We start from the raw sequence: 533395 nt of genomic DNA on the forward strand, positions 1-533395 counted from the left end.
GAGAGATCAATGGAAGCAAAAAAGGACTGTATCTCAGAGCCCAGCAGTTCAGTTGTTGTGAAGCAGCACAGAACCAGGTGACCCAAAGTCTTGTTCTCTGCTTCTCCACTCTGGGAGGCAATCCATATTAATAATTCCTCATACAAGATGCAGGTACAGGATATGCTTATCCATTCCTCTCTCTTCTGATGGGGAATGACTGAGATTACTTACACTTCTATGGAATACAGAGCCACAAGCAACTTGCGCTTCTCTCAACAGTGCAACAGTCTTGCAACACCCTAAAGGTTTGTTATCAATGTTTTGAGCACTGACAAAACAAAAAAACAACCAAACATGTTTTTAAATGCTTGATAACAAAGCCACAAAGTATTTTAAATAATCTTAACTCACTGGTAAATTGTATTGTTCTCTAATTTTTTGTGCTGGGAAGTTCAATTTTAGTCCTTTTAATTTGCATGCAATCAAAATGTTTAAAACAGAAAATGCATGCTTTAGGAAATGGTTCATACCAGATCCCACCTACTCTCTGAAAGTATTTGCAATTGTAGCTTATGTGTTGGCATTATTTGTTGCACATTCCAGTTATACAAAGGAAGTACTTTTTGTGTAAGGTTGGGGTTTTTTTGAAGCATGCTAAGGCAGAAGAAAGATGCTTTTTTAAGCACCCTCCTTGTGCTGTGTGGTTTCATAACCAGTTCACCACCTCATGCTTGGTGGCTCAGCATCACCAGCAGCCTGGCCAGGGCTTTTTTTCTGCTCATATATTGTCCTACAAAGCACCTACAGCAGTAACAATGTTCACATTCACATTCTGGTATCAAAACTCATTGAGATACTCTGCTCATAGATTTTCCACCAGCCAATACACCATTACACTGGGTAGTGGAATCTTCTTTTCCTAACGGAAAGCAAAGGACAGATTGGATCCCCTCAAATCACTTTTTTTTTTTTCCCTTCAATACCACCAAATTTATTGTGCTGCTTCTGGAAAACCTCCATGCTATTGCAGATATAAACCCACTTATTTCTCCCAATAATCCAATATAACAGCAGTGAGATTATCCCTGCTATCCACCAGTACTTGATAACGAAGTCATATATCTAGCTTTGGAGACTGTTGGTGAGGGAGAAAAAACAAAGAAAATTACATGGAAAGAAGAAAAATGAAATGCTTCTCCCTCAGCCTACAGGACTTGAAGAAGAATAATTCAGAGTTGCTAGCATTTGCAATCCCAGCACCCCTGTTAAATATTTCTATCAACTTTTTTTTCTCCAGCTTTAAGGGGAAAGGAAACTTTTTGCTTAGCACTGCATAGGTCATCCATGGGAGATATGCATATAGTAGGGAACCATCTACACGCACTGGTGGTATTTCTTCGTTCCAAACATTGGCATAAATGACATTCAACTGTTATGGAGTGAGGAAGGAAAAAAAAAAAACAAAATAAAAAAAAACCGAAACCAAACAAACAGAGGAGATGAGGGAAGTATGGTGGAAGATAAATGCCAGAATGACTAAGCAGAGAGTGGAAAGGTTATGCAGATGAGGTACAAACTCTTAGCCTGTGTTACGCTTTTCAAGGAACTGTCTTGTCTCTGTTTATGCCAGGGATAACTATAGGGGAAAACACAGTTGAGGCCCTCTGCCACCATGTTGTCTTGCAGGTCATCTACTAAGCAGCCTCACCAACAACCAGTAGTACACCCAGTCCTTTAAATGCCTGTGACTGCCTCTGCAGAACAAGCCACACACACACAAGTCACAGGCCGAGATGTCAGATAGCCTCATAATTTCATGTAACCTCGTATTTTGGCATAACATTGGGCATTTATGGACACTTTGATCATCATCAATGTAGATGGCGCTGATAATATCCGAAGCCAGTGTAAGCCACATTTCTGTTTCTAAACAGCTACTCCTGACTTCAGGACATTGCCTTGCCATTTTAAGTGAAAAGTGGCATTTTCTGCCTCCACAGATGTATGTACAGATGCAATGTTCATATTGCATGGTTCGGAAAATAAAACTCTGAAAATGGATGTGATCTGAGTTTTAGACTTCGCACAGAACAAAAAAAAAATAAAGTAAATAGTGACCAAGTTATGTGGAACGGATTTCATGGGCACAAATGTTTGCAATTAAAGAATTCAAAGAAAACAGACTTTGTTTGGATGTAAACATTCCCTTGCTGTCCTGGAAATATTAACACAGCAACACTGCACTGAGACATTAGGAAGAAGAAAGCATTCTTTAAAGTAAAGAAAGAGCAACAATCACCAAAAAAGGTAAAAGTACTTCTTGAAATATTTCAAGTTTACAAATATGTAAGATATTGTAAACACGTTCCTGCTTTTTACATCTCAGCTGCCAGTTAGCTGATTGCCCAGTAAACTGCCAAACTGCAAAGATACCAACTGGTTTTGACATGAAATCCCAGGGGAGGGGGAAAAAACCCAAACCCTACATTAAAAAAAAAAGTGCTGGACCCAGAATTCTTGGGTAATTGCTTGGGTAAATTATATGGGTAATAATTTATGTGCTGTATTGGGCAGACAGAATTTGGTGATAGGGTAACAGTCAAACCTACGTGTCAAAACAAGAGGGGAAAACATCTAGCTTTATAATTTCTCCAGACATGTTTTCAGGGACATAATTTCTTCATAAAAAGAACTGCTAAATGAATTGCCATAGACATTATCGATTGCTGCAGTCCTTATTAAGCATATGACCTAAAAAAGGTTTGACAACTTCACTAGGCAACATTTCCACAAACATCTAGGCTGTTAGCACTGACTCACATCCCTCCCCTCAATGGTTACAACAGTCTCTAGGCTTTTGGTTTTGATTTTACCCCAGGAGCGACAGGAAGACTTACTGCCAACGACACCAACTTCTTAAAAACATAAAAGCCTTGCAGGCAGCTGGGGAGTGCCCTGCGTGCACTCCATCCAGCAACAGACATGTACTGTATTTCTTCATGCTAGACCATACCAGCTTGGCAGAACTACCTACACAAGGTGAAAGGCTCTGTACATGCAGACAGTCCAGATAGACACTGCCTGATCCCTAAGGCTGGCCCTCAGGACATGCTCACTGTGTTCACCAGATTTTGATAAAGGAAAAAAAAAGAGGTTGGTGAGATGATGGGAGAAAGAGGAAGATGGAAAAGCAATAGTTTAAGCATAAATTGGAATTCGTCTCAAATAACTGCAGGATCTCATCAGAGCTCAGAAATAGGTTTTGCTCAACTGCAGACGTGACAGGTTGCCTCATGTGCAAAATGTTCAGCTGAAAAGCTGCCTTGGTGAAAAGCTTTGTTGCAACTTTGTACAAACGGTCAAGGGTTTTTTTGAGAAAAGCTTAAGAAATTGCAGCAACACTGAAAAGAGAACAACTTCCCCACACCCCCACTAACTAACTGGACTCACAGAAACAGTATAGGAAAAAAAACATTCCTGCAGATCACAGTTACTGAATGAATAACAGAATCACGGTTCATTTCCACACTAAGCCTCTCACTAATAACATGCTCTATCTTCACGTATCGCTTAGTTAAAGGGTTATCCTCAATGTCTGCTTTCAGACAAGTCTTTTCAGCACCTCTGTGCTGCCTGCCATACCATGCAAATGACAGACAAGTTTAGCTTGTAATCACCAAAAGAAATCTGCTCAAAAATGGGAGATGAACAGAGGATATGCACTTCTGCACCACCTTTTCAACATAGCCAGCACGCTGACTCAGCAAGGACAACTTTAGGATCTGCAAAGGCTAAGATTCACCTGGTGCCAATGACACACAGAAACCCAAGCAGCAACTAACTGCTGGAATTTGAAGAAACCCACTGATGCCCAACAACTTCAATGAGAAACTAATGGACAAGGAATTTTCTCCCAGAAGCTTAAAGCAAAACAATGAGGAGGAAAGCACACATGCAACAATTAACATAGGGAAGGATGCACAACTAGTGCAGTGATGTTACTGGGTGGCTCAAAGATAGTGATGAAGGCCAAGTTTGTAAAGAAAAAAAAGAAAAAAAAAAAGAAGAGGGAGCAGGGAGTCCCACGTCTTAAACCCACCACTAATAGTTTCAAAGGCAAGTTTGTTTATGAAAGCAGGCAGCAAGTTTGAAGCAACACTGACACTGGAAAGCAAGGCAGAGCCGTGGTAATCCTCTACAGCACATGCAGAAGACAGGGTGGTCCAACCCAGCACCAGTAACAACCAGGAAACTGGGAGGTGAGAGAGTGCCAGGAAGGGCACCAGACTGAATGAAGACTGGAAAGAATAACAAACACACCCAACAAATTCTTAGCAGAGGACTTGGTGAAGAACATTAGGAAGTGTTTCAGACTCCAGCTCGGTACGCTGCTCCCAAACAGGACAAGAAAACCAAAAGCTGTTGCTGCTTTGCTGCTGAGTCAATAAGGTCAAGACCCACACTTGTGCAGTTCATCAGTAGGACTGAGACCAACGTCAGCTCATTCTTTCTTGCTTAACATCCCCTCTCCCCACGCCTCCCCCCAAATCCTGCCACTATTACAGCACTTCCTCAGGAGGAGAGGAGACGCCTGCAGGGGTTCACGTGTACCAACCATGGTGAAGAGACAGCATGGACCAGCGAGTAAGAGTTCCGATTTCTTAACAAAAAAGGACAAGGGAAAAATGGCAGAGTAATTTGATTATTGAGCTTAGGACCCTTCTGAAAACTGAAAGGCATTTTTGTAACTTGTAATTCCATCTGTAAAAGTGCTCTACACTTTACTGTGAAGAATGCAGGTATCTCAGCATTTACTGGATCAGAGTTTCAGTTTGGAGGCCAATAGAATACTGATACTTCAGTAGAGAGGCTACTTCATTTTCAGACAGATCAAGGCCCGATACGTACAATTGTCTCAAAAACTGTCAAAGATGAAAAAGCTACAATAACTACAGTTAGAACATTATCAAGCCTTTATGCAAAATACCAAAAATTCATTTCAAAGGCCAGTTTGTTTTACGTCGATAGTTAAGACTGTTGTGCATTCACAACTAAAACCCAGAAAATTTTAAATTTAAAGGGTCAGGGGGTGGAAAAAAGTGATTACAAAACAGGAAGTGGCAATAAAAGAACAAGGAAAAAAAGGCCAAGATGAAGAACAGCATTTATATATAAAAATTTATTTAGGTGAAGTCACAAACAGTTCCATATCAATTTACAGACACTTCATGTTATCCATATTATTGAAACTACCAAGAAAGGTAAAGAAGAGCAGATAATGGCAGCCTTTTCTTGAAACAACTAAAGGTATGCCCTTACCATCATGCGCGCTACTGGATCATAGTTAATTACCTCGATCATACTCCCTAGTATGCAAGGGAAAAGGAAAAGAAAACAAAATACTGAGATGTAGAATGATTAAACCGTGAACCAGTGAATATGATTTTCATGAACATCAGACTACAAAGGTCTAGTCTGATGCTCAGGATCCCAAGAATTCTACAAAGATAAAAATAGAATAATAATAATAATTTAGGTCAATTATTATATTTGATCAAGAATTGTGTAATGCACAATTGAGCTGTAACTGATTTCTGGCAATGACAACAATGACTAATGCATTTTTCAGAGAAGAATGGAGAGGCAATATTGAGCCTCACAATAATTCTGTTGACAACCTGAGTTATTATACCAAGTGTATGATACTGTTTCAAGTCAAATACACATTTATGTTGCAGATACTCTCAATGAAATGGTAAAAGTAACAGCTGTGACAAGACAAGTTATGATTTATTTTTTTTTAAAACAAATATAGTACATAGGTTTTTGAAGTGTCCGGTTGTGATCTGCAAAGATCCAGGATTGTACATAAGTTTCCTCAAACGAGAAGGCTTAATCTGCACATTAAATTGGTTATATTTTCAAAGTAGTATTTTAGGACAGGGTTCTCCTCCAGGAGACTGTTCCTGACCTCATTCAATCAATGTTCAATTTATTCACCTTCCTGAATCTTTGCCCTCTTTGGATAGTCTGTGACAAGTGCTGCGCTGCAGGAATTCCTGTTTTCCAGCAAACTGGCTTGCTCTGCAGGTTTGTAGTCCATTGTTACAACTGCTGATTGGGTAAAATGAATTTCCTACGTCTTCTCTAGCACAGCTTGCAACGCAACAGAAGCAGAGGTAAAAGAATGCACTAGAATACCAGAGCTCCACTTAAACACCAACGGAGTCAGGCTGTTGGCACCAATAAGAAATTCTGTGTTTAACAAATCTGCAAATATTTAAAATCCAAAGTTAGTCAGTTTTAGATATAAACTTACCCCACTTAGTCTGACTACCATCCCAACTGGCCTTCTGTTTTCATGGAGTCTGGAAAAAAATTGACAATTGTCTGAAGTTAATGGAAGCATAAATTTGCAGGAATCAATCTCAGCTATCCTATATATGCACCAGTTATCGCACTCAAACTATAACTAGAGTTTCTCACTTTGTTTCTGTGTAAAGCAAAGTTACAGCTTTTCATCAGCACCTTAGGAAACACAGCTAGTTTCAAACACAACGCTTCATTCTACTTGACATTTTTTAACTAGTTTTTCACTCCCATGGAACTGCAGGACCAGAGATAAAGGCACTACGTTGACCTGAAACTGAAGGAGGCTTCAATCAAAAGGGGAAATTAAATCCAGTCAGGCTGCCTAATCCTATCCCTTGAAATTATGAAAACAAAATCAGCTCAAACAAACAATCTGGAAGAAAAGAGTCTTTGTAAATCACCTCCTCTTCCCCTTGACAGCATGAATGTGGAAAAGCTTAGGTTCTGGCCAAAGCTGTAAACCCATAAAAGGCTATCTTCTCCCACTTTAATTCTCCAATTCTTATGCCTAAAAGTGAAGTCACACTTGAGTTCTCTGAAATAGTTTAATATAACATAACTAGAGCTTGCAAGGAGCTGGAAGGCACAGCGGAAACCCACACGGGACAAAGAAAAAGTTCCTTGTTGCTGGATAAACTCATGATTTATTGTAGGCCTCATCTATATTTAACTAAAATAACAGTTTGAGCAGCTGTTAAAGACTTGGATTTTTAAGTGTTAAAACTTTATTTTAAATAAGAGACTAGGTGCTACTAATTAAAAACTACTCTAATACTAGAAAGGTGGTTGAATCCACACTGAACAATTGCAGAACTTTTACTTATGCTTTTTATTGTGCTGCTAAAGCATTACTGGTTTTACAAATGTTACACTTCCAGTATTTTGCAGACAATTTAGTTATAAGGAACATGTTAAATTTTTCATTACACAATTTCTAGGGGGAGAAAAAAAAAATATCAGTGCCACTGCTAAAAATCAGCTAGGAAATTTCCATGAAACCAAAGGGGACTGAGACCTCTAGTGCTTCAGCAGACAACAGTACAAAGCCCTGCACTGACAGACCAGAAGCTGTGGAAGAAGTTACACGTCTGGTAAACATGACAAACTGAAGATCCAGTCTTGGATGAGATGAAATCTACAAGCCATCAACCGTCTGGTGCTCACATAACAGCTGTAGCAAAGCAAGAACTGAGCTGCTGTTCTTGAGAATGCAGAAATCTAAACAGAGATACCAGAAGTTGAGTAAGTCTAGAATATCAACCACAGAAGGCACCCAGGCCACAAGGCCTGCACCAGCACCTTGCTAGACAACTTGCTGTGTGCTGTTTGCTCCCCTTGTTGGCCACAGGTTGGCCCAGAGAAGATACTTTCAGTAAGTACCAAAGTCAGGACTTGGTGTGACACACCAAACACTAGCAGATACTCTGAAAAAGGGTTCTCCCTTTCAGGTCAGGCTAACAGATTCAAGCAATTTAGCCACTCCTCCGCACTAGCAGTCCCCAGGAAGCAGTTCTGAGGAGGTCACAAAGCCCTTCAAGAACACAAAGGTTCTTCCCATGGCACTAAAAATTATTTAGAAATAAATCAGAAAGATAGGAGAAGCTCCCTATTGTCATTCAGCTGAACGTTTAGAGTTCAACATTTTCTGTGCTGGGGATTTGACAGACTACAGCCACCAGTATAACAAAGGCAGAACAACCCTCAGAAGAGACAGGCACCCCTCTGTACCCATGGATCTCGCTGTCACAGCTCAGGCAGTGGACAGGGTAGTGTTTGTGTACATCAAGAATTATACCAATACTGAAAGTGAAACCTGAACGTGCACAAAACTTTCCCTTCTTCCCCTCATCACAGCCACCATCTTTTCTCTCAAAACAAGCCAGAATTTGTGAATTAAAACTGCCGAGTCCCAAACCAGGTTAAACCTCCAAATCACAGCAAATTTGCAAACTGTGTCCACTCATATCAAAAAGTTTATCTTTATTCACATAGATTTTTCTGCCCTCCCACACAGCCTGCAACTGCCATGTGCTCCCATGGTAACAAGAGAATCTGTACTCATTAACTTACATAAGGAAAACTGTATTGCTGAGAAAGTTAACTTTTTAAAGACGACTCACAGGAAAAAGAGAAAAAACAAAACACCTTTCTTATAATATCTTAGGGAAAATGCAATTATATACCAGAGGAGGGAATCGGTAGGGTTCCCAATTTGCGGTGGCCAGAGCCACAAACGCTACAATTCTTTGCTGAGGGCACACTTTTCTCCCCAGCAAAGCCCACGGCTGCCAGGACAGCCAGCCGGGCTGTCACGCCAGCCCACGCCCCGCCAGGCGAAGCCACGGCCCCCTGGCCACCAGAGCGAAGGGTCATCACCACGACGCAAAAGGTGCCAACAGCCTCCCCTACCAACTCCTTCTCCCCTTCCCCTGTGAAGAGGGGCCGTGCCCGGCCAGGGGAGCAAGGAAAGACAGCGTCGCGGTTGCCAGCCTGTCACACCTTGCTCTTCTCCTCCTTCTCGGAGCTCTGTGACGGGGGCGGCTGTGGCGGCGGGGTGGCCGGCGAGGCCTCCGTCTCGTCCTCATCATGCCTGCTGATGAGCGACTTGAGGGGCGCCATCCACTTCATCCAGAGGTCGAGGTCGACGTCGCCCCAGGGCAGGTTGGGGTCCTTGGCCGCCCGCCGTCGAAAGTCCTCGTCGTAGCTCCTCCACGAGGTGCCCCCGTAGGTGGCGTGCAGCTTGCGGATGGTGTCCAGGTACTTGAACATGGCCCCGCAGCGCGCCGGGTGCTTCTCGCACAGCACGCTGGCGTACACCAGGAAGGCTGAGACCCACTGGTCCAGCGTGTCCCCCGGGCGCGGGCCGTGCTCGGGGGCCAGCTCTGTGTGGAGCAAGGAGAACAGGTCAATGAACTCCCCCCGCCAGATCCGCTCCTTCGTCGCCTTGGACAGCTTGTAGCCCAGCGGCCGCCTCAGCCCCACGTAGGGGGTGGCGGGCGCCTCCGCCTCGCCCTGCCCCGCCGAGGCCGCCCCCGCCGAGGCCGCCTCCGCGCACGGCCCGGCGGCCGCCGCCGCCGCCGCCGCGGCGCCCAGCGCGGCCTGGCGCTCCAGCCAGCGCGGGTTCACGTACACCGTGCGCAGCCGCGGCGCGGCCCCCGCCGCCCGCGCCGAGCCCTCGGCGCCCGGCTGCAGCCGCAGCACGGCCAGGGCGGCGGGCGCGCCCGCGGGCGGCTCGGAGCCGTCCCGCCGCGGGGCGGCCGCCGGCACCTGCTGCAGCAGCGGCGGCGGCGCCGCCCAGGGCGGGGAGCCCCCCCGAGGCCCCGCCGCCAGCGCCTCCAGGCCCGGGAGGCCGAGCCGCGAGCCGGGCGCCACGGCGCCGAGCACCCATCGGGTCTCGGCGATCCCGCAGCGGTCCCGGGGGCTCCGCGACCTCCCTTCCTCGCGGCGCCCGGCGAGCGCCGTCCCCAGCGTTAAGGGGGCCGCGGTTCCGGCCCGGCGCCGACGGCGGCTCCGCCGCCTCCCACGTGGCATCGGCGCGGCGGCGGCGGCGGGCAGGGCGCGCGCGCGGGGGGCGGGACCGCGGGCGGGGGGGGCGGGAAGAGGGCGGGGCCGAGCACAGCGGCGGCGCCCGGAGGCACCCGGGGGGGGACGGGAGCCGCTGTGGTGTTGGGCCCTTACGTGCCGGGCTTGCAGCGTGTAAGACGGAGTTTGTATGTTTTAAAACCGATATATCGGAGAATCACCAGGTTGGAAAAGACCCCCAGGATCATCGAGTCCAACCATTCCTATCAGGCACTAAACCATGCCCCTCAGTGTCTCGTCCACCCGTGCCTTAAACACCTCCAGGGAAGGTGACTCAACCACCTCCCTGGGCAGCCTCTGCCAGTGCCCAGTGACCCTTTCTATGAAAAATATTTTCCTGATGTCCAGCCTGAACTTCCTCCCTGTATAAAACTGTGTATAGTTACATATATAGTGTGCATATATACACTAATGTATAGTCATTATACAGTAACAGCCACTTAATGTCAGTATTATTGATTCACTAGAGCAAATGTTTGGAGAAGTAATGACATTCCATCAATTTTTCCTTTTGGTATATATAATTTTTTTAAGGGTGCTGTCACACGGATTCAGCTGTCCTAGCTAAGCACTGAGGAGGCCAATCCAGACACACACTTGCCAGGAGTCCTCAGAGTGTCTCCACAACTCACCCGCAGAGTCCCATGACAGGTAAGAAATAGGAGAATGTGAGGAGTTTAAGGGAGATGCAGCCCAACAGACAATATCCTTCCCAGTCATGTCAAAACACTTGCTATGGCACAGCCACACACGTCTTACCAAGGTGAGTCCCAAAACACACGGTGGCCTTTGTGGAAAAAGTACCAGCCCATGACACTACTTGATCACCACCCAAGAGTAGGTCAGACCCTACAGGGGTCAAAGCTCCATGCTGGCTCCTTGTGTGGGTTTAAGTTATTCACCCACTAGCTGCTTCCACAAACACTTCTCTAGCACCTTCTTCTACGGAGAAGCAGTTGTGGTTGCTGTGCTGAAAGGCCTATGGATCTTTTCCACTGTAATACAGACAAAAGTTCTGTAAAAACAGAACAGCTTTCCCGTCTGCACAGAAAAACTGGAAGAGCTAAATTTTACTAAGTCTTTTTGTTCAAAATAAAAAATCAAATCCCTGGAATTACAAGTTAGGAATTTTTCTGGAATAAAAATTAAGGTAAAACTGTGGTTTCGCCCCCTTTTTATACTTAATAAATTCTAAAGAAATAATAACAATGGGAAAATCCTCTTATTTTCTAATTCACCTTTTTTTTCAGAGTTTCTGTTCAGAAGTTTGAACAAAATAGTCTTTGCTTAGTTCTTAAGTTGAACACATACACATTTTGATAAACAATACTTTTTTTAAATAATGCTACCAGAACAAGTGCAACTGTGATGTGTTTTTAAATATTTTGATTTTAAATTCTGTCCAGTATCTCCTTGCATTTGCAGATTAATGGTGCTTTAATAACACAGAGTTTGTTAGAAGTACAGTAACACCATTAATATTTCTAAAATGTCCACATGCAGCAAGCTTGCTAGCAAGACAGGTGACATATAACTACACAAAATCCCTGAAAACTTTCTTAAGGTTAAGGTTTTCTTGACTTTTAACTGCAAATTCATATTTGGGTAGAACTGCAGTCATTCAAGTTGGCAGGGATGTCCCCTTGCAGGTACTGGAAGGCTGCCGTTATTTTTCCCTTCCCCATTCCAAACAACCCCAGCTTTCCTGGCATCTCCTCACAGGGCAAATGTTCCAGCTCCCAGCTGTCTTGGTAGACCTCCAAAGGACTTGCCAAAGTTTATTTAAGGTGCTCCATAATTGGAGGAACCTCAACTAGATACAGTATTCCAGATGAGGTCTATTGAACGCTGTGTAAAAGGCAATAATCACCTCCCTTGGCCTACTGACCATTCTTCTGTTGATGCAGCCCAGGGTGCTGTTAGCCTTCATCCCTGCAGGGCTCTCTGCTGGCTTATATCTGGCCTATGGGTCTCCAGGGCGCCCAGGGTCCTTCCCATCACAGCTGCACCCCAGCCTGTCAGTGCTCAGCCCACAGAAATGCAGGGGGTAAGTCTACGCCAAGGGCATTTGTCCTTCCTGACTTTCACAAGATGTCTGTTTTCTATTCATCTGGCCTATCTAGACCCCTATGAATGGCAGACCTGTCCTGGAGTGTGTTGAGTGTATGACTTAGTTTGATGTTGTCCACAAACCGGATAAAATTGCACTCTGTCTCCTCTTCCAGGCTATTGATATGATTATTAAACATGGGTTATTGAATGGATATATATTATATGGATATTGAGGACAGGACTCAAGACAGACTTCTGAAGAACTTCACTTGTAATTAGCTTCCAGGTAGAGTATAAACCATGAATCACTACCATCCAATCAGTTCTTCTCTCATCTTGTCTCAACAAGGAAGCTGCAGAAGACCACGCCAAAAGCCTCCAGTCCAATGCTCACCCGTCATTCATGGATCAAGGCAGGTGATCAGGTTGGTCAGGTATGATTTATCCTTGGTAAACGCATGCTGGGTCTTTCCACCCACCTTTTTCCCCTTTATATGCCTAGAACTAGTTTCAAAGAGAACTTGCTTTTGTGATTTTCCCAAAGTGAGGCTCATCAGCCTACAGCTCTTTGGATTGCCCTTGGTCTTTGGGAAGATGAAGTGCAACATTTAGCCCTTTTTTCAGCCATTAGGTACCTCTCAAAATCTCCATGACATTTCCAAGACAAAAAATGGCATTGCAGTAACATCAGCCAGACCTCTGAGCACCTGGCTGGTTCCTCAGATTTATTTACATGGGTTGGGGTTCCTCAAGAGAAGATCCTTGACTCAGTCCTTTTCCACTGCTAACAGATTCTCTTCTTGATACACAAAGGCTGGCAGACTTTCCTGATGAAGATCAAAGGCACAGAAAGCATTGAGCACCTCAGCCTTGTTGACACTAAGTCACCTGCTGCTTTCAACAGAGGTCAATCACCTTCCTTTCATATTCACTGCTAGTGTGGTGGTAGAAGCTGCTCTTGTTGCCCTTGACATCCTTTGCCAGTTACACCAACAAACAAGCTTTGGTTTCCTAAGGCCTGTATGACCAGGGAACGCTTCTATCCTCCTACACTGTGTGCTAAGATTGAACATATTTCAGGATAAAACTGATGACCAGAAAGTTCTAAGTGTCAAATGCATTCATTCCTCAAAATGTTTCTGAACTTCTATTGCATTATTGATCCACATCAATCTTATGGGCAGCAGTTACACAAATGGCTTTGCTTCAGAAGAAAAGGGCTGCTACCCAGTATCGGATCAACTAGTATTGTCTTGCTATTCCTCTGCTTATATGGCTTCACTGCCAATACCTTTTGGCTGGAGGTCAGTGCTAAGGCATGGGGACTAGGAGTATCTGTTCTGTGTTTGTGTAATGCCCACCAGAGCCCATGGAGCCCACCCATGGAGCCTCGCTGCATGTGTTGCTGCCAGGTCTCCAGCAATGTAGTTAATAGTAATAATGAACAGCAAGTTAAAAAAGAATCAGTAAGTGTTTATATTGCCATTGCCCCCAAAGATTCAGACAGCAGCAAACACAGGTGGTGAAGTTGTTTATACAAACACTTCCATGTATAAGCTAGCTTTGATCAGTGAATCACAGCTTCAGGTGTCTTTCTCATGAAACCTATCCTCCAATGTTTCCTAAGGGCTCTCATGGAGAAAATCAGCCAGACAATAGTACTATCTGGGCTGAAGTAGGTGGGAGTAAGTAGGTGGAATGAGAGCTTTGCTCTCACTTCATTTCAAGTAGTTCCTTGTAAGCTGACCTATGCTCCTAACACTGCACTTACCTGATAATTTCCATCTCCTTTCACAGGTTGTGTATGCCCAGTGTAAGGATCTGAGCATGCACTTGGAGGTTTGCTCGCTGGCAGCTGGTTGTGCCCAAGAGCATCTGCTCTTCAAAGTGGGCCATGCATCTTTCTGAGAAGGGCAGGAACCATTTCTAGTGGATTTTGGAGGCAGGCATCATTGTCCTCTCTTCTCCTCATGTGATCCCAACTCTGAATTTCCCCCTCCACCTTTTTTCATCATGTCTCCTTATCCCTTTGTGTTCCAATGATATGTTTGTAGAGGACCAAAGCAAATATTTGAAGCCTCATGACTGCAAAGCTGTATTCTAGACATGTCTCTCTCAACCGAATTGCTAGCACAGAACTGCAGAAACAAACTCAAATTGTTGTTTTATGCTTCAGACCTTCTTTTTAGTCTCAAGCATGAGACCTTACTGAAGGCATTAATGAGGAGGCAAAACGAAGCTTTAAACAGAAACAGCTGCAACCTTGGCTGCAGAGGAACTAGCCAGCTTTGGAATTAGGCAATAGAACAATTCATTTAATAAGAGAGAAAAACTCCTTTTCAGACAAAAAAAAAAAAAAAAGGAGGGGGAAATTGCATTTGGAAATACTACATAAAACCAGAACACCTCCCTTTGAAAGCAGAGGGGCCAGTGTGCTGTTTGTCTTTACCAAACATTAATAATGCCGCAAAGGAAAGAACTCTCTACTCCCTCTATTGATTAAACTAGAAAATGCTGCCACGGAGCACTTAACTACACAGGCTACAGGACACCTGGAGGGACAACACAACTCTGCACTAGGATTTTAGGAGGAAATGCTGCGTAAAGAGAAAATAACCCTTGTGTTGTGCTAAAGCACTGCCCCCCCCCCCCCGAAAACAGTCAGCCTTTTCCTCAGGAATTTTAAGAGATCTCTGCAATACTTTTGGGGAAACTATGGAGATGGTGGTTTCTCAGGTCAAAAGGATGCTTAGGCCCAAGAGAATCAGTAATCTAATCGTGATTTCATCTGAGAAAGAGGAGACTCAAGACTTGCAGGATCCCAGTTTGCGTGTTTTGTTTTTCATGTTGAAAAACGCAATGGCTGTATTCCTCACTGACAGAAGAGCAACAGACTTGAACTCATTCATAAAGCTAATGACAAGCATCACTGTTGAACTGCTCCCAGTGAGGGGAGGTCTCTGAGTGTTCTCAGCTGGGAGAGAGGGGCAGGAGTCAGATCCTGTGGCTAAGGGTCTGACTGTTTCCTCCACTCCAGGTGGGGAAGAAACAGGCTGGCTGGCTGCCAGTCTTCGTGGAGCTCTACGATATTGTTCTTCTGCGTGTATTCTGCTCCTGTGCTTCTGGATGGTTTTGACTTTCCCCAGCTTGTGCCTTTCTCCTGATATAGGTTCCCTTGCCTATGCTTAGAGAGAGAGCAAAGATGAGTCTCTACAGAGAATCAAGCAAGTAGTTCTGAGGAGGTTTTGCTTTCTTGGTCCCACTCCTTTTTTTCTGCTGCCATGAGCAACCCAGCTTGAACACATCTTGGGTGACCCACGCTGCCTGTGGGACTCACGCCGACATGGCCTCTGCACAGACTGTCAGAGAGGAGTATCAGAGTGTGCCTTCAAAGCAGGCATTTGTTATCAAGAACAAGTCACTGGCCTGATCTAGTGGGATGTCCCAGCCTACGGCACAGGGGTTGGAACTAGATGACCTTTAAGGTCACTTCCAACCCAAACTATTGTCCGATTCTATGATTCTGTCTTCTCAAACTGGCATAGCACTGGAACACTTGGGCCAGCACGTACTCGCCAGCTGAACTCGGTTGACGACCCAGTCCCGGTCACGCTACGGATGCGTGCTGCTCACTGCAAGCATCCTGCCTATTCCTGCAAGTTTTCCCTGAAGCCACCAGCTTTCCCCTACACGTGGGTACGCGGGTCGCGCAGCCAGCGGCGCAGCGCGTCCCCGCAGGTGCTGGACGTGGTGCGGGACTTGGCAAACTCAGGCCAGGCCTTTCCCTGCCCGAAACGACGGCGGCGAAACGCAGCCGCCCCTCTCCGCTCGCTCCCTCCGGACCGCGCAGCCGCTCGGTCCCGGGAGCCGCAGCCCCGCTGCCCGCACTCCCCGCCGGGGCTGCGGGAGGCGGCGGGCGGCCCCGGTACGGGCTGTCCCCGCCTCGGGGGGCGCCACCCGGGACCCCAGCGGGCCGGCGAGGGCAGCGAGAGGCTCCCGCGCGCATCGCGTCCGAGGGGGGAGTGACTCTGGCAGGCAGCGGCGAGCCGAGATAAAAGCTCCGCTGCTGCCTCCTTCCCTCCCCTTTTCTCTCGTAACTTTTTGTTTCTTTTTTTTTTTTTTTTTTTTTTTTTCATCCCTCCCTCTCCTTCCCAGCAAAGTGACCGCGGCGGCGGCAGCCCCGGAGCGTCCCCAGCGCCGGCCGCTGCCATGAGCCCCGCGGTGCCGCCGTCGGGTCGCGCTGCCGGGGGCTGATCCCGGCCGGGGGGGCGGGGGGGGTCCGGAGGAGGCGGAGGCGGCGACAGCCCGGGACCCCCGGGGGGAAGGGCCGCGGCGGGGGGGCGGGGGGGCAGCGGCCGCCGCGATGTCGGCTCAGAGCCTGCTGAGCAGCGTCTTCTCCTGCTCCTCCCCGGCCGCCGCCGCCCCGGCCGCCGCCAAGAGCCTCTCGAAGCGGCGGCTCCGCCAGACTCGCAGCCTCGACCCGGCCGTCATCGGCCGGGAGGACGGCGAGGGCGCGGGGCGGGCGGCGCGGGCGCGGACCCCGTGGGAAAGCCGCGGCCCTCGGGGCGCCCCGCCGGCCCCCGGCGCCTCCTTCTCCACGCCGAGCACCCCGCTGGAGCGCTCGCCGCCGGGCAGCGCCCTTTTCGACGAGGAGAGCCCCCGCGGGAAGCGGAGCCCCGGCTGGGAGCTGCCTTTCCTGGCGCGCGCCCCCTCGGCGTCGGCGCTGAGCGGCCCCGCCGGCGGCATCTTCGCCTCGCCCCGGCGATGGCTGCAGCAGAGGAAGGGGCAGCCCTCGCCGCCCGGGACTCGCCCCAGCGCCTACGTCGTGTGGAAATCCGAGGTAGGACCGCCCGCTCCCCGGGGACGGGCACCCGCAGCGCCGCCCGCCCCGACGGGGCGGCCCCTGGGAGCCCCGCGCCCGCCGGGGTGGTGGCCGCGGCTCCGGGGCCGTCGAGGCCACCGCGGGGAACGGGCGGCGGTGCCCGGCGGTGCCTCGACGGGCTCCGTATAGAGCCGTCCGGGACACGGGAAACCTTCCCCTCCCGGCTTCGCACCTCGGAAACCGACGCGGGTCGCGGCTTCTAACGAGCTAGATTATTTCTTAACGTGCGCACCCAGTGACCTGTGATTTATTTGACAACGCGCGTGTGTCAAAGCCACACGAGGAGCGAGCGTCTTCCAAGACAAATCCAACTCTGTAATGCAAATATTTATTCATTTCGCTCGGACGTTGTAGATGTTGGGCTGCCGGTATCGTACAGTGCGGACAAATGTATTTAAAGAATGTGGCATTGTTGGTTACGCACAGCCCTTTGTAGAGGGAGAAGAAGAAATGTTTTGTGTGAAGAAATTCTCCATCGTGTTTGTGGTGTTTAGGTTTCCTGCTTAACTCTTTAGTAGTGCCTGTTGGAACTTTTGGGTCGGAGTCCAAAAGCAGCCTTTTCCTTTCGTTCCTGTTTTCATATAAGATATATTTATGCCCCATTGCTCCAGTGGGATGAAGGAGCCATTCAAAACTTACTACCTTATGCAGTGAATCCAAAGCCAAACTAGGTACCGTCACTGCACAAGATTTCCATGACTAGTTTTTGAGGGCGCGGGCTGCCTCTCACCCTGAACGAGCCCGCACATCCCCTTATTAGCTTGGGATGTGAAAGTTGTCAGCACCTGCCAGCAGGGCTGGAGTGTCAGTGCTCGGATGCCCGCTTCAGACGTGGGGTTGGCCAGCGTTGGAAGAGGCAGGGAAGATTTTTAGGACTTTCCGAAAATGGATTATTATTAAGTTTTGTGATCAGAAGTTACTCCTAACCATATTTCGTCTTGTTGCTTGAATTTTAAGTTAGCTAAAAATTCATGATTTCAAAGAAAGTTTGTGGGAGTTGCAGTGTCAGTGACAAAAAGCCTCCAGCGAGACAGTGGCTGCTTGCACTAATTAAGGATAAATTGGCTGCTTATCCACTCATGATTTGGTAAGGAACATCAAAAACTATAAGATACGTAAGATTTACGTGCAGAGTTTCCTGAGTCCAAGACTCAGAACGTGGTCTCCGATATGCAGCTCTGGACAGGTATCCCTGTTTTCACTGAATCCATGCAAAGGTTTTGGACACTGAGGGCACATAAGGGCTAGTTTACCTGGCATTTTCTACAGATCTGTATGTAGCACAGCACATGTCCAGACTGAAAACTCAGAAGTGCAATTATTTTTCCTACTTTGGTGACTATCTAGCATTTTTAAATAGTCAGACTCTTCCTTTGAAGGGGGTGTGTGTGTTATATGTGATTGCATTATAGTGATGTAATTCATAGTTAAACTTGATTCAGCACAGTTTCGTGTGATGTTACAGTGCTGTTATCTGACAGATTGTTGTTTACCTGGCATTTGAACCTCAGCAGGTATCTTTCAAACATTTAAGAAGTGGATGTTTGCACTAACGACGTTCAGTCTTGTATTTTGGAGGCAACTTTCCTACTGAAGAGGCCTGATGTTTAGAGTAACTGAGACATACGTGTGAGTGCAGTTTAAAAAAAAACCTCATTTTTGTTAGAAAAAAAACCACCCAGCGTGATTCTGTTGTAAGAGAATAATTTTGTGAATGTCTGATCCCAGCGCTGTCAGGACAAGTGAGTATCTGCATCTCTGTGCCAGGTTCCCATGCCTGGGCTGGGCAGGTGGCCTGGCCACCCCTCTCCATGAGTCCTCAGTTAGGAACAGGTGTCATCACAGGCATTGTGCTGGGATTCACAGTGGTGTGGCTATGATGTAGGAGGAGGCGTGCTGCACCCGGAGCCAGGCTGCCGTGGCTGGTCAGTGTCATCGCTGTGAATTTATGGCACTGTGCGTCAATTGACATACTGCCTGATACCTGCTGGTTTCAGAGTTTGTATTTTCAAGGCGTTATACAAATAGTCACTTAGTCGTAACTACAGGCAATGATGCGTAGAAATGGGTTTGATCTATATTTTAAATGAAACTGCACGTACAGAATTTTAACTGTCTTCTCCCTCTTACTGCAGGCATATATCCTAATGTTCATTTGGTTTGGCTTTATCATAAAACAGCATTATTCATGAAGGATGTAGTTGCTTGCTTCCCATTTAGTCTTTATGGGAAAACGACTTGTTCATTTTTTGGTAAGTGAAGGACTCTGTTTCTGAGACTTCACCCTAGCTGTGCCAAAGCAAGTGTACTTGGGAAGGTGAAAATACCACATTTTACTGGGTAAAAAGGAAGTAACAATTCATAATGTTCTAACTTTAAAAGATCCCATTATCCAAATTATCGCATTCTCAACAGAAAATCTGTAATTCATTTTTTTTTCTGACTTGAAACACAAAGTACATCATGACAATGATTTTACTCACCTGTAAAAGACAAACGAATACATGACCACAAGCAGAAATTGAGCATGGAAGGTTTTGGTCTGAGAATTTAAGAATTGTCATCCTATTAACTGGGGGATAAAGAGAGATATTCATTACAAAGCCTGTTATCTTTACCTTCCTTCCAACTTCTTCAGTATAATTGTACTTTTTGGAAAATATTTCTCTAAAGCCACTGTGCATAACAGGGTTATGCACTGAAAAGAATATTTTAGGAGATGTACACGGGAATTGTTTTGTTCTTCCTGCCTTAATCTCTAAAGCAGTTAAGAGAAGTGAAAATGCAATGGAGATTTTATCTTCAGAACTCCCTAAAATAATACCTGTGAGCAGGACCTCCTTTACTCGCGTGGATCTGTGTGGTGGTATCTAGAGGGATGTGGTGAAGATGTGGTTTGCAGCATGTGCTGGTGTGGAAGCTGTGCAAATCCCGCCCTTGGGCAGCTCAGGGCTTCAGGGCTGCAGGGATAGGAGCAGGAGAACCTAGCCCAGCTGTATTGAGGTTTTAAAGAGTGTGTTGAGTGCTCCGTTACCAGCTGATCTGTGAGATCTGTATATGAGGCCAACAAGTTTGTAGTAGCTTTGATACGAGGCCAGGAGAAGGATGGATTGTTTGTTTTACCTTTTTTTTGTTTTTATTGTAGTTTCTTGACTTCAGCATTTTATGCCACAATCCTATCTACTGGCCTGGGGATGGCAAGGTTGCTGCTCAGTTCACGTGGCCGTTCATAAATAATTTTTAATAGAATGCCAAAGTGCACAGGGGAGTTTCAGTTTCAGCAGCAGGTCACACCTAAAGGCTTCACACAAAGAAAGATGTTAAGGCTATATTCTTGGATCCACAGATTTCTGGACGTGAAGCATCATGTGGGAGAGGTGTATCTCATTCCTGGGTGATCTGGCTCTTTTTTATCAACATGTAATTTTATTCACAAGAATATTTTACAACTGTAAAGATTTTTTTTGGCAGAGTTTTATGTTGCTGACAAGCATTCTTCCCCCCTTTCTATTATCTGCTCATGTATAAGCCGCTTAAAAAACCTGTTCCTGGGTCTGTGGAAATCAGTGACAACATTTCCAGTGGTTTCAGCAGGGCAAAGCTGAGGGGGATTTTTAACAAGGGGATAAGCATTCATCCTCAATCCCCATCAGATCTCAGCTGTCCTTTTAAGCCATTTTCCTTAAAGAAAATTCACTTTCACTTACAAAATTAAGTCTGTTATGACTATTATGCTTTCATCAAGTGTTTCACAAGATTGAGTAACTCTCTAAGTAAACTAACTTGAATGGAAAAAATGGTAAAAATATGTGTAAATACATTAATGCCTTGATTACATGAACATTTAGTCATACATTTATGCTTAAGTACCTGAGTAGTCCTTTATAAGCTAAAGATTCTTCCAGTGACCAACTGGAATACATTTGCCAGGTGAAAAGTCCAGAATAGCTCAAAATGAATAGGTCTGTGTGGAGTCTCGAGCTGTGTTAATTCTTCTGCATACCTTTCTGTCCTAAAGATGGCAATGGAAAGCTGCAGCTTATGTATAACAAATATGGCAAATCATGTGAGTGTATCTGAGTAATCTCTTTGCTATGATAAACCAAATCTACACACTTAAACTTATATGGCCTGATTATTTTGATGTCCTACTCCGTATGTTATTGAGTAATTAAACGTTAATGTCTTCAGCTAATATGCTTTTCTAGGGGAGAGCTGTTTTTAAAGTAATGATAGCTTAACATCTGGAGCCTTCCCACTTGCGTGCCTGGCTGACAGGAAGCAGGAGACATCATCGCGAGTTTGCAACTTGCTCCTCAGCACCTCAAGTTGCTCATTGATTCAGCCTTTCCTCACTTCTTTCTTCTCTTGGTGCAGCCTGCAGTCAACCTGCCTGCTCTCTCAGGGAGGCGTTCTGTGAAGAGCAGTGGGGTGAGGGGTTTCCCACGATGTGGAAGGGGAGGTTGCCCTGGTTCCTCACCAGGTTTTGCAGGGGAAGCAGGAGTTACCCTAGTGTCTACTGAGATGTTGGCCAGCCAAGCTGTGGCTAGCTGCAAGGATGTTGGAGTTGCATGTCCGCAGAATCAGAACAACATTGGTTTAACTAAATTAATTTATAACCGCTGTTTCTGTCACATGGAATAATTATTTAGAGCATGGCTGTTGGGAGTAGTGAATGCTCACAAAACCAGTTTCAACTGATAGATGCCTTGGAGGTCAGCTTCCATAAATTCACTTGCTTGGTACTTTAAGAGTTTAAGTCCATTGGGAAGACTGATTCAGATTCCCTCTTTCTGCATTGCCTTGCTTGCCAAAGTTTCCCCGTAAACATGACTGCTTTTGCAAATAATATTAATTTGCAACCCCATTTTTCCAAGGTGCTATGAGTGACTAGCTTAGTTCTTTCTGCTTTTTTACAGCCAGTCCTTGCTTCAAAACTATGCTTATGGAAGGATATACATGGAAACTATTTTCAGAAAAAAGGGGCAGAGCAAAAACCTTAGAAATGGTCCAAACTGAGAGGTCACATCACTACATGCATATATATCTTTGAGTGCTTCAGTTGAGTACTTTTATTTGAGGTTGGTGGAACAAGTTGTTATGGAAAGAAAAAGGACTCATCACATAATCAGGTTTGCAGGAGCAGAACCTATTAATCATGGATTTAGTGGAGGGAGAGCTTTTTCTTTATTTTTTCCTTCCCTTGTTCAACTCATGAACAGTGATTGATATGTACTCTGAAACTTGTAGGTTACCTACGGAAAAGAGAGAAAGAAGGCAGTCTGCTATTCATTAGGATACATAAAGAAAACATGAAATAGAAGTATATATGCTGCATCTCTTTCAAAAGATTTAGAGTGAGATACTTAAGCGAAGAAACCCTTTCCTCAGTTTTCACTAGGCATTGCATTTTGAGTGGTTTGATGTGATGGCACGTTTGCCAAACTAAGGGCTGAGCTGGAGTCTTCTAGCTACACAAGCAAAGCTGCACTTGGAAGTAGGTGTAAGGATCTACCACCAAAAGCTGCAATAGCTCACATCGTCTAGCTGTCAATACTCTGCAATAAACTAATTTAACACTGCAAATGCAAGTATTTTAATGGAATATCTCCTCAGCATTTAGTCTTTTGTGACAGTGTCATATTTATTATTGTCCACTTGCTATGGTCTTACAGGCTTTATCTTCACTGTTGCGTTCATGGTTTTGACTTTGTTGCTTCTGCACTTACCTGTGTTTATTGTGTGGCTTGTTACAATGAGATGCTCTGAAATCGTTTCCCTGTCAGTTGGAAAATTATTCCGTCTTTGGGAAGGAATTGCAGGGAATGTATTAAATTGCCGTCTGCACTAGTTCATCTTTTCGCCATAATAATCTCTCAAGAGGTGTATCTCAAAAGATATGTAGCTGAAGTGTGAGCTCAGTGTCTTGTTAGACTTATCCTTAAGCACCTTGATACTTAATCCAGACATTTTTGTATATGGATGGAAGGCAGGTTTAAATGAATTCCCATGTAGAGCCCTGATTATTATTTGTCCAGGGAGCAAAACGGGGCTATAGCGTTGTTAGATAGCTTTTTTGTTATTGTGCTTTTTTGGTCTTCCTCCAAGCTTTTGAAAAACCGGACACTCCCCCATCCCCAAAATTGCTAATTTGCATTTTTGCCTTTGAGAGGACATTTTTAACAAGATATGTGAGAAATGTATTTTGGAAGGTTTTTGGTTTTTTTTAAAGTAAAAAACCTGGTGTGATGATATTTGCCACTGTTCTGCTTTATTTTCTTCCATACACCACCCTAAAACACTAGGGACATAGATTAGTTTTAGTCTAAGTCCATCCCAGTCAATGCTGTAGGAGTTCTACAGTTGCAAAACTTGGTGGGCAGAAAGTTGTGGATATTGTATGAAGAGGAATGCCATTAAAAGTAACTAAATATATTCAGCATTTCTGAATTTGGCAAATGCGCCCTTCCTGTTCCCAGCTAAATGATGCCTGAAGACATTTGGTGAAAATATGGGAGTTGACAGCTAGGACAGATAGAATTCTTCCTGAGTGTGAATTGCTTAAGTAACGGGAAAGGAACTTGTGAAAATAATAAAAATGAGACCGAAATGTGATTTTCAGCAGCTTCTAAAATATCAACCACCCAGACTGCTGTCTTGACTTCATGGAGTTGCAGCACGTTTAGGTTTGCAGACTCTCTAGTATGACAAGCACTGCAGCTGCAGCAATTTGCAGGTGAAGAACTTTTCAGGAGTCTCATGATTCTTCTGCGGCGTTATGGTGATATGAGCATATAGATGTTCAGAATGTTTTGGGGTTTGTTTCTTGGTTTTTTTTTTTCCTCCTTCCAGATGTAAGTATCATCATGGAAACCACCAGGGACCTATGAGCAAGCAGGACTGAACACTCTTTCTCATATAATAGTAACTAGATTGTATCAGTGTCAGAGTTGCAGAGTTGCAACCTTAATCTAAAAAGGTAATGAAACTTAAGGTTATAATGGCAACACTGTCTTAGTCTCATTCAACCTGATATTACACTGCTTATATTTGATTTTCTGGCTATGTGGCATAGTACTTGAGAACATAAGGATCACTGGAATTAAAACGTATCTTTTGCACATCATGGGATACACTGGTTTTTAACTAAATCACGTGACTGAACACTGGGAGAAGAGTCTAAATATTTCATTCAGCTTATGGAAACTGGAAGGGGGGCAATAAGAAAGTAATGGCAAGATGCAGACTTTACTGGAATTTGTCATCAAGGCTCATAGTCCAATTTTGCAGGGTATTGAGATCTCAGACTTCAATCTGACAGGGTACTTGGGTGTGTGCTTTACTTTTGATGGGTGAATACTGCCAGTCAAAATAAGTGTATCAAGTAGTAAGCAAAGACTTTAGTTATCATTCAGCCCTAGGAATTTTATTTGCTTCACCTGTATTTAACACTTTTGTAGCTATGATTTTGTGCATATTTTTAAGCTGTGTCTGTGCAAAATAATTTCTATTATTTTTATCTATTCTTATAACATAGCAATAATACATATATATACAAATACATGTGCATGCTTTCTGGTTGAGTTTCAGCTTTTCCTCAATCAGTGCAGACTGGCTATTGCAACTTACATGTCTGTTCCGCTCTGGTTGTCAGCAAGAAGTTATTAAGTCCCTGGGAGAGTTAAGAGTGTTTTTGAAGGATTTGATGAGCTTCCAGTGCTTGATACTTGCTACATTGTCATACTGGAAACAGATGTTGGGTACCACATGTGCATGTTTTTGGAGCTAAGTAGGAGATTAGGTACTGTGTCTCTGGCCCATAAATACAAACACCAGTTTCCCTCCCTAAAGGTCTGATCCTTGGGTCATTGTCCTTGCAGTCTTGGCTATGGGAGCAGCTTGCATCAGCCTCCCAAGCTGTCAAATCAGAACTATCTTTTCTGGATCTTCCCAATCATTCTGTCTGTATCCTCTCAAAGCCAAGACCACCTAGTTTACAGTATTTCTCCATAAGGACTCTTTGACAGTGCAAGGTCAAAAGGAGATTCTTGAGTATTGCAATTAATGAGGCTTTACTGTAGCTCTAGCCTGCTATTTGGATTCGCCAATTGAAATGTTGATTAGTCTTTTTGTTCTTCTAAATAATTTATCTTGTATATGAACAAAATATTTTTCAACAAAGTACAGAGTATAATACAAACTTTGCTAACAAATGAAAGATTTTTTTTTTTTTGTGCAGTGTGATTAAGATTACTTTTAGATTGCCTGAGTTATTCTTCTCCAAAGGACTGGCTTCCTGGATTTGATATTCAGTAATGAGACTGTATTTCCACTGGACATCTATAACTGAGTTTTTTAAAGGAAGATTAACACATTTTTTCCATTGCTATTTTCAGGTTTTACTTGCTTTATCCCATTGTTTTCTGCTACTGTTGTAACATGGCAAGACGGTTTTTGAGCACTCTTTTTCTTTTTTCTCTGAAGGGTAGTTTCACTTGAGTTGCACCCTACTGAGAGTAATGTGGTGAGAAACTAGTTGGCAGTGCTCTGTTCAGTTTTCACTTGCCTCTCTCTCAAAAAGTCTAAAAATATTCCTCCTACAGGAAATGTTTTTCATTCTGTTATGTCTTTTGCTTCCCGTAGGAGGTATTTCTTTTAATTTATTGAATAAACCTTTCTGAATTGTATTCCCATAAGAGTTTGGGGACAAAACTTTGGGCAAACCGTCCAAGAAGTCTCACCATCTTCGGTTGTTAGAAGGTGTACGGTATTTTCTTTATACTGTGTTGTCAGGCTCTGGGACAAGCTGACACTTAAGTGAAATGGGAGAATTTGAAGTTAAAGAGCGTGAATTAACACATCTGCTGTAACTTCTCAAGTTCTGTTGTTTTGATCATACATATCATATTTATCTTTCTTAAATCATAAAGAAAGCCCTCTTCTTTTGTCCCTACCCTTGATTTTAAAAGAATTCCGGACAATATTTTGATCTCAATCTCATTACCACAATAACTTTTGTAAGCGTACACGTATATAGGAAGGCTAAAGCCTTGTAGCAGCCTGGTTGAAAGTCAGCTATGTTTAGCTGTTAATTTAATGTGGAAGACAGGGCACGTTGTTATTTGAAAAGGTTGGTAGTTAAAGAGAAACTGGAATAGATTACATTTCCGTGCTCCAAAATAAGACACTATCTACTCTATCCTAAATTAGAACAATATGGTTGAGTTTTCTTGTGGCTATTTCATAACATTCCTGCTGACAAAATATGGTGTGCCTTTTGCTCGTTGCTTCACTACTGTTTCTCAAGCACGTGTTCGTGCCTCATATCTAGTGACAGCTCTTGTAGCAGCACGCTATGGGGAATGTCTCATATATCTTTAGAAGGGGACAGCACATTTGCAATATATATACAAAGTGGCTTGCGCTAGAGAGCGGGTACCAAACCATAGCCAGCTGGGAGAATTAGGCAGCCAGATTACTTACATAAACACAATTAGAAGTTTGCTTTTTTTTTCAGGGATAATGTGCCTTAATTCTGTATTCACTAAAGGCATGAGTTGTAATTAGCAGTCAGCCTGTGTGGAAGGGTTTAAAGGAGCTTCTTAGTAGAATAATTGGTAAGATTTATGTTGGAACATTTACATATTTGAAAAATCTCTAGTACACTGTCCAAAAGCTCTTGCCCGTCTTCTCTGCTTGAGGTCTGAGCAAATCCATTTCCACAGTCCATGAAGGATCAGGGAAAGGTATTTCCATTTAAAACACCTCTCCTCAAGGGAGGCAGAGCAAATGTAACAGATGCACATACTTTTCTTTCTTGAACTAAGTAACAGAGCTTCCGTCTGTTTCTGGAGTCCACATGCCGCTAAATTACACCATCTTACATGGATCAGAGGAATACCAGTTAGGTAAGTTAGTGAGCGGTGGACGTTATATAATGTGGATAACAAGATGCCTGTGTATTGGATTGTGCAAGCAAAAAAGTAACTGGAAGGCCAAGGGAAGTGACTTGGCCTCTGTGAGCCCCATCTTGTGCAAGGGAGATGCTGACATACTGGAGCAAGTGGCGTGTAGGGCCATCAAGGCAGTTGGGGAATGAGAATGCTTAATGCACAAGGAATGGCTGAGATTTGTTTCAGCTTGGTGAATAATAAGGGAGGGTGTAATTCCACTTTTACTACCTAGCTTGGGAGCTAAGGAGAAGATGGAGTTGGGTGTTTTCAGAGTTGCACAATGACAGTCACAAGTTGCAGCATGAAGAATTTTGACTAGATCTAAGGAAAAAAAAAACATTCACAGCAGGAGTGGGTAAGTATTGAAATGGGTTGCCCAGAGGGGCTCTGGAATCTGTCCTTGGAAATTTTCAACCCTTGACAGGACAGGGCCCCAAGGAACCTAATCAAACTTTGAATTTGGCTCTGTTTTGAGCAAGAGATTGGACCAGATGACCTCCAGAGGTCCCTTCTGATCAATTATTTTTTTTTTCTGTGATACTGTGACTCTTTGAGTACCATTTATTTCCACAGTAGAATGAAAACTATTACCTTTTCCCTTTTCTACAACATACTGTCAACCAAACAGAAATTGATGGATTACTTCAGGAAGTATGATGCTCTCCAGTGTCAAGGTCGAAACAGGCGTACAAAGAAGAGTGATTTCTTTCATTGCATCGTTCTCCAAAGTTGTCGCTGTGCTACCTACTTTGTACAGTAGGTACCTTGCTGTTACACTGCTGGTGTCACAAATGCAAAGAAAGCCAGAGTGATTGTTTTAAACATGTCAGTAAAATTTAAAAAAGCCCAAACCAAACCCTTCTCAAATACAAGTGTTTTGCAGAAGCAGCTTGACAGTAAGATAGCAGAACTTAGGCAGGAATTTGGCAGGGAAGTGTCAGCAGCTACTTGCCATCTAGGTTTCCTGCCAGCTCATTTAACTAAGCCTGCCTGCATATTCCAGCAAGAGAGAGCCATGGGCTTACATGGTATCTACCTTCAGGGCAATATGCTATTGGGACAGACCTGCTCTGAAGTTGAGCTCCGTCTGCTTTAGTGGGTTATTTCACTTTAGTTTTAAAAATACTGAACATTTGGCAAAACACCATTATCTTTTCCTGCCCTATCTCATGGTATTTCAGTATGCTTATGACAGGCCATACGATGTGCTGCCTAAAACACCAATTCAATGCCTGCAGTAAAATGATGGTACAGAAGCATTCCTGTCAATTTAGACTTTATAACTTTCATTTTTGTCATCTTCTTGAGTGTATTATAGAAGTAAAAATAACCTGGGAGAGAAATGGCAGAAGAAGGAAAAAAAATGAAAATATATGCGAGAATGAAAGGAATCTCCTGCTGAGATTGAGCTGGGAATTGCATCAGATACGCAGAAAAATAGGTGTGGCAGTAGGACAGTTCAGGCTTTGCCTGTATTTTCTTACACAGCAAGAGTTTAACCTGATACTGACCTTACAACTTATGAGCTTAAGGGTGCAGTTATGTAACTGGGATCAGTCAATGCTACACTAAACTGGAATAGGCAGGTGGGGCCACAGAGCCCGGAAAAAGCTGGTACCAAAATTGGTTTGCTGAACTAAATGCTTCCATGCTGCTATTTAAAAGGAGCACAGAGAATAATTTGCTGCTGTTTACAATGCAGTGGTGGGCTTTTTTGAGCTTCTGGAGTATGTTGGTCAACATCTGATCTCCTGCATCTCTTCTCCTGTCTCTTGAAAAATGATTTTGGCAAGTCTGCTTTTAGCTGGTAGAGGTTTTGTCATGCAGGTATAGCCTCCATCATCAAGTATGAAATTGGGCTGTCAGAAGCATCTTGCCTACAGTAGAATGAAGTGTTGATGGCTTGGGGTCATAACCTTTTGCAGTCTCGGTAAGTACTTTTCTTCTTGAATGGACAAGAAAATAAAAAGAGAAGAAAGGTCACTGTGGATTACAGCTGTATGATTCAAATGAAAGGAGATAAGGAAGAGGACAAGACTGAAGCAGCATAAGAAGAGTAGCAAGTAAAACATCATTAGGGCAGGAAAACAGGGTTGCCACTGAAGTGCCACCACTGCTGGGAGGAGAAGAGCTTTGACTCTTGCGTACGTACCCTTGGCCCATCTCACTTGTGGTATGATGTCTTGGTTTCCATCTGCGAGCGCTGCACCTGAGGTGTCATCCTGGGGCTGCTCCATGCTTTGGACTGTGCCGGCTGTGCCACCTTGCCTTCAGAGAAGCTCCCACCTCTGGTGCAATTTGGTAAGATGAAATATTGGTGTTGCACACAGTGGTGAGTGGTAATTAGTGGTTGCTGTGGTGCATTGTTGTCACTGAATAGTACTCACCATTGTCTCTAGCAGTGATGTTTTCAGAAGGCTCTGACTCACTTCTGAAGAGGAACCTTGAGCTCCTGATCATTCAGATAATTTTGAAATCTTATCTTTCCATTCTTCTTCCTTCCCAGAGGAAGACATCTGTAATGCTAAGGTCTTCCACACAATTGAGTACCATTTTTTAGCAATAAATTAAAAGAAATACCTCGTATGGGAAACAAAAGACATAACAGAATGAAAAACCTTTTTTTAGAGTAAATATGTCTTGTCCATATGTCTTCTTGAGCTGTTTCTCATTTAAGCAATATTTTTGGCTTGTGTCTCTTAAGTATTGATCATGTATTGGTTTTGCTTGTTTTGTGGTGATTACTATCTGCTTCAGCACAACTTGCTGTATTATTTTTGCCTTCTACTATCATTAGTTATTTTCAGCTTGTGACAGCATATCTGCTCTTATTTTTTTTTTTAGAAACTTGTCTTGAAGCTGTACCAATGCATTATTGAATTCCAAATGTATACAATTTGTTTCTTTAATATGGTACCATCCAGTGTGTACACTCTGATGGTAAATGGAAATTGTGATTGTTTTAGAGTGTGCGATCTGGCAGAAGTGACAAAATTAAAAAGAAGAGATCTGTTGTTTTTGGGTAACTCCTTCTGTCCCTATGATAGCTGGCCTAGAGGGGGCACTCGGGTAGCTATGATGCACTGCTGTATTTGTCAAACAGAGCTTCCTCTCTGGGAGCATTTTGAAAACAAATCTCCGTGGTGTTTAGATACTCATTTTGAGGGCTTGGTTGTTCGGGAATTTCTTTGACAAACTGGCTGGAAGCGTAATATTGTCTTGCTTTCTAGGGATGAAATCCTTCATCTATCGTTAAGGTTCCTGAAGGCTGCAGCCCCAGCAAAGCCAGCGAGGTGCCACTTCAGGAGGAGTGGATAGGCACAACAGGGCATGATCCATATTTCTTGTGCTCCACAAATGCCAGATTTTACACTGTGTCTCCCAAATCCCAGTGACTGGGGTAGGGAACAGAGAGAGCGCTCATCACTTTGCAGGTTGAAGAGCCGTTGTACCCTGGAAACAGCGACACTGGGAGCAGTATTGAGCTCTTCTTTCTGGCCTTACTGCAGTTGTGGTGGCCACACAGTATCTTATGATCTCGGGTGGCAGGATGCCTTTCCTAAATGCTTTAAGTTCTTGGAGACCCTTCTTCTGGACCAAGTCCAACTATTTGGACTTGGCATTCGGCATGGGATTTCGCCATAGACCTTTTTTGGCACTGAAGATAGAAGGCTTAAGGGGTCACTTGAATTACAGTTGAAGAGTGAGATTCCTGCAGTCAATTATTTACTTTTGGTTTCCTCACAGTTTTTTGAAACAGACTCCTTGGGTTGAGATAAAGGCATTTAATAACCATATTGCTGTCCTAGAGGGTGACTGGCCCCTTTAATTAAAATAGCACCAAAGCATTTGTAGAAAAGCTGGAGCTCTTCTTGTCCTGGATCTAACTCAGACACATGAAGTAGAAGCTGAGGGGAGAGGAGAAATATAGTTGGCAACATCTGGGGCAAATCAAAACAAAGCTGGATATGAAAAATTAGTTGGTCTTCCCAAGGAGAATGTGGGAGATTCCTGTAGAAGGTAGCAGAGGGAGCTACACAAGGGCTTGCTTGTTGGCCCTTCTTGAAAGAAAATCCAGTGCTAGGGGAAGCTGAAAGCAGAAAAGCAGAGGAGACTTTGCTTGGTGTGTTCCTTGGAGACAGCAATAAGGGGCCAGAGGATCAAGGGAAGGGATCTCCTTCCAGGCCTAAGGACTGCGGGTGATGGTCCAGCAGAAGCAGCTGCCACGCTGTCGAGGGCACGGAACAAGCAGCATGTGGGCGGTGTAATGGGATCTCCCATCACATCAAAGGTTATGTTTTTGGTTGGTTTGGTTATTTTATAACCTAGCCTTTGCAAGCGGAGAGACTGAGAAGCTCTGCTGGTGAAAACAGGAACATTTTGGGGAGGAAGGACTAGGATGGCTGGTCAGAGATCTGGTTACCACCAGATGGAGATGGAACCCGGATAGCCATTGTGTTGATGTGCTCAAAGTACTGTATAAATTTTAGGGTGAGTGGCTGAGTTGCTGGGACTTGTCTTATTAGCAAAGATTCTTTTATGCAGCGGTGAAGTGCTCTGCTTTGCTTTGCAAGCCTTACTAGAGCCTGGAATTGACCCCCCTTGTTCAATATACAAAAATTGTGAACTGCATCTCTGTATTACAACGCAGGATTAGTTGCACAGGAGAGCTGGACTGCAGGTGATTGATGTGCGAAAGAGAAAGAGTTTAGGAGCACAAAAAGGGAAAAGGAAACCAGAGGTGTTTTGAGGTATTTGGTGTTGTGAAATGCAGGGGAATTATTTAATTTTTGTGACAAGATGTTTTGCCTTTAAAAAAATATATGTATAATACATACATTGGTTCTTTACTTCTAAATTTGCAAGTAATGTTTGATATCTCATTTATTGCATGGAAAGCATTTTTTTCCTGCATCTTTCTCTTCTATGAAGCATTACCACACGGAAAAAATGTTAGTTTGTCCATTTCACAACAATCTGAATACATCCAGCGTCCATGTTAATAAAAATCTGTATGTTACTTATACAAAATTTCAATATACAATTCCCAGGAAAAGGAAAATAATGTAAAATGTACCATTTCTTAGTAATGTACATCTCTCAAGGGTAAACCAAGGTTTTATAGTCTATATTCTGCCTGGGAACGTCACCTGTGAGTATGGGATGAGACACTAGAGCAGGGTGGGTGAAGTTTGTAGCAGGTGGACCTGAGGCTCCTTAGACATATGTTCGAATGCTCCATGTGGTAAGTCAGTGGGATATTGCTTTGCATTCCAGCACAGCAAATCCATAGTTGCCACCACACCAGGGACTGCCGTGCTTGATTCAGATGGCATTAGGTGTCCCTACCAGACTCCCCCAAATGCCTTTTACTGACAAGCTTCTAGAGCAACGAAGCATGTGAGAGGTTGTAAGATCAAATATTTAGAGGTCACTTGCCTCTGGAGGGAACTGCAGGGCTTCTGCCTCTGATTCAATGTAAGGAACTGGTGATTTATGCTGAACTGGCACACCATTAATGTGTAGAAAAGGATGTAACGTACTGAATTTGGAAGAAATAAAGAATTTTTTCCCCCTCCATGCTTTGTATTAGGATAACTTTGGAAATACTCTGTTTCTGGTTTTGCTTTTGTTGTTTCCAGATTTTTAGGAAATATTGGAACCAAAAGAGTTGAGACAGTGCTCAAGACCATTGAGGGAGAAATTAATTTACCCAGTTTGGGAAAGGATTCACTGTAGATTTTACTTCAGGGACAAAGAAAGCTTTTGCATTTGCCTTCTTACTCCCCTCACACTGTGGATTGGGGCTACATCCACTCTGCAAGGATATGGTATACTTAGTTTAGATGCTTCTTAGAGTAACTTTTGACTTCCTCCCAAAGAGTGGGACTGAGGCAGTAGGCGGGTGATTGCTTAGTCTTTAGGAGCTGCCTGAGTGTAGTTCATTGAAGTACTGGGAAGGGACTAGGCTCAAAAAATCAGAGCTGCAGATACGCCTGTGGATTTGATGGCTAATGCATGCAGGAGCATGGCAAGCATCTGCTGAGGGAGCTAGGTCTCTGTGCCACATAACCCTACTGAGAAGGGCAGTGGGGTGGGGTAGGATTTGGCAAGTGCTGCTGGGGGACAAGGATGCAGCATTAGTTATTTCTGGAAACCACACAGCCTACAGAAATTATATTTAGCTGTTAGATAACTGGTTTAAACCAGGATTATGCCCAAATTAGGGATGAGACAGTAAAGCTGAGTGATAAGAGTATCTGTTGTTTCTTTCCTGCCTGTAGGGGGTTGAGGGACAGAAATGAGCATACAACAACATGAAAATACGCACAGAATCCAGAGGATTTGTCTGGGTGTCCCCACACCATTGATGTCCTTGCATTGCAGCAGTGATTTTTACATTACCATAGTGTCTAGGTACCTTATTTAGGGCTTAGGACATCACTGTAAAAGCTGTTGTATAAACACCAGAGACCTTTTTTTTGTCTCCCAGAAATTTTAAAGACAAGAAAACAGGCAGGCATAGTTGCACCAACAATTGCACAGAGACTGTTTTGTGATATTTAGCGGCCTCAGCAAACAAAAGTTTTGCCCTTGCTAAGTTTTAGAGAGTTTTAAGCCACAGGGATAACAGGTTAGTAATATAGGTATTTTAGGGGTAATTTCTTCAAGAGTAAGAGGAGAAGGAGTGAAGTTCCAGGTGCACAAAACTGGTTAACAGAGACCTGACATGGTGGAATGAATGTAGGCAGGAGCTGAGGATGATGGAGAGGATGGTGTTGGGAGGGTATATGTTTAATGTTTCATGTAATAACAGGCTGAGATGCAGTGGAAGACTACATAGAAAGAAGCACCATTATCAAAGCCAAGTAGTCTTTGCAGAGCATTTTGGAGAAATGTAAGTAAAGCAGCATTGCATCAGAAAGTTAAGGAAAGAGAACACCGCAGCCGTTGAAAAGGTACAACTCTGCACAGGATTTCTAGCTGGGTTTTGTATTGAAAGGCCTGTATGTTGATGATTTGTGTATAAATATAACTTCTTTTAGCTCCTGGCCAGAGGTAAGTGGCATACTACATAAACTGAACTTTGTAGTCTTCCTGCCTTCTTTTCCACCAGAAGAATCAGATTTTCCCTGTGTCCTGGAGACTATGTCTAGACGTCCACTGGAGCATGGTGTAAAGATTGCTGGTCTAAGCTGGGAAGAAATGTGATGTGGTGCAGTGCTGCTGCACTGTTCCGGTCCCAAAGTAACGCAGCCATGGTCCTGCAGTGACTAAGCTAAGAAATCTAATAAAACCTAATAATGTCTTGAGGGGGGGTGCCAAGTACTGGGAATCCATAGTAGGAATAAAGTAAAATAAGTGAATTTAAGTATCAGTCTTATCTCCCCAATATCTAAGTTTGTTTTATTAGCACATGCTGTACCTTAACTGAGCTCACGCTTGTACTGTAAAAGGAGGTTGAGACCCTCTATGAGTGAGATTATCCAGAGATAAAGCATAAAAACAAGTTCAGTTATTGCCCCTGTAGTGATACCTCACCACCCCATTTGTCTTCTGTCCCACCCAGAACCTGGCTGGCCCTTTGACAGCCCCTTGACTAGGGCAGCCTTACTTCCCTTCCCAAAAGGTGCCTTTTTTCTTGATCTGCTTGAGTGCTGCTGTTTTTATGCCGTTGGTCTGTTGAGCACCTGGGGATGGTGCATCTTATGAATCGGTTAAAGGACAGCTGTGGTAGCTGTGAAGGTACCACCTCCTGTGGTGGGTTACTGAATCCAGGTGGCTGGACAAGAGAGGCATCGTCATCAGAAAGGGAGGGATTATGTATATAGCTTTAAGCACACATCTAAACTCTAGGCAGAAATACCATTTTTTTTAAAGAAAAGAAAGCAGCAAAAAGGAAGTCTTAATGAACAATACTGATAGGCTAAGTATTTCATTTTCTTTGGAAGTTATTGAGGTTGTTCCAAGGACCTCCTGCAATATTTTCTTTGCAGAATAAATGTCTTAATGGAAAGCTGGCATCTTGCTGTGAATTATTAACACTTACCTAACAGGTGTTTGTATATGTTTGCCTTGAAAGTTAGTTCTGTAACACTATCTCAAAACACTGAATTTTCAAGCCTATGATTTAATGAAGGTGCAGGTGAGGTAAGAGTAAATGGCTCCTGATTGTTTATACATAACAGTTGTGCTGAGCCTCCTCCAGTGTTGCTAGCCATGCATATTTGAGTTTCTCACCTGTTTGTTATGACCACTTAGCTGCTTCTGAACTGTAACTCTGTCAGTAGCACTCTTCCTCACAAGGAAGTTGCTGGGTATTATAGGGAAGGTTGCACTGTACAATTCTTCATCCTGATCCCAGTGCTCTCCAGAACTGTATCATCCTCCCCGGTCTAGGGATTACTCTTGTGAGAATTTGCTTTGCTGGGAGGGAAACTTACTTCAGTTGAAATTGGTTTTGCAGGGGCCACTCTTTAATACTGGGATAAAAAGAGAGAAAAAGACATCACAAAACCACCAGAAGCTTAAGACCCATTCTCGATTCAAGAAGCCAGATACCTTACTTGGAAATGCAAGTTCAGGAACATGACTTGAATTATTGGTGACCTTGTCACTTGAGAGGATGAATTCATCTGTTGTTCTGGAAGATGGATATTTCTCTCCTATGATTAGATATTTGTATGAGAAGTTGAGAATGCAACAGACAACTACTAACCCAGGGTTTAGTATTGTTAGGACACTAATAGCTTTTACAGTAGTCGTTGCCCTGGTAGTTAGCCATTACCACGAGAGATCTAATGATTTACTTTTACCTGAACAAATGTCCCATAGAAGAACAGCACAAAGGACCAAGTGGCAGTTGCTGTGGAGCCTGCCCTGACAGCTCTGAACTTGTTATGTTGGAGGTAAACACACAGAAATCTTCCTTGGGCAGCAGCTGCGCGTTACGGGACAATTCTGCAGTTCCAGGCTTAGCCACCACATGGTTGCTCTGCGATATTGGTGGCACTGGCAAGACAGCTGAACATGGTTGGCTGGCCTGGGGTACATGCGCCCCCAGCCCAGCAAGGTGCCCTGTGACCCACAGGCTCCCTGAAATGCCTGCATGCATGGTGTGTGCTGTCTTAATAACGGGACCTGTTAAAAGCGGTCTCTTCATTAGAGGCAGGTGTGAGTAAAGTACCCAGTAGACTGCTCCTTCACCAGTTTCCCCTCCCCAGCTGAGTTATAAAGGTGTGCTCAGGGCTTGGGAGGTGGTGGCTCAGCTGTACTTCTGAAATAGCTTGCTTCTCTGAAAGGACAGAAGTGATGGAGTTCTGGACATCCAGAAAAATGGTAGGTTTGAAGTTAGGGAACTGGGAATATGCTCTAAGCATTTAGACATGTAAAAACACTTTTCATACTCCTTCTCTTAAATACATGCAATTCCATAAATAGGACAAGAAAAAATGGTACTCTTCAGTGAATAATAAATGTGTAAGACTTTAAATCTTCCCTTCATCTCAAATGGGATTTATCAAGGTGGATCATAGAATTAACTAAATATGTTTTTCATCTTTATTGATTAGTCTCTTTACTTGAAAAAAAAAATTTCAATTTAAAAGCCAATTTAAAAATTGGCTCTATTTAAAGGCATGTATATCAGCTTTTGGTTGATTTCTGATCTTGAGCTCCAAGTCTCCTCATAGACTTTATAAGAGAGTCACTCACATGAGGAATTAATTAATATTTATGGTGCCTTTATCTTGGTAGAATGTGCTGGACTTCAAAGTGCTGTGCTTTGATTGTTTTGCAAGAATGCAAGGCACTAGTCTGTAAGAGAAATATTTCTAGCCAGAAATCGGAGACTGCTGTAGCCTGTTCTGCTATTTATTTTTAAGAAAAAAAATAGGGAGATTGGTATGGCCAATGAACATGAAGCTTTATCAAGCAGCATGCTGATTTTAATTTGCATGGTTTCTTTATCAGTGGTGGTCTTATTTAAAACATGTCTTAACTTCTTATGGAATCAATTAAATATTACTTTACAAATGGTATGGTGTTTCAACAGATGTGTAAACGCCATGCTCTTCCTGACAGGAAAAGGTCACAAATAAGTCAGCTTTAAAATTAGGATTGGTCATGTAATGCTCTTGAAGGAGATATGGTCCTTTATACTGAAAATACAGGTATCCTGGTTCCTATTTTGGGACTGAAGCAATATATTTTTTTTGTCAGGGAATCAAAACCCATGGTCCATTTTAATACAAGATGTTTATTTTAATAAAATGAAAGCTAACATTCAGTCAAAAAAGCTATAGCGCAATACTGTCAGTCAGGACTTTGTTGTGGTCTCTGCTTAACGGTATTTATTTCTGTCTGTGATTGGGGTTTGTTTTTTCAGTTAATTAGCCTTCCTGTAGTAGGGAGGACTGTATTTATTAGATCTTACCATGCCTAATCTAACATGAACACCTGCTGGGAAGCTGTAATATAGTGTCAGCTGTACTGGTGAGATAAGGACCCGATTTGTTTTCACTTGACGCTGTTTCATATTTACTGTATTTCTCTAAAAAACATTTTGGAAATTTTGGGTTGGTGTGAATATTTGTTTAAGCTGTCCTATCAATCACTGTTATGTTTTATTTCCATAGGCAGTGCAATGTCTGACTTCAGTATGTCCCTACATGAGTCTCTTACTAATCCTTTGTGTAGGACGTGATCTGCCTCCTTCCAGACTTCCTACATCCACAGGCTTATTTAATTTTGAGACTTCTTTCACTTCACTGTTTTTCTTTGTTCTTTAGATGACTCAGTAATTAGTGGCTTAGACAGTTCTTCATAGAGAGACTCATTCATATTGTGAGAGGAGTGAGCAACATTCATTTAGAAAACGTATTGCTCCCACGACTTAATTCAATATACTGAATGGAAAAGAAATGCTGAATGTATATGATTATTGGCACATCTGTTATGCTGTTTGCAACTGGTGAATTAACAGATGGATACTTTTATAAGATAGTACCCGTAACAAACTATTTTTAGCCAGTTTTGTGTATGGCATTTCCTCACTTACTTAGATGCCTTACCACACCTTGTAAGCAAACAGTTGACATGCCATTTGTGTTAGAAGTAGCATTCAACAGGATATGAAGGGGTTTTTTTACTATATATATGTCTATATCTATATATGCAAGCAATATTATATTCTGTCCTTCTCTGCTCCCAAAAAAACCCCCATAAAATTGACATAAAAAATGTATTCCATGCATCTCCAGAATAAATCAGTGAACTGAGGATCTGTAGGGCAACACAAATTCTTGAAAAGCTTTTATCTCTAAGTGCCAGGCATTTATGTTGATGCTACATAATCTGATGTATGTGAACGTGTGTTTTTAAGGACATCGCTCATTTTGGTATTTCTGTATAAATATAATTTTATCTGCATATGCTGCCATCAGAAACAAATATGCAGTGGGAATGATAAGATTTAAAAGAACTACCCCTGTATAACATTGCAAATATATTTCTTGCACATGCATACAAGCTTGTGTAGCTTGATGCATGGATAATTCGTGTACATTTGAAATAAAGAACAAAATGTTTCCCACATTTGACTTTGGCAGGCTGAATGGTATGTGTGAAAACTGGACAAAAATAAGGATTCATATTGGCCTCACATCTGAGGAAGCTTTAGAGCACAGTGTTTCTCTCCAGTCCTCTTCAGGCTTGTGTTTAGTAAATTAGCTTCAGGTCTTCCTAATCTGGTGGCATTCCAGCATAGGAAGAGGAGCTTTGGCTTGCCAAGTACTGAGCGGCAAACTGAGATGTGAATATGATGCATCTCAACATAAGAACCATTTTCAGACAAGGATATGCTGGCAAGTGCATACCCATCTGCTAAGATAAAGAAGCCAAGTGAATAGGTTGAATCTTGCTTCCTTTATGCCTCTCTTCCCTTCATAGAGAAGCAAAGAAGCAAGGAAGTAAGAGGAGCAGATCTGGTGCAGACCTAGGTCCTGCCCCTGGGTAGGGACAAGAACCAGCTGGATTCAAGGGTGCAGGGGAACTCCTGAATCTGTTGCTGAAGAAATATTTCAATTTTTAGTTTGGCACTCTCTCTTAAATCCTCAGAGGAGTTCTGTTTATTAGGAAGAAAGCACCACCTAATTGGTTTTATTATGTGACTTTCACAGGTGCCTTTTATTTTTTGTAAATGATTGTATATCTACTGCTTGTTCTGGCAACAACACTAATATGTTTAGAGTTATAGAAAAAAATTGCATGGAGCGTCATGCTACAGAAATTTGGGGTAATCAGGTAATTGGCCATTTCCTACTTGAGCTTAGAGTTAAAGTTGCACAAGTAACTTTATAAATCAAAAGCTTCCAGTTTTGCATGTTTAACATTGCAAGTTTTGTGTTTGCATTAGATGGCTTCTTACATAGGATTGCAGTTATCAACTGCCAAAATTCCAAGACTGAAAGAGAAGGATGCTTTTTTTTTTTTTTTTTTAATTTAAGCCAGTCCACCCACATTGGAATTCTGGGAATGCTGAAAAAATAGCAGTTACTTTGATACATTTCTATACATGTGTGGAAATGAGGAGTTGTTGCAGTTGTTTGTTTTGTTTTGTTTGGCTTTATTAATGGTGAGCTGCAAATGAAATGATTAAAAATCCACCCACTTCAGCACAATCTGTATATACATGGGCCTTCAGAAGGCCAGGGCTCTTTTAGTTTTAATCTGAAAAATTTTTAGTCTCCGTTCAACGTTCAAGATCTTGTTTCCACTCTGCTTTGGATTATTGAGGTTTGCTCTGTTAAGAAGATTCAAAATGCTTCATGCTTCCATGGCTAATGATAGTGATAGGTGAGGTGTCCTTTCCTATTCCCCATCCTCGGTTTCTCTGAGGTCCCCAGTTGGCTTTCAGAGCTCAGTTGGATTGCGGCTCATATATTTTTGTGAAAATGCACTCACCCATAACTCTTTAAAATGGATTTAATTTCTTTGGGGTAATATAACTCTGGGTTGCAAATAGCCTTTAGGAATAAGAAAAAGACTCCTAGAGAAAATGTAGCTAGTTTGAAGTGATTTGGGGGCTTAGAGCAAAAAAGCTTTCACAAAGCTTTCTTTTCTGTTGTGAGTAGGTAAACATCCAAATTTTGCCTCATCGCAGTGCTAAAATAAATAAGGCTGCAGCCATGTGCTGTGGGTATTGGGATAAGCAAAATTCCTTTTAACCAAGGACAGGAAGAAAAACAGTCACTGGGAATATCACCAAATCTGTAAAATTTATCTGAAAAATACAGGCAAAGGTGCAAATCGCATCTGTAATTTCATTAAGAGTAAATTACATTAAACTAGGAAAAAGAGAGTGTGTTCAGTTGTCTTTTGTCCTCTGAAGCTTTAGGCATGCTCAAAATTTTTTATTTCACAGAATCACTAGGTTGGAAAAGACCCACAGGATCATCGCGTCCAACCGTTCCTATCAAACACTAAACCATGCCCCTTAGCACCTCGTCCACCCGTGCCTTAAACACCTCCAGGGAAGGTGACTCAACTACCTCCCTGGGCAGCCTGTTCCATCTTCTAGGGAATTTTTTCAGGTGCTAAGGTTGTCATATGCTGTCTGTAGCAGATTTATAAACACTTTTCTGCTTCTTGACTTGGTCTTCAATTGTATTTTTATAAGTAGTCCTTTAAATCATGTTTGGTTTTGCAGTTCAGGCTGGTTAGCTGAAGTGGTTTTAATCACTGGTCTTAAATGTGTACTTAATTAATAAGTGAGGGATTTGATTTAAAACTTTCTGGATAGTATTCCATAGTTAATTTGTCTTGTGAGATTGATTTGTATTGATTGATAATTGCTTCATGTGTTGAGTGACAATGGCAATATTTTCCTTAATTTGGTACTTTCCTCGCTATTCAGACTGACAAACTGGGTACACACTCTTGTTATAAATGGTGAATCTTGTATGTAGCATGTGATTGTATTTTGTTTGTGGTGACGTCTTCTTGGAATTCAGTTTATATGGCAGAAAATTGGTGTTATAAAATTGTTTAAATAATGCTGTGTTACATACATGAGAAGCACTGAAAAGTGTGTAAACCCATGTTTTACAGCTGAAACTAAGTGAATTATCAGATAGTCAGTTAAACACTGCCACATGTACATTAAAATTATAACTTTAATTTGTATCAGGAGTGTGCATTTTGAAACATCTCTGTGGATCATCCACAGTCGCTGAGCTTGGGTTCACATGCGGTAGCAGTCTCGGAGCATGTGAATGAAATTGCTTTTACATTAAATTAGACTGCAAAATCCAATCATGCGTGTTCAGCCAACATCAGGTATGGTGGATGTTTGAAAAAGCAAGCTGTTCTTTGTATCTACAGCTCAGGGAATTACTTAGTTGTTAGAAATCATGGACAGTATCTGTAGGTAGGACTACATAGGTGTCTGAATGAACTGTTCTTGGTTTCCGGTTTTTTTCAGATTTTAAAGTTATATCAGCCTCTTCAGCCAAGTTTTTAGAGATTTGGAGGGGGAAAATCATCCTTTCTTCCAATCAGTTTCTCTAAATGAACTAGTTCTCTAACTGGGTCAAGTTGAAGAAAATGCTTTTTATTATTAGCAAAATATTTTGTGATTGAACCCTGGTGAAGGGGCTGGAGAACAGGCCTTATGAGGAACAGCTGAGAGAGCTGGAGTTGTTTAGCCTGGAGAAGAGGAGGCTGAGGGGAGACCTCATTGCTCTCTACAACTACCTGAAAGGAGGTTGTAGAGAGGAGGGTGCTGGCCTCTTCTCCCGAGTGACGGGGGACAGGACAAGAGGGAATGGCCTCAAGTTCCACCAGGGGAGATTTAGGCTGGACATTAGGAAAAAATTTTTCACAGAAAGGGTCATTGGGCACTGGAACAGGCTGCCCAGGGAGGTGGTTGAGTCACCTTCCCTGGAGATGTTTAAGGCATGGGTGGACGAGGTGCTAAGGGGCATGGTTTAGTGTTTGATAGGAATGGTTGGACTCGATGATCCAGTGGGTCTCTTCCAACCTGGTTATTCTATGATTCTATGCCACATTGCTGGTTTATCACTTTGATGCATCCTGCAGGTCCTTAAGTGGTTTGTTCCTCTGTTCAGTGGTGTAACTTCCTTGTAAACTTAATCAGCAGATGGTATACTGCTTAAAATAATTTCTATTAAATTCAATACAATGAGAAAAGTTAAGGTTATGGTAAATAAGATCCTCCCATTAGCAAGGTTTGTTGTTTGTTCTTTTGGGGTAATTTCCTGGGTGCTAAGGATACTAAGCACTATCTGTAGCCGAGTTATAACCACTTGTCTGCTTGTCTAAATAGATCTATTTAGAAATAAAATAAATAAAAGCCATAGTTATCCATCATGTTAGTCACTTGCACCTCTGTTTTTCAGAAACTTTGAATGCAAACTGTAGCTGGCTCTCATTATTTCTGCTCTTTCTCATCTTCTGCTATCAACAATGTATTCTGGGAAAATTAAGTATGGGTATTATTTTGTTAATGTCCTTCCACTATAATGATAGGATGCAAAAGATTCAAAGAAATCATACAATTTTTGTGTGTTTTCCTTATCCTCATGTCGTCCCTTTTTGTACCTGTTTTGCTTTTGTTTGTTCCAAAATGTCTCTTCTAGCACATGGCTAGGAGCAGCCTAAGGTTAAGATGTGATCTTGGAGCAAATGAACTGCTTCTGTGCTTGTATCAATCAACTGCGAAGTAAGCAAGGAAATGGTAGAGGTGGGTAGGAAGACAAATCATCCTGTGCTCTGTCCTGTGTACTATTTGTGTGAGTGTCCTGTACACTCTGAGTTGTCTGTGTCACTGAAGTTCTTCTGACACAGCTGGTGTTGGACTGGGGAGGGCATCACTCTCTTCTGTAACTCAAAAATAAAGAGAAAGAACAGTGCATCTGGGTGCTGGGAAGTAAGAAGCATTGTTTCTGTGGCTATGGCTTACCGGCTGTTAGTGCGTTTTTGAAACTAGCCTTATGGGCTGATGGGGACTGCTGGAAAAAGTGAGGGGCTCTATTTTGGGTTCATGACTCAGTATTGTGCGTAGCAGTGTAAGCCCCAGGCTGGACCTGGCCAAGCCAGAAGTATAGGCACAACACTTGTCCAGGTATCTTGTGACACCACAGCCTAAACACTCAGGAGGACGCATGTCAATGAACTCGTTCTTGAGGTCATGTAGCAAAAGGTCACAGTTGTCTGTATGTACAACAATTGAAAATGAACGAAAAACTTCCCTTATTGCTTTTGGACTGTCTAGGGCCAAGGTAAACACTGAAAATTAGAAGACGACTTTTCTTTGTTTTGAGCGAGATCTTTGCACAATACATGCTTTTGGCTACTAAGGAAAGAGTACTTTTATAGTATTTCAGTCTTATAGATAATAATGTGCTTGAACAACATGCAAAGCATCACAGCCTTTCTGAGTGGGGAGTGCTGTCAACTCTTGGCTTATTTTCTCATGTAGTTTGGTCCCCAGTTTGGCTACAGCAGCCGAATTTCACAGTATGTGTGTGGAGTTTTATGTCCATTTTCAACAAATTTTTTCTTTGGCATATTATGTGCTGCCATTTGATACTGCAATTTAACATTCTTCCCTTCCCCTCCTCCCTTGCCCCTACTGTGGTTTTGATAGCTGTCAAAGTTGTTCTTGTGCTGTTTGCAGTTATTTACCTTTTTTTCACAACGCCTGCTAGGTATAGATTATATTTTGTTCCTGATTGCTGCATTATGTTTTTAGGTCATGAATCTCTACAATCCCTTGCTAGTGAGGTTGTGGAGGATCAGATCATGGAAGTCTCCTGGAATTTTCTTCAGCAGAGTCCAAGGTCGTGAGGCTGAATGCATTGTTTGAATATTCATCCAGCAAGACCTTTAGATATGCAGTAACTGAACTCAGCTGAGCACTGCTGCTTGCAGCAGTCGTGATCAGCCTTTGTTTATTTAACCCAGGCTGTACTTTAAAAAGGTTTTTGTTAAAGGCATATTTATATAGATCAGAGAGGCACTGACATCCTTATAATATCTCCAAATATCTTTATTGCTGCTGAGCAAAAAGGGAGGGTTCCTTTCACATAGTTATATAATTAATGAGTGTTTTTAATGGCTTTTACATCTTAGTATTTGGGGAAAATTTGATTTACACAAGGTTAACATTTCAGAAGAAAAGTGACACTATATTTTCTAGCTGAGGGAGTAAGATGTGTGCATTACTAGTTCTGGTAGAATTTAAGTTTAGATAAAAATGGTTGTAGTTCTCTCGATTTCAGCCAGAACTCTCTTCCAAATGTGATGGGCTAAAAGCTGTTTTCCAGGTTCTGACATTAGACGACTCTGGGACTTGTCAGCTTATGAACTTTGCCAAACTGCAGACAAGTGATTCTGATAATGCTGCAGGCAGTTTCCCTGTGGCTATTTCAATCCTTGTGACAGAAAGGAAAATGCTAAGAATCACATGTGTTTCCACTTAATTTCTTTTCTGGGATGACATGATCAGTTATAAAAGCTAGTTTACAAATAGGCACAGGAAAGGAGAAATATAAACAGTAAAAAACTGCAGTAGTGGACTGGAGGCACAGGGTTAGGAGAGCTTCATACTAAACCCAGCCCTTGAAGAGACCTTGGTGTGGAAAGTGGGGCAATCTAGCAGGAGGTAGGGAGATGGATTTTGGATGTCTATTGTAGGACATATTGGGAATGGTCATTCTGCCTTTCAGATATGTTAAAAGCTCCTGCAATCTGTCAGGAATGTTCAAGAGAGGTTGGTGGCATGCAGGGTCTTAGGCTGTAAACCCAGGATGCTTTGGGATGTCAGACAATGCAGTAGCATTTTGTGCCTCACTTGTGATCATGTTGTCTCCAGCTTGCCAGGATGGAGAAGTCCCAATCCCAGTTGGTTGCCCTCGCCAGCACGGCCCTGCTCCAGTCAGCCAGCAGAGCTGCTTCTAGGACCCACATTTTGTTAATTCTCAATCAGCCAGGTTAGCTTCCAGCACTGTACTCTCTCAGCACAGCTATTTATGCCTGAAAGGTGCCAGAATACTCTTGGGATCTGCTGTGCCAGCAGTGCAGGGCAGGTGTTAATCTCCGGTAAAGGGGAAATGACAGGCAGTGAGGGCAGGCCAAGGGCAATAACCTTTGCCATCAGCACAACTGGCACTGCAGAGCGACACGTGGCCAAATACCTCAGCGTGGGGAAGGCATTTAATGTCCACTGTGCTTTTATTTCTCAGTACGTGTACCAAATATGCTATCTTTAAGTTAAATGGTGAGAACTTTTTGTGCTAGAGATAAAACTTATAGTGTTACAGTTCAGTTTTGCAATATCCATAAATTCTGTGTGGGATATAAAATCACTCTGCAGTCTTAAGTCCACTGCATAGGAATGGTTGAAATGTAATTGTAGGCTCCACTGTAGCCCTTTGAAACATTTTGTAAGGTTATGGCAAAACAACATTAAGACACGCAGTATTTGGACATCACTAGAAGTTAGTGCTTGCTGCTCAAGAAGCTCTGCACTAGCTGGACCATGTGCTGTACAGTTGGTTATTCTGACTCTGGCTACGGCTAATGCCCAGTGCCACAGAACAAGATGAAAATTTCATAATGCAAATGTTGTGTGCCTGTGTGAATACAATTACCAAGGAATTAATATGTGGTAACTTCAAAGAGCGCTCTCCAGCAAGAAGAAAATCACAGTTCAACTCATGGAATCTTTTGTCTCAAGACATTTGTCCATGTTGCCTTACAAAGCACAGTTTGTCTTCTTTGGAGTACACAGTATAAATGAAGCCACCCCGATTTCAGATACTCAGATAGCTGTGACACACAACCCTGAGAAATGATCATTATTCTTTGGCTTAGCTTTTCTTTTTACTTATTTATTCAAACAGATTACATTCCCATTTGGATGGGATTAGCTGCGGTTTGAAAGTATTGCTGTGGTTTGTCCTGTGAAAATGTGTGTAGTATTCAGTTGAGCGATGTCTGTCTCATGACCTGAAACATCTTGGACAGAGTGCAGAAGTGTCAGCATTTGTATCTAACTAGATTTCCTGTCATATAAAGACATGAGGCACGTTTGGGAACTTCTTATGAACTTTCCCATGGGGAGAACACAGCATTTTGGATTTTATTCATAGCTCTTCTAGGAAACGTGTTTTTACTCCCTCGCTGTTGAATTGCTGAGCAACGTTAATGAACGTATCCAGAAGAGGCTAAACCAGTAATGCCCAACATTTGGCTCTGACAGGGCAGAGGAGAGCACCCTGTGAAGTGACCTGCCTGTGCATACGTGTTCCCAATGTGCCCCCATCCTGTGTCACTGCTTATATGGCTCAATAAAACCCATGCACAGCTGTTTTTTCAGCATTGAACAACATGACTTTGCCCTCAAACAACTTTGCGTTTTTTAGGATTAAAAATAGCCAGATATGTCCAATAGAATGATTTATATTTAATGCTTATTTGTGCCATTTAGTATGACAAATCCCAGTTTTCTTAAAGAGACAGGATTATGCAGGTTGGGTTGCAAATTCATTTTTCAAAATGCGAAACAGGGTGCTTAAGATGCTGTGAATAGCTATGTTGCTGCTATGAACATGAAGTATTTTTCCTAATTTCATTTAACAGTTTTATTTTGGATACAAGTAATTTTGTTACTATTGGAAACCTATGCACAGTAATGCAGCTCGGATGTTGAAGAACTGAAACTCCAATTGACTGACTTTGTCTCTCTGAAGGCAGAGTGAATTGTAAACACGAAAACACAAGCTATAAATGGTGAAAATCTTACTTTTGAATTTTAACTTCCTGAGTTAGATTACTGAAAATTCATTCTGGGAACCAACCTCAGAATGAAGTACACACTATTATTTTAGTAGGAACACATTTTTTTAATCCTCTGTAGTGGACGTCTTGTTAAAACACGGTGTAACACTTTTATGCCATGAATGGGGTTTTTTTTAGCACAAATTAAATTGATCTTTGACTCGAAGCAAAATAAAATCTTTATGTATTCAAATTGACAGAGTTTAAAAACAGGTTGCAAACTAAACTCAGCTCAATAGCAATCTCTTGCTCATTCATGCCTGGGAAACACCATTCCGTCTCCCCAGGGGAGATGTGTGCCCATCTCAGGCCATCCCTTTGCTAAGGAGGATCTGCACTGGTGTTCTTCTGGGCTGGACAGCATTTGGTGCAGCTTGATGCCATTAGGCAGGGCGTGAAGCATATTTCTCACAGTAGCTTAAGTGGCTTTAGTAGAGGTCATCGGAGAACTCGTAACCTTCAGATAAAACATGACTAGCTGTAAGGAGTCGATTGCTGGGAAAAAACGTTTCTAACCTTCCTAAGCACCTTCTCAGGGGAGGTCTTGTTGCCATTTCTGTTTCGTGAAGCAGCAGCTACAGATACAACAAGACAGCAGATTGTAAACCTGGGATGTCTTTAGTCACACAAACACAGGTAATCTCAGTCCTTCTGCTGACTCTCTGAATTTACATTTTCAAGTTATGGTTTAGATTTGTTTCATAATACCTGAGTATCTACAGCTTTAAATAGGAAATCTCTGTACCTGATTAGAGTTCTTTACACCACGCGTCAGTAAAAGACCTACCCATAGTAATCCATGATATTTTTGATGTCCCTATTGAGTCTGTATCTCTCACCTAAAAGTTTTAACTGTCAGACCCTGAAGAAAATTGTGGCTGGTGTTCAATACAATGACCAGTACAGAATTCAGCAGCGGGAAAGTGAAAACACTGCTCAGGTGTCTTCTGTTCACATTTCTGTGCACTTTGGCCTTTCTGCCAGTAGCAGAATATGCTTTGCTATCTTTGGGATCTTGCTTCTGATGGAGGCTGCTCACATCAGCTGTATCCCATCAGGTCTTGGAGTTCCTGCCTAATAGATGAAAGTCACATTGCATGGTCCTCCAGATTTGACATAAAGCTATCTGTAGAGATACTGAGAGAGAGACTTTAGTGAACTTTGTGTCAAACCCTTTGTCAGGAGCTGGACCCACAGCCAAAGAACCCCTATTCCCACAAGAAATTGGCATGATCTCAAAACTCTGTGTTTGCAGCTGACTCCAGCTTCCATGGTATAGCTTATGTCATCCATGGTAAACACTAAGAACCAAAGCTTACTACTTTTTCAAGCTGAGCCTAACAGAGGAGAATTTGTTCTTTTTTTCTATTTTGAGGCTTTCTATTTTTATACTGCTGTGAAAAGCAGTACCTAGTGCTTAACAGTGAAGCTCTGATTTCTAAATGGAGTTTGCTCTCAGGTCAAGCGACTGTCTCCTCGTTTTGATTTTTTTTTTCCTAGACTTTTCTCATCTCTTTGAGCCAGTAAATAAATTGTCCCTGTGTTTTCTTGCCTATAATATGTCCTCATTATGCTCCATAGCTGATAGGATTTCTCAGAGAGCAGGAACCAGTTTTCCCAAATGTGTATTTGTAGCATTTTCTTGATAAGGAGGGACTTCTGAACTTTTCCTAGCTACCTATATGTATTTTTTTTAAAAATGGAAATAGTCAAATTGGTTGTTTTATCTACATTACTCTTCAATAACATTCAGGTATCCTCATTTAAGTTGGTGAAACTTGATTTTTTTACAAGAATCCAGCATTGAAAGGATGATTTTTTTTTTTTGATCACTTTCTGAGATGCTAGAAGAGGGGACTGTAAGCATTTTAGCAGTATAAAGTAAGCCAGTGCCTTTTCATGTTGCAGCTTGCTGTGTAAGGACATTAAAAGCCTCCTGTAGTCATTAGGATTCCTCAGCTGGATCCAGGGATATCATGCAGAGCTGGGAAAAAAACACTTTATGATTAAGTCTGCTATCTGGTGATGCAGTCTTCAGAAGAACTGTTTACAATGACACTTCATTTTAAGCTATACCAACGAATTTTAAAATATATTCTGAAGGTCTGGTGGCTTTTCAAGAGAGCATGCAGGGCAAGGGGGTGCAGAATCTAAGAGCCAAATAGAAGCAAGGCTGCTGTGGATCCATGTCCCCAGGTCCAGCATGTATTCCAGACAGGCACACTGTAGGTATATATACATGCATGTTTATAAATGGTTATATGTACACAAAGCTCAACAGAGAGAGAGGACACATGACAGTCACACAAATAAGAGTGGAATAAATGGCCTGATCCTGTTTCTTCTCTCCATCTGTTTAAGATGAAAGTCTATAGATAATAGACTATATATACATATATACAGCATATGTATGCACCTGCATGTTCTCAGTCTTGCTTGTAGCTGACCTGGATCCCAGTCTCCCCAGTTGGTCTCACTTGGGCATGCAAGCCACCAAGATGGAACCCCACTGCAGTTGCTGGTACCCTAGCTACATGGAGTGCTCTGACTATGGTCCAGCTACAACTGCTGCACTCGATTCTCTCTACACACACTTGTGGAGAGAACAGGCTGCCCACAGGGATTACCCCCTGCTGTGATGGCTTGGAGAGTGGTGAGTGGGCCTCCCTTGTGTCTGTAGTAATCAGTCTTTATTTAGCCACTGTAATGAAGAGGCTCTGTGCTCAGGCTGCATGCCTTGACTGAGAAGTTCCACTCCTGTTTCTTTCCAAACTCCTCAGGCGGGCACCAAACCACTTATATTTGGGTGAAGTGGTACCTTGAGTTTAGGTGTACAGTGTGCTTGTTTCCATAAGGAACCTGTTTGTTGTAACATTGTTTATACTTTTTTCCTGGAAAGCCAAGTGTAAATTTGATTTCTTTTGATGGTTGAGTCCTGGGATTTTTCTTCCACTGTCTTCACACAGAGACGCTGGGCTGCATAGACAGATAACTGTTGAAAAGCTATAACCAAAACCTTGCACCCCTGTGGCAGATTGCTGGGAGGCTTTTAGGAAGTCTTTGAGCCTTTCAGTGGGAAACAAAGAAAGTGACCAGTTCACCCTGGAAAAATGAGTTGGTACCCTGGAAAGAAAGATGTCTCGGTGTGTGTCATATTACTCTGAGTCAGCTTTATCACTGTGAAGAGATTTAATGATAAAAGCATGTTTACAGATTTACAGGAATGGAATGAAGTCATTAAAAAAAGTTAAAATCACAAAACCCATATTACTAAGGATACACTTAAAGCAAATTCTTTCCTGCTTCAGCATTTTAGGTAGCTTGTGAGGCTAACTAGCTCTTTTGCAACCTGCTCTGCAAAGTAGTTAGAATTAAGCAATAAGTTATAGACATTTGGCTTCTTGGTGGTCCCAGAGAGAGCTGCATTGGGTAATTCTCTCTGTTGCTGGCTAAGACGGGATGAGTTCTTGCCTCTCTCTTTCTGAGTCCCTAGCCCTGTTCCCTCTTGTTTTATTTAATGAAAAGTAAGAATAATGGGGCTTTATTTTCCCCACATTGATTGTATTTGCTATATGCTTTGCGGAGAAGCTACCCCAGATCTGTAAACACAAGGGTAGAGAAACAGAGCACCTAGGCGCTGTGATCTTTTACTATCTAATATGTGAGGAGTGACACCTCCTAGGACCCTGACAGTGTGGTTTTTCACTGAATTTGTTTAATTTTGTTGCACTGGAAGTGGTCTCTTGTGGAACGAAAATATTGACAACCTCAAAGAAAAGGAAGTAAGCTTATTAGAAATTCTGAGTTTAAGATCTGTTTTTAGAACTTGGAAGTATTCACGCTTGGTTTAAATTAAAGCACAAACCTCTAGTCTGGATCTGTGACTAAAACTAAAGGAAAAGATAAAAGGTAGGCTGACCTTCAGATACTAAAAACCATGGCTTTTTTTGCATTAGAGAGAAATTAGAAAGGCCTGCTATCCAGAAAGGAGTGAAAGTAGTTGATCCAAGGCAACATTTTTGGTTCGTTGCACTCTGCAGTGTGAAAGTGTTGTGGGCATAACATCACCAGAAAGATGTATTAGTTCATGCTTAGTAAGATCGTCCTGAGTTGTGAGCCATTGAACAGTTTGTATTTCAAATATCAACACTTGGCCTGAAACAGAGAGCCAATCTTGAACTAGAACAGTTTTCATTACATAAAGATGGGAGTGCTTGCAGGTATTTGAAACGCCAAACATCTGCTGCACTGACATCCCTCAGATTTGGCCTACCTAAATATTTACTGGAGCTTAAAAGTCTAAGCCCCTGGTTATAAATATTGAAATTTGTTTGAGTCCATCCATGATCTTGCTCCATGGAAGTAAAATAATTCAAATAGTTTGTTCCATGTACTGGCCTTTGCTGTAGGTGTAGGCTTGAAGCAAGGTATTGACAGGAGAGGCTGAGAGAGCTGGGGTTGTTTAGCCTGGAGAAGAGGAGGCTGAGGGGAGACCTCATTGCTCTCTACAACTACCTGAAAGGAGGTTGTAGAGAGGAGGGTGCTGGCCTCTTCTCCCAAGTGACAGGGGACAGGACAAGAGGGAATGGCCTCAAGCTCCGCCAGGGGAGGTTTAGGCTGGACATTAGGAAAAAGTTTTTCACAGAAAGGGTCATTGGGCACTGGAACAGGCTGCCCAGGGAGGTGGTTGAGTCCCCTTCCCTGGAGGTGTTTAAGGCACGGGTGGACGAGGTGCTGAGGGGCGTGGTTTAGTGTTTGATAGGAATGGTTGGACTCGATGATGCGGTGGGTCTCTTCCAACCTGGTTATTCTGTGATTCTATGACACCAGAAGAATCACTGTTAAAGAAAGCAGAGTTGGTGTCGTGGCTTCAGTGCTTTCTTGGTGGACTTTTTCTCAACAATTTCTTTCTTTATCTTGGGGACTGCCTTCTATAAATCTCAGCTGAGGTTGAAGATGTCCTTGGTGTGGCTATCAGGACTGCTCAGTTTTTTCTTTTAAAATGCAAAGCAGTTTCCCTGTAACTTCTGTGTTGATGGTGTTTGATTTGTTGGGTTTTTCTTTTACCATACAAACAGTGAATAGAAATGAAAAAGCAGGAACTTGGCCTTTTTTAAAGGCCAACTATTGATTTCTCCTCCACCACCAGCATTGATAAATGGGCTTGGGCAGCTGGTAATAAGTGCTTACAACCTTTTGAATGTTTGTGGGACACTTTACTAGCTATGGTGCAGTTAATTGTTTCTTGTAGTGGTGCTTGTTTAATTGGTTCTGGTGACGTCTGGAAAGAAATTTGAATGTTCTCCTGGGCAATCATTAGGCTCCATGGATCTTTCAAATCTGGTAAGATTCCAAAAATGTGTAAAAACTCTGTTTTGTAAATTAAGATCAGAAACTATTATTAGGCTTTGTTTGTAGTTCAAGCATGATGTCATATTTGGCTTAGTGCTACAGAAAAACTCCCTGTTCATGGCTCAGATCTGGTCTTTCTCAACTTGGTGTCTTTGGTGTCTGCTCTTGAGGCCGCCTGCCTCTCCTAAAGAGGAATGGTTCTTGTGATACCAGCTTTTTGAGAGGCTGATTCAGTGTTATCACTCTCGTGGGAAGAGGGGCAGGAGGCTTTGCTTGGAGCTGGTCATGACTGCATAACTTCCAGCCACCTTATCCTTACATACAACTGCAATAAACAGCTTTAACTTTTTATGCTGGCATAAAGTCCTCTAAGGCCATTCCAGCTAGACAGCCCCAGGCTTCGTGGGAGAGGTGCACAGAACTTGCTCCTGCATTTTTAAAATGTTTTTTTTTCCCATCCTTCTATTAATATTTCTAGATAAGTTTAGTAATTTAGGGTTAAAAGAGGCTTGAGGAAACATAAGATCACAACAAAAACATATGTTTGGATCTGTAAAACATCACAGGAAATAATGTTCTTCCAAGTTTCATGAAGTTGCAGTATGTTAACTGCCCTTTGTAACGTCTTCTCCAGTCCTGTTTTTTGACGCGAGGAGCTGCTGAATTTTGGAGTAACTACATTAAGTAAAAGGGACTGTAATTGTGGAGGAATAATCTGATCTTCAGTAAGTCTCTTTTTCAGTTTTTTGAAGTTTTCCCAAATAGTTATTTGAATAAAGCTTTGAATCTATCAGATCTTGAAAGCCTCCTGTATATTGTGAGTATTTAAATTTGAATTACTCCTGGATATGAACAAAATCTGTTTATTGGAAAGGCAAGCATAAGAAAAGGGGAATACTGTCTCCATGCAGTTAAAAAATCATCCTTTCAAACCAGACACATCATCAGTTCACAAGGACAATTTCACTAATTTTGTTATACTGTTCTTTCCCTTTTTTCTGAGTTCTTTGGCCAAGTATGTGTGAGTGCTTAACAAGAATACTGTAGGGTTTGTATCTTTGTCAGATGACTTTTTTTTTTTTTAATGTTCTATTTGCTGCGTGAAACATCCACCACACCTTTTGTCTGTAGAAATGCTTTCTTCTTCCAGATGTGGAGTTTTATTCTCTTACAAGATTGAAAAGGATGCAGTAGCTTGAGAGCCAGATTTAAAGCCTGGTAATTTGAGAATTAATAGGACTAGAAAAGAAAGCCCCATAATACTAGAAAGCAAGGACTTCCCCATTCCCAAAGCAATTGTAGAACGTGTTTACAGTCCTGAAGTATCCTGAGAAAAGGCATTTCACACCATCATTATATTATTCACAGCAGATGAAATATTAAAGAAGTAGGTACTGAAGAGTTAAATAGAAAGGTAAATATTACAGAGGTGTAATTTATATTTATAACCATCTGCTCTCCTATATTAAAGCTAGATTTCCTGAACAAAGAAGCACAGATTTGTAGGCAAATGGACAGAAAAGGCAGCCCAATAAATTGTCCCGATACCTTTGTTACGGAAACGAGGGGCCAGGGTATTGTCAATACATAGACAATGTGGCTGACGCTGTTGTTTCTCCACCTGAGATCGCTCCTGCAAGACCAACCCAGCCATCCCTCATGCGTGCTTTGTAGGATTTTCAGTCAGAGGAGCACTGTGCAGAGAACTTGGACCAGCCCTTGAGGCTTGTGGACCTTTGTCTTGGTGCCCACTGCAGGCTGGATATTCCCCTTGCTGGAGATCTGACTACAGAGATTAATACAAACCTTCTCCAGGCAGTATGACTTACAGAAAACACTTGACAGCCTAGTTTTGTGGAACGCTTTTGTTGACATTCACTTAAGATAAATGACATCATTCCTTTGTGGTTTTGCAACTCATGAGTAATGACATGATGTTGGACTATTCTGTTTAAAGCCTTTAGGCCATAATGGCAGTGTTGTGTAAGTAATGTTGTTTTGTATGAGTTTGTCAAAACTCTTAACAGGTGTCTTAAAGGCAGTAACGCTTCCAGAGCATTCTCCTCCCCCTTTTTTTTGGAAATCGTTACTGTATTGTAGTGTGCCATAATGGAAGTGAAACAAATATTCATCTCCTGAGTGCCTGTAAAAATACCGCCTCGAATATTCGTCGTAGTATGGCAAATGGTCCTTATGTGACCTGCTCTCTTGCTATACTTTCCACTTGTTTTGCACTTGCAGAGAAGCACTATGTTAATTCTTTCTGTGAATTCTAATCTAATATTAAAGTGCCCCATTTTCAGAGCACTGCAGAAAGTAACTGCACATGAATCTCACTCCACCACTCAGCCTCAGTAGCTCTAGCCTGGACGCTAAGCATCTCATGGTGTTATAATGAATGGAATCAAACCAAAGCAGCACCAAGACAGCTAACAAATGTCACCAGTTAATGTACACAGATATGTTTTATAAACAAATCAGCACTTGTAAAGCATACACTAACACTAGTTGTTACTTTAAAAAACCCGATTTTTTCCTATGAATACTTTAAAGCTAAAAATTAGGAGAGATGAAGAATGCTCTCTGTAGAATCGTGCTCACCCTGACGTTATAGTGGGTTAGAGATGGCTTTCAAAGTACAACAGCTGGGAGGTTTTTTTGTGTGTAAAGTGTAAATCGTCTTGGTTTCTAAATAAGGTAGATCATTCAGCAGAGAAAATGAAATATGAAAACTGTAACCTAAATATTTTTAATCTCAAAAGTGTGTTGTGCCTGCTATCTAATATTCATATATACACGCATACCTACATATATATTTCTAAATGTGCTGTTAGAGGCTATAGGCTAGTGTTTCCTGAGACTTTGTAAGAGTGAGACAGAGGAGCTGGCAGCTTTCTGAGCCTGTTCAGAGCTCTGCTTCACATCTTTCCAGATCAGAAGGCATCAGGATTTCTTTTACTCTGCTTGCAACCTCCACTGGCAGCAAAGGAAGGACAGAAGGTAGCAGTGCTGAAGGACACTCATGCAGTAGTTTGTCTAGCTACCCGCAGTAGTCAATTTATCTATGAGAGATTCATCACATTTCTGAGCATTCAATAAACCCAGACATTTACAGCTGATGTTAAGAAATTGTTTGTCTTGCAGCCCAGCAGTAGTTTCATTTTGTGGCTATCCTACCAAATAGCCAATAAGGGAATCAATAAAATGGTTTCTGGATTCCTGTTGACATTCTGTTTGAACAAATTGCTCTTCAGAATAATTGGAAACAGCTTTGTGTTTGTTACTGACACATTCCTAGTCCCAAATAATTGTGAAAATCAATAGCCTATGGAGCATGTTACCATATTTGAAGGAAAACTCCCCCACTCCCAGGCTGAATGTGTTTAGTGAAATTCACTGTCTCAACTTCTTACTTAAGCAGTCTTCTAAAGCAGCCCCAAATATGCCAAGTTGTTACAGGATGCTTACCAGTCTGACATGGTTTTGAATTTTGCCAGCTTCCCAAAAGAGTGTGATGCCAGAAGTCTCTCTTTTTTTTCCTTTTCAATATTTTTCCCTGAGTTGCAGTAGCTTCACTTGAAGTAGGAGATGCTTAAGGCTCTTCCATAGTGCTTCAGGCGAATAATCATATAGTCCAAATCCATCTTTCAGCAGTTTATAATAAATACTTCAATTAAAAAAAAAACTATAAATGTGATGCTTGCAGGTTATTTTTCCTCCTTAATTGTGCTTCTTATGTGCTTGTCATGATGGAGTTGTAGAAATTGGTTCCCAAAATGACAGTAGCATTTTTGTTGGGTTTTTTATTGTTTTTTTGGTTTGGTTTTGGTTGGGTTTTTTTTTGTCACAGCATTGCAGAATTGGCTGATATAAGAGTTTAATTTATTTTATTTAATAAGGAGTTTAATAAGAAGTTTAATTTATTTTTTGTGTAACACAATTGCCAACTGAAGTTTATTTTTAGTTTGCCTTAATTTTCAGTGTTTGGTTTCTGTTCTCATTTTCTAAAGCCTCTTGAATGGCCATTCTTTACTGCCATTTCATGGTATGTATAATGAAGCAGAAGAGGTCCATTTTCCTTCTTAACAGTCTCCCAGGATTTAGTTTGCAAATTATGAAGAGGAAAGTTGCACGTGAAGGGCTATCCAAGTGCCAGAGATGTCCTCACTTGACTGCAAACTCCGTAACTGCACCACCTAGAAAGCACTTTTGATGTTCTAAAATTCAGGGTGGATTTAACTGAGCTTGAGATTTCTTTGGTTAGTTGAATTCATGACGGAGAAAACCTGTAATGATTACAGTACGCTAGATGCCAGGGAAATTTTTTTGCTTCTTAGACAAGAGCAGTTACTCCATTGCCACCCTTCTCTCACTGTGTTTGCTAAATCTGCACACTTATCCGATTATTAAGGTTCTGCTCCTCCACTTCCTTCAGTGTTGGAATTGGGGTGGCAGGAAATCCAGCTGAGGCAGTGTTATTTTTATTCATCATACAGAGTTTATATTTTAAAAATAAATAGTTATTTTTAGAGAAGGGCAATAATGCGTGTGAAAATAACATAGAAAAATCACAGAGGAGGCATCAAATCCTTAAACATTAAATAATCTGCTTTACAAATTAGAAGAGTTCTGCCAGTTCCCATCCTATCTGAGACCCTTCTGCAGTGAGTCTTAGGAAGACTAAAATGTGTGTTTTGCAATAGAACAGCAACAGGCAACAGTATATATTTCTGGTCCACATTTTCCAAGTGCAGATACAGAAAGAAACTTTCCCTGCATGTTCTTCAGGTTCATTTCTGCTCTACTCCAGAATAACTTATTAGACCTTAAGGCAAGAATGGAACATGATGATCTAGGCTGACCTCTGGTGAGGCCATCTTGTTCCAGCATCTTGTGGCTGAAATAAAACAACTTGTGATTTATTTTTTTTTAAGTACAAAATTAAATGCATTACAAGCAAATGAATGCGTATGCTAATTTTTGTTAGGTACGACAGCTCCAGATGTCAGATACATAAGCTATTTGAAAATATGATTCCTTCTTTTCCCTTAGCTTCATATTTGTCATGCTGAATAGAAAACACGTTCTTGTGCACTGGGTGAAACTTTATCAAATGTTTGACTTATCTTATTCATAGTAAAAGTAAGAAGGGGATTATAAAACCAGCTGAAAGCCTGAGAGCTTCTGCTCCCCAGAGGCCTGTCCTTTGGCTAGCACAGAGGTTTAACACTGAGGCAGAAGAGGTTTTTCCCTGTCATCTAATAACCATTCCTGGGATGGGAAGATGGTATGTTGTAAACACGAGTGGTCAAGGGAAGAGCATTAGGAAACCAAGCACAAAATCATAACAAGTACTGGGAACAAGATTGCTGGAGAAAAAATGCAGCTGAGGGATTGGCAGGAGAGAGCTGGGAACTGTTTCCAAAGAAAGTATGTTTTCATTGATTGTATTAAATGGAAAGGAAAAGGCTGTTGCACGCTTTTTTTTTTTTTGTAAGAGAGTGGGGCTTTATCAGACAAATGCTCGACTCCATTGCAGTTTCTTTTTCTGACACAAATAACATGCAAAAGAAGAATTTGGGTGCTATGGGTCAGAAATGAATAAATGCTTACATGCATTACAGGAACACCTGCAAGCAACCATGTAATTTTGATTTCTGATACAGTAAATTAACTAGATGGAGTTAGTAGTGAAGGTCAAAGTCTAATCATGTTGTCAGTTTCAGTATAATATATTCATTTCAGTACTAAAATGATAAAGCAGGACTAGATATCTAAGCCAATACGCATGAGAAAATAATTAATACATTTTGTACTGATCGGCCAAGTTCATCTTACTTCAACTTCTTGGCTTCTAAAATAAAATAACTGTTGACCTAGTTCTAAAAATATACAGGATCAGGTAATATCTGAATTCTAATTTCTTTTGTTCAAAGTTTGAAATGCTGTTGCTTGCAGCTGGCAGATATGCTCTCCTAGGAACTGTGCCACCATCAAATGCTGCAGGCTGAAAAAAATCACCTGCGTGTCCTGGGATGAGTGCCATCGCTGTCTGACGGAAATGTCAGGCTAGTCTCTCAGGCTCTGAATGGGATGCAGATGTTTCTAATGGGAGAGGAATTTACCTATATAGCATAGGGGATCATGCATCAAGAGGTGACAAAAGTGTTTTGTGTATGACTTCTTCTATTGAGCAGAGGACTTTTTTTTTTTTTTTTCCCATTTCTCTAAAGGCAAATGCAAAATCTGGTATATATTAGAAGGAGATTGCTCATGTACTGGAAGAGATTTGGGGCAGCTGTTTTTTTTTGGCTGATTCAATTTTAAAATAAATATTCCTAACAAAATAATATAAAAATATATGTAGAATATTGTACCTGTCTTTGACAATTATGTTACAGTGTGCTAAGTTCTCCTTAAGGTTATAGTCATCATTTTTACATAGCAGTTGGGCATCTAGCTGAAACAGTGTATGCTCACAAGTAACTGTGCCTATGCTTGGAATATTCAAGCAATATATGACATTGGCTTTCCTTATTACCCCATGTGTTGCCCATTTTTAATGTGTGAAATGGGCATCAGGTTTGTGAGCTTGGTCCAGTGTTTGAATCCAATTATTGGATTACTTCTTTCCCAATTATTCCCCCCAGTCCTTTCTACACAATCCTTTTAGATCTATATTGAAACTGGGCTGCAGCTGATCTTCCAGGGTGGACTTAATGAAAAGGGAAAACAAGCAGACTGATCTTTTGCCATTTATATTCTTTACATCCTTTGGATCCCAACTTGAAGATGAGAGAGCACAAGCAAAATACACATCAGTTTATCCCAAACGCTGTTGTTATGGAATACTGTGGATCTGAGGTAGAGGTATTCTATTAATCTGTTGCAGTCTCTAAACGCTTTTGCTCTGCTTCAGGAAGTCAGTTTGTTCTGTAGGATATTTCTAGATGCAATGATCTTGAAGGTCTTTTCCAACCTTAATGATTCTGTGTTTTTTATTCCCTCTGTGAACAATCAGTTCCTATGCTCCATGGGTGTGAGAAGGTTTATGGGCCCTGCCCTGTCACCTTGCCTCCCCTTTGAACTTGAATCCTAAAATGAAATCTGGACCTTCTTGTGGAAATCATTCCTTGCATATTTGTTTCATTTTGTGCTGAATTGACAGTCTTCCTGCTCTGGATTTTGCTTTGATGTGACTGCATTTTGTTTCTATTATTTAAAGATGCAGAAAGCCTATTTCCTCTTTCCTTGTAATTTTTTACATTTATTATATTTTATGTATCTGTTCATGTTTCTTTCCTGTAGAGAAAGAAATATCCAGGATAGAGAAGAAAATCCAGGATAATATAAAGAAAAGTTTTACTGGCATTAGGGTGGGGGTAACTCAGTTATTTCTGGGCAAAGGCAACAAATGAGATATTCAAGATATGATACATTAAGGGGACAAAATTCCCTGTCATGCGTGCCCCACATAAATCACTGGATATGGGCAGAGGAATACATTCAAGAATTGTAAATTCTTGTTGTGGCTAGAATAAATTCAAAATATAAATGTTAGTTTATTAGAACAAGCAAATTGATTGAACAAACTGGTGTTTTTTAAAGCAGTTTAGGTATGATGAAGTCTTACCAAGGCAAGGCAGGCTCTAGGAGATGCTTGACTAAATGGGATAGCTAGCCAGCTCCTGTGAGGACCACATCTCCATCTCCTTGAGCCTGAAGCAGGATGTGCTCTTACTAAGTATACCCTGAAGTTAGAGATTTTTGTCTGCTTTCTCACCTGTCTTCTCATTCCCCACCTTTGTGTTAACACCCTCAGTGCAACCTCATTGGGCATACTGTCAGGTTTGATTTATAATGTCTTTTATGAGCATCCAGTTTGGTCGAGAAAGAAAAGTAAATGCACTTGAAGCAAGGAAGCAAGAAGAATGAAAGGCTGGTGAGCGAGCACACATGATATTTTGTTAGCTCTTACAGGTCCTCTTTCAAGGCCTGCTCCTTCCAAGACTCAGCTTGATGCAGTTTGATCTTGGGAAACTTCTCTGGTGGTGTAAAGGACCACCTTTCAGCGCTGCAGAGGTGCCAGCAGTCAGGCAATTTGATGATGAACTTCTTAGTAAGAGAGCAGTTACTCTTCCCGCTTTTCACCACACTGAGTCTGGTTAGTACAGTGCCTCCAACCATAAAATTCTTGTTCTGTGAAGTGGAGGAAAGTAACATCTTCTACTGAGACACTTAGATTAAATAAGCAGCTCATTTGAAGCTCACTGATTATCTGGAATGTTGAGAGAAAATCTGATAGAAGGATTAATTGTGGTTTTGGGGATATATTTGACTGTAATTGTGACCTGATCTTTAAAAGAAAAAAGAAAAAGCCAGGCAGAGAAAGAAAGACAGTTCTGCTTTCTAACATCTATTTTTCCACTGCTGACGGTGGGTTTAGGTAATCTGTTTCACCTTTGAAATAAGTTCTTGGGGTTATAGCAGGTAATTTTGTACAAACGTAGTTCAATATCTTCAGTAGCCCTCGAATGCAAATAGATTTTTAGTAATTATAGAAAAGTAATAAAGAACAAAACAAATGGAGCTTTTGAAACAGTTGCTCTATCCATCTTTGCCTCCTCTGTCTTGGTTTGCCCAGTAGCAGTCTTAGGGCCCGCAGGCTGGATTCAGTTTAGATGAAACTCACCCAAAAGATGCACTTCATAGCTTTCACTCTGTTCTGTTCCAAAATACACCACCTCCCCCTGCTCCAAACCAAGTATACAGAGTCAGGTCCTCCACTCAGCACACCTACCCCTCTGGTGTTGCATTACTTGCTGATGTGGAAGTAGCCAGAGCTGGTGGCACAGAGGAACATACTGTATATCTGTGCTTACTGTGTAGTTCTGCTCCTCTCCAGGTGCCTCCAGGAACTGGGGATCTGATACTGGGCCAGGCTAGACCTTTGGTCTGTTCTGTTTGTGTGAAGGATATCAGGATCTTACATTTAATGGAGACATAAACAGAGATTACTGAAAGAGAGTTACTGAAAAAAAAAAAAAGACCATGTTAGTTTTCTTTTGGGGTCATTTGAGCACTAAGGGCCTTACCAGGAACATGTATTTGTTGCATTCCTTCCTGAATGTAAGAAATAGGAACATTCATCCTGTCCACGTCCCGTATTAAGAACAAGGTTACCTCTCTCCTGAGAACTGGGTTTACTGATGCTGTTAGTGAAGGCCTGGGAATGGGATCCCCTAGCTGAGTTGAATTCCAACTCTGTATCCTTGAAATTTTCCTTCTGTAACCTTTTAACCTCAGAGGATGTTTTCTGCTTCCTGATGATGCTCAATCTTTATTTGTTCTTTCTATACAACATGATTTAACTATAGTGTCATACCAAATTGCCACTGTCTGCCCGTAAAGCGCAACAGTTTGTTCTACCACATGTCACGACAGCAAATGAACCCTGGCGACTTGAAATATGTCCAAGAGCAGACAACCAGCTCAAATCCTCTGAGTTACTCTGGCAGTCTCTACCTCTCTCCATTGACTTCATGTGCTACTTAGAATCGCAGGATTACAGAATGGTTTAGGTTGGAAGGACCTTGAAAGATCACCTAGTCCTACTCCCCTGCCACAGGCAGGTACACCTTCCATTTCAGGTTGTTCTAAGCTCCATTCAGCCTGGCCTTGAACACTTAACAGGGATGGGGCGTTCACAATTTCTCTGGGCAACATGTTCCAATGCCTCACCAACCTCATCACTAAAAATGTCATCCTTACATCCAATCTAAACCTACCATCTTTCCATTTATAACCATTGCCCCTTGTCCTGTCACTACAGTCCTTAGTAATAAGTCACTCTTCTTTCTTATGGACCCTGTTCATGTATTGAAAGGTTGCCTTAAAGTCTCCCTGGAGGCTTTTCTTCTCCAGGCTGAACAATCCCAGCTCTCTCAGCCTTTCTTCATAGAAGAGGTGTTCTAGCTCTCTGGCCATTTTTGCACCCCTCCTCTGAACGTACTCCAAAAGGTCCATATCTTTCTTGTACTGGGATCCCCACAGCTGGATGCAGTCCTCCAGGTAGGGTCTCACCAGAGCAGAGGAGAAGAATAGAGTGGGGAGGGAAAGTTATGCTCCTACACATCGATAATTTGTTTATATCAATCTCAACTAGCCTGGCATGGAGGGAGTGCATACACCTTACGTTTTCTGGGCCATGAGCTTGCCTAAATTGCCTGGAGAGCAACCCCTGGGGGCAGTTAATCATGAGAGCATTTCAAGTTGGCAATTTCTTAATGCACAACAGTTGTTCAGTTTGAGGCACTTTTTTAGTGCAATGCCCACACCACATGCTGTGAGGCCAAAGGAGGGTGTCAGCAATAGCAAAAGGTGGGCAGCTATTTGAAATGAATGGAGATGGGTACAGGCACTCAGAATATTTGGATAGCCCTGCTTGTTCCGGTAATCAGAGAAGAAGTGGATGTTTTAAAACAGGATACTATGCAGAAATAAAGACTTCAGAGAGGACTTCAGCTCCATGCTTCTTTCGCAGTCATTTTTTTCTCATCCAGGCATCCTAATTAATTGCCTACAATGGCCTATGTGAGCACTGAGTTTTTTACAAGTGCTGTTCCTGTTCATCTCAGGGTCATAGGCTGTGTTAGACTTGGGATTTTTTTATTTTTTTTTATTTAGAAGTGTTGACTTTCCAGATGAATGTCAGTCATTACTAACAAAACGCGCATATGCTTGTGTAGAAGGAAAGAATGCTGGTTGGGTGATGAGCTGCCACTTCTCTCTCTCCCTTCTTCTCTCTCTTCACTTGTCTCCCTTTATGTTCAGACTTTGACTGCAGACCCTGGAACCAGCTGCTATCAGACTGTGCAAGATATTCTGATGCCAGCAGCAGCATCTGGATGCCTGGCATAGCTCTTTGAACAATTGTCTTGACTTCTGTTGTGGTCAGCATGCAGCTGCAATTTTTTATCCTGCCTGTATGCCTTTTCTCTTTGGCTCACCTTGGGATTTGAATGTTTCCATCCCATAGGGGAAACAGGACTCTTTGCAGTTACTTCCCAGTACTTGAGTAGAGGATCTGAAATATGAAAGAATTCCTTTCTGCCTTTGTGTTTGAAACTACTTCTCATAGGATAAGAGTAGTGTGAAGTCTGCTGAAGCTATTGCACACTTGCAAAGCATATTCTGGGACTGTGAATAAAAAAAGAGAAGTTTTTGTAGAAGTTATTACAAACTTCTAAAATTATATTTTGTATCAGAAAATTAAAATTTGTCCAAGCAGAAATCTTTTGCAAGGTGTATTTTTTAAAATGGAGCTTCAGCAACTATCATTCTTGGGTCTAAGGTAGGATTTTTGCTAGCAAATACAAATATGAAAGCAAATGAGATGGGGATAAGAAGATGGGGAAAGAGATTTTAGCAAGGCCTGTTGTGACAGGACAAGGACTAATAGTTTTAAAATAAGAGAGAGTAGATTTGAGACTGGATATAAGGAAAGCTTGTTTTCGTATAAGGATGGTGAAACATTGGAACAGGTTGCCCAGGGACGTGGTTGGAGGCCCCATCTGTGGAAAAATTCAAGATCAGGTTGAATAGAGCTTTGAACAACCTGATTGAGTTAAAGATGTCCCTGCTCCTTCAAGGGAGTTGGACTTACAAGGCTTATAAAGGTCCCTTCCAGCCCAAAACGTTCTGTGATTCTATGAAAAAATCCCCCGATGATTTACTAATAATGACCTCCTCTGCCCCTTCACCAGGGTACAATGGAGCCAGATTCAGGTTCCTGCTCTATCCGAGTCAGTGCTCTGACAACCTGGCTGTCAATTTGGGGTGTTCCCTGTTACAGCCTTTTGGTAGGCTAGCTGAGCTGTAAGCCTTCTAGCCCACTGGTAGCACATGTGCGTGAGAGAAAAGGAGCTACAGCTGGGCCCAGGGCTTCCTTGAACTGAGAAGTGAATTTGGGAGATAGAGGAGGAAGTTCCTGTCCCCAAAAATGTTAGAAAGAACTGTGTTTTGTCACACTGTGGTGCAAAGCTAGGTATGAATGCTGCATTTTTTAAAGGGTCTGTTTGTGGTCCGAGCCATACTTAACCACTCATTCTCTTCTCATGCTTTTTTACTTTTTTTACTGTGTGTAGGCCCTAGACATCTGGGGTGCAGGTTTCATCGTCCTAGGAATATACTCCGCTGCCCCTTGCTGTGCTGACATATCCTTGCTTGGCAGCAGTTTCCTGGGGCTGCAAGCGAACACACACCCCACAACAGGAGAAGCTGGAGGATTGCTACCAAATTAGGAGATGGGGTTGCTGGCCAGGTCAGCAGAGATACTGTGGAAACGTAAAAGACAGCTTTCAGATCTGCCAGCTGCTCTGAAGAAGCCTGAAGTAGTTTCTGGAGCAACAGCTATTTTGGGGGAGCAAATGTTTTTGGGTTGTCTTGGGCTTCCTTTACTTAGGGTTGAGTGGTTGTCACTTTTGGTGCCTTCAGACAACTTTGTTTAGGAGGAAAAACTGCATTTTGTTGTGTCTGAAAGCGTGGTCCCTGAACTGCATCAGGAGAGTCCTGTATGGGAAATCACAAAGCATTTGTTGGCATTTTGGGTCTGGCTGCTGCCAGGCTTACAGCCCTGGCCACAGTGTGAGCCAGGGACCCAGCAGCTCCTACCCCTGCCCGGCTCAGCTGCTACCCTGCTGTACCAGGTGGGGGGGTGGGAGAAGGGGGATTGCCATCTTGAAACTCTTTATGAAAGTGGCGAAAAGAGCCAAGTGGAGCTGTTCTTGCCCAGAACAGAAAAGCCTTTTGCAGGTGATGGCTTTGCATCCTCACCATCCCGAGTCATTCATGGAAGAAGAGGGAAAGAGGAAGCTGAGAGTAAGCAGCTAGGGAAAGCTGCTGGTCCTAGCTCCCACTGAGAGTAGACAGGCTGGCATCTGCTTTCACTTGTCCCCACCAGCCCCTGTCACCCAAGGTCCATCCCAAGCAGCAGTGGTCACCCTGCCTTCCTATGGCTGCACTGCTGGGGGCTGAGTGGAAGAAATAAGGGATCCTTCCAGGTGCTTTTGGGGTGCAGAGTGAACTAGTCTTGTTGGCAGATGTTCATTATAGCTCTGACCTTTTAAAAATAACAGGCTTTATTTGGCTTTTTAACCAAAGGGTTGGAACACCATTAGTTATTTTGTGCTAATGGCAAGTTAGCAGCGTTAGTCTCAGGACTTCATGTGATCTTTCCTACCTGCTCTAACTCAGTATTTCCCTCGCTTGGCAGATATGTTAACTGGAATAATAAGGAAAGATGTGACTGCGGTTGCACATGGTGCTTGGCAAGGACTCTTTGTCCTTTACGTTAGCCACAGATTTATCCTTCTGCTATGTGTACCATCAGTTTTTCATTTCCTCCCTTTATTCTGTACTCCCATTTCCCTTCTTTTTTCTTCCATTATCTTTGCCTTTGCCCAGCCTTGTTTCTCCCTAAGGTTCAGTGACTGCCATCTTTTACCTTGGATCTTTCCCTTAGCATCAGCGAGAGAAGAGAGTGTACACACATGCCACATGCAGACTTCTCCTACGCATGTGCACCAGGATCCCTGCTCACAGGGGCACGTGCACATGCATGTCTGATTGGTTTTGCACCAGTAATTTAACCTAAGCCAACTAGCTTTTATTAAATCCACAACTTTCAAACAGTGCATAGGCAAGAACTGCAAACCATATGTTTCTCCTGTTTTAACACATGCTTTTCTGAATGCATCTTATAAGGAATATACATATACACCATGTGAAGTTAGAGCAAGGTGGGGTGTTTAGCAGAAGACAGTCTTTGGATTTGTAGTTTGGGCTGGTCATGCTACAAATAAAAAGCTGTAGATCTGTTCTATACATTTTGATCATCATTGCTACAGGCTTTTTTTTTTTTTTTTTAAAGCAGGGGAGAAGTAATTTTTGAGTAATTTGTGACACATTGCTTGGAACTTAAAGGGTATCTGAAACACGTGGCTGTGGTCTGCATCCTAGAAAATATACATTTATTTAAAGACAAGACTTTGGATTCCTGGACATTATCCAGAGTTCAGTCCCAGAAGCAGAACAATTTCAGTCCCTTTTCTTTCTTTCTAGCCGGCTGAGAAAATACGGAAGGTTCTTCCTTATTTTCATGGACAATTTGCTTTGTGCTGTACTTAACTTGGGTTTGCTGAAGATACATAGGCAATGATAAAACCCCTAATTTATAAACTGTTTATGTTAGAGAATGTGCTTCTCCAGAATCATGTTGCTGTTTTTAGCTCTGTTAGTGTTGGTGTATGGAGGATGACTAATGAGGACGCAACATTAGCAACACTGAGGCTGCTGCAGTGAATGGTAACTCCTACCTGAAATATCCTTAAAAACATGCTATTTGGGGACTTAATCACATGGCAATAGTGATGTGTTAAAGAGCATTAGGCCCCAGTCTGACTTTTTCTGAAAACAGTGATAAGACTAGAATAAAATGCTTTATAGCAAAAGTGGAGGAAACTATTTTGTCTCCCAGACCTGATTAAGCACAGAAGGAGCATGAATGGCTGTGGCAGGTCCTCCCAATTCCTTCTGCTTGTTGGTCAGATCTTTATTTCCTTAATTCTGTATGTTTCTGGAATTTTAATTTCTGTTTGTTTTCTGACTGAGCAGTTCTAATCTCATAAAATATTTATCAAGTGCTGTCTGGACTGGTTACAGGAAACACAAACATTGTATTGAACACCTTAGTAACTTATCTGAAGCGAAGACTGCTCCTTGATTAATAAGTTTTTCTCTTTTCAACTGAGTTGCTGATACAAGATTTGTTTTATTTATACTAAATGCAAGGCCCATTGCAAATGGTTCTAACTTCTTGTTCCTGGTTATGAAATTGCAAATGCTGTGTCCACATGGGGCAGAGCACTTGTCCAGTGATGAATTCTGCTTTTTTGAAATTTAGGAGTTTAATCTTATGCCAACAAGATTTTTGTGAGTCAGGTATTGTTCTGGCCTTCTGCAGGCCAGATAAAAGTATAATGATTTGGCGTATTTAACAAAAATTGTGTGTTTGTTCCTGGTCTGGATCAAATTTCTATTGCTGGCTTATCCAGCAGTGTGCAGGATGAATATTATGGAGCACGGAACTTCAACTGAAGGCTCTTCCTGCATGTATTTTTGTAGTCTTATTTCATGGTTGAATTAGGAATGAATTAGGTCCTCACTGAAATGTAGATCATCATCACTAGCAGATTTTAGAGTATATCTGTTAAAATCTATGGTGTTTGCACTTCTGAGTAGTTACTGTGCAGTCAGACAGGCAACACTGCATCTCTGAGACTTCAATGATAAGCCCCGCTGTCTTTGCATCTGTTCATTGTAGAGAGACTTGACATTTCATGCCATGTGAGCTGACTGTATGCTGCACTTCTCTGTTTGATCGATATTCTCAGTTACCACAAAGAGAAGAGAAGCGAAGAGAAAATTCTGATAATCTTAGTGTATCATCTCACTTTACTGCGAGTGAGAAATGGGTCATTAATCTTGTTTTCATAATTATTCAGGCATACTTCCTGACCACTGTGTTACTACTTAATCATGAATGGTGTTGTTTAGGAATTTCAAAAGGAAAATATAATCAAATGAGAATACTAAGATTTTTAAAATATTTGTGTTGCATTATCACTTTAGCCCAAAGTAAAGTACTGAGCAATGTTTTATTTTGAACCATAACATTTTTTTTTTGCTTTCAGTAGTGCTGTGTAGTTGATTCAAATTCCACTTCTGTGGTAAAGCAGTAAGAGATCAAAATTGAGACATCGAGACATTGTATGCCAGCTGAAAAGGTTTAAATTGACAAAAAGAATCAGTCCTAAAAGAGCGACAGCTTTGCCATAACATCTGTTTCCTTGAGGGTAGGAATAGTTTCATTTGGGATGGAAAATATGTGTTTATGGATATGAAGTTGTTCTTTGTGGTGCTTTGGTACATTTGCTACATTCCAGAACTACACTTTATGTTTGTAAAGGCAGTTTAATACCATAAAAGATCTACTTGTGCTCACTGGTATATGATTAAACTTCATAATGCATTTCATACTCCTAAGAGTTTTTCACTATAGTAGATTGCTATACTAATCCCTTTTTTGTTTCTTGAACACCTGTATGTACAAAATGGGTCAAGAGAATATGGCATTAAGCATTGAATTCATGGGGAAAAGCTCTGGAAATGGGAATGGTCAAGGAATATTTTGTCCAGGCTGTGGGAATCTCTGACAAGTGATTTTGGAGACATGTGGTGAGATTATTGAATCACTACAGCCACAAACCAATCTTCTCAACAGGAGAAGTGGCCACAAAAATAGGTTTAGACTAGTTTTGAGAGGAGAAGATGATTTTTGGATGGACTGTCATGGAGAAAGACTTGAGAGCACTGGCAAGTAAAGCATGGTAAGTTTGGTGGATGTAAGCTTCACAATACTGACTGATAGTTTTGCCATGGGCCTAAGCATGTTTTGATGCCCATGGATGAGATGCCATATTGTTGGAACAGGCAGATGAAGAGACAGAGGCAGAAAATCAGGCACAACTACACTGTTATCTTGGTGAGCTAGCCAGGGCTCAGGAGAACAATGGAGCAGAGGAGCCACATTGGCAATTCCACCAAGCCTAAGACTTTCATGTGAAGCACGCAACCTTTCCAGAAACTGTGTATTGCCAGTGGGAGGCTGGAGTACATACATATATTTAAAAGACGTGGCTGTGCTTGATTTGTAATGCATTGATCTTTTTTCTTCTTTCCACTGTTTCTATTTATCAAATAATAGCTTCTTGGGTGGTAAACCAAGGCAAAATAGCTCTCAAGCCACGCAGTAACTGATAATGTGGCAGCTACAGAAGGATTTATGCTGTTCTTGTTGGAATGATCTTAACTGAAAGACAGCAAACTCTGGACATAGGCAGATCAACAAAAAAAAGGAAAATTTATTACACTTGGCTGCATTTGTTGTTGTAGTGAGTGGGTGTGAGAGAAATATTTTCATGATTAGCCTCAGATTCAGGGCATGGCATTGGATCAGATAGTTAGTAATAATGTCTGTCTTGTCTCCAGTTACTATGCTTACAACATCAGTTGACTACAATTAATAACTTGTTCCAGGGCATAAAACTTTGTTTCCATTTGCTTCAAGTCCTCACTTCATCATGATCAGGTCATTTGTGGCAGAACTCCAACAAGGATCCAGGACCATGTGTCCGTGGGGTTTGTGTGCTCAATTCATGGAGAGGAACAGCCTGCTCTTCCTGAAAAGAAGTCCTCATGAATGCCAGCAGGGAGGCCATGGATGCAATAGGGAGCAGGAGAGCTGTAAAGAAGGGAGGAGAGAGAGAACAATCTCCTGTTGTGCTCTGCTACCAGGTCCCAGATACCTGGCGGCACCTGCCAGCTGCCTATTTCCAACACCATTCCCATTCCACGGGACCTTTGGGTCTCCTCTGTGGATACCTTCCAGAGAATTTAAGTCTCCTGCATAATGAAAGTTGGCTCAGAACTCTAGGTTGCAGGAAAGGGCATATTGTGGTTCTGCTTTGCCTTTCTGTGATGCCACGGAATTCACCAAGAATCCCATCCATTTTCAGGTGGAGGAGGTGTCACCTCTTGTAAGCAAAGAGGGAAAATCCTCTTTGAGGGAAGAGAAAGTCAGAGACAAGCTCTAGTAGTTTCTTGCACTTAATTTTTTTTTTTTTACAGAGATTTGTGAGACAAAAATACATTTGTAAGAAGATAACTCTAGGATTTTGTAGAATAATTCTGCAAAGCTCAGGAAAAAGGTAGTGATATACATCCTCCGCTGTTGAAAAGATTGAAGAAAAATCTTGGTATTATTGGAATGATAGAAAGTTAATGCCCTGAATGTCATGCAAAGATATTTGAAGAAAGCCTATTCAAGAGATTATGGTAATTCATCAAGTTCAAACAGCTGTGAAGGTGGCCTTAAATTTTTAGATTGCTGGAATTTTTGCAATATAGAACATTTTAATTACTCAATTTAAATGCTAGTGCATTTCTGTCAGCATGTTGACTTTTTGTACTGATGCCACAGTGGTTGAAAACACTGCATCATATATGGAAATAGCAATTGCCCATGCACAATCACTATAAAATGCCCTTGGCGGACTGGAACATTTCAGTTGTTTATTACATATAGCAACGTTATGACAGGCTGGCTAAATACAGTAAACCAGAAGAATAATGTGGATCCATAGCTCTCATTTTTCTGAATTGCATAACTGCTTCGTAAAATTAATCCCTTTAAGAACAGATCATCGAATTCTCATTTCTCAACATGGCTGGAGTTGCCCCAGCAAACGTGGATTGACTCAGGGGACTCTCAGTCCGTCAAACCCTCAATCTTTGCATGAGCCACCTGCTGTAGTAGAAGTTGTCCAGCTGCAGAAATGGGAATGGGAAACAGGAAGACTGCATCCTACAGGAAAGCCTTCCTCAGACTTCCCCAGAGGGAGAAGTATTGAGTGGCTCAATCCCACCAAGTGCTTGGTTGGTAGGTGGAACAGCTAGAAAGACCAAAAACCTTTCAGAATTGCAGAATCAATGAGATCAAAGTGAATCAAGTTACCTGTCTCATTAGGTCTGCTTTTCCTCTTCATTTTCCTGTCTCTTTATCCTTTCTCCCATTTAACTGGATATATATTATAAATTATATATTGCAACAGATACCTGGCTAAGCAGTGACCCTCCTTGATCCTTTATGTCAAGTTAAACTGAGTATCTATTGCTGATTGCATCTATTTTGACTGAACCACAAGGCAAAATATTTTATGTGGTAATTTTATGTATTGATAATGAGCAGTAGCAGCAAGAAGATAAATTCAGATAAGGGGAAGCAGACATCAGAGAGGAAAATCTCTCCTCCAACAGAGTCACAGCAACCTGTTGTGTACTTTCTCTCTTTTCCCATGGAGGACTGTCACTTGTCTTGGCTAGCGGGAAGCACAGGCACCCTTGTGAAGGAAAACCAAGCGGCTTTAATGGTGCTTGCTGACTCTATAGGATCCAAGGTGCTTGTGGTCATCATCATGTGCACAAACTCCTTTTCTGAGTAGTTAGTGTACAGCGGGAAGCAGACCTTTGCCTTAGTCCAGCTGCTCTGAGGTGCACGCTTGGCTGTAGTACCCAGGACGGGGCACACCATTAATGCTGCAGGCATGGCTTTTGCAAGGTACCAGTTAGACATGTGCGCTAATTGACACTCTTTGTCTTGGCTTGAAATGCCATCTAGGATGCCTGGTAGCCTGTCTCGTGATCTGCTTGTAAATTAGCCTCCATTAATTATGTCCATTCTAAAAATGACCCGTTTCCTTGGACAGAGAGTTCTTGCATCATAAGCTTGTTAAAGAATTAATTTTACCCGACTAGTATTTGTCTGCTTCACCCTCTTTTACAAGTCCTTGAAAGTTCTTTTCTTTCAAAAGAGGAAGCAGGCAATGTTATTCTAAATTTTGCCTTAGCTCATCATATGTTTTATAAGCAGGTGAGTCATCTGCACTGTAATGACTTTCTTCTAGGGACATTCATTTTGTTGCATTCAGATTAATTTTTATAATGGAATTGTTTTTCACATAGCTTTCAGTAGTGTTCCTTTATGAAACGTGCACCTGCATCTAAGTCAAATCATGTAAATCTTATTGCTGTGCACCTATCAATGACTTACTAACTGAAGAAAATTTACAATGGTGTAATATTTTACTCTTGAAACTTTTCAAAACAGTAAGTTTTTTATAGTATTTTTCTGGCCCCACAGCACTTAAGACTGATTTTTGAGTCTTTATATCTGTGTATATTAATGCTGAAAATGTATTTAAGGTCATAGAAGCCATTTTTTACTGGCTATTTTAAAATAATCTCAAACAAACAAGGAACCAGATTTTCTAATGTCAGATTTTTTTCTTCTTCATCTGGTTATTTCAGTGTTGATCTTGCATCTGATCATACTTCTTGCATCATCATATCACAGAATCACAGAATAACTGGGTTGGAAGAGACCCACCGGATCATCGAGTCCAACCGTAAATCATACTACTGAATAAGTAGTACAAACTTTTCCTGCCAATTTTGCTAAAAACTCATTATTTCTGAGATATGAAAACCCCCCCACATTCTTGCCTTCCAGTTTTGCTGATGTGCATTACAGTTGCTTGCCTTGTAACTTGCCCTTGGTTTAGCACAGCACCTCCAATGTTATTATTAATTAGATAGTAAAACATGGCTCGTCCTTGAAGTAGAGCTTATAGTAAACAACATATTTTTCCATTTCTTATCTGCAGAGTAAAAGTGCCTTGAAAAAAACACCAGTACTTTCTAGGCTTGTTGCAGCACTTCAGCTTTCGTCTATTTTGCAAGTAGAACAAAATGGATTTTAAAGTAGGGTTGGGGTTGGCAGCACACTCTTTGTGGGCTACTGCTGTGGTAAAGCCTTCTCAGCCACCTCTGCCCAGCATGGAGCTACCCTTGGTCTCCACTTGGAAGAGCTTTGGGCTGACCTTACAGGTTATTGGTATGCGTGCTAACTGCAGTGGTATTTTTCATAAGGTGAGTAAATCATCTGGTAAGGAGAGGTCATAGGATCATAAATGGTTTGGGTTTGAAGGGACCTTGACAGATCATGTAGTCCACCCCTGCTGCTGTGGGCAGGGATGTCAAGGATGCACTCCCGAAGATATCAGTCAAGGTTTAATCATATCTATGGGGACTACACCACTAACCTGCTCAAGTGTATAAATAAGGTGGTAAATTTTTAGGTTAGTCAGATATGTGGAGGCCTTTGAAGGACCTCATAATGCTGCTGTGATGTCATACTTTCATCTTTTGTTTACTGATATTTGGTTCTCATTCCTCAGTTGCAGCTTTGCAGACTGTGCTTTAGATGCAACTGGAGAATCCAAGAAATTTAATTTTGTCTATTGCTTCTGTTCTTCAACTGTGATCTAGCAACTCCCCCTATTCCCCAGAACACTGGTATATGAAGTGTTTATTTCCAGATGTCATTTTTAGCCATTTTCCTGCCTTAATAACTGAAACAGTGGAAATAATAATTGTTGTCACTGACCTCCTGTAACAGTCGAGTACTGAAAAATTTCCTTTCTGTTAAAAAAAAAAAAAAGGACATTATAATGCAGTGCAAGAAAAGGACAGTTCCAGCTCCATGGTAAAAAGCAGTGGAATCTACACTTTAATAACTACCATTTCTCTCTATTCTAATTTTTCTTGATATTGTCTTTTTTGTTTCTTTTTTTTTTATTATTTAGGAAGTAAAAAGTTTTATCAGACCTGGAAATGTTCCCAGAGATCTCTTAGTTAAAGGGGAAGAAAGATCTCCATAAGGATACCAGAGGCTCAGATCCCCAGATAAGGGCCAGCTCATTGGCACAATTAGATGGCATGTGTTTTTGGCTTTGCCATCAACATAACACTCATATCTGAGCATGGTGATCAAAGGTGATGGAGCTAGCTTGATTTGAAATATGCTTTTTGTCCATGAATGGGGGGAATAAATCACCAAAACCATGCCAAATGGCTTTGAACATGTGTTCTAGTGCTATCAGGGGCCATATGAACCATTTATAACCTGAAGATGTCTTTCCTACACATTTCTGTGGCAACGCTTGATATTTTTACTGCCTCGTTTGCACTTGATTTGTATTTTTTTTATGGGTAATATTACTTGCTTCAGAGGAAATTAAAATATGCCACTTACTTTTCTATTTGTAAAATACTGATAATAAGTAAATGATATTTATGTATTCTTAATGCTAGTTACATTTAGCTAGAAAATTTACTCTGCCATCTTTCAAGTACAGTTCAAATTTAGGCAATTCAAAAGTATTAATCACTGTTATTGTGTCATAGGAAAGGAAAAACAAAGCAACAAATATTGATGTGTCTGAATCACTCTGACTGTCTTTTATATAGTATATAGAATATATGATATCATATAAAAGGCATATCCTTTAATTGAAAGGAAAAAATAAACCCCCAGCCCCTATGAAGTAACTCTCTTTCAAGTTTCCTGTCTAGACTTATAGTCAGAAAAAACCTCCAGGAACTGGCTCTTCCCGTTGCTGTCTTTAGCACCAGAGCCCGCTTGCTTGGGCGATAGGCAGCTCCACTCAGTCCACTCAACAGCATCTCCTGCCTCCACATGAAGACTTGTAGGAAAACACCATCATTTTAAATCAAATGTCCACAGGATCCCTGAAAAAAGTGATGATTTCCTAGTTCATACAGCATTTACATGGCTGGAGAAGAAAAGCAGGAAATGGCAGTTGGTCCTAACGAAGACGTTTCAGTGGTATGTGGACGTCTGATAGCCCCTGCATAAAGATCTCCAAAGAGCCTCTCATTTTGTTGTTTGATTGTTGCGTGGTTTTTATTTTTCATTTTACTTATGTGGATTATTTGATTGTTTTTTCCTTAAAATGTCAAGGGTAAAATCCTGGCACCCTACTGCAATCAGTAGGTGATTTGTCAGCAAGTCTAATGGAATTCTGTAAATTTAAAAAGGGTTTATTAAAAAATGTTGTGTTTTCTATTTGTTTTTAAAAGAAGCCCTCCTGGTGGCAGAGCTTTGTTCAAAGGCTTGGGCTTTGGCAGTGATGCTTGACCTCTGGGGCTGCCCAAGGGGCTGTGTCAGCCAACTCAGTTTCTGCACTGTTCAACCCTGACTTTCCAGTCAGGCTGGGCTGGGCTGGCTTCTGCACTAGCTGATGGTTGGATCTGGTGTAATGGAAGGTGAGTTGCGCAAGGGTCAAATTGCGCTGCTGGCTAAAGAGAGCTGGATGGGCTCTACAGCTTGGTTGTGACCAAGCAGGGCTGCTGGCTTATGGTTGTAAGAACTGGGAAAGCCAAATGCCTTAGATCCTTCTGGTGCTTCCAGGTTGTTTGGCTCCCGCATATCCACTAATTGCTGCTTAAACGGTGAAGGTCAGAGTAGTGTATCTGCTGAACTCATGAGTAATGCAAGTCCTCAGCTTAAGAACTCATTAATTCATTTTGCATCTGAATTTCATTTGTGCGTGTACTTAAGAAAATGGCAGAAGGTAGTGGTGTCATCCCTGTGTCATGGAGACTGTTCCTGGGGCCACATCTGACCCTGTGGATTGTTACTTGTTTGAACTCAGTTGCTGGTCTTTAGCCCCAAACCTAATTAGGAAACATGGTCCTGTTCCCTTCACAGCTCATGACAGAGGCTGAGGCGTTGGCTGCTCTTGGGGAGGTGCTGTTGCTCCCCTAGCTCTCCCCTCTGCAGCCTTAAGTGCAATGTTATCTCAAGGAGAGTATGTTTGGATTTTCGGGGAATGCTAATACTTGGGGAGACAGAGCTGTTGAGTTCTTATTTTTGCGACACGCAGCTAATGGAGTGCATTTTGGAAAGTTGTTTTGACATCATAGCAGGGCAAGGAAGAAAGTAGCTGATTTTCTTTTTCCCATGACTAAGCACTGGGAAGAAAATATCTGAAGTTTGTCATAGTGGGAATAGGGCAGGCTTTCACGTGTTTCATATACACAAGTGAGACTATGTTAGGCAGCAGAATGCAGGGGGGTTTAATCCAAATGTAAGTATGTCAGGACTAGAAATGCCCCAGCAAACATGGCTCCTGCTACACAGCCCAGCTAATTTCTTGCATCCCACATCTGATTTTAGGGTATATTAGCCTGTGTTGTAATAGTTAAGTATTTCTTTAATTATTTGCAGAGCTAGCATAAAGGAAGACTGTTCTTGTATAATATCCAACTGCTCATTCGGGGTATGTGTAGTGTTTTTGATAGCCATACTCCATCAGCATCCCTAGCGAGAAGCTGTAACATATCAGACAATGATCAGAGTTAATATTTAAACAGAAATCTGAGATAGCACAGGCAGGCAAAACAAGTAGGAAATAATTACATGTTCCTGAGCTCTTTGGGATAGCCACAAAACAGAAGAGAGGAGAAAAATAGAGCTTAAAAAAAAAAAAAAGGTAATTGGAGTTCTGTGAGGCAGTGCAAAAGCCCAATAGGAAGAAGGTTTGTGAGTTTGTGTCCAAAAGTACTTATGCAGTGATTTTTTTTTTTCCTTTATGCATTTTGTTCCAGAGCTTTTATTTGTGCACCATGTTCTTGTCCCTAATAGCCTATCCTACTTCTGGAAGGGGTTGAAGGAGGATTTGGCCAGCAACAGCTGATAGTTGTTATTAAACTGTTGCTGAACTTACATGGAACAGGGTACATTGGAAATCAGGGGCTGTTATGAAGGGGAGAATTATAGCTGTGCCTTGGTACACTGCATTAACGCTGAGCTGGATGACTGTGAAGTTCACAGATTTGGTGTTTATAGTAGTTAAAGGTATTAAAACATGTCATGCCTGAATTTCCTATGAACGCCAACTGAAGAAGATAATTCTTCCAGATGTGTTGTAAATGCAAATTTGTTGCTTTTCAGAATTTTGCTGTTGTGGTGTGATCACAGAAAATCAAGACAAAGCTGGAGTTCTTGATAAAAAAGGAATTTAAAGCAGATTTCTAACTGGGAGCAATCAATTGGTACCCTTGTGTGTGGCTCCTGTTGTTGCAGTTTCTTGCCTAAGTCTTGCACACACTTGTTTCATTTTGTTCTACAATGTTTATTTTGCCAAAAAATTCCTTTTGGCCGCTTTCACATCAAGCTTTGCTTCTGACTCAAGGCTGTTGCAGACTGACTCCTTATAGCCCAAGTCCTGTTGCTGTAGTGTTTGCTATGGAGGCATATTAATGGGAACCTGGAGAGCTTTGACTCCAGCAGGCTGCGGAATACAGGGAAAGCAAAGTGTTTAATCCATTCTAATATGATAATAGTGTATTTGGTTCATCTGTACTGGGTGCAGCATCCAGTTTTACACAAATTTTTCTTTCTTTACGCTTCTGGGAAGGAAAGCAGTGGGGTTGTCCCCTGGCATTCCTGGGAGCTGGCCAAATCAGGAGATGGGGGAGATTCCTGGATAAGGCCAGGAAGCCCACAAAGTTGGGGTTTTTTTAAGTATCTGTCTTAGAGAGAAGGGTAATAGGAAAGAGTCTGAGGGGAGTTTATAGGACAAGGGCTAAATTCTAAACTCTTCCCCTTTGGAAAACTGAAAGATTCGAGGTTGCAACCTGACATATGATCCCGGAGAAGACTTGACTCAAGATGTTTTGGTTTTGTTTTTTTCCTTCTTGTGAGCTTTTGAAAGCTTATGATGAAGAGGAAATGTAGATTTCTTCACTAAGAAATCGTATGGTGATTTTGGGGCTTCCCAAGAAGTTGCTGTAGTTATTTTATTAGGTCTCAGTTAGAAGTGCTGGAAGTGCTGTGCAGAAGGTGTAAGAGCTCTCATAGCAGCCAAAAGCCTCTACGTGTTGTTCCTGAGTGAAGTGGGATGAATCACAGCAATTATTTCTAGGATCCTTTTCACTTCCTGAGTGGGAAAGGGCAATGGAGCTGTGCCCTGGTTTTGCTCAAGGCAGGAAGCCTTGTCTGCCCATGTGGTTTTCATCCATCCTTTCAACAGTGGGCCCTACCCAGCCAGTGGGAGCATATTCCCTGGGCATTAACAGTGCAGATGGAGATACTGCAGAGAGCCTATAGCTGTACCATGCTGGTGTGGTTTTTTATCAGGAAGGTGAGAGCGGCCAGTGGGATTTGCACTGTCTGGACGAGGGAAGTTGGGATGTCTCTGCGCTGGACTGGGGTGCATGGGCGCCCCATGGTAACTGAAGCCTGCCCTAGGCTGCCAGATACATGTGTTGCTGCAGTGTGTGTGATGCTGTCGGTGCATCCCAGCAAGACCAGACCAGGTCACCACGGTGGATGCTCCCAGAAGAGCAAGCTGCATAGTCATGGTTGAGTAGCGTGGAGCCATCAACATATGGTCTCTGTTGCCTGTATCTGGTGTTTCCTCCTTCCCATCTGTTGTATGTAAAAATCAGCCACAGATGCTAAACGGTGCTCTGGTAGGCTTCACCTCCAACTTTTCAGATGCGTAATTACATTTTTCAAATGGTGGCAGTATGTTTTTCTATTTCCTCCTTTGTATATCCCAGCTGCTCTCTTTGCCTTCACTGAAGGTATAGGTTTCAGTCTAGGCAGCAGAGTTTTATAATTTCCCTTCTCCTGTGTCTTTTCTTTCCTTTCAGGCATTTCATCTTGTAGGACATTGAAGTCAGCATTAGTATTATCAGAACATTTTCCAAGCTTTCATTTAACAGACCTTAAAAATGAGACAAAGAAAGGATTTGTAGTGAGTCAATCAGGCCATCACATTGCCCAGTACAATCAAACAGGGACAACCCAGGAACTCAAGAAAATGCAGCCTGTCTGCATAGATATGTCTCCAGATGATGTTTGAAAAAGAGGGTTTTTTCCTCAGGATTATTTTAGTGTAAGGACCAGGAAGATACGGAACTGAAATTTGCTCAAGCCCCATAAAAATACTTGTCCATACACGTAATGAACTAGTCTCTTCTTTCAGCCTTCCATTTTGTTTATATTTTGTAATTATTTGTGGTCCAGCTGTTATTGCTTTGTATAAATAAGAAACTAGTAAAATATAATGGAGTTTCTCCTCAGATATCCTCCAGAGTGTGTTTGGTTATTCTTGCCTGTGCTATCTGTTTTTAACAAGAAGGGCTTGGATTAATCAACCATAACAACTGGTTTAGCAATGTTACATTTTCTAAATAGATCAGTATGATAAGTATGATTGTATTTGGCATGAAAAGCTGGTAGATTTTATTCCTGTATATGTAGCATACTTTTTTTTACCGAAGGGGAAGCATTATATTTTCCTCTGAAGAATTTCATTACTGCTGGACAAATGTAATAAAGAGGTGAATTGTGTTTCATCAGGCATCCTAAAAATCTAAAACTCCCTGTCAAGGCAACTCCTTGCCATTCCTGAAAGGGTTTCTGGAGCAGATATCATCTAAGTCCTGTATCATACAATTAATATATGAATTACTGCAAGATCATTTCCCTATCTTTAGAGTTTCTAGTTTGACATTGCTCTTTCCCAGTATTTCATGTTTTATTATTGCTACCCCTTAGCTTTTGGAGATGGTGTTAATTTATTTACAGTCTTCCTAGACTCAGCTTGAAGCAGATGAGATCCATGTGTGAGCAAATAATTCTAGATACAGGCAATGGATGAGATCTGAACACTGTTTCACTTTTCTCATTCTCCTACTAGCACGCATTGAGTATTTTTGCATAATTCATCATATTAAATAAAATAACTGATTCACTAAGAAGTAGTTCATTTGTATTAAAGAATCTGGCTGAACTTGAAAAAAATGAGGTACAACTTCAGTGAATAATTACAGTGGGAAAAACAAGGATACACAATATTGAAAGGTGAAAGTATTTGCTATCGTAGAAAAGAAATAGTTCGTGATACATTTCTTAACACAGAAAGCACTCAAAACTGCATAAAAATATGCTTTCATTTAAAAAAAGACTGAAAAGTAGCTTCTAACTTCCTAGAAGGAGGAAGGGGGAACTATAAGTTGATAAACTGTTTCACTTAATTTATAGTTATATTGATGCTAGGCAGTCCTGTCAGGAAGAAAACTGGAAAGGTTGCTGTGCAAGTGTTGTATTTTCTGTGATTTTTCAGGTTTCACATTGATTCAGAAAAGTCAGTTGGTGGCATGATGTAACATGTGGCTTCTCAATCAGAATCATATTGCTCACATCACCTTAAGTATGTATGTCTTATAAATAATCCACATGTAAACAGAAACTCTTTAATGTGTAGAATACTTACGTGTTCGTGTAAGAGTGTCTATTTATTCCATAAGCTAGGACACAGCATCTCAAGGGTTTACTTGCTTTCATGCACAGAGACACATTTATGTCTTGTGGGTACATCTACAAGGCACAACGGTAATGGAATACGCAATCTTTTTATACATCCGCTACACATTCTAGGTAATTATATTGCTGTTCGTGCCTGTGATTTCTGGGTACTGAAGAGTCTTCTGATACTCTTCTGATTTTATAAACACTGTTAAAAGTTTGAATATAATGTGACATCAGATGTTGAGATAATTATGGAAACAAATGTGTTTAAAGTCAGATAAATACATCCATGTTAAAAGATATTTCACTTTGATGTTATTTTCTAATCGTCTCATTTTAGATGTGAATTGTAGCATAAATACATGAGTTTGATCTGGGGTTTGGGGTCTTGTTTGAATCTAGGCAGGGTGTAGTAGTTTTATTGTACACATACAAGAAAAAGCTCATGGTTTGAGACTTGCATGTAAACGGCTTATTGCAATCAGTACAGCTTAATGAATGTGCTATTTGCAGGATACCCTCCACATACTGAAGTATGGAAGTCGTGGGAAAAATGTGTTTACAGAGGACCCAAATAGAAAAGGAGTATATTCATCGCTTCTCCAGGAGACAGAAAACAAACTAGATCATATTCATGTTTTGGAGGGAGAAAAAAATCAGATAATAAACAACAATTTCTCTTTTACATCTCATTGCATTCAAAGTCACTAAATGTTAAAGTGATAATTTCTTTTAAGGATAAGAAAACATGTCCCTAAACTTACTCCAGCAAATAAGCATACTTTATATACATACATGTATGTGAAATATTGGAAATTCTATCAATGTTGATGCTGCTGACTACTGAGGTCGCCTAGAAACAGCATTATTCTGATGTTTCATTACTTGAGAAACAGTATCGGATCATTCAAAATCCATCTGCAGACTCCTACTGCAAGTGGAAAAGGGAATATGCTTTACTATTTCCATATCATTGAGTGCTTTGGTTTGCACCCCTAAATTTCCCATTTTAGAGTTTTTTAAAAAGGAAAAAAAAAATAAAGTTTTAAAAGAAAATCTTTAATCCAAGTGGTAAGAACTAAGTTAAATCCAAATGATAAAATTCAGAACCTCTGTCCTATATTAATTCTAATACTTCAGCATTTTTACAATTGGGGTTGATGATCTCAAAAGATCTTTTTCGACCTTATGATTCTATGAGCATTTCTGACAATCTAGGAAGAAATTAACCTCCTGCCATTGCAGATTGCACATTAAAAGCTATTCTTTATTAAAAACACAAAGGAAGTATTTTAAAACAGCAATCATATGCAGTACAAAAAGCCAGACTTTTCACCTTGATGTTTTTCTCAGACTTGGTGGGGATCAGAGATACAGCGGCCAAAAGCAATTTCAAGAGGACAAATTTATCTTCAGATCAGCCACTTTTGAAGCATGACTAATTGTTCCCCCTCTAAAAATCCAGCAGCAGCCCTGCAGAAACAGGGACTGAGCTATATGGCAGTAGCTATGCTGCAGTACTGACAGAAGCTGTGTTATTCTCTGAAATGAAAAGTTCACAACAAAAACCTTGGGGCAAGGTACTACAGCTGCTTCTTAGCCAGGGGTTTACTTTTTGCTCACAAAGGCTCACCTTGGAGTGATGTGGTGTCTCAGTGCCATTGCCACTCCAGCCCCAGGACCACTTGCCTCCCCACTCTATGCTTCTGTCCCTGTCTCTCACACCTGCCTGCACCCAGGGCAATGCTGCTTGTGGTTGGAAGAAGCAAAGATTTATGATGCTTGGTTGATGGATTTTCTCTGTGTGTCATTATACTGAGCTCCCACGAGGTGATCCCGTTTAGCCCACTCCAGGTTTGAGGCAGGTATATGTCTTCCACATATCAACCTGTGTAATGTTTGTGGACTTTAAAGTTGAATTTTCATTCCAGTGCCTTTCTGATGATCTCTTTTTTTTTTTTTCCTTTTTTTAATTTTTTCTTTTATATTTCCTAGGCCAGTACATGCTGCTAAGTACACTTGTTTGTCTCTCTTGGTGGAGCTAATGCATTTCTGTTTCACCTTCTGCAGTGCTTTGAGCAAGCCAGAGTTGAAGTGATTTTTCCCCTCGACGTGAGCAGAGGGCATTTAGGTGTGTATAAAGGGTCTGCAAGCCCTGCTTGCTCCCCTTCCTCCTGGCCAAGGTGCAAAGTCTGTGTCATAGGCTGCTTACAGCTGCGTTTTAATTCTGAGCTTTATAGTGTTTGAAGCAAAATTTTCTAAGATTGCCTACATAAGAATTTTGTTGATGGTCGTCTCTTGTTGCATTCAGGTTACCATTGATAAGGCAGCATAAAGTGGATGAGATCACTCTTCTGTATGTACAATGAAAGCTACTTAAGGAGAAAAACTGCTAGGGAAGATCTTAAAGAACGTAACTGCTATCTGCGTTTCTTTTGAGGAGGTGGCATGCTGACAGAAAAAGGAATGTGTCGTAGTTTGCTTGACATTCATTACTTCTATGTTCTAAACTTCTGCTTTTATTAGTTTACATGTTAATTTTCTACTTTGCCACCAATTATACTCTGGTTTTATGCATACTTCTTAATATAAATTCTTGCATTTAAACATGCTTTACATGTGGTTATTTCTTTCCAAAGAGAAGTTCCTCTCACTATCCTAAAAGCAAATGTGTTGGCTGTGTAGGTCAGGAGGCGTCATGGGTGAATAACTGTGAAGAGCGAAGATCCTCACGTATCTGGAGATCTTTACAGCACATTGTTTCTCACAACGGTATTTTTGCCTAATGTCAGGTATCAGCCTGTTAACACCATGCTCTATTTAGAGAGGCTGTCGTCTTTCATTCTCTGTACAAAAGCAACTTCCTTTCTGTCTCACTTGTTTCCATCATGCCCATCTCTAGCACAGAAAGTAATTTCAGCAAAAGTGTGAAAAATAAGGAAATGAATAAGTCAACCACCCAGAGAGAAAATATGGAGAAGAGCACTGAGAGGCCTGATCCTTCTACCCTGGCGGGATTGGGTAGTGGAGGAGAAGGGCTGGGGAAGAGAGTGACAGCAGAAGCAGCTCTGTGAGGTACTGCTGCCAACAAAATGGCCCTTTCAACCTCTGCAAACACCCAGTTCAGCCACTAATGGTACATGAGTTTGTTTCTCAATGTGCTGTTTATGAGACTGTAACAGGAGTTAATGTATGGGTACAGGCATAGGTGCCGTGGCCAGGAGGTGTTAATGTGGGTGGCAGGTTCCCCACCTGAATGTAAAACATGACCCCAGGTCTCTCCAGCCTGCAGTTAACACCAGCAGATATTTGCTGTTGTCCAAGGGCTTCCTCTCCCAGTGGGACATTTGTGACCTAGTTTAGAGCAAAAAAATGAAAATATCTCTACTCTTATATCTTTTACTGTAAAGTATTTAAACCTCTGAAGTTGTTCTTCGCATAAATTGTGAAGCGTGCTGTTAGAGGCCATGAAAGCTGGTCTCACAAGCTGCAGTGGTTTGTAAATCACCATTTGAGGAGGTGAGCTTTTCTTAATCCAAACAGAATTGTCTGTTCCCCAGGAAGAGCACAGCTTAGGGGACACTTACTATTCTTTGTGTAGCTCTCTCAGTTCTGCTTCCAAAGAAGAATCAGCACAGGCAGAGTCAGGATTAGCGACTGTTGGGGCAGCAACACATGTTGAAGGCTTCGCAGAAAGAAAAGTATCCATGACTGGTCTTGCACACCTAAACCTTGTAGTTTCACTGAAGCCAGTGGCACATCAAAAAACTGATACTTTTCTGCTAAATATTTGCAGGACTTGGGACTGTCTCCGTGCAACTGCTTTCTTGCCCAGACGCATGAGCTGCATGTATCCTTCTGGTTTGCTAGGCAGTCTCATGTGATGAAAAGTGATGTAGTATTACCAGCTTGGATTAGAATTGTTCTGCTGTAAAACCTGTCTTGAAATGAGGCGTTGCAGTTCAGTACAGATGCCCTCTCTTTGTGGTGCTTGGTTTCCATATGTGCTGTCTTGTAATGACATTCTAAATGGCAATAATTTACACTGGAAGAAGAAGGCAGAGAAATATTTTCTAAAGGGTGTTTCAAATTTTGAGGCAGTGCTCCCACAGGATGAATTTTAAATTATTACAGCAGTGGCGTATGTCAAGCTATTAATAGGTATTGGTGGGGCTCCTTAGGCTATTACAATATCTGAGAGCCTAGCTTTTGGTCTTCCATGTACACAGCCAACCTGCTAGCCTAGGAGTTGTCAAGTAGTTAAGAGGGGCTTGGGTAAGGCTGATTTCTTCTGAAAAGGATGGGTTTGATGATTCCTGGTGAAATGTTTCATGCTCAAAGAACTGTCATGTTCCATGACGAAAACATTTTGCCCAAGCAGCTTTTAATAATGGTGCTGGTGGGGATTTGGGGTTTGGTTTTTAGGGTTTTTTTTTTGTATGTGCAGGTTAGCAAAATGTAGGTGAAACCATAGATAAGAACAGAAGTTACTGTTGTTTTTATTGTGCTCTTCCTATTTTTCCATTTCTCTGGCAGCGCTCAATTACTGTAACATATAAGGGATACAACAGCTTCACTGCTTCCCTGCTAGGTGAAAGAGTTAAATTTAGGGCTAGGTAATGTTTGTAGACTGCGCAAAGTGCTTGCAATGCCCTTGTGAATTTGGCCAACAGACTGAATGTTGCCTGCGTACCACAGTGACAGATGCACCAGAATAACCTGGGGAGATGTATGTACGTGCTAGCAGTACCTGCCTCTGAAGTTACAGTATATGCAGGTGCATAGTTTATTTTCTGGTGCATTTATTCATATACTTTTTTGGTCATCTGAGGTTGCCTTAATTTCAGTTTTAAAGTTTAAAGAAACACTATGGAAGAGGTAAGTTCATTAAATACTGGTTGGTTCAGGAGAAGAGTATTGAACAGGTGATTGACATTGCTGAACTGTGGCATTGTTTCTGTCTGCCCTTCCTCTTTTCTTGTCTTCAGATGGTAACAAGTTTGAAGAGTTGACATCCTCCAGACCTCTGTAGTATTTCAGTGTTGGTGTGATCCTGCTGCACTGGGTTATTTTTCAAATCTATTTCAAGTCCCTGTTTCTGTCAGTGTCCCAGCACTTGGTTCATTTTTTTGCTGTTGTGCATAATAAGCAGTGACCTTCACACTACGTAATGCTTCATTTTTGTTAAACTAAATCCACCAAAGCAAGAAAATGAAGCCATTTATTTTCGCATTCTGGTTTCCCCAAACATGCTGTTTATGAGAAAAATAAGCACCTTTGCAGCTGAGAATAAACGAGAGTATTTTTCATCTACATTGAACAAGAAAGTTCAATTTTGTATTCATATAGAACTTTTGACTGCTGTCACAACATAACGTAATCATAAATGGCTGAGAAAATAGTATATCAACCAGAAATTATAGCATCAGTACATCAGTTCATATTTATAGTTTCTAGGTTTGGCTGATAAAGCTTTCATATTCTAGTCTTTATGCTCTGTCACATTAATTTCTTGCATATTGCTTTCATGATATATAATAGCTACTTTTAAATCCATGTGTAGCTCAGTTTTGCTTACTTTTGTTCTCTGTATGCAAGCCTACTCTTTCTGAACTCGGGTAAGAGCAGTTGCTCTGCATGCCTTGTGTCTTATGTGAGAATGTGCTCCTTATCGCAGTGCAGTAGAAAGCTTTAGGACTTTAATTTATTCGTAAATATTTCAAAGGTCTTTGCTCTCTTTGTTATCTGTTCGGTTTACATAGATAAAATGCCTAAAATGAAACATTTGGCTGCTGTGAAAATTGGAGCTCATTTGTAAACCTCCGGAGAGAGACTGACTTCCTATTGACGTGGAAATGTGCTGGGGGTGCCTGCCAGCCATCACTGCCATGGGATGCCTATTTGGTTTGGGGAACAGCTACAATTAAAACTTCTGAAATGCAGTGAAGTGAATACAGAGATGAGCGAGAGAGGGTTTGGCTTGTCAGATAGTTTTCTCAGCCAGACACGATGCAGGCAAGCTGTTGCTGAGCAAGTGCTGCCCTGCAAGGCAGTTACCTGGAAGGGTTTTGCTTTGTCAGAAAAATATCACTTTCTGGATTGTTGCTTTATAAACTGAAATAGTAGAGTGACGATGTCTGCTGATAGGAGACTCGGTTTGGCAGCTTGGGTGGGGAGCTTGTGGAACTGCGGTGTGGAGGAGTCAGCAAATGCTTCGCTTTAATGAGTGAATCCAGCTCCCTGCCCCTGGGCATCCATCTGTCTCTGTGGCTCACAGGCATGCACAGCCACACTTTTTTTACCACTGTGTCTGGTGAGACTGGATATCACTGGTGCCAGCACCGTAATCCTTGGAGGTGTATACATATACCCATAGCCATGTGCTTTTGATAGCCGTGACTGTTTCTTAATTGTCTGTTTACAGAGTGCAGCGCTGTGGGGATGAAGAAAAAAAAAGAGCATGAATTTGCTCTCTTATATATATAATTTATATAAAATAAAATAATAGGCTGTTCTACATGGAAAAGAACTAAGGAAGTCTGTTACTTCCAAAGTCTCACCTACCTCTTCTTCAGTTGCTTCACTTGGTGCCCTGATGTTTCTGGTGGTCCTCTCCTTCTCCTTCCCTGTGCAGATATTGTACAGCCAACATCTTACTTGGCTGAGGGACAAACAGTTACACTGCAGGTCCCCATATGATCGCCTGGCTGGCAAGCGTACCATGACACACAGCCCAGCAAGAGGCATAGACTCATGCTGCACTTGCTTTGTAGGTTTTCGCTCTGTGACACTGCTTTGGGCTTCTACTTGCCAGCCAGGGAAGTTGCAAAGTCTGTGGGAACCCAGCACCTCCTCTGCCAGAATTTCCTTCTGTGGGATGTAGCTGATGTTGGCCAGGAAGCCACAAGAAAAAGGGCTTTTGTCTTGTTCCCTAAGAAAACTGGCCTACAAATGGAAAAAGCTTTATTGATATCCCCACCCCGCCGCTTTCTTTTCCATTCTTTTGTGTGGTGTTTGCCTCTGTTAAAAGCTTTAAATGCTTCAGAGCCAAGACTTCTGTATGTTTTAGAAGTGTAGAATCATTTGGGTGTTGTTGTCACATCGACAGGGCTAGCAATGGTCATGGAGAGGTGCATGAACACCAGGCAAGGTTGGCTTTCTGCATAATGATATTAAAGGAAAACCTATAATTAGAAGTGTGGAAGTTTAGAAATTTGGAGGATTTTGACCAAGTAAAGCATTTAAAATAGTCATTCCAGCAAGTTAAATAGCGTTTCTTAAGGAGGAAAGACTTAGCAACACACAGAGACTAACACAATCAATGTCACTGCTGCACAAAGATCCAAATTTCATGGGAAGTTTTATTACAGAATAAGCCTGGTGCTTTCTTTTTTTTTGAAATCTTTGAAAATAATGGCATACCAGTGTGCTTGAAAGTCTACCGTTTTGATGAAAATCTACAGAGAAAGACTTTTTTTCCTACTACTTTGCAATTCTTGGCACAGCCTCTGAAGGAAACTAAGAGTAACCATGTTTGCTTGATTTAGGGAGAGGGCAGAGGTGGAAGAGAAAGCTTGGGTCGCGAGTAGTATGTTTCACTACATTAATAATTTAGGATTTTCTCACTTGAAAATGAGGCGTCCCAATGTTATTCTAAACATAGTGGTTTAAATGTATTTATGTACATCTATCAAACATATGTATTACGTGACCTTACTTCAGCAAAATATTTTGCTGCTGCTTTGTGCTGGAGGAAAAAGAGATGGCTAGAAACCACAGCTTAAAAATTGTCAAGTGCCGAAGATCTGAATGTAATTCTGTGGTTTTGTTCACAAAACTTATTTTTAGATTGGCCTGTCTTCTCCTTGCTGGAGAAATAAATCACAAGTCATTTATGAACAGCAGATAAAGAATTGCAAAACTTTGGGCTGGATGCCCTTAGGACAGGCTGGTGGACTGCTTCTCCTGAACGTATTGTAAACTCTCCTGATTTTTGCTGAAGAGTGGAAAATTTGGGTTTGACTGCAGATGCATTCATCTTGCAATATGTTGGACTTGGCTTCACTTTTTTTCCCTTTCCTTTTCAACTATTTCTTCATTTATGTTTTTCCCTTTTGGGGGGGGGCTGACACCTCTTTTAAATTCTACATGGATGCTTCTCTAAGATTTTTTTTCAGGTGAAGAGGTTCATATAACCTAGCCATTCCTATACATTCAGATCTGAAGCTTAACAGTGCAGATGTTGCTTAGGCTGGCAGCGTCAGCCTTGTGTTGGCAGCAGGCTGACAGCACTGCCTGGAGAGGTGATGGTGATGTGGCCCTGTGTGGTGGTGACACTTCTCCTGCTGCTCCCTACATGTTTGCTCCCTGACAGGACCTCTGCAGCTGGCCCTTCCATGGTGCGATGCCATCCCCTCTCATCCAGCCCTGTTTCCACCTGTTGTAAAGTTATGAGGAATCTTGCCTCATTTCTTGCTTGTCTTAAGCTTATGCCCACTGGGAAATGATATATGTGAGGGTTGCAGCTGTCATTTAAAATGAAAAACTAGTGTGTTGGAGCTTGCAGAAAGTATCTTGAAAGCTAAGAACAAATAGAAACTGCCTGAAGGTATTTATTTTTAGCTTGTTTTGCTGTGTGAGCGAGTCTCATGCAATTATACTGTCCCCCCCTGAATAACTTCTGATTTTTTGCGAGTCTGCCAGACTTGGTAGAGACAGAGAAGTTCCCACTGGTTTTGTAGAAGTCAGCCTCTGGGTAGAGGAGAGGCATGGATGAGCGTGGCTATGTGGGCGGGCAGGTCCTCTTCTGCTCCCAGTGTCCCTCAGCAGGCAGCAATTCTTCATGGACCTCTTTGCTTTATGTCAAGGTTTTGAGGTCCTAAGCCATGTTTTGGAGTGTTCCAGTTCTGCAGCACTGCACCTACTGAGAGGGACAGCCCAAGCAAACCCTGGCTGGATGTGTCCCCAGGCTTGATGTCCCTGCTGGCAGCAAGAAGCGTGAGGGATGCAAGAGGCTTGGCCTGTCCAGGGTTGCACAGGGGGTTCCCACCAGGCCAGTGCTGGCTTTATCAGTTTAGAGCTTATCAGAGAGTGGATGCAACAGCTGCTTCTGTTTGGCTATGTTGCTCTCTGGATCCTGTTTTCAAACGGAGAAGAGTCATTAAACTACCAGTGTAATCTCAAAATTAAATTATAATTATAAAACTTAAAACTATTTCCCCATATTTCCCCTTCTTGCCCCCCCTTCCCCAGTCCTTTTTAAGAGATGTCAATTTCCTGTAAACAGAGTGACATCCAGGACAATCTCAGAGTGGATTCTGTTACCAAGCAGGCGTCCAGCCACTGTAAGGCTGGCTTCTGCATGCTTTGCAAGTTTTACTGAATATATTTAGTAACTCAAATTGTTTCTGGTAGTGCTTTTTTGTAAGCACCGTTGGAAATGTTTGTAAGTGCAGCTAGGCTGGTTTTAACATCCTAGCGTCTCTTGCTTATGCCAGCAGCAATGGAAATCAATAGTGTTGAGTGTGAGCCTGGGATTTTACTGGTTTGTTGTCCAGAAACCCATATAGAATTCCTTTGAGGTCAAGTACAAAAAATGGTTTCAGTGAATCCTGGATGGTAATTAACAATGACACTTATTTCAGACTGAATGAGAAGATTATTTTCAAGGGTTTTTGTGGGGTCTTTGCTTTTCAAGTATTTTTTCCCTTTATTCAAAGAACATTTTGGAACTGAAACACTGAGTCCAGGAAGTACACTCTTTCATTTTGAAAAATTTGGAGCACATCAGCTGTTTTGGAACTGCTTGTGCATTGGCACAAGTGTTTCAGAGTTATGGAAACGGACAGGCAAAACATCTTTATGCCAAGACTACATTTGTGCTTGTGTAACATGCACTGGAAGGTCTTGAGGGAGCAGTTTTACCTTGTTGTACCCAAGCCTGGCCCCACTGGTTTGGAAGCTTGAAGTCCAGCCTTGCAGACCCCTGAGTGAGCAGGTGCTGCTTTAGAGGGGTTTGATTGTGGGGGAAGCCCCAAGGTGGCAGGGGTGGGTAGGTAGCCTGAATCTAAAAAGGTCCTGAATCCCATGTCAGCAAGTGAAGAATAAGGTCGTCAAGCATTAACTCTCTTCTGAGGATGTGCCCAGTGTTCCTGGTATGGAGACCTTGGCTAAAAAAAGGTGCTTGGTTGCTCATGATACAGATGCTTCAAGACTCCCACAGTGACATCATTCTGTGGAGCATGAGGCTTCTGCTACCTGTGACTCTGAGCAGCGTGGGTCTTCTCAGATAAACCTAGAATTAGAAATAGTTTCTGTTTTCTTGAGAACAGATTAATAGATGATGCCTCATGCTGCTCTGTACCTTGTAAAAGGAATTTCAATTAACTGACTTCAACAGGATGCATCTGTTTGATGCAAAAGAGGTCCTTGTATCTCAAGGAAAGGATAGTGGGAACTGCAAGAAATACCCTACAAGTTGAAGAAGAGTGCAGAATCAGCCTCCCCCTGTAGGCACAGTGTAGCTTGTCCCTCTCCCCACCCTTTAGCACCCAGGGGAGATGTAAAATCAGAGAAAGCCAACACCAGTGTGGGTGATCACTGCTGTAGTCTGAAAACATCATTGTGGAGGAACTGCTCTGTTTAATCTATGTCTGTCCACTGCACTTATTGAATATTTTTTTCTTGTTCCTCAGATTGCTTCCTTTGCTGTCTTAATCGCTCTGGAAAAGGACATTTTGGGCATTACTTAAGAAAAGAATTTAATCTTATACAGGCCAGGACTGAGTAAATGAAATTTCTGTTTGAAAATGGCTGTTAGTGCTGCTTCCTGTTGACTTCATTTTCTTCCCCATTACTTGCTATTAGAAAACTCAATATAAGATGAGCTTCTTAGAAAAAAATCAGCTAATGCATTTACTTTTGGTTCATTAGTATATGTAAATTTTTAACACTGCAGTCCCTTTATTGATTCACTCTGTATGTTTACTTTCTTAAAAAAATTACCATTGTACTGTGCATTACTGAGACCTGTGCACAGTTCATACTTAAAGCGATTCATGTAGTAATCATGACAGGCCAGTCAGTGCCGTGCATGAGGGTGTTGGGAGTGGGAAGCTCCATTAACACTAGGTATCTATAAACCTTAGCTTTGAGTCTAACTGTTTAGAGCAGCATCAGCTTCCAGTTAAAGGCTCAAAAGCTCACTGGCAGAGCAAGCTGCGATGTGTGTTGCCTTCCTGACAAGTCAGAGTAGCAGCGATCCTTGCCTCTCAGAAGAGCCCTGTCATTCAGGATGCCACTGGAATTTTCTTTTTTTTGCCTCCCAGCTTACTGACCAGCTTCATAATGATGCTTGTAGGTAAACTTTAACTCATAAGGCATTTCTTCACCAGCTGCTGTTTGCTAAAGGGGGCCGGTTTAGACTTGCCATGGGTAGATTTTTGTCCTTAAAATGCCCTTTCCAGTTTGGTAGAGAAAAATGCATATTCATCTTTTGGGAATTCAAGTTCATTTCTTGGATAACCCTGGCATTGAGTGGGACAGTTGAGATTCACAGGTGCCAGTTGAGGTGACCTTGACCATCCTACCAGTTGGCAGGCCAGCATAGTGCTAGCTCCCCAGGAAGCCTCATAAATCCTAAAGTGGCGCTAGATGTTTATGCTTAGGCCTCTGACCCCTGAATGCCTCCCAAAATGTATGCACTCTCCCCAGGGAGTTGAGTGCTTCAATGTCTCTGCTTCCTCTGAGACCACCCTGTTACAAGGGGCGAAGAAGATGAAAGGTAAGGCAGGATTATTCTGGAAAGTTTAGGTTCTTGATTACAAAATTGGAAGCACACTCACTGTACAAGGAAACGGAATTCAGTTCTGGATGATATTTGACTGTAAAGCTCATTGGCAGTTGCTCTGGTGCTCAGTTGGCGTAGAGGACTGCCTCACCTTGTCCCAGAGACCTTTGTCAAACTGTCATGTCTCTGTTCTTTTGGTACAGATGGAGATCCCAGCTGCTCTCCAGAGACACTGAACTCTCCATTTGATCAAGATGCAAGCTGCTTTCTCCTATTTCTTTATCACACTATTTTTCCTGCTTCTTTCCTACCTTGCTCCCCTCAGATGCACATCATTGTCTGTTCCCTGTTGTTTGTAGCTGACTTCTAAAGCCAGGAGATAAGGGCAGTTTCTAGGGTTTCAGTCTCATGTGGACATGGCAGAAGAGAGAACACTTATTGGAAATGCCCTTTTTTGTGGCATTCCTTGCTTTCAAGAGTGTCTGCCTTAGAATGTACTATTTAGTATCATTCGAAAGCTGCAAACTCAATGTCATACTCACTCTGATCTCTGCACATCCAGGATGGCATGACCTGTCCTACCATAGGAAGCTTAACCTTGGTCTTTGTAGTCTATAGATTAGAAGGACCCTTGGGTCATTTGGTCCAGATTCCCACCTCTGCTGGCGATCACAGTAGATGGTTGGTCCAGTGGGCTTTGCACATGCCTACCATATGCAGAGGGTGAAAGTTTTTGTCAGCACACAAGAGCAAACTGAAAAGTTTTAGTATTTGAGGACTTTTGGGCTTGAACAGTACAAATAATCCATAGATTTGAGGTCATGCTGTCTTTGGAAAAAACCTCCACATTTTAATTGCTTGTATTGAAGTTACTTATACCTTTAAGTGCAAGGGTGGAAAGGGCTTTTGCAGGTTGCAGGCTTCCCCAAAGTGAGCATGTGTGTTTGGGATTGCCCAGGCAACAGCTGCCTGTCCCATCAAGACATGGAATGGTGGTCTCTGAGAGCCTGACAGAAACATGAGTTGGCATGCAGAAACCATGCTGACAGCTTATGTGAGCTGTGGCAAGAGTGATGTGCCCTGAATCAGGCTGAGCGAATTGGGGACTGCCCCTTGAGTGGTCGAACCTGTGGGGTGGATAGGATGGTTGGACCTCTCCCCACAGCTGGGCAGGGGGAGGCTGTGCTGCTGGTCCCCAGCTTGGCCCCTAGCAACAGCATCCTGCGGACATGGGGGATTTTAGAACTTTTCTTGTCTGTTAGTCGAAGTGCCTGCAAGAAGGGTGGATCAAAGACCTTAGTAGCTCCAGATGAATTGCCACACACCTCGTTAATCAGCTAACAAAACGCAAGGAATATCCTGCACTTTGAAAGCCAAGTGAGAGGCCTCACAGTCCCTTATACCATGAATTTCCCACATTGTCCTCATTTAACCTTGCTGTGCAGTGACTTTTCTTTTATTTTTATTACAATATTTATAGAGTGAATATTAGCGTAATTCTTTTCTTCTTCAGCAGTTGGTAGCATCCTCAGAAACAACAATCAAACGCAAATCAAAAAACTGAGACCCATATATTTTCAGAGTTTATTTTACAAACCTTTTTGTAATGGTTGGAGAAGAAAACACTATTAATAAGGAAGCAGGGAGTGGAAGCTGTGTTCTTTTATCTGAATGTTTGTTTTGGCAGTGATCTGGAGTTCTCTGAAACACTGGCTTAATTGTCTCTCAAGTTTGCCAACTATAATTTTCTTCCCTATTATTAGAAGTAAGGGCATTTTTTTGGTTCACTCAAAGGGATTTATTTTCATAGCAAGTGCATTTTGTGGATCCTGTTAATGTAAAAATCTAACTTTTTGTTAACATCTTGCATATAAGTTTATTTTATGGCTCCATGCTCTTAGGTTTAACTCTAAGGAGCATTAATGCATCCTGGATCAGACCATGTGTGAGGGACTGTTTCCTGCCAAGTGATCCCCTCTGTGGACCCATACAAAGTCCCATCAGTGTGTAGGGTTTTAAGGGGAGGAAGCATAGTAAGACCTTTCTGACCTGCCTGAGGATCAAAATTGTCTTCTGGTGGAGCAAAGGCTACCTCTCTTGCATGAGTAACCTCTGTATCTAATAATAAGCTCCTTGCACAAAGTATGTAAGTGCTTGGGCTTAATTTCTTAGCAGCCTTGTGTCCTTAACAGTTGTGCATTAGACTTTTAGAAGTGAAATCTAAAAGCAAGGAAGGAAAACATTTATTTTACATTTGATATAGAAATGGTAACATGTTTTTTTTCATATTTTCTCTAAAGTAGCTGACAAACTTTCTCCATAATGGAATATTCACATTAATCCCGATATTAACACTGCAGCCAATTAAAACTAAAACACCATCTGTTGCCTTAGTAGTGATAAAATTATGAATGTTGATGGGATGATTGCCTTTGCAGGAAGACTTCCTGTGAGTAGTAACTCTGCTGCTGATACTTTGTGTAGGATGCAAGCTAAGAAATCTGCAATATCAGCTAGAGAGGACAGCTCTGCTAAACAGTTTTGACTCTCAGGAAGCTGTTGGAGCCATTAGAACTGGCAAACTTTGCAAAGTATGTTTGTGTATGAATATCCACAAATGAACAGAAGTAGTAACAGCCATGTGTGCTTTATACAGTCTTCTCTGAGTTTCTTCAAAGAAGAAGGCTTTCTCTGCTCCTTAAGACCTGTTCTACTTCTGTCATACTTCAGTCCATTGGCGGGGTTTCTCACCAACATTCTTTATCCATCAGAAAATAAAACACTCAATTTTGTAAAGGGGTAGAGAATATAGTCTTTAAAACCATCTTTCAATTTATACTGTTTGTTTTTCTGGCAAGCCCCTGTGACCATTTTGCTTTAATAGTTTCAACATGTTCCCTTTTATTTTTTCTTCCATCTTTTCCTATATTGTTACCTGCTTAGGAGGAAAATTTAAACCCTCCATAGTGTTTGGGTTTTTTTTCCACATAGAGGCATTTGCATGGCTGAAGGTAGAGTAATCGGTATCTTCTGCGACACTAGCATTCTCCCGAAAATTAGAATATGAATCAAATTAGTATTTAGTTTTTGTCATTATCTTGTTGGTGTAAGTTTCAAACAGCTCTTTGTAATGACATTTTGGTATTTATAGTCATCTTGCTAACTGAAATTTTTCCTGGGGACTTCATAATTTATGCTTTGTAATGCTAAACACTCTTCCTTAATACCAAAGGACAATTTTTGTTACACTAAAAAATTTCACTGGAGTTTATGTCTGTAATGCAGTGAGGGAAAAGAAATAATTTATGAGCATTATAACTTTTAAATATCACATTTACAGTCCAGAAGTGCAATTAAAACTTAATGAAATGATGCATTTGGGAGCGTTGCAATGGATAAGTTGGGTGTCAGTTGCATAATCATATTACTACTGCTTAGTAGGTTACTGTGCTTTAGTAAAGAACCTGATTGTACTAGTCTGTGCACATGCTCCTTGCCCACAGCGAATACTAAGTAACTAAATTTAGTTTAGATTGGAGTGAAAGTATGATACTGTAAGTCATATTCACATTTATCTAGGTCTAAGCACATGTATGAAGAAGTTACTGCACATCAGCTGACACACAGTAACTTGTTAATTCTTGTAATAAAGCATGTGCCCGAGCCCTTAATTCCACCTGTAGAGGGAATCCCTAAAAACAATTTAAAAACTTTAAATATAATATGTTAATTTCAGTAATTTTTCTCATTTTAGCAAGGGGCAGAATACTTTACATTTAAACTGAAAGTGGGTTTTATGGGCTTTAACGTTCTTTGTGTATCCACATAATCCATTAGAAATGTACTTTTTATAGAGGGTATTGAAGCCAGCCATTCCAACTTTTCATTAAGAGCAAAGTTGAACATTTTCTTTTTGGAAAACAGTTTCCCCCCCCGAAAAGAGTATTTTCTGTTATCTTGAAACCATTTGGACATTTGGGATGATTGGCTGAATAGGTTTGAATGGAAAAAAGGTTTCAGGCTAATGTGGTAATTGTTCTGCTTTTGTCAATTACACTGTGATTGGTGGGCTTACCGACAATAATGGAGAAGGGGTTCAAGGCTAAAAGGACTTGAAGCCACATCACTCGTCTCTGATCTGCAAAATGAAGGATCTTTTGGGGTGTGTTAGTCCTTATCTCTCCTTCTGATCCTGTTCCTTTAAACCAATAAAAGATTTAGATATTTGTTGAGTCCAAGAGTGCCAGTGTGCTGGTTGTTAGGGCACTTGCCCTTGATCTAGACCTGGCCCAGATGTTTATTTATGTAGTTATAACAGCTTAACACGTTGCCACCACTACAGCTGCTTTTCTCTGTTCTCTGTGCGGTTAGAAAATATGCTCAGTGAAAAGCCGCCTCAGTGCAAATTTAAATATTTTCTTTGACTTAGAGTAAAACTATGGGCTACTTACATTTTTAACTTAAATGAGAGAATTTTGAAATTGTTTTTTCTTTAAATCAGCCTACATTTTCCTCCTGCTGAATTGCTAAAATGAAAGACAAACAAGCAGTTGCATGGTTGTGATTGAGATCCATTTTTCCACTAAAGCAGGTATACCCAGATGGGCCTGATTCTTTGTAGCTTTGATGCAAGTGAGTTCATCTCTTTAATATGAAACTTACGGTGGTCTTGCCATTCTTGTATGACACTGCTTGTTGCTTGCTGTGGATGGGTAGACCAGCTAAGCTCCAAAGTGGGATAAGTATCCTCTGTAGCAAATTTAGTATTGAGATAGGTTTTTTAAACGTAATTATGAAAGTAAATTCTAGATACTTAGAGCAGAAATGTTGATGGCAATATGGACACACTTCTCTGTGTCAGGCTAGTAAGAAACTGAACCACTGCTGTCATCGCATCTTTGCATGTACTTGGAAAGATCTCTGATAGACCTTGGCTTTCAACTTGTCTGGAAAAAATATGTAATGACTTAATTTACTAGAAGCTGGAAAACTTTATAGTAGAGGCAAGGACCAAATTTTCAGTGAGGCTGTACAAGTTCTAATGTCTAATAAAAGGATATGGTGGGATGCCTGTAACTCCACATGTTTAAAGCCTTTCTAGCTAACAGAAATCTGAATTGTGCTTTCTGTAGCACTTCTTTTCCTTTAACTAGTGTGAAAATAAACTTCAACGTTTCGAGAGAAAATATTTTTAACTGTGTTTTATTTTGATAAAATTGAATGATTTTGAGAAAGGCAAGTCATAATAATTTTCAAGTTTTTACTTAATTACTGAATAATTGTAGAATGTTTTTATTTATTAGTTAGCTCTTTCTAATGGACAAGCTTTCCAGTGAAAATATCTTATCTGTTCATAGGAACATGTTCCTGTAGTACATATAGGCTACAAATAGGGTAGATGAACACTGTGAACCTATTAAAATTCAAAACTGCTGATTAAACAATTTTTCCAGCTACTTCATTTTTGTAGAACTTAATTTTCAAAGTATGAGTTGCAGGAGGATAAAATGGTTTTCATTGTTCAGTGTTGGTAAATGGCATTAAAAGAATGCATGACATTTTAAAGAGAACAACAGGTTCCTTTTAAAAACAGTATTTAATTCAAGAATAACATTGTCCAGTGAAAGATCACGGGTACAGTAGCAAAGCATATACTAATGCTGACTTGAATTTATAGTCTGTATATTTTATCCTCCTTCCTAATAAACAGAGAACAGACTGAGAAGAGATACTGATTGTATTTTAAATTTTGTAGACTCTGAGATTACAACCCACTGGAGAAAATATTGGTTTTTAAAAAAGAATATCCCACTAAAATCAGGGGATATTTGTAGAATGAGGCAGTCTGGAGTGCCCATGCCTGTCATCAGTGTGAAGCATGGCTTTCTGAATTGCAAAGAGGACTTTGAAAAGAGCTTTTGAAGAAAGACAGCCTCCTGCTTGCTTTATTGGTTCTCTGTCCTTCAGGGAAGGGGAAGCCTTGCACAGTTCAGTCGGGGCTGGTCACAATCTGGGAAGCAAAGGAGACATTTTAAAATGGCTGTCAAAACTAAAACATTTTGGAAAAAATGGAGTGCATCCTTTAAAGTCTTTTTTGTTTTAGAAACTTTGCCTTTTCCTGGCCTACATGGTATCTAAATTGTCTTTACTTTTGTCTTTTGCTGGAGAAAAAAAGTGAAACTGCTGCTTACCGTGTGTCATAGATCTAGAAGGGTGCTTTGCATGCTTTCCTCATGCTTTGAGGTGCCGCCATGGAGGGGATCATGGTGTCAGGGACCCTTGCTGTCATCAAGAACCTTCTTCTAAATGCTACAACTCATCCTTTAGAGATTTTATTTTGGATTTTTTTTTTTTTTTTTATGGGTTGGTAATGTAACTACTGTCTTCTAGAAACTGCAACTCAGTTCCAGGAGAGATGCTAGTTTCTAGCTTTCCAGTAAAGCCAACTGCAAGAGTTCATGGGTATTTTAAATCTATTTGTCTGCAGATGAACGTAGCAATGGCAGCAAGGAAGAGTTTTGGCCTCATCATTTTGGAGAATGTAATTGTAATTCAGAGTCAGGGAAAGACTGCAGAGCACCAAGGTGTCATGTGCACTGCTGTAAGGTGCCTCCCTGGTGAGCAGATACATTCTGCAGGGGAAGAAAATTGCTCTATTAATAGTAGGATGCCCCCAAAAAATCCCTTAGACTGCATCGGCTAACATATCCAGTGCATTCCTAGAGGGCTAGAAAGCCAGGCAGTGACGAGTTTAAGTGGGATGAAAAACAGGGATGCAGCTTAGCTTTAACCTAGAGAGACCACTGAAGTGGGCTGGCATGCAGTTTGCTCTTGGGGAAGATCTCTCTCCCTTTTTATTTCTGTTTCTAACTAACATGTTTTGTGTTTTGACCCTTGTAAATGCCACTGTGGAAGCCCAACACAAAGAGCTCACATGGTAATAAAGAGGTTCCCTTGAGAGGAACCTTTGAGATGGCAAAAAGCTTGTGTGGTGGAGAAGGAGACTGTGGTGAGGGTAGGAGAGTCTCCCAGTATGTGCTGGAATGTGAAGGAAAAAAAGCGTAGGTGACAGCCCTTACAAAAGCCACTGCAGCTAAGATGTCCTTCTGCCCACAGCACTGACTCTCCAGTTGGAAAAGATGTCAACCATGAAATACATCTCAGTATGGCAAATTAAGGACTTCCCCCTTCAAGCAAACACACAGGCTAACCTAGGACTTCCCTCTTCAGGCATTTCAGTGCAGAATCATCTGCTGCTGTTCCAGATGTGGACACCGCTGGCAGCGAGGGGTATGGGAGACACCATCCTGCACTGAGCCAGCCCTGCACGCTCTCATCCCAGCTTTGCAACCCTGTGAGGTGCCTCTGCCAGCAAAGATGGGAGCAATTAAATGATTTTCTGAGTGTTTAAAACGCTTGAAAATAAACATGCTGGGAAAAAAAATACTCTTACAGAAGACCACAATTACAAAGATGTTCTGTCTCCTCTTTTCTTTCCTGTTTATGTACTGGTAGGTTACCTGTTTGGGAGAGGTGGTGGAAGAAGACATTGAAGCACGAGGAGTGGAGTGAATTACTCCTGGGTTCAAGACTTAGAAGAAATCTAAGCTTCTCATAGCATCTTCTTATAGTTTTTTTCCTCCCAGAAAAATACCAGGACTATAAAAAAAAGGTATTGTCAACAAGAACTACATTTTCTTAGAGACACATGGAGCAGGGCAAGGCAAATTACTTTTAATATGTCTTTCAGAAGTGTTTCTGCTTTTGCAAAATGTCTGCAGGGTTGAAGCCTTTTTTTTTAGTTTTGAGAAAGAGATTTTTACTGGCCTCATGCATGGTTCAATGTTGCTTTATTTTGTTCCCATTTGCCTCCAAATTCTGGAGAAAAATATTGAGATGCATGTAACATTTTTTTTTAAACCTCATACTACTTCTCCTGCCCTGCAAAAGCTGCCTTCAGTAAATCTGGTGAGTTACTGAGCCTTTTTGACATAATCAGAATGATTGGTGAACACCATTTGGTTTCTGAGTCTTTTTGGCAGACAGCTAAAAAGTTGAGTGGGAAACAGACAGTTGCCAGTGTTATTGGGTAGAGTAGAAAGCTGGGATTGGTGAGGGGGGAAATGTGGTTTGGTTTCAGGCTTTTTTACTATGGATCCATGCTGCATCCACATGGCTGAGGTTTACAGAAAGGTGCTCGTTAGCCTCTTGTCTTGCCCTTGGAGCATATATACCATGAACTGAGACAGGCATGGGTGCATGAAAGCAGCCGCATTGCGTTTGAAGAAAAAAATTAGGATCACAAACAAACACTTGCTTACCTGTTTGTAGGATCAGAGCTGTGAAGCACTTAGTACGCTAAAGGTACATGACATCTGCACCCATTGCTCGGGTATTTCTGTAAGTTGCGTAAATTCTCATTTTTATCCTGAGAATTAAAAAGCTAAAATTATGCCAGCCTTCTCACTTGAAGCTTTTAATCAGCAGAGCTGTTTAGAAAGGTTGGTATGATGTGGTGCACTTCTTCAGATTCACTGCTTGGAGCAGTATCTGTTGCTGCCCAGGGAAGCAGAGATACCGGCAGAGCTGGCCACAAGTGTGAATAGACACCAAGAAGCAAAATCTGTACTCCTAAGAAAACTTGATTCGTAGATCCTCTACAACTCCTTTGTAATTTCATCCTCATTGTTCTGTGCGCACTCCAGAGCCGATTGTCTATTTAAAAGAGGTCTTCCAAAGGCAGATTTATATCCATGAAAGGGAGTAGAGGTGTGAGCTCGTGGGGAGGAACTGCCTGTTTCGTTTGAGTCAGCAGGAACACGGCCATCAGCACCTCTCAGAACATTGGGTGCCCTGCAGAGCAGAGCAAAAGTCGAAAGGCCTGGATACCTTGGGGAGACATGTTGTTAGTGTGCTTGTCAGTGTCAGTCTTACAGATGATAATACTTATGATTTTAGTGCACTACACTGGCATATAAATCATAGAATAATACAATAACCAGGTTGGAAGAGACCCACCAGATCATCGAGTCCAACCATTCCTATCAAACACTAAACCATGCCCCTTAGCACCTCGTCCACCCGTGCCTTAAACACCTCTAGGGAAGGTGACTCAACCACCTCCCTGGGCAGCCTCTGCCAGTGCCCAATGACCCTTTCTGTGAACAATTTTTTCCTAATGTCCAGCCTAAATCTCCCCTGGTGGAGCTTAAGGCCATTCCCTCTTGTCCTGTCCCCTGTCACTTGGGAGAAGAGCCCAGCACCCTCCTCTCTACAACCTCCTTTCAGGTAGTTGTAGAGAGCAATGAGGTCTCCCCTCAGCCTCCTCTTCTCCAGGCTAAACAACCCCAGCTCTCTCAGCCGCTCCTCATAAGACCTGCTCTCCAGCCCCCTCACCAGCTTTGTTGCTCTTCTCTGGACTCGTTCCAGAGCCTCAACATCCTTCTTGTGGGGAGGGGCCCAGAACTGAACACAGGATTCGAGGTGCGGTCTCACCAGTGCTGAGTACAGAGGGAGAATAACCTCCCTGGACCTGCTGGTCACGCCGTTTCTGATACAAGCCAAGATGCCATTGGCCTTCTTGGCCACCTGGGCACACTGCTGGCTCATGTTCAGTCGGCTGTCAACCAACACCCCCAGGTCCCTCTCCTCCAGGCAGCTTTCTAGCCAGACTTCTCCTAGTCTGTAGCACTGCACAGGGTTGTTGTGCCCCAAGTGCAGGACCCAGCATTTGGCCTTGTTAAACCTCATGCCATTGGACTCTGCCCAGCGGTCCAGCCTGTTCAGATCCCTTTGCAGAGCCTCCCGACCCTCCAGCAGATCGACACTTCCACCCAGCTTAGTGTCATCTGCAAAATTGCTAAGGGTGCACTCGATGCCTTCATCCAGGTCATTGATAAAGACATTGAACAGGGCTGGACCCAGCACTGAGCCCTGGAATACTGCAGTCCTATCTAAAAGTAATAATTCCAAGTGTTTGTTTTGCACCTGAAGGGCCTCTCTAGACTTAGCAGCTCCTTTCTTCATATTTTGATGGAGCTTTGATCTTTCCTCTAGCATTCAGAACCTTTAGGTTATTTGGTAGCTCTCTCGAGTGCCACAGTGCACACTTCAGTGCGCTGCAAGAGATTGCTAAAGCAAGTTGAAATACAGTCAGTTTAAAGTGGAGTCCATTGAAAGTCCATCTAAAATTCAGCCTGTGGAAAGTGGGTGAATTATTTCTTTAGCAGAAACTTCAAGCCTCCTGTAGAGGCAGGAATGGGGTGCTTCAGGTGGACCTCCAATGTGCAGTCTGAACTCCTCTTGCAATGAACACATGGGGGGTGCTGTGTCAGGGAGGTGGTCACTCCAGTAGGCTTTCAGAACTTGCTACAGCAAAATAGTTAGAAAACGGTGTCGTTGACTTAAACAGCAGCAACACTGAAGATTTTAGGGAGGTTACCTCACCTTGATTAGTATCTAAAGAATTTCTGTACGTTGTGAGATGTATGTACCTAATGCATATTGTACTGTTAGACAGTTATTAAATAGTACATTTGCCAGATATAGAATGCATTCAGTAAAGGGTCTGAATCTACTTTGTATGCTGTACTAATAATAATAATTAAAAGTGAAAACATATATTCTTGCTGGCAACATTGTTAATGCAGGCTAGCCATAACAATTTGTTACACTTTATTACACAGAAGTTGGATGGTTTATTTATGTGTTATGTCATATTCCTGCACCAACTCTTTCTACAATCACCTCCTTCTTATGCCCTATGCATCTTCCTTCATTTGTGGCTGCAGCAGTATCTCCTGTGCAGTAAAAGAAAAAAAATCACCTTGCTTTCCAGTGTTTCATACATTAATTAGCAGAAGTTACTGAGGAGGATCAGAATTTATCTAGCAATTGTATTAAGCTTTAGCCTTTTTCCTCCTTACAGACTCTTGGTACCCAACATGAGTCACTAGTTTTTACTTGATTACACTTGTGATATTTTTTCTTGTCTCCCATTTGTGGATCTCATCAACACTAATGATGAACAAGAGAATAAACTGTATGTGTTACCTTATTAGTGTGTATAAATTTTAAATTTACTCTTATGAACTTCCCGAAGCAGACAATAAAATATTTCTCATGTGCATTGTTTTTTAATAACTGAAAGAAGGAAGGATGAGCTTGAGTTTAGCTGTGATGTATTGCTGAATGCTTTGTTTCAGCAGCTTACAGCTGTGGTGGCCATTTCATTTAGTTCTGTAGTAGCTGTAAAATGCTGTGATTGGCATGATTTTGTCCCTTCTCCCCAAAAAACAGAGGGAGCCTATTTTAGAAGCATGTAACATGTGCCTTGGGGATTCCATTCTCATTAGGATGCTGAACAATCCTAGATTTACATCTCTCTTTGCAGCTTGCAATGTACTCTTTTAATGACTTCTTTGTATGAAACAAAAATAATGGAAATCTTCCAGTGCAGTTAAAATATTTTCAATCTTCCTTAGTTTGTAGGAAGATAGCAGCAGAAATCAGTGATGGGTGAGAGGAAAAAAATGGAGCATCAGGTTAAGCTTTCCTGGCTCAAGAAATGTGTAAAAAGGTAAAAATTTTCACCCCTCAGATACAGAAAGGACTGGAGGATGTTCATACTTCATAATGGGAGTGCAGCACACCAATAATAGTCACTTCTGGTCTTCTGAAAATAACTGAAGTCAAGAAGGCTTGCTTGGAAGCAATAGATATTTAGGATCCATGATATGAGAAGTGTGCTTTTTCATTAGAGGGTTCAGACTGCTGGTTTGGTCAGTATTTATTAATGTGCTATTTTCTTTGCCAGTCTCAGCTGGAAGGACTCCTTGTATGATGGCTTCAAGTGCTTCCCCAATAACAGTTTAAGGGAAAAGAGTGGGGTAAAATTTATCTGCCTTCCAAAATTCAATATCATATGTGTAAAATATTTATTTTGTCTCTTGTATTTCATACTTTGGGGTTCAACTCATTTTCAGATACCTAATTTTAGTTTCATCAGATGATGTGCTTCTAAAACATCTCTCCTATCTTGGGTCTCTTCCCTTTTGAAGCATTTAGTATTAGAAATTTTTAAAATGTCATCAAAATATTTTGAGTTCCTTTATTTATCAGGGGTTTGATCAACGGCAGTAATAGGTAGGCATTTAACATTAGTTCATCATTCTCTATGTGAGTTAACAAGAATGACTGTGCTAAATATATTATGTGAAATCCTCAGCTTGAAATTGGGAACTAGCAAGAACATAATACAAAAATGCTGATCCTCCCAGGGAGATGCTGATGTTATATTTTATTAATCTCCTTCCTTTTTTTCCTGTCATGTGATGAGCCCTGTTTGTCCTGAGCTTCAAATCCTTTCTAGCGTCCAACAGAAACTGAAAGATGTTGATTTGTTTGGCTTCTCAGGCCATTTCTAGGAAAACAAAATATTTAGACCCAGGCAACAGATAAGATTTAAAAACACTACACAGTGTTTTAATTAAGTAACAGGGTCATTCTGAGATCTTTGGTAGGATAAGGGCATTAGAGCTTTTTTTTAAAATGGCATCTGCTAATATTTTCCTGTAGCTACTTGTAAGTATCATGGCTTACGCTTGTCTTAAATTTCAGATAGTTCTCACTACTGTCCAGAGAGCTAGTGATGCAGAGAGGTTTTCTGGTTTGTATCAGGATAGGTACTGGCATTTTCATGGCTGAACTGAACTGTCTTGTAATGAGTTGCAGCAGCGTAAGAAAGAAGGCAGGCTGCAGAGCTTGTCTCGTTGCCAGTTTATTTTGTTTACTTTTTGTTATTATTAAATGCCTGTAAAAATAAGCCAGGGTTTGAATCCAGTACTTAATTTGAAAGGGACAGAATGGAGCTGGGAGTAAGAAATGTCATGCCTGAATCCCTTAATCACTGAAAATCAGAGTTTGTGATGGTGTCCCTTGCTGAACTTTTCTTCTTGCTGGAGGCCTGTGTCTAAGATAAGGCTATGGGGAGACGTTTCAGAGTAACGCGCTCAGAGGGTTCGAGCGAAATCTTTTGTTTCTGTGGAAGAGAGCAAAGTGTTCTGCCACGTGGGAGAGGACAGACAATTCTTGGGCTCTTAATGGGAATAAAGTGCCAACTTTAGCACTGTCGAGACAAACAAGTACTACTTTCATGTCATTTGCTGGAGGTAGTCACCGTGGTGGTGTGTCTGCTGATTGGGTTCTTGCTGGATGTATTGGCTTAATTGTGGGAAAAGCCATACAAATCTCTCCCCAAAACCAGTTAATCCCCAGGGCTTGCTCTGTAGCACAATCTGTTGCTACCTTTCTCATCCCAAGCCCTTCTTTTTTCCTTCTCCTTGATGCAGGTGAGTAGAGATTTGTCTACTCTAACTCTAGGTATTTGCGATGCGGATGTCTACATAACAGTTATCCACTCCAGTGTCTCTTTGTAGTCATTAAAATGGAAAGAAGCACTTTGTATGCTTGTTAAAGGATTAGATGAGTAGTACCCTGAAAGTGCCATCTTTACCTATAAAAAGTAGCAAGATGAACACTTCAGATTTGTTAGGTTGAATCCTACCTATGTGTCAGTCCCCTGTTGAGGAGTTTGTAAAAATGGCAGTTAATCCAAATGAAAGGTTTGGGTTTGGCTTTTTCATCTGGATGCATATTGCAATAATACTTTATGTAAATATATTTATTTATATTTACACATATTTCACATTTGGGTGTTCCCAGTACTAGAGTTTCAGAAGTGGATGGAAGTGAAGAAGGTCCAATGCATGGAATCTGCTGAGAAGACTCCATGCTTTCTGTCATCTCTCAGGAAGGGCTTCTGGTTGACATCTGAACTGATCTAAGAAAAGGTTTTGATTTCAGGAACTGCCTTTAGGTGCCTTTTAGTCTAGGAAACGATCATACTTTCCATTCAAGCACATATTAGGCTTTTTATATCCAATTTTTCAACTAAATCCTTTTTGCTTTTTTGTTGTCATAACTGAGTGCACACTTCTTATTAAATGAGAAGATCTAGGTAGATGTTAGCCGTGACATTTGCTTGAATATTAAAGACCTAATTACAGATCAGTGAGGTTTCATTTGTTTTGGCTGTCACTTGCTCAACAGCCCATATCCTGTTGTCACCTGCTACAGTATCTGTGCTTCTGGCTGCATCATGGGTTGTGCTGCCGGCATGTGTTTGGTTTTTTTTCCCGTGAAGGAATTTATTCTGTAGTCCTGGATTTTTATAAAGGGAAATGAGGTATTCTACCATCATCTCATACCCTCTGGATTCTTTGCAGGAAAGGAGTTAATGTACTGGAAAGGGATCACTGTAGACAGGGTGGGTTTGTTTTCCTTTCTTTCATCTTTGATATTGCATAAACCTCCCTCCTTGGTTTAGAAACTTTAAGTAAAGTCCCTTGGCTTTAGGATTATAAAACAAACTTTCTGGAGAGTGGCAAAAATAAATAAAACGTGTCCCTTGCTTTTGGAATATGTATAGAGTGGTTACTTTTCTTTAAGAAAATATCAACAAAGCTAGTCAACAGTCTGGCCAGGATTAGTACTAATAATCCCTTTCACCTCTGGCCGGGTCAGATTGTACTCTAGCCCTTGGATTTCAGGCTGGTGCATTGAATCCTCTCAATGCCACACCAGGGAGACGTTGGTCTTTCCTCAGGTCACTGTTGTGTTACAACCTTCTTTTCATTGGTTTTCAGGGGTCCCATTCTGAGGACTCTTCTTCCAGGCTCAGCTGGGTAGTAAGCTGATGATAAGGCAAGACATCAGCTTTTACTCCTTCAAGAAAAAGATTACACCCTGTGTCAGTTCTGGTGTTGGTAGTGGTGGTTCAGCTCTGCTACAGTGTTAAATGAGCACAGAATGATGGATAGATAACGGAGTCGCTTTGAGGACTCTCTGGGGAGGGCTTTCTCTGTTTCTTAAAAACAAAAGAAAAAGGGGTATCAGATCCTGTTCTTGTATTTTTAGGAAGCAAAAAATCAACTGGCTTAAAAGACGCTATTTCATCCTGGTATGTTTTAGTTCAGTCTCTTACAAGAAGAACTTTGGTGTCATTAAACAGTTATTGCTGTAAATGATGGCAGGATGCTGGTAAGAAAATTACCAAACATTAAATTCATGGGCTAAATGTGATTAAATCTCTTTGATCCATTGAATAAGTCTTGTCTAGATTGCTGGTAAGTACTTTTACTCATTAGGATGGAAGTAGACCTTTTGTGTGTATGTGTGAGTGTTTTTGTTAACTTGAGACACTGAAAGGATATGAGAGGAACACATTTGGAAATTTTCCAGGCTTAGACTCATCCTCTTCTTTTCACAGAGATTATTCATGAGACTTGAAAGCACAAGTATCGTATAATAACACTGGAAAATAATCCAAGACCTCTTGCTGTCACCCTTTCTCTTTACCATGTTATCTTCTAGAACTTACTCTGAGGAAGCTCTGATACCAATCTTAACTCTGAGTTCTGATGACAAACAAGTTAGTGCTAAATCTGTACTCTTTGTAGCAGCTTTCTGGTTATCCCTCAAATTTCCAGGTGAGCTATCATGACAGTTCCTGAATTTCTGAAACCAATGAAAATGTTTTCTCATGTGGTATTCATGACATTTCAAAATCTTGCAGCTTTCTACCAAATGGGCTGCCAGTAAGAAGAGGGAGAGGAAGTTTGGATGTTGACACTGATTTGTTCATGGAAAGTATAAAAGTATTTGAGGTCATTTGGGAGAAGAATTATCCACAAAGTCCTCCCATACCAGAAGACCCATGTGTTAAGTTCAAGCTTGGTTCCATGCTGGAAATGTTGTGTTACGCATGCATTTTTTAAAAAAATTATTTATCATGGTTTCCATAGTACATATGATTCCAGTGGGAACTGTGAGCCAAACATCAACGTATAAATTGCTTAAGAATTTATTACCCTGATAAATAATTTTTTATGAGACATGTATGTACCAAAGCACCTTTAGCTCTTGTGGTGATACTAGGTTCTACTTGGTGTGAGGGTCCCTAGAGGACCTCCAGGGATTGACTATTTCTGTAAGGACTGGTTTGCAAGTGGCCTGTTGCACTGCTCAGGTGGCTGACATGGCATCTCCTACCTCGTTCTTGCAAGAATCAAATGCTGTGCTTTGAGGGAACATGGTGCAACTGCAAGCATTTAGTCTTCCCTTTAGCATCACCACAAGCTAGTCTGTGTTATTTGCAGAATGCCTATGGGGTTTGCACATGAATTGTAAGTGTTGAAAGGAGTGCGCCCTACAGCAAGCTCTATGGACAAGGTTACTCCTGGGTAAAGCATCACCTTCAGCATTTATTGCATTCCTTCCACTCAGGGAGGGTTGGCCACAGTGGCCAGTCATATTTGATGGATGGCATCTTGCCTGCAATCTAATATTAAGCTCTGAGGTCTTGTTGAGACTGGGCTTAAGTTAGATGAGGGGTCTACTGTTCCTCTCAGATCAAGAAAGGACTTTGGCAGTAATTTTATCTGTGGCCAAATGTAGCTGTTGGAGACATAGTGCTCTGAGAACACAGAGTAGCATTATGTCCTCCGCTACTCAGTGGAGACAGGTGGGAACATAAAGCACCTGTAGTCCGCAAGGCTCTCTTCTTCCTGACTTCAGTTTCCGGTGCTGATCAGTCAAACATTTTACATGTTCTATCTGAACTGCCAAACATCTTTTTGGTTATTCACAGCTTCCAAGGGCAACTGCATAGTAAAACATGAATGCAGTAAAAGATGAATATGTGCTCTTGCTGTATAGAATAGAGATAATAAATATTAGACATCTAAGAAGAAACATTTCAATGACACAGGTCAAAAGGCACAATAAGGGAATGTGCTGTATATATCCTGCAGATAACATCTAGCAGTACTGGTTTAATTTGGAAAAGTGCAAAGAGGTATATCTTGCTTTGAAAGAGCTGCAAAATCCATCTTTATAAGTGATGTAAAGAACTAGCCTCTGAGTAGGAAATGAACGTTTTCTTCAAATGGAGATACTTCATAAGATAAAAGCTTCACGAATGGGTCATTTCATACTGGAGAGTCACAGACCCCTGGGGTGTTTTTCTCTGTCTGTATATCTGTTTCACAAAATGACAAGATGAAGAGGTTGATACAAAGGCAAGCTTTTGTCTGTACAGAGTCCTTTCTTTCTTGAAAATCATCACTGGTGGATAATTTCTAAAAATAGTGTTGCATGCTACTGAAATGCTACATCAGTTCAACAAAAAAGTCTGACAAAAGAAAGCTGATTCTCAAAAAAATCGCTTGTAAACGCATCCCTTACAGTGCTTGAATCCTTGAATCCTTTTAAGTAAGAGTATCCTAAAATGTGTTCTATTGACAAAGGATCATGATACTGAAAAACTGGCAATACGTGCTCTTAACTGTCATCACCCTCTGGGTCAGTACTCTGTAAATCTATAATCCCCAGTCTCTGATATTTTTTACATGATTTTTCTTGGTGTTTAATATGGCTTTATGTTTGTTTTCTGTCCCACAAACACTGGTTCCTATGGTAGCTGTTGAAGGGAGTAATTTAGAGCACTTGATGTTCTTTGCTTTTGATAGAGCTGTATTTCCTTTTACTGGGAAATGGCTGCTTTCCTTATACTGGGATGCCTTTGGATGGGGTACTGAACTTGGTGTGTGTCTGGTAGGACACACTCTCTGGAGAGGTCACATGGGCTGGTGTGTGTGCTGGGTGCAGTTAATGGGAATTTTTCCTGCTGATCAAAAGTGATGGGGTTCATATAAAGGCAAGATCCCAAAAACACTGCTAATGCCTTCATTCAAGATTCTGCTTCCTCATGTAAATGTTTCTTACTTTCAAAATGAGGACAACATTAGCCAGGAAGGTTAGAGCAGTCAGCTGTCATTTTTAAATGAATACTTTCTTTGTACTTTCGTACTGAGATATTCAGAAGTTGCGGCTGAGAAAGCTGTGGTTGTTTAGCCTGGAGAAGAGGAGGCTGAGGGGAGACCTCATTGCTCTCTACAACTACCTGAAAGGAGGTTGTAGAGAGGAAGGTGCTGGCCCTCAATGCGTTGTCTGAAAGGCAGGGCAGAAAAGCCAGTAATTGGCAGAGTGAAAAGGACTCTTAGGCTTGCACAGCTTCATGGAGATGAGCCCAGGGAGACCACCTTCTCAGTCCCTATGCCAGAAAGCCCCCCTGGCTGGTATTGTTCAGTCAGTTCCTGCTGGACTGCTGGCACTTGCCATCTCAGAAGATATGGGGGTAGGAATGAGCGAAGTTTAGACACGCTTACCAGTGGCATTTAGATATTCCTAGATGTAGAGGACTCTCACCAAATAACCAGTGTACCTGGTAATTCTGGTTTATATGTAGTTTGTTGAATAGTGCTAACATTGCAGAGGAACTGGATGTGGTATTTCAAACTGAAGAGAAATGCTTGCAGAGCAGCCTACTCAGTCTAGTCAAACAAAGAACTTTTTGAGGTGGTTAGAAGCAAGCAGTGATTTTGCCCACAAAGAACAGAAAAGAACAGAAAAGAAAGAACAGAAACATCAGTAAAGAAATGTTTAAAAGTCATAAACACAGACCCACAGTAAAAAAACCACAAGTCCTGCTTAGTTACCATAAAAGAAATGTGCCAATAGTAAAAGTTCTTTAAAAATAAGGGATTGCAGTTGCTCTGCAGATGGCAGAGCAGTGAAACAAAATGATCAAGCTTCAGTTTATGGTGATGTCCACTGAAGGAAAGAGTGCTGATGGAAATGAGGCTTACTAGTGGAAAACAGCACAACCAAGAGGAGGGCAACTCAACTACATAATTCAGGAGGTGCTTCTCTGATCATTGTGAGGTTCTTAATGTAAATGGAATTGTAAATCTGGAAAAAAAAAGATTTTTAATGAATATCAAGTCAGTCAATTTGGTGACTGTCTCTAAAGGAACACAAGGCAAGAAATGCACAAAACTTTGAGAACAGGTAGAGAAATGTGGTCTAGGCATATGGATTCGTCAAATGAGTTTCTGTATGACCTTAGGGCTTTGAATGTGTATTGAAGGAAAGACTAATTAAAAACTTGGAAGGAAATGGAAAATAGCCTAATGCTTTTCTTTGAGAAGAGCTCATTTTCAAGAAAGGGAAATGTAGTAGATCTCATCTTTATTTAAATATTACCTTGAAAATCCTAGGAAGTGTGGGAGATTGGCATGCTGTGTCTCCATAACCTCAATAAAGGGCCTGTCTGTGCAGGCATTATTGGGAATTATATACTGAAAAAGGGATCAATCCTATATACTGAGCCAGACATCTGTCCCAGTGCAAAATAAATGAACTTCTTTTATTAATAACATGGAAAATGGAGTGGAGACTAAGTTTATTCACTGTGCAGTCAATGCCAAACTGACAGAAGAGTTGCTCTGCAAACATTGAAGGATGGGATTAAAATAAATCTGTTTTGGTCAGCAAGGTCTGAAATAAGATACAATCAAGTACAAAATACTGTGTTTATTTATCACCTATCAGGGTACATCACCATGATAGGGGGTGAATTGTTTGTTAGGCAACAGGTCCACCGAGGAAGATGCAGTGATTCTTGTTGCCTTGCATTTAATCTGTGGTTCAGAGTGGCATGTGTTGTAAGTGAAGCAAACACCTTACCACCATGTATAAACAGGATCACTGCATGCCATACTTGCAAATTAAACTGCCTACTCTACTTAGCTATGCTGAGGTTTTAGCAAAAAGTATCATGTCCATTTTTGGGCATCCCTCATCAAGAACAACGCGGGCCATCTTGAGGTAATTCAGATCTACCAGAAATTTACAGACTGTTTTTTATTAAAAAGTCTGAAAGAACTGGGGTTGTTTAATTTACAGAAAAGAAGATATGGGAGAGATGCTCCAAATTTCTTTAGTATAACCACAAGAAACAAGTCAATGAGATTATCTGTGTCCACAGCAAATAAGACACCAAAAAACGGACTGAAAGGGAGATATGTAAACAGCAGTATTTCTCTGACAATGAGGACAGTGAAGCACTGAAACATATTGCTAACCTGTACTTACCTTCCACGGAGAATGATTTCACAGCTTTGCTAGGTAGCCATGTCCTGGAACCTCATCTGTATATGATCCTGGCTGTCAGGATTTTCCAACTATGCCTTCAATGACACTCAAGTTTGTCTACAGGCGAGCACAAAGGTTTTGCTAAGAAACAAATAAAGAAGGTGACAATGTGTTGTTTTAGAAAGAGGAAGACCATGTACATGGACAATGGCTTGAGACTTTGTTGTTGATGAATTCTACTGTAAAGTGGGATGCATCTCCTGTACTTTTTAAATCAGCCAAAAATGCATAGAATCATAGAATAACCAGGTTGGAAGAGACCCACTGGATCATCGAGTCCAACCATTCCTATCAAACACTAAACCATGCCCCCTCGAACCTCATCCACCCGTGCCTTAAGCAACTCCAGGGAAGGTGACTCAACCACCTCCCTGGGTAGCCTGTTCCAGTGCCCAATGACCCTTTCTGTGAAGAATTTTTTCCTAATGTCCAGCCTAAACCTCCCCTGGTGGAGCTTGAGGCCATTCCCTCTTGATATGTCCCCTGTCACTTGGGAGAAGAGGCCAGCACCCTCCTCTCTACAACCTCCTTTCAGGTAGTTATAGAGAGCAATGAGGTCTCCATGACGGAATTTACCATAAACTGGCAAGAGAAATAATCGAAGCCTATGTTAAGTCCTCTGTTGCCAGTCCACTGTACGTAGAAGGTATAGTGACAAATAGCAGTGCAGATTCTCTGATGTATACATAGTCCATGTATCCTGAGACCTCAGAGGACTGTAGGATTATTTGCAAATCCATCATGTGAGGGAAAAGGCAACCCAAAACTACTGATCTGAATGCATCTTAAAACTAGCCTTTCTTGGAGATTACAATAAGTATGTTTCTTGGACAAAGCAGTGCAGCTACAACTGCCCATGGATTAGTCAGTCTAACTGTTATAGCAAGACACTTCTTTTGCTTGCTAATTCATACATGATGTGGCACATGGACCTGAAAATTGCTTATTCTGAATACTCATTAATGAGCAGTGTCTTTGCAACCATGGTGGTAACATCAATTGCATCAGTGTGACCAGAAATGCAGTGGTGGCACTCGTGGTATGCGCCAGACAGTACTGACTCTGGCTCCCAGCAGTACAGCCCTATAGCAGGCCTCTAGCCTGTCCTGTTGGGAGTGAGAAAGGAGGAAGAGAAACCTTCCCTGTGTTTACTGTACATATATGGACAAGTTCTTTAGTTGACATTGCTTTTTTAATGTGGTTGATACAGTTAGAAGCAGGAAGACCTATATGTTGGCCAAACCAAATACATGAATAGAGATGAGCTTACAGAAAGTACCTTCATAAGGCTTGATGCAAATCCCATTTGAGTAAAAGAGATTCTTCTGTTGGTGAAAGATTTGTCTTATACGGTTTCCATTTTCACTTTCATGGAGTCGTAGAATGGTTTGGGTTGGAAGGGATCTTAAAGATCATCCAGTTCCATTCTCCCTGCCATAGGCAGGGACGCCTCCCTCCACACTAGGCTGCCCAAGGCCCCATCCAACCTGGTGTTGAACACTTCCAGGGAAGGTGGGGGCATCCACTCCTTCCCTGGGTAACCTGTGTCAGTGTCTCACCACCCTCACTGTGAAGAATTTCTTCCTAATGTCGAATCTAAGCCTTCCCCCTTCCAATTTAAAGCCATTCCACCTTGTCCTGTCACTACATGCTCTTGTAAAAAGTCCTTCCCCAGCTTTCTTGTAGACCTTGCTAGAAAAGAACACTTTCCACTCATTCTTTTCTTCAAAATCTGTGAAATAAGCATTTTTTAAAATGCACGGCAAAAAGTGAATGTATTGAGAACAGTTTGTATTAGATTTTCTTTTTTTTTCTCCCTTCCTTCCCCCTTTTGTCATAATTTGGATCCCTTGACAAAGTTGGGTTAGAATAGGATTGGTTGAATGGTTAAATTAGTGGAAGGAAAGATTGTTGGGAGAGGGTGTATGAACTATTGGAAATAGCACGTGGATAAAGTGGATTTGGAAGTAATAGAGTAAGTCTTGTATTATCGTCGTTTTTGAATAACCATTAATCTAATCATGAAAATAACTTTGTCCCTGGTGATGTAAAGAAAATCTGTACCTTTCTCTTATTGAAAGGAACAGTTCTTACTGAAAGAAGTAATTCCTCCTATTGCAGCCTCCTTTTAGAGGACAAAGACCACAATTTATAGAAGCTAGTCCACAGATGAATAGGAAAAAAAACCCAACCCTGATGTCTGTGAAAGCAACAAAACTAGGTTAAATGTGGCTGCTAAAAGGAAACAAGGAGAAGGAAGGATTCTACCCTTGATTATTTGAGGAGGTTTTAAATAAAAGTCTCTCAGGGAAAGACAAATTTGGCTCTTTAATCAAGTTCTTACCCAAGATGTACGTGCTTGTAGAGAGAATACCTGAGCAAAAGAAGTAGTGGGTAGACAGCTTAGTGCCATGAACTCCTTCTACAGAGAGGACTCTCTTTTTTTCTAAATGTTTACATTAATTCAGTGATGTAGAAACCCACTGTACATTGCGTCTTAAGCTTCCCTTTATGAGTGCGTGGGGATGAGCGTAGGCAACCCTGCACATCCTGCATGCAAAGGGGGAACTAGACAGGAACGTGAGGCTGCCCATTGCTCTGTGGGAGCCAGGTTCGACACACTCAGTCCACTCAGTCGGGACTATAAATTCTTTCAAATGGATTTTACTGATGTAACAGTCCCTTTTTGTCCCTTTTCTACATTCAGTAGTTGTCTTTCTGTCCTGTTTATAACTTTTTACAATAATATCTGAAATTTTAATCTGTTTTTTTTCACTAATGATTTTGTTTTCTTACCTTTAAACTAATATCTGTATTTTAAATGTCACAAGAAGGAAAATGCTGGACAATGTAAAAGGCCCCAGCCTTGGGAGGGATTGATGCAGGTTTTATTTTCATTAACTGAAGAGGGCACTACTGAAGACATGACACAGTTTCTACCCCATGGATTATTTTATTTGGGGGGAGAAATGGGAAGGTATGGGCTTTGTTTGTCTATGGTGTCCCTAGGTTCAATCAGGGCAGGTTCTTCTGGGCTCATACTCCCAGCCTTGAAGTTCAGCTGCTTAGGTGCTTGAACACTCTGATTTTTGCTGGAGCTCAAATGCTCCTTGAGGCTGTGAGCTATTTTCTATCTAATTTTATTCTGTAGTTTCACAGGTAGTGACCATGGGTTTTTTTAGTATATTAAAGCTTTCCTTTGAATTTCTAATTTGTGGACAGATGTTTGTGATTCAACATTGCCAAACCCAATATTATTAATTAAGGTTAAAGATCCAGTTATTTTATAGCAATCTTAATTCTGAAGCTATCAGTCAAGACTAAGGGGTGATTTTGCACATCAGCAGACTAGCTTAGATGGCCGTCTCAGGAAACTTGCTTTATTCTATAGATTCAGATTGATAAGGTATGGGAACAATTTCATTGGCAACTTTGGGTAATCTAATACTACAGCCCTAGCTAGTAATGCCATCCAGTGGAAAAGAGGAGTATGGTCACCTTCTGAATGAGACAAAAAAAAAAAAAAGCAAGACTTCCTTACTAGTAAAGATATAATAACACTTATTACACTTATTTTGAGGGAAAAAAAATTAAGATTTTTCTCCATTTTCTGTATTCAGTAGTTGTCTTTCTGTCTTATTTATAACTTTTTACAATAATATCTGGAATTTTAATCTGTTTTTTACTAATAATTTTGTTTTCTTACCTTTAAACGTATATCTGTATTTTAAATGACACAAAAATTGTACTGAAAATAGTTTTCATAGTTTATGACATTCCATTATTTCAAAACTTTGCTTTTTCTTTGAACTAGAATAAATATTAAGATATTTCAAGATTTTTAAAGGGAATTGATGAAAAAACTATTAAGAGCAATCAGAATATTGTCTTATGTTGTATTTTTATACACTTCATGATTTCTTATATACAAAAGAAAAAGAAACACGTTGAAAAGTTCTAATTCAATTTAATTGATTAAATCCCTGAGGATATTTAAAAGACAGATAGATGAAGTGCTCAGGGATATAGTTTGGTAGTGGAGAGGCACAGTTGGATTCAGTGATCTCAAAGATCTTTTCCAACCAAGCAATTCTATGATTCTATGAATTTTACTCTTAATAATACATTTTTCCCAGGATAAAAAGTTCAGTTTACCAATTCCTACATACTTAAACTCAAGAAATGTTTTCTGCTGGAAAACTAGAAATATATGTTAGATTTTATATCTTGTGATTCATGAATACTTTTTTTTTGAGATCTTGAGATCTTATCAGGAGTCAATTTGTTCTAAAATGATGTAATATAATTTGGAACTTGCGGTCTGATATTTCTTTTAGGCATAGTCACATCACATACCATCAGCCTTGAAATTTTCAGGAAACTTGGGGTTAATGACATTCACAAAGGAAGAAGGTTGGCACTCTGCATGCTGCCTGCCAGCTTACTAACTGTTGTGAAGCAGTACTTGGTATTAATTGGTATTATGAAGGCTGCTGAGGTGCCTGCAGTGGCAGGGGATTTGATGCATGCTGGTTGCTGAAGGCGATGAAGGCACCAGCGAAGGAGCGCAGGTGGCTTGAAGGTGGTGGCTTGAAGGTTCAGTACCCTTGGTTCATCCTTCACCGTTGTTTTCATCTGAAAGAGTGGAATTTTAGTTTAATGGTGCTTGTCTGGTTTGATATGGAAGTTGCTCAAGCTGTGAGTCCTAGTTGAACCCAAGTAGAGCAACCCAGCCTGACATTGTTGTCCCTTTGTTATTGTCCCAAGCCAAAGTGCTGTGTCCACTGTCTGGTCTTACGGTGAGAGTTTGTTCAGACCTGCTTACGAGCTGCTGCAAAACAAGTTAATCTTTCAAGTACTTGATTGCTTGCCAGGTGAAAAGAGATCAAATTATTTTCACTGAATATTTTGTGGCAATTTTACTGTTTCTGTTGTGTAGCGAGGGAGACGGCATCCCTCATGGCTCACAGTCACGCTGTTAGTTATATGCCAGTTGGCTCAACACTGCCTAGATCTTAGAGAACTGAATCCTCCCAGGGAAACTGCAGCTTTTGCCAACCCAGTCCACTGATGCTCAGAGGCCTTTCAACGTGATGGCTCTGTATACTCTGTGTGTTTGGAGCTGTAGTTGCAGTCACCTGAAATACCACCCCATGGCACAGGAGTGTTTTGACAATCCCTTTGCAGCAGTTTGGGTTTTTCCATCTGTGTTTTCACATGTCCCAGTTTTGATGCCTTCAGCCTTTTTTCAAGTCTGTGGTCCATTCTGCCATGGACAACGTGCAAGCTCAGGGTGGGGATGGTGAGAGGCTGCCCTGCCACTGGGAGCCAGGCACGGGCACTGCCAAAAGAAAGCAGGCATGGACTTCAGTGGGACATCATTTGCTTTGTAGCTGCTGTTTCAGGCAGCAAACCTATTCCTGGCCAAACCCTAGACCTGATGAGTTTTTTGAGGGTCCTCTACTCAAAAAACTTTTCAGCCTTCTTTGAGCTTCTTTGGCTATGTTGATTAGTTTTTCATATTGCCTGTGGCCTGAGAGTCACGTTATAGCCACCACCTTTGCTTTTAACACTGCTTCCCTGAAGTTAGCAGATGTATGTGAAAGATTTTTAAACCAAAAAGCTACAATTTGTTAGGTATTTTTTTTACACATGGGAGTAGGGAGAGAAGTGATGATTAGCAGTTAAAAAGATACACTGCTTTCCGCTGAACTTTGTTGCTGACTTTTCTTTGTGGTAGAATAATGACTAATTTTTCAAAAATTATTCTGTAAGAAGAACTCTGCTGTGTGATTTTCTTTATTTGCTGTGGGCACTTGGTATTTTGCTATGACTCTGAATGGAACAACAAGGCATGATTAGAGTGAGTACTGATGAAGATGTATTAATGTCAACTGATCAAAAAGCCAAGGTCTCTGCGTCAAGAAACACGTATTTTATGGCATATTTGCTGCTAACATAAGAATAATTGGTTTGAAAGTGTTTAGTCTCATCGGTATTGAAGCTAGAGTTTTCCGAAAGCTGACAATATGATGATGATATCACCCTTGCTGGCCCTAGATTAGAGGTATGTGTGCATGCAGCTACGTAAAATAAAAGGAAACGTCATTCTTGTTTGTTTATGTAGAAGCATACACATGTTTATGTGTCTTTAACTATGGTGGCTACTCCGGGTGCTGCACGGGACATCTGTGATGCAATGAACATTCACTGATAAAGAGCATGAGGGCGTGCATGATGACTCACTTTTTCCCCCCTCTGCTTTCTGTTCCCATTAATCTGAAGAAATGCTTAACAGCCTTTACCAGAATTTAATGAAAGATACATACAGCCTTTAATAATTTGAGAATGAGATGTATTTGATTGTAAATTCCCTTAAGGGAAAAGAAAAATGAACTAGACAAAACACTTGAGCTACAGGGATTAAATTTACAGCAATGCCAATTTTTGCTACCCTGCTACAGCAAAAGTTGCTAGTTGAGTTGGAGTGTGTGCATGTGTAAAATTAAGCTCTGCTCTTTCAAATTGTGTTGTTTCTTGTCCCACTTACAGATATAAAGAAATATTTTTATTTGACCATCTCAGAGTTTTCCTATAACAACAGAAATTTAAAAAAAAAATTCTTTTGGAAGAAAAAAGTAAAAAAACCTTGGAAGACACCAAGAGGGAGCAAAAAGCTGGGCACTTGTGCTGTTCAATGGTATCTGTTTTAGTAAAACTTTTTGATGGGCTAGTCCTTCTGCAAGGGTTTTGATTTTTCTGACATTTTCCCATGCACCTCGTTTGATGTATCCACTTGGCTAAAAATGACTGAGTTTTGCTTAAGTTCCTATTTGATATCGATCCTGATTTGGCTTTCCAGGAAGGGAGAATTTTGTTTCACAGACCACAGGAGGGAGTGTTGATCTGCATGTCTGGCTGCAAGCATCTCTCTTGCTAGCATGGGGCACTTCAGCGCATTGGTTTTACCCTATTAAAGGAAGAGATTTTCTTCAGCAGTTCTTAACTTTTTCCTGGCTGAAGGACTTTCTCAGTAACCCAGACTTTTTTTTTTTTTCAGTGGAAGTATTCAGAATTCATTGATTAATAACGGCAGATGCTGAGTGCTGGCTCTGCAGCTGACACACCAGCTTTCCACCTTGCATACCAACCATGCTCAGAGTGTGTGCTTTGTGGGAGGTCACACTGCGGGAAACCAGGCAGGGTTGGTTTATATGCTTTCTTCTTCCCTTTCTTTTCTGCCCGTAGAAACACAAGTTCAGTTAGCTCTTACCTGCAAATGACCTTCTGTCACACTACCTCTAATTCACATTACGTTGTCTGCTGCGTTTGAAGTGTTTATTGAACATCATTTATTTTGCACTTTGGATTTCAGGAAGTAATCTTCTCAGAGCATCACACGTTCTACTTTATGGGGGAGTGGTTTGCTTTAAGGCTCACATTGACAAATTCTTTGCAGGAGCTTTGGTGGCAGCCCTCGAACAGACATCTTACATGAACTCAGTCTAGGTGTTTGGTAGCTGCGTGTCCATGAATTGCTTGACTCTTTACTAGTGCTTGTGGAAGCCAGGATGGCCCTTCCATTTGTAATAGCAAGAGGTGTGGTCACAAGCCCTGTGACATGAAGTCAGGAGTGGAGCTGATGGCCCGGTTCACATGTCCCACAGGACAGGTGGCTATGGGACACTGCTAGGGCTCATAACTGTTCAAATATTAAAATGAAGTCTCTGGGGTTGATGCACCCGGAGCAAGACTTTGGGCAATTTATCCGATATCTAATTTTCCCTTGAAAACTGGAACCTGTGTTTTGGAAGAAATGCTACAAGACATTTAAAGAGAAATGTGAAGAGCCTTGCAGAAACCATGGCAGTTACTTGCCAATCAATCCAGAAAGGAATGTTATCATAAGTGATGTAACAGGAGACCCCTGGGTGGACAGTTCTTTTGAAAGCACTACTCTTTGAATGTCTCCATTCAACAGGTATATTTCATCGATTTTTCCTAGCTACAGGTGGCCTGGCACTTTGTTGGGTAGAGGAAAATGCCTCTCTAGTCTTAGAGCTTCTTTAGTCTTTAGCTTCTGATTGCCACCTTTTCCCAGGTGGCCTCTATGCTGAAGATGGAAAAATTTTATTTTTTATTTCTTACAGTATCTGGTCCATGCATTCCTCTTTCATGGAACTTCAGAAGTCATGATTCAAAGGTTTCAAGTGAGACTGCAAGGAGTTCAAAATCCTTATGTACTTAAGGCACTGTCATGTCTGGTGATCATACAGAGATCTGTCAATTTGCCAGTGCACTTTAGTTTGGTCAGTGGGAGCTAAGGCAAAGTAAGTGTTCTGTTTGACCAGAGTAGCAAATGGTCAAGTAACTCTCTCAACACTCCCTAAATAGCTCCAAATAGTTCCAGGAAATATTTTATTTATCCCAGCTGAGAGATGTGAAATTAGGCTTGTGGAGAATTAGTTTCTTGGAGCACTCTCAGTGGATAAAATGATAATGTGGCTTTGTATAGCAATAGAATTAAAACCTACAGCTGCTGGGTTCCACCTCTTGTTATAAGATCAAGCACTACACTCCAGTGCCCTGCAAAACTTGAGTAAACTCTTTACACTGGAATATCCATTTCAGCCCTTCAGCTTGCAGATTATTTCCACCATACTTAGTCCCACAGGACATAATGTCTTACTTGCCATGACTTGCTTCTCTTCTTCCTAAGTTTAAAAATTTCCAGGTTTTGTGGAACAAACGCTTGTGTTTTCTAAACCAAAAAGTGCATTTTTAAATATGTCAAAAAAAACTTATGTAGTTGTGATGAGTCTGCAAATGACAATATGCTAGCTTTCTCTGGGTTTTATACCTAACTTCTCCTTTACTTTTTTTCTTGTCTCTTTCGCTGTACAAAAGTGTATTTGATGTCTAGCAAACTTGTTTCCTAGTCACAACTGCCCTTGTCACTGAAGTGGCAACTCTAATGTATCTATGATCTATTTCCTTGACAGATTACACTTTTTCTTCAAGAGCTGTCCTCTACAACTGCCCAAAATTTCCAAATTTCTCTTTGGTTCCTGCTCTTGCATATTATCCAGGATTTTGCTCATTAGTTGTTCAGCAAACTACAGCAGACATTTCCCCTCTGAGAAGCAGAAAGTTGGGAAGCATTGCTATGCCATCTAACTGACGATCTTCCAAACCCACACATTTGTACAACTTCTCTGCATTCAGTCACATCTCTTGCTTCTTAGCCAAGCTTTCAGCAGGAGGCTCCATAAAAGACAAAAGCGAAGTGTAAGTTAGTCCTTTGGTTATGAGAAGGATTTTAACCTTCTGGCCAGCTCCTTAGCAAGATACAGCAGTTACTGCCTTGCACCAAGGCAAATGTATTACAGCCGACTACAGCAGTGGTAATGAATTTATCAACATAACCAGGATAACTGCTAGCTGCAGGGATATACTCTTCCAGCCCTAACCCTAGCTCTGACGCCTAACCCTAATGGCCCCTAATCCTAAACCTTAACCCTAAACCCTAACTCTAACCCTACTCCAAAACCACAGCTTCTCCAAAACAGTTTTACCATAGAAAGCATTGTAAAGATATTCTAAGGGATACATTGGAGGAAAAGTTGTTTTACTGTAGGGGAATTTGGAAAACTGGAAAATGTGTTAAAAATTGAAACTACTTTTAAGTTGCACAGTAGGTGCACAAATACTTGTCCGTAGTATTTCCCTTCTCAGCAGATTTTAGTCTTACTAGTACTATTATTTCCTCCCCTCCATCAGTGTTAGGCATCAGTATGACATCACTATCTTGGAAACACCTGGGCATGTATATGTTGGTCTCATGCAGTAGAAGTGAAAGGGAAAATTATTCTACAAATATGGTCATGGTAATGCTCCTTTACTGTTTGAATTTTAGGAAATGTGAGCTAAAACCTATCCAAATATCATTAACTATTTCTTTTAATGAGATATAATTTACTTCAACGTGCTTTTTTCTGGTTGTGTGTAGAATATTATGAAAGCAATGCTGTCCTTTTCAGAAAAGTGAACAAAGAAGAGGAACTAATTGTTTATGTAGCTAATTGTTTACATAGCTAATCATGAGCTTTGTTTTTCTCATGGAATGGTTATGGCTTCTCAGAAGGAAACTTGAAGTGGTGGAATAGGAGCATAACAGAATAGCACAGAGAAAATGATTTCTTGTTTATGGAGTGAACAATAACTGTGAAAATTTTGGAGAAAAGAGTTCACCAAAAATTTGATTCTCATACACTCATGACCAATAAGAGCTGTAGTTTGAATTTAATTTACTTGGTGAGACTTCACCAATAATTGTATCCTGGGGCATCAGATGCACTTACAACACCACCTAAGTTTGATTAAAGGAATTTTTTTATCACAGTGTTGAGAGGAACAGACTTAAATAAATGAAAGAATAAGGCCCAGTTCTGTCAGTGATTTGTAACAGAAGCCCTGGTATGCCTTTGCTCATAAGTAACATCTACGTTGTAGCATTATGATGATGCTTAATTTTGGAAATACCTTATTATCTTTGGAAAACTATTAATTTTCATATGCATATATATTTTTATTCAAAAAGAGTTACTCCATTGTACAAAGCACAATTAAGACTTCATTGTACAATTTTGGTCCTCCATATTGAAGGACAATGACCTAGGGCTGGAGTGGATCCAAGCAAGCACTGCTAAAGTCAGGCAGGAGGAAGATCAAAAGATTTTAGATTGCGTAGGCTCACAAAAGAAGGACATTGAGAAGGTGGTAGGATTATCCTTTCTTAGTAAGGAGCAGATACTAGGGATGAAAGATTTATAGGGCTGTGATACGGCACTGAATAACCTTAGGACAGAAAAGAGAAGATGGTTTCCAGCCATCAAAGCAGGGAGGCTCTGAGATGCTTCAGAATGAAAGTAATGGGAGTAAAGGCAACAGGTTTACAAAGAGACTTGTCTGCTCAGAAAGCTGTGACTGTGGCCTGACCAAATACTGCTGCAGTTGCCTGTAGCTTGAGTTCTTGGCCTAGTCTTGGCTTTCCAGTCCCTGAAACACAGGTTCAGTAGCTGTAGTCCCGGTCTGTTCTGCTTCCAGGCATACTTTTTTATTTTCACACAACAGCATCAACAGATATCCAGAAAAGGCACCAGCCACAAACAGTGTGCATTCCAAATGTATACTTTAAGCAAGGCTGTCAGGATTGCCAGATTTGTGGCTTCAACTTCAAATGCTGATGCGTGGCGACAGCATGCTCTGTAGCAGCACCTCTGGGTGCAAGATCCTACTTGTGGCTGTCTTAACCTTGAATGTCAACCATGTAGGGAGCAAGGACAGCCAAGTGTGTGCTGGAGTTAGGGAAAGAGCTAGGGAGTCCCTAGGTAGGTGGTTACTGAAGCTTTGAACTCTATTTTAAAATAGTGCTGTTTCAAAATGATCAAGTGGTGAGGATTCCTTGAGAGGCCTGCAGAAGGAAGAGCTTACCTGAAGAAGATGTTGAGTCTGTCTGCCATCGGTCACAAGAAAAGTGGTACACGTGGCTACCTAGCAGTGGTAAAAGTGGTACAAAACCAACAGATAATGATTCTGTTGGTTTTTCTTTTCCTTTTTTTTTTTTAGATTAAACATTCCTTTAGTTATGCTTAAGATTTTCTTTTCTTACAGCTTCTTATTCTTGATTCTTGACTTTGATTCTTGAAAAATTATGATATAGGAAATTAATGGTTTTGGTAGAAAGGTAGCACGTTATTGTGACTGAGGGTAACTAGTGATTTTGGATGGAAAACTGAACAAAAGAAACAAAAGCGGCAAGTGAATGACAGAGCAAATGTAGCCCTAGAGAGCGTCAGAGATTGTAAGGAGGCTCTCATAAACCAGTCTCCATGGTACACTGCATACATTTCCATGGCCTTGTTTATACAAAGAAGTATTGAGTAGGCAGCTAAGCTGTTCTCCTTCCTCTCTTTAGGCAGTCTTACATTAGAGGATTTTAATAATGCAATTACCATTGTAACTGTTTAGCACACCTACAGATTACCTTGCATTCTCCCACCTCTTCCCTAACACCGGAGGCGTACAGCAAAGTGATGCTAGAGAAGAAGAGGAACTACTGTTCAGATATTTCCCCTCCTTCCTGCTCCTCACAGCAAGAATAAGCCTGACTCCATTTTAATGGAGAGGAGACACTCAAAGGGCAGAAAGGGGAGTCAGGGAATAACAAAACCATTTGCAGGATAGGTACGATCTTGCAGAATAGACTGTGTGGAAGAGGGATTAGGAGAGAGAAAAGTGATCTATGGTGATCTATGGGAATTGAAAGGTATTCTCAGCCTCACTCCCACTGACTCCTCTCGAACATGCATTTCAGAATGGATATCACTGATGCCAGGATGGACAGAGGAGGCAAATGATGCAGCTGGACTTAATAACAGCTGTGACAGGCCAGAGCAGTGACTAGCACATCATGTTTCCCCACCTGGAACTAAGGGTCAGCCTAAGAATGTACTAGGTCTTTATGATACCACAGAATTGTTTAGGTTGGAAAAGACCTTTAAGATCATAGAGTCCAATCATAAACCTAATGCTGCCAAGTCCACCACTAAACCATGTCCCTAAGTGTCTCATCTACACATATTTTAAATACCTCCAGGAGTGGTGACTCAACCACTTTCCTGGGCAGCCTGTTCCAGTGCTTGACAACCCTTTCAGTGAAGTAATTTTTCCAAACATCCACTCTAAACCTCGCCTGGCTTAAGCTTAAGGCCTTTTCATAGAATCATAGAATAACCAGGTTGGAAGAGACCCACCGGATCATCGAGTCCAAGCATTCCTATCAAACACTAAACCATGCCCCTCAGCACCTCGTCCACCCATGCCTTAAACACCTCCAGGGAAGGTGACTCAACCACCTCCCTGGGCAGCCTGTTCCAGTGCCCAATGACCCTTTCTGTGAAGAATTTTTTCCTAATGTCCAGCCTAAACCTCCTCTGGTGGGGCTTGAGGCCATTCCCTCTTGTCCTGTCCCCTGTCACTTGGGAGGAGAGGCCAGCACCCTCCTCTCTACAACCTCCTTTCAGGTAGTTGTAGAGAGCAATGAGGTCTCCCTTCAGCCTCCTCTTCTCCAGACTAAACAACCCCAGCTCTCTCAGCTGCTCCTTGTAATACCTGTTCTCCAGCCCCCTCACCAGCTTTGTTGCTCTTCTCTGGACTCACTCCAGAGCCTCAACATCCTTCTTGTGGTGAGGGGCCCAGAACTGAACACAGGATTTGAGGAGCGGTCTCACCAGTGCCGAGTACAGAGGGAGGATAACCTCCCTGGACCTGCTGGTCACGCCGTTTCTGATCCAAGCCAAGATGCCATTGGCCTTCTTGGCCACCTGGGCACACTGCTGGCTCATGTTCAGTCGGCTGTCAACCAACACCCCCAGGTCCCTCTCCTCCAGGCAGCTTTCTAGACAGACTTCTCCTAGTCTGTAGCACTGCACAGGGTTGTTGTGCCCCAAGTGCAGGACCCGGCACTCGGCCTTGTTAAACCTCATGCCATTGGACTCTGCCCAGCGGTCCAGCCTGTTCAGATCCCTTTTCGTCTCATCCTATCACTTGTTACTTGGAAGAAGAGACCAGCACCCCACTCACTACAACATCCTTTCACGTAGTTACAGTTAGTTGTAGTGAGCGATAATGTCTCCCCTCGGTCTCCTTTTCCCCACAGGGAACAGCCTCTGTTCCCTCAGCTGCTCCTCATAAGACTTGTGCTCCAGAGTGTTCACCAGCCTCGTTGCTGCCTTTTGCACATGCTCTAGCAGCTCAGTGTCTTTCTTGTAGTAAGGGGCCCAAATCTAAAACCAATATTCGAGTTGTGGCTTCTCCAGTGCTGAGTACAGGGGGACAATCACTTCCCTCCTCCTGCTGGCCACAGCATTTCTAATATAAGCAAGGATGCTGTTGGCCTTCTTGGCCACCTGGTCACACTGCTGGCTCAAATTCACCTGGCTGTTGGCCAGCACCTCCAGTTCCATTTCTGCCAGGCAGCTTTCCAGCCACATCTCCCCAAGCCTGCAGCATTGCATAGGATTGTTGTGGCCCAGGTGCAGGACCTAACACTTAGCCTTGTTGAACCCCATGCAGTTGGCCACAGCCCATTGATCCAGCCTGTCCAGATCCCTCTGCTTTCCAGCAGGTCTGGGGTGCCCCATTTCTTCATGCACTGTCATATCTTGACCCAGCAAGAAGCAGCTTGTACTAGTTAAAGTAAAACTTGAATACAAGTTTTAAAATACATTACTGTCTGGGAAAGGGGAGGGGGTTTAAGGGGCTGTGAAAACTGCAAATTAATAACGTCATATATACTCGGCAGCAGTTCTGTAACTGGGGTCTCATGGAGCTGGTCGGACCGAAGTCAGATGTGTAGATAAGCCCTATCTTCCATAGCCATGAGGGAATATGCACCAAAAGGCTGTGCCAGAAACAGAGATGCCTAATCTAAAGTCCTTGAAGCATTTGTGCGAAGGGTCATGTGAATCTGAAAGCTGGTGGCAAGTATCCTGCCCATGGGATTTGCACTCTCCGAGACATGTTTATGTAGATGGAATTTGTTTGTCCAGATGGCATTCAAATAGCTTTGCTTTTCATTTCCTTGTAGCAGTAGAAGAGCTGCATGTGGCTTGCAGTCAGGAAGTTGGCCCACTTTATTTTTTACAAGCCTAAATATTTACAATTTTCTTTCTGTGTGAAAGAAAACCAGGTGAAATTGCGTGAAAGTCCATCTATCAAGAGGAATTAAATTAGTTGACTCATCCTGTTGATGGAGAGGCTAGCTCTATGGTTACAAACCAAGTCTGAGGCCAGCTCTCTACTTCAGACTTCTGCCAAGGCAGCTGGATCACAGCTGGGGTGTGAAGCTCTGTCAGCCTCAATACCCATGGCTTTTCCTGGCAGGAACACCTCGTGTGCAGGTAGCCCCTCTGGCAAAGCTCCATGCAACCCACAGGATGTTTCTCTTGAATTTTCCTATGCCTCTAAATGTAGTGCTGCTGGAATGAGAGTGTCCCAGCAGGTTTAACAGTTCAGCAACCCCCTGTGAATAAAACGCTTGGGAGCCTTGGAATAGGGAAGTCTAGAAATCCGACTTGGCAGATTCCCCCTTATATTAATGTGTAAGTCATGGTAGCTTTCCTAACAGCATTATACACCCTGCTCTTATATACCCCTGTCCCTCTTGATACTCTGCCACTGTGTGATAGGGCTGCAACAGTCAAGAATTCAGTTTGTCAATGAAAAATTGCATTTGTTTTCAAGCATCCAGAGGCATTAAAGAATTGTCAGAGGTGATTTTGTTTTCCCAGCTGGAACGCCTTTAAAAAGGCATGAATTATGGCATGCTTTCCAGATAAAGTGATGTGCAACCAAGCACCTTGTTTAAAATCCTTATGGTTTTTCTAAGGGGGCTACCAATTTTTGATGTCTAACTTAGGCTGGGAATCTTAAGATAGAAATCCCTATAAACATGCCAACACTATTAACGTTGTCTGCCACTGCACTGGATACACTAGGGTTTATATGCTGGGGCCGATGAAGCAGAATTAGCATTTTATAGTGTCAAACCATGGCTCTTTTCAATGTGGCTATTCTGTAGTTTCCTTCTTCTTTCCTCCAACAAAAATATTGTTAAGTGTGGGTTGTGAGGGCAGGGAATACTAAAAATGCCATGAATGTTTTTTCACACTGTTTGAAAGAGAGTTGGCTTGGAAACTGAAGCTGCAGAATAGTTTCTTGCCGAACACTAGGTAAAGTGCTGTAGGTTCAGTGTTTGGGGAACACATCTTCAAAATGCTTTGTGAGGTAAAGGATGATGGCAGAGAATGTCTGCTTATACATTTAAGAAATGCCTTCTGAAATGCATTGGATACATGCAACAAATTGTCACAAATGGCTGTCTTCTGAATTTCATCCTTGTGTCCTTACCCACTGAATCTTTTTCTTCACATAGTTTCTATTACATTTCATCTCCTGTTGCTGTCTTCCCACAGTAGCATGTAGTCTTTGAGTTCCCATCCCTAGGTCCTTTCTCACAGTGCCCAGTTGTCAATGCCTCTGTGCAGCTCTCCATTACATGGAAGTGTGATGTGAGATGAGAGGTGGGTCTTTCTTCTGAGACCTCTCTCCGGCTTCATTCACAACATATTGCTCATCATCTCCTCTCTAAGCTCAGGATGAGAAGTCTGATGTGTTTTGTTTCCTCCGTGTAAGGAAGCAGAGACCTCACAGAAAATAAAGGTGCAGGTAGAAATCAGTCCAACTGCAGCTGTGCTGATTCCCAGTAGGTCATCCAGGGGAATTCTGTCTAAGCTGAAATCATGCATAGTCACAATTTTCTCATGAAGTTTACAGCCATGTATAAAATGATAAGCCTTATATAAACACAGTGAATAATATATTTTTTGATACTACTACAAGAACAAAATAATAGTGGCTGGTAAGTAACAGGATGCTGAATATATAATAATATCCTTTGCATTCCAGTCAATAACTTAAATACTAGTAGAAAAGATTTTGATGGAGAAAATTCAAAGCATGTGGCAATCTGATTTTTAATCCACTCGGAAAGCATCCACGTTCTTTCAGTGGGCGTCCTATACTTATTTTCCATCTTCTGTTATCGTTACCTTCATCATAGATATTGCTTTTTTGGCAAAGGGGAACCATCTTCTGAGGACATAGTTGTATTTCCTTAAACGGTAAGAGAGGCAAGAGAGATGGGAAGTAGTGTATTAACATGGGCAGTTGTACCCTTTTGGAAAAAATATTATTTCTCATTGGCCGGCAGGCCAGCCTGATGTCATAACATCTCACTACCCAAGCACTGAATGTTCTTCCATATTTCATTGTTCTATAACCTTCTTGTGTGGGAGAGTGGTGTTAAAAGGTTCCCAGTAAAGTTCAATAAAAAAACTGTGGAACTGAAGAAATTGGCACCAATGTGATCTTTCCTAGGGGAACAAATCCAGTAGTGAGCTGGGAAGGACATGCTGTTTAGAATAGCAATCTGCAGGGCTAAAAAGCTTAGACAGATTTCTCTGAGATACTCATGATGATGAACACGTATATTACTGTGAAGGAGGCCTCTAAAATTTATAGTCTATCCCATTTTAGACTGAATACACAGCACTGCCTGAAGACGGTGTAGCAGCTTTTTGTTTTCGCTGCTGTCTTTCTTCTTAAGGGTTTGTGTGGAAATTAGGAGTTTGTGATATTTTCTTTGCCCAGTTGTTGTTTGTCTTCCTCCTTAGTCCCAAGTACTTCCAAAAGAGCTACAACTTGGTAGCTTAGGTACCAGTCTTTCAAACATTTAAATATCCCTAAACATAATGCAAATGGATAATTCCAGTGAGATCAATTAAACTAGTTCAGTATGTAAAAATCAACCTCTATATATTTCTTAAAGAATTATGTTGGCTAATTTTTCTGAATACAACAGTTTGGCATAGTAAAAAGTTTGGGGTTTCTTTCTTTTTTTTTTTTTTTATATGCAGTGGAAAATGACAGATACAATGAAGCTTCTGACTGGAGTTCAGTGTGCTCCAGTAGTTTTGTGGCTGTTTTTCTCACACAGACTTAGTGGTAACTGAAAAGCACATTGCTGTAAAAATGAATTGTTTGCACTTATCATAGTCATTTTCTGGAAATAGTTTTTCCAGTTTCTTGCCAGAGATTAGGATCATATGAGGAAGGGAGAGTTACTACTCTGCTTGTCAAATTCACACAGAAGTGCACTTGCTGTGGTACAACAATGAATCACCTTCTAAGCTTGGCACAAGTGAATATAACTACAGCTCAGGGAAATCAGCATCTTAAATGTTGGCATGTGTGGAACTGCAAAAATTCTTAACTAAGGACCAGCCTTGGCTCGTAGAACTCTAAAGTCACATTATGAGTGGGTCAGACTGAGGGCTCACCTCTGCCACAAGGGACAGTCTCACTCTTTCTTCACTCGATCCTCCTTTCCTGAACCAATTGCATCATCTTCCCCCTCCCCTCAGAACCTGACATTTTTTTTATGGTGAACCAGATAAGGTCTCAAACCTATCCCCCACCGAAAAAAGCAGACTTTTTTTTTTTTTTAAACCACACAGGGATTTTTCTAGCATTTTAGGGAGTAGAGGGTGGCAGTAATGGATTTGACTAGAAACTCCTCATTTTGCCAGTGAGGAAATTAAGCTGTCTTGGAATGCACCACAAAATTGCAGCATTCCAGCTTGTTCTACCGGACAAGGTAGAGTGAGGTATGAATTAAGAAGTAGCTATCCTTGGATAGTTGTCTGTATGAGTTAGCTTATTTATAATTATTACAGAATAATGCTCCAAATAATAGACTGGTCTGTGTCACTGATAATTCATTAAGGTAAAAGGAAGATTTCATACAGGCTCTTCAAGGCTTGGACAAACAGCTGTTAACCCAAAGTGAACAAGACTGATTTTGGGTATCAGATTCACGGCTACTGAACCCTGAGGTACTATTTTTAGTCACTTTCCACTCAGAATGGTCTGGAAAGCACCAAGCTACTCCTTCAGTGTTTCAAAGACTGTGACTTTTTACTGCACCTTCAAGGCCTGGAATCTTTCAGTGCTGAACAGTTTCAGTGTAAGGTAAAGATTCCTCTAAGATTCCCTTTCGAGAATCTAACTTACTGGAACAAAACCTAATTATCATAGAGAAGTAGGAACTTCAGCCCTTGAGGCCCTGATGTGCACCAGTCACATAAAAACTTTTTTGTGAAGAATCTGAGATTATCATATTAGTCACCAAGTCTAAGCCCATGGGAAAATTGAAGAGCTAAACTGGCTCTTCTCTAGTGAAATGTGCAGATTGCTCATTTTTTTTCTCCTTGTGGCAAGGGACCACACTGTATTTTGCTAACCATGGGCTTATGAACAATGAGAGTTTCATTATGAGTGTCCAGTTAGACAGGTTGAGGAATACTTCACTGCAGTGACTGACTCAGCATCCCTGCTTTTCCTCCACCTGCAGGTGAAGAGATCATCCTCATTGTGCCTTATCAGGAGGCCAAGCAATGAGTTGACTTGCCTTCAGCCGCCTTCCCAGTTGAAATGGAGTGTGCATAAACCCAAGCAAACGTTTTAAATCTAGGTCACTATGTTGGTCTGCTTCACTAGCTGACCTGGGGCTGCCTAGGAACGGCTCTCTTAGGGCCTTCCCTTCTACAGGATGTATTTGCTGTTTCCCTGGCATCCATGTGGCGGTGGAGTGATTCAGATGAACTCACAGGTACATGAAGGAGCTGGCCTGCACTCCAGCATGCCTCGTCATGGGCTACGCAACCAGAAATCAATCTCAGCATCAGGACTGGGGACAGAAATTCCCCCATGACTTGTCCACGAGCCTCTTCTTGCAATTTTAAGAATGTAAGGTGTCCATTGAAAAAGCAGAGTAGCTTTCTATTGTCCTAATGAGTTACAGCTCTCTGAAGAACACTAGGAGCACCAGTGCATGTGCAGGGACAGTGGAGAGGAGTGCAGGTGCAGCACCACCTGCTCCTGGGGAGGGCTGAAGAAGCCCCTTGCTTTCCAGCAGCAAGCTTTTAGGTTGTCTCAGTGGCCCCTTAACAAGACCTTTACAGTGAAGGACCAGTGGTGGGCACCTGTCCCACCACTGGTGGGACACGATGACAGCACAGATGACAGCACAGAAACAAGGTACCTACGATGTTGTCTGGGTGGAAAATATGGCCAATGTTGTAGTCAATTGCAGTAACAACAGCCTTTGAGGCCTTAAAAATGCTCAAGAAATGGAAAGTATCACCAGAGGGGAGAGGATGTTCTGGTTTAGAACAGATCAGGGATCAATCTGTTAGACAACTACAAGCCCAGCGGCCAGTGCCTCAGTTTTCACAGAATCACAGAATCACAGAATAACCAGGTTGGAAGAGACCCACCGGATCACCGAGTCCAACCGTTCCTACCAAACACTAGTTTTGGTAGGCGAGACCTCAGAGGGTGCAGGGGAATGTGCGTGGGGTGGGCAGGAGGTTCTTGTGCATGTGTTCAGGCCTCCCGCCTGGCTTCTGACAAACCCCTCAGGCTGGAAAAAGTCAGCCCCTTCAGTTTCTGTGGGACGCGTCCTAGCTGATGAACTTGCTAATGTAACACCGCTTGCTTTTGCCATTCCAGTTGAGTGCAGAGGTGTGAGACAGTAGGAAAGATAAAGAACTCGCACACCCCAGTTTTATGGTCTGATAAAGGTGGACAGAGATTGCTTCCAGTCCCAGGCAGACCTCCCAGTTTTGTCTCTATGGCTTATCCAGAGGCCAGCCTAAAGATGATGATGCTGTTAGCCCACCCTCCTTCCAGCATGGTTAACTGTGACTGGAGCAAATTAAAAGCTGACTAGGGAAAATGGGAAGAGACATTTGTGGGGATTGTTATAGTTAAAATCAGTGAGGAGTTGCATTTGCCCTTTTTTTAAGAAGTCTTTATTACTGTCTGATTTTCTAAGTCTGAACTCACCAGAGCCCTTCCTAACTTAAGGTGTTGTAGTCCTTTTTATTAAGGTCATCTTTTGGATGCCCAAGTTAGTGTTCAGGAAACTGGAGAACTGACATTAACTCAGTTGTCACTGGTACAGGCAATTTTTTTGTAAGCGCTCCAATGTTATGCCATGTTCGTGCTGTTTTCATTTTATCATAGGATCTTCAGAAGTGTAAAGTGGCTTGCTAGAAGACATTTCTGGGATGGTTTTTAACCCATGCTTTTGCTTCCATTTCTTCTCACTGTAGAGACTGCTGGGCAGATCTGTGTTCACAAATGTCATCACCTGCAAACCTCCAGCAGGTATATTGCAGTGAGTGATCAGGAGCAAGGGAGGGTTAAAGCAGACCTGCTGGCTTATACTCCTACCCCAGTTCTTAATCCTGGATGCCAGCACCCTGGGGTAGCCAGGGACTCCCCCAGGCTGGAAGCTTGCTGGATGATGGCAGCGGCTGTCAGGGTTCATTCCAAGTTGTGCCAGGAGCAGGGCATCCACAGGCACTGGGCCAGCCCCAGGGCATCAGGCACCTTCCTGGGGATGGGATGGGAGCCTGGCTCAGGGGGCCCATGGCTGAGCAGGGCTGTGGAGAGGTGGAGACCAGCCCTGCTGCATGGTTGCTGGGACAGGGGCTGACGGCCCTTGGAGTTGATATAGGGTCCTGGGCAGTGTGATGATATCCCTAGCAGCTGACATGGGGTCCTCCCATGCGATACAGTCTTCGTGCTGAGAAAGGAAACACATCACATTTGGCTTCTTGTGGAGGCAGCATCTCCTTGTCTTTGCATCAAGGCTAGGCACAGGTATGTTTCTTAAGTGAGTGCTTCTGTGAAGTGTTTTGCTTGTAGGATTTGTACCCTGTGATATGTGATATGTGCTTACTTTTAGGATGCTTGTAATTTCACGGCTGTTGTCGTGCCATTCAGTCCAGGCTAAATTAGGGAAAGCAAAATTTAACATCAGGTAGAATTGTGTAGCTAGATTTAATTCCAGAAGTTTAATTTTAATTATTTCATCTGCTGTGCCATAGAAGATTAGGCATTTAATGAGACAATGATGAACCTCACAGAAAACCATTTCTGAGTGTACAAATAATAAAAACACAAAAGAAAGTTGCAGAAATGTCCAAGCCAAACTTCCCCTGAAATGAACATGTGATCATAGCTGAGCAATTAATGCTGCACAGAAGCAAAACATCTGAAAAATGTCCAGCTTCCTTGTGTCTCACAGGCCATCGTCCTTGCTGTTTTTGAAGGGGTGTTCGTATCACGATTTTCAGATAACAGTAACTGCTTTTTTTTTCTTCTCGTCTTTTGTACAGCACTATTAGTATAATGTGACGCCCTTAACTTGATTCTGGAGGGAGCGTGGGGGCCCTCTTTGCACTGCAAATATCACGCTCCTGTAGTGTCCATGAGTTCCTACCTGTGAAGATTACGGTGTAGCACCACTCCTTTACACAGTGCTGATACTCTAAGCTCCAGGGACCCACACACAATAAAAATTTCAGCTGCTGTTAACAGTGTTTTAAAATTAGATCTGGTTATGGTGCAATTTCATGATTTAAGGCAGTTGATGTTCCTCCTGTTTCTGCTGTGTGAAGGCACAACTGCAAAGTCAGTTGCTGGATCAGAGAACTGACCCAGCTGAAAATGCATCTTTTGCTCGTTTTTGCTCCTGAGTGAATTTTCAGCAAGTCACTTCCTCTATCACAGTCACACAATTTTTAGCATTGCAATGAGGAAGAGACTGTGAACACGAAGACAGAAGTGATGGGAAGGTGTTACCATCACTTTAGGAAGCAGCTACAGTAAAATTGGCTTAAGCAAATCAGGAAAACATCATGTGCAGCTGGCATAGATGTGTGTCTCAGTGTGAGACAGACGGACCTGTGTACACAGGTATTCTTCCCTGTAACCATGCAGACATGCTTGTGTATGCAACTTCTTTTGAAGGCATTACATTTTGTGCGATGTTCTCATACTGGTCTGGGAAGGGAAGATAATTGATAATTACTGCCTCCAAGTATGCATTTGGAGAGGTTGAGGAACAGAGCAGTAATGGCACTCAGTGATATGTTTCTGGTGATTGCTTTGCTAGTAGTGCATGCCTGGCAGGTAATTTCCTAGCAAAGGACTGCCAGCACCATCGGTTGGCAGGACAAGTTATGAAAAGGGTTAATGAAGCATCAAGACTCAAGTTTTAGCCAAGAGAGGATTTTTTCTCTGGTGTGTCCCTTCTACCCTTGCTGTTTCCACTACACTTCCAAGCACCAGTGTTGACAAGGGAATGTAAGAGCTTTTTTAGCAACAGAGAAAGAACTGTGAGGTGTCTAAGCTGGAGTAAATCACAGTGCTGCAAACAACATGATTATCATAACCATCATCCTCTTGTACTGAAGAATGACTGAGGCTCATGCTCGCTGCTCGTTCTGTCTCCCCTTCTGCAGATTGTCTCGGTTTTCTGTGATCTCTATTTCAGATCCACATTTTGGCATGTGGGATGGGAAGCATTTCTGGACACTGAAAGTCAGACAGGAGCACACCTGCAAGGTGACAAGAGTGAAATATGGTGTTGGAGATCACATGGCAGAGGAGGGCAAGGAATGCACAGACACATTCTGGAGAGGAATTCTCACAGGGCTTTGCTAGCAAAAGGCATCCCTGTTGCAGCGGAGCAACGTGTCCTCTGCACTGGGAGGCATTGCCTGGTAAAGAAGACTTAGTTGCCTTCAACCAGGGCTGAGCAGGTGACGTGTCTCACAAGCAGCACTGCACTGTGTTGCATGTGTATGAGATGTTGTCACAGTAGTGAGGAAGTAAGAGGTGGAAGTTAAACCAGGAAAAATTTCTTCACAGAAAGGATTGTCAGTCTCTAGAACAGGCTGCCTAGAGAAGTGGTGGAGTCACCATTCCTGGAGGATTTAGCAGAGGACTCAGTGATCTTAAAGATATTTTCCAATCTAATGACTTTGTGATTCTGTGACCATGCTAAACAGTCCATAGCCATCATTATGTGCCAGCATTGACCAATGGCAGGACTTCAAAGCCTGCTGACAGTAGGGGAGAAACTTCTTGTTATTTGAGTGTGTTTAGAAGCCAGCCCTAAAGCAGGAGTAGAGTGTAAGTCTCATTTTGTTACCAAGACATGGTACAGTGTACTCTTTGGGGAATGGATGCAATGTAATTATTTGTGTACTGGGGCATCAGCCCTGTTTAAGCCTTGTGAAACTATGGATAAAAGTGAATGGAGGTCTGCCTGCTTGCCCTTCCTGCTATAGAACAGTCACTGATGTTGTACATTCTTCGTAATATCATGCATTTAATTTCATGTCAGTTATTAATTTTGTCATGTCCACCAAACCCATTTTTGTTTCCCGCTTGAACAATCAGCTTTTAAACTTCTTCTCTTTGATATTGTGATATGTTACTTCCTCAGGATATGACATTTGTCTATCCTGGACTGTGCTTCTTTGCAGGAAGCATCTCATTCCAAATTTCTATGTTGCAGTTTTTTATAACATTCTTGTTGCAAATGGGCTGTGGTACAAGGGCAATTGCATTAGCAGGTGCTTGATTTTTCATTGCTAAATCAGGAGTTTGGCTGGTTGATCTCCTCTTAGCCAGATACTTTCCAAATAGCGTGTCTCTGCAGTCAGGAGGTTAAGGCTCACCTTTTGAGAGCAACACTTACTTAAGTGAACAACTATCCCTGAATGTTAATATTCAAGAGAAAAGCAGGGTCAGATTCCCCGCGACAAAGCACCAACCACTCACTTCGGAGGAGAAACCCAATTTCTAGTAGTAGGTTTGTTGCTTTGTCATCTCTATGACTTCTCAAAGCTAAATCTGTAAGCAGTCCTGTCAACAATGACAGGTACTCATTTATCTGCCTGTTGAGTATTCACTATGAAGAAGAAGATATGAGCCCCCTTGCCTCTGAGTCTTGCCTGCCACAGTGTATTCTTTTAGTGCTATGTGGTCCCTCTAATCCTACGAGGGCTCATCCCACTGCTGTTACCCTTTTTCACAAAAAGTGTGCTTATTTCTTCAACTAGTTGGCCATCATAATCATTCACGGTCATAACTTCTGGTCTATTTTAGAAATGCTACATTCTGGCCACCACTGTGATCTTTAGGAAAAAAAAAAAAAAATTGGTTTCTTGCCCTTAAAGAGAGGACTTTGCAGGAGTGCATTTAGTATAGGCAATGTCAGTCTTAATTGCCATGGAGCTCCTGGCTAAGAATATTAGTTGAACAGAAATCGTATAGCTGGGCATCTTGCCTTATGACTTCTGTTTTCGAAGAGGTAACATTTTTGGTTCGGTGTTGGGAAGCTCAGTTGCATGGTAACTCCTGGAATTTAGTTTCAAAGCATGATGTTTTAATTAAACAAAAGGATTTCCTTCTTTTTTATAAACTTTCTAGGATGGAGAAATTCCATTACAGTGGTGGACCTGCTTAACACAGAATGTGTGATCCAAGAATGATGGCACCATCTCTTAGCAGTTTTATGTGGTGGTACTTTAATTGCTCCTCAGGGTTGAGGTACAGTGCTAGTAGGCAGTAAGCATCACTTGCTGTGTACAAGTCAATCCTTTCCTTCCTCTGATCTACAGGTGGGTTTAGTCTTTTGCAATCTTTTGGATATTTGACAACAAGCACACCTAGAGGATTAGGCTGGCAATAACCAATCTTTGAAGGTCTGAAAATCCAGCTGTATCCAGAAGTTGAAATGCTTTCTTTTTTCCTTTTTAAATGAAAAATCTGGAATGAAAATCTGTGCCATTGTGTAGGACTTCATGGTCTTAAACTCTTTGAAAGTAAGCTGTCAGAAAAACAATCTTTCTTGTGATATTCTGTTAAACTTAATCAGTGCTGAGGCATGTAAAACCAGAGAAGGAAACCTTACACAAAATGGAAAGCTCAATACGTTTATTTGATCCTCTTATCAATCTTGAGTTCTATTTACATTTTGTAAATTAATTAAGCTTGCTTTAATTTCACTTCATTGGTTTCTCTGTTACTGCTTGTTAGCTGGATTACTATTTAATAATATTTTTACTTAACTTAAATAAACTTTATTTTTCAGCTGAAGTGGAGTTCTTTTGCCCCTTACAGTTATGGACAGAGTGCTGAAATTTGTAGTTTCAGACTTGTGCGTTGTGGTATCTAAAGTTACAAGTACGCCTCCCTACTAGGATATTTTCCTACTGAAGTCACTCTTGGCGAGGCTGGATGGTCCAGAACATAAAAGATGGTATGTTGTATAAAAGAAAACCTGATTCTATGCAGCATCTCCTTTTTTTTTTCCCTTTTCAACCATCCCTAGCACTAATATGAGAAAATTGATTGAGATCAGCTTTTACTTAGAAATCATTTGCCATGGAAAATGACAATATTTATACCACAAATATTTACACAAGTTTAGTATTTATAATATTTATACAAAAATAAAGCCAGTGGATTAATGGCATGAATTAGCTTGTAGGGGAAAATAATGATAGATAAATGACAAAAAATCAGGGAGTAACAGTCTAAGCTGTTCCCAAGAAGCTAACTAAGCTAACTAAGCTTCTTGGGAAATATTTCTATGTTTTGTTTTCTGGGATGGAGCTAGTAGAGTACCAAATAAAGGTGGAATTTCTGGGAGTTTCTGAATATCGGGGAGGGAAACAATCCTCACTTTTTCCCTTCAAGTTTCTGTACTTTCTGACCAAAGGGATTTGAGAACAGATCAGCCCTGCAAACTACGCTGATGCAGAGCTTTCTGATTAAGTATCCAAGCTCAGGCTGTCCTCTAGCACTGACCTCCTCTCCCCTGCCACTGTGCTCCCAGCTGCCACCCTCTGTGCTGTGCCCACAGACTGTCTGTGGCCTCAGTGAGCACTAGGCAGGGCTGCAGAACGACCTATTTTGCAGTGCAATCCCACAAACAGATGCGTTGTTACCATAGGGTCTGATGGTGCTCAGCCTTGAGTGGAAGAGGGAATGAGGCATCAAGAGCTGAGGCCTAAAATTCCTTATGTCTGTGTTGCTGCCAAACGATCCTTTTTGTAGAGGTGTGGCTGCACAGGTCTGTAGCATCAGTCCGTTTAGCTCTGGTTGCAAGTCTTCTTTCAACACCCTTCCATGTTGCTTTAACTCAAGACACTGGGTATAGATTTAGGCCTGTGGAGAGAGGCTCCTATTTGTCCAAGGCTCTTATTTGTCTAAATACAGAATATATGAAATGGAAGGTCGAATAGTTCAGTCCTTTGATTGACATCATTAGATTTACCTTCCTAAGCTGCATGGGGATCATACTGTTTGTGTGTTGCTAGCTTTGCAGTATATATGCCCCCAAGCCTACATCTGTATTTAGTTCAAAGGTGAAATAAACCAAGAGGTGCCCCTGAGGCTAACTGCCACATACTGCCTGGGTCTACCACACCACACAGCACTTGACCCTGCATCTCCTTTTGCCTTCGGACACTGAACTTAAGAAGGAAAACAATAACAAAGTGTATGAAAAAAAGAGGTGGCTATGTCACTGCCACCCAGAGTATGTTTTTATAGTATAATTCCAAGAATATGTGTGGCATGAGGGCATACAGGGGCCCTTGAGATTACAAAGCTTGTGCAGGTACTGCTGGGGGACTGTACTGGGTCCATTATATGTGTCAAATGTGACAGTTGGCTCTAGCAGTTTATATTCATACGAAAGCTTTGATGTGATTAAGAGTTTATAATTTCCATTTTCATACGTAGTTTTAGCGTGAATTCATAGTGTTTCATAGCTGCTTGGCAAGATAATCCAAGTGACTTTCTTTTATTTCAGAGGAGCATGATTCATCTCAGATGATGAGCAGGATTACATGTGAGTGGGATTTAAAGTATTGAGTATTATTTGTTGATAGATTTGGAAATACTTTAAGGGGAGTTTCCTGATTGTGTGTAAAGAATGCGCACTAAGTACATAAACATAACCTTCTTCACCTTCACCTTTTACGTGAAAACAATACATCCCTTCAAACAATGTATACTGGGAGATTATTGCACTTCTTTGGTGGCTCAAGTCTTTCACTCAGACATGTAGAATTAGTGATGTGGCAAGACTTCCTAATGTTGCTAACAGCATTCACAATTTTGTCACGAGTCTTCAGAAGGAAGCATGTAAATTAAAATTTTTAGCATAACTCATTTGAAAGTACATATTGTGTGAGAAAGTCTTATTTTCAGCTGCAGTCTGACTGCCTAGAGTGTTTGTGTGCTTTTAAAGTTCTGCTAAGAAGCAGGAAATATTTTCATTCCTAGTGCAGATTTTTCATTCTGAGGGTTCAATGTTCTCAGTTTCATAGACCATTTTAATATTTCCAGTGCAGTATCTTAAACAACACAAGGCCACGTGCTGCAAAGGTTTTGTCACTATACTGAGTCCCTTTCTTACACGTAATAAACAACTGCTGACCCTCATGATCTCTGAACAGCCAGGAAACTGGTGTATCTGGGTGAGATGATTCAGGTTCAATAAGAATAAATTCAAACAATTCAGGAATTTTCTTCTTAGGTCAATAATTTGTTTTAAACTACTATTTCAGCCTCTACAGATGGGGTGGGTTTTTTTCAGTTCTGTGAGGAACTGAGAAGTATCAGTACCAAAAAGACAATAAACCCCATGGTATCTTTCCAGCAAGCTTATTCCCCAGTATTTGCACCCTAGTTTTTCAAGATAGAGGGAAGTACCTAAGGAAATCTGCTTGAAACTGGTCCCACCAAGGACTCATTCTTTTGGAAAAAAGAAAATTAGCTCTTAACATAGCTTTTCTTAGAAGTAGATGCAGGAGTTAAATGGACAAATGATTAACGTAGGGCCAGAAAGAGGTTTCCAGTCATTCTCCCAAGGAAGTGTTAGCTACATCTCTAATTACCCCAACCCAGATCCTCCAGTAGACATACCTGCAGCCTTTTGCTGGCATTTTGGCTGACTTTAGAACTAAGATTTTGCTGCTCAGCCAGCCCTGTCTCCTTCCAGGCAATCTGAGCAAAGACACGTCCCATTTTGTTACAGGGCAAATAACGTATGGCAAAAGGACAAGTTAGACAGCTGGGGATAGGAGCACCCAGCCATGATCTTGGCCCACTGGCTCCCTTTGCACCAAAAAAAAGTTGTGTGGCTTCTATTTAAATCTGTTTTAAAATTGGTTTTGCAGACAGCAGAGCTGCCTGAATTTCTTCATTCAGGAAAATTTTAAACTACTTCACTGGCACTGGCACTCCTGGAAAACTGGTTAAGGGAGAGAAACAACCTTCTGAAAAAAAATTAAGTCGTATTTTTTCTTCTATGTGAATTCCTAATATCATCTACCTGTAATCTCAGGCAGTAGCTAGTGTTAGCAGTAGTGGGCTGAACAGAAGTGCACTGAAGCTTTTGGTGGCACTTCATTGTTACTTATAACATGGAACTGCACCCTTGACTGGTTTTAATTCACTGCATCTTCTGACTTAGGTAGATGAGTTTAAAATATCATCTCTAATGTGTTGTAGAAGATGCTCTGGCAAACCCTGCTCCAGCAGTCTGAGAAGTTACTGGTCCCTCCTTCCTCACTCCATCTCCCAGCTGGAGATGGTTGTCCTCACAGCAGTAGGAGAAGAAGAAAAGGTCTGTCAGTTGGGTGGAACCTGTCAAATGTTGGCATAAAATCACCTTCATCAGCAGTTTTATCTGTGCAGCTAACATCCTTCCAAATCAGCTTTGGCACAAGTGCTCCTATAATGAAAATAACCAAAGGTGAAGATAAAGCTGTGCTCACACTTAGTTTCTGTGCTCAAATTAGGAGAGGAGAAGATAGAAAGAAAGGGAAAAGGCGACCAAGTAGTCCCTATTAGTGGACAGGCCACTTAGCAGATACTTTTACTCTGTCGTGGCTCTGGTTGTTCTGGAAGATGGCTTAATGAAGTATTTGCCTGAGCTTTTCCATTAATAAGATATGTTTTGATGTATAGTTCTTTAATTGACCTTTATGTTTTTATTACAGGGAGAACTGTTATATATAAGGAGTCAGATTAGTAGGAAAAAATCTGAAATTACTAAGGAATTGGCTAGTGGGGATATGGCAAGAATTTGTGCTGAAAACAGATATGTTGGTAGGAGGAAAATTATTAGAGAAATTTCTGTTGATCTGGAGTCCAATTTAATTTAATAGACCTTCGAAATAAAAGAATAACTGTACTAATGAAATATGCTGATGACTCAAAGCTTGGAGTTGTAATCAACAGAAAGGAGAATTAAGATATCCCATTCTAAAGGGGAAGAAAGAAGCTGGACTATCTCGAGAATCAGACAAATGGAATTGGTGTGATATGAGGAACAGTGTGCCTTTCCAAGGAGGCAAGATTAAGAGTTTGGCTGTTTGGTTTAGAAAAACAGCCTGAGAGGATTTGATTAATATCTGTCCAGAGGATAAAAATCAGGGAACACTTAGGACTGCTTCAGTTAAAGGGCTGTCTTAGTGTCTAAACAGATAATCTGAGGGAGGACTTGTTTAGACTAGAAATTAGAAAAAAGTTCTAACCCTCAGAGGAGCAAAATTCTGCAGCAGCTTCCTAACAAGAGAAGTGTAGATGCTTACCTAGTTCTGGTTGTATCCTTGGGTAATTTACTGGAAGTTATGTGAGATGTGGATTTTGTGACAGTAGGAGACTGGGCTTGAGATGCAGAATTCAGTGTTCTTTTTCCTGGCTGGGTAAACCTGGAAAAAAAACCCCATTGATGTTATCCTAGACTCTGTTCGTAAGCTACTCGAGGTGGTTGCTTCAGAGTTATCTTCCCTCTTCTGGTAATTTCATTAGGTTGCTATCAAAGCTGATGTTCATTTATTACTGGCTTTCAAAATCAACAGGCTGTTGCTCTGAACTGAGAAAGGTCACACCTCTCTCAGCTGTTGTTGCAGATTGTCAGCAGAGCTAGTTTAAACACTGTGCCACCGGTATGCAATGAGTCAGAGCTTTTCAAGTGCTCTTTGCAGCTCAAAGGCCTAGGAATTTACCCAAGTTTCTATCAATAATCTCGTATTTATGAGATAAAAGATTCCCATTGCAGGAAAATGTGCCGGATGTCTGAGTATTGCAAACTCGTCTGTGTGGACACCTGGGCTCAGCAGGAAGCTGTTGGCACTGTCCCACTCAAGATGTGCTGACCCCTCTTCTTGTAGGGTGAAACATCAAAGATTTGTGAACTTGAAGTAGAGGCCTTGGATGTAGCAAGGTACTGCCAGTTGCAATGACAGTAGAGAACAGCCAGTTAAAATAACACATGGATTAGGTCAGAAAGTATTCAGGCCAGATGAACAGCATGTTTGTTCTCTCTGTTTTCCAGGTCTGCTCACCAGAGATGTGACAAGTTCCTGTGTCTACCTGTATCCCTTCTCAAAGAAGGGATAACAGAGCTTTGCTTACTTAGGGGCAGATTCTATTAGTATTAGCTTTTTCCTGGGTTGATTTGTGTAATTTACTGACATAATTATTTGAGCCCTTTAACTGTAACTGGAACCATATCTCTGGGAACTGATGAGCCGCTGGCTTTCTATGCAGTCCTTACCTGGCCTCTATACTATGTCTTTTTTTTTGTGTTTTTTTCCCAAGGTTTTTCCAGTCTTTTAAATAGAAGATGTACTCAGATAGTGTTCTCATTCTAAAGATGATTGTCATGGCTTTTCATTTTTATCAGCATTTCCCCACACAGATCATTTCAAAAGGATTTTGCATGGTCCAACACCTGCACTCATCTGTAGTGAACAGTATCTCTGTGTGTGCACATGTGCAAATGGGTTGACCACAATGTTTAAGAGAGCTTTTGGTCAGAGAAATCTTGTGTGTTGGAACCAAAATATCCCTGGAGGTGTATGCAATTCTGTTGCAATTCTTGATGGAGGTGAAGGCTGCTTTTTCCTCCTACCCATCCAGTGCCGTAGGTAGGCTAAGAACAAAGCAGGCTGCTTGATATGCTGAGTGACAGCTATCCAGGGAGGTGGCATGGCAGCCTGTTATTTCTCAGAAATGTCTATTCAGTGGAATATGTCACATTACCAGCCTTTCACTCCATTTTAAAATGGAAAAAAGGCAGTATTTCATAAGATGGATGCATATAATTCATGCACACTTTTAATTCTTGAGATATTTTTCTAAGAACATGATTTTTTTTCCTAAGAATATGAAATGTAAAGTATTCTAATAGAACAGGCAATTTGTTGGCTGACGAAAACGAAACTTTAATACTTAGTGAGCTCTGTTACCTATTACCTATGCAGCTCTGTATCCATATTCACCTGAATGATGCTGTGGAAACCATATATAGTAATGCACCTTAAAGTACAATAAGTGAAATCAAGTACCTTTCAAGTGATTTAAGTAAATAGAAATTTATTTTTCTTTTTTGTGGATTTGGGACTCTAAATTAGTGAACTATCTGTAAATTATGTTTTCAAATTAACATTGTGCATAGAGTCAATAGACAAGCACATTGAGATATTTCTGTTTTTTGCTTAAAACCTTTATTTAGGCATGTTTGGGGGGGAGGATGTTTAAAAAATCCAATCATTTCCTGTTCAAGCCAACTGACTGATTATTGATGATTCTGTTCTCCATGTATTTCTGATTACCTTTAGTCCTGGGCAAGCCCAGCTCAGACTTTCCTACTTATAGGATCTGCTTCTGTGCTTACTGACTACTTCACATACTGATGAGTTTATAGTTATTTTGGTTTATCACTCCAAAACTTGCTGGGCAGGAGCACATATAGCCAATTTGACTGATACTTTCAGGAAATGCCAGATTTATTGCATCTGCTCTAAGCAGGGGATATACAAGTGTACCTAGGAAGTCCTGTCTTGTGCAATAACATTCCTCACAGTTGGTACAAGTGGAGCACTTTTGGGTAAGACCTTGTTTTGTAATTTGATGTTCTTGGAAATTATTACACTTCCTGGGATGCTTCACCACCTGGTAGTTACTGGACAAGTTACATTATCAAGGTAAAATCAAATGACGTGTCCAGTCTGTTACAAAAGCAATCATTAGTCAGGCATCACCTGCACTTCCAGCAGCATAATCCCCTTTACTATTGCCTCTTTCTCTGGTCTGTAAAGGAACTGTGTTCTTACTCATCACCCTCTCTGACATGTTAAATAAATAAAACAGAGGAGCAAAGAGGACACAGAAGGATATCATAGCTTAGAAGACTTTACCTTCAGCATTTTAGGAGTCATCACTGACATCACTACTGTTGAGGGGTTTTTTTTGTGCATGTGCACTTTTGATGTAGCAATCCTAGTGATTAGTGGGGTAGTGGCAAAGAATCTCGCTCCAAGTACTCTATTGAGGATTGTCTTAAATGCATCTCTGTTCTAAGCAAAGAAAGAAAGGACCTGATGAGGCAGACTGAGCTTTGCTATGCAACTTTAACAACTGTGTTATAGCCAGCCGCTTTATTAAGTTGCTCTGAATTTCTCTGATTTTTCTCTGTAACTTTTAAGCCTTTCTGATAACTGGAATTTGGTGATGAGTCTCTTGGAATAATGGATTTGACTTAGCTGTATAAATATACTTATTTACTGAGGGGGAGGCAGAGACATCCTGTTGCAACAGAGCTGGGTAGGACCCAGTACACCGTGACCTGGGTCCAGCTCAGCAGCGCTCGGTGCTGCTGGTATGGAAGTGATTAATTGATGCTTAATAAGAAACTAGCAAAGAACATGCATGATAAGAAACAGCCCTAAAGTTGTTACAGTTTTACAAAGCAACAAAATGTGTGAAGTTTATTCTGCATGCAGATAAGTGCCTGGAATGTCATTGTGGCTGTCACTCTTCATTCCTGCTCCGACAGCTGTAGGTTCCAAGATAAGTATGAAGTTCTTCCTGAAGGGAAGGAAGACTTAAAGAAGGATAACAAGGGGTCCGCGGATCTATGAGGAGAAACAAAGATTTAGGCCGTTTATCAGGCCTGTTCTATCCAATATTCAAGGCACTTTAGATACCAGCCAGCACTGAAACACGCCCTCCCACCCCACCCCCTCACCCCCATGATGGTGTTAGACACTGTAGCAGGCAGGTGTGGTTTAAAGCCTAGAGAATTAGATCTAATATTGCTTCCAATTCTTTAAGTATTCTTTATGTTAATGTTGGACATGTATGTTGCCTGTCCAGTCCTTTCCCTTATTTTATTTTTTTGCCTCAATGGCTTGGTATGGAAGTGGACTATAGAGTCTAGGTATTAGGGAGGCTTTTTTCTTCCCAATTCACACTTTTGTGAATTGGCCAACCTTCCTGCCCAACCCCTGAGAAATAAAACCCAAATGAAATGCATGCATATGGAACTATTGCTAATCTAACAATAACCAATACCAAAATGCTACACGGTATTTTACCTCAAAGCAACTCTAGCAAGTAGTGCTGCAGCACTGTACCAAGAGTGTAGCAAAGCTCAATGGAATGCCGTAGGGATCTTCTTTATAGTCAAATTAACCCAGTTTTGCTTATTCTTCCTCTCATACTCTTGTGTATCAATGTGCATGTGTCCCAATAGTCTGTCTGGTGTTCAGACATGAAGATGTGTGCATCCAGGTGACCTGGTCAGGTTTCCTTGCCATGACAGATGGATTGTCTTGCAGGTTCTTCATAGGTTGGTGACAATGTACTGGTTTCTGATAGATATGAGTTTCTATTCTTCTCCTTCTCTCTTGAGCCACCAAGATCTACTTACTGTCCTTTGTCTCCTCATCTGAGAGCCCTTCCTTAGAAGTGAGTGTCCTAAAGATGTGCAGCGACCTTGTTGATGGGCTACCTGGGATATCACCAAAACCTGCCATTCTCACAGCCCTTCTGCTTTTCCTGCACCACATATTCCCTTCTGTTCCCCATCTGTATAGGTCTTAACTTACGTACTGTAGTTCTGTGTGCCTCAAAATACTAGCCTGTCTGCAGTAAGATGTCCAGCACTGAAGGATGCTGACATTGTGCAGCTGTGTTATTGCAAAGCAGGGCTTAGTCAAGATGCATTAAGGTTGAGGCAGGACAGCGTGATCCTGTTGCCATGCTAGTGCAGACAGACAGTGTAAAGGATGCAAACTCTTTATGTTGTATTTGTGTCAGCACAGTGGTGTGCAGCCCTTAGGGCACTCAGGCCCAGGCTTTCATTGTACATTTCCACTTAGGCTCCACGTTGTTCACCTTTCTGACTGACCGGCATTCATTTCCAACCTGTAAATGCAATTTTAGTGTTTTCCTATATTCTGTATTCATTGCCATTGTTTCATTGCTGTTACATTTGCAGAAGTTGCTCTTGTGTTTGTAAAGGTGCCTTACTGGAGTTACTCAGAGCACATGAGCCTGGCATTACTGCTGGCAGCACAGGTAATGGTGCATAAATTGACTCTGTTCCACTTCTCCAGTTGCTGTTGCAACATGTAAAACATGACGTGAAATGGATTCTTCTTCCTCAAGAAAGGGTTAGGCTCCCTTCTACACAACATGATATTTGGAAGGTTTATTTGTAATACAGAAAACTAAAAAGCGCTTTCATTTTGCAAACAAAACCATCACAGATTTACTTCATATCCATATAGCAATAGCATCTGGATAATGCTCAACAAAATCCAGGTCATACCATAGTAAATGATGCAACATGGCAGAAATAAGACCAAGCTAATGCAGCACAGCTCTGTAGGAGAGGAAGGTAGTTTTATTTAAAAAGAAAACAAAATTCACACGCTTTCACCTGTTGTCTCCTAACCACATACTGACAAGCACCAAGACCATGTTTCCAAGTGGTTTGTCCAGCCTTCAGTCACCAAGTCCAAATGCTTTGGCCAGGATTACAAACATAAAGGAATGCAGGTGAGTCCTCATCACCTCTCCTGGGTCTCTATTGGTTGTGACCATTCTTTGGGTTTGGATGTGACATTTGTATCTCATAGGAGCTGGCAGGGATCGTAAGCTTTTGTCTCTCTGTCCCACCCCACCTCTATGAGTCATCAGTAACCCTGCTGATTTACTCACTGCCTTTTGTCTCCTTGTATGTCTTATGCCTACAACTCTGGTTTCTGTGTCTTCCGACCTTCAGCAGCCCACCCTTATGGACTGAAGGGCAGTATTTTCTTGATGATGTTAGGCTGAAAGAAGGACAGCAAAAACCATCATAAAAACTACTTAACAAGTAAAATTCAGTAAAATTATGCATACATAATTACAAATAAGATCTAGCAATACTGATTAAATATCCTTTAAAATATTAGACCTAATAGTGCCTTATTGAGGTGCAGATATTATTTACCTTATGTTACAGAAGAGTCTTGTACTCATCTTTTATGAGACTCATCCTGCCATGACACCTGAAGCTAAACAGGATTTAGCATGAGGTTTTCTTGCTTAAGCAATAGTATCACAAACATCACTGGCGTGTTTGTGTTGTCTCTTACTCTAGTGGGATTAGGGAATTAAATTCTGCTTTATTTTTTTTAAAGATTAGCTTTAGTTATGTTCATAGGACAAAAATTGTAGGCTGACTGGGAGGACTATCTCACAGAACTTAGACTTAACTCAAAGGGATAAAACAGGAAAAGAGAGTTTTCCTAGATTAAAAACTAGTAATGAATTAAATGAAGTAAAAAAAAAGATTTTTTTTTAAGAAAAATAGATACACTGAAAATTTTCCTGACTCTTAATATTAAATGCTTTACACCAAAATGTGTCATGGTATTTTAATACAGCTTTTATTAATCAGGAAAATACAAATTTTCCACCAACATGGTTAAAGCAGCGAAGACTGTGAAGTTATATGTTAATTTTTAGTAGATTGTGTATATTTTTTAGAAAATATTTGAAGTCTGAAAGCTATTACAAAGGGGTTGTTCTACTTTTGTGGCCTGATAGATGAGCCTCAAAGACAACTTCAGTGGAGATGTCCTGGAAGTATGGGACTTAAAACAGGAGGAGGTTTGGTTGTACAGCTTTTAATGTACTTAACTTGGATTTTGTCACAACATTGTAAACAAAATGGGCTTTGAAATTCTTTGTAGTTTACTTTGCATGCTCCAAGGAGGGAGTTCATCACTGTGTAGACAAAAGTCAGCAAAGCTAATTTCTGGTGTTAGGCTCATTTGTAGGTCATTTGTTCTTTGCTTTACAACTGAGCTGATGGTAATGCTTATGCTTATCTGGTTGAGTAGGATTAGGAGTGAGATTTGGGAGAGCAGGAAATGTTGGCCGGGCTGTGGTTGTGGGTGTTGGGACAGGCAGTGGCTCCCAAGTCATCTTTGCTATTCAGGCTGGAACGATTGTTCCTGCAGGGACACAGCATTCACAGCAGCGAGTCTGGATCAGGATGCAGCTCTGAAGAAACGTGATGTGTACTGAAACTTAGTGCAGCCCAATATGCAAGTCCCCAGAAAGCACAGAGGTGATTTTAAATCATCCTCGTGTATTTAACCACCTTTGTCTTTCTCGGGCAGCAGCTTTGGAACGTTCTAAAGTATTTATTATTTTTCTTTGGTCAGATGGTTAATTTGTATTTGTAAAAACATGTTATATGGTGCAACATAGAATTGCACTGGAAGAAAATGTAGGCCAAAGTAATGGTGCAGTTTATAAACTAAGCACTCTGAAGCTGGACAGCTGAAGATGTTGCTGCCCACAAGGCCTGCTAGAAGGATTTCACCTGGCACCAGCTCTGCTGGGGGAGCAGTCTTTGTGCTTATATCCTAGCCCATTTTTATTAAAAATCATCTGGATCAGCCAAAGAAAGTTTAAAAATAAAAAAAAAAAGTTTGGTTCATGTGTCCTCAGATTTGCTTTAAAGCCAAGTTAGCCAAAAGCCAGGGATTAGGTTAGCTTGAATCATTTGGGCATGAGCTGGGAAGTCCCTGGCTAAGCAAGTGAGCCCGCGGTCCTGGAGGGGCTGTCACCTCCTAAAGAGGGGCTGTGAAGGGCCACTTGGCAGGGGTAGCCTCTTCCTCCAGAGCAGCCCAATCCAGAGAGTTCTCCTGAAATCCACCCACTGCTTTATGCCTGGTCCACACTCAATCTGCTTTTACTGGACTATACCAATTTAGAAAGGATGTTTTGACACAGCTGGTGTAAATGTATTATCCTCTAACTTCTAATAATAGTCACATCTATCCAGAAACTGGGTGCACAGCCCAGGCCTCAGGCAGTAGCTTTCCAATTATAATATGAAACACTTGTGTGTCTGTACACCACATCGATATCATCAGTAAGGTTGTTTTTTTTCCTGAGGATTGAGTGCACGGTGCTTTTGAGGCAAATATGACTGGTATCGCTATGGAAATGTCAGACTGATACACTAACTAAAACATTTAGAAATCAAAGAACTATTTTAATTTGCTAGTGATAAAGCCATCGCTTTTCTTGAAGAGAGTAGTGTCCTCTGTGAAAGTGCAAGTGCTAGTCCCTGTGACCCCTTTCTCTTCAGCATCCTTATTCTGTCCTCTCCTGATGAAATGTCCTTTGTCCCTGCACTCTGATCACTTCATCCATTGGATCCTATGCATAGAAGTTTTCCTTTGGGGTCTGTCTCCCACTGTGAGCCCTTATTTGGACTTTCCATGGAGGAATAGGTTGCTGAGGCTGCTCATAGACTAGATTGCAATACACAGCAACAAAATGGTCAACCTTAAACTTGCATGCTGTCTTTTGCAATTATAGTTACGCTCTGAACTTTTGAGAAATCTACTGTACATCCTTTTGCTTTGTGCAGGGTCTTCCATTTTTATGCGTGGGAGCGCTGCACGTGGATGTCATTGGGACCCACTCTGTCCCCACCTTATGCTCTCTGCATCTCTGCACCTGCTCCTCTAGTTCATAATCTCTGAGCAGAGAGAACGGCAGCATTATTTGCAAGGTCTGAAACATTTTTTTCTCTGTGTTGGTCGTTGACTAAATACACTTTGAGGTAGCCTTTTGGAAAGACTGGAAAAATCTCTGCATCCACTAACTGTTCCTAAGTTATATCTTCTTGACCTCTGAGTAGGAGTTTCCATGGAAAGTTCACTGTTATCTGGCTGATAGGCTTGGCTGGTATACTTTATCATGTTAGCCTGCATTTCTGAAGCAAACAAATACCGTATGTGTATGTCGCTGTAACTAACACAAATCTCCTGGAGAAGCAAGAGTATTGAGCAAAAACCTTGTATGAAAGACCCAAATTGTATTCAGGGTTCCAAGACTGTGCCATGTTAGAAATCCTACTTTTGTTAGGTTAATGTTTGTGTAGTCGGTGTGAGTTTGGAAACAATTGCAGGAGAGCTGATGCAACAAGAAAGCCCCATGATAAACTGCTGTACAAAACCTGCTGCTCTGGAAGTGGGTTTTCACTGTTTCCTTAAGCACTGCTTGCTTTGGGAAGGTGGCTGTGTCCAAATTACACTTAACAGCTCTGCTTTCTGTATTTTGTGCTCACTGGCAATGTCGTAGTGATTACTTCTTGCTCACTTGAAGTTCTGAAGGATGCTCTTGCTGCTGTTGTGTCCACACACCTAGCAAAGCAACCAGGATGCGTACTGCATTCTGTCATGACAGACATGCTCAGCCGGGTTAATTTCAGAGTTTTATGCAAAAATATGTTGGAGGATGCTTTCCTTGCAGCGTTTGTGCAATCCCAGTAGATGGAATGGCAGTAAATATGACTTAGGAAGAAAAAAGCCTGGCATTTCAGATCTCGTGCTTAATTTGAGAGCTGGCAGTTAGCAGAAGCACGCATTCACTTGGAAACTGAACAAATGTGCCATGTTAATTAGTGAGAAACAAAGAATACAGGACCCTTGAATACTGTTTTAATTAAAAACATTTTTCAGAGAAGAACAGCATTTTAAATGCATTCTATCTTGGCAGCACTGAGAGGAATATTAGTAGGGATATGAACTAGATACTTTGACAGTCACCTTTGGAGAAAGAACATCTCAAGCTGCTGGGCACAAGTCAGACATATCCTTTCCAGATCCACCTGGATCTGTAACAACGCTACTTCCCTGCTCCCAGAAGTTACTGATTTCTTAGCTGAGTAATTGAAGACGTGAGCATTTGCACTTTGCTGTGATAAAATGAGTTTGCTTAAATCCCCTGGCTTAGGGGGTGCTGATTTCTGACTGAGGTGACAGGTAACTGAAAGCTGTGGCCAGTAGCTTTTAAACAGCTCTCACTTGATTGCTTGTAATTACCTTTGAGTCAATTAAAAAATATACTTCTGCTTATACTGTCATTAACCCATGCTGGAGTTGAAGCTGCTGCCTTCTAAATCAACCTTCTTTAAATAAGAAAGAACTGTGTTACTTCTGTTCTTAAACACTGATAATCCTGTTTCCATAAATTGCAATATTTTATATTAAGTCAGAGCAAAAAATGCTAAAACATGGGAAATATTGTCATCCGGAACCAAGATCCTAAGGCAGATTCTCTTTCATTTTTTTCATCAAAAATTGGCAAGTGAATGGAAGAAAATACTTATCTTTGTTTATGATTCCATGGCCCCCTTGTCAACTTCTCTAGACTTTCTCTTCGTTTTTGCTGCCCATCATCAAAGATATGGCTTTATGAGCCTTTGCTGGCTGACTTGTTGCTGAGGTTGTTTTGTTTCTCCTTTCTAGGGGCCTCTGACTCAGGAGGCTCCAACTTTGAAGAGTCAGGACTGGTAGGAAGCCTAAACTTAAACATCATCATATTTGTCATGTTTTTGTCCAGAGGCACCCTGACGACTCAGAGGCTTCTCTGTTCATTTGCTACGTACTGATCTGCCCTAAAACCTAGATGTTTGTTTTATGTCACTATTGGTAAAATAAATACACGCATGTTTATCCAATGCAATCTTGTTATACTGGAATAATAATTTCTGCCTTCCCAGTGTCCTCAAGACTGTTGATGCTGTGAAAAGCCACTGTATGACGTGGTGAAGAATTACACTGTAAGAAAACCCCATAAACACAGAATAACTGTAATGTTTGTGCAAACACACATACACTTCGTATCTATTGCTTTTGTTACCTGAAGGCTGGGGTTATGCGGTTATGCTCCTCAAAGAATGTTTGTGTCATTGTTTAATTACACACACACACACACATATATATGTGTTTGTATATTTGTGTGTATGAACACAACCTTTTGACTTGGAGCGTACTTTGAGATGACAGCAGCTACAAAGGCTTAAAAACCGCATAAGCCATAGCATTCACCTCTTTCATAATCATGAATTCGAGTCGCATCTCAGAGATGCTTTTAGCTAGTGATTGCTGAGAAGTCTTAGATGAGTCACTGCTTGACAGAGCAGCAGAGCAGCCCAGGTTGGGGAGATTTGCTGTTTCTGCTGCCTCCATGGCAATGGAAGATGTGGGAGCAAGGAGCAAGAAAAAGCCGCTGAATACCTTGGTGGTTTCTCTGTGTCTAAACAAAGTCTGTGATGGGAGGAGAAGAGGCTATACTGAGACGGATTAGGTTGGTAAGGGGAACAGTGGTACCTGAAATACAAGGACATGTTTAGGTCAGTATTTTACCACTGTGATAAAAAGAGGGAGAGCGGAGTTTGCCTCAGAGCTGGACACATCTCCTGAACCCAACAGATACAGTACTGCAATGCATCCCTCAATACTTTTTTTTGAAGTAATGCATGTCAAAATGGACACTAATTGAGGGAAAATTATAATTTATTGGGGATTTAACGGATGTGACATTTGTTAATATGCAATGAACAATCTGATGTCATAGCAAGTAACAAGTCCGTGGAAAATTGAGTGAATCACTGTAATGGGTTTCTGAGGAATCCCTTCTATGCCTGGTAAGAACCTTTCTTTTATTAGTTTGAGACCATTGGAACAGTTTATCTGCCCTATGGGGGTTATTAACATATGCCAAGAACATCAAGATAATATCAGCAATGACAGAATGAGAAATAATAGTTTAGGGATTGAAATGTAATGGCCTTAGGGGAACATGCAGACTGGTGACTGGATAGAGTGGTAAACCAAATATTACTCGGGGTTTTCTTTCCAACTATACCGCAAATGGCTTTGTGGTCCGGAGCCCCATTTAACTTCCCTAGGCATGAGTCTATAATGAAAGTATTTATGTTTGCCTATCTTCAATGTGTGTTAAATCTTTATTAGTGAAAGGCTTTGGGGTATTGCAGTGGAAGATACTGAAGATGTGTAAGGCTTATAATATCTTAGCCACTAATACCTCCATGCACAAAAATCTCACATGGGGTTGACCCTGTTTCTCGAATGAAGCAGTGCTCTATTTTGTTAACATTACCCTTGTTTCGTTCAGAAAGATTTTTTCCTTACTAGAAGAATACTTTTATGAAATTAGTGTGTATGAATGAGTGTCTTAAATTATATTTATTCTATTCCTCCGACCTCATAGTAAAATGCGAGTCTGGCAGAAAACATGTCTGTATTGCTTTAGTTTTTTTTATTTGCTTGGACTACAGGATTTTTGCAACAGGGAATATCTCTAGCTATGTGCAAACCAGATATCTTTCTTGAGCTCTTCATTTGCTGCTTTAATATAGTACCTATAAGGATCAAAGGGATATATTGTTAGTTAAATAAAGTGTAGGGTAGGTTGAAGTTAAGCTACCTTGATGGCTGTTGTTTCCTCTCCTGGTTCCTTCCAGTTTCCACCTTCTGCTGAAACCCAGGGCTTTTGGTTTCTGAATGATATTTTCGATCTTCTTTATGCTACTGGGGTAATTTGGAAATGTAATTTAATGTAATGAGTCACAAGCTCAGTTTCATCACATAAAGATGAGGTGAAACAGCCATCAATCATGTCCCACTCATCTCTCCGATCCCTAGCTCATTTCCCTGTTCCAGTCAGGGTAATTTACCTTTTGCTAGGGGTCTGGATGCAATGTTTGGACACAGCTAATTCATGTGTTCTCTTCATAATAGGCCTGCTTGGTGCTTACACTTTAAACTTGCAGATATCACCTGAACTGTGCACCTGTCCATTGCGGATGTTGGATAATACATGCGGGGTAGAAGGTTGGAGCAGTATGTGAGAGCTGCAGGTTCCTCCAAAGGATCAGATTCTGCTTTGGTGAAGCTATTAATCTCTTGGCAGTAGGGAACTGTGGTCCTGCTCATTGTCAAAGAGCACGTGGGCCCAAAGGAGAGGAGATTGGTTGGTATTACTGTTGGAGTCTGTGTGGTGAAAACAGCAAAGTGTGTTTATTGTGGAATGCATCTGGGACCTGCAGGCATCTTGTTTTCATTACACATTTAAGAAACACAAATTAAAAACTGTTAATGTTTTTTGCATTGCCTAAGAGAGAAATTATATAACATTTCTCTGTAATTGCCAGTCTCTAAGTGTGGCCTAGGTTACACAAGCTAAATGGCCTTCTTAACATCTATGTCCTTGACAATGTACTTGCAGTGCTGTTGTTGATTTACGCGCTTATGTTTGTCTTGTTTTACAAATGCAAATATTTCCTCAGGTATTTAAGAAGACACATCCCTGTTTTTTGTAAAATATATCCATTCCTCACCTTCCTAGTTATACAGAATAAATCCTTTTAAAAAAAAGTCAGCTTGAACAGAGCAACGAACAATAAATAAATCATGTATCAAATAATATATCCAGGGAAGAGCCTCTTAGTAGAATAAATACATCCATAATCTTTTTACAGATCATTGTCGCAAAAAGGGGACAATAGATCCCTCTGCTTCTTATCTCTCATGTTTTCTGCAAAATTGAGTGTCAGTAGGCTTAAGTTAAAGACTATAAAATTCTTTGTATTTGTGAAATAACAGTGACAAAATTAATAGACACTAAGCAAATGATCATAAGCGTATGCAAGTTTGATCACAAACCCCAGATTGACCCTCTTTGTTTCTGGAAGATGCCTACTAGCTTGGGACAGTTTCCTGAGCAGGAGCCTGCAGTACCACACGTCTTCCCCAGCGTGCTGAGTGGTTGGTGCAAACAAGTGCTGTGTTGTCTGGATGCAAAGATGAAGAAGGTATTCAAGCCAAATAACAGACTGCTGCGGAAGCTTTTCAGTTGCTGCCGTTAAGATGAACAGGGCAAATCTATGTAACATCTTTGCATGGAGATGGCTGGCACCTTGCTCTGAACATAAGATCTGTAGCTTTTAAGTATAAATTATTCTGTGCAATGTGAATTGCTCATGCCAGGTCATATTTAAAAGGTACAGCCTGAAAACACAGTGGCAGGAAAGAAGTAAGAATGTCTTCATTCATCTTACCTTTGAAGTCTAAACAAAAATGTAAATATCTGTTATTGGTTTGCTGCAGAAGCATTGAAGCATCAAGCAAATTATTTTTTTCTGCTTTATCTGGAAATGCTGATATTTGCCCAGTTGACTGATTATTCCATGTGTGCATCAATCTAAGCCACTGGAATGTGTGAAAAATAATAACAAAGTCATAAAATCAGTCTAAGGCAACACTGGTCACATTCTAGTTCATTTTCTAAGAATGCATATGAGGAATTAATGGGTTTACTAACCTTTAAAATCAGCTGCAAAAAAAAGCCACATGCATAATTTTTATTTAAAAAATGAATACATGCTGTAATTATCTTTCGCTTTGACTCCTCTGAATTCTCACCTTCTCCTTTTTACATCAAAGCTATCTGAAGTAGGTGCTGTGTTGACATTGCTGAGGAAACAGGATGCAGAGATGCCGTTACCCACGTTGCCTCCTGATGCTGCTTGGGTTTGGCACTTTGGGATAAGACTGGGATGGGTTGGAGGTGCAAGCTGGGAGTTCTACACCATCAGCCATTGTATCATATAAGTGTACCTGCTTGCATCTGCACGGGTTTCGGTGTGAACGCTGCATTGTACAGCTTTGTGTGGTGCACAGTGTAGCATGCATCTTACTCTAAATTTATCTCTCCTTGCTCTGAGGCAGTGTCTGGGGCCAGCCTGACTGCCCTGCAGAGTAGGGTAGGGGCAGGTAGGAGTGCATGGGGGCATCTCTTGTTGCCTCCACCTCCTACCCCTTCCCTGCTCCACAGGCCCCCATGAATGTTGGATCAGTTGTACCTGGTCCACTGGGTGCCTGGTGCCTGGGGTGAGGCTGGCTGCAGCAGGTGACAGGATGACTTTTCTCTGCACTCTCAGCTTTCGCTGTTTTGAGCCTTGCTCCTTGTGCACAATGCTATAGGCACCGAACTGATGAGGGAGGGGAAAGCATTGGCGGGGTGGAGGTGTTTTTCCCTGTCCTGTCCTTTTTCTTGCTCTGTTTTTGATTTGTCTAATGGGAAGGCAGCTTGTGGCATGCCAGGGGCTGCCAGGACACTTGACTGGCTGTCAGTACACAGCAGGGACTTTGTGCAGCTACGTGTTTGGAGAGGGCCTGGAGGGACCGCAACAAGGTCCTTGTCCCGATTACACCTCTAGTGATGCTGACATCCCACTTGCTACTTGGGATTCACTGCGGGGGACTAAGAGGAGTGCTAGCTTTTGGGGTGGTGCCATGGCAGCTCTCTCCTCCCTACGTTGTCTGGGCTCTGCCTGCCTTCAGTAGAGAGAAACGCCTGTGTTGGTGCCTGTGTGTTTCTTTTCTCCTGTAGAACTTATAACCCCGAAGGAGATGCTGCCATTGTAATAGGTACATTTTGTGGTGATACTTGTAGCTTTTGGCACCATGTGGGATAAGTTTGGCTGTGCCTGTGGAGTATCAGATAAATTTGCTTTCTCCTGTTCTGCTTCATTTGGGTAAAACCAAAACCAAAACAGTGAGGAGTGTGATGATTCTTATATAAAAAGCAGATACCTACAGTTCATGAGTCTAAATTACCTCTGTGGTCAGTGGCAATCGTTCTGAGAAGGGGTCTTGGGGAGGCAGAGCGGGCCGGCTCCTTTAGAAACCCGTCAGTGCTGCAGCCCTGCAACCTGGTGCCAGCACCGGCTGATAAACACATCAGCTTCTGGCAGGGGAGTGACAGTCAGGGTACGATTTGAACCACGGACTAGTTTTAACAAAAATACATCTTTTTTTCTTACTCCTACTCTTTGTACTCTTTGTACCGTGATACAGCCATTATATGGAATGGGATTTTTGACCTATTAAGTGGTATACTTGCCATGTCTATAGTCAGTAAAAAAGAACAAACTAAGTGGACGTGACCACAACTACTGTGCAGGTGAGGCCAACTGCGGCATAGCCAGGAGTCTCTTACATCTGCAGTGAAAGAATAAAATTTAGCAAAACATTTTAGAATGTTAGCAGAAATCTGCATTTACAGTACAGTGTTCTGCCAGTCAGACTCTTGAAAAATCAGTAGCAAGGTACACACTCATTTTTTTACAGAGAAGGTTACAATTTTCTTACAGCAACAAAATTAGCATTGAGAGCTAGCTTCATGCAGACATTTATATGCTGGCATGAGTCATGAACTTGAAAAGGAGTCTGCCTAGGTAATTAATTTCCTCTGTGTTATTACAGATCTTGTTATTTGCTCTTTCTTTTTTAAGGATCTGTTTAAAATTTATTTTAACAATAAGACTTTAGGCTGAATTTAATTTTAATAGTACTTTTCAGCGTGGCATCTAATACAGGAGGTGGTGGAAATTCAATTTTAAATTCATGAGTCTTGCACTTTAAGTACTTGCTTGGCATTGAGTGGATCTGACACAGAAGACCAACCCATGTGTGTGATCTTTTGCAAGTTTTTGCCTTCTTCAGCTGCCATCTTTGAAATGGGGCTAATTATATTCATTGTAGAAATGTCTTGGGAGTCTTTATGAAGAAGCCTGATTAATGATGGCAGAGATTCCCTGAGCAGTGTTGCATGTCACAAAATTGTGATCTTGAAGGGACACTGGAAATGCCGTTATAAACGTGGGGAGAGAGCTGAGTCATTTACCTCATTCCCAGGCTGTGGCAATGAGAAAAACAAGCACAGGCTGGTAGTGGTGCTAACTCTCATAGCAACCATCTATTTGCTTCAGACTGACGTCCTTCTGGAAATCTCATCTAGGGACACTCCTTAAGTGCTGGGAGATGCCCCAAAACTAAGACAGCACTGGAGAGCCCTCTTCTCTCTGCCCTCGTTACTGCTGCTCTTGCTGATACTGACACATAAATGAGAAGAGGTTCAAAACATGGGGCAGAATTAATTGTATCTCACAAGCAAAGTCTCATCATGTGGTGACCAGTTGATGCTGAATCATAGCATCATTAGTCTGGAAAAGACCTTAGAGATCATCAGCTCCAACCGTACCTGTTTACTACTGAACCATGTCCCCAGGCACCTAATCACGCTTTTTAAACTCCTCCCGGAATGGTGACTCAACCACCTCACTGAGCAGCCTGTTCCAATACTTGATAACCCTTTCTGTGAAGAAATTTTTCCTAATGTCCAATCTAAACTTCCACTGACACAGCTTGATGCTATTCATTCTTGTCCTATCACCTGTCACTTGGGAGAAGAAGGTCACCTGCATGCTGCTAGCAGGCCAAACATAGTCCGTGCACGTGAGGCAGATGAGAGGTTAGTTTGCAACCCTGCAAGCTTCTCTTTTTGACCTGTGTTTTGTTGCATTCGAGACCCATCTAATTGTGCTGGTGTAAAGCTTCTGAAGGCTTTCAGTGGCACTGCCTTATGTCCACAGGTGCAAAACAGCATCTGCAAACAGGCAGTGGATTCAAAAACATGCTCAGTGCTGCTGAGTGCATCGCTGATGTACTTACCATGATAAGCCTCAAGAGTACAATACTGAATTCTTGGGATGTGAGAAACACAGCGCAGTAGATTTATGGATTCCTATGCAAACTACAGTGCCAGTGAATAAAACCAAAAACGTTCTACAATAAAAATGCTTATATTAGCAAATCCATTCTTATGAAAATACATGCTTTAGGTCCTAAGTGTTACTGGCCTGGGAGAGTACTTTTTATTAAAAATATTTTTAATGCTTGGATGTGTATTTTAATGATATAATATGAACACTTAATATTTATCACTTAGGAAAAAAATGTTATTATTTTTTAGCTTACTGAACTCGAGTAATAAGCTGATTGTGATCCATTGTTAAATGTATTCTAAAATGATGAGTAATATGGTTTATAAACGTTATCGTGAGAGTTGGTTTGGAACAGCTTGAATACCTAGTGTCATAAGAAATTGCTATCAGTTGCATGGTAATGTAATGTTTGTCTTAGGTTTGTACTTTATAACTTGCTTTTCTTCAGGAAAAAAAAAACCCAACAGTTTCTGTCTGTTACTGCTTTGGCAGCAAGAAGACATCACACTAATCAAATCCTTAGGTTTATGTTGAATTTGTTTGCACCAAGCACCATTTTACACAAAGAACGAAAAGGGTTTGTTTTGGGTGAGATTTCAGAAAAAATCTAAGTGACCAAAGCATCAAAAGGCAGCAGTGCTTTCCATGGGATGTGTACTTCTCCCACCTGCACTGGCTTTGGTATGGTAGTCCTAGAGCAGACCCATTCCATTTGACTGTGTGTTGTGGACATCAAAGGCAGAGGAGTTCCCAGGCTCATCGACATCACAGCCAAGCATACCGAACCATTGTAAGAGATTTTGCTTTCCGTATTCCTATGCTTCTAAAGGCACTGCTACTGGAAAAGACCTCTGGATGAGTGGCTTGAGTTGTTAAAGGACACCAGCTTGGGAGGAATATGCTCAGAAAAAGGAAACTAACCCAGCCAATATACAACTCGGATGCCAAAATATGCAGCAAAACTGAGGTAGATAAATTTTGTAATCTATTTCTGCTGCTGATTGATAGCTGCCCACTAGGTATCACAATTGTGCCCTTCTCTTTGGATTTCTTCTGTTCCATTCTTGAAAACCCATTTGTGAACATCTTTCTTAATTTAAAAAGGAACAGGTATCAAAAGATAACTTCATGGTGCACCTTACTTTCCTGGGTATCTACTTGTTGAAGAAAGATAGACTTGAGAAACCATTGGGTGAATCTTCCTAGGCAAAAGCCAGACTTCTGTCTGGCCTCACCTGTGCTTACTAACCTCCTCACAGGATTGGCATAAGAATATGGTCTCTGTCCTCTCCATATTAGCTTAAATACCTTAATGAGATGAACATGCAGAAAAAGAGCAGATATTCCCAGTAGTGTGCTGCCAATGGGCTGTCTTTGATGTTGCCCATCTCACTATTCCACCAGATACTCCATTGGGAAAAATACTGTTTGTCTCTAGCTGCAAAGGCTTAGTGCTGAACCAGAAGATTTGCTTGCAGTCACAAATCCTCTTTTATCTTTCAAATGAAACTGATGGCCCTTTTGGGTTTTTTTGAGCCTGTTTCTTCTTTTTCCCTCCAAGGGTAGAGCCCGTTTCTCCAAAGCCAAGGATGAAAACAGAAGAAGTGGAAGTCTGAGAAAAATTCCCACTGTTTAAAACAATGCTTAAATGTTCTTTCAGGACAGAACAAATGAATTGTGTTTTGTTAGGCAATTTAAACCTGGTGGGAACACAGTCTCTGGTTCCTGGCAACTGTGCTTCTCTCCCAAGCTATCATATTTAAAGGTTCACCCTTTTTCTGAAATACTTTCTAGGGTAGACACTAATTCCGCTGCTGACTTCTATTTATCTATCTCACAATTTATTTTCCCTTCCTTTGCTCTAGAGGAAGGGAGTGTCCATTTCAGGTTCTGGTTGCTTTTTCAGTAAACTATGAATTCATGCTGTTTGTGCAGCACCTGGCAGAGAGAGATCTCGGCTCATGCCTAGGACTCTGATAAAATGCTAAAGTAATGGTGCTGTTCTGGGTATATCACTGATTCCAGGAGTTTGGGGAGGCTGGTGGCTCTCTATGTTTTCAGGTGTCTCTGGCTTCCAGGCAGCGTTGGTGAAGTCATCCCGATTTACAGTCCTTCTTCATTGTAAGACAGGAGGAGGAGGAAGTACTCAGAGGGATTAACACCCCTGTGAGGACTGGGGAGAAGTGGGAACACTACACAGTGGCCCCGGCTTTGTGGGGACCAGCAGCTGCACAGACATCTCCCACTGGGTCTTGGCTTGAGGTCCCTTTTGCATTAAACAAAATCAGCATTCGGGAAGTTGTGTCTTGGTATACAGCCACTGTTGTGTTGGCTTGCTTGGTAAATTGTTTTGGGGCAGCTTGAATATGAAGAGTGTGAAGAGAAAAGTCTTTTTGCTAAAGTATATTTTAAAGAAAGCTAGATTGATTTCCAACGGTAGTCTGACAGGGAAAGAATTGTCAATAAAGAAAATTTTGCTTCCAGGTTATAGAGGACATTTATATTGCCCTGTCTCCTTTTTCATGTAAATATGTATATGTGGATATATACAGAAATTATTTATGTTAGTAATAAAAGGATTTGCTTGTTGAGCGTGCTTTGGTGTCTAGTCAACAATTTTTATTTTAACAACAGAATTGTAAGATATATAATGAAGTTTTGGTCAGTTTTGATGAGCTATACACATTACAGTGTCAGATATTCATACTCAGAAAGACAGGCTGTCTTCGTATTGCCTGTATGTGCCTAGAACCATTCATGATATCAGTTTGGCAAGAAGCTGTTTTTTCTCAGGAGCAGTTTTGACACCTTTGAGCTTTTTGCGTTTGCAAAACTTTTTGTCTCCAAATGCTAGATTTACACTGCAGTTCTGCAGCACATCCGTCCTTCTCCATGAGAAGTAGCTAGAGGACAGTGTAAAAATGTTCGTTTAATACAGTTGTGTGGAGTGAACTTTGATGCATGACCACATTGAATGGAGAGGACAGAAACGAGATGTCATGGATGATGCGGCCAGGTTTTGGATAATTCTGAGCTGGATCTGAGGTTGTTTGGTCTCATTTCTCATCTCTCACTTCTCTTCTTTATGAGTTATATTAAATCATCCTCACCTTCCTGCACTTGCTTTCTCCTCAAACGGCTATGTGAAGAACTCTGTGTGATGCCAAAAGCAATATTAGGTTTTGGAATCAGCTTTCAGGATGTGCTGAAAGTTGTGTAATCAGCACCTTACCTCTCAAAAAAAGCTGGGTGCTTTACTCTCACAGACATGCAGGGCATGGGAAAGTTGTTATTTTCCAGATACTTGGAGACCTTGCTAGAGAATTAAATGGTCTGGAAGTATCAAAAGTTTCTCCACTGTGGATTCAAAGCTAGTCCCATCTTGACATCAGACTCTTTCTCCAGGCGATAACAATATTTTGGGGGAAAAAAAAGAGAGTCAAATGAAACTTTAAAAACACCATTGTGACTCAAAGAATACAGTAGAAAAATGCTAAATAGTGTTATAATTTCAGTTAAAACATAAGGGAAAAGCAGTAACAACATAGTGATAAGTACAGTGAAAAAAAATCCAAACGTAGAAGCAGAGGAGTGAGGTGTTTGCAGTACTGTATTGTCCACAGGAGAGCTGTGAACCAGGATTATGGCTTCAGAGTGATCAGAATCAATGTCTTGTGCTCTTAGCTTAAAACCCATGTTCCCTTGAGACTACAACGCTGCTGTCCTAAAACAAACAAGAATTCAGAAAGGCCCTTAACATGACGTAGTCATGTTTTTGTCTGCGTTTGGTGAAGTCAAACAGGAATGAGTTACCATAATGCCCTGCCTGAGAGCATAGAGTGGTGAATTTTCAATTTACTTTGAAGTATAGGGCAGAAATTGGGGGGATTCAGAAGTTGCTTCAGATATTGTTCAGCTTTCCTTGCTGCAGATGCTGCACCCTGTATCTGAACGTCAAACGGGTAGTAGATGACAGTACCCACTTCATCACCTTGGTGCATGTGAACTGGAGCTCTGGCTCTCAGAGATGTGGTTTCTTTTTACATGTTTTAAATAATATTTGGTTTTAGATTATGTTTATGAAGCATCTTGAAGTCCACATAAGATAGGTCATTCAGGACTGTGCGTGTGTAAGCAACTTGTCTCTCCTTTTCAGCAGCTGCCTAAGCAATTTTCGTGATTAAATGTTGTATGTTTTGGACTGCGGTTCCACAGTGCAAGTGGTTTGGCAGCAGTGCAGGACGAATGAGTTCCCACCCCTGGCATTGCACTTAGGATGCTGTAAACTGGTATAGAAGTGAGGTTTGCCTTTGGTACAGGTGGGAGCCAGTTTTTGGGCAACAATAAGTCCTTAACTCTGGTATTGCCACTGGCCCACTAGGCTTATGAATTGCTGAATGTATTTGACAATATACGTAGCAGGATAATTACTAAGTGGCTAAACATGACTTGAAAACAGGTTTTCATTCACTGAGGATTCCTCCTCCCATTGCATGGTCACTCAGGAAAGTCTGTGGGGCTAGGGCGCTGGTCCATGCTCCCCAGAGAATAAGCTGAGGCTTTGAGGGACAAGCAGGAAATCAGTCCTGTGACACTCTGCTGGAACCATTCCTTGCTCCCAGCCCTGGAAGCTCACACCAAGCCGATGTTTGCTCAGGGCTCTAATGAGGAAAAGCAGTGTATTGTTCATTACTCATAATAACAAACTCCTGAGTCTCCAGATAAGCAAAACACTTCGGAATAAACTAGACCTGGAGATCTACGATTTAGACTGGAGCATACTGAAGGGAGAAGCCAGAGCTATTCAGATGATACGATAAGGGGGAATGCTGGCATGTATTTCTGCTGAGATCTTGTCTTCATAAATGGTTACGTAAACAACCCATGGAGCTGCTGGATAGTTTGTCTTACTTCAATATCTAGCATAGCAAAAAGCAAATAAAGAATTTATTCTTTAAATGGTTGCGTGGTAACAGGTTGATACACTGTGGGGAACATATGTTTTTAGAAAACAGCAGACTTTGCAAAGCTTGTATGTTTTTGAAGCAATGATTAGCTATTTAATAACGTAGTTGATGTGAAATTCAGGGCAGATATCAAACTGAAACTGAGTTTAGTAATTAATGAAGACGTTTATGCAAATTATGTCAAGGCTAAATCTGTGTTTGATTTTGTTTGTATTTTGAATTCATGAATGATCAAGAATTTTAAATTAGATTGTTGTTGCAATTTGTGGAAGGTTGCCGTTTTGGAGCACTGAAACTGCCAAAGGCTGTGGAGAGTTCTAGCAAAGCCTGCCGTTTCCAAGAGGAAATTCAGTGTCATAAAATTATGTCAATGAGAGGAAAAAATCCCAAGCCAAACTTTTATCAATCAAAACCCAGGGAAAAAATGGTTATGTAGCAACAGTGGGGAAGAGGATTTGGGCATTAATAGATAACAAATTAAACACACCAGAGTGTAATTTTCAAAAAGGCAGACTGTTCTGGGCAAAGTTCCTGATGTTTGTGCTACATCTGATCCAGGATTATCTCCAGTTATTCCCTACAGGGACTTAGTTTTATATTCTCCTTGGTCTTTTACATAAAGCTTTCAGAATCGTGAAACAGAGTTCACAGATAATGTGTTAGAGTCATTGTGTGTTTTAGTTTCAAGTCGCATGAAGCGGGGCGTTGTGTGTGTGTATCTGTGTGTGTACCTTGGACATGCATTTGGATTTTTACAGGTCACAGTGCTGGTTCTGAGTTGTATTCATCCTTTGTCTTCCTTCAAGTCTTCAGGTGATTATTTCTCTCTGAACAACATAGGCAATACCAGGAAAATAAAAAAAACTCTTGAGTGGACAAAGGACAGGGATAGCCCAAGAAGTTAGGAAAATTATTTTAGGCTTAAGGCCAGCCTTCACGAGAAGGCAGGTAGAGTTGAAAGTACACAGGATAAGAGGAGGACCAGGAATACCTAAAGAATATGTTAAACCACAATGTTAGTATTTTTAAAAGTAGTAACAGAAGGAAAAGCATTACTGCAGGTGGCTAAAGAAGTAAGCCAACAGAAAAAGGGTGATTCAAACTATGTATTAGGGAAAGTATGTAAGACTGGTCAGAAAAAAAGGAATGATTTGCTTCACCCGTGGAGTTTGGTGTGCTCAAAACAAGCTTAGCACTTGGAGTGCATCTAAGGAAACTTTATTTTGTATGGAAAAAATGGGGTTTATTGAAATACAATATTGTCTCAAAAAGTTCTTGCCTTCCCCCCAAAATAACATTTTGTCAGGAGATTCCTTTAAATTAAAAGAATTAAATGGTGCGATTTTCTACTGATAATTTATACCGGGGGCAGGAACAGAAGCAAAATTTTATGTGAAGGTAAAGGTTTCTCCAGCCATCTCCCTTTCTTGCTTTGCTTGGGTGAGCAAGATGTGTCTGTGTGATGGTGTGAAGCCTTGGCGAGGCAGAGATCACAGCCATACAGGTCTGTCAGGAAATTTGGCATCTGGCAGGGCAGAACACCTCACCATCTCGGTTTCCATTGTCCCCTGCTGTGGGGATACCTGAGGCCAAACAGCGATGTTAAAGCCCCTGTCCCTGTGGGGTGGATCCCTTCTCCTCCGGGAAGAGCCTTTCTTCCTTCCTGCTCCAAAGTGTGTGGAGGGAGAGCAGTCTCCATCCCTTATGGTAGTTTGAAACTGTTTTCCCTGTGGAAAAGGGAAACTTACGCAGTTTTCTGCCTTCCCTTTGCCTCACTGCAATGATCTTCTGGGAAGGGTGGAGGAAACTGTGTCACTGGAAAGCAAGGATGAAGCTGTAGTGTGTGTTGTATGGCTTTTCTGAATCCTTAGGGTTTAGGCAGAGCAAAAATAGCTTTAAAGAGAAACAGGCAGGCTTGAGTTCAGGACTGTGTCTTCAGCAGATTGCACAATTGACTTGAAAACTCTGCAGTGTGATGGATCAAGGAAATGCCCTTTTGCTTCTGGAGAATGAGCCTGAATGATGTAAATTTAGTTGTCAATTATAAAATTAGCAAACAATTGAGTTTCCTTCCTAGTCTGTGCTCATAAATGGCAGCAACCAAAATGTACATGGCTCTTGCATGTCAGAGCAGTGGTAAATGAGCAGGACTCCCAGAGAGCAAGCAGAGTCTTCTGCCACAAAGCCTGAGCACTTGGCAGGTGAGGGAACGGAGAGGGTGGTGACAGCGGGAGAATGCAGGGACTGCTGGTGGCCTCCATGGAAGGGCACAGATGAGGCTGCTGCTTTGTGTTAAACTTTCAAAGCAGTAAGCATTTCTCAAGAGAGCCTATCTGCCTTTTTTTTTTTTGCTAAATATAGGACTGCCTTTCTCCTTCCTGGTCATAAGTGTGCTCCATGGGCTCTGGGTGCCAGACAGACTCTATCCTTTCCTCCTGTCCTCCTTGTGCCTTCTGTGACACTCTGTTACCAGCTTTGTAATGTGCTTGTAAAAGCTCTGCTGCTCCTAATTTGCCTGCTGCCGTTCCCTGGTGTGGAGCTTGCTCCAGGAAAGGCACAGGGGCAACCTGCCCTGTGGTCGTGTCTCACGGAGGCATGGGGCTCAAGTGGGATTCGCAGGCATTGGGTGATGTTTTGGATGGATATCTGTCAAACAATCCTCTGCTCAGCTTTACTTCTCTCCATCACTGATAAATTCAAATGGAAGTCAGAAAAGCCACCCTACAGAAGATTTTGTTCTCCTGTGGGAGTCAGTACATCAAAGGACTGTGTTTTGTGTTCATGCATTAACGCAGGTATTTCTTAGCCATGTCCACACCAATCCTCTGGCTCCAAGTTCAGGAGAGCATCTATCTTCAAGAGAACTCTTGAGTGCTTACTTTCACTTGCAATTCTGTTCTTATGGCATCCTGGTTTCTAGAGGGAAAGGCAGGATAATGTCCTGTGGAGTGGGGGTTTGGGTAACTTGTAGTACTGAAAACTGTGATTACATCCCTTCCAGCTTAGTGAGACCTAAAAGCCTCTTCTGCGGAGAAATTTGATCCATTTAAACCTGAATACTCATGCAAAAGCTTAAGCTTATAGGTCAGGTGAAGTTTAAATGCAATCTAAAATGCATTCATTTAAAAAATAATATCTATTTTTAATATTTATTTCTTGTTTGAGTAAAAAATGTCTTCTTCATTTTTCCTTCTCTTTATTTCTTTTTGAAGATGTTCAGCTTCATGGATATCTTTTTTTCCTCCTCTTATCAGACTTTATTTTGTGTGAGCAGCTCTTTATAGAGGAGTTCCACATCTGTGGACCTGTGCTAGTGGCATGGAGAGAATGGTAGTGATAGCACTGCATTGTCCTCTAAGGGACTCGTTGACTACAGGTAAGGTGCCAAACTCCTGTGAGATGTAGGTACATAAACATAAGAACTAGCCTACTGGCTGACCTGAAGAGGATCTATAACACCATAATATTGTTTTCTATAGTAGGCAGGAATGATGATTTAAGAAGTGAAGAAGGTTAGAAAAATTAATAAGTAAATATAAAATATATCGTATGTTTTCCCATTTCTTATGTTTAGTGATTTAGGGGGTTGTTGAACTAGACAATAATCTGAGCAATGTTATTTCATAGCCACAGATGGCTAGGAACTTGTTTAAATGGTTTTAAAATCCATTTTCACTCCTGGGTCTCACAGTCATGGCAGTGTATTCTACAATGGAACTACATATGGTACAGAAAAATACCTCCTCATATTCACACAGCCTGTCCTTTTGCGGAAAGGGAAAACAACAGGTAATGTAACCTCTTTTTGGAGTAACAAGTCCTGAATACGTAGACTTTCAGGAAAGAGAACATTGAGTGGCACAGAATGTATAATTGCTCCAATTTAATTGCAGGTCACCTTTGAAAGGCAACTTGTAATCATCCATTCCTCCTGCTTCCCTTGCACCAGTTAAGTGACCTCAGGAGGAGTTGATCTGACAGAATAATAATCCATGAGAAGACTATTCCTTTTCCTTCAGAGTAGCAGCCTTACCACCCAGTCACTAAACCAGGAGCATTCAGTAGAACGTGAGGAAAGCAGAGGGATGCAGGACATCACCTTTGTTGGCAGCCCTGATGGTTAAGCCCTTTGTGAGTCTGCACAGGGTCTCAATGGCAGGGGTGTTTGAGAAGTGTAGAGCAGCATGTACTGTTACATACTGTTTGCCTAACTTATCATACAGATTCCGTAGCTTTTCAGGGCTTTCTCATTAAGTGAGAAATTTATTTGGTTTTTTAGAGTCTACTAAGACAAATTCCATCCTCAGTGGCCTGGGCACAACAGCTGTTTAAGTCTGAACAGAACCTAGTTTGTTAACTGCAAGGAGAACGATGGGCTTGTTTCTGCTGTGCTTGGGTAGGAGGAGTTTCATAAATGTAGTTCTCCAATCTGTTTCCCAGACCTCACTTGGAAAAAAAGTCCCACCAATTATTCTACAAATGGTAGCTACAAGTTTTCCTCTTATCCACTATCGCTTTTCAGATCTTAAATCAAGATTTTCCATTACAATGTGAGACATTAATGTACTGCTGTTTTGTATAATGCATACTGCTTATCTACATATTGGCAGTGCCTTTATGTTCCAGTGCTGTAGGGAAGGAGAAAGGCAAAACAACAGACACTTTCAAGTTCACTTACGTATTTGGATTTAGCTTCTGAATTTAAATCAAAAGAACATTGATTCACCTGATTTCTTTTCCTTTGTAGATATCTCATATTATTTAATTACAATAATACCAATTTTGTCATAATGATATTATTAATTTAATAATATTCAACTGAAAATAAATGTGACAGTTAAAACACTGAGTCAGCCAAAAAAGCCACGAAGCTCAGACCTTAAAGGACTGGCAGGTTCGAATAGAGATTTATTGCTTCTATCTGTTTACCAAATTTAGTCTGTTTTTTTAAAAAACTGAGGGAGGAGAACATCTCAGTCTCCCTTCCCCCATGTAAAAAGTCTGCAAAGCTTTGTTGAGAAAATAAACAGAAAAGGCTCAGAGTAATGCATGAGCTCCAGAAGAATGCTATGGTCCAGCTGCAGCCAAGGCTGAGGGACGTCAGTGGCTCCAGTTGTTTGTTTGCTGCAGAGCTCTCCTTCTTTGTGCTGAGAGTCCCCTGGCATTTGTTTAGTGGCAGATAGGAATGGTTGGACTCGATGATCCAAGAGGTCTTTTCCAACCTGGTGATTCTGTGATTCTATAATTCCCACCAAAAAGCGTAGATCTGTGTGTCGTGACAGATCTCGAGCAGCAGAACTGCCACATTTTTCTTATCCTCCATCAGGTGGGCACCATGGTTCACACTCTGGTACTTCCTGCAGCGTTTGCTGTGCTGCACTGGGGTGGGGGTGGGGGTTGCGTATTATACACTTCACTGTGCAAAGTGAAACACTCTGCTTATTGGATGGTATTTCAAAGGAGAATCCAGAGGGAATGATAAAAGGTCACAACAGAGGGACAGAGGGAGCAATATGGAAGGCCCACCGGCATGAAGTTCTGCCATGGCTTTCTGTTGAAATAATATGCCTGAGAGATGGCTTCTTCATCTGAGACCCTTAGCTGGACCTGAGGTCATCCTGGAAGTTGCAGATACGGGTTTGATATAGAAGATAGAGCACCCAGAGGAAAAGATAGAGCACCCAGAGGAGCACAGCTTTCTCTACCTTTGGTTCAGGAGCAGTTTTCCATAAAAGAGCAGGAAGAATCCCATAATTATAATTTCCAGGGGTCACAGCAGGTTACACCTTACTGCCCTAAGTCTTTGTAAAGAATCACAGGGAAAAAAATCAAGCTAGATTTAGACAAACATTTAATCACGTACAAAGTTTGAAAAGTACAGACAGTCTTTGGACAACAAGCTTACTTAAAGCTATGTGAGTAGTTAGCTGCTACCTTGAATCACAGCCACTGTCAGCAGCCTGTGATTAAATAGAGTAAGAGAGAGATTTGTACTGCATTTTGAATGTTTCACAGTGGTTTTGAAATAAAGTAACACAATACTGAGAGCATTCATTCACAATTCAGCAGTGTAACTATAGCATTTATCAGAATAATTCAGATGAGATACAGACATCTACAGGCATCGTCTTCTACATCTCTCTAGGCTGATGGAACAGGTCACTGCAACCATCTGTTCATCACTGTACTGTCCTGGTAGGTCTTTGAGGTACCAACAGACCAGGATGTGTGAAAGCTGGCTGCTTATTTTTCAAGCAAGAAATCAGTCAAATCTTCTTTGACTATCAGTGTGAACTATTGAAGCTTGCCAAGATACTTTTGCTTAAAATGAAATAAGGAACCGCATAAGAGTTTTTCTCTTTATGGACCCATGGAATCAGTAATTTCTGTTAGGACAGTGATGATTCACCCAGGATCACAAGAGAACGTCTTGTGCTGGTACAGCTGGGAGCCTGAGGGAGTGGAGGAATCTGTCATGGGCAGTTTTCAGCCATGATTTTGCTGTTTTGTTTGTGTTGTTGTAGTGTTTATTTGTAGAACAATACCTGACTTGGGCACCATCAGCAGCAAAATAGTACTGCCTGCCTTCTCAGAAGTACTAACAACAAGTGAAAAAACTGTATTTTCCATCTCAGACACCATTCCTGGGTCTCTCCTCATGTGAACATTGCTGTGCTTTTCTTTGGAGTCTCTTGTGGGCTTGTAGCCAGCCTCTCCAATCCTCATGGGACAGTTCAAGTGCCATAATTTCATCATAAGGCTAGCAGCAAAGTTGTTCTGGCACAGGGACTGATGCACATCCTTGGCTGTGAGTAGGGCTAAGCCAACAGGGATTGTTCAGGCAACATGGCTCGGTTGACTGGGTCCCCATATGTGTATGCAATTTAGTGCTGTCCCAGAGAGGAGCAATAGGAGCTCCTGGCCATTGTGTCTTCATCTCTGAGAGCTGCTCCAGCGGGCATTGCAGATTTCAGATTAGATTTCGGATTAGATTTCATTTGCAAATTTCAGATTAGTACAAATGGTGGATGGGGAGATGTTACAGATGAAACTGGAGTGAGGGACATTTTCCCATCTCGCTGCTGGGCACACGTATACCTATAAGGGAAACTACAGATCCTTTGATTCCAGACTTTCATATCTGTCTTAAAGTATTTCGGTCTGAGTTTTATAGATAAACTTCTATGTGACATTTCATTGAAAGATGATCATTAAACTGAGATCTTAAATAAGGGATCTTACATGGGCTATCGAGTTTACAAATTACGCCTTTATGTATACTGAAAATTGTGGAACCTTGTTATTACAGACAGAGTGATATTATTATAAAGCTATTAAAGATGGCCATAGCAATTTTGAATGGAAAAGGAAATAAAACATATTCATTTGATCTTTGTAATTGCATCCATATCAGGACTTCAGCTACACAAGTAAAAATGTACAACTGTATTTTGCAATACACGTCCAACTGTCTATGAGATGAGTTAAAGTAGGCACGTAGGAAGGGGAAGGCATGAGGGCTTCTTGTTGGAAAGAAGGAGGAGGAAATACCTGAAACCCCTGCTTCCTTTTCTCCAGCTGTGCCATTCAGCTGTTTCTAGCTCAGAGACTGAAGCAACAGACTGTGAAGCAGAGTGGTAAAAGAAATAAAAGAGTTAAAGTGAGTATGAGAGAAGCAGGGGCAGTGTAGATCTGTGGAAGGAAAATGCTTCCCAAAATGGATCAAAAATAACAAATACAAAATGTACTGAATGAACTGCTGTTTTTGCTTGAGATTAACTTAAATTTTTTAGAAGAGAAAAAACCACGTTCTCTAACAGCACGAACCCTGTGTATATTTACCTGAGGCTTATAGAAATAGCTCATATGACAAGTCCGGCTCCATAAACTCTGCCTAAGAAGCCTGGATCAGCAAAATTCAGTCTGGAAGCTGTCTATTAATTTATGAAACCTATCCTAGGTTTCTAAGTTAACTAATGAAGTAATCTTTTGTTTGTAAAAAAATAAAACAGTTTTACAAATTAATACTGTATTTCATGGAAATAAATTTTCAGCATTTAGTGCTTTAGCTAACTTTTCTCTTAATTCTGCTGATAAAGAAATGCTAACTCAAGACCAGACATATAAAGTGAGGGCTATTTGTAAATATATTAAATTATTGTTTGATATCTTTTTGTTGTTTTTACTCACTGGAGACATTCAGCAGTTTTCTGTTTCAAATAAGTCTTAAGGAAGAAGTTAAAGCAAGCAGTCAGCTGCTCTGAGGCTGATCAAATAGTGCTTTTCTGCATGTTTTGCTAACAGATGAACAGGCGATCCCATTTATAGAGTATACTACATGTTGACAGAGTGCATTACTTCATTTTGCCCTATTGGCAATTTGAGATCTTAACAAAACAATGCTGAGGTCGCTCTCATTCTGTATTGCTATCCTTGGAATGCAGCTTGGGTTTTCATTAACTCTGTCACTACAAGGTACTGCAGATGCAGGCAGAACTTTATAGAGGAGAGGAGTAATAAACATTAGAGAGCTGAAAGTTGTAAACAGTTTAAATTCTTTGTCCTGTGCAGATGAATTCCTTTGCTTTAACACTCTGGAGTTCTCGGCATCTTGTGGATGCTTGGTCTAATTGGAGGTGAATGGGTGGATAGTTCACAAGGGCTTTGATACCTCCCAGCTGTTGTGTGGAGAGAAGTGGACTCAAACTCCTGCAGCCAGTGAATATAAGCTTCAGTATAAACAGTAAAAGTTTGGAGATTTTAGCACGGCACTTGGCTCACAGCATTCTGGCTCTGCTTAGGAGCACAAGCTGCATGCAGGACCACTTCCAAGATTTCCTCTCAACTTTTCAATTAAGGGAGAATGACAAAAAGGCAGGGGAAGCGAGCATGGCTCTGCTTCACTGCTGCATTATTCCCATTTTCTTCTATGCTGTCTTCATTGAAATCACCAGTATTACCAAGCTAGCGTAAAACTGCGGTGAATCTTTCCAAGGCCTTTTCTGTACATATATTTTTGTGAGTCTTACCAGGACAGTTAAAGCATTACAAGTCACTTGAGAAGAATTTAACTACAAAGGAACTGGGCGTCCTTATTGCAGAAGGAGAGTAAGCTCATAGCAGATTCTTCAGGAATAGCTGTAGAGCTTTCAATTCATGGCTTACCTTTTTCCAAAACCATTGCCAGAGAATAGGCCAGCATTTTTATACAACCCAGCCTTTCCTAAGCTATTTTGCCCAGGGGGATCTTCCACTCCTAGATTAGCATTAGTGTCATTGCTCAGCACTGCAGCTATACCAGCTCTAGATCCCTGGATCTGGGAGGCTGTGCCCTGCTTTCTCTGTCCTCCTACCCCACAAAGGGTATAGCCCCAGATTGGGATATACTGGAATAACTGCATCCCAGCTGCAAGGTATTCAGTATATTTACATTACTAAAGGATCTTGCAGGTTAAAACAATACAGCTCTGCAAGGAGAGAAACTGCTTGAACGATGGTGCGTGTCTTGTATGAACTGTGCTTTCACATTCTTGTTGCTTTTTTAAAAATCTCTTTCTCAACGGTGCTTGCACTCAGGGCTCCAGTTTCCAGGTAACAGGGAGCATCAGACGCCCAAGCACTGGATGATGTAGCCTTTCACTGAATGCAGCTGGGAAGCAGTTGGAGCACTAACATAACCCTTCACTGAAGTCCTCTTTTGGGATGAGGTCTAATTTGTGAGAGCGAGATGCCATCTTTATGGCACAGCAGGCTGGTGCAACTGTCGTCACGACTGCTGCAGGGGAAAACAAAAGTGTGTTTACTGGGCTGTATTTTCAGCAACGTGCACTGCTCAGTACTGAGTTAGTCCATGAATCCTCTTGGGTAAGGTTGCAATCCATTTTGCCTGGGTATAGAAGACAGGCTTTCTTGTAAATCCCTTCCCCAAGCTCCAGCCTGCGTGCATTTTGGTTTATATTTTGGGAACACATGACTATTGAAAGAGACCATCCAGCCAGCTGGACAAAACATATTTAATATAGTCATTCTTTTCTTTGAATAGTGCAGCTTCTTGTAGGGCTCTGTACATGGAAGTGTCTGCAACGACAGCTTCTGCAGGGGGGCACTTACAGTTGACGTACTCAGCTGGGTCTGGATATTTATTCAGCAGATAGACATGGTATCTGCTTTAGGCTGACACGTGCCAAACACTTTTGACTCTATTGTCTGTATATAGTAGGTCTTCAGTGACCATGATGAGGACCAAGACGTCTAACACATGCATAGGCACTGACAGGCAGCTATTTGAATCTGAAGATGTATCCCACCTGAAACATTTGGACACGGCTCGTGTTGAGAGGTTTTGTCCCCTTCCTACTCTACAGTGTTTTCAGGCTTAGGGTAAGGGTCATCCAAAGTGTTTGAGATTCTAAATTTCCCTGTCTCTTCTTTGGGTGCTGAAGTCAGAACCCTTGTATTTTTTCTTACTTGTCATGACAGGTCAGGGAAACTTTTATGCCCGAATCATTAGGTGATTGAAGTTTCGTATGAGAAAACAATTACGCTTTGATGCTTTTGCAGCCTTGAGGTGAAAGCAATGATGGAGTTCTAGCCAGGGAAAATGATGCTTGAATAAAATTCATTACTGCTTGGATCCCTCAGAACTCCATACAGTGGAATTGTTACCATACACTGAAATTGTAACCATACCTGTTCTTCAGAGCAAAACCACACTGTGAATGTAAATTGCTAGAGCACACTATAAAAATACTCATTGTTAACTCAGTGGACAGCCGCATATACATGATTAAAATACCTGATAAGGAACTCAGTGTGTGAGGTTATTGGATGTGATTTCATTTTATGACTACAAAAGAAGAATTTTTTCAAAAGCCATAAATCGCGGTAATGAGTAGAAATTTGCTGCACTGGAAAAAGCCAATTTGCTAGCCTTTGAATATTTCATTTGCAACTCCTTGGATGCATTTCTGGTTAATCCAGGAAAACTATCCCTGGGTTACAAACAAGCTGCACTGAGACCTTGAGTTTACAGCTATGAGAAAATCCTCCTGGGCTGTCCCACAGCCCAAGGCCTGGGACTGTCTCAGAGTGTTTACCTTTGGTTAAGTCCACGCAGTGATCCAAACCAAGACTGAGTGGTTCTGACAATTCTGGGTTCCCATTTCTAACGTGGTCTTTCTCGCATAACTCCAGTGGGCTCCCTGGCTGTAATGCAGGCTGTCTGGCAGGGCTTGGCGCTGCCGGACATGGCACAGCCTTGCAGCTTGGCACTGCCAAGACCTGTGGACTGCGGCAAATCCTACTTCCATAGTAACTTCCAGATTGGTTTTCTGGCTTCCCAGGCTCCCTGTCCTGGAGCTGAGATGTACGGCAAAAGCATTTTGAATGAGCACCTCCCCCAGGGCTCAGAGAAAAAGGGGAATTTTTATCAGGCTCATTGTTAATCAAGTATACTACTTTATGATTTGTCTTTCTCTGACTCAAAAAAAAGTATAAGAATTTACAGCCCACCAGAAGTTTTAAAATGGTGGCCTTAGACTCAATCAGATGAAAGTCAAATTTTGAAAACCAAAGTTCCTTCTCAACTGGAACACTAGCTTTTCAACCAGCTCCAGTGAATACTATGAATAATAATACCCTGACTTTTAATTTACGGTTGAAATTTAGAACAGAAGAATACAAGGTCCATCTGCTTACATGATCCCAAAATTATTGACAACTGCAAAAACATGATGTTCGTAACCACTCCACATATAGCCTGAAACATATTAAACAATGACTTCATTTGAAGAGGTTTGTTAACATTATTAATATTATTATTGTTGGTCACAAGTGGCTTGGTCTTGTTCCAGTCTTGAAATAATTACTTTTGCATTACAAAACTGATTTATGAATTACAACATTAAATCAAAATGTACAGTAGTCATTTGACTTCTTAGGAGGTTTTATTGTGTAGTTACTACACTGCACACTAAATGGATTTTAACAATCAAACACTATCCACAAAACAATTTTGAATGAACTTTAGATTTGTGAAAGAGCCCTTCCCCCTCCTAATTTCTTGTCAAATACCCAGACAGTAAGTTTACATGGAAGCCTATGCCTTTATCCTTTGTTGATAAGCTTTCCTCTTTCTAGCAAAAGAATCGTGTATCTGTAGCAGATTTGTTTCAAGTTAGTGCATTTTTTTAAAATAATTTTTTTATATAGCTGCAGTTTCTGTAGAAGTCATATGTAATGGAAGAAAATTGTGCTTTTCTCTCTCCAATTCTCGGAAGACATTTTAGGGAGAAGGATAATTGCTATTGAGAGCTTAGCCTAGTAATGCAGTTTACAGTGAACACGAGTTGCAAGGAGATAAACAAGGCAGGAAATACATGGAGATATACCCACTTTCAGGAACTAGAAAAAACTTCCAGTGAATTGTTTTCCCAGATGTGTGTCATTTACAGAGATGAGATTTTACTGAGATTTTTGGCTTGTATGCTTAAGCCTCTTGAGCTGTTTTGAAACTCTAAACCTGGAAGTTATGTTTGCTTCCATTTTTTTTGTTCATCTCTTTCCACCATTTATTTTGTCCACCTTATTCCTGTCTGTCTTTTTAGCTTGTTCCATCAGAAAGGAAAATAAAATGTAAAAAAATAATAAGCCTTAAACTCTGTTGTTTTATCTTCATATGAAGCAGTGAGGGGTCCCATTTGTTGAAATTGCAGCCTTTGAAGAGAGAAAAAGATGGCAAGATAACTGGTAGTTTCATCTGCAGCTTTAAAACCCAAATGGATTCTAGTGACCCACAGGGTAAATACTAATTTTTGTTGAAAATCTATTTTATGCTGCATGGTAGATAATTTTTTTTTATTCCAAGTTAGTAATTTGGAATTTTAAAGATATGCTAGAGAACTTTCACTGATGCTGGAGACAAGAGACCAGTGTGCAAACGTAAGGAATATGAAGTAATTGAATCTTCTCCTAAAATATGAGTCTTTTAGATTAATTTTCTTTGCCAAACTACTGATAGCTGGTAGTGCAGCAATGTGCACAATAACATACAGAACATCATATACATATAACTTATAAAGTATATACAGTAGCCTAGAAATTAAACGGTGTAATGATTTAGTGGATGAAAAAATTATGAATGTGGTAACTAGCATTACACAGCTGAGAAAATTCTGGTGTCACACTAGTGTTGACACACTTCGAAACACTTCCTAACACACTTTAAGTAGGGAGAAGTTTTCCTTTTGATATCTCTGCGAGTTGACTGTTTCTTATACTAATGGTTGCCAGAAGAGCTGGTTTTGATCTCAGGGCACATTGTTTTGAGCTTCACCTTCCCCTAAGGCTGCTTTTAAATCACTGCTGCTCCTTCCCAAGAGATGCTGATCAGGCAGCAGCAGCTCTGGCAGCTCTGGCTGACCACAGGCATAGGGAAGAGTGGAGGGAAGTGTCTTCCTTTAGATGCTTACTGATGACACGCCTGAGAAATATTGATCTTCCTGCCCCTCCGCATAGCATAGTTTACAGGTCTGAGTTAGTAATCAGTTCAGTTTGCCCTCTTGGGCTTCACAAAGGTGGACTGTGCCGGAGTATTACTTGGTTGTACACAAGGTGCACTGCCCCTTCAGCTTGCACCATCTGGTACAAGCACAAGATGGGTGTTTGTGTCTGGGGAACATAGGCTGCTTTGTACCTTCTCCCACAGTATGAGCAACACTCAGGCAACTGTGCTTCTTGAGAGCTCTAATGGTGTCATGGTCTTCTAGGGCATTAGATGTTTTATAAAGGGATTTCAGACATCTAGGAAATTACAGCGATCAAGTTCTTTCTAAATAGGATTTCTTTTGTCTAACAAGATTTATGACACTGTTGTGAAAAAGCATCTGCATGAGTGAGATAGCACTTCACTCTTCATGGACGTGAAGTACTATTTCCCTTAGTTCTGCTACAAACCAAACTAAGGGAAAGTGGCAGATAAATACTTAATAAAAAAGTTAGGCCTCAAAAAAAAAAAGGATTTTTGCAGTGTTTTATCCCTAAATTCTAATGCTAGTTTCTAGTTTTTGTTTATAGAGCTTTATGGATTTGATTTACTTGTCTGTCATCATCTTTTTCTCTTCTTTTTGGGAAATAGACTTAAACTGTACCTTGTAATGACCAAACGAATATTTGGCCAGAATAAGAAAAGTGCTAATTCCCTGAGGAAGAAGTGTGCTGCCAGTATCACTCTTGGCCCTAGTTCAGCAGCCACAGAGGCAAGTCTTTTCCAGATTTGGAGTTAGCTCAATGTGGAAGCTGCATTCATGTGCTATTAGAAAGGTCAAACAAAATAAGACCTTCTTGCTTGCTTCAAGCTTTTTCACCTGAAGATGTTGACTGTTTCTTTCACCGTAGCCCTTGCTTTCTGGAATAAAAAGAAGGACTTTTCTGAAAGTCAAAGTGAGATTTAAAGACTGATCTCATAGCACGGCTCCCAGATGGGCTTCCCCTCACTTAACTACAGATGCCTGAAGGGCAGGTATCTGAACTAATTGTTATGGACTCCCACCGGAGTGAAGTAGGCACTTTAATTTATGTCACTTGTTTTAGATGCTGACTGAGAACAGCATAAATCATCCACCAGATGGGCTTGTTTCTTGTGAGCCTAGGGTGATAAGCCAAGATGGAGATGATAGGTGTTTACATGTAAGGTGAGACAAATCCATTACTGCCATAAGGAGCAAGTTAGCTTTTCTCCCCTAACAGGGTGGATTTGGAAATTTTTTCCTACCTCATCTGATGTGACATCAGACAGCTTGAGTCACTAGTTCCAGGAGTTGTGGCAGACAAGTAGAGAAGCTATTTCTCCCCAATTTCATAATTGTGTGCTGTCTGCAAGTGTATAGCTAGTTTCCTTTGTTTAAGAGCAATTACTGTTGAGAAAGCACTCAGTTCACAGAGCAATACTGGAAAAACAAAACCTGGCTTCATTAATGATCAGCAAAGTAAAATTCAATTGCATACTTATTTCCCAGATGTTCTGTTGGAAGCAACTAAATTTTAGCTGTAATGTTCATTCTTTTTTACTGTTGTCAACAACAAATATTAAATAGAAGAGAGGAGTGAAGGTTTTACTTAAATCTACATTTGCACGTGTAAAGCATACATTACAGTCTCTTAAAGCAGTGAAAGGAACAATCGCAATGGGAGTCATAGAAAGCATTTAAAAAAAGGCAAGGAAGCAGTACTTTGTACAATAGAAATTATTTTAAATTAATTACTGTAAATTTTCTGGTCTATATTGTTTTTTTTTTTCTTCATTAAGTACCCTTGGAGTAAATGTGCTTTTTATTATCTGTTAAGAGAAGCTGACCTGAAAGGTTTACAAGTGAGCTGCATGCATTCCTTGGGTACCCATTATCAGGTAAATAGAGAAGAAAGGCAATTTGGAAGGAATCATAAATGAATGTGAATTAGGAAGGAATGTGAAAGGGGAAAAGATAGTCAGAACTGCTGTCAAAGATCCATATGTTAATCTTAGTTACTAAGTGTCTTAGAAGAGGGATAGATGAGCACAAGCAACTGAGTAGTACAGCTCAGCTGGTTACTGTTCATTGCAGACCAGGGGTATGCTCCAAATCCTGTGCAACTCGAAGTCTGATAGATTCTTTGGCCACCATGAGTACAGCATAAGTGAGCTTTCTAGTCACAGCCACAATAATGTGGTCTCAAAATCCAGAAAGCTTCTGTTTAAGGTCTTTGAAAGCACTCTCTGTAATTAGCAACTATTTGTAAATTTTGTTACTGGGTATGCAAAAATCTTAAACTGTACTGTTACATTTCTGATAGCTGCAACTTACCAGAGCGTTTGAGATTTTATAAATGAAAATACCTTAAAGACCTTTTTCTCCCTGAAAAAGCCCACATCTAGTAAACTTGTGTTTTTCTGGGTTGATGGGTTTACAGTGACACCACCACCCCTCCCCCGCCTCACCCCCTGTTAAATATTTGTCACTCTTCCCTTGTAATCATAAAAAGTTCTACTACTTTATCTGCTTGTATATTCCTTATTGTCAATTTTAGCTGCATCAATGCAAGAACCTGCCACTACTGCAAGGGTACTTTCATGCATGCTCTTCTTTGGTATTCTGCTCCTTACTAGACAACATCCCGCAGTCCTTTGTGGTCTCTGTCACTTGTCTCCTCCCTCAGAGAGCTGATTCAGCCTGCTAAATGGGAAGAAAACTGTGCTGCATTTGCTGTGGTTTGTGACAAGCATGGAAGGAGAGGGAAGGGAAGTGGTGGCAGTGTGTGACTGGGAGCATGGGATGAAGAGGGTTGTGGGTGCAAGATTCTCCTTTCCGGTAGCAATGAAGTGCTGGGTCAGATGAGTTCAATCTGCAAAACCTCACCTTTAGTCCTTCATCTCTCTGGCTTCTCCCTCTGGGGCATTCCTCACCTTCCTGGCTTTATGATTTTCTCCCTTTTCTTAAATGACTCCATTTCCTCCAAGTTTCACTTCTTACCTGATTAATAGTTTTCTTCTGTATCTTCCAATTGGAGGTTTCTGGTCTCCTCCATACTATTCACTTTGGGTTGTTTATTGAAACATGCTCCTCCCAGTGTTTTAATCCTGATGTTTAGTATTTCCTTTTGCATTGACTGTTTTCAGAAGAGACTGCCAAAAAGAAGGTGGTAATGCTATAGAGCTCGAGGGTAGAAATACTATACGCCTTTCCCCAGTCTAGTTTTCCTGCATTCTGTCACTTTCCGCAGTCAAATGCCACACCTACAGAGCAGAGGAAAAATAACGTTTGGAGTCAGAGCATATGCAGAATTCTCAGATTAAAACCATCTCTTTGAGATAAATGAAAAGCAGAACTGAAGAAGGGAAAATAAGGCAATGGCATACTTTTTTAAAAAAAACCTTTTATTTGATTTTGTCTGCCTATTTGGAGATCCTGATGGTTTGAAATACTTGATGTGTAAAGTTTCTTCCTGTTGAGTACTGCTTTATGGGTAAATGCAGATACTATATTCTTTGTTCATGCTGAATTAACTGAAAATTACCTCCCTGTCCATGGGAGCTCTTAAAGATGATTTCCTCTGCAGTAGGAATTAAGATCCATGGAAGATCCATAACTGTAAGCTTGTTGGGTACCATACATCATCATCAGAGCACATAAAATCTTTAGCTCAACTGATTTATCTTTCCAGCATGTATTTTGAGTTCTTCTACAAATTGTCTCAAAAAATCTTTCCTTTTTTTCTGCAGAAGAACTACATTACCTTTCTTTATAGATAATGCAACGCGCTTGTGACACATTTGCTTAGATCGTAGGTCAGAAGCAGTAAACCTCATTAATTTCATATACGTTAGACAGTGCTAGAATAAAGCCACTTCCTCAGAGAACAACTGAGAGTAACTAGGGGAGTTACTTTGCTAACAAAGACTTGTGCAAAGCACTGAGAAATGATTAAAGAGATGGAAGAGGACTCAGGAAATCATCTCGCCTGTCCGTAGCCTCACTCTGCTGAGGTCATGCCTAATGGAGGGAAGTGTATGTATTTTTAAACATTTCAGCTGATGGAGAAGCCACAGTCATCGCAGGCAAGTCACACAGAAGTCTCTACTAATTATAATACAGCAGAATTCATTTTTTTCCTTCATAATTTGTTTTGTCTTCTAGTTTGTGTAAATGCACATTCATAAAACAACGAATAGGCCATGAAATAACATTTCGTTTTCCAAAGCCTGCGTGTTCAGGAATCGTGAGTCAGTCCTTCTAAATCACGTTTTATAAAAATATGTATTAGAAAGTTAGTTTTATTTGTTCAGCCTGGAGAAGAGAAGGCTCTGAGGAGACCTTATAGCAACCTCCCGGTACCTGAAGGGGCTACAAGAAAGCTGTGAAGGGACTGTTCACAAAGGCTTGTGGTGGTAGGACTAGGGGGAATGGGTATAAGCTGGAGAGGGGCAGATTTGGACTAGACATTAGCAAGAATTTCTTCACAAAGAGGGTGGTGAGACACTGGCACAGGTTGCCCAGGGAAGCAGTGGCTGCCCCATCCCTGGAGGTGTTCAAGGCCAGACTGGATGGGGCCTTGGGCAGCCTGATCCAGCAGGAGGTGCCCCTGCCCGTGCCAGGGTGGGTGGAACTGGATGATCTTTAAAGTCCTTTCCAACCCAAACTATTCTATGATTCTGTTTGTTCCTCTTTGGTTTAGGTCCTCGCTTGCAAGGCCGGGGCCGCCCCGCCAAGCTCGGGCTGGTCGGGTGCTTGGCTGTGCGAACGAGGCACGGGACGGCTGGAGCCCCCTTGGCTCCGCGCTGCCCGGTGGGCGCGGACCCCCCCCCCCCATCGCTCCCCCCGCGCAGAATGGACCGGTCCGCAGGTGCGGCCGGGCTGAGCGGCGCGGGGGGAGGCGGGCGCGCCGACCGTCCCCGCCGCGGGGGGGGAGTCCCCGGCGCTGGGCGGGAGGACGGGAGCGGCGGGAGCGCCGGCCCCTCCTCGGGCTCCCGCGGCGGGGTGGGGACATCCCGGGGGCGGGGTGGAGGCGAGAAGTTAACGGGGAGAGGCGCCGGGGCTCGGAGGCTGCCGGGCGGGAGCCCCCGCGCCGCCGCAGGGCAGAGCAGCCCCGATGGGGGACTCGGTGTTCGGCGAGAAGCCGGCGCTGCGCTACGCGGTGAGTGCCGGGGCTGGGGGTCTGTCCGTCTGTCTGTCCGTCCGCGTGGGGATGAGCGGCGGGCTCGGGGAGGGGGGCAGCCTCTCCCCGGGATGCTTCCCTCCGCTTTCCCAGGGGGCAGTTCCGCGCGTTGCTGGAGTTTGGCGTGGGAGCGCGTCTCTGCTCAGAGAGGAGAGCGGGTGATGCCCGGGAGCGGGGCTGCAGCCTCTCCGCGGGCAGCGGGGCGCTCGGAAGCGCTTTGGGGGAGCCCCGAGGGGCGCTCTGGCACGAGGAATCGCTTTTGGGGGGAGCCCCGAGGCTCCCCTCCCGCACCCCGCTGCACCCCTGCTCCCCACCCCGGCGGGGCGCGCCCCCGGCAGCCCGCGCGCTCTCGGTGACCGGCTCCGCTCCCGCCGCCTTTGGGGCGATAACACCGTATTTTATTATTTCCTTCGCGAGAGCTTGTGCTGTTGAGAAGCCACTTCCTTTCCACCAGCCTTATTAGGAGCATTTTTTTGGTTGCTCGAGCGTGGCGGGGAGGGGTTGGGAGGGGGGGGAAGAAAAGTCGCATAAACCCAACCAGCTGCCTCCTCTCCCGAAGTCATAAATAAATGGGAGCGCGAGTAAATCGCGTGCGAGCTCTGGTGCTGCTCTCTTTTACGGTCATGTGGATAAGGAATAGAATAAGGAATACTGTCATTGCCCTTGGTGAAGTTAGGTGGGAATTGTCAGTCAGAGCAGGCTTGGTTTTTAAAAGGTCCTGGTGCGTAGGGCTGCTGTCGCTGCAGGGGTGGATTGATAAGTGGATTCATTCCATCACCTACGGAATGCGCAGCGATACCTTTTCCTCGCTCGGTTCCCTTTGATTCCTTTAGTATAGACAAGTTTCTTTCAATGCCTTTTAAAAAGTCTTATGTGAGCAGTTTAGATTAGAAGTTGTTCTTTGGTTTCGGGGGGGTAATGATTGTCTTTTTCACAGAAAGTGTCATTGGGCACTGGTAGAGGTTGCCCAGGGAGGTGGTTGAGTCACCTTCCCTGGAGGTGCCGAGGGGCATGGTTTAGTGTTTGATAGGAATGGTTGGACTCGATGATCCGGTGGGTCTCTTCCAACCTGGTTATTCTATGATTCTTTGTAAATACTTCCATCCCCACTCAACCGCAGGGATTACTCAGAACATTCAGCTACTATAGTAACACTAGGACTTTTAAAGGTGATGGTGGATTGTCTTAAACAGTTATATAGAAGCAAATAATTTTGTATAAATTTTGAGTAGTGGTTTCTCGAATAAAAATAGGTATCATGCATGAAATGCATCAGAACTTGTCCTTTTACTAGGATAATTACCCCATTCATATTTAGACACACGGGAGACCAGTGACAGTCATGTCACATGCGAGCTTCATGAAACTTTTATTGCTTCCTGTGATTGTTCTTGTCAGTCTACCATTAACCACTAGTTACAAACGTATTCTTGTTTCTGCTGCTTGGGTATCAGTCTGTTTTGTAGCCTGCAGCCAGCAGTAGGTAGTACGTTAAGTTCAGGTCAGCAGGCATGCAAAGGAAAAAGCACCATGGTCTCTGGTTGCAGTGATTTTGCAGCAATGGTAATGGTCATCTGAGATGACCAATACCACTGTTGCAACACCACTCTCTTTGACTGTCATATATTACAGTAACGGGGAAATTGTGCACCTAATATCTTTACTATTTAAACCAGTAGGAAGTATTTCATTTTAAAGAAGTATTTCAATAATAAAGTAACAACACGTAGATGCATCCAGGAGGTAAGTGACTTTTGCAGGTGATGTTTCTGTTTTGTTTAGAGAATATAAACCTGGAGGCTGCGCATTATCCATGCATACACTTAATGTGAAGTCTATGAATAGCCTAATTGAAAACAAATGCTCATTGGCCTGAAGATAAGCCAAGACTTTAGAGCTTTGTTGGATTGAGGCATTAGTAATTATTCTTTGAATGTAACTTAGTACCATTCTTGTTAACTTTGAATAATTGTGTGGTGTAAATACAAATCAAATTCTTGGTTTGTTTTGATAATTGTGAAATAAAAATTATACAGTGTTATAGTATTTAATAGCAATTACTTTATTGGCAGAAGAAATTACAGTGATTTCTGTGGTGGGCTTTTCTTCTGCTTTTCAGGACTAGTAATTAAAATTCCATGGTTTTCCTAGAAGCGTGTAAGGAAGGATCTGCATTAGCATGTTGATTCAGATCAGCAGTGTGGTTTTGAAGGAATTCTTCAGTCTTCCCCACTCATGTGCCTTGGAGCAGCTGAGGGAACTGGGATTGTTAAGTATGGGGAAGAGGAGGCTTGAAGGGACCTTATTGCTCTCTACAACTACCTGAAAGGAGGTTGTAGTGAGGTGCGTGCTGGCCTCTTCTCCCAAGTAACGAGTGATAGGATGAGAGGAGATGGCCTCAAGTTCTGTCAGGGGAAGTTTAGATTGGATGTTAGAAAAAGTTTCTTTACCAAAAGAGTGGTCAAATTTGGAACAGGATGCCCAGGGAAGTGGTTGAGTTGCCGTCCCTGGAGGTGTTAAAAAAGTGTGTAGATGTGGCACTTTGTGACATGGTTTAGTAGGCATGGTGTTGTTGGGCTGGTAGTTGGACTCGATGATCTTAGAAGGTCTTTTCCAACCTCAATGGATCCTATGTCTTGGGGCAGTCCTGGAGCATGGGAACCAGTATTTGTTCAGGCGATGATTACCTGTGATGATGTGCTCCTGGCGCTGCCCAGTGCCTGAAGAGTGTTTGGGTTTCAGGACTAAGCTAGAGTAAGCTTGGATATAAGCTTGCAAAACGTGTATGTTCTGGACATCCAGTTCTCCATACCAGCTCCTTTGCTCTGCAGTGTGTTACTGCTAGTGCAGTGCGCTAGTGTAGTCATAAATCAGCAGGGATGTCGTGGTGATCCTGAAACTTTATGGTGTATTTGCAAGTATAGCTTATACAAATGAAGACTTTAATTTAAGACTGTAAGGTCTGTGGGGATGATCACATGACCTATTGCATGTTTCATCCATTGCATATCAATTGTGAGTGGGGTGGCTGATAGTTAACGTCAGTTACACTTTGACCTCTGCACTGGTATTGACTCACCAAAAAGCTTCATTAGGCAAAGAGGTAATTTTAACCAACTGAAACATTTATTTCAGTGAGAAGTAATTTAAAAGAAATCAGCCAGTTGAAAGTGAATAAAAATGTCTTACTAAAGGAGAGTAGGTAGGAAAAAAAAAAGAAAGATGGTTGCACTTGCATTGAGTCACAGAAACAATTGGGGTTTTTTTCCTCCTCATATATTTTCACCAGCCCAGAGACCTCTTCTCCCTCTCTGATATTTATATCTCTATAGTATTTTTATGAAAACTTGTAGAAAGTTAAATAATATCTCATCCTCACTTTATGTTGGTTGATCAAGTTATACCCTTTAATTTTTAGACCTAGGTTAGTTTTACCTGCCTAGTAATCATCCCGATAAATTCATTATGATTTACAAGCTATTTTTGGTATTGTGGTGCTTATAACTGATACAAAGATCACCAAATCCCTGGAAGTGTTCAAGTCCAGGTTGGATAGGGTCCTGAGCAGCCTGAACTACTGGGAGGTGACCCTGCCCATTCCAGCAGGCTTGGAATTGGATAATCTTAAGGTCCCTTCCAACCCAAACCATTCTGTGATTCTGTGAAATGTTCCAGGAGCATTTTCAAATTATTTAATTAAAAAAGATGATTGTCTTCCTAACCTAGCTTTTTTTCCTTTACAGATCCATTAGTAATTTGAAATGTAGTTTTTTATGAAAGACTGAAAATAACCTTATGTGTTGCACAACCAGCTGGCCCCTCAGTTGTCCAAAGCAGGAAGCTTGCAGCATGATCTGGTTTGAGTGTAGCCATTTTAAGCTTAGTGTAGCATCTTTAATCTTGTTTTGTCTTGAAACATTTACCAGAAGGGATTTCCCTGAAAGGAATATTTACCCTGATGAGGAAACAATCTGTCTTTAATCAGGGAATAGGAGAAAATGGAGAGATGTTGGGAGTTGGAAGTGGCTGCCATGACCTGTGGGGTACTAATCTGAAAAGGAGACACAAGACTCTTCCTTTGAGCCAAAATCAAGTACTTCTGGCAGTCCAAGCAGAAGGGACATATGGATCCCTGGAGGACACAACTATGAGTTGGTTTAAGCCTTCGAATCTATTGCCAATACTGAGGCTGTCTCCAGTTCAGATGTTGGAGAGTATTTTGGGAAAAGAAGGGTTTTTCCCTGCCTCCAGCAGTAAATGAGGCATTGTTTTGTCTTGGGTGTTTGCTCAGCCCGTATCCAGCTGACCCATTGCTGGTGTGACTTTCATCATCTTGGATCCATCAGTGTGTGTGGAGGGGTGGAGAAAACAAAAGAAACAGTTCGCACGGGCAACTATGACACTGGTGAACTGCACAATGCCTTCTGGAGCACAGAAGGAATTACAAAAAGGATAATAGACATTTTCCTCCAATATTCTAGTTGTAATAATGCTAATTGTTGCCCTTGACAAAATTAAATTACAGAATAATTCGAAGTAGAATAGTGACATTGGTGGTGACGCTGTAAAACTGTGAGCTGGGACTATAAAAATATCTTTGTGAGGAAGACCCAAGCACTGACGTCATCTTGTGGGCTTGCTTGTGTTTTGTAAGAATCCACTTTATTTAAAAGTTGCTTGCCTTTCTGATTTTGAGATGCGTTTCCTGATGGCTCAAACCTTCAGCCACTCACAGATTTTAATAACAATTATGTGCTGCAAGTAGATGACGTTTATTGCACTGATTGTAGTAAATTCTAAGTAATTTATCCTACGGGATGGATGAGTGTGCTGCCTTCACCTAGGCCGTTTATGTGGTTTCTCTGTCTTCCTAAAGGGCTTGCCAGCATGAGTTGGTGGAGGAGCAGACCAGAGCAGTGCATATCCAGGTCAACCACAATGTACGTTTCCAGGCAGGTTTGGTGAGGTGAAGGACAGGCTGTGGGATTCAGGCAGTGCTCAACAAGTTCTTGCCCACCAGGCTGTGTAATTTAAACATCTCTGCTCCACAGGAGACAGCTGCATGTTTTCTCGTATTCCAAGTACTCAAAGGCAGAGTTAACTAGTTCAAAACAATTAAATCACTCCGTAGGTGCTGTTTTCTAATTAGAAAATTGTGAAGAATACTTCCTACTTGATCAGATAAGCAAGTTGCAGCAGAGGCAGTTAGCAGGAGAGGAATGATTAAATGTCATATTTCTGGCATCCAGCTCTCTTGATTTTATTCATCAGTGACTTGCGCTGACCTCATGCACGTTGGACGCTTTGCTGAAGGAGTATGATTTCTGATTGCTGTTGAGACCAATCATGCATTCTTCATTTGCGTGAAATTCCCAGTGCTAGGGATGATTCATAGTAACACTTTCGCAACATTTGAAAGTGGTTTTATTGCTAATCTCTGAAGAGCATATATAAATATAGGAAATGAGCACTATCTGTCACTCAGTAGTGAACACCAAGGCTGAGCTTTCATTGGGATCGATGGAATCTGAAGTAAGTCCAGCCGGCTTTTATCCACCATGCAAAGCAGCCAGGAGTTAATGATGAAGAGGCAGGATGAGAAGAAGCAAAGAGCTCTTGTGTGTTTGTGTCACGGGCTTTTGAAAAGTTGCCCGAAGTTGATTTTGGTTCAGATTGGCTCATATGTTTTACTATTTTACAGCACTTGAACTCCTACTGTGTTCCTGCCCTCCTCCCTTCCCCCCCCCCCATAGGTATTCACGTCCTTTCTCTCGTGTACAGGAGAAAAGATGGGGGCAGATGCAGGCTGATTTTGGTAAGGCTTGGTAGACCAGGTGTAGAGCCATTCTGATGTGGTCATATTAGTCTGCCTGCAGATACTGACCAGGAACAGACATGGCCCAAAGTATGAAGAAAGTGGCCACTCAGTGTATAGACAGACAGGTAAAGCTTCCCTTTCATTCCATTATTCTGCCCATCTTTGCATAGAATCACCTGTTGCTGCAGCACAATTGCAGGTTTTGTAAACCTACTTAAAAACATGCTGTTTAATAAAGCCCCGTGTGAGTGAAGCATCAGGGTGGTTTTTTTTCGGAAGCACACAATCATTTGGTTGTGATGTGGCAGTATGCTTCCCAAGTACAATTTATGCTTATTGTATTTCTCCAAGAGGAGATTTTATCAACCAGCAATAGTATTTGGTAAAGCTGCTGGATAGATGAGATTTTTTGCTCATAGTGCTGAGGAAGTCTGCCTGTGCAGCAAGGTCATGCATGGCCAAAATTGATGACCTGTGCCTGGCAGGAAGGTTAGCCATGCAGATGAAGTGCAAGATGAGAATGAACTAAGGATTTTGGTCTCTGCTACATCCTTTTTTTGGTGATTTTTGAGCAGGGTGCTTGTCCTGTCCTCTTTGCTTAATTTTTTTCTGCGGAAACGTTTTTTGTCCTGAAAAAACTGGCATGTAGAAAAACATGCCAACATTTAGGAGATGTTCAGATGTGAAGGTGGTGTGATACCTTTAAGTAAAAATCTTGGCCTCTATGTTGTTGATAACTCTGCTCACAGGCTGATAGTTTGTATTTCGGTTCTGTTTCCCAGAACCGTTTTGAAATTTGGAGGGGGATTTTTAGATTTCTTTCAGCCTGAAGAGGAAAGCTGTGTAAGTGGAAGATGATTTAGGTCACAGATATATTTAGATAGTTGGTTTTAGGCATAAAAATCATATTTTTGCTAAATACAGACCTTCAAAGCTTAATTTATTCAGAATTTTAATTCTAAATAAAACTAACACCTAAGAAACAGTCTTATATGTGACATGCTTGCAGGGTCTTTTGAACACTTTTGAACTTCTTTCATTTGTCTAAGTATCTGTGTCATTCCCTGAGTAGTATGCCTGTGCAAGGGCCGTTCGATGCTTTTGTTCTAATGGAAAACTTGTACGTGCAGCAAAGATACAGCTGAACTACCAGTGGCTGGGAAAAGATGCACTCAGAGTTCAAATTTCACGCTATTCCTGCCTTTCTATATTTGAGAATATAGAAAGCCCTTTCACTCTGCGGAGAAATGGCTTTTTCTTGTGTCGGGAATAAAGGAGGTGTGCGTGCATTGTGTTGCTTACAAAAAGCATCTGACAACCTTTCTGTAGCAAGCCTTGGCTGATGATTCCGTGTGGCTCACATGTGGTTTCTCTAAAGGGGCATCAGATCTGAATGCTCCCTCGGGACCTGCCTGAGTTGTATCAGGCAGGGCTAACTCAAAAAGAAAAGTAAGTAATGTTTTTCTTTCTAATGCTTACTATCTAAGCATTACCAACAGAGCACAGTTAAAAAGATTTCCTGAGTATATCCTCTACTATATGCAAAAGCGTTAGGAATTGCTAATGGGGAATTGAGTATTACAACAGCACTTAAATAGACAACAGTAGTGTTCAGTTGCTAGAGGCAAAATGAGTAAAGTTTGGGTTTGTTCAGGCTACAGTGCGCTTAGGTATGTGGGAAGAGTTAAGTACCAATCATAGCTACCCATAAGTTACTGTTGTTATTTCATACTTGGATGTTTTACATAGTCGAAGTAGGTGAATGAATCCTTGGAAATGATACTGGAAGCTATTAGATGTTTTGTCATACAATTGAATTGATTGCTTTTTAAATGACATCTTAGATATTTGTGCATTACTTTATCAGAATCTGTTTATCAATTGTCTTTGCTGTTCTGCCATGAAGGTAGGTGATCCTCTGATTTTAACTGCTACTGTGCTGTGTAATTTTACCAGATGAGAGCTAGTCCAAGCTGTTTGCGTTTTACGGTAGATGATTAATTCTTTTTTGAAGTCAAGCATCTTGAATGGCTAAGCATGTCTGTAGATGTCTGGTGTGTAGCACCCAAACATTGGCCTGAGTGTCTGTGTCTCCTGAAAATTATTATTATTTTTGTTTTGTATTGATAAGGGTAAAATATTTGCAAAGGTTTGCATATGTAGAAAGTTGATTGTGTTGTCTAGGTTGTCAAGACTTGATTTGGACACCTACATTAGGTGGTGTTTAATGTTGATTATTGTCGTCTTCTGCTCATTAGTTTGTAAAAGCTCCTGTTATGCTCATCCATATGTGACTTGGTATATGAATTCAGTATCCTTGCAGGCTGAAATTATCATTTGTGTAGATTACTATATCTTTTCCAATCTAGTCTTGTTAATAAATACCCTGAGGCTTGCAAAGCACTTTGTTGTTTAAACACAAGTTGTGGAAAGAATCTGAAGATCATAATTCGATAGATGGGGTTTAAGCTTGCTTAAAACTTTTGTTACACTTTCCTGATGGAGTCTTGAATGAACACATAGTGTAGCGTGATCTGTGTGAAAACCAAACCAAAACCCAAACCCACAAACTGTGTAGGAAGAAAACCTTAGGTACCTGCAGCCTGGTCCCTGTTCTTGCTGAAGTATGTCCCAACTCTTGGAACACGTGTTGAGTGCAGCTTTGTGTGGAGGCCACACCCTGTGTTTCCCTTGGCAAATTGTCTCATATTCCAGTGACCCCTTGGGCAAAACATCCTTTAATTAGTACTGTGGCCTTAAATGTTTCCTTTTTTCATCTGTGGTAAATTGTTGTGTCCTACATCATTGCAAGCTGTTATTAATATTTGCATACTGTGATTATGTACCCCTTAAATGTCAGCTTTTGTAGCTGCACATGTTGAACGTTGGCAGTAACTTAAATAGAAATAGAGGATATCTTAAACAAAAGTGAGTGATTTGTTTCAGTGCAGAGGAACTTGTGGCAGAACCTTGGAGATTTTGCTGTCTGGTAAGCAGAAATCTCTGAGTAAGTGGGGAAACCCCTGATTAGCTGGTTGCTTCTTCTCCAAGATGTCTGTTTCTGTGGTGTTGGGTTCTTAGCCTGTTGCAGCATCTAAGCACATCTGGACAAATGGTAGAAACAGGTGGTAGGAGAGAAAGATCATGACTTAGACATCCACCCTCTACTAAAAAGCTTTCAGAGTTGCAGCTGCTGAATCTCTTTACTTCTTGCAACTTGCAAAAGATTTCACCTACTCTCATGTAATATCACTCAGGGCCATGAGTCAGTCATGTTCTCAGTGCATATTGGCAGTTTTGGATTTAAAGCTACTGGGTTTTCCAGAGGCAATTTGTAGTCCCCCTTCTTCAGCAAAAAGTGAACTCCTGCTCAGTTTGTTGAGCTTCAGGGCATGTGTTTTTTTCTTTCAGGCAAAGATTTTGCCAGTTGTTGTGCCTCCTTCTGTCAGGTAGCTGATTCAGGCCACTTTGTTTTCACATGGCTGAGTGAGCCTGGAGTTACATGGATGTTCTAGCTGGAAGAAATGAAATGGCTAGTGATGGGTTGGTTTTTTTTTTCAGAGTTAATGAGGACTGTCAATATGAATTCCTCTATACATATTTGTGGACATTTTTGCATGTCCTTGTGCCTTAATGTATTCAAAAGGACTGATTTATATTGATGTATATCTGAAATGCGGTCTAAGGGTACAGGAAAGCAGACTAATGAAGTGCAATGTTGAGAACTTTATTGCTCCCTTACTTGTCTTCTTCCAGAATCCATCTCCATTTTAGTCAAGATTTTCCATGCACGACTGCAGAGCCCATGTGAAGCAGTATCAAGTTCTATATTTATGGGAATTTAAGATAATAAAAATGTTGCAAATAAGACAGTCTCCATCGGAATTGGAGGAGAAGAGGGGTAAAAAAAGGAGAAAACTGTGCAGTTCCTCTCTAATTGTACGTTACTCTGTCAAATGTTTTTGTTACTAAATTTAACAAGGAGAGTGTAAGATGCTTACATTTGTTTCAAGAAGAGATGCTCTTGTCCTTTCTGATTGCTGATCAGCTGATGATTGACCTTCTAGCTAATTAGTTTTGGGGAAAATTCTCCCTGCAGTGACTTCTCTAATGAAACATAATTGCACCAGTACAGGTGGTTAATTGGATCAGAATTGGTCCTTGCAAATCTTTAATTATTTGATAGTGCTGTAGTCTTTAAAATATACCTTGGTATGAGAAATTTGGGAGTCTCCATTTACTTATTCTTTCTGCATGAAACTGGAGATGTTTTTGTTAGTGATGCTGAGCAGAATCCTATATTTTACTTCTGGAGAGGGTACATAATGGCTGTAAAGTATCTAAATACCTCAGTGCTAGAACAGTATTTCTGGCTACAAGTTACAGTTACCATAGTGTGCCTACTAGACTGTACATTAGACTGAACTGGAAACAAGATAGTGGCTCTTGCTACTGTGTGACTCTGTCAGACCATTTTGTATCACTTTTCATGTATGCATTTCCATCATCCATTTCAAGTCATCGAAGTCAGTGTTTGCATTGCTGCAGGCTTCCTTGAACCCAGCTAAGAAGGACTTATTTTTGTGCCTTTAGATATGTCATAGTGGCATTCAGACTTCTGTGAATGGATTGGAAAAATGACACTTTGGATTCTCAAACTTATTGTCTTTCAGTGACTTTTAGGTCTGCACTGCTGAAATTGAAAAGAAGTCTCTGCTGGAAGCCAGTCCTGGACATTTAACCTACTAAAGCCAGAGGGTGTGTTTGTTTTTCTTTTCCTCCTTTCTTCTTTCTCATGTAGTGTTGCCAATACAAAATACCCAGTAATTGTTACTGTGTAGCAAAGTTCTGTTAATGCTATTGTGACTCCTTTTTCTCTCTGAAGGGCTGGAAAAGGTGAAAGGCAGTATTTCTGTCCCTAGATTAAATAGTGACTAATTGAAATGCGCAAAGAGTGCACATCCATGAGTAGCAAGCTGCTGGGCTATTTTTGTGTCTCTTGATCATAACCTCAAAGTGTTTGGCCAGAAATATTACTGCCAGGAAGCCCTTACAGTCACTATTGATGACTTTAAATATAATACCTGTTACTGTAACTTGCATGTAACATTAAGCAGAGTTTACTTATATCTTACTTTTGCTTATTTTGTAGCAGTTGTTTAAATCACATGCCCTTTAAGTAGAAATCATGTCTGCAAAAAAGAATTCCAACTGAAAAAAAACAGTCACATAATTCCTTTCCTTTAGTAACATATTCCTGAGGATGGTTTGTGTTCCCGAGGTTGGTTTGTGTTTGGTTTTTTTTGTTTGTTTGTCTGTTTTTTATTGCCTCTGTTTTAAAGTTCTCTTAAATTCTGTCTCTTGCAAGACAGTGAGAAAATGAGGCATTGTAAAATACACGTGCTCGGTAGATCATACACAACTATCGCATAAAAACTCTATGCACAGCATGTTATCAGTCCAACTGATCCTATATTGTTTCTGGTGGAATATTTGCAGTTTTAAATCAGATTTCAGTCATTGCTTCTGAAAATCCCAGCATTTGTGTGGCTGCTTGACAAGGGTGAAGGTGTTTTCAGTGTTCTCGGAATTATATGCAAGTTCTTTGTTTAAAATAAGTTTTTATCCATTTGTTCATTCCTTTTCCATTTATACGCAGCCTCTTATGCTCCATTGCTCTGGTGTAGTACCACGCACTCCCTTCCATTCCCCAGCACAAAAAAATCTTGTGGTACGTTTTTCTTCCACACAGGCATCTGAATTGTCTGTTAGAAATCATTGGGTTAACTTACACCTCTGAGGTATTTTTTAGATTCTGTGGAGGCTCAGGTGGCTTTTGAATCTGGGTCTGGTGGTTGTTGTTTTTTTTTTTTAAAAAAAATAATTATTTTTATAAGTAATTCAGCCAGTAACTTCTATCTTATAATGAAAACTCATATTGCACAATAATGGATCTTTTCATTCCCTAGACTGCCTTGTGTCCTAAATAATTATTGCAGTTGAAAGCATGGGATTTTGTCAAATACCTTTTATCAGTATGTTTAGTTCTCAGGAACTCGGTAATTCTGTGATCAAAAAAAATTTTAATCCTATTTCTATTCTTGGTTTCATTAAAATAGCATATCCTATAAATTTCCTTTAAAATAATTGACAATATGTACTTCAAAAGTTTGGAGTTCTTTTTATATGAACTTATATAGTGGTGTATTCTGTACTAGAGAGACTGGTGTTAAAAATATATGCTTCTTGCTTTGAAAGGCAAATTACAAACATTTTTTCTCTGTGGCAATCAGCACACATTTGGAGCTGAAAATCTGAAAGCAAACTGTTGATTTGAAATATATCTTGTCATTTTAGAGCCATTTCAGTTTACTACAAATCAGTAAGAGTGTGTACCCTTGTTTAAGTAACCATGCCAGATCCTCTTTATGTTGTCCCTTCTCTCTTTTGGGCATGCCAATTCCATAGTTTTCAGTGATACCAAATTTATAAACTGATAATGAGCGTGTTCTGTCAAGTGTTTAATGTATTTTGGTGCATTCAGAGGTAATAGTGTTGGGAGTGTGTACGTATGTCCATGATTATCTTGGATAACCTTTTTAAGTTCTTGATTCATCTCATCTCACTCTTTTCTCCTGTAGAACTCTTCCACCCCTCCAGCCCCCCCAAACTAATAGTAATACTATTCAGTTTCCTGTTAACTTGGTAGAATTGATATTTATCTATTAAGGGTATAAAGGGAAGGGGGAAAATAGGAGATCACATTTATTCTGGCATAAGTATCTGCAGTTAATGGAGTTACCATGAGGAGTTAATGGGTCTTGCTATTCATATACTTTTAATTCTGCTTGAACTGGCCTCTAGCTATCTTTGTGGATCCATTTTAAAGCAAGCTTGAATGCAACTTAAACAGAGTGACTGGAGCAAGGCAACAATAAATACTCTGACTCACCGCAGTGCATATTTAGGTATTTAGACAAATATTTAACTCTTAAGTGCAATTTCTTAATCTGACTCCCAGTAAGCAGATAAAGAAGCAGGCCTTTTTTGATCACATTGATCAGGTAAATGAGGTTGCTTTTACATGAGCTTTCTTTAAATCCTCTAAGGGCTTCCCTGCTTGAAGCAGAAATGGGAAAACAAATGGCCATGTATTCCCTGTCACCCATTATAATTATGTCTTATGATGTGATTTCTTTGCGTTTGGGATTGTGCCTTTTGTCCATGTTGTACCACATGCAGTTCAAATCGTCCCGGCCCCTAAAAGTGGTGCTTTCAGTCTTGATAAAGGTTATAAATAAGCAAATCTAGTGAAGACTGAAGGTCAGGACTATTCCTGCCCTGCTGGTTGACCTGCTCTGAGTAACCACAGGCTACTTATTGCTCTCATGTGCTCTCATCCTCATCAAATGAGGAAATGAACATGGTGTTTGGGTGCACACTCTAGGTGCAGTCTTATTGATGATTTAACTGTTTTCCTTAGTTCCACTTTGCCCACAGCAGCCAGTCATTGCAAGACCACTGCCTCTTTGGCCAGCATGCACCATGTTTAATGTTCTGAGTGAATGTGACACTTTAAAAAGAGTTCCTTCTATAGAAATTACGCTGACAGTCAAAAAAAGGCAGAAAAACCCTTCTATCCTCTTTGTGTTTGATGAATCTGAGTCTTTTCAGCTTATTGCCAGTGGCTTGGTTATCATTTATTCTGGAGGTGTTCAGCTCCCAAAGACTTAAGCTGCGGCTTTGTTTGCTCAACATCACTGAAGGACAGCACTTGGAGATTGAGTGATACATTCATATAAATGTTTCTGGCTTATAAACAACTCTGGTGATACACCTGTGTAAGGGAAGGCCAAGCCAGGGTGCATATTGACCTTCCCACTGTGTTAGCAAGGAGCATTGCTCAAAAAAAGGTGTTTCTTTAGGAAAAAGAGACACTTGTAATCACAAGCATTTCTGCATTTTTCTTGTTTATGTATATTAAAATATATTAATTACATATTTATGTGCATTTTAATGCTACATTTGTATATACTGTTCTTTTGTTTCTTCTCTGCTGAAAGTATTTCACTTGGGGCTGGCCATGAGATTACCTAGTCACCACAATGATTGGTGACAAATATCACCAGCATTGCCACCACATGAAAGACAGAGCAAGGCTTGCCGGTTGCCCTCTTGAGGATGCAACAGAAAACTTTCTTGCTAGAAGATGCCTAAGTTACCTTGCTGAGACAAGTTTTAGTTATCAATTTTGAAATGTTTTCTTTATGACTGCGGGCATTTCTTGTGTCCTGTGAAAGCAGAGAGCAGCATGCCATGTTCTGTTAGATTTGCTGGCATAATACCAAATTGTGACTGCAAGCTGTTGTGGTATTTTCGATGTTGGTGTTAGTGAGACCTCACTTGTGAGTTTTGTATAATTATTTCTCTGAAATACTTTTCCTTAAAAAGTGGTAGCTTTGGCCTTTCAACAGAAATAACTTCAGTTAAAAAGAGAAGAAAAAGAGAAAGTTGAATTTTCCCTACTTCAGGATCAAAGCTGTCTGCTGTTTGGCCTGGTACTGGGGAGAGTCCGCAATGATCCCAGTTAGTCCTAGGTTTTTATTTTTTGTGTCACAAGTATTTGGTAGTTTCCTGGCTCACTTACATTTCCCATAGGTTTATACTCTCCTAAATGTATTTGAGTCACTTCCTAAATGACCTCTGAAACGTATACTTCTAGTTGTAGTGAATCTAGATAGCTGTAACTTGATCACCAAGGAAAATTGTACAATGGAGAGAAAAAGTAAAAAAGAAAAAGAATAGCTTTACTTGAGTTCCTTTAAACATCCACACACCCCGCCGATTTGGTACACATCTTCCTTCCATTTGTAGTAGGCTTAGATTGTGTTTAGCACTTACGCTTTACAATGTTTTCTGGAGACTGATGTGGTTTAGCACTACAGAGGGACCACAGGAAACGATCTCTTGACTGAGTCTATTAATTATTGTTCCGCCGAGAATCTGTTTTTTCTTCAGAAAGAATGGCAATAGCAAACAGAAAAAGCACTCTGGAAATAAGGCAGTGCAATTATTACTTATGTTTGGCAAATTAGGGGTCCAATCCTTTTCCCAAAATTTTCAAAGAAGCGTATTTGTTCTATTTTGACATAAAGTTTTATAAGACAATCAACCTTTGACCCTGGAATTCTTCATACTTGCTTGAAGCTTGAAAGTGATTTCTTTGGAAGAAAAATATTTGGAAAGTTTAGCAAAATTCCACTTGGCCAGTATCTAGGAATGTAAGACACAGGGGACCTCCTGGGTTGTGGATCCTTGCCCCTTTCTGTTGCTACGCATAATCCCTTACATAAACACAGCAGGCTCTGTGTCTCAGGAGTAGTTTTTCTTATGTTCACTCCTTCAGCTGAAGGGCTCTTCCAGAGCTTTGGCTGATAGGCATGTTTTCATATTGATCTACATGTATTCTCAGGACAATATGAACTTCTGGTTTAAAAAGCACTTCTGCTGCCCATGTTTCCCTCTCCCTCAATTCATTTTATTTTGGCCGAGGAAGAGGGGCTGGCGCTTTGTTGTGATGGTTGTTTATCTTCTGTGCCTCTACCTAGAAACTCCTTTGCACTTGTTGCCTTCTTCAGGTGTGGAACTTCATGCAAAGTGGAAACAAATGGCTGCCTGGGAAAGCAGAATGACGGGAGAGCAGAATGACAGAAGCTCATATCATGACCTGAGGTCAAAGAGAAAATGTCCTCTGTCCTGATCCCTCCCCCACCCCAACTATAAATGGAGCCAGAGCTTAGCAGTTGACATCAACATTGCAGTGTTCTTCATTTAGATGACTACCACCCTTGGTGACCTTTTCAACTCATGGTGCTTTCTCCACCCCTCCTCCCTCCCATCTGTTAAATAGATGCCCTAATCAGCTTTATTCTACAGTACATGAGGAGGAGCATCCCTTCAGAGACTGAGATCTGCTGCCTCTGCAGGCAGAGGACGAGAGGGAAGCCGAGCACGTACCTAACTTTCACTCTGCTGGAGTTTCTTTTGAAGTGGTTCTGGGGACTGAAAAGGGAAAGGTGGAGTTAGGAGGTAGCAAACAGTAGATACAGGGGAAGGAAAAGGGCAAAGTGCTGATAAGACAGAGAGAGAAAGAAGGTTATATCTGAGGAGACCCTGCTACCATTAGTTTGGAAGCCAGTGTGCAGCCTGTGCACTGATCCCTTACATCCCCTGCAGCCCCCTGCCCTTGCACCAGTACCCCTGCCATGGCCCAGAGTGTATAAAAATCCTGGTGCTTGAAGAAACAACTGTGGAAGAAGCTCCTGGATGCTTCTCTACCGCATTAAACCATTAGTGAGTTATGCGGGTAATCCTTTTGCTCACATGAGCAGCTTTCTTTTGCTTGCACCGCTGCTGCTGTGACAATAACTACTTTTTGCATCAGTAGCTTAATTTGAAGGAAGCCTTTAACTTTTACATTTTGCTAGCAGTAGTTATGGATACATTGTCAATGGAAAAATAGCACTTCTGCCTGAAATGTAATATGCGTATTTGACAAAGATGACTACAACTTGAAAAAAATGTGAACTTTTTCAGTTCCCTCCCTCTCCCTAATTCATTCCCTTCACTTTTGCTATTCTTTCTGTTTTGCCAAACTTGAGAAGATGGAAGATATGCAATCAAAAAGATACAGAACAGTAAATACTGTTTGAAGAGAATCTGTTGCAAACTGAGTTAATTTGAACATTGCATATGTTTTCCATTCATATTGGCTTTGTTCCCTGCTTACAGGGCTGCACTTGAGATTTAAAATCATTATCTTTGTTCTTAGCCGTGGCCCTTTGTGCTGTGCACGCTAATCAGGGATATGTTACATTTTCGGGGGGAAATGTTATCTATAGTTGTAAAATTTTAAGGATGGCATTACATTAAGGTAAAGGTGTTTTTTTTTCATGTTGTGAATCTGAATGGGAAAAAAGAGGAACAGATCTATGTATGCCTCATTGTTTAACATGAAAGTATGCCACTTCTCTCCTACATCTTTTTCCCCAAGGCTATAAAGCTTTAGTAGCACTTAGCAAAATGTTCAAAAGAAATAGATGCACAGATGATTTTAAGGACAGCATATAAGGCATTCTGAAGTAGTGACTCATGCAAAGTGTTAATAAATAAAACCGTACTCAAATTGCTTAAAGCTGCCTTTGTTACACTACAAAGGTGAGAGGTGCTCCTGAAATGTCAAATCAAGATTAAATTGTCTTCAAACTTGTCCATCTGGAAGCATCTCTCTAATGTAGATAAGGATCTTCTGTGAGGCCAGACTGGCTAATTATCTGACATTTTTTGGCAGAAAGGGTCCACAAACTTAAGAAGTTTTAAAACGCTTGGTGATGTTTATGAAATTTTCAATTTTTCTGTCCCTAGCAGTGCTTTAAAATTAGATTCTGAGTGACTTTGGTATGAAACAAGCCAACAGTGTTAGTTGTACTTCCCAGCCTGTTCCTGTTGTGCTAGAAAGGTGTAGGGGTGGTGAGAAGGTTATTCCAGTTCTTGGTGGCCTAGAAGACCTCCTAGTTGATGGGGTGGAGCAATTTTCCTGGGCAGGTATAATATGCCAGGTGCGGTGGGATGGTGTTAGGAGTCTGCTGTAGATGCCAAGTTCTGCTTTGGCCTAGAAGTCCTTAATGTTGCTAGAGAAAGAAATACTACTGGGAGATACCTGGCAATAGGGAAATTTTATTTCTTGAAGAAGATACTATTAATAACGGTAGGGTATTTCTGGATGTAGTAGTCAACATATTTCTTCTTCTAATAGCTATTGAATGAAAAGATATCTCTGTTTTGGCTTAGCTTTTGTATCTAAGAATGACCTTGTGAAAGAGCTCACTGCAAAAACTGTCCTGGAACAAATGCTTACTGCTTAATCCATTTCAAGTAGGAAGTCAAACAAAATGCGATCAGAAAACGAGGGAATTGATTAATTAAACTGAAGAGATCAGAGGAGACATTATTTTTTAAAAAAAACAAAACCAAAACCAAATACCCAAACTTTCAGAATACTATATAAAATATTTCATTGGAAATGCAAATGTAGGATTAACTGCCTCAGAATAGAGGGTAAGCAGAGATCTTGAAAAGAGAGCTGAGGCTTGGAGGTTAAAGACTTCTGTGAAAATTGTCAAAAAGTCAAGCTGAGTTCTTTACAGAGGAAGCTGATGCAAATAAAAGATGTTCTTCAGGCATAAAAAAAGGACTGAAATGAAGCACTATGCACTGAAGGTGCAATATAGCTTAAAAACGATGTAGAGATGATTTCAAAACTAGATACCTTTTCTACCTTCGCTCCCTGTACAGTGATTACATTGGAGATGCTATATTAAAACCAAGATAATTTCTGTAGTGTGGGCCTGAAAAATAGGATTTCTGGTTTTCCAAGATCTTGAGAACCATAGCATGGTCATCACTAAATGACCAAAAGAATGCTGCAAGGTTAGAAGTCCTATGTGTATTTTCTTCTCCCCCAGTTATATTGATTGTTTTTGTAAAAAAACAATCTCTTTGCACGACTCTCTTTGCAAGTCTTGCATCAACTGTGTTATTAGATATCACCTCAAAATATTGTAGGGGACTGACACATAAAATTCAAAATCTGATCTCAGGCATTTTTGATCTATCAGTCATTTCAGAGCTGCTTGCATTGACTGGGGAATAACAAATATATTGCTTTCTGTTGATAATCAAAAATGTGGCTCAGGCACCTATAGATTTATCTGACATCTGTTATGTGAAAGACTTTATTCCTTGTCTTTAATAACTTCCTTGTTCTAATGATGAATGGAACATGAGAGGAAAATGAAGCATAATTTTACCATAGCCAGATTGTTCTAAAATAACTTGATGGTTCTCTTTGATAGTTGTTGCATTTCTGAGAATTGGTGGGGAGGGGCTTTTTTTTTTTCTTTTCTAAAAACAAGCATTGTCAAATACAAGGTCCAACATAAAAAAAAAAAAGCCTTGAGATTGTGCCTGTAACTCTTTTAATTTAACAAATTAAGAAAATCAACTATAGTCACCTCCAAAATAGTTCCCGTCTGTGTTGACACACAGCTGCGTATGATGCTGTTAACGTTCAAAGCAATTCCGCGGATCATTTTCTAAAAGGCTGTTGAGCATCTCTGTTGGTTTTGCTTTCACATCTTCTGTCAACAAAAAATGGATTCCTTTGAGGAACTGACTTGGTCTTTGACTGAGTTTTATAGTAAAGAGATCCCAATAATTGAAAAGCTTCCATTGCAGATGTCTTCAGTTTCACAAGCATCTTGATGTTAACTCGTGTTCACTCTTGCACACTGACACTTTCTGACAGAGGGTGAGAAACAGCTATATTTTGAACATGTGTCCACTCATACTGAGTGAAGTGATTGCGTCTTGTCTCCCTGTGACAGGTTAGAACATGTTGTATAACCATCTCTTTGTCTTTCCCCTCCCACTTTTGCTTCCGAAGTGTCATGGTTTAGGCCAAGCCTGATTTGATTAGTAGATCAACTTGAGCAGTTGCCCAGTTCCCTCCCCATCCAGGGAAAGGGAAATGAGAGGAAAAAAAAAAAGACTCATGGGTTGGAATCTTAAACAGCTTTAATGAAACAGTAATAATAATGAGGAAAATACTATTTATAAGAAAATAACAAAATATATACAAATATATATATAGAGTTGTCTCCCCTCTTGATGTGATTGTATTGCCACAGATGCCGCAGAGCAGGCATGAGGAAAAGGTCTCAGACTAGACTTGGTGGCAGGAGGGAGGTGGATTCAGAAACTGCATTGAGGAATGTATGAATACAGGCTCAGTGGTCCCTCAGTTTTATACCGAGTGTGAACATAAATAAGATGGAATACTGTCAGCCAGTTTTGGGTAACCTGTCCTGTCCACAGCTCCCTGTAGGCGTGACACTTCACCCCTTTCAATTATGGCACTTTGCCGGCTCAAGGATGGCTTTGTTTTCTACAGGAATAAGTATAAGCAATGGTCTTGCTGCATTGTCGGTGCCGTGTGTTATCACTCCTAAAGAAGCATAGTCTGAAAAGCATGCAGTCATCTTTCAGAAAATGAAGTTACCTAGGCAAGGCTTAGCTGAAATGTTACAACACTGAATCTACTTTAGCTGAAAACAGAACACTGAGCTAAATAGTCTCTTTTTTGTTTTGTCGGACCTCGTATGTGAGAGGTTAGGTTTTTGGTAGAGAGTGCTGGTACAGTTTCACTGAGAATCTGAGTACATTTCCAGGGCTCTGTGTTCAAGAAATATAAACTAATGTTTGGAGAAATTGTAAGAAAACATTTAAGGAAATAGAGGTACTATCATCTTGAGAACTGGAGGACAGTAAAAGGGAAGATCAGAAGGGTGTGATTGTTATTAATGAATATATCTAAGGAGTAAATGGAAGAGAGTTCTTTCTGTTAAAACACAGCAGTGACAACAAATTAATTGTAAACAGGGCATAAATAAACTCAGGTTACTGATTAGGAGGCTACTTCTATGGAAGCAGTGTGTTTTCTTGAACAATGTCTCAGTCAGATGGTGCTCACCTTCCTCTTCTCATTTTCTCATCAAAAGTGTTGTCTGCAATAGGAAATAAGCTCCTCTGGTCAGGACTGCTGGGGTCAGCAAGAAGTATTATTTTTCACAGAAAAACTATAGAAGATTTGCATTGAGGAATTTGTGGTGTTTTTAGTATGCAAGGACTACTAGCATTGTGTATGTCTGTTCAGGGGCTCAAATTCCAGTCTGAGTAAATGAAAAATAGAGCCTTCAGTATCCATGGAGACAAAATATGCCAAAGGACATAAAAACTGAAAAACTTATAAGATATTTTCATCTCTAGACTTTTTATTGAACGGAATGTATTTACGATGAGAGTAGATTTCTTTATAAGACATAAAATTCTATGTACCAATTGGTCTTCTGGGCTTTAAAGTACATTAATGTCATGAAGGCAGGAAATGCAGAACTTAAGCAAAGAAAGACTGGTAGTCAAGTGCGTTAGGAAAATGAAGATTGAACTTCAATGTCACTGGGGCAGAAAAATAGCTCGTAGTTTGAGTGCAATGATTTAATTGAATTCCACTTTCCACACTTTCTTTTTTTATTGTTTGTACAGTACTTTTTTTTTTTTTTAATGTATTTTAAGGTTTCTGCTGAGTGGAAGAAATGTTACTGGGCTGTCCTTTCCCCTCTGGTGAGGAATGAGGTGGTGTTTTTTGTCTCCATGCGTATGGGGACAGAGTGTAGTTTGATTCTCATAGAAGGATAGAGAAGAGCCCTGGGAAGCGCTAGCAACCCAGTCCAGCAAATATGTGATGGTTGGTTGTGTTTTTTTTTTTTTTTAAGGACAGAAGTTATGTAGCCTTAAAAGGACTTGTTTAAATTTTTAAGTGTGTGCACTGAATATGTCAAGTTTGTAAGGAGCCAGCGATACTTGCATCCTTTTAAAGTGAAATTATAGAATACTTCACATACTGTTTCTCACCAAAAGGCAGATTCTATCTCTTGCTACATTTAGAATCATAAAACCAAATAGTGAGAAACAGCATGTGGACTGTTTTCGTAATTTTCTGTTTAAAAATGGGTCGGCAAGCCAGGATTTGCTGGCTTCTAACAACCTTGACATAGTGCACTCAGAAGGAACCCCCTCTCCTCCCCCTCACTCTACAAACCTAAACAAGTCCTTTTAAGGCTGTATAAGAAGGATAGCTGGTAGCTATGGATATAGGTACTATATAAGTATTTACATAAGTGAATTAATTAATAAAAAGGACTGGGGAGAAACAGAAACTAGAAATGGCAGCAGAAATGCAAAGTTCTATAGACAGTAGCTGGATGCTTTTCATAGCTTCATTGTCTTGAAATTGGTTTAGATGGTTGGGGACTGTACGATATATTCCTGTTGTATAAACATAGCCAAGCTAGGGTGTCAAAGAAGAATCTGAAGAGAGTTTTACAAATGCTTGGCAATAGGCTTCCATGAGTTTCTAAATAATGCAGTCATGGAGGCTTTTTGGATTGCAGTATATATGGTTTGCTAATGGGGAACTGAGTGGTATGGTGCTTATCTGTTTGCCTGTCATTTTCAGAGTGTTTCCTTAGTTTAGGATTATTTTGTAACAGGCAAATCCTGTGAGCCTTTGAACAAAATGAAAAATGCCATTGCTGCTTTAGGACAACTTCATTCTTTCCTGCATGTGTTATATGTCTGTTTTTTCCCATTTTGAGCTTTTGTGATTAGTTTGCACGCTACACCTAACTTTCCGCCCACCAGGCACCGTGCTTCATTAGCTATCACTGGATTTAACACCATTCCTCTTCAATGTGTGGCTTTATTATGCGATATATGTTGGATTAAAGGGCATAAGGTGCTTAGCTTGGCAAGCTGATACACCAATCTTGTATTGTTTTTCCTATTCTAATCTTCATTAATTTAGGTGTTAGTATTAGCATGGATTTAATGCAGTATCACTTAGATTAGCAAAATGTTAAAATTATTCCTGTAAGTCAAATCCCTTAATACATCATCTCATCTGTGAAACTCCTCTGGAATGGCCTTGGCTTAGCCAAGGCTGCTCTCCAGCATTGGTAACAGGCTGTGAGATGTGGTCTGGCTATTAGTAAATGTAATGCAGTAAACTCTATCCTGATAAAATTTTTGGCATTACTCCTATTATATGTGGAACTTTTAAAAGTTATTTGGTTTCTGTGCAGCTTGTAGCATAGCTCTGTCTGCAGGACTTTGATCCTAATCCCTTTAACATGAATTGTAGTTGTTTCTTACTGGAATTGGTTGAAAAAGTCCTCAGTCTTTCCCTCCCAAATATTGCTGGTATGTCAGATGCTCCAGCACTGCTTAAACTTTCTCAGGTGTCTGTCTCATTTTGCCTCTGGAAATGGCTTAATTACCACACTTTGAATAGCGAGCTCTTTAGCTGGGCATGGACTCCATTTGTCATCATGATGTGGAGGGCAGAACACCCTTTGCGACGTTCCAGGACTCTTCAGTATTTTATTATTAGTAATTATTAACATGCCATACCACTGCTCAGACAGTACAGGATGCAGCTAAATCCAGTTATGGATAAATGCTTGCCAGGTTCATGCTCTTTACCTCTGTTAGTAAGGAACACTAGGCTTGTTGAAAGCATAAGGACTCATGCTGTGTTTTCATGTTGTCCTTTCTTTAGCGTTGAGTAAACATCCATAACTGATGCTGTGTTGACATCAGTGAAAGCTAAGTGTCACATTTGTCATGTAGTATGCAGTTACCTAGTTCTGCACACTTGAATCTCTCTCTGGGAATCCCTACCTCATGGTCCCAGCAAGAGAGCAAGGCAAGAGACTTGTTTAGGGCAGCGTGGTTCCCAGCTGAGTCTCTGCATCAGACAGATGCCAGTATTTGTGAGTTTTGAATGGAGCTGACAATCAATAACCCTGAGTCCAAAAGGAAGATACTACTCTGCTACAGAGGAATTTCAAGACAGTGAGATGAGCTCTTCAAAGAAAGAAATGGTCTGGCTCATCTTTATTGTTTTGTGACTTTAGGGAAATGCCAGTTTTTATTTTGAGAATCACTTTCTTTGATTTTCAGTAAAAGATCAGACTGTTGCCTGGGTTTTTTTCCGTAGCCACAGTTTTGGGCAGCTTCACATTCAGATTTGAATCTGAATTCTTTGAGTCAGCCTCATCATTGACATGAACTAGTGAAATAAAAATATAAGTGTGATGGATTCCTTTCAAATGTAAGGGTTTATTAGCTTATTAATTTCTTGGTTAGTTTGGTAATGAGTTACTCGGGCAAATGTTTTTATTACATTATTTCTTACTTCATTTTTTGTCTCCTAAAGAAGAACTCTTGCTTTTGGCAATGATTTTTATTGGCTACATTTAGATGGAGTTTAAGTGTGCAGCCAGCACACTTTCTTGTGCTGCATAATGAAAAAGTGTTTGCTATAATTTTAAACTATGAAGCAATTTGATAATAACTATGAATATTCTGTGGGGTGTAATTATCACATAGATACTTTTTATTTCAACAATGTACTAAGTAGCATGTTCTACTCTTTAAAAATCCAACACTGACAGATAAGGTTTGGGGAAACTAGCACAATGTAATAACTTGTTTTTCTAAATGATATTTTGCCACTTAGTTTCTCAGCTAGTTGGTAAACTACTGTAGATGAAAGTTCGTGTTTATCTGACAGAAGAAGTTTTATGGATTTAAAGAAGTTTTTCCTTCCTCTTGCAAGGGTAGATAATTTAAGTAATCATTGGCTTGAGTGTACTGATAAACTTCAATGAGTGGCACTGTCAGCTTATTTCTCTATATGCATTCCTTTTTACAAGTACTGTCTAATATGACTTGTACTAAGGAAAGAGGAGAAGTTATCTTTTTTTCCTTTCTCTTTGTGTTTTACAGAATTAGAGAATAGTTAAGATTGGAAGGGCACCTCTGGAGATCAAGTCCAACCCCCTTCTCAGAGCAGGGTCAGCTACACCAGCTTGCTCAAAGCTGTGTCCTGTGGAGGTTTGAGTATCTCTAGAGATGAAGACTACACAGTTTGTCTGGCCAATCTGTTCAACTCTTCGACCACCCTCACAATAAAAGTTTTTTCCCTATATTTAAGTGGAATTTTAGTCTTTGTCCAATGCTCTTGTCCTGTCACTGGGGACTACAGAGAAGACTGTACTTCCTCCTCCTCCAAGGGTATTTCTACACATCGATAAGAACACCCACTAAGGCTTATCATCTCCAGCTGTCACCCTCCCTTCTATGAGAGATGCTTCTGTCCCTTAGTTATCATTGTGGCACTTTGCTGGAGGACTTGCTCCAGTACATCTCTGTTTCTTTTGTACTTGTGAGCCCAGAAATGGACCTTGGATTCCAGGTATGTCTAACTGAGGCTGAGTAGAGGGGAAGGATCCTCTCCCTTGACCTGCTGATGACACTTGGCCTAAAGCAGCTTATGCAGCTTAGGAAACTGTTGGCCTTCTTTGCTGTGAGGGCACATTGCTGGCTCAAGTTCAGCTTGTTATCCACCAGAACCAGGACCTCTTCTGCCAAGTTGTTTTCCAGCCCAGCAGATCTGCTATATTTGACTTGTTAGCTGGACAGTTCTTATGTTATGCCCAAGTGTCCCCAGAGGTCTGGCAGGTCTGATGTGATGTGGACCTGACAGACAACCTTGTCATTAAGTTTGTGCACCTTTGTGCAGTGTGCCTACATTCTTCTATAGGCATTATAGGCAATCCGCGTACCCATTAAGTCATGGAGCATTTGACATCTGTAGCTGGCTTATGGGCCTCCTAATAGCTGCTTGACATAACTGCAGTGATCTGCTAGGAAGTGTGGTCCCAGGGTTGAGATCAATACTGTGTGCTTAGTTTGTGTACACAGTGTAGACAAGAATACACAGCTTGGTTCTGCACTGAGCTTCCTCTGTTATGTGTACCTTAGTGCCATACCTTACACCAAAAAGTGAACTAGTATCAAAGATTTTGACTCGAGGAGAATTGCTCTTCTTCCTAAAAGCCAGTGTAGATTGCTGGTTATTATAAAACTACTTTCCCTGAGTGGAAGGTGGTTTATAGCGTGGATCCTTCAACTCACGTTAAAAAAAAAAAAAAATCAAACCCACAAACTTTCTTGTAAAACAACAAAAATTAGTAAGATGCAGCAGCAGACGTGGTAACTGTAACTATACTTGGCTTCCTATTTAAGTTGTGGTGGACTGCAGCTTCACACTCTGTGTTTTCGTGTTTATGAAATAAAGGAGGCTGGAGAGCTGCATGCATTTTTAAGGGCCAATAGATCCTGCATGTGGATGTAAAAGGCATTTTGTGAAATCTTTATCCAATGGGAACAAAAGCAAGGAAATCAAATATGTTCTCTCAAATTTTCTTTGTGACATTACATCACAATGCTTTTAAAAAGGCATGAAATATTTATTTGTCAGATGCAAAGATGCAGTTCTACCTTTCTAAATGCAGCAGACTGTTAAAATAATAATCCTGTTTTTCTAGTAGAAGCTGTTTCCTCTAAGTAAGGAAAACGTACCCATATAGTGCCAATACATGAAAGAATTGCTTTAGTAGATGAACGCTCAGAAGTACTGAAGCTGTGAAGACAATCTTTGACGAGAAAGTAAGAGGTCAAAATAACATTTTTTTTTTTATTGTGCAACATTGTGATGAAAACAGGTAATACTGCCTCTCTATTTGGAGCCAAAATACTTAAATGAATATGAAAGTTCTATGTAAACTTTTTTTTTCCTTCCCGCAGGTGTTTATGTTGGAGATGTACAGCATCTTGCTTTTAGCTCTTCATAAACAGGCAGTCTTACACAGTAGCAACTAGACAAGGAATAGAAAAGAGAAAAGCCTGGATCTATACGTTAGTAATTACAAATATTCAGTAGTGCTTGGAACATAACAGTTCAGTCCAAAAATCAGATGGACTTTGAAATGAGAGTTTAGAAGTATTTACATTAGTAGTAATATCCCATGGAAGCCTGGTAGTGTCTTTTGACAACAGACTGTTTTGATGAGCTATGTGTATTTTTAGCGAAGAATAGCTCAACTGTTGCATGAGAATGAGCGGGTTCGAAAGTCCTGAAGTAGCTGAGATAAAACCAGCTGGACCAACAGTCTCCACTTGGTGAAAGGAGAGGGGGGAAAAAAGGACCAGTGTGTTGAGCTCTTTAACAAAAAAGGGAGCATACCTTTTCTCTCATCTTGGACGCTCCTCAGGACTAGTCAGCCAAATATTTCTGTTTTATAGGCTTTGTCATCAATTTGTAGCTGCATTCTGGACTGTGAATGTATGCTCTCAGAGGTGCACAAGGGCAAGGAATGTGCCTGGACTATGTATGCTCATGTAGAAATGATTAATAATTTAGGAGACACTTTACTTTTTCTTTTTAACAGTGGCTGTTTCTACTTAAGCTGAGCAGTATTCATCTTATGCAACGTTCACAAAATTTTTGGACTGAACTGCTAGTATTTCTTGGTGCTCCACAGAGGAATGTCTACATGATCTGGACCAAGCAAAGTACCTCTGTGGTCATAAATATATGAAATGAGATAAAGATGAGTTGGAAGGGAAGAGTTATATTCCTGTTCCCTTTTAAAGGTTTTGGCTCTCATTGGAAGGTTTTCCCCATGGCTGTCCTGTGTGCAAAGGACAGTTATTTCTGATAAGCAGGCTTTGAATTTCTCTTCATTGTTAAAATACTAGGCCTGTGAATATCTCACTCTCCACTTCATTCAGTCCTCTGGCACCTTAGCTCCACTGAATCTCATTACAGCTCTTGCCAACTCTGGCTGTGTGCAGTGCCCCTTGATATAGAGCACAGATGTTCTTCATAACTGAGGTAGTAGCCTCAGTAGCTTAAGTATTCACTTAAGTTCACTTTTGTTGCTTAGTGTTCACTGAACCTGCAGACAGTCTTTCAGTAAATTGTCTTGTGCCCATGAGACGGAACTCTGCATTTATGAACCTCTCTGCACATTTTCCTGATCTGTCCTTTAATTCTTAGGAGCTAGGACTTAATGACGCTCTCTCTAGCTGGGAAAGAATGAGTTTCAGTTTGACTGTCAGTATCTAGCCATGTCACATTGTTAATGTTTGGGAGGGCATCAATGTTTTCTTATATTCCTAAACACAAATATCCCATAGGATATTTGGAAGCTCATAGAGGCTCATTTGTTGCAGTACCACTCTCCTCTTGGAATTTAAAATGTGAAAGTTCCCAGATCTGTCCCTTATGTGGGGCTGCTCTGTGGACTCTGTGGCTGTATTCTCCAGTCCGTTAGAGAACCTCTTCGTCAATGGAATGAAATTAATACAAGAGATGACCTACTAGCTCTACCACTGTATCTTCATAGAAGACATTATACCTCTCTTTTTTTTTTCTGCTGTTCCCTCAGTGTCTCAGTCAAGGTGACAAATGCTGATTGCCACATACACAAAATTCTCTTTGATCTGGAAGTGTATGTGGTTATTCTTACACTGAGTTTATTTATAACTAACAGGACCAGGCTCAGTGCATCGTTACATGGAAGAAAGGCTATGCTGGTGTACATCAGTTAAATCTTCCAGATGGTAGAAGCTACTTCTTTTGATTTTCTTTCAGACTCTGCTTTAGGAATTGCCTCTTCACTGGTAATATTGCGAAGTAAGGCATGGGGCCGTTTTGAGGGGTAGCAGCCAGCATGTGTTCTACGTGTAGTAAATGGCCAAGTGTGTGCTGCCGTACTTACATGCCACCTGCCACAGCAAGAATGGGACAGTAACTTCTTGCTGAGACATTTTTGAGGTGGGAACCTAGCCCAGTAGAACCCTCTCCTGAGCGTATGGTGGCAATGTAAATATTTGTTAGTGTAACCAACTAGAGGGTTTGAGGTAGGGTATTGGAAAGACAGAATACTTTCTGCATGTGCCTTGTCAGCTTAGATGAAGACGTTGGCCCCATCTGTTGTCATTTCAGATAATGATTATGTGTTCTTCAGGCAGCATGAAGTTTTCTGTCAAGTGGTATTATCATATCTGCTTTGACTTTCCGTTACTTAAAATATTCTTAGAAGCTATAAAACTCGCTTTGTGCATCTGTGTATTTTTTTTGGTGAAGTTGTTGAAGCCCAGCACTTTGTTGTCTTCATATTTAACTTTGAGAAGACTTCACTGATGACAGTCATGTTAGGGAATTGAATAAGGAGATTTGCTCATTAAAAAAAATTATTCTGAAGGATCCTTGTCATACTATATTTTTACATGTAATAAGAATGTCTCTTTTCATAGCAACCCAACTGAGCACCATGATAGTGTCCAGCAAGAACCTGCCTGTGGTGGCCTGCCTGTGGGCCAGGAGGGTTTTTCTTTCCTGGTGTGTGAAGAAGGGTCCACGTGGCAGTTTTGTGTCATGTAGAGGAGACTCTCGTGGAGGAAGTGTTCATGTGGCCCCACGATGCGTTGGGCTGTTGATGTAATTGGTTTATGCTGACAGAAAAACTCTTTAGTAGGACAGCAAACCGCAATCAAAACATTTATGTTCATACACAATACAAAGAAGCTCATTTAATCCTCAGTCAAGTTTCATAGGTCAGGTCCTTTTATCCCACTGCCTTGTCTTGGCTCCAGACAGCCTTCCCAGCTAGAAGAGCCTCTGTCTCTCTCAGCTGTGTTATCTCTCTGGACCTGGCTAACACGCACAGGGAAGTTATGCTGGAAATGTGTGTTGCTTAATCATCTTTTAAAGTGATTCTCGATGACCTCATTCCCTTCAGACCTCCACTCCCCTCCCATACTAGCTGAGGTTGTGTATATGCAGGGGTTTAGGGAGTTGGGATGCAAGGAAGCTGCTGTGGTTGGTGAGAGATGAGGACAGACATTTGTAGGTTTCCAAATAGGTACAACGGAGATGGCATCACACACAGGTGGATGGTGAGAGGATTGTTTGCTGGTGTGAGGGGTTTGAAGGGAGAAGAACCAGCAGGCCAAGAAAATGATAGACTGTGGTACATGAGGGGAAATGTGGAGCAAGACCAGAGACAGAGACAAAGCATCGGCTCTTACAAAACCTGCATCTTCTCAGAGTCCCTTCCATAAAGGTGGTGTATCGAACTACCCAGTTAGATTCCATGTGAGTGTGACATTCAAATTATTTACGTAAGCCACTGCCTTAGAATGTCTCACTTACCCTTGGGTGTAGTGGGGGCTAGCAGCTGCAGTGTTCCTCTGCATCCAAGGAAACACTCACCTTTCAGGTTCTTGAACCTTTGTAGGGTGAAATGTTTGGAGACCTCTATTTCATTTCTTTCATATGCAATTACCAAGTACTCTTAGCTTCTCAATGGAGAAAGAGAGAGAAGCTAGTTAGCATGGATAGAAAGATGTATTCTAAAATAAACGATAGTTTATTGGTCTGCCCATGTTTCAAGCTGAGAAGAAACCAGATGACTGTGGATTAATGCTATTTGAGTAAGAAGAGTAGACACATAGGAAGCAATGCAGTACTGGTAGTATTGAGAAGTTTATGCACATGTTTCCAAAGAAATTGTCCTGTTTTGTTAATGCATTGCCAGGATCTAGCATTGGCATAAAGGAAATGACCATGACACACTGAAGAGAATCAAGAAGCCTAAGAGGAGCAAATGAGGAAAGGAGAATGCAAAGCCCATTTAGGCAGGGTAGATGGATTGGCTATAATGCAGTAATGGCTATAAATTGGAGAGGGGCAGATTTAGACTAGACATGAGGAGGAATTTCTTCATGATGAGAGTGGTGAGGCACTGGAACAGGCTTCCCAGGGAAGTTGTGGATACCCCACCCCCATCCCTGAAAGTATGCAAGGCCAGGTTGGATGGGGCCTTGGCAGCCTGATCTAGTGCGAGGTGTCTCTGCCCATGGCAGGAGAGTCAGAACTAGATGATCTTTAAGGCCCCTTCCAACCCTAAGTATTCTATGATTGGAAGAAAAGTATTTCAGGGAAAGGAACAAGATTGATGAAGAGCAGGTCAAATGACTCCTGAGAAAGAGGTCCCTGAATAAGCAGTGGAATGAGTGGGTCATGTTTTCATAGGTGACCAGGAGATTTGGGAGATCAAGGAGTCAATCTTTACTGGGTGGAAGAAGTGAGTAATAGTTAACTATGCTGATAAAGATTGTGGGTTATATTGTTTGTCTTAATCTACCATGAAAGTAGTTTTGTGGGCAGTTTTGGAATATCTGCATTAAAGGTTAAGATAAAAACCTGTGTGACTGAACTCACTACGTGTAGTGCCACTGACTTCAGTAGAATGTTTCTACTCTTAAGTTTTCAGTATCTTACTAACTGAACTGAGAGCATGAAATATACCTCAAGATTCCTTTTTAAAAAGTTTGCATTTTAACGTCTGAAGCTACATAAGAATGCTTCTTTAGCTTACAATTCTAAGCATTCTACTCTATTGTTTAAAACGGGGACCAAAGAAACCCTAGATTTTTATTTTTCTATAAAGAATAATGGCATCTTGACATATCTTAACTTAAAGCTGTCCTAACTTGCAGTCTGTTGGACTTGTTTAAGTTGAAGTGGAATCTCCATCCCGGGACCAATGTAACATGTCAGGAGAACTGGATATTCTTTCTTCTCTTTTACTGACTTTTGTGGCATCTTACTTCACTTCTCAGTGGTTTGAGTTTCCCCATATTTCTCTTGGGTCAGAGACTGGCATTATCCTTTATTTATTTTAATTATTAAAGCTCAACAGCTTGGTTTATTACTGTTTCTCTAGACAATACATGCAAGTGACTTTGAGAGATACTTTTCTAAAACATTGAGGTGCCCTAAGGATTTAGAACAGCAATCACTGCAGACTAAACAAAGATCTACCATTTCTGCGCTGCTGGGTTAAGGTTAACCATGTTTAAGATTCCTTTTACTGGATATTACCTTTCTAGTGAAATCCTTCAGTGAAGCTGTCAGACCTATTGATAAAATGAATAGATTTCTTTATGAAATTTTCTATAATCTGTCCCCAGATTAATATCTATTTGATATATATTTATGGGAAGTTTGTAAATATATATGTTAGCATGTTTGCAGGTTAGGATAATTAGTGGGCTATGGATAAAAGGAAAAAATGAATGGCAAACAAATGTGTGGATGCCTACTTGGCCCTCTTTTTTGATGAAAAACTTCCCGTGTTGTATTCTTCCTTGAAATAACTGTTACAGTCTTTCATTTACATGTATATAATTTAAAGTCTGTAATATACATATTTTCCCAGTTCTTAAAACCACCTTGGAAACTCATCAGTCTAACGTAGCTGATCTATTATAATTCATTTTCTTCATGGTATCCCACTTTCCTCCTACTGTTTTCTTCGTAACCTGTTGACAGATCAAAATAAACACTTAGCTAGTAACAAGCCTTTATTTCCTATATTCATATAAAGGCTTCTAATAGGTCATGGCTTGCAGACACCTTATCCTTCTGTGCCAAACTCAACAGCAACCAAAAATAACCCCCAAACAACAAAAAACTAAAACATGATTAAGGATAAACCACTTTGAGATACTGGAAATAGATGGGAAAATCTGTTGATAACTTAAATTCCATACCTTTGTCTATATCATTTACCATAGAGTGAGAAGTAGAAAAGCTCCTTGAGTTTCATTGAAATGGCAAAGAATTGTAGGTTTTATGGTGGCATTCTCCAAACTTATTTTGCCTCTACTTTTGTGTTGCAACTTTTCAGCTGAGATGTGAAATGGAGCAACTGACCAAACATGCAAGATATGAAGAGAGGGAGAGAGAGAGAGAGAGAGAGAATGAGAGAGGGAAAGCAGCTGAGGAATATTTTATATTCTTGTACAATATTTCTGTTCCAGTAGACTATAATGTAATATTTAATAATAGAAAGTGGAAGAAAGCTGGAAATAGAATTCATAATAGGAGGACTTGGCTTTAAAAACTTGAAGTATTTGCTCTTTATAATTTTCTTGGTTGCCAATACAATTATTTTCAATAATCTCAGGCCTTTCTCAATACCTTGTTGTGAAAAAAAGCAATTATTGAAAGACCTAAGAATAACTAGTCAGACCAGACTGGTAATTTTCGTTCAGGGGCACAGGTAAAAAAATCACCTTTGTATTGTAACTGGTTCCTGCATATATTAAAAAAAAACTAGAGAAAAATAATTCTGAATTTAATTGTCATGTCAGATTAATTTCAAAAACCCCAGCAGCTCATCTGAGTAACTGTATTGGGAAATACTTCTAATGTGAATAAATTGCAGTAAATGGTCTGTGTAATTCAGTTGTTTCATATTGACACCTCCTTGTGTTGCAAGTGGTTAAAATTTGGGGGGGGGTTCTTGGTTTTGTTTTTTTTTCTTTTATTTTCTGCAACAGAAGGCATTTTCGAGTCTTCTGCCTTGCTGTCCTATATGTGTTTTATGAAGACAATAAATCGGCTTTCAGTACTCAGTTGCTTTTCCTGCTGATCCTATCTTCAAATCCACCTGGAATCTCCTGTGAGACCTGGGGGATGCAGGTGGGAGGCAGTGATGCTCAGGAGCACCTGGCTCCTTGGGCAGGCACCCTGAGCACCCAGCTGTGGTGGAACAGGCCTCCTGCTCACTCTTCTTTGTTGCAATTTCCATGTTGGCACTTATATCCCAAGGACAGTGAGCAGGCTGAGAGCTGGTGTAATAGAAGCCTCTCCAGGATAAGTAGTGTGGTCATTCAGCACTCTGAGGTAGTGTAAGTTAGGACACCCGCATCTGCTGCTTCTTACTGGCTGGTTTGAGCAGCTGCTTACTCACCACACCAGGAGTTCTGAAAGGAGTTGATTGTAATTCCCCATACTTCTTGAACTTCCCAGGGGAAGCTCTTGCTTCCATTGCAAGCACTGAGGGTTTATGAATGCAGCATCTGGACTGACTATTCCTTTTTGCAAACCTGACCCTTGAAGTGTATTTTTCCCTGTTGGTAACTACATTGGCTTTTACTGAGGTGAATGATTGCTGTGTGCAGTCAGTGCTCCTTGCAGATATGGGCATTCACTGAAAAAAAAAGGAGCCAGCTGCTTTGCTTAGGTAGAATCATAGAATCATAGAATAACCAGGTTGGAAGAGACCCACTGGATCATCGAGTCCAACCATTCCTATCAAACACTAAACCATGCCCCTTAGCACCTCGTCCACCCGTGCCTTAAACACCTCCAGGGAAGGTGACTCAACCACCTCCCTGGGCCGCCTGTTCCAGTGCCCAATGACCCTTTCTGTGAACAATTTTTTCCTAATGTCCAGCCTAAACCTCCCCTGGTGGAGCTTGAGGCCATTCCCTCTTGTCCTGTCCCCTGTCACTTGGGAGAAGAGGCCAGCACCCTCCTCTCCACAACCTCCTTTCAAGTAGTTATAGAGAGCAATGAGGTCTCCCCTCAGCCTCCTCTTCTCCAGGCTAAACAACCCCAGCTCTCTCAGCCGCTCCTCATAAGGCCTGTTCTCCAGTCCCTTCACCAGCTTTGTTGCTCTTCTCTGGACTCACTCCAGAGCCTCAACATCCTTCTTGTGGTGAGGGGCCCAGAACTGAACACAGTATTCGAGGAGAGGTCTCACCAGTGCCAAGTACAGAGGGAGAATAACCTCCCTGGACCTGCTGGTCACGCCGATTCTGATACAAGCCAAGATGCCATTGGCCTTCTTGGCCACCTGGGCACACTGCTGGTTCGTGTTCAGTCACTGTCAACCAACACCCCCAGGTCCCTCTCCTCCAGGCAGCTTTCTAGCCAGACTTCTCCTAGTCTGTAGCACTGCACAGGGTTGTTGTGCCCCAAGTGCAGGACCGGGCATTTGGCCTTGTTAAACCTCATCCCATTGGACTCTGGCCAGCGGTCCAGCCTGTTCAGATCCCTTTGCAGAGCCAAGAAGAAAGGGTGGAGTTTCAGGTGCTGCTGGTGGCTCTCATTCCTCCACCTTATCAAGGGTTTTCCTGCCTTTCATGCTGAATGGACCTGTTTTATGCTTATGTATTTATATAGTTTGTAAGCTATAAGTAATTTTACAGCTGCTATGGAGTTGCTAGCTTCTCTTCTGCTTTTCTGCTGCTTGTCATTCCTCCTGAAAGGAGGTTGTAACTGGATGTGTGCTGGTCTCTTCTCCCAAGTAACAAGTGATAGGATGAAAGAAAATGGCCTCAAGTTGCATCAGGAGAGATTTAGATTGTTTATCAGGAACAATGTCTTTACAGAAAGAGTGGCAAAACGTTGGAACAGGCTGCCCAGGGAACTGGTTGAATTGCCATCCCTGGAGGTCTTCAAAAAGCGTGTAGTCATGGCACTTTGTGCTGTGGTTTAGGAGGCAGGGTGGTAGGCTGACAATTGGACTTGATGATCTTAGAAGTCTTTTCCAACCTTAGTAATTCTATCATTCTGTGCTGTTACTAGGGGCTATTGTAATAATTTATGAAGTGATAAATAATTGTTTAGGAATGCTGTGACTTGAGCTTGTTATACATGTGAGGACTAGGTTAATTTTTGTTGGTAAATGTATGCTATTTTCCTTAGCAGCTTGAGACTGAACAACTGAAGGGTTTGCAAATGGATTCACCAGGGTGAAAGTAGTAAAACCAGCACTGCTTGGGCTCCTCTTCTCCCATCTGTTTGGGAAACATTATTTTTTCCTAACCAGATAGTGGGAAGGCTTTCTTCTGCAAGCCTGAGTCACTTGTAAGGAATGCTAAGATTAATGTACAAGACTAATTTTCTCACTGCTGCCTTCTCTATTGCAAAAATGGAAGTTTGCCTGCCTTTTAACTTTCCTCTTATTTCCAGCAAAACTTCAAGTATTATGAGCATTTTTACTACAGATTCAAACCCAGTTTTGCTCAGTAAAATCTGTTCTTGCCTTTTAGTGACTGTGAGCATGGAGGTCAATGTGTGTCTCTTTCAGACTTAGCTTTTTTACAGTACAGCAAAGGCTCTTTCTGTTTGCTCTGGCACATTTTGTGTGTTGCTGCAACATACAGGAAACCTTCTGTTCTCACAGAGCTATGAAGTGGAGTTTTTAATTTATCAGAGTTCCTTAACTGTACAATATCAATTTAAATTAATTTTGTCCATTTTCAATATAATATTAATTATACCTAATATGTAACAGCATCTATTCTGAAATGGCATTTATAATTAGTACTGAGTTCTCTAAAAGAGATTATGCCCACTCTCTCATTTCTTAATTAATCATAAAGAATTATTGAAAGAATTAGTTTTAGAGTACTAAAATTTAAGAAGAGGTAAAGCATGCCTTCCCAAGTTGCTCCAGAATAAGCACTAGTATCTCTATTGAATCTCATCAAAGGCTCATGGCTTATGGTGGGATAGTTCTTAATGCATACGATTTCACTGTGATGCGCATTGTACAATTGCTCCCACTGAATTTCAGAAAAGTCTTAAGACTGTCTGAAATGAGTAAACTGCCTGTTCATATAATATTAGTAAAAGCCGTAATGCAGAAATGAGTTAATGTTCCCAAAGCCACTATAGCATTTATATCTTCTTACGATTTAGTGCGCATAGTTAAAAATGAGCATAAGAGAAGAAAAGTGTCTGGAGACACTTTTTAGCAACCTCCCAGTTTTTAAAGGGGGCATACAGGAAAGCTGGGGAGGGGCTGTTTATCAGGGAGTGCAGTGACAGGACAAGGGGGAATGATTTTAAGCTGAAAGAGGGGAGATCTATATGAAGCTTTAGGAAGAAATTTTTTACTGTGCGTGTGGTGAGGCATGGGAACAGGTTGCCCAGAGAAGTTGGGGATGTCCCATCCCTGGAGGTGTTCAAGGTGAGGTTGGATGAGGCTTTGAGCAACCTGATTGAGTGGAAGGTGCCTCTGCCTATGTCAGGTGAGTTAGAACTAGATGATCTTTAGCGTCACTTCTGATCCAAACTATTCTATTTTTCGATGATAAGTGAAAGGAGTGAAAATGTTTTTGTTTGTTTTTGGTTTTTTTTCTCTCTAGCATGTCAATAACAAGATATTCCATTTATTATCTCTGAAGGAGCAGGGGCAAAGCTCCAGGTATCTTTCTTTGCATTTTGGTCTCAACATTGGTTTGTGGCACCAGATATAGTAGCTTTGCCTTGTTCTAACCACTGCTGCTAGTTTCCAGGCTTGTTGGGCAAAGCTGCCGGGGGAATGCCTGTCTTTCCTCCTACCCTCCCCGTGTCCCAGTGCTGCCACTTAGAGAAGAGGAAAAGAAGGTGACATAGAAGTGACAACACTGGCACCAGGCTAGCCAGCATCTTTCTATCCTTTATTTCATTAAAAGGAAATCAATTCAGAAAGCTAGGAGGAAGAAATGGATATGCCTCAAGTAAGCGTAATTTGGTATCACAGAATCACAGAATCACCAGGTTGGAAGAGACCCACCGGATCATCGAGTCCAGCTGTTCCCATCAAACACTAAACCATATCCCTCAGCACCTCATCCACCCGTGCCTTAAACACCTCCAGGGAAGGTGACTCAACCACCTCCCTGGGTAGCCTGTTCCAGTGCCCAATGACCCTTTCTGTAAAGAATTTTTCCCTAACGTCTAGCCTAAACCTCCCCTGGCGGAGCTTGGGGTCGTTCCCTCTTGTCCTGTCCCCTGTCACTTGGAAGAAGAGGCCAGCACCCTCCTCTCTACAACGTCCTTTCAGGTAGTTGTAGAGAGCAATGAGGTCTCCCCTCAGCCTCCTCTTCTCCAGGCTAAACAACCCCAGCTCTCTCAGCCGCTCCTCATAAGGCCTGTTCTCCAGCCCCTTCACCAGCTTCGTTGCTCTTTTCTGGACTCGTTCCAGAGCCTCAACATCCTTCTTATGGTGAGGGGCCCAGAACTGAACATGTAATAACATGTATGAACATGTATGGTAATGTACAGGTACCACTGCTGTGCATCATATGGCTGCGTGCCTGCTGATATCTGTTGGTTTTTTTCTCTTTGATGCTCATATGATTGGAGAAGTAATGATTCCAATAAAGACTACAAAATAAATTAGAGGTAGTTCCCATTTTAGATAGATAGCTTTCTGATAGAGGCTTATTTGTCACAAACATGTAAAATCCTACTCCCCTGATGGCATTGAAATTTCTCCCATGTTCTTCATTTAGGATAAGTTTACTCAAGGTTCCTGTAGTATTGAGGGACAAAGATTATCTTGCAGCACATGTCCCATTCTGCTCTTTGATGGGTTTCAGGTTCTCCATTGTGATGAACAGATCATAGGGGGTGGAGAAGAAGAAGTAGCGTTAAAGCTCTTGAAAGTTTGTCATAGCATTGAATCAGTGAAAAGGCCTAATTAGTAATTGGAAAGATAATTAAAATTTGACAGGCTGCTAAGTTTTGTATAACATGTTGCCATTCTTTTTCAACAGTACCTTTTAAAAAAATATCCACGAGTTTGTGGCCTTTTTTTTCCTTCCTTTTATGTCTTACTGTGTCTGATTGCTCATTTCAATTCTCCTCATTTTCTAATAGCTTGAATTTTTCTTTGTCTGTTGTTGACAACCTGTTTCATTTTCTAATCTTCTGATTTACCTTTTCTGCTTTTTCTCCATAGGTCTCATACTTTGTTGCTTTCCTACTCAGTCTCCTGTTGAGTACTCATTAAATTCCCATTAATTATTCCCTTTGGGCATTCAATGCATGCTTCTGCAATTCTTCATGATTCTTCTTTTGTTTTTTTCTTGTTATACTAGAGTCAAGACAGGTCATTATTGCTATTTACCAATGTAATTTTCTGAGACTCTTGTATTGCTAAGTAGAAACAAAGGGAAGCATGTATTTTGGTGTGTGTAACAAGGCTAGAAATGGATTCTAAGCATGAAAGAAGATTTGCCTCTCGACTCCAGGAGACTTAAATTTCATTTGAGTTCTCTATTTCAACAACCTTGTTATTTTTGATTATCCATGTTCAGATCATCTCCTTTCTGTTTTCCCGATTTTGAAACATTGTTAATTTACAATTTGCTCTCTGATCAGTGAAGTCCAGATAATTGGGATGAAAACTCCTTTGTAGTCTAGATGGGAGGGAAATTTGTCTTAGTAAGACTAACTGAAAAAGTCTGAAGCATCACACAGATCTTAACAAGCCAAAATGTCAGATTAAACTGGGGAGGAAACGGCTTCAACCACAAACTGCAAAGGACTTCCTCAGCATCTGAGGCCTTCTTCAAAGGCATTTTTTTTTATTTATAGTGTATATTACCTCAGGATGTTTCTAAACAGGCAAGAAAGGAATCAGTCATAAGAGTACAAAAATGTACTTGAAATTTAACATGAAAAGCTTCATACAGCATTCCAGCCTATCTTATAACAGTTGCTGTAAAGCCTCTGAAGAAGAGAAAGGATTAAGCCCTGGATCTTTGACGATGCCCTCATACTTGCACAGTGAGTAGCAGGGTGTGGTCTGCATCTGAAATTGGTGGTGGACTTATATTCCTGCCTCTACAAATGGTTATTTTCTGACCTTAAACAGGTTCCTTGGGGATAAATAAAAATACAGAGGCAAGTGTCAAGCTGGAAAGACTTTGGAAATACTTAACATTTTCTGGACACTACAGCCTTGAGTGTGTGCCTAAGTTCACTGTGCACTGGAAAGGAAGAAGAAAGTCCCATAACACAGACCTGCCAGCATGCCGGGCAGGGCTACAGAAGACCCAGAAAACTCAGGTTCACTGGGAGACCACCATCTGAACTTTCTGCCTTCTGCATCACTGGTGTGTGGACCTTAGGATAGTGTGGCAGGGCTGAGATGTGGGGGACTGATAATGCTAGAAGGGCTGTAGATGCCTGGGCTGTTTCCCTAGCCTAAATTTAAACACCTGTGTACAGTCCCTGTTAAGCATCTAACACAAACATTTCACCTTGGTCTTCCCACATGTAAACTGTAGATTTTTGAGATAGATGGTTCACACGAATGTGAGTTAGTCCCTTCTGCTCCTCTGTGGATTTAATATGCTGTGTATGTTGCTGTGAGCCTAGCTTACAAAGTAATCGTAGTTGATTTACTTACTAGTCACATGTCTCAAATGCTGTGAGATACTATTCCTACTTGATTTCTAATACTCAACACAGAAGACAGTAGAGATGTTAATTTTTAAATAAAATCAATCACAGTAGTTAGTTATGCTCTGAAAATCTAGCAAGAAACAAAAGTTTCCTTTATTTTGATTTTCTCTTGATTGAATCTTCTGTAACAATCAAACTGATTTTCCTTAGATTGAACTTCTCTACACTGTTAATATGACTTTGAGGTCTTGTACTCCTTTAAACTGAAATGACAGAGCATTGAGACCATTAATAGGAATTAGAGTTGCTTTATTGTTACTGTAAATAACAAGTCTTCCTTGTTATTTACTACTATTAAATCTTTTTCCCAGAGTATGTGGACTTTTTCTTCAGGGTCAATTGCAACTTAGGATTTCTCTGATACTTGCTATGGAGTGCTTCTTTTCAGACATGTCAAAAGACTGTTAAAAATACTGTTAAAAAGCCTAGTCACCAAAAATCAGCATGTTTTTCTTTCTTGCTTTACAAACTACTGTCTGAATCTGCAAAATAACTGTCTTCAGGAACCACATGTGAAAAGTGGTGAACCTGAGTTGGGTCCTGCTAACATTTGCTGAAAGATTGATGTGAGCTTTCTTTAGGGCAAGTTTGTTCTCCTGTGCGCGTACAACAGGGAGAGAAGGTATGGGGTCTATACTAGGGTTGCTGTTACAGCTCCAGCCTGGTGGGTAGCTTCCTCTCAACACTTTTCTCACTGGGTAACTTAACTTGGTTTACTGACGTTACTAGGGACCCTTTAAATGGGGCATCACAGTCAATTTGGGGTTCTGCTTTCTGGATTTTTGTTTTCTTGGATGATGTACAGGGAGACCTAAGTGTCTCAGAAGTTAATAGTGGTTTGGGGTACCTCCATTTTTTTATGACCTTGAGTCACTGAGTTTTTTCAAAGGATGGGAACTCATTGGCAATCTGCCTTGTAGAGCTTCACGAAGTATTCATCTGTAACCTAATTCTGAGGCAGCATACTTATATAGAAAGCCCTATTCCATTTTACAGAGAGTGAGATTATCACTTGGTACATTCCTGTAGGCTTACTTAGTGTTAAGATTTTGGAGGGGGAATACCAGAAGCAATACATGCTATCTATCTAAAGTAGCAAGCTCTTTTGTTGTATGAGGAACTAGAACAGACTGAAGCTTTAAAGTCATGCACACGTTTCCTCTAGAGATGTAGAAATGTGTCAAGTACAGCAGATCCCAATCATTGACTGAGATTCTTTAAAAATGTACCCCGAGGGAGATTTGACTAGTTTGCTCTTATGTTTGCAAAATCTAAGTAGGATGTACTTAACTACCACTATAAATAATAACAATACTTAAAATTTCTGGGTCGGGTGTTTAACATTAAGTGAGGAGCTAAATTTACATCCTTGGCCAGTATTGTTTATCACACATTGCTGCATATTAAAACTATTTGTCAGATGAACATTGCTTTGAACAGAACAAGTCTCTTGCTCAGAGTAGCCCTGCTCACGCTGAAGCTGTGCCTCAGCTTCAGGAAACATATTCTAATTAAATGCCAATGGAAATGGTTGACTTGGCATTAGCTCAAGCACTGTATTGCAATGAGGCCTTGATTTCTTTTATGCCAAGATATTGTTGGAGCAACACCTAATTTATCCCGAATTTACAGGACTGTGGCAGATCATAATCTAGGTCCTGGGCATTAGATTACTTCACTGAAAAATAGGAGGAGTGTAGTTCACTTGTTACAATTACACTATTGTTTTTATGGCTAATAGAGTATTCTTCATATGTAACTCTGAGTATAGCCTTATGGGAGCTGGATAGTTAATATTAAGCAAAGTTAAAAACACCAGAAAGGCAAAAAGCCTGAGTCCTCTTTATGAAGAACATAGAACAGTATTGCATACATAGTATGAATAGGATAATTCCCTGCTTTGTAGATTCAACAAGATGTATATATTTCCAAATGTGACTTTGTCGTCTTTTTTTTAAGTAAGAAGTCTTCTCATTTTGAAGCTACATTTCAGAGATGGTAGGATTTTTTTTTAGTATTATTTTTCTGGGTTTTCTTCAACCCACTTTGGCCCCAACATTTAGATGTATTCTTGAATCCAAAAAGTACCCTTTGGATTTTTGTTCTTAGATTTAATATTCTTAAATAAAAACTCTAAGTATTCCCAGGAAGAAGCAAACAGAAACCACAGTATTTCAAGTGTATTTCAAGTATTTTCAAGTGTAATTTGGTTATTGAAGATTCTGATATGCGTCTGCTAGGTGAAGCCATAAGGATATTTATTCTAATGCATAAAACAGGTGGTAAGTGGAGCAAATATCTTATATGCAAAAATCTTTACATTGATACTCATCCATTTCATAATGAAGGAAGTTGCACGTTGCTCAGCTGCTTTGTTCTTCCAAGAGATTCAGCAGCACTTCTCTAAGAGTTAAGTGCTAGAAACAATAAATTTATATTCATCAACTCTATTGTGCAAAATTGTACTGAAATGTCAGCTAAAATAATATGATAGTGCTGAGCAATTTGCTTCTCATTTGCTTAACTGAGGAAGGGATTCAGTCTTCACGTTCTGAGTGCCTTTCAGTCTGGTGTATATATGATTAATGTTGGTGAGTCACTTTTGATGGGAATTTTAGTTTTTTCTCACACGACAGGAGAGGGAGACTTTCTGCTCCTCCCACCACCACTTCAAAAGCACTGCAAAAGACAAAGAAGGAGGTAATTTTGCAGGTTTTCAGAGTTGCACCCTATTAAAGAGAAGTAAGGAGGTAGCCGGTCCTTTGGCATTTGCTCCACAGGTATCTGCAAACCAACTAGGACTGCTGATACTGGGCTAAAAGTGTAAGTAGATTGTTACTTGCTTGAGAAACCGTCCATTCTCACTGTTTATTTAAATTCAGAATTTAGCTGGAAAGACTAGCCCAGAAAAAGGGTAAGGAGTGTTTGGGCAGGAAGTAATTCTGAAGGTGCAGGAAGGTAAATCATTAAGTGAATCCTGTAGAGGTTCCTCTTGAGAACTAGCAGAGCTCTGGAGACCTGTTTATCCCTGCCAGAAGTAAGCTGGGGAGATATAATGCTTTAGGTGAATGGAAACAGTGTCGGCATGTCTACCAAATTTTCCCAGTGATTTTAGAAAATGTTTTTTCTCTGTTTATGTGTGTCTGTATAAAGAATATGTTTAATTTGATTGAGAGATTCAGTTTACACAAAATTCATCCAGTGGAGCAGAATGGCTTCAATGTTGAGGAATTTTACAGGGCTCCAGCTTGTGTATACCTAGAGGCCAGATACTTAGAAATGCCTAGGCTCATAAAGGTGCAAGAAGTCCTCAGTTGCTTTTTACATTGTTTAAACAGACACCGAGTTAATAACTACTGATCACAGTATGGCTTGCCTGACTTGATTTGGTTTTAGGAAGTCCTGTGTGATCCATATGTGTAACTTTAGACTTCAAAGTAGCGTTAAAAATATGGTCTGATATTTAATTGCACATGCTTCAGCTAATATTTGCAGTGTACCCCACATCACTTGTGACTCTGAATACAGACCTCTGGAACTAGTCCTTATGGTTTTTAGTTTCTGTGCCTGTATCATCTGGCTTATTCAGCTGCATCTGTAAGATAGGACAGGGTAAGATCACTCGAAGCTACTGTAGGCATTCATATCATGTAATTCTTTTCATTGTGGTAGTGATATTTACTATAGGTAAGATGATGGACTGTTTGGTGACCTGTAGGAATTTAGTCTTATATCTTCTATCTCATACCTGTTAGACTAAAATCAAAACTGACTCATCAGGAAACAAGGCTACACTGAGTATAAACGCCAACTACTGTGACAGTAATGGTGCTTCTGTTTTGGGGTCACATTGTTGTTAGATTATCTTTGTAATTCTTTCTATTACAGAGGAAAAATTACCTTCAATTTGTATTGCTAGAAGGTTTGAGGGGGAAAAGAAGAGCCCTTGGAGAGAGGGGAGTATTGTCTAAAGGACGCAGTGCCAACATTTTAGAAGGTGACTTCCATAAAAAGAAAAAAGATTTGGAAGTGGTTCTGTAACTTATTGTTCCTTCCCTTCTTCCATTCTCTGTTCCTCACAGCTCTTAAAGCTCTATTTCCTTTTCAGAAGTACAATTACGTGCTCCGAGTGGCTGAAAAAGCTTATTTCCTCCCTAAGCTGAGAGAAGAAAGATGACGAATGCTTTGATAGTGTACAGCTAATGTGCTGCTCTGTACTTTGAGGGAGAAAACGGATATTTCAAAGATATACAAAGGGAAAGATTTTATAACCTCTTCATTAGTTCTAATGTTTGTTTTCAGTATTCTTTGTAGCATTTTTTTCCTTTTCTGAAGAAATCTATAGCTTCTTCACAAATTGCTTTGCCCTGTTGGTTTTCATAATTAATTTTTCATTGAAAATCTCACACTACAGACAGAAGATGTTCAGGTCAAACTCCTGGTTGCTATTAAATGCGCACTAAATACTAAGCATACGTGCTGGTGGGTATTTGCACTTATCCATCAAGCAAGGATAAACTGTTAGCAACCCTGCAAAGAATCACTAAAGATCCTGTAAAGTTGGCATCTCTTAGTTCATACAGTACACACAATGTGGCTGTTTGAACATTTTATTAGCAAGGCAAGACCAGAGAAAAAGATAGGAGTGGGTAAAGAAAAGCAGAACTGTGTATGTGTGCCCACAAAGGATATTGTTTCTCCTGTACTCTGTCTTATTTCTTCCCTTCTCCATGTTTTCCACACATCTATGTTATACAAGGTTTAAAGTGATCTTGCTGTTGCTCTCTGTTGCACTCTGGAATAGTGTGTGGATCAGGAGAGGGCAGTTAACAACAGCACTTACCAGAGGACAGCCAGCACAGGGCAGGGCTGCCTTTGGTCTAGGTTTGTACCATGGGCTACTATCCTTGTATTTACAAATCTTGCCATGCAAGATGCTAAAGGATATCTACCTGATGGCATCTTAAGCTCAAGAATCTCTCCATGTTTTCTGGCATCCATTCTAACTGAGTGGCACCTGGAAAAACGCACCTTTTCAGTCACACACACCTACTGTAAAACCTCACAACTACTGTGACAGCAACTTTGTAAATACCCTGAGCAGAACATAACATTTTTGTTACCCTTATGAAAAGGGATCAGAAAAATGACTTGGTACATTGCCTTCTCTGAATTCCTATTTTCTGTACAGTGGTTTGAGCCAGTGCACAAGCGCCTTTGCTTTTGTAGAAGATTTTGTCAAAAATCTTTTTTGTAAAGATTTTGTCAAATCTTTATATCATCTGCATAAAGAAAGGAAATGTCTCTTTTGGCCTATTTTCCACATCATCCAATGTATTATATAAGGAGAAAGAAATTACAGAAAGAAGATTGAATTTCAGATCTTGTTTTGCAAAAGCTTAAAGCCACGTCTGTTATTCCCCCTGTGATGCTGAATGGGTATGCAGAGCTTTTCTAGCATTCACCATTTTTATTAACATTTGTTGAATGGGCAACTCCTCTATAGTTTTTTGTGCTTTGAAGTATTTTGTGGATTTGTGCCTGATGTCATGATGTAGCTCTAATAGTGATCCCAGTGAGAACAGATGAGGAAAAGTCTATAACTAACCACTAAGCTGTAGTCACACCTTCCAGTTTTCTGAAAGCCAGCCATTACTCTTGCTGATCAAATGAAGATATTAATGCCTTCACCTAATGGCTTGCAGGAGGCTCACTTAGGGGTCAGAAGTATCTGGTGAATTGAAGCTGTGGCCAGCTGTGTTTCTTTAAGATGCCTGTATGAAAGTCAATGCAAATCAAGACAAACAGATAAGTAAAATTGTGATATCTTATTTTTTTTTCTTTTTTGAAATGTCACTTTTCTGGGCTGTCCATACAGCTCCATTTACGAATCTTCAAAAATTGATTACCCTGTATAGTAAATGGTCACGATACAACAGTTAAACATAACTAAGTGATGCCATCTGCTGTCTTAAAATCTTGCTTAATATTACATTTGATGACTGATGAAGTGGTGGAAACACCCTATACTGAGTATAATGTCAGAGCTGTGATGTGCTGTGTTATCCATATAAGGGTAATGCAACATAAATATTGATTGTGATTGAATACAGAAAACTATATAGAATATCAGAGGGAAACGTGATACTACTGTCAGCCTAAAGTAACTCCTCAGGGGATATGTTTTACAAATAAAGCAGCCTGAAAAAAGCCTCCAGTTGTTTTTTATGTTTTGAAGATGACTATGTAGAATACTGTGGAATAGAGGGTAGATTGGAAGAACATTGTACACTGTCCCTTTAAAGTGTATGTTTATTCAAAGTTATTTGTTCCGTAGTGACATTCTTCACATTACATCTATATTTAGTACAACTTGTTGTCCACAATGACTTTACTTTTAGGCACTTTGTGGAAAGAGTTAACCTGACTATGGACTTCAAAGAAGCTGAAAACTGTATTTCTTTAAGATATAGTATTTAAAGAGAATTCACCTATCATCTCAAAAAGGTAGAATGGACCATAACATTGAGTGGAATGTTGTATACTAAACTATGTTTGTATTGAAGTTGTCTATGGACTGCAATGCTTAGCCTTGAAATAGTAGCTTGTGCAGAGACTATTGAGTGGTTATTTCATTGAATGAATGTGCATTGTTAGATTGGATGGGGGTTTGAAAGCAAGACTTCAGCGTGTATTTTCTTCAAATGCAAGTATGCCAGACTGCAGTTCACAGTTTGCTCTGTAATGAAACAGTGAAACATCCTAGACTGATCTTATAGGTGCAGTCAGTAGCGCTTAGCAAGTATAAATAGGTGTGGAACAAGAAAGACAGGATTTGTGCTTAGCATTTAACTATTTCTCCCTTTGATTCTTTTTGTAATGGTCTGCAGAGCACTGAGATAATCTCAGTTTCCTGTACTTTATTTTCACCTCAGTGAAAACTATAGTTTCCAGTGTTGCAGTGACTTGTAACTTCTTTTCCTGGATGGATATGCCTTGTTTAGTGTGGCATGCATCAGAATATGTTTGGACATAAATGCATGTAGAACCAGTGCGATAATGAAATGTGTAATTTCTTGTGGTTTTTTTTCCCCCCTAAGTATCAAAACTGCAGTCTGCAATGATGTTAAAAGATAAACAGCCTTTACTTTCTTACACTTTTGCATAGTTTGATTTTCATGGCAATATTGATCCAATATATCAATATTCATTTTCAGATGTATTATGCTAGAATATTCAAACACTATTAATAACGGAAATTTTTCAGTTGCTTCCTTCCTCAATACTAGGAAGCATATCTGTAAGATTCACAAATGACCAAACCAACAGTGATTAATTCGACAACTAACAATCTCTGGAAAAATCTTACTATCCAGCCGCTTTTTAAATCAGAAAGTCTACACGTGAGCATAGCACAGCCCACACTTTGACAGAGAGGAAGCTATGCATGTATTTACAGCCTTCTTCTAGCTTGCATACCTCTTTGTTCTAAGTTTCTGTAAAACTCATTCCTCTGGAGCCAGACTGCCCAATCTGGAGCATCCAGAAATTGTGAGATGGATTGAAAAATATGGAGATAGATTTAAAAACTGTGTACTTGTTGGTTCTTTTGATTTAGGTTTTCTAAACATTCACGTATTTCCAGATTTCTCTGCACAACTCTTAGGGCTCAAACCCTGCATTAAGAGGCAAAATAAAATGTGAAATTGAGATTCCCATGTAATCATGGGTTGGGTTTAAAAGCACAGAATCTTCACTCAGTTCACTGCTGTATGGCAAAGTGTTCATCAACAAAACACCATGACAATATACATTTGTGATGCATTTACTTACGTGCAGATCTACTGTTAACATAGCCCTGAGTGGGCATAAACTGTAAACTGTGTCAGGAGTAACCGGCACAATCTCGAAATAAGTGGATGGGGAAAAAAGATCTAATGTGGATAATATAGTCTGTGAGTTCTTATTATGTTTCCAGGGCAAATACTACCCTCATCATTAGAGCATCAATAACAATGTGAGAAAATACTATTAGCAAACCTTACCTGAAGACAACAGTAGTTTTAAAGCCCCTATTGGAAAAAACAGGAGGAGGTTTTATTCCTCATGAAAAATCAGAGCTTTTGTGATGATGTTTTAAAGAAGTGTCAAAAAGAACCTACTGGTGTTCTAATTAGCACATCCTTTTCAGGGAATGGCTGTTAACAAAGTTTTTCTGGAAATGTCTAGGCTTTTGGATAGTGCATGTCTTGCATCACTCCAGGCTGGCTGTATGTGAAATTAAACTGTGTCATATCTGCAGGATAATGCAATGTCAGGGTGGCCAGAGTGCTGGTGATTCTGTGAGGTGATGTGCAAAGTGAAGTATGGATTAAAGGCATGGATGATGGGAAGGAATGACTGAGAGGTAGGGAAGGTGGTAGAATGAAAGAATAAAAGGAAAACAAAGCTGTCAAAATTGGCTTAATTTCAGTCTGCCTATAAAGCTTTTCTTATGCTACACTAATCCTGATGATAACAAAGTGCTTCAGAAATTCAAAGCGCAAATGCGTAGGATTTCTTTCTCTTATTCCCTGGTGCAGTTTTTACTTTTATGACTCTTGTTCCTTTCCAGCTGAGTGGTATTTCCACTGGGGAATCCAATGGGAAGCCCATTCATGCATTTTAGAAGTGAACAGTGCTTTGGGAACTCTCAGATCTGACTGAAAAAATACAGAACGTTAAGCGGACTACTGACACGAAGACCTAGAAATTCAAGGAACCATACATATGGTCATTCCTGCAGTTCCTGTTACAGGAACAGAAGCACTTCAGTACCTCATCTGCTTTTGGGGTTTGATGCTGAGACATCTGATTCTGAGCGTAACCTCCAAATTATCAGAAGCTTTTCTTAGGCTTTGAAGTGCTGTTCTGAGCACTGTATCATGGTCGACGACTACTTTGTCTTGCTGCAAACCTCAGGTCTGTCAGAAAGATGTCATCAGGGCTGATTTGCTGCAGTCTAAAACCTGGAGGGAAGAATTGAGTTGGACGTGGTTGCAAATCATGATTTATAATAATACCCATTGTGGAATTTTGATCTCTGAAACAGAAGAGATCATCTCTTACACACTATGTACTAGATGCCTGAATGCAATTTCTCTGGTAATTGGTAATGAAAGAGCAGCGGTTATATTGGGAATGTTTAGATTAGTGGTTGGCTGAATAAGTACCTGGTCAGAATCGTTGGGAAGATTGATCAAACCATTTCTTTCTCTTACGTTGTCTTTGTTAGTGTGATACCAGAATGTTTAATTTTACTTACAACATTTCTTTGCGGCCTAAGATTTTGACGATGAATACCAGCTTTTCAAGGAAGTCTGGTGCTTGTGGGGATAGCTTGCAAGTCTGGTGTAGGGTTTTACTGACTTGGAAAGGTTTTCTTTAGTCCCTTCGGCCTTACCCCATTTTATTACCTCAGTTTATTTCTATAAGCCTACTTTTTGAAAATTGTGTTGAATTGAGTTTCCTTATATGACATAATTTGAATAAATACAGTAATGGGATATTTCACATCAATCTATGCATGAGATGATTTGCAATTTTAAAAGGAAGTTTCATGCTTAGTTTGTCAGTTTAGAAAACAATTGATTACTCGGTCATTTCTTCTCACTGAGCTAAGCAGATAGAAGTGTTAGGCCAATCTTGCATAGATAACTTGCTCTGCTTGTTAGAGCAAAAGTCAGGCAGCTGTCATATTTAAATAAAGTTAGATATTCTGAGGAACAAGAATACTTTTTTCAGTTCAATAACTTTCTATTGTTTCCTTTCATTTTGTGTCTTGCTTGAATTTCATCACACAGAGTAAAACAGTAGCTTCCCTGAATCAAGGAATATGTCTATAGGTACTCTGATTTCCTTACTCTCTTTAAACAGGTGATGGTTTGCTGAGTGTGCTGTTGCTCTGTTGTTTCCTTCCCAGGAGCTTTGCAAAATGTGTCAAGGGTTCAGTGGTGTATGCATGGGTGCACACTGAGGTGGGGGGTAGAAATCATCTTTGGCTGCAGCATGGAATTCCTTTGGTTTGTATGTGCAATGCTTTATAGGGACCATTAATAGTAGCTCCCTAGAGAGTATAAATTACAGGAAACTGGGTATTTATAAAGTTTCAGAAAATGTCCTTTGATGTGCGTGTATTGTGTAAGGTATTTCTTAGTGTTAATGAATTTAAGTAGCAGCTGTCATTTGCTAAATTGCTAAGCATTTAATTGTAAGTTTTATCACTGAATCTGGACTCCATCCAGCATTTATTTCTTACTTGTAGTGGTTTTGAGTTTAGAGACTTGCATGTATGCTTTGAGAAATTAAGGCCAGAGATTGACAGTGGCTGTGATGGTGCATGTTGAGGAAGATCCTAGAGCTGGTTTATACTGTCAACACAAGGGAGGAAACAATAGTATCACAAAACAAAACTAAAACCTACCTGCTTAATTTAGAGTCACTTTCTTGATTTCTAGTCGCTCTGGTCTTTTCAAGCATAATTTCTTTTTGTCTTCTGTATAGTGTCTTTTGTTCATTATTTAGCTATTTGTCAGATTTACAACATGCTGAAAGACTGGGAGTGGAGCATAGTAGCTATGACAGGAGAAGCATCAAGTAGATCTAGGTCACAGCAGTTCAGATTTTAGCAGTTTAGTAACTGTTTAGTAGTTTTGACTTCCAGATCTGTCTTCATATGTACAATATAATAACTTAAAACTTCAGGAAGTGAAGATAAAGCAATTCATCTTTTGTCTTTCCACAGTCCTAATTTTCTAATGGCATATTTATTGCTGCTATTAAGAGCAGAGTCGTGATAGTTTTTACAGATTTGAAGCTGGGTAGTATTAAGCATATAATTATTTATAATTCAGTATTATTAATTCAAATTGATCTAGCTATGATCTGATCTGATGGCCACATCCTTACTTTATTATATGATACAGTATACATATGCAGTGTTAGCATTTTGCTTAGAGAACTAGAATCTTTAACATCCCAGATCATTGTGTGATAAATTTTCCTGCAGTGCCCCTGGCGTCCCTGCACTCTCTCTAGTTTCAGTCACTTCAGGTTTGTGAAGGCTCAGTGGCAGAGTGGAGTTCTTACAGCTTCCTCCTGACCCAGGATCTTGAGAGAAATGTAGAGTCCCCAGATGCGTGGGAACAGAACCTGCAAGAATCTGTAAACTTGGCTACAGAGAGAAAATGACCACATCCATTAAAACATGAGATAATATATCTCCCACGCACAGGAAAAAAATAAAAAAGACAAAAAAGATTATGTGAAAACATTATCTAGTATGTCTAAACCCAGCACTGTACTGTTTCTATTTTAAGGTTATTTAACATAAATTGATGTTATCTAACACCACGTGTCTCCAGTGAGGGAATGTCAGCCTGAGTGCACGGAACATGCACATTGGCTTGAAAGAAAAGACTCTTGCTATTTTCTCTGAACGGTGAAGGCAGGGAAAAGGGTAAACAGTTTCCCTTGCTGCCTTTAACTCTTTCCCCGGTCAAGCATGTGTTATTAGCAAGCAAACTAGCAATAATTTTTTTATTGGAACAAACAGCATAAAACCATTGAGCTAAAGCCCTTGAGCTAAAGCCCTTGATGAAGACATCTCAGCTTCTGAAACCTTTTGCCAGTTTGCATCACAAATACTCCTAATGCTCAGGAGTTTGCACTGTAGGAAGGCCAGTTGGAAATCTGTCAGTGGTATTTCTCATTTAAGCCTTGAGATGAGGTGACCACTTTTGAGAGCTGCATGGGCATGAACCTGCTTGCTGAAGTCCAGAAGGATGAGGGTGGATCCGGTTTCCTTTGTACCTGGCAAGGGCAGAAAAGCTATTTTTGAACTGTCTAGACTATTCTAAAAAGAATCTTCTTTTCCTCTTCTGGTTATTGGTCATCAGGAAGAAGGGAGGTAGCAAGTCTATTTGTGAATTTGTCCACGTGAACATGTTACAAAGCATGTTTATAGAACTTGTAGGAGCAGGTCTCTTCAAGAGCTGTGCATTTATAGAACTGAATTTCTTGTAGTTTAATCAGTGTACAAATCCAATTACAAATACAGATTTTTACACGACATTAGTATTAAGATAAAATTCCTCCTCCCCACCGCCAAATTAGCTTTAAAATCATACATGGACACGAAGATGAAATGCGACTGTGCAGCCAAGTAATTTTTAAGTTCACATTTCTAATAATTGATTATTGCAATTATTACTATTGATTAGTCTACTGATTGATTATTTATTCTACTGGCACAGCTTATTTACTCTGTCTTTGACACGTTGGTGAGACCATTCATTTTAAAGACTGATGCTGGGACAGGTAGATAACTGAGTGTATCTGGCTGCTGGCTCTGAAGTGTGGCTGGAAGGACGCTGCTGTGCCTTCTCACTGTGTCCCTCTTGGCTGCTCTTTCCTGTTGCCACCGAAAATCTTGCTACTTCTCTTTCTTCTGAGGATGCTTCTCCCCACTGTTGACTTTCCCTTTTTCTCTTTTCTCCTCTGAGAATAATTTAGGGTGTGAGTGTATGTGTTTATACCTTCAGTGCTGTGAAAGGTTCGTTATGAAATGCAATAGCTTTTAAGATAATCTGATGTAGTAAAAGAGAGAACCCTTCTCACAAATGTCACCCTTTTGTAACCTGAGGCCATCACAGTTTTTCATTAAATAGGCTTGCTTCATGTAAGCTAACAGGGGTTGGAAGTCACTGTGGATTGATATTTTCTGCGTACTCAGAAACCTCTTGGAATTAATTTTGTGCTAACATGGAAAATGTCGCTAAAATGATAGTAATCATCTAGTTCTGAGCAGAACAGTGAAGCAATGGTAGATATTGGCTGGGCACACACTAAGTAAAACACTTTCTTTTCCACCTGAACTTTGCCTGTTGTGCTGGCCAGGCAGCCTCACTCTTTTATTCTGCTCTCCCATCTGCTCAGCTGTGTCAAACTGCTGCTGCTGTTCTTGTTCCTTCATTGGTGGAGTGATTACAGACAGACCAGACTCTGTCCCTCTGTCTCTGCTGATAACTGCATGTGACAGAACAGGCCACGTTCAGACAGGAAATTGAGCTCAAGTATAATGCTCGGCAAGTACGGCTCTCAACTTGCCTGCTTTGGGGCTTCTGTTATTGTGTGTTTTGCATAGAAACTCGGGTTGTCTCCATCCAGATGTGAAAAATGCTCTAAAATTTTATTCATTGCAGCACAGACTGTTGTTATTACTACTACTGTTCTTGTTAAGCGTTTGGACAACTCACTTGTAATGACCTGACTCATGACAGTAATTCAAATGGTAACTATAATTTTGATAGGAATTGAAACATGAAAGAGTAATAGATGCCAAAAGCAGCTATCAGTCCAAAGGAGGACAAGGAATGACCAGAGAATATTAACCCTTTAATCATTTGCAGATTTATTTTCTATAATGTGCTGAACAGATGCATGGGGGAGGAAGGTGGTGTTTCTGTGTGTGTGTATATATATGCAGACATAGTTTAGTAAAACCTAATTTTTATGAAGATGAAGATCATGTTAACTGTGAGTTAATCCAATGTCAGTTTGGGGTAACTTGATTACAGATAAGCAACCAAAATAACAATTTTGCTGAAGTCTTTAAAATAACAACATTTCTGGAAATAAACTCATGTTCATTTCTCGCAAGCAGTTATTTTTCTGACACACTGGTGCTTTTCTATGTGTGTGTTGGCAAGGCAGAGCAAGGTACATGTATCTGACTGGTAAGTTTCTCTTTTATTTACAATAAATTCTTGCTAAGGGTCTTCTTTAAGACAAGGCACGACTTATGTTTCATATCTAGTTTCACAGTGAATTAAAGACTGCTGCAGTCATGCTTAGTAAGGGTATTTGATGAAGTCATTTCCTTTCTGAACTCTGGAAGTTTTCTTCCCAGGACAAAGGTTGGAATTGGTTACATTTTTAGAGTGTCTTTACAAGTAGGAGTCCACCTCTTGACAACACAGGCAACATTGCAGTTTGATATTAATTAGATGTTAGTATATCCATGGTGCCATTTCACCATCCTTTCTCCTTTCATGTTTAACAAATGCTAATTGTACTTGAATATCTCAAGATTGCTTGTCAGTCATTCATTTCTTATTGCCCGCATTGTTCACATGGGTATTTTCTGGATTGGTCAAATTCTGCATTCAGAAAACCAGTGTTAATTACTGAGTGACATTCTGATATCTGAGTTCTGTAAAACATAGTGTGGGGTTCTCCCACCCTCCCTTTTTAAAAAAAAAAATAAAAGCACTATTTTTCTCTTAGTGAAATGTATTGTGAGTCAAACCTGGTTTAGAAATGTCTCGAGGAATATTCCTGCTCCTTTTCTTCCAAGCTTACTGTCCTCTTTCTGTTCTTTCTCCTCATAAATGTCAAGCTATTTACCACCTAGTTCAGGCTCTGCAACTCAGCTGTGCCTGATGTTTTGTCTTTTCCGAGGCTTGTTATGGAGTTTTCCTTTGCATGACCAGCAGCGTTTACATCACGGTTACGAAGTATAGGCGTTTCTCCATGGGTAAATACTTAGCAATTTGGCGAGGGATGGGGTGGAATCTCGATGATGGGATGGGAACATGCCTGGCTGTAGCATGGGATGGATGCTGAGGCAGCCTTTACTTTGTCAGCCAGTGGTCACAGTCACTCCTGTGGACGTACCCAAGCAGATGTGCAATACGGACTCAGTGGGGAACTGGCACTTTGTCATGTAAGAGCTATCCTTCCAGCTGAGAAGGGACTGTGAAGCCTCCAGAAGACAGAGCAGCAGGAAGAAAAAAAGGGGCAAGTAATCCAGACAAATGTTCGGGCAGATAGCTCTGAGCAGCTGTAGCCTGAGCTGCTCTGCTTTTATATGCAGTATTAAAAAGATGGGCAGATTCATACACAGATATAATGGAAGCTATAGTCAGCCTTCTGTCTTCTCATAGTACCAAATTAAATTTGACTAGGGAAATTTTCTGGTGATTAAGACTGATATTTTAGCAACTGATATTATAGTTATGTCCTAGTCATAGCTTGGAGCTGGATTCCTTCCTCTGCAGAGAAAGAATTCACTTATTTCACTGTTTACTGTTCTTTAGTTCTTCAATAAATATTCAAACTTTTGCAATCTCATAGTGATTTCCTCCATCATAATGTTGACTTTATATTAAAATGTGATTATACTTCACTTCATTGAAATATGGGGGAGGGAGGGTTGGTTTGTTTTCTTTTCCTTTTCTTTTCTTTTTTTTTTAATTCTAGAAGTTCCTGATAAACACTTCTATATTTTAATGGTAGTTGATATCTTCAAGAGGATGTCTATCAAACTTCATACACATGCTACTCTGCTTGTAGCTATAGAGATGCTTTGTTTGAATCAGAATTATATTCTTTACTGTAAAAAAAAAAGCTGTTAAGGGTTGGGTTTATATTGTTGTTTTAGTTTTGGTCTGGGTTTTTTTTTGAACCTTTTTACAAACTGCACCTGAAGGAGATGGAGTAGAAGCTATTTGTGCAATTGCAGTCTGTTGCCTTTAAGGAGCAGCAGCTTCTCATGTAAATGGAGAGAATGAAAACGCAAAGAATGGAAAGGAAAAGTAACAACCCTTCTTTCTCAAGAAATTTACTCTTTTTTTTCAGCACAATCGCAGGTGGTCATATGCGAAAATCCCCCCTAGTTTAAGTTTTTTTTAGGTTTCCTTGCCTTATCCTGAAACTGTTGATTCATCTTTATCGCTGTAAAACTTTTTATTTAGAAAGTTAAAAAAAAATACAAAAAAGAATAAGCTAAGGGTTTATGCTGTATTGTGTGATTCATCATGCTAGAAGGAGGAACTTGCTGTATCCTGGTGCATATTCAGTAGCAACCAAGCTACTAGGCTCAGACATTTGAGGGTTTTTTCCTCTCTATATCAAGCCATAGCACTCAAGCTTCCTGTCTCAGGAAATGGGTATGAACTTCTTTCTCTCTCCCTTCTTCCCCGTTTGGTGTCTTTTTTGTTTGGTGGTTTTTGTTTTTTTTTACCTGAAGGGAGTTGAATTTCTAGTAATCAGCTCCAGGAGTGGGATAGGTGATCTTTCTTGGTTTGTACCTAAAGCAGAACTCAGAAGAAAATGTTACCAAATATTTGCCTGTTCTAAAGAAAAGGTTCACTTCGTTATTTATAAGCAAACTGAGTTAATGGCTTTGAAATAAAAAATCTGAGGTTATTAAAAACCATTAAAGAGAATTAATTTGAAATCTATCACTGTAGCCAGTTAAGATAGTTCCTCTTCCACATTTTATAATTACTGTTTTTAAAGTGCCACCTTGTTTGTATGTGGATAAAACTTGTCTTGAACATGTATCCCTTTACTAAAAGTTTTTGTTAAGTACTGTAATAGTTGATAAAGTAGAGACACATTATCATTATTCTAAAACAAAGGAATTCAGATAAATGGGTGTGGTACTGAAAGTGAGATAAGCTTGCAAGAGAAAATACCATTGGATCAGCAAAAGCAGGCGATAGAAGTCTGTGTAAAGTGAAACAAAGCTGAAGATAATGTAAGTTTTAAAGGAATAGGAAGAAGCCTCTTGCTCAATGGCTGGTCTCCTCAACCGGCTATGGTATTTAAAATGTTATTTTTGAAGATATTTATGTAATCTGGACATTTTTGTATAGGGATAATAAAAACAAGTTAAAAGGACTGTACAACTAGCTATGTAGTATTATTTTTTTTAAAATGTGTTAGTCCCAGATGCATTCATTGCTGCTTAGGCATGAGGCAGAGGTGTAAACCAATGCAAGAATCATCATAGCAGCTTAAGTAACACCTAAATGCTCACATCATATACAATATTCCACTCTTGAGGTGGAGCCTTAATCAGCAGAACATATGGAACCCTGATGAGCAAATACCTTTCCCATTTTATATGGCTGTGGCAAGTAGAACACATCTTCCTATCCTTGGTTTTAGGCAAATTATGATGAACTGCCTCTGTCTATGTAGCATGTGTAACTTGCAGTTTGTGTTTATGCCTCTTGTGAGTGTACTGCGTGTGTAAGCTTCTCCCAGAGCTGAAACTTGAATATATGTGCACGTCAGTGAAAATTACCACTCTGAAAATTATTTATTCCAAACATGAGCAATGTTAGTCACAGACAAATGAAGATGGAAGGTGAATACAAAGGCAGAAGGGATCCAAGTTATATGAGCCCATACATCACTCCAGTACAGAAGATGCAGGTTTGTACATTCTTCTGGAGCAGTTTCATAGTTGCCTACAGCTGTATGACCTACATTTTATGGCTGTTGTAGATGACACACCATAATGTGTAGTGTGAACGGTTCTGTTTCTCTTTCAGTGCAAATCAATGAGGTGATTTAAATCAACCAGAGAACGAAGTGTTAAATAATGGCTAGTTCAGCTAAGACTTGACAGCTGTAAAGCAGTAATAAATTTCTAGGGTCAGTAACTTCTCAATTCAGTCCGCCCACATCTGTGAAAGCGTGCCTGTGTATAGTTTTATAACAGCATGAATATTTTTCATGTTTAGGATAAAGATCCGTGGCGAGGCTCCTGACTGATATTAGCTGGTAAATTGATGGGATGGAATTTCTGGCTTTGTTTTAAAATTAAGCATAATGTAGTTAATGAGGCTCTACTCTGTCACACGTTTATTGGAAGTAAATCTCACAGTTCTGGTTTGGGAACTCTAATGCAAATTACAACAGCCCTTATTTATAGCTCTTGAGTTCATTGTTTCAGCCTTAAGTTTGACATTCAAAACGTCACAAGGTAGCCTTGAGCTTCTGGCTGCCCTGTGTTTCTTCATTCTGTGCAGAAGATCTACAGATGCTAAGTAGTAGCAAAAAGCAAATGGTATCATGGCTTCATTCAAGAGCATTTATCAGCATTGCAGCCTGTGTCCTTGTCATGCAAGTGCATAAGTCTGGATACGTTACGGGGTTACATAGAAATAAGGGATGTGTGTGAAAGAGAGGCAGTGTTTAGAAGCGTGAGAGGAAGACTGGGCACAGGAAAGCAGAGCTACTTTGAATGCATGCTCAGACACAAGGTGCACAAGAGAGACCAAGACAGCTAGGGTATGGGAACAGTCCAATTTCTTAATTGCAACAAAAAAATGTCAGCTGGTTTGGGATTTCCAATAGTAAGATCAACCACCAGTGCCTTCTTTCAGCTATTGCTCTTGGTGGGCAGAGCTGGGAGTGTGTAAAGACACCCCTGAGTGCCCCTTACCCAACTGCATGCAGTGATTGCTGTTAACTTTGGGAACAGATTGGTTCAGCACTTGCAGTGGAAACTGGTGGATGTGTGTCACTGCTCCCAGGAATCAAGTGACCTTGTTTATGCTATGTAGCTGGGCCAGTGTGCAGCTGTTTCCACTGTAAGCACTCATAGAAAGGTGGTTTCAGGGTATGCTTGTGCATTTTACTTTGCAATTAATTTTGTATGGGCACACATGCTAGCCCCTCCTCCAACAGTTGCCTAAGTGCTTTCTGCTGACATAGAACAAGTACGTTGTACATTTTGAGTTCTTTTTTGCCCCGTCAGAGAAACAAGAGGGATGGTAGAAAGGAACAAGGGTGATAGTTAAGGCCCTGAAGAAACAAACCTGCAAGATGTGGCTGGGTAGTTCAGACCCCTTTAGAAGAACCAAAAATAATTTTATGTGCAACCATTAATCCTCCAGTTTACCAGACACTTCACAGGAAAATAATGATAAAGCTACTATGATAGGAAAAGGTAAGTATATCCAAGTCTGAACTTGTTTTGGAAGAGTAGAATTTGTATGTATTCCTGAATACAATCTCTGCAATACTATAATGCTCTATCTTCCTACAAAGCAATTAAGAATATTTATCCCATTAGGTATACGAACAGATTTGTGTTGATTGTTTCTACACCCAAAAACATTTACGCATGTAACTGTTTCAAGCATCAAGTTTGTGTTAGAAATAGAAGGGAGCTGCTGGGAATTGAGAGAGGCAAGAAGGTGAAAAGGAGCTCTCTTCTGCTTTACAAATATCCTGTCCTGGGTAGTGTCCTTGAATATGTAAGAGCTTCCCAGGGATCTTTGCTTATCATTAATATTGGCATGCTGCACAAAGGGGAGGAATATATTTTCACTTTCTCATGAGATTTTCTTCAGTAGTGTGTGACTTGTACTTTTTTTTCACAGAGCTTTCTCAAGGGCTGTCTTTATGCCAGTGGGTTCCAGTCTCTTTTTTTTGTTTGTTTGTTTGATTTTTTTAGCTTAATCAAATGTGTCCAGCCGAGGAGAATTCAGCCAGTTGAGGGAAGGCTGCTTCTTCATGGTGACAGAGTAGGGATCCCTTAGGAATGAATGTGAAGTGGTAATTGTGGAGAGGGGTTGTCTGTTCAGGTGCTAGGTAGGAGACCCTGACCTGGAGGTACTGCGACCTGCGTCATTAGATGATGTGCCTTTCCCATGAGGGAAGGAATGAAAGAGGGAGTGACATCTGACAAATGTGTAGGCATTTTGCTTAATGCTGGAAGATGTGATGCTGATAAAGAGAGTATCACTCCATGGAGCAGAGAAAGAAAGGAAAGAAGGAAGAGGAAAAAAAAAGTGAAGAGTGAGAAGCGGGGAGAGGAAGTAATTTTAAGGATTTCAGCTAATTGTCTCTACGGAAGCATACCTTGGAGTAAAAGCTCTGTAAAGGATTTGTCAGCTCCTTGGAGAGCCTTTTTCTTTTTAAACAGCACAGAAGTGCCAGAAACCCTGTCCTTCAGCTCGATGGGAGGATTGTGTTGTGTGCAAGTGTTGTGGAGAAGTTCTGTATCTTGGAGGAAGAGGAACCCAAGTGTGGTTTGACAGTTGCTACAGCAACTAATGTTTTTTTAATGGAAGGCAAGGATAAGTGATGGCATGAAGTCTTGTGTAACTGACGTACCTTCCCCCACTTCCTGCCAATTTTCCAGTATATTAAAACAATAAGTAATTTATGAGTTCAGATGAGAAATGGCTCTTCGCTTGCCCAGCTCCGCTGTGCTTGTGAGACTGCGTGATCTTTGTGGAGACAGCAGAGAAGGAACTATTTACACACCGGAAAGCAAGGATTCAAGCATCTCTGAAAAGTATACTTTGCAAGGGAAAAAAATTGCATTCCTTGTTCTGCCTGAAGAAGTTTTGTTAGATGTGGATGTCAGTGGGCTGAGCCTTCTTCATCTCATAGCTTCCTTTCTTCTCATCCCTGTTGCTTCTCCCCTCCGTGATTAGTTTTCTGCAAAGTTTTTAAAGTCCCTTTGGTTACTGTGGAATTATTTTTTTAATGTAGGAACAATGATGTATTGCAGAGCAAATGAAAGATGATGAAAACTTATAGTAGGAAGGGAATTCTGGCCCTCTCCACCGCAGTGTTGCAGGACCAGCCCTGGCATAGATGTGTTCCAATAACTATTGCCTAGGAAGAGCATTTAACCCTTGTAATTTTTTAGGACCAAGCTAACACCTGGGAGGAATGATACCAGAGCAGAAACCACACATTCTGTCCTAGATATATGGACACTCACTTTAAGATACAGAAAGGTACCTTAACCTAAGCTTTCATTTTCCTATTTAAGGTCACATGTTTAAATTTAATTATGGTTTCAGTCTTACTAGTGAAATTTGGGGGCATTTTACAGCTGAATTTCAGGGGAAGACAGTTCAGCTTGAGTTTTTTGAAATCTCACTGGAAGTCTTAGGCTGCAGGGGGTCACTTTTTTGACACTTTGCCTCCTCATTGGGTTCTCTGTGTAAGATCAGAATTTAATAATTAAAGTTAAGGTTACCGATTTGAATGAAAGAGTAAGTATTAAACCACTAAGCATTTTTATAAAATGAAACATAATTATGAACAATTATGGAATCTTAAAATTGGGTTGTGCAATTTTTACACCATTGTTAACACCCTGCTTTTGTGAGCCAAGCATGTTTACCTAGCTCTGTAGATCTATGTTACAGATGTCCTTGCTAATGTTTTGAGCATTTACGACTTATAAACAGTGCTCCCAGGTTTGTAAGTTTTAATCCTGTGTTTCATTTCACAGTTAAAAAAAAAAAGAAGTTACTTTCAATTCAGGACAATTTTATATTGTCTGCTTGCTAAAAATTATGACTGCACTAAGAGAAGGTTTTCAAGTGAATGACACTGAGGTATTTATCTGCAATAAGGACACTGCTCTTGAGTTCCTGAGAAGCAGTGCATGAAGCATGCACATTTTTTTTTCACGGATGAGAAAGTAATAAACATTTGCTACCAATGTTATGCGTTTTTAAGCTTAGTAGAAGACTGGTTATTACCTTCTTACCATTCAGTAAGCCATTTTGTGGATTCATGTGATACGAGAGAGAGAACAGAAATGTTTCAAGTAAATGGATAACTGGCAGACAGCTCTCTCTCTCTCTACATCCTTGTGTGCTAGTGACCATTTTTTATACTAAGAGAAATTTGCAATGTTTGAAATGTGTGATGTGAACGTCTTCCTACCCATAGCATTGTGTCCAGTCTTCTCTTTCTTCTGCAGATCTTGCCTCCTGCATTCTTCCCTGAATGTTGAGACAGCTCATAGTTTTTCTTTAACTCTTTCACTTGCCCCAGTGGATGCAGCGCCATCTCAGTATATCTGCTTTTGTGCACATTCCTTTAGCCACTCTCGGGGTCAACCCTGCTGCAATATTCTCGTTTGTGTCTCACCATCTTTCACTTAGTCATATGATGCTGCTTTCATCTCTCATCTTAAGAAGCATGTTGCAGTCTTGCCTCTGTGTGCTTTTCCAATAGCTGCACACCTCCCTTCTTGTTTTCATGTAAAATCTATTGATTCAGCTACCAGGGTTATTTTTCTTCAGTTCTGCCTGGACTTCTTCTAGGCTGGCTCTCATCGCTTCCACTGTGTCTGACTGCCCTTGTCCAGTATCCCATGACTGCCAACTAGCACTCAGTTAGTAGATGCACAGCAGCAGAACTTCTCGTAGTTGATCGATGTGCACCGTTTCTGGTGTTTATGTCACACACAATAGAAATCTTGCAGCACCACTGAGTTGTTAGTGTGTAAGTGAAAGGAAGATACTTGATTTCCTGGGGAACAGATAAGCCTACCTGTGACGTGAACAGCTATATATAACAGAAAATACCAACATCTTTATACTTAATATTTTAAAATTTGGAAAAATGTCTTAACATAATGTAGTGGTCTGTAGAGTATGCAAACCTCCTGTACATTTGGAGGTATGGTGTCTCTACTAAGCTGTATTTAACTGTTTCAGATAAACCTACTGCTTGATGCTGGGTTATGCCCTGATAGAGGGAAGCATGGAGATATTTGATTTCCCACCCCTCGTCCCGAAACTGGACGTACTGTTGCTTTTTGATACAGTTCTTTGGTGCTCTGCTGAAGTGTGCTAATGCTGACAGCCAGTGTAGGCATTCATCACACATTTGTAAGTGGTCTGAACTACTAAAATTTGAGATCTACTGAGTGTTTGGAGTCTTAGTATGTTGTTTTACCAGCCACCTCACGCTGAAGTTTCTCACCTCATGAAATGTTAGTAAAATTTGGAAGCCAAAGGAAGTCACTTTCAGTTTGTCAGACTAATCAATCATTACCGGCATCAGTGAGGATGGAAAGTTGAGACAAAAATATATGAGGATATTCAGATAGGTTTCATTGAATTTAATTTAGTGACCTAAGCTAGTGCTAGTTAAAAACCATTTGGGCATGGGTATTACACGTGTTTTGTCTTAGGAAACATAGAGAAGAAGCACTGTTCTCTCTTTGGTTTTTTTTTTCTTTCTTTTTTCATTCTTTTTTCTCTCTTCCTCCTTATTCCTCCTCCCTCTCCCCCAGCACGATCATACAAGAAATTATTTGCAGTTGTCTGGAAAGTGAATTCATGCTAAATGGCTAGAAATAGCAATTGTGAAGTATTTTTGATTTGGCACTAAACCAAATATTTTTCTGCCTTCATACTGACAGAATTACAGACCAAAGGAGTTGAACTGAAGCTCAGTTTACGTGAATGATGGTAAAGTTTTATTGTCAAAAAGCAGCATTCCTGTCTTGAGTATTACTGAAGGGAGATAACAATCACTTGGGAAATTGAGCAGAATAGGTTATGGTCTACGTGTTCCAGCAAATGGTTCTGGGTGGTTTTACAATGAAAGTAGGTGCTCAGCCATAAGTATAGAAGACTCCATGTACAAAATTGTCCAGAAATATTAAATTTAGTGGGCAAAATTCTGCCTTTGAAAGGGAAGCTGGCCTGGCTGAGACTCAGCTCGTAATTGTAATAGGATAGGTTTTTTTCTCCAGTTTTTTGAAGTGTATGTTAGCACTTGTCTCTCTGTAAGGTAAGGACACCACTGAAGGCACCTCTGGAAAATCAGATTTAGTTTGTACTGATTTTGCTCAGTTAAATAAGTTCATGCGATTCCTCTGGAGGCATATATAAAACTAGATGTGACTGGGTTTCCATGCTGTAGTTTAAATGTATTCCTAAATGCACAGATTTAAATTGAAGGGTAAAAAGACTATTATATTTAAAACAAAGGAAAACAAACAAACAAATGAACTAAACCCCCCAAAAATCAAAAGCAGTGAGAGTATGTGCAGGCAGTAGGATCCTGCTCCATGGTGGTGAATATAATGGCATCAACTGGGAGAGACATCTCCTGGATGGCTCCATGCAAGCCACCCTTTCCAAGGCTGAGCCTAATATCAAAGGGAGATGTTAAATCCTCAGCAGGCAGGAGAGGGAGGGAGCTGAATGAGCCGTTAGGGAGGCAGTGCTCAAGGTGTCAGTGCAAATGCTGACAGGCTGGGATGGGTGCCCTATAGACCATGTGGATGGCTTCTCCTGGGGAGACACTGGTGAGTATGACCCTTTCTTAATTGACTCTCTTACCTCAGCAGCGAGGCTTTGTGCGGTGAGCTTATCTCATGGCTAGTGGAGAGGTCATGCTGTGAAGCTGCCGTGAGGAGGATGTGCCTTCTCCAAGGATTCCCTTCAGCATCCCTTGATCACATCCTGTGAAGAAAACACCCCCTTGGCAGCATTGGGGTCATGCTTCGGCCACCCTCCTGTGCAGAGGCTCCTGATGGAGACATGCAGGGAGTGCCTGCTACGTGAGAATGCAGTGTGGGATGCCAGTGCATGATGCTGTATTGCCAGAGCCTCTGGAGGAAGCTCTTATGTAGTGTGTGAAACCTGGTGAGTCAATGAGTAAGCTGTAGCCTTACATAAGAGTGCAGTTAAGGAGTTAGCTGCAGATAAGGGATGACTGCGATATGTTTACTTTTGATATTGAATAATTGATGCTCTGCTAAGGAGTTGATTTTGAATTTGTTGAATGAGCTGTCATCACAGCCAAAGAGGGGAGCTTTTGACAGCTCTAGTCCTATTTGTAGTAGGTCTTGTCATCCAGGAACTGGTCCAGTATGCGGAGAGTAAGAGTGTGTTATCTCAGTTGCCTAACGTCTGCATATGATAACTTCTTGGTGCTGTGAGACTGCCAAAGAAAGATAGAAATTCTGGTAGCTTTCTAAGAAAAGCACGTAGCTGTTTAATGGAAGAAGCTTTCTTTGATGTATGATATCCCTGAGTGTTAAATGTGAGTCCAACCTTGCAGCACAAAGGACTGCAATATTTCTTAACCCAAATATTTGGAGAGTTTTCAGTGAGGCCTGGCCTGTTTCTAAATTCATATGATCTCTGTTGCGAGGAATATTGTTAGTTCAGTGCAGTTTTACAAGGAGGTGAATTTAGCATTTAATGTAGCAGCAGCACTTGTGTAGGGGCTACTACTTCTTTACAGCACTTATTTACATTCATGGGTCTGGCAACTCTTTCGTCCTTCTCTGCCTTTCTGCCATTTCCCGTGGGTCATGGCTAAGCAGCAGGTTTCTCACTGCCACCTTACCTGTTCTGTGCTTGTGAGATATCTGGACGGTGCACATGTGAAATCTTGGAGTAAAAATTTCCATAGCTCTTACTGCTGTGTGTGCTGCCTAGGGCCTATACTTATTAATATATAGCATCTCTGTTAGGAGAAACTGGTATTTACACTCACTCTCTGGGAATTCTATTGGCAAAACCAGAAAGACCAAAACATAAGTTACAGAAAAATAGCAGTCATTTTTTCATGCATTCCTATCTGTGTTTGCCATGGAGCATCTGCATTAGCAAAGCCAAATTCTGACACATTGTCTAAATGTTAGAGTTTTAAAACATAATTATTGTTATTTTATCACACTATTGTAAATTCATGATTGATTTGGGTGGTAAATTCTTCAGAGGTGAAAGTCAAGCTTGGCGGTAACAGAGTGTAGTAGCTCTTAGCTTTTGAAGGCTTCCGTACTGTTAGGGCATTCCTTTCTCTATAGAAGCAAGGGAGGCCATGGAAAAGCCTTTGATACTTGCAGTGAGATTCTTCTCAGAGGTGTTGGTTGAAGATAATTCAATGCTGCTTCCTTTCTGAAACAGGGAAGATGTGTTGTTGAGAGTGTAGGTTGCCTTAGGAAGCAGTTGTCCTCCTGGGCTGGAAGAAAGCAAGCTGGGAGAAATGATAATCAAAGAGTTGTCCTCTCTTTCCAGCATGTTAAAATACAGAGCACCTCCCCTTGGGAAAAAAAGAAATTTGGGGGACATTGTTGAACCAAGATGCCTGGCTTGTCATTGTTTTTTTTTTCCTGAAGAGCAACAGTATATATGTCATGGTCATTCCACCTAACTTTTACATCGTGTCTTTAGATTGAATTAAACTGTACCATTTGTTAATTGTAAAACTCTGCCAAGGGGTGTGTTAAATGGGAGATCAATTTAGGGGCATAGGCTGGAGTTTTTTTCTGATCCTTAAGCCTGCAGGAGCTTTCACAGACTAAGATTTTACAGCTAGATATAATCCCATGCAGTTACCTTGCCATTAAAAAACAGCTGCTTGGTGGTGAAGTTGCCTGTCTGTTCAGACTGTAGCTCAGAAATGGGTAGGCAGGTCGTGGTTGGAAGAAGGTGGCTGTAGCAGGTTGGAGAAAGCTAAACCGAAAAGCTGTCAGTTAACAGGATTACAAAGCAAATCTTGATTTGCTATACATGTTGTCAGTCTAGAGGCTTATTAATGTGGTCTCAGCATCGTTTAAGACTTTGGTCACTTGTGGATCATCCACCTCATGCTGTGAATGTGCTCACAGGGATGTACTAACAGGACCTGTTTACCCATAGACATGTAGTGCTGCAGTGCCTCTATCTGTTATCTTTCAAGATCTATCAGCAAGATTACCAGGTTCACAAAACAATAATAAGTTGGGCACAGTGGCTGAGGTCATGACATGAGTAATGGATTTCCTTGGATCTGAAAGCCTGAATATGTGGGATGGTGGATGGCTTGGGAGATACTCTAGTTCAAAATGAATTTTAAGCGCCACCATCACAGAGGTACCTCAGATCTGCGTTGTGTCCCAAGGTTTACTTTTCTGATTTACTATGCTGTTCCTTGAAATGTCAGCCACCTCCGGCTTTATCCTGTCCAAGTGGTAAAGTTTTCTCTCTCTCTTTGCTTGGCTTGGAAGGTGGGGATGTTTTGGGAACATTCCAGGCTTTTCTGAAGCAGCTTTTTCCACTGTCAGGCGGGGTCTGGTGCCGAGCCAGCCACTGCTTCCTGGTTCTCACCCTTCCCTTGCAGGCAGACGGATGACCTGACTTCAGGGAGCAACCTTTCTTGGAAGGTGAAATCAGGCACATAAATGCTGACTGTAAATATTAGCTGCCTACACACCTATGAACATATTAATCCTATGTTAGCACTCTGGTGCGGTGTTCGTTGATTAGTTAATTAGCATTTGCACAGTGCTCAGAGGGTGATAGTGATATGTACATTTGTTATCAGTTTAGATTAGTATATTACACCAAGCCAGAAACCTACTGAGATAATTTACTGATATTCTAGGGAAAGGTGTGTTTTTGTAAGAGCTCAGTGAGGTAGAGATCATCTATTATAGTTCAGAAGAGGGTAAAATTTGGCAACTTAGTGGAAGTCTTGTTAGATACATCTTGCCCTGCACTGGGAAGGAATGAAGATATTACTTTACCTGTCTTCCTCTGTTTGTAGGTTGTAATGTCAAATAATTCCTCCTTCTTCCCTGCTTCTTCTCTGGAAGACTCTTTTCTCATTGTATTCTATGTGAGTGCTTGAGTGCCATCTGTTTTGTCTTGCTTGAGTATCCATGGAAGAGGATAAAGGAAGACATTGTTGAAATGGTTGAGTCTGTCCTAGACTCCGACCTTATCTGTCTGTGCAAAACCTGATTAAGGGGAGCTTGATCTGCACTCTCAGCATTAACTAGGGCTGGGGAAAATCCACTGAGAGGTGTAGGTTTCTGCTCCTCCTTGCACTTATCATATAATCATACAATCATAGATTGGTTTGAATTGGAAGGGACCATTAAAGATCATTTAGTTCCAACCCCCCTGTCATGAGCAGGGACACTTCCCACTAGACCAGGATGCTCAAGGGCCCATCCAGCCCAGCCTTGAACACTTCCAGGGAGGGGGCATCCACAACTTCTCTAGGAAACATGTCCCAGTCCCTCACCACCCTCATCATGAAGAATTTCTTCCTAATATTGAATCTAAATTTTCCCTCTTCCAATTTAAAGCCATTCATCCTAGTCCTATCACTATATGCCCTTGAAAAAAGTCCCTCCCCATCTTTATTGCAGGCCCCCTTCAGGTGCTGGAAGGCTGCTATAAAGTCTCTCCAGAGCCTTCTCCTGCATAACTAGATGTGAGAGAAAATGTGATCTGACAATAATAGCAGGCATGATTTTTTGTTCATATGCTTATCTATTAACCTAAGAAGCAACTCTCCTGGGCCTAAAATAACGCTCATTGCACAGACATGACATTATTTCAAATGACCTAGTCTTTTAAAAGTCTGCATCTATAAGTCTTTATGGCCCTGACCTTACTGGTGGTCCTATTCAGAAGGATACTGCACTTAGTGGACCATCACGAGGTGCTGAGGGGCATGGTTTAGTGATTGATAGGAATGGTTGGACTTGATGATCTGGTGGATCTTTTCCAACCTGGTGATTCTGTGATCACTGACTTCTGGGCTGTCCGTACCATCAAGGAAGGTTTGGGAGGGGAGTCTGTGGGATGGGAGGAACCAGGAGGTCGGCTGACCTTTCAGTCAAGGTCTATTCATTGCCTCTTTCAAAGCAGTGCATTCCAGTAGGGCTCTTGGTGCTTGCTGTAACTCTGGGCTGCTCTTTCTCAGCTGCAGGGGAGTGATTCGTTCCTTAGAGGCCTTCAAAAACATTCCTCTCTCTTCATTAATCAGAAACTTAATCAATTTACAGGCTTTTAAGTGGACTTCAAGCCCTAGGTTTTTTTAAGTTCTGTAGAAATTTTCCAGTCTTTAACATACGATAACACGCAGAGTCACTCAAGTTAATAGCATGATATGTCGCTTGGGAGATCGTTTTTTGTTTTATCTTATTGCAGGTAATGTTATCTATGGACAGCTAGTATCTGATGGGATCCCTTTGCTCCTGCTCTGTGAGGAGAAGAAGCCTCCCAGGGTGGCCGCATTCCACAAACAGCTCTGAATTGCTGGGAATCCCTGTGGGACCTAACAAAACTCTTAACTTGGTTGTTTTTCAGAGAATGTTTTCCAGTCACTTTACATGGCTCTGGTGATAGAATAAAAGTGATGGAAAAAAATACCTGAGCCGTTTCATGCTGTTCTTTTTCATCATGTTATGATGTTTGAAACATACCAATTTGGTTGCTTTTAGCTGTCAGGAAGAGAAATTTCCCATGGATGCTGTATACTTGAGAATAATTCTACATTACTTTGCTGGATTTTTTAGGAAACAATAATAAATAATCTTTGCATGTGAACTTGTGTCCAGAGAAACAGAGATTTTAATCCCTTGTGGGAAACCATAAGTATTTCACTTTCTAGATGAATTTAAATTAATTTCATATGTTCTCACATTAATTTTCATCTTCTTTTTACAAGCTCTCCTCTGTTTTGTTCTTTGCTTTACTTTACTTTTTTTTCTTTGTTCATTGCTTCCTTTGCTTTCACTAGAGTTTCATCTACCTTTTTCTTGTGTTTCTAGTGAGATATTCAATACTTCTCACTTTCTCAGCCTGCCTTTTGATTCTGCATCTTAGGAATCTCCTCCATCTTCTCTCAGGTTGCAGGTTGCTAGTGTGATGTTCCCTGCAATCTGCTTATCAGTAGGCATCCCCTCATTTTTTTAATTGCAATTCTCTCTCCTCTCTGTATTCTTGCCCAGTCTGTCCCTTTCAGTCTCTTATGGGATTTATTCCAGTTGATGGTTTCCTGCAGAAGCCTGTGGCTAAAGAAAAAGAAGTGTTTTAAGTTGTTGCATATCTCTGCCTTGATTTCCAGCACTGTCCTATGTCAAATACATGTGCGTTTCTAGATTTTACCTTTTTCTCCAGTGGTAAGTCAGTAGTTGTAGGGAAAAAAAGGAGCTTACCAAAATGCAGGTGACTTCCTTAACTTCCGCAAGTTGTCTGCTCCAAGCAAATGTTAAGTTCGTATGCTATCTCCCTCTATGAAAGGCTGTATAGCAAAGGTAGAAGTGAGGGAATAGGACTTAAATCCAGGTGTGTAATTTTCTATCTGAGAAAGGAATGTGAAGCTAGTGGGTATGTTGCTTGATGTTAAGTTGAGCTCATCTTTTGTTTTTCCTTAGTTGTATGTTAGAAAGCAAAGGAATCATTCTTATCAGGTGGGAGCTTGCAAACTGAGAAGTACGGCTTGGAAAATTTATAAGTAGTAAATACATGGGGAAGGAGTTTTGGAACAAGTGATACTAGAATAGTGGCTTGTATTTCTATAGAAGTGGGCTACATGATCCAAAGGTCTTTTCCAACCTAGTGATTCTGTGTTACATGTGAAGAAAAAAGATTGCTGTCATAATTCTCTTAGGTTTCCACTTCACTTCCTTTTTCAGAGTAATCACAAAAATGGAGGTTTCTAAAATAATTAACGGCAGCTATAAATCATTGCAAGGTGATGACATGCAGGCATTTGACTAATAGCTGATTTGCTCTAAGAAAATCTCCAATTTATGGGACAGGATTTCAGAAATGTGTAATAGTTTTACAGATGCATTTCTTGTGCTTTTGAGTAGTTAATGTGCCTGCGTACTTCTTAGTTGGCTGTGGCTCAGAATTGCTATTTGTGGCCTTGGAAATCTCCTCCTGAGCCAACAGGTGAGAAGATGTTTTGATCCCTCAAAATGTTGATATGCAAGATTTTGGTTACCCTTCAGGGACACTGGCCTACATGCTGAGGGCTGTTGCCTCAATCTTTTTCTAGTCTCTTTCAAATTAGCTGGTTTTATGTCTTCTTTTTTTTGATGCCAGTTCCTGATTCTCACTTCTTGCTTTGGTTCTCAGAAGCAAAAATGAGGGCAATTAGCCTGATCTTAATTTGCAAATTGCTTTTAAGAACAAATTAAGCAGAACATTTTTCACTTGAAGTTGGTGTTCTTGCTTCTACCTGTGCTTAAAGGTTAGTAACTTTCTAATGACTATTCAAAGTTTTAGGTGTCCATTACTCTTTGGTTTTGGTTTTTGGGTTTTTTTTCACCATACTTTTTCATTCCTTTTGGAATTGTCTTCCTCCATCTTTTCCTTCTTTTGTTTTTTCACTGATTTTCTCAATTTTCTGTACTTCATGGAACTGAATTCAGTCTCCATGAAGCCAGCTTTCCCCAGTCACTGCCCCTTGGGGCAGCTGCATGTGCTCCATCCTGGCAGAGGGAAGGATGCACTGTGCTGCTTCAGGACTGCTCTGCTCCATGAGAGACCAAGCATCATGCTGGCAGCACTGCTGTTTGTGCAGGGCTTGAGCTGGCATCTCAGGTTGAGGTAGCTTGACTCTCTCCCAATGGCTTTGGACAGTGCATAGAAGAAGCTTGAGTAATCTCTTGTGGAAAGGACATTTTGCTTCCCTTGTTGCTGCTGCATTTTAACTTGTGTGAACTTTCTCTCCTGTGTTTTGCATATAGATAGATATTCATTGCTGTAAGTTGTTCTTGGAGATGTGCAGCAGATAAAGGACAGATTCAAGGGAGGCAAGTAGAGGTTTAAACTTTTCTGTTTATGTCATGTTAATGTGTTGGGACAATCCTGCATGGTGGAGTTACAGATGTGTTAAAGAGCATGATCCCCAGTGCTGCAATAGGTCCTTTCCAGTTCTCCATTTTTCTTCTCTGTTGAACTTTGAAATAAGCTGTGTGCAGATTCCTAGGGCTGAAGTGGATACTGAGGAGTTATCTAATAATGAGGTTCTGCAAAATATCTAGTGTGGTGATTAAAATCCTTTCTTTATGAGTAGCAGTACTTGCTGTACCATTACTTAAAAGATGTTCAATGCCATTTACTTTTTTCCAGTGCAAGCATCCATAGAGAAGGACATTTTCAATATGCAGGAGAAAAATTGCTGTGTAGGCAGCATAATGTAAACATTGGGTTTTGCTTTGAGTAGGAAAGCAAAGCGAGCGATTGGTTGATTTGGAGTTAACTAAAGTTGTTTGGTTTCTTTCCTTTCTTTCTAGGTTATTATTGTTATTCTTAAATTTCTTTGGTTTTTAAAACGGGGGGGAAAAGGGTGAAATTATGTTTTTGGCCATGCTTTCTGAAAAGATAGAATGTTTTGGATTAAAAGATGAGTGGGTTTGATAGTAGAATTTTGACTTACTGTTGGCTTCAAGAGGTAGTGCCTTGACTGTTAAGCTAATAAGAGCAAATCTTTAGTAAGTCTAGTATCATGAGAAAAGGAGATGAGAACAGAAAAAGATGTGCCTTGGAGAGGACATCTATAACGAAGTCTGCCCCGTTCATATACATACATAACAGGCATTTAGCATGTTTATTTTTATGCGTTTTTTGTTTAGGACACGTGCATCCAGAGACAATGTGGAACAGCTTCAAAGGCCCTCCAGTGATTCCAATTAACTTTTCCTCTGCTATAAATGGAAACATAGGTCCAAATTTCTTCTAAAAAGTTAATGAGGGAAATGAAGAAATTTAAATTAGCAGTAGAGTTTTAGAAAAATTTGGGTTTTATCTTCTAAATTGTTATATGTTAATGCAATATTTGATTTTAACTGTACTTGCATTTTAACATAACTTGCATAAAATGCTGCATGTGAAGTACTTTCAAGGTCACACGACTAGGACAGCAGAAGTTTTGTCTTAGAGTATTAGAAGGAACCCCAACAATAATACCCATGCAGTTTTAAACATCGAATTAATACTAGCAGGAGATCACTTCTGGGTTTCTTTGAAAGCAGAATGTGAACTACTGTTACTTAAGATTAAGACCAAAGCAAATCTAAAAACAGCATAACACGTAAGGCCAAGGAAATAAGATGTTGAGTCCTATTTCTCAGAGAGGGGTTGAAGGGTTTTTTTGTCAGTGATACTGAAGAGTAGAAGACCAGAGCCTGATGCCAAGACCTAAAGCTGAATGGTGTAGGCAGCTTATGTTCATGCTGCTGACGGTGGTATTTCTGTAGCAGGTTTGTTGTGGAAACAGCTAGTTCAAGTGAACCCTCCTCACTTTTAGTTGATTTTGTTCCTTTTGAATGAAACAAAATGAAAACATAGAGATCTTTAAGGGATTTGAACTACGATCTTAGGGGATGTCTGTGTAGCTCGGTGGGAGCGTGGGTGCCTGTTGAGCACAACTGTGGCCAGTAGCGGAGCTGTGAGTCCTGTGCCCAGGATGTATGTTGTCCAGGCTTAGCCTGTGTTCACTGATGGGACTTGTTTCGGGGGGTTCTTAGTGGGCAATGCTCACTGCTGGTGGCTGAACCACCACCCTGACTGCGCTTTTGCTATTAAAGTGGGCTGGCTTCCCCAAGTCAGTCCAGGGAGGGGATTTTGTTTTGGTTTTGTTTCTGTTTTTTTTTACCCTGAAAGAATTGAGGCCTGTTTCTTTGTTTTCCTGACTCTTTGGGAAAGTCAGTTCTGACAAGTCTGGTATAAATGCTCCTCTAGCATGCCAGATCACTGATAGTCCTTGCTACACTGGCAGCAAACCCCTCTCTCCTACATTTCCCCTAGGTATGCCTGTTGAGAATGCTGGTACAACCTGTGATCTGGCACTGTGCCTTTAATAAAGGCATCTTTTACTGTTTAAGTCTGTCAAATTTAATTTCAGGATATTATAGCTAATAACTCCCTCTGTGACTGTGCCTTTTTACAGGAATATAAATGGTTTAGACTATTTTGTGACATGGAGTGAGAGAAGCCCGTGATTTTAATTGAGTACTTTTTAATTAAGTTTTCAGTTCTCTCAGAGAAAAAAAAAAACAACAAAACTTTAAGGAAAGGAGTAAGATGTGGTGTTGTGTTCTCAAATAATTTGTAAAAACAGAACTAGAAACAGTCCATGGAGATTTGATTCTCTGTTTTTATTAGAAGTGCAGAGTACTTTGTAACAGTGTCATGTTCTCACTGTCTGTAGTTAAATTCAGTCATGGTACAAGTTCATGGTGTGTATTAGGTATGTCTCTATTTTAAGTACTTTGTTGCAGACTACAGTTGTAAGACAGTTTTTATAATTTGACCTGTCATAGCTTTTCAACCCAGTGTGAACATTTTTGGGGATAGCATGTATATTCTGCTGCATCACTGTGCTAGTTTTGGTACAAAGTATAACACCTCAAGCTCATCTTGTAAATCTCAAGCTCAACAAAAAAACATTGTTGGTTTCATTTTGTTTACCTTTTTTCTTTTTGAAGTATTTTTATTCTCTGCTATTTACATACCTTTGTTTTTCCAGTTAAAGTGCTCACTGCAAAGGAGCATTAATGAAGGCACACGCTGCTGACTACAGGAGATGGATTGATTTTTGAAAGCAAGTGAAAATGCCTAAAATACTTTAGCTTTTTTCCCCTGATTTCCTGTTCTCTTTAATCCTGAAAGAGAAGGAAAAGAATGAAATTTAAACCAGCCTTACAAAGTGCTCTCGTGCAGTGGTGGTAGGGTTTGTGTTTTGTCTCTTGTCCAGTGGTGATAAAAAATGAGTTCCAAGATACAGAAAGAATGAGATTTGCAGCTTTTGCCCAAGTTAAAGCATTAGTGAGCTTTATGTATAAAATGGGGAGAAAAGCAGCAAGCAAAAAATTGTGGAAGCTTTTTGCACTGTTAGAAGAAACTGGTATAATTTTCCTACCTTCTGAATCACATAGTGAGCACATACTATATTTCATGCTTGGTTTCTTTTAAACATAAAAGAGTGTTATTAACTCTGTGTGGCAAAGGCCATGATGTTAGGATGTTTATATTTTCCTGCAGGATGCTAAATCTTGCTAAGTGTAGTATTCCCTTTGTTCAGCATTGCTGAGTTTGTTAATACACGTTTCTTCCTGTGAAATTCCATGTAACTACATGAAACTTTGACAGGGCAGATTCAAGGCAGGATTGATGTGGTAGATCTGCAGTAAAAGATCTGATCTGGCAGTCACCTGCCTGATTTATTTGCAGGTTTATTTAAAATTTGATCTGTTGCTCCAATCTGACAGAAGCTAAACTTTTATAAACTGATTCCAAGCTGACAAGAGTGTGACTACACAGAGAGATAGTGATTTAACTGACATTCTCTGGCCCTAGTGGCTGAGGGAGGACAGGAGGGAAAACTTACTTATGATTTCCTCTTTCTTTTTCTTATCTGTGGATTACCATGGCTCCTGAGGCATGTCTGGGAGCCAGTGGGGCAGTGCGTTCATGGGGTATGTGGGCAGGTGAGGATTCCACGCCTGCTGGAGCTGTATCATTTAGTTGGGATTCACAGGATGCTGAGGCTGGTTGGGCAGGTTCGGTTTTTGACCTGTGCACGGTTGTGCAGTTTGAGCTGGTGTTGACAGGCTTGGTTGGTGCTGTGCTGCTGGCTAAAACTGGGTAGAGTCTGAGGATTTGCATCAGCTGGTGCTGGAGTGCTGTAAAGGGTGTGTGTTGGAGAGGTGGTAGGCTCTGCATTTGTGGATGTTGCTGGACTGTAGCTGGTAATGTTGGCTGATGATGTAGTCCATTCCCATAGCCGTAGGATGGATGCATAGGTTGAGAAAGACACACTTTATTGTGGTTTTGCTATTATTTAGCATATATACTGTGGTGACACATAGAAACTCTCAGGGATAGCCCTTGTTATGCTGTCCAGTCTATATAGTAAAGGCCTTTGGACAGAAGTTTCTTCCCTGTGATTTGATGGTCTGCATCTTTTCAAACCAGAGAACACTATTACATTCTCAAATACAGGGAATATATTATTTTCTTATATACCCTCTTCCCCAAGGAGGAAGATAATATAATAGAAGTGTAACGGAAAAAAAGTGCAAAAATACTCATGAGGAGTGTTTAAGGGAGAAGTGTCTGTACACAAAAGTACAGTGCCTTATCTGTCCGTGTGGAGTATGGTCTCCTGTGTTGCCTTCCCTTGTGCTTGATTTGCAGCAGTGGAACATGCAAGGAAGAGTTTCTATTGCTTCCTCCTTCTATGAGGGTGCTTGGGTATTTCACTTCCCAAGTGCCTTGACTTCTAAGTGCAAAAGTAATATTCCTTTATATACGTATTCATAGGCATTCCGTATCTATGCCAATCTGTCAGCAATGGAGATTTTGAGGATTGTGTATACAGAGAAAAGCAGAAGAAAATAGAAATGGGATATCTGGGGTCTTATCCGGCTCTGGTGTCCTTTTGAAGGTGTTAATACCTTCCAGAGAAGGTGTTCCTTCCTCCAAGGAAGAAAATGAGACAGTGATAATCCATAGGTGTGTCACTTAGGATGTTTCCTTGCATAAGAACTTATGGGAAAGCTAAGCATTGCATTGATCGTGCTGTTACACTCAGAGTCAGTTGTAATACCTATGATGGCATCGTTTTCTAGAGAATGTTTTCAATATCCTTTGCGTGCAGAGGAGGATGCAGGAGTACAATTTATGCATTTTATGGCAAATAAAATATGCAAATCTTAAAACCACAAGGTCTACTAGGATGTCTTTCAGATGAGCCAAGAGCCTGGAAGCCTTGAAGTTTCTGGTCTAAAACTGCCTACATGGTCACACTGGGCCAAATTCACTAATCTGGGGAAGTCTTGAGTTTAAGTGAAACTAAGGCAGAAGGAGGCATTCTGATAAACATTTGTTTTCCTGTATTTTTCCTCAGCCTAGAACCTCCTGCTGTTAATGCATTTTGAAAGTTTTGCTGTGGACTTGATTTGAGCTGAAACTACGTTTTAAAACCATTACCATTTCATGAGAATGAAAACCTTTGTCTTTCCAGTTCTGCTTCAGCTTTGCTGTTGCACAGTGTTAAAACTTAAAGCCATCTGGTCTTAGAGGAATGGGAAATATTTTTGTACTAGCTAAAACACTAAAGTAGGAAGAAAAGCATGTATCATAGTTTCCAAAATCTGTGGTTCTCTTTTCCTAATGTAAAGTTTTATTTTACACAGATAACTTTTTTCCAAATATTCAACACTTCTGAAGTTTCTGATTAGGTACAGGCAACAGATACTCCCCAAAACTGGACAAGGTTTTTTGTTTTCTGGGGTTTTTTTCCCCTTCGTTTAAAGGATATCATGAACTTTTATGACTGGAGAGTTGCCTGAATACTAATGAGTGAACATCTCCCATTTTTAGAGAAATTCATTTGTTGCACAAAGGAAACCAGAGTTTAATATACTACATGAACTTTCATGTTCAGAAAAAACTTTCTGGACTGATAAACCAGGACTGGCACCTGAAGTTATTCCTTATAGTTGATGTAGTTTCATGTTCTGAACTCTGAAATTAATATTCTCTGTCTGAAGACCCAGTGGCTCAGGTTCAGTTTGCCGTGCTCTGATTTTACATCATTTGGAGCTGATGTAACTCAATAATAAATCACTCTCTTCCTGCTACCAGGTATGGTGAAGGGAATATATATGTAAAAAAGATGAAAAAATTTTACCTTCTGCCTGAAGAAGGTAAACCCAGGATGTGTTGGATGGTGGGTGGCTAGAAGAGGAAGATGTAAGATGTAGTGTTTTTTACCTTGGTGTTATAAAGTAAAATTAAAGTATCATACTGGTTGGCCTAGATCTTGCTGACAGTCTTTGAATTCATGTAACAAATATAGCAGTGACAGATTTGTCTTGCTGAGTTTACTGGTAAGACATTATGGGTAGGATTTTTTGAGCATGAGCTTTCTCATCTACCCGTACCAGTTAAACATATATGGAAATTCACGTACCTCACTGTAGTCGAAAAAAAGAGCAGCCACCTCTTTAGGTCAAAGTATTCCCTTCTAAGATGCTGGGATGGGTGGGTTGAGTTGGTAAATAGCTTAAGTTCATCTGTACAAAACCCAGCCTACATCTATGATTCAAGGGAATTGTTGCACACAGTAGATAGCAAAACTTCTTAAACTAAGCATATTCTTAAATGTTTTGCTGACTGGCAGATTTGCCTTCTGTCTGAATTCATTAGGAGCTTATTTTTACATGAAGCATTAGCAGTCAAAACAGTGTTGCTATCTCTACTTCATTCCTATGGAAAGATTAATAAGTTTGGAGGAATTTGGAAAAGAAGTCCTGCCCTTTGGACTAGAGTGGCTGCCAAATCCAGTATATCATGCCGTGGCACACCAAGTAGTATTCCAGGTCTCAGGAGGGCAAGTTTTCATCTACAACACTAATCTTCTTCCTTTGTTATTCCGAAAGCAGGGTAATTTTCTGAAAGCAGTAGTTGTAGAATCATTTGGTTGGAAAAGAGCTTTGGGATCATCAAGCCCAACTGTACCTGTCTACTACTAAATCATATACCTAAGCACTTCATCTACCCATCTTTTAAATACCTCAAGGGACGGTGACTCAACCATGTCCCTAGGCAACTTCTTCCAGTGCCTAATAACCCCTTTGGTGAAGAAATTTCTCTTGATGTCCAGTCTGAACCTACCCTGGTGCAACTTGAGGCTCTCTTATCTTATCACTTGGACGAAGAGACCAGCACCAGCCTCTCTACAACCTTCTTTCAGGTAGTTGTAGATGGTGATAATGTCTCTCTTCAGCCTTCACTAGGCTAAACAGCCCCACTTCCCTTAGCCACTCCTCATAAGACTTATTCTCCAGCCCCTTCACCAGCTTTATTGCCCTTCTCTGGACACATTCCAGGACCTCAATGCCTTTCTTCTAGTGAGGGGCCCAAAACTGAACACAGTATTTGAGGTGCGTCCTTACACGTGATGAGTAAGGGGGCAAAATCACTTCCCTGGTCCTGCTGGCCACACTGTAGAGCTGTCAAATGCTGTTGGTTAAGTCTTAGACCAAGATGGGAAACTCTTTGCTAATGCTCTCCTACTCATGCAAGGATGTGTCTGTGTGACCCTATGCTGTGGGTACGCTCCAGCTCCCTGACTGCAGTCTCAGCCAGCCATATGCACTCAATGCTGTGGTGAACCATGTGGATCAGGGCTGCTGTGTGGGGTTTAGCTAAGTCCTTGTGCTGAGGGGGTCCCTCCCTGCTGGAGGACAGCTCTCAGCACCAAGGTTTCTTCCCCAGCTGGTGTCACAGTCTCATGGATCAGACAAGGCTTTCCCAAGAGGTCTGCTAAAATTAACCCTGGTGAGAGCATTTAGCCTGCAGACCAGCCTCATTCTGTCCTTGTGATTTTCACGCTGTAGTTTTCTGTATGTATGGCTGATGTTACATCACAAAGTAAGAAGAGTATTTGCTGTTGAGCATAAGAAAACTGAGGACTGAATTGCTGTTGTAGTCACAATACGACTGTAATACTCACTGGTGTAGCAAATTTTGCACGTAGGAGGAGAGTAGTCAAGATCCATCCCTCTATCTTTCTCAAATTTTAGTATCTGTAACAAGAGGAAAAAAACATTGCTTTGTCTATCATTATATCAGAAAAAAACAATGCTCTTTTATTAGCATCTGACTCTGAATTAAAATAAGTAGTTTGTAGATATCAAAATCAAATCTTCTGCAGTCTGTTTGGAAAGCTGAATCGTTTGTTATGAAGTCTGAACAGCAGATGGGTGATAAAATTCCTTTGGATTTTGGAATTTTTCTTGTGACAGAATGCCAATGTTTGAACTTTTTTTTTTTTTTATTTGGTCTCCATTGTTTCTGCAATTTCTGAGGGCAGTTCCCTTTAATTTTGAAGCCCAGTTCACTAGTACCAAGAGCAAAAGGACTAAATGTCATTTAAAAGTAATGTAGCAATACTTGCCAACAGCACAGCTTTAGTAGATTCTGAGAGGAATGTGGAAGCAGTCATAGCTTTAAAAACCAAAACAATAGAATTTAGCAACTGGAGAGTCTGCAGAAATATTTGAGAGCTGTGCATGATCCCTTCTTACTGTGTTGAGTTTATGCTGTCATGGTATTTTGGGGCTTGGTGGGTTTTTTGTTGTTTGTTTTTTGAGGGTTTTGTTGTTGTTGTTTTGTTTGGGGTTTTTTTGAGAAACCACAAAGGAGACTTGCTTGAAAGACATTGATAAAAATATTTACTTAAGAGTTGCCTTGAAGACCACTCCCCTCACTAGAGTTATACTTCCCTTTTCTGCTTTTCCTTGCTGTTTTATCTATCTTAATATAATTTTGTTCATAGAGTACAGAATTTTGTGCCAAACTTATAATTCACATATCATTTATTATTATAATGGTGTGGTGTTTGTGTTGCTACAAGCATTATCTGAAGTGACCTCTCTGCAAAAGTGTACATCAAAGTTAAGGAGGTCAGGCTTTCACTGTGCTGCCATAAGCACAGTTAAGAAATGGGAGGGATTGAGATTTCCGCTGTAGGAACCTGTCCTGTTTTCATTGCATTAAGAAATAATAGGTTTTCAGTGAAAAGATTTCTAAGACTTTAAATTCAGTATTGGAGGAGGATTAGTATCCATTTGCATACAGTTTTAAGCAATCACAGGACTGTCACCCATGTGTTGCCCAGAGTGATTACCCAGATCTCCATACAGGGAACATCCTCTCTCACCCCAGTGAAGAGGAAGAGCAGAGTAGACAGGTAAATTCCTACATTTGGATCACATTCTGAAAGGCTTTTTGTTCGGCAGTACTTAATGACTTAATGCCTTTAAAAATAAGGCCCTGAGGTCTTCCATCGTTCTTGGTATCAGAGCTGGGAGATGAAATAAGGTGTTTTGCTTTTCATACACTAAGCCAACATACAGGCCGTGTCCTGTGTTAATAGTAATATGTCAGGTCATGAAAACAAGCTTAAGTTAACTATGTGGTTTGGTAATATTCAGAAATAAATTCAGAAAAAAAATTGTGTGACTAAAATTTCAGTTTTGATGTATAAACTTCTTTGTTTCTGAAATATTTAAGTATGTATTTTGCCAGCCAGACATGGTGATTCTATTTTCCTGGTGTGAAGATTCAGCACAAAAGAATCCAGTGTTTTCATGGTGATAGAGATGAAGCTAATGCTCTCATTTTTAACTCATGTTTTCAATTTTATTACCTTGACCTTATTAAAGTCTCAGTAAGGAAGAATGTTGCAGAAATGCTGAGTAAGGCATAGTGGATTACATTTGTTTTTTCATACCATGAAAAATAAAATGCAATAGCAGTGTAAAATCAACCCAAAGATTTTTGATGGCTTATAATTTCTGTGTTCTGTGAGCAGTCTTTTATAACAAGTTGATGTTCATGTTCTGCATTAAGTAGGAAAAGAATGAGATGAACACTAGTTTAGTTGGATAGCAGTTAGCTGAGGTAAAAGCATGAAGTGAAAAATGCTTATCTGTATTAACTGACAGGGAAACCCTAACTACCTTTTTTTTTTTTTTTCACCTGTGCAAATTTCCTAAGAGCTCGTGCTCTTTTAATAAAGAAAATCCACATGCAGCCTAATCTTTCCGTTCCCCTTTGCTTACACAGAGGCTGTCAGTGCTTTAAACACTCTTGATCCCCTTTTCCTTTCAGAGGTACGCAAGAATATCCCTTCTGCTGTTGATTGTCAAGGATTAATAGGATCACCTTCTCTATCCTCCCAAGGAGTGGGGGGAAGTAGCTCTTCCCTTGGAAAGATCATTTTCTCTGGGCTGAAGGAAAAAGAGTCAGTGGGAAGAAACAGTTCCTTCTTATGCTTCTTCAAGCAGGAAAATAAATCAGGTAAATCATGGGCCTGTTTATTTGATTTCTCTTTCAAAAGTTGAGGAAAATGTCAAACTGCTCTCTTGTCCTAGGACAACAGGAGAAAAATACACTGAGCTGAAACATCTAGTTTAAAATGTGCAATGAGGGGAGCACTGTTACTGTGCTATTGCAGAGCTGAGAACTGCCAACAGTCAGATTTGTTGCAAGTCGTATACAACAGGGTGGCCAAAGGAAAGATATCCTTCGTATTTTGAGAGATTTACTGATTTGGCTGTCATCAAACAGCCCACGTCATCTTGTGCGTAACTGCTTGGACATAAAGTCCCACTAACTGTGGTGTGGTTGGCAAGTAGGAGAAAAGTACTTACCACTGTCTGTAAATAATACCAGTAGTTTCATCTGTCTTACTTAGCTGGAGCCTACAACTTCCTAGGTAACTTCAGAGAGGCAACTGCACTGTCTGCTTTATAAGAAAACAACATCAAATGATAACAAAAGTATAAATCAGCTTTGTAGAAATAGACTTGTCTGACTTGGGCTACATTGAGTCTTCTCTTATTTGACTTTAATCTAGATGAAGCTCAGACACTTTTAAGAGCAGTTTGACCCAGTCAGTAGGACTGAGAGCACGTTGGAAATACTTGCTTAACTCAGGTAAATGTTAATTAATAGTATAGCACTGATATTAACGAAAAATGTTAGTTATTTTTTGTCTTTAGTCTTATCTTTGTACATGATGTACAAACAAGTTCATTCTTACGGAAGTATTTAATATAGATTGGGCAGGCAAAATAAAACAAAAAAAATAGTATTACCTTTTTTGTACAAGTTTGAAGAATTAACTTGATCAGTCATGGGCAAGGTTCTCTCTTCCTTTCTTAATTGCATTCTTAAGGTCAGGCAGTAGGAGCACAGGTCTAGCACAACCACGGAAACAAAGTAAACAAAGGAGATATTTCTCTTTCTCCGTCCCTTTGCATTACCCCGACAGTTCAGCTTCATGTCTCTTCTCACTTAGGGCATGTTGCAGAGTGTGAGTAACATTCTTTGAGATGCATAAATGCCATGATTGCAAGTGTATCTGCCCTTCTGCCTCCCGATCTGCTCTCTTTGGCCACGTCTACATGGATAGATTAGACGATGTTAGAGAACATCCTCTAGTGCTGAGGCTCGATCGTCTGTACTGTTGGGTTATCACCAATGTCTCAGGTGCAGCTGAGCTCCAGACCAACTCTCCAGTGCAGTTCTTGATTATGGTTTTAATACAGACCAGGGATTATTCATGGTAGACCATTTGGATGTGGCCACTGCATAGGAAGGCGTTCAATAGTATGGATTAAGGCCATTCCCTACCAACTGGGTGGCTGCCATGCCCAGGCATGTGTACTTTGATAATATAAACTTCAGCTTCTGATTATGGGCTTGTGATTTTCTCTACCCTGAACTGAAATTGAACGACTCCTCAGCTCTTGTCTTTGCCGTAAGCAAAGATTACCTATGGTCTTGGTCAGTTGTCCTTAAGCCTCAATACTGGTAATATGATGGGGCTGCTGAAGCTTAGCAGTTGGCTGAACTAAGGTAGCTAACCATCCGTGTTCTCTTCAACAGGCAAACTGCTGTGTAAATCTGTTAATCTACTAATCATGTTCATAACTTCATATCACATTCATGATGCCTTTTGTTAGCTGCAAGTTAACGGTGTGAACACAGATAGTAATTGCACTGCTGTTGATACGTCATCACTTTTTCAGCTGCATAAGCTTGATCACATATATTCTCCTTGACTCTGGAGATGTGTCTTCTCCCTTTGTGTACGTAGCTGCTGGAGGCTGCAGCTGTACCACCAGAAGAAGGTCATGTCTTGGCTTGCTTGCATGGATCCTGGGGCATGGTCTGGCTGCACATCAGCCCTCTCCCTGCAAAGAACCCCAGATGGGTTCAGATGATCAGATGGGAGCTTTGGTAAGACCCCACAGCTTCTTCCCCATCAGCACTGTCTGAGCAGGGTGGGTGCTGTGGTGCGTCCTGTTAAGTGTAGGGGCAGCTCTGAGGGTCACACACTTTTGGATAAATACTTGTAAAATAAGCATCTGTCACTGATATATGTGAAAATGTGCTTGCTCTTCAGTTGGGATTGGTGCCTCCTTGAGGGATAAGTGGCCCCACCAGTGCTTATAAACCTTTCTAAGATCTTCAGAGAGCACTGCCATATAAACAAGAAGAGTTGGGAATATTCACTATCACAGCAGCGATAGTAAGGTGAGGTTACTTCTTAACCTACTGGAAAATATCCCACCTTGTTAAAGACCTTTTAACTGTATCCTACATGGCTCTCTTTATGCTCAGGCCATACAAAGGCCGATACCTTTGTACAGTAATTTAAATATGTAGCCAATAAAAAAAAACAGGCAATAACTTCTTACAATGCGTTACAAATTTCAGTAGTGTGTTTTGTTTTATTTTGTTTTCAGTTCTGTTTGCTAATATGTTAGCAAGGTGTAGTGGGAATTTTGCAGGCTGCCCACGCTCTTCTAGAGGCATACAGTAACTCAGCCTGGGTGGGAAGAAGAGGTCATAGGAGAAAGCTGCAAGACATTCATCCTTATAATAGCTTTTTCTGCTTCTCAGCCTGTAAAAACTGAGTATTTAAATTCTGTTAATGCTATTTTGATAATGAGCTCTTCTAATTGTACGGTATTTTTCTCCTAAACTGCCACTGCGTTGCAGATGCAAATATGCATGTAAATGCACATACACATCTGCCTCCAAATTTTATGTTGATATCTCTGCTCTGAAAAAATCCTTACAACTTTTGCAGAACCCTAGCTCTATCTGTGTGCCACACTGATTTCCCCTGTGTTGTTTTACTGGAGAAACAGAGTCCAAGATTTAGAAAAGAGGTCTAAATCCAACACAGCTCAAAACCCACAAGCTTAGATGAATGTTTCTTGGCTTGTGGAGTTAAAAAATCTATGGTGGCTGTCAGCAGAGCCAATAAATTCTCTATCCTTGGCTTTAGGTAGTAGCAAAATGCAATTAGCCAGGTAAAAGATCTCTGGCATTCACCTTCTATTCGGAAGATATGGCTTCATACAGAACGTGCCTTCTATGTAAAGAGAAGTCTGTAGTGTCACTAAGAGCAAAGAAGCAAATTCTTATTTTGTTCACAGAAGGACAAACACAAAGTGATTTAATAGCCTTATTAATTCAAACTGGAATGAGCAAGTCTGGTGGTAAGGTCAGTGGGAAATAAACACTCTGTAATTTTTACATTCAAATTGTGAGTCCTAAATTATGAAACAAGATACTCAAAACCATGCAGTAACATCCTGATTAGTAATGTGTTTTCTTCAACAGCAGTGTAGTACAAGCTGACCTTTCAAGCATTTTGTTACAAAATTTTTTTCTGTTTCAGTATTTCAAGTATATTTGTGCTCATTTATTACCAGCATAGTGTAAACTAAAGCAGCTGTAGGTACACAGATCAGTAGGCTATCAAAAGGTTTTTGTGCTTCTCGTCATAGTCAGGGTGAAGAAAAAAAAATATATATAAATTTTGCAAATTGCAAAGGCAATTCATTATGTTCTCTTGGACATTTGTCTGTATGTGCAGCCCAGCGCTACATTAAATAGTGGAATAGTTGTCTGCTGAGAGACTTGTGGTATTTGATGACAAGAGAGTTTGGGAACAGGACAAAGTCACCCCTTGGGGCACAGCCTGGCTGGTGCGATGAAGCTTGCACAGCCATTTTCTAGAATAGCTTCAAGTAATTCACCACAGGTTAGGCAACTCGTGGGTTACCAGGGAACATGTAGTATATGAAGGGTGATGATCTTTGAAACCATACTGCTTCTGAAATACCATATATGCTGTAATACAGAAGAGGTATTGAGCAGAAGATAAATGATAGTCTTCCCTCCCCATCCCTCTTATTTGCTCTTTTATTCTTTTGTGATATCAATAGTGTTTAGATTTTCATTTGTCTTTTTCCTTTTGTGAGAGTCCTGAAAGGCAGAAAGAGAATTAAAGGCTATAAAGCAGTAGGACTAGCAAAATACACTAGAGAAAAATAGGAAAACACAGTTAGAAACCCTAAACTGGGGACACTTAAGTTGACTGTGTGCCTTCAAGACTTTCCCCTCAGCTCACTCCAAGGATGGAGATGAACGCCTTTAAGGGGGAGGACAATGGGCTGAGCTGAAGGCTGTCAGCTCTCCCTTTGGCGAAGAGCTGTCTGTCACTTGTAGGGACATCCTTCCAAAGAGACAGTGGCAGTGCGGTGGGATGGGTGGTGGTTAGCTCATCGCTAAGTTCAGTAACATCACATAATAGTTCCTATTGCAAAATGCAAGGCAAACTTAAATAATCTGTGTGAGGTGATAAGGTTGAAATGATTAGCTAGTCTGGGACATATCCCTGACTTTCTTCTCCGGTGAGATAAATGAGTTGGGTCACTGCCTCTTCCCTCTCCTTTTCCCTTCTTTCTGCCCCTTCCTGCCCTCTCTCCAATTTGTTTCTGAGAAAGTTTTTATCTGGGTAATCTAAAGTTTTTCAAACTGTTTATCTTGCACAGTGTGAAATGCTTCTTATCCTCTCACCCATAGTACAGTGAAAAAACAAGTAGGCACATTTTGTAAAGACGTCTTTAACGGGAGACATGATGGATGACTCTTAGAATAGCTGCTGCAACTACCAGAATAATTGAAAATAAATGAGAACCTGAGACACACAGTCATGCTCTAATAGTTGGCATCTTAGTCTTTTACCTTAGAAGTTGAAGCTTGAGTACAGGAGTTTACTCCTCTTTGTTATGCAACTATTTGTATAAAACAACTGATCCAATTAGAATGTGTTGATTCTCATCCAAAGCAATGCTAGGAAGCAATATTAGAAAAAACCAAACCAACATTCATAACACTTCCTAGGTTTGTAGAAAATCTTTACTGGCTTGGAATACTATATGATAAATGTGGTCCGACATATGATACATGCTGACATTTCAGATGTTTCAATGTACTTTAAAGATTGTATGTTGTGTTATTGTGTGCTTCTCTGCACATCCATAGAAATCTATATGGGAAGGAAAGAGTAAAATAAATTTCCATAGAAAAATGTTTCAAGATACTGGGCATTTTTCCACTGAATGTTCACTGTGGAAGTCTGGAAAAAGTGTTATTTCTATTCTGTGCAAGAAAATAATGCTCTAACTGTATTTTTCTTTCTCACCTTCAATAAACTTGAGAAAATTCATCTGTAATTATTAAATAGCAGGAAAAAAATGGCTTATTTTGGAAAGAGCAACTTGGGAGTTAATTAGCTTTTAAACAGGGTACCCTTGGAAATATGAACTGTGCATGGTATTTGTACTACTGTCTTCTCGTTGGCTTTCAGATAGAAGGCAGTTTTAACATTTTGGAAAAGATGTGGTAGGAGGACAGCATTAACCATTTCATTGCAAGCTATAGATGTTCTTTGCATATCTTTATTTCATACTTTGCCATGTAGTCAGCTATAACCTGAATTCCTCTTGTACAGGACAGACTAGCAATAACCAAGTCCCTAATGGACTTAAAAAAGCTCTGGCTCTTATCCTGTTCTGGGTTATGGGTAGGCTTTTGAAAGACAGTAAAAGGCAGGGAAGTTTAAGCTATTATTAAATTATATTGTTTTCTGGTACTCACTATTAGTTACATAACACCACGATGCCTTTCAACTCCAAGTTCAACACATCAGTATTTATGATGAGTATGTTATTGCTTCACTTGGTATTTTATGCTCTGTACTGAAGCGGGCAGGGAGGGAGTGGAAAGCATGATCCTACTGTCAGTGACGTTCTTGCAAATCTGATGATCATTTTTGTGAAAGTTCACCTCCTTAGTAACAGAACTCATTGGAACGATTTTCAGGGTAAATTTTTGTAGAGCTGGAAACTGTCCCTGTAGAGGTTAGCACCAAATTAATCGAAAAACAGTAGTAATATAATTAAAAATTATGACTGACTCTTGTTTGTTGCGTAATAAGGCAGTGAGTGCCCAGTTCCTTGGGGAAAAGACTCTTGGAGCAGCTGAAGAATGCAGCCTGTGATCTCCTTCTTCCCAGGGATGCTCCACCCAGCTCCATTGCTATAAATGGCAATTGGACTTCAGGGAATTACAGTAGGCAGTGAACTAAGCAAAAGCAGGTTACTCTGCAGCTAGCATTTCCACTGCTGGGCATGAAGTGAATAAAACGAAGAATGACCCTGAGCTATTTTCTGAGCTTCGCAAGGGCTGTGGCTTCATCTGGGGAATGGTCTGCATTCTAAAAGGATGGGTTGGTGTAGTGATGGTGGTGGTGGTCTAGCTGAGCTTAGTCAGAACCACTTGTTTCAGGGAACCACGGGAGGGGCTACAGCTGAACAAACACTTGGCCCTGGGAAATTTGTTGGCAAATTTGCCATGAAACCCTGTGTTTTTTTCAAACAGCTGTGGAGACGCTCTCTGATAAGTGTGTTCATCATGTTCTTTCTGCCTTGCTAGCAAAGGTCAAAGCTTGGAGGAAATTATCATTGCACAGCAGCCAGGGAAAATTATATTTAAGGACAGAATTAGTCTGATCTCACTGCATTACAGCCACAGTGTAGGCATACACCTCTGATCTGGTCAGTGTAGACTCCCAGCCTAGATGTGAGAAAGTAGGGGAAAGGGCATTTCTAGAGTTTTATTCTTATCTCTGTAAACCAACTGAAATTAATTGCTTCCCCAGAGGTTACTGTTTCTCACCATCAGTTGGAAGTGGTACTTAGCGTGTCTGTCTAGACAGAGATGCCTGTATTTTGAAAGCAATCCTGCTCACCTGTCATTTGTAATTACTTGGCTCTTTTGCCATTGTTGCTTTAATTACTCTCTTAAATCAATCAGAAGGGTAAAAAATCCACAAAGTCTAAGGGATTCCTCAAGAATAAGCTAATTCGTTCTGTAGCGAATGATGTATGGGTAATAATAATAAAAGTAATAACAGTAGTAACATATTCTTTCATTAATTCTGTGCTGTGTGAGATGTCATACAGGAACAGCTTTCTTAGTATTTATTCAGTAGAGTGCTTGAATGGGGAAGCTTGAGGGAAATGGCCTTCTCTGGAATAATAAACATAAAGTTGTACATTTAACAGATACTTCATTCTTTTTTTCCCCTGTTTCCATCTGCAAGGATTGTTAAGTATTTAGATCCATCTTTACCAAAATATCTCGTGTATATAGTATATATAATTTATTCAGCCACGGTCATGTATTTCATTAAATGTGTCAGCCTGTAAGATACTGGATGCTTCTACATGACCCAGAGCTGTATTAGGAGCAAATACTACTAAAGCAAATTTCAGTTGGCATTGTGTGGATAACGAGGGACTCAAATACAGAAGAGCAGACAGGAGGGGAGAGAGCAGTCAGGATGGTGTTACCTTAGATAGCTTCCACCAGCAGAAACGTGCCAGCTCTGTCCTGCTGCAGCCCAGTTACCCCTGGGGAAAGAGGCAGCTCAGGGAGCAGCCCACGCCTTTCCTACTGCCAAAACTCTAGCTGCGCAGGAAGAACTGTCCATGTCCCAAGAAAAGCAGCGTGGTGAAAATGGCTTTAAGGTCATCAGATGGTGTTAAAAAGCTCATTTGAGTTCCTTTTCTCAGCTTCTTGCTTTACAAAAGCCTCTGTGCCGTGGCTGCAGCTTTACGTATTCCTTATGTAAATACATACACTGAGATCTGCCTACATTTTCACATAATCTTGAACATAAAGCTGTAAAGCAAATACCAAATACCACAAAACTAACTTGTAGAAATGCTGTGAAGTGTGACTGTTATAAATGTCTTTAAAATCAATGACATCTTTTAGAAATGTACCCAGTTTAAATTTGGCTCCTGGAAAGTTGTTCTTGTGGCTGAGAATATTTATTCTGTTCCGTTTTTTGAATGGGATGCAGCTGTTGAATTCTTCAGACCTGAGTTAAGGCTCTTCAAGAATTTTATTTATATCAGAAGTTTTTCTATCCTTCTCTCGTTTTGAACAAATAGCCACAACTTCAGCTAATGGAAACTGTTGTATTGCAGGTAAGCTTATAAATTCCTGCTGCTTTGCTAGGATGACTTTTCTGAAGAGCTAGACCCTTATGTGAGAACGTAGGTATAATTATATAAAGGCATGTGAGTGTAACTTCTAGAGTAGGTTGGCACATGGTAGCCCCCCCTCCTCAGTGTAGCAGCTCCTGTAGCATATCCCTGGGGATTCAAAGAACAGAGTCTAAGGCGATCAACTAAAATTCATCCACAGTCCTGTAGAAGCACTTCGCAATGATACTTAAGTGTATAATCCCTCTTATTTCAAAATACAGGCTTATGGCTTGAGTTTCCCTTGAGTAAACTTTGTGATTATTAACGAGCTATATCAAATGATCTCCTTCAGGTATTAAAGGGCATAATGCCAGTAAGAACTCATTAGATCCTGTAAACCTAAAAATGAATTTGCTCCCTAGATCTCTGTTACCAAATATCTTTGTCAATAAGCTGAAATGCTGTGATATTTTGATGTTGAGAGTTTGATAAAAGATCAAAAGCAATATGTTATGCTACTACGTGTTCATGGGATGGGGAGCTCTTTGTATGATGATAGTGTGAGACCCAGCAGCAAAGGTAATCTGGCCAGCAACTGTTGATTTTACAAGGATACTGCAGTAAAAGCTCCTCAACTTCCTGTGTCTGCACACCTCTTTTTTTAGCAAGAGCTTCAGACTGGCTCTTAAAACCCACACTCTTGGTTCCTTCTTTTTTTGCTCAGCACTTTCCTCAAATGATAATGAAAAAGCAAAATTCGAAGAGGTTTATGTGAATCTTTATGCCTTCTAATGTATGTTTTAATAAGAGTGTTAATAATATCAGTAAGAAGAGGTGAGCAGCTGCTGTGGCCACTTAACACATATTAAAATAATTGAATTGAGAACATCTGCTAGATTGCCATTAAAAAATGTTAATAGGAGCAGAAAGCATTTGGCAGTCATCAGCAAAAGCATATGTGGCAAAGGAACAGGATGAGAAGAAATAGAAGAGGGAGGTAAGAGGGGGACATTAGAACGCTCTCTCATGTTCTTCATTCACACAAAATAGGTTTTCAGTCTGCCTCTGAGTTTGTCTTTGATTTGGAGAGTGTCTTTTCAAATGTTTTGGGAGCTGGCCTGTGCTTTTTGAGCTTTAAATTTCAGAAACCGGACATGGAGCCCTGGTTGTGTGTTTGGGAGCTGCTGCAAGTTTCTCTGTGGCCACGCTGCTCCCTGTGGGAGCTGGACAAGGTCCTTGCTGTACCCTCTTCTCACCATTTAAAATCTAGTGTATCATTTTCCAAAACATGGTTTGAATCCTTAGTTCTGTGTATGCTCTGCTTTCAGCCAGTTAGAAATCAAAACATGCCCTAGTGATGGAAATTTTGTCCTTGTGATTCAGCAACTAGTGAGGTGTGGGCTGTATCTAAAGCTGCTCGTTGCACGTATATTTTAGAACTTCAATAAAGGGAAAATCTGCTGTAGAGCTTTTATAAAAGCAAAGCTGTAAAGTAGGGTTTTCAGGGTATTACAATGACTTGGAATACATTTGATTGCTTTTGCAAGTCTTTGAGGAAAAAAATGGAGCATCTATTCTCCTGTTATTCAGAGATCACAACAGCAGCACCAGCGTGTCTTAGCAAATGCAGCTTTGATTCCTCCAGGATTGCAGCTCTCCATCATCTTACCAAAGCCTCTGCAACTCCTTCTAAGGTTTTCCTTTCCTAGAAACAGGGATGATGCTGCGCATTCTCTCTTAATCCATCTCACTGTATGGGCTTTTATTAGAGCCTAATACAATTTGACAGATTACTTACGTCATTGCTTCTGGAGTCACCAGTTTCTACTTGTAGGTAACAATTAAAATCATGGATAAAAATACCAAGTTAAATGTATTTCATTGTTTTTAATTTGCTTTCTGCTTTTTAGTATTTGTGAGGCACAGACAGTCTCTGGAGTAGACAGGATGTTTTGTGGTTACTGGACCAGACAGCTCAGATGTAATTATAAGTGCCTTTTTTGCATATGCAGCTTGCTACCACTTCTGTATTTTCACAGGTCTTAGGTTCACGTCAAGCTTAAATCTAATAGAAGTTGTTGTACTTCTCTATTTTTATTTCTGAGTGAACTGTGACACCTGAGCTTAATGGGTATAACCTTGCATGAGTGTGGATGCCCAGTCTGTTTCTGGGGCTCCACAGTGTAACTCAAAAGGAATCCAGGAAAGATGGGCATATTTCGGCATTTTTCAATTACTTTTTGTGGAAATAAAAAATGGATTTTTTTTTATTGTGTTTTTATTGAAAATGGCTCTGTTGTGTCTCCTGGAATCAATTCTGGATGGTTGTGGGTTGGTTCTTTTTAATGAGCCATAAGGGACTGTTATGGTGCAGTGCCATCCCTGGAGGCGAAGGAAGGAGTCTGTCACAGGAACCTCTGCTCACGAGAGGAAAGGTAGCCAAACACACAAGGTGCTTGAATCGCAGCTCCCAGAGGTGCACCAGAGCCATTTGGACTGAAAACATCTTCTTTCTTAGCTGCAAACTTTATTGAACTTTTTCACCAAGCCATCAATTGTTTTTCCACAGAAAGCGTATCTTTCATGAGTATTTTTTCCACTGAAAAAATGCAATTTTAGAGCAAATCTATCTCTGAAGCTATTTTTGATAGCCCCGTGAGGCTTTTGTGGCCAGCATTGGTCACTGGTGAAACAAAAGATCAGCCAGAGGAATTCTCAGCTGCTTGCTAATTTGATTCTCCTAATCCTGTGCCCCTATGGAGTGAGAGTCAAGTCCTCAGAATTTTGCATAATTGAGAAACAAATTAAAAGTCCCATGCAGCTTATCAGTGAATGACAAAGTTACAATAGGTGAATCACATAAGCAGTTTCCCAATGAGAGTTTAGGTCAAGCTCAATTTATAGTTTTAAGATGAGTATTTTTGAGTGCTCTGGGAAGAAACGAATCTGAAGTGGACAACAGAAGCTCATTTTCTTCTTTTTTTTTTTTTTTTATTTTTTTTCTGATAGGCTTGTTTTATATAACCTCTCCATAAACTATGAACTTTTTGTACTTATAACATTCCATCATGAGTAGTGTATTTCAAAATATAAAGCTCTACATAGTAGTTGCAAATGAGGAAAAAAAAATTCCCCAGATGTACTGGTAGCTAATAGAAATTATAAAAAAATGATCTAGGTGTAGACAGTGTACCCGAAAGGACCCTGACTTTTTGCAAAGAACATCGTTAGCTTCTAAATAAGCTGAAGAACCCCGATTCAAAGCAGAGCTCAACAAGTACTGCTGGATTTCTCAGTTTCTGAGAAGGAAGCAGTTTGCTGTCAACCTATACTTCTAATAAGTAGTTCCCATGTACTTCAACAATTTTTATCTGATGTAAAGGAATATAACCTTGCCTGGATTTCATAAATACGCAAGGGATGAGCTAGTTGGTTTTTTCACAACCAGTCTATTTTATCTTTCTGCAGATAACTAAAAACAGTTGTTGATTTTTTTAGATTCTTTGTTTGCAGGGCCTGGGAACAGCAGCTCCTGCATTGAATGATTCCAGTGTTTGGGTTCACAAAGGAACATGTCCCCATTTCCAGGGATATGAATAGCAGAATTTTACTTATTGGAGGAAACTCAGAGAATAACGACACAAGGGATACATGGGCTGAAGAAACTTACTTTTGAAGAAAGACTGCAAGAACTACAACTATACTGCATAATTATGAGATGACTAGCCAGGCACCGATTCCTGGCTATAGCATTTTGACAGGGAGGGAGAGAGCTAATGTTGGTGTCCTGGGTTTGTGTAGTGATGCAAGCACAGTCACTGACAGTACTTTTCTGATAAGGTTATTCAACTCTCTTTACAACTAAGACAGTTCTTTCCCTTGGAAATCATGTATGGAATGATGCTTAGCTTGGAACATGCCAGCTGTCCTTAGCAGCACTCAGCCCTGGGTAGTGGTGTGGAAAGAGACTGGAAATGTAGGTGAGGAGCTGTATGATTTGAGGATTTGATGGATTTGAGGATCTAAGAGGCACCGATAATATTGAGGCCTGTGCCTTGATTTCCCTGGGCTTTGGATTAGGCTGCAAAATTAGGGGCATCCAATGTTTGTATTTGCTGCTACCATGCAGGCACTGGTGGCCCACATGTCAAGGCAGGGAGGGCTGCATGTGTTTCTGAGCTGTGAGCACAGGCTCTTGGAGCTTGGCAGATGGGAGGCTGTTCAGCGTACCTCCATTTAGAAATGCATGAAGCATCTGGGTGAATGTATGAAAAAAAAAAAAAAGCTTATATAATCTCCCTCACCTTTACCATGAACTCTAGCCCATGATTTCACCTGTTCTGTGAGCAATCTGATGAAGCGCTAAGTCGTGCCAGCCCAGAACAACAGAGTTGTCACTCTGAATGATGACTTGGTGAAATGCCATGTAGGGCAGAGCTGCCATCAGAATCGCTGGTGATTCACTGTTTGTTTTTCACAACTTTCCTACACTTCCTGCCCACGCACTATAGATGACAACATTGTGTATGGGGATTGTGAACATGACAGACATTATTTATGAGGCAGTGCCTTTATCAAGGTTTTGGGCTTTTTTTTTTTCCTTGGCAAACTGTGTAAAATGCTCAGGCTCTGTGTGGCTGCTGTCAAAACGTGTTTCAAATAGAGCCAGCCTGCCTGTTCAAGCAGAAAGTTTTCAAAGGTGTTTTAAAAAGCTGCAAACTATCTGCATGAGAAGGTCAGGCCGAAACCGCTGAGTGCTCCTTGCTGTGCTCCAAGGAGCCCTAGCAGCTGCATCCAGCACTCTTTCAGCTACTCCTGATAAGGGCAAGTTACAGTCAGTTTTGAGCTTGCACAGCCACGGAGAAGGATTTCTGAGGCAGGGAGACAAACCCCTTCCTCACCATTCCTTGCAGTGGCTTAGGACAAGTCCTGTAGAGTAAGAAACAGGGAACCCAGTCACAAGTTGTCTGTGTGCCTGCACTTCCCCCTGGGCTGGGCTCTCAGCTTGTTTTGAAGTGGAGGAAAAAAAAGCAAATTTCTCACCCTTAAGACTCATGATGTCTGGCAGCAAAAGGTGTCCTGGGAGTTGCTGCTGGTCCAGCTGGGTGCTCTCTCAGATGCTTGGTACACAGCTTCAAGGCAAGGACATTATTCTTACCTTATTCTATTATTCTTATCTTATTCTTACTCTACGAAATGCCGTAGTTGGATTGAAGTTCTTCATTCAGATCTGGTTTGGTGATATACTAAAGGACACTGAAGACACAATGGAACTTAGTTAATGAGTAAGGAAACCAAGTAATCTTGTGTGTAGCGCGGTAGAGATAAGTGTGACAGAGTACATGTACTGAATAGGGTGTTCTTGGTGATTTAGGATTTTTTTTTTTTCATGTTCTAGCTACATTTGAGGAAAACAGAACAGCTTTGACTTGTGGGGGAAAAGATGTCGCTGCTGACCACTTACCAGTCTTTGAGATGCATCAACAAACTGAGAGCCCTCAAATACTGTTTGTTTTCAGACGAGTTTCATGACCTTGCCTGTTTTCATAGGTGGACCCGGAGGAATAAGACTATGGAATGAGAAGTGGTGTCGTATTTTTTAAGCCATACTGCATGATTAGGCTGATTTGTATGTGAGCGGCTTCATCAGGTGGCTTACTTTGAAGTCTGTAGTAATGGGTTTACCCTCTTCTGTGTGCTCTGTGCGTGAAGACACTGTAACCCAGGCAGTTGTGAGCAAACTATACTAAGTATAAAGGCTTCTTAAAATCTAATGGTATGACAGCTGCAGCTGCGTAGGTTCAGTTTGGCAAATAACAGTATCTGTAAGCATCAGGTTTTATGGCCATGACTGTGTTATTGTTGCATTTTTAAATTTGGGTTAGCTGCGTAGAAGAAAGAGACCAGAGCTGTTCATCTTCTGGCTTGGTCTGCGAGGAGCTTGTAACTCTAGCAATTGTTTCTGTTTTTCATAACAGTGGGAACTTTATGGGCTATTTTTCCCTTTCTCTGTCCAAAATAAATGTGCTGCTTCAAAACAAAGAAAGAAATTGTGGACTGTCAGGCAGGGATGCAGTTTGGGCTTGGGGTGCCTCAGGCTGGAGTGGCAGTTTAAAAAATGTACCTTTCTCCTGAAGACTGATGTTGCAGCACAGTGTTTTTATTTGTGTGGATCCATTTTACATTTTTTGCTTGGGAATGCCACATTCTTAATGAGCCTCCGTGTTAACAGACAATGATGAGCATCAGTGTGCTTGTTCCAGGTATGTGCACTGGTCCATTGCTTGTAGAGTTCCAGTGTAGCTGAAGTGGTTCCTTAAAAAACATTTGAACTCTTGTTTGGTATTTAACTTAATGGCAAATGAGCAGATTCATGTGCAAACAGGATATTTTGTTATAAGAACTGCTAAAATAGTGCTTCTCAGTTAGATGAAGTACTGTCCTTTGCTGTGCATTGCTTAAAGAGAGCACGCGCTGTTTCAATATGTAAGAAACAGTGGAAGAGTAATTAAATGGCTGAAAAGTGATGATAAGGCTAGTGAGTGCAAAGCCACCTCTTTGTACTCATAGTATTTTCCCTAATTATTAGACTTTCTGTTTTTACGGAATTTTTTCCATGGAGAATTGCTTTTGCAGTGTCTTCAGGAGAGCAACAGTCATCAAAATGCCTGCTGATGTTGGTGGAAATTGATATCCCAGATCTTAAAAAAAATAAAAACAACACAAACCTAAACCAAAGCAAGAAGAGCAATCCCAGTGAACTGGAGTGGATTGACAGAGCGCTGAACTTAGTGGTACAGCCTTCTCCCAGGCTGCATGACATCACGGTAGTGTTTGCACGTGTTGTGAACGTAGTGTGAGAGTGATTGTGTAGCAAATGAAATGAAAACTCCTAATCCCTAAAAGCTAATTGCTTACTTTCTGCATGTTTGAAATAAGCATGTCCCTACCTCTGAGAGGCATGTCTAGTCTGTGTTGCTTACACCTGCAACACTGCTGGCTGGTGGTACGAACTCGTGACTAAAAGAAAACTTCCTTGCATAAGAAAATGGCTCATACAGCAAGTTTATTGCAGCCCAGGTTGTGAAAAAAGAGGACATACATAAGGAAACACACGCAATCACAGTATGGAATGAGTAGGAAGTCACTATTGGGAGCGTCCGAGTCAGCTCTGAGAGTAGCCAGTCACATAATGAGTTTGCAGGCTCTTCTGGAGGGTGCTGACAGTCTCTGCTAAGGTGTACTAGTAGGGGTACATGTTAGAGTAGCCAGTAGCCTCCTGATTAGGGCACTTGAGTGGGATAGGGTAAAGCCTGATTCAAGATCCTGCTGGAAGCCAGGTAGTACAGACCTCTTCCTGGGTCCTTTGTGTCTTAGCTGAGTAACTGAGAGCTCTCCTTCTGCTTCCAAATGTAAATATTTGGAGATGTCTTGCATTTTGTTACTATCAACTAAATCACACCCACCTCTACTTCCCCTGCAAAAAAGAAGGAAGCCTTACAATTGTTTTCTAGCCAGACCTGGTATGTAAGTAGTAAGAATGACTGTTTTCCACATGCGCGACAGGTTTGATTTCCCTTAGACACAAAAACCTTTCTGTAAGTAATACCAGTTTTATAGGACATACTGATTTGAACCCCTTGAAACAATAAAAATAGGGACTGGAGTTGAATTAAAGACTTATCTGTTAGTTGAATCTCAGTTCTTGGAATCATGGAATTAATTATTTTATTTTACTTCATGATGAGATTCTGACAGTATGTTCTGTCATCTCCATTTTGGCACCTCCAGGAAAGTATTTGTCCCTTTCTGGGTCTATTGTCGTCCTTCTGGATAAAATCTTCCAAAAATATTGAGATCTGCTGAAGTTAGAAATTCAGAAAATCTAAACGTGTATTTTTATGCATTTTAATGAGGCTTTATAGCTTCTAGAAGTTTGTTTTCAGGATATATTAAAAGTTCAGTAGAGAATGGGTATTTTGGGCATGAATATTTTGCTAGGCAATACCTTTGTACATTTTTATTGTTTATTATTTAGAGAAAAGGAATGAAATACATTTCTGGTAAACATAGGGGTTTTTAAGAGAATGCTTTTTAAATATGGTAAACATGAAATAGTATCCTGAGGCATTTGGAAAACTTGGAGAGGTTGATTGTAGAAGAACAGGAAATATTTTTCCCTTTATTTTAGGAATTCTAATACTGCTGTGAAAGCATGCTCATTCTTCCGCTCCCTGTTTACCCTTAGACTGAACTTGGAAGGCCTTCTCCCTGCTGCTCCTCCCATGATAAATGGAAATCGCCATTGTAATATTCTGAAATTGGTATCTTTAAATGGGCATGGGTTCATGCTGTCTTGCTAGATGAAGAATTTCTGCTGAGGGTGTGAATTGTGCCTTCCCTGCAGGGAATATCATCTATCCAGTGTCCCACAGGAATTATCTTGCAGTACCGATCCATGTGCATGGATTTCCAGCCTTGGGAATGAGACAGGATGCTAGCTAGGGACAGGGAAGTATCTGTCTTTTGCAATGCCATGACTGTATTAACAGCCATTAAATAGTTCTGCATATCTGAATTGCTGGTTTGTAAAGTATGACCTTTTTTACCAAACTTATAGCTTTTTCTGTACATACATTTTTTAATACACATAAGTACAATATAGCAGAAGGTAAGACAACTGTAGTGCAAGGCTCCAAACTAGTATCATTTAGACTGTACTTACTCTCTTTCTAGTGGAGACATTATAGTAATAATTTTGGTACTGACGTCAAGGGGCACAGGATGTCACCCTAGATAAAGACCTTAATGAAGTCAGTCTTTCTTAATTGTTGGGGCCCCATACTTTGTGCATCTGAGTTCAGATATCTTCCTCTGAATGCATTGATGTCACACAGCAAGTCTTGTGCTGCTTCTTTATAATTTTTATTTATTTCTCTATGTCTTCTTATGTATTTCTTTATTTTTTTAGCATTAAGATGCCGTTTAATTAATCTGGAAGACTTTTGTTCTTTTGTCCTTGACTGCATGTAGAGCTAAAGTGGATATTTAACATAGTTTATTTCACCCCTCTCTTTAATTCTCGTTGCATCAGGAACAGTATTCGGTATGCTGCTTTCATATGATAGAGTATATAGCTGCACTGGAATGACTGGCTTTCACTTCAGAACTTGTTTTGGTTCATATTAACAGCAACACCAGGGAAATGAGAGAGAGAAGGGATTACCTGCACCAACAGTCAAATTATGTCAGTTTATGCCTGAGGAGTCTGGAAATACTTTTAGAGGGAGTTGAAATAAATGACCAAAGTGCAAGGTTTCTAAGTGGCAATGAGATGTGGTTTCACGAAGCTTAAAGAAGTAATTAAGCAAACAGAATTAAGATATTGTGTTTGCCATGTTATCTGCAATATAATCTTTTCATGTGCAAAAATACGGAATGTTTTTATGGTGGAGACTTATCTAAATATAAGCACATAGTTAAGTGTTGTTAAGGTAGGAAAAAAACAAGTAAGCATAATTGGTTTTGATCGTAGTGGTTTCAAATGGATTTGAGCAAAAGACTAATGAAAAGTAGATAGCTAATCTAATAATGGCATTTACCTAAATGAGTACAGACTGAAGTCATTAACAATAACAATAATACAGTAAGATAAAAATTCCATCCTGCCATTTCCATCCTTTGGTTGCCCCACAGAATGGACAATAGCTTTAGGTAGATGTGACTGATGTAATTGTGTGAGTACCCTTTCTCCAAGAAAGCTTGACTTTTCTGGACCTCTCCCAAGCCTGGCTGATTTTGCAGTAATCTACAGGCTGTACGTAAAATTGTACAGTGCTGTAAAATGAAGATGAAACTTTTAATTTACCACACATCATGCAAAGCATAGGAGTCTTTGAACAAATTAAATTATCAAATACTGTGCTTTGGCTCATAACAGACAGTGATATTTATTTACCAAATAAAGCAGACTTTTTCAAGGAAACATTTGTCGAGCCTCACTTCTTTAGTAGATTAGGAGAGTCCACTGGCCCTAACACATAATCTTCCAAAAATATTTTAGTTAATTAGTCATGTGTGCCATTGGCATAGTAAAAACCTATGTTAATGTGACCTAGCAGAGATTTTATCAGATCCATCGAGTGTAAGAGAGGAATGTCTTTTTTAGTGCACAGAAACTGGACAGAATGATTCCACGTTCTTTATCGCTGCATGGTGACCTGTCATGGTGTTGGAAGGTGCAGAGCTTGCATCCCACAGCTTTTAGCCAGGCAGGGCCAACCCAGTGAGTGCCAGGGACATATGGCAAGCTTGCTGACTGTCAGAATCAAAAAAAAACTGGTTAGAAGGAACAACCCTCATAATCTTGTTTGAGGCTTTCTTCTTTAATTTGGTTTTGAGCCCTTGACCACCTAGAAAAAAAAATGAGGTGGAGTGCTCCCATGTTAAGGTAGAACTAGCCCGGATAGGATTCCTGAGCCAGTACTGAGTTGGCTGCCCTGTTCCTATAAAGCATCACAGATCTGAGCAAAGGCTTGCTTGCTGGGGTCCCCAGAGCAGAGTATTAATGTAGGTCTGTGCCACAGCTAGCAAGCCCTGTCTGAGTTCGACTGGTTTGGCTGGGCTAACAGTTGAGCTGTGGCATTGCAGTGGTACAGCTCGCTGTTTGCTTGTTGTGGTTAGAGAGCTAACTCAGAGATAAGGCAGAGGATGTGGAGTTACCTTCAGAGTTAGATTTGCACTTGGTGATTTTTATTCAAAAAGAGCAACAATTCAGATATCCATGCAAAACTCCATTAAGAAATATTTCTTTTACATGTAGTAGTTCGTAAAAGTCCCATGCACCCCTTTGGTTTTGTGCTCTGTCCTAAAAAAGTTTAGTCTTCAATATTCTGTTACTTCAACATTTTCTGATGGGTATACTTTTTTTGCTTCCAATTCCTCTTTCAAAATTAAATATCTGTTTGAAATTTTTTATGGTAGACATATTAATGATATGTTTATGAAATGTTTATGAAAATGCTCATCCTGGAGAGACAGATAAGATAAAATGCACCCAAACTCTACCATGAAGACCCTTATTTCTCTCTCTGTACCATTATGACTGTAGAACATTTTGTACATCACATGTTCCTGAGGACTGAATTGCATACTTCTGCACTTGTAAAGTTTCTATTGCATTGTTAGAGTTAGAAAGGAATTAGTTTCTTAGTATACATTGTCTGGTTGTGGATTCTGTTCTCAGTCACTTTTATCTATAAATGACAACAGCTTTCTAAAAAAATGTAAATGTTTACTGCAGATTTGCAAATTAGTTTTATGTGACTCTTGCTGCTTTGGTTTTATTTGATTTAAGCCAGTCAACTCAGCTTGTATCACCATGCAAACCTTTATTTTGGGATTACTAAATCTAGCTAATCAACAGTAAGGCAGCAGAAGAGCAAGAAGAGATAAAGAGGCAAGAAAAGAAAGAACACATTTCCGCAGTCAAGTAGTGGTTTAGCAAAAGAGTTTGCATATGTGGCCCAGGTATATTTAAATATAGAAGTATTGAGTGTAGTACATGCATTGAGTGTACACGTGTGCAGTTCACATTGAGATAACAGCTTTATCTGTTATGGTTGCCTAATGATTTACAAAATATACTACGAAAAAAAGCTTCCTTGATCAAACATACTTCACACGCTATAGGAAATGATGTTTAATGTGTACTTCCTTTAGTTGGTATTGCACATTTGTAAATTATTTTTGGTATACACACGCAGTCATAGGTATGCATATATAGGGACGTATATGTACAGGTTGTATATACAGGTTGTGTGCACATATATATACGCATATGCATATATAGGCAACATATATGGAAACAAAGATGTTTATGTACAACAGGGTGCATAGCTGCTAAGTAGAGTCAAATATTACCAATTTCCATAATAAGGAGCTTCAGCCAATGTCTTTTCAAGTCATTGGGCATCCTCTGACTGCAGATGTACATGCAGATGAATTACTAGGGAATGGTGGAAAAATGAGCATGCGGTGAAGGTACAGAAATTAAAATTTAAACTGAAAATGAGGACTTAAAAGAGTGAAGTTCATTAAGTCTCACATATTGTGATGAAGGGCAGGTTGGTGGATTTGTTTTTACAGCTCAGCTGATGTACATCAGAGTTTTTCTAGTATATATAGCTGCATCAGGTTATACCTAGTGACAAGTTTGATGAGTTTTCTTTAACATGGTTAGAATGAAGAACAAATTCTTTATTTCTACCATTGTAGTGCTAAAATGTGCTCTTTGATGATGCTTTGGTGAATTCTAGAATTTTTGTTTGAAGTTAATTGTTAGTCTTTAAGCTTGTTTTTGTGCTTGCACATCTCTGACTGATGATTACTTTTCTCACGGAAGCTAACTACTAGCTCAGAGAATAGCTTTTTGTATATGGTATCGCAGGTGGGAGATAGAACAGCTAAAGCTTTTGATTCACTTTCCAAACATAATTGGCACCTTAGAGAGCTGTAGCCTGTCTCATGTTGTTTTCCTGTATAAATTTTAACACATATCTTGTTATTATGGCTTTTCAAAAAAGTGAAACAGCTTGTTCTTTAGTCAATCGTGGTCTAAACACAATATTGTCATTAGGAGGGGATGGTGCTATCAGAAAGGAGAAGTAGCTCTGCCTGTGTACTCTCTGAACAACCTACTGGAGTAGGATTAGCAAGTGGAAGGAGTAAGATGCGCGTTATGCACGGACCTGTGGAAGTCTGCGGGTCATACTGACTGTGCAGGGAAAGGGCTGAAGTAACGACTGAGTACTGTACAAAGAAAGCAAACTGGGAAAAGTAGACAAGGGCTTTTTTTTTTTCCTGTTTTGTGCTTTTGTTTAGTGCAATCTTAATGTTTTTACAACAATACTTTGTTAAATGGTTTCAGACAGAACTGACTTTTTGTTTTGCATGTCTGTACTCCTTTTAAGGAGTGCTGCTCTTAGAAAAACAAAGATATGTGGAAGGTTAGAGATGTCCAAGAAATTTGCCTTCTGGAAAAGAGGATCTGTGTTGGTTTTCCTAGCAGTAAAAAGATGGTTCTGTTTATTAAACTGTGCATACCATATGATGCTTCATATTTTTCCATTTGATTTCCTGTAGGGTGATTTCACTTGGAACAGCATGTCGGGGCGCAGTGTTCGGCTGAAGTCAGTTCCCGTTCAAAGCCTCTCAGAGCTGGAGCGTGCTCGGCTGCAGGAAGTGGCTTTTTATCAGTTGCAGCAGGACTGCGACCTGGGCTGTCAGATTACTATCCCCAAAGGTAAGGACTTGATAAACCGTCTCTGTTTAGATTGCTTAGCCAGACTTCATATCACAGCAATAAAAGGGATAAAACACTAGATTGTTTATTCCACAGACACTGTCTTGCATTTCATTTTTGCTTATGTAAAAATGACTAGTTGTTTGTCTACTGTGTCCAGTTTGGGCAACCCTAGGGTGGGATCGTCTGATCAAGGACAGATGTCTGCAGGGTAGATAATCAAAATCAGATCCATTGATGCTAGGATGTGTTTATGCTCAGCTGAGAGAACTGGGCTTTTCTTGCACTTCCTGATGTCTGAAAGTACTTGTCTGTTTTGGTCAGATAGATTATGCTGTAGAAGTGACTTTTTTACTTTATATTGTATTGGCTCTGGAGGAAGCCAGGTGTCACTAGTTCAGACACATAGTGAAGAATTCTGCATCAAATAAAATTAATCCTACCCAAGTTTTTCTGAAGACAGTGGTACTTATTTCCTGGAAAACAAGTTAATTTTCATTATAAAACACTGAACTCATAAAGAACAGATTAATTGTAAAGGAGAAGCTCAGCTCTCAAAATCCTGTAGTAGACCTGTACTTAGGTTACTGTGGAGGAGATCTAAACCTCACTAAAAGTAATGTGAAAGTTTCCATTGTTTCCTGTAGGCTGGAGATGAAGCATAGCAAAGATAGCTGTTGTGCAAACATCTGCAAATCTGGCTTTCCTGTTGTTTCTTTCCACTTGTTGTATACTTATTTAGGGAATAACAAGGGATGAGTAGAGATACTGTGTGGCAGCACGTACACAGAAATGCCATGGGACCAGTCTTTTAATGAATCAAAGTTAATCAGAAAAAAACGTTTTCCTGTCTATGAAAATAATGGTGTGGAAAAGAACGAATGCGAAAGACGCCAGCTAGTGTATTCATGAATGTTTTAGGGTCTGCAGAAAACTCCTGCCAAAACCAACAAAGTCCAACTTACCAGTTACAGCAAGGCATCAGTTTGTAGTGAGAAGGATATGATCAACTCCTTCAAGCCCCATCACAGCTCCTCAGGTCCCTCAAAAATTCTTCTTCACTATGAAAACAATTTTACAGGACATTCATAGGAACAACTGGATCACAAGGGCAATCTGAACTTCACTGGCATTTCCAGTGTGAGATGAATATACATATATGGAGGTAGTGCCATCCAAGATGACAGAGTATACATATTCATAGAATCATACAATGGCTTGGGTTGGAAGGGACCTTTAAAGGTCATCTCTTCCAGGCTCCTCTGCAGTGAGCAGGGATATGTTCAACTAAGAACAGGTTGCTCAGACCCCTGTCCAACCTGACCTTCAGTGTTTACAAGGGTGGGGCATCTACCTTCTGCCTGGACCCTTATCTTCTCCAGGCTGAAGAACCTCAAATTTCTCAGCCTTTCTTCATAGGAGAGGTGTTCCAGCCCCTCTGATCACCTTTGTGTCCTTCCTGTGGACCCAGTCCAATAGGCTGCAAGTGCACATTGCCAGCTCACTTCATTGGCCAGTACCTCCAAGTCCCTCTTGACAGGACTGCTCTCAATCCCTTCAGCCCTCAGCCTGTATTGATACCAGGGCTTGCCCTGACTCAGGTGAAAGACCTTGCACTTGGCCTTGTTGAACCTGATGAGGTTCACACAGACCGATTCCTTGAGGCTGTCCAGGTCCCTCTGGATGGCATCACTTCCCTCATGCAAGTCAGCCTCAATGCTCAGGTTGATGTTACATGTAAGCTTGCTGAGGGAGCGCTCAATGTCTGTGACACTGATGAAGATATTAAACAGTCCCAGTCCCTGTACGGATCTCTGAGGCACACCATTCATCACTGATCTCAATCTGGTTATTGAGTTACATTCAGAAACTTTGAGCTTTGGAGAGTGAATGCTGTTTTTGTGCTCTCCTTGCTGTTTCCTGCTGGGACTGCCATGAAATGCCAACAATCTGGGAAAGTCAGGGTCTCTTCCCAGTCAACTCACCCTTCCTCTGCAAGATGCTTTGTAGTCACAGACTGTTTGGCACAGTGCTGCCCAGGCCTTGCAGACTGGGAACTGTTGAATCTTTCAGGTTCAGATCACACACAAGAACATCTTTTCTTTTCATAGCATGTATATACATAGATAAATATATAATGGTGTGGAAAGAAAATGAATGGTAAGAGAGTACAGGTAGCCATTCAGTTGGTTTGTTAGCATCACAGGACTGTGTAAATGGATAATTTCAAGTTTTAGGGTTGTGAAACTGGCAGTCACTTTGGGCACGAGGAAATGCAGATCAAATAAAACTCCATCACTTCAGCCTTTGTGCCTGATTAAAAAACAGATTGAAGGCTGTTAAACATTTTCTGTTAGGTTTTTTGTTTGGTTTTTTTTTTTATTTTTAAAAATATTTTTTAAAAATGACATGTAGAACTAGTACTGTCTATTCAAGGGAGCTGCAGGAGCGCTCTAGATCTGGATGTGCTCTACAGCTCTCTTCTACTTCAGAGAATACCACATAAAAATATTCAGGAACAGAGGTCAGTGGGACAATCTATGTATTAGAAAACATAGAAAAGTGTTTTAAAAGCTTGTATTTTATGTGGTTTTGTGACTGTTCCTTAAAACTTGTGAGTGAATGACATTAGAACATGCTTGTGCCTGCTGGGCATTTTCTTCATGTAGGAATTTTATTAATTACATTTACTGGCATAGGTATTGTCCAAAGTGAAAATTCATTATTTTTGGGTAACAGGTGTTCGTGCCAAACATGCTCGCGTGGAAGTTAAATCCAAGCACAGAAGCATCTTGTGTCTTTACGATCACAGTCATGCCGTTATTGGTTGCTTCATCACAATGTGTCAGTCCTTCCATGCTCCGAAGTTCCCTTTGCCACAGAACATGCAGTTAGTTAGCACTCTTAGGGCACATCTGGCTATTCCCACACTTACAAAGGAATGCACAGAATGTAATACCTCACATGCAATCCCTCTCCCCTGTTGCATTGCAGCCATTACCATTAATGAAGCACATTACCGACATATCTTAGATATCCTGTGGTCACAGAGAGGTCACTGCCTTCCACAGGAATTTATTTAACCAGCCTGTCTTTTGAAATATGCTACAATTGCACTGCGGTAGGAAATCTGAATGAATCCAAATTGATCAAGAGTTATCATCTTCGTAAGTATGACAGAGATACTTCAGGTTTGTTTCTTGTTCTCTTGTTTTTCTGCTTCACATCTGTCTTTCACATTCTGTAATAAACATATCTCTGAGCTGCCATGTCACTCCCTCATCGGCCACCAGTAACTGTAGCAAGAATCATTTATCCTCTCTCTGAGTTAATGTAGTAAGTTACATGCGGCTACCATTTCTGAGCAGAGCATTACACAGTTTCTCTACCAACATGTTAACTCTGTGGAAGATTTTTAATTCGTTGCCTGATATTCTGAATGGTACAACAGTACAATTCTGGTGTAACCTCTTTACGGCTGCTGTCTAAAATATACTGTGTTTTTCTCATATCAAGGAAATCAATCTTATCTTTATAATGGTAGAAAAAAAAATCTGTGATGAAATTCATTTTAGATGTGCTTAAATTTAGGTGAATTTCCAATTCTGTATGTCTTTGTATGAAAGTAGTGAGGAAAAATGAACCTTTTATACCATGCATTCACAAAAAAAAAAAAAGTGGTAACTCAGATCAGGTATTTTTTTTTCAAGTGAGACCAGGATTAGAGCAGGAGAGGAGCTCCTTTTCTTCCTAGATGTTCAAAGGCTCCAGATATCTCTTGAGTATGAGAGGTGTGGAATGGGGCTTGTTTGCAGTAGTTTCCTGAATACCTCATGCTTATAATGCTCCTTTTACAGTCCCGTCCCATTTCACTGAGACCAACAGCCTGTGTTTGGGAGCACTGGTAGGCGCTATAGGTCCTTATCAGTTAGATCAAATGAGGAATTGGAGCTCCAACACTAATTCAACTCCTTGAGCATGTGGCTGGGTTTTAAGTGACAATGTGAACCTATCAGTAGGGACTTGTATAGGATTTGGGAGTTGAGGGTCACAGTTGCAGTTTTCCTCTCCCTTTATTCAAGAAGTGACTGTGACTGCTCATGTTCTTGCCAGCCTCCAGCAGGATGTGCTGCAGCCGTAAAACCGTACTCTCCAGGACACATATATATCAAAATGTTTCACGACACATGTTTCATCCTTAAGTGGATGGCACATTCTAAGTGAGTCTTGAAGATATCAAAAGGACTAGGAAAGGAACAGGACTCAGAAGGACCAGATGTCAGAAATGGTTCTTGTGAGGAAGAAGGGTCTTAGAATTAGTCGATCGTGAGACATTCAGACAGAGGAAAAGGTGTTTCTTCTATTCTTAAAAAAAAGGCAAAGAAATGAAAATTTTTGTTGATTTATCCTGTTAAAGTTCATAAATATTAACTTAACATGGAGGGAGTAGAATTCAAGCCAGCAAGGAGACTATGTTATCTGGTTTTTGCAAAGGCTTTCACAGAATCTCATTGCTTTTCTTATTAAACATTTTTGGTTCTAACCTCCTAAATTATTTCAGGCCAGAATTTCAGCTGTCAGGAACATGATGTAGGAGCTTCTGTTTGTGTGGACACTAGATCAGGTTTCAGAGACCAGGGCTTACTTGATTTAGAGGTCGTGCTAAGCAAGAACACTAGAAGTACTTTTTTTATTTTTCTTGTGTCATTCTTTTCTTATCATTAATAATAATGAATCCCAATACTGACCCATTTTCAATAGAGTATTATAGGGATGCTATAGGACTTCATTTTTTTTGGAGAAAGATTGGTAGCACTAGAATTCAGGCCCATAACTTCAAATTGACTTGGTGAGATGTCTTTGTTCCAATTTCACTTCAAAAAATACAAGACTGATGTATTGAAAATTAAATGTTGAAGTTAAGTGTTAGCCCAGGGCTGTTAACAAATCAGATGCAACAGGTTTCGATACATAGAACAGGTTTTACTAAGTCCAGGATGTCCATCTCTGATGAATTATCTGGGTTTTGTTGGCTTGGGTCACAATTGTAATGGTGCTCTGATGTAGTGCTTTGGTTTAACATTCACAAACTGCCGAATTTACACTTTGGTACAAGTGTTACTTGTGTTTACTTTGTACCTTTGGGTTTATTTTAATGTTTCTCAAATATGCACAAAAATTGTCATCACTTTCCAGAACTGAGAGTAAACATGTTATTTTAGCAAGTGAACCAAATGTAATAAAAGAGATTAACTGCCTCTACTAAGAAGACTGTTAACTGTAGTGATGGCACCTATGAGAAGAATGTGTATCCACGCAGTTACTTAATGTTAACAGCAACTATGTCACACACAGTAGTTTCCCTTATTACAGCAAGTGTTGCACTTTCTGAGGGATTTTTTAATTCTTTTTAAGGCTTGCTGGGACGCTGGAAGAGAAAGTAATCCTTAATTTTACCATCAAATCTAGTTCTTTGTTCATTTTATTAGTTGTAATGAACATGATTTAAATTTGGGTTTAGAAATCTAGATGCAGTCGTAGTCATTTAAGGGAAAATATTGCTGCTGCTTGAACATGTGCTGTTGTACATTTTTGCATGCAAGTTTTGTAGGCAGTTTCACCAGCTGTGTGATACTGTGCAGCTGCTCACATGAAGAGAGCATTAGTCTCCTGACTAACTTGCTTTATTAAGGTGAATTTGAATGAGGAGGGCAGAATAAGTGTGTGATTACAGACTGAACATTGAGACAACCCTATCTCTGAAATGGAATAAAACATACATAGTTGAGCTTTCAGAAGTTTTATTGTTCATCGGTGCACTTTGCCCCTAATATGTTCCAGTTAAGCTCTGAATAAAAACGGGAATTTAGAGTTATGTGTTCTCTGTTTCTTGTTTATTTTGGCAGGGAGTAGTTTTTTGGGATCTGTTTTTTGCTTACATTACTTGTCATTGTATTTCATTATCCATTTTCCTTAACACAGAGAATGACTATGATTTTTATCTGGGCTTGCATTTTTGTGAGGTCTCCAAGCTGCTCATTGTTTTAACTGACCATGTTATAGACTTTGTAGGCTGTTGTAGCAGTTGAAGGCATCTGAGTAAACTGTAGCCTATACTTTGTGGAGGTATGGGATTAGAGACCAGTTGCTTTTGAGTTGGCATCAATATACCTTTTACGTGAAGAGGCTTTTATTACCACTCCTCTTAACGCCAACCTCTGCCTGTTCTTCTCATATAAAAACCGTCTCTGACATGATCCTGTGAGTCCATGGATTTGCTTCAATATAGCACTGTTTGTGAAGATTATATTAAAGATGAGCAAGACTGTAAGTCAAGTTCTGCTTCTTGACACTACATTAGTAAATTTTGTACCTACTGTACCAGGCTTGCGATATTAAACTTGGTGAGAGGTAAAAACTGTGTATCTTACTGATTTTTAGATGGAAGTGTTTCCCTGCCAAAAAAAATTTATCCTAAGGAAATATGGGTTCTTCCTGAGGATTTTTTTCCCCATCTGGGAAAATAAAAACAATATCTTTCAGTCTGGAAAAAAAAAAAGAAAATAGAATTGACTTAATGTTTTAAGCTAGGAGAGGTCCCAGCTGCTGCAGGGAAGAGGCTGTTGGAGCACACAGCCTTGTACTCTGCTACACAGCAGTTCGTCAAAGTGAAAGGCACAGGAGTGTTTCCAGACAGGGAGATAGGCAAGCCAAAAAGAAGTTTTTTTCTATTTTACATCTCCCATTAAGGAAATTTGTAGAAATGTCATGCTGTGAGATTTTTTCAAATTTGATGTTTTGATATGTTAAGACAAGAAAAAAAAAAAGAAAGAAATACATCATTCTTGCAAGAACATTTTTTTCTAATGGTAGCACAGGGGAAATAATTCATGATTCAAACCTAATGTTTTTAGTGATCTCTTCCTTTAAGAATTTTTGCTGAGTCAGCTTTTAATAAAAGACTCCCTAATGCTCAGCAAATTGACTTCTGAGATTTTCTTGTATCACATAGCAGTTTTTACTGTTTATATCATGCATCTCGCTTTATTCAGAGCTTTACAAATACGGAAGTACGAAGCTCTAGGCTTCTTGATGAAATTAATGACACTGTTAATATGAACGTGGAAGAATTTATGTATGCCACAACAGTTTAAGATCTTTAGAAGAAAGATTTGTGTAACTTCTGAGATCCTACCTGTTAGGTAGTTGTCTTTCCATAGAATCATAGAATCATGTGATTGGAAAAGACCTAAACCACATCCCTGGGCACTTCATCTATCTGTCTTTTAAATACCTCCATGAATGATGACTCAACCACCCCCCTGGGCAGCCTCTTCCAGTACCTGATATCTCTTTCAGTGAAGAAATTTTTCCTGATGTCTAACCTGAACCTCCCCTGGTACAACTTGAGGCCATTTTTTCTCGTTCTATCATGTATCACTTGTGAGAAGAGACCAACACCCACCTCTCTACAACTTCCTCGCAGGAAGTTGGAGACAGTGATAAGGTCTCCCTTCATCTTCCTTTTCTCCCGGCTAAACAACCCCAGTTCCCTCAGCTGCTCCTCATAAGACTTTTTCTACAGCCCATTCAATAGCTTCGTCGCTCTTCTCTGGGCACACTCCAGCACACTTCTTGTACTGAGGGGCCCAAAACTGAACACGGTATTTGAGGTGTGGCCTCACCAGTGCAGAGTACAGGGGCAGAATCACTTCCCTGGTCCTGCTGGTCATGGTGTTTCTGATACAGGACAAATGCCAGGCCAAAAGATTTTGTGAAGGGAGAGGAAGGAAATGGGAACAGGGATGGATGTTGAGGGAACACTTTACTGCAGAGCTCCAAAAATAGATTTGGAATACTATGATCTGCATTTCCATACACCAGTCACATGAAACATAGTTATTGGATATGGAATCTTGACCAGAGGCCTTCATTTTCAGGGCAGAGTAATTCCAGGGGGTTATGTTGCATATGTGGGTACTGACCTTTGTGATTTTAGGGTACTGCTTTTATAAATCCAGATCCAGAGACTGCTGCATGCATACATTTGTGAAGTCCCTTTGAGTTCAGATATTACTTCTTAAGACATTACAAAGTTCTCTAATGCCATTTCCTTAATAGTGCACTTGAAATAGCTGTTGACTACAATATAAATGCATATAGTATTTTGTCTGTGTTAGTGTGTCACATGGAAATCTCAGCTTCCATTTTAAAATGTTACTCATAAACATGTTACATACAGATGACCTTAGTGAACCAGTGTTAGGAAGCGAAATGCACCTATAGAGACTCTAAAACACAGGGGTTTATGAAATAAGAATAGTTCTTTTTGTTTGGTTGGGGTTTTTTTGGGTTTGTTTGTTTTTTTTTAAATCTTTGGAAGGATACTAGTTTGAGAGGCATTCTTGATTGTGTTCTGACAAATGTCTTCAGTATTTTTTGTAGTCCTGGCCCTTTGTTTTTGAACACTCAACTATGCTGTCCTGTGCCTTGCAAATAATCCATGTAAATGTTTGGTGATTCTATAGTGACTTAAGATTGTGATGTTTAATGCAATTCAAAGCCAAAGAATAAATACTGATTAATATATCCTATGTGAAAAGCTTTTGAACTTTTATGAAGAATACTGACATTGCAGCCCACTAATGTTAATGTTCCTGCCTTTGGCAGAGATTTGCTTAAACATCTGTTCTTCTGGTATACATATTTTAGAAGTTTCAGTTGAAAATCAGATTTATTTCTGTTATCTTATGTGTATTACTCCTTTTGAAAGTGAATTAGGGAAGTGTTTCTGATGAGGTTTTCTTTTTGCTTTGGATAGAAATTTCTAAAGTTTCTTCATAAAATCATAGAATATCTTATGATGGAAGTGACCTACAAGGATCATCAAGTCCAACTCCCCGCTCCTCACAGGACTACCCGAAACTAAACCGTATGATTAAGAGCATCATCCAGGCAGACGCTCCTTGAACTCTAACAGTCTTGGTGCTGTGACTGCTTCCTAGGGACCCTGTTCCAATGACTGACTAACCTCTCAGTGAAGAACCTTTTCCTAACGTTCAGTCTGAACTTTCCCTGATGCAGCTTTATATCTTTCTCTTGTCCTGTCTCTGGTCACCAGAGAGAGGAGATCAGCACCTCCCTGTCCACTGCCTCCCTTGAGAAAGATGTAGTCTGCAATGAGGCCACCCCTCAGCTTTCTCTTCTCCAAGTTGAAGAAGAGAGGTGACTTCGGCTGCTCCTTGTAAGTCTTGCTCTCAAGACCTTTCACTATTTTGATCACCCTCCTCTGGACACGTTCTAGTAGTTTAATGTCTTTCTTACGTTGAGGCACCCAAAACTGCACACAGTACTTGAGGTGGCACCACAGCAGTGTGGTGCAGGGCAGGAAAATCATCTCCCTTGACCAACTAGCAGTGCTGTGCTTAATGCACCCCAGGACAGAGTTGGCCCTGTTGGCTGCCAGGACACACTGTTGACTCATTCAGCTTGCCATCAACCCAGACCCTCACATTTCTTTTCCACAGGACTTCTCTACAGACTCTTGTCCACCAATTTGTATGCATAACTAGGATTGCCTCGTCCCAGAATCCAGCACTTACTCTTGTTAAATTTCATACAGTTGGTGATTGCCCAGTTCTGTTGTCTATCCAGATCTCTCTGTAAGGCCTCTCTATCCTTGAAGGAGTCCAGAGTTCCACCTAGTTGAGTGTTGCTGGCAGACTTACCTACTGTATGTTCATATTCCTGCATCCAAATAATTTATAAAAAACATTGAAGAGAGCTGTCCCTAAAACTAAGCCCAAACCCAAGTACATGGTTTAATTGGAGTAGTTGTGTTTAGTGCCAGAAGTATCTCTAAGTATTGGTTAGGAAAGATATGGTGACTACAGATAGGTTTGTTTTATCAGAGCTGCAGTACTATATATATATATATGTATCTCTTTGTGTTAGGCTTTTATGCTGAAAAGGCTAACTAAAGGTTTGATGGAGGCCTAATCTCCTGCTGAACATTTTTACGAATAGATTAGACACATGTCTACATGACTCTATTTCTGTGCAGGAAGCTGACCCAAGTATTCTCTGCAGATTTTATCATACCTTTAATCTGTGTGGTTTACATGTCAACAGCTGTTCCTGTTTGTTAATAAAAAAGTATGTAAACTACATGATTGATGATACAGAGTACAGATAATTATTACGATGAAACATTATTAGAAAGAAGATCCATTTGTTGTTTTGTAAAGGAACAACATCTCAACTATTGGGGCTACGAGCCTGTCCTGTGAGAGACCTTCTGCATGTTGATTTCACTTCCTTGAACTAAAGACTTCTCTCATTTCATTCCTTCATCAAGGCTTTGAGCATCGTGGACTGCCTTAATTAATCTTTGAAGAAGCAAATTATGAAGGCTGTTTAATTTTTTTGCACAGCTCCTTCTTTAAAGTGAGAATCCCAGAAAAGACTTCTGTGAAGGATTCATAACGGTAGATTGATTGTAATTAGTAGCTCACCTTTGTGAGCACCAGCAGAACCCCTGAATTCTGGAGAGTTGCAGGAATTTCCTCTTTGCTTGAAGAGCTCAACCTGTGCTCACGCCAAGAGCGACCTGATGGAAAGCTGTAAGGGAGATGCAAAGAAACTTGGTTGCTGCTTCATCTTCCAGCCCAGGCATAAAAGCCAGCTTATCAATACACAAAAAGCTCAATGCCAGCTAAATGCTGCCAATTTAATGTCTAGCCCACCCTGTACTGTGAGGATTAAAGGTAATTCTCATTATCAAATCAAGAGTCACTTTTACTAGGAATGGCATCAAACTACTCTTCTGCACTGCATGTTATCATGTTTTGTTTAGGTAACTGATGTCAGGAGACAGTCAATTTTCCCCTGCTCCCAGTGGACTAAGGCAGTTATAGAGCAGTTATTTACATTTTTTATATCTCAGACTACAGCAGAGAGGTTCCTTTTTGTTGTTTGTTTGGTGGTATGATTTTCTTTTTTTTTCTGTGCAGCTGAAATATTTTCTTTTGCTATAGTTGTTTTGATGTAGTAGCGTAGACAGTTTCTGACCTATTTTACCATCAGTTATGAAAGCACTTCAAGCATGTTGTTCAGTCTTTCTCAAAGCTTTTGAACTTATGGCCATCATCGTGGTTTCTAAGTGGCTTCCATATAGAGAGAAGGGCAGCACCAAAGTCTCTGATGCACCATAATCATAGGATCATAAAATAACCAGGTTGGAAGAGACCCAGTGGATCGAGTCCAACCATTCAAACACTAAACCATGCCCCTTAGCACCTCGTCCACCCGTGCCTTAAACACCTCCAGGGAAGGTGACTCAACCACCTCCCTGGGCAGCCTGTTCCAGTGCCCAATGACCCTTTCTGTGAAAAATTTTTTCCTAATGGCCAGCCTAAATCTCCCCTGGTGGAGCTTGAGGCCATTCCCTCTTGTCCTGTCCCCTGTCACTTGGGAGAAGAGGCCAACACCCTCCTCTCTACAACCTCCTTTCAGGTAGTTGTAGAGGGCAATGAGGTCTCCCCTCAGCCTCCTCTTCTCCAGGCTAAACACCCCCAGCTCTCTCAGCTGTTCCTCATAAGGCCTGTTCTCCAGCCCCTTCACCAGCTTTGTTGCTCTTCTCTGGACTCACTCCAGAGCCTCAACATCCTTCTTGTGGTGAGGGGCCCAGAACTGAACACAGTATTCGAGGAGAGGTCTCACCAGTGCTGAGTACAGAGGGAGAATAACCTCCCTGGACCTGCTGGTCACGCCGTTTCTGATCCAAGCCAAGATGCCATTGGCCTTCTTGGCCACCTGGGCACACTGCTGGCTCATGTTCAGTCGCTGTCAACCAACACCCCCAGGTCCCTCTCCTCCAGGCAGCTTTCTAGCCAGACTTCTCCTAGTCTGTAGCACTGCATAGGGTTGTTGTGCCCCAAGTGCAGGACCCGGCATTTGGCCTTGTTAAACCTCATGCCATTGGACTCAGCCCAGCGGTCCAGCCTGTTCAGATCCCTTTGCAGAGCCTCCCTACCCTCCAGCAGATCGACACTTCCACCCAGTGTTTAGGTTGTGTTTAACCTAAACCCATGTGTTTAGGTTGGGAACTTACCTACCTCTTGAGTTTAGGGAAAGTGCTGCCACACTACAGATACTGCTACAATCTGAAAAAATACAGTTTCTGTGTTTTGTCCCGTACCTGCTGCTTCACATTACTGTTTCATGAACCCTGCCTTCAAACTCAGTGTAGCAAATATTGCCCTAAAGTATAGGAGAAGTGGTTGCCTCTAATTTCATTGTGCCTGGTGGCATCTTTTTACTTCCAACTTTGACACAAGGCATGTACTCCATCAAATGACCTTCCCGAAGAAAGATGTGTAGCAAGTTACCCTTTGACTCACAATCTTTGGGATTTGGGTTTTGGTTTTGCTTTTTTTGTTGATTTTGTATTGATAGAGTACTATCATTTGAGACTTTATATATAGATACAGGAAATCTCGCAGTAATGTAGGTGCTGAAGCAAGCAGAGCTTTCTATAAGCTGAAAATCTGACTCTGTCATTGCTCAGGGAAGTCAGACCAGGCATCCTACATCTTTATCTGTTCTCCCTTTCTGGGGATTCACCTGCTTTCTGCGACTCTACAGTAACAGCCATAGAAAAGCGTATAAGGGCATTTGGCTCTTCCTTAGTAATCCTCTAAAGGCTACCAGGTAGCTTTGCATGCTTGAGTAAGTTATTTCCATGTGACAGCAGCAGCAGTTTCCCTCATCATAGCATAAAACAAGAGGTTTGAACAACTGTTTATTTTAATGTCAAAATGAATTGGTTTCCTTAGGTCCAGCTAAAGGTTTAGCAAATACAAATAAGCTCCAAACCAAATTATAGTTTAGTTTTCTGAATTATTACTTTCTTTATAGAACTCACTGAATAGCTTGTTCCTCAGGGTTCATGTAATACAGCCATTTAAAATGTATTGGTAGGTAAAAAAGTATTTAAATTATGTAAAACTGCGAAATAGCTGAAAAGATGGGTTTTCAACTTTTCAAACACGTTTATCTCTAGTCTGGAGTCCAAATGTAAAAGGATTGAAGAATACATTAAAAAAAATTAATTAAAAGGTAAGATAGGAAGCTTTATTCTTGGTCTTAGTGTGGTTATTTGAAAAATTCTGAAATAATTAAAAATTCTGATCTTTTAAGGATATTTTTGCGTGGCATGCACAAATTGAAATCAGACATCCTCTTTTATTCTCTTAAGGGTTGCTTTTGGTGCAGCCCTACTCATGCTTGTCTGTAGATGTAAAGCTTCTTGGACAACAGCTGCCGGAGGAAGGACTGGAAAGTGGCTCCTTATCCTCACAGGGGTGGGCTGTGCTGCCAGCTCCCTCCCTGCGGCTGTGGCTTCTGCAGCCTTGAGCATGCTCCAGAGCGAAAACCCTAAGGCTTGGTTCTCACCCGTAGTGTATGTTGCACCTGCGTTTTCTCACCACTTAATCCAAGTCCCTCACAACAGAGACTCATGAAGAACATATTTGAAAATACCGAAGTAGTTATTTTCTTCCAACATATAAACTTTGCAACTATTACAAACGTTCTATACGCTAGGCAAGGTGTAAGCAATGGGAGCTGGAATATCTTGTCGTCTTATGATTCCTCTGCCCACAGGAATATAGTAGCACTGGCTATCTGAATCTGCCCCAAGTGGACATTTTTGTAGTGAAGATGGGTTCATGCCTATCTTGTTACACTTATAGTCTGTATCCTGCTGTTTTCTATGCGTAACTTTTCTTTCTTCAGCAACTTAGGACATGACTTTGTTAGAAATAGATCTCGAGAATAGGGTTCAATAGAAACAGCGCATTTCACTCTTAATAGATTTGTTTCTTGTTTGGAACTGTGCTTTTTAGGTGTGTTTTCCTAAAAGACAGGAAAATCTACTGGTAATGTGCTTAGCTGATGTAAATTGGTATATCACCTTTGCCTTTAGAACAGATGTGCAGCATCATAGTTCTGTTAACACCTGACAAGCAAAGGGTGTTTCATATTGTTTCGATTTCGTTTTAAATTTGCATCGAAATTGCAGAAGTTTACTTGTAAACTGTTTGATTACTAAAATTCAGTTGCCTATAGGGGTGCAGTTTTCTTTTGAAGCAGGTGAGGTTTGCAGCAGTTTTGCCCTCTAGGCAGGTTCCACAGTAACTTATGAATACTTCCTAGATAAATAATTTATTTCATATACCGGTATGACTGATTTCTTCTTGTTCCACAGTAAAGAAACTGTATAATGTAGCATTTAAACTTCCAACAGCTGCATCACTTAAGCCTGCACATTTCGACTTTAATTCCTGTTTCATTTTAACAATCAATAATGCCTTAGCCCAAAGGGATTGAAGCCTGTATCCAAAGAAGATGCATTAACTGCAGATTCCTAAAGAGCCTGATGGGATGAGGAGGAAGAGAGGAAGAAGCACACTTTTGTCTGATAGTTGTAGGTTTTCTGAAGTGGTGGTATTGAGTACACTCTGTATTGCTGAGAATGTAGTTTCCTGTGCAGTTGGCTTTCCCTGTGCCTCACTCAATGTCTCACCATTGCCCCATGAAGGGTTTGGGTCAGGTAGTGCTTCTGCACAGAGGGCTGCAACACTCATGTTCTGGTCCTGCCTGTGTGCAGCCCATTGGGAGCTGCAACCCTTCTGAAGAGCAGGCTTGGACTTCAGCTCTGCCCTTTTTATGCTGGTTCTTTACCCAAAAACATATTCAGCAGTAACTTCCCTTAGGTGGGAATGCTGAAGCTTGTTTGCTGCATCAGGATAAGGAGCATTTAAGAGGGAAGCTGCCTCCAGACATTTCTGGTGCCTTAACCTAGCACCATGGGCTGATGTGAACGTGTGCTAGGCAGCTGCCACCTGTAAGGTCACAGCTGCAGCTGAAGGATGTGTTTGAACAAATATGGCTTTTCTTCCGTCAGCTGCAGACTGACAAGCCCAAAGGAGTGCTTGTGTAAGTCAAAGTGAAATAGAGACCATAGGAGGCCATAAGAAGAAGCAGAGTGAGAAACTGGGAAATAGTCCAAGGCTTCTGAAGTGATATAATGATCTATATCACTGAGAGAGATGTCCATGTTTGTGTTCTGCCTGGGACAGGTTAAGGGGAGAAATACCTGTGGGCTCAGCTCTTCCCTTTTCGTATCACTGTGTATGCTGAAATCTGTGGCTCCTCGTTCTGTCATTGAAACTATTTACCTTCCATATCGCAGCTGACAGTTCTTTGGAAGTTACTGTGTTGGGACAGGGCATTTCAACAAGTTAATCTAAATAAATATATCAAGATGGACATTTATAGTCACAGAACGAGCTAAGTAAAACTAGCACTCTCTTCTTCAGTAGAGCAGCTGCAAGCGTGCATTCAGAAGCATATTTGCTTCATACAAAGACCCAAAGAAGTGACTGCAACTACACAGTGCAACTGTCAATGGATGAAATGCAATGCCGTCTTTATTCTGCTCTGTCACCAGGATTTAGCAGTATTTTGTGATTACAGATTCTCTATTACTTGCAGAATTGCACAGGCAATAGAAACTGCAGCTTGAGGTTTGGCTCACAGGCTGAATGTGGGAGGCTGGCACTTGGGAAACAAGTCACTCTTACTGATTGAAGTGAGCTGAGAAGTCCTCCAGAGAGGTCAAATTCAGTGCTTTGTGGTGCTGTTGGTAGTGATTTTCAAGACAGAATGGGTTATGCTTTTAGAAAATCCTTTTTTTTTTCTTTAAATGCAATTAGATTCAATTCTTAATGCCTATTAAGAGAAAATGGCTATGAATATAACTACTGTGAAGAAGTATTTTAGAAATTTCACAATACCAATGTTTTCATTCATTTCTAAATGAGCTGTGGGTATAATATTAATCTCCCACATAACTCCTGTCTTTATACTGTGTGAAAATAACCCTTAATTGTAGAACATGATAAATTTTCTTCCCTAAATGGACAAGAAACAATTCTTGTAAGCAAAGGGAGTTGCCAGTAGATGGGGAAGGGAGTTCTCTTTGCTCAGTGACCCTGTAAGCAACAGAAAGTCTCTTGTGTCAGAAAAAAAAAGTTGAATTGAATTAGGTTAGAGTCTCTGCATGACTTAATTATGTTTTGATTAACTACCGTGTCCTTGAATCTTAAGTAATGCAAAAGGAACGTCCATTTGTATAGATGATCTGCAAGCTCGTGTATAGGGAAATAAAGTGCTGAAGAATCATATTCTTGTTACAGGTTCCCTTTAAGCTTACTGCCAGAGTACTTTCCATGTTCTGAAGTCTAATTCTGTCATGGTCAGTGTCATAAAATGACTTTACACTTTTTACAGCATATTATATTAATTATGAAAAATAAGAATTTGATTAAAGCTATATATTATAGTGGTTATTAAGTGACATAACATGAAAAGGGTGGTCATGAGTTCCTGAATCTTTACTTCAGGTGTACCACTAACTATGTCATCTTGAACACATTCCCTGTACCTCATTTATGGTGCTTTTGCTCATGTTAAGTGACACCTGTACCTAGCCAACAGGCGTGTTGATTTCCATAACTTTAAAATGTGTAAAGCCATAGTAACAGTATTCAGCCTTCACTCTCTTTCTCTGAGTCATATGTGGTGTTGATAGGTGCTCTTTTGCAAAGCAACAGAACAATCTATCACTAATAAAAATAGATCTCTTTCTTTCCTTCTTTTAACTTTTGAAGTGTGAAAATGAGTTCTTACTGCCTAGTTTGTAGAACCTTGGTTTTACTTAGAGTGAAATTTAATCTGTGAAATGGACAATATAAAATCTGGGATTTGAGAGTAGTAGCTGCTAGTTAAATGGTGTTAGTGATGATACTGCAGATTAATCTCAATCTTAACCCAAAATTTCAAAAATAATAATCTCTAAAATCAGACTCCTCAATTTTTGTCCAAAATCAGTGTATCACTGCAAGTACTCTTGCATTCTGTGAGCTGTGGTTCACTGACAGAGTCCTAAAAAAAAATGACCTGATTTTTCAAGTAGAAAAGTCTTTTTGGTATTTACTGAACCTCGAGGTGCTCACTTTGGAAAAATAGGTCACATAACAATTTAATATGTACTCAGGAGTTTGATTCTAGACTCTTGGTCTTTTAAATATTCATCATACTTGTCCTAATATATAGATGCCCATTGAGTGATGTATGCATTGCTGTGAAAAGTGCAGTGAACATATAAATTAGTAAGCATTGAACAAACAAAGATCATATCTGAAAGAACTGCTCTGCTCAGCTGACTAGGCAGATGTTCTTCAGAAAAAACAGGATGGGTTAGCAAGGAAAAAAAAAATGCAGCTTGCTTGACTTTGATAGTTGCCGTCTTGTGAGTACTTCTCTTATCTTGCTAATTTTCTTGAGCAGAACCTGTTGGAGGAGCAGTACATTGTTGATCTGTAGAAAGAAGAGAGTAATTGATAATTATATACACAAAAGGCTGGATGAATGCGGAACAGCATTTATCAATTTCTGGTTTAAGCATTTTCAAACCACAGATGAGAGTAGCAGGCCATGTTTGACAGCACTTTGGGCTGATATAGTACTGTTTTGCATAAATATTTGCTAATTATTTTTAAAATGCACAGTAGATAAATAGGTAAAATGCTTTACTTGTTTCTCAAGAATGGTTTGGATGTTAATTATATTCTCAAAACACACAACAGAAAATAGTCGCGAGACATTTTATTATTAATTGGCTTCATTTAACATGTAAAACTGCTAGCATTGCAGAACTCCTGAAGCACATTATGAATATTTCAGAAGCACTCATGCCTAATGTCACCTAAATTGCCAGTCATTTCAAAATGATTTATTCTTATTTATTCAAAACTTATGCATGTTTACAGAATATAGATTGCAATTAGTCATGTCTTTCGCTGGGAGAGGAGGCAGACTGGAACTGACCTCTGGATAGATCACCTAAGCTTTAGCTTTTCACTGAGATTCCTCTCTGTTTTCGTATACAACTCTTCCTCTTGCCGTGGGGTAAACTGTAAATGTAAATGTAAATGATCATAGCTCCACTGCTTTCAGTGGAACTGCACCCTTTTCCCAAGGTTAAATGTCTCTCCTCTATTGCTCTGCAATCTCTTTCTTTGCCGAGGACTCCACAGACTGGACTCTTCTCTGCATTTTCTGGTTCGTCCATCTCTAGAACTGCTTCCTTTTTCTCTGGGCATGAGCATCACTTGTATCCAAAAATCAAGGTTTGCAGAGACAAATGCATAAATGTTATCTCAGCCTGTCATTTACAGAGGAATTACTTACCTGTCAGACTTGAAAAAAATCGCCCATTAAGAACAGGATTTGTGAGAAAGCATTGATAGCTTTCCCCTAGATGTTGTTAACCTGTTTTCCATGTAGATATTAGTGCCATTTGTTCCGGTGTTCAATATTGAATAACATTTGGTTTTCCTGTATATCTGTTGTACTTGACTGTGCAGCACTAAAATACTCCAGAAGTTGCCATTGTGTAATTGTAATATCAAAACAGTATATTTTACATCCAGTTTCGACTTTTGTTTTCATTTATACGTCTCAGTATACTTCGGTGGAATGTCAGAATATCAATGTATCTTCGGCGAAAAGTCTCTAAAACTTGAAAGAAATTTAAGTTGTTTATCAGAAGGCTACTGTGAAGTATTAATTTGAATTTATAACATGAAAAATAATTTGAGAATTTTTTTTATATGTAAAGTCAGAACACAATGCTAGTAAGGAACCCTATAATAAAGAGCAATAGAGTCAGGTGTATGTAAGCAGGCTACTGACTATTTATATTGCCAAGAGGTAAAAGAAGAATTTCTGTAATAACCTCTGTCTTATCAACTGGAAATGTCAGAAAGTATGAAAAGACTGGTGTACTAATCAATCAAAATATGACTTTGAGTTATTAATTAGTCATGTGGCTATGAAAAAGGAGAATCTAATCATAGACTGTGTCAGGCAACTAATTACCTCCATTATCTTGCTAAACTCTCATCTGGAGTACCTTACCCATTCTAGTCAACCTTGTTTCAGAGATGACATCTCACCAGAGCAGATGCAGAAAAGGGAGGCTAACCTAATCAGCAAATAACAATGTAGCTCAAGAGACAGGAACTGCGTATCACACTTCAAGTGGGTGCTGGGAGCAAATAAGCTCTAAAGAAATGCAGAGTGCAAGTGGAGTTGATCAAGCCACAGTTACATAAGGTAAAAAGAAATGCCAGTTTTAAAGGAAAAGGATATCAAGTGACTATGAGAAAGTCAGAACTTGTCCAGTTGTCTCTTGAGTAACGTTCTTGGCATGGCTTTCCATAGGAGTTGAGAGAAAACTGAAGAAACAACTTGCGTTCTCTCAACCCCTAATTGCAAAGATGACAGTTCATCCACTGAGGTCCAATTCACCGCTCTGTCCTATGTTCCCTATGGTGAACAACCATATAAGGCACTGGTTTACATAACTAGAAAAAAAAAAATGTTGAGGCAGATTATTTGATGACCTTCTTACCGTAGAAGTGAAACGCAGATATGATGTATTAATTCTTGAGGTTTTGCTGTATTACAAAACCAATAAGGCAAAGGTACATGTTATTCATTAACCTTTAGCTAGAGTAGTGCCTCTGTTAGTGTTAGTATTAATCTCTATGTTAGACCCTTTCTATTGCTTTGGAACTTAAAAAATTCAAAAGGTACAAGTTAAAGCAGGCCAGTGTCTTAATCCCTGGTATTCATTGAGACCTAATAAATAAAGTGCGTTTTTGTTGACTTTTGATGTTAAAAGATGCTGCTGAAGGAAATAATGATAGCCAGCCTTTTGACGTAGTTGTTTCAAGAATGAACCTGCCTGCATTGTTGCTTAAGATCTTTGGACCTTAATACCTTAGTGAATACTTAGATGATATGGAGGGTATCAGAACAATGTTTCTCTGAGACGCTAATCCATCTCAACCAGTCTCGACATGCCGTATCAAACTGCAGTCTCCCAGTGTGAATTCAGATCAGATGGGTCATGTGAAGGTGGTCAGCTATCACTCAACTGATATAACTGGCATGCAGAGTTTATCCTGGAGGTTAGTGATCTTCCCTCTCCAAATACTACCTTCAACTCCACACCTGAATCAGTCTTGTGACAATCAGTGAGGGCTAACTAGTACCTTTTAAGTTTGTGGTACCTTGCTATCAAGAGCATCCAGCAACAAGTCTCCATTGTTAATTCTTCAAAATCAGTTTTCCATTCTGCCACATAGTCTGTGTGACCACATAAGTAGTTGTGCCCAGTAACATGCAGTGGGGGATACTACTTTGGTTCCCCAGAACAACCTCTGCATTTGGGCAAGCAAAGCAGCACTCATTTGGACTGAAGGACTGTGACACCCCTAGCCATTGTGAAATGAAACCTTCACCCTCCTGGACTCCAAGTACCATGGCCATCTCACTCCACCTTCCTACAGCTTGTGCAGCAGTTTGTTCAGAATTGTTTCTCTTCTCTTACTTCACTTTTTTTAACCCTTATTTCCTCTTACAGATGGACAAAAGAGGAAGAAATCATTAAGAAAGAAACTGGACTCATTAGGAAAGGAGAAGAACAGAGACAAAGGTAAAACAAAATAAGTACATGTTTACTGATTGGATCTTAGTTTTGCAAATGAGGTTTCTTTAGTCTTAATTGTATACTTTCTGGAGTAAGAGAATGCTATTAATCTGATGCACTGCCTAGGTATTCAGTTCCATGTTGAAAATTTTGTCTTATCTTTTCTCTTTGTCATTAGTATAACCTAGATCTCTTAAACTGAAAGTTTATTTCCTGGGAGAAAAGGAGGAGTTAAAAGACTGCATCTTTCCTTCATTGTCCTTTCTCCCCATTTTCACCATCTAGTGCAGAGTGTGGTCTGGATAACATGATCAAGTCATCTACCTTCATTTACACTCTCCTTTTCCAATTTGTAAAGCAAGTCAATTTCTTTACTTTTCTTTTTTAAACCTTAGGAAAATAGCCATTTTTTAAAATATAGATGCGCTTCAGTGCTAGCAATCAGTTGAATTTTAATAGAGTCTATGTAACATGGATTTACAGATATGGTTGTACGCTTTTTGTTTGGACACTAGTCAGTATTATGGGCTGTGTCCTACTCCACTAGACTTGCGTTATTACTTGTCATCTAGTTTCAAAGAAAGATGGAACTTCCATTGAAAGAATGAAGGTCCCTGTTTCAAAGTTACTTTAGATATTTGTGAGGAAGAAAATATTTTCCTTTTATTTTTTTGTTTGTTTTGTGACTTCTTAGATGGGATTATTATTTTCTTGATTTAAAAATGGCTGTGGAAAATATTTGCATTAACCTTTCTAAAACTGAAAATCCCCTGACACATTTGTTTGGATAAATTCAGTGGCTTCGCATGTTAGGTGCTGAGTGCCAAATCTTTCATTAGTTATGAGAATTACTTGCTATAGGACTGAGCCATGAGCAAAAGGAATCTTTAAGGAAGAAGTTTAATGATTTTAGAGCTACCTTTGGGAAAATACCTATCTTGTACTGTTCCTGTCAATGCATTGTAATTAAGCAGTCATTATATTGCTTAGTTTCCTTGCCTTTTTCCCCCATAGTTCTTCATGCAATTGAAGTGCAAAGGAAAATAGTTCTGTGTAAAACCTTCCCTGCTTTTCAGTGCGTTTGCCCAATATTGAACTTTATAGGGGTCAGCAGGATGCTCTTCTGAATTGGAAACAGTTAACCACTTAGTTCTTTTTTTTAAACAAACAAAAAAAAATGCTGTCTCACAAGTTTTTGATGTGCTGGGCGCTTTTATCTTTCACCCCCATGTGGATAGCACAACTTTGGCAGTCTCTTGATTTGGTAATACACTGAAGACCAGATTTTGTTGTTTCACCTATGCCTGGTGGATCTTTGCAATTCCAGAACTCCTCCAATGCCTCTTTGGTGCAGTGCCTAGAGAACTGATGACTTCCTTTGGTGATGCATACAAATCCTTAGCACCCGGAGTTGCTCTTTATTCCTCTAAATTCTCTGTTAACAAAGATCTTTCAAACAAAATTTTTTATTACATTGTGTTGTACTCTGTTGTGATTTCCTTGTAGCCTCATTTTATTTCAGCTGACCTCTTTATCTGATAATTACACAACTATGTTTGTTGAGCACTTACAGATAGTATTATTTTCTGCTATTACATTTCTGTTTAGGGAGAGCGTGTGTATGTGTGTCTGCCATGCATGACAGTGGTGAGGCACTGGAACAGGCTGCCCTGGGAAGTTGTGGCTGCCCCATCCCTGGAGGCGTTCAAGGCTATTCAGGTTGGATGGGGCCTTGTGCACCCAGATCTAGTGGGAGGTGTCCCTGCCCGTGGCAGGGGCGTTGGAACTAGATGATCTTTAAGGTCTCTTCCAACCTGAACTGTTCTATGATTCTATAGTGTTTATTCTGTTAGTAACTTTGGGCATATACTTTGTTTTCTTTACAATGGATTTTCTGTGTGTGCTTTGCCATTTAGAGCTCGGTAGTTGCCCACAGTAAAGATCAGCACTTTGTACTTATTCATCCTTGTATATATTTATTTACTTCCTGTTTTTCAGCATTGCTCGTATCTTCTGGTTAACTATATCCAAGCATTTTTTAAAAAAAGCTTATGCTGAGTCTATTAACTTTAATTCCCCTTTTTTTTTTCTTCCAGCTTCAGGAATTTTAAACATGTACTCCTCTGTTTTACCCTCTTTCTTTCATCTTCCACTGCCTCATTCTCATTTATAGAGATGTCTTATGTGCTCTCTCCACGTATAAAATACTGTTGGAGCACCCATTGAGCGGAAAATACTCCAGTACTACTCAAACAGTGGAATTTGTAGTTCTCTTCTTCCTTCAGGATATCTGTATTGACAGTGTCAGGTTGGCCAGTAAGGGTACAGAGGGCCAGGAAACTGCAAGGAGTCAGGTTCCCAGCCAGGTTGTATCAGCAGAGTGAAAAGAAGCCTTGCTTGGCAAATATTAGGTAAAAGTAGACTAGATAGCAGCATATGCGCCCTGCTTCTCATGGTTTTTGTCTATGGTTGTTTCTAGTGCACTCTTCTCTGCCTTACTGCATTGTTAAAGATCATCAGCCCCATGAATATTTGCTGAGGAGATTCTTAATCCATGATGGCAGAGGAGATGAGCAACCAGGAAAGTGCTGGATTGTGCCATGCAGGCCGTTAACCTGGCAGAGTTGGCTGTTCTTCTGTGGGAAGCAGCAGCACCAACATCTCCCCCAGCCTTAAGACTTAGGAGGGATAGCGTCTCCCAGCTTTCAGGTGGTGATTTGGCTCTGAAAAGAAAAATGTAAGGCCTTGTGCTGCCGGTCTCTGTAAGGATAAACCCATCATGCTCACATTGCATCCGAGCTGCACCACCTTCCTTGAGCAGTGATCTTTGTCTTACCCAAAGTCGGTGTTAATCTCCTTCAGCATGTGTGCCACAGTGAGCTGGAAGTATTATCTTTGTTCGTTCCATGATGGTTTTTTTAACAAGCATTTTTATGGTTTACTGTATAGAGTATCTTCCATTATTGGGCAACTACACTATAGACACGGGTGTGCTCACACAAAAGACCAGGAGCATACACTTACCCACCTGGGCAGGTCCCTAGTCCTTATGCCCAAAAGAAATGCCTTCATTCTGTTTCTTTTGGGGGTTTTGGTGGGAAGATGGGGTGGTAACTAGTCCAGCAGCACTACTGTGAGAAGGAAAAGGCGAGATCAGGCCACAGGACATCAGAGGGGAAGCAGGGAAGCAGACTCCCAGAAGATTTTATGCAGATGAGTTGTGGCTGCCTTAGTGCAAAAAGCATTTCCATCCCTTCAGTGTCACTTTAGTAAGCACAGTTGCAGTTTGAAGAGTATATAATCAATTCCAAACATTATGAGATTCTTATATCCAACCCTGGGAGAACCCACATACCAGGACAAGTAACAACCAAGGGGGCCACAGTGTTAGGTCTTGCGTGAAGTATATGCCACCTGAGAAGTCTTTTTTTTGGATAGACAGGTTCCTGAAGGTTAATCCTGACAATCATGCAGCACTGTGTGACCCTGCATGGGAGTTGCAACTAGAGATCACCCAGATGTGCCTGGCACAGGGAGCCACAGAGGTGATAAAAAAAAAGGCCACCATACTGATCACTGGGGATGAATGATGAAAGTCTTGGTGCACGAGGTGTGTGTCTGGTTTAGCTTGCAGTGCTTGTTGTCAGCTTTGTGTCTTTGGGTGTGGACAGTTCCTGAAAAAGAGCCGGGAGGATCTGTGTCCTTGGTCCTGCCTGACAGTCCCTCTCCTTTAGCACTTTGGTGCGCTGAACCACCCTAGGGTAAAGACTTCTGGAGTCAGTCTTTCTGGGGAGGTATGACATCCCTCCAGTTTGTGCCCAGCACTGTTCTCCACTTGTATTGGGTTTGTGTGAAGAACTGTATCCCGTGGGAAGGACTTGCTTTGAAGAAGCTTTGTGGAGGACTGTCTCCATTGGGAGAGACCCCACAGTGGAGCAGGGGGGGAGGGTGAGGAGTCCTCCCCTTGAGGAGGAAGGAGTGGCAGAAACAATATGTGGTGAACTGACCACAACCTCTATTCCCTGTGCTGTTGGGAGAGAAGGTAGAGAATTTGGGAGTAAAGTTGAGCCCAGGAAGAAGCCAGGGGGAGGAAAGTTGGGTTTTTTTAAGATTTGGTTTATTTTCTCATTACCCTACTTTGAGTCATTGGCAATAAATTAAATTCAGTTCCCCAAGTCAAGTCTGTTTTGTCTATGACTGTAATTGCTGAATGATCTCTTTGTCCTTACCCTAACCGATGAGCCTTTTGATATGCTTTTCCCTCTCCTGTCCAGCTTGAGGAGGGGCAGTGATAGAGTGGCTTGGTCAGCATCTGGCATCCAGCCAGGGTCAACTCACCACAGCGTTCAACCTCAGCAGGTGGCTTCTTCTAGGACTATTCGGATATTACAATAATTTGTATTTTAGGACCTGGTCCAGTATGAGTTTTCACTGTCCTAACATCATTTTTTATTTAGATAGATCAGTTGATCAACCTGTCTGTTAAATTAGAGTTTCAGCGAACTGTTATACTTTTGAAGGCCAACAAAGACAGTCAAGTAGAATTGAATTCACTTTCAGTGAGATTCTTATCTTTATTTGTACTTTTTGACAGGTACATCTGCCATCATCTCATTAGAAGGCAAAAAAATCTAAAGCAAGCGTTTTTTTCAATTGTTTTCCATCTTAGACTGACTCACTAGAGCAGGATGTAGCAAAACTTGCTGGATGTAAACAGGCAAAACAGGAGAACAGCACTCCGCCTGGATATTTAAGCAAAATTTTCAGTTTCCATCACTCAGTGTTTTTGCTTTTCTCTACCCTACCTCCTTGTTACTAATGGCCTTAGTGATTCTCAGTTGTGCCATCAACATATGTCTCCAAACATTTGTTTTAGCTTCTGACAAACAGTACTCAGGCTGGAGGAACAGTAAAATGTCAGTGCTGCTTAGAATCTGAAATTCACAGGATGCTCTGCATGCTGGAGGCTGGATACTGTTCCTTTACAAATTCACTGCTAATTTTGACAGCAGCAGAGTGGAGCCTCTTGTCCGTCGCCTGCCAGTCACACAGGGGTCGGTGTCAGCTTGCTTCCTTGGGCAGTACACACAAGCATTCCTGAGAGAGTTACCTCCCAGAATGGATTTATCCTAGAAGATTTAGTCTGTAAAGCAGCTCCATTTTGCCTTGGTACCAGTAAACCATACAGGTGAACTGAGTCACCTGATCAGAAATAATAATCATTTGTTATGTGATTTGATGAGCAACAGAGAACCATCCTTTTTGCTCTTTTTTTCTGCATGGAATGTAAATACTTGACAGGCTCATCCATGGGCCTTTAGCAGAGCTGCTCCGCAAGCTGGAGTTTCTGAGAAAAGGCCTTCTTGGTAACTGTATGGTATATGCAAATCCAGCAGTAGATGATTGATTTTACCTTACTAAAGAATTCTCAACAATGTCTTCCATGTTTACTTCCTAGCCATGCTCAATAAATTTGGAGGTATTTCTTAATGTTTGCCTTTGTTCTTCAGTAATTCAACCTGCCATGATATCAGTACGTCTTGGCACAGCCTAAGAAGAGAGATGAATAGGTGAAGATTCTTTTTTGTTACAGTTTATTAGCAGTATGTTTTTTTCCAAGCTTTTCCAGCATTCCACTATGCTTTTTTAAAAACTGCTAAAATGTTTCTCATGCTCTTTAGGCAAACAAGAGTTTTAAGTGATGCTGTGTTGTATTTTGTACTGAAGTCAACTAAACAATTGAAGAACCTCTTTTTTTCAAAACACAACAAATAAAAAAGATAATAAGACCTACACCCTGCAAAAAAAAAAAAGTCTTAACTGCTTGGGAAAGCCTTATGCAAGCCTTGTGTCACACCTTGAAGGTCAGGGAGCTCCAAATAGCTAAAGAAGGGAGTTTCAGCCACAGAGCTGATGCGCTGGGAACATGATCTTATCTTGAGCCTTCTGGAGTCAATGCAGTGTTTTGAAAAAACTTCATATGGAGGGAGTTTTGCCATTCCCATTATGGATCAAGGTTTCCATTGTCCTTATTTTCTTGCCTCCATCACTCTCTCTCTCTCTGGAACATTTCACTTGGCTAAACAGAGTTACCCTTTCTGCCTAGCTGGGAAGCTTGAATTAGAGACCCATCTCCATTTAAATACCCCTTTTAGAGCATGTTTTTCTCTGAACTGTCTCTCACTGTTCCTATCATTTAAATAGAGGCAGTGCAAGCACCTCAGTAGATGTTGATCACGGGATTTTAGCAGCTCAAAAACAGCACTTAAGCTGTACTTGAGAAAAAAAAAAACAAAACCAAAAGAAACAAGTGGTAAGGAGAATGTACAAAGTTGCTGTATTGTATGTTGTTCACTTCATTGACATTGAAAGCCTCATTAGGGACTAGAGTATAGACCTCACTGTTTCTTAATAGGCTGCTATGGTTTGTGGGGTGAAAACCACAATTTTCACCAGCTGAAACTTCAGAGAAGTCTTCAAAACTATACTTGGATGGTGTGGCATAAGGCCAAGGAAGCTAACTGTGTGGGTCGACATCTTGGATATCATCATCTGATTAGCAGGGAAAAGGATTTCTGATCACTGAAGCTCTTATTTGATCTGGCTGGGAGTTGTTCTGTGATGCTTTTTATTAGAAAATGCTGATTTACCGTCACAAAAAGGAACATATCAGTTTCGATCAAAATTTTGTTAAGAAACTTTCTTCAGTTGCAAGATGGACTTTCTGGTAAAAGAAATTGTGTACTTAGCCAAAATAGGAAATAGTCTTCTGTGCCAGTACACGCTGAAGAACAGAATGCATCAAAAGTCAAGTCCTTATATATGCCTCTGTTCAGGCTAAGGATATGAGTCTGAATTTCCGTATTGATTGCTGAGTCTGCCAGGTTGTTTTGCGTTTTTATGTGGTACTTTCTGCAAAATTAATATATAAGCTGCCCACTCTGATGATTGATTGAATAAGTCATCAATTTTATGTTGCTTTTACTAACTGAGTAGCTTTGGCACTCACTTTGCATATGTACAACAGACCAAAGTTTGAGCCCCTACTCTGAGGAACATTTCTTCATATAAATTAAACTTCTCCAAGAGCAGGGAACCCCAGCCTCCAGCAGTAAGTAGGCTCTGGAACTTCTAGTTTGATTGTGACACCAGAGCCTCAAACCTGCACGTCTATCATTGAAGTCAGCACCCTTTCTCCCACGTATTTAGCATGAGTACAACTCTTCTTTTTTTTTTTTTTTTTAATGAATCTGGAATGTCAGAATGGCATAACATTAACTGTCCAAGAAGGAAATTGTTGAAATTGACTACTTCTGAAGAGTGGTGAGCAAAATATGCTCCCCATGGCGCACACACAATCCAATTTTGGTGAGAACTTGAGACTGTAGCCAATCTGCAGAGGTGCAACCTAGTCCCTTCATTTGAATAAGCAAGCAAGAAGTTACTGGTTTTGCCAATTCTTTAACTTAATTACCACTGCCAGCCAGCATCAGTTCCATCTGTATTTAGTCTGAAAATCAGCCAGCTGGTTTTCATCCAGTTCACCATCTCTGCCAGACATTGAGAAATAGAGGAAGTGGTTCACATCCTCTGAAGAGGAGGCTGACAGCAAAGCAGCCTTGAGTTGAGTAGAGGCTCAGTGCCCTTTCACTGCTCCAAAGGCAAGTTAAGCAAAAGCAACTAAAAACCTGGCATCCCACACCTGAGAGTTTTCAAGGAGGAGCAACACCTACCTCAAAATACCAGCCAGTACATAACGATGTCAGAGAGAGGGTCAATTTTAATGAAATTCCCTTAATGAAGCAGCGCCGAGATCTTATCTCCTGCTATCTGGTCCTAGTTGATCCTAGTGCTGTAGTTGATCAGCATGCTGCTGGTTATCACTGGACTACATACTCCAATTTGAAGCACAAGTGGCTGTAAACCAAAACCAGAGAAATATTTCATGTTCAGGATTTCATCTGGCTCAGTGGCTTTTCTCAGCACATGTTGTGGAAGGACAGATAAACAGGAATGTACCCTATTAGGCAGGAAGAAGTGGAGTCATGTTGCTTGTGTCTCACGTATGTGATCTTAAATGCTTGTTGGCAAGATAATTCAGAATGGTAAAAAAAATTAATACTAATACTCCCATTATTTCGTGAGCACACTCTGTTGGGTGCAAGAGGGACAAGTCTAACTCTGGACTCTGAAACTGGCAATCCTCACATTGCTTGATACCCAAATTATGATATTCTTTATTCTACTAAATTAAATGTGGATGGTTTTAGATGTCATTTGATGCAGAGGTCGCCTCTCCACTTGCTTGATATGTGAGGCTCTGCTTACTGATTTAGCTTTGTCTGACTGTCTTAACATTTCATACTTGTAAAAATCAGTAATGTTTCACACCAAATCAGAACAACAGGCCCTAGTATGATAGACTAGTAGTGTCTTCATTCAAGATCCATAAAATATACTCTTTTTTCATTACTTTACTTTGATCTTAATGATAATACAAGCACAGATGAAATTGGAAGATGTCATCGAAGATAGAGTCAGACATTTAGTCCCAGGAAGAACTTTGATCTTTACTCATTAAAGTTTTACTCTGAGACCTGAAGTACATGCCGGTTTTGTACATTACAGTTATAGTCATGTGGGATGGGATTATGTTCTTTTTGTTAATAGAGATAAACCTGTATTCTCCTCTATTTTTGTGTGTCTGTATGTATTTTTGTACAATTACAAGGGACCTTTATACTAATATACTGCTATTAAACTGGCTGCTGTAACACTGATCCAGTCAGGCTCCCCAGTCTCATGATTAGGTTACAAGAACCTCTGAGGGCCCTCTGCACCATCTAGATGTGGCCAGAGGTACCTGACTTCCAGTTCCTTTCAGTGGAAGTTAAGGTCTTAATTAGATCTGCTCCCAGGCCATTTCCCGAGATTTTGTGTGCTATGTCTTGAAGGATCCAATGGCAAATAGGGTTAAGGTACCATAGGCTACAATTACCTGGCATGTCTCCACTATTATTTTATTGTTAGAATAATGGTGGTGGTGGTGTGATGATGATGATACAGTCCAGTACCTCATTGGAATTATCGTGTATCTATAAGGGACTTCAGATGGTTTTTGTTTTTAATAGCTTAATACTTTATTTTTGTACTAAATAAATATCAGATGTTCAACAAATATTATTTTTTGTTGTTGCAGAATTTATTCCCCAGGCTTTTGGAATGCCCTTGTCTCAAGTAATTGCTAATGACCGGGCCTACAAGCTTAAGCAAGACTCTCAGAGAGAAGAACAAAAAGAAGTTTCAGATTTTGTGGCCTTCCTTTTGCCATTTGGAACTAAAAGGCAGAACAAAGATCTTTCAAGCAGTAACTCATCTCTTAGCTCAACCTCAGAAACACCAAATGAGTCCACTTCTCCTAACACACCGGAGCCAGCGCCACGAGCAAGGAGACGTGTAAGTAGACCCATCATGATGTAGTGCCTGTCAGTAGCTCCAGAGGATATAGCTGAACCAGGAAAAAACCTTGTTGATTCTGTGGATTGTGATTTCTTCTGTCATTTTCAAACACTGATTTTTTTTTGATCAAAGCCGGTCTGGTCAGTACCAGAAAATTCTTAACTGCAGTGAAAATCTTCTTTCTCTGGTGCTAGTGGGAAAAGACCATGTGGACTGTGCAAGTTTGTTACAGATCCCAGAGTGGCAAAAAGATGATTTAGATGTCTTCCTATTCACTCCCGTTATCTACCTTCTTCTGTCTAAGTATTTTAGATTTAACAGATTCCATCTGTCTTCAATGTCATTTTGCATCTGAGGAAGACTAAACTGATGTGATTTTTATGTATGCTTATGTTAATATAGCTCCATGAATTTGGAAATAAATCTAATTATTAATCCATATCCTAATATTAATAAAAATCCCTGTGATTTAATTCTAATTATGTCCTCAGTGATAAGAAGTTGTCAGAGTAAATTTGTACCAGGCTCTTTGAAGGACATTTCTCCATACGGGCTATAAAGATGCCTTTGGCAGCAGAACACAATGTGGTGGTTTGGGTGTAATGTTAAATCCTACATGTAAGATGGGTAGCTGTCAGCTGAAGCTTTCAGTGTCTACATTTTGCCTACAAACAGCTGAAAGCATGATATTTGAAGATGTTTGTTTATCTTGTATTAGGCACAATGCACATCTGTTAACCTGGTTGGACCATATAAATGGATAGTTGTGTTTACGCAAAATTTTAAAGTCCACTTGAATGTGTGAGTGGGGACCTGCCAGCTTCTTTCAGAATTTGGCATAGGCTGTGACAAAAAATAGCAATTCGCTGTATACGCCCTTTGGCTTCAGAACCTGTTTTTATAGGAGATAATTCATGTGTCCAGATATAGGTCATCTGCTGTTCTTTTCACGAAGTTTGATAAGATCACTAACATGCATTTGACCAACTATCAAGCAAAAGGAACCTAGTTGCTTTGTTACGTCCAAGGAATAGGTTTCCTATAAACTGTGGATTTTTTTCTTGTTTGGTTTTGTTTTTTAATACCAGGATTACAGCTTTCAGTGGGTTGAATTTGACCTTTTAGTCCATAGTCATGTGGATGCAATAGCACATGATTCACCTACAGAGAAGCAAGAGTAGACTAAGGTGTGCAGTGTGATGTGGAGGGAGCTGGCATCTTCTCCTGGGGGTGAACCTCAGTTATTTAGTAATATACTTCATGAATTGTCAATTATTTAACGTTAGTATCTACTCATATCCCATATCTTGTCTGTCTTTGGCTTTATACTTCTGCTTTTTAGTGTACTTAGTCCATTGCCCTGAGGTTCTGTAGGGGATAGTAAAGAAGCCTGTGCTGCTTATAACGTTTATCTCTTGGGCAGTGTTGCACTTTTATTTTTTTTTTCAACTATATCAAAGCATTTGCTTAAAAAAAAAATAATTGATTTATTAGTGCATGCAGTTGATACAACTAATTTCTCACATAAATGCTGCACAGAGACCTGGAGTGCAGTCCTCTTAAACTGAAATTGGAGGTATCTTTTATCACTGTTCACTTATTTGTGTCATTCACTTTTCTGTATTCTGATATACACTCAACTGAGGCTTTCAGTAATGGATAGAAGGTAATGGTGGCCACAGAGTTCACGGTATTAGTGCTTTCATTTGTCCCTCCTTGAGAGCTAGGAAGAAATCATTGTTGCTGTATTTCAGTGTTGGATTTTTGCCCACCAGTTGGAAGTTGAGACCCTGGTCATCCAGCAAGATGCTTTCCATGGGCTTATTATAAAGGGTATTCTGACTCTCTGTTAATATATTATTTACATATAAATAATGGAGCCAAAATTTATTGATGTATCAGGGGCTCACTTTTACTGCTCAAATAGCATAATGTATGCAGTGAAGATGAATGGTACTTATCTCATGCATACTCTGTAATCTTGCTCATCTTTTCAAAAGAGAAGTCATCTCTAACCTCTAAAAAGCAAAGAAAAGCCTCATCTGATCATTCCACTGCCATCCCTTTAGCCTCCATTTTCTTTTTGCTCTTTCCATCCCCTCTTTTATCTCCACTTTCCTTTATAGTTTCTATGTGCCTAGCTAAAGACTTCCCCAGTTTATTTAGAATGTGAGCTTGTCATGGTGGAGCAAGGACTGGTATCCATTATGTTCGAATATAATGCCTAGTAAATGGAAAATGACTTCTTTCTTCCAGTTACTGAGCATTATAGTCCAAGTAGCTTTGTGTCTGTGTTAATAGTCCTGGAGCAGTGGGCAGCAATGTGCATGATCTCCTGCATCTTCCCGCAGCTGTCAGACAAATTAATAGGGCTGGCTGAGTTTGAGCTGGATCCATAGACTATGTTGGTAGAGGTTCCTGGGCACTTTGAAATTCAAAATCAGAGCTGGCCTAGACTTGGTATTGTCAAGCAGTACTGTACTTCAGCCACTGAATTCAAGGTCACTCATCCTAAAGCCAGCTCAGTGTACCAGTTAATCCACAACTCTGATAAAATGCCCAAGGATAATTGTAAACTGACTGTATTTACATCTATTTTAGGGATCTGAATCCGACTTAAGTCTCACTGTGATAATAATGATTCATGAGGTGAGGATGCTTTGCAGACAGGGAAGGACCAGTAAAGGAAAGGGTACAAGGAGGGCAGCTGTTGTATAGGAACTGCCCTGGAGCTGCAGCGGTGAGGATTGTTTTAAGATTTTTAGTGTCAGTCAATCAATTTTGATGTCTGAAACACCAAACTCTTAAAAACAAAACTGAAAAGTATTCAATTTAGAATATTGCACACATGGCTCATAGCCAGAGAGTCTTGTTTGGGTTTTTTGTTTGTTTGTTTGTTTCCTTTTGACAGGAAATGGTGAGGAGAATCAAGCAAATGTTTCTCGGAGGAACATCAGAAATCAAGGTCAAAGTCGCATTCTAGAGGATGCAGTAACTATTTAGAGATGTGTGTCAATAAAAAACAATTAAGAACTTCATTGTGTTTTAAATATAAGTCTTCCATGAGTTATAAGAAACATCACTTAGATAGCTTACTTCCTTTTTTTTTTAAGGTCAATTATTAGATTAATTTACAAAAACTGTTTAGCAAATTGTGTTTTTATATTAGTTTGTTTAAAATGCAGGTAGGCAAGTCTTTGTTGAATAAGGTCCTGTGGCATCTAGATTTCTCCAGTCCTACTGATTGTTCGTGTGTGTGTATTTTACAGGGCGCAATGTCTGTGGACTCCATTACAGACCTTGATGACAATCAGTCACGATTGTTAGAAGCTCTCCAGCTCTCTTTGCCAGCGGAAGCTCAGAGCAAGAAAGAAAAGGCAAGAGATAAGAAACTAAGCCTGAACCCTATTTACAGGCAGGTTCCCCGGCTTGTAGATAGTTGCTGCCAGCACCTGGAAAAGCATGGTAAGAATATTTCATTTTCCCAGGTGTCGCAGATGTATTTATTCCAATAATATAAATAAATGCATGTTTTGAGAAGCAAGCGTATATTTCCAGTTGCAAGGACATCTTTGAAAGTCAGATGCTTTCCCTGCTATTTTGCCTCTCGCTAAAGATACTGTCTCACAGTTACTTGGATGATATCTTCCTCAACTAGGGAGCTATCCTTCAGTCTTGCAAATCAGCCCATGCAGGGCAGGGGAAGGGACATTTCTTGGAAGTCATTCATCTTGTATTGGAGTACTCTGCTCTGCAGGAGCTGCTCTTCATACCCTACAGGTTTATCCTCGAGAATGAAAATGTGCCACTTGGCTTAGAATCATTCTTCACAACGAGTGGATCTTAAAGTATAAGAGCTAAATTAACTGTTTATGTTATGGTGCAAGACTTAACTAGAAACAGCACTTGAAGATAGAGGCTTAGAGAAAGAAAAAAATCACATGCTAAATTATATTGAGCCTCAAGAAGCTTTTTCCTGGTCACTACAAGACTTGCAGGCTGCCTATTCAGTTTGTCCCTGGCTTGAGTCATCCTGACCAGTCTAAGGCTCAGGCCTGCTACTCTCCAAAGGAAATTATAAACTCTTGTCCAGTATTCTTCTCATGTCTTCGTTATTGTCCATACACTAACCTCCCACCAGCTTTATGTAATACAGAAACAATAGTTCATCAAGGTATCTGTTCAGCGTCTCTCCCAATGTGTCTTAGTCTTGTAAACGTTTTTAATGAGAATTGAAATAACTTGGCCACAGCAATGCAGAATTATCACGTGGCCAGATAATAAACAAACCATAAAGAAATGGTGGCTGCAACACCAAATTATGCATTTGATGCCTAATTTGACCAGAAAGAAATAATTTACTGACTCTGCATGAAAGACTTCTGCAGATGAGGGACTGCAATTTAAACAACAACGCTAAGCTTTTACAACACATAATTGAAAACTATGTTGCTTACAAATATATACAAATGAAATCTGTGAAACACAGTCATTGTTAGCCTTTTACAGAGTTTGGATACCATGGCTGGCAAATAAATGTGGGTATGATTAAGTTTGAGATGAATGACTTCCATCCCTTTAAGCAAGGGTAGCTGAGTTTGGAGATCATAAAAGTGTCTTGAGTCAGCCAAAAAAGCCATTCAGCTGAGTATCCTTTGAATATTGTGATTTTATATCACTTGAACATCTGTGATAAATTCTTTAATCCACTTAACCTACTGTTATAACAAAGATTGTTTCTATACAACATTCTTTACTAAATATTTGCTTTAAGTTGAAGTTGCCTTGTAAAGCAACTTTATGATGTTTTTCTGTGCATTTTCTAAGGGTGAACTGTAGTACTCCACAACACAATAATCTGAGATAATTTGGAGCAAATATTGATATTCTTCAGTTTTCAGTTTAATCTGCCTTCCACAAAACAGTCATTAGGATTGGTTGACTTAGAGAATTATAAAGACTGCTGAAGATGGACACTGCTGTTTGTTCATTGCTTGTTGGCTTTAGGGATAATAAAGGAGTTTCTGTAGCAATGTCATTCCAGGCTATATGATGGACCAGGTTTCTGATTCTGAAAATACTGGCATGTATGCATAAGTCCTTTAGACCAATTTTTCAGCAGCAAATCACCTGGGGGTTTCTAGCAAATACTTTAAATTATCATTTTGAACATTATATGACTGAAAAATGGTTTATGTGGGTTGTTTGAGCCATAAAAGCCCCTGACCTTGTTCACCTTTCCCTATTTTCCTTGGGAGCATGTCCCAGCATTGCAAAGGCTTGACATCCTGCAGATGCACAGTGTAAAAAAAATAACTTCATTTGTACAAGGACTGGGAACCAGCCTCAAGTTTTTGCCCAGTATAAGTATCTCCATCTCAGATGATTCCCTTCCAATGTTCCTGGGTTTACTAAATGTTACTCCATCAATGTAATTTTCTATTAAGCAGAGACAGAAGAATATTTGGAGAGGTGTCATATTGAGACTAAAAACTAAAAGGCAAAATCATATGTCAGTTTTTCCGATGAAAATCTTGCAAGTGCAAACACCACTGCAAAGCTACACATCTCTAGCAGCAAGGTAGCCTCATGACTGTCAAAAGGCATTTGTTTTGCAAGACTATTTTACATGCCTTGTATGTCAATAGAGAAAATGAATATTGCGAAATAGCCTTTGTTAGAGTTTATAGATCATTTAATCCTATTTGGAAAAAAAACCAAAAAAAACCCAAAAAACCCCAAAATGCTTTACTGTGTAAAATGATACCTACACAGCTGCCTCAGTTTCTAAGACTTCCACTCACATTCTCATTTCTAAAGGCTATGTCACCTCTGAGGTGACATTTACTTTCAAATTTTTCAGTTTCTGCTACTCAGGAAAGTATGTCCATTCAACAACTGTGTTCTGGTTTCTTTGATATTCTGTTAGTGTCTATGTGGTTTGAAGGAGGTTTAAAGTAATTTTTTTATGTAGTAGCGGGCAACACTCATTCCCAAATCCCTTAAAGTCTAAATGACACAAAAGGCACACCTTCTGCACTTTGCCTGAAGTACAGATATACTTCTTTATAGCTTTCCCTCTATATAATAGCTATTGCTACCTTATAAACTGCACACAACTGTCAGGCAATGTTTTTCTCTCTTGTGATCTGCCTGAGTGTACTACTTACGTCCTTTTGAAGGAAACCTTTAGCTTTATGTTCACAAACAATATAGAGCTAGCAGGGAACCCTAAACACCAACTACTTCCTGTATCCAAAGCAGCTCAGTGCGTAAGTATTGATTTTATTGCCTGTTTCCTTTGATGTCAGTACTCAAAGTGCCACCTTGAGATGTTGAGCAGTGCCTGACTCTTTGCATACCCCAGTCCCTCGCAGAGTAGCAGTGACATTACCAAAATAGCATCACAAGAAATGTCACAGAGACGCCTTTTACAGGTTAGCTGATGTCAGCTCCTTAAAAACTACAGTGGACGGCTCTTAATCCAAGACAACTGAGCTTTGCCTCAGCATGGTAAGTACAGGTTTACAGAGACACACTGTGGTTTTCTTATTCTTTTAAGTATAGCCCAGATTGCTTTGCTTGAATGCAATTTTCAGCAGTAAATTAAACAATAAAACGCTTGTCTGGTGTGCTGTACTTGCAGGTCTGCAGACAGTAGGAATATTCAGAGTAGGAAGCTCAAAAAAGAGAGTAAGACAGGTGAGTGGATATGCGTATGCTTTTCCTTCATCAGCTATGACACAAACAAATGTTATTCCTTTCTGTTAAGTGATTTCCTCCCCATCTGCCACTTGGTGAAATTTAGGCTTTCTAGGACAGTAACTTTATTGTTTTTTGATGGGTAATAACAGTCCATTTCCAGTCATCTTTTGTATTTGGTGAAGTCTTTGTCAGGTTCTCAGCAGGTTAACAGGCTCTGTATGTTTTGCTCCGCAGAAGTAGCACAGGGTTGGAGATCCAAATACACTATGGTGATGAAATTTTCCAAAGGGGAAAAAGACTCTTGGCTGTGCTAGATGCATCTCAGAAGCAGCTGAAGCTCCCAAAGTAAACTCCCAACTGTAAATCTTCTTTGGAAAACTTACAGTATTAGAAAATACGCAAGTGCAGGGCAACCTCTTTGACCCTCAAACTGCTGCTCCCAAACATCACCTTTCTTTTACCCCTATTAAACTTGAAGGTCAGAGTAGACCCATTCAACTCCAAGTCTCAGCCAAAAGCTGAAAAAGCAAAGATAGCATACAGTTGGGTTCCAGAGACAAAGTCAGAAGTGGGTGTTTCCTCAGCCCTAGATATTGCATTCTTATTCCCAGAAGTTGGAAATACATGTTGATTCAGAGCAGTAGAAAATGGTGCTTAATGGCTGTAGGATGCTTAGGGAGAGGGGAAAAAGTTACAGGAAAATACTGCTGCCAGGAAGTGTAAGACCAAAAAGATCAAATGGGAAAAAAGCAAACCAAAACTTGACTGCATCTGATCCCAGAAATAATGGTTCAATAATAGTTGCAAAAACTACACAGTATAATATTTCATGCTCTGGAAAATTACCTTGAATAGCTCAACTGACTTGATCCTGGTAGGCTGGTAGGACAGTACAGCTTACAGATCTGCAGCCTGTTCTTTAGCAGTTTCTATTGTGAGTGGCTGGCGCAACACAAAACTGCAAAGGCACTTAGATCAACACTGAACTAGATAAAGTATTAACAACTAAGTTGCCCGTCATTTGCATTACAAGCTTCAAAGTCAAAACATATTATCATTTGTTGGTGAGTACAACTGCATCATACCTCTGGGGAAAAGTCAGAGGACTTACATAATTTACTTGTAAACTAAGCCTTACTTTGAATATCAATTACTTTCACCAGTTTTTCTTTTACTGTGTTTTCAAAAGCTGAGGGAATCATGATATTTGGGTGTTTATATATTCTATTACATGGATGAATTTATTGAATTAGGTGAACTAATGTCTTTCATTAAACAACATGGAAGCATCAGCTTGGCCCTTGCAGTTACAATAATAAATGCTGTCAACATGAACGCATGAGAAAGTCTGGATTCAATTAAAATTCCACTCATTTTCTGAACCATGGAAAGCCAAACCCAGTACTTAGATTTTGTTGTGCTTTTGCAGCTGTTCATTAGTTTTTCTTGTGTAGAAAGTAGGCATAGTTTTGTTTCCATTCGTCTCCCAGTTAGGAAAATCTCCTATTTCAACTGTAGTTTTTTGCAATAAATACATAAGTAAGTAAACGCATCTTCCAGCAGGAGTTTTGCTTGATGAGCAGGAAGAGAAAATCTAGAACCAAGTGTGCCTATTACAAACTACCTCCTTCACATTCGGTGGGGTTCAGGACAAAGATTACTGAGTTAGTGTTGACTCAAGGTGGTAAAGTGCAGAAGCAATCTTTTGGACAGAGGTAATATATGGTGTTCTGTACGCAGGTTCCTCATTTGCCACCAGTCTGAAGAGTAGAATTGAGCTGAAAATGAAATCCCCAAGTTGGCACTAGAAAATCTTTGACCACAAATCAGCAGGAGGAAGTGTAATCCTAGATAAAGAACAAATTCCAGTCCTCATAGTGTAATTATTCATTATTAATAATGGCTGGTACTAATAATGTTACAATTAGTCTTAAGTTAGAAAGGTGGCTGAAGGTTTTATAGAACACCTTTCACACCTATTATGGAAATACAATTTCAGCTGAAGATATGGGATTTTCTACATTCCTCCACACCATACGTGCTCAAGACAGATTTGACTGTCATCAAGATTTGCCACAGATTGTCACAAACACGTAGTTTGTTTGTGATTTACCTTTTTTCTTCTTTTTGATATGTCTCTAATAATCCTGGTAGAGAATGCTGATGCCTCAAATTTCCTCTCATTTAATAAGATTTAGATATAATTGCTCTCTGAGAAGATATATGTGAGATCATGATACCTCATAAAACTAGTAAAGATAGGAAATTTTACTGGGAAATAGTGTTAAAAACGTCTTTTCTGTTTTCAATATGAAATGAGAGTAAAAGGTGGAACTCTCAGGCTGAAGAAAGTATTCTGCTGGTGCTGAGAAATCTCTGCAGAAAGGCGGGCTTTTACCTTTTCATAAGGCATATTGCATGTCAGAGAGGGATTTCCTCTGCCTTTGGAAAATGTGATGCCTTTGAATTATAAAGAATTTGTCTGAGGACCGTGGCTGGAAAAAAAATAGTGATACCACATAATAGTATTACCTTGCTGTTTTTTAACTCCCTAATGATGATCGCTTAGTGAATATAAATAAATTAAGAAGGCAGAACAAGATGTGTGTGAATAAATGACATGAAGTCTTAGTGGACCTGACTGCTTGCTGCTTATGCTTAAGTATAGACTTAAATTACAAAAGAAATGTGAGTTTGGTGGAATTTAACGTTGTCATTATTATTAATAATGTTTCTGTACAAAAAAGAAAATGTTATTAAATGTTATTTCAGTCTTTCTGGTCCTAAAATCTAGAGTTAATGCAGTAAGGTCATATGAAAAACAGCATTTATTTGTAGTCTTCCTTATTCTCCCTGGTTTCTGCCTTTGATATGAATCTTACATTTCTGTAAAATTTGAATTTGCTTGGGGGATTTTTTTTTCATAAAAGAGGCCTATGTATTAGCTGAAAAGAAAGAATTGTATTTTGTTACAGTTCAGTACAAAACTTAAGTGTCATGGAATAAGCAGCAATTAGACATGAATTATCTTTGACCTTACCAAAAACTAGTCATGTCCAATATGGAAAATGATTAAATCTACATGTTAAAAGGTTTTCTGTGTTGGGCTGTACTAATTGGGACAATAAGTGATTGTGGGTTTCTATCATGATCTTTTTCAGTTACGTGAAGAGTTTGACCGGGGCGTAGATGTTGTATTAGACGAAGAGCACAGCATTCATGATGTTGCTGCTTTATTAAAGGAATTTCTGCGTGACATGCCTGACCCACTTCTTACCAGAGAACTTTATACACCTTTCATCAACACTCTCTGTGAGCTCTGCAGCATCTTGATTTACCAATTTTCAAAAGTTTACCTGTTTGAATTCTTTGAATCCTACGAACCATATTCTTTGTCCGTGCATTTAATAATTTACCCTTAATTTACTCCAAATATTTGTATAGTATAAATTTGCTGAGGTCTTTCCTTGGTTTTTGTACTGTGTAAGTATAGCCCAGGAAACTAGAACAAAGATTTCACTTATTATACCTTTTTTTGTATTTCTGTATAGGATGTGATTCAAGTTATCTATTAAATCCTGACCTTGTCATTAGTTCAGCCGTAGCAGATGACAGACTCCCATTTGCATCCTGGCATCTTAGCACCATTAATGCTTTTACTTTGTAGAGCTATTCACAGACTGAAATTCCACTCTGGCTTCAAAAACCTACCTTCAAAAGTTCAAGTTATATCATAGTAAATAGTCCTCAAAGCCACCGTATTAAGTACTCCCAAATGTGTTGCCTAACCTGAGTGCAGATTCTCACAGATGTGAGAAAAAGTAAAGTGTGACCCTTTAAGCTTAGTGTTCAGATTGTTTCTAGCTCATATGTCCAAGATCCTGCCTCTGTCCCAACTTTGTCACTGGCTACCATTGCATTTTAGGTGGTTTAAGTGTTGGTGATGCAGAATATCTCTTATATCCCTAGTTGCTTTTTCAGTCTCATAGTACCTTTGCAAGATATGAAAGAAAACCCATTTAAAATGGCTAAAGCATAAAATCGTCTGGAATGCTTCCAAGCAGTGCCCTGTGTAAACCAGTAGCTATACCTAAATGAATGGAATATTTAGAAAATTAAACAACTTCTGTGTTGAGGGGCAATGGAGTGTGCAACATGGACTTAGCTCTGTTTTGCTCTCTTATAAGCTCAGAAAAGATCCTCTGAACCTGTGAGCAAAAAGTTGACCAACTAAGGCAAAAATCCCATAATAGTATTTGTAACACTTTTGATATTTCCTTAGAATTCTTTCTTTTTCTTCTGATATTAGAATGAAAATGATCCTTAAAAAAAAGCTGTTATGCCTTCCTTTGAGCTGGAAACAGTGTATTTGTTCTGGATTTATGTTAGTTGGAGTGATTTGCTTTTTTACAATGTTTTTTTTCCCCTTTTAGTATTAGAGCCAGATGAACAGCTAAGCACCTTACAGCTTCTCATTTATCTTCTACCTCCCTGTAACTGTGACACCCTACACCGGCTGCTGCAGTTCCTCTCCACAGTGGCTCACCATGCAGAAGACACCACAGACAAAGATGGCCAAGAGGTAAGTCCCGGTCACTTGTGTCCTTTAACTTAACTTAATTTATGGTCTGAAAAGGTATCTTTAAAGTTGTGAAACAAACACAATAGTGGCATACTCATGAAAAGCGGGAGAGATTTCATATTCTTGCCTGCACATCTGCCACTTAGTTTTTTTACTACGTTCTTAGGGCTGTGAGAATTTAATTTTTATATGGTTTAATCACTAAAGAATCTATAATTTCCTTTGGGAGATTCACGGCACAGTCAATCTTGTTTTTAATAATGTCTAATGTTATCTATCCTTTTTTCCCTCCTTGTTTTATTCATTTATATTCTGTGGAAAAAGTACTCGCTTAGAAAAGTGTCAGGCATTCAAGAGTATGCTTTTACATTCTTTTTCCGTTCTCTGCTATTGCTTTTTTGTATGACCTTTGGACATAGCAGTTCACTACTTGGTTCCCTTAGCTTTCTTGTACACATTGGGTAGCAAAGAATAAGGAATAAAAGACAGGAATTACGCTTGTGCCCTTGCAACTGAGCACAATCACCAGTTGGAATCAGGGGCCATCTTTGCCTGCTTTTCTTCTGGCTTCCTTACTGTTGCATCCTGGACTGAATTCAGTGGAGAAGTTGGAGTGCAACTATCCTACAAGAACACCCACAGACGTGTGGCTGAGCTGTACTTCTGAGCATGGTCACATGCATCTGAGCTGTTCACGCTAGAGGAGATGTGAAAACCCAGGTTTCCCGTTTTCTACCAGGAAGGTGCTTGAACTTGGGCTTCTCTACAAAAGGTGCTAACTGTTAACTTGGAATGAGAAAGACAGTCAGTCACTGCTTGATGATATTGTACCACTTTATTCCTGAAAGGAATTTCTCTGTCCTCTGAACTAGAGCAGAGACTGCTGATAATACTTCTGAGACCTGCTGAAACTCCTAGAGAGTTTTGTCTTCTAGATGAAAAACCCTGCTGACTTCTGTCAAATTTGGAGACCTTTTGCATTTGAATGTGTTTAGCAATTGGCACTTTGAGTCTGAATTTTGCCAAATTTCTGCCTCATGTCCTACTTGCAATGTCTTGTATGTGACTTCAAGGCCTATTTCAGTTTAAAATTCAGTTTAAAAGCCAGCTAAGGTCATGGTTCCCGTGATCCTGCAAAGAATTCGCTGTTGGTTCAGGAATGTACCCAAGATGATCCTATTGCAGGGCTAGAGGCTGAAGATGAGAGTTTGTTTGGCACAACAGTTGTAATAAAGGTATTTTCGTTCCCCTTACAGTGCATCAACTGTGGCTGCAACAGATATTTTGGCAATGCAAATTTATGCAAGCTATCTTGGCAGTGTTGTAAACATCAGGATTATTATGTGCAATTGGATAACTTCTATAGATAATATAGTATTCTACTCAGAATTATTTAAGCTATTATTTAAGCTAATATTAATAATTAAGTGAATAAATGTATACAGGGTGACAGAAGGTATTTTAGCAGGCTGTTTACTAATCACTGAAAGTAAAATATCCAAGCTTTGGCACACAGGCCCTCTTCACAATTTCTTTCAAGAGTCTTTCTCTTGGGAAGATGAAGATGGATGACTGACTTTATTAACATTACTCATTCAGTTAATTTCAATGGATATATTTGCAACATTTTTTAAGAGATGCCCCAAGGCTACCCTTAAGAAAAGACTCGCTGTTTGTACAAACAGCCTGTACATGCAGATCCAGGCACAGCCAGAGGCTACCCCTGACACACTCAAGACACCGCATGCCTGTGCATCCTCGGTGACTCCGTACTCCCATGGTATTTAAAAAGCAGGTCACCCGAAAAACAGCTGAGTGCATGGTGGTGCGCAAATGAGAGAGTGTGCTGGACTTACAGTCATGCTGGGATAAGTCTCTAAACAAACAGCCAAGTTGGTTGTTATGACTGCCCATGCACCTACTTAGTGCAGATGTCTTTCCAAGATGACACAGTGGCCCCACCGACGAAAGGATGAGCTCTTTTTACTTTCATCTCTATGCTGTCTAGTTGAGCTTTGTGAAAAATAAACCAGGTGCAGTTGGTGCACAGTGACTTGTTTCTTTAAATAATTTTTTTACTGCCTCTTTCTGGTGCTGCTTTTTGTCCTTTTTCAAAATTAGTTAGTTCAAATGTAACAAACAAATGAAAAATAACTCTCATATTACTTCGTTTTTAAAAAAAGCCCTCAGGAAATACTGGGTCAATGTCTGAAATTCACTTACAGTCTTATAGTCAAACTGCTGGCATCTTCTGCCTTCCCACAATAGCAACCAAGTGGAGACACAGAGGAGGCACATGGCCCCTGCTTTTTGATCTGTTAAGAGAACAGAAAGGGAAAAATGTGGTGTGATCACAAATATGACAATAAATTTTTTTATTTAAAAACCTATATGATATTTTTTTCAGCTAATTTCTGTCTAGTCTGGTATGTATTCTTAGCCTTCTTCTTCCTTCAAAATCAGGTTGCTACTGCTTCTTTGAGCACAGAGTTATAAAAGAAGAAAAAAAGTAAAAAAATAAAACCAAAAAAACCCAAAATTGAACCAAACAAAAAAAATCCACCCAACAAGTAAACATTTGACATATTATAAGAAACAGGCAAAAGGACAGGAAAATACTAAGAAAAATAATGAGCTTGCTCCTTAGTCATCTAAACTGTTTAGACATGGCAAAGTATATTTTTCCTTACTGTATCTGTTTCAAATCATGAGTGCTACTTGAGACAGCTAACAGTTTTCAGTATTTGATCCTAAGAGACAGTAATACATTAAGGAGGTAGAGTAAGAGGAAGGTTTCCCTGAGGTCAGAAGTGTGGCACTGATGAGCCTTCAGGGAATTAAGGGCAGGCAGCACTTCGACCTTCTGCTCCTCCAAACCACTTGAAAATGTACCCAGAAAGTCCACAGTGTTTCTTGCAGAGATGTCCAAACCAAGTGCTTCAGCCTTTCCAAGTATTGTTCATTTTTTATTTGACAGTTTGGGTTTTGATGAAGGAACCATAGGCCAAATGAGGTGGAGAGTTGTAGGGGGCGAGGTGTTGACATAGAGGAGAGTGTGTGGATTGCTTTGTGTATATAGATAGATACATATCTGTATACGTTCGACCCTGGAGACCCCACCTCATGCATATTCTGTTTTCTAGATTACTGGGAACAAAATGACGTCACTCAACCTGGCTACCATTTTTGGCCCTAACTTGTTGCACAAGCAGAAATCTTCAGACAAAGAATTCTCAGTTCAAAGCTCAGCTCGGGCTGAAGAGAGTACTGCTATCATAGCTGTCGTACAGAAGATGATTGAAAACTATGAAGCCCTTTTCATGGTAGGTGGATGTTATTTCACATTACTCCCATACATTTTTAAATTAAATGAGAGAATACCTGGTTGATATTAAAATAGACTATGTAGGAATAAACTGTGGAAACTGCATTAATTCAGTGTCAGTTAGTATTAGTAGAAAAAGTAGTCTTTACCAAGGTGAATGCTTTGCAATGAACAATAATATTAAAAAGGTGTACTTCTGTCTTGCCTGGAACAGTTGCCATGTAGATAAGAGTATATTCCTTAAAAGATTTCTGTCTTTGGAAATAATGGCGGAGGAAAGTTGGATGAGAGGAGTAAAGCATTAATCTATGTAGTTCCTGAGTCCCTTTTTGTTCTCCTGTTGAAGCAAGGAAGTTCTTCATATAAGGGATGATGATCTTGGACTTGAACACGTTGCCTATATAAGATGCAGCTTCGTTAGATCATATTCTTGATGTCTAGCAGTTACCTGGGCAGTTCATTCTTTGGCTTTACCTTTTCCTCATTTTGTCTGCAAAGTTATGGGTCAACTCAGTATTACTTGTGCCTGAGAGTGCCCTGTTCTGAGGTAGCAGAGACCAGTCAGACCTAGTGTTGGGCAGTATCCTGTTTTCATTTTTGTAGGCATATGTATCTTAACAAAGCCAGTAGTCTTGAAAAGGTGAAAATGGATTTCTTGAAACTGGACAGGCGTGCACTCTCCTGGGTGGAAAACTGGTTGGATGCCCGGGCCCAGAGATTGTGGTAAATGGAGTTAAATCCAGCTGGAGGCCAGTGACAAGTGGGGTTCCCCAGGGCTCAGTGCTGGGTCCAGCCCTGTTCAATGTCTTTATCAATGACCTGGATGAAGGCATTGAGGGCACCCTTAACAAGTTTGTCGATGACACTTAACTGGGAGGAGGTGTTGATCTGCTGGAGGGTAGGGAGGCTCTGCAAAGGGATCTGAACAGGCTGGACCACTGGGCTGAGTCCAATGGGATGAAGTTTAACAAGGCCAAATGCCGGGTCCTGCACTTGGGGCACAACAACCCTATGCAGTGCTACAGACTAGGAGAAGTCTGTCTAGAAAGCTGCCTGGAGGAGAAAGACCTAGGGATGTTGGTTGACAGCCGACTGAACATGAGCCAGCAGTGTGCCCAGGTGGCCAAGAAGGCCAATGGCATCTTGGCTTGTATCAGAAACGGCGTGACCAACAGGTCCAGGGAGGTTATTCTGCCCCCGTACTTGGCACTGGTGAGACCGCTCCTCGAATCCTGTGTTCAGTTCTGGGCCCCTCACCACAAGAAGGATGTTGAGGCTCTGGAGCGAGTCCAGAGAAGAGCAATGAAGCTGGTGAAGGGGCTGGAGAACAGGCCTTATGAGGAGTGGCCAAGGGAGCTGGAGTTGTTTAGCCTGGAGGAGGCTGAGTGGAGACCTTATTGCTCTCTATAACTACCTGAAAGGAGGTTGTAGAGAGGAGGGTGCTGGCCTCTTCTCCCAAGTGACAGGGGACGGGACAAGAGGGAATGGCCTCAAGCTGCTCCAGGGGATGTTCATACTAGATATCAGAAAGAAATTTTTCATGGAAAGGGTCATTGGGCACTGGCAGAGGCTGCCCAGGGAGGTGGTTGATTCACCTTCCCTGGAGGTGTTTAAGGGACGGGTGGATGAGGTGCTGAGGGATATGGTTTAGTGTTTGATAGGAATGGTTGGACTTGATGATCCAGGAGGTCTTTTCCAACCTGCTGATTCTATGATTCTAAGCAGCACTTTACGTTATACTGATGAGATCAGTTCCCAAAGCAAGAGGGAGAACACTCTGAAAACTTCCTTCAGTGATTCAGCAAAGCTGGGTACTGGATACCTTAATGGGATAATATGGGCAAGGCTGGACTGTGGGCATGTGGGACTGGTAGCCACATAGTACTGTGAGGGGAAGATGAACAGGCCAGAGAGCATGAGGAAGCTGTCACAAGCCCTGCCTATCAGTCTTAGCCTCAGATGAACTTCTTTGTGGTTTTCTTGTCATTTCCTTCACACTGTATTGCCTTTCATTAGATCCTTTGCTTTATTTTTATTCTTGTTCCAGTGAGAAACTAAATATTTAATTTTTTTTTCCATTTAATGCTTTTCACAGTTTGGAGAAACTTTAGGTGCTATTTTTCCTTCCACAGCAGAAAAAGAAAGTGACAGAACTGCACTCTTTAGTGTGATGGTCTGCTGACCCAGAGCGTGGATAGCACTAGCAAGTTTAAAATAATGCTCAATTATACGTGCAATACTTGTATTTTCTTATTGTTCTTTCTCTTCAAGAACATTTTACAGCACAGCCACATCTCAATACATAGTACTTAAGTACACATTCTGATTTGCAGCGTAGAAGGAGTGAGGCATAAGTTTATACTAACCTACATATGGTGGTTTTTAATTGTGGCAGATTTATTCCTTTCACTCTTCAGTGCTTCCATTTTCATCTGAAGCTTAAATGAAGTACGGAGGGAAAAAAAATAGTTTTCTTTTGTTTTCCAAGAGTGGGTTTTCAGATTGTGGAGGGAGATTAGAATCAGATTTCAAAATGAGAGGCCAGCTGCATGGGAGACAAAGCCAAACCTATCTCAGATGCTCTCCTGGAAGCTGAAATACATTGATGCGAAATCAATGTGTGGATGCCTTCACTCTTTGCTATTGCTCATAGTTAGTGTTTTATAGAGCTTCTACCAAGATTTACTTTAAACTTTTTCATGTTTTCTTCAGCAGCACAAATATACTCTTCTTTGTGTTCAAAAGGTTGTTAGCCCAGTGCATCCTTTGATAATAGATGCATTGAAAGGGAAAGACTTGTACATGTAATTGTAATAAAACTCTGATCATTTGAAATCAGGCAGTAGCAATTAATTTTCCAAACTCACAGGAGTGTGGCCAAACCAGAACTGCTGTTTATACTTGATATGTATGCTGCATACAAAAAGAAATACATTTAGACTGAAGCATTCAGCTACAGCTGTAACATACAGTGTTTTGCTGGTAAGGTGTTTTTGTATTTGGTTTAATTTTTTTCTGTTACGTTTATATATGGTGAGGTTATAAAACTCTGGCATTGAAACTGGAACAACATTTGTGAAATAAAACCTGGGAAACTGGAATTTATTGCAACACTCACACCATAACATCAGAATGATTCTGACACATTGGTGGGTCAGAAAGGTTCTGTTTGTCAGAACAACTCAGGATACTGGGGACAGTTTTTATTAAGCAATTATCATTAACATCAAATGTGCAAATGTGAATTCCATATAGAAGATGGATTCTGACCCTACTTCATTGATGCTAAGGCTGTTCATATCCATTTCCGTGAGTTTTACTGATGCATTAAGACGTTTTATGGGAATATATGAAGGACTGCTCTTTGTCAGTTTCTGAACTGTGCCTAGGAGCTGAATGCGGAGAGGCAGAACTCAACCACACTTTGACTTGGCATGGAGGATGGAGAAGAGCAGCTTGGTCATGCGTTTTCATCTCCCATCACCCAAATCCACTCTTGCTGCAAAGAAGCACTACATAGTGCCTGAAATGTCTTATTTTTACTGTTAGAGGCTACTGTGGCTTCCCCACTGCAGAGGCAGTCAAACGCTGCCTCTCTGTGCCACATCAGTAGTGAGGGACAGCACAAAGGAGGCAAGGCTTCCTCCACCCTTTTGTGTCTCAATAGCTGCATTTCTTATGTAGCATCAGGCTCCAAAAGCTCAGAATATCTCCTAGTCTACTGGACAGACAACCCCAGAGCCCTATGCTCTGTGCTAGTATGTGCTCAACTGCTGCAATGGGTGGTATTTCAGCAGTACCTTGGCTTCCCTTTTGTCTCAAGTTCTCATCCATCTATTCAGCCACAATTGTCAGTTAAACAATTAATTCATATAGTTATTGTAGCTATGTACCATATTCCTGAGATACCAATATAGTAGTTCTGTATATGTGTAAGTTTATAATTACATGCATATCATTTCTACACTTGCAAGTTAGTTAACTAAACTGAAGTAAATTTGCTGCACACAGGAGGAAACCCGAAGCCCAGTAGATAGCTAGCAAGGGGAGCATGAAAGCAAATCCAGTTGAAGGATCAGAGATTAATATGCCGTCATTCACTCAAATAAAAGTTCCAGCTTAGAGGCTAAATACAATTTTTAAAAAAGGAATTTGTGGTCACAGATGTTTCTCATAGAGATTTTGGATTAGTTTGAATTAAATGATGCGTATCTTCATTTATTTTCCAATTATTTCTTTTTTAAAAGAAATGTGCCCTTTCTGTAACTTGTCTCCCTAAATACCTCCCAAACTGAGGTATTTCCCTGTGTAATCTATTAGTAATTCTATTCGTATTTCACAGGAAATGTCAGGGAGAACAAATGGTCCATGCAGTGTGACCTTAAAGGTCAAGAGATTCAGGCTCTGACAAATTGCATCCAGAAGCATATCACACAGTTGATGACCCCTTGCTGAGATTGTCTTGCCTCTAGCTCTATCTATCACGAGTGAACCTGGGCTGTTAGTTTAGTTGTCTCAGGTGGTTTCATCTCTTTCAGGGCATTGAAGGTTAAGTTGAATGTTCCTGTGTGATGTGTGCAAACATACTTAAGGATTGATAAAACACACATAAAATTCAGTTGGAAGCACAGTTTACTTGGGCAGGTTTTGAAGTGTCATTCCTGGTACCTGCCCAGGAGCTGTTGATATATCCTGCTGCAGCTGAAGCTATCAAGTGTTTTGATGGTTCATCTCCATATAAAGTGCACTTGAGGTAGTTGGCAAACCAGAAGGCCAAACTCCAAAGATGCTGACACAAATATTGGCTGAGTCTGTTGCTTCTACCCGAAACCCAGAGTGTCTGCAATTCCAGATTTTAAACCTGAGTTAAGAGCAGATGAACTCTGTAATTACTCAGGTTCTAATTGAGCATAAGTAGGAATTTGAATGCTTCTGGATCCCAGGATTTGGCCATATGGATACCTGAACATTATATGGCTTAATTTAGAAAAATGGCTTCATTCAGAAAAATGTTGATCTTTGGCAGCTCTTACCGAAATTAATTGAAGAACTTAATAGCTTACCATGAAATTTCTATGTGAGAAGGAAATAAATAACTCAAATGACCTAGAATAAATGAAGAAACATTCTCCTTCCTGTGTAATTATATTTTACATTGTTTCTAAACAAAGAGAATTACATTTGCTTGGAGTGATAGTTTGTAAACGTTCTCAGATCTTTGAATGGGGATGTAAGGTAGGGACCTTAAACAGGAGCTTTTGACACTGTGATACATGAGTAATCCCACTGATATAATACCCAACTGGATACCAAAGGGTTACTCAGCACTAATCAGCATTTGACATTGTGCAAAATGGTCTTTAGTCTTAGTTAGTTGCTGTTAGATGAAATTTCTCTTTTAAGTGCAAGTTTCTGAATATTTATTTTATGTACTCTCTGTAAATGTACTTGGTCTTTTAGATTAAGCATAGTACTAAAATTAACATATGTGAATGGATGTTAATCTCCAACTGAGTAATTTTTGTTGCCTTCATAGGTTTCCCCTGACCTTCAAAATGAAGTGCTTATTAGCCTATTAGAGACTGACCCAGATGTTGTGGACTATTTGTTGAGGAGGAAAGCTTCCCAGTCATCGTGAGTAATCTGTTTTTTCATCATCCCCGTTTCTGCTGGGAATTTCTATCTCCCACTGGAAGTGTTCAAAAGGTTCTAGTTTTCCACGGCTCTTCTGCACTGTCTACATTGGAGCAGAAGTATCCTCCCTACTATACAGACTCTGCCAAAGAAAGTATGACTCTTGTACAGCATTTTCTAAAGACAAATCTTGTTTCCTGATTCAGAGGAGAGATTGTGTTCTGCTGCAGGGAGCAGAGTGATGTGTACATAAAAATATTCAGTGCACTATTATCTGACAGGATGTGTTCTTGTGATCTGCTGGTTCGTGTTTTGGGTTTGTTGTAGTCTTCAGTAACAGGAGACGCGTATTACACTATCCTTGAAACACACTCTAGTGCCTTAACACAATCACAGCTAGCTGTTTGGCCAGTTTGTTGTTCATTTCTGCTTGTATACACATAGGACATTGTAAATAAGTCAACTGCCACAACAGCAGATTTATGGCAGCTCTTTGGATATTATTTAATTATATGCTTTGTGAAAGATCTGAAGAGAAAAAAAAAATCACACTGGTCACTATTGCAGTTATGATACATAACATATTCCAACTTTGTGTATGGTGTATATATGGGTACACCCCTGTGCCTTAATGCTATAAGTTTGTACATTCGGATTAATAGGATTCCTGGCTTTCTCACAGGATACACAGTCAATGCCTTTATTCTAGTGAATCCCAAAATGTCAGACCCCAAAATCACAAAATTTGACAAGCTTACTTTAATTAATTTGTAAGAATTTTCCTAGACTTTGGGACAGGTTGGACTTTGTCTTCCTATGTATGTGGAAAGTACCTGCTGCATTCAGAATATAATTAAAATTGGATCGGTACAGTCAGCTATGATTTTTTTTCTCTCCCTCTGAATATTGTGCAGTTGGAGGTGATGTAGTAGTGTGCCTGGCTTTAAAGGAAGAGGTATAGAAGGAATAGTGTAATTAACACATGCAGGAAAAAGCTTTCTTAAATTATAAAAGTCGAACCCCAAAATACGCGTAGAATGTATCATCTGTTGTAAAGGATTTTACTAGTTTGTTCACTTAACCACATGAACGCATAACATGCAGTAGCAAATTATCACAGATCTTCTGATTTGTGGTACTTGTCTCTGTGTGTTTTCTTAGTGTACCACAGACTTGAAATAGTTTCAGTTAATGTCTGACTGACAAGTAACTGTATATTTAGATCACGATACATGCAGGATAATTAGAGGTATGTTAGCTGTCTTTTACGCTTGTTTTACAAGACCACAGTTAGGAGAGATGCTACACATCACATGACATACACTAAAGTCTGTAGAGACTTATTTCCTTAAGCCCTTAGTTTTGAATCATCGTATTATATCTAACTCAGGCTAATAAAAACCTTTATGCTGGATTTCACTGCCTATGTAGTATAAAGACATAAAATTGTATCTCACATGTAGCTACATGTATCAATTGAGCATAAATTTGTCACAAATCAATTGTTAGATACCATTTCCTTTGAATTAATTGACCTTTCCTTGAGCTTCCTTACTTTTCAGCCAGCGTGCACACCTACAGGAGAAGATGCATCTTTTGTGCAAAGCTGGTCACATCTGACAAAAGGAGTTTTGTAGGGAAAAGATACGAAACCAAATTGGAACACATAGCTACACTGGTACCACTTTATTTTCAATAATGGGCAGATGAAGCATCACTGAGATAGGAAAAACTTACTGTCATTTTTCTTCTACTCTGCTATCATGTAAGTGATTTATTCTTAATGCTAATGAGAGATATTTTCACTGTGATTGCAACTTCTTTGATAAGATATTCCAGGAAATTAGAGGAAATGTTGCTTATTGTTATTGCTAGGAGTGTGATGCCCTTAAGAGATTAATCTGTTTCAGAACATAATCTGAGTTTTGAGGCTACGTATTTGTTCATTATTTTTCCTGTAAGAAATGTGAGGCAGCAGACAACAAGGAGATGTTTGTCTTGATTTGATAAAAATGAGCCTTCAAAGTACTCTTGGAAGTTGCCTGGTCATGTACGCAGGATCCAAATTAGGATCTCTGGAACAGAAAACTTTACATATTCTTGAGATTATCTTCATAAGAAAAGTTAGGTGGCTGCATAGTGTAAAGTATGGAATCAGCTTCAAGACTTTCATGTCATATTAATTGCTCTGAAAGTCCTGCTTCTGCAATTGCCCTCACATCTCTGCTTTTGATGTCATTATAAATGCTTTCTTGGCTCTGGTCTAACAGAGAAAACACAATCTCTTTTCCTCCTTGAAGGAGGACAAATCAGAGATTTCCTCATCTTTCAGTTCCCTTAAGAGCTAAGCATTGTGGATGGCATACCAGGGAGTTTAAAGTCATTCATGGCAGAGCTCTAATTACCATTGGCAGCAATTATGAAGTATGTTTTTGTGGATGACTTTCCCAAGTCTTTTGGATGTTGGCATGATGACAATGGAATTGGGGGGTTCCAGCTGTAAGATGAAGCATCTTTAAACTAACACAAAAATAAAATCTATTTCTTATGATTATTTATTGCTTATCATGGTTAGTAGTCCTTTTAGAGTCAATGAGTTTCAAAATTATACAATCTTTGAACAGTGATGGTGGGTTTCAATCCATCCCAACCTGTGGCACAAAGATGAAGCCTAGAATAGGCCATACAGTATGTGTAAACACAGTTTTCAAAGCTGCAGAGGCTCCCTGAATCATTGAATCCTCTATCCTCTTACAATAGCAACCACATCATAATCCAGTAATAATCTGTTTTGTTGATGGCACCTGTGTTGCTCAGATATGTATGGAAATTATTACTGCATGCTGCCAAGTCAGCACACTTCATACAATTTTCCTCTTATAAGACAGAATTGTTTTCCCACTCAGGAGCCTTAAGGTATAACAGAAAAGGATTTCTGCCAAAACCAGAAAGGGATTTCCTGTTTTGATGACATTGGTGCTGGTGGGAAAGTAGGACTACCCCCAGCAGAAGCAGTTATAATTACTAACTTTTTTCTGGTTCACCTATGCAAGTAGACTCTGTTAGATAACATCGGTTTAGAAGATTGCCTGTTAAAAAGGAAAACACTTAAACACATTAAAAAGACTGTGTTAAAAAGACTCCTTTGTAGAATAGTTGATTTTAGGTTTGGATTCTGAAGTAGTATTTTTGAACACGTGACATAGATTCCTTGTGCAGCTTTCAAGACTTTCAATTTGTGCATAATCACTTTTTAAAACTTTTCCTTAACATAGTTCATAACTAGTAGAAAATTACTTGCCTTCTCACATTTGATAGTACATAGTCTTCTATTAATCTTTGTGGAGACCATAATCTGCTCTTATTCATAGCCTGCATGTAGGCGAGTGGGTATCTTGCGCGGCAGTTACATTTGCCTCACAATTTATTTTTTCCCCGCTGTGTGGGTAGAGAAACACACAGCTATCCAGGGGAAGGTGAATTTTGAATCTTAGTAAACATCTACTTCCTACTGAACTCAAACTGTAAAGCAAACAAATATAAAAGTTCTGTTTTAAGGAATCTATGAGAAATTGTTTTTTATTTGGAAAGATGGGAGCTAAGGGCAAGTTGTAATTTATTCTGTTCAAGGAGAGCATTGAAAAGCTGCAGAAGTATGAGATCAATTTCCAACTTAAAGTTATTCAATCCATTTTGGTAGTTTCTTGTAGTAAGATTGGCAGAATCCACAGGTATTTTCTTTGATTTCTAAATCTATTTTTTTCTAAACAAATTTGAACGTGATATTATACACACACACACACACGCATATATACATAAAATTGCATGGGCTTGCTAGCAAAAACTGTAAATGAGTTTAGAAACTTGAACATTTGAATCTTTCCAGAGACTTGACAGTTTGCATTTAAGTAAAATTTTTATCAGGAGCTCTGTCTTGAGAAGAGATAGACTATAACAGATCATCCAAGGTAAGACTGAAATCAGTGTTTCACAAAGCTCAAGTTTATGTTCCCACATTCTTTCATTTCCATTTCCCTTTCCGGTATTCCTTGTGTTACCTTGCCATGGCTAGGTGGTGGTATACCTCTCTCTTTGCCCTGTGCAACATAGCTAGGTTTTGATCCTGCAAAGATTTACATGCGATAAGCCTTACTGGTGTCACTGTTATTACCAAGTACGTCTCTATGCTACTGATGCGGTGTTTAGATGGCCTTCAGTCTAGAAAGCTGGAGAGAAATCTACTTGGTACAAGGGAACCCACAGATAACAACATTTCTCCCCTTTTCTCTCAAGTCTTTGTGATTCGTTTAAAATTCCCAAGACATTGCTTAAATTTTTTAACTCCCTGAGCAAGCTTTGTTAGAACTTAGGAAGGCAGAAAGGAAGGAGTAATGGGCAGAAAAAAAAAAGGAAAAAAATATTTGTGATAGAATTATAAATATGTAAAAGACAGTAATTCTTCAGTGTGTGGCTGTTTATATATTAATTTACATTGCACTAATCTTCAGATGAGAAGTTGAGATGGGAAGATACGTAATTGAGGCATGACTTTCTTGGGTTTTTTTTTATTTTGACTCCCCAGCATTACCACACCAACCACATTGGGAAAGCCTGGGACAGTGCTACTTTGCCAAACAGCAGCTTTGGTTTTTTGAATTGGCCCAGTTAAGGTGCAGGATCAGTTCAGTGATAGATTTCTTGCTGGGAGCTACCAAGTAGTAAACTTAGTTAATTCATTCCCAACACTTTGTGGTTGCTTTTTTACTAGGGGAAAAACAATATTGAATAACATAATAATCATGAAGTTGAATGTAATATATTTTAAATTTTGGGACATGCAGTATGCAAATCAGCCAGGAAAAAAACCTGACAGCTTGAGAGTGGTGTTGAAGTTTTTCATTATTTTTCTGTATTAATGTAGAGGGCTGTGGCTAGCCTGTCTTTCCAGTGTGTCTTTATTTTCTTTCTTCAGTTTTATTTAATTTGTCTGGAAAAATGGTTATTGTTCCGTAACAAGTAATGTGCTTTGGCTGCTCACTCAGTACAAGCCCTCTTTGGATTTGACTCTGAGAAAGGCTCACCGTTTTCAGTATGTGTTTCTAATAATGAGCCTCTGTCACTTCACATGCGATTAGAGCGTATACTAGTGTGAGGTCACCAAGAGAAGTGTTTGACTCAGGAGGAGGACGAGATAAGCATCTAAGAAAGAAACAAAGATCGAGGTGCAGAAAAATTTAAAATAAGTACTTGAAATATAAATGATGGAAGATGTGTTCATTTACAGTGTTTCTACATGTTCTTTGAGAGGTTCAGTGGCTCACGAACTGCCTTCTGCCTGCATGGTGAATTGTAACAGTTCAAGAAACCTTCCTCAATGTTCTCAACACACTTTAAAAATGAACGTTGTCTCTCTGAGCTTGGGCTGTATCTTTTGGTGGGAGTTTTGTTTGCCTTTTGTTGTGAAAATTAAATGTAGGCTGTGTTACGTTTAGTAGTAATGTGAAGGTGAAAGGGTAAAATAAGTTGCAGGAGTTATCAGCAGAACCAATTGTTTGCTGCCCCCAGCCAAAATATGGTAGGTATATCTGCTTCACCTCTGTAGAACATTTACCTTCTGGAACCTCTAGAAGAGGATCCTCCCAGTGTGAGAAGCAAGCTAAGGTTTTTCTTTCTCTGACTGTGTAGTACTTCAGAGTGGAAGAAGTGACTTTAGTATACTGCTTAGCATCTAACTAATCTTACCTATTGTGTCCTCAGATTAACAGTTGCAACAAGCTAAATTGTCAAGGTAACATAAGGAATTTATTCACTTTTTAATTTCCTGTGGTGAATTGTATGGTTGTGTGGTTTTTGTTGTTTTCTTTCTTGACAGCAACATCTTCTGATTTTTAGTGGCCTCTGCTGGCCACTTCATGGCAAAAGTTTTACTTGCGGAAAAATCACCTTTGTACTGTTCTGAAGTGTTTTCATTTCAGCAGCTGTGTTCATACATTCAATTTTATTTGTATGATGTCAATCTGCACCTGTACTTGTGAACATAAAGCATTTTTCATTAAGTGGGGTTTTTTACCAAAATTTCTCAGGAGCCCTGAAATGCTGCGGTCTGAAGGTTCTTACTCCACCGGAGGAAGACATTCTTCCACAGACTCCAACAAAGCTTCAAGTGGAGATGTCTCTCCTTATGACAACAACTCCCCAGTACTCTCGGAGCGCTCACTGATGGCAATGCAAGAAGAAGTTGCCCGCAGCCCAGATAAGTTGTACAAGGTACCTGAACAGTACACGCTGGTTGGACATTTGCAGCCTAAGACAAAGGAGAATTCTTCTGCATCACAGGCTGGAAAAGGTAGAGTACATCCTACTCGTGTTCCTCCTTCTCAGCAACTGATAGGGGTTTCAGAAATAATTGAAAAGTATCTGCTTTGTTTTATGATCTACAGGAGTTGAGAAGCAATAGTGTAAATAACCTTACAAGAAATGACTGACCAAAATAATTTTTTTGTGTTGAGCCCAAAGAGTCCATGTGCAGTCCTCGTTAGCTCACGGGTGCTCTTGGTATGGCATATCTCAAAACTTGGAGCTGATATTCAGGAAGATAGAACTGTGCCTGTCCTGCTTTTCAGTCTGGCTGTGACAGCATGGCAAAGATTCTAATTTCTAGTCCTCCTCTGTAGGACTGTAATACCTGCAAGGTTACAGTGCAGACTTCAGAAAAATCTTAGGCTTTACAACACTAAGCTACAAAATTTCTCCAGTTGCAAAGAATGACCTCAGCTACTTCTCGCTGGAATATACAGCGGAGCTGCAGAGCTTTACATCTGCTACCAATTACCCACGTAGCATTACTAGTGCAGGGATCCATAATTTCAATAGCTATCTAGGGAGTGCACACCTGACTGGTTTCTTCTGTAAAGAGCAATGGTTTCAACTGATAGCTTTCCAGCACTTCAAGATGCTTCTAATTTAAAACTATTTTTTTAAAAAAATATACATTCATTAAATGAATATTTAGTGAACCAAACTTTAAGGACTTCCAGCACTTAAGAATGCCTGTAACTATTAAGTGGTATTTTTTTAAGATCATTTTATTTCAGAAGTACTGGTTAAGCATTTAATTCCCTTTGGTATTAATGGGATTTAGATTCTTATGTCCATTATATACTTCATAAGTGCTAAATGGCATTTATCTTCTCTATTCAGTATCTAAATCTCTGAATAAGTTACAAAATTTGGTCAGATAAGTTATAAACAGGAAATTACATGGAGTTTTATCATATTAACCATCTTTTGGGCTTTAATATGCATCACAATGATACTGGACCATGACGAATTAGGAAATTCCTTTACTGCCAGATGGAATCAGAAAAAAGAATGAAATAGTTATAATCCAGCACAATGCTTGATATGTGCATTTCATTAAATCTCTATTTTGTGACAGCACTTCCTTGTAAGAACCAAGCAATGATGCAGGTTGATAGAGCATGCCTTAAGGTGACCCCTGAGGCTGCCTGAGGGAGTTTTGCCATTCTTTCCTGTAAAAATCTAATGAACTAACCAAATCCTCCTGTTCGCGTGCAAATTCTCCCACTGACTTCAGTAAGGCAGAGGACTTAAGGGAAATTCCACTCTCTCAGCAAGCTCAGGCATCCTGCCTGGGCAAAGCAGTACAGCATCTGAGCCTAAAACAGCAAGTTGCTTTGAACAACACATTTGAGGTTTGTTTGTGCTAGATGCATTGTAAGCCAGCTGCTAGTGTATGTTAACAGCCTTGATGCCTTACATAAAATTTTACGTCGTCTTAACTTAGTGTTCCATTTGAATGTTTTTAAATAATTGCTTATTCATTAAGGATCAATTCATCATCTTCCTGCTCTTACTGCTATTTAGATGTTTCTGAAGATCACTTTGATATATGGGGCACATGGCATTCAACACTGAAAAGCGGCTGCAAAGATCCAGCAGTGACAGGTCAGTTATTTCTCAAGTTTTAAGCCCAAACTAGCAAAGATATAAAGAATTTCTTGGTTTTGAGAATTCACAGTGAAACCAGTAGGAGAATACACATTATCTAAAATTGGACTTTTAAAATGTGGCTGTTCAATAAAATTCCAAGAAGCACAATGGTTATACAAATGCGGCCACATTTCAAACTGTCACAAGATAATTTAAAAAGTCGTTTTAAAATTACTTCAAAAAATAGTTTTATATCCTTGTAAAAGTCATTGAAAGGTGGCTGCCTCGTGGGGATTTGAGAGCAGCAGCTGCAGTGGCGTGAGTGCAGGCTGTGAGGTTGGCAGCCCCAGGTTGTGGCCCTCCCCCTGACTGGCATGGTCACCAGTCCCTGGCCCATCCTGCCTTTGTTTTTTTCTCCCTGCACCCATCTCACAGAGGAATGGAGAGGTTAAAACACACCCCTGCTTTTGAAGTGTTTGAAAGATTTTGAGAGATGTAAGGCTTTATGTCAGGCCAAAGTATTAAGACACAGGGCTGCTGCTTTGTGTCCCCAAGGTTCAGCTGGTGGTGAGTCTGATGCACTTTCAGTTGCATAGCCTGATGATAAAGCTCCCATCCCTCTTCTACTATGTGATACAGGGGGAAAGCAGTAAGTTGTGAAATACTACATAAACAATTACACAGATTGATGTTGTCTTTCTGATTCTGGCCTCCAGGTTCTTACGGGAATATTTACGAAAGCAGCCTGCTGCGACCTGGACACTGCTCTCTTTCCCAGGGGAACCTCGCAATGTATTCTTCTCGGTGGCAGAGTAGCTCCTCTGAATTGGACAATGGCAGGCAGGTCATGCGAAGGAGCCAGACGACTGCTGCCATTCCTGAGTGTCAGATCCATCCCATGGGGTCTCGGGTCTGCAGTAACCCACAAATCGAAGCCGGCAGTAGGAGTTCAGACCTGTCACACTCAAAGTCGGAGCGGCACTTGACTTTAAGTAGTGTGGAGGACCTCAGTGAGCATGACTCAAATGTGGGTTGTTTGCAAAGCACAGCCAAGCCCTCGTACAGAAAAGAGAGGCCACCACCGCCCTACCCAGGCCCAGCAAAAACAAGCTCTGCATTGACACAGCGATCGAGCGTTTCTTCAACATTGCACTCTTTATGGAGACTTCATCGCCATGAAAAAAGTTCAGGGACCAGAGCAGCTGGAGGACCATCAGCCAAAGCCCCTGACCAGGCCATCTCCAGGCAGGAGCAGCAGACCCCGCACACCCAAGCGGGTCACGTCTGTTCCACGGCACCTCACAGTCAGAACAGTAAAAATGTTTCAGAGGCAGACTGGCATGATTGGCAAAGGGATAGGTGGCAAATTTGGGAGCTTTTATCAGGTGATAACCCCGATGCTCTCCCAGAAACCCTTGTATGATTGGACTCTGCAGAACTGCCACTCATACATATGCCTCCGTCTCATAGGAAAACAACAGTGACATTGGGAAATGGGGAGGGCTTGTTTGTTTTATACCGACTAAATTGCATATACTTTCTTTAAACTTTGTTCACTTTAATTTCTTAACAGCACTGTCAAGCAGTCCATTTACAAATACAGCATGTCCCTGTTTTACAGCAAGCTTTTGGAGAAAAAGCAAGATGAAAATTTTAATCTAATAACTTTGTATGCAAACGCTGTGTATAAGATACAACTGTTGCTTTGATGTTACTAAAAATATATTTATATATCTGCAGTTTTGATGATTGTATATTCTGTAATGGGTATTGTATGATAATCATATATTATGTTTTCATATACAGATGTCAATCAATCGTGACTGCTTTTTAAAAATCACTGCACTTGCATTACCCTGACATGCATTGGAATTCTATAGAAAGTGCACAAGCTGGTTTCTGTGCTTTTATTAAGAATACTGTTAAAAGAGGAAATTGTCCTTCTTTTCACTGCCTATTGAAAAACACTAAAATAGAGCGGAACGTGAAAAGCCATATGTTTTATAAGGGTAGTAGTGTGCTTAGAGGGGAGAATACCAAGTATTTTTTTCTTATAAATATATTTGAAAACAAACTTATCAAATTTGATACAAGATTGTAAAAATATTTTTTTAGATTCTGGTAGGAAGCAGCTCAGAGAATCAACTATGGGCAAGACTGTGCTTAAATCAACTAAGGATGGTAGTGCAAAGGTCTGCCCTCCCATCTAGAGAAAAACCAATGTTATGTATACAGGATATAATATATATATTTATAAATGTATGGGTTTATGTATTGTTTTAAAACAATAAACTGGAATCCAAATTTTAGAAAACAAAACCAAATAAATTGAGGTGTGCAAGAACTGAGAGAATATGGCTTTTCCTTTGACACAACAAAGCTTCAGCATTAAGAAAGCAAAAAAAGCCAAACAGGCACATTAAAGGGAGTTTCAGAAATGAACATGATGTTTGGAGAGGTTCACAGCTGCATTTCTACACATATTGTGCCAAAATCTGGGTCAACAGTACTTCTTCCAGTAACTACATTTCATTGTTAAATGTTCCTGTTTTATATACGTTCTGGTGTTTTTACATTGAAAATGGTTGTTTGTGGCCAGCAGGTGGCAATGTACTTCAGTATTCTAGAGAAAATTCTTTTTATACCCTGATAAGGGAAAGTGTATCATATCAAAGGAATTTTATAAAACATATTAGTCTTAATTTTAATGAAGTTGAAGATTTATTCAGTGGTGTTGTCTTTAAGTTCTATCTTGTGCCATAATGATGGAATAAAAAGCTAAGCAAAATAACGAGCATATCTTTTGCTCCTTTTTTTGAAGTAGCATTTATGTAAAGATTGATGGGGTTTTTTATTAGATCCTTGAGTATCTCTGTCAAAAACACCTTAAAGGCTTAGGAGCTTATGGACCACTTTCAAATGTGACTTAAAACCTTGGATCTTGTATATTTAACTTGAGTTTTAGGTTAAAATCCATCATATAAAGAACCTGCCTATCATATCTCCATTTTCCTCAGCACAGTTATAAGATAAAAGCACCAACCCAAGTAGAAAGGGGCAGGATTTGGCCTTTGACTCTTGTAGGACTGTTGGGCTTGCCAAATCTTTTTATGATTACTGCTTTCAGAATGAATCTCAGCTCTGTTCTTCTGATGCTTGAAAGGCTTTTCCAAATATCATCTTCATAGGAGAGTTGATTGGGAGAGATTGTTGCATGTAGCTTATTCTCTGTGTCAATTTATTACCAAAAATTATTACCAACCCAAATCAAAAATATAGGAGAATATAAGGAAGGATAAAAATGAAGTCTTACAGGAAATCATCACTATTTGATCTTGTCTCAATCACAGGCTTGACACAAACTTGCTACAGGGAATTAAAGCGCATTCAAAGTCTTCAAAACCATGCACAGTGCAAATCCTGTTGTAGAAGATACTCTATTCACTAGATGTCTATCTCTTCATTCTAAATCCCTTTCTAAACTCAGAAGCACCTGCACATTTTTAACACTTTTAGTGAAAGATGTCTAATGATTACTCAGCCTCACAAAGAGCTTGCTTTTTGCCAGTACCTCTCTCTGTATAGATTTGTATATATGTGTGTATTGCCATAATCTAAATGCAGCTTATGTGAAAACGGAGAACAAAAAAACAAGACCACTGCTGTAGGACAACCTTGTCTGCACACATTTCAATATATAATTGTTTGGAAGAAAAGAGATCTAGAATAAATTCTGATTAATTAAAGTTACAATTGCCAAGATTGCATAATTTCTGTCTGTTACTTTCATTTGAATAGGACAGAGCAATATTATCATGAGCAGGTTAAGATTGTACTAATTTTTAGTTGAACCAATTTCTTTTGATGTCTTTTTTATATTTCGCAAGCAATGAATCTGCAAATGGTTGTTTCTAGTTTTAGGTTAGCTGATAAGTCTGTGTGGGCTGTTCCATTTTAGAACTCTGCAATGTTTTTCTTCATAAGACACATGCTCTTGAACAGCCATAATATTTCTCTTATGGGGAAAGTCCACAGCATGGGGATATCAAAGCCTTTTCTCTGTTTCCCTTGGGAGCAGGATTCCTGTACTAGCAAAAGAATAGTGAGCCTCCTGGGAAAAAGAAGAAATGTGGCTCAAGGCCCTGGGGCAAACCCTTGCGGTCCTGTTCCCTCCTATTGCTTCCTATCATGCTATACTGCTTCATGACTAGGATTGAAGAAAACCTCTTTCCTGTGACAGTCTACATTGCCTCCTCTCAGATGATGTCTCCCAGCTAGGAAGAAGGGTTTGCTGCACTCACCGGTGAGCCCTGGGTAGGTGAGATTTAAAAATACTGCTTTAAAAGTTACTGTTGCTGCTGTCTTTAAAAAAAAAACCTGTGGTTACACAGTTGACTTGCCCATTCCAAGACCATGCTCCACACCTAAGGGGCAAGTTGCACCTTCTCCTTCTTCCCCAGCCTCCTATACCCTCCCTTATTATCAGCTCCTGGAGTGGTGGAAGGAATCCCAGGTCTGTTTGCTGTGGCTAAAACTTGCACTGTACAAATAACACCTCGAATTGAAGTAGCTCAGTGACTTTCACAAGTGTTTGACACACAAGAGGAAGGTCAGAGATGGGGGACAAAGAGGGTAACAATGGTTACCCCTTCCAGCAGCAGCCTCCAGTTAGACCTGTTTAAGCTACATGTACAACTGCAGAGCTTGCTGCTTTGACAGGCAGGGAAGAGCCTTGCCAAGCACTTGAGAGTGGCTCTGTGTTACAAACTTAAGCCAATCCAACTACTGGCTTAGGTGCTTGAAATCTCTCAAATGCTTTGCTGTCTACATTAATGCCGCTCAGAACATCTTTGCTGTTAAAATTACGTGGTTCAATGGGCTGGAATTTGTGGTTGTATTGTTTAGGTTTGTTTGGATTTTGGTTTTTTGGGTTTTTTTTTTCGTTGGTCAGTTGGGTTTTTTTCTGATGTTACTGCTAGTGGTGTTTCACAGGCATAGGTTGAGGTGAAAAAAACAATTCCAGCCTTTGTGAAGCAACATCTTGTTCTGTGGCACTGGTCTGACAGAGTCTGGGCCTTCTTTCTCCTCTTGGAAACACAGGAGATGTTTGAATCTCGCCTCGCTCCCTCTCTCTGTCTCTCTCCCTTCTCTTGCATTCATTTCCAAAAAGGAGAAAAGAGCAGCTCCATTGTGCAGTGCTGTAACCTCACACAACTGCAAAGCAGTAGAAGTGGTTTCTGGTCATGTTAAGGAGCATCTTGATATCAGTAAGCCCTTTTACAACATCACTGAGAACAGCTAACTACTGCCGTGTTACAGTCGCTTTAGGGGAAGGTGTCCCAGTGTTCAGACAGAGCTGCAGAGACCACAGCTATTCACAGCATGCAGACACCCAGAGTGCTATGTCATAACATATCCCACCTCTGAGAACAGCATTCATCTAATTTTTCAGAAGTTTAAAGCATCGCCAAAGGTGGTATTTACATCCAGAAAAGTCACTCAAAAGCTCTCCTTCCATTCCGTGGAGAGGGAGAGAGAAATATTTCTATGCCACCATCCATATAGTCTTCTTGAGTCTTTCTTTGAAAGATGTTCCCCTTGAAAGGGCTGGTCACTAGAAGAGACCTTTTCTTTCCACAGCCTCTATAAAGGAAGCCTAAATAAATTGACCAGAGACCTCTGTACGGCAGCCCTCCAAGTGTAGCTGAATGAATCTCACCCTAAGGGTCTAGTAAAAAAGCAAATTGATGGCAATTCTGGCAACAGTGAGAACAAGCATTTAATAACACTGTTGTCTAATGCCAACAAATTACTACAGCCTAAGGAAAGGAGAGCATGATATTCAGGAAAACTTTTACAGTTCCTGGGAAAAACAAACCTCATTCAGAGGCCTCAGTGACGTTGCATTGTTTCCTGGGATCCCAGGTGAACCAGGGGCTAGTGGGGCTGGCAGAGACAGTGCTGCTTCTGAAGGCCTGGGAAGGTATCCGAGGGAAGAAGATGGGTTGCTTTGCTCTCCCAGGTGCTTTTAGTAGTGGAGAGATACTGCCTGGTTTGAAATTGCACTTTTTTTCACTATTGATGGTGTGGGTTGTTTGTTTGTCGGATTATTTTCTAGATGGGATTTATTTATTCACTGGAAATTGTGTTTCCAGCTGATCTGAAAATGTGCATGAATGGGACAAGGAGTTAATTAATTTGTTCAGCCAATTTAAAAAATAATATGGGATCTGTGAATGCAACCTGATTTGGACATTATAGAACTGTAGTGGGGAGAGAGTTTGTGCTGAATCCCAAGAGGCTGTGGCAAATTGAGATGGGCAGATAAAATCTTCCTCAAGAAAGATGAGGGTTAATTGTCTTTCCTCTGCTGCTGAGTAAGCAAGTGTTTTTGCCATTGGAATTTTATGGTCTCATAAGGAGGGAGGGAAGAGAAGAGCTGTCTTTATCCACTTCTATCACACATAGCACTGGAACAGGCTGCCCAGGGAGGTGGTTGAGTCACCTTCCCTGCAGGTGTTTAAAAGACGGGTGGATGAGGTGCTGATGGGCATGAATTAGTGATTGATGGGAATGGTTGGACCTGATGATCTAATGGGTCCTTTCCAACCTAGTGACTCTGTGATTCTATGATTCTATCCAGAACCACTTTTGTCAGGGGATGAAAGTGGATGTTAGAGCAGGTGAAAGCAGCATCTCTAGCTGGGTGGTTACTGCACTCTCTGGATGAGGACTTCAGCCTCAGATGCTGGCTAATCTTTTAATGATTATTTAAACTTTCAAATAAAACAGGCTAATTTTTTAACCATGTCTGTTAAACAAAGGGGAGATGAGGGGACACCTCAGACTACCATTTCCTTTTCCATTTCTCTATGTTCCCTTCTGACCACAGCTATGACCTTTAATTAAAAATAAAACAAATGTAAAAGGGCCTGGAAAACAAAAGCATTTACTTCAAAATCTACTGTGGGGAAAAAATCAGCTGCGGGGAAAAGAACACAAAATATCTGGTCCTGTTCTACCAAACAACAAGCAGCCTCTTCCCTCTACTTGTGTGCTGGGGAGGCTGAACGCTGCTTGCCAGGAGGGAGGGAGTCCAGATGGTGTCTGGATGTTTAACTGTGGGGCTTCACACTCAGGCCCAGGGAGGAGAGGAAAGTGAGGTGAGATGTGCACACAGCTCCACCAGGCACTGCGCAAAGCATGAGACCAGCACCAGCTCCCTCTGCCTGGCAGGTGAAGCTCCTCTGGCAGTCAAGGTATAGGGATATCCCCAGTGCTCTTGCCAGATGCTCTTGCCTTGTGAAACTGAAGCACCTCTGCCCAAACTGAGCAGCTGACACAGAAACAACAGCTTGGGGAAGGGAAGGGAAGGGAAAGGGGAAGCGACCGAAAAGCACTTTTTCATGCAGAAAATAACAAATCCATGTGGTAGCCTGTCAAGCAGGCTCTCTGAAGTAAAAACACACTGTTCACTCAAGGACAAGAACCATATGATCACCTGGGGAGACGGAGTATTGAATATGGAAGCAGTATCTGGCTTTTCTGCGAAGAAAAGGTTTAAAAGGGTGAGGTGCTGAACAAATTCTTTCTTCCACCCAGAGGTTATTTCTGTAGCTCCCTATAGCCAGCTAAAGGTTACCAGCTATGAACTCAGAACCATAAAGAAGGTCTTCTGAAATCTTACTAAAAACCAAAAAGGCCCCAGTGCCAGTGTTATCAGCCACTTTGCAGTCTGTGAAAAAAAAAGCAGTGATGTTAAAAAAAAAAAAACACAACAGCTTTGGAGTAGCAGCCTCATCCTACTGGGCCTTACAGTGGATGAACGTTTAAAATAACTTACAAGAACCTATTGGTGCTGATTCTGTCAGCTGACAGTGGTAAATGGATGGTAGGATCTTGAGAGCCGGAAGACTACCTGGTAAAAGAAACAACCTTCTAATAAAAGGGTGCATCATGGTGATGCTGGCTTCCTCAGGGTGGTTTTGTAGGAGGGCATCTTTTCTTAATGGTTGAGATGTGAGCCTGGGCAGGTGAGTGAGGGGATTAAGGCACGGACTTCAATCTGATGGATTGAAGATGCTTTATTGAGTTAGCTGTTTCTTTATATACCCTTTTGGGTTATGTAACAGGCTGTCCACGAGGCTATCTACAGTGCATTATTGGCTAAAGGTAGCTGTCCGTAAGGCTATTACTAACATATTATTGGCTAAACAACTGTGCATGCTAAAAAAACCAAGTTGCACTAAAATTAACTGTGTTGATATTTTTCTTCTTTTGTTTTTCTCTCAGTTGGTACTTGTTCCCACCGAACTAGCTCTTGTTTATCAGAAGGCTGTCTCTTACCTCAGCTCTCTGTTTCAAGGTCTTGCCAGAGTTGCTCAATATCAACAAGGCCCACAGCATCGAGTCCTCCTTCCCTGTAAAATGTCTCCACAGGTGAGCGCTAAAATCTGTCTTCCATGTGTGACAGTTTATCAAGCAGTTTGTCAAAGAAGCATTTGGATCTCTGTTTGTATCTTGCAAACAATTTCTCCACAGGTGAGACTGGGGCCTGTAAGGGCCGGGAGAGACAGTCCTCATACCGTTGGCCTTAACCACTTCACCCACTGCTGGAATGTCAACACTACAAATTCAGGAACAGATTCAGAAAAAACTTTTAAAGAAAACATGTTATTTTGTTCGGAATATAGTGGGATGAGCTTATTAAAATATGAGAAAGTGTAATTCCCCCAGTTTAACCCCACTAGCTGTCAGCCAAACTGGGTAGTATGGCCCCTGTTCCCTCAGGCAATGCTGAAGGTGTAGTTACTAACAAAGTTCTCTAGGTGGCACCATAGCTCACAAATGAAGTCACAGAAAACTATCTCGCAAGAATCAGACTGTAAATTGCAAATATCACTCTTACCCAGTACTTAAAATTGATAACCCCCAAGACAATGCTGAGAGCAATTAAACCATAACATATCAGACGTCCCATATATCGCATGGAAAGCAGCATCACAGAAAAGAAATCGTCTGGAAACAGAATTCCACAGAGGCACAATACGATCTTTTGCCCAGAAGCGACAAGAAGCTAGCTGTTTGTTTAAATTTCCAAACTCTTAAAGACTTTTTAAAGGCAGGAATATAGTGTTTTCATGGATTGTGCTATATGAATCGCCCCTTCCCAAGTTTCAAACTGCAAACCTCAGGCTGGATGTGCTAGAGCTCCACCAGCTTATCTGTTCCAACAGAGAAATCTGAACTGCTGCAAGTTCCTGTTGCAGACTTTGCAAATTCAAAGTCTGGTGCAGTCTGCCCTGATCTGTCTGAGTGGGCTGGGTAGACAAACAGTCCGAGCATCTCGTAGCAGTCCAGATGGGTTCGGTTAATTAGCCGCCACACTGGGGGCTAATTAACTGTACCTGTTTAGCCCCAGGGCACAGCCTAGTCAGCAGCTAAACTAGGCAGCTGTAGTCCCACTTTCCACACACACAGGGAAAAGGAAACGAGATAAAGACTTGTGAGTTGGAAACTAAAGCTAAAACAGCTTTAATGAAACAATAGCAATAAAAAGGAAAGAATAATATTACTAAGAAAATAATAAAATATACACAAATACACAAAATCAAGTCCAACTCCCCTGATGGCTGTACATCACCACTGACACTGCAGGGCAGGTGCAGGTGAAGTCCCAGGCTGGACTCAGCAGCAGGCAGGAGCTGGATTCAGGAACTGGATTCAGGAACTGGATTCAGAAATGCATGGAACTGGATTGGGAGCTGATGGATGGATGAGGTCTGCACTGGATGCTGAAGAAACAGAACTTGACCCTCATGATCCTTCAGCGTTATAGTGAGTAGGACATATACAAAATTGAATACTTTGTTGGTCAGTTTTGGGTCACCTGTCCTGTCCACTCCTCCCGGCATGTGTGATCCTTTTTCACCCTTTGACTTCTGACATTCCACCAACTTGATAACAGCCTTGGTTTCTAGAGAAATAAGTATAAGTAATGGCCCTTTTGCATGCCTTTCACCCTGTTACTTAATGATAACTATTAAGCTGTATCACTTTTAGAGGCAGACACTGTCCAAAAAGCATGTTCTTCAGAAAATGCAGTCTCTTAGAAAAGATTTAACTCAAAAGTAAATGGACAGTTGGTTCTAGTTTAGCTCAAACCAGGACAAAGCATTGGAGTATGTTGGTATGCCTCTGCTCGTTTGAGGCATGGGGAGCTTGGGAAAGTTGCAGGCACTCTATGCCAAAACCACATTTTGAGTAAATTGGGAGTCTCAGGTTTCGGAGTTGCCTGTTGGGCACCTTCAAACTCACCCACAGTCAGCAACCAAGGGTGTCCCCCAGAAAGCCAGACAAGCTGAGCCTCTGGCTCTCAGCCAGTTCAGGCCTTGAAAAAAATGAGCAACGAAGTTTAAACCTGGGCTTACAGTATAAATAACTGACAGGGAAGGGTTAATCTGGTCTTGCAGATCTTCTGGGGACAGTTGTATGTTAGGTGCAAGGAAAGGGTAAGCTGCCTCACCAGTCACTGGGTTTGGTGGCTTTGGACTCCTTCTCTGGGAGAGTCTCCTTGGAAAGGCAGCAGCATTACCCCTGAAAAATGAGTCCTTGCTAGCCGGTAGCAGAAGTTTCTTTTACACTCCTCTTGCAGGAATAATGGAAAAGTTCCATGAAGACAAAGGGAAGGGGATGAAAGCGAAGGAAGGGTCCTAGAAAAAGATCTGTTTGTAAGGGAAATTTCTTGTTCCTACTGTTATCCACGAAGACATCCAAATGCCAATATCCAAATGCCAGCATCCAAATGCCAGCAATGAAGTTACTTTCATGCTAAGACAGTGCAAGGCAGCATTCAGCTCCCTGCCACCTCACCTCCGTCTGAGTACATGTCCTGTTTGTGGTTGTTGTGGTTTTATTTAAAACTGGTTTTATTTAAACTTGCTCAGCTCTGGCCCTCGGTCCTGGTGATCTTCATATGCACGTGGACTATCCGTTGTCTTGTATGTGAAAGAGGGAGAAGAATTCTTTATGCCACTGTAAGGAGAGCTGTTCAGAAGCTTTTTGGTTTAATATTCATGCTAGCCTCAGGCAATTTTTCTACTCAGTATTTTAGGGAGGGGGCAGGGAGAACATGGAGTTGTCCTTTCCTCTGATAACAAGGGATTAACTTAAGCACACGGATAGCGAACATTAAGGATGCAGATAGCAATGAAAGAACAAAAGTAATCAGGAATGACTGGAAAGACAGAAAGCCCCATTATATCTTTTCACTGAAAAGATTAAAAAAAAATCTTCTATGACCATTCTTCCTTCAAGCAAGTGAGCGATAACAAACGTCAAGCCTGATCAGTCCTGACCCACTGGACTGGGACAGAACTGAGTACATTATAAGGCAAGGAAATAAATTTGGGCACAGAAGACAATAAAGCCATGTTATTAATTTAATGCAGCTTTGCAGTCAGAGGTTTGTTTGCCCTGCTCCGCTGTACCGGAACTCATTTCCTAATTGTAAAATGTAGATAACTTCTCCCTGTTTGCTGATGTATGTCACAATGTACACAGTAAACCACTGGGAACCTCTCAAAGCTAATAGGAGCTAGATAAGATCAAAGCTTTCAGGACATGATTTGTATTTACAGCTAAATAATGGCCTCCATCCTCTTTTTCTTTTTCTTTTTCTTTTTCTTTTTCTTTTTCTTTTTCTTTTTCTTTTTCTTTTTCTTTTTCTTTTTCTTTTTCTTTTTCTTTTTCTTTTTCTTTTTCTTTTTCTTTTTCTTTTTCTTTTCCTTTTCCTTTTCCTTTTCCTTTTTTTCTTTTTCTTTCAATTTTTCTTTTTCTTTTTTTTCTTTTTCTTTCAATTTTTCTTTCAATTTTTCTTTCTCTTTTTCTTTCTCTTTTCCTTTTTCTTTCTGTTTTCTTTCCCTTTCTCTTTTTCTTTCCCTTTTCCAATATCCAGCATTACAATAAAGTCATTTAGGCTCAGCAAGGAGGGCATTTCTCTGTAATGCTGCATGCTAGAGAAGGGTAGCAGAACCTGCTGTATCTCCAGTCTAGGGCTAGGCTTGGACTTGGTGTTCAAAGCCAAAAGCTGATTCATGCTGATCCTCGGGTTTACATTCACTTCTGAAAAAAATCTTATGTGGTATCTTTGGTAGGAAGAAGAAAGGAAAAAAAAATTTGAACCACAGTCATAGAAAGGCCTCTTGACCTTAACTGCTACCACGAGGATCACAACTGTCTTCTGCCTCGGTGGCAGCTGTCAATGTTAGCCATGCACAAGCATGTGTGTCTGCAGCCGGAACAAGGCTGACCCTCACATGGGCTCCACACTATCTCCGTGCCTTGAGTTTCCAGCATATTCCTCACTGCCTGCAAGCTTTGCAAAGGACAAGACTCTGTGCAAGGAGGTGGATGAGGAGGGTGCGGGGCCCAGGAGTTTCTGTGATCCAGATCCAGTTGCAGGATTGAGTGCACCCTCAGCAAGTTTGCAGTTGATACCAAGTTTAGTGGTGCAGGTGACACACCTGAGGGACAGGATGTCATCCAGACAGACCTGGACAAGCTTGAGAAGTGGGCCTGTGTGAACCTCATGAGGTTATACACAGAACTTCTTACACTTGTTTCCAATCACCCAGCAGGAGATATTTATTTGGCAGGCCTATGCAAACATACTAGTAGGGCAACTGAAGCAGAACTTCCCACTTAGAAAGTTTCTGCTCACCACACAATGGCGCTAATGTAAATCCATTATAACCGGATCAACAAGAGCCATGCCGAATGCCTCGGTTCTTCCATCATTACAGGCTGCTGGGCTGAGTTCCTCATGGCTGAAGCTCAAACCCTGCCAACCTTCTCCCATGGGAAATAGGTGTTCAGTGAGAGGTGAGATGGGGGAAAAAGTTTTCCTGAAATATATCCATATGGATCTTGCCTTTCAGCTTTCTAGTCTAGGTGTATGTCTTTTTATTCAGTAAACGGAGACATAGGTTATGTAGCAAGGCCAGCTGAAAACTCAAATATCCATTGCATGTCAGAGCTTGTGGACCTTTCCTTTAAAGTATGAGAGTTTTGGGCTGTGTTCCCATGAAAGGATTAACCATAGAAAGAATTGCGTTGCCTAGCTCTCTCTGCAAGTCTGGGTGTTAAGCTGCCTTTCACGTTTTCTGAATGTTATATTATTGTAGATACAGCAGGACAGACATAAAACTAGCTTTGTTTGCAGTACCTTTCCTAAGGGCGTTGAATTCTACCTCAGTTTTCCTTCTTCTTGTTTTCATATGTTTAACAGTAGGGACACTCTGAAGCGAACACTGAATGATTTGGCTGACAAAGTAACTTAGTCCATTTAGAGATTCATGTTAACAGGATGTCATTATAAGCCAAGTCAGACTCATGTGATACTGACCATTTCATTTGATTGAATGTAACAGACTGTCATTTGGATAACTAAGATTGCAGCTGTCAGAAAGTCATATATAAAGCATGTGTGCTCTCAGACAGACAGCGCCAAGACCTTTGTGTGATCTGCAGACAGAATCTAAAGCACTTGGGGGTTTTATAAGTACTATGTCCGAAGAAGTGCCCTTACAGCTTACATCTAAGGTAAATTATGCCCATTAGAATTAGGTATTTTAAGCATTAGTTCCTGGAGATTGTATGGGGCACATAAGGATATTGCAAGTATTTTTACAAGGCGCAGCCTTGCACAGTCCCAGGTCTGGCTAGGATGGTCTCCCTCTGTTATGGGAGAGCAGCTGGGGAAAAGCAGCACCAGAACCCTCCTTTCACTTCTTCTCTGATCCCAAGCATAAAGTCAGTCCCCTCCTAAAGCCCATTCGCAGAGGCAGGCGTGACCGTAAAACATTTCTCAGTATTTGTCTTAGTATTGAATTATAGATGCTCAAAGTGAATGAAGTGTGCTCAGATGAAGTCCCTGTGGTGCGATGAAGTAGTTTAAAAAGGACTTCTTATACCATGGAGTTTCAGGCAGTGCAAAACAAAAAATCACAAAATCCTCTTTCAGAATTATAATCACTGCATTAGCTCCTAAAAATGCTGGAGTTTTACCTCATTTTTCTCACAAGACAAACTTTTTCATAAGCAAAATACCCATCTTTGGTAGCATCCCAGTTCTGCTGCTAAACCTAAGTAAGTGCAGTATGATGACTCAGACATCACCTAGGGTAGCTCAGTCACACCACTGGCAACTTATTCTCTCATGGTCGTCACCATGTCCAGAGCATTGGGATGAGGAAAGCATCCATACATTTCCCCAGATCTCTCTTTTGGGAAGGCTCTGGCTGGAAAGGCAGACATGGGTGCTAGTTTTCATTAGTGGTTCCTGAGACCGCCACTATCATGGGAGACAAGAACACATACGGGAATACGTGTGGTAGAGCAGAAGGTTCAGCTGCAACGTTGCACAAGTAATCCCATTACTTTCTGTCTTACTCAAGTAGGATGTTACCCTTTCTGTTTTGCAATATGAAACATTAAGGTGAATATTCCAAAGCAGCCCATTACTATGTCAGGAAGCTCTAGGATTTTAAAGAGGATGATGTGGTATGACTTTCAGTTAGGGTTTTGTATTTCATTCGGGTTTTGTATTGGCTAGCAAAACCACATCAAAAGGAAAGAAGTTTTGCAGGCTTTCAAGTGCTCTGTTAGTACTACTTAGAGACAATCCAGCAGAACATGTGACTATTAATCACAGCTGAGTTTCAGCAGGGATAAAGGAAAGAAAAGTGATTATTGGTAGGTGGCTCAAATCCTGACATCTTCAAGGGAAGCTCCTAGGTTATTGTTAAGTAGTACATGGAAAGCTGAAAAATTCTAAATGACTCTTGGGTAACACCAGAGTTCTGGCTTAGCAAAACACAGCCTGCTTCAGCTGTGCCTTGGGTATACACAAGCAGGAGTTTTAGAATTTCTGCTTGTATACCCTTAGTTGCTGTGCATGTGTGGACGTCTCCAGCCAGAGTGGTTGAGATCTGTTCACTGTGGGGCTGTTATGTGGTTATATGACAGATGCAGTCAGACCATGTATTTTTTCCTGTGATGAAAACGGAAGGTAGAATGGGCAAGGAATACAACAGGACCTTGATGGACTGCTGGGAAGAAATGATGCTAGAGAGTTACCTTGAGTGCTTGGGTTTTCAAAGCATATTGGCTGAAGCCTAAGGCACAGCTTCAGGTCTCTCATTTTGTGCAGACATGAAGGGATAGGGAGGCCTTGGTCATTCATGGATAGTGCTTGAGATTCAGCAAACTAAGTTTTGTTTCTCACAGGCTGACTGGGAGTTAAGTACTAAAATACTACAAGTTGTATGAAAGACCAGTGTGTAACTGGGGTAGTAACATACCCATTATGCAATAGAGAACTGGATCAAGACTCACAAGCTAAATGGTTTACCTCGCAGATCTATGAGACACAGCACAGCTCTGCATGGAAATACTAGACCGAGTCCAGCTGGTAACAATTCTGACATAGTGTCAGGCACAATGTAAGAAACTTTGTCTTTTTAATCAGTTGATTAAAATATACTGTGCTTATACAGTACTGTGATGGGATAACTATGCTGCTTCTAGTTCGTCAGCCAGTTACAGCAGTTTGGAGATTTTTGCATTGAATCCCCCTTTGCACCATGGATATACTTATGCTTAACCTACTTGGAGAAATCACCATTTCATTTTCTTTCAGAGCCCACCCCTATCAAAAGAATCATTGTTTGACCTTTTTCATCCTGTTAACTTTATCTTTCACGAAGTCCCTGGGACCCTACCCAGAAACTGAGTTTCAGTGCTTAACATCATGCAGCAACTGAGGGCCTTTGGTATTGTGTTTTCTAGCTTCATCTGACATGGCTAAATGAAAATCCAGTCACCTCTTACTGCACTGATTGATGGCACTTTTGTCTGTGCAGGGAGCCCCAGCAGCCTTCATTGATGTATCCAGACATAGGAATGATAAGCGAATGCTTTGCAGTTGAAATTCACTCCTGGCAGAATACCACTCATTTCAGTATTTGGGTGCATAGGCAGCTGCTGGGCCAGGGGTTCAAGTCCTTTGCTATCATCCTATTGTGCCCAGTGTCAGACACACCAATAAAGTGTGTGTCACGCCTCCTCCTTGGACTGGAGTGACAGTCAACCGCCTCCTTCCCCCCAGGTCCATCATACCTTTGTTTCCACCCATCTGTTCTTCTCACAAAACCGTTTCCGAATAATTAATCTTTTCTCTCTTCTATACGTTCTGCAACTCTTTATTTACCTGTTCTCTCCTGTTGCATACTTCATGGTTTCCATGCCTCTGCATTTCTTGGCCATGAACTCCACAGAAGTTTTCACACTGTTCAAAGTGGAGTTGCCTTTTGGGGCCACCTCGTGCTTAGCAGAGTGAAGTAACAACGGAGGGTAAGTGACAGGAGCTACACTGCATGTATGCATCGCTGCTGTAAGGGACAGGGATGGAATCTGGATGTCCTTTCTGCGCAGAGACCAATCAGGGACTGCCATTTCACAGAGGAGAAGGGGTAGTTTCCACCTAGATCTTCTGCCTCTATAACTAAGCCCATTTTAAGAAATTCTACATCAGAGTCCACATTATCTTCCTTACTCTCCAAAGCCATGCACTAGAGTGATTTGGCAAGATCAGTAACACTCTCAGTCCCAGGATATTAGTTACAGGTTTATTTTCTGGAACTGTATCAAATGTTCTTGTTAAAGATACTAACTAGGAATTATTGTTCTTTGTTAGGACTAAGAGATGTTTTATTTACTAGATGGAAAACTATTCTGACTCAAGATAAATGCTCTTACTGAGCTGCTTTTGTATAGGCAAGCCTGGAGGGATGGGCTGGCAGATTGTTTTTAATCCCTTTGGAAGCAGTGGTTGAGGAAAGGGATTATTTTCTTCAAGGAAAAATGCAGATTTGGCATCCTAAAGCTATTTGTCTGAACTTGCTGGATAACGTTCATTCTGTTGTTTTATACTAGATGAATAGAGGGTAGTCAGGCATCTCTGTAACTTACTCAGTAGCAAGCCCAGCAGGAATGTGGAAGACCCAGTTTTGAAAACTTTCTCTTCTTAAGCAAGGTTTTCACCTCCTTTCCCCCCTCCTCCTAGATCCCCTAAGGACAGCGTATGAACTACAAGGCTAAAAGGTATTTGCAGGAAGGTCCTCCTTGGACTGACTTGGTAGTGCTATACCATCCATTATTAACATGCAGATATTCATTAGAAAAAGTATGAAACCGAACATGCACTGAGGGTGAGATGTGCTGGGAGAGGGAGACACAATTCAATTCCTCTTCAAGGCAAGAGTAAAGTATTTTCCACAAAGCTTTGCAGTGTGAAAAAGAGAGTGAGGGAACTGTGCCTGGCTGACCCTTATCACAAGAAAAGCAAGGCAAGTAGAAGGCAGATGATAAAAACTAAATCATAGAATCACCAGGTTGGAAAAGACCTCTTGGATCATCGAGTCCAACCATTCCTATCTGCCACTAAACCATGTCCCTCAGCACCTCATCTACCCTCTGCCAGTGCCTGATGACCCTTTCTGTGAATATTTTTTTTCTGATATCCAGTCTGAACCTCCCCTGGTGCAGCTTGAGGCCATTCCCCCTTGTCCTGTCCCCTGTCACCTGGGAGAAGAGGCCAGCACTCATCTCTCTACAACCTCCCTTCAGGTAGTTGTAGAGAGCAATAAGGTCTCGCCCTCCCCTCAGCCTCCTCTTCTCCAGGCTAAACAACCCCAGCTCCCTCAGCTGTTCCTTGTAAGACTTGTTCTCCAGCCCCTTCACCAGCTTCATTACTCTTCTCTGGACTCGCTCCAGAGCACTCCACATGCACATACTCTTACCCATCAGAAAAAACCCTGCTAGTTTGCACCTGGAATAGTTAGTTTCAGCTCTTTAGTTAAGTGAAAGGAGTGGAGACTGCTCCAGAGTCCCTTGTTCTGCCTGCCCAGTGACATCATGCCTGCTCAGGGCAGTGGAGAACAGCATCTGTCAGCCAGGAGGTTTAATCCTCCTCGTCTTGAGCAACTTCCACAGTGCATTTCTGGCTTGGGAAACTATTTTTTTTCTCCTTTTTCCTCAGCTCATGCTAATGCAATGGCTAGTTAGACTGCATACTGTCTATCTTTGGCTTATGAGACACATGAGCCTTAACCAGCTATTGTACGCTTTATTTCCTATAATAAGTATTGTTTTATGATTCACTACTGCTTTCTAGTGAATAAATCAGTATAACACATAATTTAAAGAATGAATTTTTAGAGATGCATTTCTTTTTCTTATAATATTTTCAAAACACTCTCACAGTCAGGATTAAGGCCTTTTTCCCACAAGGACTTGAAATCCTTTTGAAGTGCTGCATGTTTTTTACTACCTCTCTTAGGTCACTAAGTATAGTTTACAAGAGTTTGCCTTACTAGAAAATAAACACAGGAATAATCCAATCTTTCTCTCTTTAGTAATTGACTGGATTTCTAAATTTAAGTGGCTGGAAATGTCAAAATGAGGATTTGTTCAGTGAACTAGGAAAACACTTCGAACTTCAGGAATACATACACTTAGTGAAGGATCTATTCATTTACCCTCATTCTCTCCTGTCATCAGGGTTTTGGCAGAACGGGCTACATTTTGTACAGAAAGTGCTTAGCACAATTCCCCAGAATTAATTGCTCTGATACCCACAATAACTGTGAGTTACTACTACCTTTACTGCATGTGCACAAAACACACCCTCTCCCCTATAAGAAATATTAAGATGTCAGGCACAGCAGAGCTCATCTTCCAGTACGCTCAGGGAAGAGATGTGTGCCCTGAGGTGTGCTTGACCGATGCGGGGCCTTCCATGCCTGAGTAGTGGTGATATGGACTTTTATAATATTAGGAGGAGAAAATAAAATTACAAAAAAATGCAAAGGCCACATAGTGGTGTGCTTTGCCAAGGTGGAAGAAATCTGCAGCGGAACGCAAACCTCACTATATACCTCTGGAATGATTTTATGATATGGTCTGACTCTCCCTTTACGCAAGATCTGGTGTATGCTCACTTTAAACTGACGCAAAACACATTAAGTTTGGGTTTTAAGGTTAACAACAAAAACAAAAAGTGGTTTGCTGCTTTGTGTACTAATAATAATGATAAATAATTTTTTGAGAACTTGTGCCAGTTATAATTTCTTTCCTATGGAGAAATCTTTCTCCAGGAATGAATTTCAATAAATAAAAGAAATTCATGCTTAACAGTGGGACCACTAGTGCAAGTCCTTATTTCTTATGGCTCTAATAAAAAACATTGAGTTAGTTCTCCCAGACATTTTGTGTGTTATCTCACTGGGAGACTATTCAATGGTAGAGGAGTTTTACAAATGTATATTTAGATCTTTTTTGTCTCTCACTCCCCCTACCTTTCCTTTTCAAGCATCCCTTCCTCCGCATGATGACAGTAACCCTGCAGCCTGGTCCTGAGGGGCAGGTGGTGGGTGGCAGCTGGCATTCGGGGCCTGGCACCAGTGGAGGGAATGGCTGTGGGTGCAGCGGCTGGCGGCCACCCCAGAGCAGCACGGGGTTATGGGAAGGCTGGTGATCGTGCAGACGGGCAAGTCAGGCTTGAGTCCCACCCAGGTCCTCTTGAATGGAGGTAACAGAGCAGATCTGGCAGCCAGTGGAGTGGGACTGACTTGCATTTTTGTGCAGGTTTCTGTAAAAACAGGTGCCAGCATTGCAGCCCACTCTGTGAGGCTCTTGTCTCAGTGTGTCTATCCCAGGAATCCATGCAAGGTGATGATATCGCCATGGTTCTCCATAGGCAGACTGGGTAACTCTCTATTGAGAAGGTGCTCTACTGCAATCTGGTAGAGCCGTGTATCTAACAAACAAATAAAAAAAAACCCTCTCCCAACAAAACTCTTTCTTTATAAAGGTGAGGGAACAGGACAAAGTCCTGTGCTGTCTCACACTGTGTGCACAGCCTTTGAAGTTCATATCCTTGCACCTGGTGTAACCACTGGTCTGACCCACAGTATTATTGTTTTCTAAGCCTTACACGTTTGGGGTCAAAGTACTTAGACAGAACCTGAAAAAAAAACAAAAAAAGAAAGAAGCCAAAAATAAACTTGTCTTAGTTTCTGCCTAAGGCTTTCTGTAGCAGCCCTCAGGAGCTTGCCTCAGGCTGAAGGAGCAGTTCAATCATTGTCCCGTCAGGATTTTCAAAGAGGTACTTCTGGTTCTTATGGTAATGAGCAGCGAAATTCAACATTTCAGAGAACCTTGATCCTACTTATTCCTATTTTTCTCCTTTCTTTGACTGCTAATACTTAATATTTCTGAGTGTTTTGAATTAAATCTTTTCAAAGCAATCAGAACATCTCTCCTTCATGCTATACACTTGGCTCAGAAAAGATTTCTACCTTTATCTTCAATCTTGTTTTTTAAGGACATGCTCAGCATTATGTCATTTGGGCTGTATGCCAATAAAAAAAATGCATAAAGAACAAATGACATTATTCTATGTCACAGCAAGAATTGGAGTGTTGCTGTAAAGCAGAGTGCTAAGGAAAACTTCAAGCTCTGTGGTGAGACAATTGAATGAACCCTAAACATAATCCTATTATGAAATTGATTACGAAAACCTAGGCTGAAAATGCAAAAGGGCTCTCAGTATGGCATATCTCATCCCATCCAGGTGAAGGTCCAGCCGAATCCTACAGCCAATTTAGAGAAAAGCAATTGCAAAACCCTACAGAAGATAACTGAATATTCTATTTGCAGTTTAAATTGAAGATGGAGACCCAGTCATGCAGTCAGGCATAAGCAAATTCGTGGAGTTGATAGAAGTTATTCTGTTGAATTACTCTATCCGGAGGATTATATAAGATTATTTATTCTATGGATTTTTACACTGATTTGGCTCTACTCCAATAACAAAGGCTTGCCTGTTTAATTTTAATTTAAGTATCTATATTTCATTTGTTAAGCAAACATAGCATAGCTTCTGCTTTCTAACCCTGTGTGGTTTTATATTTCTGCATACACACATGGTGCTGAAGAAGCTAAATTTACCTTTGGCATCCATGTGTGAGGGAACATTAGTATTTCATTCACTAAATGTGGGCCTAACATCTGTTTAATTTTTCTCTTTTTTTTTTTTCCTTAGAACATTTACAAATGATGATTGTGCTAACTCCTTTGCCCCAGAAACATGTTCTTGAACATGCAATCCAGTTGAACTTTTTGGTGGCATGAAATGGGGTTGTAAGCAGGCTGAGTGAGCCCAATTCCTGTGCTGAGGGTTTAGAAGGACAGAAGCGGTAGGAAAAGGACCCAAATGAGGCTTAAAGAGTGTGTGCAATTAAACATCTATGTCCCTCTTTTTTAACTTTTCCCCTATGGTGTGCAAATTTTGTATGTAATGTCATTAGTCTCTTACTATATCTTGGTTTTCTAAAGCTTTTATTTCTACTTCCTCAAGTAGGGTCCAGGTAGAGTTTAGATGTCTGTTTGGCTGGATGTGTTCTGTGACAAAAACAGAAACCGAAGTTTTGGGTTCATTCAAACACTTGTATATTGCCTAGAAGTCACATACAAGCCTGTTTGTGGGTTTGGCTTAGGCTTCCAGAATTATTTTCTAAATAAGATCATCTTCATTCAGTTAGCCAGCCAATGAGAAGTCATGGGGAACTCTGTTTATGGAGGACAAGGTCTGCTTTGGAGCCTTCACAGATATAAGCTGCTGCTTCTCCATTCCTGCAGGGAACCTGAACCTGCACTGAAACACCTGGGAATTATGCACAGAGGTAGGAGACAGAATGTTTTTTCTCTAAAATCTTTTTATCATTACCAGTTTGCCTGTGGTGAAGAGAGGGAAGGCCTATGGTAATAACTTTCAGAGAGTTTGTGTAAGAGCCAGAGATGTGTTGCCATAACGTTACAAATCCTAAAACTCTACAGGGAAAATATTAATGCAGGCTTTGACTGACTGTATCCTCTGCCTTCAGGGGCATTATAGAGAGGAGACATGTTATACTAATTGGAACCACGAAGAGGCAAGAATTTCCTTTCTCCCATCAAGATAAATACAGCAAGGGACTTCTTTGCTAGCATCCTGGTAGTTATATTTCCAGCTTCCTAAGTGAAATCAAAACAAAGTCCTGGGGCCAGTCCTTTCAGAGAATCACCAGTTTTCTTCAACCTTAGAATTTAAATAATGCTTAGAATGATATAACAGGAGCAACACGTTGGTCATCTCTTTTTCTGTGATATCCTTGGTGTATATACTTGTACTGCAGAGTCCAGCTGAGTCTTTGCTGTTTTAAGTATCATGGAAACAGATAAATAGATAGATAGACAGATGATAGAATGTATGAAAGGTCTTTGCTCCATGCAGATTATATCAAAGAATGGACAGCATAAAAACTAAATTATTTTTATTTACAGAATGCAAGAGGGAGGGAAGAAGACAACAAACATGGTCATACAGGAACTGTAATATCCAGCTGGCATGCTACAGACCATTTCCAACAGTAAAAATGCTCAAAATTCTAGTTTGAAAAATTCTCATATTTTTACGTTTTCAGTTAGGCAAAAACTTACAGAGAAAAAAATGGCAAAAATGCCATTCTAAAGCTTTTCCTTGGAGGAAAAGCTTTAGAATGGCATTTTTGGAAAAGCTCATAATACAAAATCATTAATATGTAACTTTGTGGCTCAACTGCTTTTGTTACTGAACTTCTTTTATACTTTTATTACTAGACAGTCACAGATTTTTGATATTTCTATAGAAGTGGGTCAGTTTTGTCAGGCTCCAACAAACTCTTTTGTTCTTTGAAGAGAGAAATTCAGCATTAGCTAAACTCTTCAGAACACAGGTGGGGGTTTTTTTCAGTAGAATGCGCACGCTGATAGTGATAGTGCAAATGGTATAAAAAATACACACAATATTCGCATGGCAATCAAACCTCTGAAATGCCAAAGTTCATACCTCAGCCACAGGTGAGTAGGTTATGCAAAATGAGAACAGTCTCAGGGCTTACAACAGGGTAAAACATCAACGAGAAAACGTTAATGATTAAAAATTAAAAAAGCCATTGCGCTTTAATTTTTCTCTAATATTAAGAATACTAAAAATATTCAGAGAGTCTGCTTTTCATGAGGTTTTAGGTCTGGTCTTTATTCCAGATGAGGATAGAGATCTCTCAAATTGACCAACCTTTTCAGGGATTAACTAGACTTAAAAGCTTTTGGCCTGCTTGAGGTTCACTAGTGAGCAAGTTCCTCCCCTTTGACATTGGCTGGGCATAATGCCAGAGAGAAAACAGACACATGGTTGGTTGTCTAACAATGGAAAGATCCTGGAGAGAAGGATAACCCACCTGTGCAAACCAGAAGAGCTAGAAGGAAGCCTATGGGGCCTCTGCAGACCTGTACCCCAAGGTTCTTTCCATTTAATTGCTGTTGCTCATACCTACCTGTCTAAAAAAGTACTAGAAAATGTCATTCACCAGTTATAGCCAAACCCCTTGACTTTTAACATTCTAAGTTTTATTAGCATTATTGGAGTACCTTGAACAACTTAAAGCATTCACTAAGGGTAAAATTTGTTCTATAGTTTCAATAGGAAAATATTAATTGGATTGAAGTGCAGCCATTTTAAGCAAAAGTGGTGGCTATTTTAACACATATGTGGACATTATCCCCACTCAGCTCCTTGAGCTCCTTGCATGTCCAAGTAACCACAAAGTTAGTGTGCACAGCCACCATCACCTATGTGAGGTCTGTGCTTGTAGTGAATCTGTTACAGCATACCAGCCTTTGGAAGAAAGAATGCTGAAAACAATAGCCAAAGCTCATGCCAAGAATACTTTTGATAGAAAGTGATTTTTTTTGAAGTGTTAAGCTGACTTTGAAGCCTGTGGATTGATTTTTTTAAAAGCCTTCTACTAGAAATAGCACTTGAGGAAAAAATACCTTTACTAAGCTACTCTCCCCTTAGAAATGCAAGTGAGTTCAGTTTTTTTACTTAATATATGCTACATTTAATCACACTTTTTTTTCCAGTAAACCAGCCTGGAAGAGGAGGAGGGAAGGAGGGGGGATCATTGTTTGCTTCTGAGCCCCAGTGTCTGCTAGAAATTATTAATGTTTGTTTCACAACAGGGTGTGAATTACTTGGTTCCAGTCAACCATTGTTTGGAAATGTATTTTGGAATGTTTCCTTTATGAAAGGTTTTTATTTGCTTAGGATTCATAAGTCTGTATTTCTTTCAGCTGTTCACATGTTCTGTTGCTACAGTATTGCTCACTTTTATATTAATGCACTGAACTAATAAGCAGACATTTATTTCAAACTACATCTTGAAGCATGGTGAAAATGTAACTCCTGAAAGCTGTATTAAACCAGGATCTCATACATTGTGCATTCTACTAACAGTGGTCCTGGGATTTAACTTTTAATAGAAATCTTCCATTATTTCCTGGAAATAATTAAATAAAGGGTGGTCTTAAATTTTGCAAGTATGGTGAACATATTTTCAAATGTGATGATTTGGATTGAACTGTTTTGAATCTTTCTAATATGTTGGAAGACAGCAGTTGTTTTTTCCATTTTATCTGACCATACATGAATAGCTAAATAAAATAGATCTGGGTTCATTTGTGCTGGATGATCTGGGAGACTAAGGCTTTCTTTTGGCGGTGGAAGGGATATTAGAGTTTTCTTTTAATAGTGTTGATTAGAACTGGATCACTTCCAGATGGATCAGTTTATTCCAAATATTACCACCACCCCCCTCAATTTGTCAGAGGGAGGAATGTGGCTATGGGAAGGACATAAAGGTGGTTGGGCTGGTACAAGCATTAGAGTTGGAGTGACTTTCTCACACAGTGCCAAGATTTGAAGGATCAAACTGAACACCAAACTTCAGCCTCAGGCTTCTGATTCAACATTACAGTGCTGGGTACCCAGAACCTACTGTCAATGGTACTGCATTTAGGGCTTGGTAAGCACTTTCAAAGACATATTTTGGCTTTGAGACTTAACTAATTTTGGCATTCTGGAAAACTAGGATCATGGATGAAAATTAAGCTTGGCTAACCATGTAATTATCTTTGATAAAAATTTTGATGTTTCAGCTCCCTACCAAGATCTTGCTGCTGGTTTACAGGAATTACCTTACCTTATTACCTTCTGGATCTACTGTATTTACTTAAATGCTAGCGAGCAAGTCACCTCAGCAGAAAAATCTGGGAGGTGTTGATGTGTGGCCATTGTGTCACAGCTGTTGCCTCTCATTGTGTTCATTACATCCAGGCATACTGATGTGGATTGAATCGTCTAGTCCAGCCCACTGCTAACCTAGACAGCCATATCATCTACATCTGAGAAATCTGTCTTTACAGACTTGAGTTCTAGTCCCACTACTCTTTTTGAAAGGCTGCTCCATAGCTTTGCTTTGTAGATTATTAGAGGCCTTTCTCCAACTACATGTGAACATCCTCAGTCAGAACTGCACCTCAAATTGGTTTCTAGCATCTGTAGCTTCTTACATCTGTGCCAAAGAAGCTATTTTTCTGATCTGAAAGCTCATATAACCTTTAGCTTCAGTATAAATGCCTGCTCCAGGGAAGTGCAACTTCAAAATGGCATCTGTGTTTGCTCCCTTCTTTCACCATTTTTCACTGTGCTGCTCTCTTTGTTCTTATTATAAAAAAATAAATAGGGTTGGGGCTGAAATACGTCAGGAAACTATTCCTGAAGAATTTGGGTTTATTCCTTGATGTTTCTTATTTGCAAATTGTATTATGTATGTTAAGTTTGGTTTTCATTTCACTTTTTCTCAAATTTATCTGTTGTGTTTGTTTTGGATTTTGGAAGGCAAGTGTAGGTATTTGTGTCTGCAGTCTTGGTAACAGTTATAGTCGACCACTGGAGTACTGTGGTAGGAGCGTCCCTTGCTTAAATCCTGCTTTCCAAATAGGAAGTCTTGCTCTCCTTCCTTTCATTTCTCCACACTCTCAGGCAGAGGAGATGAATCAAGGAATAAGTGGGATTGTTGCATGCCTCTGACTAGTCTGTTGTTTATACTATATTTGTGGTTCCTTTACTGTCTTGTTTTTGCTGCAAATTATTCTGTTAATCATATTATATGAAATTCAGAGTAGAAGACAAACATAGACCATCCCAAAATCCTATACATCCCCCAGGCGCTTGGCTCATCTGTCAGGGCACTTGCATGCTCTGTGGTTCTGTGGCTCACTTTGCCTTTGACTGCCTACTCAAGCCAGTTGGCCTGAGGTGCTTGTTTCCCCTCGAAAGGAATCCAACTTTATATTATTTTGCATCTCCTGTATGAGATTTTCTCACTTTGCTTCATGTTTTGACTTTTGATGCTTGTGGGATGTCCAGAGGTCAAAAAGAAGAGTGTCATGTGTCCCTTTTCCTGTCTCTTGTGATGACAAACTCTAATAATGACTATTTTAGTTGGTACTACTGTGACAGTGCTGGACCAATGGCTTCTTGTTAGAGATGAGATTGGATTCAGAGTTTATAGTTGCACTTCTAGTTTCTGTTTAAGGGAAACCTTTAAAAAATAATTCTATATTTGGTAGGAAAAAGTTATTGTCAATAATAATTTGTTTTCTGATCCTGGCACAATTTATGCTGAATATAATTTGAGACTGTATATATACACACAAGATTGCCAGGTTTCAGTTGAAAATTATATTTTAGAAGCATAGAGAGAACTGGCAGGCATCAGATGCTACCAATCTTACATGTACAGCATTTCTCAGTTTTCTTCAATGGAAAGTGAACCAAATGGTGCATTGCTGACTGCTGTTACTGCAGTTTTATACCAATAACCACTGTGAAATAAATAAAGTTACGCTTATGCCTGTGGGTTTTAGTAAGTACATATTCAATAGGTTGTTTTCTGAAAGACCTGATTCTGTTGCTTTTGAAGTCAGCTGGGATTTCACAAACACATCTTTTGTGCCCAAATATACATGCTTAGCTAGTCAGTCAATAGGTTACTCTCTGTTCAACTAAGGTGCAGATTTGATTAAATTTTTTTCCCCAGTTGAATATTATGTATTCTAGTTCGCTTTGACACTGTAACATAAATTGAGTTTTTTTCTTCTGAGTTCTTCTGGAAGTGGTTTAAAATTAAATTGGAAATTGAGGCCATCAATGGTAAGAAAAGCAGAGCTAATCAACACTGTGCATACCCAGCTACTCAGCTGCTACCCTGTTTCCTTGCCAGGCTTTGGGAAGCCTCTGGGTATATCAGATTGGAGATTAACATCTTCTTCCTTCCCTCCCCCTAATTATCATCATTTTGCAAAGTAATTCTTACCAGCCTCCTAGAGCAGTGGGCAAAGGAACTGTCAGTTAACAATGGTCCTATGATTTTCCTGCACTGGTACAGATGACAGCATCCCTAAGGCTGAATTAATTTGGATCATTTCCTGCTGGTGTCCCTGGGGGCAAATGGAGCTGGATGTGCTCTGAAATCATTCCCTTCCCAGCCCCCTTCCCCGCAGGCAATGACTGGGAAGAAAAGGAGGTGATTTGATGGGCACTGGAGCTATTTCCCATTAGGAGGCAAAATTAAACCGCAAGATTTTGGAATGAAATGTGTGTTATTTGGACTGCTTAAAGTTGTTAAACAGGGGAGAGAAACAGCTAGTTGTGAATTCCCCATTTTTTATATGATGGAATCAGTTTTCAGAGAGGATAATGGATATGAGTGCCTTATGCTGTAATCAGTGGATATAAGCACTGTCAGGACCCCCAAAACTTCAGTCTCTCTGAATGCTTAGAGGTACAGTTGAGAAGGGAAGGCCCATCTCAACAAACAGCAGCACTTTTTCTTCATTTTCATAGTCTGTCTTTCATAAAGACAAAATTTAAGTATAATTAGTTTGTAAATTAGGACACCTACCTTTGAATGTCTACATGTAGGTGTCCCTGTAGGGACAAGGTGTGCTCAACAGAGATTGGAGAGCTGTTCAGGAGATCAGTTACATCTCCATGCTTTAGGATGAGCTCTTTGACCATGATGGGTCCTGAAGCACCTAGCTCACATAGGGACACCTACACATAGTCACTTAAGCAGAATCCTACCCTTTATGTCTATTGTCTGCTTTGTTGTTTTTATTTTCATTTAGGGCAGCAATACTTGCATCAGAAGTTGAAGAGGGCTCAAACAATGCCACAGCTGATGCAAAATACTTGCAGCAGCTCATCTAAAGACAATGGTAACGCCCACCTTCCTTTTGCCATCCTGGCAAAGGCAGATGTTCTTTGAAGAACCTGGGCAAAGGCAGATGTTCTTTGAAGAACCTGGGCTATTGGTGTAAACTGGTTGTAGTGGGAGAAGAGAAAAGGCATCAGCTTCAACCAAGTCCAAAGCTTAGCACAAGGAAGACAAAATGGTAACTGATGACATCTCCCCAAAGAGCTTGACTCCTACGCACTTTTAGGAAAATAAGCTTCTTCCTCTATTTCTAATTATTCAGAAGTAGCAACCTTTACTTTTATTCTTTCTCTGGCAAGATTTGATCTTGAAAAAAATCCCATTGTCTGTGCAGCTGATGTTAATGAACATGCCAGTTCTGTCTCAGCGTTGATGTTGGCCAAGTGAGTTGAACTGAGTCAATATCTGTACCAGCGAAATGAATCCAGTAACATTTATATCAAATGTTTTCCCCCTCACTCCCATTTGCATTCAGGCCATGTTTCACTAGTGTACTGTACTTGGCACCTGAATAAACACTTGCAAATATTTATAATTCCCCACCTTCTCATAGGGGGCTTTCTGAGATCTTTCCCACAACTCTTCCATATAAAACAGTTGAATCTGTCTTCTCTGTTAATATAAACATGGAGGTAATGTGCCCCTTGTCACAGCAGACATCTGTTATATGTATAGTAGTTATTCTGTAGCTCACAGATTAATCACTGTGCTTCATCTCATTTTGCATTGCAATCTGCAAATTACAATGATTCCTTGAAGAGACAGAAAACAGGTTTGTTCTTTGTATTATTAATAAACTCTAAATCACTCCTATGTTCATAACTGGTTTTATGTGTTTTTTCCATTCTCCAGCTGACAAATATTGGCTGCTAACAGCACATTACTAAGATGGGCTTTGCTAATTACCATGAATGAAGCTTGAATTGAACATTAATTAACTATTTCTGTAAAGGACTCATCACAGCAAACCCTTCTGCACTTGTGTAAATTTATATTTAACATGCCATGACAAATGCACGCCTTTCAACAATCGGTTTGCAGCTCTTGACTAATGTTTTGATTTCATTCCGTAATTTTTAAATTCAGTCACTGCATCAAAAATAGACATAGCTTAGGTTTGAATTAAGAAAAAATATTCTTAAAGTGCACTTCCAGTCTTCTGGGAATCAGCATGTTTTCCCTAAAATGAGGATCTTCTTCCCATTTTTTTCCTGAATGTGTATGTTTTTATATAGCAAAAGAATTAAAAATATCCATGAGGGCATTGCAATAATTCATACTTAGAGGGATGATGCAGAAAAGGAATTAGTTCCAAACCAGTGTCTCTTTCTGTGTGCTTTATTTTTTTTGATTAGGCCTAGAGTTTCCATCACTGGAAAATAATTGGTTACACTTGGGATCCATTCTTGCATTGCCACACTCCAAAGCCCTTTGATATGAAGGAGAGCTTGGGAGAATACATAGCCAGCCTTCTTCATCAGAAATTTTATTCTTCAGAATGGAAAGCTGGTGTTCTGAATGTAATACTGAATGGATTTTTTATAGGTCTGCCGTGTCTTATAATGGTGCATGCTGGAGAAGCCAACGGCATCACTTCGATGATAAAACACTAGAATGAAGAGTAAATCTGGCCCTTTGGTCTTCGTCCTTCCTCCAGCAGTACCAATGGCAAAGCTTGCAAAGGGTGGCAGTCTTTGGAGGCTTAGGTGCAAACAGCAGTGATCCACACTGTTTATAACCATTTTCTCTTGGTGCTCTGAAAAGTGAGCTGGCTTCTGCAGTTGCTTGAATCATGCTACAATGACTGCTTTTCTATGGCTGAACACATTACAGAGTCTCCTACTATATGTTAGGATTTTAGTTTCCATATATACAAACAAGTAGTTCCTTCTGCAAGTATTTGAAAGCTAAGCTGAAAGATGTGGTGAGCACTCCACCCAATTTCTGGTATGCAACTGAATGATATTTTAGGCTATTTTGTTATTGAATAAATGCTAGTACGACAATGCACCCATCTAGCAGAAGTGTGAAAGGACTTAAAAAAAAATGACAAAATCAAATATTATGGGTAAGTTTTTTGTTTGCTTTTCATAGCTTAGCTTTGTTAAAATCTTGACTTCAGAATAGAGAAGCTTAGCCTGGTATGGAGAGTTCTTTGTGATTTCCAGGAGATATCTCTAGAGTATTACTTAAAATACAGATATATATATATGTATATATGTATGCTTATTTATGTATACTTTTCTTCTACAGGCTTTTGTCTCAAATTAATTTCCTTTTGCATTTGGTTTGCATTACAGCATGTGCTCAGGCAATTGTTCTTGGAGAAAAGTTGTGCAAGTATCTATAGATTTATCCATTCGTGCCAACAGAAATGATTCTTGGTGATTTTCTTAGCCCTTTTGAGTTTATGTCATGCACATCCACTTCACTTTCCTCTTTCCAGCGCTGTCTATGGTTTATCTTCATTAGTTTCAGGTTTTATACCAATTCTTTGTACTTCATATGGCTTGAATTTTGTGCAGAACCTGGGACTGTATACATTGTGGACTAGCCTGAAACTCAGGAGAAACAGAATTGCTTTTCTCCTCCATGATTTTCAGCTTTTGTGACTCCAGACAAGTCCTTCAGTGCCTCTGACTCTTCCTTTATTTTCACCTTCTTGGACTCTTGAGGGCAAATCCTTCAGGGGTTCTGGCTTTGTGCACACACGGTGACTTGAGAGATCTGTCTGTGAATTTCGAGGTGCCACTATGGTTCCCAATAAGGCTGTATGCCTTAGGAGAAAAGTTTTCATTTGACACGAGGGTACACTTGTAGTGCACTTTCATGACCTGCTAAGTCTAGGTCTAAGACTTGTTGTATGGCCACGAATGTTTTGCAGCTACACAGATGGAAAGATGCACCTCTAATTTGGTCACACATAGACTTTACTTCTTCTGAGGTTTCATATTCTCTCTTCCCTTCATGGTTGTATCATTCATTGTCTTTGCTGTGTACTTATTGGCAAATCTTGCTGTACAGATGCAGAGACCGACTCCTTCTTATGGATGGAGGAAACAACAGGAGGTATGTAGTGCCTTGGGGCCTGCAGAGTGGCAGGTTTGGGTCAGTCAACACTGTTATCAGTAGATGGACCAGCTGGATCTTTAAATAAAAGCTCATGCTGCCCACTGCTTGAAACAATTCTGCCATTGGTAGTTAAACCTGTAGATCCATTGTCATTAGACTGTTCAACCAAACACCTTTAACCTTACATGTTAGGCTGAGCAGTCCTCCTGCTGAGCTCAGGCCTGGTGTGAAGAAAGGGTGGATGAGGTTGGCTACTCCTCTTCATGCTCTGAAATTATGCATCTGAAATTATGCTCATTAGTGAAAGGTTTTGGGTGCTGTTTCTTGGGCGTCTGACTGCTGAGAAAGCTACCTTGAATATGCAGTGGTTTGTAAACACAGGCTGGCAGATGCATTCAGTTAAAATCGAATTCTAGGCTTGTGGCTTACCCTTGAAAGGCTTTCTTCCATCTAACGGCACCATTGAGCTCTCATCCAGACTGAAGCTGAGCCAGCTGTCTGTCTTCCAGGTACTTATCTTCTGAAGTGCTGAAACATCTTGTGGGTTTCACCGCCTTCTGTGTCATGGGAACCCCAGTAAAAGCAAATTGCTGAGGGAGGGCTTGCCTTTCTAGCATTTCCAAGCACAGCAATGAGACAAGTTCATGGAATAAAACTCCATCTAGGCCTATTAAACATTAAGATGCTGATGCAACCATTGGCTCAGGAAATCCTAAACTGTGCAGTGTGAGGAACTGGTAGAATATACTTTGTCTGCTTGCCCTTGTCTCTTACTCTGTTCCAAAATATTCACTACTTTGAAATCAGCTACTGAATTAAATGGATCTTCGGTGTGGTCCTGTAGAGCTGGACTTCTTAACTTCTTAGAGTGTTTCCCATACATTTGAAAGCATTGTGTGGTCTCCACAGAAAGTTGGCAAGGGACCCAAATCACAAGCTTGACAGAATGTATGCATTGTGTGACATTTAATATGAGTGTTTTAGTAATCTCTAGTGGACTGAAGGGATAATCTGGACTGCCTGGAGGCAGTCAGCCAGGAGGGCTGACTAAGGAGAGTAGGAGAGAGAGACTGTGAACACTTAACTTGACCAGTCCTATCAATGTTCATATTTAGATCACATGTTCCTTGATGGCTATGTGCAAACTGAGGTGGGTGAAATCCTGCTGAATAGTCAGAAAAACTGAGCTAGATAGATTGTCAAGGGGCACTTGAATCAGCAGGAAAATCTGACTCCAGAAGGAGGAAACTGAGGAGATAGGGGCATCTCTCTTGAATTCGAGTTCCCAGGACCTGCAGTAAGGAGAGGCAAGCTAGGGATTCTTGCAGAGTAGAGTTGAAATGATAGGAGGTTTCTTAAGTAAGGCTGAGGATTTTGTTTGATTTATGATTTTATTGATTTATCTTTTCTTTCTGTGCTTGTATCTAAAACCCCTTCTCTAAATCTTGTCAGTATGTATTAAAAGCAAGCTGTTGAAACTTACTATGAATTTGTTATTAAATTTGGGTTGAAGTGAGTGAAAATGATGCTGATAAACTTAGGGTCCACTGTTCCCATGGAGAAGGTAAATCAGAGTAAAGAAGTGTACAGGCAATGTAAAGGATTTGCTAAAGGAATTCAGTGATCATAGTCTGCTTCCACTAAATCAGCAAAATATGGGCTTAGTTCTCACAGGGACTCTTCCTTCATTTAAGAAGGGAAGTAGCAGGGGGACTCCAAGACCATCCCAAAGTAAGAGTCTTGCACAGCAGAGGAGAGATGCCATCAGCATCTTGAATCTGACAGCACTTCTGCTTTTGTATCATGCAACACCTTGAGATGCAGCACAAGTAACAAATATGGGTCAAATCACTTTCATTTCTCATCCCCATGTAAGAGGGGGCAGAATAATGCCCTGAACCAAAGGCAAGCTAGAAAGATAAATATGCTAAAATAAGGTAAGCCTGTCAAAGAAGAATAGCAACAATGGCAATATAATTATTTTATCTAGTTATAGAGGATAAAGCAAAACTAATATAAGATTTCATCCTGCTATTTGGCTCTGAGGCAGAAGTTAGTCCTGCTTCACTTCTGTCATCTGAGGAGCTGTAGGCCACACTGACCAACAAGCAGTAACCCATGGTTGCCGCTATTGATCAAATTGATAGTTTTCAAATAAAAATAACAATTTAGTTTATCAATTAGGTAATCCTTTTCATTACTGCGTTCTTACTATTTTTTTTCTAAATTAAAAAACAATGTAGCTATTAAGTTTGGAAGCAGTATTGTCTTTTGAATGTGCAGTGTACACTCTGTATTATAGTGTGTAAATACTCATGGCACTTAGTAATATATTGTGGTAACAAAAGAAAGATTTTCAATAATAGCACCTCATGTACTGGGTAGTCCAGTTAAGTGTAAGGACATATATTGTTGAATAAGTTACCATTAAATGTGAGCCGCAGTAAGTGGCAAACCCTACCTCTGAGTTACTGAACATTTTCCTTAAGTAGTTGATATTACTGTATTCTTGACAGTTCCACTCTATGATAGCTTTCATGAATTTCCTGCCTTTGAAACTCCAAATGGTCCACTTCAATCTCTAGAAAGACGTTAATTTTACATCTGTTTTTTATCCCCCTTAGAGATGAATTTTTTAATTAACACTAAATAAATAATCTTTACAAAGTGTTATAAACAATAGCCATGAAATCCAGTGGGTAGCTAGTTTGAACCTCAACCGTCCATTTCCTATTTACATCATTGGGATACAGTCCTGTCTCTGCTTTGTCACGTATGACCTCTTCTGCCCATCCTCTCTTCTCACATACACCTCTCTTCTGTCATTCAGACTATTGTGATTCCAATCGAATAGCAGTCCATTAGGTTCCAGTTTTTCAAAGCATACTGTAATTTCCCATCAACATCAAAGTGAATTACTCTGATTTAGTTTCCCTTTAGAAAAGGAAATGTTCCTATGTTTTCCCACTGGAACTCGTTCATCCTTCCTAAGTGCTGCTGCAGATACCATTCCTTCCTTGCAACTTTTTTTTTCCCTGAGAGTTATGAATTTCAGTCAGGCAGGGGTTTTTTGTCATCTTAAAGGAATGTATTATGTCAGTGCAGTTCTAACTCTTGTGCCTTTCTAATGTAATTGGAATAAATTAATTTGGCCACACACTAAATGTTTTAACAAAGTAGCTTTGAAAAATCAGAAGGGCCGTGACAGAGCAAACAAATAAATTTATCATAGTTTTTTGTGGAATTAAGGTCTTGCTTTCATAACAAAACAAATAATTTCCGGAGTATTCATCTCAGAGCTTTAAATTAATCTCTCTGTTTTTATGCGCTTTAGTTGAATTTCTTCAGGGCAAAATATCCCCCTTCATACACTGCTAGACACTAACTCACAGATGAACTTCAAATACCAGTAACTAATATAGGAAATCAAAATCTGGCATTTTTTTCATAGAGAGAAAGAAGTCACAAAAATGTAACATGAAAACCCATCTCCCTCTAGACTTGAGTTTAAAAGTGAGATTTGTAGAAATTTCTAAATTTCTTTTTTCTGAGATTTCTTATTATTCTTAAAACAGAAGAGGAAGAGGATGAGAAATTTAAAGAGGAATTGTCAAACACTTTACAAATCAATGACAATTAAAAAAATAATTTCACTCAAGTAATTACAAATTTTCATCTGTTTTTCTCCTTCCTACTCAAAATTAGCTTATATTTATGCTTTCAAGACCTCCTTAAATATGCTTCCTGTCTGAGTTTGGAAAGAATAGATTTAGGATGCAAAATGGCTAATGATTTGATGTTAAAGAGCCGCAGCAGCATTTGTTAATCCCAGTTTCATAGCAATTTATGTCCACTTGTGAAAGCTACCCAGCCTGACTGAAAAAATCTGTCCTCATGCATGATCTGATCCTAATCTGGTAGACTACTGATGCAAAATGCAAATTCTAAGATGAGGTGACTAAGTGTGGGCATTTGGACTTATTCTCACTACAGGTGAGGATTTACTTGGACCTATGGTCTTGCTTGGGCCCATATCCAGCAAGGATGGGAATGAGGGCCATGAAATGTAACTTTATCCAGTTCTTCAGTAATTTATGAAAAGAATTACTTCATGTGTGTCTCTGAGTTTGGGCTGTAGTCTTGCTTGTAGTCTGTTTTAATAAATAACAATGAAAGCTAGGAGGGGACAGAGGGCAGAGGAGTTGGTTTGCTTTTTTCTCCATACCTGATGTTTCAGGCTGAAAAGACAAGCTACGAAGAGAGAACTTAAGCTCCTAGCATTTTTTTGCAACTTGTATTACCATTTAATTATGCTTAAATGTGTTGACAACATTTTCTATTTAATTTATTGGCCAAATTTTCCAGTATAAATAGGATTTCTACCGTTTAATTGATTAGAAAGACTAATAGTAAAGTATTTCCCAGCTTCATTATTTTGAAAAAAACCTCAAATTTACCAGTTTCAGGGTAATTAGTGGGGGGAAAAAAGTTTTTTAGCCAGGGCTAATATAATGCATGGTGAAAGCAGAAATCACAGTTCACCTGGGTTTAATTTTTTTAACTAACTCATCAGGACATACTGAGCTCTCCTGCATTCCTATGCCTGCACAGCAGCCAGCCCTGGGGATTTTGCTGGCTATCCCTAGGCTCACAGAGACAAGCACGTAGCAGCTAAAGCTGTGTGTGAGAAAGGACACACAGGAGAAAGCCACAAAGCCTTTTGCAGATAAGGGCTATTTTCTCCAATTTACAACTAAATAGTCTGGTTTAGTTAGTATTAATGTTGACAACGAATAATCTTTACTGAAGTACAGTGTGAAAAGCAAACAACACTGCAATTCTAAGCGTTGGTTTTCATTTTTTTTTACTGCTGTTGCTAGAAGAGTTAAAGTGCTTACAGAAGGCACCGGGAACTGTTGGGATTTCTTCATGTGAGTATTACGTGAGCTGAGATGCATATTTTAATCTCTGCTCTGTAAGGAAAGACTAGAAAATTTGGCCTACTGGGAGCAAGAAAGGTGTAAAGCAAACCTTCTCTGTCACTGCCCTTCGTACTGTCACTCCCTCACAGTTTTTTGAGATTGTGGCTCGTGTACCAGCTTGCAGTCCAAGGGTTTATATGATACAAATCATGCCTTTTCTCCTGTAATCTCAGTGGCAGCTCTTGCCTAAGCACAGAAGTAGTATCCCTCCTGCTGATACAGGGTATCCACCCTTGTGTTCTGCTGGCTTTATTACTATTGTGCATCCATAGTTCTATGATGAAATTTTGTAAAAGGGAAGTAATAACAATTATGAATAGCTGTTTCCTCAAAGATGCTCCCTGCTGAAAAGGACTTGGAGAACTAAGAGTCACACATGGCTCTGCTTGTGTTTTGCAGTGCCAGGCAGGTACAGCACACCCTGCTACCTGTGCTAGGTGCCAGGGAGTCGGGACCTTGGGGGTTTATTAGGGTACAACAATGCTGGAAACTTCTGCCAGGCATCATATCATGGCTGTGTGAAGGTGGACTGCCTCTCCTCTCACACTAGGAACAGACAAGTTATCCAGAGGAGTCACTGTGATACTCTGGTATGAGCTTCCAGATAGTTTAATAAGAATTGACAAGAGCATGTTGTCAGTTCCTTGATGGTTTTCTAATGAGAGGAGAGAGTGGTGAGGTGTTAATTAAGAGAAAATTAGCTCTTGTTAACTCTGGATATGTATGTTCAATTAAGTGCTTCTCTTTCTTTGTTCTAGACACAGAGCATTGTTCTAGAATCCTACCAAGCTTTATTTTGATAAGAATTTGAGACTCTGAAAGCCAGAGGAGGAAAGTAGATGCCAGGTTATCTGTGGCAGTGATGCAGGCAGTTGGACGAGATTTGCTCAATGGAAAACTCAGTCTTGCTGCCTGACCCCTGGGCAGTGATGGAGCAACGGCTCAACACCACAGAGTGCTAAGGCACCCATGTTAGTGAGACTAGCGTCTTCTATTTTAGATTCTGGTGGAACTGATATGGTTTAAATAGGAAGTCAGAGCGCAAATGTCTGAGGCATGTTACGGTCGACTTTTTTAAATAGATGTCCACAGCTGAAACACGGTGCTAACCTCTCCCAAATCTCTCTTTGGGGCCCAATCATACCCATGGCGCATATATCTCCTTCAGTCAGGGACTGAATATAAACAGAGGGGGATGGAGTGGTGAGAGCTTGAACTGCAGAGATGGAGGGCAGGTGAAGGTCATTGAGGGTTTGATGGAGAAGAGCAGATTCTTGAGCTCCTTGTTCAGGGGCTTACTGTGGGAACAGGGCTGTGCCACTGTACTGCGGGGACTGCCAAAGAGAGCCATTTGCTGAAGCTGCTTCTCTTCAGGCATTGCCAGAAATTATTGGAAAAAACAGCAGATGTCTGGAAGAGGAGCAGTCTGAGAATTCACTTCCTTTTAACAACATTATCTCTTCATCTGTGTATGCACTTCTGTGAGACTGCTGTTCCTCTGCAGATCACTTGGCTTAAAAGAACAGCTGAATACTCACTCGCTGAATACTCACTCATTCACTCAGTGCTCACATGCTGAAAAGCACACTGGAAGTGCTAAATACTTTTCTTTTTAACAGCTGAGCAAATTTAAACTAGTAAAACTCTTCAATATAATTTTTCTCTAATAAAAAAGTGGTCATATAAAATTATAAAAATTGCAGTAATTAGCAAATTGCAGAGAAAGGTCTTTAGGACTTATAACTACATAATGCAGGCAATGGAACTGTAATTTATAGACTGACCCACCAGTCCAGCTACAGGCAACTCCAGCATTTGCTTTACTACTCATTAAAATAAGTGCACAGCTACCTGACTAATTATAGCATGCAGCTATGTAACAAACTGAACCCAGACAGAGAGACAGGATGCCTTTTGACTGAAGTAGATCCACAGCCCACTGCAGCCTGGAAATCCTTCCCCGTTTTAACCCGTTGTCTCCCTAGAAATGTTTGCAATGCTGTTTTCTTTGTAAAGCTTACTTTTGCTCCCTTTTCTGTTCCTCAGATTTCCCAAAAACATCATCATGTCTCAAATGGGGAGTTACTAAAGGTGCTTTGGTTGTCGCAGCTGCTGCTTTTTGATTTACTCTTGAAGAATGCAAACCGGTCCTGGTGACTCTCCAGTCTTTTATTACTAGACCATAGATTTCAGCATCTGCCTTACAATGTGAGGGCAAAAAAAGAAAGGATTTTTTTCCCCCTCATGCCTTCTTACAAAGGGAAAGACTTGATCCCCTTTCAGAAATATTAGCTACTATGTTAAAATTGTGATTAGGGCCATGGTTGTGAGTTAAACTATTGTAGGTGAACAGGCAATTCAGGTGATCCTGATACCTTACTGGAAAATGTCAGTTTTTGTGAAAAGTACTCAACTTTTGACTTTTCTTGCAAGTCTGTGGGTTAATTTGTCTGCCTACCTGCATTCATATTCCTGTAAATAGAATGCATGTCCTACTGCTGATTTTAACTAGGTATGTATATAAAATAGCCATCAGTTTTGACTCAAGACCCTTTTCAGTTAATGAGGCTTAACTAAACTTCTGGGAAAATTGTTGCGTTTTACTGGGAAAATAAAGGGAAGGCTTGGTGAGCTTTGCTCTAGAGAAAGGAAGGTCCTTAGGTGCATCACTGGTGTCAGAAAGTCACTCCATTCTTCTTCAGAGCGTGTTATACATTCTCTCTTTTCGGAGGGATTTCTTCTGAGAAAAGAAGCAAGTTGGCCTTCAGCTGCCTTCTGTAATGAAAGGCTCTGAGCACTTTCCAACATGGGCTCGTATCTTGGCTCTTAGTTGAGTACCAAAGAAGCATCTTCACTTCAAGATGCAAGCAAGGTTTGTTAAACTTTGGAGTCTTAACTTGAAATTCACAGCCATCAGGTACTTATTAATTGTATCTTGATCTGTATGTTTTTTTAGAGAAAACATTTCAAAAGATAAAGCAGATTTGGCAGCAAAAGGAAAACAAAATAAGAAAAGCCCTAAGATCATGCATCTGGAAAAAGCTTTCTGATCCATCTTGACACATCTGTTGCTTTAGAAGAAAAAAATCTCCTGGCTGCACTGGACCCCTGCAGCAATGTGTGTTGGGGGCCTGGCTGTATAATTTGTAGAGCACAATAATTCTACAATTATATTACTAATTATGTGCTACCACTTTTTTATAATAACAGAGTGAAGTGATTTATAACTTAGCAGCTTTACAGGAGCTTAGGCAGACTATTAACTGAAAATGAGACCTTGAAATGTGGCTCCTAATAACTGCTATTGTTAAGGGCATGCTATCAAACTGCCTGAATGCTTTGCTAGAAGGTGTAGCCTTGCAGAAATATGTCAGACTGAAAATCTCAGCAGTACAGTGCCTTTCCAGTCTTGCCTGCAGGTATAGCAAAAATAACAGGAGGAAGGATTGGAGAAAGTCTAAGAGTAAGAGGAAGCTACGCCTAAGCAATACCCATGAAGGACTCCAAAAAGAATGCAAACAGGAAGATGATTCTGAATTTCAAAATGGAAGAGATATTTGTAGTGAAAAGTAGAGGAATTGGATTTTGTGGGAGGATGAAGTACTTTCCTGTTCAGTAACGAGGAACAACGGACAGTTTAGAGATTAGCTAGGATCTTCTCTCACAGTACTTTGAAATCTAGAAATTGTGACTAGGTTGCAGAGGCAAGATATTTACCTCCTTTTCTTTGATGATTTGGATTATTGACTTTTTCAAGCTGAACTTGTGTTTGGGGAGTCTTAGTTGCTTTCTTTGTTTCTGGATATAGTTTATCTGTCTGCTACCAAAGCTGCTTTTCCTTCCCAAAGTTGCTTTGCTTTGGCTGGAAGAGAAAGCAGTAGCTGCACGGAGTTGTTGAGGCAACATATAGTACTGGTGGCTTTGTTCATCCAAATGTTATAGCAGGAAAAGGTACTGCATTTTACAGAAGTAAAGGGGTAAAAAAAAGAAAAACTGGGAAAAAAATATTTCATGCTTAATTACATGGAAAATTGACGTATAAAAAGAAGCATAGATTGGCCTTTTATTTTCTTCCCCCCGAATCAGAATATTCAGCTATCCGAGCTCATGTGTTAAGTGCACAGCAATAACTACCTGTTGGGACTTTTAATCACATATTGATTGCCCTGGAAGAACTCTAACTTTTGAAATACAAGTTGTGGTATGAAGAGAGCACTTTTTTCAACTCTATGAATTAAAAGATGGAACACATCCTACATTCTTCCCTCATTCCTGCAACTGTAGTTTTATTGTAATGGTTTATTCAGGAATTCAGCTTTTGGAGCTGAAGATCTACTGACTTTGGCTTGGATTTTTACTGCCTCAAAGCTGAGTGTATACAATTATCATTTCAGAAATAACATGACCTAGGTTATGAGATCATTATGAAACATTCTTTGCTAAGAATCATACAGGATTCATAGAATTATTTTATTTCAAGGGACTTTTTTTTTCCTTATTACTCCCTGGAGAAATTTGCAAGCCAGTTGGTTCTGATATGATATAAAATATATACAATACTCATTTTGTACTCAAAGTTGCTTGACATAAAGTTCGGTGGATTAAATAACATACACTTTTGGAGGGAAAATATTTGAACTTGGAAACCATATTAAAGTGTATATATTTAAAAAATTAAATCACAGCATGTGTGCATGTATAATTTAAGTATTCTGTAACATATGATACTAGACACATTATCTAACTCAATCTATATGAGTCGTTTTGGCATGTTCAGAATTTGCCTAATAGACTGAAGTCAATAGATAAGAATAACTTGTTCAGCATGTCCAGACAAAGCATTTATAAAAGAAAGAAGAAGAAGAAAAATTAGAACAGTGGAAATATTTTAAGTAAAGGGACAGGAACCTGGAATATGAGAAGTGAAATAGGATACATGAATATAAGTGATAGTTCAGCATTAATTCTTTTTATTGTTCCAAGTAAAACAGTTCAAGTCTACTTCTATTTCTTCCAAAATTGGTGGCAGTGTCTCTGCTTTCATTAGTAGGCTTTGAGCATACAACTTCTAGTATATGTGTCCAGTCAATAGTTTTCTTTTTTTCGATGTGACAAAGCTATTGACTTCGGGGTTTTACTTGTGAGAATTGTGCAGTCTATGATGAACATGTGTCATTACTTTTACTAAGGAAGCATGTAAACTTCTGCTGATAGGAAGGTAGCACAAATTTTGATTTTGTCATTTCACTTACTCATCAAATTAGTAAGATAAGTATAGCCTTTCAAAGCTCTAGTTAAATGCACTGCATTAATTCACAGCAATTGCCTTTTTTTTCGCATAATGTTATCCTGCTAATAATCGAAACTTCCTTTAAAGCTTGTCTCCTGCAGAGTTTCCTTGGACAGTTTAATGTAGAGCTTTCATTCATAATCTTCAGTGTTTCACACTGTTTAATCTGCTTTAATATTTGATTTTACTGTATGCTGTTCCCTAGACCCTGCAGCTACAAAGTGAAGTACACGTCCAAGCTGAAAGCCAGGGGAAAGGAACTTTAAAAACCTAGGAATATAGGTTGATGCTCCCTCTTGCTTATGCATTTCTCCATATGCGAAATGTATATACTACTACTTGCTTTGGCTCTCAGGATGAAATTTCTATGTGAAAGATTACCAGAATTGTCTTTTGTTTCATATTCTTGCTTATGGCTCTGCTTTCTATAGTACTTCAAAGCAGCAAGTTATATGAGATGGCTCTGGAGGTGATTTTTGGTTGATAACTGTTCAAACAACTTAAGAAATTATTAGAAAGTTGTCTGAGCTAAATATGTACAGAACATTGATCAACCATAAACTTTTGTTTGTGAGATATAAAATACATTACAGGGTATAATTCTGTAAAATACACATCTCATATTGTTAAAAATATTTCTTCCTGTTATGTCTTTTTCTGTCATAACATATAGACTTCTGCTGATTAATAAGGGTTTTGTGAAGATGGGTATAAAAAATCGTAAACAATCTCAGTTTGTTAAAAATATAATCTGAAATTATATTCCAATCTTAAAAACCATAAATTTGATATGGGCATTCAAAAGGAAGTTGCTGGAGAAAAGAATTTCTGAGAAACAAAATTCCATTTCTTTTATGAGGTGAATACAAAAGGACAAAAATCCATTTATCAATATTGCATAGCCACAGCAAACCCATCTGCAACACTACTATGCATGTACTCCTCTCACAGATTCACACACAACCTGAGCACGTATGATCCTGCACAAAACCCCATCTTAATTGCAGCAAGACAGAGGGACATTTTGCAGACACCTTCCTTAGTTTAGGAAAGCTTGTGGCAGCAGCTTCTTCACAATATGATTCAGGGACATAAACATCTGAACAAGTGCTGCTTTTCTGCATCTACACCAATAGTCAGCAAAGGGATGCAGGACCTAATGTTAACTTAGAGAAATAATTCCCATAATTTGTGCTGAATCACCCTTCAAACATGATGCCTGAGTCTCAGCAGTCTGGGGGAAGGCTAAGTGGTTTAGCTTCATCATATCAGTGACTAATTTTCCAATTACTGCGTTTTTCTCTACGTATCTGTAAGGCATCTTCTAGATCATACCCCTGCCCCTCTCAGAAAGGTACTGAGTTAAGCAGCATTATGCATGTGTGGTGTATCAGGCTGACTTCCTATGTGTGTTATTCAGGATTTGCTGAATTTACACATTCATAACAACTCAGGGATCCTTTGAAAGAAAAGATATGAAAACTTCTTTTGCATCAGTATTTGGGTGGACAATTTCATTAGCCTTACAAAATGCTTTATGCAACCTCAACAACAGGGTAGAGCAGAGAGTTGGAGTTTCTGAACTAATTCTTAGAGCTGTTTTCAAGGTATAACCCTTCTGCTTTTCACAGACCCTTTGAAGTCCTCATTCAGATGAACTATAGTTGCCTGCCAGACATGAGATGTTAAAACTAACTAGTGTTATCTCCCATCTTTCTCATCTAATTTCTAATAATGGTTAAAAAGTTTTGGTTTGCAACTTAACAATTTTAAACTGGAAAATACGTCAACAAAACTGAACACTGAATAAATCTTGTCCTTTGAATATGCTCTTTGAACCTTAACAAAATACATCACAGTAAGTTAATAATTACTATTTTTATACTGTATTTTTTATAGAAAGTATCTCTCAGCAGCACAAAAGTATAAGGACTTCTAGGAATCACTAGGGTATAATGAAATTTGCCAAAAATGTAAACTAATACAGATTTTCATATGAACCATGAAAATATTATGTTTAAACTAAAACTATAACCTTTGGCCTTTGTAAGAGAAGAGAAAAAATATATGAAAAGGGGTTTAAAAAAAATCTGTGTGTATATAGACATCTGAGGTCTCAGGCCCTATTTTTCCCTTAAATAAATATGGTCTGAGACCTCAGATGTCTAGAAAATACCAGCCAACTAAACTATCATTAGAAGATCAATGCATGATTCGTGAGTAAGTGGAAAACTTGTACTCTGATTAAATCTGCAAAAGCGATCTGAACAGTGGGGTCCCCTCTTTTTGCTTCTCAAGTGCCTTAGTGTGCATTTAATTGCAGTAAGATACATTTTGCCTCCACAAGAACATTTTTCTGAGTTTTTTCCATCCTACTCTTACTTTCTCCACTCAGTTAAGTCAACGTAACCATACAAATTCAGCCAGCATACCAGCAATACTCAGAACAAAAGTGACCTACTCAGCAAGCAGCTCTCAGCAACACCATACCAGCACAGAAGTATTCCTCCTGAAGAGACAAAAATAGTGAGTTCCCAGGATGCTGCTTGCTAGGGTGTCAGTGTCGAAATATGCCAGGAGAGCATTTCAGCCTCCTGGACTGAAGATCAGCTATTACGATATGCAATCAAACCAGGAAGCCTATGAAGAACAAAGATGATAAATAAAGAGATGGATCTTATCAATTGTTTGGGTTTTTTTTTTGCTTGATAAGTTCAGTTGTGGATCAACTGAAACCATTTACTGTGCTAATCTATATTAGTAATTAGTTTTGGCAACAACATGAGAATGAAAATTAGTTTTATCATTTCAAACTTTAACCAAAACCAGGACCATTTTTAGGAATCAGACACAAACTGTAGAACACTCTTGAATACCTTAAAAATGGAATGGTGCGACCTGTGACTTCCCTATACTAAAAAACTTGTTTCCTTTTCAGAATGAAATAAATTTTACTTTCTTTTTTCCTTTGCAGGTTTTGTGGGTTTTGTTTTGTTTTGGTTTTTTTTTTTACTAAAGGGAATACAAGGGTTAATAATCTGAAAGGATAAAAAGATGAAATGAATGTTCTCCCTCACCCCATGCATTTTTTTTTTTACAGCTTTGATTCAATAACACAGCTAAAATATCCCTTGTTAACACAGTTCTAAGTACAAGGTACCTTAACAACAATTCCCAGGTGATGTTGTAACACCTTTGTCAAATTCAGTTTAAAGTCAAACTGGCTGAGAACACGTTCATTCTATGAAAAAAAAGAGGTATTTCAACATTTCCATCCTAATTTTGGAAGAAAACAAATGTTGAAATATTAGAATTTCCCCCAGGATGAAAATTCTAATATTTTGCTCGGCTCTAGTTTCCAATAACTCTTACACTTTAATTCTGTAATATTTAACTTAATGTTTCCCATGTGAATATTATAGCACTAGTGGGTAAAACTTAAGTCACCTCACAGATTAGGTATGCAAAGGAAAACAGTTCATGTATGTAGAGGAACAGATTTCTTCCTTCACAAGTGCCTTCCTCTTCTTTCCCCTGCTGATGAGATGTCAGTTTATTACAGACTTGATGAATGGAGTTTCCTTTCTCAGGAAACAGTAGTCAGGCCTATGGAAGCATTTATGTAACAACATACTTTCCCCCCATGGAAGTTTCCTTATTATCCTTTCCCTTGCCTATGTTGGACCACAGTCAGGGACAGTCTGAAGGGAAATAGTGAAGTGTAGCTTCTGGGGCATTTGTGGGAAACAAAACTTAGCAGCCCTGATTTTAAGAGTTGTGAAGCCACAATCGCCCCCGACTTGCATGTCTGTGGTGTGCTGAGTGAGATACCTTCTGTGCACTTAATCCCTATGCGTTAAGAAAGTCCAATATAACCTGCTTTTCGTCCCCAGGCAGGGCAACCTTACACACACATGCACTGAGCCTGATTTCATTGCATGCATCACGTAAAATCCCCCTTTAGGGCATGAGGTTGCTTCCTACCAGACTGACTCTCAAACAGCTCACATCTACTGCTGCCTCTGGTACTGGGCACCTCCAAACCAAGCAACCAAAATGAATTGCAATGAGGACTAGATCCATTTCCCATTTAAAGTTAGTGCAAGATAATATGAGCTTTTCCACAGCATACACTTCCTCAGACCCCAAAATACTGTACAGATTGCCTTCATCCAACTATCTCAGTTTTACAGATTGGAAGACTGACTTGTTGACACAACAACAGTTACAAAATCATCCATCATGTTATGTAGCAGAATTAGGCCTGGAGCCTATGATACTAGTCTCCAGGTTTTACACCTCAATATTTGACCATGGTCATGAACAAGTATTTCACTGGATGTATGTTAGCAGGTCTTTGTCTTAATTCCATTTTCCTTTCTTCAATACAGCAAATCAGTGCCTGTCTCCTGTTGCTGCTGCTGGAACAGCTCTCTGCTGCTGCTCAAGTGTCTTTCTGGGTAGGCTCTTTCACCATTGTTCATGAAAGAGGGCTTCTCTTAAACTCGATAAATAATAAGGAAGAGGCAGGAATGAGGAAAAGATACGAATCCAACTGCTACAATAATCCTTTACTGCATGACGGGTTGGACTGGCTCAAGACTAGACAGTAATAAAGCCTCTGTCTTTTTGCCTTTGCAACAGCTAAACCATAGAGAACACTTGGCTTAATCCCTTAGGTGTAGTAAGTCAGAATAGCATATAAAATGTTTTCTGCTGGTTGTTGTGGGCTTGTCTTCTTTCAGCTCAGACTTCCTGTTTCCATACTTGAACTTGGTGTTTCTTCCATGCTCCATGGAGAATTTCTGAAAGTATTGTACTAGGTCAAAATAGTGGTAGAGATCAGATGCAGTCGACCCTATCAGAGGGTTGTGCTGACAATTTGATATACTAGTTTCTTGCCCTCCCTTTTGCAACAGAGACTAAGAAGAGGCCTTAAGTTAGACTGGCATGTTTTCATTTTGGAGGCTTTCAGAATTATTATGTCCTTCATACTGTCCCTCAGCTGATTGCCTAACTCTTCATGAGCTCCTGCTACCGTGGGTGGAGTAGAACTCTCCAGCTCTGATTCCTGGTAACCTTATTGTGATGTACAGCTCTGACTACCACTGATGGTGGTAAAGGAGTAAAGGAGGAGACTATCAGAGCCACTGTTCATAATTACAAAATGAGGAGAAGTATACTTTATTCTTCTTCTTCATCCACCTGTCTGCCTAACAATTTATTTCCTCATACCTATCTATCTCCATTTCTTGTCATAGTCTTATGACTAAACTAGCATGAACTGTAATGTAGCTTCTTGTTAACAGTCTCTACTTTTGAAAGTATGTTAAAAAAATATTCTGTCTTTTCTTCATTGGTAAGAAGGTTTGAATTTTATTATTAGCTTTTTTTGATAAAATACAAAACCTTTACTGAAATCTATGATAGCCGAGCACCTGATATATTCATGTGTTAGTGACAGCACCAGAAAGAAAGAAAAAAATTGAACAGGAAATGTCTTACACTAACGTTCTTGTACTGTCCTTGTCTTCATTTGATTTTGAGTAGGTTGTTTGGTTCGGGTTTTTTAATGTGTCTGTTATTCCTAGCTCACAGTCTTGGTGACTCAGTATAATTTCCTGAAAAGTGGCTCCACATATTTATGATATGTTAAGACTTACTGATTCAACTCAGCACATCTATGTAGTCAACTACTCTGTATATGCAGACACTCCAGAATAAACTGTCAAAAGGAACAATTAAAGGTGAGTACTGTAGCTCATGGGCTCTGATGCCTGCTATTCAACTCATTTAATTGGCTTTCTCTGTACTTGAGAATTGCTTGTGTGTTTTGAACTAATAAAATACTAGATTGATATATGTAAGCAGCTTGTGGAAATGGGATTAGGATCCAAATCTTTGCACCACCTTTGGTGCAAAGACCAGCAGCACCTCATGCTGCTGAACTGAAGAATCATGATGGGCTCATTTGTTGGATCTTCCCTTGCCTGATACATGCCTTTTATTCTGGTCCACGTGAGGGATGGGAAGCGATTGTTCTGCCTGTCTCTCTCTCTGCCTGAAGTATGCCTATTTGCCACTGTCTCTGGCAAAATATGAGGCATAGCTTGAATAAGCTCAAATGGAGAAAAGCTCTAACCATGTCTTGCAGAGAGGTAGAAATCACTACTGCTGACAATAATGAAAGTATTTTAAGGAGTAACGCTCCTATGCTCAAAGGCATGTTCTCAGGGAGCTCAGTCTCTGTTGGAGTTTCAAAATGTGGTCACATATGTACATGGAAATTCAGAAAGTTCAACATCCATAGCATGTTGATTGTGAGAATATTGCTTCCAAGCATAAATTTATTCCTCCTTACTTCAGGCCCTAAATATCTAACTCATCTTTGTCAGATGTATCTCAGGAACCGAAACTACCGTTATCGTGTGGCCTGAAGTAGCCCTAGTACACATGCACCTCAGCTTCCACACAGACCATTTTGGACTGCCAGGAATGTCCTTTACTGTCAGTCTTAATGACGGTGTCTTATGAAGCAGTTAGATCAAATACAACTTAGATCACAGGCATTTTTTAAAAAAACCCCACTCAAATATACAAGTTTTGGTACAGTTATGATTAACTTTTTACCTGGAGAAAACTGCTGAAGGTAGGTATTAAAATATGTACCACAGTTCATGCAAGTAAGTATATTGTGCATGCTAATAATATTATCTGATGGCATATGATAACTGTATTAAAATAAAAAGCCTGTAACTACAAACCTAGAAATACCTTAAAATATTTATAATCAAAATGGAAAACGATGTCATTGTCAGTTAAATCTTCCTTAATTTTCAAATTATTCTTCCAGTGCATTTTGCTTCTTGGCAAGTGTAGCCAAAGAGGCAGATCCAAGAAGTTCAGGTTTCTAATAATATAATAAGATAATAAATGTTTAGGTTTTTTTCCATTCTCCCAACACTGAATTCTTCTTTTCAGAAAAATAGTTGTAGGGTATACATATTGGTGATGAGAGGCAGAAGGAAGGTTGTTTCCATGGCTTTAATGCCATATCAAACATGATTCTTGAACAATTAAGCAATTCCTAAGAAGTACTTCATGTATTGAATGTGAGTTTTTTTGTTTCTTTTTTTCTAAAACACAAAGTCATTTGAGTTATCTCTAATACAATTCTGGCTGAAAATCAAAGCCTTCTACATATTATGCTTACATTAGTTTTTTAAGAAAAAAATAATTGGAAGCATACACTCAAAAAAGGGAAAATATTTTTCTTCTTACTGACTTGATTTTAGGCAGTTTTATAGGCTTTTGATAAAATGTGAAAGAACGTATTTTGAATCAGTTAAGATGCTAAAGTTGCACAAGTCCCTAATAGAGCTTTTAATTTTTTCTTTTTCCTGCTAAAGTGTTCTTGTAAAAGCTAAATTCTCCATTTCCCTATTCTATTGCTTGAAACATGTAGCATTATCACAGTGAGCTCATGATGCTGTCAGTGTAAGTCTCTTGAGAGTTTTTTTTGTGATGCCAAGATGATGGCAGAGGCTATGTCTATGCAAGTTTGGCTGCTCTAGGTAAAACAAATAAAGCTTGCTTTAAACAATATTTGGCTTGGAACAAACCAACCATAGCAAGAAAATTCTTAATTAATGTCTCTAGAACCCAACCTGGCTCTGCTTAGTCCATTGTGAAGAACTATTACATCCCATTAGTGAATATGACAATGAGAGCTGAAACTTCTGAATCTTTGAATTTGCTATAGATTTGTTAATAACGATAATGACACAATTTTTCTGGTGTTTTCTTATCTGTCAGCTGAGGAAACGAAACTGCATGAAAGCAAGCAGATGATATGTGTTTCTTAAGTGCTAGGTAGTAAATGCTGTATGATTAGAAGTTAATACCACAGCTGTGATAATACAGAACAGTGATCTGCTCTGAACGAAATATTTGTTCCTTCCTGAACCAAGGAAGGCTGGATGAATATATTATACCTCTTGCCAAATTTGTCTAACCTGTCCCCAGGAATTACAGAGATAAAGATCTCTGAGCTTCCTTAGGCAATCTTTTCCAATTGCTTCACACTACCTACTATCTAACCTGAATCTCATTTGCTTTAACAAATTTAAACAAATTTAAACAACCCCTTTACTGTTGGTCTTGTGCATGCTGAACTTGATAAGCAGAGGGATTTTTTTTTTTAGATCTCAACATCTTTTTGCAAAGAAGATAGTTTTATTTTGTAAATTGACTAGAATTCTCAATTATATTTGTTTATATTAATTATAGCTTTCAGAAAGCTACCTATTTTGTCAATTTTATTAAGTTTAAGTAAGATAATCTTTGATAAATGTTTTCTGTTGTTGTTTTTTTCCCCCTCTGTATGATTTAGTAATACAGGCTTCAGAATTTTTTTTTCTTATTAAGCTTAGCATTGCTAGAATGAAGTTAATTGTTCATGCAAAAAGATCATGGATCTGTTTTACTTGGGAGGTGATGTGTGATAATTGACCAATCCAATAGAAAAGTATTCATAATCATGGACCAGATTCCAAAATCCCTTTTTTTTGAACTTGAATGTCTCATTTTGAGTGTTCAGCATTACACGCATCATGAAATACCATGGTTTTGAAGTGAGGATTTCTGAGAGGGCCTAATTCACTCATAGCGTTTAAGCACAGGAATTCAATATTGACACCATCAATATAAGTGTGCTGAATTACTTTTCAATCATAAGCAGAAATTTAACCTTTTCCTCCTTTGTGGTAGGAATGATAATATTCAGAATAAAAATATTTCTGTACATAAAACTGAACTGCATTTTTTGTAAAAAAAAAAGTAATTAAAAGAAGTCATCCCATTTAATTCCCCAGTCTTAGGACTGGAGCCCCTGTTTTTCACTGACTCTTTTGATTCCCAGTACAGCCTGACAAAGATTTCTTTGAATTTTACTGAAGGTGGGAGCAGCCTTGTTTACAGTTTAGCTCTTGAGGAGGTGCACCACAGGGGTAAGCAAACAGGGCTGTAGGGATTGACTTCTTTAGAGGTTCCTCCAGACGTGCCACTGCTTTTTCCTCAGAGATAAAGCCCAAGAAATTATAGATCAACAGTAAACTTCCTTAAGGGTTTTTGTTTTACAAGGCCCAGGGTGTGTTTGGGAAGGGAAGCTATTAAGACAGCTGAAGTTTAGTGATATATTGTATTTGGTGCTCATATGGGACAAAGGGATCCTTTGATTCCTACTCATTTCTATCCCCTCAGTTGTGTTGGAGGGGCCTTGCTACGCACTCATTAAAAGACCAGATGTACTTAAACCCCTTTGCAAATGGCTTTGTTGTTGTTGTTGCTGCTGTGTCTTAAAATCTGGGTCCATCCTGGGGCCCCTTGGCTCTGACTCCCTTCTCCCCATTGTACAGGGAAGGCTTTTCAGTCAGCCTTTTCCCTAGTTGTGCTAATGCTGCTGGAAATGCAGTGGTGTAGGAAGGTGTGGAAAAAGAGGCAACTAAGGGAATGAAGGGGGCCGTTATGTGGGAAGAAAATGCTTTCTTTGGTGAGGCTGGGCAGGATGGTGAAGAGGAAGAGAGGGAGGGAACCAGGATGTCTAATGTGTGGGAGGGTAAGGTATTTGTGGCCACAAGGGGAGGTGAAGGCTGTCCCTGTGCTGTAGTGAAGAGGAATATTTTGTCAGATCTTCGGGCTGGCAGACAGATTAGGGTCTTTGTCCCCACTACTCACCACTGCTGACAAACTTCCTTTTCCCTTCCTGAATACCCACTGAGACTGCGTTGGCTCCCATCCCATACAGTTCTACTGGTGTTTCCCAAAGCCATTTGGTGATGCATATGCTCATAAGGGGAGCTTCCTGCAGCTCCAGACCAGTTGTTCCTCTGTCTGCCAGGTTCACACATATGTAGCGCTGCTGGACAAGTGGAAAATGAAAGAAAATGCTCCTGCTCCATGTGAAGGAGCTGTGTATTTTGGCTTGGTCCCGCTACTGTGGGATTGCAGCAGCTTACTACCTCCATACAGGCCTTGGGAGGCACAGCTGGGCAGGAATAGGGGTCAGACTGGCAGCATCCTTCGGGAGTTTGGGTGGTGGGGGTGCTTAGCATGCTCCCTGCTGTGGATAGGGGTACAGGGCCTCCTTTCAACCTTTCCCGTGACCCCATTGACTACACCTCCCAGGGTAAAATCTCACTAACACATCCTAGATAACTTCTGGGCTCTGCTGCAAGGTAAGAAAACATGCAGCTCAGTCTTATGCATTCTTTAATGCCTTCACTGAGTAAAAAGTTGCTGTGATGGATACAGCCCATTTGTTATTAGTATTGAACTGTTCGGTGCTAGTGGTGTAGAGGGAAGGATTTAGAGGGAAGGATACCTGTGGGTTTTGTTTTGATCCTGTGGCTTGTATCACAACCTGCATTACACTCTCACAGCTTTTTTCACGCCTGAATGAATTGGGAGGGTCTGTTGTTTCAAAAAAATACACAGGTGATCCTTGCCTGTACACTTGAGGCAGGTATGTTCAGCATGTGCTCATACAGTGAAGTGCAGCAATACTTGCACTAACATGAAACACCATGGCTTGGGCACTACAAACAGCAGAGCTATGAGAAGAGTTCTCTGGGTTGAGCTAGCAAATAAAGCCAAGTCTGGTAGAGCATGCAAGTGCATCTAGACACAGACTGTGCAGTCCAAAGCCTGCTCAAGTGCATTTGGATTACATTGCTTCACGCCGTAAAAGTATCCTCATTCTTCTACAAGGAAGAAAGGTGATTTGAAGAAAAAGGAGGGTTAATAAATGGTAGAACAAAATCTTAAGGAGAATTTTGGATGAAAATAGAGAAATGGAGACATAATTGGTAATTAGAGAGAGAAAAGATACAGAGAGATTGTGAAAATGAAGTATTGAGAACACAGATTGACATGGAGACTAAACTGCTGAAAAGGAAAGATGAAACATTCTTTAGACATCCTGCAACTTAGACTACTTGAAGGAGAATAAGACATATAAGTGGTTTCTAGGGTAAAGTGCATCATGCAGTACCTTGGATTACTGGAATGATGTTTGTAGTCCAACTGTTGATGCCTCCTGGGCTCTACTTGACCTATAATCCTATATTTATGGTTATGTCTGCATACTCTGTCTGTGAACAGGTGGCAACTTACATCCTCATGCTCCATGCAGACTGAAGGGGGTAAAAGCTATTTCCTACTTGTAATTTTGAATTTATTCACAAAATGAACATTAAATGAAAGAAGGGATACAGACCAGAATTCTCTGCAGCTGACAAAAGTCTGTTCAAAATACAACTGAACACACAGGTTAGACTAGCACTCATTTTGCTATTTCTTTTGTTCTGAGCAATTTGTAACATAGAAAAATGTGTAATATTTTAATCAGGATTATCATGTGCTCTCTTGTTAGGTTTTTGGACAAATGCTTTCAACTAGTGCATTATTGTTTAGGCAGATACTGCCTATATTAATAAAAAGAAACATCCTTACCTAAAGTGTTGTGAGCAGAAGTAACAATTAACACCAGATAGCTAAAAGATAAACAATGATTCAGGAATACTGAGAAGGAAATCAAATACATTGAGAACTATGCTTCAGTCTTCTCCAAGGTGAAATGTGAAGGCACATTTGTCTAATCTTCTGTAGTAATAAAAATGTTCTGTTCAGTCATTCTTTCTCTTAAGCATATGATATATTAGGAATTTCTTTCCAGCAGCAGAGTCCCTAGTGGAGGAACTGCGCTAGCACAGTATCAATACAGACATCCATGACTGAGGAGTTTGAGAAAAACATGTTTGAAATACTTCGAGACAGATGCTGATAAGAATTGTCAATTATATTCCAGTCTTTATTTCTTTCTATAATGGATATTCCTTTGTTTTAAAAAATACTTAATTATTTGAGTTAGAAATGTGTATTTAGCTGTAGAGGGTTCTAGTAATTATTACTTTGGGTGAAGGTACGTGGAAGGTACATTTAGTTTCCATAAGCAGAATTATATGTACCTTTATCTTATTGCTTTTGATCTACGAGTTACTTTAAGATCTTTGTTAAGAGCTGGCTAAATGAGCCTTCTTATTATGAAAGAACACAGGAATATTTTTTTTTCTCTGATGTTTTTAGGAGCAGAATTAAGTAGTTCACTCAGTTCACTCTTAGATTTTTTTATACGAAAGTTTTATCCTTTTACCTTGCTTAATGATAATTTTCCTCTTATTTTAATCTGGAAGATGAGAACCTGCTGTTATTTTGGTACAAGCAGAATTTATTTGATTTTTTTCCCCTGATTTTGTTTTTGCAGCCTTGAGGTTTGTTCAGAGCCTGAGGAAAATGGCTGAGAGGGTAAAGAAAACATAGCTCCACATTTTGTGTTCCTCATGAGCAAATTAATCACAAGTACAATTAAATACTCAATGACATTTGCAGAGATGTACAGCACAGATGAATTGAACCTAACTCAGCAGATTTGTTTCACATAAGATGTAAATACTAAAGATTAAGACTTCTTTTTCTTTCTGGTGTCCCTCAAGACCCCTTGCTAAACTTTCCCAACGTACTGTGGGTCTGATCCTGATATGCTTATGTGCAATTGATTATTATAATTCATAGTATAAAAAGAACTTAAAATACAAATTCAAATAACTTACACCAATATTAAATGATGTTGTGATGCCAAAGCAGTGTAAAGAGGCCTCAATGTAAATGAAAATCAGACTCTGTATGTTTATGTAAATTACACATCTGCAAAATATCTGTAATATAGAACATAGCATTTGTTTAATTTTTACTTAATTAGGGAGGCTTGAAAACATCTGGTAGTTGACACCAATCCTTTTTCCATTGTATCCATTCTTGGTAAGTTGGGAATGGAATACAATATATCCCATGAGAAGCTCTTTAGTTTATGACAGGTGTGCATTTTCCTAGCTGGTCATTGCATAAAACTATTTGTTTCCCACAGATACAGCTGGAAATACATTTATTTGGCAGAAAGGAATTGTAAGGGAAAGAAAAGCTGGTTTAGGATGAAACTGACACCAGTGATGTAGATATATAATGTTTGCTTAGAAATCTCTATGTGGCATTTCAAAACTTTCACAGGCATTTGCTTCATCAACCAAACTACCATAAATTTAATAAAGAGGTTTGGTGCCTAAATTCCAACATTAGTAGAAGAAGTAAAATAAAATGTATGCTGTCAAACTATAATTACCCCCCTAGCATACGTAACTATTTTAATTTAAGTTGTGAGTGAGTTACTCCTGTTGTGCTTGGAGTATGGGGAACAGTGAAGTTGGCAGACTGCTGGCCAACGGGTGGTTTGGGCTACGTGTGAGGTCCATGGGCATGGAACAAGGAATTTAACTTTCTCTTCCTTCCTCTTCCAAGGAGATGTAAGAGCCACTGGGATTGCATAACAGAGACTGGGGAAAGAGCTTGGCATAACTCAGCATGAAGACTCTGATCTTCTCATTAAAGAAAGAGCAACTCCAGCAGTACTGCTCACAGACTGTGTCTTGCTTTATCAATAGCATCAATCTGGCACTTAGTCTAGACTAGTAAACTCAATGGGGCCAGAACATTACCTGGCCCTGAGACCAATATATCTGGAGCAGCTCATAGCTGTGCTATTAAACTCTTACCTTCCGAAACAGTCATGCAGACCACCTACTAGCCATGGACCAAAGTTAATTTCCAAATTATGCCCAGAAATAGTTTGAGGGAGTTCCCCGTATCTTAAGTAAAATCCACACCGGAAGTGATGATACATGCAGCCCATTTATAGTGCCTGGGATCATCCCCTTGTGTTATTTACTGTTGTAGGCATAGTCCAAGAGTTTTTGTTTCATTTATTGTTCTTGACTTGGAGTTTGCCTAGAAAAGCATATAAGGCAAAATACAAACCTGTGAAAATTTCTAGTTTACCTAAACTTCACGGCATAAAAAGCATAATTCCTCTAGTCGAGGACTTTTTTTCTTGTAATATTTCTATTTAAAAAAAAAACAAACCAGGAAGCTGCCCTTTATGAAAGCTTTCACAAATCTTTTAGAATGAAAAATGTCATGTAGCCTCTTGCTATATATAAAAAATACGGGGGGTGTATGTGTGGGTGTGTGGGTGTGTGTAAATCCCGTACGAGAGCCTCATGAAGCACATGCACTCAGATAGCAGGGGGTGTGATCCCACTGATGTGTAGTCCAGGCTCACTCCTTGCCCTCATACAAAGGAAACTACTATATTTAAGATTTTTTCCCCTCAAGAACATAAAGGAAGGTGATTGATTTTCTGCAGTGGGTTTGCTTTACAAAAAAAAAGTCTGTCAAAGATGTGTAATTGGGAAGGGATTTTTTTTCTTGATATTCCATATGGAGGAACCTTCACTCCTGGTGGAAACAGGCCCAATTCAAATGCTGCTTGACATAGAGAAGTGAGATTGATGTAGGATTCTTATAATAGTTTTTCTGTGAACAGTTCAGTTTTTTTCATAATTAATTTTATTTTTTTTAATTTAAGCTTCTGTAATTCCTCTAAAGTTGTTTCTTGCCCTTACAAAGCCCCTCTTACTCCCTCCAAAAAGCCAGTGCTTAATCTGATGACATTATCAAAATGAATTCATGGATTCGTTTACTAACTAGGATTTGGAATGGGATGAAGTAAGTTTGCCCCTAGGACTGTATATAAGTGATAGTGTTTTCTGAGAGCTGACTTTTGTCACAATTTTTTAAAATGGATTGATAATAGAAAATTATTTGTAACTAGTGGAAATTAAGACTAAAAATGCTATGTTCTTACATAAGGTCTGAAAATGGCAGCCTGGCATTTCTAAAACTGAGAGGTGAATTGTAACTACTCTGCAAAAAGCATTTCCTCTTTTCTTTTTGGCGTGTTTTAACTTTTATACAGGGTGGTCTTGAGGATTTGTTGGCTCAGGGAGAACAGGAAAGATTTCTCATCAAATATTCCTTTCCCCTCTCATTTCCATCTTCTTTCTTTGTTTCTTCTTTTATTATTATTTTTTTTTTCATTTTTCCACTCTCTTGTGTTGTGACCAGCTCTAAAGAGTGGCATCTTAAACATTTGTTGAAGACTATGTCTTGTATCTCTAAGAGGCATCATGAACAGCCCTCAGCCCCACCAGAAAACACACTATTGGTATGAACAGGAGGTCCTGGAATGGTGCATGGGAGCAGATGGTGGCAGCTCACAGCCCTGCTAGAGGGGCTTTGCTGCTGCTGCTCCCTGGGTGTCCACCCCGCTCTGCCCCAGGAGCAGAGGGTGTTTTGCGTTGTGTTGCCCTCTTTCTAGGGGGCAGGGAGCCCACAGCAGTGGTGACATTTTCTTTCCCTCTACCCCATTCCTTGCAACTCCACTGACAGCTGGATGATTTGGTTATTATGTTTGGTTGGTTCACTATTTCTCAGAATTGCACTTATAGCTTTAACTATCAGTTATGTTTTCAATTCTCTGAATAGTCTCCCAACTGCTTTTCTCAATCACTGTAATCTAATATTCCCTGGTTTTTACATTGAAAATTTCAGGCCTTTTTTTTCTTCCAAAATACACATATTACTGCATTAAACCCCACCCCAGATCTTAAACTCTGCTCAGTGACTTCAGAAAATGAGGTTTTTCATCCACTGTGGGAGGGAAAAAAAAATCTTGCTACTTCCATATAATAGCATCACAGCCAAACCCAGTGATGTGGGAGAGGACGTTGGCATTGAAATAGCCCTTGTTGAGGAGAAGCACATTCCAGAGGAAATTGATTCTCATGTCACCAACTTACACATATTTTGAAAATTAGGTTGTGAGCCACAGGGTTCAGAGCTGATTTATTTGTCTTTATTTCCTGCTAAACTTGTTCAATGGATTTTTAGTGAACTAACAAGTTGTCTCTGACATGGACTGAGGGAAGGTTCATGCGAAGAATGTATAGTGTATATGTATAGTGTAGAATGTATGTGTAAGAGGAGGTCTAGACAGCCTTGTGAAATGCGTAAGAACTGTTGATGGCAGCGTATGACTGAAGTACAGCAAAAACTGCTGGGATTCGTAAAGCCTAAAGCTTGAAGGCGATAATGTGGTCTGCTTTCTGTATTTCACAAGCTGCTACACTTCAGTCTGTTATCCATGTTGAACTCAGTGCTTCCTGTTTAAGTTAAACATGCCTTCCAAAAAGGCATCCAGTTTTGATCTGAAATTAAGGAAGGTTTGCTTTGATGGCTCTTTTCCCGGTGATTGACAAAGTCCAAACAAGAGATTATTTTTAATTTAGCTTCATCTGGTATCAGCTTCTGGCCACTGAAGATTATGGGCTTCGATTAACGAGCCAGTCATTTTTTGCCATGACGTACCCATGCTGCAGCTGTGTCACTTGTCAGTCTTCTCCTTGGTGAGTCCAGCTTTTACGTCTGCCTCTTGGAGATATTTTCCATACCTCAACCCCCTTCTTTGGCCCTTTCACAATTCTTTCAATAGCCTTTTGGAGATATAAATGTGGATCACAGCCAGCATCTTAATATGTTACTCTGTGTCACCTTGTAGTTATGTCAATAAAGAAAATCAGTTCTTTGGCGTAGCATATAAAAGTTGAATACATTCAATGAATAATCTCCATATACATTAATTTAAAAGTATGAATCCAATCAGTTTCAAGTGAAACTTCCATTTGGTGACAGCTTGCCTCCTGTCACATCAGTACATATATGGCTGGTACTGGTTTTGCAGGATTCTGTAACCATTTTAGCCTATGCCAGAAGTATTTTTTTCATGAAACTGCTACATGTTTTAAATTAAAAATTTCTGTTGGCCACATACTGTGACATGTTCTGTGCATGTTCTCATCAGCAGTCATAAGATATTTGAAGTTCTGGTGGTGCTTTTTCTGAAAAAAAAAAAAAAAGCAAGAAAAAAGATTCTTCTGGTGTAAATTGGGTTTTGTTTGTGTTTTCTTTGATAATGGGCTTTAGGGAAGGAGTGAGAAAAGAGGAGAAAAGCTTAGGAGAATGTATAGATAATTCCTTAACTGGTACAGTTGTTTCCTCTCAGACTGGAAACTTGTGATAGTAAAGGTGTCATTCCCATGCTGATGACCACCTTTTAGCTCAGATGACTTCACCCTTGTGGAATCTCCTGCACTTCTTGGCAGCCCAGGGAAGATATTGCTCCTCATCAAAGAACTCCTCTGCCTTGCTTTGCTTTCCTTAGTTGGCAGGACTTCACTTACTGGAACCATTTCACTTAAGAAAGTGTGCATTCATGGGACATAAACTTGGGAATGGTTTTGATAATTGATGTTTGTATTGCACATAGGCAGTGCTTTTCCCTGTCATTACTGTCTCCTAATTGTGTCTGGAATTCTACAAATGTGAGGAATCTGGGCTAGACCTGGCCTGGATTTTTCAGGGCAGTTGCACTTTGACCCTTTTTAGGAGATGATTGAAGGGGACTGCTGGAGTTATTAGTTTTCTTTATCCCTCCCCACTCCCCTCCTCCCAATAAGACCCTCTAAACTATTTAGTGCAAGATGTCTGCTTGCATAGCACATTTAGAGCTAGAAGAGCATGCCAGTGACTCCATAAGCCAGGTATTCTACCCAGTTATTAAAGAGATAGGGATAACTTTCTAAGTGTTGTATTTTTCCATGAGTATGGATAGGAGAGAGATTTTATTACCAGTTCATTTCTGTCTCCCCACTCCCAATTGGACGTTGCTCTTTATTTTTGTCACTCTGTTGTATTCTGCACATGCCAAATCGCGGTTTCTTTGTCAAATTCAGATAAAGTTCAGTCTTCTGGTGAGTTGTATATTGCATTTTTGTGGGAATATTTATAAGACTAGTTTTAGCTCTTTTCAATGGTTGAAGGCATGAACTAGCCAGTTGCTCAGGAGACAGATCCCATTATGCACTCAGTAACATCACCTGGGGAACCACGGCTGTGATGCGTGACCTGTTCGGAAAAATAAGTGCCTGGAAACTAACAAAAGGTGCTCAGGATATTTGTGTCCTAACATCTTGGGTCCATTACTTTTTCAGTTATGTAAGATCTTAAGTTCAGCAATGTTAAAAAAAATGAAGTGCCTATTTCTATCATGTTTAGGAAGAGGCTTCTAGAAGCATGCTTGATGTAGCTAAGCAGATCTCAATGTATAACATTATTTTTGTATTTTTATTTGTACTTGATTTTAACCTCACCTAACCGAGTTGCCAAGGATTAGTGTGTGAAGTGATTCTGGTTCTGCACAATTTGGGGAAACTCAGGAGATGCTTGGGGTTCCCAATTGCCAAGTACTTCTGACTGAGCTTGATAACTTGGGCTCCTTACCTTTGACTTCATGGCTCTCAATGTAAGAGCTAAAGAAACCTATTTGTTAAAGTTATCCGTTAGTGTCACTCTGGTGGTTTCTTCTGTGAAATGTGTATCGAATGCTTAAATTAGTAGAACCTTGTACTGTTCTTATTTGCTATAGCAGTGATTTGAGTGGATTACCTGTAAGTGCTGCGTAATCCTTGCCTCAGACTGCTATAATATAGACACTAATAAACAGCACCATAAAACTGACATCGCTTCGACAATGTTTTTCTTCAGACTTAAATGATGGTTTGTATATGCTTCAAAGAGAAAATTCCTCCTATTAGAAAGGCTAGGAGGAGCCACCTGGAAAGTCAACTCATCTACAAGTGCATGTTTTGAGCCTAGGGTAGTTAAATAATTAAAAAAATCACAGAGAGAAATAGGATAGAAAAAATAATTGTGCACATCTCCTCTGCCTTGTACATTTTGCAAGCAATGGCCAGAGGAATGGTTTTGACCTTAAAGTAAGGATCATTTACAGCACCATGAATTTATCTTGCCTGATAGTTAATATTTAGTATTTATGAAGAGTGGGCTGCTTTTCCAGAAGATTTACTTCCTTTCTAAATAAAACATAGTGTTAAAGAGCCATTTTTTTACCACGCAAAGTGATGGGTTGTTGTTCTAGATATAATACAAATACTTTATTTTTCCACAGCTGAAAAGGAAATACACATTTTCATTTGATCTGTTTGAATTACAGTAACATTTCAGATCTCAGGCAGGAACTTTGTATTAGAATGAACTTTGTTATGCTAGACATTATTTAAATAGTTAACATGGTATTCGTTGAATTCTGGTAGCAGGCAGACACAGATAACTGTGTATATGTACATAAAGAAGAGTGAAATCATTTGCCCTAGGTCATAAAGTAAAAAGCTATTGGCAGAACTCAGATATTTAGATTTTTTATCTGGTCCCCTGCACCTAGACTCAGTTGCTGATTGACCTATGTTATAAATATACATTTTTACAGGGGAATATTCAATATAATTCCTCTCTGCAGTCAGGCTGCAATAATGGAAAGGGGCATTTTTTTAGTTGCATGCAAACAAGTGCATAAAGTTTTAAAAATGCAAGCCATAGAATAGATTTTTGGTATTTCATGCAGTTCACTTAAGTCTCAGAAAACACAACTTTAATAAGGGGCTTACTGCTGTATAGCCTCAGGAGTAAAAAAACAAGCACTCCATAGCTAGGTATAATAGTGTTCCCTTTAAATATTGACTAGTTTACTTGTTGTTACTTTGCTTTTTTGTAACGGGGATAATGTCAATGACAAATGAATGTTGTAAGAAAACAACACTGAGTTTAGAACATTTTAAAGACAGACTATTATACTTGGTGTTTAATGTTATAAATAGCAATTTGATTTCATGTGGGGAGAACTTACTCAGCAAGAACATTTTAAATGTTTTTAATAAATTGTGAATAAATGTTTTTGATTTTGCATCCAGCTTAGACAGAAAATGTAAGGAAAAATGTGATCAATAGGACTAATGAGAGCACAGGAGAAATGCGAAAGAATGATAGCAGCAACAAAAGAAAGAATGCAAGACACCTTGTTGGGTACAAAGGGACAAACCTAAGTCAACTGGACCAATTTATTTATGCAACTATCTGTTTATTTATTTAGCCAAGAGCTGTATCGTCTTTCCACAGACACAATATATAGGTCGGAAAAGAAATATGTTAGAGGTTATATGACATGAACTTGCAGTCCATATGTCGCCAATACACCAGTGTTTCCCCACCCTTGACTTAAATTAAAAGCTACCTACTAAAAGTATCCATATTTATTATGGGAGAGAAAACAAGGTTGTCTTGTACACTATGCAGCATCTGGGCAGCATGCAGTCCCCTGTGTTTGGCCTTCTTGCTGTGGTGGATACCACAGGTTTCTCCCTTGCTGGAAAACCAATGTTTGTATTGGATGGAACTCAGGACAGGGAACTGTGTGTGCAGGCATTAATTATAGGAATGAGGTTCATAAACTCTCCCTGTTAGAAAATTAAACACGAGTTTCAATTTTTGCAAAGCTGTTATTTCCTCCACACCTATTTTCTTACTGCAAGAGATTTGTACCAATTTTCTGTGGATTAATGGGTACTAGTCCACATTTAAAAGCAACATCATAAGTCAAAGTCTTTCAGACTTTCTGAAAGGGTCCTTGTTTGTTTCCACAGCTTCAGCAGTTGGTCCTAAAATTCTCTGAGGTAGAACAGAAACAGCAGTATCATCCTGGTGTTTCACCATATTGATTGCTTATGTGTTGAATTAGGAAAGCCTGAGTACAAAGACTTTTTTAGGGCCATGGATAAGACGGACTTACACCAAGTCCCTTCTGGAATGGTGCCCACATGGGGGAAGCATGGAGGGGGCCTGAGCTCCTGCAGAGGACCACGAGGACTGCAGCCATGGCTGCATGGCTGAGACTCAGCCTGCTGATTGGCCGGAGGATGAGTTGTTAGCACATCTCCGACTAGTTCAAGCTTGTGATTGGATGTGTTATATGCAATGTTGTTGGTTTAATAAAGTACAAGGAAGGCAAATACTGGGGATTTTTTATTAGGCTGGGTAAAACCCTAAAAGGAGATCTCCTGGAAAGCTAGAGTTTACTTTGGACATTCTCTCTAATAGGAAAAGGGAAGAAGACTTAATTTCTTTTAGTGTGTAGTAGAGAGGTAGTTGTTAAGGGCAAGCATTTCAGCCAGCCATATGAACAGAGGTGCTGCAGTCTATTCTATAAAGCCTGTAGCTGTAGAAAAGTTGATACGTTTACTGAAGAAACATAGTCAGTGTGCTACTAAAGCTGAGCATGCCAGCTCTTGTTTCTATATTGTAATTGGTATGTCACTGTAAATAAATAAAGAAAAAAATTAGATCAAAAAAACCCACAAAAATGACTTTCTTTTCCTCTACTATCTGGATCAATTCTTGTCACACAGATGCTTAATTCATCTTCCTTTTAATCAAATGCAAATTATAAAATGAAAGTCAAGGTATTAACCTCTTTTCTCAAGCTGCAGAGGTGACTAGGTTCCAGTTTGGTGCTATAATTTCCCATCTCAAGAGTTTTACTGTTTTGCCTCAAAAGGAATGCTTTAAGAGCGTTACGTCTATAATTCCCTAGACTCTCACAACACCATTCACAAGTCTGAATGACCACAGACACTATACTGACTTCCAGTTTGTGCTTTTGACATTTATTTTTTGTCTGTTGTATTTCTGCCTTTGAACACTAGCCTGATTGATTCAGACTGAAAAAGCTGGAGGTGCTAATCTGCTTTTAGCCTTATGTGAATGCAGATTATCCATAGTTTGTAGCTGTATGTATAGCACTACACCTCTTGATGTAGTTTGAGCTTGGTATGCCATGCTCTTCATCAGCCTTTTCCAGAGACCCATTTCTTTTGGTGCACTCACAGGGTGGGAGCGTGTCTACCAGATCTGTCATCTCCAGCATCCTCCTGTGCAAGGTGCAGTGTTCTGTGGCTCCCATGACAGGTATTCTTATCCTCTCTGCTGAGGCACTGATACCACATTGCTCCAGTTTTGTAAGGTTTAAGGGTCAGGCCCTTTATTTGGGGTCAACAATGGTTGTAAACACCTTCTACCACTCCTAAGGTCTGGTATCTTTGTTTATTTTGTTTCCTGCATTACCTTGTAGGGCCTCAAGCCTACTTTCAGGCAATTCAGACATAAGAAACAATATCATGAAACATGGAATGGCTTATGTCCAAGTGATATGCTTTTAAGTGAAGATCAAAGAACCTGAGAATTATTTGTAAATGATTTAAAATAAAGAGTCAGGCTGCTACATCTGCAAGAGCTAAATTTAATCCTGAGCAAGAAACCAAGTGAGGCTCGAATCTGAATTAGTAACTCAAGGCTATATCTGGGCAAGCCAGAGAGGTGATGTAACAAGAGATCAGCTGTTGATGCTGAGATGTGATGCCTGCACTGCACACTGTTTGGAAATTTTGCTTTGATCTAGCTCTTGCCTGGGCCTTTGGACTGAATATCCATTAGCACATTGAGGGCACTGCCAGTTTAATTTCATCTGCGAGGAGTTCAGCATGTACATTCACATCACCCAAACAAAACACAGGAACTGGAGACACTGGCTGACTTGCCGCAGAATTGCACTGTGTTAGGGTGTTAGTTCAGAGCAGAAAGCATGCTGGGGCTGTAGTGAGAGATAAAGATCAGTACCTGTCAAGAAAAATAAGTCCCTGTATAGAGTTAGCAGGTAGGATCCTGACATGGGTCCACAGAGCATCTCACTGGGGTAGAGGATGCAAGACATGTGGGATGCTAGTCTCAGGCTCCACACAAAAACAGTGCAGGTAGCCGCATATCCTAAAACATCGCAAGCCAGGACAATGCCAAGCTTCTTAGGAAAAGAGGCTAAGACACAAAAAAATTCTATCATTTTGTAAGGTGACAGGCAAAGATCCTTCTCTTGGAATGCTTCTGCTTGGAATGCTTTCCAAGAGAAAGTGTTATCTGCCTGTTAGAAATCGGAACTCTGGATTGCACAAGATACTAGACACTTTTAGTTCAGAAACAGTGATAGTAACACTAAACAGCACCAGTCCAGTCCATTTCGCTTCCTCTCATGTCCTCATCTAAAGAAAAGACAGAAAAGAATAACTTATATAAGACCTCATATCCTTATAAGAATTCTATGATTCTATTCTAAGTAAATAAAAAGAATGGCTTTCACCTTTCTACAAAGAAAAGAGAAACAAAGAAATATATGTTTCGGTAGTAGGGAGCCCCAAAATTTTGGAGGAAGTATTTGAGGAAGATTGTTGTGGACTGGTGAACTTTTTTTTACTTCACACACACATAGACTACGTATGCCTAGAGTTTGATTTGATGCAGTATCCTCCAAGCTACTGCTCCTGTGTGACAAATGTTATTGTAGATACCTGTGACTGATAATAAACAATGCAAAAAGCAGGGATGCTGAAATAGGTGGTGGTGTTGAGCTCAGGTTATTGTGCTGGGGACAACACTTTTTCCACATCTCTGTGTTTAGCATTTTTGCCTAGCAAGGTCTGAGAGAGTAAACTGCTCCATCAAAGTGGTTTCACAGAGCCAGAGCACATTGTGTATGGCAACAAGTAATGGGCTCTTACATATCCAGAGTCTTTAAGGAAACCCACAAGTCCCCACAGCTCACAGAAGAGTAGCAGGTCTCCTCAGAACTGTAGGATGCCATGGAGAGAGGCCAGCCTCTGTTTGAGGAGAAAAATGGCTAAATTCACTATGGCAAACTGAGTTTCCCATTTTGGAACAAGCTTGGTTGATGCTGGAGTAGGAAATCATGCACCATAACCCATTGCACTGACTAGACACATCCTGTAGGTACTGACCTTATCAGAATAACTACCAAAACGTGGTGCTTAGTCACTCTGTTGAACCTGCACTTGGTCTGAAATAGCAGAGCTGAAATTAAAGGCAGAGCTCTATGGGTCCAAGCTAAAATCTATTGAAAGTGCCAGGCCAGAAATGATTGAAATGAATTTAGCTGGTGCTCTGGCAGGCTGCTGTAGGAGAGCTGCTTAATGGAAAGAAGAGCATAAGGTCATGTATGCCAGTTACAAAGGGCCACTGAGTTATGTGGTATATTGTGTATCTGTCTCATCAAATCTTGTGCACTTTGTTGATGTTATCAAAGACTTTTATAGTGGGATGTAGATGTACATAGACCTAAAGTACATTGTTGTGTCTGTAAGTGAAGGGAGGTAACCATGCATGATGCAAGACAAATGCTAACTTTGTGCTGCTGCTTGTGCTGAGCAAATAGCTAAGATTCCTTAAGATTCTGTAAGGATTTAGGAGGGTCGCAGGGAGGATCCAGGGAACTACAGGCCTGTCAGTCTGACCTCAGTGCCAGGGAAAGTCATGGAGCAGGTGATCTTGAGTGCTATCATGAAGCACATGCAAGAGTACCGAGTGATCAGGCCCAGTCAACATGGGTTCACAAAAGGCAGGTCTTGCCAGACTAACCTGATCGCCTTCTATGACAAAGTGACTTGGCTGCTGGATGAGGGAAAGGCTGTGGATGTGGTCTTCCTGAACTTCAGTAAAGCCTTTGACCCAGTTTCTCACAGCATTCTGCTTGAGAAACTGTCAGCGTCTGGCCTGGACAGGCGCACACTCTCCTGGGTGGAAAACTGGTTGGCTGGCTGGGCCCAGAGAATGGTGGGAAATGGTGTGAAACCCAGCTGGAGGCCAGTGACAAGTGGGGTTCCCCAGGGCTCAGTGCTGGGTCCAGCCCTGTTCAATGTCTTCATCAAAGACCTGGATGAAGGCATCGAGTGCACCCTTAGCAAGTTTGTGGACGACACTAAGCTGGGTGGAAGTGTCGATCTGCTGGAGGGCAGGGAGGCTCTGCAAAGGGATCTGGACAGGCTGGACCGCTGGGCAGAGTCCAATGGCATGAGGTTTAACAAGGCCAAATGCCGGGTCCTGCACTTGGGGCACAACAACCCTATGCAGTGCTACAGACTAGGAGAAGTCTGTCTAGAAAGCTGCCTGGAGGAGAGGGACCTGGGGGTGTTGGTTGACAGCAACTGAACATGAGCTAGCAGTGTGCCCAGGTGGCCAAGAGGCCAATGGCATCTTGGCTTGTATCAGAAACGGCGTGACCAGCAGGTCCAGGGAGGTTATTCTCCCTCTGTACTCGGCACTGGTGAGACCGCTCCTCGAATCCTGTGTTCACTTCTGGGCCCCTCACCACAAGAAGGATGTTGAGGTTCTGGAGTGAGTCCAGAGAAGAGCAAGGAAGCTGGTGAGGGGACTGGAGAACAGGTCTTACGAGGAGCAGCTGAGAGAGCTGGGGTTGTTTAGCCTGGAGAAGAGGAGGCTGAGGGGAGACCTCATTGCTCTCTATAACTACCTGAAAGGAGGTTGTAGAGAGGAGGGTGCTGGCCTCTTCTCCCAAGTGACAGGGGACAGGACAAGAGGGAATGGCCTCAAGTTCCACCAGGGGAGATTTAGGCTGGCCATTAGGAAAAAATTTTTCACAGAAAGGGTCATTGGGCGCTGGAACAGGCTGCCCAGGGAGGTGGTTGATTCACCTTCCCTGGAGGTGTTTAAGGCACGGGTGGACGAGGTGCTGAGGGGCATGGTTTAGTGTTTGATCAGAATGGTTGGACTCGATGATCCGGTGGGTCTCTTCCAACCTGGTTATTCTATGATTCTATGATTTTAGGTGACAGATACATTCCTGAGTTTTTGACAACAGTATGCTAACAAAACATAAAAAAGAGACATAAGAGGTTTAAAACTGTCACTTACAGACTTGAAAGTGTCACTTCATGAAGCATTACAGATTTTCCTGGAAGCTTTTCATGGCTTTATACAGATTTCATACCAGCCATACCAAATTAAGTAAAAAAGGAAATAAAATGTCAAAAATCTTTCAGTAGCATATGCTTCTCCCCTGTTTTGATTTAGCAGGAGAAAAACTGATATTTCTGTACTCATTCCTGCAAATAACTAGGGTAGCCTGTAGCTAGAATTCTTCTAACAGAACTTTGCAGCGAAACAAGTTGCTAGACCAATTTATCCAGAATATTTGTTCTGGTAATAATATTGATTTGACTAAAGCTTAGTAAATCTGCCTTAGATTTTGAAGGAAACTGTTCCTAGATTTTTGTTAGTTTTATCCTAATACAGCAAATACATCAGTGTTTTGAGCGGATGTCTTTGAGGTTTTCCATCACTTGCTCAGCAAAAATAACTTTTTCAGTGAAGTGGTTAGCAATGCATCTGACATAGTCATTTTCTCTGAGCTATAAATGTGATCCATGAAAATTCTTTCGGTCCAAATTAGGTACTGAATAATGCATATTTATGAATAATGCATATAGAGAGAGGAGGAATGAAAAACTCTTTCAGAGTCTTTTCAAAGAAGTAAAGAACCTTTTTCTCCTTAATGCGCTGAGGTGAAGTTGATAGCAACCTGTTGTGGTTTAACCCCAGCCACCAACCAAGCAACAGACAACTTTTCACTCACACATCCACCGCGAGTGGGATAGGGGAGAGAATGAACAATAACTTCTGTGGGTAGAGATAAAGACAGTTTAATGGGAAGAAATAACAGCAACAACAATAATATACAAACAAGTGACATACAATGCAATTGATTACCACCCTCTAACTGATGACCATCCCATCCCTGAGTGCCCTCCCCTGGAATACTCCCCTCAGTTTTCTATTCAGCACGATGTCATATGGTGTGGAACATCCCTTTGGAGCTATCTCAACTGTGTCCCCCACTCCCAACTAATTGTGCACCCGCAGCCTACTCACTAGCTGGGTCGTGTGAGAAGCAGAAAAAATCTTGACTGTGTGTAAGTACTGCTCAGCAACAGCTAAATCATCAGTGTGTTATCAACAATATCCTCATACTAAATCCATAACACAGGACTACACCAGCTACTAGGAAGCAAATTAAATCTATCCCAGATGAAACCAGGACACAGCCCTATAACTTGAGAAGTAATAGCCTTACAATGACTCAGGATGTAAGTAGAAACAAGGAGTAAAAATGAGACAAAACTGCCAGTGAAAGATCTGATTTCTAAATTTGCAGGCATCTTCTCATTTGCCATGAAAACAAGATAGCCAGTTTAAAATAGTGATGTTATTGTTTGTTGTGCAGAACTATATTACTTTCTGCTCATGCCTCTTCGATAGTTTCTTTTTTTTCCTTCACGCTGTTTCCAAGATTGAAAAAGGAGTGCAGCAACATCCTAAAATATTTCAGCATAATGAAATAATATTACAATTTGAAAGTTGAAACTCCTGGTTTTGGATCTGGAAATCCTAGGGATACGGAACCGTGGTTTGTGAAATTGTCTTTTATGCTGTACTAGGTTATTATGAAAGCTTCTATTTTTCTTTAGTGTTATATTTCACTGATTAAGAGATTCCTTCAGTTGGTGCTTTAAAGAAGGGTTAAAATTAAATTAGCTTAACTCAGTGAATTTAGAGATGTACCTATCATAACGCTGGTGCCTAGGGTTTTTTAGCTTTCTTTTTAATTGGCTTTAAAGTTGAAGAATTTTTCAGATGTTCATGGTCAGATCTTTGCTTGTGTGAGACTTCTTACCTTCGAGCCCCATTGTGAGTGGTTGATTTTTGTGACAAGCAGATATTGAGGAAATTCACTTTTAACAGGCACTTGAAACATTACAAATTGAACGAGTTTTCTTCAATCAGTCTCCTACAATTCTTTCAAAGCTGTGTCTAGACTTTTCTGCTGGGGTGTTCCATGCATGCCTTAGGGTTCTGGTCCATGCATCGTTATAGATACTGCCTAACCTGTATGCAGAATGAAGCTGTGTGTTCAGGTTTTGTTCTGACAGGGAGTTGGACGGCTCGAGTGTCGCATATCACAGAAAGAATTGGTCGGTCTCAACATTACACCTAAACTGAAGATCTCATTGCCCAGACAACTGCACATGGACTGCAGGGCTGAACAGGATGAGTTTGCAGGGTCCATCCTGGTAATTGATACAGCTACCAGACAAAACAACTGCCAGGAGCTGGATACCAGACAAAACAACCAGGAGCTGGACAGCAGACAGACAAAACAACTGCCAGGAGCTGAACATGCCTTAACAGGTGCAAGCTTTTGGATAGAAAATAAGGGGTGGAGTTAGTGAAATGAGCCTATTAGCAAGGCACAACACAGAGCATATAAAGGAACAAAGCAAGTGTGAGGCTTTGAGCTTGTTTTCCCACCAGACTGTGAATTGGACTTACGGGATGCTGCAGTGCTGAGAGGGTATCTGTCCTTCCTTCCTTAATCCAAGCTAAATGTGCCCATATCTTTATGGCACGTATCAGCATGGAGCCAAATGTAAATCAAGGGCACAATCTCAAGTCCCCTGAGGACCTCACCTATACATGCCAGTATTTACCCCATGTATATATGTATAAAAAAATATTTAAAAATCATTATGTAAATAGGATGAGTGGAGATGGTAGATTAGATTTGCTTGCAAAGTCATCCAAGAGGCAAGAATCTCCTGCCTGTGTAAATGTGTCCTTACTGTTATTGCAGACATTATAAAAAAGCCTATTTTTTGAGAGCACTAGTAACTCTGCTGCATATCCTCTCTTGCTGGGAAATCAAAAGGTCACCTGAGCTTTGTGAGCCTCTTAAACCTGGATGGCAAACAGCATGGTTTACAGAGAAATGTCATACCAAGGATCACACGTGGCCCTCTTGACCTCTCAACTCAAATGAGTAAGTTCCCTTTAAATCTGGATTATTTGGAACAGACTGAAACGTGAACCTAAACCAAACATTTAATGGCTTTTCCTCTTCTGTGAGATGCATAAGCTCTGCCACACTTCCTATAGGAGTGTACATTATGTAACAAAACATTGTTTTGATACTTCCATGGAAAAGATCATGAATTTTTACTGTTGACCACAGCTTTTTACTGTTAGGTTTCTCAGAGACTGCAATACTTGCTGATTTGAAGCTAGTGGAAGTTCTCTGTTTAACCTCAGTCAATTTTATGCATGGCAGAATTTATTCCTAATGAAACAATATTGTCAAATTTATGAGCCAGTTGGAATTAAAACATGAGAATGGTATGCAGAATTGCATTTGTGGGCTATAGAACATGAAAAGACAAAAAGGGGAAAATAATTCTGCTAAGTCCCAAGTTGCCAGCGGACAGCAGGTCAGCTCATCTGATTCTGCATATCCAGGGGGACAAGTCAGGATAGAGATGTTATCCCGGCGTACCCTCCATACATTCTCACGACTAATTTACAGATATATATTTATACTCTAAAATCTTCATCTTACAGTATCACTATGATCTGAATATAAATCTTCCTCCTTGCTAGGTATCTGTTGGCCAACATATACTGATCTGCAAGGCAAGTCCATATTCCTAATGGATTACCTTAGCAAAGCTGTTCAAGTGCTTCAATTAAGCCAATAGTTCAGGTGCCTCTTGTTCTCGCTTGCCAAGCAGAGCTTGAGCTGACTCTCGGTGGACAATGGAAAAGAATTCTTCTTCTGCGAAGTATTCCCCATCCAGTATCTGCCTAATCTATTTTATATCAAAACATGACCTCCTCCTGTGCAAAATAATTAAGTCTTTTATACATAATCCTGTTAAAATACAGAAATTAAACTGTGCGGCACCTGAAAGCCCACAGGTGTTTTGGAAGAATCTCTCACTAGTGCTGTGAGGGTGGAGCACTGTACAAAAGAATGCAGCTGTAGCCATCTTTTGAACATTTAGCAGGCAGGGTGGGGAATGCCAGTTTCAGGTGGTGGCTAGATACTTGGGAAATGAGGGACCTGTGCTCTGGAGTCCTGCCTTTGCTAGGAAGGTATCCCATCTATACATCCTGTCTCTAGGTTAACCTGGCTGTGAGAGTACATGAGAAGTCATGCGGACAGGCTGGGAAAGCCAGCCCTGCTCTGCAGCTGAATGGCCAGGGTGACTTTTTTGGAAGTAGGACAGTCAGTCCTTGCTTAGGACTATTTTCCTAGGGGCAATAGAGGGAGGAGAGGTTTTCACAACAGGGCAATCATGTGGTTCTCCTACCTCTGATATCTGTTTTCCATTATTCAAAAAGATGTTGGCCACTGTGCAAGACTGTGTATAGGCTGCCGTGAAGATAAACATTGGACTTTGGATAGCTCTGGTACTACATAAATACTCTTATGGTCATCACATTTGCTTGGTTATGTATGGGTGTCTCCTTACTCTAAATGGCTCCTTGATGTCTCAGCCTCTGAAGGACTCAGCATCCTTTTGTGCCAGGGAGCTTTTAAGGCCAGGGGCAGCCTGGGTGCAACTTTTGATTCCTCACTGGAGAAAAAGTCCCTGAAAGGTTAGGAGTCTGCAGCATCAGACTGGTAGGTGTGAAAGCAAGTTTACTGGGTTATGTTCTCCCTTGAAGCCACTCCACATCCTGATGGATGCTGCTCTGTCTGGCCTCACTCCACTTGAAACTTTTTCCAGCAACTGAAGGTATAAAAGCAGGCCCAAGTAAACTAATATGATATTTTTCAGTGATCTAAGTGTGCAGCAGGGTGGCCAAATATGTCTCCAAACCATTCTTGACAAAGCTCCAGCAAAACTGCCTTAAAAATACTGCAAACCATATCTTTAATGCAAATATTTCATTTAAAAGCAAAACAAAAAAACCCAAACCAACAAACCTAGTGCAGCCTCGTTCCCTCCATTTCTGTTTTAAGTGATGGTGAGATACACAGCATTAATTTGTATGACCACTTTTCCTGTTGCAATGGTATAATCTAATCCAGAGAAAGAGATGCAACTGTTCAAAGCTTTTAACAATTGCTTTCAACATTTGCTTTCAATGTTAACTCTCCAGCTGAATTTACAAAAATAATTCAGAAATTTGATTTGCATTGTAGTGCTTTTTGCCTCTTTCAGCTGTCTTCCAAACCTGCAGTAATGGTGTTCCACTGTTATTCATATTTGCTTTCACAAATCTTAGCTAAATAACACAAGACAGACGGGTCTCTTCTAAATAAGCAGTGACTTGAACTGAATGGAGCAAACCCACCATTCTGCTACATTCTTCTGTGAAGTGCTTTCATTTTAGGTCTTGTTAATTAAGAACATCAAACTTCTGAAATTGCACTCATGTTTAAAATGTAATTCCCTTTCACTAAATATTATTAAGAATAATCTTCAGGAGTAAAAAAAGAACATAATTATGCCTTCAAAGTGGCATAGTTCACTTTGTTTAACACAGGAAGATTGTAGTTCTAGTATTTTGCTTGATACATTTCTGTAAAGGAAATATTTTTCAGTCAAACCCACTTTTACACTGTCTTAAAGTAAATAACTAGTAATACTAGTAACTAACTCCTGCACATCATCTAAAATCGAGTTTAAATAAGGTGGATCACTGCATTAAATGCATTACAGCTGTTACATATGGTCTTGAGTTTCAATTTACCTAAAACTACTTTACTTTTACAGTAAATAAAGTTTTTTATAAACAAATGGTTCATGCTTTTTACTCTAATGAATGACATACAGTGAGATTCACATTTCCCTTTAACGTTTTTGTCACCGTGAATCCCTGTCACAGCTGTTGCACGATCCTCCAGAGTAGATTATTTCAGTAAGACAATATAAAATCCATGACAGCTTCATATTCAAATTGAATCCTTGTTTGAAGGCTCCTATAATAAAGACTTTCACGTTTTTCATTATGAAATACAGAACTATTCTAAATTCTGTTTACATCTACAAGTGATAACTGTCAACCCGAATGGGGTTTGGGAAGAGGTTGCCCTTAAGGTGATGTTATGCTGCTTAAGAGAGAAAAATAAAGTGCAAGCTACAAGGTTTCCTAATTTACTTTAAAATAAAGAAACCAAATGAAATCAGAAAAAGGTGACATGAATTTGTTCCAAGAAAACGTGGATGACAAAGTGTTTTATGTTTAACTTGTACTGCATAGTCTCTCTCTATTAGAGATACTGTTTTGTCAGTCTCACCCTCTTTTTGTGAGGCCTCTTTGGAAAATTCTTGATTTAAATTCTTTCTTCTATTTCCTTATTTCTTGTTTAATTTTAGTATTTTAACTAGAAGAACAATTAACTCCTTTAGTAAAACTCTGGAATAGGTCCGATTCAAAAGCTTAGGAATGGCACGGTCAAGTTTTCTACGGCTTTCAAAAATTTTCATAGGCAAGGCAAAAATGTTTTCTGGTCAGGTTATTGTTTACACTTATCGTTGGGGAGTTTTGTCTCTCTATTATCATCTTGTAAAAACAGAAAAATATAATATTGATTTAGTCTTTTTATTTTTGGGGAAAAGCTAAAATGCGAAAGTCAACAAAACATTTAGGAAATCTTCTGTCCAGTGTCAGGAGGTTTCCTTTGCTCCTTTAAAATTATTTTTATCTGGTAGAATATAAGGATTAAATTTATGTATGCATAAAAAGATATTTGAAAATATTGATGTACATAAAAAAGATCTGATTTTGTTACATTTACTCCCATATTGAGGAGTACATTTTCTCCCATGTTTTGTTCTGCTTATACCAAATGGATCTTTTTGAAGATGAAATATTATGAAAAATAAATAAAAACCTTAAACCAGAAATCGTCTCTCAGCTTTCCAGAAAAAAAATTTTGCCACAGGTTTATACTAGCCAAATATGTGAGCTTGGAGATATTTTTGCTGCAATTACCTTCTTATATTTTCTCCATACCTTCCATTACTATCTTTTTATTCTAAAGCAAGGAAAGTTTGTCAATTTAGGTGTTACATTTTAACATATCCATTCAGAAAGGAGTTTAACTTTTTCCTTACTGTCTCCTTATAGAAGTATATCACTGAGGAGAAGCACCTGGCTATGAAAACCATAGAAAACAGATCTAGCCTGTAGTCCTAAGACTATGTGCATGAAGAATGGGACTACTGCCGAATATAAAGTTAAACATTTATATAATATTTTGCAGTAATAACTTTAATGGAAAATATTTGCATTGAAGGCATGCTATTGTAGCAGCTAATATAAAAAAAATGTTTTTCATTGCTTCTAAAGCCCTCTGTTGTGTAATAATCTGTGCTTCACCTGGAAGGTGAATGTGTGAACCAGTATGGACTCCAGAAGAGGAGAAAGACCACAAAATCCTGTATTTTGCAATGTTCAGAATGTGTAGGTTGCTTGGTCTTCTTTTGCTTATTTCAGAAGTTGAAGTAGCTTATTTTCTGTTCTAGGATATGTGCCAATCTAACACATTAAGTGACTGGGTATTTCTTATATGTCCCAAGGCTAAATGCTGGAGATGAAGGTTATGAAAGAAGCAATTGAGTAATACGTTGATGCCTTTTAAACTCAAAGAGCATGATTTTTGCACAAGATTTTAAAAGGCTTAAAGTACTTAGTGCTATTATGATTACTATCTCAGTTGTATCTAAAATAATACCCCAGATCAAAGTACCATTGTTACAGGCCATTCAAATTTATAGGGCAAGGGAATCTGAGAAGAGTTCAGACAAGATGAAAACAGAAGTGAAGTCATATGGATAAGGTTATTTTGGCAAGTAGCTGAGGAATATGGCAGAAAAGTTCACGCAAACTTTTAAAACTAGAAATAAACTGTAAAAGTTATCTTGTGAGAATGTGTACTTGTAACCAATAACAATGTCTTAGAGAGTTGCTTTAAAAGTTCTAATATTTTCAAATAATTACATTAAAAATATAACCTTTTTCCACAAATATCTGTGTTTTAAGAATTCAAGCTTTGACAAAAATTATAAAACCTTTGGAAAGATAACTGAAAAAACCCTTTTCTGAAAAAATTTAAGCAACTTTGTAGTTCATAAAAATAACTTTTCATTAGTCACTAGAGATTTGATTTACTTCAGGCTTTCGTTCTAAACAGCTTGAATGTCAGAAAGCTAGATCTACATCTGATAGATATAGGTGTAACTGAGAGAATTTCTTTTCCTTGAAACGTGCAGGAAAATATATAAAGAAATGCACTGAGTTAGTACTGCATAATAAAACCACTAGTCCTACACTTCTTTATGCTATCATAAGTATGAAGTAAGCCAACAGCATTAAATTAATTTGTTAGAGACTCCTACTGCAGTAGAAACTTTTTTCTGGTTTTTGTTTTTATCATTTTTTCCTGCTGCAAATCCTGAAATGTTTGGTCTAGGATTTAATTTCCATGCTGTTTGCACGTAACAAAAAGGGCCTTCCAGAATAATCATCCCTCTCTGGTATTTCATGTGACAGGAGAGAAAGAAAAGACCCTCTATACAATGCTGAGCTTAAAAATAAACTTTTGATGTTTGCAAATAAGTGAAAGCACAATGGGATCCTGTGTTTCAATCTCGTGTGTGTATTCATCGTGGATGCTTAATTATGAAGCATAGAGCTAAGCCCAAACTGTGTACCCCTGGTTACAGGACCCACGGGATGGCTGGATTCACTGCTTGGTAACTCATTCCTTAAGGGCCAATTAAAAGCATGCCAGGTAAAGTTAAATAAAAAATATATAACTCCTGTATGCTGCGGATTTTACTCATTGCTGGAAATTGGCATCAAGAGAACCTTGCTAAACTGCCTTTTTTAATTACCTGCTGTATATGAAACTTTTAGCAATACCTGTACATTCCAATTTACATTCCACCTTTTATTGTAAGAAATGCAACTGGATGACATTTTCTAATACATAGTTCTTCTACAATCCTTGTTAAAGATGATGATGTATGATCTTAGCAGAGGAACTGTCTCTACTCTCTTACAGCCCCTACAAGAAAATATTCCATTTCTTTCTCTGCTGATGTTCATGTAAAGCACCATATGAAGGAATTTCAGATTTTGTTTATGTCAGTAATTTAATCTTAAAGTCATAAGTACGTGTTTATTTTAGCTCTGCTGGTGATGAATTTTTCTGCTTTCAGATAAATCACAGCTAAGAGTTGTTGAATAATTCATCAATATCATTTTGAACACTTTAGTGTATCTGATCTCCGAAAATATACCTAGAAAATGAACAGGAAAAGCGTAAAGCACCCATGATGTGTGACAGATATATGTGCCTGAAAAATATGGGCTTTGTCTCTTTTTCATTTTTATCTAGTACTATCCTGATGTGGGTGTTCAAGTTTAACAGGAGTAGCTCTCAGTTTGCAATGGTGCAAATGGTCAAAGATACAGCAAAATGATCTGGTATGCATGGATTAAATGGAAAACACAGGAGCAGATGTACATATTGCAGTAATGTTTTGGCTCATGTTTAAACATAAATGACTATATCGACAAGCAAACAGACATTAATAAACAGCTGCTAACACTGTTGGAGATTTTATCATATGCATGAGTACTTTTTTCTTATGAGAAAATGCTTCGTTTATCAAAGTAATGCTGGTTTCACAGAGATGTAATTCCAGGTTTCTTGTGTTATATTGGGAATACCAGAGGAAATAAAAAATTAATTAATTGGTATTAGTATACTTGAACAGATTTAGAAAAAACTGAAGAAGTCTGCACTCAAAGAAGACTGGAAAAATCTTTAGCTGAGAAGCATATTGGTTGTGGTTGGTTTACTAAACAATTTGTGGAAAAAAACAATGGATATCCAGGGGAGAAAAAAGGGCAGGAACATTGATTATCTGGAAAACCGTATTTATATTTTCAGTCAGTCATTTAATTACACTCTGTGGATAACTGGGAAAAATAAGCACTTCCAAAAGGTATTTCTACCCTGTCTTGAACATAGATGCTTAATGTGAGTGGGATGAATTGCTGTCTGCTAATTCTCCTGTCTTTCTGGTGGATAGGTGTGTTGTTGCTTCCATGAGGGTCCTACACCCCTGCAGCACACACATATATTTGTTATTCATTAACACCGTAACTTACTTATGCTACCATACAAAGTACACAAAAGATCAGTAACAAAGAAAGTGAAAGCAATAACTAAATTAATAGGCAAATATCAAAATGAAATTTATATTAAATGACCTTCCAGTAGTCCAAGTTTGCAAATATTAAGTGGTGGTCATTGTTGCACATAAGACACCCATTAGAGGCTTTTTTTATTTTTACCAACAGAACAAAGCATCTTTATATGGATATTATTTCCTTTTTAGGTTTTATAAATCTGAAGCCCTGAGACATCTGGACAATCATGAAAATTCCTGGGCTTATAAACTGGAAAGGTCAGGCTGAAAACTTAGCCCCAGATACTATGGCAAATCTGGAAACAACAAAGCAAGCAGTTAATTTTTAAATGGTTCAGATTGTTGCAGTTATTTATTTAACTGTTAATCCAGCTTGTTGGCAGAACTCTATGCTTAAAATTTGGAAAACAAATAGAGATATAAAAACTATTAACTGGTCTTTGTGTTTATAGCTAAATTGAAAATATGTTAAGAATATGTAATTATCTGAAGACTTGAAAAAATCTCATGGGAATCAGTAGTTATAATTCCATAATTCTTCCTTGCAGCCTGTGGCTGGCATTTTGCTATGTTTGTTATATTTATTCTTGACTTCTTTAAGTCAGTCAACTCTGAAGCTTTTAAAATAAGTGTTAAAGTTGGAAAGGGTCTTTATTAAAAGTCTCATCAAGATCTTATAGAAGCTTGTGGAATCATGAAATAATGAGAGCTGGTCTTCACAAAAGTCAGACAAGCTTGGGCTGGAAATACAGGACAATTAGTTTCTCTATCAAATCACAAAGACTGTTGAGGATACCCATTAAATTGCATATAATTGCCAATCTTAAAATATTTTTATCATGTGTCAAGGAACAATAATGCTTTTATATAGCCCATAAATACTGAGTAAGGAAACGCCTGCTAAAAGTGATTCATACTCAGTGCAGTGGAGAAAAAGAGAGGAATGTGGCTCATGAACAGACTGAATGAACAGTAGTTTGACAAACACCATGGAAACTTTACCATGTTATTTGTTTTATTAGCTATGTTCACCTAAGGATTTTAACATTCTTCTAGTGATCCCTAAACTACTATCCTGAGACCATTTGCCATTTGCAAGGCTGTTGAAAATGGTCCCCACACAGAATCATATCAAATGTTAACATTTATAGCATCTTTACAGTTTCTAAGCAAGGGTGCAAAATTGCCAAGTAATCTCTCAGAAATTCATTAGGTGAGGATTCACAGACCTGGGGATGTGCTAGACAAGATAGTCCTCACCGGCAGTAGGACTGCTGTGCTCTTGTTGGAATGACATCATACAGCAAGTGTCCTTTGCCCTGTGAGGTGCTAACGCTGATGTAGCGTGTCAGCTTCACATTGTCATTGTAGTTTGATGCTCTCTGACAAGGGATTAACTCGAGAGAAAAGGAAAGGGTGGAGGTGGGAAAAGGAGCAGCACAAGAGGGGAAAACACAGCACTGGCCTTACATATTGAACTTCTGCTTCATCAACATGTTGGTGCTTCCTTCCTCAGCTTCTGGGCAGCAGCCATGCACACTGGTTACAGCTTCTCAATGAACACAAAACTTCATGAAAAAAAGCAGTTATTGTGAGACATCTGTACCAGAACTCTTTCATCTTTCATAGAATTTGCTAAAATAGCATGGTCTCTTGTTTCTGCTTCACCGACAGTGTTACCAGTGTCCTTTCTGTTGGAGTGGGATATATCTGAAAAGAACCAAACAAATTAGCACTTTGCTTCATGCTGATTGCCACTTCTAGTTAAAGAACAGTGTTATCTGGTATGTGATTTCTAAAGAAGCCCTAGTGTGAAATATTTCATTCTTTTTTTTGTGCCACTCATAGCTACTTGCTGAACTGCTGCATAGTATCCTAGGAAATATTATTAGACAAAGAGATGTTTAAACATAAGAAAAAGGAAAGAGAGTGTTGCCATTCTGTCTGAGATGATTTAAACATCGCTGGTTTGGATAAAAAAGATGTTGAATATGATGTGATTTCTGATAAGTCTTACTGTTTTGTTCCCTATTAGTTGTTTACAGCTAAATTCTCTCTGAAGTACCTCATGTTAGCTTACTGTGAATTTATACCAAACCTGAAATGCTGAAAAATGCTTTTTCTACAAAGATTTTATGTGACATGTGGAAACAATGGTAATCATCAAATAATAATATAAACGTAAAAATCTTATATAGATATATAACTCTATGCATCTCCAGCACACACCTAAATATTAGTTTCACTGGGGCGACTGATATGTAATACCAGACATTGGCAGAACTCTTACCAATAACATGGGAAAATAGAAGTCTAGTGGTACTCATTTTATTTTACATATTCATTAACAACATTCCTAAAATTATTTCTTTCCTGAGAGGATTGACATCTAAATGTTGCTCGGTTTAGGGTAATAATTTAATTTTACTGTTACACGACACAATTTCTGCCAGTGATTTCAGTGATAAGAGGGACAGCCAACCCAAGCTGGAACACAGGAAGTCCTGATTACGAGCATACAAAATTTTATCCTGAGAGTGGTTAGGCACTTGAACAGGCTGCCCAGAGAGTCTTTGAAAACTCCATTCTAGGGAATATTCACTGCCTGAACAAAGCCCTGAGTAAGCTGGTCAGGTCAGACCTGTTTTGTGCAGGTGTGTTCAAACACTCATGAACACAGGTGCCTGAAAACCCCAAATGATGGTTGCTAGGAAATACTGTGAGACAAACTATCTGAGAAAGGCTGGTCATGGCTGCCCTTTCACTAGAGGTAAGGTCTTGTGAATGTCAATGATAACAAAATTCAACTAATGAGATGAGTTATATTTATCACTACACAAGTTTCCTAATGAAGACAAATCAGTAAAGGGACAAACCTAGTTCTATGTTTTTTGACAAGCTGATTTGATGACAGAGCATGATAATGCTGGATACACGTGATCCGTTTGGGCATAATTAATTTTCCTACACATTGAGGTGTCCTGTGGGGTACCCTATGTGTGTCCCTGTGTATCTGACATGTTACACAGGAGATCTTTGTGATTTATGATAGCAGTTGAAAGCTGGGATACCCCAGCATATATCCCTGTCACAGATAGCACTCAGTACTTTGGGGGTAACTGAGTCAAGGTCTTTGCAGTCTTAATTCAGACCATAATACGGACACTTGCCAGGCAATGTGAGCTTTGTTGGAAATGGCTCAGTAACATAATACAAAATAATGAATTCAAAACATCACAGAATCTTGGGGGCAATTGTAACCTGCCTTCCCTGCAAACAGGCTTTGGAGAATCCCTGCTTTTGCATTATCTGACAGTGAGAATGATTGCCAGACAGATCTTGGAAAAAAAAAAAAAAAGATGTGACAAGGCTTGACATGCCCACACTTTGAGTTGTAGACTTACATCTTCTGGCTTGTGTGACACCTGATCACTGTTCTTGGTGGCACATGCCAGTGTGAAGCCTGTGGCTGAAGAAGGCAGACAGTGGCAAATCCCTGGCCAGTGCTTCCATGATACCAGATCCCAAGGGACAAGCCTGAAAGTCCTGATGTTAACTTGGAATCATCTTCCAGTCCTGCCTAAAAGCCTTGAAAGTCCTGGCTGGAGGCAAAAGAGAGTTTCTGGAGCCTTTCCCCGTTACAGATTTGAGACTGGGAACCTGGGCAAGTAGGAACTGATTTTGGGAAGCTGGAATAGTCCACCTGGTGCTGCCTTACTGTCAGGAAGCTGCAAATTCTAGCATCTTCACGGGCTGCTGAGGGAAGCTAGACAATTTAGACATTTTCAGATTTAAGAGGAAAGCCAGTTTCACAGAGTAATTGTACAGAATATTAAAGTCTAGATTGCTTTCAAAATGTCATGTTTTACTGTTCCTGATGCAAAAAATTTGTATAAAATTTTTCTCACAATCAACCTTATTTTTTTTGTTGTTATTTCGTTTTCTTTTGGGGTTGATTCTGATTTTTAAGCAGGAAACTGTTTTCTGATCAGCTCTATTTCAAGGTAATCTTCAATTTAATTTTCTAAAATCATGCTCTGTTCCAGTTGCTTTGGGCTAGTCCTGAGGCACACCGATAACTTTACCAGACTGCAAAAATCTTATTTTCTCTGAGGAAAAAAAAGAAGTGTCTGTTTGAAGAAGTAAGGAAAGTAAGGAAGTGTAACAAATTGCTTAAGTCTTCTGGGCAGGGACACCTCCCACCAGACCAGGCTACTCAAGGCCCCATCCAGCCTGGTCTTGAACACCTCCAGGGATGGGGCAGCCACAGCTTCCCTGGGCAACCTGTGCCAGTGCCTCACTGCCTTCATTGTGAAGAATTTCTTCCTTAAGTCTAGTCTAAATCTTGCCCCCTCCAATTTATAGCCATTCCTCCCACCTTGTCACTACATGCCCTTGTAAAAAGTCCCTCCCCAGCTTTCTTGTAGGCTCCCTTCAGCTACTGGAAGGCCACTCTAAGGTGTCCCTGGAGCCTTCTCTTCTCCAGGCTGAACAACCCCAACTCTCTCAGCCTAAATTTGAGCTACACATGGTATTCTCTGTTTTTTTTCAGTATTGCTGCCTCTTGTGTCCTCATGTGTGGCACCAAAAGATGAATTCTACTGAGCAATGCAAAACTGAATTTATACTTAAGAATACATAACTGCTTTTTCCATCATCAAAGAGTTTTACACTTGTAGTTCTGGTAATATAATCCATGATGGTCCAGAGGCACAGGAACCACATGAAACAGAAGGCATTACTAAAGTGACCTTTTCGACAAGCATTACTCTTAAAGAAATTTTTACTGCACTCTTTACTGAAGCCAACAAACTATAAAAAGATTTCCTGCTTTATAAGCTAAAGCAAGTTAGGAGTATGTTAAATAAATAGGAATACTACTTTTTTGAAACAGTCATGGAGCAATTTCATCTCTCTCTCCTTGTTTTGTGTTAGCTGGCAAATGCTGTTTGAATTATCACAGTATTTCCACTGTATGTAGCTTCTCTTGGGTAGGTCAGCTACTGAATGAACAGGAGAAAAAAAATTCTGCCTGCACTACTTAACTTGAAGCGTTGGGACAAATTCAATAGCATGGCTTTAATTTTTTGTTATTTTCTCTGTCTCTTTTTGTAGTTTCCACGTGGCATAGTCTCTGCTTTGCTTCGTGCTGGAATTCCCAGGAGTGTTTATTGTTTTGTTGTCCAGGTCTGAGTTAGGATTAACAAAGGCTATCACTAGAGTAGCAGAAAAGTGACTAGAAATATTTTTCAGAAGTATGGATTCCTATCCTTTATCAAAATTCAAAAATTCTACCAGATGTTGTTAATGTCGAAATGACGGTTTCATAGACCTAATATGTTTCTTTCCACTCCTATAAGGGTTTCTAACCATTGTTTAGACTCAAGTTCTGCATTTTTTTTTCTCTTCTGATAACATTTGCGAAGATTTGGGTTCTGCTTGGTTTATGTTAATTTCTAATTGATTTAATTTCTGTGAAGAAATAACCATCTATTTGCCCCCAAAGCAGCATCCATAACTCATTTACTTACATCAAATTGTTCAGGTTGATTGTCACAATTTTTAGAATTTAATAGAAAATTAATAGCAACTGCTTATAGCAGGTCACTATTAAAATTCAGCCTGAGATCATTTCCTAGTTCACAAGACCCTGTAAAGTCCTAGCATCAGAAATATGCCTGTTGTTTCAAAGCTGTTCAGCTGGTGATGAGGTCTGTCACCCAGCTCAGTGACCTTTATGAAATTTAAACTTATGACAGGCTTCATGCTCTTCTTGATCCCCAAGTAGTCCAGTTGTACCTTTCTACAATCTTCTTTTCTGTTTCTCTACCCTGTTATTTTCCCTTGCTCATGGTACCTGAATGCAGATAGTATTCTTTCATGGCACCACTGGAAAAAAAGAAAAAAAATAAGCGTCCAATTTAAAACAGAATTGCAACTCGGCTTTATACTGACAAAGGCAAGGAAATTTCAAGTAGGGGCTATCTTGTTCCTTGCTAATGTACAGGTGCTTATGTGGTATGCTGCTTTCAGTCAGCTTCTGCATGTGCATGTCTTCAACCATAGACATTCACAGGATAATGCTTTCAAGTTGGAGGAATAGCCTTTTGTGACTACAATATAGCATCAGTAATAACATCAGAGCCACAATCACATAAAAAACACCAAAATCAAATTCACTGAAACAGTTTCTTTTACTCCGAAGTGCACATATACACTACATGTTTTCAGATGAATGGCTGAGTTGGCACTCAGTTCACATCACCCAGATCTTGTGCTTTCCTAGCAATAATCCTTATGTAATTACACATTTGACATGTGAAAACTGCCAATGTGGTTTGACACTGCTTAACAATGTGTAATCTTTCATGCTACAATCTGTAATTTTCTTAGCTGTATGACAGACTATATGCTGTCAACTCTCTGCAGTCAGGATTCATTGGAACTGACAGACTGCATATTTGTTAGCTTATTTTTGCTTACTCAACACAACGGTATATTGAATTCAGACTCTGATTACGTGAACTGGAGAGGCAATTTCTACAGTTAGAATACAGTTAATTCACTCTTGCTGCTGTAAATTTTCAGAATGGATGGACCGGGGTTACTGTTGCATATGGAAGACAGCCTAGTGGTCTCTGATTTTCCATCAAAAGCAGATTACCACTTCCAATTTTAGATATCTGTTCATCATATGATTTCCTTATAATTAATGAAGAAATATTGTAAGCATTATAAAATAAAGGGAGCTTTGAACTGGAGACAGTTTCAGAATGTCTGACTCTCAGACTTAATCAAAGAATTATATATGAGGTTTGCCAGACTCAGAATCCACTTTGCTGTGATTTGTACTCAAAATCCAGTTTCCTATGATTTTTACATAGAGCTATGAATGACAGCGAGAGAGCAGGCATAAAAGATAAGACTTCACTATTCTTTAATCTTTTCCTTATATAAGGAAACGTAATCATCTGACTAAAATAGCAACAGACTCTGGAATGGTATCAGGGGAAAATATATAAGATCATACAACACAGTGTGATGGGCCCATTATGGAAATAGTTTTCAAAGGTTTGCTGACAGATCTTGCATTTAGAAGGCAAAAAAGTGTTCTTTGCTTCAAGATCAAATGGATGCAGTGAACATATGTTAAAAGTCATTCAATAAAAGATAAGAATTGGCATGCCTTACTGTTTACTACTTACATCTTCCCTGGATGAGTCATCATCAGGTCCCATCTTTCTGTACAAAATGTAATCTTGTGTTTTACCTTTTTTGTAGTGAGGTTAAGTTCTTCTATAAACAGAAGAGATTCCTAGCTTCATATCTGTTCTGAACTATCATAATAATTAGACGAACACCCTGAATACATGACTTTTAGGCTATGCACCCTAATTACAAGGCACTTTGTTTTGCTAATGGCTTCTAAATGCTTTTGGCAAAATGTCCTCTTCTGGTTGATTTTTGTTTCTACTCCCATGAGTATCTATGAAATGCTCTTTTCATACACTCATTTTATACACTTTATTTTTCATTATCTTGAGTATTGCATAGGTAGTTCAGTTGCTTGTTTCTTGAGGCTGACAAATAATGGTGAATAATCTGTGTCTAGGTAGCAAGTAGGTGGTACAGACATTGTTTAATACATGCATGTAATCGTTGTGTGAATTGAGAAGTTCTCTGCTAATCCATCTGGGTTCAAAAATTGTTTTCACATAAAAATTAAGCTTCTTTAGAGACATTAATATGTTGTAATGACTAAAAGGCTGGTGGGAAAAGCATCAAATCATTTGTAAAGGTTTCCTGGAAATAAGGGAATTTGAGTGAAGAAGGAAACTAAATTAATAAAATTAAATTAGAGCTCTGAATTTCACAAAGGTTCAACAGTTGTTCTTATTTTCAGCTTTACTTTCTTCCTTCTATTTAATTTCCTACTACACACTTCATTGTTCTTTCTTTCTCTTCTCCTATTCCATTGTTTTCAGAAGGTTAAAAGAAAAGGGAAATAAGTACTTCAGTTTCATAGAGCATATGAGCTATTCCTTTGGAAATGCATTTCAGGATGTGTTCCAAGTTCTTGTATTTTTTTCATATGCATTGTTTTTGCTTTACTGCTTTGTGTTTCCTGTATGCTTTATATTTTACATCAGCACTAAAATCTTCCTCTAATAGCATAATATGAAATTTTGTACCAGTTAGTTATATGAACGAAATATTACACTTTCATTCCAAGTTTATTGAAACCAAGGGAAATTTTTTTATCAGTCCAGGATATAGTGACTACAGTGTGAGCTCTCCCATGATCAAATGCTCACAGGCTGTCAAACATTTCCTTAAACTGTAGCAAGGTTAATGCAGAAATTAATACTGTAGCACAAAAAGGGCCACTTGGGTTGTGCTATTAGCCATATCAGATACTTAAGCTTCCTCCTAAGGCCTTTAATCTGGAGAAATGACACTTCAGTACAGACATCAAATTACAGTACTAAATTCCTTTATTGTCATGTCCCCACTGAGATGCCATCATCCTTCTTACAGTCCTGGCTTCCCTGTGTTTGAAAAGCAACACTTCGATAAAAATAATTAGAGAGGTGGAGGATGATTGGGTGACATCTACACTGTATGCATCCACACACACACATCATTTCCTGGATCTTGGTGTAGCAGAGGAAAATATAATGTTTGAACAGTATGTTGCTATGGCTGGCTGGTCCTTTGCCAAAGACGGATCTAGTTGCATGGATTTCTAACACGCTGCCACTTTTGGGTTGGAAATAAAGCCCTGAAAATCAATAATTGGGCTTCGATATTAAGTTGTGTACAGTAATTTCATTGTGATTTTATTAGATCAATAAAATGCCTGCTGTGGGATAGTATCACAAGGAACTAATTCATGTACCTAGCTTAAAGTCTAAAATGTGCCTAAGAGTTTAGAGAAAGGGATTGGAGAGAGGTGAAGGAGCTATATAAAGGTCTCAGTGTTTAAAAGAGTTTTCTAACGAGAAAGGAGTAACATGAAACTAAAGCCTAATAAAGAAGATATTGTAAGTTTTGAAGTTTCAGATTACCTTCATTTGCTTTGTAAATTGCTAAGGAAACTAGCTCCTGGGACGCTTTCTCTAATATGCCCCTCATTAGCCTGTGTCTCTTTCCTCCCATCCATGCTGTACGTACAGAACTGAACAATTAATGAAGTTAAGAATTCTTAAGATTATTTCAATTCAATTTGAACCACCATTTGATTAAAACATATGTGATTATGTTTGTTTTAAATTTTGTCATATGTCTGCCACCTTTGCTCATGCTGAGTAGGTTCTGCCTGCGATTTGTGCGTTTTTGAACAAGTGAAGCTTTGTGGTGCGCTCTTATCAAATTCTGCTCTAATTTTGTTTGTGTGCAATCCAGTGAGTGACTTTCCTGTATAGACATGGGATTTGCAATCATCCTGGTGTTTGGTACCATACTGGATTTGTATCACTGTGCTTGGAAATCAGAATTTGAACCTCAATCAGGAAATGAAACTCTTAATCAGAAGTTGTTCCCACAGACCACAGTTCTTCCTTAATAATAATCATGTTGGTCAAAGATGTTCAGAAGTTAATTGTGTCACTGGCATAGATGAGTTGGCAGAAGTCCCTAATGTACTCAAGCTATGCCAGCAACACTGTAGGGTTCTTTTTTGTATAAGAGAAGAGGAAGATTTATTTATATTGCTACAAATTGGAGCTTTGTCTTATAACATGTCAAAATGCATTCGTACATTGTATCTGAAAGGAGCAATCCTATAGTGAAAAAGCACTTTAAAACAAAAAGAACCTCTAAAGAACACATTACTACTAATCACTGCCAGATTAAATAGAAGGTATGTCAGGACTTGTATAGTGTGATAGCAATGATAGCACTCGACACAATATGAGCATCAAGTAGAAGGAAGCAATGTGAATAAAACAGGCTTGGGTTTATGTTTGTCTATCAGGAGTTAGTCAAAACTGAAAGAAATTTATCTCTACATTCTCAGAAGTATCTGAAAAGTGTAAAAGAGACTGTGAAGAACATTTGTGAGCAGTTTCACAGTCCTGATATATTTCAGAACAAGTACTTAATACTTCACAGAGTTGACTTAAAAGTGACATACAATTGATTACTTCTTTTCCACTAAACTTACAGACTAGGAGTAGACTGGCTAGAAAGCTGCCTGGAGGAGAAGGACCTGGGGGTATTAGTTGACAGCAACTGAACATGAGCCAGCAGTGTGCCCAGGTGGCCAAGAAGGCCAATGGCATCTTGGCTTGGATCAGAAACGGCGTGACCAGCAGGTCCAGGGAGGTTATTCTCCCTCTGTACTCGGCACTGGTGAGACCGCTCCTTCAATCCTGTGTTCAGTTCTGGGCCCCTCACCACAAGAAGGACGTTGAGGCTCTGGAACGAGTCCAGAGAAGAGCAACAAAGCTGGTGAGGGGGCAGGAGAACGGGTCTTACGAGGAGCGGCTGAGAGAGCTGGGGTTGTTTAGCCTGGAGAAGAGGAGGCTGAGGGGAGACCTCATTGCTCTCTATAACTACCTGAAAGGAGGTTGTAGAGAGGAGGGTGCTGGCCTCTTCTCCCAAGTGACAGGGGACAGGACAAGAGGGAATGGCCTCAAGTTCCCCAGGGGAGGTTCAGGCTGGACATCAGAAAAAAATTTTTCACAGAAAGGGTCATTGGACACTGTAACAGGCTGCCCAGGGCGGTGGTTGATTCATCTTCCCTGGAGGTGTTTAAGGCACGGGTGGATGAGGTGCTCAGGGGCATGGTTTAGTGTTTGATAGGAATGGTTGGACTCGATGATCCAGCGGATCTTTTCCAACCTAGTGATTCTGTAAACTTCCCTTGGTGCTATTTCTATTATATCTTTTGTACTCATGACCAAAAGATACAGGAAAACTAATTTATTCTAGCGATAGTGAAGTGCAAATTTGGGGCATGAAGTATGTGACTGTGATGCAACAGGTGGGGGACATCTTGAACCCAAGAACAAGATAGGTACTATTGCTTTGACAAAAATAACAATATGATAAAATTGCTGTTCACTTTCTGTGTAGCCTCACATCACAATGCTTCATTATGTTATGAACGTCTTATAGTAATTTTGCATACAGGAAACTAAGTCATTGAAGACAAATACGTGAATAGCTGTGGAAGCACTATCAGTGCTTTCCAGACACAGTCTTTGACATTCATAATTTGTTTTCAATGTATTCTCTTCGCTAGAAAAATCGTCAGGGCTTGCTTTTGTCTGTGCCAGATGCCTCTCAGACGAGAGGGGGTAGTTGCCAAATTGCTCACTATGCAGTAGAAATGGCAACTGAAAGTGATTACACCCAACATATGGTCCAAAGGCAGACATCTGCTAACAAAGATTAGGGATACTGTGGCATATTCTCACTTATTTTAATGAGCCAAATAATCTTGGACATAAGTCCATTAGAAGAAATGAGAGTAGCCATCAATGGATTTTGCATCAGACCTGCTGCCTCCTCCCTCTCCCCATGCACTCCTGTGCTTTGCCAGCCTGGATGTGCATTGGCCTCATGGGAGATGTGGGTGTACTTGCCAGAAATATTTCATAAAACCATTATAATTACTTACAAAGCAGTAAGAATAGTGCTATGGTAAAAAGGTGAACCTAATAGTTTTATTGGAATGCAGTAAGACCTTAAAGTGGGCATCTGGAGATTGTAATTTATTTGTATACAGGGAAGACAAAGTCAAGTCCATTGTTTCTCATGTCTGGAGATTATGTATATTCTTTGTGGCTGTTTGGTTTCATCGTTGGAGAGGCAGCAGCCTTCCATGTACATTAGCAACACGGTCTCATTATTTTTTAAGTGCGAAATGAAGATCACTTGCAATTACAGACTTAAGGATTCAGGCACTGAAGTTGCAAGCATAGTGGCATAAAACACTGTTACCTGGCGGAACAAGACGGCAAAATATGGGTGTTGGAGGAGGAAATGGTTTGGAGTGGCTTGAAGTGACATAAAGGGTTAAGGCTGGTCACTGAGGAACTCTCTACTGACAGATCTGAGAGTGGCAGAGGGAAAAGTAAAAAATAACAACAACAGCTTGTGAGAGTGGTGGTAGTGATGAAGCAAGGTAGCATTGATCACACCAAATGAAGTTGGTAAAAGAAGATAAAATTATGGCAAGGTAGTTAGTAGTAGTTGCTGAGCAGTAAAAATTCTGCTGTACCATAATATCACTTTGAAACAGGTGTATACTTATGAGATGCTCAGCAAAATCACAACAAAACTAGAGACAGAGAGAAGCTGCACAACTTTGGTGTTACGAGTCCTTTGGAGAAAGAAGTATAAGAAGAAACATTTGACTTTATCATAAAGATTGCACATATACTGCTACGCAGCTAGGACTGTTGAAAAGACTATCCTCTACACTCTTTATTTTCAAACAGAAGGTCACATTTCCACCAGATCTTTTTCATAGACTCAGAATTGTTTGGTTGGAAAAGATTTTTGAGATCATCAAGTGCAATCGTACCTATCCACTCCTAAACCATATCCCTAAGCACTTCATCTACTACCCTTCTTTTAAATATCTCCAGGGATGGTGACTCAATTACCTCTCTGGCCAGTCTGTGCCAGTGCCCGATAACCCTTTCAGTGAAGAAGTTTTTCCTGATGTCTAATCTGAACTTCCCCTGGTGTGGCTTGAGGCCATTTCCTCTCATCCTATCACCCATTACTTGGGAGAAAAGACCAACATCCACCTTGCTACAACCTCTTTTCATGTAGTTGTAGACAGTGATATGGTCTCCCCTAAGCCTTGTCTTCTCCAGGTTGAACGACCCCAGTTCCATTAGCCATCCCTCATGTTCTCCATGACTTGTTCTCCAGCTGCTTCACCAGCTTTGTTGCCCTTCTCTGGACATGCTCCAGCAACTCAATGTCCTTCTTGTAGTGAGAGGCCCAAAACTGAATGCAGTATTCGAGGTGTGGCCCCACCAATGCTGATTAACATGTTCAGCCAGCTGTCAACCAAGACCCCCAGTTCTTCTCTGCCAGGCACTCTTCTTCTAGACATTCTTCCCCAAGACTGTAGTGCTATGTGAGTTTGTTGTGTCCCAAGTGCAGGATGCAGCACATTTTGATGTTAAGATAGTTTGTGCTTTTTTCACTTGCTTCAAAAAAGCCTAAATCAACTGGTTAAGAAAGCCTATGCATCACATGGAGGCATCAGAGATGGTATTAAAACACCAAATATTTGTGGGAATGTGTACGATAGATATACAAATGTATGAGTTGTATGTATATTAATGTATATTGTGCTAGATATGAAGGCTAAATGTTTATATGTATCTACATCTAGACAAAACTACAGGTATAGATATGAATGTGTACTATAACTGAAGTACCAGCAGACTTACTAAGATGTCCTCTAGTTTTAAGGAGAGCATTCTTAATTGTCCCCAGGTGAGTGGCAGCATTTGGGTCCTCTCCACCTTTATAAGAAAGGAACCTCTATTATGTAAGCCATTTTTGTTGAGTCTCTGGAGTGTTACTTGATACATTTTCAATATATTTTGTAAAGTATGATGGAAGGGTTCCAGTAAAGAGGTGTAAAATTAAATGTAAGATTATTAACATCATTCCTTTCAGCTAGGCAGGTAGAAGGTGTACGTATTTTCTAACTTTTCAGGCATTTAAAATAACCTCTCTATAAAGTTTTAAATTAAAGTAATTCAATATTATGATTTCACCTAAGAGGGGTAGGGTAAGTCCCTGACTTTTTATTAGTTTTCTACATACATTTTTTTTAATCCCATAACTAGGAAGAAGGCTAAGGTTCATAAAATTTGTTCAAATTAAGATGTTCTGATTAGTTTATGTTTAAAATAATTGGGAATCTATGAGAAGTTGCTTAACCCATCTACTATCCAACGAAAAATTACAGATGCCTGACCAAGGGTTAAAATTTTGCTGTCTGATTTATGCAAGATACAGTTTTACTTGTAGCTGCAAAAATCAGTGTGCAAGGTTGTTTAGATAGTAACATTTTGGAAGTTTTGTCTTTTGATTGGAGATTATTGTCCTGCCATCTGCTCTGAAGATGAAAATTTCTTATTTTCCTCATATAAAGTGGTAGCACAATGGAAATCAGACTTCTCTGGAGTCAGAATCACCTATTCTAATTGCAAGTTGCCAAGTATCTGGGTGCTTGCCAGCTTATGGATTTTTTTTCCAAGTGAAACAATGAAAGTGGACACTTCTGCTAGGCAAACACTTAAAACAGTTTGTTCTCATGCTTGGACCCCTATATAAAATTAGAAGTTAATTTTCCTTGGTATGCTTGTTCAGATGCCTGCTGAGTTCTGATTGGATACTCAAGACAGGGGTTAAACTGAGGTGAAAGACTTTAATCCACAATTTGTATGTTCTGGCAGATTGTATAAAGGAGCATCTTCAAGATGTTTCAGTGTGCGAAACCTCTTTGCCCTTTTTTCCTTTTTCTGTTCAATGTTAAGAACAAAGAAACAACACTGTGTAGTCTTTTGGGCTCCCTTTAATATGTTAAATTAGAAAAGCTGAGGCATCAAAGGAAGCTGAGCTGGTGAAAGCTGTCCTTAGTGTACCTCCAGAATTAGGCCTGGGGTTTGGTGTTTTCATTTAAATGAACGTTGTGTCTATATTCTACTGAAATTCCCTTTTTCAGTAGAAATAAATTCTAAAATCTGTGACATAAATCTGTGATATAGCCTTTTGTTTCTATTATTCTCATAGGAAGGAAAAGAGCATTGTAAACAAAGACAAAATTAATCATATATGCAGTATCATATGTATTGTATCTGTATCAGCTCTCTGCAAGCTTATGAATTGAGATGGTAGGTGGTGGCAAACAAAGGAATTGCACATCTTTTGGGTAGTTAGTCATTTGTTGTTGCAACTGACTTATTTTCAAATCATTTGAAGACACATTTCTACTTGTAAATTGTTCTCCTAAAATGTATTCATAAGTCAATGTCTTAAATTAGGTCTTAATGGAAAAATGGATGAAGTGTTAGATAATTCTTTCCTTCTCTAGTCATGCAAATAAAGGGCTGTCATTCAGCCTTTCTTTTTCTGTTTACTTTAAGTTGCTAATTAGTTGCAGTGACCAGAATTGTATTCTTTGACTGCAATAAATGGAATTCCAATAAGGAAGACTGAAGCTGTCCTAAAAATAAACTGTGCTCTAGTAACTTTCAATCAATGTATAGAGTTGTCAAGCTGTTTGCAAAGGGATGCTTGCAGACCTTTACTTGTTTATTAACATTCTATGGTTGACAATGGGAAACTGCACAGCTTTGATACTGGAATTGTAAAAGGTGAGACAGAAGAGTTGCCTGGGTGGAGCCTGTGCAATAAATAGGAGGCTTTTGAAAATATATTGTGATTAAGAATAATGATAACTGCAGAAAGTGTTAAAAATGCGTGTTTTAAATGCATTTTAAAGCAGACTATGTTTGTGGATAAGAAGTCACAGCTTTATCAATTCAGAAATCTTGTGTTACTTAGATTGCCAAACAATGTGGTCAAATACTATATTTAGATGCTCCCAAGAAAATGACTGATTTAAGAATCCTACTCCACTCTCCTGCTGAGCTTGAGTACAGAGCAAACACGCTTTCCACCAAAATAGTTAATGAAGTACTTACTAGACTAAGTTTGCAGAAGCTAGTGAACCACAAACTTGGAATAATTACTGTTGACATGTTCAAGGACAGATCTTACTTTGGTTTCTTAGTAAGGTTTGATTTCAACTGCACTTTTGCAACATATTTAAAGCAATTGCTAATAACAGTGTAGCTCTACTGAGAATGTTAACATTTAGAGAATGGTTTGCTATGATAATATTATGGATACCTATATCAAAGTATTTATAGTAAAAAAGCCACAAAAATTATTTAATAGATTTATATCTAGTAAAGATTTCTATGAGAAGTCATATAGCTAGTTATTTCTAGTGGAACTATTTCCCCAGGTTTCCCTAAATTTCCATTTTCCCTGCAGGTCTCATTCAGAGCGCTTCTTGTTTTCGCTGCTAGTAATATGCTGTGACCTGCTTTTGTATAGTTATTGCAAACATTGCAAAAGTTGAGTGAATTGTCTTCATCAATTCAATCCTTTATAATCTTTTTCACATTCCAATTAATGTCAACTGACATCTGGGAAGAAATGTAGTGTAACCAAACTTTGATGAAACGAAAACTGCAAAAAGACCTAGAAAAAGGTCATATATGAGCTCTTAACAGGCATGTAGTCCTTGAATTTACTTTTTTCCACAAAAGAGCGCTGCATGCTTTTAGCATTTGGCAGTTTCATAGTATTGATGAGATACATGTCTGAGTGTTATTCTATATGACTCTAAGATATTAAAGATTGCTTTCAAACTGTTGGTTTACTGAGCTTAAGGAGTGGTATTCCTAAGGCTGACACAAGATGGATTGGATGGAACTTCAGATGAATTTTCCCATTTTGTAGTTCTTATTTTCCTTCTGACTTCTCAGATGGATCACAACCTATGTTTTTGAAAGGCCTTAAACAGAGCAGTCACACAGCTGGGATAACTGCATGTACAGCCACTCTGCTAGAGTTTCAACGTGCAGAGAGATGCTAATCTAACTATACTGGAGAGTTTATGATAAATATCTGGAAATTTTATTTTGCAGTCCTAAAAGTACAGAGACATTCAAGAGGATTTATTAAAAAAAAAATGTACAGAATATGCTGTATAAATTATAGGAAAACTGCAGCTATTGGGAATTTAGAAATACTCACTGCAGTATTACAGCTTCCAAGTTCTAATCTACCTGTTATGGATCATCTTTCATATCATTTCCCAGGAAGCAGGTTTATTTGCAGCTCAAAAATTTTGAAAACAACATGATGTATTCCATAAACTGAAAGTCAGAGGCAAAAATATAGTCCTTATAATGACTCTGAATATTTTAAAATCATTGTTATGTGCACAATTTCCTGCATGCATTTTAGTTCCTTAAACTATCATTATAAAATACATAGTTGTGACATATTTTTCCGATGTTTGATGTTTGCTATGGAAAATGCTGAGAGTTCAACAAACCTCCATTGATACAGCAGATGCAAGTACAATAGACCTCAGCAGATAATAAAGGGCTTTGGCTGAGCAAATCATGATGGTAACAGACACTAGAAGTGTGCTTACACACTTCAGTTGCTGCATTGATCAATGTGATTTAATTTGCCAATAGCACTAGGTCCTTCTTTCTACCTCCACTGCTCTGGTACAGCTGTTGGAGTAGTGAGCAACAGACAACTGAAGATCTTCTCCTGACTCAAACCTTCCTTTTTCTCTTTGTGACTAAAATAATACTTAGGTAACCAGGAACATATTGGAGAAAATATTTGGAAGAAATATTACAAGCAGAGTGTGTGGCGGGGCAAAGCAGAAAGACTGTCCACTTCTGCAACATAATTTCTAGTCAACTCATCTGATTGCTCACGGGCTTGAAATACAACCAAGACCCTCAAGCAGTTATTTAGAAAGCTAAGGTACACAAAATAAGCATGCAGAAATAGCCCTACTACACAGCCTAACGTGTGTTTTGACAAATTGATTGCCATTATTTCAACCACTGAACCTGACACACTAGAAGAATGTACTACTGTGAGTGACTTCTTTCCCAGAAAAGAAGGAGAGGAAGGCCTCAAATGAGTCCGAAGAGGCAACTGAGGCTGTGTCATTTATACTCACTGCATAAAAACTGTTGAAACATTTGTTCTGTGTGTTATAACTTAAGGACATGTGTCTAAAATTAGAACAGTAACTTTGTCTAGCTGTGAACTACATGGCCATTTTAAATCTGCCAGCATTAAAGACAAGGGGTTTTTTTAGGAATGCTAATTGTATGACTTTGGGAAAGGGAAGATCTATTGAGGGAAGTCTCTTATTTGTTTGGGTTTTTTTGTTTCATTTTCTCTTCTGTTTGGTTGGTTTCACTTCACAGAGAGCCTTTCAAATGCTTTTTGTAGAGAATTTCCTAATAGAAAAACCAAACCTTTCTTTCCTACCACTGGTGATGGAGGGAGGAAAGACTCAAGAGAGAAGGGACAGCCTGTTGGTTAGTCAACTGACACTTTAGGAGCTTATCAGTGGTTGTCTGACTCCTTTGGAGAAATCCTTCTTACTGTTGAATCTGTCAATTTAGTTGACAGAGAAAACTTTTCTGGTCCACCTACGTTTTTTGCTAATCTTCTTGCTGATTCTTCCATTCAGAGACATGTTGCAGTTGAGCGATTGACAAGCTCTCATAGTCCTCCAGTCACATCAATAACTGTGACCATGACCTCTCTTTTTCACTCTGGGACCTTCAAAATCTGTATCGTTGACGGGTTATCCAGTTTGACAGGTATTGTGGAACGCTAGCTGACAAAAGATGTGTGTTTTGAAATAGCCCCATAAAAAAGACTTGGTTTTTTTCTTAAAAAAAAAAAACAAAACCAGAGAGATGAGGATGATGTGATTATCATGTGATTAAGCTTCCTACTCATTTTTGATGCAGAGATGGACTCGACAGTTACTGTTGAGTGTGAAAGGCTGGCATACCAAAATGATAAGGACTACAAACTTTGGCTATGTCATGAAGAAAAGAAGTAGAGAAGATTCAACTTCTAGCTCACACACAGTACACATATATATATGAATATATGTGGGTATATATATATGCTGAGCTTCCCACTGGTTATTGACAGAAGAGCCTGGGGATATAGCTACTGTGTACAGGACAGCAGGATGAGAAGAACAAAATCTCCAGCAGAAGCAGAATGGAAGAACAGATGCACACCAGCAGTGCTGCAGGGAAATTTTAAGATCAAGGAACTGCTGAAGGCATGGAAACACCATGACACACAGAACCTGTGGATAATAAAAACCCAGGAAATTTTTGGAAAAGAAGCAGTCTGAGGACTGCTGCCTTTCAAGGGTGGTGTTAACAGGTTGCAGCACTGATCAGCTGTTGGCTGCCAACCCACTTCTCTGATCAGACTTCTGGCTAGGCCTTTGCCAACGTTGTGTGCAGGATCAGGCAATGAAGATGGTAGCTTGTGCAGAATTAAGTATAGCTTTGGGAACTTTCAGGCACACATTTTCATTGCCTCTTGCAACAGAAACCCCTTTCCAAATATCTCACGACAAATCCTACCATACCGCTTCTCCATTCTATTACTTGCTGACCAGTTCATGGTCATGGGTTTGTTACGGCGGCTCAGGGAAACATATGGACAAGAAGAAATAGAAAAAAAAGGGAAAAAATGAAGGGAATTGCAGGTGGCAAATGTTACTGTTGTTGAGATAGTCTGTTTGAAGGTTTAGTTTGAGGGCTGGCTTTCAGCTGCTTATAGTGGCATTGCAGTTTGCACACTAATTTTCCAGGTACCACTTGGACACAAAATTGTTAAAGGTGTGCTTTTATTAGCAGTCAGGGAGTCTGACTGCACTATCATGAATTTTTCTGCTGTTCCCTTTGTAAATGTACTTAAATTATGCATTTAACCACTCGATTCATTAAAACTGAGTGAATACCCAGAGCAGTACCTAGACATTTTATTGAAACATAACAAAACCAAAAGCAACCTGTGGAAGCCAATAAAGTGGCACCTGTTTGGTAACCCTAAAGTAGCAAGAAAAGATAGTTAAAATTAAATAGAAATATGTTAAGTAAACTTGTACCCAGTTCAGTCTGCAAGAGCAATGAGGCCAAATAACAGGCTGCCCAGGGAGGTGGTTGAGTCACCTTCCCTGGAGGTGTTTAAGGCACAGGTGGACAAGGTGCTAAGGGGCATGGTTTAGTGTTTGATAGGAATGGTTGGACTCGATGATCCGGTGGGTCTCTTCCAACCTGGTTATCCTATGATTCTATGATTCTATGAAATACAGCCTACAGGAATTAGCAGTGCTGTCAACATAGAAATAATAATTAAAAAATATCATTCTAGAATTCTGTACTATGCTACTATTATAACATGACCCACAGTATTTAACAGGCTTAGATGAGGGAAAAGCTTTTCTGTCTTAGCGCTTGATTACTCATCAAATTCTTGGGTGTTTATTTATCCTTATCCTTATCCTTATCCTTATCCTTATCCTTATCCTTATCCTTATCCTTATCCTTATCCTTATCCTTATTTATCCTGTCTCTTGCTGCTTAGGAGAGCACTTAAAATTTTTATAATATGACTAATAGGTCATTGTCTGTGCAGATTTTACTGTTTATAAATTGCTCGCTTTTATTATTCAGGTGTTCTGGGAGGTGTTGCAATCCAGCGATATGCTATTTGTCAAAGATGGCATTTGGACGATACTAGTATCGTCAGTGTCTTTCTTCCAACTTCCTAAACGTTCATGTCTACCATTCTGTGGCCACCAGGGATGTAATCAGACATTTTGTCTGATTCCATGTTGTCTACATTCATCTTCATGAACTGTGGCAAAAAAAGACTTGAAGAGATCCAGTACAAAATGATGAGGTGGGGAATGGAGTTAATTAATTTTTGCCCATATCTTCTGGTCCTTTTACTGGCAATGGTTACTCCTTGTATATTCTTCATTTTCAAAGCAGTACAAATATCCTCAGGTTCTTGCCAATCTTTAGTTTGTCTGTATGCTTAAGACGTGAGAAAATTGCTATCTTCCTGACATTCTGTGTGTGTCACTCAGCTTCCCTTGGCTTGGAGTCAGTATGTCTGCTGACATTAAGCAAGTTAATTCAGCCACTTTGTCCTCATCTTCTGCTGCATTCCCTTTGGTGGAAATAGGCTAAATAGCTCAAACACCGGTAACTGTTGGCAACTTACACGTCCCACATCTGAATCAGATTCCCTGTCGTGTTTATTATGTTTTGTCTCATGGTTTCTCTTCCATATGTGGATAAAGAAGGGAAAATGTTATGAAACCATGGATACAATTTATCTATCTACATATATTTATCCTTTAAAAAAACCCAGCAACACAACATATGCTAGTGGATAAATGGCACAATAAATTTGTCTATCTCATGCCTCGTAGGCACAGCATAGAGAATGTTATGATGAGATTCCTCTCCATAAACCAATTTAATTCACTTCCTTCCTGAAAGTATCAATAATATGCCTGAAAATAAGGTTTAGTCTCCATAACTTTTTAGTATGATACATTATACTTTAGATTGCTGCTGATGATTTTCCTGTTTGGGAATTCTTGTGACATGGAGAGAAAGTACTAACTAATTAGCTTCACTGTAGTGAAACATGGTGATTTGATAACATTTCTGTGATTCAATAACATTTCTGCAGGTCAAAACTGAATTCTGTAAGGAAGACAGAGTGCTATAAATCTTTTCAAACAACTGGATTGAGTCATTCCTTCATATTGTTTTAAAATGTCTAATGAGGTTTCCCTTTTATCTTAAGTTTGTGTAAAAGTAAAAAAAGCACTGTTAGCTATGAAGGGTTCTTTTTCCCGAGTGAATGAAATTTGCTAGCCTTATTTGGGAAAGATGTGTTTTCATATTTCTCTCAAAATAATACTTTACTGCTATTACAGATACTTCAGATTTACTTATTTAGCAGAAGGCATAACTGTAGAATCTGTTTAAAAACATAGAGTAATGAGTTACATCAAATATATGCACACTACCCCAAACAAGCCTGTTTCAAGAGCTGCTGAAAATCCTTGAAGTTAAGTTTTAATGAAAGGCATAGCACTCATGTTAAATTAGTGGGGGAAAAAGCACGTAAACAAAGAAAACAATATATTGACTTGAATGTCTACCAAAGAAATCAGTGCAGTCTATTAATAGTGTAAATTATACATCTATTTTCTTACATTCTGAGTAAGAGCAGCAGTTATCAGGAACTGAGGTTTCCTAGTAAATGTAAAAGCAGCAATGTTTTAGAATGAGTCCTACTGCTACCATGATTTGTGCTTTTTAACATTTATATATTATAATTTTCTTCGAATGTTTACTATAGAGTCATCAGCTGGCATAATGTGCTAAGCTAGAGCACAATAGGTTTCTTGGCTGGATCTCTGGAGCTTGTCTATGAAGGGGACAAAACGACTGTACTCAACTAGCACAACTGAAGGCAGCCTTAAAGGCTTAAATGTGTACACGCTCTCTTGAAATGGGGTTCTGCATGTCAGAGCATCACCTAAAATCAGAGTACCTACCATGTTTCAATTTGGTCTGAATCTCTTAATCCTACATTCAGTCTGCTGATGTGTACTGGAGTTATGTGAGCTCAGGGTATGGCAATGATGAGATAGAGGACATGTTTGAACAGCCTGGGCAATAGTTTGGTTCATATTTTGTTTCACCTTCTCAACACTTACTTCTGTTACACATTAAGATTCTCCTTAATTGGTTCCACTGATATAAAAAATAATCATATTTGTAATATCCTAGTATTCATTAATGCTTATATCCGTTTGTGTACCTCTATTTTATGTAGTATGTCTGACCCTCGTGATCTCAAAACTCCTGCACAACTGAATTGATATGCTCTGATTTTTGTGATTCTGGAATATTCTTCTAAGTATAGTGTTCAGAAGACAAAGAAAAATGTAAAGGTTTTGGTAGCTCTTTACTTTGGAGTCTTATATCTGTACTTCATTCTTTTTCATCACCAGTTTGGGAAATGCATGTGTTTTGGGTTTTTTTTTTTTGTTGTTTTTTTTTTTAATTTTGAATTTGAAGTAGGAAAACTGCAACATTTACTATGGAAAATACTTTCTGGTGAGAATGATGAACTGCATTCATACTGTTTTCTTTGTCTGAAGATCTAGTATAACACCATGTTCAGACAGTGAGAAAAAGTTCTTTTTTAGACCTAAGTACAACATCTCACCCCTGGAAACTGTAAGAGTAATGTTGAAGAGTATCTATTGTACCAGCTGGTCTCAATACGTTCTGGTTTCCTTCTTTTGCTTCAGGATATCAAGAAAAGATGCTGTAATCATAGATGCAGATTTACCGGTGGGAACCAGGGGCTTTTTTTGACTTATGTGTCCTCTGCCTTTTTTATGACTGGAGACAGTTTTAGGTACTCAAGAGGAATTTCACCATTTGCCCAAGAGATCTAAGTAAGGCAGAAATTTGCATATTGGCTATTTAGCACATGTAGAAAGAATTAGCTTTGTCCAGACTGACTTTGTTGAACAAGTAAGCTGGCTACCTATGCCATTTAGTAGTCGCCTGTGCCTGTGGTTTTTCTGATTCGTGTAGCTTCCTTAGCTGCCTTTGGTTTTCCAAGTGGAAATACATGCAAGATATAGCCCAGGTTCCTACATCCCTTGATGCAGAAGTGCAGCAGCTTCTCTCCTTCTCTCTGCTACTCAGGCTGCACTTGCCCCAGTTATTGACACAGACTGACTATCAGCAGGAAGTAAGAACGATCCCCTTAGCTTTTCCAGCTGTTTGTATCCCAAATGCACACTTCCTCCTCCACCACCACCATCTTGTAGCACATGACCTTTTTCCTCATCAGTGCTTCTTGATGTGATCACCCCCATAAGGGTCCCCTGTGCCAAATACTGTAGCTATTTTGCATGTTCTTTTGGATGTATGGGAATTCCAAGAGCGGACAAAAAAATCAAAGGCATATCTGCAAATGCCTCAGATCTGCAGTTTGTCCCATGAGCTATAAAAATAAGTACCTAAGTCACAAGGAAATATACACAAAAATATGGTTTTTTTCCCTGGACTACTGGTTGTTGCTGTTTATTTTGATGCTCCCAAACCATAACAGGACTACAGGAATTGATTGTCTATAAACATTATTTAGTTTCTATAGGACTTGATCACGTGGCTCAGCAAGGAGCAGTAGATAAAAAATCTAGCCTTGCTATAGCTCTTTTATGCCACCCTCACGACCTCCAGAGTTTCAAAGAGTTCATTAAAGCAAATGCAATTTAGTGTAGTGGATCTCCTCCAACTTTGTCAAAGACTTAATCTCTGGTTGGCCTAGGGCAGAGGGGGATACCCCATAAGCATAAAGCCAAGTTAAGATGGAGTGTAACCAATGTTTTAAACTGTATGTGTAATTCATTTTGGTAAAGCAATATTCAAACGCTAAAGAGTAATCAGAATGATATATTGTATTGAAGTGCAGTTACAGAGCTCTGTGTAGCAAGAGGATTCAGACTGTGACAATAAATTTACTTTGTGCATTGTCCTTGAATATTTAAACAGTTTCCTTCATATACATTTTAGCAGCTAGTTAGTTCAGCTTAAGAAATGGTAAAGGAGCTTAAGGGGCTGTTTCCATGGTTTACAAAAACACACCTATAAATAGAATTTCCTATTGCAAAAGCCTATGTAATTAATTCTTCCAATTAAGCCTCAATAACACATGCTCCATGAGAATTTGCATTTGTGCATTATGCATGGGAATTAGTAATTTCAAGGGCTATAATAGTCCTAAGTCTACCCTGGGATCAAAGTTGTGTCCTTTTTCTTCCCTTGTGTTTACTGGCAGCTTTTGATTCCATCAATCACACTGAGGCGATGTCAACTTTGAAGAGGCACTACCAGGTTACCAGGAGTATTCTTTTGGCATGTTTGGAGTAATCTTGGATGGAACTGTCTGATAGTTATTCTGGTCAATCTTTTTTTCTTCTTGTAGCTCTTCAGGGTTCCATCTTCAGACCTTATTAGTCTTTTGTTGTTTCTAAATGCTGGTATCTAGGTTACAGCAGACCTTAGAAATATTAGATATACCACGTTGATGACAAGACTTCCTTTCTGAGCTGTCCCTTCCAAACTTGATTTGGTTCCTGCAGTTTCTGAGCTGCCCTGAAGACTTGTTTCTGAATTTGGGCCAAAAAACTGTACAATATTTTGCTTTAGTGACTTTTCTGACAAAACATAAGCTTTATGTGTGGAACTTGCTATCATGCTGGACTAGTTCTTTCATCACAGTCCCTTTGAGGATAATTTTTCCATTTCCTGTCACTACAGACTGCGCTCTTGGAGGCAGTTTTAAATCAGTAATGTCTTTGATGTTTTTCTTTCACCATGCCAGGAACATTCCCAGAGTGACACTGATGCTCTCCCAGGCTGTCCAAATGTGTATTCATGTCAGGCTTCTGCTAAGCTGCTGTAACACTCTCCCACTCTGTTTGCTAGCTTGCCAGATGTGAATAAGCTCCAGTTAATTGAAAATACCAGGTTTTGAATAGGTTGCAGTTAATTCAAAATGCTACGGCCAGATTGTATATGGGTGAAACATTATGTTGCTAAATTTTAACCATTGCATCACTGTTCTGTGAAAATCAAACGACAGAAATGTTTCTCAGATATTTTGAACTTTTTCTTCTCCAGCTTTGAGTGCCCTTAAAGAAAAAAGTTCAGTGGATCTTTTCAAAGCAAGCTAAATGCATCTGACATAAGTACAGGTCAGGTGGAGTAAATGGACTAGTTGTTTTTAAATGACAGCTGAAAATGAGGTGCTAACATCCTGAATTGTTTTCTGTCACTGCTGTGTAGTTGCATACCTACAGATGGGAGGAATTAATTTTCTGTCTGTTACTATAAGAGCTTCTTTGCCAGAGCGAAGAAGCTTGTGCCCTCAAGCATGTTAAGCTGGAATTTAAACTTTTTCCTCATGGAACTTTTGTAGTTATGTCAAAAGCATCTTATTAAAAAGATTTAGTTTTGTTGTCATTGCTTGTATGTCATATACTTTGCAGTATTTCTGTTGCATCCATTTCAAAGTTGAGTGGTGTTGTTTGTGAAAACCAAGTATGAATACTTGTTACACATTCTCCCAAGCATCCTAGTCCCCTGAGTAACCCCATTACTCAGGGCTGTTGTCAGAACAACTGGTTAGAAGAAGAGAAAGTTTCAGGTCAGCACTAAGGAGCAAAAGAGAATTTCCCATTCATCTTAAGGTACAGATGCTGGATGTGGCAACAGTGTAATTCAGAAACAGCTTTTCCTGCCCCCAAAATAGCATGAAACATAATATATTTGTTATGGAAATTATCTTTCTCTTCATGCAGGTATTAATTATGGGTCTTTTCCTATGACCATCTCTTTGGGACCTGTCTGAGTGTTTCTTATGACTCCCGAGAGAGATTTGATGGGATGGCCTCTGTGATCTGTTGTAGGGAAGTGGGCAGTAAGGATGTCTTCAATGTTTATCTTTCATTCTGTTTATTCATAATAGTTCCCTTGCCTATGCAACCGCCAGTCCAGTAGCGTAACTCTTAAGCAGTGCATTTGTACTAACCAGCCAACGTTTAAAAGGCAGAGACAGAGATTATAATAAGAAAGCAACAAGACACATTTTGGGTAAGAAATCTGAATGCTGTCCAAATTAGAGCCCACTGGTTTACAAAATCAGAATGCTCCCATGTCAGTGCTGATGTTATAGAAGGATAATTATCCAAGCACTATGCCTTATAAAACTGCAAATATTGGACTCTCTTTTTACTCTCCAGTAAAAGCTTTCTGTGTCTAGGATTTTGAATAGCCATAGTACATTGGGAGCTGTGCATGTCTAAAGTAATAGCATTTTCTGGCTTCCAAGACACTACTTGAATTAGTGTCATAGCTATATATATTAAGGAAAGGTTGATGTGAAGAATTTGTAAAAGCTTGTGCCTTTTAGCGCAACTGGATGAATTTATTAATATCATATGATTCAGGCAGAAAATCTGAGTTATCTATCTGACAGCAAGGAGGCTCCAGGCAGGAGCGTGCATGCTAAGACTATATGAGTAGCTGGAAATGTCAGGTGAAGTGACTGAAATTATTAGATCAACCATGCTGATGACAGTCCTAGACAGAAGGGAGAAAATCAGAATGCTGATATAGGATTTAATTATTTAAAATTTAAAAGATAGGAATATGCGTCAACCAGCTTTTATGGCATGTGGGTCTTGTTTCATTCCTCTGATGAGATAAGTTTGCTTCATTAAAGCAATTTTTTACATACCACAGAAACTGCCTTTCATAAAGCACTGAATTTGCATGTTACTGTGATTAGAAGTCAACACTGTCTGATATTGATTAAGTGTAAATTAAATGGCTTTAGGCACTTGGTAGCTGTTACATATCAAAGTGGTGTCATGGAAGATTTATCATTGAATAAAAGTATTTCAGATGGGATTTTGCAGAGATCAGTTACAGGTCAGTGTTATTAAATACTGTTTTATAAGTTACTGGAAAAATAAACACAAAAGTAGTGTGAGTAAAATTTATGGATAACATAAAATATGTCAAAATACTGAGAACAGAGCAGCCAAATGAAGCAACCTGCATTTCTTAAACTGGTGGGAAGCAAGCAAAAGTTGAGCTCAGATGTTAGGGTTCCTGCCCATAGAAAGTCTTGCACGAGAAGCTGCAAAGGCTGGGGATGCAGCACTGCTCCTATGCCACACAGTCCTCTTCCTTGGCACGCTCTTTTGTCTGAGCAGAATGACATGCTGACACTGCTTCTGACACCTGAGTCAGTTCCCTCCTTGGCTGGTGCTATGCACTGTTATCTCTCTCCAGTTACACCATTCTGCTACAAGTGTGGTTATAGACTGGTAGAAGTGAACGCCACAAGCACAGTTGAGGTTAGCTGTTCATCTCAGAACCATTTGTTTTAGCAAAGTGTGACAGTAATGTTTCAAGATCTTAAGTTAGGTCTTCACTGTTACTTGTAATTTATATACCAGCACTGACCCTCAAGTAAATAAAGAGAACACAAGGTGTTGTTATCATGTGAAATTCATTATGGGAAACTAAATGGGCAGAGATTACAACAGTTACACAAACTGGGTGGTAGAAAAAGGAATTTTGAGCTGAAGGTTGATACTCTGTTTTCTAGGCCTTGTATAGACTAAGGATAAGGTGGTATGAGATTGAGATATTTAGGATTGGCAGGGTCTATAACCTTACTATAATTTTGTGTGTGTATATAGAGAATTATATATGTACGTCTGTCTGCTATTCTCTCTGTTACACAACCCGTATCGAATTTTACAAAGAACAGGAGGAATTACAGAAACGTCAGGACAATTACTGGCTTTCACAGACATTTACGTTAGGATAAATCTATACGGTTACGAAAAGGAGGGGATGAAAGTCTTGCTTCCACTATAACAGGTGTACTGCTTTGTGGGGAAGGCAGGACAAGGAACAAATTCAACAAGGAAAGGTATCTTCCAGCTCAGTTTATTCATTGATTTGTCTTGCTGCAAGGCCATTTGGGCTCTGGTGCTGGTGCCAGGTAAGAGTGAGGGAGGCACTGCTCCTTTGTGGCAATGCTGCAGACTTATGTTGGATTGTGGTCTTGGATAACCTTCTTAGATACTCAGATTCCATTTTCAATTTTCCTTGTCATTACCATGATTCACTGCTGCTCTCCTTCCTTACATGTGGGATTTCAAAACCTGTGGGTTACTCACTCATCCTACACTCTTGCACACCTCTTCCTCTCAGGGTTGATAGTTTTATTCCCCCAGTTAATGGTAGCTTCCAAAGGACTAAAGCTCTTCCAGAGGTTGTTAAGGATGGCATATAAGCTTCATGCATAAAAGTGGAGTGGTTTCTTCATCAGTTTTGGTTTATTCCATGATTGAAATATTCCAGAATAATACAAAGAAAGATTAAACCAGAAATCAATCATCTGTTTTTCTTTCAGGCTAGTCATACACTTTTGGGTTCTCCTTGTCACATCTGGCAAATCACTCAGTCAAAAGGACAAGAGAAAAATTGAGTGGTTTTACTCCCCAAAGTAAATGAAGTCCAAGTGAATTACTGTATGGTACACAATGGTAAAACTCCCAAAACCACGTGAAACAAATATCAAATTACTTTAAACACACAATTTAATAAATGGTCATGAGAAAAGCCTGTCTAGCTCTACAGCTGACCTCTCCTTGTGTACAGAAAGTTTTGAAATTCCCATTCACACTAACATCCATTCACAGTGCTGTGTATCAGAGGGCTGTTTAATGACCAGCTTCTAATGGTACCCCGAACAACTAATGAAGGAAATATTGAGACAGGTAAAATCAGAATGATGTTTGTAAGCCCAAAAGGTGAAAGCAACGCCAGTGAGAACCATACACTCCAGGCGAGAAGAGGCACCAGATCTCCTGGGAGACAGATGTTGTTGCAAGGCCAGTGACACTCCTGTTAGCATAGAATCATAGAATCATAGAATAACCAGGTTGGAAGAGACCCACCGGATCACCGAGTCCAACCATTCCTATCAAACACTAAACCATGCCCCTTAGCACCTCGTCCACCTGTGCCTTAAACACCTCCAGGGAAGGTGAATCAACCACCTCCCTGGGCAGCCTGTTCCAGTGCCCAATGACCCTTCCTGTGAAGAATTTTTCTTTTTTTTTGTGAAGATACAATAGAACTATGTAAAAAGAGTGAATTCTCTTGGAAAATTATACAAAACATTTAACAGCAATATACTCATTTGGCTTGCCAAACTTTTATATTGCACATTTTTTTTTTCCTTTTTGAGTAAAATATTGATCCTCCTGAAACATTTCATAAAAAACTTGAGTAACTGTCCCACAGACACAACGAGGAAGGCAAATATCAGGCACGGACCTTGTTTTTAATGCATGAGGGCAGTGTGGATGACCTGGCACCCCATGCTGTGAGAACCCATAAAGGGAAAGGTAGTAGCTGTGGAAGACGAGGAGGATTTAATGTCATGCAGTCCCTCCTTGAGCTGCTACCTGGGAACTCACCTGTGGCCTTTGGAAGCTCAGTCATCCTCTGCTGCCTTACCACCTGTAAGGGTGCTGACATCTTCCCCAAGAAGCTGAGCATACCAGCCATGACTGACAGGGGCACAGCTTTCCAGGGCAGACAGGGGGTGGAAAATAAACAAATCTGAGGGACATGCCTATTGCTGCCACAGGCAGTGGGAAATAAGCACAGCTGAGCTCCAGAGAAAGGTCCTTTCTCAAGCCACTTGCAACACTGAATGACGTGGAGCAATTTTAAATCTAATAATCTGGTTGTAGCATTTCTCCTTTCTGGTGTAAGTGGAGTTGAGCAGTAAGTTAAGCTAGAAGAGGAGGAAGCTGGGAAAAAAATGAGGGAAGTGTAGGTTGATTGCAGTGGGAAGCAAGTATAAATATGTGACCTCCCAGCCAACCCAGATGTGCTTTCCACCAAGGTGTAAATTACAATAACAGATGTGTAGTCTGTGAAGTAATTTTGAGGAGAAATTAAAGTAGTCACTACTGGACAGTTAGGAAGTAATACTATTAACAGTTTTAAAGACATGTAACTAGCACTACCTGATGGGCAGCTAGGGGAGCAGACTGGGGAAATGGCTGAACCAGTGGCAGAATTTAGCTCTTGACAGATGGGGAGCTTTCACACCCACAGCACCCACTGCCAGAGTTGCTCATCTGCCTCACATATGCCAAGCATAGGCTGAAGGGAGATGGTGATAGCTGGCACTTAGCTGGTGACACAGGTTGTCTCAGCTGTCTTGTGAGTGCTTCAGTGGCTTTGACCAAACTGCTGTCTATGGAGGGAAGTGAGATTGTGTAGAGAAAAAATCAGAAGGGCTAAGGCTCATCTAGAAATCAGATTGGCAAAGTCTGTGAAAGATAACAAAAAATCCTTCTATAAATATATAAATAATAAAAGGAGGACTAGGGAGACCATACAGTCCCTATTGGATGCAGAAGGAACAACAGTGACAGGGAATGAGGAAAAGGCTGAGGTACTTAATGCATTCTTTGCCTCAGTCTTTAATTGTAAAGAAAGTTGTACCGTCTCTGTACAAACCCAGGAGCTAGAGGAGCAAAATGAGGCTCCCATGATCCAAGAGGAGGTGGTCAGAGCCTTGCTTGCCCAACTAGACACCCACAAGTCTATGGGGCCAGATGAGATTCACCCTAGGGTACTGAAGGAGCTGGCGGATGTGCTGGCCAAATCCCTTTCCATCATCTTCCAACAGTCCTGGAAGACTGCGGAAGTCCCACTGGACTGGAGGCTGGCTGATGTTGTGCCCACCTACAAAAAGGGCCGCAGGGAGGATCCAGGGAACTACAGGCCTGTCAGTCTGACCTCAGTGCCAGGGAAAGTCATGGAGCAGGTGATCTTGAGTGCTATCATGAAGCACATGCAGAAGAACTGGGTGATCAGGCCCAGTCAACACGGGTTCACAAAAGGCAGGTCTTGCCAAACTAACCTGATCGCCTTCTATGACAAAGTGACTTGGCTGCTGGATGAGGGAAAGGCTGTGGATGTGGTCTTCCTGAACTTCAGTAAAGCCTTTGACACAGTTTCTCACAGCGTTCTGCTTGAGAAACTGTCAGCGTCTGGCCTGGACAGGCGCACACTCTCCTGGGTGGAAAACTGGTTGGATGGCCGGGCCCAGAGAGTGGTGGGAAAGGGTGCAAAATCCAGCTGGAGGCCAGTGACAAGTGGGGTTCCCCAGGGCTCAGTGCTGGGTCCAGCCCTGTTCAATGTCTTCATCAATGACCTGGATGAAGGCATTGAGTGCACCCTTAGCAAGTTTGTTCACGACACTAAGCTGGGTGGAAGTGTCGATCTGCTGGAGGGTCGGGAGGCTCTGCAAAGGGATCTGAACAGGCTGGACCGCTGGGCAGAGTCCAACGGCATGAGGTTTAACAAGGCCAAATGCCGGGTCCTGCACTTGGGGCACAACAACCCTATGCAGTGCTACAGACTAGGAGAAGTCTGTCTAGAAAGCTGCCTGGAGGAGAAGGACCTGGGGGTGTTGGTTGACAGCGACTGAACATGAGCCAGCAGTGTGCCCAGATGGCCAAGAAGGCCAATGGCATCTTGGCTTGTATCAGAAACGGTGTGACCAGCAGGTCCAGGGAGGTTATTCTCCCTCTGTACTCGGCACTGGTGAGACCGCTCCTCAAATCCTGTGTTCAGTTCTGGGCCCCTCACCACAAGAAGGATGTTGAGGCTCTGGAGCGAGTCCAGAGAAGAGCAACAAAGCTGGTGAGGGGGCAGGAGAACAGGTCTTACGAGGAGCGGCTGAGAGAGCTGGGGTTGTTTAGCCTGGAGAAGAGGAGGCTGAGGGGAGACCTCATTGCTCTCTACAACTACCTGAAAGGAGGTTGTAGAGAGGAGGGTGCTGGCCTCTTCTTCCAAGTGACAGGGGACAGGACAAGAGGGAATGGCCTCAAGCTCCGCCAGGGGAGATTTAGGCTGGACATTAGGAAAAAATTTTTCACAGAAAGGGTCATTGGGCACTGGAACAGGCTGCCCAGGGAGGTGGTTGATTCATCTTCCCTGGAGGTGTTTAAGTCATGGGTGGACGAGGTGCTAAGGGGCATGGTTTAGTGTTTGATAGGAATGGTTGGACTTGATGATCTGGTGGGTCTCTTCCAACCTGGTTATTCTATGATTCTATGATTCTATTTTTACAGTGATATAACTGTTCCTATATATGTATCTCATAGATGCCAGTAACTGTGCTCACAGGTAGTGAGACACTGTTTTATGCACTGTGGTCTGAAATGGTGTCTGGTCTAGTTGTCGAGATTTCATTACTGGACTTGAAGGCAGCAGGGCAGTAGGCAAGGAGCTGCACTGAAGATAGCCCAGCTCTCTGGCGACAGAAACAACTTCTTTTTGTGGCATCTATTAGTGTGCTGCCTAATGCACAGAGTGCTGAAAAGACTCTTGTGCTTCATGAAAAAATGTATATTTTCCTTTGTTTTGAGTTATATAGCTTTTTCTTTTTTTTTGTTTTATAGCTTATATAAGACTTCCATGCCTCTCTTGTCAATCTACAATTGTTATTGGTGCTTCTGTTTACACAAAGGGATTTTTTCAATATGTAGTCTCCAGTGAACCTCTGAGGAATTGCATTAATTTTTTATCATGTAGCCCTGCAATTTTTCCATTAGATCCAAACACATTTTAAATTCCATAAAATCTTCCATATGTAAACAAACTAAACTCAAATATTGCATCCCAGGCTATTGTAGTGGTGGGAGATCAGGATTCTACAGTCGCACTCTGTTGGAACATTGCTGCCCTTTGGAGGGGATTTGTAGGATGGTGTTTTATATACCTGACATATATTTCAAGCTGTGATCTGTGAAGTACCAGGGCAATAAAAAAGGATAGGCTGCCAACAGTATATATTGAAATCAAAATGACAGCTTGTCACTTTTGTTCTATCTCAACAAGAGTAACTAGCTAGCCTGGCTGTAGATACAAGGACATTATGACATTATCATGCTCAGTGTGGATTGCAGAACCCACTGAAAGGCCTGATAACCAGGCAGTTCAGTTTGCTGATACTGCTTGATGCACACTTCACACACCTGAGCTGGATTGGTTAAAGATAGACATCTCTAAGAGAATGCATCTGCTTCATGTGTATCTAATGTGTGATCCCACAGGACTAGAACTGGACTACCTCAAACACCAACCATCAGAATGAAATCCTGGTCCTGAGACTGCACTAGCTGGTGCAAAGGACTAGCCCAGCTCTCGACCCCCTCTAATGAGATCTGTGACTATTGTTCTGTAATTTTAAAATACAGAAATTATGCTTCTGCATTTGCATGTCACTCAAAAGACTTAGTGCTTTTTCTGCTGTGGACAAGTTTTACTTTTACGTTAGTGGCTGAGGGGTTCCTACAGATTTTATCCTGACCAAATGTGTTGTGCCAGGAAAAGGCTTTATAAGTGCTCACACGCTTTCTGAGAGCAAAAGGTTGGTTAGAAGCAGTTGATGGTTCCCTTCTCTTCTTCCACCACCTGATACATTGCTATCACATAACTGCTTCAACTATTTTCTTAGTTGTGGAAATAAAAGCAAATTTGCCCTGCTCTTCCCCCTTTAATTTTTGCAAAAAAGATTCTGGAATAGATTTTCAAAGATACAAATTGTGTGCAGGCCTGTCTCCCTCTTTTACTTTTTATATTATGTTTTCAATTTTACTCTTAATGCATTATCTCTCATCCTTGCGCATCAGAGTGCATATTTAATAGCAGAGTTTATGTTAAAAAGAGCATACATTTAAGAAATGCAAGTCCTATATTTGTAACCAAAAAGCAGTAGATGTTTTTTCACTGGTCTGAGTTTTTTATATTATGAAATCTTTTCATTCCATCTTTCTCTTCCAATCAATTAGCCTTTTGAAACAGAAGCCAGAAAACCATGCATGGACCCAGTGTCCAGTACGAGATTTTGAAAGCTACATTTCTTCTCTTCCTAATTTGCAGTAGAGCACAATCTTTACTATTGAAAAAAAAAATAAAATCCAAGTATTCCTTTTCCTTCTTTTTTCTTTTACAGAGATTTCCGTATGATCAAATCAACAGGCATTACAAAATCTTCAGTCTTTCTGCAAAGAACTCAATCCAGATTAAAGAACTGAGTAATTGTGCTTTATTTGTGTATGCATGTTTTGTTATAATTCAAGTGTAAGACAGAAGTAATCTGGTGCTCACAACTCTTTCCTCCTAAGAATTAAAATGGGAAATAGTACTTCAGTGCAATTTTATTATAAGGTAAAAATAAAGTGAATGGTGTTTTGTCTGTCATAATCTTTAGGAAATCTTGCCTGTAATTAGGATAGCCTAGTCATGAATTTTGTAGAGAACTCATATCTAGAATTTCTATAATTTACACCTTATCCAGCACAGTATCAGTTATTGCATAGGCTTCTCAAATCTGACAAAACCCAAGGCTGTGTCTGCAGTTCCCACATCATATCCGCAGAGAAACGTAGAAGTCCGATCATGTAAAAGTTGCAAAATCACATGCGAGGTCATGCTGTGGAAGCTCCTTGCTGAGCTTAGCCATATAATGACAGCTCCTGCAGAGTGCCATGGCCTGTCCAGCACAGCACTACTGTTCTGGTTGCCATGCTCTGTGCTGGGCACCCTAAGAGGCAGCAAATTTGTACTGCAGCCTGCCAACAGATTCCCCTTCAGAGGAGCATGAGATGGGCGTACCATGAATACAGATTTGACAGGCCTGTATTCCTATCCAGCAGCTGGCTTTTTCATTTGATAAAAGAGACTGTCTGGAATCTGGTAAATATTTACCAATAAAATTTTTATTTCAGTGGATTTTTTTGTTTGTTTCTGAGAAATAGACATGCTTCCATTTCCAACTAAAGAAGAAAAAATATTCCCCAGCTAGATCTAGTTGCTACTGACACTGAGCCTGAGCATCCCTTACAATCCCATAAAGTCAGAAAAAGATCCATTACACCCTACAACCATATTAGATTTCTGAAGTTGCCATGTCTCACAGATGGCCTTTACATTACGTTCACCTTGTCCATGGGGTAAAACTTACACTGGGAAATGAATGTCCCACCATAAAGGGACTAAACAGAGGAGACCCCATTCTCAGAGAAGCAGCTGGAAAACCAGTCAATCCCCTCAGTGGGGATATCCACACTGCTCATCCTGGGCAGGTGTTCCTGCCACCACACTCCCCCTCCTCCCCATCCCGCCTCTGCAACTGGCAGCTGGCTATGATGAGTCTCAGCAGAGAAACCAGGTGGTGAATGGCCAGGGGGTCTGCACCCCCTTGCTGTAGACTGATGGGGGTTTGGCACTTTCACTGACTACACAAAAATTAAAAAAAAAAATTCTGCTTCTGTTTGTTTTTCAAGTATCTTCTGCTATTTGCCCTTTAGGATCTGTAGTCTGGTCCAGAGAATTGCTTTATATGTTAAAAGTCTGAAAAGAATAACATGGCAAACTCAGCAAGATGCTTTCTTGTGTTTTCAATGTCCTCTGTGCTTTGCTGGATCTGTCAGTCTCTCCAGCAGGAAACATAGCTGTAGCTCAGGAAGGGTTTCAATTATCTTCTTGTTTGCTGGAAATAAAAAGAAACCTCAAGCTGACATGTTTCTGAAGAAGAATCCCAAGGGTTACATACTTCATACCACAGAAACCAGAAAGAATTAAAAAAGAAAAAGAAAAGAAGAATTCCTATCTAGCTCCAATGCCTTCACTGGCCAAACCAAAGGGGAACAGAACATCAGCAGATTTTCTGTCTACTTATTGGCGTTTTCCTGTCCCCCATGCCTTAAAATCTTTGTATTGTACATGCTGGGGCACCTGACTGTCATGCTAATGAGCTGCCCTATCATATCTTCAGGGACCCGAGAAGGAAAAAAATCAGAAATAGACTTTGTAAATATATGTATGACCTACTGCAGGAACACATGGACTTCAGGGAATTGTGAACTGCAGATGATTATAGAGAGGTCATAGTTTACCATCTGAACAGTCTCCACTGGGTCTTGAGAAGGGAAGTACAGCTCACTAGCTGTCATCGTTACATGAGTAACTACAGAACAGTATATAGCACTCTTCTTATTCTTGCATGTTAGCACCATCATTCTCTGAAAGCAGAGGAAGTTCTGCCTTCTTCCAGCCTTCCCGAAGGCATTGCCTTGGGGATAAACCTTGAGCCTCAACAGTCCTAAAAAACATCTGTTACATCCATGGTTTAGAAGCAAATATAACAAGATGAGTTGAGTCAAGTAACCAATTAACATGTACATAACCCTCTGTAAATAAGATGAATGTTGGAAAGAGCACTCGGGGTATTCCAAATAACTTCGAAGAGAAGCCATTGTGCAGTCTGTTGCTCTGGTGCAGACTTTCCTCATTGCCGCTGTTATTCATACACTGTAGACAGCAAAAAAAGTGTTTTCCCCCAATTTTTTTCATTTGTGGAGGTGGTTCTTTCAGGCTGTACAAGAAGTCATAGCGTATCCTGTATGTGTTACGTGAACCCCACAGAAGTGAATTGAATGTCAGCAGTATCACCTCTTTTCCAAACAGTTCAGTAACCTGTCAGAAAACAAACAGCTGGGGTCAACCCTAGCTACCAGCACTCCAGCCTGGAGTTAACGGATGATCAATTGTTCCTGCTGCTGATAAAACAGCAATATGTGGCAGCTATCTAAAAAGGTAAGGGTCAGGAGCTGTATTTCAGTCCTGTATCGATAAGCATCCTAAGCCTACACACATACGCCCAGCCACATGCACAGATGAATAGCAGCTCCAGCTCATGATGTAGGACAAGACCACTTAGTTACTGAAACCACTGAGGATGTTGCACAGAGGCTGCCGAGCAGAAAGCAGTTCATTGGATCAGCTAGAGACTGCACAGTTCTTTCAGAGCTGGTAACTTGCGGGGGGGTTATACCGGGAAAAGAATTGAAGAGCAGAAGAACATTAGGAATTCCTTTTAGAAATGTGGGAGATGTTACAGACTTGGAAGCACAGTAAGATCCAATGCAAAATTTTCTTGTGGACTGAAGAAATATTTTTTTGAACAGTCCTGGTACAAGATCACATTTACAAATATTGCTGAGTGACTCGCCTGATGATTTTTACTGTTGAGAAATCTGCTGTGAATTTCGTTGGAAGTCACGATTACATAGAGTTGCTCAAGTAAAATAATGGAAGGCAGATGGCATGATTGAAGATGCAAGGAACATGTCAAGCATTGAATGGATTTATCTGAACTGGAACTTCACTTGTGATAACTGTTAGTACTGAAAAACTTAAGAAACAATTGTAAGTAGCAGCGCTCAGCAAGAGTAAATAGCTAAAGTTTTGCTTCCCTGTCATGCTTCCAATATCACTATATCATGAGACATTGCACTTGGACTGGATTCACTAGGAACATACATAACTTCTTCATTATTGAATGACCTACGCTACACACTACACTTGATCTTAGCCAAAAGGCCAAGAAGCGACCTGCTGTTTGAGAACAGAGAAGGCCTTGTGGGGGATGTGGCAGTAGGTGGACGCCTAGGACTAAGCGACCATGAGATGATAGGGTTTTCTGTTCTAGGTGAAGTGAAGAGGGTAGTTAGCAAGACGGTAGCATTAAATTTCCAGAGGGCAGACTTTGATCTCTTCAGAAGGCTGGTTGGCAAAGTCTCATGGGAGACAGTACTCAAGGGCAAGGGAGCCAAGGAGGGCTGGGAGCTCTTCAAAAGGGTGGTCCTAGCAGCTCAGGAGAAAGCCATCCCCATGTTCCGGAAAAAAAGCTGGCAGGGGAGAAAGCTAGCTTGGTTGAATAGAGAGATCTTGAGGGATATCAAGAAGAAGAGAAATGTTTATGGGCTCTGGAAGAAGGGACAGGCCTCTTGGGTGGACTACAGGAGGGAAGTGAGATTGTGTAGGGAAAAAATCTGGAGGGCTAAGGCTCATCTAGAAATCAGATTGGCCAAGTCTGTGAAAGATAACAAAAAATCTTTCTACAAATATATAAATAATAAAAGGAGGACTAGGGAGACCATACAGTCCCTATTGGACACAGAAGGAACAACAGTGACAGGGGATGAGGAAAAGGCTGAGGTACTTAATGCCTTCTTTGCCTCAGTCTTTAGTTGTAAGGAGGGTCGTTCCATCTGTGTACAAACCCAGGAGCTAGAGGAGCATAATGAGGCTCCCGTGATCCAAGAAGAGGTGGTCAGAGCCTTGCTAGCCCGACTGGACAGCTACAAGTCTATGGGGCCGGACAGGATTCACCCTAGGGTACTGAAGGAGCTGGCGGATGTGCTGGCCAAACCCCTTTCCATCATCTTCCAACAGTCCTGGAAGACTGGGGAAGTCCCACTGGACTGGAGGCTGGCTGATGTCGTGCCCATCTACAAGAAGGGTCGTAGGGAGGATCCAGGGAACTACAGGCCTGTCAGTCTGACCTCAGTGCCAGGGAAAGTCATGGAGCAGGTGATCTTGAGTGCTATCATGAAGCACATGCAAGAGAACCGGGTGATCAGGCCCAGTCAACACGGGTTCACAAAAGGCAGGTCTTGCCACACTAACCTGATCGCCTTCTATGACAAAGTGACTCGGCTGCTGGATGAGGGAAAGGCTGTCGATGTGGTCTTCCTGGACTTCAGTAAAGCCTTTGACAGCCTCTGGCCTGGACAGGCGCACACTCTCCTGGGTGGAAAGCTGGATGGATGGCCGGGCCCAGAGAGTGGTGGGAAAGGGTGCAAAATCCAGCTGGAGGCCAGTGACAAGTGGGGTTCCCCAGGGCTCAGTGCTGGGTCCAGCCCTGTTCAATGTCTTTATCAATGACCTGGATGAAGGCATCGAGTGCACCCTTAGCAAGTTTGCAGACGACACTAAGCTGGGTGGAAGTGTCGATCTGCTGGAGGGTAGAGAAGCTCTGCAAAGGGATCTGGACAGGCTGGACCACTGGGCTGAGTCCAATGGCATGAGGTTTAACAAGGCCAAATGCCGGGTCCTGCACTTGGGGCACAACAACCCTATGCAGTGCTACAGACTAGGAGAAGTCTGTCTAGAAAGCTGCCTGGAGGAGAGGGACCTGGGGGTGTTGGTTGACAACCGACTGAATACAAGCCGGCAGTTTGCCCAGGTGGCCAAGAAGGCCAATGGCATCTTGGCTTGTATCAGAAACGGCGTGACCAGCAGGTCCAGGGAGGTTATTCTCCCTCTGTACTCGGCACTGGTGAGACCGCTCCTTGAATCCTGTGTTCAGTTCTGGGCCCCTCACCACAAGAAGGATGTTGAGGCTCTGGAACGAGTCCAGAGAAGAGCAACAAAGCTGGTGAAGGGGCTGGAGAACAGGCCTTATGAGGAGCGGCTGAGAGAGCTGGGGTTGTTTAGCCTGGAGAAGAGGAGGCTGAGGGGAGACCTCATTGCTCTCTACAACTACCTGAAAGGAGGTTGTAGAGAGGAGGGTGCTGGCCTCTTCTCCCCAGTGACAGGGGACAGGACAAGAGGGAATGGCCTCAAGCTCCGCCAGGGGAGATTTAGGCTGGACATTACGAAAAAATTCTTTACAGAAAGGGTCATTGGGCGCTGGAACAGGCTGCCGAGGGAGGTGGTTGAGTCACCTTCCCTGGAGGTGTTTAAGGCACGGGTGGACGAGGTGCTGAGGGATATGGTTTAGTGTTTGATAGGAACGGTTGGACTCGATGATCCGGTGGGTCTCTTCCAACCTGGTTATTCTGTGATTCTGTGATTCTGTGACCTTATTGCAGCCTTTCAATACTTAAAGGGGGCTCATAAGAAAGATGGGGAAAAACTTTTTAGCAAGGCCTGTAGCAATAAGACAATGGGTGATGGTTTAAAACTAAAAAAGGAGAAGTTTAGACTAAATATTATGAAAAAAATTTTTACGCTGAGGGTAGTGAAGAACTGGAACAGGATGCCTGGAGAGGTGGTAGGTGCCCCATCCCTGAAAACATTCAAGGCCAGGTTGAATAGGGCCCTGAGCAACCTGGTGTAGTTGAAGATGTCCCAGCTGACTGCAGGGTGGTTGGACAGGCGGTTGGTCCCTTCCAACTCAGACCATTCTATGATTCTGTCTTCAACTGGTAGAGTTTCATACATAAATCTAGCATTACTGGTACTGATCTAGCATGCTTCTGCTTAGCCTGTGACAGAGGATGAGGTGTTATAATCCTCTATTGCTACCCTTCCCATTTCAGGCTTTCTGCACAGTATACATGAAAAATGAAGATATCTCTTTTCTCCCTTTTTAAAATGCAAGTCACCTTCAAGCATCTGCCTTTCAAATGGAAGGGGACAGGCCTTTTAATATGGATTCTTGTATTTGCACATCTCTTCGTATTAAAGAAGGGCAAGTTTTACTGATTTTCATTTTGTGATGTATTGACTGAAGTATATTTTACTACTTCAACAGCAGAACAAATTTTTTTAATGCAAAATCAAACTAATATTTAAAACATTTTATGTAAATTCTGGTGCTTTGTTTTAGAGTACATTTCAAGTAATAAATTTTTCTGTTAACTTTTTAAAATCACTTTTGGTGCCAAAGCCTGCAGAAAGCTTGTGTTCTGCCGTAGAAAGCTGAAATAGGGCTTTTTTTCAGGGAATGAAAGTTCACTTCTTGGCCTTGTTCACACAGATTTCTAAGCATTTTAAGTTATTTTGGCACTTTCAGGCCATAAAAAACACATAATCCTTTAAAACTCTTCTGTTTTTCTCAACCGATGAGCACACAAAGTAACCAAAATTGTTTTTTACTTCTGCAAATGCTATCATTCTAACACTGTTTTAAACTCAAAACTCCTTTGTTGAAAAAAAAACCAGCAGTACCTTCATTTTCCAGAGACAGCTGGTAGTATTTCCAAATTCATGAAAATATGTGCTGCAGCATTTTCCACAAGGGTCTGAACAATTTTGTCTACTTCTTCCTTCAATTACACCTTGAATATTATTGGGAGAGAGAATAATGAGAGGTCTTTAAGCAATAGAGGAAAAAGGGAAGAAATAAAACTAGATGTTGTTGCCAGAATAATGGAACCCCAAGGACAGTGACTACATTTTTCTACCTATAGATCAGCTTACAGGCTAGGAGTTTTCTTAATGGTTAAATTTAATTAAATTTCTTTTTCTGTATCTGCCGTTAGTTGAACATTTATTTCCACCGCTATGACTGACACGGAATATGTCAATGTGTTTGTGTAATATTCTATAGACTTTTTAACTGAGAAATTTTAACATTGTTTTAATTGTTCAAGCAGTTCTAATTCCTTTTAGAATTAACCAAAGTATGGAGATAAATTGCAATCACAGACCTGTTGGTTTTCCACTTCTTAGAGGACAGTGCAATGTGCTTCAGGAAGGACTTGAAAAAGAAAGAGAAAGCAAAAGTAGGAAGAGAAAAAAGGGAGACAAAGAAAAATCTTTAGCTTTTTGTTTTGCTCTGCTTAAATGAGTTAGAAGGGTTATAGCACTCCTGTATAGTTAAAAAAAAAGAAATCCAGAAAAGCTAAAGTGTAAGGTAACCAGCCAGATTCTATCTACCAAATAATTACAAATATGAGTATACCTAGCAAAAATAACCAAATAGCCAAACTTTCTTTATTGTCCATAATGACCTCTCCTGCTGACTCCAGGGATCCTGGCAGTTGATTACAAGTTATTTATTATTTGGTTCTGTCTCTCCAGTGGCAGATGAGCTACTTTCCTACTGTCTGACTGGTTTCAGTAGTTCCTAAGAGGATGCCAAAATTTTACAGAAAAATAAATATCTCAAGGTGGCAATCAGCTGACAAAGTGTCTGAGCCAGAGATCAATATTCACTTTACAGACCCTGGAGAAAAATAGGCACTTAGAGGGTCTAATTCCTAAAGCAGATGCCTAAAATATCTCAGCTAAATTGATCCCTGGAAACGCTGCTTTCTCTCCATCAAATACAGCAGCAGTTTACAGTGCTTAGCTCAGAAGTGGAGGCAGCCATATCATGAATGACTCAGATCTGGTGTTTCCTATAGAGTAAGGTGGCCTCCATGTATACTGAGCTGATTATCCTTCTACCATCTGCAACACAAGTATCAGAGAGCTGACTTGACAAATGAGTTTAAACTTAATTCCTTCCCACCACTTCATGTTACACCAGGTGTTAAATTCTGCTTAAGAGAGTAAGGGGCTTGGCAGGACAATAGTTTTCCTTTGCCTTGTGTATGTGATTGGTTGTGCAGATCCCATATGAGAGGAACACAAAAGCAGCAGCTGTAGCAAGGGAGACCATAATAATGGTAGGGTGGCCTGGGATGATTAAGTCTCCCCTTTTTTTTTTCCTGTGAATCTCCTGAAGCTGTCATTTAATGATATTTAAAAGCTACACCAGAAGAATGTTTGTAGGTAAATGTAATAAAACCCTTGGGAAGAAGGCTCCAGTTTCAGGAGGTCCAAATGCCACTCAGCAGAAAGCCTTGGGTAGTGGGACAATGGAAGAATGAGGGAGGCATCTACTCCTTTAGAGTAGATGAAAATTTTCCTATGTTGTGTCCTGTGCTGGTCTTCAGCAAGAATCTTTCAGATACCATTAAATAATTTTTAGACAGTCAAAGAGAAGAACCATGTGAGTATTTCTGGTCACTTCAAATGATATAAAGTAAACTAAAATAAAATGAATTCAGAGAGACTATTTGCATAGTTAGAGAATCTTAGAAGGACTGGATTCTTCCTACTATTGCAAACTAAATACTGTAAGGGGATTTTTATACATAAAGCCCTAAACAAAGACTTAGAAGTATAGGCTGAAAGAAGTTATCCACTCCAGCCTCTTACATATTTCACAGGTTTATCTGCTATACTATTTTAAGTATATTATCTAATCTTCCCTTAAGTGTTTCCTGTTCTGATATCCCAGGGGTTTCTCTTGGCAGACTGCTCCATTGATGAAAAAGTCTTATTTGGAGGTCTGTCCTCACATCTAATCTAAATTTGTTTTATTTTACGTGAACATTCTCCATGGTGGACCGTGATCAAGTCTCTTTCATGCTGTTTCTCTCAAAAACTCCTTAAAAGTTCCATATTTTGTTTAAACTAGATGTCCGTTCCATCTTGTTCCTTATATCTTGCAGCTTTCTTAATGTTCTTCATCTTTGCAGCTTTCTCATCTTCACAGTGTGAAGGTCAAAGGATATCCTAAGTGAGGCCTCAGCTGTCATGTGAATACATGATTTATTACCTCCCTACTCTTAAGTACAGTTCTTTGAATATCTCTTCTTTATATACCAGTAGTATTTCTGATTTTCATTTGTATAGACACAAAGGCTAAAAATGCATTTTAACTAGTTATTTTCCATAAGTTTTGGGATAAAAATAAATCACTCTGTACTGTAAGTAGTGACTGGAACAGCTCAATTTTTATTAAAAACATTTGGTTTTGCAATATATGTACATTCTTCCTTACGTATTGTAGAATGATTTCTGTCCCCCTCCTGGCCTGGGAACCCCATCACAAAAGTTGCTTTTGACCAGTTTTTCAGCTTTTCTACATAACAAGGGCCTGTAAATAAAAGCTCCCACATTTTCCTTTAAAGACTCAAGACTCCCAAAATGTAAAATTTTGCCTTCCCTTTACTGTCTTTCCCTAAGTTTTGAGGTCTTTATTTACACAGGCTCAAAGAGTGTTTTTGCCTGAATATGGACTATGTAAAACTAAGGGTCAAACTAGTCCATATGTTCTACCACACAAGAATGTTTGCTCAGCCAAAATAATCTGCTTACCATCCATTTTAATCAACATTTTCTTAGTCATGTAACTTATTTTCATATGCTCCTTGGTAGTCATACCTCCTAATTTAAGGAACCTAACTTAAGTGTGTGAGCCAAGTGTGTAGTCGTCCCTCTATGATCAGTTAAGAGAGGTGCACCTCTTTCAGGTGATCCACTTCTCTAGGGCTGGAGAAAATCTAATATTTCTTTTCCAGAAAATGCAAAAGAGCTTATTGTGACTGGGCACTAGTTTTCCTTACTTTACCACCTTTATAGTCTGGTAAAGTGAATTGATTGGGAAGACATGCAGTTGCCAAGGTGCTAGGGAAGGTGCCAAGGTCCAGAAGTGCTAGGGAAAGTGTGTAAACAAGCCATGAGTTTTATGTTGCACTCAAGGCAAACAAGGGAACATGTGGTCCTGAGCTGTGTTTCCTACCCACACCTGCTCTAGATTGCCTCTCTGGGCTCATTTCCTATTTTCCAATTCAAATATTTTCTTCCATCTTCTGCGATATTACATGGGATGCAATACAAAAATTCAGCTAACAGAATCTGTTTCCTTTACAGCATCTAATGTTACTGATTTAACTAATCTGATAGTCATGTCAGTTCAAATACTAATTAACGTTTCTAACAGCCCCATCATTCATAAAATCATAGCATCACAGAATGTTTTGGGTTGGAAGGGACCATGAAGGTCATCTGGTCCAACCTCCATGCAGTGAGCAGGGACATCTTCAACTACATCAGGTTGCTCAGAGCCCCATCCAACCTGACTTTGAATGTTTCCAGGGATGGGGCATCCACCACCTCTCTACGCAACCTGTTCCAGTTCTTCACCATCCTCGGTGTAAAAAATTTATTCCTAATATCTAAACTTGTCCTCTTTTAGTTTTAAACCATTACCTCCTGTCCTATTGCTACAGGTCCTGATAAAATGTTTTTCCCCATATTTCTTATAAGCCCCCTTTAGGTAATGAAAGGCTGAAATAAGGTCTCCTCAGAGTCTTTTTTTCTCCAAGCTGAACAACCCCAACTCTCCTAGTATCTCTACATAGGCGAGGTTATAATTAACGTAGTATGCTTAAGATGGAAGGCGCTGCAGTTAAAGACATCTTGAAACAGCTTTAAAACAAAGCTTCAAGGACAGCTGGTCAGCATTTAGCATCACAGTGCTTACAATCCCCGACATGGATGTTGACATGAAGACAGTTTCAGCTGTCTGGGAGTCTATGGCATTAAGAACTATGTGTTTTCCAAATGTCCTTCTTATTATAGGCATTTTGTGTGTTTTTCCTCTAGACTCTAAGGAGTTTTCACCATTCTGAAAGGCTGTTTAATTGTCCAGTTTATTTTCCAAATGCCAGTTTAATCCACCTCTAATCTTCATTAATAACAACATTATAATTACTTCATTAACTTTTCCAGATAAAGCATTTAAACTCTTGAGGAGCAAATAGCTTTTTGCTGGATCTTGTACTAATGGCTTCATCTAATACCACAATCTTGAGTTTTAAATGTATTTAATGAAAACATAAAGCTCTTGTTTAGTACAAGCACGTCACTAAAACCTGAAGAACACATGGTGCGAGGGTAAAGATAGAAACTTGTTGTATTATATAGCTTTTAATGATGCATTTTGAAACACTGATGAGGAAGAAAGCTCAATTCATTTCCCAAGGGTAAAAATAACACCCTTAGACATTAGCCTTTAACTTGTTTTGACATCTTTGTTCCTCTGTAAAGGTTAAGTAATATGGTCAAATTTTATAAGCAATGCTTTATTAACAAAGTAACTTGCATTAAGGTTGTAAAATTGAACACCAGATCAGGAAATAATAAAAAGTAAAGGTTGTATCATAAAGTTAACTGATCTGTACAGCTAGTGTTCCCCAGATAAGGTACATGTTCAGCTGCCTACAGTACATGCACTTGTGAGCTACTGCTTCTGAATACCTTAACCTTTTCATTTCTTCTTTCTTGAGTGTTTTAATTTATGGCCTGAATTTTGAATGAATGTAGGTTCTTAATTAATTTTTACATTGCAGCTGTTGGAAGAAAAGAAAAGAATAGCACATTAAAACCCTGTGCTTTATTTTAGATGAACATACATCCTGCATGCTGTCTCTGCACGGCTCTTGCTCCCGCTCCCATGTTTGTTGGTAGAGTGCTTGCTGACATGGAAATCTTGTGGGTTGGCCTGAAATACCTGTGTATATATGGTTATAGTCAGTGAAGGGGCAGCTGAGAGATAACAACTTCAGCTGATTGTCAGCTGTGTAATTGCCATTTAGGTACTTACAGTGCATTTCAGGGTGAAGTCAAATGACTTCAGTGGGCCACTGCAGAAAGTAACGTAGTATGACAGTTTTTGACTTTTCCATGAAATGAGGTGGAGGCATTTACACAGGTCACTCTGAAGTATCTTCTGGAAGGCAAAAGCTGGTAGATGGTGAATGGTAAAGAGCCTTTTCCAAAAGTACTCCTCTGTTGTGAGTGTCTGGTCTGGACAGTTAAGTTGCTCAGTATGTACCTATATGGCAAGATTGCTCCTAGCGTTTCAGACCTGGTCTATTTTCTTGTGGTAGGTTGACCCTAGCCAGCTGCCTACACCTAGGCAGCTGCTTACTCTCATTCTCACCCCCACCCCAATGAGACAGGGGAAGAAAATAGGAAGAACAAAAGTAAGAAAACTTGTGGGTCAATATAAAGACAGTTAACAGGTGAGGGTGGGGCAAAGCACAGCAAAGTAACAGAGTCACTAACTTCCAAGGCAAATCAATGCCCAGCCAGTCTCCAAATAATGGTCACCTTGGAAGCCAAACCTCTTCTCACTCTCATGCTATCTTGGTTTTTATTGCAGAGCATGACATTGAGTGGTACCGATAACCCTTTGGCCAGTTTGATCTAGCTGTCCTGGCAGTGTCCTCTCACGGTTTCTTGCCTGCTCCCAGCCTGCTTGCTGGAGTCAGGGTAAAAAGGTAACCTTGTTTAATGAGGTGGTGCAAGCACTATACAGTAACAGCCAAATATTAGTACGTTATCAACACAATTTTAGCCACAAAGCCAATACACAGCACCATACTGGCTGCTGTCAAGAAAGTTAACTCCATCTGAGACAGACCCAGACAGCTGGGTTTCTCCAGCAGTCTGCTTGCTAAGAGGATGTTGTACTCTTCACCAGGGCATTTTGTTTGTAGCTTTTTCAGATATTAAACCAAAAGTCTGAGCATTAGTATGCATCTGTGCAGACGGCAACAATATCTTACAGTGCAAAGTTGGCTTTCTTTGTGTATAAATGATTTTAATGGCAGTGCAGAAATAATACTTGTGGACTTGGAAATAGTAATATACTCAAGGTTTCAGGTTTTTAAGCTAACAGATCGTTTGACATGGAGAGATGCCATATGCCATTGCACATCACTGAGGAGACTTGGATGTTAAACAAAGGCTGTTAGAACTGAACCTACCTTATTTGTAAGATACTCACTGCTGTTATTCTAGCTGAGCACATTACTTGATTTAAGGACTGGGTAATGTAGTGGAGAACAAACAATTAACTATTGAATGAATGATCCTGTTGCACCCCATAAGAACAGAGCATGTATTGTGGGTTGCTCAGTGATGCACATCCCTAAGGGAAACTGAAGATGTAAAAATGGAGATACCAAGACGAGGTATGAAATCTTGTCCAAATCAAAGTGAAAGGAAGTGTTGCCATTCCATGGAAGGAATTAGAACTTTGAGAATATATTAACAGCTTAATTCTGGAAAATGTGGGGCAACAGTATTGTGCAATGAAACCTGAGAAATCTCTGCTGCTTTAAATTTACCTGGCTAAATTTAGCCAGTTTATTGAGTCGCTCAAGTGTGGACAATTTCAGCCTACAAAGAACTTCAGAAGCAAACCTTATAACTGGGTAAGAGTTGGAGTAAAAGGAGACTGAATCTGCTGGTTTCACCATGAGGTTGTAATAGAGAAAAAAAAATCAAGGCAGCTATTTAGACACACACGGCAGGATTAGGGACTAGCATTATTTTTCAAATCTGTAGGAAATATATATAATGGAAATATATGTTTAGGAAATCTATTTCTTGGTGTACTGCACTTATCTATTCCATTTGATCAAAATTCATGATGGAAATTTACACTAGGTTGCCATTTCTAGTACAGGAACATAAAAAGCCACAGAACCATGTATTTTAAAAATGGGCAGAAATGAGAGAAGGAAAATACATCAGTCATTTAATACAAGAAAATACTGCTTATAAACCATCTTTTGAGATGAAGAAAATATGGCTAGTGAGGCATGCAACTGAAAGAGAAACACTAGGAAGCTGTTCAGTCACTGAGATTCTGTCTGGACTGTGGTTCTTGACTCTGCTGGACAAAGGTCATTGGACTTACAAATAGTTACTATCTAAATGGCAGGAACTAAACTAACCTCCATAAACCTTTTGCATGAATTGTGCACAGAAAACAAGCTAATGACACACCGAATGAGAGTGTCTAATGTCGAGCTTTTGCTGGAAACACTTAGAGCACTGTAACAGAGAAAATAACATCTAATGACTCTTAACTCCGAACATTAAAAATACCATCTTTTGGAGGTATGCTGACAGCTTTTCCTACATACCCTGGCCCTGAATGCAGGTTCAAACCTACTAGACCTCTTCCTAGAGAATAGTTACAGGGCAGTTAATGTTATCTTGGCATTACTTGCAGATAATGCACATGTGACAGCAAAGTAAATGAAAGCAAGTCTAGGTTACTCTCAAGTTCAAGAATTAACTAGATTTCTTCAGGATTATATACTTTAAAAAAATAGAACTTGACAGAAATAAAAAAGATCTGACTGTGATATCTGTTACCACAATTAATGGCTGTTAACAGTTGGGCAGAGGTGTTCAGGGAAAGTAAAGATAAATTTCTTCTCGATTTACATTTTAGAAAAAAAATGTTATTTCAAGACTGGTTTTTGAATAAAGTGGTTCTCTCTTACATAGGTAACATATGCAAGAATTGGGGAAACTTTTCATGCATATCCCAGTTTGGGGGTCAGCAACGAAAGCATGAGACTTCATACCTGACTATACAGCCCTAAATCCCACAACCACTTCACAGTAGAATGTTTGGGTCAAGAGATGGAGGTAAAGAGGCCATGTCAGGTATAGAATATGACAGCTAATTGAGTTTTTGGCCTGAAACTAGCGGCAATAAAGTGCATGTACAGACATTGAAGCAGCGGTAGGAAAATCCTCAACTCAGGGATTGGTTTTGGATAAATGGATGTGATGTTTATTGTAGGCTCTATGTTGGCTTGCAGAAAGAGTTCTGGCCTAAGGACAGAAAGTCAGCTGTACTTGAAGTATTTTAGCCTAATAGCCTGTTTAAACTTCCTTTGTTGCTGCAGTTTTCGGAATCTGATGGATTTTAATTGTTTTATTTCATGTGAAAAAACTTACAGTCCTTAAGGAACTGGTCACAAGCACAATGGTGGTAAGGGATTACGTGGCTGTGCAGTCCAGTGCAAATGCTTTGTCACGGAAGCATGAACTTGGCAAAGCCAACATACTCTTATTATGCAGTGAAGCCACAAGTGAGTTATGTGTCCTGAAGAGCATTACGCCCAGCCACATATTCTTGATTCTCTATATATTGTGCAGAGATACTATTTTAGATATATTTATTGAGTGCCTTACAACTTTTATTGGTATTGTTTTTCACTTTTCTCAACTTCTAAGCCAAGCTCCTGCAGTATCATAAGGCTGAATGTTTATGCCTCAGGGGAAGAGGAAAATTATCAAGAAGTATTGAAACCATTAGGAATGGTCATTAGGAATAGCTTTCTGCACAGTATATTATTTGATGATCTTTAAGACATACGTTATATGGAGATAAGAAAAGCTGTAGTGCACTGCATAATGGTAATTCCCCGCTTTTGGGTGGTACTCTCTTGTTTCTAATCCACCCTAGGTCACCAGGAAGCCAAATTTGTGTCTCTTACCTGTTTTGAAGTACAGACAATACATCTAGGGGAAAGAATGAACAAATATATATGTTTTGGAGCTCGCTGTACATTTTTTTGTAAACATCAGCCACAGCATTTGATACAATCTTCTCACTTTTCTCAGTTTTACTCATTATTTATTTTGGTTTCTTCCATGATTTGTTTTCTCACTTCATTTCTTTCATTTCCTTATGCATTCTCTCCTCCCCTGCATATAGTCAGTGTTTTAGGCTGTAGAAGGGCCATAATGAACAGATGAATCTTGTCTGAATGGAATAATGAGAAAGATATAGCATGACTTTTCCTATAATTAATAAATCGCCTGATGAAATTCTTCAAGGAATGTAAGTGGTATTTGCAGAAGGGGTTTAGTGAGTAGTAAGCAAGCAAAAGGATTAAAAAAACCCGTGAAATATATGTGTCACTGCTTCGCAGAGTATAGTAAATGCTTTTTCTAGGTACTTCCTCTATCTCTGTATTTCTCTGTTTAGATTGGGGTGTGTCTGTCAATAAATTGCAATCACACCTCTCTTGACAAAACCAGATCTATAGTCAGAAGTTTAACTATTACATTTTATACAAAACGAACCAGAAAGGATTAAAAGAAACTTTTCTTATACTGCTCCTTTCTACCAACATCACTATTGCAACCCTCATTTCCTAAGCTTTTCACATACCATTTGTTATATGGTAGTCTTTATAATAAAGCTCTGATAGAGCCGGAATTATTATTTCAATAATTACTTCAAATTGGTAGAGTCAGAATTATTATTTCAACGCCATCAGGTGTGCATGCACACACCTTTATGATCTCATATACTTTTCTTGGAGTAAAATGTAGGATAAGGAGGGCGTTCCGTAAAAAAATCAAGTGTTGAATGTAATGTTAACATAGTACTCAGTATTATGTAGTGCTACAGACTAGGAGAAGTCTGTCTAGAAAGCTGCCGGGAGAAGGACCTGGGGGTGTTGGTCGACAGCCGACTGAACATGAGCCAGCAGTGTGCCCAGGTGGCCAAGAAGGCCAATGGCATCTTGGCTTGTATCAGAAACGGTGTGACCAGCAGGTCCAGGGAGGTTATTCTCCCTCTCTACTCGGCACTGGTGAGACCGCTCCTCGAATACTGTGTTCAGTTCTGGGCCCCTCACCACAAGAAGGATGCTGAGGCTCTGGAACGAGTCCAGAGAAGAGCAACAAAGCTGGTGAGGGGGCTGGAGAACAGGCCTTACGAGGAACGGCTGAAGAGAGCTGGGGTTGTTTAGCCTGGAGAAGAGGAGGCTGAGGGGAGACCTCATTGCTCTCTATAACTACCTGAAAGGAGGTTGTGGAGAGGAGGGTGCTGGCCTCTTCTCCCAAGTGACAGGGGACAGGACAAGGGGCAATGCCCTCAAGCTGTGTCAGGGGAGATTTAGGCTGGACATTAGGAAAACATTTTTTACAGAAAGAGTCATTGGGCACTGGCAGAGGCTGCCCAGGGAGGTGGTTGATTCACCTTCCCTGGAGGTGTTTAAGGCACAGGTGGACAAGGTGCTGAGGGGCATGGTTTAGTGTTTGATAGGAATGGTTGGACTCGATGATCCAGTGGGTCTCTTCCAACCTGGTTATTCTGTGATTCTAAGTGATGGAATACTGTCACAGGTGCTAAAACGCTGTAAAGGAGCCGTTCTCCCAGCCAGAGACAGCGCAGCGTTAGCGAACTTCAGGCGCTCCGACCCTTTTGGTATCTGTGGAGTTAACTAAGTTAAGCTTACCGCCCGTTGGGCTCTTTCACCAGGAATGCCATTGGTGTTTACCTATATAAGGAAACCTGTTAGCCGGCAGCGCTCGGCGGGGCTGCGGGCTCCTGCGAGGGGCGGGCGGAGGCTGAGCACAGCGCAGCCCCAGCGCTCCCCGGCAGGGAGCGACCATTCTCCCCTCGCACTTCGTTGGTTTCGGGGTAAAAACGAGAAGAAAAAGTGTCGGGGGAAAAAATGGAGAAGCAGGTAAGCCAGGCGGATCCTCGCATCGTTAGGGTGCGGAGGGACTTGGGAGGGGAACTTGTTCTTACAACTGTTGTTCCCTCCTGAAGGGGCTCGTGTGCGTTCCCAGGGCGGCAAAGCAAAAGCTTCTTGGGTGCAACCGCATCCGTGTGAGCAACTAATTTAACTTCTCTGACCTATCGTGTGCTTCTGACTGGCTTGCACCTTCTTTTCACTGGAGAGGTTCTCGAACTTCCTTATCTCGGATGGGACACAGTTGTGAGCTGTGGGATTGAAGCCGAGATGCTTTGGTTTAGCTGTCTGAAGCTCTGCAAATGCACGATCCCATCGTGTCTGGGGAAGAGAAGTCCTTGGGGTTTTTTTATCTTAAAATGTACGCAGCCCTTAAGCATCCTCAGGGCTTCAGGGTACTTTATATTGATGTGTATGAGGGCAGCTCAGTCAGTATCCTTGGAACAGAGGGAGCTCCTTCGGTAATAAAGATTTTGCAGTGAGTTAAAAAAATAAGCTGCAGGTACTGCTGTAGGAAATGTAAGCAAAACTTGTTCTTCCACAATAGTGATTACCCCAGTTCTGAATAACAGTGTGTTTCCTTGGAAGTATTTGCATATTCTGATAACCTTTATAACTAGGTAAAATCCTCACAGAGAGACAGATTGATTGTTGAAGATTTCTGTCAGGCCAGGATAAAAAAAATAAATGAAAACTTAGTTCAAACAGCTTTCTAGTTGGAATAATACTGCTGTGCAGAACTCCACTGAAGTGTCAGCATGTAAATTGTGGAAGTTCATTCTAGTTTCGTGCAGGTATGGTATAAAAGGTGACTGGAAAAATACTTTCAGTTGATTTGTCTGAGAAGCAACTTCTAAGAAAAAAATAAGTGCAGAGAACTGGTCTGAAACAAGTGGAGCTCATTTTAGAATGATTTTGCTTTTCTGATCTTAGCAACAGGTAGACGTGGAATTGCTTTTCACTAATTTTCATTGTTAATCATAGTTATGTGGGCATATGCATGTGAGTGCACTAGTTATGAGAGTTGTAGCTATATCTTTCCTAGGGGTGAAAGTAGGAAAGTAGAGTACTTTCTGACATTCTAAAGGTTTAGGAGTTAAGTGAAGATGATTATTTAAAAACTCTCTTCTTACTAAATATTTGTAATTTTTATGAATTAATTTCTACTTGAAATTAGTAATATAGTCTTACCTGGTTAAAATTCACTTAAGATGAGAAACTGTCAGAACTAAAACTCACTTGTGTTGATAAATATTCTCATTCTCGTATTCTCATTCACTTCTGAACTCCTCACTTTGAATGTTTAGTGAGGTATTAAAGGGAATGGCACAGAATAACCAAAGTAGTTTCAATAGAGAATTTTATAGGAGAATCAACATTGCAAAGGGTAGATAGCAAGTTCCGAAGCACCACTTCAGTGCTGAAGATAATGGGTTCATTGTCATGACTTGTCTTTGGTCTTGGTGGAAGTCACCACAACAAAGAAATCAGGGCTTGGCTACTGGACCAGAACTGTAATTCCACTTGTGTTGCTTCTTATCCTGGTGGTTTTGTGGATAACGTTTATTGTTTTGAATGGAGTGGGAGCACAGAGGAAACACTATTAGCAGGACTGTTAGTAATCAAAGTGTGAACTTAAAGGGCCGGAGAAGACTCCAGGGAAATGTGCTTTCAAAAGAGCTTTTCTCAAGTCTCCTCAGTAAATTACTTTGACCCCACCAGTTTAGTACTTAGCTATGCTGCAGTCATTAATGTTTTTTTGATTTGCCAGTGCAAGTTGAGGTAGAAACCTGTTTCAAAGCCTACAAAGTATATTTTTGGGCTGACATGAGCTTACTCTGCCCCAGGATCCAAGTAGCCATCTGTGTGGCCATGCTAGTGTGGGGCTGGTCCTGCCTTCACCCTGCCATTAGGCGAGCTTTGTGGCTTGAGACCTTCCAGGGAGAAAGGGCTGGTGTGTGGTTTCATCCTTTTCAGACACAGTATATGCCTTGTGCTCACCTCTGTCACCCACAGTGTGTGTAATAGTGTGGCTGCAGACCCTGCAGCCTAAACCCAGTATCTGCTCCGGGCTTTTTCCTTTTGCTTGGTGCTGTCTGTGGTGTTGCATGACTTTCCACTGTCATGGATGCACAAAAAGTAATTTCTTTTCCAACTAGGATATATGGCTGGAAGATGCATCCCAGGGTAATTCTATCCTTGTTTAGAGTGAAAAACAGTGCAAAGTAGATGAAGCAATTTAAAGTACAGGGCAGACCTTGTGTATAATATAAAATCGCAAGAAAATCCAGTAGCTATGACTGGGTTATACAATGACCTTTCTCCAGCCTGAGCCTCCTGCAAACCAGCCTCCTACCTTACTCAGTGGTCTCCTGTCTGTGTTAATAGGTAATGCATTTCATTCACTGATTAAAAAAAGGGAGCCAGCATTCATCGTGACCATGTTATAATATTATTTTTTCATTCATTCAAGGATTCTTTTATATCAGTTTTAATAAGAGCTGTGTTCATGGCACAGTAATGGGTTTGGACTGTATATTTTGGAAATGAATATGCTGAACCCAGACAAAGGCATTCAGTGCGGCAAGTCTGTACATATACTTTTGGTACCATCTTTAGTTGTTTAACTGTGACAAGACTGAAGTGAAACAGCAATACTTGAACTTGACAGCCTGATATTTAATGCGTGATTGAATTGGAATTTTTGTTTGTATGCCAGAGATGAGAAGCACCAAATTATTTATAGATATAGCAAAAGCTTTGATTACTTGAATCAAATTTTTCTTTTGCTTCCCTGTTACCTTACCAATGTGTTAAGTTAATGAGAATTCTTACTCTTTGTCACTTTTAAATTGGAGAATGCTTGACATATTTAGCATGTAGTGTCATGAAGTATTTGCTTAGAAATGAGAGAATATGCTAAATGTCTTCATTGTTTTTCACATTTGATAACATAATCATCCTACAAACAAAATGATCTTTGCATGTTTACTTGACTTAGAACCATCACCTCATACTTTTGTGATTTGAGTATAATTTGGAAATAAATGCTCTTGCACACTTGTGTGAGGTGGCTGGGCAAGTCAAGTTTTTTTCTGATATCTCTTCACTTGTTCAATAAATAAAACCCCTAATCTTTCAAAGGTGTAACTGAAAAGCTTGAAATAAAAGAACACGCTGTACTAGTTGCATGTTCCCTGTAGGGTTTTGGTAAAGGCTTTACCATTCCGTTATGCTATCATTTTGAGGTATAAGCATTTTATATGGCATGTGTGATTTCATTGCCCCTTAGTGACCTTGGTAAATTCCCTATTTCCTCTGAAGCACAAGTCTAATTGAAAATTGCCATCTGCAGTTGCAGGGCTCCAAGAATAATGCAAAAGGGAGATAGGTGTCCAGAGAGTGGGGCAAGAGCACTTTTGCAGCACTCACAGTATTGCATGAGGTTAAATCCTTGCTTTGTATATGAAAGTGATAAGGAAGCACAGGAAGGGCATTTTATTTTGTCTGCCTAGTTCTGCCCAACCTGATGTTGCTATCCAGGGATCGTGTGATCTACAAAAAGTCTGTGTTGCTCAATTTATTTTTAAAAGACCCCAGACTTGTGTGTCCCTCCTGTTCCACACTTAGGTAAAAGTATCTGGAGTTTAAAGTTAAATATATCATTCCAAATCTGAGCTGTGCTTTCTAGTCCAGCTGCTGTCCTCATTCCACAGTGCCTCACTTGGCTCTGGTGTGCCACTGGGTTTGAGCATATAGTTAGGATTGCAGTCTGCAACCACAACCTAAAAATGAGACATTATGTTCCCTGCTAGAAGCCTAACATTACGTTACGGATCCTGTGAGCATATATGCTTAAGAGTCATGCAAATGAAGGGGGGAAAACCCCTGGATAGCGTAAAGCTGAGAAATGGTTTAGTAAGCAGCTCTCTTGGATCAGAGGTCATTAAACTGTGCCCTAGATTAGAAAATCAAGTCTGCAACATTTGTATATTTATTCACAAATGTGTAATGTAATTATTTAGGACAGGAAAAATGCAAGTATTTTAAGTAAGAAGGGTTGAGAAATGTAAAGCATGAAGTCTGCAATGAAGATGTGAAACTGTAGTTTTATCGTGCCTTCTCATGTTTATGCAGTCTGAAAAGTTCCAAAAATGACTAGGCTGAAAATTGAGCCCCCCAACTTCTCTAGCTGTGTGTTATCTCACAAGCAGTCTTATTTTTGAAATCTTATCCTTTGAATTTTTGTTTCTGTGTTAATTCCAAGTTATCTTTCAAAACTATTTATTGGAGTTTTGGGGTACATGCTACTTTGAGACTCATACAGGAAGATACTGAAAATATGTGACGTGTTAGGATCTGAGTTTGCCAGCTGCTCAGAACGTATTTCCTTTCTGTTTTGGTGGGTTTCTTCTTTCATTAAAAATATTAATATTAAAATCTAGGTTTTGATGGTCTAGGATACAATTAAGAGAATGCATAAACACTTCTTGGCAAATTGTGTGGTTCTATATTTTCTTCATGTTAAATGTATTGTGCGTTCAGCAAGATATTTAATAGCATACTTGATACTAAGAGCCTGTACATAAACAGATGCATTTTTCCCAGTGTATCTGTATCTGGTATTGTAACCTGAGTTCCATTTCATATGTGCCTAAATTCTATGCTGATTTTTTGGGTTTTTTTAGTAAAAAGTTGCTATTCTCATGTGATAGTGCGCAGAGAGGCTGAAACAACAGGTATTTGCTTTTAGGTAAATCAGTTAGCACTTGATAGAATTTCCTTGAACAGATTGGCATCTTTTGTTTACAGGTTTTTATAGGACTCCTTTGAGAGGTGGGTGTTAAATTGCATTTTTTATTTTTGCTCTGGTAGTTTCACTTAATGGTAATTTTGATGCTGGTCCTCTAGATGTCAGATCTAGGAAGATGGCATTAATAAAAAAACAGTTGCTTTTGTTATAGTTTATTCAGCTTCATATAAGATTTGGTGACATTTCACATTCAGTGGCATGAATGAAATTACATTTTTGACACTTCATGCGTAGTTCCAGTCATTCCTACAGGCTGAGAGCACTCTTGTTGGTAATGCTCTGGATCACAGAGCACTTTGGGTATCAGCTTGGAAGCGTTATGAATTGTCCACTGTGCTCCTCTAGTGATGCATGTGCTCCTGCCACTGAGTTTCTAACACTTCTGTTTTGTAGCTGCCTAGCCAGGAAAATTCCATATAAAACTTCAGATCAGGCCTCCTGAGGTGGATTTCTTGGGGCACATTTAATTTCACTATGTATGAAACAACAGCAGTGTTCCTGCTATGCTAATTCTGTAAAATGAGCAGTTGTTTTACTACACCTTTCATATCTTTGTCTCCTTCACAAGAAATTCCACCCCATTCCAGCTGAAGAGGTTAAGCATTAGCAGTTAATTATGAATTCTTACCTTGAGCATGGCAACCTACCTCAGCGTGGTTTGGAATATCCTATTGGTTGTGGGTTCAAAGTTATGTAGCTGTGCTTAACACTCCGGTGGGCAATTCTTGGCTACATTGGGTTTTGCCTTTGATACGTTGCCATACCACTACCATTAGTGCAGTGCTTAGACTGCAAACATCTGTTTGCTTTTATTGCACGTGTGTTGCTTAAGATGTTCTGCTTTTACATGATGTAAATCACTGGACTCAGCTAGCATGTATGATTCATTTCCCAAATAAACCCTAAAAGATATCGGTAAAATGCATGTGCTATGGGCTGACATATGATATATGCAGAAGAGAAAACTGACAAGTTCATGTCTGAACTCACCAGTATTTCATGTTTTAGTGAGTTTTTTAATAGCTTGAAGGGAGTAATGTAAACTTCAATACAGAAGAAAAGATTGCAGTGAAACTGGCATGTATCCATATATCGGTGATGATGGGAACAGAAATACACTTGATGTTAGAAAACAAAATAATGTCATGTTTATCCTTCATTCTAGAGCCTCACTATATTCATAGCATGAAATGGAACAATGTTACGTGGATTTTGAAATAAGTTTAGCTGTTGATCTTGGCAACTCTTTGGCAATACCCTGCAGGTATATTGATGTTAGGAGACCTAACATCTTATTTCTAATATGTAGTATTTCACATTGCTGGAATGCACAACAGGATTATTTTGGTTTAGATTAATGAAAAGTAACTTGGTTACAGCTGTTAGCTTGCATTTAGGAAGTTCACCTAATGTGCTTTGAAGGTTTGAGTACTTATGTTTCTGTTCCATGAAGAGCTCAATTCGAACATTTTGTCTGTCATATGAGAACTAGGAAAAGAAACATGAGGAGAAAATTGAAGATTACAGTTGAGCAGAACCACCAGCTGAACAAGCCTTTATTTACTCATAGACATTTTAAAGTTTTGGGGTATGCAGAATTGCTGTAATAAAAATTAAAATAAAAAGATCTCTCTAGAAAGGGCTTACAAAAATCAAAGTTTAATTGATGGAGTCAGTATAATCTGCCAAGTTTCCAGTACATCACCCAGGCTGAGAGGGCTAGAACTAAATTTGAAAGTAGTTTGACTAGCTGGCAAGCTGGTCTGAAATCAAGAAGATATAAAGGAACCAAAAGAAATGCAAGTCTCTACAGTAAGAGAAGAACATATAATTTATCTATACAAAATGGGGAATAATTCCATCTGCGGGAGTATCTGTGGGCTACCACAAAGTAGAAAAAGAATGTAAGCCACCAGTGTGACAAAATGTTGAAATGTGAAAGCCATTCTGGGAGTCATTACTGAAGGCATTGTATGCAAGAGAATGAGGTAATTATTTTGCCCTGTTCCACTGTGATAAGCACCAGGCCTAAATTTTTCATCTGTTTTCTCGTGATACTTTTAAGAAATATACAATCTGAAGAAAGACTAATGGAAAGCAAACAGAAAACTGAAACAAGGAAACATGACAGGTTCCAGGAACCAAGTATGTTTTGTAGAAAACCTGGATTCCTAGGGTGTCCTGTAATATTCTGTCCGGCCGCCTTCACCCAGAGGCGCAAGGAGGATCTGCGGTCTCCCTGCTGTCTGCTGCTGCCGCCTTCATATGAGAGCAAAAGTTGAACACACCGGAGCGTGGGGATTGCTGCAACAGCTGAGCAACTCATTGGTTTTGTTATCAAAGTGCTACTTGCGCAAGCTTGGCTTGGCGAATTTCTATCTAGAAAAAAAGAATGTGGTTATAAAGCACAGATGTGATTATAAATATGATGGCAATTAATTGTTCCTCATACCTGCTGAGGATGGAACAAAAGGCAATTCACAGCAGTGGTGGGTTTTGTTAGATTTTTATGAAAAGCTCTACAGCTACAGTGTTATTTTGGCACTGGAATAGGACACCCAAAGAAGCTGTCAGGCCTGTCTTTGAAGGTTTTTCATGGACTGAGCAAATACCTGTCTCGGATGATCTAAGTATAGTTGATCTTTCCTGTGAGGAACATGACGTAGACCTTGAGACATACATTCTGTGATTGCTTTCCGCAACTCTGTCTGTGTCCCTACCATGGAATCTGGAAATGCTTCCTAATTTCAGAGTCCAGCGTGTCACGGCTGAGTCTGAATACCATAGCAATGCCTAAGCTGGGCCTGCATCTGCCCTTTATCTCCACCTTATGCCTCTAATTCCTTTATTCTAAACAAGTGCTAGTAGATCAGCAGTGAGACTCCGGTGCCTCACAGGTGGCTGTTATCTGTAGGGAAGAACAGGCTCAGCCTCAGACTGCTGCAGTATAAGACATTGGAGTGTACTGCTGCCCTCTTCACTCTTTCTAATAATATAGACTCATTACTTTGTAATTTGGGAACTTTGAATGGCTACTTTACTTTAGCTTCTACCTGGTTAATAGTCTCAAGAGTTATAGCCAAGACCTATTTTAATACTGGCATTGGCAAATACGGATTTGGCATGAATTAACAAAAGTAAGTGAGAATAATTACGCATGGGAAACCATTGTCACTTACCCTACAAAATACATAACTTTTCCTGTTACAGTGTGGATTATATTACGTAACAAAAACCAGAACAACATCATCTCTGTAGATGCAAAGCAAGAAAGAGTGTAACTACTGCAAATAAATGTGAGGAGGTTTATTAACTTAACTAATCCTTTGTCTTCAGGAAAGGAGACTGTTCTCCCAAGCTCTGTATCTAAGCAGACGATATACTGGAAAGTTACATGACAAGGCTGTCTTTGGAGAGCAAAGGGTAGTGTTTGGTTTCTGTAAAATGTGTTATTGATGTGCTATGGGCAACAAATTAATGCATCTCCCAAGGTTACGTAACAGTGCTGAGTCTTTGATCGGTTGTACAGCATTGATCGACAGTGTAGTGCTATATCCATTAAGCTTACTGTGAGAATACAAAGCGTGACATTTGATTAGTAAGGTCCCAAATGAAAGTCAATGATCCGTGAGAAGGAAAATATAAAAATAGAAAAAGTGCAACAGGAAAATGGAAGTGAGATTTATTTCTTCTGCTTTATACTTTCCATAAACTCATTCTCATGAGTCAGCATTTCTGAGGTCAGTTGTTTCATGGGATTGGGTGAATGACTGAATGATGGTTAACCTAATTGTTAGTGTCTAGGTCATAAAATGGCAAACAACGAATGGCTCCTAAAAGTAGAAAATTAGTTAATGATATCAATTTTAAAACTTGGGTGAATATTTTTTGATTAGCAGTATACCTTTTTTTTTGACTATCTCAAACACTCCCTTGGACCAGTTCATCTAGTCACTTGTCTCTGAACAGAGTATTTTGCTTAATGGCAATCGGGCGGAGGGATTGCAGCAGGGATATTCTTTAGCAGAGCAAACTGCTTTCTGTCACACTGTTCAAACTCCTCTTTCACCAGCAGAGGCTGAATATGCTCCCCTTTTCCCTACTACAGTCAGAGGGCTGTTTTACAGAGGGCTGTCTATTTAAAAAACAGCTTCTAACGTTTCCTAGAGGAAAATCCTCTTTAAAATGCTTGGACCAGCTAAATCTAAAACTAAAAATTGTTTGAAAGATGACGTTCTTCTGAGCCAGGTTCAATAACTCTCCTAGAACAGAACCACGTCAGTGTTTTTTCATGGTTTTATATTCTGAAGATAAGTGTAAAAGTAAAAATGTAATGTAATCTGTAACAAAAATCTCTTGTCCAGTAATGTGCAAATATGGTACAAATAGTTGACCAAAAAGCAACCTGTACTTTCTAAAGAGCTGGGGCTTGGTGTTCTCCGCACTGAACTCATTAAATGTTAAACTGAGAAAGATGTGTTTTATGAATTCGATTTTGCTTAACTTCTAGGTTGAGACAGTAGCCAGGTATTGAGATGTTTGTACAAGCATTGAATCAGCTTTGTGTTTACCTTGGACATTTAAGATACAAAGTTTGTCCAAATTAATCACAATCTTTTATTGTAATTTTTTTTGCTATGGACAGACTCTAAAGAAGTAAGTTTTATTATTTATAGCTGATTTCTAGATCTTGTGTTAAACCACAGCTATAACTTCCTTTCTCAATTATCAGCATTTTCAAGGTGGTAACATCAGCCTGCCTGGAAGAAATGTGTAGTTTTTGAACTACTGGAAGTGGAGAGCCCCCTTTGTGGGCCTACAAGGTTATGAGACTCTGAACACAAATACCTAGTCCATGGAAAGTGAAATCGTCCTCTTTTTTTAAAAGCTGTGCACATGCATGACACAATATCTCTGTTACCGAAACTCATAAACAATAACAAAAATACTTAAGAGGTGAGGGCTGTTTTTCTATAGTTTTCTATGTTCACTGTTTAACACTCTCCACTGTTTTCTCATGCTCTGCGATGGGCAGAAATTGCTTGCTCATCTACTGTTTTCACTGTAGGCTGTGTTGAGTGTTTGTGTCCAAAGCATAACTTTTCTGTTCTCAATTGCACTGACTTTGTCTTTTAAGTTTTTGTGAAACTATGGAGAGAGAGATGCTTTTAAGATAGTCAAGAGCCTTTCCTTTTTTACACTATTTGTCATGCCGTGTTAGAAGCTCATACTTGATTTTGGATAAAGGATTTCAGACAGCTGGCCTCTCTCTAAAGTGACTCATGGATTTACTCTTAAAGAGAGATCCCAGGTGCAGGAGACTTAAATAACAGGGGATTTGATATTAAGACTGTCGGTTTCTTTGAAATCGCATTTCCCTCTTCCCCTTAACATAAGACAGGTATGATTCCAACCTAACAAACAATTGTAATCATAAATGTACTTCCCTTGTGTCCTTTTGGGTGTGCCAAATACTGCTGTGCCAAAACCAACTATTCATTCATCTTGCAGAATATAGGACATCCTTCTGCTTCAGGACATATCTTCACCATTTATGTTGCTCCAGACTTGAGTTGAAAGCTGCTAAATGGAACCAATAGGATCAAGCATGTTATAAACTTCCTTTTTCAGTATGCCATAGTTTTTCCAGTGCAGCTTTTATCTGCTTCATATTCAAAATAGTGGCTATAAAGAATGCAACTGTCTGAGAAGTTTTCAAAGGCACAAAGAAATGGAATTGTTTCCATTTCCAGTGTTTCATCCCAGCATGTGTAACAAAGGATGTTGAATGAGTATTACAGAAGCACTCAAACTGCACTGATCAACATAAAGAAATTAATATATGGTATGTGACCATTTTTGGAAGAGATCTGTATCCAATTAGAAATTCCTCTCTGGTTTATGAGTAACATTTATGTGGAATAGCCTTCCAAGGGAAGTGGTGAAGCACTGTGTACTAAACCATTGGCAAATGAACTGTAAAAAGTGTTTGGAAGCTCTTCAGAAAGTAGATCTGAGAGGAGCTGTAGTGTGGATGTGATGGCATCGTGGAGTTCCCATGTCTCCGTTCTGACTTGCATTTTGACAGTTGTGCAAGCCAGAAAGTGCTGTCTTGGAAGCATCAGGATGTGCCAAATTTACAGCATTCAGAGCATAAGAACTCCTTCGTCTGTCCCTTTTATTAGAAAACTTTCCAACTGAGCAGTTCTTTATATGGAAATATGTATGCATTTGGGATTCAAGAGACGTGTGTGCCAGTTTAAGGATGGAGCCTCTGTACAAGAAGTAACAAATGCTGAAATAGCAGGTGTCAGTCTAGGTTAGATCACCAGTCTGGATTATGAGAAAGGGAGAGCAGGTATATCACTTTTTTCTCAAATTCAGGAGGTGACACTAGAAGCTACTGTGGGCTTCATAGATAACACTCAAACAAATGTCTCAGTGGCTTCCTCTGAAATGCAAATAATTACCTTTCACATTTGCTGAAGCTGCTGTACAATGTGCAGCGTAGCTCTGCATGTTGTACAGGCAAAACTTGGCTAATACTTCCAAGCATGACACTCAACATTGTAATCTGAGTAACTTGATTCTACTTTACTGTCAAAGGGAAATGAGGTATTTCTGGTTCATGTTGTTTTATTTATAATTTTTTTCATTAATTATTTTTGATGGAAATCATCAGTTGGTCAAAATACACTTTTTTTGCAGGGCTATTTAATTTTGACTATGCTTCCATTACAAAGAGACTCTTCAGAGTGATGAGTGAAAAGGGGGATGTGGAGAAGAAATGTAGAAGCTACCTTCATAAGTACAAATGGCTTTGTCTTCAGTTCTCTGATACAGGCTCTTGCAGAGTTGCATCAAGTTGTTGACAGAATGGGGTCTTAACCCTGAATGTGTCATGTCTTGAATGGATGACCAAGATCCTGGCTGCTTTGGACTACTCCCGATTGCTCCTAATGTTCCTTTTTTGTATAATAATAGTTTTATTTCTTTTTTTCAGGAGAGCACAGAGCACACACCTCAGGTGAGCGTCATAAGCATTTTACAAGAGTCTGAAATGAGCGAGTCTTCCTTTCTATCGTATTTTCTGTTTCAGACCACCATAAATTTACTTAGGTACAGATAGGAGGGGCTTCTGAAAGTAAATCTGTTTTATCCTTAGTTCTTGCTTTGCCAATATTAAGTAGTTTATTGCTATAGCATTTTTTCTTGTGCCTCCTTTCTTTGCAGTAACTTTTTTTTAAACAAAGTTGTTTGGAATTACTGTATGGTGAAGCAGACAAGTATGGTCCTATAAGGAAACTGGTTCTGCTTCTCCAACAGCTACTCTATAAGGGAAGTTGAAGGGACCTTGGTTTATGTCAGACCAGTGGAGCTGGCAGCTTCTTATACAATGCTGTCTGTTCCTGGAATATGTCCAAATGGGTTTTAGGCTGGGGGCACTTAACCATGTGAGCTGCCAGCTTCATTCTTCTGACTCATCATTCAAGTGTGACTGGGTTAGTAACAAGGTAGTGTAGTAGTTCTTGAGACCTCTCTGTGAAAGAGGATGGCTGTCTTTATTCATCCTCAGCTTTATCAACCTGTTTCCTTGTCCTGGGCTTGAACGTCTGTCCCCATGCTTCTTGCTCAGGCTTTGATTCCCCTTTCCCAGAAGCAGATCGCTCTTTGCTGAAAGTCTGGTTTCTAAACTTGAGCTCTGGCTAAGTAAGTCTTGCAGCCTGTTAGGGACAAGGATCTTTGAATCTAACATATTAATGTGTTTTTTCAACTGTGTGTATGTGTGGTCACACTGAGAAAACTAGTGTCACTCCCACTGAAACAGAGTGTAAAGAAATTGCGCATCTCACACACAAAGTTTCAATGCTTAAACAATTAAAGGGCAATGAAAACATGGCTAGTTTGCATATAGTTTGAACAAGCAATCAAGCTTCATTCCCATGGGAAATGGAAGAAGGAGTTGAATTTATTGCAGATATGACTTGCTGTGTTAGATCGTGTGGACCAGAACAGGGATCTAAAGCCCTGAACCTGCAAACACTTACACACTTGCTTAACTTTACTACATCATGTAGTCCCATGTAAGTTAGTAGGTCTGCTCATGGCAATAAAACTAAAGATGTAAGTAAGTATTTTTAGGATTTAAGTCTCACATTTGATTCTCAATGTGTCAGAAAACCAGTGAAGGGTTTTGTAGAATGGCTTAACAAACCATACTGGTTGTTACATGTTTTTTCTAATGTGAATTTTGAACAGATGGCAAGGAGCTTATACCTTGTAAACTGAAAATATCAGTAATACCTCCCCGTAAGTGTAGCAGTGAGTGAAGTCCCACTGCAAGGATGCAGAAAGAGTAGAGTCTGAAATATTTCACATATGCTACCTTTTTTCTTTTTGCTCTGCCTACAGTTTTTCTGAGATTAGTCCCAAAATGTTTTGACAGTGTTAAAAGCTCTTCCTTTCCCTTTACCTATCACAGTTTGCTAACCAGCATTTTCATGCAAGATTTCAAATGGAATGTTGTAAAGTTATATGCTTTTAGTCTGTAAAACTCTGGATTCTGTCCAGCAGACAGTTTTTACATGGCCTGGATCCTTTTCAGACAAACAGGATTTGTACTAGGGTGCAAAATTTTAGACAACTGATGCATTCTTTAAAATAACTACAGGTTGGCTTGCTGCCTGTTACAGGAGTGTGTTAAGACTCCCCCACTGCATAGGAATATATTTGTGGAGACAGGAATTGTGAGTGCCAACAAAGTAACAAATTTGAAGGTAAACTTTCTTTCCTCTGGCACTCTCAGAATTTCTTCGTAATTTATTAGTCATTTAAGCAAAATGGGTAAGGGCACTTTTAACACTTCTGGATCAACACATCTATAATCTTGAGGAATAAATATTTTAAGATTTATAAAGGGCAAATGTCACAAGCATTTTTCCTTTTTATTGGTAGAGTAACTTTCCAAATCCATGATGCCAGAAATTTGTTCCTTGATATGTTGCAAAGTATTTCAATTCAAGCATCCCCCCAGAACGCTCTACTGCAGATCGTAGCTCCTGTAAGCCTATCGGGGGGGCAACTCTACTCCATCTCCTTGCAAGTATTTTATTAGTTGCATTCTTTCCCACCTCCTTCACATTTCTGCCATATATTTTTAATCCCAGAACTTCTGTGTCACTTTTACCTGATGGGATCCCTTCTAACTCCTCCTATTAAGTATCTGTTCCTCAGCATAGCTATGGTGGTAGCAGGTGAGCTATTTTTTTCTGTCTCCATTGTTGGATTCAGTTAGGAGATGCTTCATCAAAAGAGAGAATTACCAGCCCTGGTGGTAGGATGGGCAAAAGAGGGCTGGATGTATTTGGTGTTGGTTTTTCTTTTTTTTCCTCCAAAGTAAAAGGGCAAGTCTCTGTTAGCTGTTGGTGAGAAGGGGAAGATTTACAAGGAAGGGTCTTCTATGGGAGATGAAAATGAGTGCCAACTCCTGACTAGTTAGCAAGGAAACATTGCTTCAGTTAATCTCATATTAACTTGTCTTTTTAGACTTTAGATGGGAAATTTGGCTGGAGTCCTACAAATCATAGAATCACCAGGTTGGAAGAGACCCACCGGATCATCGAGTCCAACCATTCCTATCAAACGCTAAACCATGCCCCTCAGCACCTCGTCCATCCGTCCCTTAAACACCTCCAGGGAAGGTGACCCAACCACCTCCCTGGGCAGCCTCTGCCAGTGCCCAAAGCCCCTTTCTGTGAAAAATTTTTTCCTAATGTCCAGCCTGAACCTCCCCTGGTGGAGCTTGAGGCCATTCCCTCTTGTCCTGTCCCCTGTCACCTGGGAGAAGAGGCCAGCACCCTCCTCTCCACAACTTCCTTTCAGGTAGTTGTAGAGAGCAATGAGGTCTCCCGTCAGCCTCCTCTTCTCCAGGCTAAACAACTCCAGCTCTTTCAGCCGTTCCTCAGTAACAGTTTGGCTTATTCTCCTAATCCTCCTTGATAGGCAGCAATCCTAGAGATGCTCACAGAGACTGAGTGAATGTCCTCTGTGTCAGCAACGTTGAATGAGTAACTATGGCTAGAAAATCTGTCACGTTTAAACTCAAACTGACCTCTAATTTCAAAGTAACCCCACAGATGAATCATGTGAACGCACGCAGAATTTTGCCCTGAGGCTCACAGAGATAAGGTTGGAGTCTGGTACTGTTAGTGTTAGAAGTGTTGTCTACTAGTGCTGTGAATGGGCTGTGGAATGTACAAATTCACAAATTACATCCCAAATGTGCAAGTATACGTTTCATAAAAATTTCTCACAACTAAGAAAAGCTGCCTCAGACTGAGACCTCTCAGGGTTCCTTGTGATGTGTGCCATGGCTCTAGAAAGATATGTGAGCTCAAGTTGCCTTTAAAACCTCAAGGGAGTGGTGTAGCCAAGCTGAACTCTTGCAGAGGTGATTAGATGCTTTGGTCCCTCTGAATTCATAGAGAGCTACAGTCCACTGCCAAAACACTAAGCAACGTAACACTCAGCTGCCTGCCAGTGTTTGTTATGCCTTAGGAAACATTTTTCTTTGTTCCTTTCCTTTGGGATATAACCTGGGTTTGATCACAGTAATTATACATTTGTACTAGGCCTAGCTAAGTATAAAGGACATGGCAGCTCAAATGGTGCTATCGTTTAGAATTTTGGCTGAAATAGAACTGATGGCACAGTAATATTCTAGCTGTTGCTGAACAATGTCTGCACAGCATCAAGGTCTTCCCTGTTTCTCACTCTGCCACCCCAGTGAATTGTATAAGGGTGGGGGGACACCACTGGACAGTTGACCTGAACTAACCAAAGAGATATGCCACACCACGTAACATCATAGTTGGCAATAAAAGGGAAAATAGGGGACTTCAAAGAATTCAACATCTTTTGCTTGGGATCTGAGTGAGCATCTGTCTATACACAGGAGGTGGTGAGTAGTTGCTTTTGCATTACTTGTTTTGTTTTCCTTCCTATTCCACTTATCTTTCACTTATTAATCAGTTATTTTTGTTTGTTTTCATCATGACCTTCAAGTTTCCTTGTTTATATTCTTTTTTCTCCCCCCATCCTACTGAGGTTGGTGAGGGGTAAATGACTGAGTGACTGTGTGGTGCTCATCTGGCCAATGGGGTTAACCACAACTACCATGCTTTGCAGGTTTGAGCTACACATCCTGAGAAGGTTCTGGCAGCATCATTGGTTTAGTGCATCCAAATCTTCCCTGATCTGCGCTCTCTAAATGTGTGCAAATGTGAATATGTAGGTTTGTGTGGGCATCGGTGAAAGAAGGAAACTAACTGCTGAAATGGAGCCCAGCTGAACAATCTAGTATTAGCAGTTCTTTTCCATTCATAAGCATTTTGAGGACTATTCCCAACAAAGATAAAAACACCCGTAGAGACTTATTTTAAAGTGAAAATGAGACATTTAATTTATTGAACTAAGTTTGGACTCCAAGTCCAAAACTGACTCACACCCTACTGGCTCACAGATAGGCCATTTTTGATGTATTTTTCTGTGTTTTTTATTATTCCCCTTGTAATTGTTATCTTTTAATTTTGAAAAGTGGATAGATCTTGATTGTCTATAATCTTTGAGAGATCAATAAATTTAAGATGGCCAAATGTAACAGTTGTAATGGATGAGAATGGATGAATAGACAGGTTCAGGAGGAATGTTTGTTGCTGGGTAGGCATTCTTGGGTCTGTTGTTTTTGTGGTGGAACCATAAGACAGACATCAAGGAAAGAGTCTAAAAGCATTTTTTTTGGAGTTGCAATATTGTCTTGTGAGCACTCTTTCCAGGCACTGTTAAGTCAATGGTATCTTTTAAAGCATGAAAACCAAACTTGACAATTATTTTTATGGTTTATAAAGTTCTAGAGGGAAAATATGCTTTGAATTATGTTTGAATAAGATCACAGAATAACTAAATAGGGATGTGACTTGGCCCTCAGTTTCACTGAGTATAACAAGAAGCCATGCATGTACAATGAAATACAGAATTTGACTCTTTACAGATTCTACTTAATGAAGGAAACAAATGAAATTTCTGCTTTCTTGGTCTTCTCCAAGCTCTGTATAATAATCATTACAGGAGATGCTTTAAGTTTCCAGAGGCTGTGAAGTTGTTTATCAAAGAATAAAATGCGACTGAACCAATATTTATTTGTCTTTTATTAATCAACTTGACAAATTTGATTAAGTTTGTTATTAACGTAATCCTTCCAACATCTAGGAAGTGCTGGTTTTAATTTAAATATTAAAAAGAGAAACATAATATGTGGTAAAAAGGAATTTCTGCCAAAATGTAAAATCAGTGTCTATTTTTAAATTACTTTTTTTCTGAGAGTTACCCACCATATTAAACAAGCAAAATGTAGGAACGCTTCTTGCAGTGTTTCAACAGGAAACATGTAGCTTGAGTTGTATAAAATGACAGTGCTCAGGAAGGTAAATGTCTTGAATTACTCCGTTAATAGGTAGGAGATGGTGGTGGTACAGTAGTTTTCCCCCAGGCGTTTAGTTTAACAGGTGCTGTAATCATGGTGGGCTACAATGATAGTACTGTAAATGCAGAAATAACAAGTTGCAATTATATGCATTTTTGTGTGAAATGTGATAAATCAAGGGGTGGAATTTGTCAGAAATCAAGGGGTGGAATTTGTCAGGTATCAATTCCCTAATGGCAAGAATGTTTATCTAAAATAAAAACTCTTGCAGCTGAAATCACTATTTCCTTATGTTTTCACTCAGCTCACAAGAGAAATATTAAAACACAATTCCTAGAAGGAAGGTGTTTTTGTTGCTTTTTGTGTTCATTGGAAAGCATTTGTTGCATAGGCATATTTTTGGCAACATCCATACCCTGACCTGTGTGCTTTCTAAAAACTCAGCTTTTCATAAGGCATGGCATTATAGTGGTGCAGCCTGTCATTTACCCCCTGATTTGGGATGGGCAGAGTTGATAAATAATGAGAGGAACTCTTGTAAAGAATTCTGCACACCAGTCACTCTTGGTCAGTGAGAAGTGTTTCCTCTTTGAGAGGACACCGGGGTTAACTGCAGTATACTAGGTACCACTGAATTTCCTTTCATGATGCTAGGAAATATGTTGTTGAAAGAGGTGTAAATGAGAGAATGTAACTCTGCAGTGACTGAGTTTTTACCCGTGACCTAATATTGGAAATTACTGCTTTCCTGGGAATCACACTTTCTTTGGTAACTTAAATGTTGCGGTTCTTGGGCTGTTTGCTGAAGGGAGAGGTGGTGTTTCTTTACAAATATGGAAGTGGAATTATGCATGTACAGAAATGTGGTGTAGACATGATCAACTTCTTGAGAGAAGTTAGATCCGCCCTTAAAGAGGTACCATATAGGCACCAGAGAAGCAGGAGAGCTGCAGCCCTACTGTGACCAGGCAGCTTTGTCCGTCACCTGGCTCTAAGACACTGTTCCTGCACCTATACTGATGGTGCCAGCTGTGACACGACCCGTTTGCTCTGTGGCTGAATTGTACCAGTCCAATCTCTGGGTGGATACAGGGTCAAAGTCCAAATGGTGCGAACACAGTGTGTAGGAGCTCAGCACCATTTCTGGGCTGATAAATATTTCAACATGTGGCTCCTCCCCAGCTCTCTATGCAGTATTTCTTCAGTGAGAAGTCAGCTGAACATTACCACTGGGCTAACAAGGGAAGGGGGTCCAGAAGTACAGATGATGCACATTGATTAGCAACAATAATATTTTGGTTTGCAGAATTATCACTCTTTGGAGATTGCTGCATTTTTGTCACATATGGACTAAAAAGAATAGCTTTTCTTTGTTTTTCTTCTTGTTTTAACTTGGTTTCCACTGAGAAGTGAATAATTAGACTGCTATGGATATTCTACCAATCAAAACACCAGATAAGGCGCTTCTCATTTTTTTTTTTCCTTTGTGTTAGCATGCGAGTCATCCACCTACACAGCATTATTTTTATCCTTGCGAGTGCTCTGTGGATTCAGGGTTGAAGTGTAGTGTACGTTCAAAGCTTGGGATTATGTTTTTGGTTTCTTATGGTCCACACAGTGAGCCTTGGCCATGGAGGACAAGATGATGCAGCTCCCCAGTGGACATGTGATGCCAGGACTGGGGAAATGGAGTTTGGGTCCAGGTCTCACTAAATACAGTATTCCTGGATTATTTGCCTCCAGGGTCTGTGAGGTGTGGGGCCAACCATATGGTCTGTCTTGCGTGGGAGTTCAGAGGAGCGAGACCCCAAGGACAACAGTTTCCTTTCCCGGGTGATAGTCCCAGAAACCTGTCTGTAGGAGTGGTTGACCTCAGGCCAAGCTTTACTACCCTGTAGTTCCTGTTACGTGAAAGTGCTTTGGTTTGCTGGAATGCAATAAAAATGCTAGTGCTTGAACATAAAACGTAGGTGAAGATGCATGGTTAATGTGTGAAGTGTTAACCAGAGTTAGGCAACAAATGTTTGTGGTGGGTGCAGGAGTCTCCTGACAGCCCCTGTAAGAGAAATAACTCTGTTCAGTGTGGCTCTAAGTGACAGCCAGGACACAGAATGAATGCAAACAGTAACTATTACCTTCCTGCTGAAGGAGCTCCAAAATGAATATAAACACTGATTGTCTAGAGACCATCAATTAAGCAAAGTATATAGAGCAGGTGCAGAACAGGTAATGAATGCAAAGAGAACTTTACTGTCCTGAATGCTTAAAATAGTTTGGCTTTTTGATGTTATGTTTACTGGGAAAAGAATTGATACTTGGAGCCTGTGATTCATTTATGATCAGTTTTTAGTTTAACACACTGCAAACATCAACAGGGAAGGTTTAAATGATGGGAGCTTTAATGATGGAGGATGTTTTATTTATGAGTGCAGGAATATTGAAAGAATATTTGAACTTATATAATTTTATAGACTTTCTTGTTAACCTCTAATTTATTAAAGTATAGTTATGCAACCTCTTGTACACTTAACTTCCTAGTGGTGTGTAAATGCATGCTGAGAATAGGGCTTTCTTGTGTTAGTCACTTTGTATGGTTGTGGTTCCTGGGAACTTGAAAAGCTGTTTCAGACAAAGGGGAAGAGAAAAGGAAACATTCATTATCTTCGCTTTACAGAGGAGAATCTGAGAAATATGAGAGTAAGGGACAGAGATTTTACAAAGAGGCACACTGCTTCTATCAAAAGAAAGTTCAGTTGGCTTTTTATAAAAGAATTGTGCTGGTGAAACAGGAACCTGAACCCTAATCCCCCAATAGTAATTGGGGATATAAGTGGATCAATGTAGCTTTTTCATCTCTAATCTTGGCAGTGTCTTATACATCCCTTCCTAAAATGGATAACAGTATGAATTTATCTTTTTGTTTGTTTTTAAGAACTCTCACCCTTTGTTCTTTCAAGATTTAACTGTTAGTTTTCTGCACTTTCACACTTTCCATGCTTTTTCTCTTGCTAAAATTTGAAGCAGCTTATAATTGATTTCTTGGCTTCAGTTGTCTGTTCTGGAAAGACAGCTTTACTATTCAGGGCTATAGGTGTTAGAAGGAAACACTTTGGGTGTTAATCAGAAGTGCAGGCCAGGTTTACTGAACAGTGTAGGAAAACCAGCTTGATTCTTTTGGCCAACGTAGTCGTTAAACTGATAAATAGAAACAGACCTTCTGACTGATAGGTCCTCCAACCAAGTCAACCATCCTCTTGGTATCAAAACTAACTGCTGCTAATAGAGATGAAGTGAGACTAAAAGCTAGGCACCTGTGAGCTGCTATGGCATGCAAAGCATGTCTGTCTTGCAGGAGAAGGCACTGGTATTGGTGAATGCTCTACAACCCTGGGGCAGTGCAAGGTGGAGAGAGCTGCCGTCAAGGCAGCCTGTGGCACAGGAGACCTAGTGCACCGCAGTGTGAGCTAATGCCAATGTATAGACACTTTTCAGTGCAACTTCCCTGTTCCTTATGGCTCTGGATCATGGCAGGTCTATGTAAAAGCAGTGATCTTGTATAGCACATCTGATTTTGTGTGTTTCTTACCTTGTGAAAGCTCTCTCTTAAGTCCAGCCAAGCTGCTCAGAGGGACTGGAAGATGATGTTCTTCCTTAAAAGGGACAGGAGGTGGAGGTGAGGTAAAGAGGCTAATGCTGAGAAGCTTGAGTTCGCAATTTTTTTCTTAATTCTTATTTTTTTATTTTCCTGCGAAATCCCAACAAGATGCTCTCTAGTTTGAATTACTGAGAAGGAATACTTAGCGATACAGGAAGGGATGTAAGAGAATGAAGCAAATGTTCCCCATGGTTTCATCCTGTTTCTCAGTGGGAATAAGTCCTTCACAGAGACAGTAGACTTACCTGAGAGCTCCTGAGCTGACCAAGTGGGAAGCGTGACATGAAGATGTCTTAAGGCAAACAGAAATTGAAGACTTGTGTACTCGTTAAATTACTTAAACATCACCTTATTTGCAACACAGACAGGCATGGAGACATATAGAAACATACAGTTCTTTACTACAGTTGAACATATGACTTTATTAATGTAAAAAACAGTTCTATTTCAGTCAAGCATAATTTAGTTTGCTGTTAAGTTCACAGTTGCACTGAACATGTATTTGTACATTTGGTTTTAGTTTATCTCAAGCTGCCTTACCATTTGTTTTCAGTTGATCTCCAACTGTCTTGCCATTTTTAGGCCTTAAATATTTATAAAATCTATAGGACTCTTCTTTTCTGAACCAATCAAATGCTTCAATGATGCTTATCTAGTATATTTTTATAAAACACATAACATTTCTTACACAAAAATAAATCCGAACTCTCCCTCTTCTAAATTCTGTAATGAAAAACCCTGTAACAACAAATCAGTTTTCCCATATATTTACAAGGAGGAGAGGAACAAAACTGAAACACATTTAGGTTTGTACTTCCAGTGTGTTACAAACGAGATGTGAAATCAAACAAGCAAGACAATGTTTTATGTATACTGGTAGCTGCTTTGAGTTTGCCTATGAATGTAAATATGAATTCAATTAGCCATTGACTAAAATACGGGGTGTACATATACTATAATTGCACACTGAGGCTCCCTCTGGGATGGAAAGGGATTTCTTAAAATTTCTAGAAGGATGTGCCAGCCTAGATGTGGATTACAAATTAGCCATTTATGTTAATATAACTATATATACTTAGTCATATAAATTTACAAAATATTCTGGTAACTGCCACGAGGATATTACTCACTCTTAAAACTCAACTATTAATTATTGTGCTTTCCAAAGGGCCAAATTATTTTTTCCCATGCAGATATACTTCAAGTCCTCAAACATCAGAACAATTAGGGAATTAAAGCTAAGATTAAAATTGCCTCAAAATTAGTTTCCTGGCATGATTTTAATTAAATTATAGAGGAATTTTTAATGAATCTTCCATTGAGAAAAGTTTTACTCATGCTTTTTTTGTGTGTCATACAACAGTTCAGCATTCTTTTAATTTGCATAATTAACTTGGATTTTATTGCCTTCTCAAGATATTTTCCTAAGCCTTGAGGAATTTTGAATACAAATACCATTTCAATTTGTTTAGTTTATTAAAAATCTAAGCAGTCTCTTCCCTGCCCCTTCTCTCTGTTTTTTTAACCAACCAGTTACGGAATCACAGAATACTTTGGGTTGGAAGGGACCTTTACAGGTCATCTAATCCAACCCCCCTGCGTAAGCATGGACTTCTTTAAGTAGATCAGGTTGCTTACTGTGGTGTCCCCTCTAACTCTCCCCCTGAAATATGACATTCCTTCATTCAGAATTGAAAGGTTACATGAGGACTCTCCATTAGCATTTCATCCTGGGAACCTATGTTCATAGAAGAAAACACTACAGTGTGAGATGGAGTCTGCAAAAGCCCTGAGTGGAGGCAACCCAGGATAAGGTGCCATATATTATGGTTGGACTTGATGATCCTGTGGGTCTTTTCCAGCCTGGTGATTATATGATTTTATATTACTGCTGCCTAACAGGAGGCATGATTTTGAGGCTGAAGCCCTTTTGGAGTGAAGCTGCCAACTGATGGTAGTGTGCTTTCACGTGGTACCCAGCACTTATGCACCCTGGAAGAGGAGAACATAACCTCTGCTACCTAGTTTTGCTGTAATTGCCTACATAGACATTTTGGAAATAATCAGGCTGAATTTGGAGGATAGGCTCTTCTTGGCAAAAGAATCTTCCATCTGTGTGTGCTTGTGGCTTGATGTAAATATTATCAAGATCAAGAGAAGTGGTCTTTCTTTAGCTTGGACAAAAATTCTCCTCTGAGCAAGAGGCAAGTGGGAGGCCAGGGTAGAAAGTCCCTGGATGTGACTGGAAAGGTTTTGGGAGTGATTTTGGCCTGGCAAACCATCACGGTCTTCCCTGTTCCCAGGCATGGTTTGAGCACTGGGATGAAACAGGGATAACCCCTGTAAGGGGGTTATGCCTGTGGCCACCCTGTTTTGGAGAGCAGGCAAATTTAACAGTGTGCATGTGAGATATTCCATGCCTGTTGGCCTCAGTGCCAGAGAACAGTCCCAGGTTCATTTAATTGACTCGTATAATTGTAGGCACCATGTCCCAACAAAGCATTAAGCAAACAAGGGAGTTTACCCTTTCTGGATTTTTCAGCCCTGGCGAGGCAATGAATAGTAGTGGTGTACCTGGTGAATATTTTATTATTTTACTATGTAGGCTTGTGAATGTACTACTGTGCTTGGCTGCATCTACAGTGCTTGTGTTATAAAGGGCTGTAAGCAGTAGTTCAGTCAAGAAAAGAAAAAAAACCCCAACAAACCAAAAACCCAGCAAATGGGATTGGGGCTCAAAATTATATTTAACTGAGAAGATATGAGCCTGCAGGCTGGACTGGAGTAAGGGAAACATGTATCTCTACCCGCTTGCATTATTGACTCTCAAGGTGATTTTGAGCCAAATACTTAATTCAGTCCCTATAATGGGGGCCTGCTATGCACTGAAGCCTGTAAATTTTTCAGGTTTGAATCTATAACATGGGAAAGATAATAATGGTACTTTTTCCTCATCCTTTTTCTGACTGTTAAAATGTACTCTAAGTATCTTGTAACCAGAGCTGCTGCTTACCCAGCATACCTGGTAGACAATAAGGATCTGAAACATCATTTCCCAAAAACACTTGCATCACATTTTGGCTGACAAGTACACTTCTGATCCTTAAAATATAATTCATTTTACTAATATTAACTATACATCTTATTTTTATAGCCTAGGCATATAAACCAACATACAAATAATGAAAAAACTCTGAATCTTTACAACTGACTTCATAGCTAAATCAAAAAACAAATGTATATTTTACTAGTGCACTTTACATAACAAATTGTTAACAGCTCAGCCTTTATAAAGGATTAATAAGGAATTCAAGCAAGTATAGTTGAAAGCAAAACCCTATCAAAATAGTCTCCTTATTGTGTAATTTCTACTGAATTTACAAAACTTGGGGTAAGACTGAATTTGTTTTCATTAGAAGCAATTTTTCAAGATGTTATTGAATAACCTCAGGCCATAAGTTAGCACGTAAGCTATATGCAGATATGATTTTAATTTAGTAAATCTACTTTAAATGAGAAATTTCTAGCCAGTAAAATCCTCTATAAAACAATGTGATAACCTTTAAACTGCTTGAAGATTAAAGTTTTTTGTTGTGTTTTCCCATTAGTGTAAGGGATTTGTCTATTTGACTGGAATCCAAGTGTGGCTGTGCACTTTTCCTGCCAGTAGGGACTGCCAGACATCATACGTGAGAGAACCCTGTGTGATACGCAGAATGTAAGAGGCAGAAGGGCGGCAGTAAGCTCCTCAGCAGCTTGGAAATGCCAGCTGGTTACATGCAACACTAAAAACCTATATTTTGAAGCTTCAGAATAGCGCGTCCATTCTTGTTTTACCCTTGTGTGATTCTTATTTTTGCAGGTATTTAAAATGACAATAACTTGTTACATTAGCTTACTTAGGTGGAAAGGTAGGTCTGCCAGAAAATTGGTCTAGTCTTCTGTAGCTCTTTGTGCTAAAACTGTATTGTCTATTATGGGTCTGGGTACAATGCCAGTTGGTCTAATTTAAATGATCTTTACAAATATAGTTTCTCACACTTCCGTGTTTGGAGCCTGATCCTACATTACATGACCACCCTGTCTTAAATTAAATTGAAAAACCTAACTTGCAAAGAGCAGGGGTTAAATAACAGCAACAAAATGCATTCTGTATTTGTTTTTAAATATTGCATTCTTCTGTTCATGGAAAAATGAAATCTAAGCAGTTCTGATGCTAGACCTCAGCTGTGAGGTAGCAGTTGTGTTCAATTACATTTAATTGGAAAACATAATATCTGTAGAACAGCATCACAGTTTTCTTAAGTAAATGTAGAGTTGCTGCATTATCACTAAGTATCCTTCCTAAATCCTTATGTGGAATGGGAACTCCTCTTCACAGAAGAAAACCAAAATTGGGAAATATAAGAAAGAAGTGAAACAAAAGGAAGTGATATCTATGAAAGGCTGAGAGTAAGAACTAGCCTGGCACAATTTCATGAACTTTTTGTCAGGATTTGCCTCCTTTATCTGTGATGGGGAAGAAGCTCAGCACATTATAAAGCTGACAGAAGTCTTCCCTGTGTGTTTTACTTTCTATAGCTTTCTCATCCAAACTGAGTCTGAAATACACTATACAATTCAAGTATAGAGGCAGATGACAGTGGCTGCTAAAATCTGTAGAAAATAGTACTATAGAAATATTATTTAGTTAGAAGAATTGGAGAAATGCATTATAGAAGCAAAGACAAATTTAAAGCCTTGCGGAAGGAAGAAATAAGAAAGGAAAAATATAGTTGAAAGGTAAGTCCTTAAACCAAACCTTCATCTTCAGAGTCCTTGAAGATTACCAGTGAGTTCAGAAGGTTTCTGGTTTTGTCTGTGAATTGATAGAAGAATATAATGTTCTCAGAAAATTTCCTTTGAGTGGATCCATATGTGACACTGGCATTGTTACCTAAAATGAAGTGACATAGCTGTATGTCCCTACAGGTAAAAAGAAAGGTGGCCAAGGTTTTGCAGTCTTAGAATCATAGAATCATAGAATAACCAGGTTGGAAGAGACCCACCGGATCATTGAGTCCAACCATTCCTATCAAACACTAAACCATGCCGCTTAGCACCTCGTCCACCCATGCCTTAAACACCTCCAGGAATGGTGAATCAACCACCTCCCTGGGCAGCCTGTTCCAGTGCCCAATGACCCTTTCTGTGAAGAATTTTTTCCTAATGTCCAGCCTAAACCTCCCCTGGTGGAGCTTGAGGCCATTCCCTCTTGTCCTGTCCCCCGTCACTTGGGAGAAGAGGCCAGCACCCTCCTCTCTACAACCTCCTTTCAGGGTAATTATAGAGAGCAATGAGGTCACCCCTCAGCCTCTTCTTCTCCAGGCTAAACAACCCCAGCTCTCTCCGCCGCTCCTCGTAAGTCTTGTTCTCCAGTCCCTTCACCAGCTTCATTGCTCTTCTCTGTATTTGCTCCAGAGCCTCAACATCCTTCTTGTGGTGAGGGGCCCAGAACTGAACACAGGATTCGAGGAGCGGTCTCACCAGTGCCGAGTACAGAGGGGGAATAACCTCCCTGGACCTGCTGGTCATGCTGTTTCTGATACAAGCCAAGATGCCATTGGCCTTCTTGGCCACCTGGGCACACTGCTGGCTCATATTCAGTCGGTTGTCAACCAACACCCCCAGGTCCCTCTCCTCCAGGCAGCTTTCTAGCCAGACTTCTCCTAGTCTGTAGCACTGCATAGGGTTGTTGTGCCCCAAGTGCAGGAAATATATCTTATGGCATATAAACAGAAAGTACTAAAATTTTTTCCTGAAATAATTTAAATCGTGCTGTTCATGGATCAGTCACTTAGGAAAATTTTTCTTTCTTTAAAAGCAAACTGTCATGACATCATTATTACCAGAGAATGCAGGTCATACACCTAATTTGTGCTTGTGAGCAGTGTGTGTCTGCAGGACTTAGTTTGCTGGTAGTATCCCATGGGGAAGTCCTATGTCCTGAGACTTTCTGCAAACACGAATAAGATCAATGCATATTTTTAGAGAAGGGCAAGTTTTCTCCCTTTCTCTGCTATCAGCAGAGGACTTCCTCTACAGAAATGGGTAAGAAAAGGACATAACCAGATCGGCAAATTGTGGAGCTCCAAAATCCTTGTTTTCCATCATAGTGCTATAGCTGCATTTGCAGATCTCTGATTAGAATACCATGAAAGCGAAACTGGAATTAGTTTATTGCCCAGGGAGTGGACAATGGGCTGGCTTTGCGTGTTCAAGCCAGTGAGACTGCCCCAGGATTTGCTCAGCCTGTCCTCAACTTAAGCACATTGGAAATGGTGCATTACAACTTCCAGTCAGGTAAACTCTAACAGAATGATCTGAAAGAAACCATGAAAGAGTGCTCCACTTTATTTATTTCAGTAATATCAATATAACATCTATTTATCATAAAACACTTTGACAAGTATGAAAATATTATTTTAAAAGGATGATTAGAGTTGCTGTTGGCTTGGGCTGTCATTTCCTTTTTACTATTGCAAGGATATTTCTCTGCCTTTCTTTATTAAGCTAGCTTAATTGAGAACCCAAATAGCACCCTTGAGACAAGCATAGTGGCTAGTGGCAGCTGCATATTAGAGTCAAAATCATCCTGTTATCAGAAATAAATCATGGTCTTTCTCATTCACAGGGCTTCTTTCTGTTTATTATGACTTTTCTACTATATGAAGACTTAACTGATAATGAAAATCGTTTATAGATCAGATTGCCTGGAGAATGAGAGGAAGACAAAGCTGACTGCATTTTAGGAATTCAGTTTTCAGGAGGGTATCATGATCAAATACATTTATTAAATGCAAACTGCACAAAAAGATGATTTTTAGAAGAAATAAATAGGGAAGTTTTAAGGACCTTTTACTGCTGGTTATGTGTAACATGAAAAAGGTGATGCCGCCTTAGTATAGCTTTTGTGTTAAACAATTGAGCAGTGCTCATGTAATCAGTAGAAATATTAAAACATTCATAAAAAAGTTGAAGGTCATCAGGAAAGGCAGACTTACGTTTTTCAAAGCAGGAGGAACTGATCTTAAATATTCTCTTTTAATGCTTTCTCTTAAATGGCACTGTTGGTAGTGTGAGGTATTGCCAAAATGAAGTAGGAGGTTTTTGTCCTGGTCAAACTGTTCATTGCAAGTAGTATTACAAGTCTTGTTTCTATTATACTGGACAAAGCTTAGTTTTGTAAATGAAAATAAAAATGTGTCGGCATCAAGACTGTCATGATAAATATGGAAAATATATTTTCTGTCTTTGTAAGGACTGTGAATAATAGTTATGGGTTATTGGGCCAAACATTGCTATTCTCTGAGCAACAGAAAAGAGAAGAAAGCTGCTCAAGAGGACAAAATGGTAGCTGGGAGGAGAGGCCCATGTGGTCGGTGTGTCTCTGGTTGGTATTGCCCAACAGTTGTCTTACTTTCAACAGCTCTTTTGTCAGCGGAAATGTACTCTGTCCTGACCAAATGGAGTTACTGTCCTGGAGAGTCTGTACCATTTTGGCATGTATGTGGCTATACACGCTCTACACCCATGGCATCATATGTAGAGCAGCTCTGAGATGTGGCAGAGAAGAGGAGAGGCTGAGCAGCGCTATTTGGAAGGCTGTTTGCACTCTCGATGATGTGGGATTCAGGGAGCTGGAATCCGTTTCCTCACACAGGCTTTTAGCGTGTGCATTCCCTCTTTCTTCATATGGCTGCTTTCTTCCTCCTCTCTTCTCGCTGGGTCAGGATAAAACAGAATGGGATTCTGCTTTATTGCTTCTCTTTCTGCCCTGCCACCACCCCCACATTACATGTGGGACTTCCCATTAGCATCAATTTATCCCACCCTGCAGTTGCTTTCAAAGGATGGAGAAAATGTGTTAGTAAAATACTGTTTGCAGAGAAGTGGGGAGCCCCTGCGAAATGACCACTTTCTGGAATACATGCCCTCTGACTTGAGTCCTTGAAAGGGCTTATTATTCCTGCTTGAAGCAGGAGGTTGTCCCAGATGACCTCCCTCCCTAAATCCATCTGTGGTCTGTGATTGTGGTGGCTGTTGGAAGGAAAGGAAAAAAAAATAAAACATGGAATAAGAAGATAAAGATATGAAAGATAAGGACATATAATTTGCAGCTGTTGAATGTTAGTGTGATGAGGCAGGATTATTGTTGCAGTACTTTCTTGGGGAATGAAAACATAGCACTCCTGGATGAAGCCTGTGGTGGGATGCATTCCTAGCATGTCACACAGTACTCCTGAGACACTGATGCTTTGCTTATTCTCACAACTTCAACCACACCACATTGCCTAATTAAATAATGTAAACATGTACATGCCACATTTGTACTGACCATTTGGGGAGGCTTTTCAAAGCGGTTGGTGCTTGAAGCAGGAATTTTTGTCAGTGTGAATTCTAAACATGAACTGGGAAAAAGGTTACATTTTTGAAACATCTGTAATCATTTGTGTGTCATATTAGTTAATTGGCTGCCTATGGATTTTAAGCAGTTGACTCCTTTTCTGTTATGTTCAGACATATTCTATGTTTTGCATTCTTGAAACCTTTACAGGCTTCCTAAAGTTGGTAGGAACAAAACCTGAAATACATCTAAATTATGTGTAAGATTCAACAGCATGGCTATTAGCTTAACCAATATCTGCTTTTTTTCCTTCAAAACGTGTCTCCAGTATCAGAAGAAGAGTCTTAGTATAGATTAAGACTAAACTGTATGGCTTCTAGGTAATGATATTAAAATGCAGAAGAATTAATGGAAAACATCCTTCATTTCCACTGCATGGGAAACAAACCTGTGCTAGCCAGAGAAGTAGAGCATCTGTTCTTACTACAAAATACAACTTGGCTCTAGGGCTTGAGGTCAAACTAAGTAAAATGAAGACTGTGTGGTATTAAACCAAGAGTGTGTACAAAAGGAGTTTTCCATGCCTAAACTCTAATTTAGAAATTTGCATCAAAATTACAGGTTTTGGTAAATAAGAACAGTATCTGTGCAGACAAGCAAAGACTTTTTTATATCCTTTCTTTTGGTTGATGGTTATTAGTAATAAGTAGTTACATTTTTTTGTTTCCCAGGGGTTAAAATACTTTCTTATTTCTCACTCTAGTCTTTCTCTTCCTGGGTTTGTTTCTTTCTCTGCCTGTAATCCTGTGCTGGCTGCAGTAAAATGTGATATCTTCAGCTGTGCCACTTCAGTTTTCTGAATTCCTGCTTTCCCTTGAGCAGCAGGATGACTGCTTCCTTCTGTTTAAACCTCACCACTTTCCTTGTCTCAGTTTAAGGATAGCTACAGTAATTTTAAATGGAATGAAATTTGTCTTACCTTGGCAAAACGTGGTCCCCTTCCTGGACCACCTCTTCTACTTGGATTTTATTCTCAGTAATCTGCAACTAGTCACTTATGCATAGTGGCAGTGCGGGATCATATGCACATTGGGCTTGTGGAGTCTAGGAACTTGATTGTATTCAACATCTTTTTTTTTTCTATTTAAACACTAAACATCAGTTAATGTCACAGGCATCTAAGGGAACTGCAAAAATTCAGTAGCTCTTCAGTGATGAATCTGAGTTGACTTTTGGTTAGGCCCATGCTTGTTCTCTCCATCAGTTTGTTCTGTATGAAATCAGATTCTAAATGACATAGAATAGAAATATATTTGTTAACTTCTTTATTGTGAGCTTTCTTGAACCTTTTTCAGTTAGTTTCTTGTGTTTTTCAGTGAACTTTTCAAAGCATTTTATGTAAAGATGATGATAAGCTGAAATCTTAATATACTCTAAGTCACATCCTGCTGGTGAATAGCTGAAATAATAAGCAGCTGAGCTAGGTCCTCTTGCTGCTTAATAATTGATCAGGAATATTGTATCTGCCCCCAAGTGTTTATATCCTCTGTAGAGGCTGATAACTTTGTGCCTGGTAATAGGACAAAATCAACCATCCAAAGCATTCCAGACTGTTGACTAGAATTAGTGATTAGCCTCTGTAAGAGCACAGCAATAAATATGCTGTATTCCTCTTTGGTCTTTTGACAGCTAGCAGCAGAGAGACCCTAGATGTAATTGTAATGAGTGTGTGCCTGTGCCTTTTCTCCATGCTATTTGCTCATTAAAGATTAGTGCTTTCTCTCATTGAGATAGGTTAAATGCTGCTGCTTTCAGAGTCTGTTTGTCTTTTTCCTGTTAGTACTTAAAATTTTTACACTCTGTTCCAGTTATTAGCTCCCCTTAGAGTGTATTCTTGGGTAACATTTGATGTACCTCCCTGAATTAATATTAATTTCAGCATTGATATTGAAATTCAAGATTAGGAAACCAAAATGTAAGGGTAAGAAGCATTTGAGTTTGCTCTGGACTCTCAAATAAATGGGACTCGGCAAGAGCTGGAAATAGAGGAGGCTGAGGGGAGACCTCATTGCTCTCTATAACTAACCTGAAAGGAGGTTGTAGAGAGGAGGGTGCTGGCCTCTTCTCCCAAGTAACAGGGGACAGGACAAGAGGGAATGGCCTCAAGCTCCACCAGGGGAGGTTTAGGCTGGACATTAGGAAAAAATTTTTCACGAGAAAGGGTCATTGGGCACTGGAACAGGCTGCCCAGGGAGGTGGTTGAGTCACCTTCCCTGGGCGTGTTTAAGGCACGGGTGGACGAGGTGCTAAGGGGCATGGTTTAGTGTTTGATAGGAATGGTTGGACTCGATGATCCGGTGGGTCTCTTCCAACCTGGTTATTCTATGGTTCTATGATAATGTCTTGGTTCTCTGTCCTGTCTGATACTTACTCTTGGGTGTTGCAGCTCGTGAATGTCCACAAGAACGTAGGCTTTGAAGTGTTAACACTTACTTGCTAGCTTTTCAGTACTGGTTATATTTCTTAATTGTATTTCACTCAGATAAATCACAAGTAAAATCAGCAGCCTGTGCCACCTCTTTGCAGTGCAGGCTGAGCTGTGCTGCACATACTGCTTGTTGGTCCAGCATGTGCACGATCATCCTCTGCTGGTAATGTCCTTTCTCTTTTGCTCTGTGCAGAGCATGCCTGCCTGGGGCTTTGAGGTGCCTGGGCCAAGCGAGGTTAGCTCTTCATGGCTTTATGTCCATACTTGTAAAAGGTGAAGGCCAAGGGGAATGTCTTCCTTGGGGAAGCACCCCAAGAGCTGTAGAGGAAATGTTGGGAAATCCATGGTGAGGGTTTCACAGGCCTGGCTGAGCACTGCTTCGGGGCTGCCTAATGCTGCTTCTTCCCCCAGTGGGGTTTACTGGGGTTTTATATCATTTGTTCTTGTGAGCAAGAATGATAGAGCTATGGGTCTGCTTCTGCCTTAAATGATGCAATTGCTATCATTAACTTAAGTAGGATGGCCAAAGCCCATACTAATATATTGTTAACATTCTTCAAAAGCATAAATCTATGAACACTTCTTGCTGCAAGCAACAACTTTTATAAAAAAAAAGACTTATAAAACATTTTATAAATTATGAATTACATTAATTTTCTATTTTTATAATTAGTCTTTAAAAAATAAGATGACAGAGATAAGTGAGGTTTTTTTCAGAGTTGACACTGATTAGGGATTAGATGTGTTGGTAGAAAGCAGCTCTTAGTTCTCAGAGGTCAGAATTAATCATGTGTGGTGTTATGTTTTGTATATATCTTATGCCAAAGGAAGGAGTAAATGATAACAGATTGAAAATAGATTTTATTTGTTTCAGTTTTTAAGCTGTTTAGCAACTGATGTAAAAAAATCCAGGACATGAAGTTCCATTAGTAATGCAGTGCAAATACATCTTTTCAGTTTGTTATGAAGAGATAGTATATAAATCAATGGAAAGACAGAAAAATGTTTTCGTTTTATGATATGGGAATACAAGTCAAATCTTTTAGTAGGAAGCCTGTAGCTCAGTAGTGTCTTATGCAGATTCTGTTAGGTTTTTTTTCAAATGTCTGGATTATTGAATTAGAAGTGTTCCTTGGTGCCACGTTGTAGAAAACAGAAATTCAAGGCCACAAGTCGAAGAACCTCTATGGAATTGGGTTTCTAGGACTAGAAATTTTGAGCAAGCTCAGCTTTTTCATTGGAAAAGGTATTGGTCCCCAGCTTCCTTGCAGTCTTCCACGTGCAATCCATCACAAGGTTCAAAGTGGCTTCAGTTTCTGCAAGATTTTTAAGGATTTGTAACCTGTTCAGGAAAGGTTTTAACTGCTTATTTCTTACAAAGAATGCATGTTATGTTTGTACTGTGGTATTGTGCAACATGCTGAATTCTCAGAGATGTGTTTTTAACCAGTCCTTTTTCCTTATAATCTCAACCTATGCAGTAAGGTTAACAAAATCCTGTTCCTCTCCTCCACGCAAAAAACCCAAGTGAACCCCAACCATTAAGTCAGGTGTTTGCTTCTGTTGGAACAAACATGGAGTTTTCTCATAAAACTGAAATGCAAAATAGCAAATGCTTTCTATAGCATATCTCTTTAATCCTATGAAAAACATTATCAGTAGATAGATGGGGGTAGTTACTCATAACAGCACAATATAATTTGTAGTGTTTTTGATGCGTGTGATCTAACCTTTTCAGAAGGGGTAACTGTTTTGTGATGTAAATGGAAGCTTCAGTCATAGCATCTTATTTCTACTCCTCTGCTTACATTGGGCTTATTCTTACATTTATCTAAGAATATGTACATATATTTACTACCCTTGTTAGAGAGATGAACCTTCTAAGAGGAAATGGGGGGTTTGGAATGACTATAGTGGAGTCACAATGACATTTATTGCTCTTAAAAAGTTCGTTTTGGGATAACTATCATTCATAATGAATTTATTCACAGATAAAACAATTTGTGTAAGATGCACAAACACATAAATATGCATACGTGTACTGATTTTGTTGATTATATGCAAGTATCTGTAGGTTATCCGTAGAAATCCTATTTAATAATTAAATCACTTAAAGACTGTGGATATAAGGCTGATGTGGATTTTTAGTAGCATCTTATAATCATAATGCAGTTTCATATTCTGATTGAATATTCTTGAAAATGAAATGCATGGTTCATTGCCTTTTTCATTATGAGTTTGGTGTTAGACTGGAGAAGGTGTCTGCCTTCCTGCACCCCTTTTTTATCTTGATTGTGGAGACGGTTCTGAATTACTGGCATAGGTTAGCCTCTCTGGGTGAGTGAAAAAGATACTGGAATTGAACAGGTTGGAAACTTTGCTTTTTCTGTTTCTGAACATTTGAAGGAAATTTTGCAATTAAATTAATGCCTTCAGGAACTTGGGTGGTGGTGGTGGTGGTGGAATCTCTTAGTTTGGATAAACACACAGAATTCTTCTTTAATTCATATCTATAACTCCCATTCTGTTTATCGGTAATTAAACACACTTAAGAGAAGAATGTCACAATGTTTTGTTTCTTTGAGAATTTTGGCATGAGGAAAGAGCATGTTCATTACAACTGGATATGTGATTGACCATAATAGCTGCAAAGGAACAATTACACTTTACTAGTTCAATAATTTTGCTAAGAAGCAAATATCCATTGTAGCTTTGTGGATGAATAACATACACCAGATTCATAGCTTCAGGGGAGTACCATTATTCACATCAGCAAATGTCCAGGAACTTGCTCTTGTCTAGAAAAAGACACTGGCATAGGGTACAGCAGTGCTGGGAAAAGAGTCTGCAAAGACAGTGTGCAAGACAACTACAAAGTTACCTTTTTAGTATGATATTGCAGGGGGAAAGAGTTGGAAGCATTATGGTTTAGTTCTTATTCTGTAAACAGCCTACCTGTTTTTTTCTAGAGTTAAGTTGCATAGATTTCATAAACAAACGTAAGAGGGTGTACACCTGTCTCCTGGATCTGGGTAATTCCATGTGTTGCCTAAGCCAGATCCAGGTTTACTGGGAGAAGGGATATTGGCTTTAAACTAAAAGAGGGTAGATTCAGACTCAATTGCCCAGAGAGTGTCTCATCCCTGGAAACTTTTAAGGTCACATTGAATTGGGCTCTGAGCAACCTGATCCACTTGAAGATGTCCCTGTTTATTGCAGGAGGGTTGGACTAGATGACCTGTAAAGGTCTCTCCCAACTCAAACTAGTTAATTTTATCAAGCTGTAGCCACATACAACTTCTGTGACTGGCTTCAGCAAGTCATATAGTGGCCTTTTAGAACCTCTGACATACTTTCAGAGGATGCTGAATCTAGTTACAGAAACTGATGGTGGAGCCGGAATGGCTTAGTGGTTGTTCACAGTTCCTGGACTGCCTACTTTCCTGCATGTTCAGACAGATAAAATTTTGAAGAGTAGGGAGAAGAAAAGGAGGAGGGAGAGAGAAGGAATAATTAAGAAGAAATGTATCTGAAACATTTTAGAGCAAAGGAGCTGCAGGAGCAGCACCACCCATTTTTCCTATATGCCAGAGATATGCAACAGTTCAGTGAAACTTTTAAGTGCAGTGAGTAGAATAAATATGGAAAAGAGTTCTAAATGGAAATCTAGTTTTTAGTTTCTTGGGTTTTGTAATCTGTATCTGGTAAATGTTGAAATAGCTTGTCTTTTTGATGCTTCCAACATTAAGTGCAGCCTTGTGTTCAGGGTGAAGCCCAAAGCTGGCTTTTTCTAACAAGGATATTGCAAGTTAAAAGCATGTTGTGGGCAAGAGTGGTATTCTATTATCCGAACCTCACATACAAGCCTTTTAGTTCTGGAATTATCAAGCTGTGACTGACTGCTTTCTTCTGCATACTTCTGTCATGGAATTTCATACTGCTGATCACAAGATGAGGATTAATATCAGCAAATTAGTAACAGAGACGTGACTTACCAAATGATTAATTTACTTGCGTAACTTAAAAGTATATGGAGAATTAATAAATTAAAAGCATTTTAGTCCTTAGGACTTTTATTTTTTCATTTAGACATTTGCACACTCTTACTTGCACTGAGAGGCCTCCTCTGCTACTATTATGGTATTTTACCCTCAGTAAATGACAGGCATTATTGGTACATAGAGATACATTACACATTCTCTCACTGGAAAGCCTTCATTGCATGCCATTAGATAACAGCATGTGCTCAGTAGCTGTGGTCTCTTAGCAACTAAATCTGCCTCTTTCTTTCGAATTCTTCTTTTGTGACTCAGAGGCAGGTCTTAGACATAAACCTCAGCCCACTTTTCTATTTTCAAGACAGTGAAAACTGCAATGTTTTGGGGTGTTTATATGAAATCCCTATTATGCAAGAATATATCCTCCTAAATCTATTGTGTGTATTGAAAATGGAGATAAATTTGCTTCTTAAAATAAAAGCTTAATGATAAATTTGTTAGAATCCTGCTAGCTTACAGTATTGTTGGTAGTGAGATGCAAATATATTTTGTTATGAAATTTGGCTTTAAGAAAATACATACTTAAAATCTGCAGATTTGGCAGTATTATGTTGAAAATGTATAATCTTCACTGATGTAGATACTTCTTGAGGGGACTGGTTTGTGTTTTTGTTACATGTCTGTTTGAAACAAGGATGGACAAAGACAACCATTCCTTCTAGGCAGGGCATTAGGGACTATGTTCTCAAAACAATTAGAGGTTTAAATTCAGATCTTTGTGCGTATGTTCCTAAGGCTGCCATTGGATGTTTTTCTTACTGGAGATTTCAATTGCACAGTGACAATGTGTAGTGAAAAACTCTTCAGGAATGAAAGAAAAACCCAGGATCAAGAAATACTTTATTAATAAAAATCTCCTTTTTATTCAATTAAGGAACATAGGAGCTATTTATTCTGGTGTGGTGGTGAATTGGTGTAATTAATCATAGTCCTTCTAAACTCCAGATATTTTTGTCTAGACAGGTCTGCAGTGAGGAACATGGTTATAACAGAATGTCAGAATGCACCAAAGATATTTTTCATAATAAGCTCTTTTTTCTTTTTTTTTTTTTTTTTTCAGAAACCAAGGCATGTATATTGTTTAGAAATCTTTCTCAAGTGACAATTCTGGCTGATGATTCTATGTTAAGCTGATTAACTGTTTCTGACCTTTCAGAGCATGTTGTATATATATAATCCTAGAAGACCACCAGAGTTGAAACTATTCTGTTAGTTTTGACAATCCCATCAGGCTTTCTGTCTGTATCACAAGCAATCCTAATTCACTTGGTTTTAGTTAATTTGACAGGTCATTGTTAACATCATTACTAATAGCAAACTGCTACAAGTTACACGTGTTTTGACAAGAGGAGTCTTTAAGACATGGCAATACCAGTTAATTAGAACAGAAGAAAAGTGCTTATTTCTTCTGCCCATAAACTGGATAACATCTTAATATTTTGCGAGTAGAGAGAAGGGGAGTATGCTTACTTCAGGAATAAACATATTTCTGGCTGGCTGAAACCAAGAACTAAGATGGAAACTAACGTGACACTATCATACACGATCCCATTTAGAAAGCTTCTCTTTCTGGTAGCTATTCATCAAGTAGACTTTGAGTGAATCATCGCTTCTCTAATTAGAGCTGCTGATACCTTATCTATTATGTCATGACCAACTTTTTTTTTCCCCTGTATGTGTAACTAATTTTATCATTCAATGTGAAATAAGAGCTCCTTTGAGCTCTTTCCCCTCCTCAGAGGCAAAAAAACCCAAACATTGGAAGATGAAGATCCTTACCCAATGAGTGCAATGTAATCCAAATGTGAGAATTTTAAGAGATTCAGAGACCATCCCTGAAAAGCCTAGGTGAAGCAGGGTTTGAGGAATCATTTGAGTGAATAATACTTTTATGGCTTGGGGGAGACTAACACTCAAACAGTAAAGATGGATAAGAGTGGGATCATGTGTGGGGAGCAAATGTGTAATATGGAAGAGGAAATACAGCACAGAAGTTTTGTTGGGAAGCATGTGTAGAGATTTCTTTCTACTTCCCTTCACCAAACAAGGAAGCATGCAAATGCTAGACTGGTCTAAAGCCTTCAAATCCAATATCTGATCAGTAAAACTGGTCCTATCCTCCTCTGAGTTTCCCATTTTGGCATAGAACTTAGTGAATTATATGTGAAGAATAGTTTGGCTTTAAAACAAGAACAGAGTAAATCTACAGGAGGAACAAACTCATGGTACTTGAGTATCTAAAATGTCTTTATGCAAGATATGATCTGAGGCACTGTTGCAGAAGATGTTCATCTGTTCCTGATTAGACTGAAGCATTTTAAGTTCTGCATGACTGTAGCCCGGGTAAACCAATAGATGTGATCTATCTGGATTTCTGTAAAGCCTTTGACACAGTCCACCACAACATCCTTCTCTCTAAATTGGAGAGTGATGGATTTGATGGGTGGATGGTTCAGTGGATAAGAAACTGGTTGGATGGTCATATTCAGAGAATAGTGGTCAATGGCTTGAAGTCCAGATGAAGAACCGTGACAACTGGTGTCCCCCAGGGGTCTGTACTGGTACCAGTACTGTTTAATATCTTCATCAATGATACAGACAGTGAGGTTGAGTGCACCCTCAGCAGGTTTGCAGGTGACATCAAGCTGAGTGATGCAGTTGCCACAGTGGAAGGACGGGATGTCATCCAGAGGGACCCAGACAGGCTTGAGAAGTGGGCCCGTGAGAACCCATGAAGTTCAACAAGGCCAAGTGCAAGGCCCTACACCTGGGTTGGGACAATCCTCAATTTCAATACAGGGTGGGGGATGTTTTGATTGAGAGTGGCCCTGCAGAGAAGAGCTTGGGGGTGCTGGTGGATGAGAAGCTCATCATGAGCCGGCAATGTGTGCTCGCAGCCCAGAAGGCCAACCGTATCCTAGGCTGCATCAGGAGTAACGTGGCCAGCAGGGCCAGGAAGGTGATTTTGCCCCTCTGTTCCTTTCTTGTGAGACCTCATCTGGAGTACTGTGTCCAGTTATGGAATCCTCAACATAGGAAGTATATGGAGCTGTTGGAACGGGTCCAGAGGAGGGCTACAAGGATGATCAGAGGGTTGGAGCACCTCCCACATGAGGACAGGCTGAGAGAGTTGGGCTTGTTCAGCCAGAAAAAGAGAAGGCTCCAAGGAGATCTTATACCGACCTTTGAGTACCTGAAAGGAGCTACAAGAAAGCTGGAGACGGACTGTGGTGATAGGATAAGGGGGAACAGCTATAAACTGGAGAAGGACAGATTTAGACTAGACAGTAGGAAGAATTTCTTCACGATGAGACTGGTGAGGCACTGGCACAGGTTGCCCGGGGAAGTTGTAGATGCCTCATCCCTGGAGGTGTTCAAAGCTAGATTGGATGGGACACTGGGCAACGTGATCTAGTGGGATGTCCCTGCCCATGGTCAGTGTTGGAACTAGATGATCTTTAAGGTCCCTTCCAACTCAAACTATTCTATGATTCTGACTTGTGGTCTCAACTCTCAGTGATGTGGGCCAGGGGACTACACAGCACCTCCCTCCATAGCTGCATGCCTGGCTCACTTTCCACTTGAAATATATGTTTGGGGAAGAGAATTGGTGCCTACAATCCCAAGAGGTGTACCGGCAAAACCAAATGCTGCTTTTCTGTTCATCAGAAGTAATTTGGACCAATGCTAAGCAATTGCTCCTGTGCTTGACATGCTGTGCTTGTAGGAACTTGATGGAAATGGGGATCCTGCCATAAGTGTAGTGGTAGGGCTGGTGTGAAAAGCACCTGGGAGGGGTATTGGAAGGAGTAGGTCCCAACATATCTATCTACAATAACCAAACAGATTGTACTGGCCTTGGTTGCCTCTGGGAAGAAAAAGAGCAAGCATCTCAGGTTGCAGCTGATTTCTTTTGAAATATTTGGTGACAAAAACTTAGTGGAAAGTCCTTTCAAACAGTTGGGGGAAAAATGGGATCTGATGGTTTCAAACTTATGTACTTCTGTTCTTTGAGCTGCAAGAAAATGATCCTTCTGAATTACTCGTGGTATGGATAAGAATGATGGTTTACTTTGTTACGTGCTAGGACATGTCTTTTCCCTGACATGAGCTAGAGAGCGCTGAAACTTATTCTCCTTCCCCTCCCAAACCTCCTTTTGTTGCGATATGATTGCATACTTGTCTCTTATGTTTTAATGTCTTCATTTGTCTTAGCCTTGATTTTATTATTTCCTTGAAAAGATGTGTTATATTATACATCTTGATAATGTTATACCTTTTATGCCTGTATATCTATACAGCTGTTACCCTGTAATATTTTTCTTTTAAAAAGGAGAAAATGAGGAAACTGGGGTAATGATAGAGTAAATAAAAGAGGGACAAAGTTGAATAGTAGCCTAAGCCCAAAGAGTGTGCTGTAGTTTGGTGTTTAAAGAAAAGAATGAGTATGAAGTTGCTTTCCTTAGGGAGTAAGGAAAATGCCAGTGCAGCAATTTATCTAACCACAAGGATCGACATTTACTTTCAGATTGAGCCTGCCTGTTTCTTAATTAGGATGGTGGAGTCACATTGCATTCAGCCCTGCATCTCAGCAGGCCCCCACTGGAAGATTTACATTTTGCAGGGAGAAACAGTCTTGATAATGAAATGATGCTTTGCTGAGATAGGTGCAGAGAAGCACAACTGGATTATGTAAATGTGATTTATTCAAAGCTGTAGCGCATAGGTCCTGTTACTCAGATTTAGATGCTTATCTAAAACTCACTGATGGCTGTTGTGATTTCACATATATGTGCTCAGTGATCGGTATTAACTTTTAAGATCATTTATTTGTATGTATGCGATAAGAGGCTTACATCAAAGTTAATATGTATCCTCTATGTTTCCCTTAACAGTGTTTTGTGATGTTTATCTTCTCTAGCTTTGTCAACAGTCACACTGACTTTTCAAAGCAGGAAGATTCCTCGTGAATGCATCCCAGTCAGCACCAAAATTAAGTGAAGTGATGCTCAGGAACCAAAATTAACGTGTGGTACCTACTTGCTCTACTTCAGTGTCAGTGTTTTTTCAGCTGGGAGAACTTTGCTTTCTTGTTATCTGGAAAAAAGCAGAAAGATAGAAAGAGGAGTTTTGCAGAAAGATTTATTGGTACCACTGTAGTAGCTGAAGTTTCTGAGCAGGCTGTGAAGTACCAGAGAACCATCATCTTTGTTGGGATTTGCTCGTAACTCATTTGACCCATGTTGCATTCCTTGTGCTTCACAAGTTACCCGTAAAAATGAGGACTTGGGGCTTTGTGCTTGTCTAAGCCAGGGCAAGGGCTTGGCCTTTTGTTGTTTTTCTGTTTCTCCCTTTTCATTCTTGGTAGGATAAAAAGATGTTTTTAGCCTGGCTTCCTCATTAAACATTGTGTGCCTGGTAGTGCTCTTTGCCATTTTCCTTGCAATAGCTTTGAAACCTGGCATCCTGCTTCAGTCAGGCTTGGCAGAAGGGTGCAGATCTCTGAGTAGATTCATTTCTATGGGGTCTGTGATGGGTGTGCAATGGGCAGAGCAGAGGAACCTGCACCTTTGCCCTGGCAAAGGTCTGAGAGGCTGCTGTCCACTCCTGCCTATGCAACTCTTGGTGGGCTCCATCACATGGGATCCCTTCCTTGCCTGGGGCGGCAGCAGGGCAGTGTAGTGGGGTTGGAGTTATCTGTGCGCCTTCCTATGTGGAGGGCTATGCAGGGAACAAAGTGAAATCCCCAAGAAACCATCTTCAGTAACCACCTTTCTAATTGCTGTCGCAACACAACATCCTTCTGAGAAAACCTTGTTCACTCTTAACCTGAAAACTAATATATTGGTAATGGGAATAACATTTCTCCTCTGTTAAAATAAAATAATTTGCAAAGGAGAAACAAGAGTATCAAACCCCTGGTTTTAAGCTCATCACTTTGGTGAATTTCCTGATTGAATTTCTAAGTTCAAACAGAGTAAAACATGCTGACAGCATTTTGCTTTTTTATTCTTCTTTGTGCAATAAGATTTGAGTATCTGAAATCCCCATTGTATTTTAGGAATGCAAGTTAGGGTTGGGAATTGTAGGAAACAGAAGTTACCATTGTTAGTTGTTGACCTAGGAGCCTGTTCTACTGATTTTTGAACAAGTGGGCAGGCACTAACAAGTCATTGAAAAGAGAAATTTGCAGATGGTTTGAAAACTGTGGCCAGAGGTAGAATAAGCAGAAAGCTAATGAGGCTTGTAAATATGCAAACCCATCCAAAATGAAAATACATGTTTACCTGATACATGTATGCATATTTCTAGTTGAAAAACTATAATCCACATGGAGTAGTTTTAAATAAAATGGTTTGTAAACATTATAAACTCTGGTATCTGCCTTGTTTAAATTAAAGTCTAATAAAGCAGGATGCGATTTCAGCTTTGTTCACATATCCCAAATGTAAAAGTCTTCACGTTTTAATATTCACCTCTCACAGGAAAAAGTGCATTTGAGAGTGACAATTGTGAGCTAGGATAATGTAACAGGGCTATAGAAATACATAAAAAAGACACTAGCTCTGAATGTTATATGATCATTTGTAAAGTCAGATTTAACGGGGAGGATAGGCATAGATTTGGTGTTATCTGTGCTGGTCTTAGAGATGCAGAGGCCCTGAACATCCTTGGGACATATAAGTAGTTCAGGCTGATCCTCCAGGGAATCTGTGTTTGTGTAGTTTCAAAAGTACTTCTAAGTGGACAAATTAAGTGCTTCTCATTTTACTTTGAACTTGAAACATCTTTCAGTTTGGAATTCTTTCCTTTGAGAAAAACCTCAGCTTCATAAGTACTTCAGCGGTTGGCTTTTCAATGGAACATGCCAGTAGGGCTAAACTGCAATGATGTTTTAGTGGATTGAGGGGTTGGGCTCACAAGGAAAGGCAGCTTATGCTACTGGAAATTCCAATTAAGTCTCAAAGAAAATTGCTTATACTGGTTATTGGCTATAGAATACTAGAAGGATATTCTGCTTTGCTTTTTCTCTGCTTGCATCTGAGTACTGAACAACTTCTGCAATTCAGCCTTTTTGCTTTCTGGGAGACTGTGCAAGTGCTGCTGGGCCAAGGACTTCTTGCTACATTTTCCACATGCATCTATGGAAGTACTCCCTCCTATGTATAAGTGCACTTACGCAGAACTAGTCATGAGTTTTCTCATTCTTCTTGTTTTCCTCCTGGAAGAGGAAGGTAACGAAAACTAGACTCAAAGGTCTATTCAGACCTAATGGCAAAGGTGCCCACTTGAAAGTCTGTACCTTTTTCTTTGAATGGAATAATGCAGTATTTAACCAAACTGATTTTCATTTGCTGCTCCTAATGCTCTTATTTTCCCCACACTACTGAAACTGGTATTTCACAGATGGTGCCAATGACAGTAACTATTGTACCACACCCTTCTATCCTTCAGTACATTTGTCTGATATTCCCCTTTATTGCAGTTTCTGCTTGTGCTTCTTGCCAGCAACTTACCTAGCTAGCAGTAGTAGTTTCCAACAATTCCTGAATTATCAATATTGATAATTTCCATCATTTTGGTGGACGTTTGGAGGTTGCTACTGCACAGTGCGTTGCTGAAAGTTCTATATTTTCCTTTTCCACAGATATGTTTATCTTGAGGCTTTTCCTTTTGTAATGCACACAACACGTGGATACAGTGATACCATCTATAAGGTATCAGTTGGATGGATACTGAGTAGTTCTCTTTGCTTTATCTCCTTTGAAATGCTGCCCCCGCCATGCCTTGTAGCAAGGTGTAGACTGTGGCACAGGACTAAAGCAAGTTGACTAATGCCACACTGACAATCTGTGGTGGGGGAGGAACTGATCGGAAACATGCCTTTATTGTTGAACTATAATTTCTCTGGTCTTTTACTAGATCTTATTGTGTGTACACTTTCAAAATAAAGCAATGGATGTCATAAAAATAATGCTATGTATATTCTAAAAATAACTAAATCTGAAACATGATTAATTCCATTGGCACTATTAAGCCATTACTGTGTGCATATTACAGAGTCCATCCAGCTGCCACTGAAGTTTCTATTAAGATTTCCTATTTCTTTGTTGTGACCTGAAGGGAGCTTCAGGACTAAACGTGTATCCTGTCCATTTGGAGTAGCATTCCAGTTTAAAGAAGCTAGAAGTACAATTTTTAAACAACTGAAGAAAATAAAAAGCCAAAATAATTACAGGAGGCAATTCTTTGACTAAATATCCACTGTTGTTTAATTTATAATGAGGAAACAAAGCTATTGGTTCAGAATATCAGTAAATAGCATGTAAAGCCTTAGGAAAGGCACAGATGTTTTAAAAATGCTTCTTCATTTTATGTGTATATTTCCTGCAGAGCAAACCTAAAAATATTAAATAACGCATCTAGGATCTTTCACAAGAAAGAATTCAGGTAAACACCTGAATTTTCATTAAAATGAAATTTCTAAAATTTTTAACATCCATGACAGTTTGTGTGTTTTGGAATAGAAAGCAGAACTAAACAAGAAATGTTTAGTTCATATGCATGTCCCTCAAGTCGCTGAGATTTCAGCTAAGCTGAAGCCCGGAATGAAACTGGAAAAGACATGAAAACTTGACAGATAAGATGTCTTTCAACCCTGTCTGGTTTTGCCCAGTTCCTAGTCTTATTTTTGATTTCAGGGAAAAATGAACGCTAAAACTCTTGTTCCTGTTACCGAGAGACAGCTGGGCCCTGCTATGAAGTTGCCATCTGAAGTTCTTCTAAGAATATATGGGCAACACTTCTTGCCTTTAGGACAAAATCCAACATAATGGTATTTTCTTTTCATCTGCATTATGAAGCACCAAAAATGTCCATCCAACTGATTTGTAGCAGTGTCTGAAAACTGCTAGGCTTCTATTTGGCACAGTTGGTGTACTGCAACATTGAGTATTGTATCACTCTGATTACAGCTGGGAAGGTGTCAGGTACTGCAAATGATGAAAAATGTTTCTGCATTTTTTTATAAGATAGTTACAAGTGTGTAGAAAGAACAAAAAGAAAACTTTTAGGCAGTGATGCTACTTGCTTTCAAATTGCTATGGTGGCTGGCTGGTAAAATATAAGTCCACCTTGCATGACTGGCCAAACTGCTTCTGCATGTTGTGTGCTTTAAACTGCTCAGCCCTGTGTGCTTTCTGTATATTTGCAACAGCTGAAATTCAACTTTCTGTAGCCAGCCTTAATGATCTTTAAAATGAAATTGCTTCTATCCTTTATGCACACTTTATTGTGAAAGCTATCTCCAAATATTCTTAAGAACTGTTTATTAACTGACAGTATAAACATTTCTGGAGAATGATCTAGGGAGTAGAGAGAAAGAGCTCCTCTTTAAACTATGTTTAAACTTTTGAAATTGTGAGCGTTAAGTGGTCATAGATCTTTTAGCAGCTCTGGGAGCTGCAATTGGTTTCATTCAGAAAAGGAAGTATTCAAGCTGGAAAAGGTTTGCAGAACTGTAAGCATTCGACATATTGCCTGAACAATAGCCAAGAGCAAAGTTGTGGGTCACGATAATAAAAGCATGTCATTTAATACACTAGTAGCAGTTATCTGCTTACTGCTAATAATCAGAAAAGATCAGCAGAAATGATGTAATGAATACGTTTGGGAGTTGTATTACAGTTGCAACCTTTCGTTGTTTTCCCTTGGTACCTTTAAACAAAAATTAAAACTTGAGGAACATTCTTGTTCAGTGCAAGAAGGTCACAGGGCTTGCTGTTTTCAGACAAAATGTGTACTGATATCACAGTGCACATAAATCCAGATATATATCCCCCTCACTTGATTTAGGGTGAAATAAGGATCTGATGGGGAAATCGCCTTCTCGATGTTTCAGTAAACTCGGTTGTTTGAAGCATAAGAAACATAGGCTTTGAACCACATGACATTCTGGTTGCTCATGGGTGTTTCAGTGGCATATCTTTAGTTTGTAGTTGTTAAGACTTTTACAGAGAATAAAATATTTTCCTTTCTTTTCTCCTAACCCCTCTCTTGAGAGTCTTATGGGATTGTTATCATTCTTGCTTTAATTAGATCATTTCAGAGTGGTGCACACTCCGAATAACAACAGTCCATGAGACAGAAGACAGTGCTGGAAATTCTGGCATTGCAGCAACTTTTCTTCTAATTAAGTCTGGTTATTATATCTGCAGATATTTTTACTTTTTGGAGGGAAGAAAATTGGTTTCCATTTTAACTTTTGATTGTTTTTCTTTTGGCCAAAGGGGTCTTGCCCAGCTAGCATCTCTTTGACCCACCACAAAAGATGCTTGTTCTACCTAATTTTCAAATCTAATAAACTATAACATCACAAACCGCTTTTTTATCTTCAGACAAGTGGTGTTTCATTCACATCTATGTACTGGCCTTACGATGAAGCTGAGCATCTCATTGAAATACAGTCCTGAAAACCAATGATTAACTGTGCAGATTTCATTTTAGTACAGGCAGGACTGATATTTTCGATGATTGTTTGATCTCTGAAATGGAGAGTATTTATTAATTCATTTCACTGAAACCCAAGCTCATAAATGCTGTTGAACACGTTCTTTTGCAGAATTTTTTTTTTCTGAAGTGGTTACAGAAGTGGCTTTGGTTCTTAAATAAGATACAGTATTTACTCTTGTAATCCTAAACTTACTGTCATGACAGCTGGGAAGCTGGAGAGGAGCAGCATTCTCTTTCTTTGTTTCTCTGTCTTTGGCAACTACTATTGGTGTATGGTAGAAACATTGAAAAGAATACATCGCTCAAACGACACTCTTAGCTCAGCCAAAAAAAAGAGAGAAAGGAAATTGAGCAGATTAAAGGAAGAGACTGCAAAAGATTCCATTAGAATTTTAGCAAAGTCTAGTTTTTAAAGGCTCAAAAAATGACAGTTAACTACAAGTGCTGCTTTGAAAATCAGAAAGATTTCTAAAATTAAGTGAATAATAAGGCATCTAGCAGATGGGTGAAAGCTTTGGAAGAGTTACTTCTGTGCTGGGGGCTTGCTATCACATTTGGCAAGAACTACTTTTTATTTTCCCCACAAAATGTGGACTCATACAAGCATGTGCTAACCCATGAACTAAAAAATATACAACAAATTTCATTTTTAGATGCCCTTGACTCTCCAAGAGTTCAGCTCTCACCTCATACCTGTTGGCAGCTGGGGCTTTTTCAGAGAATTATTTTCAGTGTATATGCCTACTGGTTAAACCACAACTTGCTAAAATATATTAGTTTAACAAAGGTTTTAATTTTTAAAAACCTAGACTGAAACAGGATTCCTGGTCAGAATCGGAAAGCGTTCTTTCCCACAGCAGCTAGTCGCACACCTGGGTTGTGGCAGATATTCTTGAGTCATTGCAATGCCTGATTAGCTGCACAGATGTCTGAAATTGGATTACATCCAACCTTGGTGATGAGAAATAAACAATTTAACTTGAAGTTTTAGGTACTTACCGACATTGCTAGCTTTTTCTCCCTGGATCTGTCTGCATATTTACACGCCCCTTAGGTCTGTGTTTTGGGGGTACCTACTAGGTGTATAGGGGCTTGTGGCACAAACCCAACAAGTTCAGATATCATGCATTCATTAGGTGACAGTAACACAGAAAATCATGTCTGCCGGGGAATGAACTAATTTAACCAAGTATCCACAAAGGTATTTGTAGTACTAAAGAATTTAAATTAACATAACCTTTTTTTCATCTTTTAATTTACAGCTTTGGAAAGGCATTTTTGAGACAAGTGAGGAGTCTGTGGCAGTTCTGTGAATAAAAATCAGATTTCCCTGCTGCGAATCATGTGCCTTGACCACAAACTATTTCCTTCTCAGAAAATCCAATTTTGTCCTAACTTGTATCCTTGATTATTGCTTTTTTTTGCCTAAGGATCTGCAAATTTTGGGTTGGTTTGCATGGTGTCATATGATACTTAAGAATAAGGTCTCAGATGAACTGATTTGGAATATTACAAGACAGTTTCTTAACTTCCTTAAAATGTTGGGGTTTGTTAATTGGGCTTTTTCCTTTTTTTTTTTTTTATTTTTAAGTGATAAATATGTATATTTGTAAAAGGTGTGGAGGTATTTGAGTACTACAAGAGGGCCTTCAGATACCAGTCACTGCTTGTGTAAGCAATTAGGCTTTCAGTTTTGAGTGCTTCAATAATATCGTCTTGCTAGATACTGACAAGTGCTTTTCTGTTTAAGTTTCGGAAGTTCACAACTACATTAAGTATTTTTAATATATAAATCCTGTCAGAATCTTCAGATGCATTATCAAGGGCTGCTCTCTGTGTTGCAGTTCATGTGGAAGCATGATTAGGAACTTCAAGGAGCTGGTAGTCTTCCTTTGCAGTTAAGCTTTGAAGAACTTGGAAGGAGTTTAAGAAATACGCAAGCGTCCCTTACCTTTTTGTTCCAGCATTTTTTTCAGGTTTTGCATGTTCTTTTTTGGACTGCCATGTTCAATAAATATGTGGGACTTGCTATAAAATTGGATCAATAATAATGGTGTTTTGCTGTTCTGCAGTGTTTTCCTCTTTCAGTGCCTATTGAACGTTGTTCTGACAACTATAGCAGTGTGTAACAGTGTCTTGAAACTATGGAATGTAGTAGGTAGGATCCCATGTCAAGACTACCAAGTATTTATTTTGAATTTCATGATCAAAGATGTGGTCTTGCTTTTCTGAGCTGCTATTATGTAAAACATTTTTCCTTTCATTTCTATTGAGTCATTTACATTTGTATGCCAAAATGTTGCAGTGAAATATGAACTTTAGAGGACTGGAGTCTTTCACATACGAATGCATTTGAGTACCTGCATTTGTGAATGGTATGGAGATACAGATGTTTCACGTATGTAATGCAGCCAATAGTCTACTCGAAACCATGTGCTATAAAAATTTAAGTACAGGATCACTATTATCCCAATGCCCAGGAAGTAAATGAAAAATGGATAATGTGTTTGGAGTAGAGGGAAGTCATTGACACTTTGTGCCAGTATTGACATCTCAATCCCTTAGTCCGTTCCGAAAAAATACACTGCTCTTAGTTTAACCTATATTGCTTATCTTATTTTTAACTGCAATGTATGGGCAAGATGTTAGCGTGGGGCAGAGACTCTGCTCTTTGCATATATTTCTTAAGATTCAGCAAAGTAACGCTTCCTTATCGAACGAACAGTCCACCCATCAAATCCACATCTTTCCAACTTAGAGAGAAAGATGTTGGGGGGGACCCTGCCAAAGGCTTTACAGAAGTCCAGGTAGATGACATCTGTTGGTTTTCTCCTGTCCACTAATGTGGTTATCCCGTCATAGAAAGTCACTAGGTTGGTCACTTTGGATCCTTTTGCAGTAACGTATCCTGATCATGTATTCACAGGTTAATAAAAGTGTTTCTAACACTGGTTATGCTGCTTTTGATAAAACTAGGATCTCCCTGTGGCCTTTCGCTATGGCAGAAGGGGTGACTGTGGAGACCATTGGCATACCAAGCTCCTGTTGCCCGGGCGATTCACCTGGTTGTCTGGGAGCTGAAGCATTGAAGACTATTGTAGGGCCAGTGTTACATTTTGGTACTGTTGAAATGAGTCTGCCCTTTTCTTTTCCCTTTTTTTTTAAATTGTGTATAAATTTAATAATCAAATTACTATAATAATTCATCCTTTTCAGGGGCTTTAAACTCAGTTCATGGAATTATAGGCCAGTTCAGGTTGGAAGGAGCTTTTGAGGGTTATAAGCTACAAACCTACATGAAAAAGCAGTGGGTTTGTTTCGGGTTTTTTTTACTTTAAAATACATCTTTTTGTTGGATCCTAACTGATGATATAAAGCACCATATTTAAGTGAAGTTACAAAAACTCTTCGGCTAACAACTTTTCCTATGTTTATAAAAATTCGATTGGTGTGATTTAGTAAAGCTGATAATTCCAAAGATTTGCTGTATGTTTATTTTTTAAATTTCATCCACTTGCTGATCTTTGTTCAGACTGGAATCTTTTGTCTGATAACACTATCAGGGAAAAAGTAATAAAATATTTGAAAACATTGTTCTTTTATGTGATGTGAAAACACTTATCCTAAACTATTAACTTCAGTAATGTGGTGGGACACATATGAATTGAAGTAGTGCACTATTTAGAAGGCAAGATGACTGGAAGGTAGAAATGCATTTCTTTAGAGGTTGAATCTGTATGCCTTTCTTTAGAAAATATGTTTTCTTTTACATATAATGATTTTCTGCTGAATTGTACTGCTAGTGAAAAGTGCTACGTAACATTCCTCCTAAAAATAGTTTTACTGTAGAAACACATATTTGTATTTTCATAAAGGTGTGACAGTGCCTTTGGCTTTGTTTTTTGTCAAGCACCAGCATCTCAGTAGGACAGTTTAGGGATCTGCTGTTTCTTGTGTCTGAATATTTATCTCTAAAGACAGCACAGCACAGATCATTACATATCTATGTTGATTACAATGTGATTAATTAATATGTGTTAATTGGGTGTGTGATGTGCCATGTTGCTTGATAGTCTTATAGCTCTGTTAGTGTCAAATGTCTAACCTGTAGTCTAGAAGGAACCCTCTTTACTGGTGCTTAAAGCATTTAGTGCATCCATAAGTACATTTCATGGATCCATTAAGTGCAATGATTGAATCCAGCTGTTTGCCTTCCGTGTCCTTCTATCATTTGCCAGCCACTCACCATGAGAGCTGGGCAGAAAACAATTTTCCCATCCCACTAAAATTTTCAGGGATTAAAAAAAAAAAAAAAAAGGAATAGGAATAGTATTTTAAGACTGTTCTCCAGAAGGGGAAAAACCCCCGAAGATTCACCCTGCCCATCTAGCTTGTCCTTATGACAGTTACTTCAAATAAGGGCATTCAGACTGACAACTTCAACTCGGACTTCTTCATGAAATCTTCTCAAATACATCTTTTGGAATGATAATTTTCTGATGAAAAGCATTTAATGTCCCATATTCGTGACTATTTTTATGTACAAAAGCCACTATTTGCACATCGATGGTCATAGTTGCAAAGGGTAGGGATTCTTCCCATTTGAATGAGTGCCAAGGCTTTGGGAAAAGCAGACATTGCACACTGATTTTTTTTTTTTTCCCTCTCACCACCCCACATAATGTATACTTCATATAATAACATTTGATATATCTGCTTAAACTATGGATTGAACTTACTGCCCCTTTTTTCTTTGTAGTCACTGTCAGTGAGAAGAAAACAGTTCTTACAGTACTGTTTTGCAAAAGATGCAGGTCTACAGTCATGTCTATCTCTTTCTGTCACCCAACTAAATGTCATGTTTGGCTCAAATTTTAGTGCTTTCTTTTATTAGACATAGTATTAAACTGCATTATACACTATTATTTTTATATTATATTGTATTTGAAAAGTATGTTATTCTAGGCACTTTACCAACATAGTGCATGATTGTCCTTTACAGCCTAAAACTGAGGATCTGAAGATTTATGGTCATACTGTATCTAACCCAAATCCCTGCTGCAGTATATAACTTAAAAGATCTACTCACTGGAAATTTTGACCTAATACATACTCTGTGGCCATGGAGGTGTTCAGGGAGGATGAGAAAGAGGAAGAAAGGGAAAAAGTAGTCTTTCTTTTTTTTTTTTTTTTGTCAACAAAGTTTGGCTAATGTTGGAGGTTGAAGGTTAAAAAGACCTACAACTAATTGGCGTACAAATGGGAAATAGCATTGTACTCGTACACTAGATAATTGTGAGCCCTGCAGATTCTCACAGTGCAGATAAGCAACTAATTGAACACCAGGGCTGCCGCAACCAACTATCTAATGCTGCTTCATGATGTCCATATGTGCAGGAGCAGCTTTGCTGGATGGAGCGTATGCCTACTTCTGCACAGAGTGTGATGCTATACCCAGTGAATGCAATAATAAGGCTTCCAGCTGCTTTTCCTATATCTGAGATTTTATCTGTTGGCTCTCAGGCACGTGTTTAGAGTGTTCACTCGTCCTAGACTCTTTGTAGTACTACAAAGGGTGGTGATATTTTTCAAGAAGCTGCCAGTACTGGGGCCAGTCTGTATGGAGAAAATGTACTGGCACATTTGGCTCTTGGGCATTGAGCGTGTTGCAAGGGATTGGGCAATACTGATTTATTCTATTGGTGCAGCTCTTGGGTGTTCAACACATAACCCTTACACTTACAGGAGTCAGTATGATTTGTTGAATGTGATTTGAATGTCTTATTAAATTGTAAGTGAATCCTTTAAAAATGAAATTCTTTTATAGGCTAAATGACTAGATAATTTCTACATACTATAAATCTCTCTTCTGATTTATGGATAATTCTATTCATTCTGTGAAAAGATCAGCAGTAAAAGGAACACAGCAATGAACAGCTTTTTTTGATGCTTTCCTTGACTAGTGGTGTATAAATAATTTTTGAAAGATACTATTAACTTCCCTAGTGGGACAATAAAAATGCTAAATAATTCTAAAGACTACGAATAGCTTTACCCACAAATTTATCTCTCATAATACCAATAATGAGGCCTGGTACCTTCATGAATATTTTCTTTAAATAACTAAAAAACACCGTCAACAAAAGTAATCAAGGTCTAAGTGTGAACTATAGACCTTGTAGGGTAATCTTCTCTTATATAAATCTTTTATTTGTAGACTCAAAGGTTTTTTTATGATACCTCTCCACAGCATAGCTGGCTATTTCATAAAGTTTAACAGCTTTTTCTTAACAATGCTTATCTTTTGAAGGAATAATAACTTCATTGTAAGGACATGGAAGGAAAAAACAGTGAGCTCAGGATTACTCAAGGTCACAGTGGAAGCACACAATAGCAACAGAGGTGGAGTGTTAACTTCAAAATGGTATATAAATACCCAGACTCTCTCTCCACAATATCCTTTGCACTGCCACATACTGCTTATTTATAAGGAACATCAACACGTACTGTGAAATTTATTTTTGCATTAATGGCAAGGTGCCTACAATTATTGCTCTTCTTCCAACGCTCTTTGAAGATGTGTTCATCAGTACCCCAAAAAGTGAGCCTTTCTTTGTTGTTGCAGTCACCATCCAAATGACAGAAACACACATTAAAAAGGTTTGCTTGTATGAAAGGATCTCCATGATAGAAAGTGACCTCTGGCTGTCAGACGCGTCAGGCTGGTTCACTGCGTGATCCAGCATAAGCAGGGCTGACTTCCAGCCTCTGAGCACAATGCGTGGTGTGTGAGGTCACCCTCTGGCTCCCCTGCTACGAGGCCATGGTGCTGACCCCCTCCCTTGGGGAGCATCACCCCTGCCATCTCAGCTGAAATGGACTCAGCAGACTCCCAGACAGAGTGCAAGGCTCAGAGCATGGCTTTCAGCAACAGAAATGGTAATAGGAGAAAACATTGTCTTTGGAGGCACAGCTACCACCAAAGAGTAAATTTAGCTCCATTCTTATTTAAATAGGGTGCATATTCAAGACTTCACTTGTTTTAAAAGCTCTGCATCTCTGAGGAGAGAAAAATAAAAGGACACTGTCAAGCTTCTATGGCAATGAAAAGAAAAATAAATGGATATTTATCCTACTGTGATTTAGAGTATGTTATTTCAGTGATGTATATGCACATACATATACATATGTACACAAGTTCACATGCAGAGAAGAAAATACATGCTGTAATTCATCAGCAAAAAATTGGGATGTCCAAATTATTTTATAAAGGCAATCTGTGGAATTGGAAATTTTCCTGTGTAATTAATCTAGATTCACTGAAGTAATCTTGTTGAATTCAGTAGAACTATTTGTGTGACTGAGATGCCGCATCTTGTCCTTTGCTTAATCCCACCAAGTGGTTACTGTGTCGGTTGAAATGAAACACAACTGGAAACCAATGTATTTCTCATATTTTTTATAAACTTGCTTCAAGCACTTCCAGTACTGTTTGCATTACCCCATTATGTGGAAAATGTCAATTAGATGCATTATATTATTAAAAAATTAGTCATTTCCAGGGTGCTGTACTTAATATTGTTATTTCTTACTGTTATGGTATGCATGATACTTATGGTTCAAACTGAATTTCACTCAGGAGATTTACAGTCTGAGTGTTAGATTAGTTTGTTCACATCCTTGAATAAGAGAGGGCATGGGAGAAGGACCAAATGACCTTGAAATCAGGTGCAGTGTACTTCTGAAGATGAGGGCTTATATCCAGCAGATAGCTGGATATATAGCACAATAACTTCTTGGAGTTATTGTGACCTCTGCCTCTGTAACAGCTGTGGGACTTTTCCATCTCTTCTTCAAACTCCACTCACACAGAGACCTGGGAGAATCTCTTTGTTCATCAAGATGAAAAAAAAGAGGTGCATCACCATAGAAGAGAGGTAGGGAAATGGTCAAGGAGAAGAGGAACAAGGTGGTAGGTGAATATTTTCGCATCAAGGACTAGAGCAATTGGCTAGGTTTATGTATTTATCTGATTCTTTATTTTAATAAAATCGTAGCTTATACACAGCCTTGAAGAAGAATGCATTTTTAAATAATTTAACAAAGCAATGGCAGAGCAAATAGATGGAGATGGTGTGCAAAATTGTTTTACATGCTACATGTGAAATATGAGGTGCTCTGCCTGCTGCTGGCAATTACTTTTTAAAGCCCATTTCTCTCAAGGAGTTTGTGATTTATTTTTTTATGTAGTTTAAGGCTGTGCTCTTGTTGAGACAGTTCTCAACACATTCACTCATGTGTAAATAAATGCACATAAAATTATGAAATCATGAGGACTTCAGCTTGGCTCTGTCCTTTTTGCACCCTCCCTTCAGGTGTTTATATACATTAATGAAATTCCTCCTCAGCCCTCTCTTCTGTAGGCTGAGCAGTCCCAGATCACTCAGCTGTTCCTCACAGGAGAGATGCTCCAGTCTCTTAATCATCTTTATTTCCCTTCCCTAGATTCTCTCCAGTATGTCCCAGTCTCTCTTCTACTGGGGACCCAGAAATGGACCCAGTGCTATAGTTATGACCTCAGCAAGAGCTGAATAGAGGGGAATGCTCATTCTGATATAACTGCGGCTTGTTCAATTTTGCCTGAAAACTTGCAGTGGCACTCACTGAAGTATCTGCCAACATATCCCAGCTGGCTTTACAGGGCTCTGCCACAGTTCTCAAACATGCCAACTTTTGAGACAGTGGCACGCTGAGATAATGAAAACTGATAAAAGCATGCTGAAGGTCTTTTCTGACCTAAATGATTCTATTATATTACATGTACATTAGGTGCTTTTATTAAGCTTTCTCTTCACATGCCAGCCTGGGGCCAGGTCCTTAGTACCAGCTGACTGTTGGAGAAAATGTGCTGGTGACCCAGGTAAGACACAGGACAAGCCCTTAAACCACCTAGCAATGGTTCAGCATAGTTGACATGGAAGTCGGTGTGTATCATCCTTCTGGGTTCAGGGGGAGTTGGAACAGACCCTTAATGATCTTGGAAAACCTGACAATTGTTGGGGGTCTCAAAATTCAAATAAAATATGGAGTTGAATTGCAGGCTTATAGAATATTTATATGAAAATCTAAGCTGTCATTTTTGTTTTTAATAAAAGACGTAATACTTTAAACCCTCTGAAAAGCTGGAATGTAGGGCAACCAGAATTTCTTGCCACGTGATCAGGGTCGATGTTATATTCTCCTTTTCACTAATGTAACACAATTGTGTACGTGTTGGGCTACATTTTATTGTAGAGCTTAATTGCTGCAAGGGATCATCAATCTGGTAGAATTTTTGCTCACATTAATAAACTGTCTTGGTAGTTACATAAACATTTACTTTACTCCATTAATGATAAGTGTGCTAGTGCAGGTGTTGAGTATACCATAATAAAATTCTAGCAGTCAAGAGGTTGTTTATTGTACTCAGTGACATATTCTGTTGCACTCTCAGGTCTTGATACTAAAATGGAACAAATGAGAAACCAAGATTAGAGCCACTTAAAATGGGAAGTAAGTTAAAGGAAAACGTTTGTAACTACGGTGCTTTTTTTGTTTTCAAAACCATGCATGATTAATTTGGAGGAAATAATGTTATTTCTCCAAGCAGACTTTCTGTGTTTGGTTTTTTTTTTAACATAAATACTGTTGTCATAAAAACAATGGAAACCAAGAACTCCTGACAACTCATTTTAGGTCTGGTAGGCTTGAATGTAAACCGAACTGCCCAGAGAGTGCTAGTGAAAGGGTTTACTTGCTGTAGTTGTAATAAAGGAAGTTTAAAAACCACAATCTGTTTCAAGTCACAAATGAACAATTGAATAGTGTCGGAAACTTTTTTTTTTTTCAAATTCTTGGCATGCCTTTGCTCTTTAGGCAAGTGGCATTATAGGACTCAGGACGCAGATGCTCTTTCTTTTAGATAAGTAGAAATATGTTGTTTATAAACCCTTCAGTCTATTAATTCAAAGTGTGTAGTTTCCGGGTCTTTGCTTTACAGCGTAAGAAAACAAAACATAAAAGCTAGGAATGAGTCATAAGTAGAGATCAACTCATATAATCTGTTTGTTTCTGGTGTTACACTTCATTTGGTAGACTTTACATACCTAATAGGTTTGATATGATGTTCAATGCATTTTGTTACTTTATGCGCTGCACCTTCATTTTTTTTCTCTACTATTTATTCCAGAAAGGTGGCACTTCTCAGACTGGCAGACCATTTTAGGCGGTACAATATTGCATAAGTAAAACAAAACATTTTTCAACCAATGTCTGGGGGAAGTGTGAGCGTTTGTGGCTGGCATTAAGCTTTCATTTGCAAACTAAGATTAGTGACATTATTATTACACAATATCATAATGATAGTATCATTGGTATAAGCAAAATGCTTCTGGATGTCTTGTATTTGTAGTAGCTTGTTTTTAATAGTTTTCTTTCTTAAAGGGATATGTTGGCTAGTATTGTCTGTCAAGTGGCTTTGTCTGAAGAATCCCTGCTCATGATGTTGCTCAAAGTTTTACACGGTTTAACCATAGGAGGGAGCCTCTCCTCTTTCAAAGTTACACAGAAAGATGCAATCATGGGCCTTCGGAGGTGTCTTTGTACCAATTTGTCTTTGGAATGCTGTTTTTTTCCTGTAAGGCTGATCCAGTTCAGTTTCACAGACAGGTACATAAGCCTGGGACTCAAGCCTGCTAGTTCCAGAAACAGCTATTGAGAAACTATCAGACCCTGCTCCCAGTGGGTTCTGAGTGTGATCATACTTAAACATAAATGGAATTCAGTTTTTGTTATGCTGTGTTGCATAAATATTTGCGAGCATCACTACAGCTGCTGCAGGAAAGAATGCTTGCTTAGCTGATGCTGCATAAGTTGTACTCTATAGCCTTTTCCATGTCATCTTTGTCTTTGTTACAGACAATTGTTATTGGAAAAGTAAATATTTTGGTTGTTGTCCATTTATTACAGTCAGGTTAGATTCGGCCTTGGCACAAAGTTTACACAGTACAGTAAAATTTGTGTTTTAATGGAATTTATTAACTGGAAGGAGATCTGTGTATAAGTATGTTTAAATATGTTTCTGACTACAGTGATTACATTGAATTGAATCAATAAGCTCACATAAGAGAGAGAGAAAGTAAACTGTTGAACTAAAAACCACAAAATGAACCTGCAAGGGAAATACATCATAAGAGAGAGAAAATGGAGAAAGGTTAGAAAAGCTTGAGCAAAAGCAAGACTTAATTATTAAAGCTTCATACCCAAAGTAAATTCAATTTTAAATTTTCTTTAAAAAAAATCTATATAAATAAGATCTAAAAGAAGCTGCCCTTGAAGTTTTTATGTGGTTAGAAATTATTTCCTACATTACTTGGGCTTGGTGATTCAGCTGGGGCCTCACCTTTGAGCAGAGGTTTCTCTGATGCTTTAACTATCAGACCTGCCCTCATCTTACAAGTCTGTGCAATGGAGCTGGAGGGGACACTCATGGAGAGATGGTGTATGTTGCTGAGATGCATAGTGCTTGCTGTGCCTGGAGTGAGAGCTCAAAGTACACTCAAACAGAAAAGTGGGGTCTCACTTCAGCTGATGTGTTTCTCCAGCCTTGCAAAGCTACTTTTCCAAGTTTCTCCCCTTCTCACTCCAGTCCAGGGCTGTATTAGTGTTTTTTGAATCCTTTGATCATTCAGTATATACACTGAAATCTGTCCTGGATAGCAAAAGGTTTATCTTGCATTATTCTGGACAAATAAAAAAATACCGCATTTCTCACAGCATGAACAGTGCTGAACAGAATTAACCCAGGCATTTCTCACACCTAATATTCTACTACTTTCCTTGCATACATTATTGGATAATGTCCAGATAAAGTCATATGTTATTTTTTTCCTTGTCATGTGAATGTGATAACTCCTAGGAGGAATCTTTAATAAGGGAGTAAATCTGCAACAGTGCTTACATTACAGCTCAGTACTACAAATTCTTGTTCATATAAGTAGATTTCTTGTATGGAGTCTGATTAACTGCGAAATATTGATGATGCTTGTGTTTGCAGGGCAATTTCCCGTAAGCTATTTATACCACATGTCAGTATGCCACTTTATTCTTTACTTCTCCTCCCTCTTCCCAAATACACCCAAGCTGACAATATTAATTTCTTTTGGGGTTGGAAAAATGGGCAAGAATATAACTATGTAAATCATTGTGTATATGTCTTCATTGTAGTAATATCCAAAAGTTGCAATTCTAATTGTCCTGCAAACCTCTAAACTGTGGGGAAAATATATGCCTCTCCTCTGAAGACCTTAACAGCCTGAAGCTTCAAGCCCAGGAATATTTTTATGCAGATGTTTGTCTTTAAAAACTGAAGGGGCTACAAAAATCTGGCTGCCTTTCGAAGGCCCTTCTGTCTTCTCAATGTCTGCATCCATGTTCCTGCTCCTATCATTCTGTCTGGGGCAAAACGGGGATGACAGTATCTGATCATTTAAAATTTAGGGTATGTCCATAGCATGAATGTTTCCTGATCCCCAGGTTGGTGCAGACAGCAGCAGGGGATGGGCTGGTTTATGGGGATTTTTCCTGGCTGCACAAGCGCACTATCCCACTATCCAGAATGACAGTATTGGCTTATATCTGACCAGTCCTTCTCTGACCAGCGTGCTGTGTAAGCCAAATCCTCTGAAAAGGTACTTGGAATGTGATTTCAGCCCAATTTATAGATAGCAACATCTTTCTTGCTTATTACAGCTTATGGATGAGGGAGGAATGTAGATTTAACCTTTTACAAGCCACGGGCTGTGCTTTCTATTTGCTCTTTTAATTTTGCTCTTCTATCAAACTTTAGGAAGACTGAGAAGTTTGCTGAAGTTCACACCAGCATTGGCACATGCTTTGAAAAGTTCCAAGCCAGACATCATCAGTTTCACACATACACTGCTAACGTAAACTCAGCTGCACTGCTGAATCCTTGCTTTCATGCAGCTCAAAACCAAAAGCAAAGACAGTGGGCTTAGACTGAGCCCGTGGAGAGCAAACCCAAAGGAAATGCTATCAAAAAATCCTTGTCAAAATGGAACACTGGCTTGAGTAATGTACTTCCTAGTGACTCTCTAATAATCTGAATTTCTAATTCCTTTTCCTTTTACCCAACTATGTTTCTCAACTGTGTTCTTCTAATTGCTAATAGTTATCCTTCCTGTTCACTGTGTCACTTATCTTCCACTCTGCAGAGTTGCCACCATGCAGGTTTCTCAGAAGATAAGATGATAAAGAATATTGCTGAAATTCATCATATGTATGTTATAGGCTGGCTGAGCATAGATCATTAAGCACCCTTACCTTTGAATAGTAAAATTTTAATATTAATTGATTGTGTAAAGGAGTGGTCTCTAGAGCATCTACTGACTATTAATGGAACTTAATGTTTCTTGATCAAATGCTTAAAAGCCAGATGATGTTTATACCCCTAAAATATGCATTTCCTTCTATTCATAAAGATATGCTGCCTCCATTTTCTACAGTGCCTTTAAGAATTAATGGGAGTTTCTTTCTAGGAGAAGGTAAGGAAAAAAAATAATCAAAGTACTGCAGTAGATTGCACTAATCAGTCACACCAACAAGTCATAAAGAGCTTAGTAACCTTTAAAGTTTGGTTTTGCTGGAGTCTTTTCCACTGCAATTGTCTGCACCACTCTTGTTTATAGGAAAGATGATTTGAAATGCACTTATGATTGCTATTAAAAATGCAGGGCTGTTATCCAAATGACCTTGCCTTATGCTTTTTTGCTATTCCAAGAAACACGGAAAGGAGTAAATGCTATGCAAAAAACATATGCTTGACAGATGATACAGATAAGAGGACATAATTTTGAGCAAGTAGAGAAAAAATTATGGAGTACAGTGTATAATCCTGTTGATATTTCCTAAGGCTTAGACTTCCTTCAGGCATTTGTCGTGAGTTAGCCTGAACATTAAGTTCTGTTACAGGAATGAGAAAAATGAACTCTTCTCATTTTCTAGTATATGTTATTTTTAGTATTATGTTCTGTTGTGAGATTTGTTTCCCCTAAGCACCCTCATTTTAACTGGCTTCCAAATGCAAATGTGGCTACAGTTTTCAAGCTTCACTCTTTTCTCTTGACGGGTAGAGCTCCAGTCATTTGTGCAGATCATAATTAACTAGATGCTGAATTTTTGTTATGCGTGAACTTTTGTTATTTAGAGTTTATTTATTTATATAAATAAATTCCTTTATTTAGAGATTATTTATATGATTTATTTATATAAAGTGGTCTGTGAGCAGGTCTTATAATTTCTGAAACACTTAATGTACTTCCTTCTTTACAATGGGAATGTTTTCATTGTCAGAGAG

At 40.1% G+C, this 533395-nt stretch overlaps 2 protein-coding genes across 6 annotated transcripts; one reads left to right on the plus strand and one right to left on the minus strand.

Moving 5' to 3' along the window:
* Window positions 1-5753: 5753 nt before the first annotated feature.
* Window positions 5754-9907, minus strand: LOC138730091 (uncharacterized). Its single transcript, XM_069874910.1, has 2 exons — window positions 8854-9907; window positions 5754-6350 (listed from the first exon to the last, which is right to left on the minus strand). The coding sequence occupies exons 1-2, from the start codon at window positions 9883-9885 to the stop codon at window positions 6342-6344; spliced, it is 1041 nt and encodes a 346-aa protein (XP_069731011.1). The 5' UTR covers window positions 9886-9907; the 3' UTR covers window positions 5754-6341.
* Window positions 9908-16345: 6438 nt separating this feature from the next.
* ARHGAP6 (Rho GTPase activating protein 6) lies at window positions 16346-345521 on the plus strand. Of its 5 annotated transcripts, none has more exons than XM_069874629.1 (13): window positions 16346-16828; window positions 284667-284826; window positions 305387-305458; window positions 314652-314908; window positions 318181-318376; window positions 321558-321613; window positions 324778-324928; window positions 326050-326198; window positions 329342-329521; window positions 335060-335157; window positions 341241-341503; window positions 343045-343125; window positions 343827-345521. In XM_069874629.1, exons 1-13 carry the CDS (start codon window positions 16352-16354, stop codon window positions 344531-344533), a joined length of 2847 nt encoding a protein of 948 aa, XP_069730730.1. In that variant the 5' UTR covers window positions 16346-16351; the 3' UTR covers window positions 344534-345521. The 5 variants fall into 5 exon arrangements, with proteins under 5 accessions (XP_069730730.1, XP_069730737.1, XP_069730746.1 ...); XM_069874636.1 differs by lacking the exon at window positions 16346-16828 and adding an exon at window positions 28571-29124; XM_069874645.1 differs by lacking the exon at window positions 16346-16828 and adding an exon at window positions 182658-182750.
* Window positions 345522-533395: the final 187874 nt, after the last annotated feature.

This window comes from Phaenicophaeus curvirostris, chromosome 1, assembly GCF_032191515.1.
Source record: "Phaenicophaeus curvirostris isolate KB17595 chromosome 1, BPBGC_Pcur_1.0, whole genome shotgun sequence".
In the NCBI taxonomy this organism is placed as follows: Eukaryota; Metazoa; Chordata; class Aves; order Cuculiformes; family Cuculidae; genus Phaenicophaeus; species Phaenicophaeus curvirostris.

Coding starts and splice junctions, on each gene's coding strand:
- LOC138730091 (XM_069874910.1), bottom strand. CDS start 9,885: ATGCCACGTGGGAGGCGGCGGAGCCGCCGTCGGCGCCGGGCCGGAACC.
- ARHGAP6 (XM_069874629.1), top strand. CDS start 16,352: ATGTCGGCTCAGAGCCTGCTGAGCAGCGTCTTCTCCTGCTCCTCCCCG. Junction 16,829..284,666: donor ACGTCGTGTGGAAATCCGAG/GTAGGACCGCCC, acceptor GATTTCCTGTAG/GGTGATTTCACTTGGAACAG. Junction 329,522..335,059: donor ACTATGAAGCCCTTTTCATG/GTAGGTGGATGT, acceptor TTGCCTTCATAG/GTTTCCCCTGACCTTCAAAA.